The sequence below is a fragment of the Schistocerca americana genome, chromosome 1 (genome assembly GCF_021461395.2).
Source record: "Schistocerca americana isolate TAMUIC-IGC-003095 chromosome 1, iqSchAmer2.1, whole genome shotgun sequence".
In the NCBI taxonomy this organism is placed as follows: Eukaryota; Metazoa; Arthropoda; class Insecta; order Orthoptera; family Acrididae; genus Schistocerca; species Schistocerca americana.
In genome coordinates, this window is record NC_060119.1 from 756,363,095 (window position 1) to 756,885,926 (window position 522,832).

The following is a 522,832-nucleotide window of genomic DNA, read 5'->3' on the forward strand; positions in this document are numbered from 1 at the left end:
CGCGGGATTGAACCGTCGCCCTCCTGAATGCGAGTCCAGTGTGCTAACCACTGCGCCACCTCGCTCGGTGGGATCTGGAGTAGAATTGTCTTCAGTGATGAGTTCCGCTTCGAACAGAGCCCCGATGACCTGCGAAGATGTGTCTGGAGACGCCCCAGACAGCGGTGGTGTACCAATCTGACTACATAGAGATGGAGCCCCTCCACGCCCGCACCAACTTGGTGACCAAACCAAAAGTTCTACTGTCACCTCCGTAAACATGTTAGTTATCTAGTAACTGGATCACAGGATGCTGGGCTGTGATGTCGTCCGTGCGTCTGGGTAAGGCTACGCATTAACACGGTCCATCAGGTGATAGATAGTGGACGAAACGCGAGTGAGGGTAGCGATTTGAAGAGCAGAGGGAGAAAAGTGCCATGGCTCGTGCCGTGGGAAAAAAACCTCTGCGACAGTGGGATGGGTAGTAAGAGCAGTAGTGGCTTACTAGCTGCGATAGCTCATGCAAGGTTGGATTTGTTAGTATAGGTATCATGCATCATTACCGTGACAAGCGATGGCGATGTGTCCCAGTTGCTGCAGCTGCTACATTCCTGGAACAATCAAGATCGTTATACAGTAGTGGGAGATCGGCCATAGATCATCTAACTGTGTGGGGGATGTGTGGAGCTTGTTTGCATGCAGTGTACGGTACGGCTTCCCTGTGTGGTGCCAGTTATTCGACAGTGTATTTCAGCTGGATATCCAGTAATGGCGTCTGATTAACAGGGGCTCGCCTGTGCCGTTATGTTTGCGTATGCTTGGCCATAGATGCTATGTCCTTACAAATATGTCTTTTGGTCTTTTATGTTTCCATCTATGGTTGTGGTCGTAGTTCCCCAGATTCAGAATAAACGGGTTCTGCGAATGTCTGGAGTTTCTGTATAGTCTTGTGGTGAGTTTGTGGATTACCTCCGTGAGAGTCTCAAGTCGGTATTCCCGGTGAAGGTCCGCGATGCGTGTGTATCGTGGAGCATTGCTTATGATTTTGAGTACTTTGTTTTGTATGAGCTGCAGACGGCGCAGGCGTGTAGGCGCAGCGTATCCCCAGACAGGAGCTGCGTACGTCATCAGGGGTCGGATAAGTGTCATGTACATGGACCTCGACACCCTTCTGTTCAGTGTGCTACGCCTGTTGAGCTTAGGATAGAGCTGTTTGAGCCTCGCGCTAGCTCGGTTGGTCATGTGTTGTATGTGGTCCTCCCAGAGTAATATCCGGTCCAGCCAGACACCGAGGTATTTGACTTTCTCGCGGAAACGTATTGGACGTGCATGTAGAGTTATTGGTCTGCGGTAGCGGTGTTTGCGCAGTTGCTTCGGTCTTCTAGTGAACAGAACGGCTTCGCACTTGTCGACGTTTACTCTAACACGCCATTTCTCCAACCAAGGCTCGGCCACTCTGAGTGCAGTCTGTAGGCGTGACGTAATGTTTGATGGTTTCCAATCTTGCGCAAGGATGGCTGTGTCATCCGCGTAGATTGCCATCATTGTGTTGTGTGTGGTTGGCAGATCGTTTATGTAGAGGTTAAACAGTAGGGGCCCTAGGATGCTTCCCTGGGGTACTCCCGCGTGTATACCGTGTCGTGTTGATTGTTTTCCCTGCACGTCAGTGTTGAAACTCCTGTCTGTGAGGTATGAGTGTATTAGACGCAGCAGCCCGTCGGGGAGTTCCGCGTCGCTGAGTTTGCGGATGAGGCCGTTGTGCCACAGACGGTCGAAAGCCTTTTCGATGTCCAGGAACACTGCCCCTGTAGCTTTGTTTATGTTGAAGCCATGTGTTATATGTTCAATGACCCGTAGGAGTTGTTGTGTTGTGGAGTGGTGATTCCTGAAGCCGAATTGCTCCGGTCTCAGGATGTCATTTGTTATGCAGTGCCTAGTGATGCGTTTGAGAATCACCTTCTCAACAATCTTACTGAGCGAGCTCAGAAGGCTTATGGGTCGGTAATTTTGTGGGAGGCTGTGGTCTTTCCCCGGCTTCCTGAACATCAGGACCTTGGCCGTCTTCCAAAAGGCGGGGAAGTGTTGGTGTTTTAGTATGGCATTCGTTATGTGTGTTAGGTACTCAGTTGCTTTATCCGTGAACTCCTGGAGGACACGGTTTTGAATGCCATCATGACTAGGGGCTTTCCTAGCAGCGGAACGCATTATAGCCCAGGAGACTTTGGCTGTGCTAGCATGTCGAATGTCGTCGCGCGATGGTTGGGCTAGAATGCGTGTAACCTCTTGGTCAGTAGCAAGTGTGAACACTGGATCTGATGGTACCAGGTTCGGTGTGAATGACGCTGCGAGTGTTCGGGCCATTAGTTCTGCTTTCTCTTCCGCTGAGTATGCAGGTCCGTCAGGCCCTCGAAGCGTTGGGGTGTATATTTTCTCCCTGGTGAAGTGTCGGGCTAGTTGCCACACGCCAGGTCGTGCGGTGTCCAGCCCTTCGAGTTTTTGGTTCCACTGTTGTGTTCTATGTGTTTGTATTTTATCGTGTATGATGCCCTGTAGTCTGTTAATGTGCCGTTTGAAGTACGGACGCCTGGTGCGCTGCCATTGTCTCCTGAGGCGATTCCTCATTGAGATTAGGCCCAGGATTTCCTGGGGCAGGGCCGCACTGCGTTGTTGTGAGGTGCGATCAGGTATGGTGCCTGCCATTGGGTCCTGGACGGCGTTAGTGAGGGTTTCTACTGCCTCGTCAATTTGTGCTGTTTCGTTAATTTCGTGTATAGGTGGGATGTGGCTATCAAGCGTTTGCTTGAACAATGTCCAATTCGCACGCCCGTAGTCCAACATCTTGCGTTGTTCCGTGTGCTGCAGTGTTTCCTCAATGTATAGTATTACAGGTTGGTGGTTTGACCAATCTGACTGACGCCCGCCATACACCGCGACAGCCAGGGGTGATGATCTATGGCGCCATTTCATTTCACAGCAGAATTTCTTTGGTTGTCATCTGCAGCACGATATTCTACGCCCCGTTTTGCCCCGTTTTGTTGGTCATCATGACACGCCATCCTCCTCGGCTTATACTTCAGCAAGGCAATTCCCGCCTGCACAGTGGGAAAGTTTCTACTGCTTGTCTCCGTGCTTGCCAAACTATACCTTGGTTAGCAAAGTCGCCGGATCTCTCCCCAATTGAGATCGTTTTAATTACGGGCAGGGGTCTCCAACCATTTCGTAACTTTTACGATCTAACGCGCCAGTTGAACAGAATTTGGTACGATATCCCTCTGAAGGACATCCAACAACTGTATCAATCAACACTAAGCCAAATAACTGCTTGCATAAGGGCACACATGGACCAACGCATTATTGACTTGCTCAAATTGTAAAGCTCTCTCCCTTGAATAAATCATCATATTTTTAATAAAATTGTAATTATTTGTTTGTCTGCACATGTACATATATCTACCCACTTCCGCACCATTCCGATAATTCCTTGATGGTGTGTCTTTTTTTTTTTTCTTAGAATGTCTATGTAAAATAGGTATGACATGGATGTATGTGGGCAAAGCCACAGCCAAAAATATCCTCCTAAATCCTTGTATCAATTTCAACAAAGCTTACTATCTGGAAATAAATACAGAGCGCTGGGGGTGGTGGTGGGGGGCAGAAGTTAAGAGCCAGCAACCTCCTACTTGGGGTGGGGATGATAACGTGGAGAGAGGAGGTGGGGCGAGTTGGACAGCGAGCAGGATGGAGGAGATGGACTCATACAGAGGGAAGGAGGAAATGGACAGAGAAATGGGCAGGGAAGCGGACAGAAAGGGGAAAGGGGGAGATGGTGAGAGGGAGAGAGGAGAGAGGAAGAATGGTTCAAATGGCTCTGAGCACTATGGGACTCAACTGCTGAGGTCATTAGTCCCCTAGAACTTAGAACTAGTTAAACCTAACTAACCTAAGGACATCACAAACATCCATGCCCGAGGCAGGATTCGAACCTGCGACCGTAGCGGTCTTGCGGTTCCAGACTGCCGCGCCTTTAACCGCACGGCCACTTCGGCCGGCAGAGAGGAAGAGGTAGACAGAGAAAGTAAAGAGTAGCACATGGACAGGGAGAGAGAGGAGGAAGAGGAGATGGACAGAGAGAAGGAAGAGGAGGAGATGGGCTTAGAGGAGATGATATAGGGAGAGAAAATGGGTGAGAAGGAACAGATAGACAGAGAGAGGTGGGAGGTACAGGCGGACAGAGAGAGGGGAGTGGAGGAGATGGTCAGTTAGTGGGATCGAGAACGTGGACAGTGAGAGGGGAATGAGGAAATGGACAGAGAGAGGGGCAGGAGGAGATAGGGGAGAGGAGGAGACAGAGATGTGAGGCAGAGATGGAATGAGAGGGGGGGAGAAGGAGTGGACAGAGAGAGGAGGGAAGAGGTGATGGACAGAGACAGGAGGAAGGAGGAGTTGAACTTACAGAAGATTGCAGTAAATACATACCCTTGCAGTACCCAGTACTCTACTGATATATTCCTGACTACCCAAACTGACTTCTCGATGGTACATACTATCATATTTTTCGTGATATTGGTATGAAGAGCTGTAGCTTGCAGACGTTAAAGCTATACATTTTATAGCGTGGTGGCGATACAAAAAGAGGAAAACACGATTTATGGGTGGCAAAGGTTACAGCAGGGAGTTTACGCTGTAGGAGGGTGTAATAACGCTAGAAGAGGGTTTGAGCATTACGGATTGGAAATGCAATTTGGGATTTTTGTAGTTTTGGAAGGTACTTTTATATTTCAAAGGATAAAGTTTTGAGATTTAGGATGTTAGCGTCTCGCTGGGGCAGGATAAATGAATGTGATATGTAAGAGGTTCAAATGGTTCAAATGGCTCTGAGCACTATGGGACTTAACATCTGTGGTCATCAGTCCCCTAGAACTTAGAACTACTTAAACCTAACTAACCTAAGGACATCACACACATCCAAGCCCGAGGCGGGATTCGAACCTGCGACCGTAGGGGTCACGCGGTTCCAGACTGAAGCGCCTAGAACCGCACGGCCACACCGGCCGGCTATGTAAGAGGTTCTGTAGGTGATAGTGTGAAAACGGTTAGTTTCTGTTTTTTTTCTTTTTCTTTTTTTCTGGCGTCTGTCGGGTGACCCTTCTTAATATTTTGTAAGGATGAAACTTCCTGGCAGATTAAAACTGTGTGCCCGACCGAGACTCGAACTCGGGACCTTTGCCTTTCGCGGGCAAGTGCTCTACCAACTGAGCTACCGAAGCACGACTCACGCGCGGTACTCCCAGCTTTACTTCTGCCAGTACCTCGCCTCCTACCTTCCAAACTTTACAGAAGCTCGCAGGAGAGCTTCTGTAAAGTTTGGAAGGTAGGAGGCGAGGTACTGGCAGAAGTAAAGCTGGGAGTACCGGGCGTGAGTCGTGCTTCGGTAGCTCAGTTGGTAGAGCACTTGCCCGCGAAAGGCAAAGGTCCCGAGTTCGAGTCTCGGTCGGGCACACAGTTTTAATCTGCCAGGAAGTTTCATATCAGCGCACACTCCGCTGCAGAGTGAAAATCTCATTCTGGAATTTTGTAAGGATATTTTCATGGGTGCTTTTTGAAGAAGATGACTGGTTCGTGAAATGGGATGGTACGGATTAGGTGGGATATTGTACCTGTGGAACGTGGTCAATTGATTTTGATCGATGTAGTAATCGGTGAGTCATTCCCACAACCAACACAACAGACATATGGACTCATAACCACATCACAATTACATCCACGTATTCCTTTACGCTCTATTTATTGTCCCTGCCTTTCCCATCTTCCTGGACGATACAGAATCTGCCGGCCGCGGTGGTCTAGCGGTTCTAGGCACTCAGTCCGGAACCGCGCGACTGCTACGGTCGCAGGTTCGAATCCTGCCTCGGGCATGGATGTGTGTGATGTCCTTAGGTTAGTTAGGTTTAAGTAGTTCTAAGTTCTGGGGGACTGATGACCACAGATGTTAAGTCCCGTAGTGCTCAGAGCCATTTGATACAGAATCTTTTGAAGTTATAAACAGGAATAAAAGCAGGAGTGCTTTTCTTCCTTCTTATAATAAATCAGTTTAACCAGTCTTTTCTCCTGGAGCTCCAGTGCTGGTAACAGTCTACTTGAAGTTGATGCTGATCAAGCTACTGAAGACGATGGTGCTGATGGGTGCGAGAGTGGTGCAATTGAGACTACGGCAGGGAATAAGTAATAGGTGCAGTTGTGACTGGTGGTGTTAATGAAGCTGTTGTTGCTTCCTGCAAATGGTATTCCAGCTCCTTTGATGCTGTAACTGGAAACGTTGCGCTCACTGGAATTACAGTAGGTGTCTGTAAGAGACAAGAACGGTAAATTTCACTTTCGTGAGGAAGTTGGATGAAAATAAAAGGTCAGGAATACAGGAAAAGTGGTTTGACAAGGCAGATACAATGAATAGAGAATGATTACGACCATGACAATGGAGTCAGCTGACAGCGAAAAGCTATGGCGAAGATTGTGGAATTCTAGAAATACAGACGATGAAGGCAGGAGGCACAGAGGACGATGACATTTAGGGTAGCAGAGGCCATCGCGATAACACTGAAGACCATCATGTGAATGCGCCGACGAGCACGGTGAAATACGAAGTAGGCGAGGTTGTGGAGACTTTTCCAAATCATGAACTGTAGCCCTGAGAGCTGACTGCACCAGCTACTACATGACTGGATAAAAGGCATCAACGCTGCGCCCGTGGTCCGTCTATCCGTTGTTACAATTCGCGAAAGTCGGTGGCGCCCATACCATGAGCGCGCTGTTGCCCCCCAGCAGCTGACTCTGGTGGCTGCGGTTTTCCTCAGACGCCTATGTTCGCGGTACATTTTCGAAACGTAGGCGTGTGAAACTTGTTGTGCCTACATAAAATCAGAGATCAAGTGGCTCAAGCGTCGAGAGCGTTGGTGACACTCATGTCCTTGGTTGTGTCTCTGCATCACCTTTAGGCGTTACAAGCGGGCAATACTGTCTGCTGTAAGGTTAACGCTGTAAGTAGAGGACCTGTCTGACTGAAGAAACCTTTGGATCAAGAGAAAACCCAAGAAACCAACACTGAATATCAGCAGTAATGTATTTGTCTTTGAGCATAGGGAAATGTACAATACGTATGCAGGTGATGTAGATCGAGTGCACAAAAATTAGGTTCAACTTGAGGTATAGTGATGCCATTGGTAACTACGGAGAGAACAGACGCGTAAACGCAAAGTTCTACATCATTATGCGGAAACCGACGTCACATTTACGGTGCACCTATGACTGAGAGAACTGTCTGTTCAGAAAAACATGGGGTTTTATAGGCTATGATCCCTCTTCTACACCATGCCCTGAAATGGGGCCAGGGTGCCAATCCCATATGACGGGTTTCCGAGAGCATCACGGATTTATCCCGAGTGTGTTCGTCTCCATTAGTGTGTCGCCGCGAACGGTGGTCAATTGCCCTGTTTCAAAAGTGGTTCAAATAGCTCTGAGCACTATGGGACTTAACATCTGGGGTCATCAGTCCCCTGGACTTAGAACTACTTAAACCTAACTAACCTAAGGACATCACACACATCCATGCCCAAGGCAGGATTCGAACCTGCTACCGTAGCAGCAACGCGGTTCGGGACTGAAGCGCCTAGAACCGCTCGGCCATAGCGGCCGGCTTGCCTTTTTTGGTACATACAAAATTGACAACTGTTCTGTGGGAGCTGGTTTCACTTGTTACTTCGCCCTTGCCACTGTGGAGAAGCCCTGTTTAAGTACCTTTGCTCAGCGTTTCGAAGCCTACACGACTGCCGGATTATGAGTTCGCACGAGTGGAAGCTAGCAACCACGCGTTCGCTGGAAGCCAGAGGGCCATCGTTTAAGGCGGCTTTCACCGAACTACAACCCACAGGCCTAATCGGTCCGACGGCGTCAGCTCATCCGGCCCGCCCACGGTACTTGAATTTGCTTGATAAAACGTATGGAACACGAGACGCTATTATTCAATTTAAACTTGAATATTATGTTTAGAATATTAGGAGATCTTCACACATGTGAGGACCTCCTGGCTGCTAAATGTCTTAAATGTACTATGTTCAATTTTAAATTATTGTATCTAGATACTGTACCGAATGATGGTGCTCCCCGCGCTCATCATTTCGTCAGTTGTCTGGCCCGCTGTGAAAAAAATTTGGTGACGTTTTGTTAAAGGTAATATAGTGTTCAGCAAGTCCGGCCGGTCGACGCATGTCCGAAAGAACAGTCGCCATATACGAGTATTATATACAGGGTGTTTCAAAAATGACCGGTATATTTGAAACGGCAATAAAAACTAAACGAGCAGCGATTGAAATACACCGTTTGTTGCAATATGCTTGGGACAACAGTACATTTTCAGGCGGACAAACTTTCGAAATTACAGTAGTTACAATTTTCAACAACAGATGGCGCTGCAAGTGATGTGAAAGATATAGAAGACAACGCAGTCTGTGGGTGCGCCATTCTGTACGTCGTCTTTCTGCTGTAAGCGTGTGCTGTTCACAACGTGCAAGTGTGCTGTAGACAACATGGTTTATTCCTTAGAACAGAGAATTTTTCTGGTGTTGGAATTCCACCGCCTAGAACACAGTGTTGTTGCAACAAGACGAAGTTTTCAACGGAGGTTTAATGTAACCAAAGGACCGAAAAGCGATACAATAAAGGATCTGTTTGAAAAATTTCAACGGACTGGGAACGTGACGGATGAACGTGCTGGAAAGGTAGGGCGACCGCGTACGGCAACCACAGAGGGCAACGCGCAGCTAGTGCAGCAGGTGATCCAACAGCGGCCTCGGGTTTCCGTTCGCCGTGTTGCAGCTGCGGTCCAAATGACGCCAACGTCCACGTATCGTCTCATGCGTCAGAGTTTACACCTCTATCCATACAAAATTCAAACGCGGCAACCCCTCAGCGCCGCTACCATTGCTGCACGAGAGCCATTCGCTAACGATATAGTGCACAGGATTGGTGACGGTGATATGCATGTGGGCAGCATTTGGTTTACTGACGAAGCTTATTTTTACCTGGACGGCTTCGTCAATAAACAGAACTGGCGCATATGGGGAACCGAAAAGCCCCATGTTGCAGTCCCATCGTCCCTGCATCCTCAAAAAGTACTGGTCTGGGCCGCCATTTCTTCCAAAGGAATCATTGGCCCATTTTTCAGATCCGAAACGATTACTGCATCACGCTATCTGGACATTCTTCGTGAATTTGTGGCGGTACAAACTGCCTTAGACGACACTGCGAACACCTCGTGGTGTATGCAAGATGGTGCCCGGCCACATCGCACGGCCGACGTCTTTTATTTCCTGAATGAATATTTCGATGATCGTGTGATTGCTTTGGGCTATCCGAAACAGGAGGCGGCGTGGATTGGCCTCCCTATTCGCCAGACATGGACCCCTGTGACTTCTTTCTGTGGGGACACTTGAAAGACCAGGTGTACCGCCAGAATCCAGAAACAATTGAACAGCTGAAGCAGTACATCTCATCTGCATGTGAAGCCATTCCGCCAGACACGTTGTCAAAGGTTTCGGGTAATTTCATTCAGAGACTACGCCATATTATTGCTACGCATGGTGGATATGTGGAAAATATCGTACTATAGAGTTTCCCAGACCGCAGCGCCATCTGTTGTTGAAAATTGTAACTACTGTAATTTAGAAAGTTTGTCTGCCTGAAAATGTACTGTTGTCCCAAGCATATTGCAACAAACGGTGTATTTCTATCGCTGCTCGTTTAGTTTTTATTGCCGTTTCAAATATACCGGTCATTTTTGAAACACCCTGTATATATATATATATATATATATATATATATATATATATATATATATATATATATATATATATGCAAACGGCCAGACGCACACTCGACTCTAATTCTTACGGGAATCTGCTAAATGCCACGAGTATCGAGGAATCGAGGATAATGGGCAAGGAGCACTAAATTTACACTGTGTGGATAAGCTGAGTATGTGAGTTTGATGGGAGGCATGTTGGGGTATCCGGGCAAATGCAGGACTGTGTCCAGATGGGTTAGTAGTCTCAGCACCTGCCAAATAAGCGGGAGACCCTGGTTCGAATACCAATCCGACACACATTTTCAACCTTCCCCCTAGGTTTTAAACAACGCCCGCTCGCAGCCATTGTCTCTAATTCCTTTGTGTCTTACTACTGGATTTGCCAACGCGAGAGGGCTTCTGTATTTCTAACAGAGCAGTTGTACCTACAGTGCAGCTGGTGAGTGCATGTGAATAGTCTGATCAAACCAAAACGGACGTCGATTAAATTGCACCTGCAGATATAAACGTATTTCTTAGATCATGTTTCCTTGAAAACCTTTTCAGGGAAGAAACTCTACTGATTTCCTTTTCTCTTTAACACAGAATGTCTTTGAACAGAGCATCTATAAGCAGAAAAACAAATCTTATTATTGATTATTATCGGTGGATGGAGTCTGTAATATAATCCGTGTGCAGAAGGCACAGTTGGAGGCGTGTCGGCACTAGAAACCATAACGCGGTATACGTAAGAATGTAAGAAATGTTTTGTCTTCTGTTGGCGGGGAAGGTGATAAAAAGGTGTAACAGACAGTTTTTTCTATTTTTGGGCGCAAGACCGCTTTATCATTCAGATTCCTGTAACTGTAAGGTCTCTCATGAATTGATTGCTCTTTAGCGTTGTCGCTTTTGCTGCCCACGTGTAATACTTTGTGCCGCGTTACGATAACTGACATCGACCTTAGTTGTTCTGAAACACTGCTTGTATCTGTCGGAACGGAAACAGTAATGTGATCGCAGAGGTCACCGTTGCTTTGCCTTTCTTACGCCTTCTTAACGGTGCACCCCTTGCGTGATCGTGTTGTCCTTCGCGTGCCTCGTTGTCTCTCTCGCTAATATCAGCCGCCGTTATATAATCTGTTGCTCTCATCATACGCCATATTTCCGGCGATTCCTCCTCGGGGTTGCGTGCATCCTTATTTTATGCAACAGTATTGCAAGTTAATTGGGTATGTGTGCCGCCTATGGTAGATGTCGTGCCTCAACGTGAAACTTGAAACCCAAACTGCGGGTGGAATATGCGCTGTCCCCGGAAGATCGTTAGGGCTTTAACTGAATTGCGATGCTGACGTATATTACGCGCCCTTAACGGGCTTCTGGATTACGGCCAAGAGAGAACACGGTCCCTTTACGTCAACCCGCATCGATACCGCCGCGTCGCGAACCGAACGTGTTCTTAGACTTTTCATATTTCAGTAGCCCGTAGAGAACAGCTCAGTGCATGGCGGCGGATACTAAGTACCACCTTTAATATTTCTCCTTCGTCTTTCGTGCTTTCAGCATCTACATATGCACGGCGATTTACGCCCATATTTCCTTACTCGTAAAAACTAGCTGAAGCCACTGGAATCATTGTTTCTCTCGAACACAATCTGTAGATAATTCTGGTGTTGCTTTTTATTTCGAAAATGCCAAAGAGCATGCATCTTTGAACTGGAGTACAATGATTTGATATTTGTACTTGACAACATGAAATTCACAAAAAGGATCTGCAGCTTAGAGGAATAGTCTTCAGTTAAGTAGTTCCTTAATTTTGTGTTGTCGTAATGATTTATCCAATCGAATTCCGAAGGTTCGCTTTAAATTCTCTAGCCTTTAGAGAAGTAGGGCAGGAGCTATACATTGGCGTTGTAGATTTAGAAAAAGCTTCTGACACTGTTGCTTGAACCTATTTTGTTCAATTTATACGCGGAAGTGGTTCTTCGAAGATGGAAGAACAGCTGTGGAGAACTGGGAATCATTGTTAATAATATACCGGTGTTTTCATAACTTTTTCTGGTGGTCAACCCACCTTATCACAAGATGAATGCGATCTTCAGGATATTATATGACGCTTACCTCAGGAATATGAGAAATGAGGACTATAGAAGAATCTAACAAAAATTGAATATCTGGTTGTGAATAGTGACATTGGATTTGAAATGCTTGCCAGTTACAAAACAGGTGGAAACATTTGAATACATATTGACAAAATTAGACTTAGTTTTACGTAAGTAAAATGCAGAATACAACAAAGAAGAAAAGCAGTAGAGTGTATGAATTCTTTTTGGTGGGACAAGAACCTCCGAAGAACAATAAGAAAACAGTACGCAGTTTAATGGCTGCATCCGTGCTTTGCTATTGACCAGAAATATGAATTTTAAGTGCTGACGTCAAAAGAAATTAGTAGCGGTGGAAATGGAATATCTACGAAAGAGCTCCAGAATATCCGAATAACCGAAGAAACAACTAATGATGGACTAGGAACTAGAATGGAGACAAGTGAAACAGTGATAGACAGGATCTAAGGAAACTCATCGAACTGGCATGGACATCGTTTAGATGCCAGATCATCATAGACAAAGAAAATTTTTGAATGGAAACCAGCTGTAAGGAAAACGTGTTCTTGAAAAGACAATATCAACGAAATACTGGAGCATCGCAGTGTATGTAAGGAGGAAGTCCTGTATAGAATTCCTTGGCATAAGATAATAGCAATGTAGCAAAATGTTGATATTAATTGTTCTTCGTATTAATGAATCCTGGACAATAATAATAGTATTAATAATCGCATGTTCCATAAAAGACTTACATGATTTCTAAGCGATATAAGTGAAACAACTCAGTTTACGAGCTATGTATACATTATGCGTTCCTGTCGCAAGCTACATGTCGGTTATATACAAAGAACTACTTTCTACACTAGCTACAGTTAATAACAAAAACAATCATACCATGGCAAGGCGAAAATTTCTCGGTCCCCCATAAGATGACGTTATGTGAATAATGTTTTGTTTCTGTGCGTAATCCTCAACGAGTTGACTTTTTTTGTTTTGTTTTTTTTTTTAAAAAAAGGAAGGACAACTAGGGTTCAACGGTTTGTTGACAATATGTTCATCATAAATGGACAAGATCGGTTGGACAGGGATGAGAAAGGGATTCGGCTCCGTCGTTAAGAGAAGAGTCATCGTAGTATTCACCTTGATCAGTTTAGAGAAGCCACGGGAGTCCTAGTGCAGTCTGGCCAGGGGCGAATCTGAACCCAGCTTCCGGCAGATCCCCAAACGAGGTGGCGGAACAGTGAGGCGGCCATCCAGATTTTTATTTGATTACCTCAAATAGTTTAAAGCGAATTCCAGCGTAGTGTCTGTGAATGAACACGGACGATTTCCTTCCCTATCAATCTCCAATCCGAACTTGTGTTCTGTCTCTAATTACCTCATCGTCAACGGAGCGTTAAATCGTAATCTTCCTTCTTTTCTCCCTGACGAAAGTGAGTCCAGTGCCTTATCATTGCGCCACCTAACTCTGTGGTTTTTTAATAGTAGTCCTATTGAGTGTATCGTTCGGATGGATAGACTGGAATACTGTGCGGTCATGAAATTCTTTATTTTGTACATACCGTACGGTCATGAAAATGTCTTAAGATTTACAAGGAGTGTACTCCTCTATTTACAAAATGAGTGGCTGGATTCAAATGCGGTTGCTCTTCTCTTGGTGATCTACGTAAACGACATCTCCATACCCGTACATGAAACCGTCCAGGATAAACACAGTATTCTACTAGACGGCCGTTGACCTCATACTCATGAAAACAGTAGTGCCATCGACATGCATGCTGTACAGTACGTTTTACATGAAGAATTCACCGTGAGCGAGCTTAGTGAAAAAATGGGAGTCTTGATTGTAGTATGCTAGTCGATAGAAAGGGTAAAAATGAATTTCTTAACAGTGTTCCTACAATTATTAGTTTCTCCCCGTTTAGAGAACGCTGTTGCTCCGCAACTGCACATTGAATTAATTAATATCCAGTTGTCAATACGTTCTTTATTTTAGTCCACAATCGATGAGACGTTGCATCAACACAAAACAGTTTTCAGATCCATTAAAAATGGCTTAATTATAAAAGCCGAAACCTGTCATAGATTAAGATAAAGATCATATTAGCATCTGGAGCGGTTATTCATTAGTGTTTGAAGCGCTTTGAAAAGAATCCCCTAGAAGTTTTTCACCAATATGCCACTGTGGGTAACACTTGGGCTCCGCAATTAACGCCGATACCGAAACAATAGTTGGTGTTGTAGGTGGAAGTGGGTGGTCCTGCGCCGAAGTCTACCTCATCTGAAGGAAAGATTGTGTCCAGTGCTTTTCTAAATGCGAAGGGGATTCTCGTAACTGTTTACATTGCGAAGGATGAAACAATATTTGCGGAGTACCTATCAAGTTTTATATATATAGACTGAAGTGGAGAGCGAAAATTTGTGTCTAGGGCGGGAATCGTAGCCTATTCTCCTCCTTACTAGGCAGGTGCGTTAGCCACTAAGCCACCCTGGCACAGGGGTTCACATAGCTGCACAGAAAATAACCCATCTCGCCTCCCTCCTCGATCCAAATTCTCACTGCCGTACCAATCTACTTTAAATTCCCTCATTCACATGAACGGAATTGCCATGTTCTGGAATAGGACCTCAGCATCGAACTTAAATGGGGGATTCAGCCTGAAACCCACTCTACTGGTCTCATACAGGTATGATTTTACGTATGTAGACTGAAGTGACGGCAGTGAGAATTTGCGTCGGGGAGGGAGACTTGCCCGGGTGATCTGTGCAGTTGTGCGAAATGCTGTGCCATGGTGGTGTAGTGCCCAACGCACCTGCTTTTTAAACAGGGGTCCCAGATTCGATTCTGGTGTTGGTACAAATTTTCACTCGCCACTTCGGTGTATATATACACCGGGTGATCAAAAAGTCAGTAAAAATTTGAAAACTGAATAAATCACGGAATAATGTAGATAGAGTACAAATTGACACACATGCTTGGAATGACATGGGGTTTTATTCGAACCAAAAAATACAAAAGTTCAAAAACGTCCGACAGATGGCACTTCTCTGATCAGAATAGCAATAATTAGCATAACAAAGTAAGATAAAGCAAAGATGATGTTCATTACACAAAATGCTCAATATGTCCACCATCATTCCTCAACAATAGCTGTAGTCGAGGAATAATGTTGTGAACAGCAATGTAAAGCATGTCCGGAGTTATGGTGGGCATTGGCGTCGGATGTTGTCTTTCAGCATCCCTAGAGATGTCGGTCGATCACGATACACTTGCGACTTCAGGTAACCCCAAAGCCAATAATCGCACGGACTGAGGTCTGGGGACCTGGGAGGCCAAGGATGACGAAAGTGGCGGCTGAGCACACTATCATCACCAAACGACGCGCGCAAGAGATCTTTCACGCGTCTGGCAATATGGCGTGGAGCGCCATCCTGCATAAACATCGTACGTTCCAGCAGGTGTTTATCAGCCAGCCTGCGGATGATGCGATTCTGTAACATATCGGCGTACCTCTCACCCGTCACGGTAGCAGTTACAAAACCAGAATCACGCATTTCCTCGAAGCTAAAAGGCCCGATAACGGTAGATGTGGTAAATCCAATCCATACCGTGACCTTCTCGTCGTGCAATGTGGTTTCCACGACAGTTATAGGATTTTGTGTAGCCCAAATTCTGCAGTTGTGGGCTTTGACAGACCCTCGGAGCGTGAAATGAACTTCGTGTCCACAACACGTTACTCAACCAATCGTCATCTTCCGCCATCTTTTGAAACGCCCACACCGCAAATGCCCTCCGCTTCACTAAACCGCCAGGTAACAGTTCATGATGCCGATGGATTTTGTACGGATAGCATCGGAGGGTACGCCTCAGTGCCAACCAAACAGTAGGGTGTGGAATGCCAGTGCGACGTGCGACTGCACGAACGCTGACTTCCCCGTGCATAGACGAACCCGCTACAGTCTCCATTTCTACCTGAACTTTCTCAGCAGCATTACGCCTTGTGCTCGGTCGGCCACTACGGGCTCTATCGTCTAAACAACCCGTGGTTTCGAACCTCGAAATCATTCTCGCCACAGCTGCATTTGTCAACGGACCTTTACCCGTTCGAATTCCCTTCCTACGGCGATAGGATCGTAACGCTGAACTAGCACATTCCCCATTCTGATAATACAGTTTCACTAAAAGGGCCTTTTCAGGTAATGTCAACATGCTGCGACTGCTGGCGCATCTGATTCTCTCTATCATTACACCTCCTTTTATACACGATTGTCATGCGCAGTCACTGACGTTTTGCTGTCCAGCACCATCTGTCGGACATTTTGCGAACTTTTTTTTTTGTTCTAATAAAACCCCACGTCATTCCAAGCATGTGTGTCAATTTTTACCTCTCTATCTAAATTATTCCGTGGTTTATTAAGTTTTCAAATTTATACTGACTTTTTGATCACACGGCATATATATAATGATATCTCTATGAGACCAGTAAAGTCTCTGAAATTGTGTCATTTTACTTAGCAAGTCTTCTCAATCAACTGCATAAGGTACTCGGCGAGAAGACGTCTCAACGAATTGTTGAAGCATCCACAATATTTATCACACGTGATATCCTTCCAGCTGTTCTCACAGCTAAATAAATGTTTCGCTGGAAAGTGTTTCGAGTAAAGGGAAGGAGAGTATAGTGCACTATCAGATTCCTAGATCACAGACTAACGTGAATTAAGATTTAATGTCTGTTTCAGATCGGTAAATACTATACTAAAAAATAATAGAGAAGTTAAAATAATACAAACTGTGCGAACAGCCTGTTTACAAGTTGAATTTCAGAAGAAAAATGTCATCACAAAGTTGTCGACGTGACCTCTCTCTGTCGGTTAATAACAAATTTGCCATAACGGGTGATTTTCTGCCATATATTTGAGTAGGGTAAAAGACGTCTGGCCTGGTGAAAATTAATGCATTGCACTCGATGACGATTTTATATTATTTTTATTGTACTGGATCTATGCATCTGTGACATGTCATCCCATATGCAGAATATTTTCGAGAGAAAATTCGGAAACTTGCGGCTATTAAATGTTCAGGTGAAATTGAAAACAATGATTACAATAATTAGGGAAAACAATAAATATTTAACACAAGAATTTATAAATAAAGAGTTAAATATAACTTGAAACGCGTTTTTCTAGAAGTGTATATTCTATATGCAATGCTCTCTTCTGATGTTCAGGTAGCATGTGCTATGTTATAGGATCACGTATTGCGTTCACATTTCTTCACAGAAATTAAGCAGCACTTCGTTGAGTCGTTCATTCTAGAAAGTTCGAACAAGTGGCGAGCAGTTCCAAATAATCAACAAACATTTCCAATCGATGCTGTGATTGGAAGCTCATCATGAAGGTTAATAAATACTAGATAACGCTCTAATAGGAGCATCATTGCAGTAGTTTGCGATTAAATCTCAGTGCCATGCCTTTAGACATGGTCATATCGTTGAAATGCCTCGGCGTTACTGTTCCAAGCTATGTGGTGCAGAATGACCACACGACATGTAAGGAGAGCGAAACATTGTGATCAAATAAAAAGAATGAAAATAAACGTCTGAAAGTGCTGCGCGCACTAAAATTAGAGCACTCTTACATGCACGTGCGTCCCATTCTCGAATATCGTTTCAGCATTTGGGTCTGTTCGTAATGTATCTGAAGTTTGAGCTCAAAGACGCAATCTTCAGCGTAGATTAGACGGGTTTACACTATTTTTATTGCATTGGACCTTTTCGTCTGTGACACGTCACTCCATATCTAGAACTTTTTTCGAGAAAAAGTTCAGAAACTTGCAGCTATTAAATGCTCAGATGAAGTTGACAATAATAGTAAAATAAAAAAAATTAACAAAAGACTTCATAAATAAAAAGTTAAATATAACTTCAAAAGCGTTTTTTCTGTAAATGTATGTTCTAGATACAATGCTTTTAATTCATTCCAAGCTGACTTCTCGTCATCGACTTTGTATATTTCAGTGGAGCTATATTCCGTACTCGTGCGGTCAATTAACGGGGGCAGCATAGCAGTATTTTGTGTGTTAACTGGTCTGAAATCGATAAGTGATAGAAAATTAAACGGGGCAACGTAGCAGTATTCCTTGTGTTAATCGGTCTTATAATGAAAATTAGTATTTAAGTTTTTGTTTCATAGCCTCCTTGGAGGACAAATATCGATAAGTGACGGAAAATATAGATTTGATTTACATTCGCCCATCTTCCAGACAATTTTTCTAAGATTTACCTTTGCCACTGCATGAAGGTTTTTCTCCTACCGATGCGCCCATTTCTGACAATCTCTGTAGCTCAGTCCTCCAGTTTCATTTTTAAGTTGGTGTGCGACAGTCTCTTACTTAATGATTTTCCAGATGTCTCTGTGTAACATAATGGGTTCATTGCTTCTTCATTCACCGTTCATTATTCACTACACAGTAGTCAATGTATTTGAAGTTATACTGAAATTCCTCCACATCGATGAGTTTGAAGTTTGCGGAATGTATTTTATTTTTCATCAATGTTCTGCACAGATCCTGTTACTTACTAAATTTAAACAGGTTTTTTTCTTAAAAAGCAAAAAACAAGTTTTCTGTCTTTTGTAAGTCACTATTTCTTGTTTCTACCAAAAGCAGCACACAAAAAAATTCTTGAAACAAATATGGACACAAAAATGTGACCTTTCACTGAATAAGTCACTTGAATGTCTTATTTATAATGACGGGAGACTGGGCCTTATAAATCACTGAAATGGGCAGGAAGAGAAGGATTATAAATGGCCAAAATACGCTATAAAAGACTATACTCTTATAGTAAAATCTTACGTTATAGCTATTTGTTTACTAGATTGCACTATTCAGACTATCACACAGATAGTATATTCATGTTAATACGGTGATGCAACTAAGTTTTTAAAGTAATGCTAAATTTTTATACAAGATGTTAAACGTGCTAGACAGAAAAACCGAAAGTGTGTCTTTTCGGTACACCAAACGTTTTTTCTTTTAAATGTTGAGTCTACTGTCACACAACACATTTCTCATCTGAGAAAATGACCCCTCAACATCTAAAGAGGTAGCTGAGGCAAATCTAAACCAACGAACTATTTGTATGGGCCATTTATAACGCTTCTGAAACATTTCTAAGTTTGTCAAGGCCAAGATTTTTCGAAAACATCATTTTACATTTTTCCCTACCAATGGACCACATTTCATTGGCACTGCATCGCCCATAATTTTCACTAATTTCGTCAAAGGCTGCCCTCTTCCTTGAATCTGACAGATCACTAGTGGCAGAAAACCAAATCTGCTGAAAAGAAAGTTAAGTCATTTTTCACTTCCGAAGATTCGGAAAGTTTATTTGCTGGTACATTTGAAGCAAACTACTGCTAAAATCAATGTTCCCCATCTCGGTATGGTAGTTTGAGGGGGCAGAGGTATGTCTGCTGTAATGTCTTTATTCGTCTGAGTCTTTCTCGGGCCTTTCAAAAAGATCTCAGTAACGGAAATAAATTTGTCGACATAGCAAACGATCTTCGTATTCCTGCAGACACCCTACAGAAACCATATATTACGCAGTTCACGTAAAGCATGTATGGAAACTGAAGTTCTAAAGTTGTCCCAACGTTTTCAAAGTGTGGTTCAGCATCTGAAACGAAAAATAGTGAAATTGTCTTACTGATTTCTTTCAGACCACAGTAACTATAATGAATTGGTAATAAAACAGTCTTACTGAATTCCTTAGCCCACAGAAGCTGTAATGAATTGGTAAATAACTCTGGGGAAGTTGGACTGTTAACTATTTCCAAAAGTAGTGAGATAAAGTTCGTTTTGGCCATTTTGTTTGTGTGGTTTGCATACGTTAATCGGTAGCTGTACATTCAGTGACAAATTATCTCCTTCCACCTCCCCTTAACCTATTGTTATGCTAATTGATATATGACCCCTTGAGGGTTGATTTATGGCCACCTGGGAATAATCTGTTCTTCTGAGAAACCCCCCACCTCTCCCTTCCCCCTCCTCCTATCCACCTCTCTGGAAAACTCCCAATCCTCCCCCCTCTCTGATACAAGCAGACTTTTGATATCAAATTAATTGACAAATTAATTAAGTTGATCAATTAATTATCCCTCCCCTCTCGAAAATCCTCTCTCCGTCCCCTTCTTTCCCTCACGTCCCCTCCCCTCACCCACCTGGAAACTGGTGGAGAAAAGAAAAAGTCTGTGCTGGGGAGGAAGGATCTCACACATGGAATTCAAATCAATGCCAATAATAATGTATTGTTCGATTGAGTTCACATGTTTTTTATTTAGTCGGTTTGTGGGAGAAAATGCTCTCCTACTTAGTAGAGTTCGCATCTGCCCCCCCCCCCCCCCCATCCCAGCTCCACTTCTCATGTCATAACTGTAAGCACCGATGAATGGAATGATGTGCAATGTATTAGCCACCGTTTTGGGTCACATGCATGTGTATCTGTCGTCTGGGCACTGGGAACAGCATCTGAATGCCATGGGAATTGGGCGGCATCTTCCACCTCCGTTTGCTATGGAAGTCCACAAGTTAATGGCTTGTATGCATCAGCACACACCTCTAGCATCAGGAACTACCAAGAGACTGTTCATGCACAGGGTGCCCATCCTCTGCAACACACAGAGTATCCACTATCAGGGGCTTAAGGAAAACTCTTGTCAGAGGCCTCATAGGCAGCTGCCACTTGTGTCGATACTGGTCCAAGTGGTACATGTGCCTACTCACCTGGGGGCTGCACATTGTTCTCATGGCCCCGAACGCAGCATCAGGTGGCGGCATTGCTTTGACTAGGAAATTCCTGACTCGCTTCTGGTCTCTCTCAAGTGGCTACTTCTTAAGTTTGTGTGTGAACCAGTGTGTCCCAACCTGTGGACGGAGGTTTCCATCCCTCCTCAGAATACCAGAATCCTATCGGCTAATGCTGAATCAGTGAAGGTATATAAACCCCTACCCACTCCACTCTCATCCTCATTCTGATATCGTCCATGGTTGTGTTACTTTGATCATCAATTTGCTTGTTTCTGTGTTACTTTGCCTGCAAGATGAAGAGTTTTTCAAAGAGCACCAGCAGCAGCACCAGTGGCTGCGCCAAATGCCTGAGACAAGCAGAATTACCAGGTAAGCATGCATAGCATGAGATCGGATTTCACAGTGTATATTTTCTTAATAAAGTTTCGTAGTATCAAATCACACCGTGTTCAGATTTCGGTACCACAACATTTGTTCAGATTTAATTTTCCTAGCATGAGATCGGATTTTTGGTGTATATTTTCGTAAAATGTTTCGTAGTATCAAGTCCCTGTGTGTTCAGATTTTGAAGTTAAAAAAGTGTCATAGTATCAAATCACGGTATCTTTGGATTTCGTAGGTTTCGTAGCATTTGTTCAGATTCATAGCATTTTTATTTACATTTCGGTATTAATTTTTTCCTTATTATTTCGGCATACGTCCACCAAATCGTGGGTCAGATGGAAGCTGAGAGAGAAGAGCAGCAGCATCAACATCGTAAGTATATGTACTTTCTTCTTTGTAGTACTGTGTATTCATAATAAGTTGATGTAAGAAAAAAATGGTTCAAATGGTTCTGAGCATTATGGGACTTAACTTCTAAGGTCATCAGTCCCCTAGAACTTAGAACTACTTAAACCAAACTAACCTAAGGACATCACACACATCCATGCCCGAGGCAGGATTCGAACCTGCGACTGTAGCGGTCGCGCGGTTCCAGACTGTAACGCCTAGAACCGCTCGGCCACCCCGGCCGGCTTGATGTAAGACATATTCTTTTCGTTAAAAAATCATCATATACGTAACGCATCCCCCCCCCCCCCCCCCCCATGAACCATGGACCTTGCCGTTGGTGGGGAGGCTTGCGTGCCTCAGCGATACAGATAGCCGTACCGTAGGTGCAACCACAACGGAGGGGTATCTGTTGAGAGGCCAGACAAACGTGTGATTCCTGAAGAGGGGCAGCAGCCTTTTCAGTAGTTGCAAGGGCAACAGTCTGGATGACTGACTTTTCAGGCCTTGTAACAGTAACCAAAACGGCCTTGCTGTGCTGGTACTGCGAACGGCTGAAAGCAAGGGGAAACTACGGCCGTGATTTTTCCCGAGGGCCTGCAGCTTTACTGTATGGTTAAATGATGATGGCGTCCTCTTGGGTAAAATATTTCGGAGGTAAAACAGTCCCCCATTCGGATCTCCGGGTGGGGACTACTCAAGAAGATGTCGTTATCAGGAAAAAGAAAACTGGCGTTCTACGGATCAGAGCGAGGAATGTCAGATCCCTTAATCGGGCAGGTAGGTTAGAAAATTTAAAAAGGGAAATGGATACTTTAAAGTTAGATATAGTGGGAATTAGTGAAGTTCGGTGGCAGGAGGGACAGGACTTCTGGTCAGGTGACTACAGGGTTATAAACACAAAATCAAATAGGGGTAATGCAGGAGTAGGTTTAATAATGACTAGGAAAATAGGAATGCGGTTAAGCTACTACAAACGGCATAGTGAACGCATTATTGTGGCCAAGATAGATACGAAGCTCACGCCTACTACAGTAGTACAAGTTTATATGCCAACTAGCTCTGCAGATGACGAAGAAATTGAAGAAATGTATGATGAAATAAAAGAAATTATCCAGATAGTGAAGGGTGACGAAAATTTAATAGTCATGAGTGACTGGAATTCGGTAGTAGGGAAAGGGAGAGAGCGAACATAGTAGGTGAATATGGATTGGGGCTAAGAAATGAAAGTGGAAGCCGTCTGGTAGAATTTTGCACAGAGCACAACTTAATCATAGCTAACACTTGGTTCAAGAATCATAAAAGAAGGCAGTATACATGGAAGAGGCCTGGAGATACTGACAGGTTTCAGATAAATTATCTAATGGTAAGACAGAGATTTAGGAACCAGGTTTTAAATTGTAAGGCATTTCCAGGGGCAGATGCGGACTCGACCACGATCTATTGGTTATGACCTGTAGATTAAAACTGAAGAAACTGCAAAAAGGTGGGAATTTAAGGAGATGGGACCTGGAGAAACTGAAAGAACCAGAGTTTGTACAGAGTTTCAGGAAGAGCATAAGGGAACAATTGACAGGAATGGGGAAAAGAAATACAGTAGAAGAAGAATGGGTAGCTTTGAGGGATAAAGTAGTGAAGGCAGCAGAGGATCAAGTAGGTAAAAAGACGAGGGCTACTAGAAATCCTTGGGTAACGGAAGATATATTGAAGTTAATTGATGAAAGGAGAAAATATAAAAATGCAGTAAATGAAGCAGGCAAAAAGGAATACAAACGTCTCAAAAATGAGATGGACAGGAAGTGCAAAATGGCTAAGTAGGGATGGCTAGAGGACATATGTAAGGATGTAGAGGCTTATCTCACTAGGGGTAAGACAGATACTGCCCACAGGAAGATTAAAAAGACCTTTGGAGATAAGAGAACCACTTGCATGAACATCAAGAGCTCAGATGGAAACCCAGATCTAAGCAAAGAAGGGAAAGCAGAAAGGTGGAAGGAGTATATAGAAGGTCTATACAAGGGCGATGTACTTGAGGACAATATTATGGAAATGGAAGAGGATGTAGATGAAGATGAAATGGGAGATACGATACTGCGTGAAGAGTTTGACAGAGCACTGAAAGACCTGAGTCGAAACAAGGCCCCCGGAGTAGACAACATTTCATTGGAACTACTGACGGCCTTGGGAGAGCCAGTCCTGACAAAACTCTACCATCTGGTGAGCAAGATGTATGAAACAGGCGAAATACCCTCAGACTTCAAGAAGAATATAACATTTCCAATCCCAAAGAAAGCAGGTGTTGACAGATGTGAAAATTACCGAACTATCAGTTTAATAAGTCACAGCTGCAAAATACTAACGCGAATTCTTTACAGACGAATGGAAAACTGGTAGAAGCCGACCTCGGAGAAGATCAGTTTGGATTCCGTAGATATGTTGGAACACGTGAGGCAATACTGACCCTACGACTTATCTTAGAAGCTAGATTAAGGAAAGGCAAACCTACGTTTCTAGCATTTGTGGACTTAGAGAAAGCTTTTGACAATGTTGACTGGAATACTCTCTTTCAAATTCTGAAGGTGGCAGGGGTAAAATACAGGGAGTGAAAGGTTATTTACAATTTGTACAGAAACCAGATGGAAGTTATAAGAGTCGAGGGACATGAAAGGGAAGCAGTGGTTGGGAAGGGAGTGAGACAGGTTTGTAGCCTTTCCCCGATGTTATTCAATCTGTATATTGAGCAAGCAGTGAAGGAAGCAAAAGAAAAATTCGGAGTAGGTATTAAAATCCATGGAGAAGAAATAAAAACTTCGAGGTTCGTCGATGACATTGTAATTCTGTCAGAGACGGCAAAGGACTTGGAAGAGCAATTGAACGGAATGGATAGTGTCTTGAAAGGAGGATATAAGATGAACATCAACAAAAGTAAAACGAGGATAATGGAATGTAGTCGAATTAAGTCATGTCATGGTGAGGGAATTAGATTATGAAATGAGACACTTAAAGTAGTAACGGTGTTTTGCAATTTGGGGAGCAAAATAACTGATGATGCTCGAAATAAAGAGGATATAAAATGTAGACTGGGAATGGCAAGGAAAGCGTTTCTGAAGAAGAGAAATTTGTTAACATTGAGTATAGATTTAAGTGTCAGGAAGTCATTTCTGAAAGTATTTGTATGAAGTGTAGCCATGTATGGAAGTGAAACATGGACGATAACCAGTTTGGACAAGAAGAGAATAGAAGCTTTCTAAATGTGGTGGTACAGAAGAATGCTGAAGATTACATGGGTAGATCACATAACTAATGAAGTATTGAATAGGATTGGGGAGAAGAGAAGTTTGTGACACAACTTGACTAGAAGAAGGGATCGGTTGGTAGGACATGTTCTGAGGCATCAAGGGATCACCAATTTAGTATTGAAGGGTAAAAATCGTAGAGGGAGACCAAGAGATGAATACACTAAGCAGATTCAGAAGGATGTAGGCTGCTGTAGGTACTGGGAGATGAAGAGTCTTGCACAGGACAGAGTAGCATGGAGAGCTGCGTCAAACCAGTCTCAGGACTGAAGACCACAACAACAACAACAAATAACGCATATTCTTTACTATTGTTGAAGATGACTTCGAGGAGCAGGAGCAGGGAGGGTTAGAGATCCCATTACAGCTATCGTGTAAATGCGTATTCAAAAAATAAAAAAATTCTTCGTTTTGTGTGTGTACATGTTTTTATTAAATCAACATGTAGCAGTTGTAGGCAATGTGGGGGAACTGAATCGAAGGGTTCATGGTGGTTCGGGTGAGGAGATGCCTGAGTGGTGGAGGAGATGGAGAGGGAGCTGTGTCGCTGTGGGAGGGGGGGGGGGGGTGCCAGATAATCTGAGGGATATAGCATGGAGCCAGAGCGATATATATATATATATATATATGTATATATATATAATGCATACTCACTCTGCTTACATATAATCAGTGTTCTTTGCCTCATTGCTTCAGCAGCCAATGTGTGGAACAATGTACCCATTTCAGTGCAGAAACAACCATGTAGATGAGGTGCTGTGCAGCGCACTGCTCCATGTAAGATGAACCTCGTCACCCTGTGCTGAAAGCTGCCACTGTGCAAGCAGCCACAGCTGCAGCCAGCATTACCCGAGCATCAGCTCCACTGTAGTGTCCATGGGCCAGCCTCCCTCCAGCAACTGGCTCAGGGTTGTGCCAACAACCATCTCTTCAGCCTCAGGTGCAGCCAAGATGCTCATACTTGGGTAATGCACCATCTCTTACTCTTCCATATTCTCGACTGAACCGCAAGGAGGTTCTACAGCTGCAACATATTGATTTAATAAAAACATGTACACACACAAAACGAAGAATTTTTTTTTTAGAATACGCATTTACACGATAGCTGTGTTGGGATCTCTACCCCTCCCTGCTCCTGCTCCTCAAAGTCATCTTCAACAACAGCAAAGAATATGCGTTATGTATATGATGATTTTTTAACGAAATAATATGTCTTACAGCAACTTATTATCACAGTCAGCAGCAGCAGCATTGTCATCAACTAATTGTAATTATAGTAATAGTAGTAATCCTGTGGCTAGTGGCAGTTCCTTCCCCCATCTTTTTCGTGAAGGACACCATACTACAATTAGAATACTCGGTGATTACGGGGGCCTTTGAGGAGCGAATCTCGTTTGCTAGGATCGAGAATCCAACAGGAGGGTGCCGTGACCTTGCAGGGGTTTTTGAAAGCACACCTTCCCGTTCCGCAAACGGGGCTTCTCAAAGTTGTTAATGATCTGTTGTATCCAACCATCAAATGCAGCAGTTTGCTGTGCATCAAACTGTCACACCCCACTCCCAAACAGGCTTCTGGCATTCGAGAGACAAGCCTTCACTATCTTTGGGGGCAGAATGGCGTGATATCGTGGAGCTAATGAATCGCAGAGTGGTTTTTTGAGTCCACCTCGATTGCTATGCTGGACCAGTTTTCCGAGATGGAAGTTAGAGGGCCAGCCAAAGCACACTCAGCTGAATACTACACCTTGACATCCGTACACATGTCTACGATCTAGTAAATGGAGGATACAGATACATCAAGCTTCCTAAGGATATAGCTGATAAGAAGGCATGTATTGATGTCAAAAATAAAAGTGACCTGGCTTGTTTTGCATTGTCAGTCCTGGATTGCAAAAGATCCGCAGTGGACATCTCAATAGGGTAGATACCTTGAAATTCGTAAGTGTTGTAACTTTGATGGTATCGAGATCCACGACAGACCTAAATTCGAGGTGCAGAATACCAGAATAATGATTCACATTCATGGCCTGGAGAAACGCTAGTCAGATGAGCAGCACAAGTAGGATAAAAATATAGCCGCCTGACCCCAAAATTTCTCAAAATGCATAACATGCATTTGGACTTGCTGCTATTCTCAAAGGAGGAAAATAAGAAGAAAGACAACTATCATTACTGCTGCATCAGGGATAGGATCGATTCATTTCCTCCCAATGGTCAAAAAATCTTTGTGTAAAGCATATTTGCTTAAGGTGCCTCAATGTCTTTTCCTCAGACAATTTATTAGTAAAGCATCTAGCAGACTGCACTTTCAAGGACCCAGTATATGTGATCATGCCTACTGAGGAAAACAAATTCTTAAAGTTTAAGATGCCCACAATCAGGAGCGGCGCCCTTTGTAGTTTACACTGATTTTGAATGCATCCTCGCTCCTGTGACGCACTGTGAAGATGAACCCACAACCTCACATACTACCTTCACAGAAAACACATTCCATATCTATCAGCATATCAAGTTGCATCATCCTATGATTCAAGTCTTAACCGACACAAATCATATGTCTGGTGTACCATTCAGTTTGGCTACTCACTGAGATCGAAAAACTTTCGTGGGTGGCTAAAAATCTTTACAGTGACAACGTTTCGATGACCAAATCGAAGAAGAATGAAGTTTTGTACAATAACGCCGTCGACTGCCATATTTCGTGGGCCACCGTTAGACAAAAAAGTGGTCCCTTTTAGGGACTGTCATGCTACAGGTAGTTCCGTGACGTTGCCTATAACACATGCAACTTGAAGAATCAATTACCCCGCCACGTTTTTCTTTCATAATTTAAGTGGGTATGACGCTCACTTTCTTGTAGAGCACTTGGTTGATTCCAGCATTGTGAAGGACCAAGTGTTGGGAAATATATTTCATTTCCCAAACGAATGACGCCGATAATTATATTCCACTTCCTTGACTCGCCACGTTTTATGTAGGTGCGACTCAGAAACTTGTTGAAACTCTGCCTCAGAAGGGTCTTCACATCACATGAGCTGCATTCCCTGACGAGGAACAGTTTCAACTCATGACTAGGAAAGGGGATTTTCCATACGAGTGTGTGGTTAGTATGGCAAAACTCAACGAAACCACGCTACCTTACATAACTGCATTCTCCAGTGGCCTTACAGGCTATCCCATATCAGATGCAGAACAGGAGCCTGCTGTGAATGTATGGAGGGAATTCAGCACCTCCACTGTAGGAGAGTATACACAGCTTTACATGGACGCAGATGTTTTTGAGAAATTCCGGAGTCTATGCATGACCACATATTTTCTGGATCCATCGTTTTATTACACAATGCCTATGTTGTCTTGTGATGCCATGCTCAAGAAAACTACATGTAGCATCGAACTATTGACCTATGCTGATGTGATTCTTTTCTGTGGGCTTGGAGTCAGTGGGGATCTTTGTCAATGTGTCCATTGACACGCCAAGGCAAAGTACCCACATATAGGTGAGAAGTTCAATGGATCCCTTGATTCGAGTTACATTATACATATGTTTGGATGTCAAAAAGATATACAAACTTGCCATGCAACGATCACAGCCGATTGACGAGTTTCAATGAGTGCACTGAAGAAGAATGCAAGGGATTAGGTGGAGAAATCGAGGGTATGGCGGCTGATTGAGATATGGGGTATGTGATGGCTGCAGAACTCATATACCTCATTAGTTTGCATGATACACACTCCGATTTGTCGCTGTGTACGAAGCAACCAGTTCTGTGAGGAGGCTCCACATCAAAACTGATGACAATGCCGGTGGATAAGTGGAGATACATCGTTCACTATCTTAATCTCTAGATGTGTCTCAGATTGGGGATGAGGGTGGTTAGAATTACCCTGGTCATCTGCTTCAAGCAATGCCCAGAAGGAGTATACTGATTTGAATAGAAAACTGAGGGTTTCTGCAACATATGACTTTGAGAAACATTTTTTTAAATCAATGATGATTCAGTTTTCCGTAAAACAATGGAGAATTTGAGGGAATGTCATGAAATTTTGATTAGAACCAAATGGGATGGATGTTGGAGCATAAGAAAATCCATCGCTGGACCAAATTTTAAATGGGTCACAGTATCCAATGGAACTTTGTCGCTGGGGAGATGGCTTGCAGTAGAGCTCACGAAACCTATCTATGCAGGGATGTGCATACTAGACCTACCCAAATTCCGCATGTGCTGGTCCATTATGAGTTTGTGAAAACTCATTTCGCTGATCCTAAGTTACTTTAGATGGACACAGATAGCTTCAGCTATTGAGTGAAGATCTACAATCTCTATGAAGTAATGAGGTGCCACAGTGCAGAATTCGACACTTCTTGAGACATGGCCGATAGACCTAGTGGTATTGTTTAGCAGAACAAGAATATTATTGACCTGATGAAAGACTAGATGAATAGGTCGCTGATTGTGAAGTTTGTTGGTCTGCAAACAAAGATGTATGCAAATCGCACATGGAAGGTGCCACCCACAGGTGGGCTACAGATATGCGTCACGCAAGATCAAGAGCCTTCTCTATCGAAGACTATCTGCAAAGCCTGTACAGCAGTGTATGTGGTGCTCTGATGCAGCACGTGGTGCAGCAAACTAGTATTTGATCAAGAGGACACAAGGTGTACACTATACTGCAATCTGAAGTCAGCCTATCACCTCATGACGATAAAAGTGTCATTTGTGATAACAGGACTGAAACTCTCTTGTACTCACACTACTCATTTGTTCTGAGAGAGAGGTTCGGGAACACTGATTGAATGAGGTGGAGAGAATGAGACTGGCTGTAGATGTTGCAGAATAGTATGACCCTTTTATCGTAGTGCAAGTAATTGTGTGTGTGTGTGTGTGGTGTAAATATTTGTTTATTTATGCACACCTTGTATGCATACTATATGCCCTTGTAAACAAATAAATAAATATTGTACTTGTAAAATATTTGCATATCATATGTGTAGACAAAAAGAATATTGTGTCGCCGGCCGAAGTGGCCGTGTGGTTAAAGGCGCTGCAGTCTGGAACCGCAAGACCGCTACGGTCGCAGGTTCGAATCCTGCCTCGGGCATGGATGTTAGTGATGTCCTTAGGTTAGTTAGGTTTAACTAGTTCTAAGTTCTAGGGGACTAATGACCTCAGCAGTTGAGTCCCATAGTGCTCAGAACCATTTGAACCAATTTTTTTAGAATATTGTTTCGGGATTCTGGAATATGTTTGACTCAAATAAAATATGTCAACACCCATGTGAGGGGCGAAACGGAAACAGGTGTAGCTGCTATAGTGCAATCGTCTTACCAATTGAGCTACGATGGCTACCCCTTACTTTATATAATGAGAGGATAGTTAAATGACAAAAACAACAACGATTTGCGATATTTTTTTACACATCAACATTAGTATACATCAGTAAAAATTCACTGGTTCCGTCTTTACAACAGTACAGTATTTAGCAAATAAAGCTGTCTTGTATGCAGAGAATTCAGTATGTACTTTTCTCAAACTGATATGTGCTCCTTTAGTTTCTCCTTTTGACACTTTATTGATGCAGTGTTCTAAATCATCTATAAGCACACTATATGTACAGAGATAGTTCACAATGTCTTTATACATAGTTTGAACACACAGCAACCCACAGTTCAGTTTTCCCAACACAAGGACTAGTAACACCACCACCCACATGCCAAACAAGTTCGTAACAGTGGAGTGTTGCAGATAAATGGAGCGACCTCCAGATCTCACCATGAGTATCAAGCCATCATACAATGACTTTATAGATAGCGTCAGACCAGCACAGTAAAGGTCCAGAGGCGGACAAAATGGAGAAATCTCGAAGATCATCTGTTGATTGATGCAGGGTTCCGCACAACACAGTTCATCCCATTCCAACTCCATAAACCGTTCTTTAACGCTTCTCAATGCATTTTTCAACCTCTGACACAAGATACCAGTCATTGTCCGCTGATGCTAGTACACCAATATTTAAGTGCTTTGAACCACTAGCTGTTAAATTATAAACTGAAGTGAAAGCAATAGAGCACTGGGACGAATCTGCAGCTTCTCATCCACCACATCAACACTCTTCCCTTGCAGTAACGTCAGAATGTTCTAGGATGGTACATATGTCAGAGACAAGTGCTCACCTGCATTGTATGGTGAAGGACCCTCAGCACAGCTCTTCTGAGAGTCAAGGACTGGCTGGCTGTCTTCATCAATGAGCAGGATGGATAGTAGCAACTCATTGTCCTGCTCCAGCATGCTGGTCAGTTTCGCTATGTGACCCCACAGTGCTTCTGCCACTGCTGGCACCGACAAGCAAAGGTCACTAAAGGACCCAAACATGCCTTAGTTCACTGCAGGTGTGCGGACAAGCTCGAGGATGCTACCAGTCTGGAAATAGCGGAGGTCACTGAACAAAGAAGAAGAAATAGGTGGCATCCACAGACAAAGATATGGAGTTGAACAAAGATATGGACCTAATCCACATATACTTACTTTTACACATCTTGTTGTGTGAGGCAGAGGAAGTAGACAATCTCAGTTGCTATTGATGCTTCATGGTTCTCCCACTAACTGGCTGAGACTGAGACCTCATCTATCTTAAATACCCCACAATTACAATCACATAACTGGATGTAATGTGCCCACATTCCTGTTGGTTCACGCCAATTTTCAGGAAGGGGAGGGGGATGCTGCATTTCTATTGGTAATCGAGGGAGCGGGGGGGGGGGGGGGGGGGACTAAACTTGTTTTGAAAGTCCTCTGGTCGCGATATTGTGTGAACTAGCACAGTCGAGGCCCGTACACCAAGGTGAGCACTTGTGGTTCATTCTGCCTGAGGTAGTGGATTAGGGTAAAATTTTCTCCTGCACTGTGGATTGAGAGGCCATTTCAAAAATCACGACCACAGGCAGTAATCTCAGTGGGCTGCAAAATGTATCTTCAGCACATCCCACTGCACTGCCACTATTTGTTGGAAAGTATTCACCCCACACTGATCCGTTATCACCTCCTTCCATTACTCGTGTGCCGACTGCTGTGGCCGAGCGGTTCAAGATGCTTCTGACCAGAACCACACTGCTGCTGCGGTCGCAGGTTCGAATCCTGCCTCGCGCATGGATGTGTGTGATGTCCTTAGGTTAGTTAGGTTTAAGTAGTTCTAAGTCTAGGGGACTGATGGCCTCAGATGTTAAGTCCCATAGTGCTTAGAGCCATTTGAACCATTACTCGTGTAGGAGACTGTGGACGCAGTCCTCAGCTGTATGCTTACAGGTAATGCACTTATTTAATTCCTCTATTTCTGTCACCAACACCTTATCAATTGAACATATAATGATACTACCGTCTCAGGAGGAGACTACATGGTCAGATACTGCAGTAACATACACTCCTGGAAATGGAAAAAAGAACACATTGACACCGGTGTGTCAGACCCACCATACTTGCTCCGGACACTGCGAGAGGGCTGTACAAGCAATGATCACACGCACGGCACAGCGGACACACCAGGAACCGCGGTGTTGGCCGTCGAATGGCGCTAGCTGCGCAGCATTTGTGCACCGCCGCCGTCAGTGTCAGCCAGTTTGCCGTGGCATACGGAGCTCCATCGCAGTCTTTAACACTGGTAGCATGCCGCGACAGCGTGGACGTGAACCGTATGTGCAATTGACGGACTTTGAGCGAGGGCGTATAGTGGGCATGCGGGAGGCCGGGTGGACGTACTGCCGAATTGCTCAACACGTGGGGCGTGAGGTCTCCACAGTACATCGATGTTGTCGCCAGTGGTCGGCGGAAGGTGCACGTGCCCGTCGACCTGGGACCGGACCGCAGCGACGCACGGATGACCGCCAAGACCGTAGGATACTACGCAGTGCCGTAGGGGACCGCACCGCCACTTCCCAGCAAATTAGGGACACTGTTGCTCCTGGGGTATCGGCGAGGACCATTCGCAACCGTCTCCATGAAGCTGGGCTACGGTCCCGCACACCGTTAGGCCGTCTTCCGCTCACGCCCCAACATCGTGCAGCCCGCCTCCAGTGGTGTCGCGACAGGCGTGAATGGAGGGACGAATGGAGACGTGTCGTCTTCAGCGATGAGAGTCGCTTCTGCCTTGGTGCCAATGATGGTCGTATGCGTGTTTGGCGCCGTGCAGGTGAGCGCCACAATCAGGACTGCATACGACCGAGGCACACAGGGCCAACACCCGGCATCATGGTGTGGGGAGCGATCTCCTACACTGGCCGTACACCACTGGTGATCGTCGAGGGGACACTGAATAGTGCACGGTACATCCAAACAGTCATCGAACCCATCGTTCTACCATTCCTAGACCGACAAAGGAACTTGCTGTTCCAACAGGACAATGCACGTCCGCATGTATCCCGTGCCACCCAACGTGCTCTAGAAGGTGTAAGTCAACTACCCTGGCCAGCAAGATCTCCGGATCTGTCCCCCATTGAGCATGTTTGGGACTGGATGAAGCGTCGTCTCACGCGGTCTGCACGTCCAGCACGAACGCTGGTGCAACTGAGGCGCCAGGTGGCAATGGCATGGCAAGCCGTTCCACAGGACTACATCCAGCATCTCTACGATCGTCTCCATGGGAGAATAGCAGCCTGAATTGCTGCGAAAGGTGGATATACACTGTACTAGTGCCGACATTGTGCATGTTCTGTTGCCTGTGTCTATGTGCCTGTGGTTCCGTCAGTGTAATCATGAGATGTATCTGACCCCAGGAATGTGTCAATAAAGTTTCCCCTTCCTGGGACAATGAATTCACGGTGTTCTTATTTCAATATCCAGGAGTGTAGTTCTGATATCAGCTCAAATATCCAGCAAAATACTTAGTATACCACAACATCTTTCATTATATTTTCATCATCACCACACAAGTGCTCCATAGTGAGATCCTTCCTGTCCGACATCTCAAAGGCTGAGTGATTTAGCGGTGGGAGTCACTTGGAAAGCTATTGCCACCTGGCGGCGGCGCACGAAACTAGAACCTCCATAGGTGCTTGACCTCTGTGGTGTGCAGATGCTGCAATCGGTGACTGTCCAGTGCCCAGACGACAGATATGCATATGGTGATCCAAAACAGTGGCTGATATAAGACCACACTTCATTCCACTCCTCGGTGGTTACAGTTATTACATCATGGGAAGTGGGATCAGGAGGTGCAGATCTGAGCTCTACCAAAGTGGTGGAGCACTGCCTCCTGCAAACTGATTAAATAAAGAATATACAAACTGATATGAACAATATATTATCACTGATGTTGATTTGAATTCCATGTTGTGAGATCTTTCCTCTCCAGCACTGGCTGAGTCTTTTTCCTATCAATATCCAGATGGGGAAAGGGAAGGGAATTGGGAGAGGGGAGGGCTGGGGGATTTCCCATAGATGGAGAGGGAAATTAATTGATCAATTTAATTAATTAGTCAATTAATTTTATATCAGAAGTGTACTTGCATTGGTAAAGGGGGGAGAGTTGGAGATTTTCCAGAGGGTTGGGGCAAGAGGAGGGAGAGGTGTGGTGGTTTCTCAGAAGGATGGATTATCTCAAGGTGATCATAAATCAACCCCCATAGGGTCATAAATCAATTAGCATAACAATAGATTAAAGGGAGGGGAGAGGGATAATTTGCCCCCGAATGTATTTTTGCCCTTGAATGTATGCAACACACCCAAGAAAATGCATCAGAACGAACATTATCCCATTAGCTCCAGACACACTGTTGGAGGAAGAAATGCGTTTATTGGTTCGTTTTCCGAAGGATCTAATGGTTCAACAATGATATGTGCAGTAAAATGACCCAAAGGAATCCAGATCTTTTAGTTTTTTACTTAATCTATAATGATTTTCATTACTTCAACGTAACACTCACGTCAGCAACATTTTCCAAAATTTGACGCACTGGTGAGAGATTCGTCTGTATACTTCTCCAAACACTGACTTCATGTCGGATTCTGTAATTTTCACAAAGATATTCTGGCATCAATAAAAGCAACATTGCGATTTTACATTCGATGTCACAACTGCTGTTGGAAGCAAAGAAGTCTTCTTCCCAGTAGGCTTGGAAAGTGCACTTTTGTGTTTGGTTGTACTGATTTGTTACAAAACGAAATATTTGTTTTCGTAGTTTACTGACTGCTCACATTATTTTGCACAGACGTATTTTATTGTCAGTAGAACATAAGTTAGATCCAATAGCATTAATGTAACTTTGCAATTTACTGCTAAAGGAACACTGAATTTCAGCATGTTACGAACTACCTTACACAACAATGTCGCAATGAAATCTGAAAGAAGGAGAAATTTAGAACAGTAATTAAACCATGTGTTACCTCTGGAACTCACTATTGGTTCTGAAGGAGGGCCGGTCGGGGTGGCCGAGCGGTTCTAGGCGCTACAGTCTGGAACCGCGCGACCGCTACGGTCGCAGGTTCGAATCCTGCCTTGGGCATGGATGTGTGTGATGTCCTTAGGTTAGTTAGCTTTAAGTAGTTCTAAGTTCTCGGGGACTGATGACCTCAGAAGTTAAGTCCCATAGTGCTCAGAGCCATTTGAACCATTTTTTTTCTGAAGGAGGTGTGAGCCGATAAGTAGCCAGATGAAGATAAGCGATGGTTAAAACCCTTTACTTCTTTTAACAGCGACACTCCTTGTTATTTTTAAAAACAGAATAAATAATAATCAAAAATACAAGAAAAGGAATCAGGTATTTATACACAAAAAAGGCAGAAAAAGGTAAGTTAAGCCGTAGCGTTTCAGTCACTAACACGTAAGACCTACAGGTTCACGTTCAAATGAAAGATGTATTTAACACACTTAAAAAGGCATTCTACCAAACTTCCTGTTCTGATAATGATGTCACAGCTTTGATAACCATCTTAGCAGCTACGTCCTCGTGGCCGCTATTTCCTGTTACTTATATCTGAAGAGATCGTGCTTGTATATCTCCAGTTGGTCCGAAACATGCCAGCGCCTATTAGCTGTGTATTGCCCACAGTAGAAGTAGCTCAAGGTAGTTGTAGAACAGTCCGTTTAGCACTAGCCCTCGAGATGTTTTCTCACTGTAAACAAGTGGTGCTCACAAACAGCTGTCGAAAATTCACTACCATCTCTTTCTTCTTCTTCTTCTTCCTCTTCTACATTTCTACAACAAAAGCAACTGCTACTACAACTACTGCTAATATTGTTATTTCGAGGTGTGGTAGACTGAGACTATTTTACATCGCTAGGTTCAGACTGTTCTTAAATGACCAGAACAAAAGCAACTGTCGATTTTTCAGCTCAACTGCAATGCTATTTTGTTTACACATTTTTTTATGTACTAAACTAAACGCCGCCCGAACAGCTCTTGGAAGGCCCAACGGTACCGACCGAACACCGTGTCATCCTCAGTTGTTAGGCTCGCCGCTCGACAGGCTGTTGCCAGCTTATGTGGTCGGCGCTGCTACTTCTCAGTCAAGTACCTCCTCAATTAGTCTCACATGTGCTGAGTGCACACCGCTTGCTAATACTGCTCGACAGACCCGGATGGCCATCCATTTAAGTGCTAGCCAAGCCCGACAGCGCTTAGCTTCGGTGTGTTGCCACTGCTCCAAGATCGTTGAATATTTTTATGTACGTCACGAATTAAAATAAAACACAAACAGTCTCTCTCTCTTTCTCGCTCTCGCTCTCTCTCTCTCTCTCTCTCTCTCTCTCTCTCTCTCTCTCTCTCTCTATCTCTCTCTCTCTCTCTGTCTCATTCATAGAGTTTATTCCATCGTACGAGGTCCTCTTTATTCACAATTTGCCAAATTTTTCTTATTTTTAACTTCGTGACTGGAGGCCCTTCCATTCGCCACAGTCGTCAGTTAACTTAAGGGAGAAGTCGTGCTCGGCACCTGTCTATGAATCTGTAAACAATTTGTCGTGTTAAAGTATGCTGATCATTTTTACTTTTGTACCGTCTAACTAGAAATGAATGAAATTCAATTTTCGTGCCATACACATTTCGCCTTCATCCTCTGCGAAACACATATACATCGTCCCAAAATGTAAACTAAATAGTATAAATAAAAATACATACATATTCCAGTCCACTGAAGATGCCTTGCAAAGAATAAAGAAGAATGATTCGAAAATTGTGTTTCATCCAGTTGAAATTAGACGGTCCAAAAGTAAAAATTATCAACACCCCGTAATACACAGCTGAGAATGACAGGACTACAAAAACTGAAAATGTGTTGTCGTATTTTGACTGTTTGTGTACCCCATTTTCTGAGATAGAGATTGGAACCAGCCCACCACTTACCAATACAAACTGGAAAGGCGCCTAAAACCACACTCAGGATGAAATTACAGTGAAAGCCAGACCTTTGTAGCTGCTTACAAGCGTTGATAAATATCAACGTGGTTAGTTGAAAATGGGCGCTCCGATCGGGACTCGAACCTGGGATCTCCTGCTTACATGGCAGACACTCTACCTGACTGAACCATCGAGGACATTCAGGATGGCTGGTGTACCACACCAACAGTCGTTCATCCACTGACTCACAAGCTATCACGTTACGTGTTAAGCTGTACAAATAGGTGAACGTGAAGAAAAAACCATATGTGGTGTGAAATGCTGATCGCCTTTTCAAATCATTTTGTCAGCATTGTTCAAAAGAGCAAAAGACCTCCTCAGATGACGATACAGATTTACTTTATACGTATGACCCGCATTCTCAGGTTATTTTACTTCTTGCGATTTTTATGAGATGTATAGGATTTGTGACTGAATTTGACAGAGGCACTTGGCATCTCCCCACCGTGTCCGATGCATCCTCTGAGTCGACCAGCGCGGATGTCGTGTTAATTAGAGACTTTATTGGTGCCAGTTTCGTGACATACATTACTGTATAAGGGAACGACCTAATCGTTTGGTACTTAAGTGGGCCGGGCTTTCTCATACCTTGTAGTCAATCACTCGTTGAAAGTCTGGAGAGCATGGCAAGAATGCGAGGCGTTCGACGTTATTTGAGGGGTAACTGGAGTTCAATTACGTTGGAGATAGTTACGTTTGGCAGAACGAGGGTGGTGTGACACGGACAGAAAGACAGTAATCGGGAAACGATGAAATCATCGACTTGAGGCTTGTGCAGTCGCTCTCCAGCGTAGGTGGCTACTCCGTGCTTCAGTTACGCCAACACGAACCCTGTCGCTAGGTGCAGAGCGTGCTGCAGTTTCTGTACCAGTCCATCTGTCACTCACAGAGTACGATGTGTCATTATATCCCACTCTCGTTCGAATAGTTTCCGCATTTTAGTTTCACGGCATGAGGCAGTGGTTGAGATATTGGTTCAAAATGTTCAAATGTGTGTGAAATCTTATGGGTCTTAACTGCTAAGGTCATCAATCCCTAACCTTACACACTACTTAGCCTAAATTATCCTAAGGACAAACACACACACACACACATGCCCGAGGGAGGACGCGATCCTCCGCCGGCACCAGCCGCACAGTCTATGACTGCAACGCCTAAGACCGCTCGGCTAATTCCGCGCGGCGATATTGGTTCATAAATGGTTCAAAATGGCTCTGAGCACTATGGGACTTAACTTCTGAGGTCATCAGTCCCCTAGAACTACTTAAACCTAACTAACCTAAGGACATCACACACATCCATGCCCGAGGCAGGATTCGAACCTGCGACCGTAGAGGTCGCGCGGTTCCAGACTGTAGCGCCTAGAACCGCTCGGCCACTCCGGCCGACGAGATATTGGTACTAGTCTCAAATCCATCCGCGGTCCTTGTAATTTGGGTTTCACGTAGTTTACTTAAGCAACTGCAGGTGAAACGGCCAAGCTAATGAACAAATTTTAATTGCCATTATCTATCTAGCGAGGGAAAGCGAGGTAAAGACGTCACGTTTTTGACCATTAAACTTTATGCCAACTTCCTGGATTACTGTCCAAATCTCTCCACAATGACTCATGGAATGTGACCATAAGAAACTGTCGATGGTGGATCGAGCGTCTGGTGGATGTCTTATTCTCGGCGACTCCTTGATGCTACTCGTCAGGAGTAGTATTTGTGCCGGAGCGATGTTTCAACCATCTTTCTTTCTCTCACGCACAGCCATCGACAACACAGTCGCAACACTAAAACTCCACACGCACTCGCGACGGTCAGTTACTTGTAACAGTTACACTTCGTAGACAAAAGATCCCATTGTGTGCGAAAAGAGGTTGAACAATGCCACACTACGGCGAAAGACGGGGCAGTTTCATAAAAGTCTCGGCCGTTTCTTCTGAAATACCCTTGTCCAGTTGCGTGTCCTTCGGCTCTAATGACAACAAAGTCGACAGGACGTCAAACAGTTGATTTGCTTCCACTCCATTTCGGTTCGCTGACATTCTTGATCCCGACGGCTGTTACTTCCGGGATCTGCAAAGGAACCTGCATCAACAGGACAGTGTCACAGAGTATGACACGAGACATGTGAGCAACACCAACCGACCAACATAGTTTTACGAACTTTCAGCATACTGGAATAATAGTGGAACAGCAACTTCTGCTAGTCAGTACAACGAAAAACCAGCCAAAGTTGCAAACTTCTTTGTCATCTGCATGCGCTGTAACTGTTCATTTGCACATTTTTGGCATAGTTTCAACATTTTCGGAAATACCATTTTTGACTATGTTAAGATGTTTTGAAAATGGGTCCCGGCGCAACACTAGTCATCTAGTGATTAAAGAAAGTGAAATTTGCAACTTTGGCTAGTTGTCGTTGCACCGACACAACTTTTTTCTGTTTAAGAGTTCGCCGGAATTTTCGCCTACTGAGAGGGCTTTCCTATGGCTTGCAACACGCACCTCGGTACATTGTCGACCGGAATGGTCGACGTGTCGAAATTTCGAGGCCTCGCACACACACACACACACACACACACACACACACACACACACACACGCCCAAGGTCTGTTCCCCATTGTCGCGACGTCTAACAGTAATTGTCTCCCACGGCGGTGCCACAAGGCACTGGTTTCTCTGCTTTCTGCGTGTCGAATCAAGGCTATATATCTGCCCGTTTCACATTTGCTCCGTCTAGTCTGTTCTTTCATTACATCGAAACTCAATGGTGAGGACAATACGTGGACTTTTTAATGGAGTGTGACACACACATAAGGTTACCACGCTTTATTAATCATCCCGTTAAAAGAGCACACTAGTCGCTTGGGACTGATACGTTGTGGACCTGATCAAGTGACTCTCTGTCTCTCAAGTAAGCGAAGAGGAGTGTACGTGCCACTTTCGACTTTCATTCAGGCTACCGTGAGCATGAACCTCTCTGTTTATTTCAACATTCTCAATGGCCAAGTGCCGCCTATCTTCATTATGAGTGTTCTGACTGAAAGAGGACAACAGCCAATTTCACACGGAAATGGAAATGAGAGTTTGGCGTCATTGGCCGGGTGGCCCCTTGCGGGGCAGTTCCGGCCGCCTTGGTGCAGGTCTTACTACATTCGACGCCACATTGGGCAACCTGTGCGCCGGCATCGAACCCGGGCCCGTAGGATGGCAATCCGTCACGCTGACCACTCAGCTATCGGGGCGGACGCATGCAAACTTTCTTGGTTTGATAAACGCTAAGGCAAACCATTGCACCTCGTCTGACACGCTAAGTCCACCTATCTTAACCACGGAACTATTTGGAACAGCAGGTGTAACGTTGCTATCAACACCCTCGCAATCTGGTAGCTCTAAGGGATTCGATAAGCAAAAGTGTGCCATCAGCTGGAACTGGCGTACCTGAAGAAACGTGCACTGTCTCCCTAGCCGAACAGTTGTCAAGTCTAGAGGCGATTTCACACGACATTAGCGTGATGTCTCTGAAGTTGACTAATTTGTTGTCCGGTATGCCTAGGAAAGTGTGTATTCCCAAGAATAACTTCCGCACCATCCTATACAAGCCACTGTATATCATACCGCAATATAGTTTAAAAATAAATTAGTGCGTTTGATCTTTCTTTACTTTTCTCCCTCAATAACTTAAAATAATTTTATTTTGTACCTGTCATCATTGTGTGTTAATAAGATGTACTTCCACAACTTTTTTAATCAGCAGATTTCCATTTAGGTATTAAAGGTTATGTAGACCAAACATGAGTGATACTATCAATATCTGACTTTTCTCAGAAAACGGAGTAGCTTTATTTTTTACTAAGCAGCTTACGTTGTCCCGCCAGAGTTTTAAAAATAGGCATACATTTTCATGTCGGTTCTATTGCACAAAGAGATTCGGTGATAACAATTAGTATATTTACCAGCTGAAACACTCGGCACTATACGCATATTCATTTTGTCAATTTTGTATTAGTAACTAACATAAAAATTAACTGTGTTTGCAGTGAAGTATCGAAAAAATTTCGTTTCCATGATTTCGTGAAAACACCTTTGAAATTCTGAAACAGCCTTAGAAATAAATATGCATAATATACAAATGCATCAGTATCAATATTAAGAAACGTAATCTGGACACAGATGCTTCGCGTGTCTAAAACGTGATTTTGTAAACGTCTCTACGACAACGCCTTTTCATAGCTGTATAGACAGGTACTGTTTTCGTCTACAGACGTTTCCTCGTCGCAGCTGAAAGCTGTCAAAAGTGCTGCCAGGTATCAGGGATTTACTTAATTTGACTCGACTCCTACGAGTGCCTTATTAGTCAAGAATAAATATGTTAAAACTTCATACAGATGCGACAATTTTTCACGCATTTCTGTGTTTATGACATCTGCGTATTTTGTGGCGAATACAGTTAGTCGCATAGAAGTAATGCATTTAAACAACATACATGATGCGGCAGTTTTACAAATATCTCGTTGATTATATCATATTTTCAGAACTATGACAGGTGGGTGGTTCTCACTCACAGCGATTGTTGCCTGACTGTAAAGGATGTCTGTAGCAGGTTTGGCTGAAATCGCTCCAGTGGTTCGGAGGAGAAGCGGACCAACCCCCCCCCCCCCCCACACACATATATATATATATATATATATATATATATATATATATATATATATTCATGCATTATTATAACGCATGCATTGCTGCAAACACTGTTTAATACAATCTCTTGTTGTGGTTGGTCGTACACTTTTATGGCAACGGTAATGCCATCTAATGCTGCGCCATTTAAGCAGAGTTACTGAACGTGGTTTTTCAAAATTCCTTCACCAAGGAAGTTGCAGTAAACGTTCCAAAATTCCAACCAAAAACATCTGCCACCATGTATACTTCAGAAGTAGATACCCTCGGTGTAGCGAATCAACCTAAGGCACTTAATAAAGGAAAGTCTTCTGGTCCTGATTGTATAACAGTTAGGTTCGTTTCGGAGCAGGCTTATACAACAGCTCCATACTTAGCAATCACATAAACCGCTCTCTCAATGAAAAATCCGCACCTAAAGATTGGACAGTTGCAAAGGTCACGCCAATACAGAGAAAAGGAAATAGAAACAATCCTCACCCATATAACTGACATCTATTTGAAGGGGGTTTTGGAACATTTACCGTTTTACAAAATCTTAAAATACCTCTAAGAAAACGATCCCTTGACACATAACCAACACGAATTCATAAAAATATCGTTCTTTACACGAACTAATTATGATATCGGCAGCTGATCTCAAGACGAGTCCATATTTCTGCTTTTCCAAAAGATTGTTGATACTGTTCCTAATAACCGGCTTCAAATCAAATTGCGCGCCTATGGAGAATCGTCTCAGTTGTACAACTGGATTCAGGATTTCTTGGCAGAAAAGCTACGGTTCGTAGTAATTTACGCGATGTCAACGAGTGAAACACAAGTGATATTTTGGACTCCCCAAGGAAGTACTATAAGCCCTCCGCTGTTCGTAATCTATATAAAAGATTAAGGAGACAATCGGAGCAACCCTCTTATATTTTCTGCAGATGATGCTGTCATTTACCCTCTAGTAAAGTCATCAGAAGATCAAAATGAATTGCAAAATGATTTAGACACGCTTTCTTCATGGTGCGAAAAGTAAGAAGTGTGAGCTCCTCCATATGAATATAAAAAAAAGTTTAATTTCTCTTAAACGATAGTCACACAAATTTAGGGGATGTCGATTCAGCTAAATACGTAGAGATTACAATTACGTACAACTTAAAGTGAAACAATAACATAGTAATTGTTCTGAGGAAGTCGAACCAAAGACAGTATTTTTTTGTTAGAACCCTTGGAAGATGCAGCATATCTGCTCAAGAGACTGCCTACACTACGCTCGCCCGTCCTCTCTGGAATACTGCTGCGCGGTATGGAATGGTTACAAGATGGATGGAGAATATCGAAAAAGTTCAAAGGAGGACAGCTCTTTTTTACTATCGAGAAATGGGCAAGAGAGTGTTACCAATATGACACACGAGTTGGGGTGGCAATCATTAAATAAAGACATTTTTAGTTGCAGAGATATCTTTTCACGAAATTCCAGTAGCTAACTTTCTCTTCTGAGTGTGAAAATATTTTGTTGATTCCTACCTTCATTGGGAGAAATGAGCATGGTAATAAAATAAGAGAAATCAGAAGTCGCACAGAAAGATTTAGGTGTCCAATTTTCCCATGTCGTTTCCGAGAGTGGATCGGTCGTAAATAGTCTGAAAGTGGTTGGCTCTATGAACCCGTTGCCAATCGCAGTGTAGTCATGTAGATGTAGATGGAGGCGCAGATGTGGATACTCACAACCAAGTAAATCTATTATGCCGTCTATTACTACACTGCGCAACAGAGTTGAAGGATCACTTTTTGAAATCCCGTAATTGTCTCCCATTGCAATGGACACATTCGATATTTGGCTCAAACGTGCCTTCAACCTTGCGTGGCGCCCTACGACGTCTCACCCGGGCTCAGCGAGCCTTCAGACAAGAAGGTGTCGGCACATGCTAAATAAAGGCCAGAGCTCAGTTCATGTGAGGTGTAAGTTGGGTTAATGGTGTCACACTGGCACCAAAATTTCGCCATAGTTCTACCCACGCCAGTGAGGACGCGTTACAGGATAGGAAGGTCGCCGTACACCCCTCTTATCCACATTTCATCCCTTCCTTCGACGCCTCTGCGATGGAGGTCAGATCAGTTTCTCCCAGCGCTGAAATCACGGGGTTCTTTATCGGTGGTCGAGGAAAACATTTCGGACACTCCGCCGCTCAGAATCGCACTTAAAAGTGTGTAATGTGTTTTGTAGTGTTGCAACACTACAAAACACAATAGACACTTAGAAGTTTAAAAATAAACAGTAAATAGTGACGTACGAAAAAGTGTGCTATGTAAAACGTAAGAAATTCATAGTTCTGCAGAGCAGCGAAAAATTAGACTATAAGTGTCAATGTCTAATAAAGAAAAACACCAACGACATGTTAGAAGACGGCATTTCCTGATGTAGGCGAGAAACCAAGCAGAAATAACAGCAAGTAAAAAATCAACACATTGTTAACAAAGCGTTTTTCGACCTCAAAAACAAGTCAAACTGTAAATATCTTTGATTACAGACCACCGATGATGCTTAACCACAACAAAGCAAAACGCATCTGGTGAGAAAAACACGTTTTTTCTTGCAGTTAAATCGACGGAACGAAAATACCCTCAGGAATTGTAAAGTAACAACGACAATATGGCCAAACATATGAAGAAAATAAACACCTTGCTGCTTCGAATCATGTTCAAATTCCATCGAATAATCTTGAACGGTCTCTAGTGGTTCCTCCCTGTACGTCACAACAAAAATTACTACGGTCGCAATACACTCCAAACGGGTTAGAGCAAGTTAAATGCGGTTGCGGCCCCACGATGTCCTTAAAGAAGGGCTGAATTGTCCCGGACGTGGGGGCGGGGGGGGGGGGGCGAATTGGGGGAGGGAAGGGGAAAGAGAATCAACAGCGTCGAACGTCGTCAAGAACATCATCCCGTTGCTCATCGCACTGTGAACTATCTTTTCGACCACAAAATCTCTGGAAATCAACGTCCCAAGGGAATGGTTATTTCACTGATGACCTTTATGCCCCTTCTATCGCATTTTTGTGTCTATTCTGAGAGGCGGTGTGTCTGAAATGTTTTCTTTGGCACCCGTAAGAAAACCGTGTGATTTCAACAATGGGCGTCGCGGTTCTGATGTTCACCACAGAGGCGTCGAAAGAAGGGACAAAACGTGGTAAGAGGGGACGTGGCGACCTTCCCATCGGGTGACACGCCCACACTGGCGTTGGGCAGAATTGTGGTGACATTTGGTACCAGTGTGACGTCATTAACCCACCTTCGCACGCCACATGAACTTCTGATACTGGCCTTTTTTCACACGTGTCGACAACTTCCTTCTTGAAGCATCGCCAAGGCCGAATATGACGAGCCAGGGTGCCACGCTTTTGCACCATTAGAGAGAATGGTTGAAGGGTCTTTGAGTCAAACAGTGGCATACAGTTACGGGCTTCCGAAAAATTAATCGTGTTTTGCAGTGTACTTAAACTAAAACAAAAGAAATGTTACGAGATATTGAACAAGTATTAGGCGTAGTGTATTTGTGACATTGCAGCTTACCGTAAAAATTTCCGATCTAAAGGAATATAAAAATAAGTATAAATAGAAGATAAGAAGCAGGCAGACAGGTTTCACCGAATACTTGAGCTCTATTTGTGTAAGAGGGTAGCTGACATTATGCTTCACGTTTACTTTTCACCTCAGCGTATTGTGAGCTGGCTTGATGACACGAAGATACCTTCCAGTGGGCTGTCGTACCAGTATAAACGCGCACACCGATTACGGACGAGCGAGGTTATTATTATGTTTACAGCAGCTATTTCAAGTCTCGTTTTGTTCAAATCTTTGCAGTTAAGTTTAGTACTTGTAGCGACACTGGTGGATAAGAAGATTAAATTAATTTTTTGTATTTTCTCTAGATGGTATTTTGTTTAGCACCAGGGAGCTTTGGAATCATACTAAGGACGAAGAAAACGTCTAGTTATTTATATTCTAATACGTAAAATGTTTACATTTCAGTATCTAGACGTCTCTTTTAAGAATTAGCTTGTCTGTGGCATCACTCATGCAGTAATGGAAGATGAAATTTGACATTAGGGAGCAAGAGTCGCCGGCTGATGTGGCCGAGCAGTCTAGGTACTTCAGTCCGTAACCGTGGTGTTGCTACGGTTGCAGGTTCGAATCCTGCCTCAGGCATGGATGTGGGTGATGCCCTTAGGTTAGTTAGATTTAATTAGTTCTAAGTTCTAGGGGACTCATGACCTCAGATGTTAAGTCCCATAGTGCTTGGAGCCATTTGATTTTTGAGCAAGACTCCCTGAAATGATTTAGAGCCACAGTGCTGAAAACTTATCGCACTCGCTAGTGTCTGACACATTTTATGATATTTTTATCAATTATGTTTTATCTCGATGAAATTAACTAAGACAAGTACACTATGTGATCAAAAGTATCCGGACACCCTCAAAAACATACTTTTTCATATTAGGTGCATTTTGCTGCCACCTATTGTCAGGTACTGCACATCAGCGACTTCAGTGGTCATTAGACATCGTGAGAGAGCAGAATGGGGAGCTCTGCGGAACTAATGGGCTTCGAACGTGGTCAGGTGATTGGGTGTCACTTGTGTCATACGTCTGTACGCGAGATTTCTACACTCATCTCTGGGTCCGCTGTTTCCGATGTGCAGGGACACGTACAGCACAAAAGCGTACAGGCCGACCTCGTCTGTTGACTGACAGAGACCGTCGTCAGTCGAAGAGCGTCGCAATGTGTAATAGGCAGACATCTACCCAGACCATCATACAGGAATTCCAAAGTGCATCAGGATCCACTGGAAGTACTATGACAGTTAGGCGGAAGGTGAGAAAACTTGGATTTCATGGTCGAGCGGCTGCTCATAAGCCACACATCACGCCGGTAAATGCCAAACGACGCCTCGCATGGTGTAAGGAGCGTAAACATTGGACGACTGAACACTGGAAAAACGTTGTGTGGAGTAACGAATCACGGTACACAATGTGGCGATCCGGTGGCAGGGTGTGGTTATGGTGAATGCTAGCGTGTGTAGTGCCAACAGTAAAATTCGGAGCTGGTGTTGTTGTGGTGTGGTCGTGTTTTTCAATGAGGGGGCTCGCACCCCTCGTTGTTTTGCGTGTCCTATCACAGCACAGGCCTATATTGATGTTTTAAGCACCTTCTTGCTTCCCACTGTTGAAGAGTAATTCGGGGATGAAGATTGCATCTTTCAACACGATCGAGCACCTGTTCATATCTCACGGCCTGTGGTGGAGTGGTTACACGACGATATCATCCCTGTAATGGACTGGCCTGCACTGAGTCTTGACCTGAATCCCATAGAACACCTTCGGGATGTTTTGGAACGCCGACTTCGTTCCAGGCCTCACCGACCGACATCGATACCTCTCCTCAGTGCAGCACTCCGTGAAGAATGGGCTGCCATTACCCAAGAAACCTTCCACCACATGATTGAACGTATGCCTGCGAGAGTGGAAGCTGTCATCAAAGCTAAGGGTGGGCCAACACCATACTGAATTCCGGCGCTACCGATAGAGGGCGCCGCGAACTTGTATGTCATTTCCAGCCAGGTGCCCGGATACTTTTGATCACGTAGTGCATATGCAGTGTGCCTATAGATGTGTTTCGTTGCGAAGGAAAGAGTGTAGTATGCAGTGTATGCATATACCTTGTTGAAAGGAATTCGGAGGGGAGGGGTTAGTCGGCCTTGCCGTTGGACGATTAGTGTTAACAGCGTATTTTGCTTCACAGCATCACGAGTAGGTTAAGAACTAACAGTGATCGTTGTCTATGACCTTGGAGTTATGGACTTACAACTCCACACCCTTTGTCATTGGTGACCAAATTCTAATAACAAATGCTTCTTCCAGAGTCAGCATTTGAAACGGCTAGATGAAGGAAGAGCACAATTGCGCCACTTTAACCATGATGGCAGCTACTGGGATGATTACAAGCAAGAGAGTCTGTGTGTTTTTCCGAAGTCACAAACAAACAAACAAGAGAACGTGATTTTTTCCGAGGCCATAAACTTTGCGCTGTTGGTCACGAATGTTTAAATAACGGGTGGCCATAACTAAACTGCTGCTGTTCCAAGTGCTGCAGTGCGGGCTGTATACATCGCAGGCCTCACAAACATCGTAGGCATGTTCATTAATCGATGCGCTTGAGGAGTATGCTGAAAAAAATAATAGTTCCACTTTCTGCCACCAATGGAACATACAGTGATGTAAGCAGTCAGAATGTGAAATGTTTCCTGTTTTGATGTCAGTATGCTGTTTGTCGCTTGGCGACGACTGTTGATTTATTTTGTGAAATGACTGTTGGCGTAAAGGGTAAGAAGATGGAAATTTTCCGTACGAAACGCAATGGCTATTGAGCAGAAAGATCGCGCTGGTAAATTTGTTTCATGAGAACTTCAGCAATAGCAGTGCGGCATTGCGGCAATATCGCCGATAGAAACAGCTGCGAAGAGGCACTATGTTAATCAATATATTGAAGAATTACGTGAATTAGGTGGTGCAGCAAGGAGAGGGAGGCGGCCCATTCACTTGGCAGTTGATGCAGTTGCTGAAGCTATAGCCGGCCATACAGCAGATGCCTCAAATCCCGCAGCCATTTCTCGAGCTACGAGTATATCACGGAATAGTCTCTCCGCTGGTCATGAGTTCAAAAGATTTTGGGGTGCATTCTACACTGGTATCCCTATAAGATTCAGAATTTGCACAAATTGAAACCATAAGACAGGATACAACGCCGTTATCGTTCCCTTCGTCTCTTGGCATGCGTGGAAATGAAGGCTGGGGAATATTGTGTGGACGGACGAGGCAAATGTTACTCTGCATGGTGCTGTGCATGCGCAGAACTGTCGCGTATGGGATTCTACTTCACCACATCTTGTGCACGAACATTATCTGCGCACAGCTTCTGTGACTGCGTCATGTGGTTTCACAGTCCGCCTGCGTAATTGAGTGGTAACGTGTTTGCCACCAAGCAGCGGGCCCGCGTTCGATTGCGGGCAGGTTGGAGATTTTCTCCACCCATGGACTGGGTGTTGTGTTGCCCTCATCATCATTTAATCATACCGCCTCGCAAGTCGCCCAATGTGGCGTCACCTGAAATAAGACTTTCAACCCGGTGGTCGAACTTCCCTGGTTGTGAACTCTCGGCCAAAAATGCCACACAACCATTTCATTTCATGCGGTTTCACAAGCTCCTTCATTCTCGATCCGTTTGTCTTCGAGGAAAGGGCACCTCGCGGACCTGTTAGATGCGCAGTGACATCTGAACAACATAAGGATCTCCATGTGCAACACGAGACTCCAGCTTTGCAAGGACGCAGCTGTGTCCATATCATCATTTTCTTAAAAGATGGGGCGACATCACCTGTCGCTTGCCAAGTGAAGGATTTGCTTTGAGAAATCTCTAGTAGTGATCGCATCATCTCTAGGCATTTCAAGACGTCTATCCTTCCACATCCCCCGACCTAAATCCAAGTGACTTCTGGTTGTGGAGATATGTGAAAGATCATACCTGTCAGGGATGTATCCGGACTCTTCCTGGTCTGAAGAACATCGTACGACGATATACTGCTCTGATTGCACCAGATATGCTACAAGCAACTGTCGACCATATCGTGTTACGGATGCAACAAGTTGCTGTCGAGAGACCATACTGAACATACTGTATGCTGCAACTTGTGATCATATCCTAATAACCATGCCAGAACTACCTTTATCATGAGTTTGATCGTTCCCCCTCCTCCTTTTTCCTGCTCCCACAGCAAATTCTGACTGCTTACGGAGCCATATTTTCACATGGTGGCATAAAATGTAACTATTATTTTTTCAGCATACTCCACGAGCGCACCGTTTCATGAACATATCTACGAAGTTTCAGCGTCCTTCGACGTATACACTGCAACTTTCGAAATACTGTTGGACCACTGGTATAGTTATATAATCACCCGTGTTGTGTAATGTCACAACGAAGCATAGCTAAGGCGCAGCAGTTGAATACGTGAATGCTCATGCCATCTGTTGGACAGTTGCAAAAACAAAAGCACAGGTGCTTCCGCTTGGTGGCAGTCAAATGAAATAGCGCTATGAGTAAGACAGTATCAGACAACAAAATAAAGAAGCATTAAATTAGGATAATATTATTATGTATAGTAAAAATATTAATTTAATATTAGTTATATATATATATATATATATATATATATATATATATATATATATATATAATGACTGTAATTGAATATGGTAATGTTATGGTATGTCCATTGGTAAATAGAGAACTTGGCATAGAGTAAATTAATGTTTAAATGTGAGGGAAATCCCCAAGAACGCGGACAATGCATGTTGGCGCGTGATTTTGGCAGTAGAGAGAGAGGTGTTCTGGAACTGTTCGGATGCAGAACAGAGATTACGCGGCGCGAAAGTGACGGGTTTAGTACGGTACGGTAACGTTGCTTATAGACAGTTAAAAGTGAGCTTACAACAAACACGAACTGGATTTATGGCGTGTCAGCAAGTCAAATGGACAATAATGCTTGCAGGATGCAACATTTCGACGGAGACGTCTTATGAGCGATATAGTTACTGTTCCCGATCAAAAAGCACATGGCACGCCTTGTGGAAGTCTACGTAATTTACGACGGACTGTAGCGACCAGCAGCAAGGTATAAAGTGACTAGTGTCTGCAGCTAATGTTGCAATGTGATCTTACTACCATATGAGATCCATTGATGAGCTCACGCCAGCACAAGCAACGATCAAGTAGTTATCGTACGACAGTGTTTTTATGAACAGTGCATTTTATACCGCCGCAATAACAAGTACATTTATCCGTAGCGAACCAGTTTATGTATTTATCAAGTCAAGTTCTCTACAGTGTAATGTCTGAGTGAAATAATAAGTTTGTGATTCAAAGTGCAGTCCACGAGTGTCATCAATTATTTACAGAAAATAGCTCAACATTATCCCAAATTCATCACTGTGTATGCAGCAATACAAGTAAAAAGGCTATATTACGTGAGTATCGGCGTATTAATGCAACAAGAGGATATAATCGGAGTTAATGCCGAAAATTTCCAACAAACGCCGGATTATGCAACTGACAGAAGACGCCAGTACTGTGCCACATTAATTACAGTTCAACTCGATGTGGTAGCTTTTCAGTACATAATCAACGTAAAAACTTATTCAATTTCATTAGAACTAAATGATTCTAAAGTAATGTTTTTTAACATCTCTAGTAACCATCAGTCTATAGTGTTCATTGATTGTTCAATTAAAGAATTTATTGCCGCCACAGTAGTCATTTTACCTTCAGTACAATGCAAATTCAGTAACATTAAAATCATTACTGACAGTTGGTGTAGATCAATCTAACTTACAGCAAGTTCAAGTGTTTATCATATGTGTGTGTATATTGTGTTACGGTAAATGTTGTTCGCCTGTTAGGCGTGATTAACGTACACCAGTTAGTGCATTCTGTTCAGTCACTTCAAAGAAGTTATTTTTGTTAATGAAAATCAGAATTCATTTAACATTCGATTTTTTGTACGCCATCGCCAATATTTGTTCAGAAATTCCGTGTAGTAGTCTGAACTACATAGCAAAGCTATTCAGGCTTATTACACACGATAGCCGCTTTCCAGACGTCCGATGCCGCATGGTCTAAAAATATTACAATACATTCGGATAGTGGCATCGCAGTTGCCACAGCAGAGTCTGTGAAGAGGTGGTACAGTAAAGCTTTAGATAATAAATGTCAAATAATGTAAGTACTGGTACTTTGAAAAGCCACTATCAGGCGTCTTGTTTCAAAACAAAGAATAGATAACCAGTAAGTTAATAAATCTGGGACAATAGGTAAGGACATATCTAGTGCTGACACTTCAGGATGACGAAGTATGCGAGATACAAGAGGTGTTACCAACCGGACAATGGCAATAGTAGCTGAGAATATCGCTATTTTGCATGAATCTATGGATCTTTGTAGATCACTAAAATATGTAATTCGAAATTAAGATAGATTTTGTGAATGTTTGACAGTTTCTCAAAAGAAACGCAACGGAAAAAGATAGTGGTATTCGTACAAGTTAAAGCACCTGGTTCCATGATCTTGGGACAACATCGCTGCCGCTTAATAGGGAATTCCAGAATTCAAGTCGAGCTTCGGGCATGACTGTAGGCTTGAGTGTGCTGCCACTATTCGTAAACCTTTGCAAACGCTATAATGTAGCTCCTGGAATACAATGAATACAAACTTTCGCATGTCTTGAAAGTACAGTACATTGTTTCCGGAAAACATGGCTAGTTTAGAGCATTCCAGTTCATCTTGAGGTAATTTACATTCGTTGTGGAGATTTAACTTTGTAAGTTGTTCGTTTACCAATATTTATGGCACATTTGGAGACAAGTATGCTAGCAGCAGTTATGGATAAACAATGCTGTTCGTGTTTCATTGTGTCACCTGTATAAAAACAGAGCATTTAATCAAACGCGTAGTTTGAACAACGTCTGCCCCATCCATGTAAAACATCCACAATAAGTGTAAACCTTCAGCAGATGATCACGGAAATAGGATACTCGAAATCGATCATATCTTGAAGAAATGGTTGGTTGCTGCTATTACAGTGCAACCTATTTTGAGTAAAATCGCGGAATTCCATGTAGCAAATAGACAGATAAAATTATTTTCCACGAGTTATACACAGACAATAACTATGTTTTGTAACAAAGCACTGGAAGCAACGATTTCGGTTTGTATCAGAATTTTTTTCATATTTATGTCTTTTCATGGATAAGTACCGTTCAGATCACCTGTAAACGCAGCGGCTACAAATTTAATGAGAAAAGTCAGATCTGCACAAGTTTCATTCAGACTACCGTGAGATGATCGAAGTATTCAGAGGTTGTTAAGGGCTTTAGAGGGAGCATTAGGCAATTTTTACTAAAACATGGGAAAGGAATACAGTGGGAGACGAATATGAGTCTTTGAAAGAAGAAATAGTGAAGGCAGCAGAAGATAAAATAGGTAAAAACACAAGGCCTAGTTGAAATCCTTAGATAACACCGGACATACTGAATTTAACTGACGAAAGGAGAACATTTTAAAATGTGTCATACGATGCAGTCGAAAGGATATAAAGACATCTTAAAAATGAGATTGACAGAAAATGCGAAATGATTCAACAGGAATGGGTAGAGGACAAATTTATAAGCATATAGAAGCATATTATCTGTGGGAAAGATAGATTGGAAGAAAATACATAATGGCAAAGCAGGAACGACTAAAGGAAAAATGATAAGCTTTAGAAACATGCAGGCCAGGGAAACGGAGGATGCTGCCTGTAGGACAGTGAGAGAGACCTTTCGATAAAAGGGAAGCAGGTGTTTATGGATATCAAGAACCCTAGATGACAAGCCAGTGCTAAGCACAGAAGGGGACTAAGAAAGGTGGAAGAAATAAATAGGAGGGCTACACAACGGAAATGAGCTTCACAAGAATATTATACCCACAGAAGAGAAAATAAATGAAGATGAGACGGAAGATACTATGCTGCAAGAAGAAATTGGCAGAGCATTGAAAGAGGTAAGTAGAAACAAGGCCCGTAGAGTAGACGTCATTTCTTTAGCACTGTTGACAAAACTATTACGTGTGTTGTACAAGGTAAATGAGACAGTTGAAATAACCCCAGACTTCAGCAAGAGTGTAATAATTCCATTTTAAAGAATGCAGGTAATGACAGATGGGAATACTGCCAAATTATCTTGTTTGCAAAATACTGACACAAATTATTAACAGAAGAACGGAAAAACTGCTAGAGGCCGACCTCGATGAAGACCAGGAACGTAGCAACGTGAGGTAATATTGAGTTGACGACACGACACTGTTCGAAATTTTGAGGATAACGGGGATAAAGTATAGGGACGAAAGGTTATAAGCAACTTTTACAGAAACTGCAGTTATAAGAGTCAAAGGACATGAAAGGGAAGTAGTGTTTGAGAAGGTAGTGAGGCATTGTTGTAACATATCATCAGTGTTGTTCAATCCGTGCATAGAGCACGCAGTAACGGAAACCAAAGAGAAATCTTGAAAGGATTCAGTAGAAGAAATAAAAACTTTGAGTTTTACCGATGACATTGTATTTCTCTCAAAGACGGCAAAAGAACTGGAAAAGGACTTGAACGGAATGGATAGTATTTTGAAAGGAGGTTAAAAGATAAACATCAAAAACAGTAAAACAAGGTTGATTGAATGAAGTCAAATTAAATCAGGTGAAGCTGAAGCAATTAGATTAGGAAATGAGACAGTATAGGTAGTAGATTATTTCTGCTATTTGGACTGCAAAAAGAATGATGATGGCTGATGTAGAGACGATATAAAATGCAGACTGGCTGTAGAAAGAAAAGCATTTGTGGAAAAGGGAAATTTGTTAAAATCTAATACAAATGTGTTAGGAGATCATTTCTGAAAGTATTTCACAAGACAAAGTCAGAACAAAAATACGCTCAATAATTTCTGAAAGTATTTGTCTGGAGTGTAGCCTTTTATGGAAGTGAACGTGGACGATAAGCAGTTCAGGACAAGATGAGAATAGAAGCTTTTGAAATGTGATGTAACAGAAGAACGCTGAGGGTCAGATTGGTAGAGCGAGCTAATGAAGAGGTACTGAACCGAACTGGAGAAAAAGAAATTCTTGACGCAACTTGACTAAGATAAGGGGTAGATTGATGGGACATATCCTGAGGCATCAGTGAATAGTTAACTTAGTAATGGAAGAAAGTGGGGGGAATACAAATTGTGAAGGTAGACCAATGCTTGTCTACACAAGCAGCTTCAAACGGATGTCGGTTGCAGTAGGTATTGTGAGGTCAAGAGACTTGCACAGAGCAAACTAGCGTGGAGAGCTGCATAAACCGGTCTTAGGACAGAAGACCGCAACAGATAGTGGTGGCGCTCCGAGCGCCGTAGGATAGCGGCAAAACCCTGATCTATTGAGGCAAAGGGGACCACCCCAGCATTCGGCATCTCTTGCGATGGCATCGGACGTACTCTAGCAAATTGGACACCGTCCACTGGGCACTAACGTGGAAGCCTCGTCAGTTTCACGACAGCCGGATTTGGCCGCTGATAACGAAATTGTGGAGACACTCATCGAAAGTTAACACAAAAATTCATTTGTTCCACAGTCTCCACAAATTATGCAATTCCAACATGCTTTAAAAAATCAAATTCTTCACAATCTGTGTTACAATTACAGAAGTCTTTTTCTTCTTATTCGTCATCTGTAGGCGATGTTTCAACTGTTTATCTGTAGCGATATGTCTTTTTCTTGTTATTTCGATACTCAGGATATTTAATTGTATTTGGTTTCTCACATTAGTTTTCTCACTTTTTTCTTCTTTTTAATCTTTCTCACTTTTACTGCTGAACCCTGCTGGTCCCAAAAATTTGGGTGCTTACTTATTAGCAGATAACACCTGTTCCATTGCCTTCCTTTTCTTGCAGCATCGCAATCTTTAAAAAGCTTCTTTTTACTTTTAGAATTTCTTTCAGAGCGGATGAAAGGAATTATCCGTGGGAAGGGAACCGGTAGATGTGATGTACATTCACAGACAAACAAATGATTACAATTTCTAAAGAACTGGACAATATATTCAAGAGAATGACCTTTACAAATTGAGCAAGTCAACGACGCGTTGGTCCTCTTCCGGCAAGCAATTATTCGGCTTGGCATTGATTGACAGAGTTGTTGGATGTCCTCCTGGGGGGGGGGCTGTGCCCAATTCTGACCAACAGGTGCGTTAGATCGCCAAAATCCCGAGCTGGTTGGAGTGACTTGCCAATAATGCTCCAAGAGTCTTCATTGGGAAGGGATGCGGCTACCTTGCTGGACAAGGTACGATTTGGCATGCAACACAAACTCTCGTCATGTGTCGGCAAACATTATCTTACTGAAATCTAAGTTCTGGATGGCTTGCTGCGAAGGGGCGTAGACTATCGTCGACTTACTGCTGTGCTGTAAGGATACAGCGGATGATAACCAAATGGGTCCTGCTATGAAATGAATTGCACCCCAGACCATCACTTCTGGATGTCGGGCCTTAGGGCAGATGACAGTCAGTTTGATGTCATATCGCTGTTCGGGGTGTCTCCAGACACGTCCTCGCTGGTCGTCGGTGCTTATCACTGAAGATAGTTCTGTGGTGTCACCGCCAGACACCACACTTGCTAGGTGGTAGTTTTAAATCGGCCGCGGTCCATTAGTACATGTCGGACCCGCGTGTCGCCACTGTATGATCGCAGACCGAGCGCCACCACAAGGCAGGTCTCGAGATACGGAATAGGACTCGCCCCAGTTGTACGGACGACGTAGCTAGCGATGCACACTGACGAAGCCTCGCTCATTAGCCGAGCCAATAGTTAGAGTAGCCTTCAGCTAAGTCAATGGCTACGACCTAGCAAGGCGCCATTAGTAACATTGCATGTATCTAAAGAGTCTCACTTGTATCTCCACAATCTCCAGATGTACCAAAAGGATGGATTAAAGTTAAGTATTCCAGAAGCTACGTACTTTTCTTTATAGCATTCATTACGTATCCTGTTTCAGACCTCACGCCTTCCTGCTTTAGCGTAGCGCGTGCCTTTCGGCTTCCTCTCATTGTGTCTAGGCTGTCTTGTCTAGACACAACAAGTTCCACTGCAGTCAATGAGATCCCAGGTCGAATGTGTCCGACTCCCCTGCAAACGGGTTTGTTGGTGTACTGAGGTCAGTTGTAGTCGGCGCAAGTGGCACCGTAAGCTAAGTCTCCCTTCTATGAGCTGCCTGTTAATAGTCTTTGTAGTCACTGAAGCACCAGTAGCACGTCGGATTGTTGATAATGTTAAATCTTGAGCTCTGAGTGCCTCTCTGACGATGTCTCGGTTCTCACGTTCTCTCGTCTCTCGAGGTCGACCGCTTCCCCCTTGGCGCTGGGTTCAGCCATGATTCACTCATTCCTGCCGTCTTCATTGAATAGTGCCATCGCTCTTATTCAAATGTTGATTACTTCGACGGGCTACTTTGAGCCAATCTACGCGTCCTCTCTCAAATGCTGCCATCTGCGTATATTGTTCACGCGTCTGCCGGCCGCGGTGGTCTAGCGGTTCTAGGCGCGCAGTCCGGAACCGCGCGACTGCTACGGTCGCAGGTTCGAATCCTGCATCGGGCATGGATGTGTGTGATGTCCCTAGGTTAGTTAGGTTTAAGTAGTTCTAAGTTCTAGGGGACTGATGACCACAGATGTTAAGTCCCATAGTGCTCAGAGCCATTTGAACCATTTTTTGTTCACGCGTCTGTCTGCAAGTTATCTTTACTGTCCAACTGAGAACACGGAATGATATTCGGAAAGCCTTTATGTCCTGGTATCGACATGTCCCCTGTTTACTATCCTTGCCGGACCCACGGAGAAATTGCGTTGTAGTGTCACACATTTATCGATCGGCCGCCGAAGTTCACACTTTTGCATTTTTTGTCGAAACCTGTGTGAATATCAATTTGTGACCAATTTGTATAACTCCTACGTGGTGCCTCCTTTTTTGTCTTGTGTGTAAATTAGATTTTTTAAACTTGTTCCTTTTTAAATTTAGATAACATGCCTGATATCATTTTGTAAAAGATCTATGAATGAATAAACAACTAAGTAACTAGTTCTTCAGCTATATTGGCTTGGTTTAGTAGTCAGTCATTAGTTACTGAGCTTAGGAATGCATCATTTGCCTTTGATAGCAGACTCTTCTTCTACATACGTAAGAAGAGGTTCCAAGCTTTGTGTGGGTGCACTCCTTATCTTGAAATGTCTCAGGATTTAGAGGGTATATTCCTGTACTTTCAAACCGAGGTGCTCCTACTTCAGTAATTGCTATATTCATGTAAACTTGACTGAAAGTGTAGGTTACTTGGTAGGATGCTATCTTCTTGTTAGTGTTTGGCTTAATGAAACTGTCACATTTTCGGTTGAAGACAGTAATAACTGCATTTTATGTGATGTATATGGTGGTGTGGAAATCATATGAAGGGTGCTGGCGACCAAAATGTTAGGTGGTCGAGGTTACATGACTACCGTCATTGTCTAGTGTGAAGCGGAATGCATCATCTGCTGTAGGCTTTGTGAATTTCTCTAAGTGCTTCAAGCATTTCAGAAAATGTCCACTGTTTGGTAATCCGGTTTGGGAAATCTGTATAATGTTCCGCAGGTCCGCCTTTTTCATGATGGTAAGCCATTCTCTTTCTTGTAAGGATAGCCGCTCCCCCTCCCCCCCCCCCCCCCCCACAAATTTCCACCCGGCCAACTTTATTTTAGCCCTTAGGTCCTAAAACGTGAATTGGTTTCCGAACTGGTGAAATCGACATTAAATATTTGTTTGGATGCAAACCAAATTTGTCCATTAGTTTTTCAGATTGTTGTAAAACAGAATTAGATCTTTGTTAAATCTCAAAATGCTGCTGATGGTCACTGGGATGGCCTTCTGAGAGGCTGAAGAATTGTTTGATGATTACTTTTACGAAATCCTGACGGGCTATCTTCCAATGGCATTTTAGGGTTGGGTTGTTTTGAGGGAGTAGACAAGACAACGAGATCATCGATATCATCGGACTACGGAAGGAAGTCGGCCGTGCCATTTCGAAGGAACCATCCTGGCATTTGCCTGGAGCAATTTAGGGAAATCACGGAAAACCTGAATCAGGATCGCCGGAGACGGGATTGAACCGTCGTCCTCCCGAATGCGAGTCCAGTGAGCTAGGCATTTTAGGTTCAGCATCAAAACTGTGCTTGATTTTCAATTCCTCATCTAGAGTAAACGCTAAATGCTTCAGATATGTTATATCATAAAAAAGGTAGGCCAGCATATTTCCCTACCTATCTGTAAAAACCCTTCCCACTTCAGAATTTGATGCATTGCTTGTTTTAAGCCTGTCTCTCACTTAACGTTGAGATAGGACAATGCTGTTTATCGATTTCCCATCCAACATTAGTTTGTCCTGAGTCCATTTTGTCTTTCAGTTGTCCATTTTGTTACACGAGGCACCTGAAAAGACAATACAATATTCTACATATTATTAGTTTTAAGAACTTTTGTACAGGGCCATGCCGCTATCATAACAGTATTGCTTCAATAATAATGGCGTCAATTCCCAGTGGGATAGTATGGCACATGACACTTAATTCACTACTAGTTGAGCCGGGATGGTTTCTTCGAAAGGGCGCGGCCGCTTTCCTTCCCCATCCTTCCCTAATCCGAGCTTGTGCTCCGTCTCTAATAACCTCGTTGTCAAGGGGACGTTAAACACTAATTTCCTCCTCTTCCCCCTCCTCCTTGTCCAACTAGGTCAGATGGATATACGTAAAAATTATGACACAATAATTAAAAGAATATCAGTTGAATGCACGCACATACTTATTATAGCTAAAAGTTACGAAAGAAATGAATAACTTCTGTTTGTACGTAAAACTTAAGTCTCAAATTAGAATAAAGACGTAAAGAACAATATTTTCCGCAATATCTCACTCACATTCTCTCTCTCTCTCTCTCACACTCTCACTCTCTCTCACTCACACACACACACACACACACACACACACACACACACACACACACACACACACACACACACACTACTTAAGTCACAATCTTTTCTATAGTGCATCACTTATCGCGGTCTTCACAGCACATTGGTTATACTTTTTCTTGGTTTAATTCCCCGTCTCCTCCAGTAATCTTCCATTTGCGTTGTATCTGGACACTAGAAAAGCAACGTATTTCAGATGAAGAGGTTGTTAAGTCAGCTAACTCCATCATTGGCTAAAAGGTCAAACATATTAATAATAAACATCTTAGTTTAGAATATCAGCTCCAGGAATTTTGGTAAAAGAACACCATTGGTTGCGACTGTGTATTATGTTGTAACTTAGGAATTTAATAATATGGGCCATCAGTGCTCAAAACTACCACTATAGCCACTTGTAACTATAAAATATGTGTAAGAAGAAAGATAAGCGTTGAATATAAGAAGTTTAATAGGAAAGGAAACATATGAGCAGGAGAAAGGCCCCTTATTTGACGCTATTATACGACGTATGAAAATTATAGTATTGTAAAGTATGACTGGTAATGATCTGTTTCGAGATAAATATGACTGAAAATCTCATACAGCCTCTCGTCTCTAATATTCACGTACTTCTAGTAGATACTGAGAAGAAATAACCGCACGTAAGCTATTGTCTTAAGGTAAAATTTTAACCTTTCAGTAACAAATGACTGACTTAAGCAAGACAATATTGTTTGCTCTAAATAAGTTTCAGGCAGAGAAGGTTCGGCAGAAATAGTGTCTTTTGTTCTGATCGTAGTATATTATTTTCCTTGTGACAACACGCCTAGAAACAGAACGACACGAGTGGCGCCGTACGAAAGGAACTACGAAAGGAAAAATCCCAATGCCTTGTAATAAGATGGGGAAGCTAATTTCCATCCAAACTGTGCGAGTGAAAAAGTGAAAATGTAAAAGAATGAAATACGTTTCCTGTAACGTTTACAACACTATCCACGGAAATACAACGAAATGAGTACATAATATTTGAGACTGTTATTCGCCAAGAGAAAGAAGTGCATCTCTGGCAACGCATCAAGTACAGTGGGACCACAGTCGAACACTAAGTACTTGAATAATGTTAACTGGAACCAACAGCAATGCTTTTCGGCGTCGAAACTGGTAGAATGTTTTGAATAAACGCCGTTGAATTACAATACCCCGCTATTGGTTTCAATTATCATTATTCACATAAAAATAATTGGTGACGCAGTGAGATTAGTGTATAATGTGCAAGCAATATGCAACTGACCAATAGACCAATAACAGCGAGGTAAAAATAGAAGCAGAGCGTTGTTTCAAAAAGACGTTTAAGGCTGAAACAGCACTTTGAAACACGGTTAAAAAATTAATGGAAGTATGTTCCGTCTTTGCAACTACAGCAGCTAGATAAAATAATGTGAATACCTGTACTTACTTGGGAATCGTTTATTAATAAAGGTTGGATCCCCATTCACCCCGCCGGCCGGAGTGACCGAGCGGTTTTAGCCGCTACAGTCTGGAATCGCGCGACCGCTACGGTCGCAGGTGCGAATCCTGCCTCGGGCATGGATGTGTGTGATGTCCTCAGGTTATTAGGTTGAACCCATTCGCCCGTAATATAACTGCGATTCTTCTTGGAATACTCGGGCTCTCCCGCCGGAGGTTCGAGTTCTCCCTCGGGCATGGGTGTTTGTGTTGTTCTTAGCATAAGTTAGTTCAAGTAGTGTGTAAGTCTAGGAACCGATGACCTCAGCAGTTTGGTCCCTTAGGAATTCATACACATTTGAACATCTTGGAATAAAATGGTTCAAATGGCTCTGAGCACTATGGGACTCAACTGCTGAGGTCATTAGTCCCCTAGAACTTAGAACTACTTAAACCTAACTAACCTAAGGACATCACAAACATCCATGCCCGAGGCAGGATTCGAACCTGCGACCGTAGTGGTCTTGCGGTTCCAGACTGCAGCGCCTTTAACCGCACGGCCACTTCGGCCGGCGAACATCTTGGAATACTGTCATATAATGATTGCATAGTCTCTAGTGGAATGTTATGCCACTCTTCGTCCAGAACCTCCTCTAACTCCTGTAGTGACGGGGGAGGCGGAAATCTGCTCCGGAATCCGCGCTCCAATATCGCCCACAAGGGTTCGATAATGTTCAAGTCCGGGGACTGTGCTGGCCAGGGAAGATGGTGCAGTTCAGTTGCATGCTCCTCATAACACGATTGTACTGTCCTGACTGTGTGAATGGGTGCATTATTGTGCTGAAATATGGCATCATTGTTGGGGAACATCATTTGAATCATGGCGTGCACCTGACACCTAAAATGTTCACATACTCGCTGGCTGTAACACGGCCTTTGAGACTAATGAAAGGACCAGCAGAATATCATGATATGGCTGTCCACACCATCACAGTTCCACCTCCATGCTTAACAAAAATGGCTCTGAGCACTATGGGACTTAACATCTATGGTCATCAGTCCCTTAGAACTTAGAACTACTTAAACCTAACTAACCTAAGGACATCACACAACCCCCAGTCATCACGAGGCAGAGAAAATCCCTGACCCCGCCGGGAATCCATGCTTAACCGTTGGAAACAAGCAATCAGGATTATGGGCTTCTTTTGGATTTCTACAGACGTAAACCCAGCCCGATGTTGGAAATAACAAAACGCTGACTCGTCGGAGGGCATGACGTGTTTCCACTGATCAGCCGTCCACGATTTAAGTTCCTGACACCATGTTTTACGCTCCTTTGGGTTGGTTGTCACCACTAATGACTTCGGTATGGCAGCTCGTCCATGAATATTCGCTTTATGGAGTTCTCGTCGGACAGTGTTGATAGATAAGGGGTCTCGAAGATGGGTATTGAGCTTTGCGGTCTCTTTAGCCGCCGTAGTTTTGTGCTGTTTTGACACAATTCGTGTCAGTGTACGACTATCTCTGTCATTTATTTTTGATTTGCGCCTACTTTACATTTACACAATGATGTCTTTCCACGTACTGTGTTGGCTGTCATGACTGTTGAAACAGTTGCTCTTGAAACACTGAATAAGTTAGCCGCCTTGGTTACTGATGCTCCAGTTAATTGGGCCCCCACGAACTGCCCTTCTTTGGACTCTGGTAGTTCTTTCATTGCACATCGAGCTCAAGCTCGGAATGCAAATACGAAGTGTGCGCTACTCGTAAACAACCTGCACTGATGCCTAGTCCGTACTGGACACGCACAATCCAGCGCTACACGTGCCTTACCTATTTTGTTGACCGTCAAACTCAACCATCTCATTACTACCACCGTTCACATTATTTTGCCTATATCCTGTAAATTAATTCCCGTTTGTTTTTTGCTCTATACGTCTCGCTTCTTTTATCTACGAAGCATCTTCAGTGGCCTGCATTACATGTTTGTTTTCGCATACATAATGAAAGTATTATGTAGTAGTTACCATTATGTACCTGTGTTACGTTTTCTCGTGTTTTTCTCTTGTTTTTTAGGTCAGAAACAATTTTTTCAGCACAAGTTTCGTGTTGTTTCTAACCTAAAAAAACTAGAGACAAACAAGGGAAAACGTAAAATAGTAACATACTTGTAACTACTATATAATGCATTTATTATGTACATAAAAATAAACATATGTTACAAAAATGGTTCAAATGGCTCTGAGCACTATGAGACTTAACATTTGAGGTCATCAGTCCCCTAGAACTTAGAACTACTTAAACCTAACTAACCTAAGGACATCACACACATCCATGCCCGAGACAGGATTCGAACCTGCGACAGTAGCAGTCGCGCGGTTCCGGACTGAAGCGCGTAGAACCGCTCGGCCACAGCGGCCGACAAACATATGCTACAGGCCACTGAAGAAGCTTCATACATAAAAGAAACGAAACGCATAGGCAAAAAAACAAACAGCCTTGATAGAAAGGAAAAAATGACAAGGGTTAAAAAAGTCGAAAATGCAAGGTCGATAAGTATCCCGCAATCCTATTGGTGCCATATGTTCACGCAGAACGTGTGGAGTTTGACGCCCCTGTAAATGATCTGTTTCTCTGTGTCAGTCCCTGCACACTACGAAGACCACATCTGTCGTTTATTTACTCCAACATACTGTATGCTTTCGAAATGTGGTGCTACAGAAGAATGCTGAAGATCAGCTGGGTAGATCACATAACTAATGAGGAGGTATTGTATAGGATTGGGGAGAAGAGGAGTTTGGGGCACAACTTGACTAGAAGAAGGGATCGGTTGGTAGGACATGTTCTGAGGTATCAAGGGATCACCAATTTAGTATTGGAGGGCAGCGTGGAGGGTAAAAATCGTAGAGGTAGACCAAGAGATGAATACACTAAGCAGATTCAGAAGGATGTAGGTTGCAGTGGGTACTGGTAGATGAAGAAGCTTGCACAGGATAGAGCAGCATGGAGAGCTGTATCAAACCAGTCTCAGGACTGAAGACCACAACAACTGTATACTGCGCGGAGGAGCAGTTGGTGGTGCAACATAGTGTCCTGGTAGTAGATCTCTGATCGCCAAGCTATCTAATTTAACGAACACTCACTGCCTCACATCACTGGCCTCTCAGGCCTGAAAACAGCTGAAGTAGGTCAGCGACGAGGTCAGATGGACGGTTGATCAATTTTTATAAGTTCTTCTGTTGAATCACTGTTTTTACTTACCTATAAATGTGCATGTACGAGTTTGAAAAATCTGAAATTTACAGTTCAGTATTGTGTCGACTGCAAAGTCGTTAGAGCCAGAACAGAAACTCGTGTGGGGAAAAAAAAAAACAGCCCATGTCTTGTTTAATGAAGCATAACGACCTTCACTGCAACTGATTCAGGGAAACTATGGAATATAAATACTATATGTATTGCCGGTCGCAAATATGAACAGCTGTTTGTTAGGCGCTAGTGAGTTCTTTTGGGACTTAATGAAATGCCACGTCCATTCACTCAATACGCTACCTCCCCCCACCTGCTTCTCTCTGCCCCCCACAATCCCCGCCCCCTCTTAAACCGCCGTCTTAACACTGAAGGCCGCATTGCCGTGAGCGTGGTGGACATAACACGACTAGTACCGGCGACTCGTTACATCACAGGCACGTTGAACAGGTGCTGTCCGGAGGGCCCATGGAAGGGACGTAGACGACACTAGGTAGGTGGTTACAGCCACTCGGTGTGTGAGAAGGGTGAACTGTAATGGCGTAACAGCTTTATATTCTTCATCATCATTTATATTGTTTGTAATTTTGATAATGTTTCGATGTGAACAAATGAACCTGTTAGTAGTAAAAGTATGCTTCGTTACATTTATACGACTTCAAGGTGCAACCAGATTCAAACACATAGGCTCAATAAAATCAGAAATTAAGTGTTCAATTACGAACAGGTAGCAGGGTGACGACCGTCTTTTGTTTTTCGAGAACCCACTCGTGTAGTTAGTTAGACGTGACGTATTTCACATCGTTACTGAAGGCAAGCCGGATAGAATTATCTACCAGGTAGTGTTGCGCTGAATGTCAAATAAGAACAAAATAACTTTTCACCTACTTGTAATCTATCAAAAGTTAATGCTTTTCACGTCCACGTTTGTTTATCAAAGCGAGTAAGTCTATCAATCAGCTATCACGGTTTATTGTTTCCAATTCATTTTTAGATACTTTTTTATACTCAACACGAAATTTCTTATTAAATAAATTATCATATTTCGTATTGTTAGCAATAGTTTTCAAATTTCTTTGCAATGGACCTACGAAACGTACTTGCTGCAATAACTGTTATGTGAAGACGTCTACTCCAGCATTTATAGATGCTGACAGCGTAAGGTGGTTAAATCGCACACAGTATCACCTGTCGTCGGGGAACGAATACGCTATATCTCAAACTAACTGCTGCGTGCAGAAAAATAATGCGACGATGCAATTCAAAAGTACATAATCTTCCTTTTCGTCACATCGTGCCATCTCAGTTGACTGGCAGTTATGCAGTAAATCAAATATTACTAGCTGGATCTCTGGCCGGTGTCAAAGGTATTCGTGGAATTTCGTTTGATTTGCGTAATTAGCCATTACTTTGGACATAAAATATATGAGCCATTTCCATGGGTATCCTGGGATACATCGAAATATCAAGGTGTGGCTCCTCTTCTTGACCCACTGTGTGACGTGAAGTGCGCATCTGTGTCTTGCGTAGGAGTTTGACGAATGCTTCTGAAATGAACTCAACTAACACACCAAACAGACGGACGAAGCGCCATCGACAGTGATACATGCCATGTGTGTGTTTAGAATATAATCAAGAACATTGCTGGATAGTTCAGTACTCAAGACGATTACGATACCACCTCTTCTCTGCTTACTTACCAAGTACTAGTGATGAACGCTGTAAGAACCACTGACAATGGAAGAGCCGGCCGCGGTTCTAGGCGCTTCAGTTCTAGGGGACTGATGACCTTAGATGTTAAGTCCCATAGTGCTCAGAGCCATTTGACAATGGATGAATACATCCAATGGGTGACTAATTCTGTTCATCTTCCGCACGATTGTGATACACAGAGTACGATACACTTCTCGAGAAACCGTGGTTGAAAGTTTTACGAATCTGCTGAATCCCACTTACGAAATGATGAGGAACAGCTCTAGCGCAACCGGTTTAGGGGACCGGCCAGTGATCTGCCCTACGGCCTTCGATTCTCGACATTTTATTTTTTTTCTGGTCTTCCAGCGAACACTTGTGTCGGTAGAAAGAGTCATAGTTCTTCGAAAACTAAGAATAATAAAATAATGATGATATTAAAAAGCTAAACTCCGTCCGAACAGACCTTGGAATGCCCAACGGTACCGACTGGCCGCCGTGTCATCCTCAGACCATAGGCGTCACTGGGAGCGGATATGGCGGGGCATGTGGTCAGCACATCGCTCTCACAACCGAATGTCAGTTTACGAGACCGGAGTCGCCACTTTTCAATCAAGTAGCTCCTGAGTTTGCCTCTTAAGGGCTGAGTGCACCCCGCTTGCCAACAGCGCTCGCCAGACCGGATGGTCACCTATCCAAGTGCTAGCCCAGCTCAACAGCGCTTAACTTCGGTGATCTGACGGGAACAGGTGTTACCTCCGCGGCAAGGCCTTTGGCGGTAATGATGATATTGGTAGTGTTATATTTGCTGCTATGTGTAATCGACATGTAGTACGAAATCATTACGATTTCAACATTTATGTCTATACATTCAGCGAATTTTGTAGTGAAGTTGTACAAAATTATACCTGCCTAGTGATGTTTACTGTCATCAACAAGTCAAAAATTTATGAAGCGACTGCAGAATGGTTTGATATTGTTGCAGGGCCAGAAGAAAATGTATTCGTACCTGTGTTAAAAAGGACGTGGTTTGCGTCGAAAATTATTTCTGAGGGGTCATCCTTTTAAAATATTATTGAGATGTATTTTTCACCATTAATAATAACAATTAAATTCTGTTTCAAGCGCACGAATTTATCGATACAATGTCTTCTTTCCATCACGATTCCTTAGTATACCTCGATTATATCTCGCCACGCATGTATCACGACGATTATCACTACTATTAGTATTCCTTTCCGAAGAAAAATAATTAGTTGTAGCACTGAAAGTATTGAGTGGAAGATGAGAAAAAAATTAAGAGACCTGAACAGAATACGAACATCTGGTCCAAAGCCTTAGCCGGTTCGCCGGCCGAAGTGGCCGTGCGGTTAAAGGCGCTGCAGTCTGGAACCGCAAGACCGCTACGGTCGCAGGTTCGAATCCTGCCTCGGGCATGGATGTTTGTGATGTCCTTAGGTTAGTTAGGTTTAAGTAGTTCTAAGTTCTAGGGGACTAATGACCTCAGCAGTTGAGTCCAATAGTGCTCAGAGCCATTTTAGAGCCACCCTTAGCCGGTTCGCTAACACCAGAGCTCGGCGTCCTGGTGTGATATTCAACATACTAACAAAACTCTGAGCCTCTATTTCTCGAAACCACATGAGAGACACATCATAGTAGATCAGGATTTGCTACATCCAAAATTGTGCTGTTTTACAAGAGATGATCATAATCGGTGAGCCGCAGGATGAGTGTGATCCTGCAGATCTGCCGCACCTGTGTTAAAATGGAAAAAAAAAATCTTGTGGTTCGCGTGGTCTTGTGTAACGTTAAATTGTTGGGCACGCAAGCGAAGTGGCTTATTAGCTAGTTCTCATTTTGGAGAAAAGAAGGGCTGTACAATCGAATTCTGATCTGTGACTAATAAAGCAGTGTGGCATCAACGACAAGCTTTCTCCAATAAATAGATTTCATGTGACACCATCCATTCGTTTCATAAGAGGATGGAAAAAGACAGCTTCCTTCCTCAAGTTACGATAGTGGAAACTAGAAACTGGGAATCCATATTGGCCATCCAAGTTTTACTTGGATGTCGGTAACGTGATCAATGGACACGCAATGTGTACGCTTGTTAACAGTAGAAAGAAAGTTGCCGTGCGGTGCCTGGCGGCTGGTTGTGGGCCCAGCCGTGTCTTGAGGTGAAAGCAGCGGCTGGCCACGCGCCGACCTTGGAGCTGCCGCAGGGACTCCCGCGACAAACTCCCCTTAGAGCGACCTCCGCGGTCAGGCTAAGCCCGACTTTTATTAACGTCTCCTCTACCGCGGGACAAATCAGTGTTCTTCCTCTTTAATGTCTCTTTCTTCTGACATGTTTGGAGTGGAGGCTCCCCATCATGCCCTATTCTGAGCATCTTCCTTCGTCTGTTTGTATGTTCATCCTCTTCTAATGCCATCCATCATTCCAGTTCTCTTCCTACGTATTGTATGTCCCAGCCTAGTTTTTTTCTTCTTTCTGATCACTTTCAATTACCTTATTTCTTCTACTGTTTTCTTCGTTACATCTTCATTCTTAAGTCTGTCTGTCCACTTCACCTTAAGCATTCTTCCCCTAAGGGATATTTCAGACCTTCTAAATATTTTTCTTTTTAACTATCATGATTTACTTCTGTACAACACTACACTCCAGACATAATACTTATGGATGACAGCACATAGTACAAACCCGAACTAAATTGGAGTTTTGGTTGATATTCTATCGAGATACAACATTTGGTACCAATCTGAGTGTCTGACATCTGGAGGTTTGTGTTTTAGTTTCATGTTCCAGGTATCATTTGCACGCTAAATAGTTATGATATGGAACGAGTCATTATATATCGAAAACAATTGTTTGTTTGTTTGTAAATAGGCCTCCATGCTGATCACTTGTTAGTTTTTCCGTTTTTTAATTAAAAACAGGGAGATGTTAGTGAGTAATTCCTACCCATCGCGATTTATGCATTACGGTAATGGATAATCTTCCACAGAATAGAGAGAGTTATGAAAGAGAAACGCTTTCATTTTAGTTTCAAATTTTACTTTGCTGTCTGTTAGGCATTTTATATCAGTGGGTAAGAAACCAAAACTTTTGGTTGCAGCATTGTGAACCCCTGTTTGTGCTACATACAATCTTGCTGTTCAATAATGAATGTCATTTTTTCTTCTGGTATTGTCATTATGTACATCATTGTATCTGTTGAAGTGCAGTGGATTATTTACAACAAATTTCATGAGGAAATAACTATTCTGTGAAACGGATAAATTGCAACTCACATGCCGCGCACAAGGCAGGTACGACGAAAAATGTGTTAATAAAATTTTCAGCCAAAGCCTTCTTCAGAATGGAAGCACAGCACTCACACAGAGTCATACAAACATACAAAACTCACCCACACCCGCTGCCTGTTCTAGCCAGAATCTTTCTTAACGGGGGAGAGAATGGAACCAGTGAATAATAATCATCGACAAAAGGAATTTAGAGCATCTGATGCTGCCCCAGCAATCAGCGCGGTTATGTAGCCGTGTGTTGTGCGGGGGTCAGACCGTTGAAACAGTGTGGCTGCGATGTCAGAGCTCCTGCGACTTGGAAGACAATGAAAAATGCACGACAGAATAGAAAGAACGGAAATTAAGTAGAGTAAAGGAAATCTAAAGTCAGATGACAGAAACAAAACAATTACAATAAAAGTAAACAGTGCAATATTAATTCATGTGTACAAAAGAAAAACTTGTTTGAATTGCTCCACTTATGAATGAAATGTGATTCCTTTAAAGTTCAGATTATGTTCGGATCGATTAGTACACCCGTAAACAATCCAAGCTGGCAATTTTGGTGAAACAACTACGTCTCCACACAATCAAAGTGGCGGACAAAGTGGCGGACATCGCTTCAAGTTTGTGACGTAATGACACACCCCTTCTTTTTTTACCTCCATTCGTTTGGAAGAGTATCAGAGATAATATTACAAGTCAGGTCAGCTTTTACTAAGCTTTGTATATCTTTGTTCTACGCTGATTGCTTCTAATATTAATGATTTGAATAAAATGTTTAAATCTGTGCTTCTTAATTAATTTCTTTTAATGCTTGTTATCTTTTCCTTCCCAACCATATAGCGGTAATATAATTAAATTCTATGGGTCAATATTATCGCAATTACGACTACCTAGGAAATATTCAGTACCTTTGCTTCCCTTGGCATGACATTTTTCCAGTTATTATTTTCTTGCGACTTTAAACCTTGGTTTCAAAATATAGTCCATTGAAGGGTGATTTGTCTGAAATTATAATTCGGGAACTAATTTTTTTCGATACCTTGCTTTTATTATTTTTTCTTTTATTTCAAAATCAATAAGCCAGTTCGTCGTAGATGTACGAGTGCCAGCAAAAGCTTGAATTCCCTGTATCAGACAGTATTTATGACATAAAGGATAAACAAAAAACTTTGGTGCAACCACCACTTTAATCCATACAATTAAACATTCAGATTAAAATTCACTGACTCTTCAGGTGTAGGCGTCACGCGTGCCACTATGAATGTATTAACTGGAGCTTTCTTCTTGTTTATTCTAATAACTTACGTCTTTCCTGTATTTATCTTGATTCCATACTGATCTCACCTTCTTGCAATATTTGCATCATCTTCGGTACCTCCTTTTCTGATCCCACCAGCTCTGCTCGATTACCCTCGTATTTTTTAGTCTTTAAGCTCTCTCCTCCAATTACAATGCTTCTTGCATCCTCTGTGGCCTTACCTATCAGTTCTTCTCTATACATCTTGAGTGACTTCGGTGACAGCGAGCGTTCTTATCTTGCATCTCTTCCAGTGCTCACCTCTACCGTCTCCTCATTCCGTACCCAGTAACTTTTTGCCTTTCGTATCTTCCCTTTATTAACCTTTTAGCTTTCCAGTCTGTACCAACATCTTTTAAATTTATCAGCAGTAAACGCCAGCTGACTCTATCGACAGCCTTCTCCCAGTCGATAAAACAAATTTACACCTCCTTGTTCATTTCTATCATTCTTTCTCCAATCGTCCGCAGACAACATTAGTTTCTTTACCCTTTATGATCCCGAAATGATTTATATTTTTACATATATCATTCTCCAAATTTCACAGTTAACTTTCGATAAATGAATTAAAAAGAAAACTAAGAGTTCGTTAAACGACAAGGATTTCTAGAAATTACAAGCCATGTTTAATACAGGATGGTATCCAGTTGCTTGCTGAGAGCTTGGATGGTCTTGCGGCCTCACGGGTAACAAACCAGCCAGAAAAAGTCGCATTAGCACAAGCTGACCAAGTGTCACATTTCGTGAATCCATAGGTAGAGCCATAGAGAGCTGAATGAGGGCAAACAGAGAGGAAAAGATCAACCGAAAAAAAGAGAAAAAAATGAGAAACCGACGTCCCGGACATAAGCAGGCAGAAACGTCTAAAACAAAGGGGATTCCCCTCGTTTACACACTCGCACAGCTGTAGCTTGCAGACCAGAACTTACAGTCGTAGTAATTAGTGATTACTGATGATTGTATATGCACACTTCGATTTTATATTATGGAAAATATGAAATTTTGTTTGTTGTTATTATGTCTCGTCAGTCCAACAAATGTCCACACAAGATTAGTAAAAACTTGGGAAATAAAGATGGTGGCTGTAACGCTTCATGTGTCCTATACAGTCCCCCACCCCCACCCTCACCCCACCTCGAACACCACAGAATGTACATACAACCATGTGAAACTGTCAAAATGCCGGCCGGGGTGGCCGAGCGGTTCTAGGCGCTACAGTCTGGAACCGCGCGACCGCTACGGTCGCAGGTTCGAATCCTGCCTCGGGCATGGATGTGTGTGATGTCCTTATGATAGTTAGGTTTAAGTAGTTCTAAGTTCTAAGGGACTGATGACCTCAGAAGTTAAGTCCCATAGTGCTCAGAGCCAAACCGTCACAAAAGTCCTTCTTTGTACATCACATAGGCTTGAATGTCGTTAAAGCATTGATTCTTCATGTGAATTTCTAAACTTTATCGTTTTGTAGTAGTTTTGTATTGATGACATCAAGTCTCGTCACTCGTTACGATTTTGTTTTTCCAGAAAAGGACTGTCCGTGTTTTACATATCAATCAAGTCGCGGCTGGCGTCAACGCGTAGCTGCTTTTGTTTAGGAGTCAAGCTGTGCAGGACCAACTTTGCACACACTTTTCTCTTCTTTAAGGCATTCTGGAGAATGTCTTGATTTTGAGATGTTGCTCCACTGTGATCTCTGACTCACTACGGCCGCACGTTCACATCTTAATACTGCCTGCTCACCACTGAATGGTCGAATGCACATCTGTTGCACATAGTTGTCAGTTCAAACTGCAATCGTAGTTCGTGCGATGAAGTTACTTATACGCCAGAATTAAAATCAGTCTCGGAACTATTTGGGCGGACGGTGTAGTTCTCAAATTAACTGCGTGAGACATGTATTCCTCAAATTTTCGGAAGCTTGCTTTTCAATGATTATATTTTTGAACTGAAATTTCTTGGACGTTATACTAAAACAATGTACTACTCACTGATGCAAAAAAGTATTATTATTGCCTGAAAATATATTATATATTTTACCGTAACCAAAAATTTTTGCATTCTTATTATATTAAAACTTTTTATATTTTATTGTTATAATTAAAATCGTAGTCATGTGTGGCATGTTAAAAATGGGACTCAGACATAGAGTAAATATCTCTGGAGTGAGCACTCACATGCGCAGAACAGATTATGTGTTGTCAACATACATTGCCGGCCTGGTCACGTGATCTCGGGACGTCGTGCGTGTGTATATTTAGAATGTCACTACATCCCTAGTACAGACGGATTCTTTTCGTACGTGTCGTGGATTATTTATATATGTTGCGCAGACATTTTAACAGTATCCATTTGATACCGGGAATAAACCAGCTACGTAACTTTTAAGGGTAAGTGATATTACATTCAGCTTCTTTGCGGTAGGTGTCATAGTTCAGATGCACTCGATTTTTGGTAGTTTTTGGTATAATACCGCACTTTATAGTATTACAGAGCCTCAAGTACATTTTTGCAGTGATAGTCCTGCAAAACGACTTGACAGTACGTTAGTACTTTCGCACGAATTTACTACACATTAGCGATTATATCCCTGCTAATTCGTCCTTTTTTTCTTGTATTTCTGCGTATTTATTTTCTCGTTTTTGCGACCTAAAGCACAATTTTTCTTACTGGTGGCACTTTGAGGTATTTATTTAACGCATTTTAAGTACTTGCTCCCAGTTCATTAAATAAATAGTAGACTGAGTAATCTATATACATAATTGACAAGTCACTGATAAATGCATGGAGGATAGTATTTACTGAAACAACTAACCTTTCCCTTTCCTGTTCCACTAGCAAACTTACGAGAGGAAGCGATTGTTTGTAAGCTTTTGTACGAGCCGTAATATCTATTATATAGTCATAAAATCGTAGAAAAATAGGTCTACAGAATCAAGTCTTAATTATAATGCGTCTCGAAATTTTTAAACATATACAGTGTCTCTTACTAAAATGAAAACTATAATTAGAGCTATATGGAATGTACCCATGAAAAGTTACTACTATCCCTCCTTTCACATATTTTTATTTGCATCTGTAGCAACAACAGTAATTCACCATCGTTATTACACTATCAGCAAACGGTGAAACACAACAAAAACTCTTGGTATTATAAACTTCAAACGCTGCAGAAAGCACACACGCACAGCGAAGTCCCGAGATCACGTGACAATCCTGGTTTAATGTTGACAACATGCGCAGAACGCAATGCTCACTCCAGAGATATTTACTCTATGGAGTCAGAGCAAGTTATATTTGAGGGAAGGGAGACAGACTGTACTTCCCCCCCCCCCCCCCTGCCCACCCGCCCAGAACCGAAGCCCGGATTCGCACTTGACCTTATTGGATATCAACAAACACATTCTCTGATTTGGAAGATGAGTGTTCTCACAAGCGAAATTGCTGATACGATACCCCAGGAATACACGGTAGCGCTATATCCACTCAAGTATGTGGTACATTACTGGTAAAATCAATTAGTCAGTTACATAGTCAAGTATTAAAATCCACATATCGTTTAAAAAGACGTCTTTGTTAGACCCTTTTGAACATATGGAAATACATTCATCTTATTGTTTCCAAGATGAGTGGTTTATTAATCCTTTCGTACCCACTGGCTACAACTGTGTACACTAAATTTTGCTGGCTCTTAGTTGCAACACAAATATTTTCCCCAGTGGAAACCTCATGTATACATTTGTAAATGTTCAATCTTTTTATCATGTGTAAGTGCTACCAACTATTGTACTTCACTATAAAAATATAGCAAGTCAATGTAGCAGTGCACCGCAGTGTTCGGTTAGTTATATTCCGCTGTATTAATGAAGTTTACAATTGTTATTTTGCATGGTAATTATTAAATGATCAGTTTATTTATTACAACAGTGAATATTTCAAAATTAGTTATTTTAGTCCATAAAAATAAGCCAATTGTTCAAAGTATATCTTGAAAACTGGAACATTTTTGTACAAATGTTCCATCTACAATCATTAAAGAAATCACCTAAGATCATTACAGCATAAAGAAACATTTTCCTTCCTCCAGAAGAAATTCAGGTCTGAAAGCGTTAATATCACCAGTCATACTTGTGTCCTTCTAGCTGAAGAAAGCTGTTCCGAGCTTGACTTGCCGACTTGAGAAGCAGCTTAATGAAATGAGAATCAGCTGAGTAAAAACGGAAAAACTGGTTGTCGTATGTGGATGGCTGACCTCTTAATATAAAACAGAATCGAGCCAGCCTTTCGGGGCTCATTCTCCCTAACACTATGGTTAGGAGGCCTGATACCTGATTCTTTTAAACACGTGTTATCACTGTCGCAGTTGTGCCTAGGATGGTAGACAGGTCTCAAGCCAAGCAGACGGTTGCCCTTAAGCAAACGTACCAAACACATGAATTCAAAATATATAGCACGTAAACTGATATTCCACAAGTTTCACATATTATTGGATCACCTCGTCGGAGGAGGGAACTATGTCTCAATGGGCAGTGACCTGTTGTTGTGGATTAACATGAGATTAAAGGAAGGGGTCTCTGAAACAGCGCATAGTTCTCTGTAAAGGCACCAAGGGGCTGACAACCTTATCTTACCCGTCCACACAGATGGTTCACACTTCACAATGCACTTCGCTCATAACACGACGAACTGCGGCGGGATTTGGGACACTGGGGCATGTTCTTATGATCATGGTTCAAATGGCTCTGAGCACTATGGGACTCAACTGCTGAGGTCATTAGTCCCCTAGAACTTAGAACTAGTTAAACCTAACTAACCTAAGGACATCACACACATCCATGCCCGAGGCAGGATTCGAACCTGCGACCGTAGCGGTCTTGCGGTTCCAGGCTGCAGCGCCTTTAACCGCACGGCCACTTCGGCCGGCTTTCTTATGATCATGACACGTGCGACATGTTTTTTTTTTCCGCCAGCGGGTTTAAGACTGGTTACTTTCGCTGGGAGCAGTTGCGCAAGCGTGTGTTAACGACTTCGGTCACAGAATTACAACGATCCAGTCTTCATAAAGTTATTGAAATAATAGAGTAGTACTACCATGGGCACAGTCAGAGAAGACGGGTGGTTAAAAATTTGCTAGGCACTTTCCTGCAACTTAGTGGTATGTATCGTGCTATCCTTTTTCCTCAACCACTACATCCCTCTCGAGATTATCCACCGTTGTAACATTATAATTGCGACTGTGCCGTAGGATCGTCCTTTTTGTTTATGGTATACAAGATCCGGCATCCAGGTCTGGTGGAAATGTTTTTTGTTCAGCCTGGAGCTGATGGTCTTTCTCTAATTGTCAGAAGTCATTTGTTGTCAGAGTCTACTACGTTGGCTTAGAGGTAAGTTACTCTCCCATTACTGCAGGTGGCTCTATCACAGCACAGGCCGGCATTGCTTCCCACTGGGGAAGGCGATTGCATGTTTCAGCACGATCGAGCACCTGTCAATAATGCACGGCCTGTGGCGGAGTGGTTACACGACTATAATATCCCTGTAAATGGACTGGTCTGCACAGAGTCCTGACCTGGATCCTACACAACACCTTTGGAATGTTTTGGAACGCCGACTTCGTGCCGGGCCTCACCGACCGACATCGATACTTCTCCTCAGTGCAGCACTCGGTGAAGAATGGACTGCCATTCCCCAAGAAACCTTCCAGTGCCTGATTGAACGTATGCCTGCGAGAGTGGAAGCTGTCAGCCAGGCTAAGGGTGGGCCAACACCATACTGAATTCCAGCATTATCTATGGAGGGCGCCAAGAACTTGTAAGTCATTTTCAACCAGATGTCCGGATACTTTTGATCACATAGTGTATGTGCTTTTGCGGGGAGTGAGCTACCAACCGTGCTACCCAGTGTCCCCTTGCGGACTTACTCGGCTAGCTCTGTAGGGTATTCAGTGGAAGAGGAATGGACATCTCTAAAAGGGGCGGTCATAGAAGTTGGAAGGGAAACATACGTTCAAAGAAGATAACTAGGAAGAAACAGTGTGTAACAGGAGAAATACTTCAGTTGATCGATGAAAAAAGGAAATGCAAAAATATTCAGGGAAATCCAGCAGTACAGAAATACAATACACTTTGACTGAAATAAATAGGAAGTGCAAGGAGGCTAAGGTGAAATGGCTACATGGAAAATGTGAAGAAATCGAATAAGAAATTGTTGTAGGAAGCATATAGAAAAGACAAAACAACCTTCGGTGAAACTGAGAAACAAGGGTGGTGACATCAAGACCGTAAAGGAAATTTCACTGTCAAATGCAGAGGAGAGAGCCGATAGGTAGGAAATGCACTTTGTGGGTCTCTATGAGGGGAAGACTTGTCTGATGCTCTGATAGAAGAAGAAACAGGAATCTATATAGAAAAGATCGGTGATCCAGTGTTAGAATAAGAATTTAATTAACTTTGGAAAACTTAATATCCAATAAGGTAGAATGGATATATAAAATTCAATCAGAATTTCTAAAATCATTGTGGGAAATGGCAACGACGACTACTCACTTTGGTGAGTCGAGCGGTATACCACCTAACTTTCGGAAAAACAGCATCCACACTATTCCGAAGATTGCAATAGCCGACAAGTGCGAGATTTATCGCACAATCAGCTTAACACCTCATGCAGCCAAGTTACTGACAAGAAGAATGGAAAAGAGAACTGACGATGTGTAAGATGGCGATCAGTTTGGCTTTAGGAAAGGTACAGGCATCAGAGGGGAAATTCTGACGTTGTGGTTGATCATGGAAGCACAGCTAAAGAAAAATCAAGACGCTTTCACAGGATCTGTTTACCTGCAAAATCGCTCGATAATGTCAAATGATCGAAATCTTTAGGAAAATAGGGGTACGCTATAGGGAAAAACGGGTGCTATACTATACGTACAACAAACAAGAGGGAATAATAAGAATGGAAGACTGAGAATGAAGTGCTCGGATTAAAAAGGGCGTAAGGCAGCGATGTACTGAATTGCTTCGATGACTTCCATTAATCCGATCTGATGCGGATCCCAAACACGCGAGCAGTACTCATGAATGGGTCGCACTAGTGTTCTATATACGGTCTCCTTTACAGAATGACTACAATTTGGTAATATTCTCCCAATAAACCTGCGTCGACCATTCGCTTTCCACACTACAATCCTAACCTGCTCGTTCTATTTCATAGCGCTTTGCAACGTTACGCCTAGATATTTCACTGACGTGATTGTGCCAAGCGGAAAACTACTAATGCTGTAATCGAACATTACGAGAAAACGGCTTCAGACTCCTGATCGCTTTACAAATAAATTAATGCTTATAAATTTAAGCATGTAAGTGAGAAAAAGATTGAAATTATGTTAAAAATGTCTTGGAAGTTGCAAAGTGCTCTAATTATCAAACAGTGGGTGAGTACAGTCTGTGTAATTTGCACTGCGTTTTAAGCGTAAGCTAACTTTTCACGGACCTCGAAGTTAATGACGTCATATCTCGTGAACTAATCTTGCTGTGACATTCTGTGGTGTATGTGGATACTGTCTGCAATAAAGTTGGTAGTAAAGAATTAATAAAATAAAAGGTCTTGCCCTGATGCTGAAGTTTTACTGCATGAACAGCGAAAACATAGTAAGCGATAAACTGTTTTCCTTTCACCATTCTGTGGAGGGGGTGCCGGAGAGAAAAAAGAACTTTGGTAAGGGTTTGAAACTATCAATAACGTTCGTTCAAAGTCACTACGTGCTCTCATATTCAAATACTCAAATACTGAATGAAGAAAGACTGGATATTTGCGGGCGGTGAGTTATGTCGCTTCTAGAAATGTACATAGTTTGTTATTGTAGTACTTGTCTTACTGCGTTAAGCCTTTAACATAAGATTATACCACTGCAGAGTACGACAACGTGGAAAGGTCGTCGCGCTCGTGACTCATTTTACCTGACCTTGTACAGTCCAGCACTATACCGGCGAGATGTTCACATTAGCGTTTTTGGTCTCGAGACGCCCGAGACGTGCATCGTCAGAGATCGTAAACACGTAGAGGCCACTGTGTCACAGGTAAACAGCACGTACCGCGATATGAGGAACAAGGACGACCGTGCAGAAAATCTTTTCTCAGTTCAATGCTGGACAATAACAGCCGGTGGGCACACTCACCATCCAGTAACATCTCCTCGGAATGTAGTGCTGACATCATCACACCGCACTTGTACGTCGACTAAAGAAATGGTTCTGAGCACTATGGGACTTAACATCTATGGTCATCAGTCCCTTAGAACTTAGAACTACTTAAACCTAACTAACCTAAGGACATCACACAACACCCAGTCATCACGCGGCAGAGAAAATCCCTGACCCCGCCGGGAATCGAACCCGGGAACCCGGGCGTGGGAACCGAGAACGCTACCGCACGACCACGAGCTGCGGACAAAGAAATGGTTCAAATGGCTCTAAGCACTATGGGACTTAACATCTGAGGTCATCAGTCCCCTAGACTTAGAACTACTTAAACCTAACTAACCTAAGGATATCACACACATCCATGCCCGAGGCAGGATTTGAACCTGCGACCGTAGCAGCTGCGTGGTTCCGGACTGAAGCGCCTAGAACCGCTCGGTCACACTGGCCTTCCCACAGCGGCCGGAGCTAAAGAGAGGTCACAGGATTAATAGGGGCGCAGAACCACTGCCACTGAATACTCGAAGCATGGAAAACGTCTGCTGAACTGACAAACAGTAGTGTACAATGGTAATCTCTGACGGCAGGATAATAGTTCATCAAAATCCACATGAGTACATCAGTGCAACGCAGTGCATCGTTCTCGCAAGTTGTGGAGGTATTCTCGCTTAATGGATGCTGACGTGAGATAAAATGGGGTCTAACAGGTCTTCAATCGTCGCCTACCAACGTACGTATACAGTTCGTGGCCTACTAGTTTCGGTGCCTCTAGATCGCGGGTCCCGTATTCGTTTGCGGGCTGGGTATTGGGTTCTTCTGTTGCTTTAATCATTTCCTCTGATCTTCATCAGAAAGACGCAAGTCGTCGGAGTGGCGTAAACAGGAAGACCTGCACCAGGCAGCCGATTTACAGACCAATAACGCCATGCAATCATTTCATTTCACCAACGAGCGACATCGAAACCTACTGTCGATCATGTGCATCCATTTGTTCACTTGGAGTACCGCGTAGGCGATCTCTGAGTTCAGTAAGATAACGCGGGAACCATCGTTCCCGAACTGTACCAGATTTGTCTGAGGAACACACCACGGTGTGTGCCACCTCCACTCATCAGATCTCTTGGTACCCTTCGCCGTCCCCTGTCGCCATCCCTTCACAGGTCGCCTGACTTTAATCTAAGCATATGGGTGACACCATCGAGCATGACGCGCGTGTCTTGGCCCGAACTCTTCTGGGCGGAGAGTAAACTGTCACGGAAGAGGACGGGTATCTAGTGGAGTCTAGTGGAGTACACAACTGGGAAGGTGGCTCTGAGGCAGTTGCTCATTACGATACAAGTGTCAGAGATTGAAAAGGAAAAATCATTTGATCTACTCCATGTGTAGAGAAAGTGATAATCTCTGCGACCATAACTATTCAATAAATTTAATAAATATGATGCGGTGAAGAGTTTGAACGATTAGCAAATGGTGCTCATCGCTTACTCCAAGGTAACATTTTACGGTCAGGAAACACACCCACAATGAAAGTATACTCACAGCGTTCAAACACTCCTCCGTCTCGTCCTAATTGAGAAAAATTGCGCAGTGCTAACACGCTGGACTCGCATTCGAGAGGATGGTGGCTAAAATCTTAGTTCGACATCCAGATTAGGATTTTCTGCGATATACCTAAACTGGCTGAGACAAATGCCAGGATGGTTCCTTGGAAAGGGCACGGCTGGTTTCCTTCTCGACCTTTTCCCATCCCGAGCTTATGCTCTGTCCCTAATTGCCTCGTCAACAGCGAGACGTTAAACCCCGAGCTTCCTTCTTGTTTCGTCTCCTACTTTTAAAATGGTTCAAATGCCTCTGAGCACTATGGGACTTAACATCTGAGGTCTTCAGTCGCATAGATCTTAGAACTACTTAAACCTAACTAACCTAAGGACATCACACACATCCATACCCGAGCAGGATTCGAACCTGCGACCGTAACGGTCGGGCGGTTCCAGACTGAAGCGCCTAGAACCGTTCGGCCACCCCGGCCGGCCCGTCTTCTACTCACAGATACGGTGGTATCGCGCGTAGTATAGACGCTCTTGGGGAGAAAAGTAAATTACGCGATGAATTGCTGCAAAGATTAACTAGGAAACGTTTGTCGGCGGATTCAGATTAATTCTCAGCACTCTAATACTTGCAAAATCGGTCTAAATAAGACCCATTAGGCTCATTTTGATCCCAGAGAAAGGAATCGACTTGTCAGTTCTCCAAAATCAATAATTCACTGCGCCATAGCTACACAACTGCATTCACCTGCTCGTACAGTTTAGCGTGGAGCGCACTAACTTGCGAGACAGAAAGGGAACCAGACCCGGATCAAAATAAAGATGCCAAATTAAAAACAGCTTCAGCCACCTATATTGCCGTTTTACTTCAATTTTGCCACCAGTTTCGGCTTTACACTACGTCATCTTCAAGCCCCCTGACCGATGTGTAGGAAGAATCCCAATCTTGTACAATCGAAGTAGGGGCCAGCATACAGACACTGGTATCCGTAGACTTCTGTTTAACAACGTGATGAAGTGATAGCGCTGTTTAAAAGAAGTACAAGAGGTGAGATTACTTCCTACACATCTGTCAAAAAATGGTTCAAATGGCTCCAAGCACTATGGGACTTAACATCTGAGGTCATCAATCCCCTAGAACTTAGAGTTACTTAAACCTAACTAACCTAAGGACATCACACACATCCATGCCCGACGCAGGATTCGAACCTGCGACCGTAGCAGCAGGGCGGTTCCGGACCGAAACGCCTAGAACCGCTCGCCAGAGCGGCCGACCACGTCGGTCAAGGGGCCTGAAGATAGCGTAGTGTAACGTCGAAACTGGTAGCAAAAGTGTAGAGGGCTGAATGTGTTTTAGAATTGACATTTTATACTGAATAACCGAGGTTCCGCAACCATCCTGTATAAAAATGGACTTACAGAGACAGGGATCAGATCTGTGCTGTGGATTATGGCCACATTGGTTCGGTACACCGGCCAGCCTGGGAATGGCGCATTTCCATTCTCGTTCAGGCAAATGTTGGGCTGGTCCCCAACACCCACCTCAGAAAATACCGTACACAAACAGTTAAAATATTATCACACACATAACAAAATGTACAAGATTCCCAGACAGACGGCGCACACTACTTCCCTCCCTTATGTTAACAGTTGACTGTTAAGATAGGAAGGGCATACGACCACAAAGTCATAATAAAATGAATTTACAGTTCACAAATATGATGGACGTTCAGTAAGTAATGCAACATATTTTTTCTGAAAGCAGGTTTTTTTTTTTTTCAGGATTAAAATGCACTATATTATTCTCTACTCTTTTGGCTACAAAACCCTATTTTTCAACATTATCTCCTTTCACAGCGATGGCCTTACGCCACCTTACACATGGTACCACTCTACTGGTCCAGGTTGGAGCCAACGTCTTGCTGCATAAATAACATCCTCATCATGCACGTACTGCTTATCGCGAAATACATCCTTCGTTAGGATAAACACGTGAAGTCGGAAGGTGCGACATCCGGGCTGTAGGCTGGATGAGGAGGAACAGTCCATTGAAGTTTCGTGTGCTCGTCTCGAGTGCGCGGACTTGTGTGAGGCCTTGCGTTGTTATGGAGAGGGAGAAGTTCCTTTGCATTTTTATGGTGACGAACACGCTGAAGCTGTTTCCTCAGTTTCCGGAGGGTAGTACAGTACACTTCAGAGTTGATCATTGCACGCTGAGGGAGGACATCAGGCAGAACAACTCCTTCAGAGTCCCAGAAGACCGTCGCCATGACTTTACCGGCTGCGGGTGCGGCTTTGAACTTTATCTTCGAAGGAGAGGTGGTGTGACCCCATTCCATGATTCACAGTTTTGCATCCGGTTGGAAGTGATGAACCCATGTGTCATCGCCTGTAACGGTGTTCGACAAAATATTGCCACGATCAGCCAAGTAACACGCAAGCAACTCTGCAGAGATGGTCCTTCGTTCCTTTTCGTGATCCTTTGTTAAGTGGCAAGGAACCCATCAGAAACTTTGAGTACCCCATCCGGTGCACGAGTGTGTCACTACTACCAACACAGACGTCCAGTTGTACAGTGAGGTGTCTGTTGCGATCTGTGGAATACGTGTCCGCACGTTCCAACATTGCAGGAGTCACAGCTGTGTGCAGCCGGCCAGCACGCGGGAGACCGGACAGGTTTTCGATCATTACAGACGCCTCGCCCAGCGACCCACCGTGTTATTGTTCGCTGCCAGGTCTCTGTAGACATTCTCCAAACTCTTAAGAATATCTGCGATGTTCTGGGTTTTCACCAAAACAAACTCAATGGCAGCTCTCGGCTTGGAACGCACCTGCGTTACAGAAGCAATTTTGAAGGCTACGTAAGCACCGCCGTCTATCGGAACTTCATGAAACTGTAGGGACTGGAGCAGAAGTATTCCACGATGTTCCACAACAAATTCCGCATACAGAAACTAGCCGAGGAAAAAAATGTTACATTGCTTATTGATAGATGTCTGCCTATTACACATTACGACTCTCTTCAACTGTCGGCGGTCTCTGTCAGTCAACAGACGAGGTAGGCCTGTACGCTTTTGTGCTGTACGTGTCCCTTGACGTTTCCACCTCACTATCACATCGGTAACAGTGGACCTAGTTATGTTTAGGAGTGTGGAAATCTCTCGTGCAGACGTATGACAAAAGTGACATCGAAGTCGGTGAGTTCCGCGGAGCACCCCATTCTGCTCTCTCACGATGTCTAATGACTACTGAGGTCGCTGATATGGAGTATCTGGCAGTAGGTGGCAGCACAATGCACCTAATATGAAAAACGTATTTTTTTTTTGGGGGGGGGGGGGGGGGGGGGTGCGCGGATACTTTTGATCACATACTGTATCTGGGCTCGAGCTGCGGTCTCACATTTATATTTGAAATGTCTCCCGTTACCACTGCTGCTTGAATTCTGCATTAGTAAATACTATTCCTATGGTCGTATTACGCAGTTTCTCTGTGTCCTAAAACCATGAGCGAAACGGAAAACATATGTTTCCACTCATTTTTGTTCCATTATACAGGGTGTTACAAAAGGGTACGGCGAAACTTTCAGGAAACATTCCTCACACACAAAGAAAGAAAATGTATTATGTGGACATGTGTCCGGAAACGCTTACTTTCCATGTTAGAGCTCATTTTATTACTTCTCTTCAAATCACATTAATCATGGAATGGAAACACACAGCAACAGAACGTACCAGCGTGACTCAAACACTTTGTTACAGGAAATGTTCAAAATGTCCTCCGTTAGCGAGGATACATGCATCCACCCTCCGTCGCATGGAATCCCTGATGCGCTGATGCAGCCCTGGAGAATGGCGTATTGTATCACAGCCGTCCACAATACGAGCACGAAGAGTCTCTACATTTGGTACCGGGGTTGCGTAGACAAGAGCTTTCAAATGCCCCCATAAATGAAAGTCAAGAGGGCTGAGGTCAGGAGAGCGTGGAGGCCATGGAATAGGTCCGCCTCTACCAATCCATCGGTCACCGAATCTGTTGTTGAGAAGCGTACGAACACTTCGACTGAAATGTGCAGGAGCTCCATCGTGCATGAACCACATGTTGTGTCGTACTTGTAAAGGCACATGTTCTAGCAGCACAGGTAGAGTGTCCCTTACGAAATCATGATAACGTGCTCCATTGAGAAACTAAAATGAGCTCTAACATGGAAATTAAGCGTTTCCGGACACATGTCCACATAACATCTTTTCTTTGTTTGTGTGTGAGGAATGTTTCCTGAAAGTTTGGCCGTACCTTTTTGTAACACCCTGTATAAGCAAGACAGTTCACGACCTTAGAGAAGCCACAGAACGCTAGCAGAAACGAGATCTACAGTTTTTCTCTTGCTGCTAGGTTATACCTCTAAGGCCTTCAACCACAAAACCACATTAACACGAACTGCACTTTGCATTGCACAACTGGCCATTAGCAAAGACGAGTAGGCCCCTAATTGCCGTGTGTATGACCTTCCACTTCTCTCATTTCACGGTATGAAGAAATCTATGCGGTGCTTCGTTTACAGGTTGGCGTCCTCGTTCATGACGCTCTCAGCGTGCAGTGATGTTCCTACTTCATTCGAAGCATGCCCACAGGACACTGTTGTCTTCGGCTTCTTTTATCGGAAGGACTGTCTTCTGTCCTTATTGTAAGCAGTAATGACAGAGATTGAAATAATTTCTGTGTGCACCTTTGGCCAAAAATAAACATTTGTTTCATTACAACGAATGAATACTTAATGTTGTAGCATTTCAGTTTGTTTCATGACACTCATCTGGGTCGTAAGGCAGCATCTAACTACTGACAAAAAAAGAACATCATTAGATAACGTAATAATGACTGCGACCAGTCATTTATGAACTGGTTTTATGTAAATTAAGCATTCCGTTACATTATCTTATGAACTTTACTGGTTAACACTTCATACTGGTGTTATAACGGTATTATGATGAATTGTGTAATAAAATCCCGTTTTCTCAAGAATGTACTTGGAAATATATCACATTGATGATAGTCACGTTACGTTCGTCTATGTTCAACTGAACAAAACCAGTTTTATCACGGTGAATGCTATTCGCATTTATACTTCCAGGTTAGAAACAGCACTTTCGGGCATCCTATAACGTAATAAAAGTTCAAATTTTTACTTACAAGACAGATGAACCCAACAGCACTTGTGTGATGCCCCGTACGATGCCTCTTCGCTATTCGACATAATTTTCTGAACATTATACACAGTGTAATTTAAATATGCCTGACTTACACTGAGGTGACAAAAGTCGTGGGATGGCGACAAGCACGTATGCAGATGGCGGTAGTATCTCGTACTCAAGGCATAAAAGAGCAGTTCATTGGCGGAGCTGTCATTTGTACCCAGGTGATTCATGTGAAAAGGTTTCCGATGTGATTGTGGCAGCCCGACGGGAATTAACAGAGACAGGCGCCTGGGACATTCTATTTCGAGATCCGCAACGTCAAGAATACCAGACTTCAGCATTACCTCTCACCATGGACAACGCACTGGCCTACGGTGTTCACTTAACGACCGAAAGCAGCTGCGTTTGCGTAGAGTTGTCAGCGCTAACAATGAAGCAACACTGCGGGAAATAATCGAAGAAATCAATGTAGAACGTATGCGGAACGTATCCGTTAGGATACTGCGGCGAAATTTGGCGTTAGTGGGCTGTGGCAGCAGACGATCGACGCGGGTGCCTCTGCCAACAGCACGACATCGCCTGCAGCGCCTCTCGTGGGCTCGTGACCATATCGGTTGGACTCCAAGACAACTGGAAAACCGTGGCCTGGACGGATGAGTCCCGATGTCAGTTGGTAAGAGCTGATGTTAAGGTTCGAATGTCGCCCAGGTTTCATGAAACCATGGATCCAAGTTGTCAACAAGGCAATGTGCAAGCTGGTGATGGCTCGATAATGATGTGAGCCGTGTTTCCATGGAATGCACTGGGTCCTAGTTATGTTTGGCTTCTTGGACATCATTTTCAGGCGTTCATGGGCTTCATGTTTCCGAGTGACGATGGAATTTTTATGGATGACAATGCGCCGCGTCACCGAGACACATGAACATTTTTGACAATTAGAGCGAATGATATGGCCACCCAGACAGCCCGACATTGTTCACACCGAACATTTAAGGGACGTAATCGAAAGGTCGGCAAAACTTTCGCAATTATGGAAGGTTATAGACGCAGCATGGCTCAATATTTCTGCAGGGTGCTTCCAGCGACTTGTTGAGTCCATGCCACATCGAGTTGCTTTACTTCGCGGGGCCGGACGGGGTGGCCGAGCGGTTCTAGGCGCTACAGTCTGGAACCGCGCGACCGCTTCGGTCGCAGGTTCGAATCCTGCCTCGGGCATGGATGTGTGTGATGTCCTTAGGTTAGTTAGGTTTACGTAGTTCTAAGTTCTAGGGGACTTGATGACCTTACAAGAAGTTCCATAGTGCTCAGAGCCATTTGAACCATTTTTTTGTACTATGCCGGCAAAAGAATGTCCGACACAAATGTTCAAATGTGTGTGAGATCTTCTGGGACTTAACTGCTAAGGTCATCAGTCCCTAAGCTTACACTACTTAACCTAAATTATCCTAAGGACAAACACACACGCCCATGCCCGAGGGAGGACTCGAACCTCCGCCGGGACCAGCCGCACAGTCCATGACTGCATGTCCAACACAAAGTTGGGAGGTGTACCATGACTTTTGTCACCTCATTGAATTACATGCATGGTCATTTACAGTACTGTCACAAGTAGATTTCTACTAAACCTTATTATACATATGGAAACTAATCATATTGTTTTTAGCTTGAAAGATATATCTTTTTCCATGATATAATGAATTAGATTCAGTTTTGTTATTTGTTCTTTGATACCTAAACCCACCCATGGGCTACACCACCCCACTCTACAGCCCTAATCACTGTTGGTATACTGTTCCATATATCTGCTGAGTTCCTTATTCAGTTGGACAATTCTTTCTGGGAGTTTCAATTTTCACCAACGTTAGTGCATAACAGTAATCTTGTGAATAACATCTCTGAGGCTGTTGCACATGACGCAGTAGAGCACAAGACGGTAGTGTTTCTAAGGAGCTGTTTCTATATGTAATATAATTTGCCCATTCTAGCGCTTGGTGGTAAAACTAACAGATGGACTTAAACGTTATTAAATTAAATGCAATGAGAATAAAGCTACATAAGGCCCCGATGTCTTGTGACCAAACTGTCATCGAGTATTTAATAGCACCGTCAAGAGAAATTTAGGGCGGAACAACCACATCAGCCTAGATGTGTAGAAGGCAGATCCCTCATCGAGACATCGATAATCGAAGGATACGTAGTTCTCCTATGAAAGATGTTACTCACAAAATTCTATTTCGAGCAGTTGATGTATAGTGTTCGTTGATCTGGCAGCCTTAGCAAGGAAGGGACAGAAACTATTCAAGAGAAGCGTGACTCATTAAGAGTTTATTTTGTGATCGCGAGAGAATGACTGAAACGGTCAACAAACGTTAGCGGGAGGCGCTATATGGAAGGCGCCGTGCATCCCGGAGCGCCAAACTCTTTAAATTCCGAGAATCCCGTCTTCCAGTAGAGCCAAGAAACATTACTTCCTGCAACAGTAGGGTTCTTCCTGGTGACTACTTGTGGCACGGGAAGCGGAGGAACCAAACTCTCCGCAGCACACCGAATGCCGGAGGGCAAGGTTTGGTACGGGGCAAATAGTTTCGCCTTCCACACACAGCGCCGATATAATTAAAGTGCTATCGACATCGTCTCGAACTTCTGTGAAAATTTTGGAAGTGATACATGGCAGCAACTAACGCTTAAAGGGTACACCAACGCAAGGAGTAGAGAGTGATCACGACGAGTACGGAAATGCTTCATAACTGGTTTCTAACCAAACATAGGACAACACATGGTGTTCACTAAGTAACGGCTACTAAATGATACTTACAGCACTGCTAGATATGAAACATTGTTAACAGCTGTACACAAAACACTTTCGGCATGACGCTTTCTGAGTTTTGCCGACTGTTCGAAAAAGGGTAGTTAAGAGATATGTCAACAAGAAGGAACAATCCCTTCTAGTTGTTAATGCTCGTGAATAACATTACAGCGCGTCATCTTCGAAAACTCCTCTGTTGTCTGCAATTGAATTCAGAGAATGCACAGTCCTCGAAATAATCTGGACACATCCACTAACACTTGATAGCTCAGCAGTCACTAAGCTCAACGGACGAAACAGTACACATCCTATTGAAAGAGCACTCTGGTCGCTTTGGAGGGCACTGGGTTTTGTAGAGCTGGTGTCGGGCGGCAACATTGTCCTCCACCGCTGGCCTACGGACGGGCGAGGGGGGCGGGGATGGAGGGAGGGCACAACAGAAATATGGAAAATCCTAAAACACAACACGTTACCGTGTCTAACATGGTGTAGGAAAATCGTTGACATTCAAAACAGCTTCCAGTCATCTAGTAATGCACAAATATAGCTCCTGTGTGGTTTTAAAGGGAATCTTATACCATTCTTTCATCAACATAACGGCAAGTTCGAGTAAGATGGAGGTGGATAGCTATCATTCACCCTTCTCTCCTAAGTAGGCAACAAAGGCTCAGTAATATTGTGATCAGCAGGGTGTGGCGGCCAGGGGAGAAGCGACAGTTCATCCTTGTGCTCACAAAGCGAGCTGTGTGAACAGCGCCCTGCCGTCTTGGAACACAGCACTGGACAACAAACGCTGTACGAAGGGATGGGGCTGATCAGCCAAATGGTCACATAACGCTTGTCAGTAACGCTAGCTTGCAGAGCAGCCACGGGGCCCATGAGATACCACGATATGGCTGCCCAAATCATCCCCTCCCCCCCTCCCCCCCCCCTTATTCACTCCTGGAAGGTAAGTTCTGCCAGAACTTGGAATCAGTGTGAAGCAAGACTCATCCGACCAAATGACTTTCTTCCGCTGTTCCATAGTACATGTTTATGTTTATGGCTTTGGCACAACGTTTTTCTGTTACGGGCATTGCTCACTGATGAATGGTTTTGGAATTACAGCTCACGATACAGTTCCTTGTATGGAGGTCCCTTCCTACTTTTTTTTGTTTTTTTGTTTTTACTGATGAGTGTCGCGAGTACGACATTAGTTCTGCAGTGACTTTTGGAGCTGTCATCCTTTTATTTTTCGTCATAATCTTCGTCAAAATCTTCGTCAATAACCATTCGTCCCGATCATTCAACACACACTTTTGCCCGCGTTGTGACTTAGCGGATGATGTTTTGCCGCTTCTCCTGCAGTCGGTATAATTCTTCGATATGTTGCCCCTTGAAATACCAAAAACTCCAGCTACCTCAGTTACTGAGGCAGCCACCTTACGAACACCAACAGTTTGCTCACGTTCAAATTCACTTACCTCCGATACAATGCACGCATAACTGCACAGCACATTGTTGTGACCACGGCTGAAAATTGCAACGTATCGTGGACGTGGCACGGATGTCGTCTGTGGTCAGATACGACAGCACAACCTGCAGGCTTGACTATCACTGCATTTATGTTCAAGCATGCATTACTCCCGGTGTTTCCACTTTTTGTCGATTTCCTGTGAGTCGTGGCTGTATGGTGTCTATCTGCCAGACGGTTGTATGGAATCACATGTGGGTCTCCATTCCTGAAATGTACAGTAGGAGAACTTTGGGGCGGAACGGAATACTTATTGTTTAACAGTTTTTGGTAAAGAAGAGAACAAGAAAACACCTCTTAAAGATATAATAAATCACATTGTAGTATAACCTAACGTACGTTAGTTGAAAATCATTTAAAACTGTATGTTTTGTATTTTTTGCATTTTTAAAAGGAATGCTTCCACATTGCTCGTTCTGTCCCAACCACGGGACAGACAAGGATAACAATTGTTTATGAAATGATAGAATAAACAATGAAATTGTTGGCAATATCATCTTCAAAAAAGGCGTAAAGTTGTTTAATGAACAATTTAGACTAAGGAATACGGAATCTTCAAATAAAAACTGTTAACAGTCACAAAATATTTCAATGTTGTCTCGAAAAAGATACAATTACTTTAATGCTTAATACTAAGTTACTGTTACTTTATTGAATTCCATCGCTCGTGCACCAGAAGTATTTTCTGGCTTGCGAATAGACAAGATTAGGATGCCTAGTAATAAACCCGGTAACCCAATCCCACTCGGATAGACAACTTTCTTTGTCAAATATGTGTATAAGCCATTTATTTGTGCTATCTTATTGGCTAATGATCCGACAATATGTTTCATCGTTGGAATAAAAAGTCTGGACTCCATTGACTTCAGGTACGTTACCAGATCGTCCTTTTCTTCTTCAGTCAACACATTTTTAAATTTCCCATTTGATTCCTGAACTCTGTAAATGACATTATTCTAGGTTGTACGTTATTTCCAACGTTCCATTGTGTACGTTAAACCCCTTAGATGCTTTTAAAACTCCCATTTCAGAAGATAAACAGCTGAAACTGCTATTTTCATTGATTTAATATCCAACTACTTTCTATCGGTCTTTCTAATATAAGTTCACATCGTCTGGAAAAGCAAGGAAAAAGAAAGAAATATGTGGTTTGAAATCTATGTACATGAAAAATAAAGGGGCAGAAGGGCAGAACGGAACACTATTCCGTCCGAAAAGCACATTTCCGGTTACGAACTTTTATGGAGCATAGTACCTGACGAATTTCAACGTATTATTTAACTACCGCATAGGTAATGGCGTGCACTTTAAGATTACATCTATTGAAGGCCGTACAACTAAGAACTGACGGTTTATCTTGCATTTAAATTCGCCAAAATTTATAAAAACACAATTGGAAACGTGAAGGACAACTGTTCACTTACAATTTGCACTACAAACCAAGTCAAAAAGACTGTCGCGCCTTCCCTTCCATTCAGAGATGTAGCTACTTGTGACTACAGTTGGCTGCAGCATTCTCCAGTCTAGAAAACTGCACAGTCCCGTTGTGCCCCGAGTCCCACTACATTGGTACCTGAAGAGCACTCGACGCTATTGATCCAGGTTCCATTCCAGGCGTTCCCTTGCTCCACATTATTCACGCACCATGGTGCTGGGGGGAGAGGGGAGTATTTATTGTGGTGTTATTAATGACTGCCCAGAGGCCAAGTTAAGTCGAGATGGTTGCGTACGGTCTGGGTTGTCGTAGCCCTTCCATTTGCTTCCAAAAACGCAGTGAGCTGTTCTGTTACAGTCCCCTCGTCTTGCCTATAGACCACAAAGAGTAAATGCCGATCGTCAGCTGGTGGTGGTTAACAGGATCGACGACTTCGACACATATCTTCAAGTTCTGAGTTATACCACTGGTTTTGAATGTCCCAGTGACGTCACTGTGTTTTGCGTCAACGCGGCGGGCAGCTACTTGTCCTGACTGCCCCCCTTAGAGTAAAATTTCAAAACGCAGACGTTCTAAGCCTGAATTAGCCTTCGAGCTATCTTGACAGACTGGACACTATGTACGAGCCGTACAGTCCCGGCCACGACGGGAGACACAATGCGATCCATTGAACTGCATTAAGAATGTAGGTTTGCTTAAGAAAGTGAGTTACACATCTCGTCCCATGATAAGACCATTGAGTAGCAAGAGTGGCGCATTGTAAGAAGAGAGTAAATGTTCGGGATTCCCCCTCAGTTCCTCTACTGTACGATTGTCAGATGCATCACAGCGTGGGAATGAAATGTGCGACAATTGGAAATGTATTCCAAAGCTGAAGTACGCGGGGCAGTATACTGGTGTAATTTGTAACATTACTGTTTTTAATTATTCCGTAAAAAGTCAATAACGACGCACGCCAAGGATACCGACTGTAGCAGAAAACCTGTACACTACTTTTAAATCTGAATATTGCTCATTGTATCGAAAATGGTCATAACAGTTAATAACGTTATCTAGACTCTTTTTTTTCATAGAATTATAAAGCAACATCACTGACGGCTCCCGTGGCACAATGCAGGCTCTCTGTAGAACAGTAACATGAGAAAGTAATGCTTATCGGAAAATTTTACTGATGAATTCATCTACAAACAGGTAACTTGTTATTATAAACATAATAAAAGATGCATTACCTAATGTGATTTTCCCTTTCTTATTCGACAGTAGAAAGGAAAGTAACATATAGATAGTAAATATGTAAACAGAAACATGGGCAGTCGGGGTAGCTACGCCTCCCTTCAAGCCCCCTCTCCCCCCCCCCCCCCCCCCCCCCTTGAAAAACTGCTCCACCACACAGACCAAACTATCAGTCCGGCGCCTATTTGTAGATGGGTGGAACGTGTAATGGATGCTGATTACTAGCAAGTATATTCATAACCATTTGTCGTGAAATCTCAAAACTATGTTGCCATTCGGTGGGAAACTATTATCTAATATCTACTGCCACCCCTCTCCACAACCCACTAGTGTAGAACATTTATTTGGTTTATAGTATATTACTTATACCTGCATACCTGCCATCGCAGTTGTGACTTAGAGCCATTTTATAGTGGACTGGTGCGTAAGTTGGTAGCGTTTTTCCGTTAGTGTAATAAACACAAAAGATACGCATGAGAGAGATTTTAGTTCTCCATAATATACTCTCCTTCACTATTTATAACAGTCTGCCAACGCTGGAGTAAGTTTTAGATTCCGCGACTGTAGAAATAATGTGGTTATGAGGATGGGAACTCGTCGAGCCGTGTTCGGAGCGCATTTTCATCCGGAAAGGAAATTCCTTTAAGATTGTTCGATAAAAAGTGTGGAATATGAAAGTATGATGGCGCAAGGTGGGTGCGTAATGACTTCCCAAACCAATTCTTGTATAGTGTTTTTTGTCAGTAGAATGCGGCCCAGCATTTCGTGGAGTAACATCACTTAACGCAATCTTCCTGGTCGTTGTTCCTGGATTGCGTCTGCAAGACGTCTGAATTGTTGACAGAAAATGTCAGCAGTGATGGTTCCACTTCAGGGAAGCAATTCATAGTTCACCACACCGTCGCTGTTCCACCAGATGTATAATGTTATTTTTTGTGAACGTGCGCAGGTCTTTGTACGGGGAGTTGCCGCTTTCTTTGGGCTCAACCATATCTTTCTTTTCCTTAAGTTAGCATAAAGAACCATTTCTCGTCACCAGTAACGATACGCGATAGGAATGATAGGTGTTGTTCACGAGCCAATTGACGGCGAACAAGCAGAGATGCATATATGGTCACCCGCTAATTTTTGTGATTTTGGTTTAAAGCATGTGGTACCCATATACCCTATTTTTGAACGTTCCCCATTTGATGCAAACGTTGCACGAAGGTGAAATGATCACGGTTCACCACATTTTCCAGTTCTCAATTACACTGACGTGGATCGTTATAAATTAATGCGTTTAAACGATCTTCATCAAACACCTATGGTCCTCCAGAACACGGAAAGTCACTGATGTCAAAACGATCCTCCTTAAAACGAGAAAACTATTTTCTTGCCGTGCTCTGTGCAATGGCGTTATCCACATACACGGAGAAAATGGTTTTGGTTGCCTCCGCTGCTGTCATCCTTCTACTGAATTCAAACAAAAGAATACGTCGGGAATGTTCCGGTTTCTCCACTTGGCATTCCATTTTCTAGCGTCCACAGCCCCATTCACTATCTCCAAATGACAAAATGACGATATGTACACACAAATAGAACTTGCCAAAACATAAACGATACGATCTTATGCACCAATCTAATATAAGAGGAGTGAAATGAAGATTAGAGATTACATTAGATTAATTTTTCGGTCCATAGATCCGTGCTGAGGAGATCCTCCTCGTGGATCTGGAACATGTCGATTTTTTTTAAAGCTGAAATAACAATACTAATAGTATGAGTATATACAATACATCATTTGTTTCTATTAAAAAATTCGTCAATGGAGTAAAAGGAGTTGGCCACGAGTAAGTCTTTCAGGCTGCTTTTAAACTGATATTTATTTGTAACAAATTTTTTTTTGTTTGCTGGCAAATTATTGAAGATGAGTGTTCCTGAGTAGTGGACCCCTTTATGAACTAAAGTTAACGAGACAGATGGAAAAAAGTAAACTGTTTGTTATTTCAAAAGTAATTGCTATTACTGTTAATACCGTTATTCCACTGTGACACAAGAATGTCAGTGTTCTCATGGAACAATCTTTGCGGTTGGATTTTTTTGAGTCGTCACTCTTCTGACTGCTTTACTGATTTGATGCGGCCCGCCAAGAATTCCTCTCTAGTGTCAACCTCTTCAACTCAGAGTACCGCTTGCAACCTTCACCCTCAATTATTTGCAGGATGTATTCCAATCTGTGTCTTCCTCTGCAGTTTTTGCTCTCTACAGCTCCCTTTAGTATCATGAGCGTCATTCCCCAGTGTCTTAAAAGATGTCTTATCATCCTGTACATTCTTCTTGCCAGTGTTTTCCACATATCCCTTTCTTCCTCGATTCTGCGAAGAACCTCTTCATTCCATAGCTTATACGAATTTTCAGCATTCGTCTGTAGCACCACATCTCAAAGGCATCGATTCTCTTCTGTTCTGGTTTTCCCACGGACTATGTTTCACTACCATACAATGCTGTGCTCCTTACGTACATCCTCAGAAATTTCTTCCTCAAATTAAGAACTATGTTTGATACTTGTAGGTTTCTCTTGGCCAGGAATGCCCTTTTTGCCAGTGCTAGTCTGCTTTTGATGTCCTCCTTGCTCCGTCCGTCATTGGTTATTTTGCTGCCTAGGAAATAGAATCCCTTAACTTCATCTACTTCGTGACCATCAAACCTGATGTTAAGTTTCTCGCTGTTCTCATTTCTGCTACTTCTCATTAGTTTCGTCTTTCTTCGATTTACTCTCAGTCCATACTCTGTACTATCAGACTGTTCATTCCATTCAAGAGATCCTGTAATTCCTCTTCACTTTCACTCAGGATAGCAATGTCATCAGCGTATCGTACCATTGATATCCGTTCACCTTGAATTTCATTTCCACACTTGAGCCTATCTTTTATTTCAGTCATTGCTTCTTCGATGTACAGATTGAACAGTAGGGACGAAGGACTACATCCCTGTCTTATATTCTGTTAAATCCGAGCACTTCGTTCTTGGTCGTCCACTCTTATTATTCCCTCTTGGTTCTTGTATGTATTGTATATTACCCGTCTCTCCCTATAAGTTGCCCCGACTTTTCCCAGAATTTCGAACATCTTCCACCATTTTACATTGTTGTACGCTTTCTCCTAGTCGGCAAATCCTATGAACATATCTTGAGTTTTCTTTAATCTTGTTTCCATTATCAGCCGCAACGTCAGAATTGCCTCTCTGGTGCCTTTAACTTTCCTGAAGTAAAACTGCTCGTCATCTAACACATCTTCGATTTTCTTTTCCATTCTTCTGTATATTATTCTTGTAAGTAACTATATTGCATGAGCTGTTAAGCTAATTATACCGATAATTCTCGCACTTGTCAGCTCTTGTAGTCTTCCGAATTGTGTGGATGATATTTTTTCGAAAACCAGATGGTATGGCGCCAGACTCATAAATTCTACAAACCAACGTAAATAACCACATCTCCCAATGATTTTACAAATTCTAATGGAATGTTATCTATCCCTTCTCCCTTATTTGGTCTTAAGTCCCCTAAAGCTCTCTTAAATTCTGAGTCGAATACTGGGTCCCTTATCTCTTCTAAATCGACTCCTGTTTCTTCGTCTATCACATCAAATTTTCCCCCTCATAGAGGCCTTTTTGCTTTTAATTTCACCGAAGGTTGTTTTGACTTTCCTATATGCTGAGTCAGTCCTTCCGACAATCATCTCTTTTTCGATTTCTTCACATTTTTCATGCAGCCATTTCCTCTTAGCTCCTCTGTACTTCCTATTTATTACATTCCTCAGCGAATTGTATTTCTGCACTCCTGAATTGCCCTGAACATTTTTGTACTTCCTTCTTTCATCGATGAGCTGAAGTATTTCTTCTGTTATCCATGGCTTCTTCGCAGTTACCTTCTTTGTACCTATGTTTTTCTTTCCAGGTTCTGTGAATGCCTTTTCTAGTGATGTCCATTCCTCTTCAACTGTACGGCGTACTGAGCTATTCCTTATTGCTGTATCTATAGGCTCAGAGAACTTCAAGAGTATTCATCATTCTTTAGTACTTCAGTGTCCCACTTCTTTGAGTATTTAATGTCCCTGACTAATCTCTTAAGTTTCAGCCTACTCTTCATCACTACTATATTGTGATCTGAGTCTATATCTGCTCCTGGGTACGCTTTACAATCCAGTATCTGATTTCGGAATCTCTGTCTGACGGTCTTTTCCAAGTAAACTTCCTCTTCTTGTGTTTCTTTAACAGAGTATTTGCTATTACTAACTGAAATTTATTACAGAACTCAGTCTTTCTCCTCTCTCATTCCTTGTTCCAGGTCCGTATTCTCCTGTAAGCTTTTCTTCTACTCTTTCGCTACAACTGCATACCAGTCCCCCATGACTATTAGATTCTCATGTCCCTTTTCATTCTTTATTACCTGTTCTGTATCCTCATATACTTTCTCTGTCTCTTCATCTTCAGCTTGCGGCGTCGGTATGTAAGCCTGAACTGTCGTTGTCGGTGTTGGTTTGCTGTCGATTCTGATAAGAATAACCCTATCAATGAACTGTTCACAGTAAAACACTCTCTTCCCTAACTTCCTACTCATAACGAATCTTACTCCCGTTATAATATTTTCTGCTGCTGTTGATATTACTCTGTAACCGTCCGGCCAGAATTTTATCTATACGCGATGAAAAGTGAAATCTCTGTGAACTTTGTTGAATACACTATGTGATCAAAAGTATCCGGACACCTCCAAAAACATACGTTTATCGTATTAGGCGCATTGTGCTGCCACCGACTGCCAGGTACTCCATATCAACCACCTCCCGTAGTCATTAGACATCGTGAGAGAGCAGAATGGGGCGCTCCACGGAAGTCACGGACTTCGAACCTGGTCAGGTGATTGGGTGTCACTTGTGTCATACGCCTGTACGCGAGATTTCCACACTCCTAAACATAACTGGGTCCACTGATTCCGATGTGATAGTGACGTGGAAACGTGAAGGGACACGTACAGCACAAAAGCGTACAGGCCGACCTCGTCTGTTGACTGACAGAGACCGCCGACAGTTGAAGAGGGTCGTAATGTGTAATAGGTAGACATCCATCCAGACCATCACACAGGAATTCCAAACTGCATCAGGATCGACTGCAAGTAATATGACGGTTAGGCGGGAGGTGAGAAAACTTGGATTTCATGGTCGAGCGGCTGCTCATAAGCCACACATCACGCCAGTAAATGCCAAACGACGCCTCGCTTGGTGTAAGGAGTGTAAACATTGGACAACTGAACAGTGGAAAAACGTTGTGTGGAATGACGAATCACGGTACACAATGTGGCGACCAGATGGCAGGGGGTGGGTATCGCGAATGCCCGGTGAACGTCATCCGCCAGCGTGTGTAGTGCCAACAGTAAAATCCAGAGGCGATGGTGTTAATGGTGTGGTCGTGTTTTTCATGGAGGGAGCTTGCACCCCTTGTTGTTTTGCGTGGCACTATCACAGCATACACCTTCATTGATGTTTTAAACACCTTCTTGCTTCCCACTGTTGAGGAGCAATTCGGGGACGGCGATTGCATCTTTCAACACGATCGAGCAGCAGTTCATAATACATGGCCTGTGGCGGAGTGGTTACACGGCGATAACATCCCTGTAATGGACTGGCCAGCACAGAGTCCTGACCTGAATCCTATGGAACACTCTTGGGATGTTCTGGCATGCCGACTTCGTGTCAAGCGTCAGCGACTGACATCGATACCTCCACTCAGTGCAGCACATCGTGAAGAATGGGCTGCCATTCCCCAAGAAACGTTCCAGCATCTGAGCCTGATAGAGTGGAAGCTGTCATCAAGGCTAAGGTTGGATCAACGCTATATTGAATTCGAGCATTACCGATGGAGGACACCACAAACTTGTAAGTCATTTTCAGCCAGGTGTCCGGATACTTTTGATCACATAGTGTATCAACGCCTTATGCATAATGTCAAAAGTGTACAACATCATCTATTTCACGAGACTGCATTGGAATCGTTTGTAGAAGGAACGATTAAGGTGATTGAGGGAGTAATTTCTAATTTCCTTTCATTAGGCTACAATCTATTCTGTGCACTATTCGTTTTGTGCCCGAGCTTGTGCTCCATCCCTAATGACCTGGTTGTCAACAGGCTATGGGACAAATTATGGTCGAAGGTTACTACCTGGAAAAGCGACAAGTCCAAAGAATACTAAGGTCTTTAGAATGAATATCTATTTAACGAAAGAAAGGAAAATGATTTTTTAACGTGTAGTCAAAGATGAGATCGTAGAGACGGAACAGAAGTTCGAATAGGGAAGGTTGGGCAATGATATTGGCCATGTGCAGCTCAAAGCACCATCCTGTCATTCGGTTCCGTTTTAAAGAGCAAATTCTACAAAGAGCGAAACGTACATAGGCTCTTGCATGACACAGGCTTAGAAGGACGAACAGATAGTAGTTGACATGAGCTGATAAGAGAAGGATCAGATAGTAAGCCTGAATGCTCTTAAGACGCTTAAGTAATAAACCTTCACAAGCAAGTAGCTGTACTACGTAAAAAGCAGATCAACTTGCACATCGTATTTATTAAACAGCAAACGAGCTTCATTTGCCATAGAAGACAAGCAAACGATGACAAAACAAGATAGAAAAGAAAATACGGCTTCTTCCTAGTCTTCCATTTTAAACTAACTGAACTGGCTGTCGATTCCAAACAAGTAGGAATAGTTGCATACCTCAGATAATCACTTTGGCGCTTGGAAGATGGGTACAAAACAAACCAGACTGCGGAAGATGATTTTATACATGATCTTATGATAATGTGAATTATTTGCTTTTAGTAGAAAGAGTCTGTAACGTCTTAAGACTACTTCCCAACTTGTCCTATCAGAAATAAACTGAATTTTTTAGAATTCTAATGTCATAAAATCGGGTGGACGAAGCAAAAAAAAAAAAAGTGTGTTGACGCTATAATTTGTTTGCTAAGTTCGTATCAGGCCACAAATACACATGCTAAGGGCCAGTCTTCTGTCGGTCTTAGGATTTTTCTGTCACTTATGTTTATTTTATATTTTTTTCGTTCAGCACACTAGTTCCGTAGGACCACATTGAAGAGTAAATCTCCATGATCATCGAACGACTCAGTAACTTAAATTAACACCAGAAAATTTCATAATAAATGAAATAAAATTTACACATATCTTACGCAGACGACAAGCTCTGAGTATATAACAGCATAATCAACGATATAACATGGAAATATGCTTAAAGTATTTCTAAGAACTCCACAATAGAATAGAATCATGAGGAAATTCTTCAGTTGGGCTTGAATATGCAAGGATTCCTACTATCATTTTTTGATTCTTGCGGTACCTTACTGGTAATTGATGCAGCAGAATGCTGAACGCCTTCCTGCACAAGAGAACTGAGCGTTGATCAGCAGCATGCGCGGCTGGAGTTCACTTTCAGTGACGGTACAACAAGCATTTAATGATGGAATACCTGACTCAAGAAAGAGACTTTACATGCGGATAGAATTAAAAAAGAAAACGACGTTTTTAATGAAATTTTCGTATCGATGTATCTTTCAACGAAAGACATTCCAAAAGCCTACCAGGCAGCAGTGAATTAAGAAGCGTTCCAGACAGCATCTGAAATAGAAGATAAAATGATATGTAAGTCAGTGATATTACACCCATCATCAACATCATCATCCTTTTCCGAATCACCTATTCAGAAAACATTCGGTAATGCATATGTGAATAATCCTTGTCCATCGACCACATCTACATGCTATTGTACTGATATGCATTTTGAACAGACTGCATCATATTCAAGATTAAATATATGAGATGTATAGATTTTTTTTTGAATTCTTGAATTTATATAGGAATTATAATTGTAATAAATAGTGAGAGGAAAAGAAACATTTTGTTCTAATCACATGTAGTAAATACAGTACATTGCTAACTTTTCTTTAGTAGGTATTGGCTCCCAATGCCACTTGATTTTCGTCTTAAGTCTTCCTCTATCAGCGACTGAATCTCTTCGAGCTGGCGTCTGTTTAGTCGGAAGCTTTCTGCGAATACTTTTTCTGGACCTTTCATAAACAACACATATTCGCCAAGTGCTCCTCGCTTTGCATGTAGTTGTTAATACACAGAGACATTTCATTGCTCTTATATGCACTGTACAACAAAATAGCATATCTGAGTTCCGAACCAGACTCAGAATCTATACGTAACTGCATCGAGATGTCTGCAGTGGCCATTGAGGGGCGAGGCTGTGCTGCGCGAGCGCTGAGTACCGACCCGCAGAAGGGGCCCTCCTGCTCTGCCGTGCGTCTGCCGCGTCCCGAGTGGGGCGGGCATCACAATTCCCTGACTCCTGAACCCGGTTCGACAGGAGGTTCACAAACTCACGCCACGTTATTTTCGAACTGTCCATTTTTGAGAAAAAAAAATAACCTTTGTGAATGGGTATGTATGAAAAATGCGAAGTTTTACCTTGGTTCGAAAAAAAAAATGGTTCTGAGCACTATGGGACTCAACGGCTGAGGTCATTAGTCCCCTATAACTTAGAACTACTTAAACCTAACTAACCTAATGACATCACAAACATCCATGCCCGAGGCAGGATTCGAACCTGCGACCGTAGCGGTCTTGCGGTTCCAGGCTGCTTACCTTGGTTCGGTGTCCATGTAAAACTGTAGGTTACGTCCCCCTATAAGTAGCTGGGTAGGTCTGTGCAAATGTTAGAGGAAGGCAAACGCATACCACTGCCAGTGAGATCATATTGATCACCGTGCTATCATCCGCCAAGACAAAAATCAAATCAAAACGATGAAATTCTGGGAAATTCCAAAACAGACAAAATGCGGGGGACCCTGATCGAAATGACACAAACTTTTAAACCACACCATCTGACCACCAAGCTGAACTTTGCTGCTGGGAATAATTATTTGTGCGAAATGACGGAAATCATTTGGGAACAGCATCACAAGCTGTGAGAATCTCTGCAGTTGCTTTATGCTTATCTACAGCTGAGAATGCGTGCCATGCGGAGCACAAATTTCACCGTATCAAAGCAGTGGTTTTGATACTTATCAGGTATTACACACCAGTACAGGCTCTCTATGAGCTACTCCTCTGGAAAACTGTATTGTTTTTCTGGAATTTTTGCTGACATTCGATGAGAAGTAGTACCCAGGAAGGAGGAGATCAGAACAATGACATCCAAAAGTTTCCAGTTCTGGATGCTTGCAGAAATCTTTAAGATTGAATTCGGTAATTAGTTTCCTTATAACAACTGAAGCAGTTACAGGACGCCACTGCAAACAAGACTACGTACCCGTCTTCAAAAATGAATGGTAGCTGAAGACAGGCTCCGTCCTGGCTGCTATGAAGAAATGGTTCAAATGGCTCTGAGCACTATGGGACTTAACTGCTGAGGTCATCAGTCCCCTAGAACTTAGAACTACTTAAACCTGACTAACCTAAGGACATCACACACATCCATGCCCGAGGCAGGATTCGAATCTGCGACCGTAGCGGTCGCACGGTTCAAGACTGTAGCGTCTAGAACCGCTCGGCCAATGAAGAAATAACTTGTATAGCAGGATGGCATGTATTAAAGGATGTAGGTGGTGAGATGGTACGTCAAGACCGTCTAGGCAAGCCACGTATGAATGTCGTATGAAGTGGGTTTCATTATTGGTGTGCAGTACCGTGGCCTACCGTGATAGCCCGTGAGGAATTCTGTTACCTTCGAAATCCAGCAGACCGATATCAGCTTCGTATCACGCTATCACTGTAATTGCCAACTCATACCTTCACATCTGTGCTCTGTCGCGCAACGGACACACTCGACACACTGCATACAGTAGGTGCACAATATTAGCAGTGATTATCAAAACGCCAAGGTCGTCAACGAATAATAACCCGGAACTAACAAATAAAAATCGAGATAACTAGATTTTATTGCTGTAAGCCTGCCCCATTTACAATTGCCTGTGGGACTCGCAAGCAGAAATCCTATACTAACAACTCAAGAAGCATAAGTTAACTACTATGCAAACCCTTTAAAACAGCTAAGTCATTGAACGGCGTTCAAAAAGCACAAGGTCATCCTATACTAATTCCTCACTTTAAAATAACTAAGCCACAAATTGATGGTTGAGACGAAGGCATAAAGCCAAATGAGTGAAGTAATGGATACACAATACCCCACCACATCCTCTTATGCACATTGAGGGGCCAGCAACAAGTGTTTCTCGAACTCCACGTCTCCAGAAGGGCTCAAACAACGTGTGGTAACGTTTTCGAATCAGGAGCCGGCACACATCTACTCCTTACTCAAGCCTTCAGTAATACTTATATAACAACTGCAGGATGATAATGCAGCAAAAAATCTTCCCAGATAACTTGCTAGACTACAGGCACTTATCGCCAGTGTATATGTAATGAAATATCACTTTTTAAGGGGCTCCGGAACGCCCTATACTTGCAATGTTAAAATAACGCTTATAAATTACATCTTTCCGCACAAAGTATTTGAGGTAGGAAGTTGAACTTTTTACAGATTATTTATTGGAATATGGGCTACAACTTAACACAGGGATTTTACAAAATTTTAGTTCAGTTATTAAAGATTATTTTTTTCAATTGTAATGAAAATTCACAACATTTTTTTGCAATTTTTTATTTATATGTTCAAAAATATACAGTTTTGTGGAAAAAGGCTGTGTTAAATTATGCAGAAGGTACTGTGTAACATTTACTGAAAGTTTGAAACAAATATGTTTGGAAGATCCTTAGAAAACATGTAATTAGTATGAGAAAATAAAAGTTTTGGGAATCGAGCGACAAAGATTGGATTAACTTTTTAGTGCATTCCAAGTCCATAGGATGGAGTATCTTCATCCTCTGCAAACTCCTCCTCCAGCTTCCTCTTGTTCCTCCTCCTGTTTACTCTTGCTTGTATTTCTAGACTCTTTACAGCCCTGTCTGCGGGCCGAAGGCGTTCCTTGTCTAAAGCAAGCATCGCTCGTACCATGTTAGAACCTATCTTCATTCCCATATTTCTAAATACCTTGCACCTTACAATGTTGCCATCATTGAAAGTCGCAACAGCATCATACACACCAAAGTGAAGTGTTTCTATGCCAACAAATACAGTCTTGGGGATTCTCGACCATATAACACTATTTACACTTTCATTGGGGTTTTGAGTTTTTCCGTGAATACACTTTTTTCAACAGTTCAGGTGCTGCTAAGTCTCTGAAAATAGGTTAGCTACAACACATACTTTATCTCACATCACTAAAATGTACCTGATGAACACGGACGTTAATAATAACACCATTTGACAGCAGTTTAACAGCGCCACAGTGGGTCACGCCCATGTAGAACACATTTCAAAAAAAATTTAAAAATAGTTGTAGTCTTCGGAATTGAATAAATTATATATCTATTAAAAGGTAATAGTCTGCAGATTCAGAAAACGCAAAAAAGTAAAAATTGAACTTTTCATGATTTTGAGCCTTTCCGGAGCCCCTTAATGTAAAGAGAACATACACAATTCAAATATCGGCTTGTGATTCGTCCATTTTGTATTTACGTGTTTACCAGGATTTTCATGCGGCAAGGATAAACTCCGCGTGGCAGCCGACGCTGCGTGCCCAACTGGGAATCTAGCGTCGTCTTGGTGTCGGCATTTTGCCCTGTTCCCTGCTTTTCACACACGCCCCCGCTTGGCCACCCATGCAGATGTGACGATTTCATCTCGTACGGCCTTAACTAACTGTCTCATTTGGTTCGTTACATTGCACATCACAAATGCAGAAATGTTTTTCAGGTCGGCGCCTTCATATGGCATTGGCACTTCTTCCAGTTAATATCTACATCACTGACCTAATAGATAATCCCGGGAAAGAGGAAAGTTTTGCAGTACGCGGAGGATATATGTATTTACGTGGAAAATACAATCCTAGAAGATTAAGTCACAACTGACAATCGCAACGTTCGCGCTACAACACTGGCTCACAAGAAACGGACTGGATATATCCACAGCTAGGATACAACTACAGCTAGGATATATCCACAGCTAGGATATATCCACAGCTAAATCAAATGCAATATTGATTTCGAGGCACAGAGCGAATCTGCCAGCGGTAACAGAACTAGGACCGTAGAACTTCCCTACGAAGATGATACTCAAATACCTGGGACTCGTTCATTGACCATAAGCTAACCTGGAAGGCGTACTCAGGCTAACAAATGCGAGATGGCTGTCAACATAATCAGATCTGCAACAGGACTTGTGTGGTGCTTGAACGTCGGTACGACATTGACACTCTACCGTACGATGGTTCGTCTAACCATTTATTGTGGAAGTCGTTACTATGGATTTGCACATGACAGTTACCTCAACAGAATTAATAAATGCCAATACTAAGCGCTGAGAGCTGATTTGGGAATAATACACGCCATCCCTAGCTATGCACTCTTGGTTGAGGCATATGAACCTCCAGTCCATTTACGCTCGTGGCATCTCTGAACCAAATTTCTCCTTAAAAGAAATCAACATGAATCCAACAATCTTAAGTAGATCGCCTCAAATCTGAGCACTGTGTAACTGGACGCTTCTGGGTTTATAGAATTCTTCATACCTTAGCCCACGCGTATTCAGATACTCAGGAGATTTCAAGGAAGATCATTAGAGCATCTAGACGAAATAGCTTTAGCGTCCTATTCCCACCGAAATTGTCTAAGATGAACATAGTAACTGGGGTTAATTTTGACCTTGAGGCTCACATTAACAATAAAATTATGGCACAGTTTTCAGATAGTATTAGGAGGCAACATGTGTATCTACACTGACGGCTCCAAAACCCGTGACTCTAGTAAGTACGTTCTGCATATCATGTTTGCCGACGTCTGTGCTCTTCATATTACCTACAGACGTAAGTACCATGACTCGTTACGATAGTAAAAGCATTTCGTTTCTGCTCGTAGATGACAGCATCTGTGTATTTTTAATCAGTACTTAAAAATTTTAGCACCTGTGACTGAGAATCTCATTGTATACTGGATTATCAAAATGTTGTAATCGATACGTGAAAAAGGCCATTGCGTTTAATTTCGCTTGGGTGAAATCACACTGTGGAATCACTGGCAACGAAGCTGGCGACCGCTTAGCCAAAGAGGAGACTGCGGTAGTACATACTACCAGGAGTGCAATCCCAAGTATGGATCACCAGTACGTCCCCACAGACGCACGACGGAAGACTGGTAACGGGAATGGAAGGAAACAAGACACAAAGGCATGAAGTACGCAACAGATCCCTCGTCTTTCCCCTATTCCAGGAAGTCTCCTTCAAATTCAGTGCCTAGGAGCCTCACCTCCAAAATAGCCAGATTCAAACTTAACCAGGGATGTTTCTGTAAACATCATCACAGGCTGCACTTCGTACAGACACCTTGCTGCTGTTGGGGAGAAATTGAAGCAGACTTTTTTTTGGGTGCCCAAGGGTGCAGGGAAGTACTACAATAATTTTACAAAAACTTGTGAAGCCTAGGCATTATTGACGGCTTTGTTAGCAGCACAAGATCAAAGACTTTTCCACGCGATGTACAAGGTCACCGTTGCCGCAAGCATCCACGTCTAAGACCAACATGTCACTGAAGTGAACAGCACAGTTTCAATTTGAATTTACAATTATGGTATAGTGTTGGTATGTAACTGTGTATGTTCTGTTTACAACGTGTGTGGGTGCGAGGTCACGCTCTCGGTTCTAACATTAATTTTATATCAATACCTGCAAATGTTATGTAAGTAAGTAAGTGTGCATGGATGTGTGTGATGTCCTTAGGTTAGTTAGGTTTAAGTAGTTCTAAGTCTAGGGGACTGGTGACCTCCGATGTTAAGTCTCATAGTGCTTAGAGCCATTTGAACCATTTTTTAAGTATGTATGTATGTACGCTAAAAGCCAACAAATTCAATTAAAAACTGCTACTGACTTCGCATCTCCCGTCGTGTAGAACAAAAGGATGCTGCTATTTGGATTGTCGATCCTCACATTCCTCGGGTGAAGCCTATTTTATCAGAGCTTGAATACTCAGTAATCGGTTTAGATACGTGAGGCTCCTTGTGAATTATAACTTTGAAGAACCACCAGCACAAATTTTCAGTGAAACTCTGGGCGAGTATACTCAGTTATTGGTTAATAGAACGTATCAGCTTCCTCATTTAACTTCTGAGAGTATATGTCGTGTTTTTGAGAGAGACAATGCCCATGTCGTTGAAAGATATCCCACCAGATCTTCACAAAAGTATGTGGTTCCATCATCATGGCACACCGGGCAACTTTGCATATCTTGCTCATGGACACGTGTATTAGACAATCTCTGTTCCATGACCAGCTTGTTCACATGATCTGATCCCACTTTTCTGCTTGTAGGAAAGGTGTGCGAAAAGGATCTCCTGGGGTGATTTTCGCTTCCTCTTTGTTCGAACAACTTTAGGGCTATGCAACGTTGAATGGGATGCCCAGCCTCTGCCACTTTCGTTGCTTACTCCCAGGGTGCAACGGTCGTCACTATTCCCCCTCCTCGGGACACACAAGTTTATGAATTCCGGAGCTATTCTAATCGGTGTGAGAAAACTTTGTGCGAAAATGCCTACACGGCAGCTAGGAGATGCATCTTTAAACAACTATCGTGAATGTTCATCTTGTGTAAGATAAGCAAATACATAATCTTATTAAGAAGGTCTACTTGGATTTTTAACAGAGGCTTATAATTTTTGGTTTTCGTGTCTGTACGAAAGATCATTGTTTCAAATTGATGCAAATGCTAACATGTTGGAGGCTTTCTGTAGCGAACGTACTTTGTGTCATTACTTTTTACGTTATTTCTGCTGCTTATTCTTAGCTATGGACATTTTCGTTGTCATTTTGATATATTCAAGCAAAAGTAGGAGTACTTAAGTGAGCAAATGTTATATGTGTATGACATCTTTCTTTGAACTTCTTGTAAAAGTTGTGTTAAGTACTAATATATCGTATTTCGTGAACAAATATAATTGGGATGCCATCCAAAGTGCGTTTAAGACGGGATAAAGAATAAATGTGTGCAACCTTAAGTCGTACGTCGTCGTCTTCAACAGAAGGAAACAAACTGGCGTTGAGCATCATTATAAGACGACCTGTTGGCAGCAGATGACCACCGGACGAACTAGTCACGTAAACATTTAACTCTGGTGTTTATAGGCGGCCAGAGAAAGATGATAAATTGCCGCAGCTTCTGCTCTACTAAAATTTAGTACCGGTAGGTAGTGTATCATTTACTATGTCTAAAGTAACAGACTGGGGGCGCTCGAAAGGTGCGTTTGGAATATGATCCCAATCAGCTGTTCCTAGTCTGCATCTTGCTGCACCAAGTGTTGTTGGAGTAAAATATTCAGGAAGATAAACGCGTAACGTAATCCACCCACAGAACACAAACAAGAGGAGGTTAAAGAGAGAAGATAGGCTATTAGTACTGGGATCTGAAGTACATAATATCAATGGACACAAACTGAAGTAACTTAGATGCACAGAAAGAAACAATTCCTTTTAGACTTACAGTCAGAGCATATACATAACAGTATAGATGCAGGAAAAGAACTGTCGAGGGTGGTAAACATTATTGATTGAGAAATCGCAAAAATAGATTAAAAAGAGTAAAAGCTTGTGACGCTACTGTCACATGCTGCTGTGTGCTATTGTTTCATGATTATTATTTTGTGAGGGATGAAAGAATCAATTTTTTGCGCTAGGATGGTACACTGCTGATGTATTCTCAGGGTCCTGCTGTCGGCAGAAGGCAGTCAGTGAATCTCATTAGGAGAAGTGCTCCTCCCCAGGGAGGCAGGCAGTATGTGAAGCTGCTGCCTGTTTCGTGCTGTTATGAGCAGAGCTGTGGGCAGGGGGGGCCTTGCCATCACATTCATTCCTAGAGAATAATTTATTTTGATATAGCTGCCTTTTCTGCATGGACATCAAAGGACGAGACGTTGTAGCACCGCACGGCCGACGAATAACGACAGTTCCCAAAATTTTTGTTATCCTTTTGAACTGAGTCGCCCTGCTGCTACACTTGGTCCAAAGGGTCCGACCAATTGGGGAAACACTCCTCCGTGCTGGTACGAACTCTGTGTTTGTGATTGTGCATTTTGTACTCCAAGTGTGGGAAGATTCTGCTATGTTCCCCCAGCTTTCCTTTTTTTTGTGAAATGAGCGATATTCTTGTGGATGACATTGACAACAGCATGAATTCGCACCCTTCGTGTAGAGGTTTTTGAAAGTAGAGCGGAAGGCTGACAAGTCAGATTCTGGGCAATCGTCTCCAGGCCGTCTTTGAGAGGGAGTCATCTCCAGGTGCCAAATGGCGCTGACTGCCGCATGCTAGCTGATTTGGAGAAATATAAGTGTCGAAAATCGTAATAGCACGATCTACATTCTGAGCATCTCGTTACTTGCTTACTTGTCACACAACTTGTGTTGTTTAATCTGATTATAATTTGTGGCCTCTTGTTGCATCGTTAACTTTGTTTTTGCAAGCGGCCCAAGTGAGCAGACCTTGTAGCATTTTCTCCTTAAAGAGCTTCACACTTTTTAGTACCTCCCTACAGTCTTACAGTCTTTTTTTAATTTTATTTGAGTTTTAGGGAAGATTCTTCTCTGTTAATTTTACTGTAATTATTGTCAATTATTAGAGCAAATAAATAACTATTAATCTAGGCCTTCATTTAGGCATCAAGATCCCTCAGGGTGCTACGGCTTTTCCATTGTTAGGTAACACACAAGTAGAAAATACAAGCTGTTGTACACCCAATTTGTTCCCACTGTGGCGGCATTTTCATTGTGTACAGTGGGCAAACTCAACAATCAGTTGTATTAAGAATACAGAGAAAATAACAAGCATTGCACTCGCTCGTCTTGTGTGGTTAAAGATTTGTTTTATTACAGGCAAAACACAAACGCTCCTCGAGTCAGACCTAAGACACAAAACTCTGTTTAAAAACGATACTAGTTTATGCCCTAGAATCCTACTGTAAATGAAAAACTATTGCGATAAGTTACAAAAATTTATATAACAATGCCGGATGGAGGAAAGCAACCTGATATCAAGGTCTCAGCAAGGTGGAGGGCGTCCAATTGAGCAACATTCTCCACATAATCACAGGTCGAGCATGCACCATTGTAAAACTACGGCCACAAAACGACAGCCAATCAACAACGAGCGCGCGAAAGGTGTGCGTTTGAACTAACTTGTCTCAACTAATACCTATAATGCTAAAGAACGCAGATGACGACGAAATTAGTGTTAAGGTCCCGTCGACCACGAGGTCATTAGAGACAGGGCAGAAGCTCGGATTAGGGAAGGACGGGGAAGGAAATCGGTCGTGCCCTTTCAAAGGAACCATCCTGGCACTTTCCTGAAGCGATTTAGGGAAATCACGGAAACCTAAATCAGGATGGCCGAACGCGGCTTTGAGCCTTCGTCCCCCTCCTCCCCCTCCCTCCCCCCCCCCCCCCCCCGAACGCGAGCCACAGCGCCAGGTGCTAATTAAATTACCTGAAGACAAACCACAGCCACAGAAACTTTAATATCCTGTCCATGGCTGGTTATATTAGACGCGAATTTTCTGTGATGTTAACTGGGTATAGTTCGAATGTTAAATCAGTCGCCCTGCCATTAATCTTTTAGGATGATAAGTTGTACTACAGAAACAGCGCATTGCTAAGTTAGTCTACCTGTGGTCTAGGCGGCATAGTAGCTCAGCGTGTTCGGCCTCTGTAATAAAAAATTGAGTGGAAGGATCAACAAACGAACTTTAGCGGATGTCATGTGACGTCCGCAACGACCAAACCCAACGATTAACAACGATCAAAAATGCAAAAAAATAATAATAATAATAATAAAAAAGATGGTAGAGCACTTGCACGCGAAAGGCAAAGGTCGCGAGTTCGAGTCTCGGTCCGGCACACTGTTTCAATCTGCCAGAAAGTTTCAGCACATGTTTTAGTTTTTCTTAGTGCACAAAGAGCAACAAGCATGGCTAAATATTAAGTGTGAACTAGGACAACGGTGAAAAAGAAGGCAAACGAAATCTGGAATGCCCTTTTCTCATCAGGTCACACTTTTTACAAAAAATGCTCTAAATTAGTGCCTCCAAAAAGGCTACAAAGTTCACATCTTAGTACAGACTGGGACTCGAAGCCGGGATCTCCTGCTCACAAGCCAGTGGCGTTAAACACTGCACTACCCGGACACAGTGTTAAGCGCAAATGCACGGACTATTTCGGCATGCTCCTGGACAGGCCACATTTCCCCCTATCGCCACCACTTGTCCGCAGTCCCCGTTCATGCCCATCGTGCTCGCTAATTTTAGATTCTCGCTGTAGGTCGAACGTAAGTGTTCATCTGCACTGGTGCTTGTGGATTCATAGCCCACCGAGGCGTATCAGTTGTGTGAATGCTTAGTCTGTTCTTTCGGACATGTCGGAAGGAACAAACACCATCTATTCACATAAGAGTTGACACCGACGAAGAAAAGGTTGGCGCATCTTCTCGAAAATTCGTGGCGCGTTGCGAATAACTGTCGCGGGATCACAAATTCTTACGACCAGCTCTTCACGGCTGTTGACTTCCGAGCGCTCATCGCTGATTGGCTGCCGCTTCGTGGCTACAGCTCCACAACGGTGCGTCTCCCACCTACGGCTATATGGAAAAATTTACTCGATTCTAAGTTCCATGCCTTGCTTTCTCCTGATTATCAGGTTCGTTTTCTCCACGCTGTTTAATAATGGCCGGTTATATTTAGAAGAAGATATGAAATGAAGAAATCTCTTCTGAAAGAAATTACAAGTTACTTACTACAAATGTTAACTGTGTACTGGGAGATTGTAACGAAACTATTGTTACGTGGGGAAGACAGTGAAATTTTGCTGGGGCGAAAATTTTCAACATCGAAAAGAGATTATTTGATTTAAACAAAAAACCTCAACAAAATTTGTTGTTATTCTTGTTCCATAGACATCAAGAAACGTGTGATCATAGGGATGTTTCTTACTGATCACATTGGCCTCCACCACTCAAAGAATTAGTTTGAGACAATTCCAAATGTTTACTGCTAGAACAGTTTCCAAAACATTACACTTTAGTAATTAGTTGGGCAGTGACACTTATATAGTTCAGTTGATTTCTTATACGTATCTTAGTTCAGTGTAACTCGGAGTAATCTGCTTCCTGCTGCTGCTGTTGCTGAAGTAGTCGTTGCCTTGGCCCATTTCATCTGCTAACTGGATCAAGTTACGTGAATTCCATGAAATAATCCAGGTACCAAGTCGTTTTATAGGGGTTTATTTATGACACGCTGCACCACTTCTTCTTAATGGGAGCCCGCTCCACATAACGATCTACATAGTCACAATACTGTATTACAACAATTACATTATTGCACAGACGTGCGAAACAGTGGTTGCGTCACAAAACTGTCTCCAACTGTCCATTCTTGAGTCTTGTGCTTCTCCTTTTTATACGTTTTTTTAACAGTCAAGTCAACAAAACTACAGTTCAAATTAATTAAATTAACAATTAAAAGTTTAACATTTTTATGAGCAACTATCTACAAACCCTGCTTATTTTATGCTGAAACTGGCGTATACAATACAAAAGACTTTTACATAGGATGTACATCATATTATATAAAATACTGAAAAATAACAATGCTAACCTAAATTTTCTAAACTATGGCTTCATTTGTAAATGCAAAATATTGCGAACATATATTGGACAAGCATGACCTACTAGTAAACAAATGGAATAATAAATTTTATGAGAATTACTGTATTACGCGAAATCACTTATTGGATACCACTGGAATTAAGGAACTTTAAAAACAGGAATGTAAAACAAAGGGTTGTTTTATTTCAAGATACAGAAAAATTTACATATATTACATAAATCCTCCAGATAAAAGCTAAAAGGAACTGACAAAAATTGATTGTAATGCGATAAAGGGAGCTCGGTATCTTTCTGAAACAACGACAACATTTTATGTTAGTCTTTACGTTTACTAATCATGACAAGTAAGATGTAGATGAGAGTAGGTAACGGACCAGAAATGACGTCATTGTGGACAAATCGGGACGCACTGATCCTGAGATTTTAACGGCTGAACGAGAAAAAGCCATAAAATTAACAAAGAATGTGAATCTTGAAATTTTCTCGGCGTACTTGGCGGCTCACTTGAACGTGTGTGGCCGGTGGCGAGATGAGATACCGCGCACCTCACTGGCTGCACTCGTGAAACATTATCGACTCTACAGACAATGCAGTAATTCTAGACCTGAATACGAAAAATTACAGTCTAAAGGACATTCTGTTCGAAACTACTGAATACGCGCAGGTACCAGGATAAATAAATTACAGTTCCATCGCAAATACGACAGTTTAGAGCATTAACAGTAAATGGAACAGAAGTACCGGAGAAGTCTCTGAACTTTATGTCTAAAGCTTCAGTTAGATTACATTAAATTATAAATTCAGGAATTTTGAAGGAATTAGGCCAGTAATTCAGGCTGCAACCTTGTGAATAGGTGACTGATCTGGGAATAAGAAGAATATACATTACTACGTCTTACCTGAATCACTGAAAGGCATTGTCTTGTTTGGCTCAACAGGAGAAGAAATTTAACGAAATTAGATGTGTCCAGTTACAGTAAGAACGAGAGTAAGTCTGAAAAACTAACTTCGATGCAAACAAAACAACTACGGAAAGCCTAAATAGTTATGGCCGGATGGGGATTTTAATTTCATTCCTGACTTGTGCGACACCAGTGACAGGCCATTGCGCCACTTTTCTCTGTACACGACTAGAGAAAGGACTCGATACATTTTCGCGAAGAGGTAACTACGAAAAATCTTTGTGCAACAACCGTTTTAAAAGGAATCCAACTGCTGATGAGTAGCTCTCGGGTTTCCAGCCGGGTTGCAGCGTTAAAAGATCACAACGTTTCGAAGTGTGTCATACTGCCTGTCTCCAGAACATAATGAGTACGATGCTCTTCGAAACGTCGCGGTGTTTTAGCATTACAACCCGGTTGTAAACCCGAGAGCTATTCATCAATAGTATACTCACGGAAAGTCTGGCTACATTCACATATAAAGAATCTAGTTGGTTTTGTGCACCACCCTGTAATGTCAAATGACATGGTTCCATCACTTCATCCAGGAACGAAATAGTCATCTGAGCAAAGATTGGAAGTTGGTAGTCCTCCACCAAAAGAAGCACAGTCAATTTCTTTTTGCGGAAATCCCCGCAAATGTTTTTTTCGGGCTGCACAAGTGTTCTTCCTCTTTCCCCTTCAGAGAGAAAAGCAATATTCTGTACTTACTGGATTATATGACACTTGAGAAGAGATTTCGGTTTCAATAAAAAAAATTATTTTTCGTTGTCCTAATCATTCTGCCTACATACATAATTTGTCATTGGGAAAATACACTATGTGATCAAAAGTATCCAGACAACTGGCTGAAAATAATTTACAAGTTCATGGCGTCCTCCATCGGTAATGCTGGAATTCAATACATTGTTGGCCCAACCTTAACCTTGATGACAGCTTCCCCTCTCGCAGGCATACGTTCAATCAGGTGCGGTAAGATATCTTAGAGAATGGCAGCCCATTCTTCACGGAGTGTAGCACTGAGGAGAGGTATCGCTGTCGGTCGGTGAGGCCTGGCACGAAGTCGGCGTTCCAAAACATCCCGAAGGTGTTCTATAGCATTCAGGTCAGGACTATGTGCAGGCCGGCCGGTGTGGTCGAGCGGTTCTAGGCGCTACGGTCGCAGGTTCGAATCCTGCCTCGGGCATGGATATGTGTGATGTCCTTAGGTTAGTTAGGTTTAAGTAGTTCTAAGTTCTAGGGGACTGATGACCTCAGATATTAAGTCCCATAGTGCTCAGAGCCATTTGAACCATTTGAACTCTGTGCAGGCCAGTCCATTACAGGGATGTTATCGTCGTGTAACCACTCCGCCACTGGCCGTGCATTATGAACAGGTGCTCGATCGTGTTGAAAGATGCAATCGACGTACCCGAATTGATATTCAACAGTGGGAAGCAAGAAGGTGCTTAAAACATCAATCTAGGCCTGTGCTATGATAGTGCCATGCAGAACAACAATGGGGTAAAAATCCCCTCCATGAAAAAGACGACCACCCCATAACACCATCGCCTCCGAACTTTACTGTTGACACTACACACGCTCACTGATGACGTTCACCGGGCATTCGCCGTACCCACCCCCTGCCATCGGATCGCCACATTGTGTACCGTGATTCGTCACTCCATACAACGTCTTTCCACTGTCCAGTCGTCCAATGTTTACGCTCCTTACACCAAGCGAGGCGTCATTTTAGCATTTACTGGCGTGATGTGTGGCTTATGAGCAGCCGCTCGACCATGAAATCCAAGTTTTCTCACCTCGCGCCTAACTGTCATACTACTTGCAGTGGATCCTGATGCAGTTTGGAATTCCTGTGTGATGGTCTGTCGGCAGTCTCTGTCAGTCAACAGACGAGGTCGGCTTGTAAGCTTTTGTGCTGTTCGTGTCCCTTCACGTTTCCACTTCACTATCATATCGGAAACAGTGGACTTAGTTATGTTTGGGAGTGTGGAAATCTCGCGTACAGACGTATGGCACAAGTGACATCCAATCACCTGACCACGTTCTAAGTCAGTGATTTCTGCGGAGCGTCCCATTCTGCTCTCTCACGATGTCTAATGACTTCTGAGGTCACTGATACGGAGTAGCTGGAAGTAGGTGACAGCACAGTGCACCTAATACGAAAAACGTATGTTTTGGGAGTGTCCGGATACTTTCGATCACATAGTATAGAATGTATTTAAAGAAGATACGGGAGTCAAGACATTTATGTGAAAGGAGCCTAGGTTCAAAAGCAAGCTTTCCAACCTAAAGGCATAGTCTGTGACTGAGACGTGGAAAACCTTTCCGCCTTACCCCACGCAACGATGGGGGTGTGGGTTTTGCAGTGGTGAGAAGGGGAGTGGGGGGGGGGGGGGGGGGAGTGCGGCAAGGGAAAGAAAATAACTAGCAAGTGGAGAACTGAATGCCAACTCAATTGATGGAATAAGCGTTACGAAAAAAGACGCCTCAATCTGTAGGCGACAGCAGCCGTGAGTCACTAGCGCTGTAGCACAATGCAAAATGAAACAGAGGCTCTTGTGTCCCATCTAATCTATGGGAGAATAACTGAATAGGCTCTAGGAAGTTTTGCACTAGTGACGTCTCACTAGCAGACAGAACACGTTCGCATATCTGCAGCGTCGCAAGTTAGCATGTGAAACGCGTAGTTGTTACTTGAGAGTAAGTCGGTATCAGCACCGGCCGGCCTTGCTGCCAGGAAAAACGAGTCTGAAAAAGTCTTACATCACTGTGCGGCCGCGCGCTTCTGCTTTGTGGAAGTGAGATTCTTCTCAGCTGGAGCAGGATTGGCGTTCATTTCACAAAGGTAAGTGAGTGTCGTATAGTAAGAACACCTATGGAGTGAAGAAGGCCTGGCGTACTCCGTGAGTCGCCAACATCAAAACACAATAGTCAGGTGCCATCGGTGCTGTTGGTCATATTTTGTGCCAAGCCCAATACTTCAATGTTCCACGTATTTGGCCTGCTGAAAAATTGTCGAAGGAGGAAAATTACTTTCCGAGGTAAATACAACAAGGAACTAACTACAGTCACCACACTAGTGAGAAATACATTATGTGTTGATTAATATCGAGACATAGTATAATGAAGGTATAGATCATAGTACAAATTTATGTGACTGTAGGCCTATGGCGATATAATTGTGAAACAAGTGTTAGATAAATTCGGTGCTGCAAGTCAATTTATTGCATTTCGAGCAACGTATATCTGCAGACAAGCTTTACATATGATAGTCTCAATCATTTGTTCCGTACTATTGATGTGAACAGAGTCGAGTTGCACCCGGTTCGGAATCCACGTTTACTGTAGGCCCCCCTACAACTGACTGTCTAAGTCAGTTCAAAGGTCGTAGGAAGGGAACACCTTATAACCTCCAACAGGACCGTGCCTAGTAAAGCACTGTGGCGCTCAAAATAATCTTCGGATTAATGACTGCTTGACTTTAAGATGAATGAAGATTAAAAATATGGTACTGTAATGCATAAACAGAAGGAATTTCTTCCCTAAAAATCTTTCAGAGTATAATAAATAACTAAATTGCTGCATGACAGTGCCAAATTCGTAGATTTTTGGGACACATTCATTTATAGGATGGCATTTCTCTGTGCTGAGGTAGCATTTATATTACTAGAACTCTATCCCGGAACCCGTTGCCAGTTGCAACGTAGGAGCAACAAAAATTCGATTTTTAACATATCGCTTAATTATTGAGCAAATACAAAAGTTTAAAATTCTTTCATAAACAGAGTAAGACAATAATTACAATGAGAAAGTATATTTATGTCTTGAGGCGGCGTATTTTATGGCGCACAAATTACCCAGAATATATTCATCCAGTGTATGAGAATGATAGCCCTTAGCGACTCCCAACGAACTTTACCCATAGCTTCGAACATTTACGAAACGATCCCGCCCTGACGCCCCAACAAATGATGAAAAGAATAAAGTTTATCACTTACTACATTATCGCTCTTCAAGAACTCGAACTTCAGCATGCGACATGATTTTTTAATTTATTACTTCTTTACTACCAACTCTATTCTCTACACACTTTGCAGACAGTGTCTACATATATCACTGAATGTACCTGCAAAATTGTACCATTGTATGGCGCATAGCTCAGAGGATAAGACTTCATAAACATGGGGAAACTAGCTCTTGCTTAAAATGGAGCATAAATTGCCCTAAATTTATGCAGTTTTTCGTAATAAGAGAACTTATCAGTTTCCAATAGACTTAAAGCGTAACTTCAAACCTTTCTTAAATTTCTTCTCACTTACATGCTTAAAGGCAAAAATTTAACACATTAAACCGTTTGTAAAGTAATCACATGTTTGAAGCTATTTTATACCGGGGAGTGCGATTCTTTAAAGAATCGGTGGTTTAGTGGCAATTTAGTAACACAGAGATCCGTCAGTACGTCAGATGCACCACAAAACCTAGAAATAGTGGCGGCTATCCCTTCCTTCCCTAGGAAAAAAAAAAAATAGCGACATACAGTTTGTGACACGTCGCAAGCAAGCTAAATTCCCTTTCTCTCTCCAAACTTGAGCCAAATTCATTCCAGATATCGAATGCAAATTATTAAAATGCCTGTGAAGCGTGTGTACAGAATTCACGGTATCTTTGAATGAGCTCTTTCCGCGCTAGCTATATAACAACATTCAAATACTGCACAGCACTTACAGATAAACGTACGCAGCGCATTAGTCACAGGATTTTTTTGGAATCATATACTGGGACGTAATTCCATTCTTGTAGTCCGCTTCAGGAGAGAAATCATTTCAAAGGAACGTGAACGTGTATCTTCGTAAGGTAACGTTTACCTTCGTCATGTCTACTATCTGTCCTATAGCTGACATTCGAACAGAAGCCAATTTAAAGTGAAATACGTTCCATACTGGCGACAATTTTACAGCTACAATAACAATTCTACTTTTTTCTGTATGAATTTCATGGATGTAGATGGAACAAGCGCTCGATTTTTGACACAAGTTTGTTTACTCTTAATAACCCTCTGAAATCTGCAGCGGTAAGTGGTGTTTAACGCGACAGCCATCGAGTCAGAATTTTGTAGTGCAATCCCAAAACTGCCGGCGACCGCATCCCTAACTTGCTGCCGGCTAAAAGTACTCCGAGCCTTGTGTTCCGCAAGAAAGACTCAGTAAGAAATGACTAATTAAGCGGGCAACCTTCCCAACTGGATCCAACGGTTGGTGACGAACACGCAGTTTCGCGTCTATTTTTTGTTAACATTTTCTTTCCTATTATGTTTGAAATCGTTTGTGTTGGACGCTCCTCTCAAGTCTCTCGCATAACATCTCGTACGAAGCGGATGTTTGTCTGAAGTTTCCAGTGTGTTAATACGACTATGAGAGGTATCCTGTTTTATACGGAGGATGCAACGACAGCGGAATTTCCAAAGAACTCTTGTTGGTACTGGAAAACAATAGCAAATTTTACTAAAAAAAAGCAAATATGTTTGACATATAAACTGACGCAGTGCTCGATCAACAAATCCGGGTTATAAGCAACGTTTCACCAAATACCAAATCCCAATACGGAGAACACAAACAGGTATCCATGGTGTTAAGAAGTAACTGAAAAAGTCGAAAAAAGTCGCCAGATCATGTTGGAATCTCAGTTAGGTTTCACAGAGAGTACTCTTCGGCACTGGCCCCTTAGTCTGCATTTATCACGAAACTAATGTTAGCGCAAAGTTCCAAGCGACTGGAAAAAGGTGGATCTTGTACATAAGAATCGTAAAAGAACGGACCCTCAAAACTACATACCGATATCCGTAACACTGGTTTACTGAATAATACCTCAACATATTCTAAGTTCAAATATAACAATTTCCTTCTAATAGAAAAGCTTCTGTTCACATATCAGAATGGATTTGGAAAGCATCGCTCATGCCAAACTCAGCTTTTCCTTTTCTCGCACGATATATTGCAAACCACGAACGAAGACCAACAGGAAGATCCCATATTCGTAGATTTTCGGAAAATGTTCGCCTCACTTACGCACGGCAGACTGTTAACTAATGTCCGAGCACGCGGATTAAGTTTCCAGATATAGGAGTGGCTTGAAGAATACTTAAGTAACAGAATACAGTACGTTGTCCTCGACAGCGAGTGTTCATCAGAGGTAAGGGTATCAGCAGGAGTGTCCCATGGCAGTATGACAGGACCGATCTTTTTCTCTATAGGGTGATTTTTTCCACCGTGTACAAACTCTAGGAATTGATCGCTGGGAGGATGCGGAACAAAAAAGGTCAAACGAACTTACGTTCGGAAACGCATGGTCTCCACGCTAGAGACCATTTATTCAGTCATACTTTGTTACAGAGATTGCGCGCTGTAGCATGCAGCCACAGTTACAGTTTGCATGCTTTCCTCCTTGACCTAGAGGGTGATACTGTTCCTCATACGACATGCCCTAGCGCCCTCTCCTGCCATAGTGCAGGGTGTTTCAAAAATGACCGGTATATTTGAAACGGCAATAAAAACTAAACGAGCAGCGATAGAAATACACCGTTTGTTGCAATATGCTTGGGACAACAGTACATTTTCAGGCAGACAAACTTTCTAAATTACAGTAGTTACAATTTTCAACAACAGATGGCGCTGCGGTCTGGGAAACTCTATAGTACGATATTTTCCACATATCCACCATGCGTAGCAATAATATGGCGTAGTCTCTGAATGAAATTACCCGAAACCTTTGACAACGTGTCTGGCGGAATGGCTTCACATGCAGATGAGATGTACTGCTTCAGCTGTTCAATTGTTTCTGGATTCTGGCGGTACACCTGGTCTTTCAAGTGTCCCCACAGAAAGAAGTCACAGGGGTCCATGTCTGGCGAATAGGGAGGCCAATCCACGCCGCCTCCTGTATGTTTCGGATAGCCCAAAGCAATCACACGATCATCGAAATATTCATTCAGGAAATTAAAGACGTCGGCCGTGCGATGTGGCCGGGCACCATCTTGCATAGGAGGAGGAGGATATTGGTGTTTAACGTCCCGTCGACAACGAGGTCATTAGAGACGGAGCACAAGCTCGGATTAAGGAAGGATGGGGAAGGAAGTCGGCCGTGCCCTTTGAAAGGAACCATCCCGGCATTTGCCTGGAGTGATCTAGGGAAATCACGGAAAACCTAAATCAGGATGGCCGGACGCGGGATTGAACCGTCGTCCTCCCGAATGCGAGTCCAGTGTGCTAACAACTGCGCCACCTCGCTCGGTGTCATCTTGCATAAACCACGAGGTGTTCGCAGTGTCGTCTAAGGCAGTTTGTACCGCCACAAATTCACGAAGAATGTCCAGATAGCGTGATGCAGTAATCGTTCCGGATCTGAAAAATGGGCCAATGATTCCTTTGGAAGAAATGGCGGCCCAGACCAGTACTTTTTGAGGATGCAGGGACGATGGGACTGCAACATGGCGCTTTTTGGTTCCCCATACGCGCCAGTTCTGTTTATTGATGAAGCCGTCCAGGTAAAAATAAGCTTCGTCAGTAAACCAAATGCTGCCCACATGCATATCGCCGTCACCAATCCTGTGCACTATATCGTTAGTGAATGTCTCTCGTGCAGCAATGGTAGCGGCGCTGAGGGGTTGCCGCGTTTGAATTTTGTATGGATAGAGGTGTAAACTCTGGCGCATGAGACGATACGTGGACGTTGGCGTCATTTGGACCGCAGCTGCAACACGGCGAACGGAAACCCGAGGCCGCTGTTGGATCACCTGCTGCACTAGCTGCGCGTTGCCCTCTGTGGTTGCCGTACGCGGTCGCCCTACCTTTCCAGCACGTTCATCCGTCACGTTCCCAGTTCGTTGAAATTTTTCAAACAGATCCTTTATTGTATCGCTTTTCGGTCCTTTGGTTACATTAAACCTCCGTTGAAAACTTCGTCTTGTTGCAACAACACTGTGTTCTAGGCGGTGGAATTCCAACACCAGAAAAATCCTCTGTTCTAAGGAATAAACCATGTTGTCTACAGCACACTTGCACGTTGTGAACAGCACACGCTTACAGCAGAAAGACGACGTACAGAATGGCGCACCCACAGACTGCGTTGTCTTCTATATCTTTCACATCACTTGCAGCGCCATCTGTTGTTGAAAATTGTAACTACTGTAATTTCGAAAGTTTGTCCGCCTGAAAATGTACTGTTGTCCCAAGCATATTGCAACAAACGGTGTATTTCTATCGCTGCTCGTTTAGTTTTTATTGCCGTTTCAAATATACCGGTCATTTTTGAAACACCCTGTAACTGCTAATGTGTCCGATTCACTTTTCTTGCTGACTCACCTTGTAGTAGACATGAGTCAGCGTTGTACACAATGATTCCGTAATCGAATCGAGAGCTTGCTGACATGGCGTTTACTTATGGAAAGGCAAACGGCAATGGGCGGCGGGCAGCAAGGTTGTATCAGCAGATCATCCTCGCCGACGACAACCACAGCATTCAGTGTTTGCAACAGCGTTTCGCCGTTTGTCTGAGACAGAGTCGTTTCAGGAAGCAGGAAATCATGAAGGACGTACCCGAAATGTTCGGACACAGGACCTGGAGGAAGTGTGATTAACACTGCGGAATGTGACCGCCGTGTCAGTACCAGGCAGCTGGCCCGCCAGTACAGGGTAAACGAGATGACCGACAATTGTTACTCCCTTATCACTTACAGCGCCTACACGGCTTATTAGCGACAGACTTTCCACAATGGGAGCAGTTTTGTCAGTTGTTTCTTCACCAGGCAACCACGATTTCGATATTTGTGGCATCCATCCAATTCACAGATAAGCCCACCTTCACACGGAGTGGTTTCTTCAACTTTCATATCAGTCATCTATGGGGTAGTACGCAAAACCCCCATGGTATGGTGACAGCGAATCATCAGCATCGTTGCAGCCGGAAAGTGTGGACCGGGATAAATGGCGACCGTATTTTGGGACTAGTCTTCCTTCCACGTAGCCTAACAGGCCGGAGCTAGCAGCGTTTCTTGCCGGTGACTTTGGCTCTCCTGCTGGAAGAAGTGCCATTGATGATTGGAACCGTTATGTGGTTGCTATATGATGGCGCTCCAGTCGACTTCGCCGTCATTTGTGTCTCCCTGGTCGATGGATCGGACGAGGGTGCCTAATTGCATGGCCTGCTCGTTCACCGGATCTCAACTCGTGCGATTTCTAGTTATGGGGCCATCTCAAAAGTATCGTGAATGCAGAGGCCATTCCAGATGTGGAGACACTGGAGCAGCGTATTCATGCTGCCTTTGACACTGTTCGGATGCAACCTGGCCGATGTGAATGTGTGAGACAGAAGATTAGTACTGCGCGTACGCGCATGCGTTGAGGTACATGAAAATCATTTTCAACACATACTGTGTAGTCCTGAATTGTCTCTGAACCGTAGTAGCGGATTTGAATTCATTAAACCATAAACGACACTGCACACGCTCTGCACCTTTATTCAACTCTATGATCACTGTTGGGATAGCTCATTCACGCATGACACCACGCGGGGGCATTGGAAACTAACAGTGTTAGGAGGGAATAAAACTTGGAGGATATTCTGCATTTAGTACTGTATCAGACATTTTTGTATGCTATTTACTCTTTTCACAATTAAAGGTTACTTTTGAATAACTCATTTCTAAACACCCTGTATACGACCATGAACTTCTATTTCTCTGGGGCGTGTTCCGAGTAAGCGATTCAAGCACCCTCGAAGCCCAGGTACAAATCGCAGTGAAACTAATGGAAATACGTATCTATAGAAAATCCGCTCCTCACACTTAGTGAGAAATGACGTCGCAGATCGTTCTTGAAGTACACTAGGTGAATTACTACGTTTTTATTCATGCAACTGCTGAGTAGTAGGTGCAGCAAAATGAGTTCCCCCTAACTTCATATCGAACGAACATTGGTGGGACGCGAATTTATTTGGATTCGTGACTGATGGCAACGGAGTTTAGGCTTGTTCTGCGCACCTACGTCATTTTCCGAGAGCCGACGAGCGTTCATTGGCGTTCTGAGAGCTCTCCTGTGAATGTCTTATCCAGTGCAAGTACTGAACGTGATCGTAGCGAGTTATTTACTGAATTTTTGTTCCATTTGTTGCAAGTTGTTATAGCTGATTGTGGTGGTAAGCGACAAATCCTACACAAGTAAGTGGGAGACGTAATTTACAAGCTTCCATCAAGCGCAAACCCTACCGCAACTGTCGCTTAGCACCTGCAGCAATACAATTCCCGTTTGTGTTTCGACCTGGGCAAGCCACCATCGATCGTGACAGGACTATAGTTAGAGGAAAGGGAATTGTAGCCGTTATTGTATAGGTTTATCTGAAATGAGGACAAGAGTTTAATATTACTACAACATAAGCTATTGGTTGCAACACATCAAAAGCGAAGTCTAATATTGCACTAAATTTACACTACTGGCCATTAAAATTGCTACACCACGAAGATGACCTGCTACAGACGCGAAGTTTAACCGACAGGAAGAAGATGCTGTGATATGCAAATGATTAGCTTTTCAGGGCATTCTCACAAGGTTGGCGCCGGTGGCGACACCTACAACGTGCTGAAATGAGGAAAGTTACCAACTGATTTCTCATACACAAAAAGCAGTTGACCGGCGTTGCCTGGTGAAACGCTGTTGTGATGCCTCGTGTAAGTAGGAGAAATGCGTACCATCACGTTTCCGACGTTGATAAAGGTCGGTTTGTAGCCTATCGCGATTGCGGTTCATCGTGTCGCGACATTGCTGCTCGCGTTGGTCGAGATCAAATGGTTGTTAGCAGAATATGGAATCGGTGGGTTCAGGAGGGTAATACGGAACGCCGTGCTGGATCCCAACGGCCTCGTATCACTAGCAGTCGAGATGACAGGCATCTTATCCGCATGGCTGTAACGGATCGTGCAGCCACGTCTAGATCCCTGAGTCAACAGATGGGTACGTTTCCAAGACAACAACCATCTGCGCGAACAGTTCGACGACGTTTGGAGCAGCATGGACTATCAGCTCGGAGACCATGGCTGCGGTTACCCTTGACGCTGCATCACAGACAGGAGCGCCTGCGATGGTGTACGAATGGCGAAACGTCATTTTTTCGGATGAATCCAGGTTCTGTTTACAGCATCATGATGGTCGCATCCTTGTTTGGCGGCATCGAGGTGAACCCACATAGGAAGCGTGTATTCGTCATCGCCATAATGGCGTATCACCCGGCGTGATGGTATGGAGTGCCATTGGTTACACGTCTCGGTCACCTCTTGTTCGCACTGACGGCACTTTGAACAGTGGACGTTACATTTCAGATGTGTTACGACCCGTGGCTCTATCCTTTATTCGATCCCTGCGAAAACCCACATTTTAGCAGGATAATGCATGACCGCATGTTGCAGATCCTGTACGGGTCTTTCTGGATACAGAAAATGTTCGACTGCTGCCCTGGTCAGCACATTCTCCAGATCTCTCACCAATTGAAAACGTATGGCCTATGGTGGCCGAGCAACTGGCTCGTCACAATACGCCAGTCACTACTCTTGATGAACTGTGGTATCGTGTTGAAGCTACATGGGCAGCTGTACCTGTACGCGCCATCCAAGCTCTGTTTGACTCAATGCCCAGGCGTACGAAGGCCGTTATTACGGCCAGAGGTGGTTGTTCTAGGTACTGATTTACCAGGATCTATGCACCCAAATCGCGTGAAAATGTAATCACATGTCAGTTCTAGTATAATATATTTGTCCAATGAATACTCGTTTATCATCTGCATTTTTTCTTGGTGTAGCAATTTTAATGGCCAGTAGTGTAGTTGCCAGTGACTGTAAAGGCTGAGTATTGCGACGTCGTGTTAGCAGAAACGTAGAGGAACAAGTTTAGAGCATCGTAAGGGTAAGTACTGATTATCAACGTTTGGATTTGAAGATGCACCAACTCGTTTAGCAGCTTTCATCCAACTTCCTCCCTGACGTTGTCAAGAGCCCGGTTGGCAAATAGGACTTCTTGTTAAGTTTGTTCAAATGCCTGTGGTGACCCTTTTTTCGTTACGCGTAACTGGGTTGTAGAAGGTTCAAATTTTATCTGTCCACTGTTTGGGCAGTCAGAATTATGCTTCACTCTTCACCCTTCTATCTCCCCTACGCCACGAAATATCTGAACATCTGCAATCTGATGGTTATCTCCGAAACATGAAGAATGCATCACCATGGCGCAAATGAAACCGAGATAAGATAATCTGACGTAATTGTGATAGGAAAATATAATGCCCTTCCCCTCGTTTCCAACAACGGATCTAATCTGTGAGTGAAGGTTTTCCAAGGAAGTTTATAAACGAGACCACCAGTTCATTTGAGTTAAACGTGGAGGCGTGGTCGTAATTTTGTAGTGTACAATTGGTCTCTTGCTCTACATTGATAACATATGGCTGAGCGTTATGTGGACAAATTGGATGACAAGTTAGATAGCCTGCTAAAGAGACTGGCTACTCTACGCCTGTTCTTCCTCTTCTGGAACATTGCTGCGCGGTGTGGGATCTTTACCAGACAGGACTGACGGGGAGATAAAGTGGAGGGGCAGCCCATTCTGTATTATTGCGAAATAGGGGAAAGTGTATCACGGATATGATAAGTTAGTTAGGTGGAAACCATTCATTAGAACAAAGGCGTTTTTCGTTATGACGATATCTTTTCACGAAATTTCAATCACCAACTTTCTCCTCCACACGTAGGGATAGATGGCCATCGAAGTAGCCGGCCGAAGTGGCCGCGCGGTTCTGGCGCTGCAGTCTGGAACCGCGAGACCGCTACGGTCGCAGTAGGACTAATGACCTCAGCAGTTGAGTCCCATAGTGCTCAGAGCCATTTGAACCATCGAAGTATAATTATGAAAACAAGAACTGGCACAGGAAGATTTAGGTGTTAATTGTTTCCAAGTACTGTTCGAGATTTGAACGGTCGAGAAATAGTGTGACAGTGGTTCTATGAAACCTTTACCATACACTAAAGTGTGGTTGCACAGTAGTTCAAAAATGGTTCAAATGGCTCTGAGCACTATGGGACTCAACTGCTGAGGTCATTAGTCCCCTAGAACTTAGAACTAGTTAAACCTAACTAACCTAAGGACATCACAAACATCCATGCCCGAGGCGGGATTCGAACCTGCGACCGTGGTGGTTGCACAGTAGTCATAGAGACGTAGATATAGCTGGTGCACCATGAGTGGTTTGCAGAAAACAAATTTAGATGACGTTACCTAACAATGGCCATGTTCTTCAAGACAATACTAAGTGACACTACTATCCTCGTTCATATATTCATAGGTGAATATTGCAGTGAGCATTCCTGGCCATCTTAATAGTCCATCCCCAACATTATTAAGCCGCTGCGGCCACTTTTAGAGTAGGTTACCTCACGTCTGACGGAACTAAGTACTACACTGGATGACGAATGATACAAAAGTCCTGTTTGCATCCATCTCGCTACCAATTGCAGCCATACGACAGATTAAATTCTGTGCAACACAGTTGTATCATGTTCTTTCGTATGTTTTCATGCTATTGATAGCTGTCTTTCTGTTCTCGTGTGTAATTTAGTTTTCCGTTTACGTCGGGAATGAACAATACTTTCTGAAAAATAAACAAGAACCATCTAAACAGTGCACTACAAGCGTTCAAGTAAGAGTTATTTATTTCCCCTGGCGGATATCGTGGCGAGGAATTATGTGACAACGGAAACGGCTTAGGAAGTCGGGATTTTCATTCCAGGTGCCGTTTCCTGAAAGTTGAGAAGAACCGCCAGCTGTAGAGCAGACTTGTGTGTGTTTACACGTGACTGACCTACACGCGTTTCGCGTCTGTCTGGAGCACAGAGGCTTATCTGGGTCATACTGGGCCGGCGCGTGCCCCTGACAACCAGTTCTCCGTGGTCGAGCTGCTACAACGTCCGCAGGGCTTTTTAGCGCCCACACTCTTGTTGACGGATTTTGTTCCCAAGCACCGAAAGATACCACCTCACTAAAGCAGCTTTAAATATCCACCGTTACTTTCAGGTAAGCTGCATGTGTTCTATTGTTGTAAGAGATATTGAAGAAGTTCAATTTTTCTTGAGCGACTAGTAATAAATACTTAGGTGCCCTTTGAAATGTTACTACTATCTAAGTACAAGTGGATTTTTTGGCACGTTTGGTTCTTCTCAACTAATGACTGAAGCCTGTTATCTGAGGCGGGTGCTGACCGGGAAATACAAGCGGCGTTGCTAGACAGACCCACGTCCAGAAGCAGCTTCCCTGTTGATGACGTGGCAAGTGCGAAGCTACTGTCGTACCCATCAGATATTTAGCATCTACACTCGCAAGTCTCTTAACTGTACATACCTGAGGTTACATATTCATATTTTCTCAAAATGGAATGACGTAGACTGCCTAGACGTATTAAGTTCCAAGCTCTTAATATAACATTCCTACTCACTAATCTGGAATTAAACGCTAAAAATATGTAAAATGTGTATGGCTATACGCAACGTTCTTTCTACTGTAACTCCTGGTGAGAAATTTGTTTAGATAGAGGCAATGAAAATTGTAATTGTTTCCACTCTGTTAACGTTCTCATGTTAAGATATCTATCCACAGCTTTTCACTGTCTACTTGATAGATGCTTGTCTTTGTGATCACTGTCGAACAGTACCAGAAAGTGTGAAGTGAACAAACAAAGGATACACGTCCTTGCCACCTCCTTTACATCAACTTTTGATGATATCCCACTAAAGTTAATGACTGACAGCGAAGTGAAGCTGCTGTATTGCCCAAAGCAGTGTATTATGGTTTCAAAAAATTATTTGACATTTTAAATCAGGAATTATGAAATCCTTCTACTCCTCTAACTTTGTTTTTCCTTGTGGGTACCATTTTTAGTTTCCTATTCCTTGGAATTGTTATTTGTGTAAGTGTCTACGGAAGAGTAATGCAGAGATGTCTCAATGTACTCTTTCGTCTAAACTAAAATAATCAGCAAATCAGCAACTGGTTGCTGTTTATTTCCATAGATACAGCTACTGTTGCTGAAGATGGATAAAACACTAATCTTTCGTCTAACATGACTTCCACCGTTGGAAAAATTGTGGATGTGAACATTTCAAGTTGCATGCTAGGTTCATTTTCATTGTTGAACTGTTGGACTCTTTTGAGCGATCACTGTAATGCTGATGCATCTGTCTTCTGAAAGTCAAGTTTCCTTCCTGAAAGGAGGAATAATTTCGGAGATCTTGCAAGACCACCAAAGCCGGAGTATTAGCTCAGTTCGACGCTTTTGTTGATTTTCATCTTATATCCTCCTTTCGAGACACTGTTCATTCCATTCAGCTACTGTACCGAATGACATTGGACATAGGCTACAACCTTGTCTTACTCCATTCTCAACCGCTGCTTCCCTTTCGTGCCCCTCGGCTCTTATACGAGTAACTGCCATTTGGTTTCTGTACAGATCGTAAATAGCCTTTGCTCCCTGTATTTTACCCCTGCTACCTTCAGAATTTCAAACAGAATATTCCACTCAACACAGTCAAAAGCTTTCTCTAAGTCTACAAATGCTATAAACATGGGTTTGACTTTCCGTAATATAGTTCTAAGATAAGTCGTAGGGTCAGTATTGCCTCGCGCTTTCCTACGTTTCTCCGGAATCCAAACTGATCTTCCCCGATGTCGACTTCTACCAGTTCTTTTTCATTCTTCTGTAAGGAATTTCTGTTAGTACTTCGCAACCATGACTTGTAAAACTGATAGTTCAGTAATTTTCACAAATGGCAGCAACTAATTTCATAGGAATTACAATTATTACATTCTTCTTGAAGTCTGAGTGTATTTCGCAGTGTCATAACTTTTGCACACCAGATGGAAGAGTTTTGTCATGGCTGGTTCTCCCAAGGTTATCAGTAGTTCTGACGGAATATCGTCTACTCCAGGAGACTTGTTTCAACTTGGATCTTTCAGAGCTCTGTCAAATTCTTCTCGCAGTATCATATCTCCCATATAATTTTCACGTACGTCCTCTTCACTTTCTATAACATTGCCTTCATTTCTTTGTATAGACTCTCTATGTAATCCTTCTATCTTTCAGTTTCCCTCATTTCTTAGGACTGGTTTTCCATCTGTGCTCCTGATAATCATACAGCTGCTTCACTTTTCTCCAAAGGTCTGTTTAATTTTCCTGTATACGGTATTTTTCGTTCCCAAGTGGAATATGCTTTTAAATCCTTACAGTTATCCTCTACTCATTCCTGCGTAGCCATTTTGCGCTTCCTGTCTGTCTCGATTTTTAAATGTTTTTATTCCCTATCGCCTGCTGCATTTTCGGCATTTTTATATTTTTTTCCTTTCACCAATTAAAATTTAATATCTCTTGTGTTATCCAAGGATTTCTACTAGGCCTTGTTTCTTTACCTATTTGACCCTCTGCTACCTTCATTATTTCATCTCTTAAACCTACCCATTCGTCTTCTACTGCATTCCTTTTCCCTTTTCTAGTCAACCGTTGTATAATGCTCCCTCTGAAGCTCTCAACAGCCTCTGGTTCTTTCAACTTATCCAGATCCCATCTTGTTAATTTCTTAACTTTTTCCAATTTCTTCAGTTTTAATCTATATTTCATAACCAATAAATTGCGGTCAGAGTCCACATCTACCCCTGGAAATGACTTGCAATTTAAGATCTGGTTCCGAAAACTCTGTCTTATCATTATACAATGCATCTGAAACCTTCCTGTGACTCTAGGTCTCTGCCACTTATACGACGTACCAACTTTATTACACGATTCTTAAACCAAGTGTTAGTGATGATTAAATTATGCTTTGTGCAAAATGCTACCAGGCGGCTTCTTATTTCGTTCCTATCTCCCAGTCCATATTCATCGACTACTTTTCCTTCTCTTCCTTTTCCTATTATAGAATTCCAGAGCCCCATTACAATTAAATTTTCTTCTCCTTTTCCCATGTTAATAATTTTTTTTGTCTCCTCATGCATTTCTTCAGTCTCCTCATGCATTTCTTCAGTCTCTTCATCATCTGCGGAGCTAGTTGGCATATAAACTTGTACCAGTGTGAAGGCATGGGATTCATGTCTATCTTGGCTGCGTTGATACGTTCACTACGCTGTTCATAGTAGCTTACCCACATTCCTATTTTCTTTATCATTATTAAACCCACTCCAGCATTATCCCTAATTTGACTTTGTATTTATAGCCCTGTATTCACCTGATCATAAGTCCTGTTCCTCATGCCACCGAACTTCATTATTTCCCACTATATCCAACTCTAACCTATTCATTTACGTTTTTAAATTTTCTTACCTACCTGCCCCATTAGCGTATCTAATATACCTCACTCCGATCCATAGAACGCCAGTTTTGTTCCTCCTGATGACGACATCATCCTGTGTAGTTTCCGCACTAAGATCCGAATAGAGGAACATTTTACCTCCGGAATATTTTATCCAAGAGGGTGCCATCGCCATTTAACCATACAGAGGAGCTGCATGCCCTCGGGAAATATTACAGCTGTAGTTCTATAGACTATTGCCTCGGCATGCACTGAAAAGGCTGCTTTCCCCCTTCAGAAACCGCACGTTTGTTTGGTCTCTAAGCAGACACCTCTCTGTTGTTGCACCTACAGTACGGTTACCTCTATTGCTGAGGCACACAAGACGCCCCACAGAAGGCAAGGTCCATGGTTCACCTGGGAAGGGGGGAGGGTGAAGTAGATGCCAGGTTTGACGAGCGTCTGCGCTTATGTTCAGAATGCATTTCTCGCGGTGTTTCCTTATTTTTATTCAACCCTTGTGTTTCTTTGATCCTCTCTGTGTACCAATAGTACTGTAACTACAGTTTAGTTCGTTTTCTGTACATGCATGTTCTAACAACCCTACCACAACAAAGGTCAAAATTTTAACAACGATTGTGGTGTTGCTCACGCTGCTAAATACTGCATTTTCGGGCAACAACAGTCATATTATGTGGCAGGTGTCATTAGAGCACAGTTAATAAAGTCATTTCATGAACTAATGGATAAACTAGGCACTCATCTTTTTGTGTTTCCCACGCTGGTCTCGTTGTAAAATCATGGCTCTATCGTTGAAAATCTAGGTGGTGATGATTCCAAGCTCGGATGCAAAGAGGCCTAGGTTTTATTCTGCTATATTCAGAAGTTTTGTAGATGCGCTTCACAAACCATTCTTGGAGATTACACTTTTGCTGGACAATGGTGATGTAAAGAAATAATCAGCACTCCGAAATTAAGTTACACTTCATTTTAATTGCTTTTATTGCAATATCACGCGACACGCTAAACATCACTTCACAATACAAAACATACTTGAAAACATCTTCTTAACAGTCACTGTTAAAGTTCACATTTTATAAGCTGACGACAATATTCGTGTTTCCAACATGACGTCCACGACTTGACTTTCTCAAGGTCCGACTCTCTAACAAGTTAACAACCAACTAACTAACTAATCGCTTACGCGCCCAAAAATCAGAGTTACAAGTACGTCAAAGATCATAGTGACAAAAGAAAGAATACACATAAGAATAATATCATTGCAATATAAACATATCGATGTATCAAAAGTGAAATCAAATCTGAATGTTGTCTCAGAAATATGTTAAGTAGTCAACAGAAATACAGTAGAATATTACTGGTATCGAGAGGTTCAGGTGAGGTACCATAATGGTTACGTAATTCAAGTACCATTACAATGTGCAGATCCGAAACTTATGAATTAACCCTGAAATCCAGCCCCAAAATAATAATAATAATCGGATAATAGTAATCTGAATCGTAAATGAGTGTTATTCACAAGTGTGCAACAGAATGGGCCACAGATCTTTTGCAACATGGAATCATGTGGAGAGTCTTCCCTATTGGAATGCGTAGCTATCTAATAGAATATTAAAGTCCCTGATACTGTACTGATTCAAAATCAAGAAAGGTACTCCATAGTGACTCAAATTAATAAATGTATGAGTATGTAAGTGCAGCCGTGTCTCAAAAACGTAGACTGAATGCATCTCGCAGCAAATGACTCCGTCGGCAATTGCAAACTGTCACTGAGAACTTACGTTATCAGCTGAAAAGTAATTATTTGAAAAGAATATGCTTTTCTTTGGTGATACCCTGAATGCAATAGATCTTTCCGTTTTTCAGAACTGAACGTGTATGTGCTGTATGGCAGTGTAGTAAGCGTGTTACACTAGAGAAAAAAGTGATGTTTCAAACAACGACACAGGGTCATACAGAGCGTCTCTTGTGACTTACAGTATAGTTTGTGGGATATGGTCATCCTCCTACAGTACAGGCAATGCAATTTTAAACTAGTCTATGCAATGGATCAATACCTGTATATTTAATAGCATTATCGCATGTGCTCGATGCCAGCATGCAGACGGTATTTGTTTTCAGTATATGGGAGGAGAGAGATGCAGTAAAAATCTTATCAAGTTCTCTATCGGATGAAGTTATTAGAGCTTTCATAGTCCGTAATTTTTCTCTGTTGGATGGTACAGAATAACGACGATAGCATGTTGGAGTGATAGACGTGAATGGGCCCTGAGGGACACGAAACTGCTTCGGACTGCAGTATCTGTATGTATTTTGGGGACACAACACACTGCTGTAGCAAAATCCTCATTCTGCTCCCAGTTCCTGCATTGTCTTTTCTGCTACCTCATGTTGCAGGAGCAGGCTTCATAAGGCGCTGACCTTACACATCGTACACTGTTGGTGAAGCTATGACAACTTGTTCCCATTTCCACTGAATGGTCAAAATATGATCCTGTCGCACTAACTCAGGTCACTCTGTTTCTACACGGGTTGCAGAAGGTGGAGGATATAGCTGTCTCTGACAACTGCTCAGTTCCGACTTAAACTGGAAGGATCACATGTGCATAGTTGCAAGAGGCTAACGGACTACTTAAAACGATATTGGAATTTTACTAAAGCGGGTAGGTTCGAGAAAGGTGACTTGTTACGAGATAAGATGGTGCCAGAAATATTATTCATTAGTGGCTGTAATCATTAAAGGACTTCTCCATAGCATCCAATGCAGGTATGTGGTTGAATGGAAAGGCTTGATTCCAAATCCTAGACAGCATTTCTAGCGGACATCGCAACACTACAGATCTGAAAAGCCTGTGTACATTTCTTACGACCTCAATCAGCACATCATCTACTGTTTGTGATCCTTCTCAATCAACCTTCGCCTATAACCCTGTGGATATATCATAGAACCACTGACATGGCATCGAGACAGAATGCGTTACAAATACTGGAGAAATATCTAGTGGTGGCATGAGGATGTTGCAAATACTGGTGTCATACCACGTTCCTTAGCCGAATCACTTTCTAAATTCAGTAATTTTATTACGAGGTTGTACCACAGGCGACGTGTAACCGCACTGTTGACCTGATAATATGTACTCCAGTGATCACCGTCTGTATTCAGTGTCATGGTATTTGTCTGGAAAAACCACTTCATTCATAAGTAATGCCATACCTCGATTTATAAAGCCGGTGTAGCTTTTAACATGGACACTTGTCTGCACCTGTAGAACCAAGACTGCTTGTGGCAGTAATATGGTCATGTTTTTAATATCTGGCGGTTTGTAAGACGATTACATCTCTCTTTCTAAGACACGGTGGTACCACTCACAAAAAGAAAACTGATGAGACCTTTCCACCCATTGCTGATTTTCTCTCAGTATTATTTCATACAGCCAGCAAACATTTATTGGCGATGTATTAGTAGTAGGGGGTGTGTGATAGGTTCACCATGTGCATCAGGCTTATAAAGTATGTGTGTGTGTTCCGACATGTGCAAAGGAAATGACTATGTCCGGTCATAAGGAAGGTATGGATTTGACGTGGAATACTGTGAAAGCAAAGGGAAAAATTTGTCAAGTCATAAGAATGGTACAGATATTTCTATTTCCAGGGCCACAGCTGTCAGCAGGGTGTATTTCTGATACTTCGCTCATTGTCGAATGTTATCCGATTGAGACCATGATCGTAACATTTAATTGTAAGTATAGCGATCAGATGTGTTTGTGACTCGTTTCCTAGGATAATTGTGTCTAGGGGTGCTTGGTGCGGCAGCAGTGGTCTGTGGCGGGAATGATTCACGTTACCGGCTAACGGTAGGAACTGTCCAAATGGAGAGGCCTGTTGGGATGCAGGAATGTAGCTGAATTAATCATGTCGTCCTCTAGATGGCCAAATAGCGAACTAACACTTAGTATGTGTTGGATAGCTGTCGTGTTCGCATGGAAATTTGAGAAGATCCAATATGGACATGTGTGTTTGCGCTGGACCATTATTCCATCCCATGTAAATTGTCCGATTGACTGCTTCTTCACACTTCCCGTCTTTATTTAGTTGGGAGAACATCGACTGTGGTGTGCTCATCTAGCAGCTGAAAAACAGGTAGAAGACACGTTTGCTGGTTCTCTAGACATGAGAAACACCTTAGCTGGCTTTTTTAAATTATAGGGATGATTTGGAAACTTTTACATCACTGACATCTGTATTCGTAAGTGGAAATATCAGTTTCCTCTACTCTTTTTTTTCGAGTTTTCACGTAAAGGTCTTCACAGGCGGGATAAGTTTCTAATTACTCAGTGGTTTACAGCACACTCCACCTTGCTAAAGTTTCGGGTTTCTAGAGAAATAATTTCCAGTCTATATCTTTGGAATTATGTTGCGCAAGCGATACTGTTATGCAAGCGAGATTGCTATGTGCATTACATCGATAATTATCTCGTAAATGGTAAATATTCTGGCAAACCATGTGAAAATACATGTGTCCTTGTAATCCCAGATTGGTGTAGAAAGCAAGCAAGCAAGCAGGTTGGGACCAGAAACGGTGACGCCTTTGTGCTGAGGGGAACCGACCCAGCCTTTGTACAACAGTCTTCGCGGTATATATATGAGTGTCCCGCAAAGATGGCATGATATTCTGGCAGACCATGTGAAATTACATATGCTCTTGTAATCCTGAAGTCTGGAGATGGGTGTGAAAAGCAAGCAAGGAAGCAGGTCAGGCCAGGGACAGTAATGTCTTTGTGCCGAGGGGAGCCGACCCCAACTTTGTGCTACAGTTCTGAGAGTGACTTTGGTCCACTGGGGGCGCTCTGATCGCATGTCAGGAGTGGATCACCACCCGACCTCATGGCAAATATCTAGTGCAGCGAGGAGTATACCTATGGTGCATGTGCTTATCCAGTCTGTCTTCGCAATATATGTACGAGTGTCTGGCGGTCGATAGCTATATGCATGATGCAAGAGAGGCGATTTTGTATGGCACAGGATATGAATTGTATGTTTACTACATCGACTCAGTACATTGTAATATATTGTCGGGTTGGAGATCTGTTTCATGCTCTAATATTCAACCTTCCATCCTTAGTGGCAGAGCATTGTAATTGAGTAACAGTCTTTCCGTATTTGATGATCTGTAGGCCACTTTGCAGGGTTTAATTGTCATTGCAATATGGCGATCTGTACAAAATAGTTTTTTGCCACTGAAAATCTCGTCTGCAGAAAAAAAAGATGGACAGTGCTTCCACACTTGCAGCTTCATAATTTGGAGGGTAAATTCAGTAAGATCCAATCAGAATGCTCCATTCATTCACAAAACGTCCTTTGTGCTGGGGCATAGGAGCGTGTACAAACGGATTCAAATAAGATGGAGGCAAGGTATCTATGGAAAGTTCTGGGAAAGCAAGTGTTCAAAGATAAGCTGAAGCAGACCATCCATCTCTGGCAGGGATGCTGTCACTCATCTGCTATTGCGACATTAGGACATCTCCAGACCAGTAGCTGTAGACACCAAAAATTCTACTCATTTTTCTCTTCTGTAAGACAGTGCTTCGAATTCCGTTTGTGTAACTGTTCCGATTTTCCTGTCTTTGCTTAGACAGTGCTCTCTTTCCAAGGAACAAGAATACTTTTATGATTAACGGTGTCTTCGCGAACTTGCACAGACATGATGAGGGTTTTTAGCTGTGAGAACGTTTACCGTTTCTGAGACGTAAGTTGAAAGCAGGACGTCACGATTTCTGGGAAGGGAACACGTGATGTCCCGTTAGGACCATCAGGAAGGATGCATTTGGTGTTATTCTGAGCTACTTTCGTAAACAGGTCCTGTTAGGACAAGAATTTCCATGCAGACAAGCTGAAACATTACGAAAGGTCCTACAAAAGCAATCGTTAACTATTTCTGTGACACTTTACAATTTCTGAGAAGTCGACTTGGCTCTTATACAATGCTCTGGTTTTCCGCCAAAATAAAGTCAATGACAGCTCTCTAGCTTGAATACACCTCCATTACTGACGCCATTCTGAAGACAATGTATAGCGCCGTCTGCTATAGAAACTTCATGAAACTATAAGGCTGAAGCGGGAATATTCCACGATGTCCCAACACATATTCTACTTTTTTGCCATGTATGTCTAGATGCAGCTCACATGTCCCGATAGGATCACTAGGAACTATGCACCGTGTGCTATTCTGGGAAGCATTGGAAAAGATTCCTGTGATATCAGTATCCACAGGTAGAGAGGTATCGTGCCAGCAACGGTAAACATATGTGCGCAGCCCAGATGTTGATTTGGCTCTTATTTACATAGACATGTGATGTCAGTATAACACTTGAGGAACTCTAACTGTATACTCGAATACAGATGTTACTTTCACCTGCTGGCTGCTGTCGGCAGTTGCCTGAGAGCAATAGCTCACATCCCCTTATTTCTCTATCTGGTGGTGGCTCATGGCATTGGTATGTGTGCACATTGGAACAGTTTGCTGAGGGTGATATGGTGTGCGAACATCTCACTGGACTGCAGGTACAAAGGACATGTTTCATCACACCAGCAACGGTGTCTAGGTAGACACATACTTCAAAAGGAATTTCTCAGGCATCAAGTATGAAAAGGATGCCGCCGCCTCGTGCTTGCAGGACCCAAACTGACACATGCACGTGGCTGGGCAGCTGATGGATGCATCTTCAATTCACAGGGGCCGCCAGTGCATCCCGACTCCTGGCAGTGCGTGCGGTGGCGTTCTGTGTGATCCAGTGGACAGAGGACAATGGGCGGTGCATGCTTCACTGTGTAATTACATGTGATAGGTGTTTCATGATGGTATTCCTTGTGGGATCGGAATAAAAAAAGAAAAGTGATATATGTAATTACTTCTTACAAGACCTTCATCTCACCAAACAGCAGAGAATGATGAGCGACAGAAATCCAACCCCCGCAAACTGCATTTTTGTAAATAAACAATATGCCCTTGAATTTCCTGTCATGAGATCCTTCCTCTCCACCACAGAGCAGCCAATTTCCAGGTATGGGTAGGGGAGGTGCGGGTGAGGGGCAGGCAGAGTTACTAGAGGGGAGGGGTTACTTAATTGATCAATTTAGTTAAATAGTCATTCCAATAACTCAGACCTGAAAGTGTACCTGTAGCAGCGAGGGGGAAGGGGGTGGGTGGGTTGGAGGTTTCCTGAGGGGATGGGGGAGAGGGAGGAGAATGGGGGAACAATAGGTTAAGGACCTGTCAATGAAAACGAAGGATCCTTTTAGCAGAACAATAGGTTAATGACCTGTCAGTCAAAGGAAAACAATAGGTTTCCCCAGAGTGCCTACCTGCCCCTGATGTAGGCAACCAGCACTAACAAAATACGCTGAAACGAACTTTGCCCTACTACTAACGGGCATGTCAATATATTTGCCGAATATCCTCTCGTTCCAAGAGCTCGTCCATCTGCGCTATTCGACGCGGTCGCGCATTGTCATCTATAAAATGAAATCAGGACTGAATGCACCTCTGGAAAGATGCACAGTGTCACAATGACATTATAGGTTGAGTGTATCACTTTCAAACGTTTGGAAGCCAGTATGCTAATGCAAGATTATACCTTTCCACACTGTAACAGCTGGAAGAGCAAACGATCACATTCGCCAATGTACCCGAGAGCATTGCGTGTTACGACCTCTCGCTGTATGAGGCTACGTCCAGCGTTGTCGAACGTGATCGTTTTGGTGGTCCAGACGTTATGGAGTGGCGAGACATAATGCTGCATGGGCATTCTGAGCTCCAAATCTTCGAACATGATACACTCACCAGTCAACGTATTGTGACACTGTTCCTTCTCACATCTGCGTCGTTTCGGGGCTATATTCGGTTCTGATTTTATTTTTACGGATGACAAAGCGCGGTCGCGTCAAATAGCGTAGGTGCAAAAACTTTTGGAACGAGATGATATGCAGCAAATGGACTAACCAGCCCGTTCCCCTAATTTAAATTCCATCAAGCAGGTGTGAGATGCGCTTGGAAGAAGACGTACTGCACCACGCCCGTGTGCACCAGTGACCATGCAGCAGTCGTCAACCGCGCAGGAGAAAAATGGGACCGTCCTACCACATGAACTTCTTATCAACCTTGAGACCAACGTGGGGACACGTTGCAGAGCATACATTTCCGTCCGTGGTGATCACGTACCCTACTGAGGACGATGTGCTGCCTTTTTTAGTGTTCAGGGCCACCATGAATCGCGGTGACGCGGTGACTTCAGTGGAATTTCTGTCTTTGAATAAAAGTGTCATACCTGTCCGACTCATTGTGCATTTCTTTCAGTTAATTTCTGTACGATACTGCAGCAGTTCTTTCTATGTATGGTCCAAGTTCCATAGGGCTATGTTACTCAGCAATAACATATCGTGCGAAATTTACTTTCGTCCTAAAGTTTTGCACACCAGAGTCGTCGTGGCACAACAGTGTTATCTCTGGTTAGCTAACAACTTAACAAGTATAATTAGCGGTACCGTCAGCCTGTACCTCACCAGATAACAGGCGAGGTCTCATGATAGCGACTTTTGTGTCAGCTTTGGGAAATTAGATTTTGCAACGCCCCGTGTAGTGCTTCACAATCAGAAAAAATGAAGAAAACTAACACGTAACTGGTGCAAGTAAGAATAGCTAGGATAATGTTTGAAGTTTGTCGGACTACTGCCCATAACCGATGGATACATATGTTCTGAAATCCCAGGATTAAAAATAAAACGTTTCGATCAAAGAACACACAGTTCGGTTGTGGTAACCTAAAGTGGTGTCAAAATAGCTCCTTGTGGAAACTGTTTGCTTATCTAATAAACTGACGCTTTCTTAAAATCACTATGATAGATGGCCCTGCCTTTAACTTAGTATAAATTCAATATGCACCTACGAAAAAAGAAAACACGCTTAAACAACGTTTTGGTACAGTAAACCAGATGAATGAAGTACCGTCTGTAGCTTCTCATTTAGGCCTTTAGTGACTGAAATCAGATTTATCTAACGAGGCAGTGCACATGAAAAACAAAACAAACGTCAAAACGGAAAAGATGAAAATGTGCACCAATAAACCTCCAGATACGTGTATGGCGCCTTTAAACCATTTATATATTTGGAAAAAATACTTTAGAACGAAACAACAATATACATATGCACCAAAGTAACTTCCAAGTACTTCTGAAAATGTGTACCACTGTGTTTCTGATACCACTACTTCAGGCATGAAGAGCTCTCAGCAGACACGATGGCAATTTTGAAAGCGCCTCACGATTGTATGCCAGGGCAAATGCTGTTCACACTGTGGGTGAATTGCTTGCCAAGTAATTATAGTAACATTAACGTAAGAATTTCTGTAATTTTGCAGATTTTAAGTTACTCATGACAAAACATGTACCAAAGGAAACAATACCCATAACCAAACTGATCTGGCGCAGCCTCTGACAACCAACCTTAATCATGGAGGAAATTTAGAAATTTGTGGTAAGATCTTATGGGACCAAACTGCTGTGGTCATCGGTCCCTAAGCTTACACACTATTTAGTCTAACTTAAACTAACTTACGCTAAAGACAACACACACACCCATGCCCGACGGAGACTCGAACCTCCGACGGACCGTGACAAGGCGCCTTAAACCTCGCGGCTACCCCGCGCGCCCTTAATCATAGAGAAATGCGAAGTTGTACACTTTAAACATTATAAAAAAGAAAAGTAAGCTACAAACACTGAATTAACTTGTTACAGATGACATCAGCAGCGTCATATAAGACACACCAGAGAGTGTGGAGATACTAAATATAGGGCACATGCAGATTCAGTCGAATTCAACTCAAGCAGTAGGCGTCAGTTCATTGATATCTGACGAGAACATTACTCGTTAGAGAGAGATTGTAAAAAGATTGGACTAACAAGTGGTACTGAATATGTGCAGAGAGGATCAGCATTGGTATTCACAGACGTATTCGTGCAATGGAAGTATCTGACAGAAATGTTGGAAAGTTTGACTCTGCAGGGTTTCTAAGAAAGGCGCGAAATATTCGTAAAACGAAAAATTTTCATCCGACTTTTCGAGGTTGCAATTGACGAATATCATGCAGCACAATAATTGTCGAATCCCTCAGCATGAAGATGTATGAGACTCATTCCAGCTGAGAAAAAGTCATGTTGGCAATCATTAGTCACAAGCTCCGTCTGCGAATAGTACGGGAAGAATACCCAGTCCCCGATACAATGAAGAATGGTCTCCATCATACTTTTCATGGCTGTATCAGAGTGTATGTAAAATCTCAGCACTGAAAAGAAGTACCTGGAGAGAGTAACAGAGCGATAATTTCGATCGCGAATATGTCCAGTAGATCCTCAATGTTGCCGCTTCCGCTACATTTGGACAGATACTCTGCTAACCAGTTTGTAGTATATGTCAGAGAGTATTTGGCTCTAATTTGGTCCTCCCTTTTCTCCTCCACTCGGAAATGAAACGCATAGTAAGTAACTGCCTCCGTCTGCGCGTTTCACCTCTAGTATCTTTTCATCATGGCCCGCCAATGAGTGTTGATATGGAGGGTGAAGAATGGTAGAACAATGTCTCGAAGACTGAATCTTCAAAATACTTCAAAGATCTTCCTTTGTGTTCCGCCAGCATTTTCGTAACACATTCGATCTGACTGAATGAGGTAACTGAAAATCGAGAAACACGTCTTTGAATGCCTTTGTGCTTTTCGTTTGTTCCGTCCCGCCATTATACCCCAAACACCTTATCAATACTGTTGAGCGAAGCGGTATAGTCGTTAACACTTTGTGTGATACGTTCTGTTATTTTTCATTCACTTTTGGACCCGCTATTCTACTAAGCGTTTAAAGTGCATCGACTAGGGCGGCATACACTGCGAACGGAGTAACAGCTGTGCAGACAGCCGTCCGCTAGCTCGGGTTAGAAGTGCTAATAACAGATGCTGTTGCGATGGGACCTGAGCCGAATCCACACAGCCGAGATCCTGTTTCTAGTGGGAAAGTATGAAATTAGCGCCAAATCGATTATATTATTAAATATTGTTTTGTAAACAAATGGAGAACCACCGCCACATGGATATTAATATGTTTTGGGGATTAGTTTGGGATCACAACGGAAAAAAACAATAACTATACACGTTCTTAGAAAAGGCCTTCTATGGCGGAAAATATCCGCATAAAATTTGACGAGATTGAATGCCATAAGAAATATCGTTTCACTACCGACTCATCCTTATTAGGTAATCACGCCATGTGGAGAACTGTTTACCGATGATCGACATTCAGCGAGCAGCAAATCTGAAGTAACGGCTCGTCAAAATTTAGGCCTGAGTAGGGATTATTGAGTGTAGTAGTTTGCCAGGCGTTAGTCGCGTGTGGTAGGCCTTGAGACTGACCAGCCCGCGACGTAAAGTAAGCCTTCATAGAGTCCGAGGCCGCACAGGAAGTTCCTGAAATGTCACCCACTGTCTGGCTGGCGAGATGCTGTTGCAACTTCACTTGGATGCGGGAGAGACAGAATCAAACTTGCGTCCTGTCATCTCGATGTAGACTGCCTGTGGTTTCCCTGAATCGTTTCTACAGGTACACGTATCAGGTCTAACTGCAAACACGTTACTTGCGACTTCAGAGAGCGTTACGTACTAGTACAACAGTGCCACTGTGGACTATAACAGCCTAATGAAACGTCACTCACTACTGGTTTTTTACTTTTTTTTATTTGCAGGAATTCTGTTGAAGTGCACGAAACGCCTGAAACACCGCAGCGCGGAGAGGAAGTAACTGAAATCTATACTGACGTATAGATTGTATATGCATAGGGACCTATCGAGAACGCTGTTCTAGTTACTGGAACTTCAGCACTCGTACGTGGATACACAGACATGAAATGACACGGGACATTATGGAAGATAACAGTTAAAAAATATTTAGTTAACACCATTGTTAAGTGGTGGATTTTTGACATGCATTAGTGAGGAATGTTCCTTTAGTAAATTATTGACAGCCTTAGACAAGATTGGCAACTTACTTCAAATGTACAGAAATATTAAACTGTGCAGATAACAAAACGAAAACACGCAGAACCCTATGATTACAATGTCAAGAGCCATAATTTGAATCGGTTCATTCATATAAATACTTGAGTGTAACAGTGTGTAAGAGCATGAAATGGAACGATCACATAGGCTCAGTCGTAAGTAAAGCAGGTGACAGACTTCGATTTATTAGTAGAATACCAGAGAAATACATTCAGCCAGAAAAAGACATTGCTCACAAAACACTCGTACCACCCATCCTAGAATATTTCTCAAGTGTGTGGGACCTATATCAGTTAGAATTAATAGGAGATATAAATGCATACAACGGATGACAGCACGATTGATCATAAGTTTGTCTGACCCATAGGACAGTGTCACAGAGATTCTGAAGAAAGTCATCAGTCCCCTAGAACTTAGAACTACTTAAACCTAACTAATCTAAGGACATCACACACATCCATGCCCGAGGCAGGATTCGAACCTGCGACCGTAGCGGTCACGCGGTTCCAAACTGACGCGCTTAGAACCGCACGGCCACACCGACCGGCAGAGCGCAAGGAGTCACTTAAAAAATCATTAGTGCGCCACTGCATACATGAATAGAGCGATGGGATAATGGAACTGTCATAATGGGAAGCATCTTCTGCCATACATTTCGTAATGGTTTGTAGAGTATGTATGTAGATGTAAACGTAGAATAATATAGAATATTTAATTATTTTCTTCTTACGATGTACGTTCCATGGTACAAAACCTTCGCATCGTTCTGTTAGTTCGCTGAGCAAATATTGGATTATTTTATTCAGGCGTGGAAAGCGAAACGCTCCTTTTTTCTAATACTTACTTTAGAAATACATCTTAAGTTTCTCAATAGTGGTCGTTAAGCACTATGTGATAGCTGCAACAAGCCATAGCGGCTTCAGAAATAATTGCGGCAAAGATTTCAAACAAAGAAGAAATAGGTGTTATTGTAACATATCTGAACCACACTGGTTTTGTTGCTGACATTATACTGTTTGCTTCTAGAAAAGACAAACTGCAACAGCTAATGTAAGAATTTAATACAGCATATTTGAGAGTAGACTTGCACGAATTGTTGTTATTGTAGTTGTTCGGCAAAAATCAAACAATAGAAACTTTAGGTAGGAATATCAGCAATGTAGGAAAAGATAGATTGCTACATACCGTAAAGAACACACGTCAAGTTGCAAACAGGCACAATTAAAATAAACTTACATAAAGCTTTTGGCCACAGCATTCATCAGTAAAACAGACACACACACAAGCAAGCACACCTCACGCATTCCGGCCCGAGATGCTGGAGTTGGCGGCCGTGTGTGCGTGAAGTGTGCTTGCTTGTGTACGTGAATGGTGTGTGTCTCTCCTTTACCGACAAAGATTGTGGCCGAAAGCTTTATGTAAGTGTCTTTTAATTGTGCCTGTCTGCAACATGACGTGTCGTCTTTACGGTAAGCAGCAATCTATCCTCTCCTACATTGTTGTTTTGTAGTTGTTGTGTCTTCAGTCCGAAGACTGCCTTAATGCAGCTCTTCATTCTACATGTTAAAAAACTGTGCGAGTCTCTTCATCTCCAAATCATAACTGCAAACTACATCCATTTGAACCCTTTTAGTGCGGTCAAGACGTGACCTCCTTCTACAATTTTTTCCTTTAAACATCCCTCCATCACCAAAGTGACAATTCATTGATGCCTCAGAATGATTTTATCAACCTATACCACATTTTAATAAATTTTCTTTTCTCCCCTGTTCCATTCTGTACCTGTTCGTCATTTCTTCGATCCACCGTTCTAATCTTCAGCGGTGTTCTGTACCACTATATTTCAAAATCTTCTATTCTTTTCTTGCCTGAATTGTTTATCATCCACGTTTCAATTCCATGGAAGGCTGCACTCCAGACAAATACTTTCAGAAAAGACTTCCTAACACCTGATTTTTATCTTTGGTATTAATAAATTTCTCTTTTCGGATAATATTTTCTTGTTCTTGGCAATCTACAATTTATAACCGCTTTACTTTGTATATCGCCCGTTATTTTACGCTCTCAAACAGTAAAACTCATCAGTTACTTTTGGCTTCTCATTTCCTAATCTAATTCCCTCAGCATTGCGTAACAACTCGTCTGCATTCCATTAAACTTGTTTTACTTTTGTTGCTATTAATATTACAACCTCTTTCAAGAGACTATCGATTCTGTTCAGCTTATCTTGCAAGTCCTTTCATGTATCCGACAGAATTGCAATGTCATAGCCAAACCTCGAAGTTGTTATTTCTTTTCTTTGAACTGTAATTCCCTTCCTCGATTTCTATTTGGCTTCCTTCACTGCTTGCTCGATATTTGGACTGAATAACATTTGGGATAGGCTACAAACATGTCAGACTCCCTTCTCAACCACTCTACGTTCTTCAACTGTTATAATTATAGTCTGGTTTCTGTACAAGTTGTAGACAACTTACCGTCCCTGTGTTTTCTCCCTTCTACATTCAGAATTTCAATGAGTGTGTTCCAGTCAACACTGTCAAAAGCTATCACTAAGTCTACAAGAAGTGTAAACGTGTATTCGTCGTTACTCAATCAGTTTTGTAAGATAGATCGTAAATTCACGTGTACCAGTCTTTCTGTTCTTCTGTAAGTAATTTGTGTCAGTATTTTGCACTCATCGCTTATTAAACTGACGACTCTGTAAAACTTGTTCCTCTCTTCTTTGGAATTTGTATTAGAATGATGGAAATGGGGTTTTCAGTTATTGGATTCAGAAAAAATCCATTATTGATCAAGATCGCAATTTACTGTTTTCATTGATTGCTAGTTTCGGCTTAAGTTGTTAGCCATCTTTAGATCACAAGACAAGAAAATTTTTTCTGTATACAACCACCAACCTGTGGGACACACCATCCTAAGTTTTGTATAAGCTTCTTGACTGAATCTTATTTTATAGCTCGGCGAAACAATGCAATATCACCCATGACTAAGAGACTGTCGTATCCACTGTCTAAAAGCATTATATCAGGTAATCTTCGCTTGTGAAGAGTGAGCTCACAGTAGACGTACCACGTTGCTCTAGAGATGAGGCAACAGAAAACAATATATTAATTTTCTATTTTCTCTCAGTTGTATGAGGTTGTCGTATTTACTGCATATGTGGAGATTATCTGATACAATGTTTTTACACAGTGGATGTGACGGATCTCATAGTCATGGGTGATTTTATATTAATGTTTCATCGAGCTGTAAAATAAGATTGAGCTAGGCAGCTTGCACCAAACTTACGACGACGTGTTTGCCGGGTGGTAATTGTGATTACACACACACGCACACCACAAAAATGGTATTCTGGGACCTGAAAAGAACAGTAAACAATTGGAGATCGCGTATCTCCAACCAGACCATGTCAAGAAACAACAGAAGTGGAAAGTGTTGCGTGATGAACACCTCGACCGAACACTATCAAACTGATACTTCATTATTTCCATACCTGTAAAATATATTGATTAGAATTTCATCCTTATGCGAGATTAATTTCATTTTTATCAATACAGATAAAATCCATTCCTACAAATGAAGAATTCTATAAGCACATGATGGCTGTTGGATGTGTCTAACGTTACTGGAACTTTTCAGATGAAAATTTCAACATAGCATGCCAGAGAACGAGCCTGCTCTTAACGCCATCTTTCGGACTTTGGAAAAGGTCGAATCATTGTCATGATTGGCGTGGTAGGATCATACAGATAGATCGCACAGACAGTCGGCTGCAGTGCAATGGCTGCAAAATTACTGGTAACGGTATGCTCTCAGGATAACAGTGTGGCCAGAAAAGTAGGTGCGGGTGCTTCTAGATGGACTACTCCGAGAGCAGATAGCAAGACTGTTCGACTAGTTCTGAGGGACTTACGAATGACAACTGCTGAGATGCGGAGAGGTGTTACAGGCAGAGTGTCACGATGAACTGTTGAGGATAGATTACGGGAAGCTGTGTTGAGATCTCGAGTTGCCATGCGTTATTTGCCACTGATCACAGACTTGTGTGGTGTAGCGTAAAAATGAACTGGGACAGTGAGTGGCAGTCTGTGGAGCTCATAGAGGAGTCTCGCTTCTGCTTGTGGTGCTCAGATCAACACTAACGCTTTCGTGGACGGCCTGGTGAAAGGTCACAGGCAGTTCGGTACTCAGACCTCCTCTGGCTCTGGAATCGTGGCGTAAGGAGTTATTCGTTATGACAGCAGGACTGGTTTGGTAATTGTTAAAGGGAAAGTGAATGCTCGCCAGTGAGTGGCAGGAATAGTAAACTCTGTTGTCGTACCCTTTCTGAGATTTATTGTTGGCTTTTGGGCATCACCTATAGAGCCACACAATAAAAAACAACAATTATCTGTTACATCCATTTAAACTGAACGTAAGTAAAAGATCTAAATAAATTAACATTTTTGGTATATTATAATGTAAAAAAATTTCTCTTTCTCATTTGAGCATCTGTTATAAAATCGTACAGGAGCTCATAGACTTTTAGACTGTTTTAGAGTTTGTAAACAAGGCATTTCCAGAGGTCATCAAATGCTGTAATACTGCCATAGCTTCTTAAAACCTTCTGCGACCGCCGAAGAAAAAGTGATTAACATCTTCCTCACTGACGCATTCACATGAAGATGATGTGACCATGCCGAGGCGGTAGAAATGTGTCTGAATCTCCCATGATTGAAGCAAAGTCGTGCCATTGTCACTATGAAGTTTCTTTCTTTCCCGCCATTGCATTGTTGTTTATTTACAGTGTTACATTTACACTTACACAATCATGATTTCGGCTTCAAAGTGCCATTATCAAGTGTTTTCTGAAAGCAGGTTAGACAGTAACAGTAAAATACAAACAAGTGATGATACATCAATACCACGGTGCACTCACGTTTGTAACTGTATCTCATCAACCATTAACATATACTAGGATATCCCTACTCTTTATATTATGTTAAATTTAAATGTGCTGTTTAACATGAACTCTTTTGAGTCTTTTATTTGCTTAAATGCTTTTATGTACATGACATGTTTCATATACCTGTGTTATTTACAGTTATTCCTAAGTAATGTTCCACCACATATAACAAGACTTACACGCCTGATGATTCGTACATCATAAATATCGCTTCAAACCTCACTGGATAATTAATGAGTGAGTAGCATAAGTAACTGCACTGTATTGTATTAATTAGGAACTGAGGCAAAATTACACAACTTAGAGTTGACCATGTGTTAATTTCACGTACAAAGATGTATATTTACCTACTAAAATGTACTTTAAACAACGTCAATGAGTTCCTGGACTGCTATATTTATGGATGCAGCGAATATTATCGAGACGTTTGTTACTGTTTATGTTTATGAGCAGGCCACTTCATTATATACTAAGATAAACAGGTACTGCAAAGATGTAACAACTACCAAAGATAATGAATTGCTCCTAACCTTTCCTATCCTACCGGACACTGTGTCCAAATACTAAAGAAGGTCACCTGCTTGTAACAGGACAATTTGGCACTTAGCCAACTGCCATTCAGTCAAGATGATGTACTCAGCCAACTGCCATTCAGTCAAGATGATGTACTCAGTTATGAAACAAAGCACTACGCTCTGCCAGAAATATCGAGTCTTAGACAATGTGTCTAATAGTGTATTTTAATACAACAGTATGCCATCTTAGGCAGTTTATAGCACTTGTAAGTAAGCATTACAAATATGGATTCTTATACAGTTACGTCACTTGTTAGGTATTTCACTGTTATTGTCCTAACCTGCTTTCTGAAAACACTTGATAATGGCATTTTAAAGCCGAAATCCTGATTGTGTAAGTGTAAACGTAACACTGTAAATAAACAACAGTCTAATGGTGGTACTGACTTTAAAGAAATATATTATGACTGTGGCCCCGAATTATGAAGAAAATTATAAAGTTTCTGTTGTGTCTGCAGTTTTGGTGCTAAGGACATGGCGGGAGATTAGGCATCACTATGGCTTAGTGTCTGCTTTAATTTCGGAAGGCTCTTGAAGATTTTCATTCCATCGGATCGTGATTACAGTCCTTATGTTGTTTAAAATATCGTCGGGTGGCAGTTTGTCATATTTCACTGAATCGGTAAATACAGCTTTCTTGGCCAGAATACGCGAGTAGGGTACGAGATGGCATATTCATACAGGATAAACGAATCCCTCGCACTGCAATTTATAATTCCCGACAGTGAATCGGATTCTGCGCCCAGACCGAGTATTGATATGAAGTAGAGGTCAGAGATACCTTGGTTTCATATCACGGCCGCATCTCGCTCCGCGAAGGTCGCCGCCACCAAAGGCATGTCATGTGAACCCGTTCACTGACGCGAGAGTGCCCCTGAATGAAAAAAGCTGTCTCACATTTGCCCCGCAGTTCTTCTGTGGCTTTCGATGCACGCCATTGATAGCAAAGGGACTGACATTACCTGAGCTTAGGTTTTTCTATTCGGACCGCTCCCTGTACTGTACGTGCACGTCTATGACGACTTTCGCTACGCTCTGGACCTTTCTTCTGGCAAGCCGTTCACTTCGTGAACTTTGCCATCAACCACAGCAACTACCTGTTTATTGCGCAGGTCTCTGCATCACTGCCAATGCAAGCGGCCATAATGTGTGCTCTACATGTGCCGAGTAGGATAGAAAACAGTTCACACCACAGATGCCTTGCTAAGTGTACGAATCCTTGACTGGCCCGTCCACTCCCGTGACTTTTTGTCCGCAGAGCGTGTCTGGGATGTGCTGCGAAGATGTGTGCTATCATACCACCCTCCAGCCAGTAATCGCCGTGTATTTCAGGCAAGAAATAAATTCAGCCAAGTGACATGCGGGAGCTGGTTGCCTCCACGCCACACAAATTAAAGAGTCACTGACGTTGCTGGATACCAGCTCCGAATGGAATGAAAATTTTATCATTTAACAGCCGTTACGTAATGAACCTCTTCACAAAATGTTACAAATATTGGGCTTATCATTTGTGCCACTTGTTGAAGTCAGAGAGTGTTTCGCCTGCCCCGTGTATCTTGTATATCAGGTGTAATATTGGATTGGTCCATAGGTTCACAGCGTTTTTCCATAAATTTAATAAACACAACAGATACACAATACAGAACCTTCACTCATCAGTATTATAATCTCCTTCACTATTTAAAATATTTTGCTGACGCTGGGCTAAGTTTTCACTTCCGCGGTTGCCCTACGTGGTCTTGAAGCGAAGAAATCGTCGAGCCATGTTTGGGGCGCATTTTCATCCGGAAAGGAAGATCCTTGAAGCTTGTTCCATAAACTAGGACTTTTGATATTTTTAAAAATATCGGAAATCTGATATACCGAGATTTGAAAACATCGTTAGCGGGTGTCGATATATCGAACAAAAATGCTGACATATCGATGTATGGATTGAATAAATATCAACGTGCCGTCTGCCTGCTTAACTGGGTGGTAACGTGCTTGCCTCCCATGCACTGGGCCCGGGTTCGATTCCCGGCCGGGTTGCAGATTTTCTCCGCTCGTGGACTGGGTGTTGTGTTGTCCTCATCATCATTTCATCCTCATCGTCGGACGAAAGTCGCCCAGTGTGGCGCCGACTGAAGTAAGACTTGCACTTGGCGGCCGAACCCGAATGGGACATCCCGGCCAACAGTACCATACGATCATTTCATTTCATTATATTTCTACGTACCGACCATGGAAAATAGCAGCTTCGCATTGTAAATATACTGCCGGTTTTAGAGTTGTATATTTAAGTACTGATTTATTATTAGATATTCTGTGCGTTTACAAACTAGTAGCCAGCCTATCTCCCTTACACAATAACTGAAAGAAAAACTATGCAAGTCCACGCTTGGCGATAACCACTTTGCATGTAAGTGGCACAATAGAAGGTGTCCGATAGGTCCATCACTCGGTTTCGTCACATATTGGATTTATGTGGAACACTTCATGTCGACTTCCCTGTTTTTTTTTTCCATCTCTGCCAACGCCAGCGACCTAGCATTTGTGGTGTCGCTAAACGTTGCAGTTTCTGCTGATAACGCCAAGCGCCGATTACGTAAGCACGACTCCGCCCACCGCAAAGACTAATCTTGTCATTTAGATTTTTGTTCATCATTTTCAGTACTTGTTTTTGAAGGATACCAATGTGAAGAAATAGCACAGTAGTTGCATTAAAAATTGTTTTTAAAGCAAATTCTTCACGTCGGAAATCTCCTTACTACATTTACACCGCCATCCCCCTGTACAATTGGACTTCTTCTTTTTTGCCACATATACTTGATTCTCAAAATCAAAGAGAAAGATTTGACGTGATGAAAGTTGAAAAAATATTAAGACTCCTTAATATAGTGAAAGTAAAATTATGTTCTACTACAGTTTCAAAAGATCAACTTCAAAAATAAACCGAAAATTATTTGAAAAAGGTAATCAAAATTAAGTATGTCGGCACTCGATGTTTCTACATTGATAGGCACATCGGTAATAACTTGAAAAGATATCGATATATCGATATTTTATCATTATCCGTAACATACATAGAGGAAAAGGGAAGATCTCAGGGCGCGAGATTAGGTGAATAAGGCGGGTGAGGAATTACTTCCGAACCCAAGTCCTGTATAGCGTTTTTTGTCAGTCTAGATCCTAGGAGAATGCTGTCTCGCGTTATTGTGGAGTCGTATCACTTAACGCAGTCTTCCTGGTTGATGTTCTTGGATTACTTCTGCAAGACCTCTCAATTGTTGACAATAAATGCCAGCAATGGTCGTTACCTCTCGTAAAAGCAATCCGTAGTACACCGAACCGTCGCTGTTCCACCAGATAAATGACATTATCTTTTGTGGATGCGTGCAGGTCTTTGCACGAGTAGTTGCTGCTTTCATTGGGCTTAACCATTTCCTTCTCTTCCTTATGTTAAGATAAAGACACCATTTCTCGTCACCAGCAACGCTACAGGATAGGTATAGTGGGTGTTGTCCACGAGCCGACTGATGACGAGCAAGCAGAAATGCACACATGGGCGCCAGCTGATTTTTGTGGTTTTTGCTTAGAGCATACGGTAACCATACATCCGATTTTCAAACATTCCTCGTTGCATGAAAATATTGCACGATAGTGGATTGATCACAGCTCATCCCAGTTGCTAGTTCTCGAGTGAACTGACGTTGGTCATTGTGGATTACTGCCTTTAGACGATCTTCATCAAACCCCGAAGTTGTTCCTGAATGTGACGAGTCACTAATGTCAAAACGATGATCCTTACAACAAGAAAATCATTTTCTTGCCATGATCTGCCCTATGGCATTGTTCTCATGCACGGCACAAATGTTTTTGGCCGCCTCTGCTGCTGTCAACCCTCTATCGAACTCAAACAAGAATATGTCGGCAATGTTCCGATTTTTTCACTTGGCACTCGAATTTCTAACGTACGCAATTCCACTCACTATCTCCAAATAACAAAATGACAATATGTAAACTTAAGTAGCTACAGTGAACTACAAATAAAAATGACCGTAGATAAATAAACCCATAGCAACCAGAATAACAACATGCAAAACAAAAACGCTACGAACTTATGCACCAACCTAATAGTTTCGTCAATCTATATTCTCCCGAGGATCTCAATAATATTGATTGAATATCGTCTGCTGTAGGTGCTTTGTTTCGATTTAGGTCTTTCAGTTCTATGATAACATTAAATAATGTGCAATGAACACACCAAAAAGAAGATGGTGCGTATTGTCAATGAAAACTCGAAAGTATTTAACGTCGGAAATGATAATTAAGAGAAACAGTCAAAGTTCCGGTTATTGACACAATCACTACATAATCCGAGACCATCATACATAAGGAGACAGATGACTGAATCAGATTGATATCTCAGTGGTTATGTTTTGTTAATCAGTGGTCTACACCTGACTTGCTTACCAAACGGATGACACGATTGTAACAACTGGCTCAAGTTGTCTTTAGAAGTGTAGAATGTCTACTGTATGCTTCTCTTCCTTTTTACCCTCTCTTAACCGCTTGACATCTTTTCGTCGTTGAATTTACGTGGCGCCAAAAACTAGAAGCTTTTCTACATGTTTAGCTGTAACGGTAGGAACAATCTTTCCATTATAGGAACTGGCTACGTTGTGTTATCTTCAGATAGTGATGAATTTGCCTACGCCTCCGTTTTCGAATCAATTTTACCGTTTTCTATCAAATCCGCTGAGCTTTCTATAGTAGTAAAAAGTGAAATTCTGGCGTGTGTCGTCATATGCGCAAAAGCAAAGCTAGAACAGAACACTGACAGTTTTTGTATTGCTTCTATATTATTTTTTTGGCTGTAGATTGGGGTAACATACTGATCTGCAGCTTAGTCCGTGGATGACGATGGTTTGGTTGTGAGTTTTCGAAGCCACTGTAATTCAAGTAATGGCGCACATTTTGTAATGTTGATGCTTTAATTTGTTCTGAAATCGGTGCTGATATTCAAGACAATAAAAGCGGGTTAAAAGCTGTGAGCTATCTGGGGAAGTTAACCTTGCATTACTGAGCAACTGTTTCACCAGGTATCCAGTCTAGCTTACCAAATTCCCAACCAGACTAACATTAATTATAATCTTTTAGTAGTCATCCGATAACCGGTGATATATATATATATAAAGACAATTTAAATAAAAAGAAATAAAAATCAGTTTATATTTGGACATTTATTTTAACATTGATCATTGTTCCGTTAAAATTTCAGCATATTAAACTTGATTCATAGCTAAACTGGTGCCTTATTTAGGATTATGAAAATGTGAGTTCGTAATCTTACGGAACACATCAAATATGGAGCCAAGATTGGGAGACTGCATACAACACTGCATTCGTAAAATAACACGCGAAGACCGTTGAAACATATGCAAGAGGAAATTAACCACAATCAACCGATTCAATTTTCACCCAAAGAAGTTACGTTCGTAGCGCAATCCTGTCCGTCATGTAATTACCACACAATGGTATACTAAATTCATACAAACTCTCTGTGAAATCTTCCCGAAAAGAATAGCTGAGGGCTACTTTGATGATTACACTACATGCTTCACGCTGTCAACTTGGTTTACACAAAGAGTGTAACTCCACAATAATTTTGATAATTAAAATAAATTACATCGAAACACAAATTACAAAAGAAAAACCTCGAACTGGATACTATCGTCTTACTATTAACCTGATGGGTCAAACAATCGTATAAGCACGTGGTACTGGTCTCACAAAGCACACCCCACGTGGGTTGAACATAAAGAAAAGTTGCTATATTGAAAAATATTGTCAAGACGAAACGTTATAATCTCACGCACATTCGCATTTAAGATTGTTGATCTTAGTTAGAGTTACGGATCATCCACACATAGTGACAAAGCAACTACTGGAAGATATTCTGAACTTCACACTCGAATTACACTGCGTTGCAATTTAAGATAACATTAGATATTTTAGATCTAAACTTGAAATAAAGGTGATTAAATTTTCAGTTAGGCTGAACTTAAGAAATCCATTGTCCTACGGACTTAGCAGAGGCGCGCCGTGACCAGAGAGGCAGCTTCCTATACCAACATGACAAGGGACGGACAGGACCATACTAAGAATAGCAACCTTTTAGAAAGCGTAGCTACCTGTTCCGACGTTGGTCCTACTGTTCTCTAGCAGACAGGCTTGTCTGCTACCATCAAGCATGCAACTAGAAATACATTTGCTCATTCATCCTTTCACACAGAAGGGAAGAGGGATGACAGTATCTTATCATATACACTATATTAAAAAAAAGCGCATGTAGGTTCCATATGAGACTGTGTGACATGAATTACATATAAACTGTGTTTTAAAGTGTAGTAGTGTGACAGATCGTTCTTGTTTATGTGTAAAAGTAACACGTTCCACTGCTCAGTCTCCTCCCAAATAGAATCAGAAACACCACAGTAAATTTAGAAGTGGAATGTATGCTGTAAATGACAACAGTTTTAAGAAATTAACATGAAAGGAATCCAACAGAGACCTTTCAATTTGACGAATATTGGATTTCGATGAGTGGTTCATGTCCGCCATTTTGATGACATAATGTGTGAAAGCATGCATGTGGTATCGGCAGGCTCAGTATTTTCCGCCTGTGGCTGGAACTAGGACGTCAAAAATCTGAACTCTACTCTAATCACTGAGACCATCACTGATACAGCATAGAAACCTCTGCTGCAGCGTTTGTGGAATGACATCAAACCACCAGCACGCTCGCAAAATAACCCACTGAAATTCTGTTAATATCCTCTCGTCCGCCGTCCTGGCTTCTTTACAGTATTCATAACTCAGTATGACGCTCAAAACAATGATCCAACCTACAGAAAGTCTGGAGGAACCAGTGATATTTATGCATTTTTTCAAGGAAACACAATCTGCATCATGTATTTTATTACTATGACCAGCTTCGGCCGATTTAGGTCACCTTCAGCTTAAAATATGTAGAGGATATTAACTGTCATTGGCATCAGCTGGCGCGCGTCGCCAAAACTCTTGCGGATGCACCATTGCTGAAGCCACCACTCTCAATCTTCTATTTATGAAGATGGCTCAATCAATCAGAACAAATCATAACATTTAAGTACGTCATCTAGAGTACTTTTTGCGCAAACTTTTCAATCAGTCAGAAACTGAAATGCAGTTCTTACCTACTCGGCGTTTTCATGGTCATTACTTTATTTCTAGTCTGTTCACAAGGCACTTTGAATAACTGCGTTTATTGCTCTCTGTCGTTAAAGCTTGCTAATTCAGAATCTGTACTTCACATTTTAGATGTAACCCGTATTTTCCACTAATGTGAATCCTTTCTGAATACTTTCTTGAAATGTGGACACTTCATGCAACGTTCTGATATTGACTTAACAAATCTGTAGATAGTCGTATTTTTCTCTTTTTAAACTTCCTTCTCCCCTCGGTGAATTTGTTTTAACATATCTACGAAGCAGGTGAACAGTACTCAAGTATTGATAAGATAATGTCGTAAATGACCTCCTTCATACGTAAGCAGTACTGTCTCATATTCCTTCACGTGAAACGTTGAACGGCAAGTTTTTCTTCATTTCACGACTCACGTCATCAATCCGTTGTTCATCCCTTCAAAAGTCACTTGTAGTGATTTGAATGCTCTAGCTGCATCCAGTGCTTTAATGCTGATACAAATATTAAAACAGAAGCTATTTTTATTGTCTATTTATGGCTACTGCATTGTGTTTGCTCTCATTATGCTAACTGGCCTGTGTTTGCAACAACCACTGAATTTTCTATAGATCTTCCGAGATCTAGCAATAATTTCCTCGCGACATTACATCGTGCCAAACGTCTATGTTATTCATAATCAGTCGCGAACCGCTACTGACAATATAATTTCTGGATACTGGAATGGGACAGATCCAGTCACGCCTCCAGTTTCGTTCCTTTCTTCCGACGTTCCCCGTTGGAGAAAAGGCACACAAGTGCACAGATTAGCCAAAACATTATGACCTCATGCTTAATAATCTCCCGGGTTCGATTCCCGGCGGGGTCAGGGATTTTCTCTGCCTCGTGATGGCTGGGTGTTGTGTGCTGTCCTTAGATTAGTTAGGTTTAAGTAGTTCTAAGTTCTAGGGGACTGATGACCACAGATGTTAAGTCCCATAGTGCTCAGAGCCATTTGAACCATTTTTTGCTTAATAATCTGGAACGCAATGCAGCAGACATTCTGCGTGGTATGCATTTGATACGTCCTTGGTAAGACTACGGAGATGTGTGGCATCAGATGTCTATCCAAAGGTCATGCGATTCCCGTAAACCATGGATGGGTGTTTTGTGGGTGCACAGCTGGCGCCCAATAGTGTTCCTGCTGAGTTCCATTGGGTTCACCTTAGGCGAATTTTGTGGCCAAGACATCAGCGTGAGTTCACTATTACCCTCCTCAAACCGCGTGACACGATATTGGCCTTGTGGCACGGACATTTATCCTGTTGGAAGATGACATCGCCGTCGGGGAAGGTATCAAGCATGAGGGGACGCAAGTAGTTCGCAATAATGTTCACGTAACCCATGGCTGTCATGGGGTCATCGATTATCACCACAGGCTCCATGAAAGCCAAAGTGGATGTCCCACATCATTGGCCTGCATCCGACGAACGGATCATGCTTCGAGCAGTCATTCGCCTGGATGATGGCATATCCAGGCTTGACCATCGACTTGGTGTAACCAGTAACGTCCGACTAGCCCACCTGATTCACTGATTCACTAATTCATGTCTCTGTCTCGATGTTCCAGTGCCCACTCTAATCGTAAATAACGATGTCCTTCGGCCAGCATGGGAACGTGTGGGCATCGTCCGTTGATGAAGCCCATATCCAACAACATGCACTGAACGTTGTGCTCCGAGACACTTGTGTCTGCACCTGCACTGTACTGTGTCTTGAGATCTACCATAGATCGCCACCTATCCTGCTTTACAGAGTGGACAAGCCTCCAAACTTCACGTTCTGGGATGAGACGTTAGACACCAGCCTTGTCGTCTACTCGTGACATCACTTTCATTCAACCACTCTCCATAGATGAACAGGATAATACGATGGTGCCGAGCGGAAACACCTCTACGATGTCAGGATGGTGTTGTGGAACCTGTAGACCGTCTGTTGGCGCCAATAAAACATGGTTAGGAAGTTATGATTTATTCATTCAGATTTACAGTTCTGAGTCTCCTCGTCAGACTCAGCTGACGCCTCGTGCCAGTGAGGCGGAAGAATTCTGTTCACTTCTGGTCAGTTAGGCCGCTTCTCCAACAATTAATTCGAAGTCAGGCAGGCGAAGCAGAGCTGTGTCAGGGTGGCCTCACAATGGGTTAGAACGTCCTCGATCCAATTCCATAAAATGCCGATTACCCGCGATGTCCCATCGGGATGTACCACACTCCCTGAAATCGTGTAGTCGGATGATCCTAGCCCCACCGGACAGAGATGCCTTTCACACCCAGAAGTGCCTATAGCGTCAGTCAGGAATAGAGGCATCGGACGGCTCTCTCACCAGGCACTGGTGATGATGTTAGTGCGACAAGCACTGCAAGATGAACTCGTGATAGAAGACCTTCAGTCTCCCCATCATTGTCGTGGTAGGCCACCAATGCAAAGCCCGACAAGTAGTAGGTAGTGATTACTAGGATGTTGTCATCTCGGGAACGGCAAGGAGCGTGTTCATGAGACGTGCTGGAACATCGAATAAATGGATGTGACAACACCGTAATAATCATTGAACCGAGTGCTCCGGTACGAATGTGATAGATCCTAACGACCAACTGAATCCAGAGCTGGAGAACTAAGGTATTTATGGGAAGTGGTGGGAAGTTAAGACGTGAGGCTCTGTCCGTTATGACCGAAAGTCCCCCGCTTCTCTACTAGATGTCAGCGGTCCTCGTTCCGCTTTGTTTACTTAACAATTTGTTACAAGCTCTTAACTGCACTGTCAAGTGTCTGGTAGGTGTTGTTGCGTCCTACGTATTGCCTGTTGCTTAACGTAACAAGAGCTAACAAATACATGTCTGTCACACTCTCACAGTGGACGTAACTTATGCCTGGCGGTTGGTTCCGGTTTAGCAACCTGTGCTCGTTTACGCGACCGACTTACGGTGCTGATTGTTTCTTTCTGCTGCGTAGCTAGGTCACCACGTCTGCCTGGTGTCGTCTGTGGCTGCACCATCATGAACTTCTTTTCTGTTCTGTGGCGTAAAAATAGCAACACATGAACTGCCTACCAGCTTCGCAGTTTTCGAGATGCTTGTTCCCAGAAGCTAGACCATAACAACCCTCTCTTTGTCAAGACCGCGTGTGTCAGTGGATTTCTCCATATGTGGCCCGTGCAAATGCTGGAATGTTTCTTTCCTTACACGTCGCGGCCTGCAATGCCATCAGGCGACATTCAATCTCGGAGTGGGTAGCGGTCGCAATATTTGGCTCGTTAGTGTATATTGACTATATCTTTCCTTCTATGTGTGCTTGTCCAGTAAGGTCTGTCACGAGATTCGAAACAGTACACTTTACGCCGTAAAGCCCCAAACTAATGTCGTATATATGGTAAGATCGCGCCGCATTTTGTTTACTGACTTTATGGCATTGGTGGCAAGATGTCCCAACTTGGGGAAGGTCAGCTGCCAAGTTGCAAGTCTTTTCAGTTGACGACACAGTGTGCGAATTGCGTTTCGATGATGACGAAATGATGATGAGGACAACACAATACTCAGTCCCCTAGTGGAGGAAATCCCCGACCCAACCGGGAATCGAACCCTGGCCCGTTGCACCGCGGTAATGAAATAAAACGTTTTTCGAAACGCAATAAATGCAGCGTCAACCTGGAGACAGCTGTATGCAGTTCTCTGAATGTCGTTATGGATTTGAGGTAGGCACGACGGCATCTACTTTTATTTAATTTTCGCGTAAAATAGTACACGGGATGTTTCACATGTAGACATACCTGTTGGAAGGGCACCTGCATAGTTATGCTGCGGCACTTTTTGTAATACTTTATGTGTTCGTTCTTTATCGATGATGAAGTCCCGTCGTTCCTCATTTTGAAAAACCAGGTATCGAAATGACGGCAGTCCTCTACCAGGTTCGAAGCTGATTCCTCACATTGCTCTGAGAGTCTTCTGGTCTAATCAGTAAGTCAAGTAATTATCGAACACAGTCTGGCGATTTACTGTGATATAGGAAGTATCCAATTTTTCTCGCTTAAGAATCATTAAGATGAGTCTACACCCTTTTGAACAAGATACTAGCGTTAAACAAAAAAAGGAAAGAAAGAAAGCACATCAATATCAAACCATCTGAAAACCTTGCAATTTTTATGAGACGAAAGTGCGGACGAGTCCAATGAACGACGTAAGTTTCAGACCGTACTGTTGAGAAACAAGCTGGTGTATCCTGACGACAGAGCGTCACACAGGACTTTCATCTGTGTTCTTGTGATAGGAGCGAACCAGCATTTTCTGTTGTACTGCATGTACCAGCCTTGCTAACTTCACATTCCTTATGCTTTCGGCTAGAAAAATCCCTGGGCAGCGAACCGAGCGTTGCAGCGTCGTGGTTAAAAGTAGTTTCGTATTTTGAAGTAATGGGGTTAAAACCCCAGTCTAGTCATCCCAATTGCGGTGTGTTGTGATTTTCCTAAGTCCCTGCCGGATAATGCTTGTATGGCCTCCTCGGCCTGGCGCCTTTCGTATTCTTATCCAAACAAAACTTGTACTCCCTACGTAATGATTTCGACCTTCCTTCTTCCATCCTTCCGCGGTACATACAGCTTTAATTAGCTCTAGGCATCAAATAAAAAAGCGAATTATGCGTTTTTGAGAGATTACCTGTCGTGCTATTTTCGTTAGAGACTTCAACACATTCGTACGGATCTCTGGAGACCAGTGACGGGACTGTTGGCGAAAGGCCTTAGTAAGACCAAACTTCTCTAATCGGTGGTATGCCAGGACTGCAAGACAGAAATAACATAAGCTGCTCTACGAACACGTATCGCCGGTAGTAATTGATGCCGCATAGTCATGTTGCAAAATGAAGCCAAGTTTGACCGAATGGTACAGTTTTGACTTCTGTATCACACCAGGCGAAGCAATGGCATTTGAGAGGATGCCTATAACAGAGACACAGACCCTATCAACATCTCTGTCATTTGTCAGTATGATGCTCCTAAATATATGCAGAATCACTGTAATCACGTACTTAACATGAGTGCGTTGTTTTAATTCCAGATAATGGCGACGTATTGTCACTCCAGTGACCCGTGTCCATACTCTCACTGCAGCCTGAAGCGTCAGTTATTGACAACTTCACAAATTTCGGATAGTGGTAACCAGGATCGAGAGGGAGACGCTAATGTCGTACATTCAAGAAAATTTTTATATCATGGTAGCTTCGCAAATTACAGACTTTGCGACAGCAGTCTGGTTTTAATGTCGTGATACTTAACCGTTTGTCCGCCCCCGGTAGCTGAGAGGTGACAATGAAACGAGACCAAGCATATGCTTGGGATATACCATAATAGGCAACCCTCGAGAAGACGAGCGTTGGGTGCCGTCAATAAGCCGAGATATCTCACGCAGAGAATAGTGGAAACAAAAAATTAAGAAAAACACCTTTTTTGTATATTAAAAAAAGTTAAAAAAACAAAAAACAAGATGAAAAAAAAGTTTCGCAGCAAAGAGTCATCGACAGTAATGAAACGTTTCCTTTGCTGCAGAAGCAACGCACCTTGAAATTTCCACTGCAGTGACAACACTGTTTTTCTTTTCTTGATGCAGAAGAAGCATTATTTGTATTAAACGTTCTTTTAACGGCATAGAAGCCAGGCCGAGAAGGCAGAAATTGGCAAGCGTAAGGATCGGTTGAAGGGGAGGAAGGAGACCCAACAAAAAAAAAGAAGTGGTCAGTGCGACAGAATGTCACTCCTAAGGGCCCGGGTTCGATTCCCGGCTGGATCGGAGATTTTTCTCCGCTCAGGGACTGGATGTTGTGTTGTCCTAATCGTCATCATCTCATCCCCATCGACGTGCAAGTCGCCGAAGTCGTGTCAAATCGAAAGACTTGTACCTGGCGAACGGTCTACCCGACGGGAGGCTCTAGTCACACGACACTTATTTTTGCATAAACCGTTCTAGTCCCGCACAAAAGCAAGTATGGCGCCTTAATGTGAGATTTTCATTATCATGCGACTGTGTTCCGTTGCTGTCGGCAGTTCTGGAAAGAGAACCTAATACTTCGCAAAGTGATCCTTGGCCAGGACGTTACACGTCGTACTTTGCCATACGAGAACACTGCTGATACCGAGAATCTAGCCAAGCGTGTACCCTATCGCCCAGGGAAAGAGCGTTGAAACATTCCTGTAGCGACCAGTCAATCAGTTCTGCACGACCAGCTTTAGCTGAGTCTAGCTTCACACGAGCGGCATTTCTGCACCACAGAGGTTCTGCAGAGCTTGAACGTTAATGTAACAGATCAGCCACACGCGGCCGAAATTTATGGCTGCGTTACGTCGTTCAGCTGCGTCACACAGAACCAAAAAAAAAAGGCGCGACGATTGTTCGCAACGATTTGTCATTACATTGTTCCCACGAGCAGGGCTGCGAGTAGCCTATCGGATGCATCGGTGAACTTCCAACCGTTCCTAATGTAGATCAAATATCTGGCAGGCGTTCTCTTGCTGTAGCCACTCGAAGAGTGATATCATCGGGTATGTTGCGCACCATCCTTCACGTGCGCAAGGCGACGAGCCACTCGTGAAAGGAAGAAGATCCCGTGGACGACGATACTGTTAGTGACACAAGCTCTGACTGGCGAAGGAAATTGGCTGTATCACTTTCGATCCACCCAGACATTTTCTTAAAGCGATTTAGGGAATCCTCGGAAAACCTAAATCAGAGACCGGGTGGGGATATGAACCAGCGGCCTCCCGAATGCGAGTCCATTATCTCACCATTGCTGCACGTCGCTCTGTGCCAATCATTCGTGTACCGCTCGTCATTCTTCACTGGAAGACTGGAAAGGCTGTTTGCTTTGAGCATGGGGTATGGTCGTTATCATTACAGATCAGTTTCGCTTTTTGGATTTGGCGATAAACTGAAATCCGTAATAATCTAATCCCTTGTCATAAGTGAACTGGAAATTCACAATACCACTTACGACAAGGGAAATTTTGAACCAATTTCATTTTAGTAAAAAGTAAGGGTTAAAGCCTGTCCTGTAGTACAAATGTTATGTTCGGCCAAACTGCTGATGGTGCACGAAATTCCCGATATCCATCCAGTTAATGACAAATAAATATTACCTCATGCAGCCGTTATTCGATGCTTTCACTGGGAACCTATACACACTGTGTGACGAAAAAAGTTAAGCACGCAGAAGGGAAGCAGGACACAAAATGAATCGTGACGGTTTGAGGGGGTGTGTGATATTATTTCAATGATTACAATAACGAGTCACAGTTACAAAGACCTTGGCAGTATGAGCCCGCTCTGGTCTGGATGCCTACACTGATTCGATGGGGAATGGTGTCATAGAGTCATTATATCCACTCCTGGAGCAAGCTGGTGCACAACGGTTGCAATTGGTGCTTGATATCTTGGATACCGGCACTGGAACGGAACTCATATCCGAGCTGGTCTCTCACATATTCTATCGATGACGGATCTCGGGATCACGCCGGCCACTGGAGTAACTCAGCATAACGGCAAACAATTCATAGACGCACGTGCCGTGTGTGGACGAACATTGTCATGTTGAAAAATGGCACCACGATACTGTACCAAGAGAAGTAACTCATGGAGACGCATATATGTCCGTGCTGTAATGTTGTCGCACTATCAGCCGTGACTTGAAGCCATGTAAGATGACTCCCCCACAATGACACCATGACGGGAGTGCCTCTCTAAAACAGTGGAAGAAGGAAAGCTCTCTCCAGGTCGCCGCCGTATTCGCCATCGATGGTCCTCCGAGGCAGTGAAGAACAGGCAATAATGCCACGCCATTCATCAGCAGTCCGTGCCTATTAATTCTCGAATGGCAGGCGCAAATGTGAAGGGGTTTCGATGTGCCTGGGTGCAGAACACACCTATCCACCCTTGAGGTGGTCAGATGCGGTCGATCGGAACCTTGGCGGCGAGTATGTCTGCCTTCACTCTCCAAGGTTGTTCAGCATCGAATCACTATCACATCCGTACGCTCCACAAATCTGGAAAACGCACAGTTCACCAGCCGCCCAAACGGAGACCTCAATGATGCCCCATTCAGCCTCTGTCAGATATTGCTAATGTTATCTCACACGAGTACGTGGTATCTCTGTGTCCTTCACAATAACCACTGAACTCATGACGCTGTTCAAGCTCCGTGTGTATCCTACCAGGTTTGCTAACAATGCTAAACACGAATAACTCTGGTGGCCGTTCTACCTGTCACAGACAATTATTTACATGCAGCCGATGGTGTGTACGTGTGCGATATTACATCGTCATCAAACCGTCTTTCTCGCGTGTTTCACTGACAGCAGCCTTTGCGTTTACGACATTTGGACCGAAGAGTAGACAGACAGAAACAAAATGAAAGTGTCATTTGGCATATGTACACACGCGCACACACACACACACACACACACACACACACACACGCACGCACACTCACACACACACTACTAAGTCGAAACAATACGACTACTAACTTGATTGAATGTTGGTCACCTTCCCACCTTTCGAACGCAATACAGACGAGGTTCTGCGTAGCATGAATTCGATAAGTCTTTGGTAGGCTTACAAAGGTATGTGACACCGGATGCCTGTCCACAGTTCTCTCAAATCCAGTAAATTACAGACCGGTGGTTTATAGACGAGAACCTGGCGCCTGATAGTAAGCCAGATTTATTTCACCGAGGTTAGAAAGATGAGAAGATATCGACATGAGTTCACACTATAATGTTCCTCAAGCCATTACAGCACGCCTTTGGCCTTCTGACACGGACAGTTATCCTGCTGGAAGATACCATCGCTGTCGGTGAAGACATCAAGCCTGTTGGGACGCAGGTGGTCCGCAATAATGTTCATGGCGCCTTCAATTACCACTACAGATCCGATAAAATTCTAATCGAATGTCACGAATAGCATAACACTGCCTCCACTAGCCTCCGTCCGTGGCGCAGTGCATATTTCGAGCAACTATTCATCTGAATGACGGACCCGACCATCGACATGGTGTAACAGGAAACAGAAATCACATGACCTGCAGACACGTTTCCGCAGATTCACGAACCAATCTCGATGATCAAGTGCCCACTGCAATCGTAAATGACCATGTAGTTTGATCTACATGGTAACATGAAGGGATCATGTGTTGTGGGGCCCCATGTATAACATTTTGGGCTGAACGGTGTGCTCCGAAACACTTGCGGCTGCACCAGCATTATGCTCTGTCGCCACTTGTGACACATATTACCGCCTATCCTGTTTAAGAGCGGGCAAGCCTCCGAACTTCGCAACCTATGATGAGTCGTGGACACTCAGAACCTTGTCGCCTACTTGCGGTTTCAGCGTCATTCAATCACTTTCCACAGATGCTCACAGCCGACCACCTTCACCGCCGGCGGAAGTGGCCGTGCGGTTAAAGGCGCTGCAGTCTGGAACCGCAGGACCGCTACGGTCGCAGGTTCGAAACCTGCCTCGGGAATGGATGTTTGTGATGTCTTTAGGTTAGTTAGGTTTAACTAGTTCTAAGTTCTAGGGGACTAATGACCTCAGCAGTTGAGTCCCATAGTGCTCAGAGCCATTTTGAACCACCTTCACCGTTTCCGAGATGGCAGTTCCCAGGCGCTGTACCATAATGCGATTCATTGGCAGAACACTTAGAAGGTGCAACTGGTCTACCAAAGCGACTGCTTACAGAACGCTTGTCCGCCCTATTCTGGAGTACTGTTGTGCCGTGTGGGATCCGCATCAGATGGGACTGACGGATGACATCGAAGAAGTACAAAGAAGGGCAGCTCGTTTTGCATTATTGCGAAACAGGGGAGATAGTGTCACAGAGATGATACGTGAATTGGAGTGGCAATCATTAAAACAAAGACGTTTCTCTTTGCGACGGGATATTCTCATGAAATTTCAATCACCAGTTTTCTCCTCCGATTGCGAAAACTTTCTGTTGGCACACACCTACATAGGAAGAAATTATCATCACGATAAAATAAGAGAAATCATGGCTCGCACAGAAAAATTTAAGTGCTCGTTTTTCCCGCGTGCCATTCGAGAGTGGAACGGTAGAGAGATAGCATGAATGTGGTTCATTGAACCCTCTGCCAGGTACTTTATTGTGAATAGCAGAGTAATCACGTAGATGTAGATAACGAACTATCCTTCATCGAAGTAGCTTATGTCAGTGAATTTCTGCGTTTGCAGCTCGTATCGTCGCTACAGTGATTCCCCATTTCTTTCTACTCCCTGAGTGTGCTTTCCTTACCGATTCACGAGCGCGCAACGCCACTAGGCGTTTCTCAATATCGCCGTGGGCAGTGGTGATGATCTCTTGGCTCATGAATGTAAGTAACAGTGATTGTGTACTTCCATTATTAATCCAGACTAGTACTTACGCGTTTGCTGACATTCACATCTTTTAACAGCAGCAGGTATTTCTTAATTACTTCATTGTCAACTGAGGGAGTAAGTTATTGCAAACACTGAAGTTCACTCGCTATATAATTTCAACCAGCGTTTCCATTGGAGTTAGGACTAGTCCAAAGTTTGTGTCTTCTTTAGGTAGTGAATTCTTCAGCGTATAATTAAAGTCATCAAAGCCTAAGAATGATATCGTGAAGTAATTTAAAACATTTCAGTCCAATTTTTGAAGACAGACAAGACGTAAAAAGCTCCTTGTAATCCCGAGGCATTAGCGCTATCTGTATCCATCACCTTGGCCTATTTTCGTTGCTCTTGAAGAAACATTAAGAGTGTGCCATGTACGCCAATAAAGCGCAGCGAGGGGCATCCGCGGCTGCCATCTTCGTCATGCCTAGTCTATCTTCTTTCAGTCTCTGATTACTTTTTAGATAACAAGCGAAACCTTAGACAAAGGAAAAGAAGTTAAAACGTTAAAAGGAAGACGTCCGGTTTCGCGTTACACCTTTTATAGCAGGTGCCGTACTTGATCCTCAGGAGGCAACTAGATAACACGCGGCTTACCTAACCGGACCAGGCGGGTGCCGGGCATATCAGTTGAAAGCCGGCGTTCGAGTTGGCTGCAGCCCGCTTTAAGTGCGTGTTTCTAGGACATTCGCCATTCTTTCTAACCTGTTTCAAAGTCTTTTACTCGCAGTCTAATTTTCAGCTACGTCAGAACGCGAAGTCCTCCGGTTACGAGTGCTTCTTGAGGTAAGTAATCGAGAATTGCAGCTGAACGAAAGAGTCCTGCTTCGCCGTCTGCGCTAACTACAAGGCGAATATGTTTTTTTTGTTTTTTTGTTTTTGTTTTTTAGTTCTGATCGTGGCCACTGCACCACTGAGTTGTGAGAAAAGTTCGCCATCATTCAAGTGTTCTCTCATTCCTCAACAAATCATTAAAGCGGAAGGCTGAAGGATAATGGTCGCTGTGGCGGTCGTGATAACCGTTTCATTCATTCATGCGCGTAAAACGAGTGATTGCTATACATTTCTAGAAGTTTATTAATTAATTTCATCGTGACTTCGCGGTTCTTCCTTAAGCGTTCAGTACGAGGACAAGATGAAGACATTTTGGCACAGGGGTAGCGTTCGTATCAACTATGATTTTTCGCTGTGTTGGTACGTGATGCAGACTATGGCATGTCAAGTAATAAAATGATCTGTGGAATAGTTTTCTTTACACGTCCTTTAAAAGTCCTTGAAAAGCAGTAGTATTGCGTGTGTTTCGTTTAGTACCTAACCTGGAACTTTGAGCCACCATAAAAATATTTATTTTGTCCATCGCAAATTTACCGGAAGATGAGAAAAAAATGAAGGTTTAGCGTCCCGTCGACAACTGGGTCTTTAGAGACGGAGAATAAACTCGGACTGTTTCGTTCAGGTTGAAGATCGAAACTGGCAGTACCCTTTCAAAGAAACTATCCCGGCTTTTGTCTGGAGTGATTCAAGGAAATCACGGAAAACCTACATGTCGATGGCCGGACGCGTATTTGAACCGTCGTCCTCCCAAAAGCGAGTCCAGTGTGCTAGCCACTGCGCTACCACGCTCGGTCGAAGCTCGATGAACGGTCATTAGGAGTCTTCTCCTTTAATTGTAAAAAGAGAATGGCTGAGTACAAACATGACCGTACTGCTCTTGAATATGATCCATATGAAGGACTTCTTAAAATTGCTACCTCTGATGAAAACAAAGTGAGTGACGGCGTCTATCGAAACACCATTACTATATAAGTGACGCCACTATTCGTAATAGTCAGATGATCAAACATCCACATAATGTGCGTGTTTGAAGTGCAGCTGCTCATAATATTCGCTACATGTTTATGAAAAGAACTAATACGTGGAAGCACACAAGCAAGGCAAAGACAGGTTAGAAGTTAATGTCCAGTCTACGCCGAAAGCTTTAAAAATGAAACACAAGCTCGACCCAGACAAGAACTGGGTAGAAAATAGGCCATGGTTTGATTCAGAAACTGTTTCGGCATTCTCCTGACGCGATTTAGGGCAACCGAATTAAAAACTAAAACTCCGCCCTAAAGGCCATGAAGGCCCAACGGAACCGACCGACCGCCGTGTCATCCTCAGACCACAGGCGTCACTAGATGGGGCATGTACTCAGCACACCGCTCTCCCAGCCGCATGTCAGTTTACGAGACCGGAGCCGGCCTCCAGGGCAACCAGAGACAACCTAAATGCACGAGGGGTGGCGCCATGTTTCAGACATTAGACACGTATTCGGTAGCACTAGGTTTCAGATCCGCGCCCAGACCTCCAGATTTAGGTATCCCGTACTTTACCGCTACCACTTAAGCAAATAACGGGATGGTTCATTTGTACAGGTCAGGGCCGATTTCTTTGCGATCTTCGTCCAATCCCAATTTGTTCTCCGCCTCTGCTACACTCGTCCTCAACGGAGCGTTATACTCAGATATTCCTTTTCTTCAGAAGGGGAGACCAACACCTCTCCTCTCGAATAGTCTTAACTCCAGAGTCATCAAGCTTACCGTAAAATACTAAGAGGTGGTCGCCGAAGCATGCACAGTAGAAATGAAGTTTCGGTGTGTTACGACGACAAGAAGCCCTCTGTGGCAGGAATGACAATACTAAAGCTTCGAAACTTCCTTGAGAAGACTTTCCTGCGTGCTTTCCCCTCTTTTGACTTGAAGAGGCAATAATGTAATGCTGCTCGACCTAAAGGTGGCTTATTTGAATTCTGGCACTGAAATAAATTTTCTTTGTCAGAATTCCGCTGACGAGGAAGGAATGGGTGGTTTTATGTTTTATGATCACTAGTTTTTATATCAATATCCTGGATTGAATTCCAAAAGTAATTGTCGTCTCTGATGGGTTGGGGTCATCCAGCCGACAGATTGGACATTAGTGCCTCTGGAGAGGAGGAGGGCATTGGGTCGGTGCCGAGATTTACCCTTATTATTCTCACTTCTGCATAGCTACACTTTCATGACAATGTTTACATTTAGATAGTTACAACTGACTGCACAACTAACGTGTTGGATAATTGCCACTGCGTACAAAGAAACAAAAGCATTTCGAAGTGCGCAGTCAACGTTGCCGGCCATTCGAGTTTCTTTTTCCTGAGCTCTCGACCAAGGACCACTAGAGCATTAAATATTTGGCTGTTTTTTTTTTTTTTTTTTTTTTTTTTTTTGGTAAGGGGTAGGCTCCATAATGAAATAATTGTGAGGAGCATTATTTAAGTTTTTCGTGGCGCCATAATTTCGATCTTCTAATAAGTGCTGTTGGTTCACTGTGAAGTTCAACATTGATAAACTGCCACATGGCGAGATTATGGTAAAGTACAGAAGTAAATCGAGACAACGAAATGTTTCTCCTAGCACGAGTATAGCGTATAATCCACCTCAATGTAGCGAGTCATAAATTTCTTGATGCACTAGAGAGATGCCCGAAATGTAGTCCCCTCGAATCTCTCTAGATGTAGAATATTTTCAATAACGGAATCTGACCGAAATGAATCTTTTACGCGAATGAGGACATTAATTTCGATGGATTCCACGGTATGATCCATCTCCATTAACCCTGGAACACTAAAGGCGAGAAAAAGTTGCATTGCTACTAAACTATCGTAAATTTTACTACTCCAAATTTTATTCAAAGGAAGTCATAATTTATAGTTTATGCACTAGTTAATTACAATTATAAGATCTCCAGCGCTTTGTTACATATAAAATCAGTACAAAATGTACTGTTTTACACCATATACTGATAATTCCAGATTTGCGGACATCGCGAATTGTTACCAACTGCATTCGTAAATTTTAACGAGGATTTAGTAATCTAGGGTTAAAAGACATCGTGAGGAACGAAAGTGACATCACTTGCTCTCAGGGATGTCTCATAGCACTGTTACTGTTCAGAATATATTCGAAATGTTAATCAGAGTATAGTACCATTTGGTACGCAGTCTTATATCCAGTCACAGACATGAACACATACGGTCTACTGTTCTTTGACAGCGTCATGAAGGCCATAATTCAACTAAGCTCGAATCCTTCCGCAATCTTTCAATATTCATAATTCTCCTCAATACATGACATAAAGTCTCTTGTCTGAGATACCGGTTTAAATTTCGCTTTTACGGATCGAAGTGTTTCCGCTTGTATAGCAGACCTCCAAGAGGTGAATTCAACCTCATTTCACTTTCCGAAATCCGATAAACGGAAGTCATACATTTTGAACATCAAACTGATTGCTGTCTCACGAGGAAGTTTTTGATCTCGTAACCACATAAGGAAATACGTCACGTCGCATTAGGAGGAAACAGGTAGTACATTGCCGCGACATCCGTATAAAAAGGACACAACGGGAATAAAGCTTTCTTCATCCGCTGCCAGCCCAGGAATTGAAAACAGCAATAACGATAAATGGTAGCTTTTTATTCTGTCTGTATAGTTCGAATCAATCAAATTCTGGTTGTTGTGAATACTCGTAAATTGACATTCACAAATCAAGATAAATATTCTAATTGTTTACGGAGAACGCAGAGGATCATGACGAGAACAGCTGAGCTGCACGTACAAAGGTGAAATTTATTACTCTGGGGTAAGCTGAAAGATGAAGCCTATCAACAAATTCCCATAACCCAAGAAGTTTTAAACCATCGTATTGTTGCAGTGTGTGCGACGATATTGCCTAAATCTCATGTCTGTCCAGAAGTCATCGCACGAGCAAACGGAAACGTGTGTTAACAGTAGTCACTGGCCATTTCGAACACACTAAGCAAGCGAAGTGACACAGTGCTCCATAGTGGACTCGAAACCGGACGGCGGTTCGAACGTCAGTCTAGTCACCCAAGCGTAGTTTTCACTAATGGTAAACGTCTCGATGGTTCCTTCTTAAAAGGACACGGCCGATTTCCTGCCCCGTAACTCCGCAATTCGAACTTGTGCTCAGTTTTTAGCGATCTAGTCATCGACGGGACGCTGAATCCTGATCTTTCTTCGAACACCCGATGACTTGAATGGAATGTCATAGAATTGTCTATGATCACTTTCTTCTGTGATTTCCATTTTGTTACTGTTGCTGAGGTAATATTACATTGTAAATGTATACGAATATATCGTAATTAAACTTCTGTTGTTTTTGAATGAGAGGTTATTATATAGCAAACTCTGTACGTTAATTTCCTTTTTCACTGATTCATTCCATTTATAAAATTCACCTTTCGTTCAAATTCTGACACCAACATACCATAGTTTCACCGCAGTTAACTGATGAATTGTTCTTAGGCACCATGTCTTTTGCCTTCCAGTTGGTGTGTCAGTCTGAAGCAAAGTATGATTAGTAACAGTTTTAAAATAAACTTCTCACATCTTTCCCGAATTTGTAAATAGCTGGAGCGCCTAACCAGTCGGACGCGACATTTCCATTCGAGGATCCATGCCCGACAGAACACTCCTAATTGCTAAATACTGTACGAATTTCTCCGAAATTATAAACAGAATTTCGGAGATTAAGACACGGTTGAATTCGTCTCTTTGAGACTGTAATTCCACTTGAAATACCTAGTTGATACTGGTGTTCTTGAAATTAACATACAGTAGCTATGCTGTGAGACTATGCGTCGCTTTCTTTTGTATAATTAATTGTATGAAAATAAGATTACAAACTCTTAAATAGTACTGGAAATTTTCTAAGTGGACAGCTTAGCTGAATTCCTCTTTATCCAAGTCACATACGTCAGTAGCTGACAGGCTATCCACGGACGACCATGTGGGTGCTTTATCAGAAACTGTGACAAAATGCAGGAACAGCTGCAGTACTGTTGCAAAACTGGCAGTGAAGCTCAGAGTAAACAAATGTTATGTAATCCGCGTGGTTACACAAAAGCCTCGATACTGTTCGATAGCATCATCACCGAGGAATCAATAAGATCAGTCATAAGTGTTAAATTTACGAGAGTGGTTTGATAAATCTGGTAAATTTCCATGAAAGAATGGAACGTTATTGTTGCGCCTCATGGTTGGTAACCTTGATTATTCCAAAGATCCTATAAAGAATTTCAACAACGTACATCGTACAGTTCATTGTCGACAGCCGTCTGAACTGATCAGCGTGTCGACTGCGATTGAAAATGGAGAAAGCCGGGTTTCGTGCTGTTATTAAATACTTTCATTTGACGCATTGAATTGCACCGTGAATCAAAATAGAACTGGACTCTGCACCGTCAATGATGACCACAAGAAGCGCGCTCCGGCCGTCCAATTGAGTCCACCACAAAGGAAACCATTGACAAAATCCATGATATGCTAATGAAAAAGCGCCGAATAAAAATTCATGAAACTGTTGAGATTGTAAGCATCTCAACAAAGTGAGTGCATAATATGCTGCAAGCGAGAATTGGCTACGAGGAAGCTATGTGCGAGGAGTGTACCTTGATTGCTCACAGTCGATCAAAAGCACATCCGTCACAACATTTCAGTACAGTGTCTGGTAATGTTTAATCACAATTTGCAAGATTTTTTTGCGCCGATTTGTAAGTGTTAATGAAACTCGAATCCACATTACACACCAGAGTCAAAACAGCACTCAAAACAAAGGACAGAGACTGGTGAAAGTGCACCAAAGAAGGCAAATACTTTCTTGTCAATTGGTAACATGATGGGCACTGTTTTCTGGGATTCTCAAGGAATAATACTCGTAGATTACTTGTAAAAGGGCAGAAAAGTAACTGGGCCCTATTATGGTTCATTGTTGGCTCGTTTGAAAGTTGCGTTGGCTGAAAAGAGACCAAGGTTGGCACGTGGAAAACGCTATTTCACCAGGGTAACGCACCATCCCACAATGGCGAAAGTGCGTGACTTGAGCTTTGAACTGTTTCCTCATCGATTCTGTTCGTCAGACTTAGCCCCAAGTGACTTCTTCCAGTCCCTAACTTGAATCTTTGGTTTTGCTGGGAAGAAATTTTCATCAAATGAGGAAGTGATAGTTGTAGTCAACGAGTATTTTGTAGAGCTTGACAGAATCTATTTTTCTCATGGGATGAAAAGGTGGGGGACAGCTGGACTAAATGTATATCCCGCAAAGGTGACTTTGCCAAGAAGTATGATGATTTGCTTAAGAAACAAACTTTTTTCTTGTTTTTTTACCATACTTAACAAACTAACGTCGTATAGGATTATCATCGACAGTGATTCAAGGTAGAGCATCCACATAGATCTGTTTGAGTCCATTTGTATACCCAGTACTTGAGTGTCATTCGTGACTGTGGGATCCTTCCCAAGTTGAATTAGCCGATGAGGAAGATAAGACTGTAAGTATGATGCATCACATTGATATCTTCGTACATCCATAGCTGTAATGGAGGACAGTGGGACGTCAGCTGGTATAAATCTATATTAAAAAATGAAAAAATTCCTCCAGCTGTATTTAAGGCGTCGATTTTATTTTGGCAACTAGTTTCAACGTCGTAACAACGTCATCTTCAGGCCCTATAAAATATACCATACATACAACAACCAATGTGATATCAGTAATCTATGAGTTATTATGTAAACAAATAGATCATAAACATATTGCATAATGGGCGAATTCAATAAAATTAATTACGTTTTGGCAGTTTTCATTTAATGCAATCATTCTGGAAATTAACCATTTATGTGGTACCAGTAAGTTCAATTGAAAATATATATTCATGGTCGTTTTCATTACAGGTCAATGTCAAGCATTAAATGAAATGGGAGTATATATAAAAATGTGATAGGCTACAGGAAAGATAATATAGTTAGTTGGTTGGTTTGGGGGAGGGGACCAAACAGCGAGGTCATCGGTCCCGTCGGATTAGGGAAGGATGGGGAAGGAAATCGGCTGTGTCTATTCAAAGAAACCGTCCCGACATTTTCCAGGAGCGATTTAGGGAAATCGTAAATCAGGATGGCCGGACGCAGGTTTGAATCGTCGAAAGGCACTATGCTTCAACTAAGTGCTTATTCTTGAAATATCTACTACTTCTATTCCAGATGAGTCAAGCAGCATTATTTCCAAGGACACTTATCTCCCGTAAAATCATTAACGTAAAGTTATTGAAAATCAGTCCAAACAAGGACACGAACCGAGGGTCGTGATGTCTGCCGAAGTACGTACACCCTATCGCACAACGGTACTGTGCCTGTTAAAGTACTGACGTAGCTATGACTGCTGTTACCATGTTTCATCTTCTCCTTTACTTTCTTTTTCACATTCATCCAAAACAAAACTGACGTTTTCGGCAAGGATCGTATTCTAGCCATTTATAATTATTATTTGTGTGTGTTGAGACGTCTAGACCTCATGAAGACCCTGGCAACCCAACAAATTAGTAATAATAGTCTTGGTAACGTACAGGGTTCGCCAAGAGCTAAGGCACACGCTTTCAGGAATGATAGTACTGGTGATTCTGAACAAAAAAAAAAGTACTTTTTTATTGAATAACCCGAAAACCGTGGGCTGTGACGTAAACGAGTCACAGTGCCAAAATTAAACTGCATTAAATTTCCTACAAATAAGTTCCTACTCATTTTTTCCAAAGAGCTATCAGTTTGCGCTATTAGAGGGAGAAAATACTGAAAATCTCGCGTGACGCGCAAGCGCTGCAGCTTAGATAGATTTTTAGGCCAATTTGAGATGGTTTCTCGATGTGACAGATCACAAGTGTCCTGTATCAAATTGTTCGTCTCGAATTCATCTACATCACTGTGGTACATTGTAAAACAATAACAGTGCACCGTATAATACAGAAAATAAACAACAATGTAGCGCACATTAAAAGTGTTCTATCTCGGAAACCATTCGAAATAGGGCATATCTCCATATGAAGCTTTGTTCAGTCACCAATACTGTTACCCCTCAAAGCATGTACCTTTCCTCCTGACTGACCTTGTATTTAAGTCTTGTGTACTCTTCGGTACCTACGGATGAACGCTAGGGGCCCAAAACGCTTTGCGAATAAATTTTTATAAAATCAAAAACACATAAACAATGAGGCTATTGCTGTATATACACAGACCTTAGTTTGAGGGTCAATACTGTCTTGTACAAGCACGCCGAAAGAAAAAAAGTTAGCAGTCAACGAAGAGCTATTCAGACAAGTAGACTTCGTAAACCAGTGAAATGTGCTGGATGCCATGAGACTGCAGTTAGCTGCTACTCCTTTTTTTTATTTTCCAATTTTGCCGCCATCTTATGTTTTGTTTGCCGTTTGAGTGTGCTCTGATTTCGCAGGAGTGCCGAAACAGCGATAAAGAAATGTAGGCCGCGTCCTACGCGCGGTCACCGTCTAGCGCTCGCCAGATAACGACACTCACCACGGCCAACTGCATCGCGTCACTCGCCTCTGCAACGCTCCCACTGGTCTGTAGTTCGCAACTCGTCGTTCAACAGAGCCATGGTGGTCACGCGACCACCTTTTCTTGGTGTGTACAGGTGTCATAAAAATAAATTACAACGAAACATAATTGTCTTGCCTTATATCATACTTCCGAATCATAGCGTGTGAGTTGCGTAATATAGACAAACTCGTGAGGTCAATAGTACATAACAGAATGTTACAGTGAGGGGAGGTAAATGAAAAATGGAAGGGAATCGTATTGGAAAATTGCATCTTCTACTAGTAATATGCTTCTTCATAGTACTACTGGTGTTCAGTAGCCTTAGTGTGAATATTATGTACGCGCTTGCATTACCAAAGGCGTAAGACGTTTTCCATATGTTAGTAATGTCAGAATACCTCACCAGCTAAATCTACGGGAATCTTTTCAGTGATTGTAATAGTAAATATCTTATCAGATAAATCTATTGAAGTCTTTTCAGTGACTATACTAGTAAATAATACTTACATTTGTCACACAAAAAATGAGTCCACAACAGTTTAAGCGACCTGCATCACAACCTGACCAACATACATACATATCTGTCCTGCGTAGGCCTAGCTATTTTGTGGCGTCATTCCACACTTATTCACTGAAACAACGGTGCCTTTGAAGAATAACATTGCTAAGATATGCGGTCTACACCAATATGTTGTTACTCCTCTGGATAACCCCTCAACCCTGCGGTGCTTAAAGACAAGGGCAGTAAGTGAATTACGTGACTAGTGTTCAAGTGCAACGGGACTGTTCATCGGTGTTTAATAGAAGAAAATTTGCATTGCAAGCACGCGAATTCCGCACTTTGTTTCCACAAACCACTGCGCTCGTCGAGTGCTCGTTAACTGCTGTAGTGAAAGGGCATCGAAACGGGCGGCAACGTGGCGGAATAGCTGGACTTCAGTGCGAGAGATAAGACTCCAAAAAATTGATGATCTGGTGATAAGCGGTCGCGCGGTTCCAGACTGAAGCGCCTAGAACCGCTCGGCCACAGCGGCCGTCTGACTCTCTCAGTATAACAGAATGATAACCTATTTACTAAACACACTCGTGGTCGCACGTAAGATTAACATATAAGATCTTACTTTTTATTTATGGGTGACCGGTTTCGATCAGCTTCAGAGATCATTCCTTGGTGAAAGCGATAGTGCATAAATAAAAGATGATAACTTGTATTCGTCCACGACAGAGTTTACTAAATAAATTATAATATTATTAGATCGCCGTTTTCCTGGGACAATGTTTCAAAAAATTACAACAGAATGAGACAAGCACATTATACCACATGTCCTGTCTCCTAGGCATTTACATCTCTACCCCGCAGGCCATCTTGCAGTGTGTGGCGTAAGGTAATTTGTGTACCACTGTCATTTGTCGTCTTTCTCGTTCCAGTGCCGAACAGTTTGCGGGAAACGCGGGAAGAACCATTGCTGCTAAGCCTCCGCGTGTTCTCGAATCTCTCTAATTTAGACATAGTAGGAAGCAATGTACACTACTGGCCATTAAAATTGCTACACCAAGAAGAAATGCAGATACAAAACGGGTATTCATTAGACAAATATATTATACTAGAACTGACATGTGATTACATTTTCACGCAATTTGGGTGCATAGATCCTGAGAAATCAGTACCCAGAACAACTACCACTGGCCGTAATTACGGCCTTGATACGCCTGGGCATGAGTCAAACAGAGCTTGGATGGCGTGTACAGGTACAGTTGCCCATGCAGCTTCAACACGATACCACAGTTCATCAAGGGTAGTGACTGGCGTATTTTGAGGAGACAGTTGCTCGGCCACCATTGACCAGACATTTTCAATTGGTGAGAGATTTGGAGAATGTGCTCGCCAGGGCAGCAGTCGAACATTTTCTGTATGCAGAAAAGCCCTTACAGGACCTGCAACATGCGGTCGTCCATTGTCCTGCTGAAATGTAGGGTTTCGCAGAGATCGAATGAAGGGTAGAGGCACAGGTCGTAACACATCTGGAATGTAACGTCCACTGTTCAAAGTGCCATCAGTGCGAGCAAGAGGTGACCGAGACGTTTAACCAATGGTACCCCATACCATCACACCGGGTCATACGCCAGTATAGCGATGACGAATACACGCTTCCAATGTGCATTCACCGCGATGTCGCCAAACACGGATGCGACCAACATGATGCTGTAAAGAAAACCTGGATCCATCCAAAAAATGGCATTTTGCCATTCGTGCACCCAGGTTCGTCGTTGAGTACACCATCGCAGGCGCTCCTGTCTGTGATGCAGCGTCAAGGATAACTGCAGCCATGGTCTCCGAGCTGATAGTCCATGATGCTGCAAGCGTCGTCGAACTGTTCGTGCAGATGTTTGTTGTCTTGCAAACGTCCCCATTTGTTGACTCAGGGATCGAGACGTGACTGCACGAACTGTTAAAGCCATGCAGATAAGATGCCTGTCATCTCGACTGCTACTGATACGAGGCCGTTGGAATCCAAGCACGGCGTTCCGTATTACCTTCCTGAACCCACCGATTCCATATTCTTCTAACAGTCATTGGATCTCGGCCAACGCGAGCAGCAATGTCGCGATACGATAAACCGCAATCGCGATAGGCTACAATCCGACCTTTATCAAAGTCGGAAACGTGATGGTATGCATTTCTCCTCCTTACACGAGGCATCACAACAACGTTTCACCAGGCAACGCCGGTTAACTGCTGTTTGTGTATGAGAAATCGGTTGGAAACTTTCCTCATGTCAGCATGTTGTAGGTGTCGCCACTGGCGCCAACCTTGTGTGAATGCTCTGAAAAGCTAATCATTTGCATATCACAGCATCTTCTTCCTGTCGGTTAAATTTCGCGTCTTCGTGGTGTAGCAATTTTAATGGCCAGTAGTGTATTTGTCGAGTCTTCGAGGGATGCACCCTCTTGGAACTTTAACAGTAAACTAAGTCGTCATGCAGAACGCCTCCCTTGCAGAGTCTGCCATTGGTGTTGGTTGATCATCTGCAAGACGGTTTCGTGGTTACTAAATGAACCTGCAATGAAACGTGCTGCTTTTCTTTGGATCTTCTCTATTTCCTCTACCAGTCATATCTGTTACGGATCCCATAATGACGAGCAATATTCAAGTATTCGCCGAATGAGTGTTTTGTCGGCTACTTTGTGGATGCACTACGTTTTGTAAGGATCCTTCCAATGAATCTCAGTCTGGCATCTGGCTTACTCGCGATTACCTTTAGCTGGTCGTTCTGTAATGGGCGTCAAAAAGTACCCGTTCCAAGGCCGTACAGTCCGCAATCGGCACGCCAATCAGTCAAAATCGCCGTGACCACTGAGGCAATCATCCCACCGATGCACCAGGTTGAAGATCTGGTTTGCTAAAAGACCGTGTCCTGCTGCGTGAAGAAGTCGGTAATGCCTGATGCACGTCCTCGACCGACAGGAATCGTCGACCTTTCAGGGTCTTTTTCAAGGGACTGAAAGTGTGACAATAGCATGTGGAGAGGTCAGAACAGTTTAGCGGCCCCTCTAGTGTTTCCACACTTGAGCTGGCGTAACTTCTGAGTTACGAAATTTGCGATGCGGGGACGTGCGTTATCATAAAACAGTAGCACCGCTTCACAACAGTGGTTTTCGACGAATATGCTATCACACACGCATCCCCGATGGTTGTCTATATTGTGTACCGGTGTTTGTCCTTCGGCAACCAAGAGGTCCTGTCTGGACGCATTTAGTTGTAAGTCGCCGTAGTTCACGTCGCCGTAGTTCACGTTTCCACATTTACCACAAGCACGTCGGAAGACACGATGACCACACTGATCCCTTGCCTACATGTCGGTGCTTATACACCAGCATCGGAATCGCGCTACGTTGCATATACGCTGCAGCAACACCCTCAGACGGAAACTTCTGTTCGGCCCCTATGGTTCAAATCGCTCCGTACACATACTCCTAGGACATTGTATGGCAGCAACTGCTTGCAGTGATTGCTCTGCAATTGTGTAATCATACAACAAAATGGTCTTTCTGTCTATGTACTCGCAATACGTTTGTTTCTGTTGGACCTGCACCAAGCGTCGATCCTCAGCACGTCTTCCTGCATTTCGTAACAATTTTCTAGCCTCGCAACTTCTCTGTATACAACAGCAGCACTCGCGAAAAGCCTCATGCAACTTCTGACGTTATCCACTAGGTCATTTATACATATTGTGAAAAGTAATGGCCCTACAACACTCCCCTGGGGCACGGCCGAAGTTACTGTGCGTCCGAAGATTTCTCTCCGATCAGAAGGACATGCTGTATTCTGTTTGCTTGGAATTTCAGTTCAGTCACACAGCTGATCTATATTCCAAGTCAAGATACACGTCATCTACCTCAACGCCTGTATCTACTGCTTTCTGGGTCCCGTGGACGAACAGAGCGAGCCGGCTTTTTCACGATCATTGTTTTCGGAACCCAAGTTGGCTCCGACTGTGGAGACTTCCGGTCTGCAGAAAAGCTGTAACTCACGAGTATAAAACATACTTCAAAATTCTAGAATTGACTGACATCAGGTATATATATATATATATATATATATATATATATATATATATATATATATATATAGGCCTATAGTTTTGTACATCTGTTCGACAACCCTTCTTGAAAACTGGAATGACCCGTGCTTTCTTCCAGTCATCAGGAACACTTCGCTCCTCGACGTACGGTACACTGCTGCTAGATGAGGGCCAAGTTCTTTCGCACCCTCCCGTCAGGTCCAGTGGCCGTCCCTCTGTTGAGCGATTTCAGTTGCTTTTCTATTCTATGGTCACTTATTTCGATATCAGCCATTTTGCCTTTCGAGTGACGATTTAAAGGAGGCTCTACAATGCAGTCTTCTTCTGTGAACAGTTTTGGAAAAAGACGTGTAGTGTCTCGGCTTTTCTGTGTCGCCCTCATTTTCAGAGCCATTATGGTCACAGAATGTCTGGACAGATGGCTTCGATCCTTTTACTGATTTAACGTAAGACCTAACTTCTTAAGATTATCTGTCTAGTCGATAGACAGAGTTTTAGATTCCAGCTCGTTGAACGCTTCACTCATGGCTCTCCTTACGCTAATTTTGGTTTCGTTTAGTTTTTATTTGGCTGCGAGGCCTTGGCTACGTTTAAATTTGCTTGAAGGAATCTTTGCTTTCGTAACAGTTTTCTAATATGGCTGTCGAACCACGGCGGATCTTTTCTCTCACAATTCTGCTCGATACATACCTGTCTAAAACTTATTGCACAATGCTCTTGAGCTTTGCCAATTGATAGATAACGTTGTTATTCTGGAGATGAAATTTTCGTGCTGACCACTCAGATAGTCTAACATCTAAGCAGAAAGTTCATCCTGCCTTTCTTTGTATTCCTATTTACAGCTGTATTCAGTGATGCTGTAATGGCCTTATGATCACTGATTCCCTGTTCTAGGCCGGCCGGGGTGGCCGAGCGGTTCTAGGCGCTACAGTTTGGAACCGCGCGACCGCTCCGGTCGCAGGTTCGAATCCTGCCTCGGGCATGGATGTGTGTAATGTCCTTAGGTTAGTTAGGTTTAAGTAGTTCTAAGTTCTAGGGGACTGATGACCTCAGAAGTTAAGTCCCATAGTGCTCAGAGCCATTTGAACCATTTGAACCCTGTTCTATGCTGAGTAGAAAAGTTCAGGTCTGTTCGTCACCAGCATCTCGTCTCCACCCAAAACTATAATATGACCAGGAAATTTACGCGAAGTACTCTCCAAGTTTCCTCTCCATTGTTGCGCCAAGAGTGCTGCTAAGACAGGGGGTCTATGAAAGCATCCGATGACCATAACTGATCCGCCTTTAACACTTATCTTCTCCAAATTATTTCGCATTAGGAATCTGTCCAAAACTCATTAGACATTCTCGTATTTTTTTATATCTACAAACACGCCTTCGCCACCAGCGTTCAACCTATGTTTGCGATCTACATTCCAATAAGAATTTTGTATTTCGTTGCTACTGACGTCTGGTTTCAGCATCCTGTCCTCTAGTTTATGTCCCAAAACGTTTGATTCACGTCGGACGATCTGGATGCGAATATCATTTGCTGGAATTATCCAAAATGTTCTTCAAACCAATAGCGAACAACTATGGCCCGGCCACAGGGCGCACTGTCATCCATAAAAATGAAGTCCATGAATGGCTGCAAATGGTCTCGAAGCAGCCGAAAATAACCATTTTCTGTCAATGATCATCCATTTGGCCCACAGGACACAGTCCGTTCCAAACAAATACAGCCCACACCATTATGGAGGTGTTAGCAAAGGCCCTCGCGTCGGTCGTTTTCCGCCATAGCTCATTAACTCCAAATTCCACCGCACTGTCCTATCGGACACGTTTGTTATACTTCCCACATTGATTTCTGCGGTCTTTGCACGCGGTTTTGCTTGTCTGTTAACACTGACAACTCTACAAAAATGCCGCTGTTTTCGGTAGTCAAGCAAAGGCCGTCGGCAACTGCGTTGTCCGTGGTGAGAGGTAATGCCTGAAATTTCGTATTCTCAGCACACTCTCGACACTGTAGATCTCGGAATATTGAATTCCCTGACGATTTCCGACATCGAACGCCCCATGCGTCTAGCTCCAACTACCGTTCCACGTTCAAAGTCTGTGAATTCCTATCGTGCGGCAGTCTTTTCACACGAATCACCTGAGTGCAAATGGCAACTTCGCCAATGCACTGCCCTTTTATAGTTTACTGTCGCGACACTACCGCCATTTGTATATGTATATATTGTTATCCCATTACTTTTGTCACGTAACTGTATATCAAAACTTTCTTTCCGCGATCTGCTGTGTCGAATGCTACTCTGTCTGGACTCAGATGATGGGATCGTATTGGACCTGTGGAGATATTTCTCTGTCCTAAATACCGACATGTGCACGCCAAACGTACTCCGCTGTCCTAGTACCTCTTACGGCATGTTGTGCACGCCTGACCTGCTATGGGGCACCCTACAATTCTCCAGTCGATAGCGGAGGTCGTGGAATTTGTATCCGATCCCATGGCAAAATCGTCTGAGCCTGTGGTTTAGACCTTACACTCTGCTACGAGCCAGAGAGTACCATAATAGGTTGTAGGCATTTCCTTATAAACTACATCAACAGACTCTCATGACGTCACCTCAGTCTTAAGTGGGTCGATTAGTGGAAACACCAACCTTGTGTAATGATTATGGCAGTTGGACGGTCGTCGATTTGAATTTTTGTATCACACTCAGTGAGCCGGATATTAAAATTAATATAAAGGAATAAACCAATCTCAAAATGAGACACTCTGAAATAAGCGACAACGCCACACAAAGTAAGTCTGCAAAGGTCCCTGTGGAATCCAGAATGAAAGCCCATGAACACAAAGAATAATTCGGTGAAAGCACAGATCTCTATATCACCTAAAAGTACGGAGAGAAAGCTATTAAACAAAGCCAACACGTAAGAAAGCCACAACCTTCCGAAGTAACATGAACGAGAACAGGCCGAGAGAGAAAATACTGAACGTTTGCCGTGCGCCAAAGTCTGAGTTGTATGCCAGACCGCATTGGCCCTAAAGTTCCAGGAGCGTTGGAAGCCACTGCGCTGTCCTCTTTCAATCTACCTCAGACACACTGGCCCACGCGATCCCGCTGTTTCTAGTCTAGAAGGCTGGCAGTACCTGGGCCCGTTGTAGTCCCAGGATCGCCAGTCTGTCAACGTCTACGCAAGCATCTCCAACTAGCCAAGGAGCACGCTTGGCTGGCCTGCAAACTGTTGCCCCAGCCGCGGTGCCACGACGCGATGAATCCTGCTAGTCTTTAAACTGGCTCATCAACCGATTGACGTCGTTCTAAACCGAGGGGAAGGTATAAAACAGTCGTAAAACGTAACCGATTTTTTAACTGTGGCGATATACATTCAGCGAAATGTTAAATAACTTTACGACGTTCAAAGTGCCTAACTATATTCGTTTATCTCTATGAAGCTTTTTAGTTGATTAAGCACATATGAAATAGCAACTGTTTGCTAAAACCGGTAATGGAAATATTTTTTATAAATCTAAGCGATTATCGCCATAATAAATTTTTATATAACTGCAGTTTTCTATGGATTACTTGCCCTTTTTTAAAAAAAAAAAAAAAATCCTTATGTGAAATAGGTCATCATTCAACGGGAACAGCTTTCAGAAAACACTCACGTAATTACCAGTTCCATTCCCACCAGTTCTCAAGATTAATGTAGCGACATGATTCAGTAATATGTTAACGTAAGTGGTTGTCGTTTCGACATAAATGCTTCTTGATTTCAAGTTGTTAAGTTCTCCTACGAACATGTTAGTCAAATCGAATGAAAAACAGTCATGTTGGTGCCTAGTACACGTGAAAGTCAAGTAGCTGAAAATTCTTCTCCACAACATGTTCTGGGATGTCTAACAGGCTGCGGTTTTGTGCAATGTAACAGCTGTGAAGTTATTAATTCGTTCCAAAGAAGCTCTTTGGACTTCAACGCTGATGAGATACATATACCCTTATTATGACCACCTGCTTAAGAGCTTGTTTGTCCGTCTTTGAAACGAAATACGTCACTGATTTGCGTGTTAGGGATCCGACAATTGGTTAATAGGTTTGTGGAGGTATATGGCAGTAGATATCTACCACAGCTCATGTAATTCGCGTAAATAACGGGCCCTGATTTGCGTACGCGGTGACGGCGCCCATAGCGACCCAGACGGGTTCTACAGCATTTACATCAGACGAATTTGATCGGCGAGACGTCAACGTGAGGTCATTATATTGCTCGTCAAACCACTTTAGCACCGTTCTGGCTCCGAGACACCGGCAATCTTACTGTCAAAGATGACATCGCCGTTGGAGAAGGCATCAAGCGTGAAGGGAGGCAGGTGGTTCGAAGCTGTCAGCGTGGAACTCCTCGACAGAATAGGAGTGACCCACGAGGAAACTCTTCAGTTTCGATTTGAAAGCGCGTGGATTACTGCTAAGGTTTTTGAATTCTTGTGGTAGCTTATTGAAAATGGAAGCAGCAGTACACTGCACACCTTTCTGCATAAGAGTTAAGGAAGTCCCATCAAAATGAACGTTTGATTTCTGCCAAGTATTAATTGAGTGAAAGCTCCTTATTCTTGGCAAAAATCTGATATTGTTAACAAGAAATAACAGTGAAGAACGTGTAAATAGAGAGGTCAATGTTAAAATACCCAGACTAGTGAACAGGGGTCGACAAGAGATTCGTGAACTTACACCACTTATTGCCCGAACCGCCCGTTTCTGAGCCAAAAGTATCCTTTTAGAATGGGAAGAATTACCTCAAAATGTAATACCATACGACATAAGCGAATGAAAATAAGCAAAGTAGACTAATTTTCGAGTCGAACGATCACTTACTTCAGATGCCGTTCGAATAGTAAAAATGGCAACATTAAGTCTTTGAAGAAGATCCTGAAAGTGGGTTTTCCGCGACGGTTTACTATCCATCTGAACACCTAGACATTTGAACTGTGCAGTTTCACTAATCATATGCCCATTCTGTGAAATTAAAACATCGGGTTTTGTTGATTGTGCTAGAAACTGTAAAAACTGAGTCTTACTGCGATTTAGCGTTAGTTTATTTTCTACAAGCAACTTTGAACTGCACTATTTGAAACAGCCAATCTTGCACACAACATCCTTTACTACCAAACAGAAATATTTTGGAGTTACCCCTAATACTAGAGGGAGCATCATTTATATAAATAAGGAAATGAGGAATAGGAGTGGCCCCAACACTGATCCCTTTGACTGTACCCCACTCAGACCCCACATCACAGCCATTGTTGACACTGTGAATAATGACCTTTTGCTGTCTGTTGACAGAGAGATGAACCAATTTGAGCTGCTCCCTGTATTTCCTAATGGTCCAACTTCTGGTGCAATATTTTGTGATCAACACAATGAAACGCCTTAGTTAAATCAAAAAATATGCCTAGCGTTCGAAACCTTTTGTCTAACCCACCCAGTGCCTCACAGATAAAAGAGAATATAGCATTTTCAGTTGTTAAACGACTTCTAATGCCGAGCTGTACATCTGATAGCAAATTGTGATATAAAATGATCAATTATCCTTACATACACAGTCTTTTCAATAACATTAGCTTTTTATAAAGCGGCTCTAGTAACGAGTACTTTAATCGTTCAGGAAACTGACCATTCCTAAAGGACAAATTACAAATATGACTAAATACAGGGCTAACATGTACAGCACAGTACTTTAATATTCTGCTAGGCACTCCGTCATATCCATGACAATCCTTAGCCTTCAGTGATTTAATTATTGACTCAATCTCCCCCTTGTTTGTATCAGAGGACTATTTCAGACATCAATCTCGGACAGGCATTTGTCGAGAGAGTTATATGACACCGTGTAGATACTGAATTTTTATTTAATCCACCAGCAATGCTCAGAAAATGATTGTTACATACTATACATATATCTGATTTATCAGTAACAGAAACATATTTACTGCGAACTGACTTTATATCGTCAACCTTGTGCTGCTGACCAGACACTTCCTTCACAACTGATCACATGGTTTCAATTTTATCCTGTGAATTAGTTATTCTATTTGCTCTTTGCCTTCCTAATAACATTTTTAAGCACGTTACAGTACTGTTTGTAATGGGCTACTGTAGCTTATGACTACTTCTAAAATTTTAACATAATTCCCGCTTTGTTGTGCATGATATCTTTATCTCACTAGTCAGCCGCCAAGGCTGCCTTTTACTGCCAGTACCCCGTTTAGAACGTTCCAGTGGAAAGGAGCTCTCAAAGAGAATGAGTAATGTGTTAAGGAAGCCATTATATTTGTCATCTATGTTAACTGCACTATAAACATCCTTGTTCCTTGATGAGGTTTAAAAAACTCTCTACTGTCGTTGGATTAACTTTCCTACATAGTTTGTAATCATATGTGATGTTTGTTTGAGTACAAAAGCCTTCTAGTGTTAAAATTGTGCATCATAGTCAGAAAGGCCATTCACCCTTTTTACTAACGGAATGCCCATCTAGTAATGAAGAATGAATAACTACCACAGGTCCCATGCAACTGCAGGAGGTCTCCCACAGCATAATACTCCCCCCACCAGCCCGCATCCGTGACGCGCTGCACGTTTCGAGCCGCGATTCACCTCGACTATTGCGTTTGTGGAGACGATCAGCGACCTAGCGTATCAAAAATATGATTTACCTGAAGAGCCGACACGTTTCCATTGATCGATGGTCGAATCCCAATGGTCCTGTGCCCACTTCAGTCGTAATTGACGATGTCTTTTGGTCAACATGTGAACAAGTAGGGGTGGTCTGCTGCGGAGCTCCATGTTCAACAATGTATGATGAACGGTGTGCTCCGAAACACATGTGCATATACTAGCATTGTGCTTTTTCGGCAGAGATGCCACAGCTCACCACCTATCCTACTTTACGGAGCAGACAAGCCTCCGAACCCCACGTTCTGCGAAGAGTCGTCTACGTCCAACCGTTTAGCGCCTAGTGGTAGTTTCACTGTCCTTCTACCTCTTTCCGTAAATTCTCACGACAGTAGCACGTGAACATTCGACCAGCTTACATATTTTTGTTACTGCGTCAAGTACCCACAACACCACAATGGGACATCTAAAGTTGCGGTAGGTGAAGGTCATAATATTTTGGCTTATCGGTGTATTTCATTCCCCTACATGAAAAAAGTGACTGATCATTCCGTTACCGTTTCAACAGTGAAGAAAACAAGGACTTCCATGCCAAATGCTTATTTACTGTGGTGCTTTAGGGGTAGTCCCATTCGACCCTATTAGCAAGACGAGTTTCTGTTACCTAGCCCAACAGCCTACCGATGTAGAGGTCCAGTATTAAATAAATGGTCGTGTCAACGTCAGTGACCTATTGTCCCATCCATCCATCCATCGTGTCTAGAAGTATTTCTGCATTTACTAAACAATTAAGTACAGACTTAAGCAATATCTTGCTTACGGATCGTGTGATTTTGAAGCTGAGACAGGGAAAGAAAAAATTCATAAAAACATTTTTTTTCTTAATCATCAGTCTTCTGACTGGTGTGTTGCCGCCCGCCAAGAATTCTTCTCCTGTACCAACCTCTTCATCTCAGAGTAACACTTGCAAACTACACCCTCAATTATTAGCTGGATGTGTTCGAATCTCTGTCTTCCCCTATAGTTTTTACCCTCTACAGCTCCCCCTAGTACCATGGAAGTTATTCCCTGATGTCTTAACAGATGTCCTATCTTCAAGTCCCTTCTTCTTGTCAGTATTTTCTATACATTCCGTTCCTCGCCGATTCTCTGGACAACCTCTTCATTCTTTACTTATCAGTCCACTTAATTTTCGACATTCGTCTGTAGCACCACATCTCATCTTCTGTTTCGGTTTCTCCACAGTGCTTATTTCTCTACAATAAATTCCTGTGCTTCAAACGTACGTTCTCAGAATTTTCTTCCTCGGATTAAGGCCTATATATGATACTCGTAGACTTCTCTTGGCCAGGCATGCCCTTTTTGCGAGTGCTAGTCTGCTATTTATGTCCTCCTTGCTCCGTCCATCATGGGTTATTTTGTTGCCTAGGTTGCAGATTTGCTTAACTCCGCATACTTCTTGATCCGAATTCTGATGGTAAATTATTCGCTGTTCATATTTCTGCTGCTTCTCATCACTTTCGGCTTTCTTCGAGTCACCCTCGATCCATATTCTACGCAATTTACAGCATTCCAAAGTGATCAGAGTGTTTCAAGAAGGTGACTAATATTTTAACGTCTAGCGCCTAGGCACTCGAAACCATATGATCGTATTTACGCGACACGTACTTACCTAAATTGCTTCTAGAGAACAATTTGACAAGTATATTACCCAGAAAGAGGAGTACAATTACATCAATTATTGATCCTCCGGAAAGAGAGATTTAAACAATTTATGTGTACCAAAAGGTATAAATACTACGTCAAAATTTTGAACAACCAAAATGCTTTTATAATTAAGTGTGCTGTGAACATGGACAAGTTTGATGATGTAGCGGGAGAAAGCGGCGCTGCATACTAGTGATCATACACTGTCGTGTATAAACACGTATTGAGACATGATGACTAAAATTGTGTATACTTTTATAACTTCCTTGCGAGGATGAAAATACAAGATAGGATATAAAAGGAAAATTTTGGAGAAATGGAGAAGTTGAAAACTACTGCTGAAATATTACAGAGTCCTATATATATCTCCCGATCAAACATAAAAGACCTTTATGGTGCGTTGCGTACAATTGTAACAATTACCTCACACGTAACGAAAGCATAAATTTCTGATAGAGTCTACTAAGCACATCCGACAATAAATTAGCCACCCTCAGAGACGATGACACTAGTATCGTTTAGCACCGCCTCAAGTCTTGATAATGGTCTTCATTGACGAGGAATGGAGTCCACAAGACTCTCCAGGTATGCCATATCCAGAATAAGCGATTCATTGATGATCAGACCCCGCAGAAATACCAAATTGAGGGAATGTTGATTGTTACGTTTCATACTCTGTTCCAAATAGCCATTTTCAATGGCATTAAGATTCGATCATTTAGAAGGCCAGTCCGGGGGCAGCAGAGTACCCGAGCAATTGTCGGACCAGGAATCTGTTCTTGCAGATCTATGGACACGGCTGCTGTCGTCTTGAAAGACGAAAGTGTTCACAGCTTACTTATCGTTATGATGTAGAAGGAATATCAACAGCTGGTCCTCGAGAACGCTGAAATAAACTTCCTGATTCATGTTTACGGTAACCTGAATGAATGGACCGAAGCTTTGGTACGGAAAACACCGCCGAAACGTCACAGAGCCATCTCTGGCCTGAACTACAGCTTCCACACACTGCAGGTTAAACGCCTCAACGGGTTGCCGGTGACATTGCGTCATGTGGAAAAAGGCAAAATCGAGACTCGTCCGACCACACTATACGCCTTCATTCAGCTATTGTCTAGATTCTATGTTGCGTGGTTCACTGCAGCTTTATGTTCTATTGCGAGCAGTGTCCTTTTATGAGGTACCCGACTTGAAACGTCCACTCTGTACCGTTCCCTTCGCAGTGCCGGTTGAGATGGGCCTGAGTTCACTGACAGTAGCAGTTCCTCCCGGATTTGAAATCGAATTTCATTGATAAAGCACGACACTCGTCTCCGGTCCCTTTTCCTATCAGTCCTAACGTCCATTTGCGATAGGATTTTGGAAGACATACTGTGTTCGAACATTATGAACTACCTCGGAGAAAATGGTCTATTGACGCACAGTCGGCGCGGATTCAGAAAATATTGTTCTTGTAAAACACAACTAGCTCTTTCTTCGCACAAAGTAATGATATATTTCCAGAAGGTTTTTGACACCGTTCCTCTCAAGAGACTTCTAATGAAACTGCGTGCCTGTGGAGTATTGCTTCAAATGGATTCGTGATTACCTGTCACAAAGGTAGCCGACGGAAAATCATCGAGTAAAACAGAAGTTATATCCGGCGTGTCTGAAAGAAGTGTTATAGGCCCTCTGCTGTTCCTAATCTATATTGTAACGTCCCCTTTGAAAAATTAATGAATTACTGTGCTGATAAGCCCCTACGTTATTTGATTTTCAAACAGCTGAGCAGAACTGAACGTACTCAGACATTTCTCTCTTTACTACTTCTGATCATCACTAAACTGACACACAATATTTTTAGCGCAACGCAATCTGACTTTCAGTAATCCCTACAAAAGAATGGCCCTGACTAACAATAACCTATACCTCTCATGAATTCTTACCCCACAAAAATCTTCGTTACTCGAACTACTGCAATATAGCGAGCGCCAATACTGCCAGCTAAATAAAAGATTCTAACTACTGAAGGCACTAACTGCTGATAGGCATAGTTAGGAAATGAAAGATTTTGATAAAGACCAAACAATGTATTTACCTGAATAGTGCTCAATATATATATATATATATATATATATATATATATATATATATATATATATATATGTATATATATATATATATCAGTTCATGACATCCAGTCTTACAAATTTACTGTCTCTAACGGACACACGTCCAGATCATCCGCTCTCAAAACTCCGCCATCTCTCTCCCCACATCCACCACTGCTGGCAGCTCACCTCCTACTGCGCAACGCTACGCGCTGTTAACAGCCAACTGCCCAACACTACAGTAGCAAATTCCGACAATGCCACCCAGCCACAGACTGCACCCAGCACAGCCAGTGATTTTCATACAGAGCGCTACGTGGCGGTGGTGTTACCAATATAAGAACCTAAACAGCCTACTTACAATATAACCGATTTAGGAGGCAATTTGGCAGCCCTCTTAGATTGTTCACAGATCTACCGTCTAGTAGGGTCATCAGGAGATCAAAACCAATTGCACAATGTTGCAGATGCAATATGTTTATGATGCGAAAAGTGGCAGTTGTCTCTAGATGGCCGGCCGGAGTGGACGAGCGGTTCTAGGCGCTACTGTCTGGAACCGCGCGACCGCTACGGTCGCATGTTCGAATCCTGCCTCGGGCATGGATGTGTGTGATGTCCTTAGGTTAGTTAGGTTTAAGTAGTTCTAAGTTCTAGGGGACTGATGACCTTAGAAGTTAAGTCCCATAGCGCTCAGAGCCATTTGAACCATTTTTTTGTCTCTAGATGAGGGAAGAGTGTAAGGTCATCCACGGGAATACGAAAAGAAATCCGTTAAATTTCGATTAGACAATAATTACACAAATTTAAAAGCTGTCAATTCGACTACATACGTAGGGATTACCATTACGATCAACTTAAATTGGAACGATCACATAGATAACGTTGTGGGGAAAGCAAACAAAGACTGCGTTTTATTGACAACATTTAGAAGATGCAACAGGCCTACTAAAGAGGCTGCCTGTACTGCGCTTGTTCCACCTCAGCTAGAATACTACTTCGCAGTGTGGAATCCGCGTCAGATAGGATTGACGAAGGACATCGGAAAGATCAAAGAAGGGCAGCTCGTTTTGCACTATCGCGAAATAGGAGAGTGTTACGGATCTGGTAAGCGAATTGAGATGGCAATCTTTAAAAGTAAGGCATTTTTCGGTTCGGTGAAATCTTTTCACGAATTTTCAGCCACCAACTTCCTCCTTAGAATATGAAAATATTTTATTGTCACCAACCTACATTGGGAGGAGCCCGCCCGGCTAGCCGCGCGGTCTAACGCGCTGCTTCCAGAGCGGGAAGGCGTGCCGGTCCCCGGCACGAATTCGCCCGGCGGATTAATGTCGAGGTCCGGTGTGCCGGCCAGCCTGTGGACGGCTTTTCAGGCGGTTTTCCATCTGCCTCGGCGAATGCTGTCTGGTTCCCCCTATTTCGCCTGCTGCGCAGACACCATTTCCACGTACGCGTACACCATAATTATTCTGCCACGCAAACATTTGGGGTTACATTCGTCTGGTATGAGACGTTCCCAGGGGGGGCACTGTGGGCGTAACCGCACAATAACCCTGGATTCGGTGTGGGGCGGCGGTGGGGTGGGTGGAGTGCTGTGGTCCGTTGTGGAGTTGTGAATCACTGAGAGCTACGGCGGGACGAAGCCTCTTCGTCGTTTCTAGGTCCCCAGTTTAATACATACATACATATGTACATAGATACATAGGGAGGAATGACAATCGCAATAAAATAAGAGAAACCAGAGCTCGCACAGAAAGAGTTAAGTGTTCATTTCACGCGCTGTTAGAGAGTGGAACTGCAGTCATGGACCGTGCGGCTGATCCCGGCGGAGGTTCGAGTCCTCCCTCGGGCATGGGTGTGTGTGTGTTTGTCCTTAGGATAATTTAGGTTAAATAGTGTGTAAGCTTAGGGACTGATGACCTTAGCAGTTGTCCCATAAGATTTCACACAGAGAGTGGAATGGTAGAGAAATAGTCTGAAGGTGGTTCGAAGAACCCTCTGTGAGGCACTTAAGTGTAAATTGCAGAGTAGGTATGTAGATAAGATATTCTTACAACCACTATTATTACACCGTATTACTTGGCTGCGGGTGGTACCCTATGTTGTGTTAGCTGAAGAGCCAACACCGTGTTACGAGTGGAGGCCGCAATGCACGCGTTTTAGCTTACGCAGGCTGGCGTGAGGAGGGAAGAACTATACTGACGTGAGGTCTGGAACATGACAAGGAATGAGAATTCAGAAAGCAGACGTAATTAGTTTGATACTTAACTTTAATCCATTAATGATGAACGTCGCTCTTGACGGTACATGATTCACAATATTATCTGCTCAGAATACATTCTTGAAGTAATTATAGTAACTGAATATGGCGCCTTGCTAGGTCGTAGCAAATGACGTAGCTGAAGGCTATACTAAACTGTGGTCTCGGCAAATGAGAGCGTATGTAGACAGTGAACCATCGCTAGCAAAGTCGGTTGTACAACTGGGGCGAGTGCTAGGGAGTCTCTCTAGACTAGACCTGCCGTGTGGCGGCGCTCAGTCTGCAATCACTGACAGTGGCGACACGCGGGTCCGACGTATACTAACGGACCGCGGCCGATTTAAAGGCTACCACCTAGCAAGTGTGCTGTCTGGCGGTGACACCGCACCCTAGACTCGTTGGACTGTCCGCACCAACAAATGGAAAGCTTGATTCACTGTGTGATCATGGGCGTGACCAACATGAAGTCACCCTTCTGCCATTCTGTCACGTTTCCAGATCGACTTGGCTTGCTTCGCTAATTCCATACAACCGAGTGGCACATACATATAATTTCACCGCAATGAAACATGTCGGTGGTGGAGGGACACATGACTCTTTGATACCGGTTCTACAGTCTACAGCTTTCCAAAGCGACCAGTATCTTTTAAGGGAGTAAATGATATTTTGACATCTAGCACCCAGACACTCGAAACCATGTGATAGTATTTACAAGGGGCGTCCTTACCTAAATTTCTTCACGGACAGAATTTCTCAAGTGTATTACCCAGAAACAGAAGTACAATTACATCAGTTAATGATTCTCTGAAAGGGAAGATTTAAGCAATGTTTGTGAAACAAAAGATGCTGAATAACCAAAACGGTTTTATGAGTAAGTATGCTCTGAACATGGGCAAGCTTCATGATGTAGAGGGAGAAAGCGACGCTGAGAAGGTCCTTTTACGTTTCTTGTAGACGAAGCTCCATGCTGATCATCATACACTGAGGTGACAAAAGTTTGGGATACCTCCTAATATCGTGTCCGACCTTGTTTTACGTGGCGTAGTGCAGCATCTCGACGTGGCATGGACTCAACAAGTCATTGGAAGTCCCCTCAGAAACATTGAGCCATGCTACCTCTATAGTCGTCCATAATTGCGAAAGTACTGCCGATGAAGGATTTTGTGCACGAACTGACCTCTCGATTGATGTTTTTTTGGTCTTCAGTCCGAAGACGGGTTTGATACAGCTCTCCAAGCTACTCTGTCCTGTGCAAGCCTCTTCCTGTCCGAGCAAAAACTGCAACGTACATATTTCAGAATCTCCTTACTGTGTAGATCTCTTGGTTTCCCTCTGCGATTTTTACCCCCCACACTTGCTTTCAGTACTAAACTGGTGATCCCTTGATGTCTCAAATGTTAAGTGGTACTTATCATAGGTAAATAAATTAGTGAAATCAATGTGAAGTGAAGTAGAAATTAGAAAATAAATGAAAAACTTAGTTTAGTTTAGAAGAATTACACACTGGCAAACAGCGGACAAAGCAGCAGTGGCAACGGTCGGCGCTTGAAATCAGCACGTTCAAGAGAGTAGCGGAAACTGTCGATTCAGCCGTCAGGGCATCGCCCGACCGGCTCACGTGTTTCTCAATTGTCACATGTGATCAAAGGCTCTCGCCTACATTCCAAGAGCCAATGACCGACGTTAAGAAGATTCTTCGAGAAGCTTTTCAACGTGACAGAAGAGGCAATGACCGTGAGGTCGTTCACCTCCAGTGAACTGAAGTGAATAAATACGCGAGACGCAATCGACCCAAGAAGAGTAGTAGTAGTTTTCAGTTCAGTTTCAGTGCTGAAGACCGTCATGCAAGAAGAGACTACATCATACACAGAAGCACCAAGTCCGCCGCTGTAATGGAATAGCAAGCAGCAACCTCGCCGCCAGAAGACAGAAGTTAAAAGGTATTTGAAGACTGATTTTTACGTACCCGGGTGACTCGTGAGGACAGGAAGGAGACGGCCTCACATCAGCAGTCACCTGTGAGCTGGGATGAAGACCTGACAGCCGAATACTGGCAAGCGGGAGTCTGTTGTTCGAGTCCGGGACACTGGCCTTCCCCCGCCCCGCCGCTCCGCTGGCCGGCGCACAACACTGACACACGCGGCCGCTTAGAGAAGAGAAACACTGGGACGCCACATCCAAGGTATCACCATCCGATTCACGACTTCGTTCTCAATAATTAAACGGGCCACAGCACGATTCGCGTCTCCAGTCAACTGGGCGAGAAGGCGACACGAGATACACACCGCCACGCGTAATCAGACGCCGCCGCTGCCGCAGCAGAAGGCTTCGCAAACGACACAGCTGCCGCTCTCCGAGCCAGAACATCCAGTAAGGAAACAGTTGTACAAAACTTTCAATAAAAGTTATCTTATGTAAAAATGCTGTTTCATTCTACCTCATACCCGAGCCAAGGAAGAACCCATCCTGCCCACATGTTGTTAAGAGAGAAAAATTAATTTATTTAGTATTTTCACCCTGACATAATGCGTTAGAATCAAATGCCCTTTGCAGTAATGCTCATCCTGACAATTGACTAGCATCAAAAGAGGAAACCCAGTTACATTTAGTGACAGAAGTGTTACACAAAATACGTCCTACTAAACGATTATAGTCAAGTTGTGTCACAAATTTCTTTCCTCTCCAATTCTACTCAGTACGCCTCATTAGTTACGTGTTCTACGCACTAAATCTTCAGCATTCTTGTGTAGCACCACATTTCAAAAGCTTCTATTCTCTTCTTGTCTAAATTATTTATCATCCATGTTTCACTTCCGTACATGGCTACACCCTATACAAATACTTCCGAAAAAAATTACCTGACACTTAAATCTATACTTAATGTTAACAAATTTCTCTTCTTCAGAAATGCTTTTCTTTCCGTTGTCACTCTACATTTTATATCCTCTCTACTTCGGCCATTATCAGTTATTTTACTGCCCAAATAGCAAAACTCATCTACTACTTTAAGTGTCCCGTTTCCTAATCTAATCCCCTTAGCATAACCTGATTTAATTCGACTACATTTCATTATCCTTGTTTTGCTTTTGATGATTTTCAACTTCTTTCTCTACTGCTTGCCCAGTGTACATATTGAATAACATAGGAATAGTCTCCAACCCTGTCTGACTCCGTTCTCATCCCCTGTTTCCCTTCCTCATAACTGCTGTCTGGTTTCTGTACAAGATATAAATAGCCTTCCGAACCCTGTATTTTATCGCTGCCAACCTCAGAATTTCTAAGAGAATATTCCACTCAACATTGTCAAAAGCTTTCTCTAAATCTTTCCTTAAACTATCTTCTATGATGAGTAGTAGTGTCATTATTGCGTGTTCCCACATTTCTCCGGAATCCAAAGTGATCTTCCCCAAGGTGGGCTTCTACCAGCTTTTGCATTCTCGTGTAAGGAATTCGTGTTAGCATTTTGCAACCACAACTTATCAAACTAATAGTTCCATAGTTTTCGCATCCGTCAGCGACTGCTATTTTGGAACTGGAATGATTATATTCTTTTTGAAGTCTGAGGGTATTTCGCCGGTTTCATACATCTTGCTCACCAAATGGAAGAATTTCATCACGGCTGGCTCTCCCAAGGCTTTCAGTAGTTCTAACGGACTGTCGTCTGCTCCTGGGGCCTTGTTTTGTTGTAGTTCTTTCAATGCTCTGTCAAATTCTCCTCGCAGTATCAAATCTCCCATCTCATCCCCGTTTACTTCCTCTTCCATTTCTATAATACTGCCCTCAAGTACATCTCCCTTGTATAGACTCTCTATGTACTTCTCCCATTTATCATGTTTCCCCATCTTTGCTTCGAACTGGTTTTCCATATGTGCTCTTGATATTCACTCAAATGGTTTTCTTTTCTCCAAAGGCCTTCGTAATTTTCCTGTAGGCTGTATCTATCTTTCCCGTAGCGATATTTGATTCTGAATCCTCACATATGTCCTCTAGCCATTCCTGCTCAGCCGTTTTACACTTCCTGTCGATCTGATTTTTTAGACCTTTGTATTCCCTTTCGCCTGCTTCCATTACTGTATTTTTATGTTTTCTTCTTGCCATAAATGTTCGATGCGATTCTTGTCGGGAAATTTAGGTGGCTAGATCATTCGCTCGAATTGTTCAGAATGTTCTTCAAACCAATCGTGAAGAGTTTTGCCCCACTGACATGGCACACTGCCATCCATTAAAATTACATCGTTATTTAGGAACACTTGAAGAGTGCCTTGTTTACAACTTGGGGTTGCGCCACACTCGGATGCTACCATCAACTCTTACCAATTGAAAAAGGGATCATCTGACCAAGCCACAGTTTACCAGTCGTCCAAATTCCAGCCGATATGGTCACGAGCCCAGGGTAGGTGCTGCAGTCATCGTCGTGCTGTTAGCAAAGGCACTCGCGTCGGGCTTCTGCTGCCACAGCCCATTATCGCCAGATTTCACCGCACTGTTCTAACGGATACGTTCACCGTACGTCACACGTACGTAGGTTTCTGCGGTTATTTCACGTAGCTTGCTTACCTGTTAGCAATGACATCTCTACGCAAACGCCGCTGCTATCGGCCGCCGTCGGCCGCTGTGTTGTCCATGGTGAGAGGTAATGCCTGAAATTTGGTAGTCTCGGCACATTCTTGACACTGTGGGTCTCGGAATATTGAATTCCCTGACGAGTTCCGAAATGGGGGATTAGAACACTTGCACGGAGTGACACTTGCACTGAGCCTGCGGCTCTTGCGGGCCTAACCGGCTTTTCACAGGCACACTAAGGAGTCTAGCAGTTCAGCACGGCTGCTCGTGCCAGGTGGATCGCGCTCACACTGCACCAGTGAGCAACCACTTATGACTTCAGCTTTGCTCATTAAGGTTTTTCGTGGTAAATTTATTTTTAAGAGTGTTGCATTAATGAGAAATGACAAAGAAATTCAATTGAATGAGAACTATCACTGAAATTCAACATCTCTTTTAATATTTTGATGATACAAAGAACTGTGGCCAGCTATTTATTACGGCCGTTGCAGCCTTATGATGGCTGTCGTTTTAGGAGGAAATTTAAACTGACAAATTTAAATGTTAAACATAAAAACATAGAAGGAAGTCTGCCGAGGAGCTTCTGTGGGTGGGTTTCAGTCTCTTCTTTGGTTTAAAAAAACAGCTAGTACGCGTAAGTCTAAACACCAACATAATCGTAGCTGCAGACTTGTGAAGACGTGAAAATTTACATTGAAACAGAAGTCTACGAGGCTAATTTTACTATGAAAGTAATCGTGCAAATGCCTCACTGTGGGTGCAGAAGTTCTAGCTATATCCGAATTTCCACACTGTCAACATAACCCGAAAATCAGTGAAAACAGCAAACTTTGCAAGCTAAAAAGCAGTATGGTAACTTGATCTAGCAGCAGATTCATTCTCTGAGTGTTCCTCCTGAAAACAAAAACGTATTTTCATAGTGAAAACGTTGGGAAAATAATTGAGACGTTTATTTCTCTGTTCCCATACGATGAATACTTTCTTTAGTCATATCGTTGAAAAGGGTTTTCCCAATTTTTTTCATATTGGTTTCTCGCTGTTCACCTTCCAGGTGTCCATAAACTTTTGCACGGACTTTATTGTAATGTTGCTGTAAACTGAAGTTTTTCGTTATGTTCAGAGTTCTGAAGCAGATTAATAGAACACCAAGCGTATTAAAACACCATCACATACAGTGAACGTATAGACTAGGTATCCTGTTCTGACACGTTGATCCTGATGTGCCTGACCACTTTGAAGTTCCTAACCCGGCCACCATACTAATTTTCATCCCTTTAAAAACAGCTACTCACCATTTTAACTTCACTCTTTTTAATTTAATAGCTGTCTCTCATCTTTGGAGCGTTTTCTCTGAAGATTCCAAAACGATTTGGCTGCATTCTAATCACAAGTACGTCTAAGAAATACGGACTGCCTAAGGGGCTGTGACACATCGAAAGATGCCATAGATGATTTTTTATTTCTATCACCACCTAACAGAAGCATCTTTACTCCGAAAATTGGTATGAACTCTAACTAGGAGCTTAAAGCGTTCCAAGATTTCCAGGCAAATTGATGCGGAACAATTGGTAGTCAGTCGTTGGAAATCGATCACTTTGCCTGTTGACTGTTTAGATACAAATTCAGGGAAATGAAATGATCGTATGGCATTGTTGGCCGGGAGGCCCCATGCGGGGGAGTTCGGTCGCCGTATTGCCAGTCCTTTCTAGTTGACGTCACTTCGGCGACTTGCGGGTCAATGATGATAAAGGACACACAACACCCAGTCCTCTGCCGGGAATCGAACCCGGACCCCCTGCGTGATAGGCGGAAACGCTACCGCTACGCTACGGAGGCGGACAATTTGGAGAACACACTGAAGTACTGTTCAGTACAATCAATAAGCTCCAAGGAAATAGGCATTTACAATCAGCTATGCTTACCACTGCACCTCCTCAAGAAGACTGTGGGTAGATTTTTTATTCAGAAAATTCAAGAAAATACAAGAAGCCTCATAGAAGCAGAAAGGAACACGTTAGGGTGCCGACGAGTTTTAATGGGTACGTGTCTTGTAGTAACATTTATTTTTTGATAAAATGTTGAAATTCATTTTACCACAAGTTTGTTTTTATAAGCTCAGTGCCAACTTTTTAATCATAAATATTAACCTATTTACATGAAATTTTAGCAGGAAGTATGCATTAATATTATCGAAAATGTAATTTGTTTATTTTATGGTTCAAAAATGGTTCAAATGGTTCTAAGCACCATGGGACTTAACATCTGAGGTCATCAGTCCCCTAGACTTAAAACTACCTAAGGACATCACACACATCCATGCCCGAGACAGGATTCGAACCTGCGACCGTAGCAGCAGCGCGGTTCTGGACAGAAGCGCCTAGAACCGCTCGGTCACAGCGGCTGGCTGTTTATTTTATCATCACATTTGTGTACCGATAATCAAAAAAAATTTAAGACTGAAATTTGAAATAAACACTGAAAATAATTTTTAACGTTTCTCATAAGATGACTGCACAGAACCGTTGAACTGTCTTGTGAATGTACCTACAAAATGTGGCATGTGAAAACTGTGGTACAAGTACCGAAACTTGGTTTCCAAGAATCCCATTAAATCATATTAAAAATTCAAGACTCGAAGACCAATGAAGTTATGGACTTGGTTATTTCTACATCTTTACATAACAGATACTATTTTAAGAATTGGCTGCCATCGGTAAGGTAATAGAAAAGTTAAATTTTTGGGTGGAGTCTCCCCTTAAGCATTGCGCCGTATATACTGTATGTTCGAATTCAGGCTACGCAGAACCTAATTGTGGTCATTCTTCTGAAGACCATTGTTTGCACATCTGCGCTACCAGTCGGTTATGCTGCGCTAGTAAAGACCACAAAGACTCCTGACGGTCCCGTTTTACAACGAATGCTCGCAGGCGCCGAAATATCGTGAGTGCACTTGCTCACCTAGCCGCATCCTCAACGGGTCTGCTATAGTCTACAACATGTGTCATAGAAATTAATTTTGACTTATGTTGAAAGATTGCAAAACAGCGACCAGTCACTTTTTGTGATAATTTATTTTGTGTTTACCAGTTTCATGCTGGTTTGCTCATCTTCTAACAGCGGGAGGAGTTATGGATTTAACTGCATATCATTTGCCTGGGTTTTCGCAGCAAAGACTTTGTTTTCGTTGTCCGCCCGTACACAATCTGATTATAAGAACCTCTCAAGGCGAATGCTGTGATTATTCTTTAGAAGAGGCTTGGCTTTTGAAATAGTCTCGTCAGTCTTCATTAGGGAATATTTTACAAATTTCAATATATATATATATAGCCGAGTTTGTATCATTTACAGGAAACACCAAGAGGAGGTGGTCTCTTTTCGTCTCCCATTAAATTTATTTGCAGTATTTACAAGACTGTCAATGATTGCGTTAAACTACTTTTCAGTATTTACAAATTTTTCAATGATTCTGACGTTCTCTTCGTCATCGTAACTTCTGTACGTAGGCCACACAAGTCAGAAGTGATTTTGAAATCCCATCAGTTTGGAGTTTCTTTAATGCTTTGCAATCGATTAGTCGGTCTTCGCTGGTAACGTTTTTCTTCTTTTCCCATCAGAGTTTAAAATTAGTCTGTGAAACTGGTGGCCGTGGTACTCCGCATTATCTCAAAGATTTTTGCACTAATGAGTTAACAATCGGACGAACTGTTGATGTGAATGCATTTATTCTTCGGTTCCATCCATCTCATACGTTATTTGTGCAATGGCGCCTTCCATCGCAATTCCACAACTCTCTTGGCATATGTACGTTATCGAGCCACTGGTCCACAAAATAGTCATAAAAGTCCTGAAGCTTTTGGTTTTCAGGGCTGCTGTCCTGAATACGCAGCCAATTACCATCCAACACTTTTAGGGGAAGATATGCTATTGCAGAACACATTCTTCTGTAATGGCGTATATTCTCGTTTTCCTAATAGGCTGGAACGAGGCCGTAACACTCCAAAAAGATTGCATAAAATGAGAATTGCAGCCAGTAATCTCTGTTCCAGGAAACAAACTGTTAGCTGCTTGGACGACGGCAATTTCAAAGTCCATCATCAGAGATACAGGATTCTGTCTAGGCACGTTAGTTTTAATAGCTTTAAAAAAACGTTCATATGTTTCTCGATTTTTATTTGGCAGCAAAGCGTAAACATCTGGGGTGATATCTGCTTCCTCCCAAGAACTACTAAGGTCACCGTAAAGTATAAACACCTGTCTAAACTGCTTGCTCAAATCCTTGAACGATCCATCCACCGAGCGAGGTGGCGCAGTGGTTAGCACACTGGACTCGCATTCGGGAGGGCGACGGTTCAATCCCGTCTCCGGCCATCCTGATTTAGGTTTTCCGTGATTTCCCTAAATCGTTTCAGGCAAATGCCGGGATGGTTCCTTTGAAAGGGCACGGCCGACTTCCTTCCCAATCCTTCCCTAACCCGAGCTTGCGCTCCGTCTCTAATGACCTCGTTGTCGACGAGACGTTAAACACTACCCACCACCACCGATCCATCCATACAGAATGATTCACAGCTTGATAGCAGCGCGGGGTAGCACCGTTGTCTCAGGCGCCTTGCCACGGTTCGCGCGGCTCCCACATCCGCAGGTTCGAGTCCTCCCTCCGGCGTGGGTTTCGTGTTGTAAGTAGCGTAAGTTAGTTTAACTTAGATTAAGTAGTGTGTCAGCCTAGGGACCGATGACCTCAGCAGTTTGGTCGTATAGGAACTTACCACCCGCAGTTTGATAAACACGCTCTTCCGTTTTCGCTGGCAAACACCAGAATTCTCTCACTTTGATTAGATTACATTAGATTAGTACTTGTTCCGTAGATCATGAATACGACACTTCGTAATGATGTGGAACGTGTCGGGTTAATAAAAGGTGTCTATACAAGATATTACATTATACAAAATATTACATGACACTTAATATTTTTAATTTTTTTTGGGTGGTGGGTGGGGAAATTACCCACTTACTATATCCAAAAATTCATCTAATGAGTAGAAGAAATTGCCATTCAGAAATTCTTTTAATTTCCTTTTAAATGCTACATGGCTATCTGTCAGACTTTTGAGCTGTTAGGTAAGTGACCAACGACTTTTGTGCATAAATTACACCCTTCTGAGCCAAAGTTAGATTTAACCTTGAGTAGTGAAGATCATTCTTTCTCCTAGTGTTGTAGCCATGTACACTGCTATTACTTTTGAATTCATTCTGATTGTTAATAACAAATTTCATAAGTGAATATATATATATAGTGAGGCTACAGTGAGGATCTCTAGCTCTTTAAATAAGTGTCTGCAGGATGATCTTGAATGAGCTCCAGCAATTATTCTGATTACACGCTTTTTTGCAATGAACACTGTTTTACTCATTGATGAGTTACCCCTGAATATGATGCCATACGGAAGCAGAGAATGAAGATATGCGTGGTAAGCTAATTTACTGAGATGTATATCGCCAAAATTTGCAATGACCCTAATAGCGTAAGTAGCTGAACTCAAACGTTTCAGCAGATCTTCAGTGTGTTTTTTCCAGTTCAACCCCTCATCAATGCATACACCGAGAAATTTAGAATATTCTACCTTACTACCGATTTCTGATCGAAGTCCATATTTATTGATGGTGTCATTCCATTCGCTGTGTGGAACTGTATATACTGTGTTTTGTCAAAGTTTAATGAGAGCCCATTTGCAGAGAACCACTTAATGATTTTCTGAAAAACATCATTTACAATTTCATCCGTTAATTCTGGTCTGTTGGGTGTGATAGCTATCTTGTATCATCGGTAAAAAGTACCAACTTTGCATCTTCGTGAATATAGAATGGCAAGTCGTTAATATATATTCAAAACAGCAGAGGACCCAAGACCGAACATTGCGGCACCCCATTCTTGATTGTTCCCCAGTTTGAGAAATCACCAGTTTCTAGCATATTATGTGAACTGCTTATTTCAACTTTCTGCACTCTTCCAGTTAGGTATGATTTAAACGCTGTCCCATTCATACCACAGTACTTGAACTTATCTATAAGTATTCCATGATTGGTCCCCTGTTATCATCTGCAAATAAAAAATTGCTATCATTATACATCAGTAAATTATTTTCGTGGGAGAATATACCTCCACAATTGGTGGGATCTTGTGTAGTTCCCACATATTTTCGCCAATGTGATGTAACGATTGTTTCGCTCTTCTGTGTGATGGTAACTATGTTATTAAGTTGTAGCGTCGATTGGAGAGCTGCCGTACTTCTTCAACGTAAACTGATGAAACTATAGCGTCTGTTTCTTTTGCCCGCTTCTTTTCACTGACAAAATTTTTTCGCCTTTCATTCGCTGCTTCACCTGGAATATAGACATGACTACCTTCCCCTAAAACATTATTTTTTGTGGATAGTCTTCCTTTACATTTATTCTTCATAAAGCTTACACAATGTCAGCAAATCACTTCTTGTTTGTTTGTGTAGTCCACTACAAACTGATGCCCGTTATAAACCAGTAGAGGATTCCCTTCAGTAGTCTCAGTGAACTCAGCCTCAGCCTAAAACACGGAAAGCTACTTGCCAGTAAGAGGTTGATAAGGCACTGCCTCGGGATAAAGCCACACACACTATGAACTGGTATGGGCACAGTGAACTTTGTACAGGAAATGGGCTTTGGCCATTCCCAGAATACTTTGCAGGTAGCGGTGGACAGGCTAGCGTATCATACTTCTGGAAGACACTGCCCACTTCCTACAGTGTCCTGGGCTCCATACAGATACCAACACATTCCCTCTCTGTACAAGTGTCATTCCTTTCGAGTATCACAAACTCTGAAGTGGAACATCCCCTGCATCTAGTTCCAACTACTATTCCGTGTTGAAAGTCTCTTAATTCCCATCGTGCTGCCACAATCACGTCGGAAACCGTTTCACTTGAGTCGCCAGAGTACAAATGACAGCTCCGCCAGTTCACTGCCCTTTGATAACTTGTGTACGCGATAATGCCGCTATCTGTATATGTGCATTTCGCTATCCCATGACTTCCGTAACCTCGGAGCATATATAAGAACAACTGATACACTAGCTTCGTGAGGGAAGGAAATTTTATTGCTCTTTATTCGCTCGGGGCGATGATCTGAAAGTGAAAGGATGGGTGTGAGGTTTCCACAGGATTTGCAGACACAATGGAGAAAGTATCTAATGCATGAAAGCATTTTTTTCTCAAGGTACTGACGATAGTCAGGTATAACATGTCCGTATGGGACTGAGATAGTATCAGATGTATTTAAGTAAAAGAAAGATCAAACATTGGCCCAAAAACATTATTTCATGTGAGTGTCTGCATTACTTGTAAAACAAATGCCCAGGTGTAAGGTGGTGCTGTATGAATACAGAATAAAGGTAATACAAAAGCCTCTTCCAGCAATGGAGAATCTAAGAACAGCGAGGAAGAGATCTCATTAAATGTAGTTTAGGCCAATGTGAGAAGCAACTATTGGGAAACAATATCTTCTGTGGGGGACTGAAAAATGTGCAGAACGGATTAAGAGCATATTTTTTACGCTTTCGGCTAGTTGAGGACTGAAGCGAGGCGCGACGGTAGAGGAAACAATTTTTTTAAAAAACTGCAGAGGATATGTAATTTACTTGGAGGGGGGCGGGGGGGGGGGGGGGGCGGAGGAGAGAGCACTTGGAATGGGGTACAATTTCGTTGTTTTTCCATGTAACAGTCGCATAACAAGGCGGATTCGACGCTGCGTCTTCAGTAGTAATTGCCGTGTTAAAAAATGTTTCAAATGGCTCTGAGCACTATGGGACTTAATTTCTGAGGTCATCAGTCCCCTAGAACTTAGAACTACTTAAACCTAACTAACCTAAGGACATCACACACATCCATGCCCGAGGCAGGATTCTAACCTGCGACCGCAGCGGTCGCGCGGCTCCAGACTGTAGCGCCTAGAACCGCTCGGCCACTCCGACCGGCAGCACGAGTATTCCAAAGTTTTTTTTTTTTCTTTTTTCGTGGCAGAGTGTCACGGAAATTATGAGAAACCTGATCGGGTATACAGCGTAGATATAGGCCATCTGCCGTGCAAAAGCGTAGTTGCCAAGTCTCAAAGAACAATTTTAAGTGAAGAACGGAGAGATATTCTTTGTCTCCCTAGATATCGCTTCCGTGGCGACAATGGAAACAAGATAAGGCTAATTATGGCGCCCCCACAGAGACAAATAGTTTCCTGTTGAGGGCTATTGCAGCTGAAGTAATCCATGATTCAGAAATAAACTGCTTTCAGATTTATTTGAACGTTTAGAGCAATACGACCGGTTCCGTGATATGAAATCACATCTTCAGGTGTACGTCTACAAGATAGGAAACGTACAGCCGACATTATGATAAAAAAAACACACCTATCCTAATAATCTATACTCTGTGACAACCAGTATGGAATACTCACACATCAGTAAAACTTTTAAGCCCTGATACTGGAACGAAGGAGAATCAACCTTCTTAAAATTAAATACTGTTCCCCGCAGCACGCAGGGCGTCACAGTTGAAACTGACCAGTTGAAAAACTGACATGTTAAGAGCACCTTTACCTACAATGAAAAGTGCAAAGTAAGAAAACAAGAAAAGGTAAAAGCCCCAGCTAGCAACACTGAAAGCCCATGGTCAAGAAAACTCACTTCATACCAGGAGTGACCAGCAGTGTGGCCCTGCACGGCGAGGCGCTGTAGAGTTGCTGTCCGCCACTTACTGGTATGGAACCGCGGGCATTGTGTTGCTAGCTGGGGCTTTTTACCTTTTCTTGTTTTCTAATTTTACTCTTTTCATTGTAGGTACACGCGCCTTTAACGTGTCAGTTTTTCAGCTCGTCAACTTGAATTATGGCGCCCTGCTTGTTACGGGTAACAGTATTTTATTTTGAGAAGATTGAGTCCCCCTTCTTCTCGTAGCAGGACTCAAATGTTTTACTGACTTGTGAGTATTTCATATTGGTTGTCATAGAGGATACATGATTACCAAAGGTATGTTTTTCATCATAATGTCGATTGCACGTCTTCTATCTTGCAATGTATACTTGAAGACGAGATTTGACACCACGAAACCGGTCGTGTTCATGTAGAAGTTCATATGCAGCGGAAATCGGCTTATTTCTGAAACACGCATAGAGACATTTAGGCAGGAATCCTTCCCTCGCCCCACCAGGTGGCACAAAGATAATTACTCTCTGCAATGCGCTTTAGAGTGGTTTTCAAAGTGTGCACGTATCCTAGATATGATAAAATTTCGTTAACGCGTTTTCATTGTTCTTAAAATTATGCATCCCCTTCTGGTATTCCATCTGCCGCTCGGCATTGTGGCTGAAAATGAAACGAGCTCTATAATCTGCCGGGTCTCAGTGTACCGCATGGCAGAGGTTTTAAAAAAATCCAATTTCTTTGCTCGTGCAGTTGTTCAGCTGCCAAAACATTGCGCTTAGAGTTTTATGTTTCCAGTATTTTATCTTACGTCTCTGGGAGCATGAAATTGGCGTCATCTTTTAGTTTCTTATCAAGAACACTCACAAACATTCAACGGTATTTCGGCAATAGTACTGCATGCTCATATTTACTTGTTCTAATACATACCAATTAAACAGGTCTCATGTATGTTACGGGCTGCCTTCTATGTGTTGCGGTTAGCTTCCGCTTTTTGGGAGCTTCAGATTAAATGTCGAGACTTCCTCTCTTCTGCAAACTACATCAAACATGTATCCCCGTAGTCATTAGTCTGGCAAAATCGAATAAACTCCTCTTGGTCTTTAAGACGCAATAGCTAAGTTACTATTTCAAGAATTCGACGGCTGTCGCCGGATCTTCTTCGGGAATTAGAACTACTGATTTCCGGAGGCATGGCCTCTTCCTTCAATGCACGGAGCTGCAGAGTCCAGAATTTTCCACACGTGGTCCGAATTTTACGCACGCACGGTACAGCTGTCTGCCGTGCCCTGCCTGACTCGCCTTTCCGTGCATACGAGATTTCAGCCCATTATCGGAAAAAGCTTCCGTTTCGTGCATAGAAGAAGGAGGGACTGCCATTCCCAGAAAGCAATAGTCTTAACTCCTAATGATGATGACATTGACACCTGCTGAAAGCTCGAGAATTATAATTTCAATGGTGTTGTTTGAAAAGTGAAAGGATTTTACTTACATCTAACCAGTCCTTAGTTTACATCTCAGCCTCTTTCTGTCAAGCATTTCACCGACTTCACTGGCTTCCAGCCGCTTAAACGAGTTGTATCACTGATAAACGTATGCCTACATCGACTATACCTATTTCTTCTACAAACATCTAATTTATCCCTAGGATTACGTCAACAAATAATACCGAACAGTCCTAAGATTATGTCAGTAACTAATACTGAACTTAATTAACACTGATAGCAATATCCTTTGTAACCTACGACAGCGTGGTTCTGGAGGCGCCTTGTGGTCGTGTAGTAACGGTAATAGTAGTAGTAGTAGTAGTAGTTTTATTTATCCGTAGATCACTTTTACATGGACAGTGGGCATATCTTGGGATTACAGATTACAACAGAAACAACGTAATTCATATATACAGGCATTTACACAGGCCCTACTTAAATTTCAGGTTTGATAAGGACGAAACAGGTAGTTGGCCGTAGCCTTCTAGTAGGAACCAACATGGCGTTTGCCTGAATTTATTTAAGGGAACCACAGAAAGCCTAAATCAGGATGGCCAGATGAAGACTGCTGTTTCTACCCTCCCGAATACAAGGACAGTATGCTTAAAACAGTACTACTTAATTCTGTTTATCCCTAGTGTAGAATAATGTTTTGCAAAGAAATTATGTAATAATGCAAAAGGCTAGTGCTACACTGTTCATTTATTTCTCACTCCCTGACACTGTACACACTATACACACATCGTTTCATAACGTAGAGTTACACACACCATCAGCTGACGTCAGGGAATAGTGACATTGTTTGCTTTCCATTCTGTGTGCCTCAGCTTGCCATTTGCTAACCTGAAAAATTGAGTCAGCAGCCATCTATAACGAGCGACTTATTGAGCTCGGAAAGATAATAAGTTGTTAGCAGCTCAGAGTGTTTTCCAGAAAAAAAGCAATCAAAGAAAATAAGAAAAAAGAGTTAGGGAAAGTGTTACGTTAAATAATAGATGTTTTGTCATCGTTATTAATATTATTTATTTGTCTTACAATTTTCATTAAACTCCTATTCTGTGTTATCTAAGTAACCATTCACTGTATGGAGTGTACGCTTAACAGGCTCTTTTTAATTACCTTCTTAAATAAGGTTGTTTTAGTAATCTCTTTAACCTCCTTGGACAATTTGTTGTACAGTTCTATTTCTTGGTAGAAAATGCTGTTGCGAGTTTTATGTTTATTCTTTCTTGGTAAATGTAAGTTCAGTCTAGATCTTGTTCCATGGTCGTAGACAGAGCTGTTTGTGCTCTAATTATCAATGTCATTTTTTTATATTTACTCATATGGTGTCGTTGAACAACCCAGATCTTTACAATGAGTTCAACTTCTGTTATTTATTATTATTATTATTCCAATGGCCCTTTTCTGTAGTTCGAGAACTGTGTTCATATTTTGTGAATTTGTTCCCCATAAAAGAATTTTGAAGCTAAAAATTGAGGGTACATATGAATAGTATTCTGAGGTGACAAAAGTCACTGGATACCTCCTAAAATCGTGTCGGACCTCATTTTTCCCGGCGTAGTGCACCAATTCGATGTGGCATGGACTCAACAAGTCGTGGTAAGTCTACTGCAGTCTTCCATAATTACGAAAGTGTTGCCGATACAGGTTTCTGTGCACAAACTGACCTCTCGATTATGTCCATAAATGTTCGATCGGATTCCTGTCGGGCGATATGGGTGGCCAAATCGTTCACCCGAACTGTAAAAAAAAAAAAAAAAAAAAAAAAAAAATGGCTCTAAACACTATGGGACTTAACATCTGTGGTCATCAGTCCCCTAGAACTTAGAATTACTTAAACCTAACTAACCTAAGGACATCACACACATCCATGCCCGAGGCAGGATTCGAACCTGCGACCGTAGCAGTCGCGCGATTCCGGACTGAGCGCCTAGAACCGCTATACCACCGCGGCCGGCCCGAACTGTACAGAATGATCTTCAAAGCAATCACAGACAATTGTGACCCTGTGACATGACGACATTGTTTGGGAACATGGGCCGGCCGAAGTGGCCGTGCGGTTAAAGGCGCTGCAGTCTGGAACCGCAAGACCGCTACGGTCGCAGGTTCGAATCCTGCCTCGGGCATGGATGTTTGTGATGTCCTTAGGTTAGTTAGGTTTAACTAGTTCTAAGTTCTAGGGGACTAATGACCTCAGCAGTTGAGTCCCATAGTGCTCAGAGCCATTTGGGAACATGAAGTCAGTGGTCTGCAGACAACCGTTTCCAGTCAATAATCGGTTCAGTTGGACTAGAAGACCCAGTTCATTCCGTGTAAACGCAGTCCACACCATTATGGAACCACCACCAGTTTGCACTGTGCTCTTGTGACAATTTAGGTCTTTGGCTTCGTGGGGTCTGCGCCCATTAACCCAAATTTCACCCCACTGTCCTAACGGATAAATTCGCCGTACGTCCCACATTGATTTCTGCGGTTATTTCACGCAGTGTTGCTTGTCTCTTAACACTGAGAGCTCTATCTTCCCTCTATTTTAATTGATAACGAGACGAGTGTTGTTCGTGTCTTAAAATTTTGTGCGGTGTCCGGAATTCTTCCCAAAATACTTGGTGTGCAATCTTAATGTGTCACAGAGTGGCTGGGTCACGTATTGTTTCTAAGTCGTCATTCAGCCACGCTTATTTGTCCCTTTCTTAACAGCATCTTTACAGGTATTTTCGCCATGATTTCATTTAGTTATCCCGCTGTGTCTCGCTGGGGTCTTATTATGGGCTTTTCTGAACCTCGCCCTCCTGGTGTTGCTTTACGTTCTGCGTGGTGGGATCAAACGTAGTTTACCAGTTTATTGATCCTTCCATAGATTATGAAAATCTTCTTCAGTATAACATTAATGCAAGGGCGTTGATGACCTACCTGTTGAGCGCCCTCCACCATAAATCATCATCACCATCATCTACGCAAACGGTATTTCTCTCGGTCGTTCAGTAAGGCCGCCTGCCACTGCTTGTCTGTTGTGAGAGGTAATGTCTGAAATCTGGTACGCTCAGAACACCCTTGACACTGAATTCACTAACATTTTCAAAATGGAATGTCCCAAGCATCTATCTCCAACTACCACTCCACGTTCAAAGTCTGTTAATCCCTGTCGTGCGACGATAATCACGTCGGAAACCTTTTCACATTAATCACCTGAGTACAAATGACAGCTCCATCACGTGGAACTGGACGGAGAACTCTCGTTCCTCCGATGTATGATGAAGTTCGCAGCAAATTCATGCTTGCTGCCCATGATTGTGGTGTGTCAGGCGTCTTCATTTAGGACTGTCTTCACGCCGTCCCAAATGACAACTCTGCCAATACATCGCCCTTTTGTATCTTGCCTACGCAAAACTACCGCCATCTGTATATGTACATATCGTTATCCCATGACTTTTGTCACCTCAGTGTACGTAAGCAGAAGGCGCTGGGTGTTACACATTGATGACAAGACTGGGCAAAACATGCTGATGACATTTTGTAATTATGTATGTGTGTTTAGACCACTTCAACTGAGAATCAACATTCATTCCTAGAAACATTGCATTTGTTACGCAGGCTGCAAGAAAAAAAGGTGCCATCACTTTTAATTTTACGTTGTCATTTTCCATCCTCAAACTGAAACACATGGCAATTGTTTCTTTTGTTCAATGTCACTTTATTGCATAGTGAACAGCTGTAAACTTTCTCGAGTTTTTCATTTGCTTTCCCTGCAAAGAGTTCTCTTGCTTTTTCAGTGACCATAATATTGCTGTCATGGTTGCTGTCGAAGGCAAAGGCCCTCTGCAACGATAGGCGTTCAGAAAATGGTTCAAATAGCTCTGAGCACTATGGGACTTAACTGCGGTGGCCATCAGTCCCCTAGAACTTAGAACTACTTAAACTTACCTAACCTAAGGACGTCACACACATCCATGCCCGAGGCAAGATTCGAACCTGCGACCGTAGCGGTCACGCGGTTCCAGACTGTAGCGCCTAGAACCGCTCGGCCACTCCGGCCGGCTAGGCATTCACTTGGCCTGCTCGTTACAGGCGGTGGTGGAGACGAGGTGTCCACCCTCGCTGGTAGGGTGGCTCCTTCATCATTGGCTCCTTCATCATTGATAGAATTACCAGCGCATGCCATCATTCACTCACAAACCACCGCAATATACGTTTTGGTGTTCACCACGATTATATAATATTTGTGAATTTTACTGTAAATATTATTTAGTCCCTACTATTATATTAAACTGTTTCCCAATAATCTGGGTCACTTATCACATCGTAAAGTGGCATGTACGGTAGAACTAAAATGTGTCTGTATTCATCATACTGAGGGGACTGAAATATTAATTGCTTTGCGAGGTCACACTGGCCGCTCTGATAGGGATCTCTCTTTCTACCAATGATCTTTCGCACTGCTGCTCCGTGTGTGCTAATTTTGAAACTTCCTCACTGATTAATACCTTACGTCGAATTGGGACTCGCACCGAGTATCTTTGCTTGTCGCAGGCAACTGATCTACTGACTGAGCTATCCAGGCACACGCTCAGTCAGTGCACCAGTTGTCTACAAAAAGCTACTGATTCCATTTTCGACTTCTGATCCAGCACACAGTTTCAATCTACCAGAAAGTTTCACCGCTCTTTCTATGCAGTAATTGTGCAATTGCACTGGATAAGGACCATGCACCAATAGATAGTGAACCATCTCGTGATTGGAATCGACATGTTTCGTTCTCAGATGAGAGCTGGAGAGAATTGCATATAATGTACGGGCCTTAGCACAGTCGCCCTTTCTCACTGACAGAGGTATACCCTGCAGCTGGACCATAACCGTAACTTTGTATCCTGTTTTCTTTTTAACTCTCTCTAAATGACCAACTTATAGCCGGTACGTTGCCTTGTGCTGAGCTGGAATGTCTGTCCTATGTAGAGATAATACTGCTGCGCGGTGCTGAGAGAATACTGCTGCGTGGTGTCGGATCGTTGCCAGTTAGGGCTGACGGAGTACATCGAAAAAGTTCAAAGAAAGGCAGCACGTTTTGTATTATCGCGAAATATGGGAGAGAGGGTCACAGAAATGATACAGAATTGGGCTGGAAATCATTAAAAGAAAGGCGATTTTCGTTGCGACAGAATCTTCTCACGAAATTCCAGTCACCAACTTCCTCCTCGAACGCGAAAATATTTTGTTAACACCGACCTACATAGGGAGGAACGAAGACCACGATAAAATACGGGAAATCAGAGCTCGTACGGAAAGATGTAGGTGTTCATTCTTTTCGCGCGCTATACGAGACTGGAATAATAGAGAATTGTGGAGGTGGTTCGATGAACCCTCTGCCAGGCACTTAAATGTGATTTGCAGAGTATCCATGTAGATGTAGATGTAGAGTGAACGTTGTTCAACATGCGACGCGCCCCAAAGTTTCGAATGACAAATTTTGGAACCACTACAAAACCCATCTACTGCACTTTCGCCATCTCCGCGGTCGGTATGTGAGCAGGATAATTCTCCTGGCGATATAGGATTATTTCTTGCTCGCTAATCTTGGCCGTTCGTTGAACAACTGACAGAAAAACGTCACAATAAAAAGTATCAAAGTGCCAATAATTATTTTCTGTTCAGTTACTACTTTCTTTTAACGGCTAATATTCAGCTTGCATAATGTAACAATAATTTAATAATACTTAGATATGATACTATTCTATAGTGAATAAATCTATTGTGTGTCTCACAGAGCGGTAGCGAGGTGACCCTGTGCTCCTGGCAGAAGGGCCAAAGCTCCGCCTCCCGCCTCCACCCTCCCCCCTCCCCCACTCCCACCCCTTGCAGATGTATCTTTCTGCAATTTTTTTGCCCAGATTTAGCAAATATTATAATTTTCTAGGAAAGTTTACTACAATGAAGTATTCTTTCTTCTTTTGTTAGTGCCTTGTCCCGCAGTTACGCAGGGTCGACATAGTTAGAATGGATTTGGCAAGGTTAATTTTTAAGGGGTGGCCAGATGTCCTTCCTGCCGTCACCCCGTACCCCCGAGATGTAATTAGTGTGCCCCAGCTGTCTGTGTCGAGTGTAATCCGTGGAAGAGTGCGAACGTTTTCAGATGTCTGCGAGTCTTGTAACTGAGGCGGAATGTGGGGCCCAGCCCAGTATTCAGCTAGGGGGATGTGGAAAACCGCCTAAAAACCACATCCAGGCTGGCTGGCATACCAGCCAACATCGGGCGGATTCGATCCGAGAACAGCGCGCCTACCCGAGTCCAGGGAGCAGTGCATTAGTGCTCTCAGCTAACCTGGCAGGTTACTAAAATGAAGCATTATTGAGAAATATTACTTGGATGAACTACATTGATAGAAAATATCGCGCACTACGAATTACGTGTATCATTCTAGTAAACAAATTAAAAATTGTATAAAGTTTCTAAAAAAATTAAAGCAAAACATAATCTGTGCCTTATTATATGTGTTCATTGATTTTAGTCTGATGTATCATAAAGGACAGATTTTATTCCCACCTCATAAATTATTACTAGCGCATAAAGTATTGGTTACAAATGTTATATTACCAACGTCAGGTTTACGAGCTGTGTCGTATTCTAGCAACAAGACAGCTAAATTTTGCAATCTACTTTCGCCCACACTCGATCGCAATCATATCTAATTTCCTGAAACTGCGTTCCCACGTTGCTGCCTGCAGTCGCTGGCATTGTCACCAATATCCCCATAGCTGTTTTGATGTTTGGGTGCGTATCTCTTACCCCCGAGTTAATTCTTAAACCGTCTTCCCTTCTTTTCCTTTTGCGTCCACTCCGATCCTGCGGCCTTCGCAGGAGGCAATCTCGCCATCCCTTCGTTACGGCCCTGCTGTTACATGTAAAGTAGACACATCCAATATTTCTTAAAAAATTCAAGACATCGAAACCAGGTTTTCAACTACTTATAGTTGACTTATCTATCTAATGAGATTTGAAGTAAATTTTTCTTTCTTCAACTGAAATGAGAAATGCGCAATATTTATAGCAGTGGCTTCCACAAAAAAGCCTTAAATTTAACACGGCGCCGGCTCGGGTGGCCGAGCGGTTCTAGCCGCTGCAGTCTGGAACCGCGCGGCCGCTACGGTCGCAGGTTCGAATCCTGCCTCGGGCATGGATGTGTGTGATGTCCTTAGGTTAGTTAGGTTTAAGTAGCTCTAAGTTCTAGGGGACTGATGACCTCAGAAGTTAATTCCCATAGTGCTCAGAGCCATTTGAAACATTTTTTAACACGGCAATTACTACTGAAGACGCAGCGTCGAATCCGCCTTGTTATGCGACTGTTACATGGAAAAACAACGAAATTGTACCCCATCCCAAGCTCTCTCTCCTGCCCCTCCCCCCCCCCCCCCCCCCCGCTCCCTCCAAGTAAATTACATATCCTCTGCTCTTTTTTTAAAAAAATTGTTTCCTCCACCGTCGCGTCTCGCTTCAGTCCTCAGCTAGCCGAAAGCGTAAAAAATCGGAGGTCTTCGATCAGATAATATAATCATTAATTTAGCACTCATTCGCAGGCCTTTGAGATCCTACAGTACCGCAGCGAAGAAACAGCAAGAACATCATTGTTGGACATGATCGGGCTGCGTAGGCGGCAGCTGTGTGAACCGAGCGCGCTGTTTCCATGTAAACCATGTTAGGTCTGTTCTAATAGTCGTTTCTTTGCGATGCCACTTGTACGACATGGCACTGTGACAACAGCGTGTGTTTGCAGTCACGACCCGAGAGAAAGACTTCTCTTAGGCAGAAGATTGGAGCAAGAGAGGTAAGAGAATTCACATGCCTCTCCCAGTTTTTCCGCAGTTTTTGCGCCCGGTCTGCGTCTGCGCCGTTGGTGGGGGCTTACCGCGTCACGCCGTCGGTGAGGTCCTGACGGCAGTTCAGCGTCCGTAATTACCGTACTACAAAAAAGAAACGAATGTTACTGCTTTTTTTAAAACTAACTTTGCTCAGAAATGGTCTAATATTGCTTAACCAACTGCATAAAATGCTTGACAAATAATATTTCAGTTTAATTTGAAAGCGAATTTCAAACGTAACCTCTGCACAACTCTTTCCATTCGTTTGGGAATTTTCATTTAAAAGGTTTTTTTTATGGAGTAGGAGAGACGTAAGAAACAAACAAACTGAGTTCCTCTTAAAATAACACTAGCAGGAATGTCGACGCTTTCAAATTGTGCACCATGAAATTTAATGATCACTGCCTCACAGCGGCAGCGAACGTTGCATTCCCTAATAAAAACCAAATACAGATGCTTAGATATGCTGAGTCACAGATAGGCACAACAAAACGACTGTCACAAAATGAGCTTCCGACCAACGATGCCTTTGTTGAAAACACACACGCAGCCCCTGCCTGTTGAAGCCAGACTTTCAATAGAACACTGACAAATATATCTGAGCAAAATTAGTTCACTGTCCCTCAGTTTGTCTTTCATAAAGGATTTTAGATAAAGAAAGCAATGCAAGACACACACAAACACGACCACAGCCCCTGGCCGTTGAAGCCAGACTTTCAATAGAACACTGACTAATATATCTGAGCAAAATTTGTTCACTATCCTTCAGTTTGTTTTCCATAAAGGATTCTAGATAAAGAAAGCAATGCAAGGGCTCGTAAATGAAGTCCTGATAAAGTTAAACAAGAAAATAATCCTGTTGCTTTATTGTTACATTCCATCCTAGATTTTCCTTTGTTCAAATGCAGGTGTATTAGATTTATTGTGTAGACACTAGATACACCACCAAAAGATATTAGTTTAAAAGATATTAGTTTAAGATTTAAGAAAAAGAAGAATTCAAAACCCATCAGGTCACTAAAAAGAGTAACTATAACAGTGTTTCTAACAGCATATTAAAATCTTGTGATGACAGCATTAAAGTTGAGCTACCTCTGCACTCACTCAAGGAGTCAAAGCTTATGTCCTAGCAGACTTATATGCTGTAGTAAAACCCATTTATAAAACTGGAGATAGGAAACCACCTCTGCTTACAGAACCATTTCATTCTCTCCAGTCTTTTCAGAAATGTTTGAGGATCTGGCCTATAATAGAACACTGACTTGTTTGTTTGAGCAAAATTTGTTCCCTGTTCCTCAGTTTGTCTTTCATAAAGGATTCTAGATAGAGAAAGCAATACAAGGGCTTACGAATTAAGTCCTAACAAAGCTAAACAAGAAAATAATCATGTTGTTATATTTTACAACTTGCTACATCCTTGATTAACTTGATCATCAAAAAATTCTTTGTGGCAAACTAAAGTGTTATGACTTTAATGGCAACACTCTACCATGGATGGAGTTTTACCTTGATAACAGGAAGCAGAGAGGTTTCATTGATGTGCTGTGCTACATGTATGAAACTCGCCTCAGAAAGTGAGAATATGGCCTACAAGGTCCCAAGAGGATCAATACCAGTTCCACTCTTGTTCTTACCTCCATAAACAATCTTCCTCTGAATTTAAAGTGTTATCCATAAGCTGTAATGTTTCCTGATGAGACAAGTGTACTATTCAGATGCCAAAACTCAACTTACCAGACACAACTCAGATGATAGCTTAACAGATGTCCAAGTGGTTCACATCTATTTGAATATTAATCTCATAAAGTCTCATATAATGCAATTTCGAACATTTTTAAATAAGAATGATTTTCATATCCTATAATTTGACTCATTACACTAGGTCCTCTGTCAACATCTGGGTCTACATCTATACTATCCAAACCACTGATAACTGTATGGCAGAGGGTACATCCCATTGTACCCGTTATCTGGGTTTATTCCCATTTCATTCACATATTGAATGTTGGAAGAATGTTTAAATGCCTATCTGTGTGTTGTAACTAATCAAATCTTGTCCTCACGATCCCTATGCGAGCTGTAAGTGGGGAGTTAGATTATAATCCTGGAATCATTTAATGCCATTTCTTGAAACTTTGTAAGTAGAGTTTCTCGAGATAGTTTACATCTGTGTTCAAGAGTCTGCCAGTTTGGCTTCTCTAGCATCTCAGTGACACTCTCCCATGAATCAAATAAACACATTACTGTTAATGCTGATCTTCTCTGTATAAGTTCAATATCCCTGTTAGTGCTATTTGGTGCAGGCCCGACTCTCTTGAGCATTATTACAAAATGGGTTTCATGAGTGATTTGTAAGCAGTATCCTTTGTAGACTGACACCACTTTCCCAGTATTCTACGAGTAAACCAAAACCTACGCTTGCTTTACCCACAACTGAGCCTATGAAACCATTCCGTTTCATAATATCATACAAATGGCTGTCTTGAAATACCATCCAGCTTTTGTGAGTCTGCTATTTGGTAGATGCCCAATGAAGAAGTTGTTGTTTTGGCTGTTAAATTCGCATTTAGGTGTGAAGCGGCATGTATTAATGGTGACAGTATTTTTTTTTTTTTTTAATGAAGTCATAGAAGACAGCAGAGGACATTCATTGTCAAATGGGGATGAGACAATGAGTGAATATTATGAAGACAAAGATAATCAAAACTGTTACTACATGACAGCAGAGGACATTCACTGTCAAATGGAGATAATGAGTGAATATATTGTTCATATGTGAGTGTTCAATTCAGGATCTGAGAATGTTCAAGATTAGAAATGAAATAATTTACCAGCTAATGAGATTAAAAAATTGGTGGAAATGTTTGAATGTTTGATGCAGCATCTAAATGGAATAAATATTTTATGCCAGTGGCACTTGCAATCCATTTTCCAGCAATTTGCTGATGATACTGTTACTAGATGATTATCATGACCAGCAGCAAAGTTCTTTGATGAAGATAAACCAAAACTTGTCCTGTTCTATGATAACAATATAAATCATGAAGGTAATGTTATCATAAATAATTTCATAAAACAAACTTATATGCACAGTAAAAACGACCATTATTGTAACCATAGTCTTACATTTTTATTTTTAGTCATTTGTTTATTTTTTTGCATTGGAACATACTTTTTCTTAACGACATTAAGGTAGTGGTATGCACTTGACATAGTGATAAATAAAACACCTGCGCTTGCAAAACTTTAGGTATACAGTGTCCAGTGCATCTTGTCTTATTGAATTGACAATGATGAAATTCACTAAATCCCTTAACTTGATCATCCTCTGGTGACTGTTCCTCATAAAGTCAGTGCAAGACACTACAATATTTCTTACACACAGAGCAGTAGACTGTTATACTCACCGAGGCACACTGACATAACAGTTATTTCTAATTCACCTGCACTTAAATATATTGAGGTTGTAATAATTTAGGAGTACAGGAGAAAACTCACAAGCACCAGACAGTAGAAATACTGAGTCATCAACATGTACACAAAAAAAGAATGAATGGAAACTTTGCCAGCTTTTGGGTGACTTCTTTAACAAGCTAGAGAAAACACACACCATTCACATGTGCCACTACAGTGCACTGGCTGCACTCACATTAAGGCTGTCATTTTCAAGTGACTTATTATATTGAACCTTTTATTTTAAATTTTCTGTTGCTTGTCATTAGCTGTGCTATTTTAAAAATTTTACTTTTATCATTCAGTGTCAGTGTCATTAGCACTAGTTTACCAGTATTTGTTATTGCTTGGATCTATTAATTTACACTTACTTATACCATATTTCATGACTCTTGTAGTAGCAATAAAATATAGTACACTTATTTTAATGCTTATTGCAATTTGACTCTCAATATTTGTGAAGTTTGGTACAGAAATCTTACTCTAATGAATCAAGTACATTGTTTTCGGTACATTTTTATGTGTTTATTTTGAGCTATACCTGATATGTTATAATACTCTTGACAAGGGCTGCAAACATCTCACCCTTCACTTCACAGAATTTTCCTGATCTGATTCCACACACTTTTTCTGTTTTAGTTTCCACAGAAGAAGCATCTGGTTCCAAACACAAATGATTCAGTCAGTCTACAGATTTGTAACCTCCGTTAACATCTGAAGCTGCAGTCTTCAATATTTCAGTCACCTGAAAGGTAAATCCGTGATATGAAAATCATTAAACAACATAACTGGACAACTTTATATGCTTATGTAAATTCATAGCCGGTGACTTTTGCCTTACGAATAACTAATTAATATGATGAGAAAAATGAAATTATGTAATAAAATTACTCTCTTAATGAACTCACAACTTAAATTTATATTTGTGCTGGAAGCCATAAAAGTGATTTATTTAGATATAAGGGGCTGAAAGAATAAATTAAGTGAACTGATAACTGGATAAAATTACAGCAACAAGGAATGTTTGAGATCTTGTGTTAATTACAGACTTGAAATATTATGCTAAATTCAGAAATATGTACTGATCAAAGGACAGCTTCCTTTAAAAGCATAGATTATTAGTTTGAAAATATCTTTTTGACCACAAAAATGTCATATTTATAACCCTTCATCAAATATCTTTATCAGTTGGTGCAAGTTTAGTACTGTAGATGGGCTGAAACCTAAATAGTGCAGTACATGATAGGATTACTCCTCTTGTAAGCCTTACAACTGCTGTTGCCTTCTGCCTAGCCCTGGCCAAGGACAGATAGTTGTGCAGATTGAGAGAAGGTACCTTCTGCAACAGTGAGCTACCACACGCTGACAGGACAACATCACTACCATGCCAGCCACTGAGACTCTAGGAAGGAGGTCTGCTATTCCTTTTCTTTTTACAAGAGGAACTCACTATGAAGTTGGTTTTGATGTGGTATGTATTCAGTGTTTCAGCATGAAAATAGTAATCTAGCGCTGCAATGTGCTATCAAACAGATGAGTCAATAGTCATTCAAACTGAAAGAACTGTAATATAACTGTAGTTTACATTAAAGGTACATTGCAGTAACTGTAATAAGTCAGACAGTCATTCACATTTTTAAATCTGACGTGTCGGCAAAGAGAGAATGGCATGAACCTGTCAGACCTATGGATGTACTGTAAAAGGATTACATATTTAAAAAATTCTGCTAGGCATTAAAATAAATGTAAAACGCTTTCCTATATAGGACTGATCATTGTGGAACACAACTTCAGATATAAATGCCAGTAATTTAAAAAACTTTGAATAACCATTCATTCATTGCCATATCATATGCTGTACTGTCCATCGTCTTTAACTGCATTTCTCCAGAAGATTATCCTGTAAGATAACAAGGAGCAAATGTATTCAAAATATTCATCATTTTTGTCTGGAGGTGATGACAATAAGAATATGAAAAGCTAAAACTGATTTTTTGATATCTTTAACAATGTGCTGATTGTGGCTTCATTTCTCATGGTCTCTTAATAATTTTACATATGAATTTCCATATAGAATGTGAATAATATTATATCCATTTGTGAGTCTTGGAAATAATTTTTATTTGCTTGGTACAGTATAAGATAGTTTTTTTTCTAAGATTTAAGTTTTTCTTGGTTTGAATAAATTATTGACTTATTTGACTATTTTGTTGGTTGTATCTGGAGAAAAGAGTTTGGATTTTCAATCAGTTTGCTATCATTACCTGCAAATATTAAAGTTTATGAAGTGCTTTACACTCTCTTTAGTAGGTTCTTAATTTGGGTTGGAACGTGTAGGGCACTATCTTCCCAACAATATTACATTATTGAGGTGCTATATCTGATTTGCTACATGTAGTTTTATTCTTGGGGTACATAATGTTAATGTGAATCTTATCTCCTGCTATGAATATCAGAATTTATATATATATATATATATATATATATATATATATATATATATATATATATATGTGTGTGTGTGTGTGTGTATGTTTGTATTTGTTTGTGTGTTTAATAACAGAGCGAAACATTCCACGTGGGGAAAAATAAATCTAAAAACAAAGATGATGTGACTTACCAAACGAAAGCGCTGGCAGGTCGATAGACACACAAACAAATACAAACATACACACAAAATTCAAGCTTTCGCAACAAACTGTTGCCTCATCAGGAAAGAGGGAAGGAGAGGGAAAGACGAAAGGATGTGGGTTTTAAGGGAGAGGGTAAGGAGTCATTCCAATCCCGGGAGCGGAAAGACTTACCTTGGGGGAAAAAAGGACGGGTATACACTCGCACACACACACATATCCATCCACACATATACAGACACAAGCAGACATATTTAAAGACAAAGAGTTTGGGCAGAGATGTCAGTCAAGGCAGAAGTGCAGAGGCAAAGATGTTGTTGAATGACAGGTGAGGTATGAGTGGCGGCAACTTGAAATTAGCGGAGATTGAGGCCTGGTGGGTAAGGGAAGAGAGGATATATGGAAGAGCAAGTTCCCGTCTCCGGAGTTCGGATAGGTTGGTGTTGGTGGGAAGTATCCAGATAACCCGGACGGTGTAACACTGTGCCAAGATGTGCTGGCCGTGCACCAAGGCATGTTTAGCCACAGGGTGATCCTCATTACCAACAAACACTGTCTGCCTGTGTCCATTCATGTGAATGAACAGTTTGTTGCTGGTCATTCCCACATAGAATGCATCACAGTGTAGGCAGGTCAGTTGGTAAATCACGTGGGTGCTTTCACACGTGGCTCTGCCTTTGATCGTGTACACCTTCCGGGTTACAGGACTGGAGTAGGTGGTGGTGGGAGGGTGCATGGGACAGGTTTTACACCAGGGGCGGTTACAAGGATAGGAGCCAAAGGGTAAGGAAGGTGGTTTGGGGATTTCATAGGGATGAACTAACAGGTTATGAAGGTTAGGTGGACAGCGGAAAGACACTCTTGGTGGAGTGGGGAGGATTTCATGAAGGATGGATCTCATTTCAGGGCAGGATTTGAGGAAGTCGTATCCCTGCTGGAGAGCCACATTCAGAGTCTGGTCCAGTCCCGGAAAGTATCCTGTCACAAGTGGGGCACTTTTGTGGTTCTTCTGTGGGAGGTTCTGGGTTTGAGGGGATGAGGAAGTGGCTCTGGTTATTTGCTTCTGTACCAGGTCAGGAGGGTGGTTACGGGATGCGAAAGCTGTTGTCAGGTTGTTGGTGTAATGGTTCAGGGATTCCAGACTGGAGCAGATTCGTTTGCCACGAAGACCTAGGCTGTAGGGAAGGGACCGTTTGATGTGGAATGGGTGGCAGCTGTCATAATGGAGGTACTGTTGCTTGTTGGTGGGTTTGATGTGGACGGACGTGTGAAGCTGGCCATTGGACAGATGGACGTCAACGTCAAGGAAAGTGGCGTGGGATTTGGAGTAGGACCAGGTGAATCTGATGGAACCAAAGGAGTTGAGGATGGAGAGGAAATTCTGGAGTTCTTCTTCACTGTGAGTCCAGATCATGAAGATGTCATCAATAAATCTGTACCAAACTTTCGGTTGGCAGGCCCGGGTAACCAAGAAGGCTTCCTCTAGGCGACCCATGAATAGGTTGGCGTACGAGGGGGCCATCCTGGTACCCATGGCTGTTCCCTTTAATTGTTGGTATGTCTGGCCCTCAAATGTGAAGAAGTTGCGGGTCAGGATGAAGCTGGCTAAGGTAATGAGGAAAGAGGTTTTAGGTAGGGTGGCAGGTGATCGGCGTGAAAGGAAATGCTCCATCACAGCGAGGCCCTGGACGTGCGGAATATTTGTGTATAAGGAAGTGGCATCAATGGTTACAAGGATGGTTTCCGGGGGTAACAAATTGGGTAAGGATTCCAGGCATTCGAGAAAGTGGTTAGTGTCTTTGATGAAGGATGGGAGACTGCATGTAATGGGTTGAAGGTGTTGATCTACGTAGGCAGAGATACGTTCTGTGGGGGCTTGGTAACCAGCTACAATGGGGCGGCCGGGATGATTGGGTTTGTGAATTTTAGGAAGAAGGTAGAAGGTAGGGGTGCGGGGTGTCGGTGGGGTCAGGAGGTTGATGGGGTCATGTGAAAGGTTTTGCAGGGGGCCTAAGGTTCTGAGGATTCCTTGAAGCTCCGCCTGGACATTACCCAGTACCTGCATTATGACAGCTGCCACCCATTCCACAACAAACGGTCCCTTCCCTACAGCCTAGGTCTTCGTGGCAAACGAATCTGCTCCAGTCTGGAATCCCTGAACCATTACACCAACAACCTGACAACAGCTTTCGCATCCCGTAACCACCCTCCCGACCTGGTACAGAAGCAAATAACCAGAGCCACTTCCTCATCCCCTCAAACCCAGAACCTCCCACAGAAGAACCACAAAAGTGCCCCACTTGTGACAGGATACTTTCCGGGACTGGACCAGACTCTGAATGTGGCTCTCCAGCAGGGATACGACTTCCTCAAATCCTGCCCTGAAATGAGATCCATCCTTCATGAAATCCTCCCCACTCCATCAAGAGTGTCTTTCTGCCGTCCACCTAACCTTCGTAACCTGTTAGTTCATCCCTATGAAATCCCCAAACCACCTTCCCTACCCTTTGGCTCCTATCCTTGTAACCGCCCCCGGTGTAAAACCTGTCCCATGCACCCTCCCACCACCACCACCTACTCCAGTCCTGTAACCCGGAAGGTGCACACGATCAAAGGCAGAGCCACGTGTGAAAGCACCCACGTGATTTACCAACTGACCTGCCTACACTGTGATGCATTCTATGTGGGAATGACCAGCAACAAACTGTCCATTCGCATGAATGGACACGGGAAGACAGTGTTTGTTGGTAATAAGGATCACCCTGTGGCTAAACATGCCTTGGTGCACGGCCAGCACATCTTGGCACAGTGTTACACCGTCCGGGTTATCTGGATACTTCCCACCAACACCAACCTATCCGAACTCCGTAGATGGGAACTTGCTCTTCAATATATCCTCTCTTCCCTTACCCACCAGGCCTCAATCTCCGCTAATTTCAAGTTGCCGCCACTCATACCTCACCTGTCATTCAACAACATCTTTGCCTCTGCATTTCCGCCTTGACTGACATCTCTGCCCAAACTCTTTGTCTTTAAATATGTCTGCTTGTGTCTGTATATGTGTGGATGGATATGTGTGTGTGTGCGAGTGTATACCCGTCTTTTTTTCCCCCTAAGGTAAGTCTTTCCGCTCCCGGGATTGGAATGACTCCTTCCCCTCTCCCTTGTAACCCACTTCCTTTCTTCTTTCCCTCTCCTTCCCTCTTTCCTGATGAGGCAACAGTTTGTTGCGAAAGCTTGAATTTTGTGTGTATGTATGTGTCTGTTTGTGTTTCTATCGACCTGCCAGCGCTTTCGTATGGTAAGTCACATCATCTTTGTTTTTTTATATATATATATATATATATATATATATATATATATATATATATATATATATATATATATATATATATATATATAGCTTCAAAAATGTTTTCTTAATTAAGTACTTCCATGAAAACCTTCATCCCCTGTTTTGCATCCTTTGGAATTGAATTTTCCGTTCTCATAGATGTAGTTTTGAAGATACTTTAGCAGTTCTTTAATAATGATTTATTTTTAAAAAATTTTAACTCAATATTATGCCCCCTTAGGTGTTGAATCCCCCCCCCTATGAACCACGGACCTTGCCGTTGGTGGGGAGGTTTGCGCGCCTCAATGATACAGATAGCCGTACCATAGGTGCAACCACAGTGGAGGGGTATCTGTTGAGAGGCCAGATAAATGTGTGATTCCTGAAGAGGGGTAGCAGCCTTTTCAGTAGTTGCAGGGGCAACAGTCTGGATGATTGACTGATCTGGCCTTGTAACGCTAACCAAAATGGCCTTGCTGTTGTGGTACTGCGAGCTGCTGAAAGCAAGGGGAAACTACATCCATAATTTTTCCCGAGGGCATGCAGCTTTACTGTATGATTAAATAATGATGGCATTCTCTTGGGTAAAATATTCCGAAGGTAAAATAGTCCCCCATTCGGATCTCCAGGTGGGGACTACTCAATAGGACGCCATTATCAGGAGAAAGAAAACTGGCGTTCTACGGATCGGAGCGCGGAATGTCAGATCCCTTAATCGGGCAGGTAGATTAGAAAATTTAAAAAGGGAAATGGATAGGTTAAAGTTAGATATAGTGGGAATTAGTGAAGTTCGGTGGCAGGATGAACAAGACTTTTGGTCAGGTGAATACAGGGTTGTAAATGCAAAATGAAATAGGGGTACTGCAGGAGTAGGTTTAATAATGAAGTAAAAAAATGGGAGTGCGGGTAAGCAACTACAAACAGCATAGTGAACACATTATTGTGGCCAAGATAGACACGAAGCCCACGCCTACTACGTATGCCAACTAGCTCTGCAGATGGTGAAGAAATTGATGAAATGTACGATGAGATAAAAGAAATTATTCAGATAGTGAAGGGAGACGAAAATTTAATAGTCGTGGGTGACTGGAATTCAACAGTAGGAAAAGGAGGAGAAGGAAATGTAGTACGTGTATTGGATTAGGGCTAAGAAATGAAAGGGGAAGCCGCCTGGTAGAATTTTGCACAGAGCATAACTTAATCATTGCTAACACTTGGTTGAAGAATCATGAAAGAAGATTGTATACATGAAAGAACCCTGGAGATACTAGAAGGTTTCATATAGATTATATAATGGTAAGACAGAGATTTAGGAACCAGGTTTTAAATTGTAAGACATTTACAGGGGCAGATGTGGACTCTGACCACAATCTGTTGGTTATGAACTGTAGATTAAAACTGAAGAAACTGCAAAAAGGTGGGAATTTAAGGAGATGGGACCTGGATAATCTGACTAAACCAGAGGTTGTACAGAGTTTCAGGGAGAGCATAAGGGAACAATTGACAGGAATGGGGGAAAGAAATACAGTAGAAGAAGAATGGGTAGCTTTGAGGGATGAAATAGTGAAGGCAGCAGACGATCAAGTAGGCAAAAAGACGAAGGCCAGTAGAAATCCTTGGGTAACAGAAGAAATATTGAATTTAATTGATGAAAGGAGAAAATATAGAAATGCAGTAAATGAAGCAGGCAAAAAAAAAAAAATACAAACGTCTCAAAAATGAGATTGACAGGAAGTGCAAAATGGCTAAGCAGGCATGGCTAGAGGACAAATGTAAGGATGTAGAGGCTTATCTCACGAGGGGTAAGATAGATACTGCCTACAGGAAAATTAAAGAGACCTTTGGAGAAAAGAGAACCACTTGCGTGAATATCAAGAGCTCAGATGGAAACCCAGTTCTAAGCAAAGAAGGGAAAGCAGAAAGGTGGAAGGAGAATATAGAGGGTCTATACAGGGGCGATGTTCTTGAGGACAATATTATGGAAATGGAAGAGGATGTAGATGAAGATGAAATGGGAGATATGATACTACGTGAAGAGTTTGACAGAGCACTGAAAGACCTAAGTCGAAACAAGGCCCCGGGAGTAGACAACATTCCATTAGAATGACTGACAGCCTTGGGAGAGCCAGTCCTGACAAAACTCTACCATCTGGTGAGCAAGATGTATGAGACAGGCGAAATACCCTCAGACTTCAAGAAGAATATAATAATTCCAATCCTAAAGAAAGCAGGTGTTGACAGATGTGAAAATTACCGAACTATCCATGTAATAAGTCACAGCTGCAAAATACTAACACGGATTCTTTACAGGTGAATGGAAAAACTGGTAGAAGCTGACCTCGGATAAGATGAGTTTGGATTCCGCAAAAATGTTGAAACACATGAGGCAATACTGAACCTACAACTTATCTTAGAAAATAGATTATAGAAAAACAAACCTACATTTCTAGCATTTGTAGACTTAGAGAAAGTTTTTGACAATGTTGACTGGAATACTCTCTTTCAAATTCTGAAGGTGGCAGGGGTAAAATACAGGGAGTGAAAGGCTATTTACAATTTGTACAGAAACCAGATGGCAGTTATAGGAGTCGAGGTGCATGAAAGGGAAGCAGTGGTTGGGAAGGGAGTGAGACGGGGTTGTAGCCTCTCCCCGGTGCTATTCAATCTGTATATTGAGCTAGCAGTAAAAGAAACAAAAGAAAAGTTAGGAGTAGGCATTAAAATCCATGGAGAAGAAAGAAAAACTTCGATGTTCGCCGATGACATTGTAAATCTGTCAGAGACAGCAAAGGACTTGGAAGAGCAGTTGAACGAAATGGACAGTGTCTTGAAAGGAGTGTATAAGATGAATATCAACAAAAGCAAAATAAGGATAATGGAATGTAGTCAAATTAAGTCGGGTGATGCTGAGGGAATAAGGTTAGGAAATGAGGCACTTAAAGTAGTAAAGGAGTTTTGCTATTTAGGGAGTAAAATAACTGATGATGGTCGAAGTAGAGAGGATATAAAATGTAGACTGGCAATGGCAAGGAAAGCGTTTCTGAAGAAGAGAAATTTGTTAACATTGAGTATAGTGTCTTGAAGTCGTTTCTGAAAGTATTTGTATCGAGTGTAACCATGTATGGAAGTGAAACATGGACAATAAATAGTTTGGACAAGAAGAGAATAGAAGCTTTCGAAATGTGGTGCTACAGAAGAATGCTGAAGATTAGATGGGTAGATCACATAACTAATGAGGAGGTATTGAATAGAATTGGGGAGAAGAGGAGTTTGTGGCACAACTTAACTAGAAGAAGGGATCAGTTGGTAGAACATGTTCTGAGGCATCAAGGGACACTAATTTAGTACTGGAGGGCAGTGTGGAGGGTAAAAATCGTAGAGGGAGACCAAGAGATGAATACACTAAGCAGATTTAGAAGGATGTAGGCTGCAGTAGGTACAGGGAGATGAAGAAGCTTGCACAGGATATAGTAGCATGGAGAGCTGAATCAAACTAGTCTCAGAACTGAAGACCACAAAAACACAAACAACAGGTGTTGAATCTCCAAAGCTTCTGAAACCCATTTTTTTTTTTTTTTTTGACTGAGAAACCAAATACAAATTTCCTAGCTCTAGGTTCAGAATTTACTTAATAGCAACATATTTTCAAAAAGCCTTCTATCCCCTATTTCACCCCCTTACGAGTGGAATTTCAAACAATCCCTTCTTAAGCCTCACAGTATAAGATCTGCATCCTCTACAAATTTCAAGTTTGTATCTGCAGTGATTAGGGCTGGACGATGATGAGTCTGTAAATCAGTCAGGCCCTATTTCACTCCCTTAGAGGTTGAATTTCCAAAAACAGTGAAACATTTTATTCATTTCTAACTGAGAGCCCAAATAGCAATTTCCTTAGATTTAGCTTTAAAAATGGTTTCACAATGAAGTATCTTCATGAAACTCATAGCAATTTCCTTCGATTTAGCTTTAAAAATGGTTTCACAATTAAATATTTTCATAAAACATATCACTGCCCATTTCCAAAAACAGTAAAATGCAAATTTCCTTTATTTCTAACAGTGAAGCCGCATACAAATTGCCATATTGAGCTTTAAAAATGCTTTCAAAATGAAGTGCTTTCATAAAACATATCACCCCCACAGGAGTGGATTTTCAAAAACAGTGAAACGTATTTTTTTTTTTTTTTTTAAATTTCTAACCAAGAACCAAATTCAGATTTCATAGATTTAGCTTTGAAAATGTTTGTATAATGTAATACTTCATAAAACTTTTCATCCCCTATTTTGAAAAATCCTTTCTTAAATGACACCAACAGTGTAAGATCAACACCCTCTCCTTTGCAGTTTGGGCTGAGTGATGATGAGTCAGTCAGTCAGGATACTGACTTTATTTCTAACTCTAGGCGAGAATTAGCTTTTATCAATGTGTGCTCTGGAAAATCAGGTTTGAGGAAAGGGGGAGTGGCTCTATGCACAAAAAGTGGAATAAAATCTCAGGCCTTAGACCTTAGTAAACACTGCATTGAACACCTATTTTAGTGCTGTAGGCCTACTTCAGTAATAAACTTGGAAACACATAAAATAGCAGCTTTGACAATCTATAGGCACCCAACAGGAAATGTTTTAAATTTCAGTAGACAATTAGAGAGGGTACTAATAAGACTTAGTAGAAATAACTGGAAAGCAATTGTATGTGTATATTTCTGATTGAGAGCTCCTATAATCAGGTATGACCTGCTTTGGTTTGACCCCTACAGTAACATCCCCATCAAGAATAGGACATAGTACAATAGCAACTGATAATTTGTTTCTAAATTCATCTGTCTTTAATGAAATATATGTGAACCTCTAAGTAAATGACTTATCTGACTATGATGATCAAATGGCAGCAATAATGCACCCCATCAGTTGATTTAAATAAGAAAAGAAAAGGAAAATTTAATTCTCAAAACTTTTAGAGTAAGTAGCTTACAATTGAATACTTAATCATCTTTCTCAGAATAACCTTCTAAGAACAACTCTGTTTGGCTTCCTTAAATGTTTCTATACTAAGAATGCAATACATGTTCTTACTAAACAGCAAAAGTTATCCTTATTCTTTAGTTTCTCCTGACATATTTGCTGATCGAACTGTCCACCAGTATACTGCCAGTTCATAGCATCCAACAAGCACAATATTTTGGTGATCATTGTCAGGTGTGCTGACAAACTAAGCTCCGGAGGTTGTGTGACTGACTTATATTCCCTCCCCTGGCAGGCCGTTCCCTCCATGGTACGCGGCTGCAGCTGCACTTCAGCAGTCATGGAGACACTAGCATTGGCATCTGTGGTAGGTGCTCTGTCTGCCCTCATCACCAGATTGTTTTGTTTGCTGAGGGTCTTGTTAATTAAACTCAGTACTGGGTCCTAACCCTTGCTAAGATTATAGCTGCAATCTCCCTTGATGTGATCGTCCCTGGTGTGAATTTCTATTGCTGCTCCAATGACGCTGTCCCAGTATTTTGAAGTCTGTGCCAAGATTCTGGTACATTTGTATGTCATTGCACGATCCTCAGACAAACAGTGCTCAGTGACTGCTGACCTATTGTGATATGTCAATCGAGTGTGACTTTGCTGTTCTCGGCAACCATCTTCAAAGGTGCGCACTGTCTGTCCAATATATGTCTTTCCACAGTGACATGGAATCTAATACACTGACCTTCCACAAACTGAGATAATTTTTGAGTCTTCTGAATAATGCTCATGCTTTTTTGGGCAGGCAAAAGACATTTTTACTCATTGCTTCTTCATATGCGTTCAATTTTTCCCAATAGCATACCAGTGAACGGTATAAATGCAGTGGCTGCTTCTTCCTTCTTGACTTCTTTCATCTCCAGAGGTTTTACTGTTGTGGTGTGACAGAGAGCACACCTAATCTGCCATTTGGGTACCCACTTTTTCGGAATACAGTTCCGAGGTGTTCCAGCTCCTAGGACAGACCCTCTGCGTCTGAGATAGTGTGTGTGCTGTGTAATAGTGTTATCAGTACTCCTTTCCTCTGTGAAGGCTGGTGGGAGCTGTCAGCATGCAAATACAGGTCAGTGTGTACTTTATTCTGACACACAATGTGCTCCATGCTCTTCTCTTGCCCATGACATACAGAAGTGGTAATCTTGCTTCTGCTTTGGTCTCCACAGTGAATTTGGTGTTGGGATGTATTTAGTTCAAATGTGTAAGGAAGTCCAGGAGTTTGTCCCTTGCATGGGACCACATGACAAACATGTCAGCCACATAATGGAAAAAACATGTGGGTTTCCATTTGGATGACACTAGGGCTTCCTCCTCAAAGGGCTCTATATACAAATTTGTGACCACAGGTGAGAATGGGCTGTCCATTGTGACTCCTGTCATTTGTTCATAGTATTCTCCATTAAACAGGAAATACATGGAGATCAAGACAGGCCTGTAAACATCAATGGTCTTCTTATAAAATTTCTGACCAATAAGGCCCAGTAACTCTCGTAGGGGTACCCTGGTGAATAATGAAACAACGTCAAAACTCACTAAGATATCTAAGTCTCTCGCCCTGAAATTATCAAGACATTTTACAAAATCCACAGAATTGCAGACATGATGAGTGCATTTACCCACATAAGGGTTTAGTATTTCCATCATGTGTTTTTTCAGAAAATATGTAGGAGCACTAATGTTGCTGTCAATGAGGTGCAATGGCATCCCATCTTTGTGTACTTTAGGGACCCCATAAAGTATTGCCAGTACAGCTCCTTGAGGTAACAGTTTCTTGGTGATCCCTTCTGGTAAATACACATCCATGATAAGACCCCTAATCTTGTTCTCTACCAACTCTGTGGAGTCAGCATTGATCTTCCTGTAGGAGCCGTCATCTTCTAGCTGGCTCAGCATCTTGTCAATGTAATCCTTGTGGCAAAAGACAACAGTGGCATTTCCTTTTGTCAGCAGGTGAGACGACAATCTCAGGGCACTCTCTCAGGTCCTGAATAGCTGCCCACTCTCTGCTGGTAATTTTTGATTTCATAGGCTTAGTTCCTGTCAGAGCACAACAGGTATTATTATGTACTTCTTCAGCAGTCTCAGATGGTAATCTCACCACAATTTGTTCAACTGTGCTGACAATGTCCACAACTGGTGTGAACTTAGGGGGAAGAGCAAAGTTAAGTCCCTTTTCCAGAACTGAAACCACATCGTCACTCAGATCCATGTCATTCAGATTGATGACCATCTTGCACAGGGCTTCAGGTAATGGTGAGAATTTTGATATTTGACATCCTGTGGCCTTCCTATGGGCAGAATCAGCTGCCAACCATGTAACACCAATAATCCAGTCTCAGGTCCAGGAATTAAAAAGATCGGCCAGTTGTAAATGTAGTCTAAATAGTTCCACGGAATTGTACTCAAGGTGCTGGTGGATAAAGTGCACCCTCTCATGTACCAAGCAAGGCTGGCCTGCTTCTTAATTCTCACGGATGCTGCAGAATTGATGTGACGCATGACTTTTGCAAAGTTTGGCACAACATGCTGGGCGTGACATCCCTTCAGAATTGCAAGAGCGCTCAGAATATAGCATCTCCGGTGGCACAGTGTGTCATATTTCTTCATTCTGTGATACGTCTCCTCCCTGTAAAGGTATAAAATATGATTGCTCAGTTTCTCCCAGCATATTTGTTGATTGAACAGTCCACAGGTGTACTGCAAATTTATAGAGTCGAACGGGCACGTTATTTTAGCAATCAGACGTGTCATTGTCATCAGGTCCACTCACAAACTGAGCTTCTGGGGGTGCATGGCTGACTCATATCCTCTCCCCCAATGAGCTGTTCCCTCCACACATGCAGCCATGCATCTGCAGTCACAAAGATGCTAACGTTGGTGTCTGTGGTAGCATTGATGTAAGTGCTCTGCCACCCTGCTCACCAAGTCTGATAGCTGAAATATTATATTCTTGGGCCCTATGAACTGGCAGTACACCCATGGACAGTTTGATCAAAAATTACCCTGTTGTCGTTTTCTGTGATGCTACCAAGGCCTTGTATTGTGTAGATCATAAAATTCTCTTAGAGAAATGAAAAGGAAGTTAATTAGTTACTTTCATGTTCTATGGATCATTTTGCACAGTGAATTGTAATGATGTAGAAAGATTCACTTTACATTCACATCACAAATTAATTTGTAAATATGTCTACTTGCTGAACATTTATAAGGCCCTTAAAAAACAGACGTGAGTTAGTAATTCCTACCCACCATCTTTTACACATTTTGATGATAGAGATTCTTCTACAGAATAGAAGGAGAAACCTTTTCAGTTAGTTTTCAGATTTTACTTTGCTGTCTGTCAGACATCTTATATGCCCAGGTAAGTGGTCAAAAATTTTAGTGGCAGTGCATCCCTTTTTGTCCTAGAGACAACCTTAATGTGGAGTAATGAATGTCATTTTTCCTTCTGGTATTTTAATTATGTACATTATTGTTCCTTTTGAACATTATTCCATATGACATTATTGAATGAAAGTATGCAAATATGTCAAATTAGTGATTTGCCTCTCCCCAAGATTTGCAATGAATCTTAAATCAAATGTGGCTGAACTAAGTTGTTTTAGGAGTTCCAAAACGTGCTTTTCCAGTTTAAATTCTCATCAATACTGATACCGAAAATTTTGAAGTTTTCACCCTACTTACTATTTCCTCTCCATTTATAATTAGTTTAATACCCCCTACAAGTGCAGAACTGACTATGCTGTGTCTTTTTAAAATTGAGAGAAAGGCCATTTGCAGAAAACCAGTCAATGATACTTTCAAGGACATTGCTTGCCATGGTATTGCATTAAAAGTCTTCCCCTCAGATGGAATCATATCTTATCAATAGAAAGCAGTAGCAAATGATAAACAGGAATAAGATTAAATTCAGAGTGGGGTAACATTAAATATGTGCTGCAAAGTTCAGTGCTTATGCCTCCACTGCCCTTGGTGCTGTGAATGATTTGCTGTGGACATTGGAGGACTCTGCAAAAACTATAATGTCTGCTGATGACACAAGTATGTTGATAAAGAGCTCAAACGCATCCATTCCAAACACAGCAAGTATTTGGATGGCAAGGGGAGGAGAGATGATGGCACAAATTTCCTGATCCCAAGTCATTGTGCCAATGTCATGGGTTAAATTCTAAACTCTCCACAATGGTTCATGGAGTGAGGTCATGTAAAACTGTTGATTGTGACCTGTCTTGCAGACTAGGACATTAAGCTTAACGGCTCCCTTGGTGCTATTCGAATGGAGGAGCTTATGTGCCAGCACCGAGATTAACCTTCTCCCTTTTCTCATCATCATACAACACAAACATAACACTGTACCATATACACAACCATTACACTCATCTACACTTGTCAAATACACATATGACATAAATCCCACATATCCACAATGAAGGGGGCCATTGAGCATGGAAGAAGTGCATCCTTTCTGATATGCAATTGGATCCAACTCATAGGGTTTCCCAGCGAACAATGCCGTAGAACATTTACATTTTACAGCCAGAAGAATAATGGAACATGCTTTCAACTGGTTCACAACCAACACTATCATCTATAATTTTGCAGAAACTGATGTTATGCAATTCCAAACAAATAAAAATTACTAAACAGGTATCAGAAGTAGACTTCAATGGGCATACTCTGAATGAGTCTCCATGTATGAAGTTGAGGTAGTACCAGAATTAACCTAAAAGCTCAGTTCTGCCTGCTTTGTATTTAGAACTCTTTCTTACTGTGTTGACATGCAGACAAGTTTGCTAGCGTACTTGGCATACTTTCGCTCAATTCTACCCTATGCCATAGTCCCCTGGGACATTGCAGCTAAGTTGAGAATGTATTTATTCTACAGAAGTGTGCAATAAGAACACCATGTAAAGCTGATAACAGAACATCTTGCAGAAGTCACTATAGGGATCTATGGATTCTTACATGCCAATACACATTTCCCTATTGATATTTGTAGTTAATAACAAGAGTGAGTGTAGGATGAACTTAGCAATTTACAATCACATTACTAGAAGTAGAAATAAATCCATATAGATTCTGTACCCCTCTCTAATATTCAGAATATAGCTTCATGGTGCAAAGATCTATTATATAACAGGTTGTGAGTGGATGCCATGCAGGAAACTGAAAATCCCTACATATTTAAACAAAAAGTACAAGAATACATAACTAGACATTGCTTCTACAATATGTCTAAGTATTTGTACTCTGGAACAAAAATTATGCCTGCCTGTAATATTTGAAATCTGTGCACACTCCATTGCAGTGTGAAAGATTCATTCTGGAGTCCAAAACATATCACACCAGTATATGAAAATGAAGTCCCATGCCTCTTGTCAGAGCGTAGGGGAACGATGCGGGAGACCCCCACTGCCGTCCTAGGCAAGGTCCTGATGGAGGTGGTTTGCCGTTGCCTTCCTTCGACCATAATGGGGATGAATGATGATGATGAAGACAACACAACAACAACCAGTCATCTTGGGGCAGGTGAAAATCCCTGACTCCACTGGGAATCGAACCCGGGACCCCGTGCTCGGGAGCCGAGAACACTACCATGAGACCATGAGCAGCAGACACATCAGTATATAAACAGTAAATAGTGGCCTGTGTATAGTTAAAATGCTTTGTTTGAAGTACAGTATCAGCTGACTAGTATAGAAGGACAGGTAGTGGCTTTTTTCATAGTAGTTCTTTTTCATCTTACATAAATGAATAAAGTACTTTACAAGTGATTGCCATAGTTATCAGTTTGAATAGTTTAGTGCTAGTCATAATCTGTTGTTAGTCTGCTTTACAAAAGTAACCATCAATGGCTTCTTCAGCCTCTCATATATAACTGACTCTTTCCACATCCTTAAAGGCTCTCCTTCATGATGAGATTTACAGAGCACAGAGTGATTTTGACTCTGTTATTAAGCTGTGAGTGTATTCTCTTACATGAAATGCTTTCATATGTCTCATGTGACAAGTTTACTACTGGGGGTGGCTTAAGGTTTCTGAAGAAAGATCAACAGTTATCTTGAGGGCCACCCCTGAATGTTACTCATGCAACTTTTTTTCATATTTTCAAAATATTGCTGATATGATGACAGTGTCACCATATCAGCAGTATATAAGAAACACATGATTGGTATGTCCAAAATTTTAAACTTACTGGTTGTTTAAAACTTGAATTTGAACATGAAACTTTTCCTTTTGTGGCTAATGCTCTTACTGAGTGATCTACCCATGAACAACTCATGACTATCCCTCACACGTCATTTCTGCAAGGATCTCTCTCCTATATACTCAACTCACAGAAGCTCTGTCAGTAGTTTTCAAAACAGTGCATACCCTGTTATAAGCCATTTCCTTGCAGTATCTTTTCTTAGAAATGCTGTTGATCAAAGTATGCAGTAGAGCTTCTGTGAAGTTCAGAAATGGTAGAGATGTCCTGGCAGAAGCGAAGCTATGAGGGTAGTTATGTGTCATGCCTGCATAGTGCAGTCAATAACAGCAATGCCTGTGAAAGGCGAGGTTCTACATTCAAGAGCCTGTGAGGCACAGAGTTTTAATCTGGTAGGAAATTTAAAATCTAATCACACTCCAGTGCAGAGTGAAAGATTCATTCTGGAGCCCAAAACATATCAACTTTAATTTCAGCAGTAATTACATCTCTAACATAAAATCTCAACTTTCTATATCTCTCAATAGTCATAAAAATAGTAAATATTTAGGATGAAAAAAGTTATTGGAAGCATAACTAATTCATTACAGCATACACATAAATTCTTGTAATGTTTTGTGACTAGTAGTAAGTACATCGACTGATTCTGAATCCAAGTTTTCATTTTTCTCCTGTTTTTCAATTATTGCATTGCAGTTCAGGTTTGTAGATGCCTTTGATGGCTTAGCAGACTAATCATGGCATGAAACATGAAAGTACACATTGGCAGGAATGGAAAGTGTTCCACCATGATGAACCAGTTTGATATTTATCAAACTTTTATTCTATTTGCATTGAAGTCCATCACCATCAGTATGGGTTGTAATACTCATGGGCATGAATACAAACTTGTATACATTGTGATATCAAAGCAAACAGCCTCCAAATGTCTCCTTGATGAAGCACTTGACATGCTTGAAACACATGTCATGTTCATGAAGATTGCATACTGGATGCTGGCATGAAAGTATACATTTTCCCACTGTATCCCAGACACACTCTGTCAGTGATAATCAGAGCACCGGGAGGGCCATTTAAGGGTCCACACATTCCTCGAGGCATTTGTGGTGTGAACTGCAGTGTGAGGTCTTTCATTATTGCGCTGGAATATGCCATCTTTATTGTTGTCATGAAGATTGTGACAAAAGTGTTTACCATTCAGCCACATACGAGTGATCACTCAACCTTCCATCAAAAGTTATCAAATCAGTCCTCAACAGCTCCTCGCACCATAATTCCAGGAGTTGGAGAAGTACGGCCCTCGAGAATAATTTTTTCTTGTACCCTTTTACCAGATCACCTACAGACATGTTGAAGTCAATCTGACCACCATAAACAGAAGTGAGACTCATTACTGAACATGCCAGAAAGCCCCTCTACAGGTCAGTTCGCTCTGACTGCACACCATGTAAACCTCATTGTGTGTAGTATGGTATTAGTAGTAAACAAGACATGCAACATGAGACCTCCTCCCTGGTTTCTGTAATAGGTTTCTGACAGTTTGCGATGACAGCCTGTAATCTCTGCCTAGACTTAAGTCATTGTCATCCTGTTATTTGTAAGAGGCACTCAAGCAATCTATGATCTTCTTATGGTGTAGTTCTTGCCACGCTGTTGCCGTGCATAATCCCATCACCACTCAATCTGCAGTCATTGTATTACATCCAACTGTCTGTGTGATCTGTCAACATGATGCACCCACGACCCTCATGCCGATGATTTGTTCTTTCTCATAATCTGAAAGGTGGCCATAAGCTTCACTTGCTCATCCCCTGAGCATGTTGTGTTGCGATCTCCATTGGAAAAATTCCAGTTAGACACACCCAGAAGCCATCATATACTCACACTGTTCTTAGTATGTAGGAACAGAGCTTTTTTCTGTATAGAAAATAAAATTACCCCGAGTATAAAATTTTAATCAATGTATCCCACTGGCCTGTAAACACTTGCATATAAGTTTGACAGTGTTTGCTCCAGGTGTGCACTTCTGATAACAGAATTGTGCCATCTGCACAACGGGTAACAGAATAAGGATTGTTTTATTTTATCTGTTTTTATTTTTATTTCAGTTGATCACAGTAGACTTATTAGGGTATGGAACGAGTCAGTGTGTCTACAATATTTGCAGTCACGAATTGTTTCTACAATTAATGGATATAGTAGGGTACAACATTGAAGATTCAGAATATGATGTGGCAAACATTTTGATATCATTTTTGAAAGAGAATGGTCTAAGAACTGAGCCTTGTGGCACACCAGCCTCAACATTTTTCATTTAAGAATGTTTGTTAGCCATTGAGATAAATTGTTATCATGTAGTGTACAAACCAATTATTGTCTGATAGTCTGTGTGCTTCTTAAAACTGACACTTCTTGAACAGTTTGCATAAGTAAAATAATTGAATTCTTTAAATAGGTTATGGGAAATGAGAAAGACCTTATTATGGTGTGCAAATACTATGATTTATTTACTGTGTCAAAACTAATGAAGTAATTTTTTTCCCTGTCAGTAAAATACTGACTGTCAGAAAGAAAATACGTTTTTCAAAATTATCATTTAGTTTATTCTAGGTGTTACAAATATCTGGGAAAACATGGAGACTGGCTGATAATATTGGGCGGTATTCTTATCAGTTCAGGAAAAGTTGCAAATAGAACATAAATAATCTTGTTGATAAAGTAGTTGGACAACCATGGACTAGTCCACACTTGTTGAGGGAGACTAGTTTTTACAACTTAAGTGCATGTGACTGTAGGCCAACGAATGTCTGACTCGTTGGAAACTGATTACCAGGTATTTCACTTCCAGAGGTATCAATGAGTCAATTTTGTCAACAATATAATTTGCTGAATACACAGATAACTCATTCAATTTGGTTCAAACATCATCTATTGTGTGTTTGTGTATGTTTAATAGAGTAGAGAAGGTTTTGGTAAGTCCGATCCTAGGCTTGATGAAGTGCTTAAAATTGCTAAATTTTTTAAGGTTGCTTCAGCAGCTCAGCAAGCCTTTACAAATGAATCTCAAGTTTCACATGACATCAGACACCATCACAAACTGGTCAACTCATGATTTCCACTAATCATTCTCTAACTCCACGTCCTTGTCTCACCCAAGCTCATAAGTGCACAAATTGCTGGTACCTCATGATAGACTTAAATACAGCAATGCTTTTGCTCCCTCCACAGTGTCGAGTGGTCCCTTTCATAATATTACTTGGGCAAGTCATAAATTACCCCCCCCCCCCCTCCTTGGTGTTGTGATGTTCCTCATGCATGTCAAAGAAGTGACAGTCACTTCCTGCCTGTGGTAGCAGGTGCAACAGAAGCAGACGCTTGCATCATGCACCAGACTGCTGGGCCTGCGGGAAGTGTGATTACTTGGCTATCATATATCAACAAATGGCATGCCGCAGTTGTACTCAGCCACAGGGTGAAAACAACAGAGCCATCCACATTGTCATGGGTGTGGTTCAGGTGTCTCCCAAACTCCACAAAAACTCTTTTTGAACTTAATGCTGCTCAGCCACTCCATGGAATTCCGGCTGGACACTGGCACTCCTGTGTTTTGAATCAGTGACAACATATAATATCAGCTCGATTTACCTGCCATGCAATGGGTCCAGTGCTGGGTCCTGCCTTCCTGCTGCAGGACCATACCTATTCTCAGAGAACTATTGCTAGTCGCTAAGTACAATGGCACTGAACACATATTAATCTCCTTAGTACTGCACTTCCCTACTGCTAATAACATTTTGGCTTCAATGTCTTTTCAAGTTCTGGGTTCACAGTAGAGAACCAACTTAACTTAGTATCAACCATGGTGACATTTTCTGATCTTGACATTCTGTACATGTCATATAAGAAGATTTTTGAACCAACACCTGAGTGTGCATCTAACTTACTGGCTCACATTTCTCTGCAGCCTTCTGCAGTGGCTAAATTTTACTGAGCTTGCTCACTTTCATTTTCAGTTTGGGGGCAGAGCTCACAGGCAGAACTCACAAAGGTTCAGTAGTAAAGCGTTATTTTTCCGGTTTCCACCAGCCATTGGGCAACACCTATGGTGGCAATTAAAAAACCAAATGGGTTGTTACATGTCTGTGGTGATTTTGATTGCACTATTAATTCCCAGTCAAACATTGATCTTTATCTACTGCTTCACCCAAAGGTTTTGTTGTCTAAACTGGCTGGGGGCCACTATTATTCAGTGATAGATTTAAAGGATGCATATCTCCAACTGCTGCTTGTTGATGCTTCATATCATTTCTAGTTTTGAATAAGTCATTTGATATACACAGGTACAACAAGTTACCATTTTGGGTTGAGAGTGTACCCACCATCGTGCAAAAATATTTAGAGCAATTGATTCAAGGTATTTTGCACTATGCTAATTATTTGAACAATAGTACTGTTCTGGGTTTGTTGCATGTTGGACATCACAATAACCTTGAATCCCTTTTTAAAACATCTGCAGGTTATTTTGCCAGTCAGAATACTGCAGTTTCTTTGCATCCAGCATTAAATACCAGGGAACATTCTGTGTCACAAAGGTATCATGCCTGTGAGTGGCCACATCAACATGATCATAAACATGCTGGCCACTACTAACCTTAAACAGTTGTTGTTTTGGGGTAAAATCATGTACCATGCCAAGTTTATCCCCCCAAGTGGTGCAGATTGCACATCCTCTCAATCAACTGTACAAGGAGGACACCAAATTTGTGTGTCAGCCAACAGGCTTTTCAGTGCCTGAAAGACAGTCTCAAGGTGACACTGACACCATATAAACCAGACCTGTGATTGATCCCAGTAGGGCATTGCAACGCCTTTTTCCTCAAAAGATATCAGGTATATCTGAGCACCCAGTTGCCTTTATCTCCAAAATGTTAAATGCTGTACAGCTCAACCATTCCCAAATAGTGAAGGTGGCTTCAGTGATCATTTATGGGGTCAAGAAGTATCATGTGTGTTTGTATGGCAGCAAATTCCAACTTTTGACTGACCACAAACCCTTGATTGTTCGGGAACGACACTAGCTCCCAGACAAGGTGGTGCAGTGTTTGCAGTGCTGTGCATTGTTCTTCAGTGGGTAGCAACATGAATCCATTTTCGTACTTTTGCCCAACAAGCCAATGCAGATGCCCTGTCCTGCCTCTCTCTTGGCCCTGATGAGGAATCAGTTCCCAGAAAACTGTTTGTTTTGCCCTTGATCAGTACCTACAAAGAATGCTGGATGAATTCCTGTTGACGACACGTGAGGTTGCCTCAGCATTGTCCCGTAACCTAGCCCTGAGAAAAGTTTTGCTGGCAGTCCAGAAAGGGTGGTCAAAGAATGTTTCTATTCCAGGCTGGCCTAGCATTTTGAAATTATTTACACTGCAATATCAGCACACACAGCATCTTAGCATTGGCTGTGAAAGATGAAGGACTCCAACATTCGGGGTGTCCCCCCTGCCCTCCTCTGGTCCCACATCTTGCAGCTCCTTCTTCATGTGTCACATTGGTAGGTGGCCTCCAGTTTCCATCTACTTGATTCCTGGCCTTCTGTCTCCGTAATAGCATTGACTATCAGACCACCAACCCCTTTCACTCTCCCCCTCCAATGTTAAGTCTGAGCAGATGGTGTGCACATTCAGAACCCAGGTGCAGAAGGCCTCACAGGTATCATCAACTGAGGATACCATGCACAGCTCCCTAGTTACATATAGGTTCAGCCCCATTAATGGGGTCACTCCAGACAAAATCATACATTCCACTGGAATCAAATCCTGTTGGACCTCCATCATCCTGTAATTGTACCCATCCTGCATACAGGCCTACCTGTGTGTGGGGCACCCGTGTCTGGGCATGCACGTTTTGCAAGCATCCGGGGTGGACAAAAGGGGTTGTTGTACGACACATGGACTGTCAGATGATTGACATCATGGTTGGGCACATCCAACAGACCCATCATTGCATCTAGCTCCAACCACAGCTGCCCTCGCAGTCACCACCCCTGCCCTCCTATTCTGCCTCTGATCCTTAGACCGGACACCAGAGCCGCTACCAGCAGTCTCTCAACATGTCATGCATCTTGGTATGACCTCTGTCCTTGTGCCCCCTCCACCAGTGGATGGGTGAGGAATCACAGTTTGGGAGTCAGGATCACAGTTTGGGCATCTATGGAAATGGATCTGTTCCATCTATACTAATCTTCCCTTACCCTGGTGGCACCAGAGGTCTCTACTGCTGCTTTGAGCACACTGCTGCCCTGACTGTTCCTGGATTCCTTAACCAGGCCTCCTGATAGGGTCAGCCTGAGCCGATGTTCGTAGATGTGACGCCACTCCATCCCTTCATGTCGATTTCGGAAGAGGAGGGGGATTTAATATCCCTGACAGCAGACATGATCAACAGCAGATCAGAAGTTCTGCAGTTAGCATCTGTAATGCACCACCAGAGGAACTAGATTAGATTAGTACTTGTTCCATAGATCATGAATACAACACTTCGTAATGATGTGGAACGTGTCAGGTCAATAAAAGGTGTCTATACAAGATATTACATTACACAAAATTTTACACGACACTTAAGATTTAATATTTTTAGTTTAATTTAATTTTTTTTTTTTTTTAAATTACCCACTTACTATATCCAAAAATTCATCTAATGAGTAGAAGGAGTTGCCATTGAGAAATTCTTTTGATTTCCTTTTAAATGCTATATGGGTATCTGTCAGACTTTTGATGCTATTAGGAAAGTGACCAAAGACTTTTGGGGCAGCATAATTTACCCTCTTCTGAGCCAAAGTTATATTTAACCTTGAGTAGTGAAGATCATCCTTTCTCCTAGTGTTGTAGCCATGTACACTGCAATTACTTTTGAATTCGTTCAGATTGTTAATAACAAATTTCATAAGTGAATATAGATATAGTTAGGCTACAGTGAAGATCTCTAGCTCTTTAAATAAGTGTCTACAGGATAATCTTGAATGAGCTCCAGCAATTATTCTGATTACATACTTTTGTGCAATGAACACTCTTTCACTCAATGATGAGTTACCCCAGAATACGATGCCATACAAAAGCAGAGAATGAAAATAGGTGTGGTAAGCTAATTTACTGAGATGTATATCGCCAAAATTTGCAATGACCCTAATTGCATAAGTAGCTGAACTCAAACATTTCAGCAGGTCTTCAGTGTGTTTTTTGCAGTTCAACCCCTCATCAATGCATACACCTAGAAATTTTGAATATTCTAGCTTAGCTACCGATTTCTGATAGACGTCTATATTTATCAATGGTGTCATTCCATTTACTGTGTGGAATTGTATGTACTGTGTTTTTTCAAAGTTTAATGAGAGCCCATTTGCAGAAAACCACTTAATGATTTTCTGAAAAACATCATTTACAATTTCACCAGTTAATTCTTGTCTGTTGGGCATGATAGCTATACTTGTATCATCAGCAAAAAGCACCAGCTTGGCATCTTCATGAATATAGAATGGCAAGTCATTAATATATATTAAGAACAGCAGAGGACCCAAGACCGAACCTTGCAGCACCCCATTCTTGATTGTTCCCCAGTTTGAGGAATCACCAGTTTTTTGCATATTTTGTGAACTGCTTATTTCAACTTTCTGCACTCTTGCAGTTAGGTATGATTTAAACCATTTGAGTGCTGTCCCATTCATACCACAGCATTTGAGCTTATCTAGAAGTATTCCATGATTTACACAATCAGAAGCCTTTTAGAGATCACAAAAAATCCCAACGGGTGACTTCCGGTTACTCAGAGCATTTAATATTTCATTAGTGAAAGAATATTTAGGATTTTCCATTGAAAAACCTTTCTGGAAACCAAACTGACATTTTGTTAAAACTTTATTTTTACAAAGGTGTGAAGGTACTCTATAATACATTACTTATTCAAGAATTTTGGATAAGGCAGTCAGAAGAGAGATTGGGTGGTAGTTGTTGACATCAGATATATCCCCCTTTTTATGTAGTGGTTTAACAATGGCTTACTTCAGTCTATCTGGGAAAATACCCTGCTTCAGAGAGCTATTACATATGTGGCTAAGAATCCCACTTATCTCTTGGGAACAAGCTTTTATTATCCTGCTGGAAATGCCATCAATTCCATGTGAGCTTTTATTCTTGAGAGAGTTTATTATCTTCTTAATTTCTGAAGAAGAGGTCGGTGGGATTTCAATTGTATCAAATGGTGTGGATAAGGCCTCTTCCATTAACTGCCTTGCTTCTTCTAATGAACATTTAGATCCAATTTTCTCTACAACATTTAAAAAATGATTATTCAAAATGTTTTCGACTTCCAGCTTGTTGTTTGTCAAGTTTCCATTCGCTTTGATGGTAATGCCGTCATCCTGTACTCTTGGTTGCCCTATCTCCCTTGTAATAATATTCCAAATTGTTTTGATTTTGTTATCAGTAGTATTAATCTCAGACATGATGCACATGCTTCTGGACTTTTTAATAACCTTTCTTCATGTAACACAGTAGTTTTTATAATATTTGGCTGTTTCTGGGTCATTACTCTTTCTTGTTGTTAGATACAGTTCCCTTTTGTGGTTACAGGATATTTTTATTCCTTTAGTAAGCCAAGGTTTTTTTGCATGGTTTCTTATGATTAGATTTAACTACTTTCTTGGGGAAACAGTTTTCAAATTCTCTTACAAGTGTATCATGAAATAAGTTATATTTTAAATTAGCATCGGGTTCCTTGTACACCTCATCCCAGTCTAACTGCTGAAGATTTTCTCTGAAATTTCTAATTGTTGAGTCATTACATTAATTGAATGCACAACTTTGGAAGGTAGTTTTGAATTACTGAATGGAGCTATGTCATATCTGTAACTAGCTGAGCACCGTGATCAGAATGGCTATTCTCAACAGGACAAGAATTTATGTCTTTAAACTTATCTTGGTCTATAAAAGTGTTATCTATCAATGTGCTGCTGTCCTTTACTACCCGAGTAGGAAAATTAATGACAGATGTCAAATTCAAAGAACCGAGCAAGACTTCCAGGTCATTCTTCCTATTCCCCTCTTTCAGTGAATCAACATTGAAGTCCCCACAAATAATAATTTGCTTTCCCCTATCTGACAGATAGCACAACAAGGCATCCAAGTTTTCCAGGAATAAGTGAAGGTTTCCTGAAGGGGACCTATATACTGTTACAATTATAAAAGAGCTCTCCTTCAGTTTAAGTTGACAGGCACATGCTTCTGTATGTTGCTCTAGACAAAACTTTTTTGTATGTAAGCTTCTTACACAGTGATAACATTTAACATATATGGCAACTCCTCCTCTCACCTTATTCTCTCTATGCATATGTGCAGCTGGTTTATAACCATTGATATTTATCATTTCCATATCAGACACAATGTGATGCTCAGACAGGCATAGTGCATCTATTACATTATCAGATTCAATGTCATCTAAACAAACCAGGAGCTCATCTATTTTATTCTTCAGTCCTGGAATATTTTGGTGAAAAATGGTAACATTATTTTTTACTTTACTTTTGTGAGAATCTACTTTTTTCTTTAATCCACCAATATTTTGGTTAAATATGGTAACATTATTATTTACTTTCCTGTTATGAGAATCTTGTGAGTTTTGGACCTCTTTAGCACCTGCCTGCCTGAACTTCTCATTGGACACTGATATTAGTCTAAAAAAGAGGTACATCATGAGTACTAGTGTCCTCCCTTATGAATTTCTCTAACAACCCTGCCAGTTTACCCTTCCCTTTCCTATTTAGCTGTAGGCCATGCCTAGTGAAATCCCCCCTATCAATAGACTCGACAGGAACCAATCCAATGTCTGATAGAGTGGCCGCTCTACGCAACTGATCCAACCCCATATTTACCCTCCTGACAGAGCGGTTCAACTGGGGCTGATCATGCCACGTGAAAGCAGGCACCAGCCCAAAATTGGTATGGGTTGTTGCAGAGGCTATTTTCACCAGGCCACACTCAATACTGTAGCCCTGATCCCTATCAAAACTGTTTCCCACTCCACCCACTATCATCACATGATCCTTCTTTGAGAAACCATTGCACAAGGAACCTATATCCTCTACCACCTGGCTAAGACATGCACTTGGCTTGAAAAAGTTTCTGACCTGGTACCTGTCACCTAATTTTTCCTGCAAAATCTGGCCCACACCTCTTCCATGGCTGCTACCTACCAACAGAACTTTCGTCTTACTTTCTACTTTTTTTTGAAACAGTTGGTTTCCTAGTAAGATTCTGTTGCATCTTAACTACATCTACTTCTCCTGGAGCCTCTTCCTCACTTAACTGTGGTAGCAAGGCAAATCTATTTGTTGTGCCAATTGGGGGACTGTTCAGACACTGTTCTCTTTCTGTGGCCCCTGTTCCCTGCTACCACTTCCCACCGCTGTTTACCCTCCTCCCCCCTTAACCTCTTCAGTTCCTCCCTCGCTCTGTCCAAATCAGCCTGAAGGGCTCTAATTTTCTCATTCTGTTCAGCTATAATCCTATCTCTTGAGCAAACCCTGCAAAAGAATGGAAGAGTCTCGTTTGCTTCCCCAATTCGCATGCCGCTACAATGTCCCCAATGAAATCACCCGTCACAACAGCTGCACAAAACCCCTGAACTGCTGCCAAGTCAAAGGGGTGAGGCTGACAGCAGCTTGGATCTAGGTATACTGGATCCCACAGGGTTTGTATCCCTGAGGAATTCTCGGATACAATAACTGCCTAATTCACTCATCCAGCACGTCGTACTCTGGCTCTCTCACAGCCTTATCCTATCTGAACAGAGACAGGGCCATCTGTGAAAGCAGCCATGTCATATAAAGGCTTGTTGCAATTACTGCATAGTATTTTACATCATAACCACCAACTGACTGTATGCCATTGTAAATGGTCACCACCAACAGAATTCACCACCCAGTGGTGGAACATACCACTGAGCACAACATGCTCTGGTACAGTAGTTGCTTCAAAACTTGTGCCAAGTGGATCCTTCCCCCCCCCCCCCCCCCCCCCTCCACCCAGCACCAGATTTTCTCAACTGTACTGATACAACTACACAGGAATACATCCTTCTCTTCTGTAATATTCCTGGCCTCAGTCTCCTCTAACCTACTGCACCCACACCCTCTACCCAACAGACTCTCCCTCCTCTGTCCTGTCACTCCCTCCCAATCCATGCCTTCACATCATTGTCATTGTGCACCACACAACTCACAAACTCTGGAGTCTGTGAGTTGCATTCCTATCATGTACACTTGCTGTCCCCCACCCCTCTTCCGCATTCTTATCCCACACACTGGCTACCGTCCCCTGAGCTACCAGCAACCCGTCGTCCTGTTTCCCACCTCTTTCTCTCTATATCCACCATACCCATAAACCCTCCCCACTAGTCCACCTGATCTTAGCATTGTGTGTTCAGCTGTCACAGTGTAGGTACAAGGGGGTGTGTATGTGTGTGTGTGTGTGTGTGTGTGTGTGTGTGTGTGTGTGTTTCTGAAAACTGCCTATCAACGACTCAATATATCTACTGTTCAATGAGGCATCTCTTCTACTGCTAAATTATATACTAGTAACTAACTTTGATATCCACCTCTCAATTTGCCTTTCTTAAGGGTTCACAAAGAACAGCATACAAGATATCTCTAATGAAATCATGGCAGAGGTAAACAAGAATTATTGTATATTCTGTGTGTTTCCCACAACCTTTGAGCATGGGGATTATAAAACTCTATTCTTATAATAAGATGGTATTGCTGGCATCCCTCTTGCATGCTGTCTCATTTTTATAACAGTAGTCAGAGGGACACAGTGACAGACTGTCTACATCTACATCTACATCTATGTCCACAAACATTTTACCAGTTAATGGGGTTCCTTCCCATTCCATTTATGTATCAAGCACAGGAAGAATGACCATTTGAATACCTCTGTCCATGCTATAATTATTCTGATCTTGTTCTCAAAATCCCTGTGTGAGCAATACACAGAGGATTGTAACGTATTCCTAGGGTCATCATTTAAAGCTGGCCCTTGAAACATTGTTAGCAGACTTTTGCGAGAGCCTGCTAGTTTGGTTTCTTCAGCATCACTGTAATGTTCTCCCATGGGTCAAACAAGCCCGTGAGCATTCGTGCTGCCCTTCTCTGTATATGTTAAATATCCCCTGTTAGTCCTATTTGGTAAAGATCCCACACACTTAAGTAGTATTCTAGAATGGGTCACAAGAGTGATTTGTAAGCCATCTCCTTTGTTGACTGATTGCACTTCCCTAGTATTCTACCAGTAAGCTGATGGCTACCACCTGCTTTACTCACGACTGAGCTCATGTGATCATTCCGATCCACATCCCTACAAAGTGCTACGGGTATTTGTATGAGGTGGCCGATTCCAACTGTCACTCATTGATGTTACAGTCATAGAGCAGAACATTTTTTTTAATGTTGTAAATGCACAGTTTTACATTTTTGGACATTAAAGCAAGTTGCCAATCTTTGCACCACTTTGAAATCTTATTGAGATCTGACTGAATATTTATGCAGCTTGTAGTACTGCAGAAAGTCTGAGATTACTATTAATATTATGTGCAAGGTCATGAATATACAGCACAAACAGCAGTGGTCCCAAGACGCTTCACTGGGGGCACACATCTGATGGTGACTCCCCACCCAAGATGACATGCAGTGTTGTCCCTACCAAAAAGTCCTAAAGACAGTCATAAATTTCACTCGATACCACATATGACTGAACTTTTGACAATAAGCATACGTGTGGTACTGAGTCAAACACCTTCTGAACATCATGAAATACTGCATCTGTCTGACTGCCTTGATCCAAAGCGTTTAGTATGTCATGTGATGTAGTAATTGACGGAAAGTCATCGAGTAAAACAGAAGTGATTCCAGGCATTCCCCAAGGTAGTGTTATAGGCACTTTGCTGTTCCTTATCTATACAAACGATTTGGGAGATAATCTGAGCAGCTGTCTTCAGTTGTTTGCAGATGACGCTGTTGTTTATCGACTAATAAAGTCATCAGAAGATCAAAACAAACTGCAAAATGATTTAGAAAAAATATCTGAATGGTGCAAAAAGTGGCAGTCGACCCTAAATAACGAAAAGTGTGAGGTCATCCACAGGAGAGCTAAAAGGAACTCATTAAACTTCAGTTACATTATAAATCAGTCTAATCTAAAAGCTGTAAATTCAACTAAATACCTAGGTATTACAATTACGAACAACTTAAATGGGAAAGAACACATAGAAAATGTTGTGGGGAAGGCTGACCAGAGGCTGCGTTTTATTGGCAGGACACTTAGAAAATGTAACAGATCTACTAAGGAGACTGCCTACACTACGCTTGTCTGTCCTCTTTTAGAATACTGCTGCACGGTGGGGGATCCTTACCAGACAGGACTGACGGAGTGCATTGAAAAAGTTCAAAGAAAGTCAGCACAGTTTGTATTATCACGAAATATGGGAGAGAGTGTCACAGAAATGATGCAGGATTTGGGCTGGAAATCATTAAAAAAAAGGCTTTTGTGTTGCGATGGAATCTTCTCACAAAATTCACCTACATAGGGGGGAAATGATCACCACGATAAAATAAGGGAAAAAAGAGCTTGTATGAAAAGATATATGTGTTCATTCTTTCCACGCGCTATATAAGATTGGAATAATAGAGACTTGTGAAGGTGGTTCAATGAACCCTCTGCCAGGTGCTTAAATGTGATTTGCAGAGTATCCATGTAGATGTAGATGAGAAAAGTGCAAGCTGGTTTCACATGAGTGATGTTTTGGAATCCATGTTGGTCATTCTGTTCGAAATACCTCATTATGTTTGAGCTGAGAAAATGTTCTGAGATTGTACAACAAATCGATGTCAAAGGCATTGAACGGTAGTTTCGTGGATCACTACTACTACCCTTGTAAACTTATGTTACCTGTGCTTTCTTCCAATTTCTGGGTATGGTTTTTTGTTTGAGGGATGTACAATAGATTATAGTTAGAAGAGGGGGCTAACTCAGCCATAAATTCAATATAGAATCTGATAAGGATTCCATTGGGCCATGGAGCTTTGTTCAATTGTAATGGTTTCAGCTGTTTCTCAGCACCACTGAAACTAACTCTTATTTCACTCATCTTTTAAGTGGTATGGGGATTAAATTGGGTCGATTCTCCTGAGTTTTCCTTTGTAAAGGAACATTTGAAAACAGAGTTAATCATTTCAGCTTTTGCCTTCCTACCCCCCAATTTCAGTTCCTGTCTCATTTGCTAGGGGCTGACTTGAAAGATTGTTTAGCAATATTCTGCTGCAGTAGTCACTGAAGCATTCATGCTTTGCTCTCTTGACAGCTAAATGCATTTCATTCAGCTTCTCCCTACCTATTGTCCTATGCTCTGTTTTACACCTATTATGCAGTAGTCTGTTTATTTGGGAGTTTCTCTATGGTGACTGTATCCCATGGAGAATCCCTCCCATTATGAACTGTTCACTGGATATGTCTCTGTACAGTGCATGGTTAACTATTGTTTTAAACTTGAGCCATAGTTCCTCTACATGCTCCTGCTCTGTGCTAAAAGTTTCAAGTTCCTCTTTGATATGACATTACTGATTTTTTTAACTAGTTTACTATATTTTTCTGCTTGTTTTAGTTGCCTTTTTTACTTAGGTAATCATAGTTGCCACAACTGCATCATGATCACCAATTCCTGTTTCGATGTGGACATCCTCAAAGAGGCCACGTCTGTTTGTTGCCATTAGATCCAATATATTTCTATCATTGGTGGGGTTTTGTACTAAGTGTTCTAGGTATTTTTCAGAGAAAACATTTACCAATGTTTCACAGGATGTCTTATCATGCACACCACTAACAAACCTGTAATTTTCCCAATTGATTGTTCAATGATTAAAGTCTACACCGATGATTACAATATGATTGGGGTACTTACATACAAGTGAACGGAGTATTTCTGTTAAGTTCTCGGTTACATCAGGATATAAGTCATGTGGCTGATAGAGGGATCCAATTACTATTTTTTGCCTATTCCTGATAAGCCACCTCCATTTCCCATTATTGTATCCTTTTGGAATTCTATTAAATTTCCCCAAAAATCTCACTGCTATCAATCTCAGGCTTCAGCCAGCTTGCTGTACCTGGCATGATGTGGGCTTCACTGCTTTTCAGGAGCATTTTGAACTCAGGCACTGTGTTGAAAATACTTCGGCAATTAACCACTACTCTTACCTTTGGGAGCCATTTCTGTTCATCTTACACTGATGCTTCTGGGTTTCCTACAGCCTAGTCTAAAAAGCCCTTGTGTGCACCCCACAAATGGTCAGTTATCTGGGTAACACCTCTGATGTGTGGTGCACACCTGACCCATTCAGGGGCACTCTATACTACAGAAATAAAATTAAACTCTGAATGAGCCCTTGTAACATGTGGAGGTTCAGTTCTGGCTGTGTTTATGTTTGTAACCTATGAACACTGATGTCCAAAACATGATGTGCATATCAGATGATGTGTCACTGCCAAGCAGCATAGCTCAATGAAACTTGGACCATACATAGAAACAACTGCTGCAATATAGTACTGGAGATAATTGAAAGAAATACACAGATCAACAGAAATTACACTTTTATTTAAAGACAAGAACTACCCTTAAATCACTGTGATTTATTATGGTCCCCTGGTCATTACAATAGGCCAAAGGTTGGTGAGGAGTTCTTTTGTTGGGGCGTTCCGTCATTCCTCCACGAGCATGACTGACAATTGCTGGATGGTCGTTGCTGCATGTGGACATGCTGCAGTGCATGTCCCAAACACATCCCACACATGCTTGAATGCATTTAAGTCAGGGGAACAGGCAGGCCAGTCCATTCATCGAATATCCCCTCATTCCAAAAGGCACTCCACGTACGCTGTTTGATGTGCTCATGCATTGTCATCCATGAAAATGAAGCCAGGGCTGAGTTCAACCCTGAAAAAATACTCATGGCTAAGGAGTACAGAGACACAATGTAGTTGACTGGTGGGTGTACCAATATCAAAGATTATGTCTGCTCACGCCATATCATCTGGACCACCAAAATGATCATGTTTGATCATTTTCCTGGGTGCATTACGTACTCTCACATCTCCATATGAGGGTATGACTAGAATCACTACTCAAACTGAATCTGCTCACATCTGAGAAGAGCACGCGACCTTACTCCTTGTTGATCCATTCCCTATGCTCTTGCATACACTTGCTTCAAGTGTACAGACATCTACAGAACACAACATACTCTGATTACTGTGGCGAGAGGCAGTGCTGAAGACAGCTGATCTTTGCAGTTCCATGAATGAGGACACTGCCAACAGGCATTATGGTCCTTATGTCACTGTGACTCTGATGTATGCACAGCAATACTATCAGCATATGATATAAGGTGGGGCAGAGGTCTTCATCAGTCTTCGATGGCTCACCGTCCAGTTGAAATATCGTATCCTGAAATCTCTTTGAACACAACATACTATTTTTCGGACAAAGAGATCATCCCCATGCAGTTGCCATGCCACTGTGGAGAGCAAGACTGTGTGCCTTTCATTCCTGGTAAATGTGATTGCAATTGCGTTTGATATTTGACTTGGGTCCCTTCTTACCTGTTGCACAGTGTAACGGTCATCTGGTGCTGACCTCGTGGCATGTGACATCCAGTTTTCTGTGTGTGACTGGAAGACTTTTAGCAACATGCTCCTGCATTTTCATTCATTTCCACCAAGTAGTTAATGTGTTGTGTTACTTCATCTGCCTCATGCTTAAGTCTTGTAGAGTAGTGTAAATAATCTACCAATGACTTTAAGGGATGGATGCAAAACTGCTGATGATACAAACATAATAATGAAGGATCTAAACTCTGCCTTATTCTGACATACACAAGTTGATAACTCAACAGGCCTACATTTGGTTCCAAAAAAAATCTTAATCTAATAAAAGCTCAATTTATACAATTCTGAACAAGCAAATATGACCTGTTGGCAACATAAGTACGAATAATGGCTGCACACTTAAAAAAGCTTTGTGTTAATCTCATCACTCAGTTGGAGGACAAGTGAAAGCAGAGTCATCAACTGATACAGTCCTTTTTTTAAGGGCATTATTCCAAATTTCAACCAAATAAGTTAAGAACAGTACCAGATTCTATATACCAAGACATTTTGAAAGGACTTCACTCGTGAAATAATGCCCTTTCAATAGTGATCATATTTGCATTTCATCTATCAAATATATGATTCACTATGCACTAAATTTCTGTGGTTCAGCTGTTACTATTTCTGAACAGTATTGTGAGATGTGAAATAGTGACAAATATTGGTCAGAAACAAGTGAAAGTACCAAGAATCCTTCATTTCCACAAGTGCCTTCTGTTTTTATTTTTGAAAAGACTTTCACAGGACCAGTGGCTATTAATGGGAACAAAATGCAAGACATACAACACTTACTTGATTATATTCTGCATGAATATAACACTTTCTATGGTGGTTTGATGAAATGACCTGTGCATAACAGTGCTGTTGATGATGACGATTTTGAAACTGTTTTGTATGCGCTTTGATTAGAGTTGCAATACTGAAAAAAACTATTACTTAAAAAAGGAACATCTTAAAACACTATTAAAGAAGTAACTTGACCTTGAAAATGAATTACTTCCTCAAGAAAAGGACCTTATTCCAATATTTTGGACTTATTTTTTTCAAAGAGATTGAAAAACTTCGCAACTGCAGTAATACCAAAATACCTATTTCATTCTGTTCTTTACACATCAGAAAGCCCATCCTGTTGCACTCCATACACTCACTCACAGAATGTTTTCCTTGGTTCCTGAAACTTAAGATTTTGGAGTAAGGTCCTTTCAAAGATGACTGCATCAATTAGATAAATTGATCAAGAAGGTCAGTTTAGTATATTTTACACTCAAAATACCTCTGATAGTGTTTCCATAATGGCAAGCCTGTAAGCATCTTTTGAAAATTTTCCACCCCTATCATTTGTAATGGCATTATCTTCTGGGACAGCACAGTAAAAGAAAAGAAAGTATTTATCCTTCTAAATCAAGTAACTGAATATTGTATAAATTAGATAACCATGCACCTTGTAGAAATCTCTTTAAGGATTTTGAAATTCTCAGCAGTACAAGATTTAGTGTGATTTACATAATCACAATACAAGATACACACAAAAATTTCATGCAGACTTTGGCTCCATCCCCAGGGTTCAGAGTAGGGAAATGTAATTTGACCAAACATTTTCAACAGGCTCCCGTCTAACACAAAGCAAACAGCAGAGAATTGCCACCAGCTCAAAGAAAATAAAAAATACCTCACCAGTCATTCCTACAATTTATCTAAATTTCAGGGTGGAAAAGTGTACCAGGTACATGACAAGTGGTAGTGTTTTGTGAGCAAGCCTGTGGCTTACAGATATATCTAATTGTTTCATTTAAAAATAACAATATTAAAGACCAATAAGAGATTAATTACCAGAATTTCAGTATAACTGAGGAACCATTTGTTTTAGTAACTTTTCTGTTAATTTACTAGTTTAGCTGAGACAAGCAGGAATTTTTAACAAACAGTTCAATGATTATTTATATATAATATAATGCAGCCTACTATTAAGTTAGTAAAAGTTGTTCCCTTTTCTTAAAGTATAACTTTACTCATTCCTCATCCCTGATTTTACTTCTTGATGGGATCTGTGGTAAAAAGTGAATGAATAAATTAATAGAAGAGTATTGGTCCGTGATTTGTTTTGCATTTGTTGGTGTAACAGAAGAAAATTGTTCAGGAAATCTATTTTTGGTCAACTCAGTGGAAGCCTATTTGTTTGTAACAGTTCTGACAAATTTGTAAACATATTTGGAGAACTCCTGCAACACAGATATAGTGTCCACTGCTCTAAGCCTAGTTCCATGGAAGTAATTCCCTGGTGTCTTAACAGATATCCTATAATCATGTCCCTTCTCCTTGTCTGTGTTTCACTCATATTCCTTTCCTCTCCGATTCTGTGCAGTACCTCCTCTCTCCTTACTTTATCAGTCCACCTAATTTTTGACATTTGCTTTGATTCTCTTCTGTTCTACTTTTCCCACAGTCCATGTTTCACTACCATACAATGCTGCTGTGCTCCAGACGTACATTCTCAGAAATTTCTTCCTCAAATTAAGGTCTATGTTTGATACTAGTAGACTTCTCTCAGCCATGAATACCCTTTTTGCCAGTGCTAGTCTGCTTTTGATGCCCTCCTTGCTCCATATGTCATTGGTTATTTTGCTGCCAAGGTAGCAGAATCCCTTTACTTCATCTACTTCATGACTTTCAATCCTGATGTTAAGTTTCTTGCTGTTCTAATTTCTGCTACTTCTCATTACTTCTGTCTTTCTTCAGTTTACTCTCAATGTGTATTCTGTACTCATTAGATTGTTTATTCATTCAGTATATCATGTAATTCTTCTTCGCTTTCACTCAGGATAGCAATGTCATCAGCGAATCGTACCATTGATATCCTTTCACCTTGAATTTTAATTCCACTGTTCTTCTGTTTCCATCATTGGTTCTTCGATGTACAGATTGAACAGTAGGGGGGAAAGACTACATCCGTGCCATACACCCTTCTTAACCCAAATGCTTTGTTCTTGGTCATCCACTCTTTATTATTCCCTCTTGGCTTTTGTACATATCGTATATTACCCATCTCTCCCTACAGATTTCTCTCAGAATTTCGAACATCTTGCACTATTTTACATTGTTGAATGCTTTTTCCAGATTGACAAATCCCATGGACATGTCTTGATTTTTCTTTATTCTTGCTTCCATTATGAACTGAAACATCAGAATTGCCTGTCTGGTGCTTTTACCTTTTCTAAAACCAAATTGATTGTCAACTAGCACATCCTCAATTTTCTTTTCCATTCTTCTGTATATTATTCTTGTCAGCAACTTCAATGCATGAGCTGTTAAACTGACTGTGCAATAATTCTCACACTTGTCAGCTCTTGCAGTCTTTGGAATTGTATGGATGATATTTTTCCAAAAGTCAGATGGTCGTTGTCAGACTCATACATTCTACACACCAACATGAATAGTCGTTTTGTTGCTTCCCCCCAGTGATTTTAGAAATTCTGATGGAATGTTGTCTATCCCTTCTACCTTATTTGATCTTAAGTCCTCCAAACTCTCTTAAATTCTGATTCTAATACTGAATGCCCTATCTCTTCTATATTGAACCCTGTTTCTCCTTCTATCACATCAGACAAATCTTCTCCCTCATAGAGGCCTTCAATGTACTCTTTCCACCTATCTGCTCTCTCCTCTGCATATAACAGTCAAATTCTCATTGCACTCTTAATGTTACCACCCTTGCTCCGAAGGTTGTTTAAACTTTCCTGTAGGCTGAGTCAGTCCTTCTGATAATCATTTCGTTTTTCAGTTTCTTCGAATTTTTCACACAGCCATTTTGTCTTAACTTCCTTGCCCTTCCTATTTATTTCATTCCTCAGTGACTTGTATTTCTTATTCATAAATTTCCCTGAACATTTTTGTACTTCCTTCTTTCATCTATTAGCTGAAGTATTTCTTCTGTTACCTATGGTCTCTTCACAGTTACCTTCTTTGTACCTATGTTTTTCTTTCCAATCTCTGTGATTGCCCTTTTTAGAGATCTCCATTCCTCTTCAGCTGTACTGTCTACTGAGCTATTCCTTGTTGCTGTATCTGTAGCCTTAGAGAACTTCAAGCATATCTCATCACCCCTTAGCATTTCTGTATCCTACTTTTTGCGTATTGATTCTTCCTGACTATCTCTTGAATTTCAGCCTATTCTTCATTACTAATACCATGTGATATGAGTCTATATCTGCTCCTGGGTATACCTGACAATCCTGTATCTGATTTCGGAATCTCTGTCTGACCACGATGTAATTTAAATGAAATCTTCCCATACCTCTGAGTCTCTTCCAATTATATCTCCTCCTCTTGTTATTCTTGAACAGAGTATTCACTGTTACTAGCCAAAATTTATTACAGAACTCAATTAGTCTTTCACCTCTCTCATTCTTGTCCCAAGCCTATATTCTCCTGTAACCTTCTCTTTCACTCCTTCCCCTACAAATGCATTCAAGTCCCCCATGACTATTAGATTTTCACTTCCCTTTATGTACTGTATTACCCTTTTAGTGTCTTCATGTACTTCATCTATCTCTTCATCTTCAGTTTGCGACGTCAGCATGTATACCTGAACTATCATTGTTGGAGTTTGTTTGCTATCAATTCTGGCAAGAACAACCGTATCAATGAACTGTTCACTGTAACATACTCTTTGCCTTACCATTCTATTCATAACTAATCCTATTTTCTGCTCCTGTTGGTATTACGCTACTCATCTGACCAGAAATCCTTGTTTTCTTGTCATTTCACTTCACTGGCCCCCACAATACCTAGATTGAGCCTTTGCATTTCCCTTTTCAGATTTTCTAGCTTCCCTACCACATTCATGCTTCTGACATTCCACACCCTGTATCATAGAATGTTGTCCTTTTGTTGATTATTCAATCTTTTTCTCATGGTCACCTCCTCCTTGACAATCCCCTCCCACAGACCTGAATGCCAATGGAGAGATCATCATGATACTTTTTCAGTTACAGGCCAAATGTCCTATGGATACACATTATGTGTCTTTAATGCAGTGGTTTCCATTGCCTTCTTCATCCTCTTGCTGTTGAGCATTGCTGATTCTTCCACCTTTAGGGGTAATTTCCCACCCCAAGGACAAGACAGTGCTCTGAACCTCTGTCCGCTCCTCCGCCCTCTTTGACAAGACCGTTGGCAGAATGAGGGTGGCTTCTTATCCTGGAAGTCTTCGCCCATCAAACCTAAGGTAATTTTAGTGTGGAGTGGGTAAAGGCTGTTAAGAAAGGGGTACCGGTATTAGGGTGGGAGAAATGGGGGTCAGTATCTCATGATGATTTCAGTGCACTTGAATGTAATAAGAAGTATAATTTTTTGAGTAAATTGGGAAGGTTTTTTCTAAATTTTTCATACACCAGTTGGTAGGTGGCATTTGAGTACCTACAGCAATTCTACAGATTTTTTTGTAATTTGGCCTTTATGGAAAAATAATTGTATGTTGAGTAAAGAGGACAGGAACAGAATGGACAGGAAGAAAAGAGAGAATAAAATGAAATAGAACTAGCCGCAACCTCCACGATGTCCCTTCTTCCAGTAGAGCTCATTCACCCAAGTGTGCATGAGCGCCCTTGAATTTGAAATAATGGAAAGAAAAAGTGGTGACTGATTGAAGATTTTTGACAGCCTGTAATGTATATTGATGTGGTAACGTGTTGTACACAGATGTCAAACATCTAGTTTAACTTTTCAATCTAGTACACATACTTAATCTTTTAGAAATGTTCATCATTATTATTTGATGTTCCCATAATCATCAAAAACTAAAAAATAATTAACAACAGTAGGTGACAGATTTAATATGATTTTGCACTGAACTTTTAAGATAATTAAAAATAAACATTTATTCATTACTTACTTATCAAAAATTACTAACACTTCTGTTGTTACTGATGTATCTTCTAAGAAGCATATTTTTAGTTGTATTGTATTGTATAGAACTGGAGCCCTAGAAACAATGGAGCGGCTTCGTCCCCGCCATAGCCCTCAATGGTTCACAACCCCACAACAGGCTACAGCAGTCCATTCACCCCACCGCCGCCCCACACGGAATCCAGGGTTATTGTGTTGTTCGGCCCCAATGCCCCCCCCCCCCCCCCCCAACCCCACCGCCCCAGGAACATCTCACACCAGATGAGTGTAACCCCAATGTTTGTGTGGTAGAGTAATTATAGTGTACGTGTACGTGGAGATAGTGTTTACGCAGCAGTCGCCAACATAGTGTAAATGAGGTGGAATAAGGGGAACCAGCCCGCACTTTCCAAGGCAGATGGAAAACCACCTTAAAAACCATCAACAGACTGGGCAGCATACCGGACCTCAACACTAATCCACTGGGTGGATTTGTGCCGGGTACTGGCATGTCTTCCCACCTGGAAAGCAGTGCATTAGACCACATGGCTAATAAGGCAGAATATTTTTAGTTTATTAACATAATGTGCTATTGTAATTTGTGCTTGAATGTGGTACAGGAAGTAAGTTATAGTCACAAATTATTTTTTGATGAAATATGGTATTTTATTAATGAATATCCTCTTTTTTACCAGGGTCGTACATTTAGTGGACTCATACACAGTTACTTGGATACATCAGATGAACTGAATAAAGTGTTTCTTCCAATTTACCAAACTCCTGAAGGCAAGAAAATTTATGATGAAACACTGGCCTCAGTTCGTGAGAACTTTCCTCAGTATGTGAGAGAAATTGAAGGAACAGCTGATGGAGCAAAGGTGCCATTTCATAAAGTAAGTTGTGGCTCATTTCAGAGACATACTCATGTAATCCAGTTTAAAGACATAAAGCAATATCAGACACAGTGAGAAAGAGAGTCTTTTGTTCATTTCTATTTTGGTAAACGTAATGAGTATTAATCACAATTAAGTAAAGAAAAGACGGTATGGGCAAACCAATTCGAACTGCCTTGTGTAATTACTATGACATTTATTATTATTATTATTATTGTTGTTGTTGTTGGTACTGGATAATACACAGGGCTGCCACAAGTTCTGGAAATCAGCGAATTTCAAATGTGCCAGGGAAATATCAGAGGAATTTGGAAAAAAATCTGGAAAAACCTTGTTTTTGTCTCAGTAGATGAAATGTTTTATTTATTGAGATGTCATGCATCGTTGCTGGCTAGGTGCAGCTGAGTACATGCGCTACTTCCCTACTCTCTCATTCCTACTGCTTCTCCCCTTCCTATCACTCCCTTCAGCTTGCAGTCGATGCTGCCACCACTTCTTGCTGCTAGGGTAGCCTGCCAACGAGAGACAGAGAGGTGTGAGGAGTGGTTTGTTTGGATCTGATTCTCAGAGGCTGTATACAAAGCAGTTGGAGATGGCAGTCAAGCGTGCATGAGTTGTGTCTGAGTGATTGTGCGAATGTGTGTGTGCTCTCATTTTCTGAGTAAGGCTATGGTCAAAAATTTAATTTTGAGAATGTGATTGTCTTTTCTATGTGCCTGTCTGCAGCTCAGCAATTATCTTTACAGAGAGTTGCTACCTATTATCATTAGTATTGATTCTCAAGGTATTCACACAAATTTTCTGTCACATGGATTGATCACCATGGCCTCACTTCATTAACATGGTGTCTGTGACACATGAATAGCTGGCCACATGAGTGGATTTCTGCGATGGGCCAAAAACGTAGTCAATTTCTGTGGGTATCTCTAATGGATTGGGCCTCCCGTTCTGAAGCCTGTTGTTTCCCACTAATGCGCAGGCCCTGCCCGTCAGATCTAGTCTTACCGATCTATCTTCAGGCCAGGTCTGTCTGTGTGTGGCTTAATGTGGAGGATATTCATAGTTTATCCATGGACCCAGGACTGCGGTGCTCCTCGGCAAGCCACAGCCATGGCGATGGATTTCAGGAATTGCGACTGTGTCACCACAAGTACATTTTACACTGTGGCATTTTGTAGACATTTTATTTATTGTAGTACATTTTGGCTCTTCAAAAGTAGTTTATATATTAGAAACTATGGCCGATAAGAAGAAGAAAATTGTGGCTCTCGCTGGCTTATAGAGTGCAATAGCTACTCCAACATGTATAACTGCTAACTCCTGTACTCAAATAGATCACATCTTCACAAATTTAAGATACTTTCAGTACAAAAGTGAGGTTATAGAAACGGCCCTGTCAGACCATGATGCAATAAAAATATGTCTAAATCATATCACCACAAATGAAAAGACACAATAAATATGGCAAAAAAGAAGATTAAGTGAACAAAACTTAACAGCCCTTAGGATAAAACTTGAAAAAGGAGGATGGGAAATAATGGAGAAAGACTCTCCATCAGAGGATCATAAAGTGAATTATTTTATTGACATACTTCCCTACCATCTCAGTATTACATGCCCAGTAGTAAAAACTAAAGCTGAAACTACAAATAAAAACAAAAAATGGATAACAAAAGGAATTTTGGTCTCTAGGAACAAGATAAAAATGATGCACAGAATACATAAAACTAGCACTGATGAAAACTTTAAAGACTACTACAGAAAATATAAAAGAATGTATGCTAGAGTACTGGAAGTAGCCAAACAACTAGAAGCAAAGAAGTACATAAATAGTGCTGATAATAAAAGCAAGGCTTGTTAGTTTATTATAAATACAAATTGCAAACTCTCTAACTCACAGGAACACAGCAAAATACAGTCCATGATCAGCAAACAAACTGTAACCGAACAGAATAAAATCATAAATCTCTTCAATGACTATTTTGCCACAGTAGGCCAAAAACCAAAAGAAAAAACAAATAACAAAAAATACAATAACACATGGAAAACATTTATTAATACCCATGGAAAAACAATGGCACTTTCCCCAGCGACAGAAGAAGAAACACTAAAGATAATAAAAAACCTAAAACAAACAAGGTCATGTGGAATTAACACACAACTAATCAATTCATCATTCCTGGAAGGAACTTTTCCAAAGTGCTCAAAGACAGCACTGATAAAACCAGTACATAAAAAGGGGAATGAATACAATCCAGAAAATTATAGGCCTATAGCTCTTTTACCAGTAATATCAAAAATATTTGAATGAGCTTATGCACAGAGACTCATCACTTTTCTCATGAAATATGAAACAATCAACAAGAATTAGTTTGGCTTCCAGAAAGATAAATGCATCATAGATGCAGTAATAGATCTCATCGAAAATGTCATAACAAACTTGGACCCTAAAAATAAATGTGTACGAATATTTCTGGATCTAACAATGGCATTCAACTGTGTAGACCAGAAAACTTTAGTAGAAATATTAGGAGTATATGGCATAAGAGGAAATGCAGGAGACTGGATTCTCTCGTACCTGACAAATAGGAACCAATATACTGAAATTACAAAAACTACTGGTGAAAAAATAAGATCTAAAGCAAGAATTTTACACTTGTCTATGCCACAAGGCTCCATTCTTGGCCCAACACTCTTCATTCTATACACAAATCACATCCCAAATATGATTAGGTATGGTAATATAGTAAACTAGTGCAGATGACACAACTCTTCTGTTTAAGGGTAAAGACACAGAAAAGCTAGAAATAGAAACCAATATAGAAGTGAATAATGCCATCCAAAGATTTATTGATATTACTAAAACACTTTGTTACTAAAACACTTTGTGTAAACTTCAGACTTCAAAACTTTCACAGTGAAGGTATGCATAGATGGTTGCTTAGCAGAGAACACCAAATATACAAAATTCCTTGGCATAAATATCGATGAAAATGTAAACTAGGTTGGTTGGTTTGCGGGATTAAAGGGACCAGTGTAAACTAGGATAAGCATGTATAGTGTATGAAGGGGAAACTCAGCTCAGCACAAACTCAGCTACCTGTAAGATACAGGCATTATGAAAATAATATATTATGCATTAATTCATATGATATTAAGTTATAGCATACTTTTGTGGGGAAATACTTCAAAAACAAACATTAATAAAGTATTTAAATTACAAAAAAAGAGTTATAAGAATGATAGCCAACTGTAAATGGAAAGATTCATGTAAACCAGCATTTAAAGCTCTCAAAATACTAACTTTACCCAGTATATACCTACATGAACTCCTCTGTTGGACCAAACTCAAATACTCTGCTGATACTAGAGATGACAGCACACAACACAACCATGACACAAGAAAACAGAACCTCTTCCCTGAACCTACACAAAAAAAGGTTATACACTGGACCAAAACCCTTGAAAAACTCCCTTTAGTCTCAAGAGAAATAAACAATAAAAATATTTTCAAAAAATGTCTGAAAAATTTTCTAATAGAAAACTGTTATTACAGTGTTAATGAATTTATGTGCATTACATTTCAAAACAATTGCAATACTATTATTGTATCAAAAGAAAAACTACAAAATCTAATCTAATATGAAATAGCCCTAGAATAATTTTGTAATAAATTATATTTTTGTCAAACAGTACCTGTCAGTGCATGAAATGAAAATAATTCTTGATCCAGCAGAGAAAGGGTAAATAAAGGATAATAAAGGATAAATAAATAAATAAAAATTAAATAAATGTTGTCCTATGCTAAAACCATTATGCAACCAGAGTGGCAGATTGTCACAAGAGAGTACATGTTCTAGATTTCTAGCAGACACATTTTTACTACAGTATGGATAACAGATGCAGCAGAGTCTGGGAGTGAAATAGCCCTGGATCTATCTATGATATTTCTGAACCAAGGCAAAAACTTGATATTGGTGTTCACCCCCCCCCCCCCCCCTCCCAAGCATTTGAGACAAAACATCAAAAATTTTAAAAAAGTTGATTTTCAAAAATATGTTTATTTTGTAGCACACATCTTTCTGAAGGGTTTGAATATAAAACATATATGTTCATGGAAATGTAAGACAAGTTATGCGGTCTTAAGTGTGCCAAAGTGCAGTGCCATGCCTCATCATACAGCACTGTATTTCGCTCTGTGGAATTCAAATGTGTATATTTTGTGATGGAAGCCATAAACCCTATATTCAGGACAGTGAAAATTAGAGTGTCCTGTGGTGCCTCTCCTGCTCCAAGTCAACTGGTTTGACATCCAACCCCCCCCCCCCCCCAAAAAAAACTCAATTAATACTTGGTGGGATTATTTGTGACTGGGAGAATAAGAACTTTTGAGAAGCTGTTAGCTTGTAACTTTCTCTTTTGAGTGATAAGAAATTCAATATAGGAAACATGAAAGCAGTAAGGGCAAGAGACAAGCAAGACAGTAAACATTTCTTCAGTCCTTAGGTCCCAGCATTTTTTCTCTCTAATCTTGCTACAGCTTGCAAGGTGTGCTTTTCTTTCTCTAAAAGAATCAGTGACCTCATCATAGTTCACCAAATGTTTTGCTTCATGAAAAATTAAAATGTCATTGCCTAATACTGAAAAAGCTTTTAATACAAATAGAGCCCAATTCTGGTGTAGTTTCTCAATTTGATTACATATATTTTGTCACTGTTAGATAAAATTAAATATGCCTTTCTAATATTGCAGCAATTGTAACACATACAATATAAGTGAGACTGTTTTGGCACAAATGGTCATTTTATCTACCTCATTTACATAAATAACATAACATAATGTAATTCACAAAGTATCAATATCAAATGCCTGTTACATCTCCTAGAAGCACAAAGTTTTTTAATAGGAAATAATTTCACATTCATTTATATGCTCCAGTTTCTCAGGCATAAGATCGAAAAGTAGCAGTAGTAATATGAAATTTTTATATAAATTTGGAATAGTCATATTCTTCCACATAGTTTGTGTGATGTTCCCACTTCTTCTCCTTCCTCATTCTAACAAACAAACTTGTCATCACTAATTCTGTAACTATTCCTGCCACTGTCTGGTTAACTTTACTAAACCTGCCAGAATCAGCAGTTTAGTTATCCCTCATTTATTCTCCGGTTAGGCATTATTACGTGTTTGTACAACTCATTTTCCATATTATTCAGAAATAGAATTAAGCAGCTGCTAACTGGGAACTGTACAACTGACCTTTAGTAGTGTAGTGATCTGGAAAAAATTTTGTGTCAAAATTTCATTTTCTTGGATACACCGAGAAGATTATAGGTAATATTTCTTATCTGTTCTTCCTATTAGTCATTTATTTCCACCCTGGTAATCTGAATCAATGGATTTTGCTGTAATTATAACAGTGCTTATCATTCCCACAAAATAGGACTTGGCATTCATCCGTTTGGGCTATTTGGCTCAGTTCATATAGCCCTGTTCCCTTTTGTCTTTGGAAACGTTTTTTATGTCTAGATGCAAAGATATATCAGGTACACTAAGCACACATTCAAAAATCAACTTTTGATTCATTTAGATATCAACTTAGAATGTGTTCAAAAATGTTCAGAAACCAATGGAGATGCATTTCAAAATCATATGAACAATTGGTAGACCAACATGTGCTCTATTTTAGGCACTCTGTGAAACAAGGTTTTTCTTCAAAGATATGAATTTGGTGCCCCCTGAAATTGCCACCCAGGGCAGATACACTGGTTTCACCTCCCCCTGCATCCACGCATGGAGTGAAATGATGCAGCAACTGGAAATGTACTCCAGAGTTGAACTGTACAGGAAAGTACCACTCTTGTACACAAAATGCTTCAATTACGCCCAGGTTAGTCATGAGATTCTGGTAGTATATAGACAAAATGGAGTGTCATGTTGAATGGTGCCAACAATTCGACCAAGGCTGCACAGATGTGGTTCATGCTGATCCACCATAACAGTCCAGAACTTACATAATGCAATTTCCATTTGTTTGGAAAGCTGAAAGAACATCTGGGGAAAGAAATTTCCAATTATGAGGACATTCAGACAGCAGTTCTTGAATGGCTCTATGACCAAGATTGGATATGTATTGTCAAAGAATGAAACAATTGAGGTGTATCATTTTGGCTGTTCTTTACAGAGATTTCGTAACTATGTTGAAAAATACTGTCATGAATCTGTGTCACTTTGAAGTGCAGTGCAGCGGTCAATGAATTATACATGGCCTGCTATAATAATGTGTAACTTACTTTTTGAAGTCCCCTCAAGTTTGATGAATCATGTATTATTGTAGTTCCTGTCCCATGGCTTGAGTAGTTCCCCGAGGAAACTGAAGGCCCAGTTCTAAATCACATGTTATGAAATATTTCCACAGCAAATCTCTGTCATATAAACAACCCTTTTTTAATCATTGTGTTAGCACATTTGAAAAACAAGGCCAGAATACGAAGTTCCTCTGTTACGCTTAGCATACATTCATCCATATCCAGATGCTACACTTCATTTATACACACTCTGATTTGTATAGGTCAGGGGAGGATGACTCTTTTATGGGTATTGAGCAAAGTGGTACAGTGGTTATCACATTGGACTCATTCAGGAAATCTGCATCCAACCACCCAGACTTAGATTTTCTGTGACTTCCCTAAATCACTTTAAGCAAATATGCATCCAACCATCCAGATCTAGATTTTCTGTGATTTTCCTAAATCACTTTAGACAAATGATGGAATGGTTCCTTTGAAAGAGCACTACTGATTTCCTACTCCACCCTTGAAACAATGCTTGTGCTCCATCTGTAATTATTTCAGTGTCTACAGGATATCAAACCCTAATCTTTCCTCCTTCATTCCTTTCTTCCTTCTACACTGGGTGATGGAGCTGTGCTGCTAATGGTCAGGGAAGCATGTAGTTCACCAACCTAGGCATGGTTGCAGTGGTGTGATGGATAGATTTCAGGTTTCTGTCCAATGTTCCATCACGAAAACAGCATTTTTAAGCATAAGTTTTGTTCCATAGAAAATTAAAACAGCAATGACAGTCCTGGAAGGCAGCCAGTGCTCCCAAGGCTCAACCTGGGCTCAGTCACTGATGAAGTGCTTGGCTAAGCAACTGTCTGTTGTTTCAGACAGTGTGTGGCATATGGCAAAGCAGTACATCAGCACAGCAACGGAAGTGGAGCAAGCAGCAGCCTGTGATGGTGGCTGTGTGTGCTAGGCATGAATATACAGCTTGGCACAACATAGCATGCAGAATCATGTTGTGGACCCAGTGCAAATGGCAATGGCTCACAACATTGACATGAGCCAGCACAGGCAATGGCAAACAGCTACAGTATTTCCTCGCATGTGGCAGTGACCAGCAACAGGGTTTTGCCACACAGACAACAATGGCGGGACAGTTAGTTGTCCCAAGCTCGAACCATGGAACTTGAGAGTTGGTGCACAACAGCAGTTAGAAGTTAGCCAGAGGTGGCCCACAGGTTGGGGTGTGCCAAGTCAGCAGTATCCGTATTTGGTGTAGACAGCAGGCCCACAATTACCTGAGGCAAAGAATGCTGACAGCACCTTGTTAACTCATCTTTAACAATATGTGAGAGTGGATTTCCTCTTGTAACTAGTTCTTGGTGGTTACTGGACAATGCTTGTCTAGAACTGGTAATATATATGCAAGCCTGGTGTGCTTTTGTTTCTGGAACAGTCATAGTTTTGTGCCAGAAGTCATAACAGAATCAAGACATGAGACAGAACCATTAAGAAATCATGACATCATTGTCTCAGCTTTCCTGTAATGTCAGGAACTTCACAGCCCAGTGGTGTGATACTGGAGGGGCAACTTCTCGTAGCAACTTCTCCTTTGAGAAGTCTTGGCAACTTCTGCATTGTCAGCAAATTGAATACATCTCCTTGTGTAAGAACACATAACTACTGAGGTGTCTTGCATCACCTGTCCTATAACATCTCTTTTCTGAGATGGTCACAAGATTCTGCTGCTACACCAGTCTGGGTCATGGTGCAACAGATGCTAACTGAGCAGAACAGCATAGTTGTGAGCACAATGTGCTCAAAATTTGGGGGAAAATTTTTCAAATTCTCATATCCATTGAGCTTTAAGTTTTCATGGTTTCCCTAAATCTTACTTATTTACTTTACCTTTCTCAGTCATGCCCAGAGGATCATGCACATCTACAATGCTCCTCTTTTGCTGAATTCTGTGAGGGGCATTCAGTAAGTACTGAAACACATTTTGTTCCCTTTCAGCCAGTTGTGGTTCAAAAAAATATGAAATTTGTTGTGGGACATCATGGAATATTCCCACTTCAACTCCTATAGTTTCATAAAGTTCCAGTTGGTGGCAACAGTCCATGTAGCCTTCAAAATGGTATCTGTATTTGTAATGGCATCACAAATATTTATAGGCCATTGCAGAATGTCTACAGAGACATGCCAGTGAACAAAACCACGGTGAGTCATGGCCCGCCCAGTTAGCCGTGCAGTCTAGCGCACGGCTTTCCGGAGTGGGAAGGAGTGCCTGGTCCCCGGCACGAATCTGCCCAGCAGACTTGTGTCGAAGTCCTGTGAGCCAGCCAGTCTGTGGATGGTTTTTAGGCAGTTTTCCATCTGCCTCAGCAAATGCGCACCGGTTCCTCTTATTCCGCCTCAGCTACACTATGTCGGCGATTGCTGCGCAAACAAGTTCTCCACGTATGCGTACACCACCATACTCTACCCCGCAAACATATGGGTTACACTCGACTGGTGTGAGATATTCCCTGGGGGGAGGGGGGGAGGTCCACTGGGGCCCGAACCACACAATAGCCCCAAGAAAGTAGTTCGTTGTGGGGTGGCGGAGGGGTGAAGTGAACTGCGGTAGCCCTCGTGGGGTTGTGGACCACTGCGGCTGTGGTGGGGACAGAGCCTCTCTGTCATTTCAGGGCCCTGGTCAACATACAATACAATGGTGAGTCATTGGGCAAGGTGTCTGCCATCATCACAACAAGGTCACACGAACCTGTCCCATCTACCGTGTGCCACCCAGGTGCACACAGCTGTTACTCTTGCAATGTCAGAATGTGTGGGACACCCTCATTCAAGGTGATTGATGGATCATAATCAAATACCTCAACTGCTCAACTGGACATCTGTGTTGGTAGTGCTGACAGACTAGTCCACCAGTTGGTATTCTCAAAGGTGTGTGCCCAGTGGGTTCCTCACCGCCTAACAAAAGCCCAAAAAGAGGAATGAAGGATCATCTGTGCAGAATTTCTTGAGCATTACAAGGCTGATCATGGAAATTTTTTACAAAAATCATCTCACGTGATGAATTGTGGGTTCAATACTTTGAACCGGAAACAAAACAGAAACCTATGGAGTGGCACCACACCACCTCTCCTCTGAAGAAAAAGTTCAAAGCCACACCTTCAGCCAGTAAAGTCACAGCAGCATCTTCTGGGTTCTGAAGGATTTATTCTGTTTCATGTTCTCTCTCCTGGTGCCACTGTCAACTCTGAAGTGTATTGTGCTACCCTCAGGAAACTGAAGAAACCACTTCCGCATGTTTGTCACAACAAAAATGCAGTGAACTTTTCCTTCCCAATGACAATGCAAGGCCTCACACAAGTCTGTGCACCTTAGAGGATTGTATAAAACTTCATTCGACTGTATGCTGAGCGAAAATTTTCTAAGTCCCACTTAGGGACGTTATCCCAGACAAGAGCTGTAGGTGTTCTAGCAATTCTCGTCAGCTTCTGCAGTTGGCATTACATAATCGAATGGCGGAGCCAGAGTTGGAGCAGAGTCAAAATGAGATAACTCATATTATCCAGTGGCCTCACAGCCATTGACCTCAAATGAAAACAAACTTAATCAAGTTTATTACAGTCTTTATTTATGGATCCTGCACCTTCCGACTTCCATCTGTTTGGGCCAATGAAGGCTGCATTCCACAGGAAGCAGTATATGGATAATGAGGAGGTTACTGATGCAGCAAGATGTTGGCTTCAACATCGAGCAGTAGAGTGTACCATGTGGGTATATAGGCCCTCACAGTAAGGTGGCATAAGGCTGTCACATTGAATAGCGATTATGTAAACATATAGGGTTTTGTAGCCAGAAGAGTGGGGGATAATGTGGTGTACTGGAATCTGGAATAAAGTCATCCTGCTTTGAGGGGAAAATGTGCTGCACTACTTATTGAATGGCTCTCATATTTACTGCTTTTTCCCATCAGTCACCTTCTATGCTGATCTGCAGCAAGTTCTCGTGGACTCCATTCCTCTTGTCTTTTGTTTGGTCTACCTAGTGGTCTTCTTCTTCAGGGAGTAAACTTCATGGATTTCGATATTTATCCATCCAAGCAATATGACCTGCACACCTGTACAAGCCATTTGGTTGTCATAGGCCTACAAAATGTGGACTGTTGTAGATCACATTCACTCACAATTTGCCAGATCCTCTATTCCCCAGTGATCTCAGCTTGTATACGACCATGGTTCTTCCTTAAGACTTTATTCTCAAAAATGAGAAGATTATTTAAGTATTTTTCCAGGCAGCCAAAGTTTCACAAGTATACGGTTCTACAAATTGGATCAGTATTTTGTTCAGTGAAGTTTGAAATTCTTTGGGAGACTGCATGATTTGAAAACTGACAGAGGCTGAAGTATGGTCAGTTTGTGGCTTGGATCTTTGATTTGATTTCTTCTTCACACAATATGTACTCTTTAAAGATTACTTTTAGATATTTAAAATTATGAATCCTTTGTAGGATTGGATTCCAACTACCAGAGGTTGAAGTGGATCTATTCAATAGGCATGAGTCCTGCTTGTCATCAGATATTCAATCATCGATTTATTCACAAGGAGACCATTCTTGCTGACTGTTGGCTCCATACTGTCACTCATCTGTATCAGTCTTTCCTTAAATCTGGACAATAGGGCCATGTGGTCAGCAAATGCAAGATGTGTGATTTTCTCATCCTCTATCTTGATCCCTTAGAAACCTTATGGGAAGCTTTCCTCATTATCTTTTCTAGCACCTAGTTTAACAACATTAGTGATGCACCATAGCCTTGTCTCAGTCCTACATTTATGTTAAAGCTCTCTGTGAGTTGACTCCTGCATTTTGTTGTGCCTTTTGAATCAGTGAGGCAAACTCTAAGCAGGCTGATGAGTTTCTTGGGTATTGAAACTCAGTTAGGCAATCCATCAGACTCTCACAGTGAACGCCTTCTTAAAATCTACAAAGAGCACATGATGGTCTTCCCCTTATTCTCACATCTTCTCAGTGAGCTGCCACAGTACTTAGATGTTATCCACAGTTGAACAGCCCTCTCTTAAACCACCTTCATATTCATGAATCACTTCTGCAAATGACTGGCTTTTATCCAGTTTATACTTGGACAAGATCACCAAATTCCCACCATGTTCACTCTTGGGACTTAAATTTGACCAGACATTGGAAATAATATGAAACAACACTCATCTGACCAAATTACTTTCGACCACTGCTCCATAGCACAGGTTTTATGGTTTTGGCACCATGTTTTCCTGTTACAGATATTTGTATCACTAATAAGCAGTTTTGGAATTCCAGCTCACCTTGCAATTCTCTGTCTATGGTGTTCCCTTCATGTTGTTTTGGTTCTGACAGTGCGACTTTCTGTTCTGCCTCTGTCATCCACTTATTTTTTGTCACAATCCTCTTCAATGCATATCTGTCAGGACCACTTGACACACTCTTTCATCCATGTTGTGACCTTGAGAGGCCAACTGAAAAGTTAACTGAAAACCAGCGAATCTGATGTGCAAGTTACAAAAAAAGTAGCATTACAATGAAATGTTCACTCAATGTTTATCTGTTAGCAGCAAAGCATCAACCATTATTTATTCAGGTTAGAGAAAGATATAGTTGAAGTATTACAACTATAGATCTTATTCTTTGCAAGATTTCAGACCAATTACACAGGAATTAGGCCTAGATAATATGGTGGCAGAAGTTGGAAATCTTTGTCTTGTAAAATTTTGTTGATATAATATGAGGAGGTTAGTACTCCTTAATTAATGCCAAAAGTTCAACTTTCCTTGTCTCTGCACATATATCATTGTTTTCTGTTCTTTTGCATGACAATCCAAAGTTTTCATATTATAGTCATAGAGATGAAATGACAACAAAACGAAACTTGGCATGCACAACAATTAAACATTGCGTGACACTGTTATTTCATAATACTTGTTAGACATTATCACTTTACAACATATATTCACAGTGTTGGGTGTATGAAAAATAAATAAAGACTTGTTTGTATAGGCATCTTTTGAAAGCAAATCCCATAGATGGAACAGTTTTTCTGATACATTCATTGCCAGCTTTCAGCCCAGTTTTGTGCAACAGTTGCTTGAAGTGTTAGCAGAGTTGGTTGTCTTTGTTTTGTTCATAATATTGCAGAAATTTCTGTCAAATAATATATTTATCTTTATCATCAATGAAATATTATTGTGTGCATTTTACTTGTTCTGCTTTTCAACAGATACCTGAATTCTCCTCCTCTCAGCATAGAGTCCCTCTTTCCGTAACTTGCACATCATTGACTTGCTTAACTTTTCCTTGCTTGCACCTTCTGTCATCTACTCTGTTGATATGATCATACCTTTATCATTATCAATAAAATTAATGAGGTTAACAGCAAGTTGTCATGTCTTCCTGTGAAGTTATTTTCTGCAATCACATTCCTTGATTACATTTCACACTTACACTGCAAAATAATAACACATGCTACTTTGAATTGGAATGTAACTGCACCTAGTCATGTGACCAAATTAGTTTCTGCTACGGCCTGGTTATTACTTTGTCTTGCTGACAAAATAAATGTAAATATATGCTGTGTCTGTTCTTTTAAACATGTCCAAAAGATCAGACACCACACACACACACACACACACACACACACACACACACACACATTAAGGTGAGATGTCCACTGATCTCATCAGTGCAGATGCACACCAGGCTCAAACTCTTTTAGGAATCTGTGAAATGCCATGAGTAATGAGGGAGGTATGGTACGTTAAGGTAGTCTGCTGTTGCAGTGACTACTCTGTGGTCAGAGCATCTGCCTAGTTAGCAAGAGAACTGAGTTTGAATCCCAGTCCAGCTCAAGTTTTCAACTTTCCCCATTGATTTCAATCAATACCCACTTATAGCCAATGTCTGTAATTCCTCTACATCTTAATTCATAATAGCTGCTCGATCAAAATGGTGTCTGTACTTTCAGGCATATATAATTGAGACAGCCACTGATCTCTTCAGTGCAGATGTACACCAGGCTCAAACTCCTATGGGAATCAGCAAAATGTCATGAGTAATGAAGATAATGGGCAAGGGGCATTACATTAGTACTGTGCAGATAAGTTGATAATTTGGGTCCAATGAGAGATATGGTAGAGTAGTCCATGCTTTTACAATGGCCACTGTGTCCATATGACTTAGAGGTCAGAGCATCTGTGTTGTAAGGAGGAGACCTGGGTTTGAATCCCAGTCTGGCACAAATTTTCAACTTTCCCCATTAACCTGTGAGAACTCGCATCTTTAAAAGTTACGCGATTGCTCATGTGTCGAGCATTTTACCCTCACTCAACAAGCAGACTAAAATTTACCTAAAATGTGTAAATTAGTATGTTTTTGTTATTTTTATAATAAACCACTCATATTTTAGTATTTAATACATTGATTTGCATTACACAATAATGAGTTTATCTATATTGTTGGTAATAATCTTAGGACAATTACAATCACCAGTCTTCTGAGGCACTTTCACAAAAAGTTGAAAAAACAAATAAAACAAGAATTTCTTATTATTTAACTTTTGTGACTTAATCATCGTCATATACCTGAGCTTTGCACATACCACATAAAATTACAGTATGTTCATTACACAAAAATTTTTGACAATGGATACAAGCCTTTTTTGTCTTCTGATTTTTGCATCTTGGACAGACTTCCTGGGGTTTTTCAGCATCTGAAACTTAAGTTTCATTGGTAAATAGTTTTATAACTTGCTGTAGAGGATGAAATAGGTTTTGATTGTACTCCTATGCCCAATTCATGGTTGTGTTAGCTACAGATCCAGCATTTTCAAGTACTGTCTCATAGTAATAATGACATTTATATTCTCTTTATATATTATTTGTTTGTTTATGCCAGTGTTTAAATTTGAAAAAAATAATCTCAGTGCCCACCTACATGCTACTCGAGCCACAGAATATTCTTCTTTCAGTCAATCCACCACATCAATACCTCCTTTTGTCCAATTATAATATGTGTTTATGGTTTTTGTGTGTTCCCCAGTTTTTGGATCAATCTGATCATTGTCATGGAGCATAACTATCATAAGCACAACTTTTTTCTTTTTTTTTTTTTTCTTTGGTATGTAGGAAACCAGACCTTGTTCTCCTGAAAACCAAAGGTACTGCTGAGTGTTGGTCTTATTTTAGTATCTAGGAACAAAGGAGGGATTTCTTTTTTATTCTTCCTGAGAGTCCCAACTAAAGTTGTTCATTTGCTTGTCAGCCAATGGAATCAAGGTGAGATAATTATCGGGTGTTATATTTCTACCAGTGTATAATATATCTGGTGATAAACAATTCACAACAGCAGATGCAGTGTTATCGAATTTGTATAGGCCATTTGTTTGCTTGCCTGGGTAAATTCCTACATTACTTGTGTAAAAAGAATTTGAGTCACATAAAGCAGACACCTTAATTCCATACTTGTCCAGTTTATTTGCTATGTACATATGGAATTTATAGTGGTTTCGAAATGCTTCCAACATTTAATCAATTGTTACATTTTGTCCTACGTGATAATTCAATCGACACTTTGCGACAAACGAATCAAATATTTTGTGAACTAGTTAAGATTGTCATAGTTAGACCTCTCTGAGCAGGTTTGAATATCCTCAAACCTTGCTCAGCATAAATTTAGCAACACTGAAAAAATCCTTATATGTGAAACTAGTGCAGAAATGTTACTATTCAGCAGAAGAATTGCTTAATTAAGTAATTATTCAGTAATGTATATTATATTACTGGTATTATAAGGAAAGTTGTAAACCAGTTTTTGTGTTTTGACGAGTCTCCTGTACTTTAAGTCAATGGCTTGAAATTGTATGTTATAAGACAATAAACTTCTCCTTCTACTACTTGTCACCAGAAAAAGAAATCTAGTAGTGCTCATAACAGCTTGAAAAATATCAGGAATTGTGCCATCTTTATCCCACATTTCCTGCACATTCAACTGACACATTTTTTTATACCAGCGATGTACAAAATGCCAATAAACGCTTTCAGTTCTATAATATCAGTCTCTTTACAATCCCTCTCTCTTAAAAATTCACCCTTGATTTTTCTAATACAAATATTCATATACATTACTATGTCAGTCAGCATTTCTTCATCATCATCATCATCATCATCATCATTTAAGACTGATTATGCCTTTCAGCGTTCAGTCTGGAGCATAGCCCCCCTTATAAAATTCCTCCATGATCCCCTATTCAGTGCTAACATTGGTGCCTCTTCTGATGTTAAGCCTATTACTTCAAAATCATTCTTAACCGAATCCAGGTACCTTCTCCTTGGTCTTCCCCAACTCCTCCTACCCTCTACTGCTGAACCCATGAGTCTCTTGAGTAACCTTGCTTCTCCCATGCGTGTAACATGACCCCACCATCTAAGCCTGTTCGCCCTGACTGCTACATCTATAGAGTTCATTCCCAGTTTTTCTTTGATTTCCTCATTGTGGACACCCTCCTGCCATTGTTCCCATCTACTAGTACCTGCAATCATCCTAGCTACTTTCATATCCGTAACCTCAACCTTGTTGATAAGGTAACCTGAATCCACCCAGCTTTCGCTCCCATACAACAAAGTTGGTCAAAAGATTGAATGGTGCACAGATAACTTAGTCTTGGTACTGACTTCCTTCTTGCAGAAGAGAGTAGATCGTAGCTGAGTGCTCACTGCATTAGCTTTGCTACACCTCGCTTCCAGTTCTTTGACTATGTTGCCATCCTGTGAGAATATGCATCCTAAGTACTTGAAACCGTCTACCTGTTCTAACTATGTTCCTCCTATTTGGCACTCAGCCGGTTTATATCTCTTTCCCACTGACATTACTTTCGTTTTGGAGATGCTGATCTTCATACCATAGTCCTTACATTTCTGATCTAGCTCTGAAATATTACTTTGCAAACTTTCAATCGAATCTGCCATCACAACTAAGTCATCTGCATATGCAAGACTGCTTATTTTGTGTTCACATATCTTAATCTCACCCAGCCAGTCTATTGTTTTCAACATATGATCCATAAATAATATGAACAACAGTGGAGACAGGTTGCAGCCTTGTCTTACCCCTGAAACTACTCTGAACCATGAACTCAATTTACCGTCAACTCTAACTGCTGCCTGACTATCCATGTAAAGACCTTTAATTGCTTGCAAAAGTTTGCCTCCTATTCCATAATCTCGTAGAACAGACAATAACTTCCTCCTAGGAACCCGGTCATATGCCTTTTCTAGATCTATAAAGCATAGATACAATTCCCTGTTCCACTCATAACACTTCTCCATTATTTGCCGTGAGCTAAAGATCTGGTCCTGACAACCTCTAAGAGGCCTAAACCCACACTGATTTTCATCCAGTTGGTCCTCAACTAATACTCGCACTTTCCTTTCAACAATACCTGAGAAGATTTTACCCACAACTCTGATTAAAGAGATACCTCTGTAGTTGTTACAATCTTTTCTGTTTCCATGTTTAAAGGTTGGTGTGATTACTGCTTTTGTCCAGTCTGATGGAACCTGCCCTGATTCCCAGACCATTTCAATTATCCTGTGTAGACATTTATGACCTGACATTCCACTGTATTTGATGAGTTCCGACTTAATTTCATCCACCCCAGCTACTTTATTGCACTGCAATCTATTGACCATTTTCTCCACTTCCTCAAATGTGATCCTATTTCCATCATCATTCCTGTCCCATTCTACCTCGAAATCTGAATCATTACTGATCGCATTTTCACCTACATTGAGCAACTCTTCAAAATATTCCCTCCATATGCCCAAGGCATCCACAGGATTCACCAGCAGTTTTCCTGACCTGTCCAAAATACTTTTCATTTCCTTCTTACCTCCCTTTCGAAGACTGCTAATTACACACCAGAATGGTTTTCCAGCAGCTTGACCCATAGTCTCCAACCTCTTTCCAAAGTCTTCCCAAGATTTCTTCTTGGATGCTGCAATTATCTGTTTGGCTTTGTTTCTTTCTTCAACATAACCTTCTGTGTCTACCTGAGTTCTAGTATGTAGCCACTTTTGCTACGCCTTCTTTTTCCTTTTACAGGCTGACTTGACTGTGTCATTCCACCAAGCTGTTTGCTTCATCCTACTTTTACACACTACTGTTCCAAGACATTCTTTAGCCACTTCTAGTACTCTGTCCCTGTACCTTGTCCAATCCTTTTCCAATGACTGTAATTGACTACATTCAACTAACTGGTACCTTTCTGAGATCGCTGTTATGTACTTGTGCCTGATTCCCTTATCCTGAAGTTTCTCCGCTCTTATCCTCCTACATATGGACCTGACCTCCTGCACTTTCGGCTTCACAATCCCAATTTCACTGCAGATTAAATAATTATCAGTGTCATCAAAGAATCCGCTGAATACACGTGTGTGCCTCACAGCCTTCCTGAATTCCTGATCTGTTATTATATAGTCAATGACAGATCTGGTTCCCCTGCCTTCCCAAGTATACCGGTGAATGTTCTTATGTTTAAAAAAGGAGTTTGTGATTACTAAGCCCATACTGGCACAGAAATCCAAGAGTTGTTTCCCGTTCCTGTTGGCCTCCATATCCTCTCCAAATTTACCCATAACCTTTTCATACCCTTCTGTTCGATTTCCAATCCTGGCGTTAAAATCACCCATGAGCAGAACACTGTCATTGTCCTTTACTCTAACAACTACATCACTGAGTGCCTCATAAAAACTATCCATCTTATCTTGATCTGTCCCTTCACGATGCGAATATACTGACACAACCCTAATTTTCTTGCTAGACACTGTCAAATCTATCCACATCAGTCGTTCGTTTACATACCTTATTGCAACTACGCTGGGTTCCATTTCTTTCCTGATGTAAAGCCCTACACCCCATTGTGCTATTCCTGCTTTGACTCCTGACAGGTAGACCTTGTATTCTCCCACTTCCTCTTCTTTCTCACCCTTTACCCAAATGTCACTAACGGCTGAAGCGTCCAGTCCCATCTTACTTGCAGCCTCTGCCAGCTCTACCTTCTTTCCAGAGTAGCCCCCATTGATATTAATAGCTCCCCATCTCATTACCATTTGTTTGCCAAGTCGTATCTTAGGGGTCCCTGGTTTGTCAGTTAGAGGTGGGACTCCGTCACCTCCAAAGGTCCAAGGCATTTTGCTCTGATTGTTGCCAGCAACATATTTAAAGTACCAGGGGAGCAGGTTGCTAGCCTTACTTGCCCCAAGTCCCATTGGGTTTTACCCCTAACGGCTGAGGGACTAACCGGTGGATTTGGTAGTCTTTGCCGTATGAGCACAAAGGCGACCACGACTCAGAATATGTCCGAGATGCCCAGCCTTATTCCAAAGTAACTGGTATCCCGACTGTCGGGACCACTTACTTGGCCACTCATATGTTGCCCGTGATTCATTAACTAGGACATGACTACAGGAACCCACACCATGAACCAGCTCGAAAAATATCAGGAACTGTGCATCTTTATCCCACATTTCCTGCACATTCAAATGACACATTTTTTTATACCAGCCATGTACAAAATGCCAATAAACACTTTCAGTTCTATAATATCAGTCTCTTTACAATCCCTCTCTCTTAAAAATTCACCCTTGATTTTTCTAATACAAATATTCATATACATTACTATGTCATTCAGCGTTTCTTCATCATCATCATCATTTAAGACTGATTATGTCTTTCAGCGTTCAGTCTGGAGCATAGCCCCCCTTATAAAATTCCTCCATGATCCCTTATTCAGTGCTAACATTGGTGCCTCTTCTGATGTTAAACCTATTACTTCAAAATCATTCTTAACCGAATCCAGGTACCTTCTCCTTGGTCTGCCCCGACTCCTCCTAAATATTCATATACATTACTATGTCAGTCAGCATTTCTTCATTTACAAAAAAAAAGAAAACAGTCTACAATATCTTTGGCATCTTTTGCCACAGCTTTTATCTCTTGTCTACCAATAACAAGATTATGAGATCTTGTCCTCAGACTGGAATGCTCTGGATTGCAACTCCACTTTGTTTGTTTGCTTTTGCCTAAGTAATATAACTGACTTCGTGCTTGGATGAAAGAGATTTCTACCTCTACTTTATCTGACGACTGTTCCATTTCAGTACACTGATCTCTGTGTTCACTGCCTAGGTCACTTTTGGTATTATCGGCTCTAACAGATGCTAGTGCAACATCTTCTAGGTTGTCATCTTCCAGCCACACCTAAACTCTTTCTTCTAGTCTATTCATCTATAGGAATACAAAATAATGTTGGTTTACTCATCGTGTAGATACTTAGCTTTTGTAAATAATTAAAAAAACACAATAGACATACTTAGGTCAACATTCGCATGATGAGCAGAATGCCACGCAACGATGATCGGCCCAACCAAATGATATCTGTGAGCAACGCCCGCGTACTGGTGCAATGACAACAGTTTGTGTGTGTCAGGGGACGTACAAAATCCTGGTACTGAGCGAACGAGAATTCTGAAAGCATTTTTGACAAAATGCTGATTTAAAATTTGTGTGAGCAGAATGCTCATAGTGCGAGTGCTCCCGGGTTAATTTCAGTTGATACCGGCTTGCAGCCAATATCAGTAATTCCTTTGTGTCTTAATTCATAGTGGTTGGTAGATCAAAATGGTGTCTGATCTTTCAGACGTGTCCAAAAGAACAGACACCATACATCTGAACATGAATTGTAAAACTGGAAGAAAGATTTACATGAACTATGAAATATTTGTCAAAATGAAACTCACAGGACTGTGAAATAAAATCTATTCTAAAGATTTAGAACAGCTCGGTAGAATCAACCATTACCAAGAGAGAGCTATGAAACTGGGCCCCGTGAATTGCAACTGAGCTGAAATCACTGATTTCCAGGCTTCTTTCTCCTAGTTCAGGGAATTACATGGAAAAGGAAGACATAACTTCAATTAAACATGTAGAGGAGAAGTCATTAATAGCTAATACTAAAGAGAAATTCATACCTGACATGAAGACAAAACTTCTTGTTACCCAAAAATGCTGTGTATAAACCCAATCAGTCAGATTTCATGCAACTCACACTTTATCATTTCGACTGAAGAAAGACAGAGTCACTTTGCAGTCAATGAATGCTATGTCACATTCATATGCAACAATGCCAGTGATAAGTATCAATATATTACTGTTTCCACAACTTAATCACTATCTTCGGGAAACTCAAGGCAAATAAGGACCAAAAATTTAAAAAAAAAGAAAGATTTAAAAGAAGCAAAAGTTTAGTTGCAAAAATCTTGTAATTGACATAGAAAAATTGAAGCAAATAAGTTTCAGTATTGCATCCAAAACGTCTTCTCTCCAGTTCCAGGAAATAATTCATTGCTTTTGTTGGACTCTTGGCCTAGACCTCTGTCTTTAGTAGGATGACAAAAAGACTGTTAATATAACTTGAATTCCACCTAGAACTAGTATTGTGATTCAGCCTCTTCATAAAAAAAAATTTTCAGCAGTGTGAAGCATTTTTCAATACATTTGTCAGACAGTATAAGTTTTGAAAACTCTTTTGTCATTTCAGGTTTACCTGCAGAATAGTATTGTTAAACTTCAGTCACGTCAGTCTGCATCACCATGTTTTACAAATTTGATCAAGTCTGCAAAATATGCAGAACAATGGCCATGACCATTTCTTACACCATCCCAATTTTGCCTAACTAATACTAGTAATTACTATGAAGTACATGAGTGCATTAATTTTTCTTTTGTCAGATGCGCCTGGTTTATGGAAAATGTTGTTTTCATCATCCAATAAACATTTCACATTTTGGTGATGACTGCAGGGAATAAACAAGGAACTGTTCCATTGTCAGTAAAATATACATTACTGAAAAATTATCATAAGAACTGTGCTACAGGAATTTCATGACAACAAAATAAAGTCCCTATAGATGGAAGTCATCTGCAATGTAACATCATATAGTTCATTGATTTTCTTTCCGCCCAGTCTCTCTTCTGACTGCCTTATCCAAAATTTTTGAAAAAGTAATGTATTGTAGAGTAGCTTCACACTTTTGTAAAAATAAAGTTTTAACAAAATGTCAGTTTGGTTTCCAAAAGGGTTTTTCAACGGAAAATGCTGTATATACTTTCACTAATAAAATATTAAATGCTCTGAGTAACCAGAAGTCACCCGTTGGGAATTTTTGTGATCTATCAAAGGCTTTTGATTGTATAAATCATGGCATACTTCTAGATAAGCTCAAGTACTGTGGTATGAATGGAACAGTGCTCCAATGGTTTAAATCATACCTAACTGGAAGAATGCAGAAAGTTGAAATAAGCAGTTCACATAATATGCAAAAAACTGATGATTTCTCAAACTGGGGAACAATCAAGAATGGGGTACCGCAAGGTTTGGTCTTGGGTCCTCTGCTGTTCTTAATATATATTAATGACTTGCCATTCTATATTCACAAAGATGCAAAGCTGGTACTTTTTGCCAATGATACAAGTATAGCTATCACACCCAACAGACAAGAATTAACTGGTGAAATTGTAAATGTTGTTTTTCAGAAAATCATTAAGTGGTTCTCTGCAAATGGGCTCTCATTAAACTTTGACAAAACACAGTATATATAGTTCCACACAGTAAATGGAATGACACCATTGATAAATATAGACTTCGATCAGAAATCGGTAGCTAAGGTAGAATATTAAAAATTTCTAGGTGTATGCATTGATGAGGGGTTGAACTGGAAAAAACACACTGAGGGTCTGCTGAAACGTTTGAGTTCAGCTACTTATGCTACTAGGGTCATTGCAAATTTTGGCAATATACATCTGAGTAAATTAGCTTACCATGCCTATTTTCATTCTCTGCTTTCCTATGGCATCATATTCTGGGGTAACTCATCATTGAGTAAAAGAGTGTTCATTGCACAAAATGGTGTAATCAGAATAATTGCTGGAGCTCATCAAAGATCATCCTGCAGACACTTATTTAACCCTAGGATGCATGGTGCCAAAAACACACATGAATGCATATGCAGGGCCTCCAAGGCCCTGCCCTAATTTAAAATTTTCCTCTTTTCATATAATCATCCTTTGGAGTTAAATTTATTTCTGTCAAATTTATTGTCATATTGAAAGATTCCTAAGATACAGGAACAGGATCTGGTGGGCCTGATTAACATTTTATTAATTTTTTTTTTTTTTTAAAAAACTCTAAGAGTGAATTTTTATTAGTTACATCCATTTACATACAACATATACAAAAAATTTTATTAATTCACTTATAAGTTGCAGTTTACATTTTATAACATTTAGTACAACCAATTTCTTCAATTAAAACATACTCATTATTCACAATATCATGTATATAGGCAATATTTTGACAAAAAGTTATTATTCGTTGTGCACATAAAATTGCATTTTTCTTAGTTTTCAACATGTGACAAACAAGAAGCACAAAGAAGACCACTATTTTCCTTACAAATGTTGGTTTTACACTTAATGTATGTCATAGCACTTTTCCTGTGTTTATTATATGGACAATAATTGCATCTTCTTCTTTTTCCTGAAACAGGTAGTTAGTTCGGCAATATGACATCTTTTTGAACACCACATCTTTGCATGGCATCAACCATTTTCTTTGGAAGGTTAGGGATCTGAATATGAAGTTCCATTAGTGGTCTTACCATTTCCTCTGCTAAATCTCTTAGGAACAAACCCCTTTTATCACTCCTTCCACTATGGTATGTCAGATGTTGGGCGGCAAATAAAATTTCACTGTTCATTGCTGCGACGTCAATCATATTCATCCATAATGCAAATGGCCATCTTCTTGTTTGTCTCTTGCAAGTGTAATAATGAATTTTCTGGTCCATTTGATCTACTCCACCTTTCGTAGAGTTATAGAACTTTATTATATCTGGTTTCTTTTTTCCATGAGTTTCATCAACGTTTCTGTCGTGATGCATTGTGCTAATGAGAACTGCAGACTTTTTTTTTTTTTTTGGGAACATAACTCACCATTGTAATGTCAGCTCTAAATGCAAACAAAGAGGAATGAATCTCTCTTGAGGCAGATGGTTTCATCTCATTAGGGATTTCTGGTTTATTTTGTTTGATTGTTCCCACCACTGTAATTTGCATCCGAAGCATCTCTTCTGCCAGCTGCACACTAGTAAAGAAGTTGTCAACAGTAATATTTTTTGATGATCCTTCAATGCTTTTAGCAAGATCTTTCACCATGTTCAATCCAAGATTTTTCTGAATAGGTTCATGGGGCTTCCTTCCCATGTAAACAATTCCGTCTAAAGCATATGCAGATAACCAAAATATTTTTATGCCATACTTGGTAGGTTTAGAGGGCATATACTGGGTGAAGCTGCATCTTCCACGGAATGGGACTAGCTGTTTGTCAACTGTGAGCGAATCATTGGGAATCATTCTATTTCTACACTTGTCAAGAAATAGTTCCCATACAGCTGCAAGTTTGTCATCTGCAGATCGAGCTTCACGGGTACGCCTGTCATCAAATCTAATCATTCTCCTTATATCCTCATATCTATTTACTGACATGGTGGCCTTATATGTAGGACTTTCCTTTTTATCCAAGAATAATTCTCTAATAGGGACATCCCAACCCTTCTCAACACCATAAAGCAGTAAAAGGCCAAGAAAACTGTCTATTTCAGCAAGATAAACGTTTCTCCACGTTTTACTACGTAAAGCGGCCACTCTTCTGTCTTCAATATTTGTGCAGTTGATGATTTCCTCTAGTATTTCCTTGGAGATGAAATAGTCCCAGGCATCCTTAGGTTTACTGGTTTTCAAACCACGGTCTGGACCAGGTGCCTTCTTTACAATATTATGGACAGGCATACGAAAAGTTGCAGGAGGATTTAATTTCCAAATCGTTCCATTCTGACTAATGTATGTGTGGCCTTCTATACCTTTTTGTGGTGGTTCTTCATATTCAGACTCTGATGAAGTAATATTATCGGAAGGACTGTCATCTGCCTCAATATTCACATCTGCAGGTTCATTGGCTTATTCTTCACTACTTGCATCTTCAAAAATACTTCCTTCCTCACAAGAATCATCTTCTTCAAACCACTGAGCCTCAACACTTTCAAAATTAGCTGCATTTGCACATACTGACTCTCTTGCTTTGCGTGTCGAAGCCACAGCAAAAGGCGTGTCTCTTGAACAGCAGCTTGTGCAGCACTAAACGAGTCATACTCTTAACATTATGGGCTTTGCAGCAACAAACAAACTACAGTAACAATGAGGCTGACAAGAGCAGCACAGGATAACAATACTATGCAATAATAAAACATTTGATAGCAAAAAGATCAATAATACACCGACATCGCCAACATGTGAAAGTAGTGTGTATTACTTTTTAGTTATACTATTACTACTACAGCTACTGCTGCTGTTGGCACTCCTGTTGCTGGAAATACCACTACAGTTATTGTTGAATTAATAACTGCTCCCACACAAATGTTGAAGACAATATAGGCTAAAGAACATTTATAAATGTGTGAGGGCCTATGAAGCCCTGCTTATGCATTCACGGTGTATGGGTAAACATATTCAATTACACAAAAAACTTAAAAATGTATCTCATTCAGACATGATAGGAGGAATGTCACAGTGTTCGTGAAAGAGTACTGGAAAGTGTTTGAAATCAAACAAAAAATTACAGAATTTTTTTAAAAATGCAGACACACAAGGGCCTCGAAGGCCCTGTACATGCATCCTAGGGTTAAAGAGCTAGAGATCTTCGCTGTAGCCTCACAATATATATATATTCACTTATGAAATTTGTTATTAACAATCCGAATGAATTCAAAAGTAGTAGCAGTGTACATGGCTACAACACTAGGACAAAAGGATGATCTTCACTACTCAAGGTTAAATCTAACTTGGCTCAGAAGGGGGTAAATTGTGCTGCCACGAAAGTCTCTGGTCACTTACCTAATAGCATCAAAAGTCTGACAGATAGTCATGTTGTTGTGGTCTTCAGTCCTGAGAATGGTTTGATGCAGCTCTCCATGCTACTCTATCCTGTGCAAGCCTCTTCATCTCCCAGTACCTACTGCAACCTACATCCTTCTGAATCTGCTTAGTGTATTCATCTCTTGGTCTCCCTCTACGATTTTTACCCTCCACGCTGCCCTCCAATGCTAAATTTGTGATCCCTTGATGCCTCAAAACATGTCCTACCAACCGATCCCTTCTTCTAGTCAAGTTGTGCCACAAACTTCTCTTCTCCCCAATCCTATTCAATACCTCCTCATTACTTACGTGATCTACCCACCTTATCTTCAGCATTCTTCTGTAGCACCACATTTCGAAAGCTTCTATTCTCTTCTTGTCCAAACTAGTTATCGTCCAAGTTTCACTTCCATACATGGCTACACTCCATACAAATACTTTCAGAAACGACTTCCTGACACTTAAATCTATACTCGATGTTAACAAATTTCTCTTCTTCAGAAACGATTTCCTTGCCATTGCCAGTCTACATTTTATATCCTCTCTACTTCGACCATCATCAGTTATTTTACTCCCTAAATAGCAAAACTCCTTTACTACTTTAAGTGTCTCATTTCCTAATCTAATTCCCTCGGCATCACCCGATTTAATTTGACTACATTCCATTATCCTCGTTTTGCTTTTGTCGATGTTCATCTTATATCCTCCTTTCAAGACACTGTCCATTCCGTTCAACTGCTCTTCCAAGTCCTTTTTCTGTCTCTGACAGAATTACAATGTCATCGGCGAACATCAAAGTTTTTACTTCTTCTCCATGAATTTTAATACCTCCTCCGAATTTTTCTTTTGTTTCCTTTACTGCTTGCTCAATATACAGATTGAATAACATCGGGGAGAGGCTACAACCCTGTCTCACTCCTTTCCCAACCACTGCTTCCCTTTCATGCCCCTCGACTCTTATAACTGCCATCTGGTTTCTGTACAAATTGTAAATAGCCTTTCGCTCCCTGTATTTTACCCCTGCCACCTTCAGAATTTGAAAGAGAGTATTCCAGTTAACGCTGTCAAAAGCTTTCTCTAAGTCTACAAATGCTAGAAACGTAGGTTTGCCTTTTCTTAATCTTTCTTCTAAGATAAGTCGTAAGCTTAGTATTGCCTCACGTGTTCCAACATTTCTACGGAATCCAAACTGATCTTCCCTGAGGTCCGCTTCTACCAGTTTTTCCATTCGTCTGTAAAGAATTCGCATTAGTATTTAGCAGCTGTGACTTAGTTCGGTAATTTTCACATCTGTCAACAGCTGCTTTCTTTGGGATTGGAATTATTATATTCTTCTTGAAGTCTGTGGGCATTTCGCCTGTCTCATACATCTTGCTCACCAGATGGTAGAGTTTTGTCAGGACTGGCACTCCCAAGGCCATCAGTAGTTCTAATGGAATGTTGTCTACTCCCGGGGCCTTGTTTCCACTTAGGTCTTTCAGTGCTCTGTCAAACTCTTCGCGCAGTATCTTATCTCCCATTTCATCTTCATCTACATCCTCTTCCATTTCCATAATATTGTCCTCAAGTACATCGCCCTTGTATAAACCCTCTATATACTCCTTCCACCTTTCTGCCTTCCCTTCTTTGCTTAGAACTAGGTTGCCATCTGAGCTCTTGATATTCATACAAGTGGTTCTCTTCTCTCCAAAGGTCTCTTTAATTTTCCTGTAGGCAGTATCTATCTTACCCCTAGTGAGACAAGTCTCTACATCCTTACATTTGTCCTCTAGCCATGCCTGCTTAGCCATTTTGCACTTCCTGTCGATCTCATTTTTGAGACGTTTGTATTCCTTTTTGCCTGCTTCATTTACTGCATTTTTATATTTTCTCCTTTCATCAATTAAATTCAATATTTCTCCTGTTACCCAAGGATTTCTATTAGCCCTCGTCTTTTTACCTACTTGATCCTCTGCTGCCTTCACTACTTCATCCCTCAGAGCTACCCATTCTTCTTCTACTGTATTTCTTTCCCCCATTCCTGTCAATTGTTCCCTTATGCTCTCCCTGAAACTCTCTACAACCTCTGGTTCTTTCAGTTTATCCAGGTCCCATCTCCTTAGATTCCCGCCTTTTTGCAGTTTCTTCAGTTTCAATCTGCAATTCATAACCAATAGATTGTGGTCAGAATCCACATCTGCCCCTGGAAATGTCTTACAATTTAAAACCTGGTTCCTAAATCTCTGTCTTACCATTATGTAATCTATCTGATACCTTTTAGTATCTCAAGGATTCTTCCAGGTATACAACCTTCTTTCATGATTCCTGAACCAAGTGTTAGCTATGATTAAGTTATGCTCTGTGCAAAATTCTACAAGGTGGCTTCCTCTTTCATTTCTTCCCCCCAATCCATATTCACCTACTATGTTTCCTTCTCTCCCTTTTCCTACTGACGAATTCCAGTCACCCATGACTAATAAATTTTTGTCTCCCTTCACTACCTGAATAATTTCTTTTATCTCGTCATACATTTCATCAATTTCTTCATCATCTGCAGAGCTAGTTGGCATATAAACTTGTACTACTGTAGTAGGCATGGGCTTTGTGTCTATCTTGGCCACAATAATGCGTTCACTATGCTGTTTGTAGTAGCTAACCCACACTCCTATTTTTTTATTCATTATTAAACCTACTCCTGCATTACCCCTATTTGATTTTGTATTTATAACCCTGTAATCACCTGACCAAAAGTCTTGTTCCTCCTGCCACCGAACTTCACTAATTCCCACTATATCTAACTTTAACCTATCCATTTCCCTTATTAAATTTTCTAACCTACCTGCCCGATTAAGGGATCTGACATTCCACGCTCCGATCCGTAGAATGCCAGTTTTCTTTCTCTTGATAACGACGTCCTCTTGAGTAGTCCCCCCCTGGAGATCCGAATGGGGGACTATTTTACCTCCGGAATATTTTACCCAAGAGGACGCCATCATCATTTAATCATACAGTAAAGCTGCATGTCCTCGGGAAAAATTACAATTATGGCTGTAGTTTCCCCTTGCTTTCAGCCGTTCGCAGTACCAGCACAGCAAGGCCGTTTTGGTTAATGTTACAAGGCCAGATCAGTCAATCATCCAGACTATTGCCCCTGCAACTACTGAAAAGGCTCCTGCCCCTCTTCAGGAACCACATGTTTGTCTGGCCTCTCAACAGATACCCCTCCGTTGTGGTTGCACCTACGGTACGGCCATCTGTATCGCTGAGGCACGCAAGCCTCCCCACCAACGGCAAGGTCCATGGTTCATGGGGGGAGGATAGTCATATAGCATTTAAAAGGAAATTAAAAGAATTTCTTAATGGCAACTCCTTCTACTCATTAGATGAATTTTTGGATATAATAAGTGGGTAATTTCCTCAAACCCATAAAAAAAATTAAAAATATTAAGTGTCATGTAATATTTTGTGTAATATAATATCTTGTATAGACACCTTTTATCAACCTGACACATTCCACATCATTATGAAGTGTCATATTCATGATCTATGGAACAAGTACTAATCTAATCTAATCTCTAATCTTTCCTGTATTAGTCACTCATGTAACAATTACATTTGCAACAGTTTTGCTGTTGATATGAACTGTGAGTTAATCAAAAAATTAATGATTTCAGATGTTTTTGGTGTGGTTTAAATGGTTTAAATTCACATGTGTGCACTTTTGACTTCACACTACACTGGGCTACATTCTCTTGTCATGGCTGTGTCTGCTTATTCACCAGTTTGCACACTTGCAGGAAGGGCTGTACAAACTGCTGTTATAAATGGCTCTTTGTGTGGCAAAACTGAGTAACTGCAGCATCTTTTAAAACAATATTTGCAGTGTGCCTTAGCAGCTGAAATTTAGACAGTACATTTCTTTTGGTGTGTTATTCCTGTTTGAAAAATTTCAGGGCTGGCTTTGAATTCTTGGATAGGACCATTCCCTTGCAAGTCAAAAATAAATAATTAAATTTCCTTGAGACAGTAAATCTTCTGTCAAGAAATCAGTACAGATTTAGGAAACATTTGCAAAACTCAGCTTCCTGTTCTTGCACGATACCGTGCCAACAATGATTGAAGGGTAACAGGCTGATTCCATACTCCTAGACTTCTGGACACCATTTGACACAGTGCCACACTGCAGACTGTTAATGAAGGTCCATGCATAAGGAATGGGTTCTCAGATGTATTAGTGGCTGGAAGACTTTTTAACCCAGTGTGTTGTCCTGAATGGTGAGTTTTCGTTAGAGACGAGGGCACTAACAAGAGTGCCCCAGAGAAGTATGGCTGGACACCCTTGCTCTCTGTACACTTAAACAATCTGATGTATAGGGCAAGCAGCAATTGGTGGCTGTTTGCTGATGATGCTGTGGTGTATGGAAAAGTGTTATTGTTGAATGACTATAAGATGTTTCAGGATTCTGAGATAGAATTTCTGTTTGGCGTGATGAACAACAGCTTGCTGTAAAAAAAAAAAAAAAAAAAAAAGGAAGTTAATCCAAATGAGTAGGAAAACATGGTTGCATCAATTAAATATCTAGGTGTACCACGTACCACGGCAGAGTGATACGAAATGGAACAATCACATAAGATTGGTAGTATGGCAGGCAAGTGCTCAATTTTGATTTTGTTGGGAGAATTGTAGAAAAGCATAGCTCATCTATAATGGAGAGTACATATAGAACACTAAAGTAAACCATTGTTGAATACTGTTCAAGTGTTTGGGACCCTACAGGATTGGATTAAAGGGATACCTGAAAGCATTTCAGAGGCATACTACTAGATTTGTTACCAGTAGGTTTGATCAACATGTGAGTACTATGTAAATGCTCTGAACTCAAATGGGAATCCCTGGAGGAAAGACAATATTCTCTTCATGAAACACTGTTGAGAAAATTTATAGAACTGAAATTTCTAGCTGACTGCAGAACAATTCTCCTGCCACCAACATACATTTTTCATGGACCACAAAGACAAGATAAGAGAAATTAGGGCTCTTACAGAGGCATACAGACAGGTGTTTTCCTCTCGCGCCATGTGCTAGTGGAATATAGAAGGCAATGACTAGTAATGGCAGAAGGTACCCTCTGTTATGCACTGTATACTGGCTTGTGGGGTTTATAAGTAGATGTAGCTGTAGAAGATAAGATGTTGTCACCTTTAATCTTTGTTCCATCAAACCATTGTTTTGAAAGTTTGCACATTGATAGTTGGACCAGTCACTCTAACTGAAGGATATGTTCTCTTCGACAGCAGCTGACCAATTTTCACATTCAATCTTGACATCTATCTTTATTATGAATGCCATCTGCACATCACAGTCTTCCTTTTATAAGTAACTGAGTGCTCTAATTTCTATACTGTCAGCAAGATTGTTTGCATGATTAACCAAAAATTGCTAGTTATTGTGTAAATATTTGGACAGAAATTGTCTTATACATGTTAAATCCTTTCTATAAGCATTTCCAATAAGCATTTCAGGTAGTGTAGCTGAAGTTCAAAACACATGTATATAGAAATATTACACTAAATCAACTTACTTGATATAAGAATTATTATCTTTGACAAATATTGTTCATTTTTTTAGCTCTTTCTCCTTAATATGGATGACGTACTACCAACAGTTGCTGGATACAAGTCAACAGATAATCCTGGATCGGGATGTTCTACTGTTTGCTGCAATCAACCTGGTCAGGTATATCTTGTATTAAACATTTCTTGGATGAATTTAAATAACATTCAATGAAATCTTTTCTTTGAAATCTTTTAGTTATAAGGTAAAACTTCTAGTTCTTAAAACAGAGTACAAAAACAGAAAACATTTCACCACAATGCTGGCAAACATAGATCAAGCCAGTCCAACAAGGCATATAGTGTGTGTACATGTATTCCAGTGGTCAAATTCTGGGGATGTTGGAGCAGCCTCTTATTCTTGACTCTTAGAGAATGTATAAGGTTTATTCAACATATTTTCCACCTGATTGATCAACACTGCAGTAGCAAATATAGTAATATTAAGAAGTTTATTGTACTCTTGACAGCATTTGACTAATCTAGTAGTAAATGTTGCTGTTATTTAATTTCAAATAATAAAAGGATAACTTTGTAACTATAATCTAAATGATTTCTGCCATGTTATGAATAGTCATTCAAGGTATGCCTGTTTAACATAATGGCTTGCACAGTAAAAGTAGAAATATGGATTCAAGCATCTTTATCATGCTTTGTGATCCCATTCATTTAACTTAAATTTGAATGATGCTGCCAAGGTCACATTTGAAACAGCTCATATTTTTAATGCCAGTAGAGACTAATATAGAATATTTCTGCATCCCCTTACAATTATTAGAAATTCCTTAAAAGCACCAGTTGAAGCTGGCCATTTAATTTGTCAGAGACACAACGTAGGAGGCAAACCCTGTCAGAATGTACAAGGTGTTCAACTTTGCTTCCACCGTTTGCTGATATGTGGCAACAACTTTAAATAGCAGTTGAAAAAAACAGATCACAGACATCAGGCAGTTAGCTTGGACCTCGGTCAACATAACCTCATTCAAACATTAGTCAATTTGTGTCTGCATCATAAAGTTCTTCTCAATTAAAAATGTCAATTTACGAGCCTAATTCTCGTCATTTGTGGAAGGTGTTACTGTTTTGTTTCAATATGAAGAAAACAGCAGCTGAGTCTCATCAAATGCTCTCAAGTACATACGATAAGGACACTATTAGTGAAAGAATGTGTCATGAGTGGTTTCAATGCTTCCAGAATGGTGATTTTAACGTTGTAGACCGACGTAGTGGTGGAAGAGAGAATGTTTTTGAAGATGCAGAATTGGAGACATTACTGAGTGAAGACTCGTGTCAAACTCAAGAAGAATTGGCACAATTAGTGGGAGTGACACAGCAAGCAATTTCAAAACATCTCAAGGCTATGGGCATGTTTCAGAAAGAAGGAACTTGGGTCCCGTGTGACCTGAAACCAAGAGACGTTTAACGGCATGTGTGTGTTTGTGAACTGTTGCTTTAGAGGCAAAAACGGAAGGGATTTCTACATCACATTGTGACAGGAGACAAAAAATGGGTTCATTACAATAACCCTAAACGTGAAAAATCATGGGGATATTCTGGCCATGCTTCCACGTTGATGACCAAACCAAATATTCAAAGCTCCAAGATCATGCTCTGCGTTTGGTGGGACCAGCTCGGCGTCGTGTACTATGAGGTGTTAAAACCAAGTGAAACAATCACAGGTGCTCGTTATCAATGCAGTTAATGTGTTTGAGCACAGCATTAAAAGACAAACGGCCGCAATACAGCGAGAGGCATGATAAAGTGGTTTTGCAGCAAGACAACACTCGACCCCACATTACAGAAGAGGTCAAAACGTACTTTAAAATGTTAAAATGGGAATCCTACCCCACCTGCCATTCTCCAGACATTGCTCCCTGTGACTATCACCTGTTTAGATCAATGGCACATGGCCTGGCTGACCAACACTTCCAATCTCATGAAGAAGTCACAAATTGGATCGATTCATGCATTGCTTCAAAAGGTGAACAATTTTTTCGATGCAGGATTTGTACACTGACCAAAAGATGGGAGAAAGTAGTGGCCAGTGATGGAAAATACTTTGAATGATACATGTGTAACCAATTTATTTCATTAAAGCCTCAAATGTTGGGGAAAAAACAGCGGAAGCAAAGTTGTACACCTTGTAATTATGTGAAATCATTAAAATATTAAATTGCATGATGGATAATAACTCCAGATACATAACTACAAAACTTACAAATTATTGTTTTGTATGTTAAATGACATATTTTATTAGCATCTGCTTCATCATTATAGGAATGTTGCCCTCTCATAAAGTGACGTGTAAGTAAACTACTGTAATGTCACTAGTCTAACATACATGGGGATTCATCTAAGCTGTTCATCTAAACTATTTTCAAAATTGTTTCAGATACTATAATTTGGTTTCATAGCTGTACTAATTACATATGTATAGGTACCAGCTTCACCTTTCCAAATAGATATATGGTAATTTCTAGTTATAATATCACAGATCTTGTTTCACACTCTGGAATTTTACTAGTGGTTTTGGAGAAATTATAGTATTTACAACTAAGAATTTATCTGTTTTAAAGATCAATAGTAGACATTAATAGCCATACACTAAATGAAATAACATGTGTAAAATTCTGTGAGGTCTACTGTGAGACTTCACTCCATTTTTGTGCAGAACATGACTGGAAATACTACCCACATAAATCTAAAATTAGATAAAAGTACAAAAATAACCTCAAAGAAAACAATGCAAAATAATCATCAGATAATAATGCAGATAACCATGGCAGAAAAGTTGATGAAACTTTATGATATAAACAGAATGTTAAGGTGATAAGTTTTGTCAAATCAGAAGCTTCCATGGGCAAAGTAATTAAGAACAGGCCCACCAATGATCGCTTTTACCCAGCACATTTTTCTAATAGCAGGGTCAAATGATATCTACCAAAACTAACTCAATAAAGCCACTCATTGTTTACATGAGAACTCCATGGTCTACACAAACATCAAGTAATTTTTATGGGTATTTCTAAAAGATGTGATCTTGTTAGTTTTTCATGTATAAGTGAAGCAATAAAGAAAGCAAATATTCTATATAGTTTAGAATAATCTGCCAGGCCTTCCCCAACACAAGCTTCCTTGCAACAGATGATATGGCCAGAGAACATTATATAAGAATGTGCATTTAATAAAAACTGCTCATTCTGTCCCTGCATACAGATCCAAACACCTTACCACAGACTATTGAAAAGGCTTCCAAATGGCAAAAAGTTGATTATAACCTGCCAATTATATGTCATCCTAAGCGGAGGAAGCCCTCAGAAAAATATGTAAATGAAATTGTTCATCTCAGTCACCAGTTTAAAAATGTTGTTAGGAATTCAGACATATTGCAAAGCGATGGTTCAGTTTTAGTGGCACAACCTGAGGAAAATAAGTCCAGTGTAAAACAAGCACAAGGAGCTAGTAAAGTGCTTAGCACATCACAGAAATGGAAATCATTAAAGTTAAGGACAACAGTTAGAATACTTCACCAGAACATTTAGTACACAAATAATAATGCAGATGAATTAGAGGTGAAATTACAGGAATATAGGTCAAACATTATAATAGAAACAGAACATAGGCAAAAAAAAAGGTGGAGGTTACCAACTTAAAAAATTTGCAAATGTAAATAACTTTTGCAGAACATTGCATAAAGATGGTGAGGTTTTTATTTTCTCTAGCTGTGAATCAAATTATGCCATTCAAAATAGCATAAAATATATTAGTGAAGTGAGTATTGAAGCTGCTGCAGTGGGAATAAAAACTGCACGGAAGATGTACTATGTATTTGGCCTGTGCCTAGCACACAAAGTTAAATAAAAACATTCTTTGAACTACTAGAAGGCACAATCCAAGAGCTTTCAAAAACATATGTTTATTCTATGATTGTTGTTGTTGTGGTCTTCAGTCCTGAGACTGGTTTGATGCAGCTCTCCATGCTACTCTATCCTGTGCAAGCTTCTTCATCCCCCAGTACCTACTGCAACCTACATCCTTCTGAATCTGCTTAGTGTATTCATCTCTTGGTCTCCCTCTACAATTTTTACCCTCCACGCTGCCCTCCAATACTAAATTGGCGATCCCTTGATGCCTCAGAACATGTCCTACCAACCGATCCCTTCTTCTAGTCAAGTTGTGCCACAAACTTCTCTTCTCCCCAATCCTATTCAATACCTCCTCATTAGTTATATGATCTACCCACCTAATCTTCAGCATTCTTCTGTAGCACCACATTTTGAAAGCTTCTATTCTCTTCTTGTCCAAACTAGTTATTGTCCATGTTTCATTTCCATACATGGCTACACTCCATACAAATACTTTCAGAAACGACTTCATGACACTTAAATCTATATTCGATGTTAACAAATTTCTCTTCTTCAGAAGCGCTTTCCTTGCCATTGCCAGTCTACATTTTATATCCTCTCTACTTCGACCAGTATCAGTTATTTTGCTCCCGAAATAGCTAAACTCTTTTACTACTTTAAGTGTCTCATTTCCTAATCTAATTCCCTAAGCATCACCCGACTTCATTCGACTACATTCCATTATCCTCGTTTTGCTTTTGTTGATGTTCATCTTATATCCTCCTTTCAAGACATTATCCATTCCGTTCAACTGCTCTTCTAAGTTCTTTGTTGTCTCTGACAGAATTACAATGTTATCGGCAAACCTCAAAGTTTTTATTTCTTCTCCATGCATTTTAATACCTACTCCGAATTTTTGTTTTGTTTCCTTCACTGCTTGTTCAATATACAGATTGAATAACATCAGGGATAGGCTACAACCATGTCTCACTCCCTTCCCAACCACTGCTTCCTTTTCATGTCCCTCGACTCTTATAACTGCTATCTGGTTTCTGTACAAATTGTAAATAGCCTTTCGCTCCCTGTATTTTACCCCTGCCACCTTCAGAATTTGAAAGAGAGTATTCCAGTCAACACTGTCAAAAGCTTTCTCTAAGTCTACAAATGCTAGAAACGTAGGTTTGCCTTTCCTTAATCTAGCTTCTACTATAAGTCGTAGGGTCAGTATTGCCTCACGTGTTCCAATATTTCTATGGAATCCAAACTGATCTTCCCTGAGGTCGGCTTCTACCAGTTTTTCCATTCATCTGTAAAGAATTCGCGTTAATATTTTGCATCTGGGACTTATTAAACTGATTGTTCGGTAATTTTCACATCTGTCAGCACCTGCTTTCTTTGGGATTGGAATTATTATATTCTTCTTGAAGTCTGAGGGTATTTCGCCTGTCTCATACATCTTGCTCACCAGATGGTAGAGTTTTGTCAGGACTGGCTCTTCCAAGGCCGTCAGTAGTTCTAATGGAATGTTGTCCACTCCCGGGGCCTTGTTTCGACTCAGGTCTTTCAGTGCTCTGTCAAACTCTTCATGCAGTATCTTATCTCCCATTTCGTCTTCATCTACATCCTCTTCCATTTCCATAATATTGTCCTCAAGCACATCGCCCTTGTATAAACCCTCTATATACTCCTTCCACCTTTCTGCCTTCCCTTCTTTGCTTAGAACTGGGTTGCCATCTGAGCTCTTGATATTCATACAAGTGGTTCTCTTCTCTCCAAAGGTCTCTTTAATTTTCCTGTAGGCAGTATCTATCTTACACCTAGTGAGACAAGCCTCTACATCCTTACATTTGTCCTCTAGCCATGCCTGCTTAGCCATTTTGCACTTCCTGTCGATCTCATTTTTGAGACGTTTGTATTCCTTTTTGCCTGCTTCATTTACTGCATTTTTATATTTTCTCCTTTCATCAATTATATTCAATATTTCTTCTGTTACCCAAGGATTTCTATTAGCCCTCGCCTTTTTACCTACTTGATCGTCTGCTGCCTTCACTACTTCATCTCTCAGAGCTACCCATTCTTCTTCTACTGTATTTCTTTCCCCCATTCCTGTCAATTGTTCCCTTATGCTCTCCATGAAACTCTGTACAACCTCTGATTTAGTCAGTTTATCCAGGTCCCATCTCCTTAAATTCCCACCTATGATTATTGGGGATTAAAAATAAACACAAAAAATACATACAACACTAAGACACATCTGGACTTATTGCAGATTTACAAGCTAAAAACAAAAATAGATAAACTCATGAGAGTAACTAAGCCTTGCCACATTAGTAACAGCGGTTCATATCAGATCACCAAAGTTAAGTGCCATTGGGCTTGGCTATCACTTTGCTGGGTCACTGTCTAGGCCTGCCAAGTGCTGTTGGCAGGTGAGGTAAACTTAGCCCTTGTAAGACCAATCGAGGAGTTACTTGATGAGGACTAGCAACTCTGGTCACAAAACTGACAACAGCCGGGAGAGCTGTGTGATGACCACATGCTCCTCCATATGTGCATCCAGTGACACGTATTGGCAGAGGATGACACTGTTGGGCTTTACAAGATCTGTTCAGATAGAGTTTTTAGTTTTCTACAGTAACACACTAGCAGGTCATTTTGCAATCATGAGAGACATTAACATAAAGACTGGTGGAAGTGAGCAGAACATATTGGAGCAAAAAGGCAGATAATTCACAAAAGATAATTCAGTTAAAAAGTGTGTTAATGGCAGAAAAATGAAAAACATTATATGCAGACAATGATGCAAATACCAAATTGGGACCAGCTTTTTTCTTTATTTAGTTGTTATTATAATGTAACATGTCTTGTCAGCAAAACAAGTACCAAAAAGAAAAACAGTGGGTGACTGGGGAAATACTCTAGGCAAGAAATAAGCTGAAAGTGTATTATGACTTTCATAAGCTAAAAAAGACTGAGGCTTGTAATATTCTGTATGAACTAAAAAAGAAAGAGTACTGCATTTTCATCAGAGAATCATGCATGAAGAGACAAGGAAAGTAACACAACGGGAAGAGGGCCTCTGCCCATTGAAAGGTGGCAAAAGTGATGTAGATCCTCTGGAAGTAGCAAACATCTTTAGCAGATATTATATAACCGTAGCAGATGTAGTGATAAAACAAAATAATACTACTGTTAGATAATAAAAAATTTATTATAATAGATATGCAACAGCAAATTATTGAACAGCTTTAAAACATTGCTGAAAATAATATTATATCCAACCATTACAGACAACAATAATGGTTTACTCAAAGTTGACATATGTCTATCTACAACATCAGGACATGTCCTGATGAAAGCAATAGAGCAGAAGGAAGTTTATATACCAAAATAAAATACCAAGCAGCACACTGTTTTCCAATTCTCTATGTAAATATGCAATGTTGTAGGGCATTCCATTCCTCCACTAATGTGGTTGACAACTGCTGGATGGGCACTGATGCATTTGGATGAACTTCAATGTGTCCCCAATGCATCCCATATGTACTCAATCGGATTTAAGTCAACCAAACAGGCAAACCAGTCCATTCACTGAATATCCTCTCATTTCAAAAACTCCTCTACATGTGCTGTTCAATGCACCACACATCGTTACCCATAAAAATTAAGTCAGAGTCAAATGCACCACTGAAGAGATGCACATGGGGAAGGAGCACAGTGTCACAAAGACATTGACCAGTCAGTGTACAATCTTCAAAGTTTTGTAGACAGTACACCCATGCAACATTATCCATTCCCACACCAGAGCACCTGGCCTATTGAAAAGCTCATTTTGGACAATGCACCTGGGTGCATTACTTGTTGCCACTTTTCCCCATACATATAATGGTATGTCCAGAACCACACCTCAGACTGAATCTGCTCCTATCCGAGAAGAGCATGTGACTCTACTACTTGATGCTCCAGTCTATATGCTCTTGGCATAATCGCAAATGTTGCTATCAATGTGTACATGTCAACAGAACACAAGGTATTGGTCACTGGGCAAATAGGTCACCCTCACAAAGTTGCCATGCCACTGTGGAGAGTGAGACTGCATGCCCAGCAGTCCTATTAAATGTGGCTGCAGTAGCAACCACTGTTTGACATAGGTATATTCTTGGCTGTTGCACAATGTAGCGGTCATTTGCTGCTGTACCTGTCCACGATTGACCACGTTCTCTCCTGTATGCTGCAGTGCCTATGGTTCAGAATGCTTCCCATGCACATGAAACGTTGTGAACAATACTAAACTGCTGGGCTGCACTTGTCGCTCTGCATCCTTCTTCCAGTTTCCCAAAGATTCTTCCCTGTATGAAGTCATTCATATGTTGTTTCTGGTCTATGCACTAATGAAGAAGACTATCACAGTGCACCATAACTGCTCATTGATTTGCAGAAATTGTCTTTTCCTGTTCCTTCATCTGTCTTGTGTTATGGGGCAGGCTCTTTTTAGTGCTATAGTCATGCTCATCTCACACCATGTGACATCCAACTTTCCACGTGTGACTGGGAGACCTCTGGCAACACACTCTCTTATTTTCATACATAGCCACCAAGTAGTTAATGTATTATGTTCCAATCTCAGCCTTAAATTTTCCTGAGAAGTTTACAATGCCAAAATCTCATATAAGTCATATCATTGCATTCATCCTAACATCTAATCCATAAGTTGAAACCTAATAAAACAACTAAAAGTCAGACATCTATCTGGGTTAGATGGTGTTTCATCACACCTCATAAAGTGATGCAGAGAAAGTATACTAAAACCCTTAATACATGTGGTGAATGCTGCAATCGAGGAAAGTGTGTTTGCAGATTCACAATAAGGAAGTAAAGTAAAGCCAGTATTTGAGAAGGGAAGTGGAGGTCAATTAGGAAACTACAGGCCAGTATCTTTGATCTCCACTTTTGCAAAAATCTTTGAGATGATAATAAAGAATAAAATAACTCTTATAACTAAATTTAAAATATTGCACTCATCACAACTTGGTTTCAAATAAAGGAAGGCAATAATAATGGCACCAACAGATTTAGCAGAACATAGTCTCTTTTCACTTGACAGGCAACAGAAGACTTGTGGGATCTTCATGGATTTTTCCAAAGCACTTGGCAGTGTGAATCATTCCAAACTAACGAAGAAACTCTGTACATTTTGAGGGAAATGCTATGGCATAATTAACTTGCACACTATGAACAGGAATCAGTTCACAGAAGTCAGACTTACCAGGTGGGGGAAATATAATCAGTTACAGTGTGGAGTTACAAACTGTCAGACATGGCATGCCCCAAGGTTCCGTCCTCAGACCAGTGCTATTTATTCTCTACATAAATGATTTCTGAGACTACATAAAATAGTAACGTAACTTTATCTGCTGATAGCACAGCACTTTCTATGCATTCAGTAGGCTAAATAAAACACCAGAACACTGTAGGCTGGAAAATATTTACGGACAACAGCTGAGACAAATTAGGAGATCAAAAGGGAAGCACTCTTGAATACTGAAAATGCAAATAAGTATCTAAAACAATACAGTTTTTTTATGAATCAGCTAAAATAATGTATGTTGTGTTTCAGACAAAACAGAGTGACACAGATTTTCCTCAAGAGCAAAACAGCGAGAGATGTGAATGATAAAGTTATCAGGACAATTTGCTATGTGCTCATGTTCTCACATCTGGCCTACACAGTTCACATATGAGGAAGCACACAAGCTGACTAATTAAAAAGAATGTTAAAAAAAAAAGAACCAGTGAGTAAAGGGTAGATTGATACTCACCATATAGAGGAAGCATTGAGTTGCAGGCAGGCATGATGAAAAAGACTGCTAAAATATGTAAGCTTTTGGACAAAGTCCTTCTCCCGAAGTAGAAAACACACACATTGACATAAGCCAACTCATATACACGTGGTCACTATCTCCGGGTGCTGAGGCCCAACTTTGACTGTGTCTGACATGAGCAGCAATCTATTGGGATGGGTGGTGGGGTAATGAGATGATATAAGGCAAGGAAGGGAAGGGATAGCAGGATGGGGGAGGGAGAAGATGCTAGTGGTTTCAGAACAAAGGTGCTCCAGTGCACTTTGATCATCAGGCCAGGGCATATCTTGCAGACTACTTCAGACAGAGGGTAGTTGGAAGGAGATGCCCAGTCATGGGTTTGTTCACTTTCCTGACCTCAGCCCTTTTGACTTTTGCTTTGTAGGTACGTGAACTTCCTTGTGTTCTCAATATCAGCAGAAACAGTACCTGAGCTTATTGAGTACATCTTTACAGCATTTGATACCATCACAGTGGAGTGAAGAATCTGACAGAGAATCAGAGAAAATAAGATTCACTTGTGTAGTGAAGTTGATGGTTGTCATATTGCACATTTACTTCACCATAGTGAAACCACAGATTCAGTTTATATTGTTTCATTGTACATTATTGTCCATAAACATTTTCTAGCCTACAGTGTTCTGGTGTTTTATTTAGCCTACTGAATGCATAGAAAGTGCATAGTATGGTAGAAACTTTTATTTCACATTTCTGGTTATAGGTTTATTATTCCAAAATTTTCTGAATTTCATCCTCTATAATCTCCCAAATTTTTAAAACATTATTCTGTAACACTCTGTTTATCAGGATTTTATGGCAGTGAGGTCAAGTGATAAAACACATCCTAAATGGAGCCATAGATGACTATAACAAAGGGAAGGAAAATTATTACACAATATAGAGAAATCTCAAACTCAATAAATGCTCTAGATGAAGCAGGCAAAAGGTTATTTAACATGGTACCAAACTCAATCAAAGAAAAAAGAGTATAAATTAAAAAAAAAAAAATATCATTTAAAAGTGCCTCTCACAAAGAGATATGTATATAGTATTAGTGAGTATTAAAAATGAAAATAAATACTGATGTTATGCAGATTGTAACAACACACCCTCCCTAATGTAAAGTTCAAATAAAAACTGATGGATCTAAATAAAGAAACAGTATTAACATGAATAATATTTACACAATGGGAATTTTTCATTTTTAAACAATGTGTTACTCGAGTTGGGAATCAGTGCATTGTTGAATTTGATTTCAGAATTCTGCATCATTCTAATGCGCAATTCATGAGGAATAAGATCATTTTCTTTCTGTATTGCATTTTTCATGGCTGGCAAAGTCTGCAACCAAGTTTTGAACACCTGAACCTTAAGATGCTTGCATAGAAAAAAAATCATGGTCTGATGATTATGTAGGTGAGGGGACATCAGCTTGTAAAAAATTAAGTGTCTGGAAATATCTGTCACAGCACCTGGATAGAAACCCACAATGGGCGTCTGCTTTTCAGAACTGTTATTGCTGTTATTGTTGTTGTTGTTGCTGCTGTTGCTGCTGCTGCTGCTATTGTTGAATTCTTCAGTCCAAAGACTGGTTTGATGCAGATCTTCCCACTAGTCTATCCTGTGCAAGCCTCTTATCTCTGCACAAGTACTGCAACTTACATCCAACTGATGCTAATTTGAACCATACTCTTTTAGGATGTTCACATTGAAGCTGTTAATCCGCTATCAGTGACTGTGAGGTAGCACAAACAGCAACTGAAGCAACTTCAGTATACTCCTTTAGCACGACTGTGTGCAGTATCTTGTGAAATTTATGACTGGATTTTTAGGGAGAATGCAGCATTGGATAGCGAATCATCGGCAGTTGTAGAAGTAATTTAAGGTTGCCTCAGAAAAGTGTCTTGGGACACTGGCTATTCATATTGTATTATAATGACCTTGTAGACAATATTTCCTATCAGATCACCAAAGTTCAGCACTGTTATGTGTGGCTAGCACTTGGATGGGCGACTGTCCTGGTCTGCCATATGCTGTTGGCAAGTGGGCTACACTCAGGGCTTGTGAGACCAATTGACGAGCAGCTTGACTGTGAAGTAGCACTCCATGTCACAGAAACTGACAATGGCCATGAGAGAAGTGTGCTGACTGCATCTCCCTTTGTATCCATATCCAATGGCACCTTTAGATTGAGGATAACATGGTAGTCAGTCGGCACTGTTGGCCTTCCTGATGTTTGTTTGGATAGAAAGACAATATTAATAGTAACCCCAGACTTTTCACAGTTCATGCAGTTGTCTATAATGAAATGCTGTCTGAAAACAACTGCACAAATATTAAGTCAGATCTAAATATGATTTCAAAGTGGTGCTAAAGACTGGCAACTTGCTTTAAATGTTCAGGAACACAGAACTGTACACTTAACAAAATGAAAAAAATGTTGTCTCCTGTGGCAGTGATATCAACGGGTCACAATTTGTAATGGTCAACTCATACAAATACCATAGTGTAACAATTTGTAGAGGTATCAGATGGAATAATCACTTACGCTCAGTAATAGGTAAAACGGGTGGCTGACTTCAGTTCACGAGAGAACAGTAGGGAAATTCAGTCTACAAAAGAGATTGGATACAAAACACTTGTGTAACCCAACCTAGAATATTACTCAAGCATGTGGGATGAGTACCAAATAGGACTAACAGAGATAAACATTTACAGAGAAGGGCTGCTCAAATGATCATAGGTTTGTTTGACCCATGGGAGTGTGTTATGGAGATGCTGAAGAAACTGAATTGGCAGACACTTGAATATAGACACAAACTATTCTGAGAAAACCTACTTACAAAGTTTCCGGAACCAGATTCAAGTGATGATTTTAGGGATATACCACAATCACTTACGTATCATTCCCATAGTGATTGCAAGACAAGATTAGATTAATTACAGCATACACAGAGCAGTTTAAACAGTCATTATTCCTATTGCTAAATGGCAAGAAGTCCTAATACTGGTACAATGGCAATTTCCATCTGCCATGTACTTCACACTGGTTTGCAGAGTATGGCTGTAGATATATATAAGGGGCAGTCAAATGAAACCCGGTCACTAGTGTAAAGTAACGGTAATGATTTTATTAACTCAAAAATGTAGTTATACACAGTACACATACTCAAAAATAGTTGCCAAAACTGTTGGTACATTTATTCCATTGCGACGCCAAAGGCACATCAGACTGTAGCAGGCTAACAAGTCAGCAATCACAGAACATTGCTATCAGAACTACATGGTATGGATTACTAAGGTTCTAACACAGATGTCTAATTTCTGGCTCTGTGTCAGTAACAGTTCCACTGAGATGCAAGTAGGGGAACCACTGACCACTTGTGATAGTGGCTACATCCTTAGTAAGGCCTGAGAACCTGCACTTAGTTTGATTAAGAAGAGGCAGGAGATATCCTACAATCAACTGGCTTTGTGGGCATGTGGAGCAACAACAGCAACAGCAAAGATGCTACCAGCATGTGACCCTGGATGTGAACCTCAAAAGGAGCAACTTATCAACTTATCAGCTGGAGGAGGGGCAGGGGGGGGGGGGGGGGGGGGGTTGGAGATGATGTACACATGTATATCCCTGAGCACAGATGGAACAGCAAATCGGAGGGAGAGGGGCAAGAGAGAAAAGCACCATGCTCCCTCCTAAGAAGTTAATTCATCAGTGCACCTAGTGATGGCAAAGTTGCTTGCTGAAATGGTGTGCCTGTTGGACACTGACACCTGGCCATTTCATCATGAATTATGCTGGAAGAAACTGAAGAATCATAGAATTACAATACTTTAAACAGTTCTTGAGTATCTGAGATAAACAGCTTAGCTATATATTACTGTTTAAAATTTCAGTCATTCATTCTGTCATTCACATGTCATATTCCAGAAATCCCATCATGAAAGAGAACCTTCCAAGACATGGAACAAGCCAAGTTACACATCAATAGGCAGAAGCAACCATTGCTGGTTACTTCTGTAAAGTACACTAACAACAAACTATGACTAGTAGTAAACTATCCACAATAATAATTATAGGAATTACTTCCTTATTACCTTACATTTGTATATTAGGGAAAAAACAGCTACTTTGAAAAAGTCACTGATCCTTCTCTTATACTACTAGCCTGCTCTTGTTAAGTAACATTTCAAACAGAGCATTTATGTAACTTTACACAGACCACTATCAGCTGCCTATGAAGCAATTAGCTTGAATGGAGATAGCCCTTAGCACTGAAGTAGATGTGTCTATTTCTCCACAGTAATGGAGAAAGCTCAAAGCTGATCAGGCAACAACACATGCAGAATTGGGAAAATAGAGAGCTTCAGTTGGCAGCAGTGATGTTATGTACAGGATATATGATTAGACTGTGGTCAAATCTGTTAGATCAGGCAAGAGGTCAAGAGATGCTGCATATCTTCTAGTTTTAGTTTAGATGTCTCCAACAGCTTGTATGCTCTGGAGAGTATGGGAAAAGGTGTACAGGCAACCCTATAAGTTTGGGAACACTCTTACAAAATAGGAAAAGAAGTACAAGCTAAGATTAATGGTAAATAAAAAGGCCACATTCTGGTTCTATATGGGCTAGTCAGGCCTGACCGATTGCCATGTCATCCTCTGCCAAGGGCACCATCAGATGCAGTATGGAGGGCCAGGACACCATTCTCCCAGTTTTGATCAGGTTTCTTGGCCTTGCAACCACAACTGCTCGGTCAAGCAGATCCTCAGTTGGTGTTAAGAGGCTGAGTACAGCCTGTTCCAGTCCTCCCACCAAAGAAAAATTCCTGGCACTACTCAGAATCAAACTCAGATCCTCTACATGGCACTAAGCTATGGAGGCAGACTAAGTTAAGAATATCAGGAAGATTAAAAATACAAAGAAGGTCCTCCTGCTAGGAAATAGTTGAGAAGAATGAACTAGTTCAGAACTGCCTGGATGGTGAATACTACATCATTATTACTGTTATTTTTAACCCAGTTTCAGTGCTCAGTGATGTCACCTGTGCTTTATGCTCCCCTAGGAAAAGTCGTAGTAGAGATCATGTAGTTATTACTGTGGGTGCTGAGAATGGTTTAGACTATAATTTCAACCATGCAGTTGAGGCAAATTGCTTGGAATGCTCCGCACACAAATGTGGAGCTCTTGACCATCTGTGAGCTATATAACAAAAACTGGCTCAAGCATTCTGCAGGAAGTGTAAATGCAGAGCTTCAGGAGTCATTCACTCAACACAGTGGCAAGATCACACATGGGTGTGATACACCTTACAAGTTTCACTCTGCATCTGAATGTTTCCTGTATGAGGTTAGTTATGTGACTAATTTCCAGAAGCATTAAGTGTTACTATAGCACTGTCTGTTCAATTCCTATAATTTTCAGTATTTTCAATAGGCTTTTTTAAGATAAATGTTTACAAAAGACAAATTGGCTGAATAACTACAGATACCATTGTACCTGTCACTGTAAAAATAAAAAAAAATATGGTAGTTTAGACAATACAATTGCTAACAGTCATAGTTTGTTTGGACTATGTGTTCAAAAATAAGCAACTTGTTAAATAAGAAAGTTGTGTGTGTGTCTGTGTGTGTGTGTGTGTGTGTGTGTGTGTGTGTGTGTGTGTGGACAGGTGGGGTGAGTATGAGTGTGCAGTTATTTTTTCAAACCACAATTTCTTCTCATTTTCTTGTTCAAACATGCTTCAGCACATATTTGCCAAGGACAATGGCTCATTATTTTTATTACATGTCTTGATTGCTAGCTTATTTGTTTTCCACTACACCCATACAAACAAATTACAATGAAGATATCCAATGAAAATAAAGATCCACAAATCTTCTGAAACATGTTTGGACATGGAAATTAAGTTTGTGTTTTATAAAAGGAATTACACCCAGTCCTGTAATCTATTTACAAACACATCACAAATGAAATTATTTATTATTATTATTGTTATTACTATTTTTATTGTAATTAGCCTTCATGGGTTTGCTGCCAGATGACATTGTCCTAATTCCACAATATTTCCTCAGAGTAACTGTCCAACATCTTCAGGGGGTTCAACCTTGCTGGCAGCTAGGTGCGACTGATGATACCCACATGTTGACTCCTGTATATAGACCACGCACACAAAGAATGTGCAGGTGCAGAAATCACATGTGTGCAATGATTTGCAGATAGATGGTGCCATACTTAGTATCACTGCGCATGCGTGATTTCCACGCTTGCTCATTCTTCACTTGTGTGTTGTATATACAGGTGTCGACGTGTGGATACCATCAGTCACACCTAGCTGCCAGCAAGGTTAAACCACCTGAAGATGTCAGACAGTTGCTCTGAGGAAATACTGTGGAATTTGCACATCATCATCCAGCAGCAAACCCGTGAAGAATATCTACTACATATCCACTGGGAAAGCTTGAAAGTCACACTTTTATTATTGTTTAATTCATGTTGCACATTCACTGTTGAGATCAGTGACTTCTAGCAGCAGTATAATCCAAAAAACTACGTCCTATCACCACTTGAAAAATCGTTTTGTAACTGGCCTCTGTACCCCATCAGCAATGGAAGTTCTCTGCAGTAGCCTACAAGAACATATTGAGAACTGTTATTTACAATAACATTTAGAGTTCAGAGATCCATATTAGTTAATTTCTTCAGTCTACTTCAGTAATTATTGGGTTACTCTGATGTTTCCCTTCACAACAACAACACCACCAACATGCACCCCTGGTAGCTGAGTGGTCAGCACGACAGAATGTCATACCTAATGGCCCGGGTTCCATTCCTAGCTGGGTCGGAGATTTTCTCTACTCAGGGACTGGCTGTTGTGTTGTCCTTATCATCATCATTTCATCCCCATCGACATGCAAGTCGCTGAAGTGGCGTCAGCTCGAAAGACGTGTACCAGGTGAACGGTCTACCCAACAGGAGGCCCTAGCTGCATGGGATTTTCCAACACCACTAACAGTGGATATGGGGTACTATAGCGTCTGTGAAATTTTCCTGAGAGATTGCCCAAACTTGGAGAACTCTACAGTCAGGTTCACTTTGATTTCACTCAACTCTCCCAATTCACTCATACTCACAAAAAATACACATATGATGTACTCTTGTATGTATAGACTGTTATTACCCAATGCATGATCACTGTGTTATTTGGAGACTTTTGGCTGCATAATGTACTTATAGTTCATTAATACTGCAGTAGCAAATGGCTGTCAATAATGAGTTGTGAAAGGGAAGTAACCTTCCCTTTAATTGGAGGTAGTCTTTAACCAAAAGATGTTCAGCAAGTCATTGTCACTCAGTGGCTATGGTGCAGTACACTCTGAAGATATCATTTAATTATTGTGGGATATTGTTTATTGTTTAGTTTGTTAGCATTTGGATTTAAATGCAGGAAACTGTAAATAAAATAGTAACCTGTCCCGGCTTTCCACAGTTATCTAAATCTGGTGCAGCAGCAATAAATTATGTACACAAACCTCCCTTATGAATCTGTTTATCTATTAGTGAAAACTGTATCAAAATCTCTACAGGAGTCCCTAAGATTAGCCTTCACATATGGAATGAAAAAGTTGGCTAAGGACTTTAATTTATAATATGTATAGATATAGATTCTGTCCTAGCTTTGCTGCTCACTAGAGTTGCAGCAACTGTTTACTTTACTACTTTCCGTACCTGATACCGCCTCTTCTGTAGCCAACCAGGTTGTAGTTTCCATTGGTGTCATGAAATGTCACTGCAAATGCAAGTTAAATATCAAACAGCTAACAATATATGTATTACACACTCATCATTACTATAATTATAAGCTATACACACAAACCTTCCTTGTTAAAGAGACCTGAGCTTAGCCATCACATACCGACGGAAAAACATGGTGGAGACCATTAATTTAGTAATATGTATAGATACATTTTACAGAATATTATAATTCATCAATCTTTGTTGAAAGTTTAATCAGGTGTAGTAACTAGTCAAACTGTTAAAATTTACATCATTAAATATTGAGCATGGAGTGGAATGTTTTGTGATGTCCTTGTAAGTATAGCTGCCAAAAGGCAACCTCAGTTATTTCATAAAAACTAGACAAACTGCAATTCATATTATGGGAGTACTACTCAAAATATATTCTGTCAGCTTCTTTTTAATGATTTGTGCTTATGTTAGAGTACCATTAACGAACAGCAAATGTTTGATGAGCATTCTGTGGTTCATCAAAGTGTTCAGTTAACATGAAAGTAATGAATAGTTGTAATTTAAGAAAAAAACTGCTGACAGAATTTCCAAAGCTGGAGTTATGCTAATAAATAAGTGTAAACAATATTTTACAGTTGCCCAGGTGAATCAGTAAATACAAGGTTAAATTACGTACTGCGTGTAATAGAAATTATAAGCACTTAGTTGCCTAGTTAGCATAACAAATAAAATTGAATACTGTCTTTTAATAGTACTGCATTTGATAACCCTGGTGAACAAGCAGATGAAAGATATTTGTGACTCACCCATGTCCAGTGGGGCTATCTTCAGCAGGAACACTACCAATGTCACAGACCAGTCATATGAACTTCTCTCTCAGTTGCTTTGCCTCAAAAAATGAACTACCATTATCACTTCTGTTTACCACGATCAATTTATACTTGCATTGCATAATGCTTCAATTCATGAGAGTGTGGTTTCCAACACTGCTAGGGTTCATGGAACTTGAATCAAGCAATAAGAATGCGTGGATTTAACATTATTTTCAGTTAGGAACTATAGCACATTAATTTGTACCTGGAACTATGTCTTGTGTTAAATTCCATCAAGACTATTATTGTTTGGTTTTCCTGGGCTAATAGACAATTTTAATCTATTGTTACAGAAGACATCTTGAGGTTTGGGTATTCTGCTAGATGCCAGCATCATTTATGTACAGTATTTCAATTATGTGACTTGTTATCTTCCATCAGGTGCTATTCGAGACAGTTTGTCAAATGGAACAGGTCCAATATTTACGAGGGTGGTTTGAAAAGTTCTCGGAATGGAATAGAAAAAAAAGTACTTTCATCATTGAAACTTTTTTTTATTTTCAGTGTAGTCTTTTTGTAGATTAATGCACTTGGTCCAGTGATGTTCCAGTGCATTGATCCCGTCTCGAAAATGAGTTTCCTCCAAGCCTGCAAAATACTTGTCAACTCTAGATATCAATTCTTCGTTTGAAGTGAATCTTTGTCCACCAAGAAAAATTTTCAGTTTTGGGAAGAGATGGAAGACTGACTGAGTGATATCAAGTGAATAAGGCAGGTCTGGCAACAACTCATACCTCAGCTTGAATAAGTTTGCCATGGCCATGGCACATGTGTGTGGGTGCACACTGTCTTGATGGAAGATGACTTTCTTCCTTGTTAAACCTGGCCTTTTTTCCCATATCTTTTGTTGCAATTTATCCAGGAGTTAGCATAGTATTCTCCAGTAATTGTTTGCCCAGTGGGGAGATAATCTACAAACAGAATCCCCTTCACATGCCAAAACACTGATGCCATGACCTTTTCCATTGAAGGAATTGTCTTTGATTTCTTTGGTGGCTGAAAATCAGCATGCTTCCACTGATTTGACTGTTGTTTTCTCTCGGGAGTGTAGTAGTGCACCCAGTTTCATCTGTGGTCACAAACCGGTGCAAAAAATCTTTTTTGTTTCTCCTAAAACAGGCCAAAAATTGTTCTGATATGTCCATTCTCATGCGTTTTTGATCCGGCGTCAAGAGTTGTGGCACCCATCGTGCAGATAATTTTTTCATTTCTAATTCCTCAGTTAAAATGTGATATACACTTTCAGATGTCATCTGACAAGCATGAGCAATTTCATGCATATTCAATCAGCGATCCTCCATGACCATCTTGTGCACTTTTGCAATGATTTCTGGAGTAGTGACACATCTTGGCCGACCACTACATGGATCATCATTTAAGCTCTCCTGACCAAATTTAAATTCATTTGTCCACTTGGCAACAGTTGAATATGAAGGAGCAGAGTCCCCAAGTGTATTCTGGAAATCGGCATGAGTGTCCTTTGTTTTCATACCTTTCTTTATGGAGTACTTAATCACTGCTCCAATCTCGATTTTTTCCATCTTCGCAAATCACTATTCTGGAACAACAGAGCCATGTCACCACCACAGCTCTCTTCCAAGAGCACTAATGTGGCACGTGTTTATAGGCAACAGTCCAATGAATATCACGTGAACAACACATTGCGCTAACGCTGACCTCGTAGTGATTCCGAAATATTTTCAAACCACCCTCGTATACCTACGGCCTTCCCCCCCATGATCAGTTCCAGGCATTCTGTCTGCAGTCTGTTCCAACTAGATGTGCCATTAAGCATCCTCTCTTTAGCCCAGTATACCAGGATGGGTGCTGGCATTATGTCTTTGGACGAGTATGTCTGTCCAAGTGCTGACATTCCAATTTCGATCTGATAAATTTCTAGACATTACCTCTGGAGCTTGCTCACTCTCGAAGCATTCTTAGGTAGTCTCTCAGTTCTTCTCAGAATTGAGAGTGTTAGCACCAGGCACACCAGATCCAAGATGGATTGCTGCAGGACACTTCTAGTGGGAGCGGACTGCAGAGGGAACGCCAACACTCCAAAAATGGAATGCCAGCACATGGACAGGTGCACCAGATCAAAGATGCAACACCAGTGGTCAGCCTGGTGCACTGGTCTGAAGGGAATGCCTAAGAATGCTTCTGGTGGGAGTGGACTGCAGAGGGGACACCTAGAGCTGCACAGGACTGAAAAAGGAATGCCAGCCCACAGATGGGTGTGCTAGACCAAAGCTAGAATGACAGAATTTGGTCTGGTACACCAGACTGAGGAGAGAACACCTAAGAATTCATCTCGTGGGAGTGGGCTGCAGAAGGAAGACCTAGAACTGCACCATAGTGAAATCAGAATACCAGCAAGCTGACTGGTGCACCAGAGTGAAGACAGAATGCCAGCACTCAGCCTGGCACTCTGGACTGATGAGAAAATGACTGCAGATGGAATGCCTGGATCTGACCATGGAGTGGAAAGGCCATAGGTATAAATACTGGACACATTCCACTTGACAGGCTAGATGTATATCAAAAACCTCACATTGCACTTTCAGGTGAGTGATAGCAAATGTCCAGGTTGCCAACAGGCCTCCTTGCTGCTACAAACCCACATTTGTATTACTTGGCTCAAAAGTTAGCTGTGTTGCCAATACATCTTTGTTACCATTGTCTCACTTATTCCTTCCATTTATATGATCATTTTTGCAATCAAATGCCTGTGATAGTAACAAGGCTAGAAATATTACAACACCACAAGTCAAACAAAGCAAGTTATGCATTTTGGATAGTGGGTTTGCAGCATTGAGACAAAAACATCTGCTTGTACTAGATAATGATGGAATTTGTGAGAGCCTTCGAGCAGATCATTGCACTGAGGGTGGAATCCACATGCTGATGATCGATAACAATTCCCAATTCACAGAGAGAGATTTCAAATGGCTTTTCATCTGCAATGGAATTAAACATTTTACCAGATCCCCTTTCCACCCAACCACAAAAGGGTGGCAGAACAGTTTGTGCTTTCAAAGAGCAAATGTGAAAAGCCTTGGGGTCTGCAAAATTGGCTTCAATGTTAAATACCTTCCTAGCTTCTTACAGATCCATACCCACTAATGCTACAAGCTGAGCAGAGCTCCTTCATGGACACTCTTGGATCTTCTGTTTACATTCACCTAACATGAAGCAGATGCAGTTGACAGGAACAACAGGGGCACCAGGTGGTATTAGTGGCTAAAACACATGGGATGCTGTGCCAGTACTGAAACCAGCTCTGATTGTGACTCTATGATCAGCGGCCTCCCTTGTCATGAACTCCACCATCATCACCATCATAGACACATCATAGCTCTTTTTACTCCCAGTTCAAAGAGGTAGGCTGCCCAGCCTTCCTTATGTAGACTGAGAACTACACCTCCATATGGCTTCATTAATCATTGAATCACTGGACCTGCCATGTCTCACAGAGGTACCTCCACTACCTGAAGGTTTTGGGCTTTCGCGAAACTCTCCAGATCCAGAATTATCATTGCCAGTGGCCCAAGGCATCTCTCAGGAGCCTTCCATCATGACATTGAACTGCTCCCAGCTGCTTTCACTGTGTCCTGCCCCATTCCACACAGGCAGGTACTGGCCGAGAGAGAGATTTAGTATCTCTGCGGGATGTGCAAATGGAAGATACAAATGTATTTATATGTGTAACATCATCCATATCCCAGTAGGGTGCATGAAGCGGGAACACATTCAATGTTGCAGGCTGGTCACATGAACTTTTGTAGTGGGTAAATATAAGGCTGCCCAGCAGAGATCCTCCCTCAGCTGCTATTATCTGACTTTGCCTCTACAGGTGAACTATCACCACTGTTGCTGCTTATGCAGACTAATGTAGACTTGTGTCGCATAGTGCTATGAGTGTTACCTCCATCACCACCATCAGACTTAACAGAACTTCGCTTCATACTACACTTGCAACAAGCATGCTTAGCAAAATAACTACATCAGTTTCAGTCAGGAATTACTGCATATTAATTTGTATCTGGAACTATGGTTTATGCTGAATTCCATAAAGAACTATTATTTTTTGGTTTTTTTGGACAAATTGACAATTTTAATTTATTGTTATAGAAGTTTATTTGTGATTAATAAGTGTAGTTAACCCTAAAGTGAGGGTTAAAACATCACAATAACAAAAAGCATCTACTAAAATATTTTGAGGATTTGTGAAGTGTAGAAAGGAATATGATAACATGAGAAATTTCTGCAGATTTTTTTTTTTTAGAAACAATCACATTATTTCTGTGGTAATGAATTCAATTTGTTTTCTCAACAACTAAATGTATTTTTCAGATGAGAAAATTTATTAATGTACACTAAAATGAGAGCACCTTCATACAAAAGAAGCAACATTTTACTTGATGAATACCATTGAAGTATCTCATTATTAAATAACAGTTATATTTTACATCCTTGCAGTGTGCAGTACCATTCTTTGTAATAAGACATTGTTTGAAATGACTCATAATGCTACAAAAACAATTCTAAGGCAAACAGTACTTGCTGTTATATTAGTCATATTGGACAGCCTTCGCTCTACTGACGAATGAAATGTCAAGAGACTTCAAGCCAGATTACTCAATGCAATAACAATTTTTTATTTTTGGTGCAATGAAAGAATGAACATGTTAAAACAATTACTGTTTCTAGCTACATTTTAATCAATACTCATATTTTTATTGTGACTTTAGCATAATTAAATAAATCTTGAAAGTTTATTGTTAATCATAATTGAGTACATTATACCTCCCAAATGAGCATTAGAAAGTTAATGAGTTTCACAAAAACTGTAACCTCAAGTAAGTGAATTCTATTTTCAACTTGTTTTTCAGGAAGTTCTTGGACATACTGAGGATGTTCTGGCAGATGTAATGAATCATATTTACTTTGTATCAGCACACATAATTTCTGATTCACCACAAGGTCGTTGGAAAATTACTGAGGAGCATTTCACATCTCTCTGCTATGCAGGCCATTTGCCTGGTTTCACCATGAGCTACAATCACCATGGCCTTGTCTTTAGTGTAAATGTTATCAGTGCTAAAAACTGTGTGTCTGGAAAAACACGTAAGTATTTGTTTGTGACAATTTAATAGTTAGTTGTTGTTTGTGAAGATTAATCATTAAAATATTGATATACAGCATTTTATATAATACTGTCGTACTTATAAATTCATAGTTCAGTAAATAATTCATTAGTTATAATTACTGCATTACTCACAAACATGGAATGTTGAGCCTTTACAGAACTATATTTTGTGTGAAGTGTTTAATGTGTATGTTGATATGACAGTCATTTCATTCATCCATGATCTCCATTATCTTTCTTGCCACCCACTCCCTCTGTTCCTCCCTCCTCCCCCCTCCTTCTCTTGCACAAACAAGCACATCACAAAAATCTTTTTGCAGTGTCATAAATTATGCAGATCAAAACTAACATTCAATTATGATATGAAAATATGGATATATTCAGAAGTCTGCATTTTCAACTGAGGAACATCACCTTCACTGATATAACCAATAAAGATGTTACAAAAATCACTGTGCCGCTGAAAGTAATGCTGTCTGAAATCTATAGGTTAGTTAGGTCTGACGATGGATAAAATGATGGACTTTCAGATTTGTATTCTGCCATTTATCTGTTGAGGTCCATAACCATGTCACTCAAAATTAGTGTTGTTGTTGTTGTGGTCTTCAGTCCTGAGACTGGTTTGATGCAGCTCTCCATGCTACTCTATCCTGTGCTAGCTTCTTCATCTCCCAGTACCTACTGCAACCTACATCCTTCTGAATCTGTTTAGTGTATTCATCTCTCGGTCTCCCTCTACGATTTTTACCCTCCACGCTGCCCTCCAATACTAAATTAGTGATCCCTTGATGCCTCAAAACATGTCCTACCAACCGATCCCTTCTTCTAGTCAAGTTGTGCCACAAACTTCTCTTCTCCCCAATCCTATTCAATACCTCCTCATTACTTACGTGATCTACCCACCTTATCTTCAGCATTCTTCTGCAGCACCACATTTCGAAAGCTTCTATTCTCTTCTTGTCCAAACTATTTACCGTCCATGTTTCACTTCCATACATGGCTACACTCCATACAAATACTTTCAGAAATAACTTCTTGACACTTAAATCTATACTCGATGTTAACAAATTTCTCTTCTTCAGAAACGATTTCCTTGCCATTGCCAGTCTACATTTTATACCTCTCTACTTCGACCATCATCAGTTATTTTACTCCCTAAATAGCAAAACTCCTTTACTACTTTAAGTGTCTCATTTCCTAATCTAATTCCCTCGGCATCACCCGATTTAATTTGACTACATTCCATTATCCTCGTTTTGCTTTTGTTGATGTTCATCTTATATCCTCCTTTCAAGACACTGTCCATTCCATTCAACTGCTCTTCCAAGTCCTCTTTCTGTCTCTGACAGAATTACAATGTCATCGGCGAACCTCAAAGTTTTTGCTTCTTCTCCATGAATTTTAATACCTACTCCGAATTTTTCTTTTGTTTCCTTTACTGCTTGCTCAATATACAGATTGAATAACATCGGGGAGAGGCTACAACCCTGTCTCACTCCTTTCCCAACCACTGCTTCCCTTTCATGCCCCTTGACTCTTATAACTGCCATCTGATTTCTGTACAAATTGTAAATAGCCTTTCGCTCTCTGTATTTTACCCCTGCCACCTTCAGAATTTGAAAGAGAGTATTCCAGTTAACATTCTCAAAAGCTTTCTCTAAGTCTACAAATGCTAGAAACGAAGGTTTGCCTTTTCTTAATCTTTCTTCTAAGATAAGTCGTAAGCTTAGTATTGCCTCACGTGTTCCAACATTTCTACGGAATCCAAACTGATCTTCCCCGAGGTCCACTTGTACCAGTTTTTCCATTCGTCTGTAAAGAATTCACGTTAGTATTTTGCAGCTGTGACTTATTAAACTGATAGTTCGGTAATTTTCACATCTGTCAACACCTGCTTTCTTTGGGATTGGAATTATTATATTCTTCTTGAAGTCTGAGGGTATTTCGCCTGTCTCATACATCTTGCTCACCAGATGGTAGAGTTCTGTCATGACTGGCTCTCCCAAGGCCATCAGTAGTTCTAATGGAATGTTGTCTACACCCGGGGCCTTGTTTCGACTCAGGTCTTTCAGTGCTCTGTCAAACTCTTCACGCAGTATCTTATCTCCCATTTCGTCTTCATCTACATCCTCTTCCATTTCCATAATATTGTCCTCAAGCACATCGCCCTTGTATAAACCCTCTATATACTCCTTCCACCTTTCTGCCTTCCCTTCTTTGCTTGGAACTGGGTTGCCATCTGAGCTCTTGATATTCATACAAGTGGTTCTCTTCTCTCCAAAGGTCTCTTTAATTTTCCTGTAGGCAGTATCTATCTTACCCCTAGTGAGACAAGCCTCTACATCCTTACATTTGTCCTCTAGCCATCCCTGCTTAGCCATTTTGCACTTCCTGTTGATCTCATTTTTGAGACGTTTGTATTCCTTTTTGCCTGCTTCATTTACTGCATTTTTATATTTTCTCCTTTCATCAATTAAATTCAATATTTCTTCTGTTACCCAAGGATTTCTATTAGCCCTCACCTTTTTACCTACTTGATCGTCTGCTGCCGTCACTACTTCATCTCTCAGAGCTACCCATTCTTCTTCTACTGTATTTCTTTCCCCCATTCCTGTCAATTGTTCCCTTATGCTCTCCCTGAAACTCTCTACAACCTCTGGTTCTTTCAGTTTATCCAGGTCCCATCTCCTTAGATTCCCACCTTTTTGCAGTTTCTTCAGTTTCAATCTGCAGTTCATAACCAATATATTGTGGCCAGAATCCACATCTGCCCCTGGAAATGTCTTACAGTTTAAAACCTGGTTCCTAAATCTCTGTCTTACCATTATATAATCTATCTGATACCTTTTAGTATCTCAAGGATTCTTCCAGGTATACAACCTTTTTTTATGATTCTTGAACCACGTGTTAGCTATGATTAAGTTATGCTCTGTGCAAAATTCTACAAGACGGCTTCCTCTTTCATTTCTTCCCCCCAACCCATATTCACCTACTATGTTTCCTTCTCTCCCTTTTCCTACTGACCAATTCCAGTCACCCATGACAATTAAATTTTCGTCTCCCTTCACTACCTGAATAATTTCTTTTATCTCGTCATACATTTCATCTATTTCTTCATCATCTGCAGAGCTAGTTGGCATTTAAACTTGTACTACTGTAGTAGGCATGGGCTTTGTGTCTATCTTGGCCACAATAATGCGTTCACTATGCTGTTTGTAGTAGCTTACCCGCACTCCTATTTTTTTATTCATTATTAAACCTACTCCTGCATTACCCCTATTTGATTTTGTATTTATAACCCTGTAATCACCTGACCAAAACTCTTGTTCCTCCTGCCAGCGAACTTCACTAATTCCCACTATATCTAACTTTAACCTGTCCATTTCCCTTTCTAAATTTTCTAACCTACCTGCCCAATTAAGGGATCTGACATTCCACGCTCCGATCCGTAGAATGCCAGTTTTCTTTCTCTTGATAACGACGTCCTCTTGAGTAGTCCCTGCCCGGAGATCCGAATGGGGGACTATTTTACCTCCGGAATATTTTACCCAAGAGGACGCCATCATCATTTAATCATACAGTAAAGCTGCATGTCCTCGGGAAAAATTACGGCTGTAGTTTCCCCTTGCTTTCAGAATTAGTAATTCTCATTATTATGTTGCAGGTAATGTATTTAAATCTTCTGTTGACTTAACAGCCTCAAATAAAGCCATCTTCCACTTAGAATTAAATTTGATAAAGAAATAAATCTAATTACAGATACTCCTCACTCGTACAGATTTTCTAAATTCATTTGGAAAAGTATTGTGCAATATATTCATAAATGTATCATAAAACTTAGAGCAATGAATAAATAATTATATGAAGAGTAAAACATATATGGAGACTAATAATTTATATTGTACACAACCAAAAATTAAAAACAATTTATTACATACAGCATTCACATCACAGGTATTGTGCCTCTTTATGTCACAGATGGTCTGCTTTCAGTTCTACTACTACATCATCAAGTAGTGGGCATAGTTACACTATTTGAATTAGTTAGCTGCAAATATAATAATTACCAGAGTCACAATAAACTGTTTTACTCTAAAAGGTTGACTGCATTGTTTAACTGGTATATGGTGCCCTTAAAGTCCCACTATCATTTCAGGAAATCGTTGGATACTAATATATTAACGAAAACAATTTGTTTTTGAAAATACAATGGAACTGGATGGATAAAAAGTCTACTCATCAAGCGGCAGCAGGAGAACACACATACAAAAGGTATTACAGTTTCCAAGATTTAGGAGACAGTGGCTCCTTCTTCTGGCAGAAGGATTGAAGGGGAAGAAAGAGGGGTGAAAGGAAAGGACTGGTGAGGTTTAGGAAAAGGGGTAGAGTTTGGAAAAGTTGTCCAGAACCCCTGGTCAGTGGCGACTTGCCGGATAGGATGAGAAGGAAAGAAGTCCTGTCCAGTTAGTCTCCTCCATGTCGGGGTTCTGGGCGGCTTTTCTGAACTCTGCCTCTCTCCCTAAACCTCACCAGTCCTTGCCCTTCCCCCCTCTGCCTGAAGAAAGAGCCACTGGCTCCGAAAGCTTGCAGACTGTAATAGATTTTGTGTGTGTGTTCTCCTGCAGCCACTTGGTGAGTATTTTTTTATTTGTACAATTACATTATAACTTGGAGACTATCAGTGAAAGAGATCATAGTTGTTTGTTGTAAAAAGTTTAGCAGCTGCAAAGATTCTTTTCTGTTATGCCAGAATTTCAATGTGTACCTCACTTATTACTTGTAGAACATCAAGACAATATTCAAGTTCTGGCCCTGTACTGGTCAGAATTGCAGTATCAACAGTTTTACAACAGACCATGATTCTATGCCTCTCATAGTTTCCACATAATGATTTTTTCGAAATGATAGTGGGACTTTATGGACACTCTGTGTATTCTTACAGCACAGAAACATGATTCTTCCAGGCACATGCTCCTGCTGAAACTTAGCCCCATCTGAACATCTTAGACATTTTTAGATTCAATTGAAAACTCCTTATGCAACAGTAGACACACACATTTTTCTGGTATTAAATTGTTTAAGACTGAACTTGTATGTTAGAATGGATCAAAGTAGTTGACAGGCATCTAGAAAAAATGGTAAATTGCTTAGTTGTTTGACAAAGTCTTCTTCAAAGTTAACAAAAGACACACACACACACACACACACACACACACACATACAGAGAGAGAGAGAGAGAGAGAGAGAGAGAGAGAGAGAGAGAGAGAGAGAGAAAACGACCGCTGTCTTTTCCTACTTTTGGCAGCTGACTGTAACTAATTGTGACTTTGCTGGTTTGGTAAGTGGAGAAATGAAAATGGAATGGAGTTTGAAGGGGGATGAACAAGGAAGGAGAAATTTAGGGAAGACCATGATGAGGTGGAAAATGTACTGCATTCAGAAGCAGATTGAGGGACTACGAGAAGGAGTGCTGAGTAAATAAAACGGAGAAAAATGAAAAAACCACAGTAGGAGAGGAACACAAGAAAAGGTTACACTGAGTGAGCTGAGGTAAAAGGGGGACTGAGGGTCTGATGTGGGAGGAGTAAAATAAGATGGGATGAGGAAAAAAGTAGGTGAAGTATAGGTGCCAGAGAAGACTGAGGCATGAGATTACATGACAGAAGGCTACTTATATGGTGCTGGTAGACAATCCATCAGGTGTTGGAAACGGGGAAAGGGTGAATCCAAATGGCAAAAATTTTGCACCAGGTATTGAATTCAATCACATTATGTTGGGCAGTATGCTCTGAAATTCAGTTTGCCTTTGTGGGGCTATGGAGATGTATAAACTCATTCAGACAACGCAAGAAATTTAGTAACAGTCTGATTCATTCATCATGTTCCATCATTCCCCTGGGAATATCTTTGGAAATCATTGGTGATGGCTGGGTGGTGCTTATGTCAGACTACATGTTGGTGGCAGTTGGCTGTGCTTGGAGCCTATTACCAGGGGCGTTCAGGTGCAGTCTACTGACTGAAGGGTGATGCATCAGTCACACACATATGTGAATGCTGTTCTCTTCTGAGTGACTTACCAAGCTTGTCATTAACATATTTCACTGAATACTTCACAATAATATGGAGAGCATTCATTATGATATGTCTGATGTCATTCTCAATTGTAAAATTAAGGCTACAATCAGAACTCTTGTGTGCAATGCCAAGCATGATTATGAATTTGGCCCTTACAGATTTATTTATTCAAAGAGACTAAATAATCCTAATGGAAGGGAGAAAGATAGAGTAGCTGAACTAATAGGGGAGGGGGATAAAGCACTGACACCGGTGAAAGAATTCCTGTGATTACAGGTGTGAGAGGCTAATTGCCATATTCAGACAGACAACTTTAAAATACATCCAGGTGACTGTGGATTACTCCAACCACAAAAGTCATTTGTAATTATTGCAGTTATAGACCCCCCACTGGGAAATTTCCAAATATGTTATTCTTAGAAAAAAAGAGTAATTATTTTTATGACTCTCTCTTGTATGGCAACAGTTATTTGTTACACTCATTTAAGTAGACTGCAACATGAAACAAAAGTCAGTAATTTCACGATGAAATAAAGTAGTTGACCCGAGCCACAAGAAAATTAAAGAACTTACGCAACTAATTCTCTATGCATGCAGGTTGAATGGAATACAGAAAAGTTTGCCACACAGTAACATGGTATGGCAATATGGATATACAGCGGTGGAAACAACTGTAATAGTTTGTTACTCAGTTCAAGTGGCTGAGTAACTATGCCAAGTCACAGGCTCCAAAGCATAATTTCACTCTAGTAATCTCACACACAAGCATAGCCAATTTTTACAACAGTTAGAGCAGTCCACTTTGTTATCCAACAGAGTCTGTAAATACAGCCTTGTCATGTAAGGGAAATATCATTTAGATCTGACTCACTGAGAATCAGAATGAGATCATGGTTGCTTGGGCTCAAATCAGCGAGTTAGCTAGTCTCATATGATTGGTCAGCCAGAGATGCTGTTTTCCTTGTGGCAATGCCCTGACCAGATAAGAAACAAAGACATTTGTCAATAATTCTGCATATTCCATCTATACATTTGAAGAGAATTACAAGAATTATAATGTCACCTAGCAGGTAAAAGAAAGCACAAGATGGTCTGTCAAGGTTTTAATATTAATTTTATGAAATATTTGGATAAAAGAAATGATTTGGTAATTACTTACAATTTACAGTCTGAGTTGTGTTGTAATTTTCTGCCATAGTTATATAGGAAAGCAGCACACTAACAAACATATTTACAAGTGAACATTTAAGTAGTTATGTAAATGTTATCCAGTAGTGACTGGCCTCTCTGACCATTCTGCACAACTAGCCATACTATTTGATTTACCTGATTCCAATGAAATGGTTCCATGGGTAACAGATTAATTAATGAACAGACAACAGAAAGTTTTGAGGCAGCCTGTCAGGAAGCTGTCGAAGCTGGTGTGTAATGTGACAGATGTCAATTCCAAATTTACTGTGACAGTATTATGAAAAGGATAGTTGATACTCACCATATAGCAGAGATCATGAGTCACAGATAGGCACAACAAAAAGACTGTCAGAAAGTAAGTTTTCGGCCAACAAGGCTTTCATCAGAAACTGACAACATACACACACACGCTTATGCAAATGGAACTCACACACACATGACCACAATCTCTGGCCGCTATGTGTTTTGTCTATTTCTGACAAAGGCCTCGTTGGCCAAAAGCTCACTTCTGGACTGTCTTTTTGTTGTCCCTATCTATGAAATAGCATCTCCACTATAGGGTGAGTAGTGACTATCCTTTTCATAATATTGTTACATTCCATCCTAGATTTGCCAAATTTACTGTGTTTATAGATGGATTTCTATCAGTCTTTAACATCTGCTTTCCCATGAAAACAACAACATATTGTATTAATGCCATACAAAGAAGCCTTGAATTACAAAAACAATCAAGATACATGTGCAATAAAAAGTTATTTACATCAAAGTATAAAACACATTTCTAACAGATAATTTTTTGTTATTCTTGAAGTCATGTATTTTGTTTTTATCTTTAATCACTTGTGGGAGTTGGTTGTATTATTTGATTAAATTATAAAGCACACTATTTTAGGTCCCCCCCCCCCCCCCCCCTACTAAGATGTAAGTAGTTTTTGGATCTGTTCCATGCTCGTGTAGAGATCTGTTCACTGGGTACTGGTCAGTGTCTTTTTTTATGAGATCACTGTTTGCAAAATGTATTCATATGGGACAGGCAAGATTCTTGTAGATTTAGACAACTCTCTGCAGTGAATTTTATAGCTACTTTAGGCTATAATTCGTACAGCCCTTTAGTGTAATTTAAAGACTGTTTCTATATTCTGCTCATTTGTTTCCCAGAAGCTTTTGCCATAACTAATTATAGAATGAACATATGCAAAATATATTGATCTAGTGTCTGAGCTAATGTGGAAACTAATATTGATTGGTGTCTTTTTTTTTTTTTTTTTTTTTTTTTTTTTTTTTTAGTAAAGTTAATTTGTTGTTTTCTATCCATCTACATACATGCATGAGTGTTTTTTCAGTTCTTTGTTTAGAACATTTGGTGACTCATCACTTATTTTATCAGAATGTTACTATCATCAGCAAACAGTACTGTTTCATCATGTTTGACATTCTAAGGAAAATTGTTGATATATAGTGTCATGTTGTAACAAATCTGAAAGTAGGGTAGTCAATGAAGTCCAATACATAGCATTGAAAGCACGCTAATTGTGGACACCAACATTCAAACAGGCCAGAACTGACCTCTTGGATGAGAGCACTGCTATTTGTACAAACATTGAATTTTCAAAAATGAGTGAACATTACAAACATAAGACATTTTGAGAACCTTCTAGAAATGATAAATACCAAATGATAAATATTTGCTGATAATTGGATTTGAACTGGTGACCTTCTGCATGCCAGCCAGAGACACTAGCTGCTACTCCACACTGCATGCAGCACAGCTCATGGCATTTCTCCCTCTCCTGATGAAATAGTGCTCCACTGTTCCAGAAGTTCTAGATCCTGTCAATGCTCACCTGTATGGCAGTGCTGGAGAATTCTTGCATTCAGGTCATGCTGTCACGTTCTCTTCACTCTCGTGAGTGTCAAAGGTAGACCCTTGCATTGCAGTTTCAAGATCCCTAAGTGAGCCTTCTCATCGATCTGCACTCCAGGACTGTAGTAAGGAGGACATGGATGATATCTGTGTGGTTTTGACTTCTTGTTGAAGATTTGCGTCATTTGTCCATGATACCCAGAAAGCAGTAGTACAGGTGCCTAGGTAGATGCCATGTTTCTTGATTTCAAGAAGGCATTTGATACAGTTCTACACTGCCATCTAATGAACAAAATATAAGGGGTAGTCAAATGAAAACCAAACACCTCCCACAATGGGGCCATGAAATGGTTCCAATCAAAAGGAATCACCACACACATTAAGACATTTGTCTCAATGGGAGACGTTTCGTAGAATGCAGTCAGCTCCTGATGGATCCCACAGCCGCACCAACTCTTGCACTTCCTTGTCTGACTGAAACTGACATTCATGTGTATCTTTCTTCAGCTCAGCAAAGATGCAAAAATCACATGGTGAAAGATCTGGGCCATACAGAGGATGATGCAGTATTTTCCAATCAAATCACTGAAGCATAGGCTCTGTCTGATTGGATGATCCTGTCCAACAGCACTTCTGAGTGTTCTGACTTTGTGATGAATTACAGTTTCTGCAAAGTCTCTTTGCAGCACTGTGCATGAATTGTGATTCCAAACTCAATGAACTCGACAAGCAGAGGGCCCTGCATTTGATGAAGTAGGTCATCATGACCTTACCAGAACCTGTGTGAACAGCTTTTGAGGAGAGGGGGGGGGGGGGGGGGTAAAGTCAGGGGAATGTGTGTTGTTTTCACAATTGGCTTTGCCATTTGCCCTCAGGCTGTCGGAATGCTGTCAGACGGAAACTTCCTGTTGCATGATAATGCTGGCCCTTGCACTGCCAATTGGACAAAAGCTATTCTTCAGCAGTTTGTGTAGGAAACACCACAAAATCCTCTGTACAGCCCAAATCTTTCACCAAGTGATTTTCACATCTTTGGTGATCTGAAGAAAGACATGCATGGATGTTGGTTTCATTGGTTTCAGTTGGATGAGGAAGTGCAAGAGTGGGTGCTGTTGTGGATCTGTAAGCAACAAACTGTGTTCTGTGAAATAGTAATTGATTGTCTTTTCTCCCAATGGGATAAATGTCTTAAGAGTGTGGTGACTCCTTTGGAACAGAATGATTCCATGGTCCATTGTGGCAACTTTCCTGTTTTCATTTGACTGTGCCTCATACGAGCATATGGAATATCAGACCAACTGTGTGATTTGTTTGAACAGTTTCTAGCAAACAGGACACAGTGTGTCATCTTGAACAGAGATAGATAGATAGATAGATTTATTCACCTCATAACATACCATTTCAGATCATTGTTGATTTGATGTACGGGAGGCATATCAGGATTTTTACATTATTTTATATATATTTCTCAGATATTGCTACACGATTATGTACTACAGTTTCCAGTGTACAAAGTAAAGGTATAATTTCCTTATTCAAACTCTAAAACTGTCCTCAAAGGATTCTTCAGTAGAATGGTAACACATTTCCACCTGACAAGTGTAGAGTAATATTTTCAGTGAACCTAATTCGATGTTTAAATATATTAGTGCCTTTTGTTTTATTGTGAATATTTAACCCCATATACTCTGGTGTTCAGGCATAGAGTTTTAAATGGTGTGTTGGCAGTTTAAGATCCTCTCTGTAGTGAGTACTGTAATTGTGGTCAAAATGGAAAGAGTTAAGTGTATGTTGACTTTTATGTAAGAACAACAATGCCTCATATATGTAAAGGGAAGCAATAGATAGTATTTTTAGATTTTTTAACAGTGGTCAACATTTTATCTGTCATTCAGCAACACACATGTTTCTAACTTTTTTTTTTAATACTAGGAGTCTCATGACATTTGCCGAATTTCCCCAGGAGATTATGGCATAACGAATAATTGACTCAAAGCAAGAGTGATAGACTTTCTTTCTGATGTTTATGCTCATGGCACCTGACAATATATACATTGCAAAAGATATGTGTTGAGTTTGTTTACCAGGCAGTCTGTTTCTGCCTTCAAATGTAAATTTTTATCAAGATTTAAGCCTAAGAATTTCACATGCTTTGCTTCTGTGATGCCCTGATCATTGCAAGTTACTTTTAGTTCGCTTTGCTTAATTTAGCTTCAGATTGCTTTCTTTTTGTTTTAGATACATTTAGTTTCAGTTTGATGGAACCAAGATTAGAGTTTCTCTAAAGTATTTATGACACTTTCCATAGTTCTTTCGGGCACCTCATTTTCAATTAGAACTGATGTATCATCAGCAAACAAAACTGAACGAGCATCAGTAGCAAGTGGTAAATCATTTATGCAGCAAAGGAATAGATAGGGACCCAATATTGAACCCTGTCAGACTCCTTGACCAATGTTTTCCAAGCTGAGGAGTAATTTCTCAAATTTGAAGTTATAGTTACTTTTTGTTTCCTATCTGTCAAGTAAGAGATGAACCACTGTAAAACAGTGTCTCTCATTCCATATATATGTAATTATTTGTATAGAAGTAAAGAGTGGTTCACTGAATTGAAGCTTTTGTCAGATCACAGAATATTCCTGTGACCTTTCTACCCCTATCTAATGAGGGGCGTATCTTTCGAGTTAACTCATTGATTGCATGTTCAGTGCATTTTCCTTGTTGGAATATGAACTGATTTTTAAAAATTATGCCTTTTGCTGTAAGAAATCTTTGAATTTGTTTTTCTGCAATCTTTTCAAACACTTTTTAGAAAGTACCAGCAGAAGAGAGATATGGTGTAATTCCTCGGATCTTCTGTCGATCCTCTTTTGAATAGTGGATTGATCTGTGCTTATTGCAATACATTTGGAAAGCATCCCTACTGAAAATGTGGGTTAATCTAACTGACAGTGGTTGTGATTGCAGATGTGGGTATTTCATTCCACCCAAATGAGATTTTGGTTTCTAAAGACAAAATTTCATTTTCCACATCCCATTGGGTGATTTTTTCTAACTGTTTGAAAAATGTGCTTGGATTGTTTTCCAAATTTATGAAATTTACATTGTCTTGATTGGCTGCTAAATCTGTGTCTGACATTACTACATTTAAGAAGAATTCATTGAAACAATTTGACATCTGAACAGGGTTAATTACAGTACCATTTTCAAATCTTATTTTTGAAATCTCATAATTCTTACCATTGATTCCTAATTCTTACTGAACAACTGTCTTTGTCTTACTACCACGTTGGAGGATGAAAGTATTATTGGCCAGTTTTTAGCTGCAACGACATCTTTCCTGAGTACAGATGATAGCGATTGACATACATAACACAGTCAGGATTTCTCTTTCATTGTAACTCTTTGCAGAGTTCCCTTTTTCTAGCATTAGAAATTATTGTTCCAAGTGTAATCCACATAAGTTTACTGCTTGCTTTCTTTTGCCAAGATCTGAGAAGGGAAGTTTCACTAAACACCTTTTAAAAAAACTAAGGATTTGTCATAGTTTATGATGCTTGAACTGTAATGGTCTACGGGCCAGTTCGCAATACTTAGTTTATTGTGGCATAAATCCATGTGTCTTTTGCTGTAATTCATTTTTAATATACATTTCTGTAGGCTTTAATTTATCTGTCTTTGGAAGCTCAACAAAAAGAACTGAATGACTGAAAATACCTAGGTCTAAACAGAGATTGTTTTCATTTTCAAATTGATAGTTTGTAATAATATTATCAATGCAGGTTACTGATTTGCTGTTTTTTCTAGTACTTTCAAAAAAGTTTCATTTGAAATCAGGTTTCTGTATTGAGTAATGAATTTTTTTTTGGAATCACAGCTGTCAACTAACACATTTAAGTTAAAATCTATAGAGCAACTCTTAAACATACTCTTTTCATTTAAATAACTTAAATCTTCTCTTACTTTATAGCTTATAGAAGAAGCAACCAGAATGCAGAAATCTCCTTGAGATTTGTTACTCCTACAAAAGATGCTAGCTACCTTAAAATTATTTATTCTATTTAAAACTTGTAAATAATCTTCTGTCAGCCAGTGTTCATTTAAACAGATTATTTTCATAGTTACACAATCTGAAAGTAGAATTTTAAGTTCACCTATTTTATAGCATTTAAGGTTTGGTAGTTCTGCTGTTAAGCTGCTGATATTCCAGAGCATCAGTAGAGCATTTTTGTTTTTGACTTTGATTTCATGTGCATCACCTCTTTCGTGCCTATCCTTTTTATTTTCCATTTCAACCTATGCTTTTTCACTCCTATCATAATGTATCAGTTTCCTGTGCTTTTTAGGATTTTAAACGTCTTTCTCAGACATGTGTGAAATCCTAAAAAGCACAGGAAACTGATACATTATTTTACTGAAATTCATAGAGCCTAACCTACTGAGGTGTAAGGCATCTCTCTCCAGACATTTATCATTTAAAAACTTGTTTGGCTCAATGAACACTGCCCCGAGACTGTCACACTGTTTCCTGGTACCGCTGTTTATTCTAGTGATGTAAGTATCACTTAGCGATTTTCTGTGAATAATTCCATTAATTACCAGCCCACAAGATCGCAACATGTGACTGACTATGCCTCAGCTGAGCAGAGGTGATCCTGCCAGCGTCATGTAACAAAGGTCACCTATGCTCCTCAGCACAGTGATCTTCACTGAGCCAAAACAAATGACCACGTGCCAAACTACTGCTCCCCACATGCCACAGTGTCAATCCAGAAGCAGTTTGATAACACTGTGCATGACTGTCGCCTGTCTTCTGACTACTTGATAGTGCCCACAACAAGTTCATCTATTTGAGAAGAATATTTTAGTTGCCTCAGTGATCCACATGGCAGCATATCTCCTCCTCTCACCCCACCAACAAAGACTGCTACCGGACTTCAAGTCTCCACTTGTGCACATTAACATGATCTTGTTGACTTGGACTCTGACGGATGTTTCGTAAGGCTTCTTCTTCTGCTGGTCCCACTTCTGAGAACTGTATTTTTGACTTTGTCGCCTGCTTCCTTCCCTTTGATGAACCACACTGTGTCAGACCCAAATTCTGACATCAACTTGCTACCACACAATGACTATCAACTAAGGATGAACCTAGAACATTGCAACCTACCCAGTACATCAACCATTCAAGACAAACAACAGGAAAACAATCATATGTCCATCAACACACTCAAGCAATATGCCTCCTCAGCTGATGAGCTCCTGGTGATTCACCAACTCTACGCCAACAGCCGTGCATTATTGGATGCACTTCGTACAAAGAACATGTTGCTCCCACAATGTAATAATGACAAACCTGCTGCCTCACCAAAGTGTGTGAGCGGCTTGTGCCTCTGACACACAACCGTCATGATAACAAGAGTGAGAATGCAAGCTTGGTCACATCCACCTCACCTAAAATCTGACCACACCAACTCCCTGTTCTACACAGCACCAGCATTGTCATTGACCCCAAGCATACAGCGAGCAAAGCACATACACCAGTACACCATTCCAAGCCTTGTCACCCAGCTACCCTATTACTGGCATCATTGTGCACACCTCTCTGACTGTACAGCATATTATCACCACATCTCTTCTGCATAAATCACTGCCAAGCAGCTCAACTGCCACCCACTGCCAATCTTCACATGACAACTATAACCTATTGGCTATGTTAACCTGTTTCTGTGTTCAACTACTACACACTTACCACAGGTTGATGATCAACAATGCTGCACCCAGAACACATTGAAGGAATTGAATGCAAGAGGATGCCTTTTCAACCACTTTCACTCGTGCAATTCGCCTTCAACTGCCACTGTCAACCTCAGCATTTCTTCCCATCAAGAATTCGCCACAACATCGCCAGACTCTGTGATTGCCCTGCATCTACACTGACTTCAACCACAATTGGAAATGCGTTGGTACCCTGTGTTCCTCCCTCGCCACTGCTCACAGTCCTCCATAGATGGTCTCGGGATAGACCATGACCATCAAACTTCCCTCCGGCAAATAAATTACTGGATCACACTTTCCCCTCAACATATGCCTTCCCTTTGATCAAATCAGTCTCTCTGGCATACCAGCATCCTTGCCACAAACACCCCACCCCTGTCTCTTCATTTGTATCACTGGTGTCCCATGTGAACACACTGGACACTTCTCACGTCAGCTGCAGCCATACCAACTGTTCAATACTCATACCTTACCTACCAAAACTTCAAGAAAAAATCCAGTCATACCTCATGGAAGTGCCAGCCATGGCACGATCATTAATTCACATTCTACCCACTGCAAAAGCAGTCACCAATCCCATTATCATCTTCCCTTCAGTGCTCCGCACTACCACTGTGAATTATTATTGAATTCTTCAATGCTGTGGACAAGTTAGGCAATGGATGTTGACATAATGGTGATTTATTGTCAATAATGCTGCTTTACAGTCTTCCAGATAGTTATGACAATATTAGTCTCTCTGCACGGAATTATGCATTAAGTGGATTGAAATATTCACTGCAATATCCATCAATGACGTACAAAAAGTGGAATATCTGTGACTTAACCACTGACCTTTGTGTGTTCTTAGTGTCCAAACAGAAAAGACATGTACCTCTTTCTGCGTAATTATTCATGAAATAAAGCATTATTATTGTTCCATACTGTGCTGTACCTCAGTTATATCTTACCTGCATTGCATCTGTGCTACAAATTGTTCTGTAATAACATGTTATACCTGTATTGTCAAACCACATACCAATAGGCTATGGGCCCAGGTAATGCAACCAGCAGAAACAACATTTGCACAACAGATATGGTGCTTATGACTGCTGCACATGGAGCTCATCTAAAAATGCAGTCATGTGATAATTACAACAATGGAAAATACCAGCTGAAGCACTAGTCATCAAAAATGACACTTGGGGATACATATCTGGAGGCTTATCATAACCTGCAATGGCTGATGAAGGTGAAGTGCTCTCTGCTGCAGAAAATACACACAAAGCTTGGCTAGCAGCAGACAGAAGAGCAAAAGCAGATTTTATTTTATCCCTCGGTTCCCCTGAGTTGAGACAAGAAAAGAACTTCACTGCATAACATTAGGTATGAATTAACCCTTTGAACGGAACATCGGTCTGAGATACCGCCATAGTTGACATTAACAATGCTAACGGCGCTGCATTGTTCGTGAGGGTGGGGAGAAGCCCAGTAATCTTCAGTCGGGTCCCGAACCGCAGCTGGCCAACAACGTATTGTCGGCGCATGCATTGTTTTCAAGTAAGTAGAATTTTTGTTACGTATTGTCGGTCTGTGAGACCGTGTTCCGAAAAAATGCATTCCCCTCCCGGTCTGACAGACCGGGTGTTCCTAAAAGTGTCAAATTTTTGCCGGTCTCCCAGACCGGTGTTCCTAAAAGTATCACGCATTTGTCGGTCTGTATGACCGATGTTCCACTCTTTGAACTCTTCTGTTTTCTGTGTAGCAACATTTCATCTATTTGATTGAAATTTTTGCCACCACACGATGCTTAATACTTTTGTGTTCATAGAAGAACGAGAAAAAAGTGTAACAACTCGTATTTAACGTTTTAATTTTTCCTCTTTCCGTTTTTCACACACATTCTCCAATTTACCGCGCAAACTTATTACAGCGATAGAATTATCCCCATTAAATTTCGTTAAAACTCATTTTTCCCTTTTTCCTTGCAGGTTTACAATGGAAGGTCCGAAATATGTTTCAAATCGGTCGAAAAGAATTGTAGCCCTTGCACGCTCTCAAAATTACCTTGAAGAATCAGACTCGGAAGTGGATTCAGATGAATCATGCATTCCAGATGAGGACCTTACTATCCAAGATCCTCGCAATGAAACAGATAATGACGATGACTCTCCCAATGATGATGATCGCGATGATGAAACTATTCGAGAAATATTTGAAGTCGAAAATACCGCAGTTCGCGAAGAAACTGGAGAGCAACCACAGTCTGACATAACTTCTGGTGGAAGCAGACTAATCACTCCACAGAAGCCTGCTGATGTTGCTAGCTCATCTACGCGTTCTGATGACACTCTAGATGAGAGTCGTCTTCCAGTTTCTTACTACGGAAGAAACAAGTGTTTCACATGGTCATCAACTCCTGTTCGCTCTAAGACGCGAACAGCAGCATCCAATATAATAAAGGTACGGCTATCAAAGATACAAGGGCCTGCTCTTACCGTGGGGAAAAACCCACTCCCAGGTGAAGTGTGGCGCCTTTTGTTTACTGACGACATGATTGAGACGATTGTAAAGCATACTAATGAAAAGTTGGCCAAAATTCGTTCTGTTATTGAACTAAAAGAAAGTGTAGCTTACAGAGACACTACTGTGCAGGAAGTGAACGCTGTGATTGGAGTCACAGTTCTTTGCAGCATATTCAAATCTGCGAGGGAGCCTATGACCTCGCTGTTTTCCACTTCGGTCTTGGGGAGGCCAATTTTTCGATCAATAATAACAGAAAAGCGATTAGGAATATTGCTTAGGGCATTTAGATTCGATGACTCGAGCACGAGGGAACAGAGGGAAAAATATGACCCAGCTGCTGCCATTACAGACATATTTAATAAGTTTATTTGGAACTGCCAACAAATTTATAGCCCTGGAGCGCATTTGACAGTTGATGAAACTTTGGTGCCTTTCAGAGGGAGGGTTAAATTTCGTATATATATGCCGAATAAACCGGCTAAATATGGCATTAAGGTCATGGGTCTGGCAGATGCACACAATGCATATATTTACAATGCCTACATCTACTCCGGCAAAGGCTGTGATGGAGCCACACTTTCTACAGCAGAAAAGAAAAAGAGCATTCCCACGCAGTCTGTAATCCGCCTATCTAAAGGGCTGTATGGCACAAACAGAAATATTAGTTGCGACAATTGGTTTTGTTCTGTGGAACTTGCCCAGGAGCTACTAGCTCACAATTTGACATTAGTTGGGACACTAAAAAGAAACAGACCCCAGATACCAGCAGAATTTCAAGCAAGAAGCGATCGTGAAATTGGGTCCAGCCTTTATGGCTTTACGAAAGAAATGACTCTGCTTTCTTATGTCCCAAAAAGGAATAAGGCAGTCCTACTTCTTTCGTCAATGCATCATTCCAATTACACTGACGTTTCAAATGATAAACCTGAAATCATATCTTTTTATAACGCCACAAAAAGTGGAATAGACACGCTAGATATGAAGTGCAGTGTTTATTCTACTAATCGCAAAACAAGAAGGTGGCCGTTGGCTATTTTTTACCACATGGTGGCCATGGCTGGATCAAACGCAAGTATACTTTATGGACTTTTTGGAGAGAAGAAAACCGTATCACGTTTTGATTTCCTGAAAAGAGTTTCTCTATATTTGGTCTACGATTTCGTAAAATCCCGACTGGCAATCTCCAATCTGCCTCAAGAGCTACAAAGTATTATTTCATCTTTAGAAGAAGAGGCAGCAAAAGAAAAGCAAATCGTTAGCCAACGGAATAAATTTGTTGTTCGAGTTGATGAGTGTCCGACGGACACACTTGGTAAAAGAAAAACCTGTCGATTTTGTCCATATCAAAAAAAGAGGAAAACTGCCTACAAGTGTATTTCTTGCGAAGAACCAACGTGCTTGGAGTGTTCACGAAAAGTGTGCAAGACTTGTGCAATTAAAAATAAAAGTTAAATTTTTTCTTTGCATTACATTTTAGTATTCATTTTCTTTGTGTTGTAACTATAATAATGTAAAAAAAAAGTATTTCTAAAGGAGTAATGTGTAAACAACAAAACACTGCAAATTAAAGTTTTTCCTAGTAATAAACTTGAATTTACTGGTATTTTAACAAATATTATGGTTCAAAAACCTATTATTATGTTTAATTACACCTTAAAGAGAGAGAGAAGCAACGTAGAAGTGCGGAAAAGTCATAAAAATAGAGAAAAATACACTTTAAATGTCCTAGCGGTCTAGCAGACCGATGTTCCATCTTACCGCCGAGTAAAAGATGTTCCGGTTAGAGGGTTAAATGGTGGTTTATTGTCAACAATGCTGCTTTACAGTCTTCCAGATAGTTACAACAATTTTAGATGAAATGTTGAATCTTATGACAATTTACCAGATGTTGAGACTGTAAAAATAAAAATCTTGGAAGAACACAGCACAAGGATTTGGAAAAACAGTGAAAGTGTGAGCACTGTGATGTTTGTTAAATTGGGTAAACATTTCATGAATGAGCCAAAAAGTGCTGTGAGTGACAGTGAGAAATCAGAACAAAACTCAAAACAAAACCAAAAAAGGAAAAATGTAGCTTTTGCATTAAGAAGGTACACATAGGAGATGAATTTTTTTCAAGAATAAACTAAGTATACAAGCTGCAAACAATCAGATGATGAATAATTTTACAGCTCTGAAGAAGACAGATTTCAGGTCATTAAAAGCCAATAATTCAATCCAGACAATAACTTATTATATGATGAAGATAACAATTCTTCAAGTGTCACACCTGCTCAGCAGCCTGTGCCAGGTGTAGATTTATCAGGTGTTTCAGTACATGATGCTAACTTCATTTCAAATACAACAGAGGTGAATGTCGCTGGTGAATTATGTGGTCCAGATCATGAGGAGTGGAGGCTGAGGAGAAAAGCAAGAATAGTTGCATGAGGATTCAGCTAGTGGCCTGGAGTTGACTTTGTGGTAACATTCTCTCCAGTTGCAAGAATTGAATCATTTGACTACTCATTCCTCTGTCGGTCAAATTTGACTTACGTTTTCTCAGCCAGTCAAATTTGATTTGTGTGTTTAGAGATGGATATCACCACTGAATTTCTCAGTGATGAAACTGACACAGAAATATTCATGAACAGCTGGACTCACTGGTCAAATTCTTAAAAAAGATAAAATATATGAAGAAAGATATTCATATAGTCAAGAAGGCATGAGACTCACTCCAAACACTGAAGTGTGCAAAATGAGAAAAGCCATTTATGGACTATGCCAAGCTGGTCCGCAGTGGTATGCCATGTTAAATTCAATCCTAATGTCTGTTGTATTGCATTCCTCAAATTCAGATCCAAACATCTTTGCAGACAGAGTTCAAAAATTTCTAGTCATTGTACTAATTTATCTAGATGATACTATATTCACTTCAGCAAACCACCAAAGAACAAAACAAATCAAGGATGAGTTATCTGCCAAAGTATGTCAAGGATTTTGGTGCCATAAGGTGTTACCTGGGCATCAAAGTAAATCAAACTGTTGACAAAATTACTTATGTCAAAATGACAGTTCTGGATTTTCCATTATGTCAAAGTGGCTATATCATAGAAGTTTTACACTGGTTCAGAATGGATGATTGCAAGCCATTAAGGACTCCATTGGCAAATGGGAAATAGTTGGATGCAACAGCTATGAATACAGAAGATTATACTCATTACCCATTCAGAGAACTGATTGCAGTGTTGATATACATTGCCATCAGTACTCAACCTGACATAAGCTATGCTGTCAATAAGCTACCCCAGTACAATAAAAGCCATACTTTTATTCACTGGCATGCAGCTAAGTGAATCCTTAAATACTTCAAAGGAATCATGGACAAAAAAGTGACCTACATCAAGGATTAGGAAGGAATCTTCAGTTTCACAGCTGCTGTTGGGCAAGTTCTGGAGCTGAGAGGAAGTGGTATACGGGCTGCAGATTCACCTTATGCTGATCAGCAATCTCACTGTGTTCACACAAGTGTAGATCCATTGCTCTTTCATTGACTGAAGCTGAGTACATGAGCCTAGCACCAGTAGCAAAGGGAGCAATTCACCTGTCAACATTCCTGAAAGAGAAGGAAAACTGTCAGACATCACCCTGTTCACTGACAATCAGTCATCTGAGAAGTTAGCACATAATACAGTTTCTCACTCAAAGTTGAAGCACACTCGTATAAAATATCACTTCATACATCAGGCTCTAGAAGAGTATCTGGTGAAACTGGAATATCAGCCAACAGAAGATATGATGGTAGATGTACTCATTAAGGCTCTTCCTGCACCAAAGCACAAGAAATGTGTTGAAGAACTTAGACTTCAATCCTAAAACAACAAACTTAAGACTCAGTTTTTAATTTATAACTGCTACAAAAATTGAGGTTTAAATTTTACACCCACATAAGATCTTTGGTGTCTATAGGTGTCACTGTGCATGTTTTCAAGTCAAAGTACACATTATCCAAAATATTACACGTTCTAACACAATTAGCTGACCCCACTTGGCCAATATACACACGGGTGTGCTTATTGACAATATGAACACCAACTCTCAACTATCCATGGGGTCACCATTATACATTCCATCACACAATGACATTCAGAAGACACTCTGTGCTTGTAGCATTAAAAATAAAATAACAATTCCTGACAGGTGTGCAATCCAGTGATATATTTAATCACAATGTGTATGCAGCCCAGAGTCATGAATTAACTCATCTGCCAATGTAATTTGTACAGATCCTTTGACTTTTTAATATAATCCCAAGGCTACTTTTTCTTTAATCTCATTTGAACATTTATGTTAAAGAGTGAAAGATGAAAAAACCTGGTGTGGCTTGAGGTTTAAAATTACCCATGATTAGAGAGCCTAATAATTTGTCTTCTGCATTGCTAATGATATCCTCTAATGAGCAAGTAATTGTTATAGTTGTTCCTTTTCACTTGCAGATAACTGATGTAGAGATGAAGTTAGTAAACTAGATACTTCAAGTGATGAAATTAATTCAAAAAAATTAATTTCTGTCACAAATTCTACTATCCATTCGTAGCCAAGGTTGGTGCCTGAGTGCTCTTTCATTCTTTACAGTTAAGTTAAATTGTTGTCGAACCAGTAGTGACATTCACTGGAATACATCCAATGCACTGAACATGATGACAAGAGTATCTAGCAAATTTTCACTCAGGAAGTTGTAACAAAAAATTAGATTTCACTTAACATGCCATTTTTTTCAGTAACTATGCAACAGGGAGCACCCATATCTTATTCCATTTGCTAATCGTGTATGTTGACCCTTACTGTAAGTATCTGGTTCAAATGGCTCTGAGCACTATGGGACTTAACTCCTTGAGGTCATCAGTCCCCTAGAACTTAGAACTACTTAAACCTAACTAACCTAAGGACATCACACACATCCATGCCCGAGGCAGGATTCGAACCTGCGACCGCAGCAGTCGCACGGTTCCAGACTGTAGCGCCTAGAACCGCTCGGCCACTCCGGCCGGCACTGTAAGTATCTGTTCTTCAGTGAATTAATTTCATTAATTTCTTCAACTTTTCAGAACTGTTATATAGTAGTGATGTTACTTTGGCAACTTGGTCTGTGCAACAAAATTCTTGAGACGCGTTTTCTGGCCTGTGTATTTTAGCAATACAATCCTTTTGCAGCATTTTTTTTTGTACTGATATATTCATAGATTAAGTATTTGTTACATCTTCAATGTCAAAAATTATTCATAACATAGATGAATGTTATTTATGTTCACTTCCATTTAAGATGTAGTTAATTAAACAGGCTAAATTGGTAACTCTGGCTGCATCGTGATGATTTACAAGTAGTTGGTTTGCTTTATTTAATTTTTGTTGAAGTGTTACGTAACTGATACATATCTTGGTATGTCTTCAATGTCTTGGTTTTGTTTTTTTGTAGTTATATAATGCACTGCTTCAAGCCTGCTCGCAATTTCACATGCTTCTGCTTCTGCAGAATTGTTGATTTCTTTACAGCTTACTCCTCTGCATAAGTCACAAAACTCAAGATAAAGTAGACTTTTTTCAGTTAAATTTCAGTCTGGAAGTTCATCATACTCATAATGGGCAACATCATTGTTCAGGCATGAATCAAAATTAATAATACCTTTTTTGTTCTGCTGAGCATTGAAGCAAAATTTAAGCTTCTCAGCTTAGTTGTACATAGTGTGGCTGCACAAGAGTTTGGAAAGGAAATATAATATAATATTCAGCAAACGGCAAGAGGGAGTCATAAATTAACTATTTAGAAACACCAATGCAAAGAAAGTTCCTTACTACAGAGGTTTGATTTTGCTGTCACATGGCCTAAAACCTGCAACCAAGGATGAACAAGGCAGCTATCAACCTTGTTTTTACCCCAACAGTGCTTAATGAAAGGCATTGAGAAAAAAAAATTTTAATTGTCTACTTTGACATTAAAAGCATGTGGTCATGTGCCACATAAGTGTATATAACAATGTTTGAGGTGCAAAATTGTGACAAAGAACATCACTGCAAAAGTGCAGGATGGTTATAATAAAACTTTCGTGACCTGAGAGTGCTCCCACATAAAACAAGTGATTGTAGTACAGTGAAACTTTGTGATGAATGAATATTTTAAAGAAACACATTTTAATTTACACATGAAAGGGTAGAATTTGTTAATTGCCTACCATGTTTACATTCCAGCCTACAAACATTGCTCAATGTGATGACCATCTGCATCTGTCTAGCATGAAACCGCACTAAAGATTGCTCTACTGTTGCCTAAAATATCTCAGTTGGGGTATTGGCTACCTACCTTACTATGCTCATCTTCAGTCTCCAGCATGTAGTAATGTCACAGCCAAAATCACATGAGTTCAGATCTGGCGATCTTGGTGGCCACTAGTTTGGAACAACTGGCCAATGATTTGGTTTTCTCCAAATGTTCTTCAACCCCAGTTTGGAAAGAGGGCCTCTCCATATTCCTTTAATGTGTCGATACTTGTGAAAAGCAGCAGCACTATTGTGTTTTTTTGATAAAACAGCTTTATGAGTAAAGCCCTGCTCATCTTGTCCAGACCTATGTTGACTGTCTACAACTGTAATTTGCACTGGTGCTTGTTTTTCAACACTAGAACACCACACCAGTACCAGTACCTGATGGCACATCATGTCACTACCAGTACTAACAATGCAAATCCTGCAGTGCACAGTTTGAACATCATTCCTATAAAGTGGGTACCCATTAGGTAAATAGTTTTCCAACTACACTGCCTCAAGTAGCGAAATTTTAACTATAAACACTGCTCAGTTGCTGCTGAAGTATTGGTTATTCATCATTTTTTAATGTTCCCGTTAATAAATGTCAAAGAAACATATATCACACTAGACTAATTTGGTTTCACTTTATCAAATGAGCATGTAAAATTTTACTTTAAAAAAACATTTTATTTGTCACAGGAAACAAACTGACACTTTCCATCGACAGGGTTCACATGAAAGATGTGATGTGTATTATTTGTTTGGGCTACAAAATACACATTGCAAAAATCAAAACTGCAAATATCTGCTGAATTACCAGATAAAATATACCTAACAACTCTTAGGATGGATATTTTGTGTATATGAGGCTCATTTTTAAAGTAAGAACTGATAGCACATCATGTCCGCGCATCCTGTCACATGACATCTGTTCATGGTCGGCCACTCTTGGCAAGTCTCTCACTACACTGCCATTATGTTTCATGTCTCTGCCAGTGTTGCTTGTATGGCTATAGTGCTTCATTTGTCGCAATGTCAGTCAGTAATCCTGCCGATTGTGAAGGTGCTCAGTTGTTCAGTTCTTAAATGCAAAACAAGTTTGTCTTGCTGAAATTCACTGGCAGCTCGTTGACATTAATGGTGCAGATATAATGAATGATGGAAATGTGCATAAATAGTGTAAGCTGTTAAATGAAGGAAGGACAAATGTTCATGATGAAGAATGATCTGATGGCCTACTGTCATGAATGAAGACTTGACACAGAAAGTTGATGAAACAGTTCTCCAAAGTAGGCACTTCACTGTTGATTAGCTGCACCAGAAATTTCTACAAGTTTCAAGATCAGTAGTTATTCACATTCTTACTGCCTAACGTCACTACAAAAGAATGTGTGCAAGATGGGTGCCAAAAATGTTGACAGAATAACACAAAACAATTTGTGACTTCTGAAATTTTCCCAGCGTATTTCTTCTTCTAATGGACAAAACAATTTGTCCATTTTAGAGCGCTATCACAAGGATGATGATAAATTCTTGAGTCACATTGCGACTGGTGATGAAACATGGATTGTGCACTGCACTCCAGAGAATAAACATCAATCCAGTGAATGGCATCATTTAAACTCCCCAATGGAACTACAAAACTTCAAACAAGAACCTTCAACATGGAAAATCATGGCCACTTCTGGGACCAGAAAGTAATTCTTTTGTTACATTTTCTGCCAAGAGGAATGATAATAAATGCTGAGAGGTACTGTGAAACTTTACTAAAGCTTAGATGCGCTATTCAAAATCACCTGTGGGGACTGCTCCCTACAGGCGTCATTCTGCTTCACGACAATGCTTAGCCTCATGCTGCAAAAAGAATAAAGATGCAATTGGACAAGTTTCATTGGGAATTATTGGATCATACACATACAGCCCTGGATTAGCTCCATCAAACTTTCATCTATTTCCAAAACTGAAGAAATTTCGTGGTGGAAAGTATTTGGAAAACGATGACATGTTGGAAGAAACTGTTGCTCACTAATAGCAGAGTTCTTTGATGCTGGGATCCAAAAGCTTGTGCCATGACTTGACAAATGTTTAAATGTTCATGGTGACTATGTTGAAAAGTGGAAAAATATGCATATTATAGTTTTTGATACAATTTAGATTCATAAATACAGTTTCTCTAACTCCCTTGCAAATAGGTTCTTACTTTAAAAATGATTCTCATAAATTTCCACTGCAGTGAATACTCTATACACATTTTTCTCCCTGTCTTCTTCCTTACCTCACTTATTGAAGGAAGCTGTGCAATCCTACTTCAGCATAGGCTGAATCACAAATTGACTCTTATGGTCTCATCCTGCTCATTTCATCTCTTCAACCACCAAAATTTGTAATATTTATTTAGAACACCCAAAGAGTAATCAGTGTTTGTTTTGAAATAATGCCTTTAATGAAATGTCCATTTACTATCTAGTACATATTACTCTCATTCATCTTCACAGTTTCTATGATTTTAATATTAATTTTCTAATTTATAATGTTGCCAACCCTTGCATCCCTTACTTCTGCTAAGTACAGTATTTCTGTTTTAATAGTTTCCTGTTAAAAGAAAACTATAAGAAGTTGTCTGATTTGTATTTTACTAGCTCGCTACTTCATAACACGTGCACTGCTCGCAGCTGAAAATTTTGTACAAGCTCAACAAATCTTACGAGATAGTGGCTGTGGTGCAGCAAATGCTGTGAGCATCAATATGACATTTTTAAACCAAGAAGGGGATCGTCTGTTCCACAATGCTGAAGTAGGACCTGCTGCCAATGGAGCCACGGAGAGTGCCCTGAGCGTTCTCACTGCTAGTCCTGGAGAGCATATATATCACTGTAACAAGTATGTAAACTTGTACATATACTTCAAACAATTCCTTTAGTTGTTTTCTTTCATGTTAGAAGCAACATTCTCCTGTACCCCAGCAACTCCCATAGTAGTATACTGTGCAAAGTGTAATGTAAGGTACTCCTGTATAATCTAGTTTCCAACCAAATTCATTTTGAAATGCCCAGACAAAGACATCTACTGATCTGCTAAGTATTACAGCATGATTCCCAAGTTATGTTTTCAAAGTTCTAAAAGCAATGTAGCTTGAAATCAGTTTGTGTGCACATTCTTAAAAAATAAAAGTCACTGATAATCTTGTCATTGAGTGGCCAATAGCTCCTCTCCAGAACAGTCGAAACTACCTATTATACTTTCCAAGACCACAAGTGATGCTTGGAGACAAGCTTCCCAGGAGACAAGTTATCCACTGCCCCAAATTTCGTTTATGATAACTAGAGATAGGCCAAGCTGCCTTGTGAAATTATTTGAGATGACTCTTATATGCAATATCTACATTGTATTTTGCTGCCCTCCTTGCAAGCCATCCTGGGCTTACATTTCAGCCTCATAATGCTTGCCCACACATGTTGAGAGTTTCTACTGCTTGTCTTCATGTTTGCCATACCCCACCATGGTCAGCAGCGTCACCGGATCTCTCCCCAACTGAGAATGTTTGGAGCATTATGGGCAGGCTCCTCCAAGCATCTCAGGATTTTGATGAACTAATGCACCAATTGGACAGAATTTGGCATGATATCCACCAGCTTTATCAATGAATGCCAAGTCAAATAACAGCTTGCTTAAGGACCAGAGGTGGACCAACGCATTATTGATTTGTTCAATTTGTGAAGCTCTTTTTCTTGAATTAATCATCCAATTTTTCTGAAATTGTAATCATTTGTTTGTAAGGAACATCACATCTGCCCATTCAGACAATTCCCTTGTGGTGCATCTTTGTGTGTGTGTGTGTGTGTGTGTGTGTGTGTGTGTGTGTCTTAGAATATATTTTCTTATGAATTGTATTTTGTAAGAATTGATAATTAGGTGTTGAATACCTTGTTAGGGTTGAAAAGTAGACTTCCTAGATGTACCATCAAGACCCCACTGCCTGCAACACATGTTGCAACAGCTCCTCAAATCAGAAAAATTATAGTAAGCTTGGGGACTGCTTTGTCATACAAATGCACTGAAGAGCCAAAGAAACTGGTACAACAGGCTAATATCATGTATGGCCCCCATGAGCATGCAGAAGTGCCACAACACGGCGTGACATGGACTCAACTAATGTCTGGAGTAGTGCTGGAGGGAATTGACACCATGAATCCTGCAGGGCTGTCCACAAATCCATAAGAGTATGAGGGGCTGGAGATCTCTTCTGAACATCACATTGCAAGGCATCCCAGATATGCTCAATAATGTTCATGTATGGGGAGTTTGGTGGCCAGTGGAAGTATTTAAACTCAGAGGAGTGTTCCTGGAGCCATTCTGTAGCAATTCTGGGTGTGTGGGGTGTCACATTGTCCTGCTGGGATTCCCCAAGTCTGTTGAATGCACAATGGACATGAATGGGTACAGGTGATCAGACAGGATGCTTATGTACAAGTCACTAGTCAGAGTCATATCTAGAAATATCAGGAGTTCCATATCACTCCAGCTGCACACATCCCACACAATTACAGAGCCTCCACCAGCTTGAACAGTCCTCTGCTGACATGCAGGGTTCATGGATTCATACACGTCCATCCACTCGATACAATTTGAAAAGAGACTTGTTCGACCAGGCAACATGTTTCCAGTCATCAACAGTCCAATGTTGGTGTTGATGGGCCCAGATGAGGTGTAAAGCTGTGTGTCATGCACTCATCAAAGGTACATGAGTGGCCCTTCAGCTCCGAAAGCCCATATCAATGTTTTGTTGAATGGTTCGCATGCTGACACTTGTTGATGGCCCAGCATTGAAATCTGCAGCAATTTGCAGAAGGGTTGCACTTCTGTCATGTTGAACACTTCTCATCAGTCATCGTTGGTCCTATTCTTGCAGGATTTTTTTTTTTTTTTTTTTTTTTTTTTTTTCTGCAGCAATATTGGAGATTTTATGTTTTATCAGCTTCCTGATATTCACAGTATGCTCATAAAATTGTCTTACAGGAAAATTCCCACGTCATCACTACCTCAGAGATTCTGTGTCCCATTGCTTGTGTGCCAATTATAACATCATGTTCAAACTCACTTAAATCTTGATAACGTGCCATTGTTGCAGCAGTAACCAATCTAAAAACTGCACCAGACACTTGTCATCTTATATAGGCATTGATGACCACAGTGCCATATTCTGCCTGTTTACATATCTCTATATTTGAATAAGCATGCCTATACCAGTTTCTTTGGTGCTTCAGTTTATTTTTGTGTTGTAGAATAAATAAAGTTCAATCGTGATGGTAGTTAAATAGATATGAAAATAACATCACACAAATAATAGTCCCTCAAAATTTTGGTTAAATCAGTGTATCTTCTTTAACTTCACTTCTCTGCTGCAGATAAGGCTCACGGTTCTTCCACCTCAATAAGTACATGATGACTCCTGTTCATTGTACTCCATAATATGGTTATTTTTGGAGTGCTTCATGTATCAAATATACAGTTTCCCCACACAGGCTGAAACTATGTCATCTTGCCTTAAATGTTGGCACTGTCACTGTATGATACCTGTAGTGCTGTGCACAACTTTGCACTCATAAGCTGAAGAGCAATTAACAATATAGTTATTAGTTAATTTTGTCTAATCTTGAAATCAGTATTTCCATTACACACGTCAGGTTCGATGACACTTGGATAAATGTGAAGCACATTGTTTCATTACATTCATTAGCATATACTCTTGCTAGCAAGCAGTTCCAACAATTAATGCTTACAAAGACACTGATGGCTTCTGAACCAGTATATCTAATCATAGTTAAATTTATGTACAACATTTTAGTACATCCACAGACTCATCACTTTACATACAAATTGGTTTCATCAGTTTAATTTTCAGCAAGAAAATTTAATACAATTAAATTTAAATGCATACTCCTTACACTACACAAAAGCCAAACACAAGAAAGCCAATAAAGTACAGGGTATCCATAAAGGGATTTCCCACTTATAAATATTAATAGTATCAACTGAAAGCATTGTAAAGTTTTGGTTCAAGGTTACAATTAAAGTGTAACTCAAACAGTTTTAAATAATCACATGCCTGAGTACCAATTTGTTGTTCCCCCTCGCAGTGCCATATATGCAGAATGGTGACATCTGAGTGTGAAGCATTTTGTGTGAATCTGTGGTTTGAGCTCAACGTGTGTTTCATTTAAAGTCTGCCCTCATGTGGCAAAAACATCCGACAATGGTACAGTCAATTCAGATGACCAGATGTGTGTGTAAAAGGAAAAGCACGGGGCAACGGAAAGTGTCTGAAGAGGATACTCATCATTTTAGGGCATCTTACCATCGTAGTCCACAGATGTCTGTTCAAAAAGCAAGCCTTGAACTTCAGCTGCAAAAGCTGACAGTATGGAAAGTTTTAACAAAACTTTTACTCATATGTCCATACTGGTTACAGTTGGTCCATGTATTGTGCAGCAGTATAATTTTATTGTGAATGTTTTGTGAAGGCTAGGTCTGGGCCAGTGTGCCAATCAGAACATTAACAAGGCACACTGCTGATGTAATGGATGTCAGAGATGAGCATTGCCACACAACCTTAGACTGAGGAAGGCAGAAATGCAAATGTTGTAGTGCTGCATAACAAGGCACTCTGATGTAACATTACGTAACTTCATTGCCAGGGCACCACTGTAAAGTCAAATGTAATCAGAAAGACCTGAGCTCAATGACCCAGCATAATTACTGAACTACAGGAGACAAGGTGTGCTGACAGGACCAATACGGGAAGGCAAATGCACTGATAAGCTAGAGCCACCGTGTCTTAGATGCAGGCTCAGACCTCAAATTACAAGGCTTTTGGAGCTCAAAGACACATTCAGTCATGCTGCCATGCTATCCATATCAGTAGAACCAGAGAAAATGACAGTCTATTGAGTTTCAGTGAACCATGACAAGCAGAGTGATGATGGCCTGCCTACTACCTGCTTGCTGACTTCAACACCAAGATGCAGCCAACCTGATGCATACCATAGCCGTAGTCTGCCATTGCTGTCCACTAGGTATCACAGATTAGAAGACCAGTGTGTGGCCAATCCTCCACTACAGGTCATTGCAGACGATCTGCGAGCTACCATCTCCACACTGACAGTTGTGGCACATTTGTGCAGCCTCCTGGCAGACTCATGAGCATGTGCTGCAATCTTGGTCAATTCATGGTAGACCACTAGGACCTAGTCTTCATGACAACCAACACACTGGACCACAGTTGATAATCTTGACCTGATTGCGCAACAATCTGTCTTCAAGAGCGCTCAGGTGGGAGCCGCACTGTATCGCTGAATGTTCCGTGGGTGACGGCTCCACATTCCTGTGCTGCCACCAGCACAGCATGTGGCCATGCCACTAACCTGATGAGTGACATCATGGCTTGCCGATGAGGCATCAGCACTTCTTCACAGAATGTGCACTTACATCCGGCCGCCAACTGCTGCCCCGAAACTCACCAAGATAAATAAAAATTATTGCAAATATCACTGTATGACTGTCACCTCTGGGCATAAACTGGGCCACTCACACAACATGACCCCAGCTACCTGGGTCACAACATTGGTATTAGAAATGGATGTCACCTCAGGACTTCAGTGACAGTGGAACCATGTCTGCTCCCATTCCTGGGAATATGGCTCAACTGCTGCAGGGTTGCAGTTTAGTGTGCACGTTTTTGTTTGGCTGCAGGGAACATAAGGAGTCAGTGAGTTTTCTGGCAAGTGTCTAGTTGCATTTATATGTATTGGATAAAAGGAGTGAACATAGGCAGTGATCAAAGATGGTGTATATCAATTTGTACCATTTCAAGACATACTGTATTGTGTTGTAAGCCTAGCTCATTCATTGTCTTGGAGTATGAGATACTGATACTCGTGAGTAACCATTCTAGCTGAACATTTGGTTGTAATAGTGTATGCTAGTCTATTTAAGTGTCTGCATCATCATTTTAGGTTTTCCTCCTTTGCTGGGGTTTGAATAATTGCTAGCAGGTCAACCATGTCATTGTCCATTTCACAAGGTTCTACCCTGGAGCAAACACAGAGAGTGAAGATTGTGGCAGTTCCTGTAAATTTACTTCATACACAAAGCACTAATAGTGTGCAAGTAATGGAGAATAACATAACAGTATCAGCTCCAAAACCTTGTGAAAAAGCAATATCTCAACTGTCTTGAGGTGCCAAATGAAGTAACTGTGTACTATAAGGAAGAAAATTGGCATTTGAGAAGCAACATGGTTGATCTTGATTTAGGTGCAGTGGTATCTACACCAGTGGGTGATATTGATTGTTGTTTTGAGGCCTTGTAGACTGGGCCAGATGTACTGGGAAATACATGTGCCACTAACTTTTGCATTGTGCAGACAGTAATTGCAGATGGTGGCTTTAAGGTAGATACTATTCAGAATACACAGAAAGCTGTTGATGATGTTGGTCATGTTGCAAATGTTGTGGCTAATGTAGTAGTACAGGCACATTTATTTCTGAAGGACTCAGCTTTGTCACCAATTGGTTAGGGGCAAGAGGTGGGGGGAGGAGAGGGAGGTGAGGGGGGGGGGGGGGGGGGGAGGACGAAAATGATAGTAATGCTAAAGATCAAGCCAACGGGAGTGAATCCTTTCAAGAATATGTGCCTGCCAATACTTGCAGTGTGATAGGAAATATGGGTAAGAGAAAACATCATGTAACTGTTCAGAAAAACTCAGTCAAATTTGTAAGACGTTGTTTCAACTGAAGGGGACAGATGTATGTGTTACATTGTCACAGGGTTCTGTTACCGTGAAGGTAGGACCACTTAAACTGCATATGGCATCACTAAGATTCAATACACACAGTAAAGTGCAAGAAACACAAGAGTCGATTTTAATAAAAAGATAGTATAAAGAAGCATGGCACTGCAAGGTGTAGTCAATCTGTAACTAGCTGTAAAATAAGAGAGGTAACTGGCTCTACCGATCAGTGTATTGTACTAGGAAGTACTTTAAGTAGTTGTGTAATCATAGTTTAATCATATGTGTTTTGAGGGAGTGTAAGGGAAACTTTTGTTTCAAAGATAAACTTCCAGATGAAATACCAAAACACCAGGTTAAAAAAATCCACCTGATAAACATGCAAAGACAAAAATAAGGATAATGTAGCATAAATGTGAAAGAGAGTTCAGCAAACTGAAACTTAAGGAAAATGGTATAGAATTAGGAAACAGAGAGACATTCCATGTACGTCAATTCTCAAGAGTAAAACAGTTGGTGCAGTGGACACAGTTTACAGTTATGTAATTAGATCTAAGAGTGTTGCAGAGGTGAGCTCAGAACAGAAAAGGCTGGCTCTTGGCTGATGTGCCAAGTGGAATGTCAACAAGGTGTACTGCTGACATAGCAGAGTCAGGGCGTGAGGTGAGCATTGCCACACAATCTCAGAGTGAGGCAGGCAGAAATGCAAACATTGCAGTGCTGCATAACAGGGAACTGTGAAGCAACAGTTCATAACTTCAGTGGCAGGTTGTCACTGCAAAGTCAAATGTAGCCAGAAAGACTGGAGCTCAGTGATGCAGAATAATTACTGAATTACCACGGTGAGGCTAGGAGCACTGACGGGACCGATAAACGAGGGCAAATGTGCTCATACACCCAGAGCCACTGCATCATTGGTGCAAGATCAGTCCTTTAAATAATGAGGATTTTGGAACTCAAAGACACATTCAGCCATGCTGCCATTCTTTCTGTGTCTCTAGAACCAGAGAGAATGATAGTCAATAGAGTTTCAGTGAAACCATGCCAAGCTGATTGATGATGGCCTGCTTGCTGATTTCAACATCGAGATGCAGCCAACTTCATGCGCACCATAGCTGTGGTCTGCCATTGCCTGCAACTGGGTCATGGTGTGTGGCAAGCCCTCCTCCACTAAAAGCCATTGCAGAATATCTGCAAGCTGCCGTCTCCACAATGACAAGTCTGGTGAGTTTGTGCAGCCTCTGGGCCAACTTGTAAGCAGCTGCTGTAGTCTTGGTCTATCCATGGTGGATGACCTGGGCCTAGCCTTCACAACAACCAACATCCTTGACCACAGTCAGCAATCTCCACATGAACAAGTGACGCGCTGTCTTCAAGAGTGCTGATGAGGTAGAAGCCACACTGTATAGCAGAATATTCAGTGGGCAATGCCTCCTCATCTCTACACTGCCACCAGCGACTGTTGCACCGATCTGCAGAATGACATCACATTTCATTGATGAAGCATTATACACTCCTGGAAATGGAAAAAAGAACACATTGACACCGGTGTGTCAGACCCACCATACTTGCTCCGGACACTGCGAGAGGGCTGTACAAGCAATGATCACACGCACGGCACAGCGGACACACCAGGAACCGCGGTGTTGGCCGTCGAATGGCGCTAGCTGCACAGCATTTGTGCACCACCGCCGTCAGTGTCAGCCAGTTTGCCGTGGCATACGGAGCTCCATCGCAGTCTTTAACACTGGTAGCATGCCGCGACAGCGTGGACGTGAACCGTATGTGCAGTTGACGGACTTTGAGCGAGGGCATATAGTGGGCATGCGGGAGGCCGGGTGGACGTACCGCCGAATTGCTCAACACTTGGGGCGTGAGGTCTCCACAGTACATCGATGTTGTCGCCAGTGGTCGGCGGAAGGTGCACGTGCCCGTCGACCTGGGACCGGACCGCAGCGACGCACGGATGCACGCCAAGACCGTAGGATCCTACGCAGTGCCGTAGGGGACCGCACCGCCACTTCCCAGCAAATTAGGGACACTGTTGCTCCTGGGGTATCGGCGAGGAACATTCGCAACCGTCTCCATGAAGCTGGGCTACGGTCCCGCACACCGTTAGGCCGTCTTCCGCTCACGCCCCAACATCGTGCAGCCCGCCTCCAGTGGTGTCGCGACAGGCGTGAATGGAGGGACGAATGGAGACGTGTCGTCTTCAGCGATGAGAGTCGCTTCTGCCTTGGTGCCAATGATGGTCGTATGCGTGTTTGGCGCCGTGCAGGTGAGCGCCACAATCAGGACTGCATACGACCGAGGCACACAGGGCCAACACCCGGCATCATGGTGTGGGGAGCGATCTCCTACACTGGCCGTACACCACTGGTGATCGTCGAGGGGACACTGAATAGTGCACGGTACATCCAAACCGTCATCGAACCCATCGTTCTACCATTCCTAGACCGGCAAGGGAACTTGCTGTTCCAACAGGACAATGCACGTCCGCATGTATCCCGTGCCACCCAACGTGCTCTAGAAGGTGTAAGTCAACTACCCTGGCCAGCAAGATCTCCGGATCTGTCCCCCATTGAGCATGTTTGGGACTGGATGAAGCGTCGTCTCACGCGGTCTGCACGTCCAGCACGAACGCTGGTCCAACTGAGGCGCCAGGTGGAAATGGCATGGCAAGCCGTTCCACAGGACTACATCCAGCATCTCTACGATCGTCTCCATGGGAGAATAGCAGCCTGCATTGCTGCGAAAGGTGGATATACACTGTACTAGTGCCGACATTGTGCATGCTCTGTTGCCTGTGTCTATGTGCCTGTGGTTCTGTCAGTGTGATCATGTGATGTATCTGACCCCAGGAATGTGTCAATAAAGTTTCCCCTTCCTGGGACAATGAATTCATGGTGTTCTTATTTCAATTTCCAGGAGTGTACAAGCTTATGGCCAGCCACCGACCCCACTCTGAAGACACTTATAACACTGTAAACTCATGACGATAAATAAATGTTATTGGAGTTACCACTATGTCACTGACACCTCCAGGCATAAACTGAGCCACTCACCCACACTCTGTGCTCATTCGCCTGTTCACACTGTGACCACAGCTTCTCGATTCACAACACGTTTTAAAGCCAGGTGAAAATGGTGTATGTTATAACTAGTGAAAGGATTTTAAGGTTCTAATTCTGGCCAGAAAAGGGGGAAGAAAGGTTCTGAAAATACATACAAAAAGGTGCAAAAAAGGTGCTGATGAAATTATTTAGGTTTAAACAAGCTACATTAACTTTCTATGTGCCATTTACAGGTTTCTGCTCTACTGGATTATACACATCATTTCAATGTTTTTGACACTAAGTTGCTGGCACTTTGAGCACAACAGCTCCTTATATTCACAGATACTCCACATGGCATCTATAGAAGCCAATGGAGCATAACTTTCCACCACCCACAAAGGAAGTTCAGTTAAAGTTGCAAAGGTTTCCTCATCTGGATTGTTCTTCAAATGTAATTCAAATTTGTCTTTAACAAATCCGTCAGGGACATCCCTAACATTCATCAACTTCTTCCACCATTCCTGTTACTCCATACCTTCTTCTTCCAAACTCTGAATTACATCAGGCAAATACTTGTAGCCACAGACTGCAAAAAATTCCAACTCTAGGTCTTTGTTGTTGACCAATTGTTTGGTCTGCTTTATGCCTGCTGCTGTACACTGTGTCTAGGGTAAATATGAAGTTTTCAATTTTATCAAAGTTTTCGCGCAAGAAGAGTGCACATCTTATCCAAGCACCACACCTTGTGATGACAGGAAACTGTGGAAGGTGGAGCCTGTCATTTCCTGATAGAAAACTTAACATCTGCGAGCCTTTTACCAGAATCCTCTTCAGGATAGCAATGAAGACATTTACCCTACAGTAATTCTCCCAGATACTTTTGCGAATATATTGTAGACCATGTGCAATATATGTCACATGCTTATGGTTGGAGTATACACCCTTTAATTGTTGGAAAGCCAAAGGCATGTGTGTACTTGATCTGTCAACACAAGCCTGATTTTTTCGTATTCTATGCCCCCTGGCCACAGGTTCATACATGAGTCATTGAATAATTGCATTATTGTGCAGGCATCTGTCTTCTCAAGTTGGTACATCCTGGAAAGCACAGGTTTTACCCATTCACCAGATAATGGAAAAACTAACACATGCAAAATATATCGTTGGAGCTCATCAGTAGTTTCATCTAAAATGAACCCCATTTTTTGTTTACTGATTGCCTCTTTTACTTTCTCTCAAAAATTCTCATAAGTTCACTGTATGTAACTTTTTCTGAGTGCTCTCATCCACTACTGACCCCTGTATATATTTCTCAAGAAATGATTTGAATAAGGATTGTTGGAATTCCTGACTGGATTAGTGCCCTGGCAAGATCCAGACTAAACTCCTTCAGTGACCACTGCTTTTCAGATCCTGAAGCGGAGGTGTGTATCAGAGCAGTCTGCTTAGGTTTCAACTGGCAAAGTTCAATGTTCTTCATATGTTAGTTGTTCTGGATGCATTGGTTTATTCTTTTTCTTTGATGCTTGTCATCAATTGCAATTGTACCAATACTTTGCAGGTGCCGCATCACAGAATGATGCCACCAGTTTCGATAAAAATAATCTTGAATTCTTCTGAAAGTGAACACAACTTCTACTTAACCTTCACCATGATTTTGTAGTGAAAAACCAGTTCTGGTAGAACACCAACACTGCCAACAAGACACTAAACAGTCGATAGATAGGAGCTGTTAAAACTCATGCTGGCACAAACTGTATTTAGGTTTCAACTGTTGCAGCATCAATGTTTAAATTTTATTTGATTTCACAGCTCCGTATTGACCATTTTTACTGAAGTTGACTATTGTTTCTGAGTTGGCCATTGTTGCTAGGGGTATGAATAATTACTGCTGATTTCCATAAATTATATTAATATTTATTGACCATTGTTGACTTCTGATTAAACAAAATCTTAGAATCCTGTTCAAGAAGAGAAAGAGTGCTGTCCAATGTATTGAAAATGCAGATAAAAATGGGAGGAAAGGTGCTTAAGCATGGAATAGAAGGGAAGAGATGCAAACTGTAATAATCTCAGAAAAAGGTGCAAATATAGTTTTATTTTTGGAAAGGGCTGCACCTTAAAATCCTTGCTCCAGTTATAACTTTGTACGGCAGGATAATTACTTTCTTGATTCTGTGGTGTTCAGTGATGAAGCAACTTGTCATCTAAATGGGAAGGTAAATATCCGTAATGTTCATATCTGGGGGTCAGATCATGAACCTATACAATACGAAGAGATTCCCTACAATTAAATGCATTCTGCACTGTGTCCTGACATCAAGTGTAAGGACCATTTGTTTTTGTTGTAGCTACCATAACAGGGGTGGCCTATCTGTATGACAACTGTTTTCCGGTGACCTCCACACCATCCTGACTTCACACCATGCGTGTGTGTGTTCCCCCCCCCTCGAGACTTTATACCACTACCTAATGATTTGACAGAATTGAGACACAGAAATGTAGAGGCTATTGCTTCCATTACCGCAGACTTGTTAACCAAAGAGAGAGAGTGTGTGTGTGTGTGTGTGTGTGTGTGTGTGAATAATTGAAATTTAGGTTGGATGTGTGCCATATAACTATGGCTGCACATCTGTAAGAAAAAATAGGTTGGTTACTTTCAAATTGATGTATGATTTGTTGCAAATAGTATAAATTAAACTTCTCTAATATACCATTAAAGCTGGGACACCCTGTAAACAAAATAAAGTTTTGTATTCCTATGGTACTAGGATGTGTAAACTGTGTTCCTTTACATAATTTTCTATGAAGCAAAACAAAGGTTTTAGATGCAAGAACTAAAAATGCTGTTTATTTTCTATGTCAGGGTTCATACATTCACCCGCCTGTCAAAACGAAAACTACTCTAATTCATTATCAAGAAAGAGAAACTGAGATATGTGTGTGTTTATTGCAGGTTTCTCAGGCTTAAAATACCTGAAACAGGAGGTATGATTATAGCCAGCAGTGAGCAGCGCCTTTCAACTCTCAACAATTATCCTGATCCATTAAATAAGGATGATGTAGCAAGAATGTTGGGTGACATTTCACACCCAGAATACAACGTGTTCCAAGACTTGCCAGGAGCACAAGTCAAAACAGTAGCTGTCGGTACGTAGTGAGATAACAACTAATATGAGATTTATCATTGTATATCATATCTTGTTTCATAACATACAGGTTTAAAAAGGATTCACTAAATGTAAGCAAACGATAACAGTGAACTAAATGTCAGAGCTATCAGGTAAACAACATTTTTCCCCCAAAGTAAAGGATTTTTGTTTCTATCTTGCTTTTGTGTTACTTTTTATCCAATCTTTTATGTGATGTGTAATTTTTGTTTTTAGCACCAGTACAAGTTACATACTGTACACAGATTGTCGTTCCCAGGTTACAATAGATACCAGGCAATCAACTGTACAAGAGCATTTAGACTTCTCAATTCAGCATCTCGTTCGGCTTGTACAGTTTGTGTCTGGCAGCTAATGTGTAACCTCAATTTGTGTTGTGTAGTTTTTCTACTGATTATTTCTTTCATGTCATGTCACTCATTTTTCTGTCATCTGGGTGTGCTACATGCAGGTTCCAGCCCAGTGTTTAGATACTTGCCATATATATGTGCACACAGTAATATATAAGTCATTTTTCTCTCTTAATATTATTTTTATGCACAGTGACATATAATTCTTAACTCCAAGTTAGTTAAGTTGTTTATATGTTGTATTAAACACGGTTCCAAATGTCAGACAATTTTTGAAAATTTTGTAACTGTAATCATCGAGAGACCATTCTCAGACTGTTCAATTGAAACCAGCAATATATCAAAATGTAACAGGCAATCAAAGAGTTTCTATTTGAGGCCGTTGCTGCAGCATGGGTGCAATGTAGTGCAACTCCGATGCTGGCATATAAACACTGACATATAGGCAAGGGATTAATGTGGCATACGTGTCCATCAGACAATGAAGAATGTGTACAGGGCAGTATGTCTGTCAGAAAGCAGCGCTGTGGAATGGTGCAACAAGGAGTGCTACTGCTTCATAATAACACAAGTTCCCATATCGCGAATGTTGTACTGCAGAAGTTATGCCAAGTCAAGTGGGAGACACTCGAGCACCCGCCCTATAGTCTTGATCTCTACCCATCCATTTATCACACCTTGGGCCCCTAAAAAGAAAAGGCCTTGAAGGGTCAACAATTCCTGTCAGACGAGGGTGTGTAGTACGCAGTTACAAAGTTCTTCATGCAGCTGGACATGGTGTATTACCACATGAGTATTTTCAATCTAGTGCTTCAGTGAGATGATTGCCTCAAAGTTCACAGCAGTTTTGCCTGATGGCATACCGATTCTGGACAGTACAGCCTTGGAACAGAAACTTTCTGATCACCCATTATTTATCTGTTTATAAATCACCAGATATCTTCACAGCGCCTTCCAGTTACCCTCTGCACTATTCACCATATATATATAACGACATAATGGTAGTCAGCTGAAAAAAATGCCAAGGACTAATTTCCTTTATCAGAGTGAGAAACTTCTTTTGATGCTGTTTGCAACTCAACTCACTCTTCATAACTCAGCACACAAGGAAGGAAGACTGTGTGTCAAAAACATATACGAGACAGAAATTGAGCATATGCACCCATTAACAGATATGAAAAGCCAATAGTTAATCCTAAGAGGATATGCTTAGTTATTTTGTAACACTGTCCACTTTGAAGGTACTCTCAGGAGCATACCCATGCCCTATCAGTTCACATATTTCATGGTTTGTCACTGAACACTAGTTAAAAGTAAGTTTAGTTAATTTCCACAATTTCAAAAGGTAATGAATTGTTTAGCCTCAAATCATTTAGCAGTCTGATTCTGACTCCACCTCTGATTCACCTATTTCTTCTGCATCAACTTACTCATCTCTTCTTCGTCCTACATGTTAGAGTCATACCTCATCCTTTTCAACATTTGTCAATAGTTAGGTTCATCTGCATCCCATATTTTAACACCTCTTCCTTTATCTCCCCATAATTTGTTTTTCAATATTTGTGTGTGCCAGTCAATGATTCCGAGGAACATAACTTTTTCACTTTCACTAGATATGTACTTCATTCATTCTGATTTTGTTTCTTTGCAATTTGTTGATATCACTTATAATAGAACTATAATAAAAGCACTGTTGTGTTGACTTCAGTCACTGACAGCAGAATTAGCAACGGCTGCTTCACCTTTTCCTTTGCACTGTTTTGCATCTTCCAATTTATGTTACTAGTGAATTATTCAAACCAACTGTAGTTCATACTCAAGTTTCAGGCACACCACCACACAATTGCTGCTTATTCAAACTGATATTTTGGTTGTGACTCACTCTAAAGACCTTTAAAATTATTTCTCAAGAAACCTGGCTCCTCACATGCTCCCTATTCTTTCGAGATTCAGCCTAGGGTTAATCAATATTACATCATAGTCCAAATGTATGTTTGGTGTGGGTGCACTATGCAGCAAAACAGAGCATAAGATAGCTTTAGAAGGTAAAAGGTCCCATACACATCTTTAAATGTAAGACCTGCTTAGCAAGTGTAAGATACAGAGCATGTGCATGCAAAATGCCTGAATGAGTTTACTCATTAAATCCACAGGCTGGGTAAAACTGCTGATCTGCCAAAGTGGCCACCTGGTTCCTCCTCTTCACTATAAACACATGACTCATGTGTACAGGTTCTTTGTTTAATTTGAAAAACTATGTATCTTGAAAAATATACATTGTATGAAAAAAATGTTTGAGGTGAAAAGTTAATATTTCATAGGGGACATGTCTGTGCTAAAATTGGCCCTGCCTCTATGGGGTAGGAGACAACATTTTATTTTCAAATGCAATACCTACCATTTTTATTGCAGATTCAGATTCTACACCAAAAAAATACTTTTTTTCATGCATGGTGGATAGTGCTGTAATTGACAATATTCAATTTTTCTGGTATTTACAATTAAGAATGTACTCACTTGCTTTTATATTACATTTGCAATAAAAACTTTGACTTTTTGATTCTGAATAGTCAATATTTTCGTTAAAAATTGCAAATTTGGTTAAACAGTAAAACTCTTACAGTTCAACATTTAAACGTATTGCAAATAAGCTTCTTTTAATGTAACTTAGTTTTCTGTTCCCTTTGGAGTTGGTGTTGGCAAGTCCCTGCACTGTCAAGATGCTCGATTTCACTGAGTCCCCTCAAATCACACCATCAGGATGACTGATTTCAGTGTGTCCTTCCATCCAGTTGCAGTAACTCTCACACCTACTGCTATGTTGCTCTTTGTGCCCAGCGTTTTGCTGATAGGCTGTGATCTCTTAAGACTATTTACCATGTTGTGAAACAATTTACAACTAAGGAAGTGTACCACTTAGAAAAAGAACTTGCCAAGCCACAGTTACATGGAACAGCACAAGTATCAACTGCTTAGATTAAGAAGCTTACATTTTTAACATAAACAAAATACAGAATGAAACGAGTAAGTTCTTAATTGCAAAACATTGAATCCTGTTGATTACAATGCTATCTACCATGAATGGAAAGAATGTTTTTAGCATAGAATCCAAATGTGCATTAAAATGGGTGTTCCCATTTGAAAATAAAAAGTTGACCCCCCCCCCCCCATTCAAGATGGGTAAGTGCCTACGACACGTGCAACCCAAGAAAGCAGGAACACTGGGGACGAACAAGATATTGTCTCTAAGCATAGAACAATGCAGCAAACTTGCATTGATAAGACGAAGTTGTTTTGCACCCAAAGAGAATTATATGATGGGCTGCTATAAGTACAGTCAAATATGATGCAGCCTTCCATATGCAACAAAGTGAAGCATAATATAGTTTTTAGGGGACCATCCTAGCTTTCAAAGCTTGTTTTGCAATTACATCTGTCACACATACTAGAATCAAACAATTTCCTGTCTTTGCAAGACAGTACACAGCTCTTATACTTTTAAACAGTATGCTTATTTCAAATTTGTGTGTCACTTGCTACTTTCTCCACATTAAACTATGAAAAAAGCTGTTCACCCAAAATGTATGCTAAATTTTTAGGTAGTTTCATTAGTACACTACCATATATTGTACACATGAAGGATTCTGAAATTTTTAACACTGCTCAAACACCAAAAAATCTACAAAAGTGTCCCTGCACTACTTCCAACCAGAGGAAGATTTGTGTGGTGTTGCTTCTGGAAATGATCTTGATTTTTTTTGCTATAAATGCACACACGGAAAACATGCACCAACTTTGGCGGCCAGAATGAATTCCTTGCTTAACCAAACACTAAAATTGTAAAAAAAGATGAATTTGATCTTCACAAATCTCACTGTCTAATAGAGTAACGGGAAGTCTGATCAAAATATTCTCCAAGACAAACATAGCAACAAAGTTGTTGCCTATGTTAAGGCAGGAAAATAAAATCTGTGTTTCTGATGCCAACATTGTCGTACGAAAGTATTAGTGAGAAAAATAATTTTAATGAAAAGAAGTATCACATATGTATCACACAAGATGACATTTTGACAGAGCAGACTTCACTCGATTCCATATAGATTAAGGACTGTTAGGCTTGTCAATTTTTACTGTTTGTCACATAAAAATGAATGAATCAGATAAATCTATTCATCTCAATGATAGAAGTTTAATGGAAAGCATTTTTTCAAAGGAGGATTGTTACATTTGACTTGTCTAGAGACCACATAAACAAATCTGTAAAGGTATAAAGTTGAACAACAAAACTTACCACCACCCTAAATAAACGTGGTCTGCATCTGCTGAAATAAAACACACATGCCAACAGGTAGGAGCAGTGATTTAAAAATGTTAAATGTAGAGTTTTGTATCAACTCAAAATATGCAGTGTGGCCCGTCTCTCTTTCCTCACTTTGCAAACCAAAGCAAGAAGCCCAACTATGTGAATAAACTATTTCAGTATTCTGTTAAATTTAGTCTTTTGAAAGCATGCCAGTCTTTTCTGTGTAGCAGCTCACACCTTTATTTCTTTTATAAAATTAATCTTATAAAACCTGTTCTTGTGGGATACACTGTTGTGTGTTTCTGTAGGCAATGTATTTTTGAAATTTCAGTATAAGTTGTAATGTATTACTCCTTTTCACAGGTATATTTGATTGCGTTGGAAGAACATGGAGCATATATGCTGACAATCCAACAAAAAGTAATCCAGTTGTCGTGCTTCCACTGTTTTTGAAATCTACAACAAAATAGTTCAAGAGAAATGGAGGGAACATCTATCATCATGTAATCACTAGATCACATCGATGAGCATCAGAGTTACCTTCGTTTGAAAATAATATGTTCCTTATGCACAGTGTAAATGTTAACCATTATGTGAATATAATTTTAAAGTAAAAGCATTAATATCTTCAAGCACTTGCATATTAGTAATGAATGAGGAAAATTAGATGATGGATTTCAGCTGCAGAAGATTTTGCATCTCTAATTATTTAAATTTTCTGTAACTGACGACCACATATACCAAACCCCCTGTGTGCATCCACTACTTATATTTTTGTGTCACTAACAGAATAAAATTTTTTACCACTATAAATGATGAAATTTTTTAAGGTTTCATACAACGCAGCTTCAACAGAATTTTGGAACTCCAGTATTCATATAAAGATGTATTTTTATTGTATTCACTGTATGCCAAAAACTAACTTAGAAGATTACCACAGATTAATTACTATCATACAATGCAGAATAAACATCACATCCGTTTTTATTGTTAATATGTGTTTGTCATTTTTATGTAATATGCTTTGTGCTTATTCCAAGTATCATTGAAACGATAGACTTGTTAGCTGCCAGGAAATAATGATTATGTAGCTTTTAATGAAAGTCAAACTTGCACTGGAGTATTTTATTTGTACATTCAAATTACATTAAAATTTATCATTACACTGAAATTTTAACACATCTAACAATAATACTTCAATTTCAAGATCTTCATAAATATATATTTCTAAACTAGGGAGTACGTATACTGTGTAGATCCCACATCAGTCAGCACCACTCCAGGTGTACTGGTTTTACTAGTACGACTTCATAAGCAGTTAGCACAAACAATGGCTTAAACAAGTTTTGATTTATACCAAATTTAGTAAAATAGAACAGAAGAGGAATGGCCATTGCTGTGTTTCTGCTAGAATCCACACAGGATTATCACAGCTTGTGCATCTTATGATAAGATACTATGCTGTGATACTCTTGCCTCCTACGGCTATGCCGTTAGGAGGCTAAGTTTAACCTCATCCTCCTGTACCACAAGGCAGTGACCTAAGATCCGCTGTACCTCCACTGCCAAATCCTCCAAGACGGCGTCTAGGTGCTGGTGGTGGACTGAAAATGTAAGCAATAAAACCAGTTTTAAACTGTATGTAGGGTTCAGCTAGCTGTTGTTGGCAGTTAAACTAGATGAATGTTTTTGCCCAAAATGTAAACATATCTTACACAGAACCAATCTGGTGCTGTAACAAAAAATAGTGATGTAACCACTCACAAATAGGGAAAAGAAAGAATATAATAAAAATCAGTCAACACTTTCATACTAGGAAGAATAAGTACGTTCTCAACATTATAAAACACAAACAGCAAAAAAAGGAAGTTATCACAATTATGTAATAAATGTAAGCATACATACAAGGCCACCTGTGCAGCAGCCAAGTCTTATACCAACTCCACTGTAACTACTCAACTACTGCAGTGATTTTTGTGTGAGCATGTTGACTGACCATCTGTCCACATATATGGCCAATCACTGCCAAAGTAAAGCCAAGGGGAAGACTATCCACTCATAATTCAAGCATCCTGACTGATTGAACATGTGACATCAATGGCTGCTTCTCAACCCTTGCTATTTGGATACAAACTTATCTGAACTGCTCAGGTGGAAAATAAGCTTTCTTCAATACATTCTTTGGTCCCAAAATCCCTCTCGGCTACATCTTCACTGATCAGTCTTCTTCACCTCTGCCCATTTGGAACCCATAAGGGAAAAGTGGTCAATTTTTAACCTACATGTAAAGTGAAAGAAAGATTATCTCGCTACAGTCAGTAGATGTCTATATAAATATATATTCTCTCTCTCTCTCTCTCTCTCTCTCTCTCTCTCTCTCTCTCTCTCTCTCTCTCTCTCTCTCGTGTGTGTGTGTGTGTGTGTGTGTGTGTGTGTGTGTGTGTGTGTGTGTGTGTTTTAACCCACCCCCTTCAAATAGAGATTCAAATCAACCTAACAAAATATTGACAAGCTATTTCCACTGTACCTACCACTTCAAGTGTATGACCGTCATTAAACAGAAAATTTTTGTATGTACTTCCTAGATTTTATAGTCACGCAATACAACATACATCATATGCGGGTTCCACCATACATTTGTCACATTCATTTCTGCAATAGGAAAATGAAATCCTACAATGCAAACTTAACATTGTCATTTTTTGACAGCGAAATTTATTCTTTCATCTTTACATCAGATAGTTATTCTTAAAGTTTTGAAAGTTCAGACTTCTAAGCACGATAAACAATAGCCGCTTCCAAATCACTTTTGCAAGTTAAAGCAATGTGTGATTATTAGAAGCAGAGGCCAGGCCTTCACTCTCTCATGAAATGAACATTTCTGTACACTTTCTTCTTCTGAATAGATTTGGAAGTGAAAGTGATTGGACTGTGATTTGCGGATTCTTTCATTTACACAGACATTGTTTTTAATTAGTTCAAGAAATTCATAGCACAGAAACTGACTTGAACATTGAAGTTTGTCCGAATAACAGCTTACCACATCAAGAAGATTTGCAGTTAGTGTACACCACACTGTCTACTCCAAAAACAGAAGGTTTGATTTTAATTCTGTCAGCAGATGGTAAATAGGTTTAAATCTAAGTTCAAGATCATAATGGCGATGAATCACGGCTTCAACAATTCCACAAAAAACATGTAATGGATGTCATGTGCCTCTATTTCTCCCTACTGTGCTAATAAAACTAAAATGGAGGAAGTAAGGACTATTGGCAAAATCTTTTTAAAAGACAACCACAAGCAGAGATTAATAGGATCTTCTTTAATGATAACAAGCCTGTTTTGGAATTAGCTCCACATCATTTCTTTATATTTCTGTAATTAAGAAATCATCGGCAGGCTTCATTTTAAACCTCAGTCAAAGCTGTGTGTCTTTCCAACACATTTTTGAGCACTAATGACAGGAGAATGTAATGGTGCATTAAAATGTGTGAATACAAAATCCAGTGCCACGATCAAACTCCTTTACTGGTTGATAGTTTCAGCTCACTGTTGAGCCATCTTCACGTCTAAAATACAGAACATTGCATAAAAGAGGTGAATAATAGTATCTTACACATTATATTTAAACTTCCCTTATGTCGTACATACCAACAAAAATTTATTAATTCAGTCTGTATCAGCATATGCATTACAATCTTGAGATTGATACTGGTAATTATCATATGTCCATGTGTGGATGAAAATATGGTGTATTCCTTACAATGCTAGTTACAGGAACAAGGAAGTAGTTTTACTACAACTTGTGGAGAACTGGCCGCATATGTAGTGCTAATGCTACATGTAAAAGCCAACTGCCAGATGATGCTACTAGAGCCAACAAAGTTTTACTAAGTTGTGCCTCTATAATATAAAGAATTCTGTAGCTACCATTATATTAGGTTCATGTTATATAAAATTTAAGGAACTATGTTCAGTTTCTACAATCTGTAGCAACAACCTGTGGTGGGCATAAGACATCCTGTGAAACATTACTAAATGCCTTCTCTGACCACTATCTAGAAAAGACAGTGCAGAACCACACTCATGGTGGAAATGTATTTGATCTAATGGCAACAAATAGACCCAACCTCTTTGTGAATGAATGTCCACATCAAAGCAGGTATCAGTGATCCTGACGCAGTTGTGGCAATAATGATTGTCAAAGGATAAAGGATAACTAAAACCAGCAAATGGATATATATACTTCCATTAAACTAATTTTTTTTTAAAACCAGTAGTGTCATGGCTCAATGAGGAACTTTAAACTTCCAGCATCGGACAGGAGCATCCAGATTAATTATGGCTCAAGTTTAAAAGAATAGTTGATCATGCACTGGATAGAAAGTACATATCTATCCACCAGAGAAGTTTATAATGGGAGGGACCCTCCATGGTATACTGTCACTGTAAAGAAACTTCTATAGAAACAGTGACTACTGCATAATAGGTGTAACATTTGGCTGTCGAGAGAACAATGCACGAAGCCTTAATTGACTACTGTAGCAAACTACTGTCAAATGACACTTCAGAAAATCCAAAGAAATTCTGGTTGTATATTAAGGCTGTTTAGTGGCACCAAAGCTAGTGTCCAGTCCCTAGTGAATGAGACAGGAACTGAAATGGAGTGTAGCAAAGCAAAAGCTGAAATACATAACTCTGTTTCAAACGTTCCATTAGAAAGGAAAAGCCAAGAGAACTGCCTCAATTTAACCTCCTTACAACTGCAAAGGTGACAAATTATTATTAGCATCAGTGATGTTGATAAACAGCTCAAATCATTAAAATTGAATAAAGCTCCACGGCCCAATGGAATTCCTATTGTATCCTACACTGAATTTGCAGTTGAGTTGGTTGGTTGGTTGGTTGGTTTATTTAAAAGAGGGGGATGGACCGAACTGCTAGGTCCTCGGTCCCTCGTTCCAATTAGAGTAATTCCACACGGGTGGGAGTAAAATTATCGCGGCATACAAAACACAGCTGGAAGAAAGGAGAAAACCACAAGAATGACAGAAGGACAACGAACACTACAATGGACAAAATCGGACAAGAAAATCACAGAGAGATGCAAGAAACGTGTAGAAGAAATCAAAATAAGAGAGCAAATTACCATGGTTGGCCAACCATAGGTATAAGAAGGAGAAGCCAGCCACTCTGCGACACATTACAACCTCTACCCTAAAAGCACTAGGGTGGAGGACACAGAGGGACGAAGGACAAGTGCTAACACTTAGATCAAATAATAAAATCCACCCTCACGAATAAAACTTAAAACTCAATTTGCTGTTGAGGCATTGTCGCTTAACACCAAAGGTATGGTGCTGGGAAAGTTAAAAGTCCGCTGCAGAGCGGCTAAAAGTGGGCGGCCCAGCAAGAGGTGGACGACTGTCATTTGTGAGCCACAGCGACACCGAGATGGCTCTTCACAACGGAGGAGGTAACCATGCATTAGCCACGTACGGCCAAGGCCAATGTGGAGCCAGCAGAGGACAACTGATTCCCTGCGAGAGGACTGCATGACAGACTTCCACACATTCTAAGTCTCCTTAATGACACTCAATTTGTTGTGCGTACTGTTATGCCATTCCATCTCCCAAAGCCAAAAAACCCTGCAGCGTAAGACGGAACGCAGGTTAGTTTCAGAGATGCCCATCTCCAGAAGCTGTTTCCGCATAGCCTGTTTGGCTAGCATGTCGGCAAATTAGTTGCTTCGGATTCCAACATGTCCTGGGGTCCACACAAACACCACTGAACGACAGGACTGCTCCAGGGCATGGATGGAGTCCTGAATGGATGCTACCAAAGGATGGCGAGGGTAGCATTGGTCGATAGCTTGTAAGCTGGTCAAGGAGTCAGTACACAGGGCATGAACAAATGTGCTCAAGAGCACGAGATATGGCGGCCAGCTCTGCAGTGAAAACACAGCAGCAATCTGGCAAGGAGTGGAGTGCTGTTCAATATGTCCTCAACGAACATATGCGAAGCCTACATGACCATCAGCCATCAAACTGTCGCTGTAAACCACTTCATGGCCCCAGTACATGTCTAGAATCAAGAGGAAGTAATAGCGGAGAGCTGCAGGGTTAACGGAGTCCTTAGGGCCATGCGAAAGGTCCAGAAGAGTCTGCGGCCTAAGTGTACACCATGGAGGTGTACATGAATGGACCTCGAGGAGAGGTGGTAATGGAAAGGACTCCAGTTTAGACAGAAGGGACCGGATGCAAACCACAATCATAAGCCCTGACCTCGGCAACCGATGCGGGAGATGAACCGCCGTGGTTGGGAAAAGGAGACAGTAATTCAGATGCGCAGGAGAACCACGAACGTGTGCAACGTAACTGGCGAGCAGTTGTGCACACAAAGCCTACGTGACCATCAGTCATCGAGCCGTCAGTGTAAACCTTCTATGGAGGGACTCCGGCCTCCACCAGGACAGTGGTCACTGGACTCATTCTAAAAGCTCCCGTTGCTAGGCGAACACCAGTGATGCACTGGGTCAAGTAAATGCAACACTGAGGGTGCCGCTGAACTGTAAACCAGACTCCCACAGTCAAGGCAAGATTGAACAAGGGCTCTGTAGAGCTGCAGCACTGTTGAGAGATCTGTATCCCAGCTGGTGTTGCTCAGGCAGCGGAGGGCATTGAGATGCTGCCAGCACTTCTGCTTAAGCTGACTAAGGTGAGGTAGTCAAGTCAATCTGGCATCGATAACCAGTCCTAAAACTCGATGTGTCTCCACTATAGTGAGTGGGTCGTCATTAACGTAGATTTCTGGTTCTGGATGAGTGGTGCGACGCTGACAAATGCATGACATACGACTTCATGGCTGAAAACCTGAAGCTGTGGGCTAGAGCCGATGACTGTGCCTTGTGAATGGCTTCCTGTCGGTACTGCTCAGCAACACCAGTACTGGAGGAGCAGTACAAAATGCAGGAGTCATCCACATACAGAGAAGGCGAGACCAACAGCCCTACAGCTACTGCTAGACCTTTAATAGCCACTCAATACGGAGCCCTGCAGAATGCCATTCTCCTGAATACAGGGGGAACAATGGGAGGCGCTGACATGGACACACAAAGTACGAAGCAACAGGAAATTTTGGATAAAAATCGGGAGCGGGCTCCAGAGACCCCATTCATACAACATGGCAAGGATACAATGACACTAGGTCATGTCGTATGCTTTACACAAGTCAAAAAAGATGGCAACCAGATGTTGGCATTTGGAAAAGGCTCTTCAGATGGCAGACTTGAGGGACACAAGATTATCAGTCTGGCTGAAGCCACCCTGACATGGAGGCAGTAGGCCAAGTGACTCCAGGACCCAATCCAACCACCGACACACCATACATTCCAGCAGCTTACAAAGAAAGTTGATGAGGCTGATGGACCAGTAGCTATCCACATCAAGCGGGTTTTGACCGAGTTTGAGCACCATAATGATGGTGCTCTCCCGCCATTGCGATGGAAAGATGCCATCGCCTCACATCCGGTTGAAGATGACAAGGAGATGTTGCTTTTAGTCAGATGAAATATGTTTAATCATCTGGATCCTATCCCGCCCAGGAGCTGTGTCGGGGCAATCTGCAAGGGCACTGAGGAGCTCCCGCTCTTTAAATCGGGTGTTATAGGGTTCACTGTGGTGTGTAGTGAACAAGAGGACTTTACTTTCCATCTGACGTTTGAGGGTGCGAAAGGCCGGGGGGTAGTTCTCAGACGCAGAGGCTTGGGCATAGTGTTCAGCAAGGTGCTCGGCAATCACGTTTGCGTTGGTACATAACACGCCCGCGCCATTGATGTTAATGCCAGGGACACCTGTTGGGGTCTTGTATCCAAAAAGACATCTGATCTTCATCCAGACTTGGGAAGGTGACGTATGGCACCCAATGGTCAACACATACCTCTCCCAACACTCCTGTTTCAGTCATTTTATAAGCTGGCGAATGTGGGCACAGAGCCGCTTAAAGGCTCTAGGGAAGGGTGCCACTTCTGTCACTGTAGAGCTTGCCAACGTCCTTTAATTGCCTCAGCGACTTATGGCGACCACCAAGGGACTATTTTTCACCGGGGGCACCCTAAAGAACTAGGGATCGCACTTTCTGCCGGAGGAATCATCATAATACAAGGCAGGGACATACCAAAATTTGTGAAATCACAGCAAATACGATGGCTAGAACACAGAGAATGGCAGAGGATAGAATTCCAAAGAAAATGATGAAAGGTATGATCCATTCAGTTAGGCGAAAAGGGAGACCTAGAAGAAGATGGATCGATGAGGTAATAATGGATATCAGCAATATGGGAGTCCGGGGGTGGAAAAGAGCAGCAAATAACCGAGAAGTGTGGAGGAAGATAGTTGAAGCCAAGGCTCACCAAGGGCTGTAGAGCTACTGAAGAAGAAGAAGAATCATCATCATCATCATCATCATCATCATCATCATCATCATCATCGTGACTTGCTCAACCTCAACATTGATGGCCCCACGTGGGGGAGATTCAGCAGTGACAGCAGAGGTGAAGGCTTCCCTGTCTGCCTTGTTTAAAGCCCATTTGCATTGGCGTCCATGGGCATGATGCTAGGGGAGTGACAGGAAGACGGGGAAGTGGTCACTATTACAAAGGTGTCATGTACTCTCCAGTGGATAGATGGGAGAAAGCCAGGACTGCAAACCTAGAGATCAATGGCCAAATATGTGCCATGTGCCACACTGAAATGTGTGGGGGCACCTGTATTTAAGAGGCAGAGGTCGAGTTGTGACAAATTTTTGACCTCCCTACCTCGGCCAGTAAGCATGGCGCCACCACATAAGGGGTTATGCGCTTTAAAATCTCCCAAAAGCAGGAAAGGTTTAGGGAGTTGATCAATCGGTGCAGCCAATACTCTCAAGGGTACTGCACCATCTGGAGGAAGATATACATTGCAGACAGTTATTTCCTGCGTCATCCTTATCCTGACAGCCACAGCTCCAAGAGGGATTTGAAGAGGCACAGGTTCACTACATACATAGATGCAAACTCCACCTGACACTATTATAGTCTCTACGGTTCCTGTAATATCCCTCATAGCCCTGGAGGGCAGGGATCCACATTGCCGGGAACCAGGTTTCCTGGAGGGCAATGCAGAAAGCAGGTGTAAAGCTTAACAGTTCCACTGGAGGATTACATGATCGTGAGACTGAGAAGGCACGAAACACTCAATGAGGCAGTCCACACCCCAAGATCACCTGCTGCAACCAGATGAGTACCTGTGCGATTGACATCCATTGTGTCTGAGGGACCAGCAAGATCTAGGTCCTCAGCAGCCACTAGACTCTCCACCTCATCCTCAGACACAGAGCTTTTAGGCAGTGGTGGTGTGGGTGCCACGCAGTGCCTTGGTTCTTGGGGGTATTTTTCTTTTTAGGTTTCTATCGCTGCTCCTTACATTTGTCCAGCTGGAAAGGCTTCACTGATTCAGTCTCAAGCATGAGGAGAACTGTGAAGCCCTTTGATCAGCTACCTGTGGTTATTTCAGCCACTGGCGGGTGTCAGCTTTGGCACTGGTAAGAACCTGGGAAGGGAGTGACCCGAGGGATCCCTTCCTGGCGATAGGAGCCCTCTGGCGGAGAAGTGGGGAATGACATCCCCAATGGTTGGAGGAGGTGTTGCTCCTGAAGTAGGTTGTGCAGGAGGAATAGGGAAGGAAGTGCCTTCCACCATCAAAGGGGCAGGTGGAGTCTGACGGCTCAGAGCCAACTGTACGCAGCAGAATGGAAGATGGTAGAACCGTTGTCATAGTGGTGGCGTAGGTTGACGTCATATGCACAGGATGTAGCCTTTCATATTTTCTCTTAACCACAGTATAGGTCAGTCGGTCCAGAGTCTTTTATTCCATTATTTTTCTTTCTTTCTGGAGAATCCTGCAGTCTGGCGAGTAAGGCAAATGGTGCTCTTCGCAGTCAACACAAATGGGAGGCAGAGCACAGGGAGTATTGGGATGTGAAGCACATCAAAAATCCCAACATGCGATGCTGCAAGTACAGTGGGAAGACATATGGTCGAACTTCCCGTACTTAAAGCACCACATCAGGAGAGGGATATATGGCTTTACTTCATAGTGGTAGACCATCATCTTGACCTTCTTGGGCAATGTGTCACCCTCTAAGGCTATGATGAAGGCACCAGTGACAAACCTGATAATCCCTCAGACCACGATTGACACGCTGGATGAAATGGACACCTCGCCGCTCTAAATTGGTGCACAGTCATCGTCAGACTGCAAAAGAAGGTCCCTGTGAAATACGATACTCTGGACTATATTTAAGCTTTTATGGGATGTGATGGAAACAGAAACATCCCGCAGCTTGTCATAGGTGACTAGTGCCCATGAATGGGCAGAGGATGCTGTTTTGATCAAGACGGACCCTGACTGCAGTTTGGACAAGCCCTACACCTCCCCAAACTTGTCCTCTAAATGCTCCACAAAAAACTGACGTTTCATTGGCAAGAAAGATTCCCACCAACTCTCATACATACGAGGTACCAGTGTGAATAATCTTCACTGCCAGCCTTAGCCTGGCACTCCTCCCATGATGTGGCCAGGGAGAGGAACGATTTGGGGTCATATTTCTTAGCATTGACATTATGCCTTGACTGCTTAGAAACTGCTGGTGTTTGACCACCAGCAAGAGATGACATATTATGCCTCATGCGCGTCATCCACCCTGATGCCACTCACTGACCAGGGGCTCTCCTCACGGCCGCCATCCAGCCACAGCAAAGGTCACCTGGCAGGACGGTCATTGCCGGGAGTTCAAATGCCCCAGGGTGACTGGCATCTATGCCTTGGCAAACGTGGGGAGTTAACGGTGCAGCATCAGCAGAGCGATCCCCAGATTGTCAAGAGGCTACAGCCAACAGGGTACATGGCGGCCCCACTACAATGGGCCGGCTACCGAGCTGGATATCAGGCACAAATAAGCTACGAAGTCCATTATCGTCGACAGTGCAGAAAGCAATACTGCACAGAGGATGGAGGAAAATGCATCCAGGAGGGTGATCTTGCCCAACAGCTGGAGAATGAGTGGGAGTCTAAATCCACACCAACTAATGATTCAAGAGGTCTCAGTGCATGATTGACACTGTGCACCATGTATGGCGCCCTTCCCCAATTGGCTTGCTCCCTTAAAAAAACTGGCCATTGGTTGGAAAAAAAGCACAGGTAAAACCCATCTACAAGAAGGGTAGTAAAAATGATTCACAAAACTGCCATCTGACATCACTTTGTTGTTGAATCTTAGAACATGCGCTGATCTCAAACATTATGAGGTATCTTGAACAGAATGAACTACTACTTGCCAACCATGACAGATTCCGAAAACATGACCATGTGAAACCCAACTCTCACTTTTCTCACATGACACATACTGAAACTTTCCAATCAAAGCAGTCAGGTGGATGCAGTATTTCTTGATTTCTGCAAAGCATCTGACTCAGTACCACATCTACACTTATTGTCAAATGTTCAATCATAGTGATATCAAGTGAAATTTGCGACTGGATTACAAACTTTCTGGTAGGGAGGACACAGCATGGTATCCTAGATGGAGAGTATTTGATGTAGAAGTAACTTCATATTAATGACCCTGCAGACTATATTAAGAGCAACCTCAGACTTTTCGCAGATGATACAGTTATCTAGAATGAAGTGCTGTCTGAAAAAACTGTGAAAATGTTCAGTCAGAGCTTGATAAGATTTCCACATTGTGCGAAGATTGGAAATTTGCATTGAACATTCAGAAATATAAAACTGGGCATTTCACAAAATGAAAAAACTGTAGTACCCTGCAAACTAAAGTCAATGAGTCAGATGGAATCTGCCAACTCACGCAAATACAGTACCTGAGTGTAGGAATATGAAATATTATGATCACATAGGTTCTGTTGTAGGTGGTAGACTTCAGTTTATTGGCAGAATACTGGGGAAGTGCAGTCAGTCTACAAAGGAGATTTGTAAGGAATCATTTGATCCAGTCTATAATCTGATCAAGTGTTTGGGACCCTTACCGAATAGGACTAACATGGTATATTGGCGTGTGGGAGAGTTACAGTGAAGGTGAAAAAACTGAACTGGCAGACAAAGATAAATGAAAGATCCCAAGAAAGTATACTACCAGAGTTTCAAGAACAAACTTTAAATGATGACTCTAGGAATATACATAAATCACAAAGGGAGCATGAGGACAAGATTAGAATAATTGCAGCACACAAACACACACAGGCATTCAAACAATCATTCTTTCCATGCTCCATACTTGAATGGTACGGGAAAGAAACCCTAACAACTGGTAGAACAGGAAGTAACTTGTCATGCACTTCACGGCGATTTTCAGAGTATGGACATAGACATAGATGTAGAACCACATACCGAACCTAAGCAACTCAGCTCATTAAGTAATACAAATCAGGACATAAGAAGAAAATTAAAGGGTCATGACAAACGAGAACAACATTTTTAAAATACAGCAAAGTATGTACAGTGCCAATGGTCACAAAATTATAAATCCATAATATTAAATAATAAAGTGAGCAATACTGCAACCTCAAAGCTTAGTGCAAATTCCAACCAGTATTAGAAGTGGCTTTAATTATAAACCAGTAAATACACCGACGGCAAAAATTGCAACGCAAAGAATGAGTTGTGAGAAGATTGGAAATTTGCATTGAACATTCAGAAATATAAAACTGGGCATTTCACAAAATGAAAAAACTGTAGTACCCTGCAAACTAAAGTCAATGAGTCAGATGGAATCTGCCAACTCATGCAAATACAGTACCTGAGTGTAGGAATATGAAATATTATGATCACATAGGTTCTGTTGTAGGTGGTAGACTTCAGTTTATTGGCAGAATACTGGGGAAGTGCAGTCAGTCTACAAAGGAGATTTGTAAGGAATCATTTGATCCAGTCTATAATCTGATCAAGTGTTTGGGACCCTTACCGAATAGGACTAACATGGTATATTGGCGTGTGGGAGAGTTACAGTGAAGGTGAAGAAACTGAACTGGCAGACAAAGATAAATGAAAGATCCCAAGAAAGTATACTACCAGAGTTTCAAGAACAAACTTTAAATGATGACTCTAGGAATATACATAAATCACAAAGGGAGCATGAGGACAAGATTAGAATAATTGCAGCACACAAACACACACAGGCATTCAAACAATCATTCTTTCCATGCTCCATACTTGAATGGTACGGGAAAGAAACCCTAACAACTGGTAGAACAGGAAGTAACTTGTCATGCACTTCACGGCGATTTTCAGAGTATGGACATAGACATAGATGTAGAACCACATACCGAACCTAAGCAACTCAGCTCATTAAGTAATACAAATCAGGACATAAGAAGAAAATTAAAGGGTCATGACAAACGAGAACAACATTTTTAAAATACAGCAAAGTATGTACAGTGCCAATGGTCACAAAATTATAAATCCATAATATTAAATAATAAAGTGAGCAATACTGCAACCTCAAAGCTTAGTGCAAATTCCAACCAGTATTAGAAGTGGCTTTAATTATAAACCAGTAAATACACCGACGGCAAAAACTGCAACGCAAAGAATGAGTTGTGAGATATAAATGAAAGCTTGTATGGGTGTTTCTACATTTGAAAGATGACGTCTACTCAAATTTCGCACCAGTCACATAAGAGTGGCACTAGTATATGCCAGTCAGGTTTGCTTTAAAAACATGTAACAGTCACGAGTGTTGGTTACCTTTCAAGATTGAACACAGTGAGTTGATGCTAGTCAAGAATGTCTACGGCACCAAAGACACCATCATTTAAATCTCCGAGTTCAAATAAGATCGTGTAATAGTTCAAAGAAGCTGGATGTTCTTTTTGCAATATTGTAGAAACACTTGGGAGGAATGTAGCCACTGTACACGATTGCTGGCAGCAGTGGTCATGGAAACGTACCATCACAAGAGGAAGAGGCTCTAGGTTGTCACTTGGTGCTACTGAGAGGGAAGCATATGGCTTGGCACATCATACTGCATCAGCAGCAGCAACTTGAGCAGCAGTTGGCAACACAATGACACAATGAGCTGCTACATATTCGTTACTTCATGGACAGCTCCAAACTAGATGCCTTATAGCGTGCATTCCACTATACCCAAAACATTGCCATTTGCGACTTCAGAGGTGTCAAGTGAGAACTCATTGGAGGGCAGGGTGGAGGACTATTGTGTTTCCTGATGAAAGTTGGTTCTGCCTCAGTGCCAGTGATGGCCGTGTGTTTGTCAGGAGCACACCAACTGAAGGCCTGCAACCAATCTGTCTACTTGCTAGAAATGCAGGACCTACACCTGGAGTTATGGTGTCAGGGGGGTGTGATTTCGTGGGACAGCAGAAGCATTCTCATAGCTATCCCATGCATCCCGACTGCAAACTTTCATGTCAATCTGGTGATTCGACCTATTGTGCTGCCATTCACAAAAAGCATTCCAGGCGGTGTTTTACGACAGAATAATGCTCACCCACATACCACTGTTTTAACAACATGCTCTACAGAGTGTTGACATGTTGCCTCGGCCTGCTCATCTGGCACCTGTACAACAATGCATGCACATCTGCATGCTTACATTCAACAGATTGGCATTTACACCAGTTATTAATGTACCAGCTTTCAACATTTGCAATGGCTTATCTTGTGTTTACATTAATCTGTAATCTTGCAATGCTAATCACTTAAATAGGTTACCTAGACAAATGTATTCCACAATTTCATTACTCTACATTAATAAATGTTTTGGTGTTTTGATCTTTTTTCCAACCAGTGCAGATGGATAAAACTTAATTGGTACAACTAAGCCATAGCAAGTTACATTAAAGATAGTTACAAGGATCAAACTTCATGAAGATAAAATTAATTCCTTATACCTATGTATTTGCTATAGATTATATCATTAAAGACTATCACACATGATGCATGTGAAGAGACAAGTTAACTGATGAACATTGAGCATTGTTTCTATTTATTTTGTAACACAGCATGTTTGTGAAGTCACATTTGAACCAACATCCAGATGACGTGGGTTTATGTATAATCCAATGAAGCTTAAGGTTCCCGTATTAAACACACAATACATATACACTGAGTGAGAACTCAGTTTTAGTGCTCCATATAAAATAAGCAAACAGCTGAAGTTACACACTTTTAATTTCAGGTTTAGGTGCGAAGTGTAACCAGCATTATATGCGGTCTTTATTATGAAACCTGAACAAACATATCTTACTCTGTGTGTGTGTGTGTGTGTGTGTGTGTGTGTGTGTGTGTGTGTGTGTGTGAGACATTTTAAGCTTCATTGCATTACACACGTCTATGTCATCTAGGTATCGGTTCGAATATGACCGACTTCTTAGACATGTATTACAAAATAAACATAAATATTCTATATATAATAGAGGGAAACATTCCACGTGGGAAAAATATATCTAAAAACAAAGATGATGTGACTTACCAAACGAAAGCACTAGCAGGTCGATAGACACACAAACAAACACAAACATACACACAAAATTCTAGCTTTCGCAACCAATGGTTGCTTCGTCAGGAAAGAGGGAAGGAGAGGGAAAGACGAAAGGATGTGGGTTTTAAGGGAGAGGGTAAGGAGTCATCCCAATCCCGGGAGCGGAAAGACTTACTACTTTGCCACAAAGAAAAATGATCCTAATCCTACTCCTAATGATCCAACTCCCCAAGACACTATCCAAATTGAACCCTGCCTGGAACAGTTCCGTCCTCCGTCACAGTGGGACCCACCTCCTCTTCCTCAAAATCACCCTCTCCAAACCTTCCAGGTATTTCTGACTTGCAGCCTTGCTTCTCAATCCTTCTTAAAAAACCTTAATCCTACTCCCAACATCACCACTGCTGAAGCCCAGACTATCTGTGATCTGAAGGCTGACCGATCCATCGTCATTCTTCCAGCGGACAAGGGTTCCACGACTGTGGTACTTGATCGGCGGAAGTATGTGGCTGAGGGACTGCGTCAACTTTCAGACAACACCACATACAAAGTTTGCCAAGGTAATCCCATTCCTGATGTCCAGGCGGAGCCTCAAGGAATCCTCAGAACCTTAGGCCCCCTACAAAACCTTTCACCTGACTCCATCGACCTCCTGACCCCACCGACACCCCGCACCCCTACCTTCTACCTAAAATTCACAAACCCAATCATCCCAGCCGCCCCATTGTAGCTGGTTACCAAGCCCCCACAGAACGTATCTCTGCCTACGTAGATCAACACCTTCAACCCATTACATGCAGTCCCCCATCCTTCATCAAAAACACCAACCACTTTCTCGAATGCCTGGAATCCTTACCCAATCTGTTACCCCCGGGAACCATCCTTGTAACCATTGATGCCACTTCCTTATACTACCTTAGCCAGCTTCATCCTGACCCACAACTTCTTCACTTTTGAAGGCCATACATACCAACAATTAAAGGGAACAGCCATGAGTACCAGGATGGCCCCCTCGTACGCCAACCTATTCATGGGTCGCTTAGAGGAAGCCTTCTTGGTTACCCAGGCCTGCCAACCCAAAGTTTGGTACAGATTTATTGATGACATCTTCATGATCTGGACTCACAGTGAAGAAGAACTCCAGAATTTCCTCTCCAACCTCAACTCCTTTGGCTCCATCAGATTCACCTGGTCTTACTCCATATCCCATGCCACTTTCCTTGACGTTGACCTCCACCTGTCCAATGGCCAGCTTCACACGTCCGTCCACATCAAACCCACCAACAAGCAACAGTACCTCCATTATGACAGCTGCCACCCATTCCACATCAGACGGTCCCTTCCCTACAGCCTAGGTCTTCGTGGCAAACGAATCTGCTCCAGTCCGGAATCCCTGAACCATTACACCAACAACCTGACAACAGCTTTCGCATCCCGCAACTACCCTCCCGACCTGGTGCAGAAGCAAATAACCAGAGCCACTTCCTCATCCTCTCAAACCCAGAAACTCCCACAGAAGAACCACAAAAGTGCCCCACTTGTGACAGGATACTTTCCAGGACTGGATCAGAATGAATGTGGCTCTCCAGCTGGGATACGACTTCCTCAAATCGTGCCCTGAAATGAGATCCATCCTTCATGAAATCCTCCCCACTCCACCAAGAGAGTGTTTCCGCCGTCCACCTAACCTTCGTAACCTCTTAGTTCATCCCTATGAAATCCCCAAACCTTCTTCCCTACCCTCTGGCTCCTACCCTTGTAACCGCCCGCCGGTGTAAAACCTGTCCCATGCACCCTCCCACCACCACCCACTCCAGTCCTGTAATCCGGAAGGTGTACACGATCAAAGGCAGAGCCACGTGTGAAAGCACCCACGTGATTTGCCAACTGACCTGCCTACACTGTGATGCATTCTATGTGGGAATGACCAGCAACAAACTGTCCATTCGCATGAATGGACACAGGCAGACAGTGTTTGTTGGTAATGAGGATCACCCTGTGGTTAAACATGCCTTGGTGCACAGCCAGCACATCTTGACACAGTGTTACACCGTCCGGGTTATCTGGATACTTCCCACTAACACCAACCTATCCGAACTCCGGAGATGGGAACTTGCTCTTCAATATATCCTCTCTTCCTGTTATCCACCAGGCCTCAATCTCCGCTAATTTCAAGTTGCCGCCACTCATACCTCACCTGTCATTCAACAATATCTTTGCCTCTGCACTTCCGCCTCGACTGACATCTCTGCCCAAACTCTTTGCCTTTTAATATATCTGCTTGTGTGTGTGTGTGTGTGTGTGTGTGTGTGTGTGTGTGTGTGTGAGTGAGTGAGTGAGTGAGTGAGTGAGTGAGTGAGAGAGAGAGAGAGAGAGAGAGAGTGTATACCTGTCCTCTTTTCCCCCTAAGGTAAGTCTTTCCGCTCCCAGGATTGGAATGACTCCTTACCCTCTCCCTCAAAACCCACATCCTTTCGTCTTTCCCTCTTTCCTGATGAGGCAACAGTTTGTTGCGAAAGCTTAAATTTTGTGTGTATGTGTTTGTTTGTGTGTCTATCGACATGCCAGCGCTTCTGTTTGGTAAGTCACATCATCTTGGTTTTTAGATACATCTTTGTTTTTTTTTATTTTTTTATATTAGTTAACTTTCATTTTTATATGATTATGTGTGGTACTGTTTGAAGAAATAATCTACAACAAACACCTAGAAGTAAGGTACAATAAGTTCAAGACTTGGAACAGTCTTCAATGTAACACCTAATGGCTCAATTGTACCACTTAGGCTTTATCCATCTATTTATTGGTTTGTAATTAAAGCCACTTGTAACACTGATTGTATTTGGCACCTACACCTTTGGTTACAGGGCTACTTTGTTTATGATTCAATATTGTTAATTTATAATATTTTTTAGCACTGGCATTTTACATACTTTCCTGTACCTTAAAATATTTGAATGTTTTCAATTGTGACCATATTAATTTCCTTCTTTTTAGTATGTCCCAGTTTTGTATTATTTAACAAACAGCTTATTTCTACAGATTGTAGACAATGAACATAGTTCCTTACATTTTGTATAACAAATCTAACAAAGTTCATTACATTAAAATTCTTTATATTATTATAGAGGCACAACTTCGCAAAACCTCATTGGCTAGCGGCACCATCTGGCAGCGTTTACATGTAGCATTAACACTACATATGTGGCCAGTTCTCCAACAGCCGTAATATAGCTACTTCCTTGTTCCTGCAGCTAGTGTTGTGAAGATATGCCATACTTACATCCACACATGGACTGTACGGTAGTTACCGCTGTCAATCTCCATGCATTTAAACACAAGTGTCGCAATATGAGCACTGGAGACACATACAGCTAACACTGCAAGTTATGTAAACACGACAACAAAGTTTAGGTAAGGATATAGTTTTATAACCCTTACCAAATTGATGTTCTATGTATTTTGTCAAAGTCTATAAACATTTTTCAGCATGTATATGATAAAGAGTGATTCAGCTCAACAGATTATGACAATGTGTAATGCCTGGAGGGTGATAAGCACCGAATGAAGTAATTTTTATTGGTACGTACCACAGAATGGAAGTATAAATATAAAATTTATGATACGATTGTTCACTTCTGCATTTTAGATCTGGAGATAGCTCATCAATGAGCTAAACTACGAGGGCAGTTCAATAAGTAATGCAACACATTTTTTTCTGAAACAGGGGTTGTTTTATTCAGCATTGAAATACACCAGGTTATTCCCTAATCTTTTAGCTACACAACACTATTTTTCAACGTAATCTCCATTCAATGCTATGGCCTTACGCCACCTTGAAATGAGGGCCTGTATGCCTGCACGGTACCATTCCACTGGTCGATGTCGGAGCCAACGTCGTACTGCATCAATAACTTCTTCATCATCCACGTAGTGCCTCCCACGGATTGCGTCCTTCATTGGGCCAAACATATGGAAATCTGATGGTGCGAGATCGGGGCTGTAGGGTGCATGAGGAAGAACAGTCCACTGAAGTTTTGTGAGCTGCTCTTGGGTGCGAAGACTTGTGTGAGGTCTGCGTTGTCATGAAGAAGAAGTTCGTTCAGATTTTTGTGCCTACGAACACGCTGAAGTCATTTCTTCAATTTCTGAAGAGTAGCACAATACACTTCAGAGTTGATCGTTTGACCATGGGGAAGGACATCGAACAGAATAACCCCTTCAGCATCCCAGAAGACTGTAACCATGACTTTACCTGCTGAGGGTATGGCTTTAAACTTTTTCTTGGTAGGGGAGTGGGTGTGGCGCCACTCCATTGATTGCCGTTTTGTTTCAGGTTTGAAGTGATGAACCCATGTTTCATCGCCTGTAACAATCTTTGACAAGAAATTGTCACCCTCAGCCACATGACGAGCAAGCAATTCCGCACAGATGGTTCTCCTTTGCTCTTTATGGTGTTCGGTTAGACAACGAGGGACCCAGCGGGAACAAACCTTTGAATATCCCAACTGGTGAACAATTGTGACAGCACTACCAACAGAGATGTCAAGTTGAGCACTGAGTTGTTTGATGGTGATCCGTCGATCATCTCTAACGAGTGTGTTCGCACGCTCCGCCATTGCGGGAGTCACAGCTGTGCACGGCCGGCCTGCACGCGGGAGATCAGACAGTCTTGCTTGACCTTGCGGCGATGATGACACACGCTTTGCCCAACGTCTCACCGTGCTTTTGTCCACTGCCAGATCACCGTAGACATTCTGCAAGCACCTATGAATACCTGAGATGCCCTGGTTTTCCGCCAAAAGAAACTCGATCACTGCCCGTTGTTTGCAACGCACATCCGTTACAGACACCATTGTAACAGCTCCGTACAGCGCTGCCACCTGTCGGAAGTCAATGAAACTATACGAGACGAAGCGGGAATGTTTGAAAATATTCCACAAGAAATTTCCGGTTTTTTCAACCAAAATTAGCCGAGAAAATAATGTGTTGCATTACTTATTGAACTGCCCTCGTAGTAATCAATAAAAGAGTGTTTGCAATCTTGACACAGGATTTTTTATCCATGCATGTTAACATAACAGATCACCTTTCTTCCAATTTGACAATGTCAGTTAACATAATGGAGCACCCATTAAGTGATTTGAGAGGATGCACTTCCATGAGCAGTGAGATAATCCAGGAATAGAATACCAAAATACATAATTTCAAACAATGGAAAGTCCAAGTTGTGAAAAGGGTAGATCACAACTCACCATAAATATGACACACTGAGTTGCAGACAGGCACAATGAAATGACTGCTACACATTTAGCCTTACACACACACAAGGTAAGAGAAAAGTAAGACTTATCTAGAAAAGTTTTTATTTTTTCAAAGAACAATATTCTCCCCTTAAAAATAGTTTCCTTCAGCAACTATACACCAGTGGATATGTCATTCCCTGTCTTGGTAGCAGTGATAAAAGGCTTCAACTGGCAGGGTCTTTCCTTTGAATGTTCCCGAGTTCCAATATGACATCCCTCTACGACTTTCAATTTCAGGAAAATAAAAGAGGCACAAGGACTAAGATCAGGTGAACAGTGGGGCTGTGGAACAACAAGAATGTCTTCTGAGATCAAAACTTCTGAGATGAAAGTGGCCATGTGATATGGGGTGTTGTCATGATGCAGCATCCACTTATCTGCAATGTCTTGTCTCACTTGACTCAACCTTGTCCTAAAGAGGCTTTCAAAGACATCTTTGTAAAACATCTGGTTGACAGTTTATCCTGGACAAACATTCTTCATGCACAATATCATTTTTGACACTTTCATTGGTTTCTGAAGTTGAAGGTCTCCCTGAGTGAGTTCATCTTCAGTGTATTCACAGCCTTCCAAAAATGATTTGTGCTAGTGAGAAACTTGTGCTCTTGGTAATGTTATATTCCCCACAAACCCGTTTCAACTTTTGATCACACTCAATGATTCCCCAAGTTTAACAAAACTTGGACGTAACTTTGCTCTACATTCCACAGTTCCATTTTCACAACAAAAAAAAAAAAACTTCATTAATGTGACACTCAAAAATCATGTCATGAATGTACAGAGCTGAAACTGGGACCTCTGTCTGGAAGGAATCAACAACAGTCTACACAAGTAGAACAACACAGTGTTGCCAGACATTACTTTTCTCACACATCTAGCACCCCCCCCCCCCCCCCCCCCACACACACACACACACACACACACACACACACACACCCTAAGGCTCCTTCCAAATCACTCAAAGACTGATCCATTTCCTTTCCAATCAGCCTGTCTTGCCATTCACTGGCTTGTGCCTTACATTTATGACCCACATCGCATCTTATCACATTTGATGTTCACTGCCCTGACATATGCAAGTGTTTAATGTCAACTGTTTTTTTTATAAATTTGTCTCCTGAAGTATATTGGTTTTAGCTTTCAAGACCAATATGGACATTACTGTTTAATCTTTATTTTCTCTCTTAGCTCACTCAATTCATCATCCTGCAGGCAGGGGAAGTTGCAAGTGGACTGGAAGGGGAGAGGAGAACAGAATAAGACATAATGGACAGACATATCAAACTACAAGAGTGAAGTGGGGGAGGGGAAACATGGGACAAGGATCACAGTATCAAAGGATCTATAACTACATCCCAGTCCCACTCCTAATGGGTTGCTCCATCTACCTACATTAATTCAGCAAAGTATATACTATCCTCAACAAAAATCCTAGTTCAACATCCTGGTCCCCCGTCAATGAAGTGCTCCCTGCAGATAAAGACTCCACAGTTGGGGTGATAGATCATGGTGATTACATCCAGAACATCTCTGCCAACTGTAACTCTTCCACAACCAAGCTCTGCCATGGTAATCCCATCCCACAAGCCCAGCATAAACTCAAATCCCTAGGCTCACCCCAGAATTTCTCCCTTGGATCCATTTTGTCCCTCATTTCAACCACCCCGTGCACACCCAACTTCTACATGCTTCTTAAAATTCACAAACCTAAATATGCCAGACGCACCATTGTAGCTGGTTACTGTACTCCTATGGAAAGAGTTGCAATTCTAGCTAACACACTGATCCATTGTCTAAAACATAACTTCCAAAATCAAGGCCACAAACCATTTCCTTTATCACCTCTCCATCTCTATCCCATTGGCATTTCACTCCCTGTTAACCACTGCTGATGTCACCTCCCTTTACAGTAACATCCTCCATTGCCATAGCTAGTCCTCCAAACACTACCTTTCCACAGTTGCCAGTTCCAAACCCACCAGCTCATTTCTTATGCACAACTACCTCTCCTTCTAGGACAAAATCTGAGTCACAAATAAGGACAAATGCATGGCATCCTGACCTGTTCATAAGTCACCTAGAACTACCCTACATAACCATTCTAGATCCTAACTCCAATGTGTGGTTCAGGTTCGGTGGTGATATCTATGACCTGGATCCAGAGCCAAGGCATTCCACAGTCTTAATTCCCTCTCTATTATCCATTTTGCCTGGTCTTCGTCTTCTCAGCAAGCCGTCTTTACCTAATTCCTTGATGATTCCTTAATAACCTCTATTTGTGCAAAACTTACTAACCCCCAACATTACCTCCACTTTGATAGCTGCCATCCCTTCAGAAAGATTACCTCTCACACAGTCTAGCCACTCTTAGATGGCACATCATCTAATGAGTGAACCTTGTCCAGTCTGCTTAAGTTTTTACTCTTAAACAGGCCTACTGTGCTATACCCACAAATACTAATTCTCCAATCAATCCTCTTAACCAGCTGCAAAGGAGCGTCCTGCCCTTACAATCCAATACCACCATGAATTAGAACAACTCATCACATCCTCTACAATGGCTTTGACTACATTTAACTGACCCCAGGAAAAAATATCATCAGCATCCCCCTCCAGATTCTCTGAACTGTGGGGAGAGAAACTGTCCCTACAACACACTTTTCGATATCTCAATCCCCTGTACGTAGTCTCCTCTAGTCTCTATACCTTGCCTTGTCTCCCTCCTTCCGTCCCCATCTTATTTATATTCATCTACCCATTAATTTAGACCCCAATGTTTTGTCAATGGTTTGGTTTATTTGTTCCTCTGTTCTAACACTCTGGCCCCCCTTTCCTCAAACCTTCAATATGTAACACCAAATTTCTCCTGACAGCACTAGGGTCTGATTGCCACACCCACACTTCTATCCCACAAATGGTATGCCTCTGACAAGCCACTAAAGTGGTGTCAACCAGAGCAACCGGAGATACTTTCACCAGATTGAGCCTTGCAAGAAAATATATCAATGCCACAACACAATGTGAGCATCCCTGCCGCCCCTCCAAACACATTAGTGGGATACAAACAGACTGAAGGTAGCGACAGATTGTCAGAGAGTACTATGAACATGGCCAATAGTACCACTGCTACTGATATTGACAGAATGATGACATCTGGAATCTTCCATATATATATAAAAAGATAGAGGGAAACATTCCACGTGGGAAAAATATATCTAAAAAGAAAGATGATGAAACTTACCAAACAAAAGCGCTGGCAGGTCGATAGACACACAAACAAACACAAACATACACACAAAATTCTAGCTTTCGCAACCAATGGTTGCCTCGTCAGGAAAGAGGGAAGGAGAAGGAAAGACAAAAGGATATGGGTTTTAAGGGAGAGGGTAAGGAGTCATTCCAATCCCGGGAGCGGAAAGACTTACCTTAGGGGGAAAAAAGGACAGGTATACACTCGCGCGCACACACACACATATCCATCCACACATACACAGACACAAGCAGACATTTGTAAAGGCAAAGAGTTTGGGCAGAGATGTCAGTCGGGGCAGATGTACAGAGGCAAAGATGAAGTTGAAAGACAGGTGAGGTATGAGCGGCGGCAAATTGAAATTAGAAATTAGCGGAGATTGAGGCCTGGCGGATAGCGAGAAGAAAGGATATGCTGAAGGGCAAGTTCCCATCTCCGGAGTTCTGACAGGTTGGTGTTAGTGGGAAGTATCCAGATAACCCGGACGGTGTAACACTGTGCCAAGATGTGCTGGCCGTGCACCAAGGCATGTTTAGCCACAGGGTGATCCTCATTACCAACAAACACTGTCTGCCTGTGTCCATTCATGCGAATGGACAGTTTGTTGCTGGTCATTCCCACATAGAACGCTTCACAGTGTAGGCAGGTCAGTTGGTAAATCACGTGGGTGCTTTCACACGTGGCTCTGCCTTTGATCGTGTACACCTTCCGGGTTACAGGACTGGAATAGGTGGTGGTGGGAGGGTGCATGGGACAGGTTTTACACCGGGGGCGGTTACAGGGGTAGGTACCCGCCCCCGGTGTAAAACCTGTCCCATGCACCCTCCCACCACCACTTATTCCAGTCCTGTAACCCGGAAGGTGTACACGATCAAAGGCAGAGCCACGTGTGAAAGCACCCACGTGATTTACCAACTGACCTGCCTACACTGTGAAGCGTTCTATGTGGGAATGACCAGCAACAAACTGTCCATTCGCATGAATGGACACAGGCAGACAGTGTTTGTTGGTAATGAGGATCACCCTGTGGCTAAACATGCCTTGGTGCACGGCCAGCACATCTTGGCACAGTGTTACACCGTCCGGGTTATCTGGATACTTCCCACTAACACCAACCTGTCAGAACTCCGGAGATGGGAACTTGCCCTTCAGCATATCCTTTCTTCTCGCTATCCGCCAGGCCTCAATCTCCGCTAATTTCTAATTTCAATTTGCCGCCGCTCATACCTCACCTGTCTTTCAACTTCATCTTTGCCTCTGTACATCTGCCCCGACTGACATCTCTGCCCAAACTCTTTGCCTTTACAAATGTCTGCTTGTGTCTGTGTATGTGTGGATGGATATGTGTGTGTGTGCGCGCGAGTGTATACCTGTCCTTTTTTCCCCCTAAGGTAAGTCTTTCCGCTCCCGGGATTGGAATGACTCCTTACCCTCTCCCTTAAAACCCATATCCTTTTGTCTTTCCTTCTCCTTCCCTCTTTCCTGACGAGGCAACCATTGGTTGCGAAAGCTAGAATTTTGTGTGTATGTTTGTGTGTCTATCGACCTGCCAGCGCTTTTGTTTGGTAAGTTTCATCATCTTTCTTTTTATATATATATATATATATATATAAGACAATGCATGCATGTTTACAGTGTACACAACTGAGAACTTCTAAGGAGGGAATAAGAGAAAGAAAATTAAGAACAGTAAAGCAAGTGTGTAACCATAATTACCTTGGACCTCCTGGTCTCCTGTAGTCAGTTGTGTACTGTGGTCCACGTCTGTTTGTGTCCGGTGAGACTAATGTTTTTAAACTGTAATAACAAAAAATAATAATTAACAATTTCTTTCCTACTGCTACATAATTGTAAATTTTAAATAAGATGTAACAGATTAAAAATTCCTACAAAAACAATGCTAATACTTGAAAACCCATTACATACAAAAGTAAAAACATTACATGGCAGGGGATTTGGGGTGTGTATTCATAAAATATTTTGTCCCACACTCATTGTGTGCAACAGAAGTAGTGCACTGTCAGAAAAGAGTACACATTCTGTGTTTCCTGCAGACAGTCTTACTGTAATACGGATAACAGCTGCATGAAAATGCGGGAGTGAAACTGCACTGCAAATGGAAACATATTCCAAAGTTGAAGTATGCAAAACAGTATGATTCTTGTGAGAAAACCATCAAAATTACACACAGTTTCACTGTGAAATTCTGGCAGTATGTGGACCAAATGTAATGTCACATCCAGCTGTAGTGAAATGGTACCAACAATCTGAACTAAGACCATACAGACACGGTTGGTGAGGATCGGGAAAGAAGACAGCCGACATCGACTACAGATGAAAATGTCCGGGCAATCAGGGCACTGGTCTGCAGTGATTGCAGATCTTTCAACAATGAGGATGTTCACATGGTGGTTCTCGAATGGCTCCACAACTAAGGAGTAGATTTACCTCGTTGAGGAATTGAATGATCAATAGAATGTTTTGTCCAATGCTTAGAGAGACTTTGGTGGGTGTTGGAAAATAGTGTCATCAATCTGTGTCCATGCGTGTAATGCTGCAAAAAATTTATGCCACCATCTGTAACTCCAGATAAAAATGTCAATTTTTTTTTCTAGTAAGGAAGTAACCAGCCAATACAGTTCATCATTATGAATCAGGTGGCAGCAACAAATAGTGTTTACTTCATTTGTATTTTTATGCTCTTTTTATCTCCTTTCCATGAAAAGAAACTGTTTTACAATGTTTTCTGTAACATACATTACAGGGGTGCAGTATCTCAAGGTACCTCCATATTTTTAGGAGACTAACAGTAAGAGGACAGCCTTGAAGGACTTACACATATGTAAATCATAGAAAAATTAGTATCTACAGCTTTTACACATTCTGGTTGGCTTACGTATAGGGTGCTTAACTCTGAGGGCATTGTTGCAATATCCACAGAAATTTTGTGTTGGGATGTACGAGCTGAATCAAATGAAATTTTCCTTCTGATTTTACTGAGAGATATCCTGTTATATCTCAACAATTCAATAAAAACACCCTGCCATTAAAGAGAAGCTCACATATGGTGTATTTTTATGGCAAGTGGTTTCTGTCACACACCATCTTCAAACCAGCATGTATCTCCCATTTGCGACACAGAGTCGATACACAGAGCTGTTGTATGTGCTAAAAGGCACCTGTCTTCAACTGCACTTGCAGGTGGTACAGACAGACAACCCTGTGAAGTATTTCTGAACACATTTTCCAGAAACTATCTTCAGCAGCTAGTTCAACAGCCCGTAAACAAAGAAAAAATGTTTGACCTTGTAGCAAGAAGCAGGCCTAATCTTATTCACACTATCAAACAAGAGAGGGAGATTTAGCAATCATATAACACTGATGGTTACTGATGTTAATAAATCCATCAAGAAGTTTAGGAGAGTCTTTATGGTCAAAAGAGTGTGTAAGCAGCTTTTAGCATCCTACTTAGAAAAGGAATGGACATGTTTTAGTTCCAATATGATTGACAGAAGAGTTATGGGCAAAGTTTAAAATGATTTTGTAAATGACATTTTGGACTAGTATGTGCCAAATAAGTGGAGGAACGATGGAAAATACCCACCGTTATTCAATCACAAAATTTAGAAAAATGTTGTGGGAGCAGAGGTTGTTGCACTCTCACATTAAAAAGACATGGAAATTTCAACAGGCAAGAGAGAGTAGAAATTTGTGTATCTATAAAAATCAATGTGTGAAGAATACAACTTCCATCACCATACATTAGCAAAAGCTTTTGCCAAGAACTCTAGAAAATTCTGGTCCTTTGTAAAATGAATAACATGCTGAAGGCTTCTATTCAGTCACTCATCAACCAGTCTGGTGTGAGAATAGAAGGAAAGCTTACGTTATTTGTTTTATGGTCACAAAGAAGCACAATTTGTGCAATGTAAGACAGAAAATAGTTAAAAATGAGAACTAATATCACAGATAAATGAATGAAGCACTGAAACACAGTGAGGCATGCCGTCCCAATGTTGAAATGCAAAACATATGAGCTTGTCTGCAGGAAGCTGCATGCATACTTGAGCAGATTATTTCTGAAAAGCTCAAGAGGAATCTAGTCATTAAATTGGCTGAATGTATTGGGCACTTTTTAGGTGGCAGGTTTTTGATTTTTGCAGTCATTTAATTTCTTTTGTATATATGTTATACATCAGGGACAAAAATTTTATAAAGATAAGAAATTACATTTATGTATACATTGGTTTAATACTTACAACAATACAAAAAAGTCAACACAGCCCCAAAACCAAGAGACAACCCTTGATAGGCTCCAAGGCTGTGCTCTCTGAATACTCCCATCTGAAAGACAACACACACCATATATATCAAACTGTGATAAAATTCATCAAGTCAAAATGCTAAATACCTCTCAACACTAGTGCGATCAGCACTGTTACTGGATAATTTGGGTTACTTTAACTTTACATGGTGTGTTGAGGTAATGATGAGCAGTAATAAAGGGAATCAAAGACAAATTAATGACACAGCTGGGGCCATATAGTAAATACAGTTAAGCACTTGTGCTCTCAGCAGCAAAATAATGCATGACAGTTGAAGCAAGAAGGACATAGGATTGGACTAGCACAGGCAAAGCAGTCTTCATCAAAAGAAGTCAAACCGTATGTGAATGAAGTCAACTAGTATGAATCATAGATGTTAACGTACAGAAGGACAGTTGGCAACTATCTAGACACAGTGGTAATACCTCTTCCAAAAAATGTACAATTGACATAATTTCTCAATTTGCATTATGCTTTAGTCTCACTTTGAATGGGTATTTGAAAGCAAACAGATTTTTCTTGGGGTGAAGGTACTGGTGACTGATCCATAGCATACCCTTGGTTCTATGTTAGTTTGGAAGGTGACAGTTACTGAATAGTTGAAATTAAGTGTACAGGAATCTTAAGTATCGTATTACTTTCAATTAGCTTCAGTTCTGTACTGAGTGGCACAGAATTATATTTATTGTTATCAATATCTTGCTAAGTGTTCTTTGGTACTGCATTACATTAGCAGAATTTTTCTTTCAAAAAAATTGTGACATATGATATAGTACATATTATAAGTTCAAATAATACACGCATTCCTTACCAGCATTTTAGTATCACCTTATGTAATGCATATAAGGTAACAATCTTGAATGATTGCTTTACAGGAAAAAATATAGAAGGGTACGCAGCATTGCAGACAGCAAGGTAAGAGAACATTTCCTGCCCTCTCAACTAAATGTATTGTGCATGGAACAACAGACACTGCCAAATGATAACCTTGACTGGCGACTTGAGGATTTTGAAGGCATGTGGCCAGAATGCAAATTTATTATGTTGATCCCAGTCTCAGATTCATAAGCACTCAGATCTGGGCTCAACTGCTGTGAGCACAGTTATCCCAAAGTTCAGCACTGTTCCTGTGTATCATGAACCTCTCTGCGCCCTATAAGGCAGTGCAGCATGAGTAAAATTGTCAGAGGGCCTGCCAATATGTGAGAGTGAGATGTGTGAATTCTGGTCCTGGCAATGCCAAGCTGGAATAATACTCTCACAGGAACCTAGGCAATGGCTTTAGTCCATAGGGTATAGCTGGTTACTTATGCACCCGCACTGTGCTAGACAAAACTTGGGTAAATATCAAACAACATGGATGTTTGAAACACTCTAGTGTATTTCTTACTTTTAATTTGTGGACAAAAAGTTACCGATCTGAGGATATAAAAATACGTTAATGTAGTCAGAGAGGAGTCATGTAACAGTCATATCAAAGATACAATGAGATTACCAACAACTAGCCAAAACGAAAAGAGGGAAAGAAATGATAAATTGAATTTAAAATGCAAATGTATTTTTCTACAGAAGAACAGGCTTTATTGTGAATAAAAAAAATTAAGCTCCAACCAATGTTACAAATACCAAAGACCATACCAAAATTTGTCTCAAAAGCAGACAAGATATTCTATCATCAACATGCTCACATGTTGAGGTAGTACAAGACCTCTATGAAGAATTACAGAAGCTGATAAATTACAGGAAATAACACTACAATGTTAATAAGAATGTGGGATTTTAGTGTGAAAGTAAGACCAAATCTAAACATTTATCAGAAGAGATATTTAGCTATGATACCAGAAATGATAAGAAGATATTGTTCAGCATACCCTTTCAAAAGAAAAGAGAAAACTGACTTCACAAGTCAGTACAGCAGAGGAACAGTTCAGAGATAACTGATTGTATCATATCAACAAAAATAATAAACTTTTGAAAATTTAATATAACTGGATAGATAACAAAGCTGCTCACCATGTGGCAGCATAAGAAAGCACATTTAAAATTAAGGAAATGAGCAAGCTTCTGGAGCCAGTGGCACCACCTCCTGGCAGAAGTATTGAAGGGGGAGCAAGAGGGATGAAGGAAAAGGACTGGCAAGATTAGGAAATGGGATGAGTACTGGAAAAGTAACCCAGAACACTGCATCAGAGGATACTTACTGTCCAGTGTCTTCTCCTGCCACTGCTTGGTGAATGGATTTTTGATCTATATGATTATATTAGCATGACAATGCAGCCTGTAATAAACTATCACATGTGGGGCTGTGTTTTGTGGACAATAACATTCATGAAAAGGACTGGCCTGCCCAGAGTCCTGACTTGAACTCGACAGCACACACATGGGATGAGTTAGGACATCAATTTCACTCCCCACCAGAGCCCATTATCTGGTTTTGGCTCTTGAGAAAGAATGGGTCATTCCTCCACAGACATTCAGACAAATAATTTAATGCCCCCCACCCCTCCCTCCAGCACAGTTCAGGCTGTTGTAAAGGAGTGGACACATCCCATGTTAGTCCTTTAGCTTGTGTCCAGATACTTTTGGTCAGACAGCGTAGATTGTGATAATTTATTCAAGGACAGGAAGATCTATTAAATTGTCCAGTGTCTTAGAGAATTAAGATTAAACAGATATAAGTAAGTGACAATCAAGGCACTTTTTAATTGGAAACCTTTAGCTCAATACTCTTGCCTGCATTCTAAAGGCAGGCATTCTGTCTGTCTAATAATAAATGGGATAATGTGGCTTGATGCAGTGTTCAGTATAGCAACAGGCCTCAAAGAATCATTTCAGCTCAAACCAGGCATGCTTTCTCATTTTATGGCAAGAAGGGTTATTAGTACAGGAAGTTGTCCACCAGGCTTATATCACAAAATGTCATTCAGTTTCTATTGTGAGGAACAAAATGCTGATATCTGACTCAGTGGTCATCCATGGTTAACAAGATCAGCTGACGACAGCAATGTACAAAAAATCACTTCACAGGTACCAAGAGAAGAATGCAACAAACTGCAATCTGTTTGCTTCCTTTATTGAGACAACTAAGAGGGCTGCATTTACTCAGACAGTATGCAACCATATTTACATGATCACTTTGGCCTCTAAGTATTCATTAGAAACAGTACCACTCCTCACCCTACCACAATGAGTAAACAAGGCAGTCAAACATCTGGAATGAAGCCTGTATCAATGGAGTCGGCACAGAAAAAATCTTAAACTTTAACCAGGAAGAAGATCAAACTGAATTTAGAAGTGGACACAGCTTGATGGATCACATTTAAGTTGTGAACAAAAGAATAAAATGGGGTAATACACACGGATTACCACTTTGTCTGGGACTCTGATATTTAGAAAGATTTTGACTTTTTTGACTCCACAAAGAACAAGATCTTTATTCAACCTACGTAAATACAGAGTGTTAAAAAAAGGTATGGCCAAACTTTCAGGAAACATTCCTCACAGACAAATAAAGAAAAGATGTTATGTGGACATGTGTCCGGTTAATTTCCATGTTAGAGCTCATTTTAGTTTCATCAGTATGTACTGTACTTCCTCGATTCACCGCCAGTTGACCAAACTGAAGGAAGGTAATGTCGACTTCGGTGCTTGTGTTGACATGCGACTCATTGCCCTACAGTACTAGCATCAAGCACATCAGTACGTAGCATCAACAGGTTAGTGTTCATCACGAACGTGGTTTCGCAGTCAGTGCAATGTTTACAAATGTGGAGTTGGCAGATGCCCATTTGATGTATGGATTAGCACGGGGCAATAGCCGTGGCATGGTACGTTTGTATCGAGACAAATTTCCAGAACGAAGGTGTCCCGACAGGAAGACGTTCGAAGCAATTGATCGGCGTCTTAGGGAGCAAAGAACATTCCAGCCTATGACTCGCGACTGGGGAAGACCTAGAACGACGAGGACACCTGCAATGGACGAGGCAATTCTTCGTGCAGTTGACAATAACCCTAATGTCAGCGTCAGAGAAGCTGCTGCTGTACAGGGTAACATTGACCACGTCACTGTATGGAGAGTGCTGCGGGAGAACCAGTTGTTTCTGTACCATGTACAGTGTGTGCAAGCACTATCAGCAGCTGATTGGCCTCCACGGGTACACTTCTGCGAATGGTTCATCCAACAATGTGTCAATCCTCATTTCAGTGCAAATGTTCTCTTTACGGATGAGGCTTCATTCCAACGTGATCAAATTGTAAATTTTCACAATCAACATGTGTGGGCTGACTAGAATCTGCATGCAATTGTGCAATCATGTCATCAACACAGATTTTCTGTTAACGTTTGGGCAGGCATTGTTGGTGATGCCTTGATTGGGCCCCATGTTCTTCCACCTACGCTCAATGGAGCACGTTATCATGATTTCATATGGGATACTCTACCTGTGCTGCTAGAACATGTGCCTTTATAAGTAAGACAACATGTGGTTCATGCACGATGGAGCTCCTGCACATTTCAGTCGAAGTGTTCGTACACTTCTCAACAAGATTCGGTGACCGATGGATTGGTAGAGGCGGACCAATTCCATGGCCTCCACGCTCTCCTGACCTCAACCCTCTTGACTCATTTATGGGGGCATTTGAAAGCTCTTGTCTACGCAACCCCGGTACCAAATGTAGAGACTCTTCGTGCTCGTATTGTGGATGGCTGTGATACAATACGCCATTCTCCAGGGCTGCATCAGCGCATCAGGGATTCGGATTCCATGTGACGGAGGGTGGATGCATGTATCCTCGCTAACGGAGGACATTTTGAACATTTCCTGTAACAAAGTGTTTGAAGTCACGCTGGTACATTCTGTTGCTGTATGTTTCCATTCCATGAGTAATGTGATTTGAAGAGAAGTAATAAAATGAGTTCTAACATGGAAAGTAAGTGCTTCCGGACACATGTCCACATAACATATTTTCTTTCTTTGTGTGTGAGGAATGTTACCTTTTTGTAACACCCTGTACGTGAACAATCTTCCATCTAGTCTACAACTAGTAGAATTTTATCTCTTTACAAATGATGCTAGTATTGTAATAAATCCAAGCACAAACACACAGAAACAATTCTTAAAAGTATCATTGACTGGTTTTATGCTAAAGGTCTCACCCTCAATTTTTAATAGACATTGTATTCAATTGTGGACATCAATGGGCATTACACCAACTATAAGTGTAAGGATGGAAACGTCAAAATTCTTATGGGTTCATACTGATGATAATTTAAATTGGAAAAAAAAACATTTAGGAAACATCTAAAACAACTTAGTTCAGCCACATTTGTGCTTGTAATCCTTGCAAATCTTGAGGATAGAAATCAATAAGTTGACACATTTTGCATATTTTCATTCAGTGACATCATATGGAATAATGTTCTGGGTTAGCTCACCTTTAAAAGGTAAGAACTTCATTGCACAAGAGCGTACTGTGGGAGTGATATGTGATGCTTGCCTGTGATTGTCTTGTGGACATTGTTTGAGGAGCTGGGCATTCTGACTGCTTCTTCGCAGCATAGTTATTCCCTAATGAAGGTTTTTGTAGATAATCCACCACAATTTAAAAGGAACACTGAGGTACATAATTACAATACTATAAGGGAGAATGACATTCACTACTCCACATTGGGCATGTATTTGGCACAGGAAAGGATGTACAATGCTCCAAAAAGGATTTTTTATTACTTACCCAGTGATATGGGGCATCTGACAGACAGCACAGTAAAATTTGATAACAAACTGAGAAAGTTTTTCCTTGAAAACTACCACTATTCCGTAAAAGAATTTCTATTACTGTAATATGTAAAAGGTGGTGGGTAGGAACTACTAACTCACATCTGTATACATTCACCTCTATTTATATTTACCTTGGAAATGTTCAGAATGTAGCCATATGTACAAATTAATTAGCAATGTGAATGCAAAATTAATCTTTCCACATCATTATGATCTATTTTGCAAAAGGATCCTTGGAACAATATCTAACCAAGATAATTTCTAGTCTCAGTAACCTTCACGGGTTGACCGAAGCGTCCGATCCCACCCATTGGCTTTGACCCGTGATGCAAGGCTGTTTTGGTGTGATGTCACGACATCGCGAAATTTTGTTTGTGAGAGTGGCATGTTTTTGGGTCTTGTTTTGATGTGATCAATGATGCTCTCTGGTAGTGTGTTTATGGGTAGCATGTTACATGGCTTATGGGGTTCATTTGCATGATAACATTGCACGTGTGTGGTATCGGAACTGTGCTTTCAGCAGAATATTTTTCAGTGAGTTCACAATTTTAGTTTTGTTATTTCGACGTTATTGTAGTTTTTTTCTGTTCATCATTTGTGAATTTTGGTAAATTGCTTTTTTTATGTATTTATTAGGTATGGATATGACTGACAAGGTCAACAGTTTTTGGTTGTCAGCGATGATGGGGCACAGTGCGTTGTCTCTAGTAAAATTTCTTCAACTATTCGGATTTTTGGACAAAGTCGTGAAGAAATGAGGCTTACTAAAGTTCCAGCATCTCGGACCAGGGACGGCTGTATGTGGAGATGTCGTAAGGTAACAGGTCAAGGGAAGTGTTCGATTCCAATTTTGTTGGTTTGTTGTGTTTATTGAAGTAGTGATGATTGTGGACATGGTTGTAGTTTTGGGTTTTGTGATTTGATATTGGTAGTTTCTGTTCACCTATATAGGTTAAGGGAAATGTTCAGTTCCAATGTGCGGTTGTGGCTGTGGGTGTTCTGGTATCGGGAATTGCTGTTGAGCTATACAGGTCAAGGGAAGTGTTCGATTTCAGTTTGGGAGCTGCTGTTGAGCTATATAGGTCAAGGGAAGTGTGATTCCAGAGGATATGGTGTTTAGTGGAATTTGGGGAGTTTAGTGTGGTCGGTTTTTTAGTGTGTGTCAAAATTTGTTTATATTTACTTTGTCCCCACCCAAAAAACCCCTATTTCCCACACTTGTCCCGTTAGTTTCATTAGGTTTTTTTGTGGAACGTGCGTGTGTTGGTTTTTCAATGTATTTTCGTGTTTGTGGTCATGTACACACAATGATGTCATATGTGCCATATTGGAGTCACAGTGTATGGTCATTTTCATTGTGGGTCAAAGCAGATGGATTTCCACCTTTACCCCCCCCCCCCCACTCAGGGGGGAGGGGGGAGGGGGAGGGAGGGAGGGGGGAGGACATGGTAGACATGAATGATCAGGTTACCGGTGTGTTTGCTTCAGTTTATGAGTATTTTCATGGTAGGTGGGCACTAATTTTAGGTAGCTTTGCATGTTTCAATTTGTGTTCCCATATGGAAATGTAATAGGCATTTCAATATTAGAATGATGCCACCAAAATAATGTTTAATGGACGACTTTATGTTTACCAATGTGATCGTAACATAACTATTCAGCAACACTGCATAACCAGTACAGGGACTATGATGTCATACAAATATTTTAATTATAAGTGTGCTGAGACCTCCACACAAATATGGGAGTTCTTGATGAGAATTTCCTTGTTATTAATCTCATTGGGGAACAGCAAGAAAAATGTGGTTGGCAGTGGAGATGTATATATACTTATGGAATGTGCAACATATATTTTAAAAAAGAAAAAGAAGAAGACTCATTAGGATCATTCCAGGTCAAACGAACCAGAGGTCCCCACCTGATCATCTCCAATTTTGTCAGAACTTTTACCATAGTTGCAGGCATATCTCAAAGGAACTTCTGTGAGGTTCCAACTCAAGTTATGCTGTACTTTTGACAACAAGGCCATCAGGCTGGTGGTCACTTGTCAATGAACATATCATGAATAACTCATGTTTAAGAACTCTTCATAAGTTAGCTGTTACAGTGAGACACCACACAAATTGGTGTTCCTACTCAACTTTTGGTGTGAAGTTCAAATGTAACGTTGACAAGATCAATCAGATAGCACACTTTCCAAAACTGCTGCTCGAAGTGGGCAAAAATACTAGTTTCAACCATTGATATCTCCAGCCTAAACATTTCTGCGTCATAATATTTGGTTTGTTTATCAATAAAATTAATATTACACCACATGATAAACGTAAACTTTCAAATGTCTTTAGTTACTGAGATATTTGGATCTAGACTGAGTGCCTAAATTGTCAAATTTGACCATTGTTTGCTCCAAATATCTCAAAATGGTGGTCAATCAACTTTCTTTCAACTATTCCCATTAGAAGGAGCAGATCTCTGTATCCTGCACTCCTGTTTCTGTCTGTTGTTTAAGGGATAATCTTCAAACATACGCCACTTTGTTGTCATAAACACATATTTGGTGTTAATGGATGCACAGTCTTTTTTTCCCCACTGCCAGAATAGCCAGGCCATGTCACACCCATTCAGAATTTATCACAGAGGTACTGAAGATATCCAAAATTTGAATGTTTTCATAATCATTGAGGCATGGCACTTGGTGTGCATGCTTATTTGACAAGGTTGATGGAACACCTGAAAGACACAATTGGAAAAATCAACTATTTCTACTATTCTAATCATTGTTCTGCTGCCCAATGTAAAAATTTCAGGTTCTTCATCAATTTACTCAGCACCAAAAGTTGGGTAAAACAACCTGTTTGCAGGTTTCCACCGCAATAGTCATCTTATAAAGGGCTGTCAAATATGATTTATTTGCAATAATATCCTCATCAGCTGTGTGACCTCCAAGCTGATGACGCTGGTGTCAAAAGTAAAGCTTAACAGAACTTCCAATGAGGTGTGCCTGCAGCTATGGTAAAAGTTAACAAAACTTGAGATGGTCAGTTTTGGACCATTTCAAAAAATTGATCTGATGCAGATTGTCTTACAACCAATCAATACACCAATCTTCACTGGAGACCAGTCTGTCACCACAACTCCATTCAAAAAAAAAAAACAGTGGTGGTGGTGGTGGTTATGTCACAGTGAAATAAATGTTCAAATAAGTAACTGAGATGCTCAGTTTTGTCACAGTGCCATTGCCACATTTACACAGCCACTGAGTCAGTGCATGGCGATAAGTTTCTCGTATGTCAGTATACTTGATATCTGGTTCTCGATAGGGGCCTGTTCTAAAGTTTTCCATGCACTGCAGTTTTCATTTCATTACCAACCCCTGCTGCTCCCCTGCATATTCACAAATGTCCTCTGCCTGCCTTCCTCCATCATCATCATCATCAACCTTCATTAGAGATAGAGCACAAGCGCAGATTACAAGTATCAGGACGGAAATAATGAAAAACCTAAATCAGGGTGGCTGTATGGGTTTAGAACTAAGCCAGCAGCTTGACCGTGAGGAAATATAGATTGATGAACCTCCGCAAAAGATTAACTCTGTACAGCTCCAACAAATGGGGAACCTTGCATTTCGCAATCAAAGCTCTTACCTGCAACTAATACAGCACAACTCAAAGCACACCCTCTGCTAGTACCTCACACTCACTTTATGAACTTCATTTTTCAACACAAGTGTACTTCTATTCAGTCAACATGTACTATTGCTCTGTTGATCACTATTATGCACACCATATGCACAAAGATCTTTTGTAGCACTTCCTAGCGAGTAATATTTTCCTGGTGTTATACACAGTTTTAGAACTTATCCTGAATTGTCATTTGTCTCTCATTCTTCAAAATAAAATTATGTAGGTGAAACAAACAACTTCATCTTTAAGGGCACTATGGAAAGACGATCTCAAATTGGATGACCCAAGGGACTAAGTGAAACAAATTACTTCAACAAAAAAGTAAATATAAACGTATGTAAGAAAAATCTGAAATGAGGCATTGCGTGATTAAAATAAGGTACACATTAAAGGGTTCTTTAGGTGAATATAAAAGTAACCTCTACAGAAATCATACCAGTACATACATAAGATTGTGATAAAGTATACATTATTAGCTAAAACTGCTTATAGAAAGTTGTATGACGATACGTAACATGCTGTTGGGGCCGGACGGAGTTCAAAGGCATTATAGGACAGAAGTTTTGCTGAAAGGAATGTGTCGACAGCAAATCGGTCGTATTCTTTTCAAAGGAAATTTCCGGACTTTGGATTAGGCCTAAGCGATATGGGGAAACTTTAAAGCTGGATTGCGTCACCTACTTCAAAGGCAAGCGAGAATATTACACAAATTAATATTAAAAAAAGTGATACACATTAAACATTTAAAAAAGTCAATTCTGAACAAGTAATGTAAAACATTAGCAAAATTAAAAGACCTAGGCAACTTATTAATCTCAATCCTTACAACACTACGACTAGTTCGAAAAGTCTTGACTCCTGCTACGATTCAATTAGTTGGCGAAGTTACAGTAGACAAGATGAAAATTCTAGAACACTGCATTGACGAACATCTTCCACGTATAGTACAAATTAAACTCTCCATTCAAATACCATTTCACCTAACAAATTAAGACAACCTCTTACCCGATGCAATGTAAACCATATCCTCGAACAAATGGGATTGCACTAATTTTCTAGTTCTTATACAAACATGTCTGGAACCTTAGCTACAATTTCGATGACGAGTCACTCCCATCTCCCACACAAACAGTTAAATGTCATCACCCCTGACACATTTCTAGCGATCAAAGAGCTTTACCAGTCGAAAGACCTTTTCATCATTGTTGCCATCGTTTTCTAAGATGCTTAGGTGTCGCTAGTCTGGTACACTTATGTAAAATCTCATACTCTTCATTCCTGCTACGCTGCAGTTATCCAAGCTTGGTGCATATTTTTTAGATTAGATTAGATTAACTTTCATTCCAACTGATCCGTAGTCTTAATATTAGTAGTTGTTGATCTCTTCAATTCTAAAATCGTTTAGAAACATTACATCCTGTAATATTTTCTTATTGGTTGACGAAATAAGGTCACTTTCACATTTAGTTCCATCTAGTCGTTGCAAGTTTATTTATTTTTGTTTTCTTCTAGGAGATTATTTAGAGCCGGGTTTTCACACGCTACAAAAGTTAAGCCCGGTCCACACGCAACGATCTGTCTGCGCAGACATCGGCGCAGATGTCTGTACATGCAAAAGATCGCTGCAAATGTGGTGTGTTCACACGACACAAACCCCAATCTACTACTCGCCCGCCATCTGTCGGTGTAGAAAAGAAATATCAGTGGCAAGCGACTACGCTCCCCGAAAACGTCAAAATTTAATTCAGTTATTTTGAAAAATAGAAATGGAGGAAGTTCTGTTGTGGTCTGTGTTCGCAACTTGTGTTGCAAAAAACATTCAGACCAACCGCAAGAAACAGAGAAAGCGGTCAAAATGGTGCAGACAGTGGCTGCTAAAGCGAAAGCAGTTTTGTCACGTAAATTTACTGCGAGAGTTGCAGGGCGAACCTGTTTTGTTTTACATAACCTCGTGTTGCATTTCCTCGCACATTGGCACTCCAATTTCATCTTCAATTGTACTCCTGCTTGGTCTTGGCGTTTCTTGATCACTAAGAAAGCCAAGTAGATCAAAATACCATAACGTTGGCTGGTATACTTGATCTACTCCTACACCAGATCTTCTAGATTTCTGAACTTTGGATAACTCTTTTCGGTAAACAGTTCGCTGACAGACTAATTTACTTGACTTGCCTTCATGAACTCATCTTTCAGGAAAGCGTAAATAGCTTCACATGTGTTGGGTTTTATTTCACTCAATGCTTGTTTCGATATTGCAGATGAAAATTCCAAATCATTGTATCTCCTTCCTGTTGCTAGGAATCTTAATGTTACTGCCAGGCGTTCATGAGGAGAAATTTCCCTTCTCATACAAGTATTTTTCTCATAATATGAGGGGTTACATACTTTAAGAGATAATTATAAGTTTCGACATCCATCCGCAAATAATTTCGCCAGTTCGCAACGAAATTATTTTTTATTACCGTTTCTCTGTTTGCCGAGGCGCCAACTGCCCGCAATTTTTCAATTAGAGCATTGTATGCTGCTGTCTTTTTGTCTCGGTCACTATATTCTTTACTTTTAATCTTCCACAAACATGGGTGGTTTCTGTATATTTCAATGAATTCACTTACAAACTCTCGAGAACACTGACGAGTATCAGCCATTTTAATGCCCTGTGCACACAAATACAAACACTAGACTGAGCAAACAGCTGTTTCGCGCCAGATTTGCGACGATCTCCTGTCCACACGCTCCAACTTGTCTGCGCAGATGTGGTTTGAACCGACAGATTTGAGAGGTTTCGCTCAAACCTCCAACTCCAACTTCCAGGTTTGCACACATCTCAGATTGGTGCAAATCTTCTGTTCACACGCAACGATCTGTCTGCGCAGATGTGATGTGCGCAGACATTTGCGCAGACAGATCGTTGCGTGTGGACGGGCCTTTATGCCACGTGGTCGATACCACAGATTTCTAACATTTAAGCAGCGGAAGACGCATGTTACGGCCCTTGTAAACGACCAAACTTGTCTGTCAAATTCCTTCTTATCTAGCAAGGAACTGACAAACAAAGCAGTACACGTTCCAAGAAAACATTTGCAAGACTGAAATTGGTAATGTAATTACAGAATAAGACGAAGAAAACAAGGCGCTAGTCCATGGAATGGTTTAAAATGAGAGATATTTACATGATAACTTGTTAAACGAATTGTTGCGCTCGTAACCTGATGATTACACCAACTTCCCGCATATAAGCAGTAAAACATACAAACAGAACGAATTACTAAAAACTTATTTAGAGTTACTTTCTCCTTACACTGAAAAAGAAGACAAATAAGCGAAAATCTTCCACTTGATCCTCTAATGACGGTTCAATGTTGTGGAACTTCGCAGTACAGTAGGACAAATTGCAATGAAGCTAACATCTTGGGTTGTCGGGTGTTCTGCCGGATATCAGCGTCGTACTTGCACGATATTTCGGTAGCGTAACTCGTTACCTTCATCAGGTGCGACCTGAGACTACTCCTCGAGTGGACCAGGTCCACTCGAGGAGTAGTCTCAGGTATAAATACTGGACCTGGTCCACTCGAGGAGTAGTCTCAGGTCGCACCTGATGAAGGTAACGAGTTACGCTACCGAAATATCATGCAAGTACGACGCTGATATCCGGCAGAACACCCGACAACCCAAGATGTCATTAGATCGCCGGAAAAGCCTGAAGAATTGCAATGTAGCTATTTTTCACTAAACATTGCAGCGCAACATCGACACAAACAACATCCGTCATCTTCTCAATTTTTCCGTCAACCGTCAAACGTGCTGCATGTTTCTCAAGTACTTCAAATGGTACCATACACTCTGAAATATTTAGCAAATATAGTAAAATTCGACAAATTATTTGATTGTGTACGGGGCTATTGTGATACGGAACAGTGCTCCACATGACCTGGCAATGAACTATCAAAACTAGAAAATAATGGGGTGAGTAATGCGTATTTTTATGTTTCTGTTTTAGCTTTCAGCAAATTTACTATGAAATTGACTTCATCAACTGAAGTTATATATGTACATGGACTTTTTAGTTAACATACATATAGTTTTTAATGCATTTACAAACTGACGATTCTCATAACGTATTAACATTCTGGATTTCTAGTGTGTTACATTCCATATTTATGCAATCATGTATTAATAACTACTTCATCTCTTCCATAATAAATCCGCATGTTAGGAGCAGAATTACACACATCTTCTTCCAGTTTCACATTATATGTATGGAATACCTACAGTTTGCTCAAATCCAGAAGAACATTATTGTTGCAGAAGAAGCTGAGCAGCACAGTTACTGTGGATTAGATTAGATTAGATTAGTACTAGTTCCATGGATCATGAATACAATATTTCGTAATGATGTGGAACGAGTCAAAATTTCCAATACATGACATAATTAAGTTAATTTAACAACATACTTAAGTTAATATAACAACTTTTTTATTTTTTTGTGTTTTTATTTTATTTTTTTATTTTTTTATTTATTTGTTTTTAATATTTTTTTTGTTTTTTTTTCTTAATTTATATCTAAAAATTCCTCTATGGAGTAGAAGGAGTTGTCATTCAGAAATTCTTTTAATTTCTTCTTAAATACTTGTTGGTTATCTGTCAGACTTTTGATACTATTTGGTAAGTGACCAAAGACTTTAGTGCCAGTATAATTCACCCCTTTCTGTGCCAAAGTTAGATTTAATCTTGAATAGTGAAGATCATCCTTTCTCCTAGTATTGTAGTTATGCACACTGCTATTACTTTTGAATTGGGTTTGGTTGTTAATAACAAATTTCATAAGAGAGTATATATACTGAGAAGCTACTGTGAATATCCCTAGATCCTTAAATAAATGTCTGCAGGATGATCTTGGGTGGACTCCAGCTATGATTCTGATTACACGCTTTTGTGCAATAAATACTTTATTCCTCAGTGATGAATTACCCCAAAATATGATGCCATTTGAAAGCAATGAGTAAAAATAGGCGTAGTAAGCTAATTTACTAAGATGTTTATCACCCAAATTTGCAATGACCCTTATTGCATAAGTAGCTGAACTCAAATGTTTCAGCAGATCATCAATGTGTTTCTTCCAATTTAATCGCTCGTCAATGGACACACCTAAAAATTTGGAATATTCTACTTTAGCTATATGCTTCTGATTAACGTCTATATTTAATAATGGCGTCATACCATTCACTGTACGGAACTGTATGTACTGTGTCTTATCAAAATTCAGTGAGAGTCTATTTACAAGGAACCACTTAGTAATTTTCTGAAAGACAGTATTGACAATTTCATCGGTTAATTCTTGTTTGTCAGGTGTGATTACTATACTTGTATCATCAGCAAAGAGAACTAACTTTGCCTCTTCATGAATATAGAATGGCAAGTCATTAATATATATTAAGAACAACAAAGGACCCAAGACTGACCCTTGTGGAACCCCATTCTTGATAGTTCCCCAGTTCGAGGAATGTGCTGATTTTTGCATATTATGAGAACTGCTTATTTCAACTTTCTGCACTCTTCCAGTTAGGTACAAATTAAACCATTTGTGCACTGTCCCACTCATGCCACAATACTTGAGCTTGTCTAGCAGAATTTCATGATTTACACAAGCAAAAGCCTTTGAGAGATCACAAAAAATCGCAATGGGTGGTGTTCGGTTATTCAGGTTATTCAAAATTTGATTGGTGAAAGCATATATGGCATTTTCTGTTGAAAAACCTTTCTAGAAACCAAACTGACATTCTGTTAGTACTTCATTTTTACAGATATGTGAAGCTACTCTTGAATACATTACTTTCTCAAAAATTTTGGATAAAGCTGTTAGAAGGGAGATTGGACGGTAATTGTTGACATCAGATCTATCCCCCTTTTTATGCAAAGGTATAACAATAGCATATTTCAGTCTATCAGGGAAAATGCCCTGTTCCAGAGAGCTATTACACAGGTGGCTGAGAATCTTACTTATCTGTTGAGAACAAGCTTTTAGTATTTTGCTGGAAATACCATCAATTCCATGTGAGTTTTTGCTTTTAAGCAAGTTTATTATTTTCCTAATTTCAGAGGGAGAAGTGGGTGAGATTTCAATTGTATCAAATTGTGTAGGTATGGCCTCTTCCATTAACAGCCTAGCATCTTCTAATGAACACCTGGATCCTACTATATCCACAACATTTAGAAAATGATTATTAAAAATATTTTCAACTTCTGACTTTTTGTTCGTAAAGTTTTCATTCAATTTGATAGTAATACTGTCTTCCTGTGCTCTTGGTTGACCTGTTTCTCTTTTAATAATATTCCAAATTGTTTTAATTTTATTATCAGAGTTGCTGATTTCAGACATGATACATATACTTCTGGATTTTTTAATAACTTTTCTTAATATAACACAGTAGTTTTTATAATGTTTGATAGTTTCTGGATCACTACTCTTTCTTGCTGTCACATACATTTCCCTTTTTCGGTTACAAGACATTTTTATATCCTTAGTAAGCCATGGTTTGATACAAGGTTTCTTACGAGTATATTTAACTATTTTCTTGGGGAAGCAGTTTTCAAATGCATTTACAAAAATGTCATGAAATAAATTATATTTTAAACTGGCATCAGTTTCACGGTACACCTCATCCCAGTCTAACTGCTGTAGGCTTTCCCTGAAATTTGCAATTGTTAAATCGTTGACTGAACGTACTACTTTGGAGGACTGTTTAGTATTGCTGAATGGAGCTATGTCATATATTGTAACTAGCTGTGCACCATGATCAGAAAGACTATTCTCAACAGGCTGAGCATTTATCTGGTTAAACTTATCTTGGTCTATAAAGAAGTTATCTATCAGTGAGCTGCTATCCTTTACCACCCGAGTAGGAAAATCAATAACGGGTGTCAAATTGAAAGAACCGAGTAATACTTCAAGATCATTTTTCCTATTACCCTCTTTCAGAGAATCTACATTGAAGTCCCCACAAATAATAATTTGCTTCCCCCTGTCTGACAGATAGCACAACAAGGAGTCCAAATTTTTCAGAAATAGATGAAAATTTCCTGATGGGGACCTATATACAGTTACAATTATAAATGTGCCTTTATTTAATTTAAGCTCACAGGCACATGCTTCTATATGTTTCTCTACACAAAACTTTTTTGTTTCTATACTTTTTGCACAATGATAACATTTGACATATATGGCAACTCCTCCTTTCTCCATATTTTCCCTCATTACATGTGCAGAGAGCTTATATCCACTTACATTTACCTTATCCATATCAGTAACAATGTGATGCTCAGACAGGCATAGTATACCTATTTCATCCTCAGCTTCTAAATCTTCTAAACAAACCAGAAGCTCATCTATTTTATTCTTTAAACTCCCAATATTTTGATGAAATATACTTACATTATTTTTAATTATACTTTTATGAGAACCTTTCCTTATTCTAACATTTGCAGTACTCTCCTGTCTGAGTTTCTCATTGTGCTTAGGCCTAGTTCCTATACCAGTGGTCACATGGTGTTCAGAGAGGCAGATTATGTCAACTGGGTTGGGTGACTTTAATTCATCAATGCAATTACCTAGGACTGAGATACAACTTGGTGGAGATAAAATTTCTGGTGATTGGTGAAAATTTATAATTGACAGCTGTGATTGGTGATCCAATGTGCTAGAATTGTGCTGTTTAATTTCTTTCCTAAACTGAAGATTTCTTTCAATCCTGACCTCTCGTAGAACTTGACATCTTTCTGTCTTACCTATCCTAAAAAAGGTGCTGCTCCAACACCTGTAACCACTGGCATTTTACCATTCATGGCAGTGCCTCCCCCCCCCCCTTAAATTTCCTGCTATTACCCCAGCCAGTTTCCCCTTCCCTTTCCTGTTGAGATGTAGGCCGTGCCTGGCATAGTCCCACCTACTGAGAGAATCAACAGGAACCACACCAATATGAGCCCCCGCACCTGACCCAAGCAGCCGTTCCAACTCCAAATTAACTCTCCCAACAGAAGAGTTCAAATGAGGCCGGTCATGGCGTCTCAGGACAGATACAAACTCAACATTGGTGTGTCTCGATGCCGACGCAATCTTTACCAGGTCACACTCTATACTGTACCCAGGATCTCTGTCGATGCTGTTCCCTGGCCCTCCCACAATAACCATGGTGTCTTCCCTGGAAAATCCTTTACAGAGTGAGCCTAAATCCTCTGTCACCTGATCCAGACTAGCACTTGGTTTGAAAAAATTTGTAACCTGGTATTCTGGTCCTAATTCCTCCTGCAGAAGTTGGCCTACACCTCTGGCATGAGAACTGCCTAACAACAAAACTTTCTTCCTTTTCGATGACTTTCCTACATTCTTTTTCAATTTATTATTGAAAGTTTGTTGTGTCCTGTCTACACCTACCTCTGCTTGAGGCTCATCAGTTTCTAACTGAAGCAACAGCTCAAACTTATTTTTGACGTTCACCGCAAAACTGTCAGACTTAGTTCTAGGCCCGTTCCTTCTGCTACCTGTTGCCACTTCCCACCTCTCTTTGCCCTTCTCCCTCCTTAACCTGTCCAGATCTTCCCTAGCCTGATCTAGCTCAGCCTGAAGGGCAGCAATTTTCCCCTCCTGTTCCACTATCTTCCTATCTCTGCTGCAAATCCTACATAACCACTGATGAGCCTGATCCACTTTCCTGACACCCACGCCACTGCAGTCCCCCCAGTGAAAAAAACTACTGCATCCATCACACCAAACCCCGGAACTAACAATTCTATGGCAAGTCAGACACTTCTCACTCATGGCAAAAATAATACTTTAGCTAGAATAAATCAATTAAATTACCGGAAATCAAAAAAGACGTTACAAGAATTAAGCCTATTCACAAATGTATATAAGCAAGTTTCTGATTTAAAATTCCGCTGTTTTTCTGAGATCTGTATTAAAACAATGAAGGTATACGCTATTTATTATATATTTTACTCGATGGAATTGAAAAAAAAGGACAATTAAACGAGATACTTTAACTTTGATTCTCCAAAAACGTTACGAGAATTAGGCCTATAAACAAATGTATATAAGCAAGTTTCTGATATAAAGTTACGCTGTTTTTCTGAAATCTGTATTAAAACAATGAAGTTATACGCTATTTACGGTAGTTTACTTATTTGTTACCGAGAAACTAGTTAAATTACCGTGAAACAAGAAACAAACACGTTTACAAAATTTAAGCCTAAGCGCGACTTCGCGAAGTTACGATCTTTTCGTGTTTTCTGAAAAAATACGCAAAGAAAAGTCAAACGGCAAGACTAAACGATACACTAATGGACGTATTTAATTTGTTGTCGGCGCTAAACTAAATTATATTCCTCTCTAAATCACTTAACTTTCTGGAAATGGTTTCTGGCGTCACTTACTCGGCGGCCATTAAAACAACAGAGGAGTGGTGTAGTGGTTATTATACTAGGCTGTTGTATGGAGGGTCATGAATTCGAAACTCACCTCAACTGTAATATTTTAATTTCCATATTCGGTTTGAGTACATTCTAGAAGCATCCACAAACGTCAAGAATCATTGTACTGGAATGTTCTGTAACGGTATATACACCGTATGTGTTCTGGCCATTGGCAGTTCGCTCCATGATCTTGTATTCGCAAATGAAGTTAGTGTTCGTCATTCATCTAATTACACCTTCTTCTACATGACATTATGATCACACATGTGATTTGATGACAATATATTTCATTTGTCGTTTATGGATTGGCCTCATAGTCTACTAGTATAGTGATAGTCTGGAAACACAAAGGTATTTGCAGCCTTGCAAAGTAATGTACATATTCGAGAAATTTCAATCAAAAATTAAGATTAACTTCTTACAGCTGGAGGTCGTAGTCATACAAAATTTTGTAAATGACGTTGTGGTCGCCTTTTGACTGTGAAACTACTAATTTGTAAAACTCAATATTGCAATCTCGACTTTGTAGCCATTACTGCACTTTACCTCATGTCACAACATAAAAAAATCATATGACATGACATGACATAGAACTTGGTTCCATAGCATGGTGTTAGTGATTATGACTTCTTGTGTGTTTTGCTCTCTTTGAGTTGCAACGTAATTATGTTTCTCATATTGTGCTTGATTTTTGCTCATGTTCATAATATTTGATGGAATAATGATTCCATTTTAGTTTCAAGTAAAGCAAAAGTTAATTTCATGGCATGGTGTATATTTACTTCTTCTTATGAATCTGTGTGTTAACTGCCCGACTTAAATGCATTGTAAGTATGTCGACCATATTCTACTTGTTCACATCCATTTTTCATACTTTCTCCCATTTTATTGAAAACTCCATGCTAGCAGCGTGGACCTTGCATCAGTTGGGAGGCTTGCATGCCTCAATGGTACAGATAGCTATACTGTAGGTGCAACCACAACAGATGGGTATCTGCTGACAGGACAGAAAAACATGTGGCTCCTGATGAGCAGCAGCAACCTTTTCAGTTGTTGCAGGGGTGACAGTCTGGATAATTGACTGATCTGGCCTTATAACATCAACCAAAACAGCCTTATTGTACTGGTACTCCAAAAGGCTGAGGACATGCAGCTCTACTGTATGGTTAAATGATGATGGCATCCTCTTGGATAAAATATTTCAGAGGTAAAATAGTACCCCATTTGGGACTCCAGGTAGGGACTACTCAGGAGGACGTTGTTATCAGGAGAAACAAAATTTGGGTTTTACGGATTGGAGCATGGAATGGCAGATCACTTAATCAAATAGGTAGGTTAGAAAATTTAAAAAGAAAAATGGATGGGCTAACGTTAGACACAGTGGGAATTAGTTAAGTTCGGTGGCAGGAGGAACAGGACTTCTGGTCAGGTGAATACAAGCTTATAAATGCAAAATCAAATAGAGGCAATGCAGGAGTAGGTTTAATAATGAATAATGAACTATTAACATGGCTAAGATTCTGTGAACAGCATGGTGAACACATTATAGTAGCCACAATAGACATGAAGCCCACACCCACCACAGCAGTACAAGTTTATATGCCAACTAGCTCCGCTAGAGGAAATGTATGGTGAGATAAAATAAATTATTCAGATAGTTAAGCGACTGGAATTCGATTGTAGGAAAAGGAGGAGAAGGAAATGTAGTGGGTGACTATGGACTGGAGGAAAGGAATGAAAGAGGAAGCAAACTGGTAGAATTTTGCACAGATCGTAATTTAATCATAGCTAACACATGGTTTAAGTATAATGAAATAAAGCTGTATATATGGAAGAGACCTGGAGACATTGGAAGGTTTCAGATTGATTATATAATGGTAAGACAGAGATTTCGGAACCAGGTTTTAAATTGTAAGACATTTCCAGCAGCAGATGTTGATTCTGATTACAATTTATTGGTTATGAATTGCAGTTTAAAAGTAAAGGAACTACAAAAAGGCAGGAATTTAAGGAGATGGGACCTGGATAAACTGAAAGAACCAGAGGTTGTAGAGAGTTTCAGAGGGAACATTAGAGAAGGATTGACAAGGACAGGGGAAAGGAATACAGTAGATGAAGAAGGTGTAGCTCTGAGATATGAAATAGTGAAGGAAGCAGAGGATGAAGTAGATAAAAAGACGAGGGCTGGTAGAAAACCTTGGATAACATAAGAGATATTGAATTTAATTGATGAAAGAAGGAAATATAAAAATTCAGTAAATGAAGCAGGTGAAAGGGAATGCAAATTACTAAAAAATTAGATTGACTTTAAAAGAATATAATACTTCCACTTCCAAAGAAAGCAGGTGCTGTCAGGTGTGAAAATTATTGAACTATCAGCTTAATATGTCACAGTTGAAAAATACTACCACAAATCCCTTCGAAAATAATGGAAAAACTGTTAGTAGCTGACTTTGGGGAAGATCAGTTTGGATTCCAGAGAAATGTTGGGACACATGAGGCAATACTGACCCTACGACTTCTCATAGAAGATAATTTGAGGAAAGATAAACGTACGTTCATAGCATTTGTAGACTTACTGAAAGTTTTTGATCATTTTGACTGTAATACTCTCTTTTAAATTCTCAAGGTGGCAGGGGTAAAATACAGGGGGCGTAAGACTATTTAGAGTTTGTAGAGAAATCAGATGTCAGTTAGAAGAGTCAAAGGGAATGAAAGGGAAGCAGTGGTTGAGAAAGGAGCGAAACAGGGTTGTAGCCTATCCCTGATGTTATCAACCTGTACATTGAGGAAGCAGTAAAGGAAACAAAAGAAAAAAGGGAGAAGAAATAACATCCTTGAGGTTTGCAGATGTCATTGTAATTGTGTCAGAAACAGCAAAGTACTTGGAAGAGCTGTTGAACGGAATGTCTTGATAGGAGGATATAAGATCAACATCAACAAAAGCAAAACGAGGATAATGGAACGTACTCGAATTAACTCAGATGATGAGGAGGGAATTAGATTACGAAATGAGGCACTTACAGTAGTAGACGAATTTTGTTATTTGGGAAGCAAAATAACTGATGATGGTCAAAGTAGGGAGGATATAAAATGTAAACTGCAATGGCAAGAAAAGCGTTGCTGAAGAGAAATTTGTTAAAATTGAGTATAGATTTAAACGTCAGGAAGTCCTTTCTGAAAATATTTCTATGGAGTGTAGCCATGCATGGAAGTGAAACATGGACGATAAACAGTTTAGACAAGAAGAGAATGGAAGCTTTTGAAATGTAGTGGTATAGAAGAATACTGAAGATTAGATAGGCAGACCACATAAATAATGAGGAGGTATTGTGTAAAATTGGTGAGATGAGAAATTTGTGGTACAACCTAGCTGGAAGAAGGGATCAGTTGGTGGAACGCATTCTGAGGCATCAAGGGGTCTCCAGATTAGTATTTGGGGCACGAAGAGATGAATACAGTAAGTGGATTCAGATAGATGTAGGTTGCAGCACTTACTTGGAGATGAAGAAGTTTGCACAGGATAGAGTAGCATGGAAAGCTGCATCAAACCAGTCTTTGGACTGAAGCGACAACAACAACAATGTGAACGATATACTCACAATTTAAATACCGTCCAAAGCAGAACAGTTACATTCTGTGACAAGATGCAATAAAGTTGGATACCTATTCTGTCAAAAACTGCGAACATGGAGTTTTCCACTAAATGTAAGTAAGTATGAAAAATGTATGTGAACAAAAATGAAGTGGAATAAAGAATTATGTTCATTACTTCTACACTGAGCAGTTCACATGCGGATTCATAAGCAGTATCAAACTCATGAGAGTTTGTAGAGTAACATGCTATGGAACCAGCTTGTGTTTATATAAAACGAAAAGAAATATGGTATCATTTACCCACAGCCACATGCGAATATGAGCAACATACTTACATTGCAATTTAAAGAGCACACAAACTCGTAATCAGGAATACAATGATGTGAAACCAACTTTTGTTTCGTATGAAACAGAACTAATATGGAAGTCTTTAAATCACCTAACATGAAAAAAAATGATATAGGTTGAAGCGCTCTGAGTGGTCTGGCAGCCAACTAGGACTGTGTTACCGTAAATCCCTATACAAGTTTACTCCTGTGGTCAGTATTCGAATGGTATCACCGAAACTGAGTGTGGAAACACCGAAATGCCTATGGTGTAGTGCAGATGATGCCATTTTAATGTGTGCCACAAAAGTTACACTCGCTTTAGCTTTGTGATGCTACTATCGTTCCCCATCACTAGTTATCTAGATACTGGCTAGCTAGAGAGCCTATGTAATACCAAAAAAGTCTACAAAGAGGTGTTATCAACAACTGTATAGTTTATTGAACTGTGCAAGAAATAACATTGTTTATTAAAACACGAAAACAGTGCTACAATGTTTGAGATATCAAGCATTACTTGAAATTATGGATGGTATGTGGGAAAACATCCCTGATTGTGAGTTGCATATGGCAAAGGCTAAAACAAGAAACACTCACAGTACCTACATCAACGAACACAACAGAGCATTAAAATCTTACAAAAGTGGTGCATATGCAGGTTCATCTAGCAGACAAAATAATTAATTTCTGAAAATTATGTGGCAACTGTATAGTTGTACATAAAATTAATTAAGCCATACTTGAAAATGTATTCCTTTCTTCTATTCATAGTTAAGACGAACTCTTGCATTTTCTTTGAAATAGAAGTGACACAGTTGCCAAAGTTTAATAAAAATAATGCTTATACAATAAAATTGATCACTTCATTCTATATGGTAAGTGAACACTATCATTACAAAAGAGATTTGAAGTATGGTTTTATTATATACCAAGAAACTCTGACAACATGTGTGTGTTTTTATTCTGTATGATATGTAGCCTGAACCATATCAGCATGGTGTTTTTTTTTATCATAATATTAACTTTCTACATTGGAGGTTGTCGGTAGCTAAAGGTTTTGCCATTGCAGTTATGAACACACAACCATTCATTTGTGTGGTGAAAGTGTATTATGTTCCTAATACATGATGCATAGGTAATATTGGTGTGTGGTCCAGAAAGTACTTAGTGAAAGGTGATTTGTAGTTCCACAAATGATGAAAATTAATGCATTACTCACGCTATAATCGGAGAGTCTAACACAGAACTTCAATCCCCTCACAAACTGGCCCAGTGGATTTGAGAAACGAAGTAACAAGGTTTCTGGTGGCCAAACATTAGCCTGAGTGTAGCTTTTAATTAAGAAAATCTTCAGTTATATCACAGTGTCTTTTAGTGCACAGACAAGAAACATAACGCCAAAAATCAGTGTACAATAACTTTAAATTTCGTCTTACTTAACTCGTGTTAGGTGCTAAAGTGAAAATATTAACTTTTCAATTAGTCTTTAGGACATCGTAAATAACATCGAATACAGCACACAAGAACTATGAAACTGCACTTTTTATAATATTGTATAAATATTGGGAAGTTAACATGTAAGCGCTAGATGTCAAATATCGATCAGTCACTTCTAGTGTCATCCGAAATTGCATCTTTCATGTATCGGATTTTTTGGTAGAACTTGAGTCATAACTCTGAAAGTACTCAAATTGACTTTTGTTATTCGAAAGCAATTCACAAAGGGCGTTTGTTTAAGGGTGCTTCATCCATCATAAATTTTGTGATGTTTCCTGCAGCTATTTGGTAGTTATCTAGTGAGTTGGAGCAGTGTGTCCAATAAAGCAGAATTGTGCCCACCCCAGCTGGTATTTCGTGGCCAGAAGCGTCTCTAGAGCTTCTCTTGTCAGCAGAAAGACGATTGCTGATCTCATTAGCTCGAGTATGTCCGCTTTTGGGAAAACAGGTAGTTTGCAGAACCCTGGGAATAACCCAGTCTGTGGTTATTGAGTACCAGACTGTTACTTGCCGCCCCCCCCCCCCCCCCCCCTTGGAGGCAGGGAATGCCATGGCTGCCCTACATTCCCCAGAGAGTACTGAGAGCAATATTCCTTCTTTCTTGCATGGCTTCAAAAGACAGACGCCATCTCACCAGAGTAGGAGAATCAGTTGCATTCATTCTAAAAATCTGTTTTGGCCCATGCTATTGCACCACTCTGAATAAATGTTTTGGCATGTAAGGTTCACAAATGTAATGACGCTGCCCTGGCCGAAGGATAACTCCGTGTTCAAAAATGTGCATCTTCTACACAAAAGAGGGGAAGTTAAGTGTGCTTTCCCTTCCTTTTACATGGTTAAGAACAATTTTAACCTGTAACCTTGGCAACAACACCCCCCCCCCTCCCATCACCATCACCATAGAGGTTTTGAGAGCAGAGAGTTGAGGGCCTTTAACTTGGTTTCTGGGTACTCTGTTCCAGGCTGTTTAGGGGACAGCATTATCTCTGGCCACGCTTTTGAGCTGGTTGGCGTAAAATAACTGTTGAAGCAGATGTAAGCAGCGCACTTGCAGTCACGATCCATAATCTGTGCACCTCATAACCTGCTTACTTTGCGATGTAACTTATGATGCTCGTTTTCCTTATATTTGTGGTTTCTTGTTATAACGTTGTCCTCGATCATGTGAGCTGCCCAGTTAATGAGATCTAGTGCTTTAGCTTCATGCAGAGTCCCATAGTTTTTTATATCTATTACTGTGTTAGCGTCATTTTGTAATCTAATTTTGACTTTAGAAATCTCATTGTGATTCATGTTAATTCTTAGAACAAATAAATAACTGTAAATCTTACTCTCAATTTAGATTTCAATATCCTTCAACTTGCCACGCAATTCGCCTGGTTAGGCGACCCTTAAAATAGTAAGTAACTACCACCAGGCAGAATGTACATTCATGACCCCATCAGTGACACACTCTTCCTGGTCGACACTGATGCAGATGCTAATATTATACTTTTGGCATTGCCTGTTACGCTACCAACACCTTCCACCATGATGCTGTGAGCAGCTAACATCTCATTGGTCATGGTGTATGGTTCTACTCATCTTCAATTTCGAGCAGAATTTTCTTTGACTGGTCATTCAACGTGGCTGACATGATGAACCTGTGTTAGGCATAGACTTCTTGTGACACTACAAACTCTCTCTACACCTTTTGACAACTACGCTGTTACAACATAACTATGGCCTATGCATTGGGGGCTCCTTTGTCACAACACCTACGCATTCGAGAGCGACTACTGCTGCCTCTCTGCGAGTTAGCTGAAGTTAGTGTCTCACTTCTAACTTGGTAAATTCATTGTGCCAACTGCTCAACTAGTGACATGACGTTGCAACTCTATGCATTGTAAACGTGTTGTTGCAAGCACTCATCAACAACACATCAGCAGATCTGGTACATGCACGGACAAACATCGCTGCACTCACATCAAGGACACCTGTTATTACCGCACATGTTGTGCAGCCAGATCCTGCAAGTACAGCCACAGCTGTCACCAAGAACGTTCATGTCGAACTGGCATCTTGCTCACATGTTGAACAAACTTCTTGCTCCACAACTGACAGTTTCAACTACATGTCCACTGCCACGGCAGGCAATGCCTCCTTTGCAACAGTGGAGCTACGCAGCTACCTCTACCGCTCCCATCAAACCTGTACAAGTCTGCGCCAGTTCACTCACAGCCAATTTCTGACTACGCCCCCCCCCCCCCCCCCCCCCCCCCAGGCGAGTCATCGCTCCATACGACAGCCGATTAAGCCTCCGCACCCGCAGCTGCGCAGCTGACGCCGACCACTCCTCCGTCACATTCTACAGTCTTTATAGCCTTGACTGCCTGCTCTTTAGGTGAGTCCTTCTCTGTTTAATAATGCTGCCTGTGACGTTGTCCCCCACCTCACAGAGCCTACTCCTTGTGTGACTCCAAATCCATTGAGGGCATCCATTAAGGTCATTACAAGCAGTACTTGTCATAGGCTACACACCACCAAAGGACGTCTAGTCCGCACAAAAACAAGCCGGGTGTCAGGTAAGAAACTTCATGCAGCCAAAGAATGTGTTCAGAAATTGATAAGCTTAGGGATCATATATCCTTCCGACAGCAATTGGTCATACCCTACTCATCTCGCCCCCAAGAAGGACTAAACATTCAGACTTTCTGGGGATTATCGTAGGCTCAATGGTCACACCATTTTAGACGATTACCCCATCCCCAACATTCAAGATTTTGCATTGCAATTACATGGTGCTCAGCATTGCAGCATCATTGACTGGCATAAAGCATATCGCCAGATTCCAATGTACAAAGATGACATTCCTAAAACTGCCATTATAACTACCTTTGGCTTGTTCTGATATTGCTTTATGCCGTATGGGCTCAAAAATACAGCTCAGACATGGCAAAGTTTTGTGGATGTTTTATTTCCCCAGTTTCCTCTTGTTGCGCTTATCTCGATGAGATTTTATTTTTTTCTGCCTCTGCTGAAGAACATGAGCAGCACCTTTCCCAGGTACTCCACATACTCTCAGATAACGATATAGAGATAAATTACAAAATCACAGCTGTGTCTGACAGAAGGTCCTTTCCTAGGCCACACCACGAACTCTAAAGGCATATGTCCCATGTCTGAATACGTCGTTCGTATTACGAGCTCACCATCGCCCGTCACTTTTCATGATTTCCAACATTTCTTTTCCATGATCAGTTTTTATAATCACCACATTCCCCATGCCGCCCCTCTACAGGCGCCCCTAACTGACGACTTGCAAGGCAACCATACCCCAGGTGATCGCAAAGTCATGTGGTCCTAAGACGTGACTCGAGTCTTTAATGATCTGAAAACGGCTCTAGCTAATGCAGTCACACTAATTCATCCCAGTGCCGATGCTAGCGATACTACGATGGGTGCTGTGCTGCAAAAACATATATAGGCAAGACTTCTCAGCCACTGCACATCTTGTGCATAAAACTGTCTACTTCTCACAAGGGATCCTCCCCATCGCACCCCCCTCAGATTTAGTTATAAGTTGGCACAGTGGATAGGCCTTGAAAAACTGAACACAGATCAATCGAGAAAACAGGAAGAAGTTGTGTGGAACTATGAAAAAAATAAGAAAACATACAAACTGAGTAGTCCATGCGTAAGATAGGCAACATCAATGAGAATGTGAGCTCAGGAGTGCCGTGGTCTCGTGGTTTGCGTGAGCAACTGTGGAACTAGAGGTCCTTGGTTTATGTCTTCCCTCGAGCGAAAATTTTAATTTTTTATTTTCAGACGATTATTATCTGACAAACTCTTATGTTTTCATCGTTTTTTTTGGAGTGGTTATCACATCCACAAGAAACCCTAAATCGGGCAAGGTAGAAGAATCTTTTTGCCCATTCGCCAAGTGTACAAGTTCGGTGGGTCGACAATATATTCCTGTCATATGACGCACATGCCGTCACCAGTGTCGTATAGAATATATCAGACGTGTTTTCCTGTGAAGGAATCGGTTGACCTATGACCTTGCGATCAAATGTTTTCGGTTCTCATTGGAAGGGCACGTCCTTTCGTCTACTAATCGCACGGTTTTGCGGTGCGGTCGCAAAACAGAGACACTAAACTTATTACAGTGAACAGAGACGCCAATGAACGAACGGACAGATCATAACTTTGCGAAAATAAAAAAAGTAAACTTTTCACACGAAGGAAGACTTGAACCAAAGACCTCTCATTGCGCAGCTGCTCACGCTAACCACGGGACCACGTCGCTCCTCAGCCCACACTCCCCATGTGTTGCTGATCTTGCGTATGGACTACTCAGTCTGTATATTTTCTTATTTTTTTCATAGTTCCACACAACTTCTTCCTGTTTTCTCGATTGATCTGTGTTCAGTTTTTCAAGGCCTATACACTGCGCCAACTTACAACTAAATCTGAGGGGGGTGCGATGGGGAGGTTCCCTTGTCAGTGTAAGTGGTCCACCTTTGATAGAGAACTTCTTGCTATCTATGAAGCCATACGCTATTTTTGAGGGGATATTGATTCACGTGATGTCATTATTTACATGGACCACCATCCTCTCGCGACGCACTATGTAATCCTGCCAGTTATCTTCCTCCATGCAGCTTTTGGTATATGGACCTCATCAGGCAATATGCGACAGGCATCTGTTTTATCAAAAGCATGGATAACATTGTAGCAGGCTACATGTCGCACGTTCTTACTATTACAAGCCTTTTCGGCCCATCAGAACTCGAGTGACTACAAACTACAGATTCTGAGGTGCAGTCCCTAACTACAAACAACTCCATCATACTGCGCATCTGACCATGCTGTTCCCCTGGCGTCGAGCAACTGGTCCTTAGTGATATGTCGACAAACTCGCCACAGCCACTTGTACCTCTCCCCCTTCATCCGACCATCTTTTCTTCACTACATGGACTATCTCACCCGAGCACCAGAGCGATGGTTCAGCTCGTCACTGAACGTTTTGTCTGGCCAAATATAGAAAGACTGCAATGACTGGGCTCGAGCATGCGTATCGTGCCAGCGTGCTGAAGTTGGTCGGCATGCTCAGACGACTCTTGGACACTTTGAGGTTCTTAAGGGACGTTTTAAACACGTACATATTGTCCTCGTTGGTTCCCTACCCCTCTCTAATGACCACCGCTACATTCTATAGGTCATTGACTGTGTAATGAGGTGGGTGAATGATATACTGTGTCTTGAGCATTCATTACCTGCTGGCTCTCTGGTTCCAGCTGCCCTTCATCCATCATCACGGATCAGGGCCGCCAATTCGAATCTTTACTCTTCGACCACTTGTGCATTCTATGCAGTGCCAAGCGATTTTGTATGACGGCTTATCATCCACAAAATAACGGGTTGGTCGAACGCTGGCACCAAGCACTAAAAGCAGCTTTAAACGGTGATTCAGACTCCTGGTCCAACGCACTTCCATGGGTTCTGTTGGGCATACACATAGCCAACAAAAATGATTTGAAAGCCTCATTGACAGAAATCCTTTAGAGCCCCTCATAGTACCTGCTGAATTTGTCAAGGACTGTAGTATTATTGACAACGAGGTAGCTCTCTCTAGTGGTGCAAGTTCGTTCTCCTGTCACGAGCACACACATACCGCAACCCTGGACGCACACATGCCCAGCACTTTTTCTCCACAAAGACGTTGCAGGCTATGACTTTATTATGTTCGAGATGATACTGTTCGTCAGGACCTACCTCTGCCGTATTCAGGGCCTCATCCGGATCTCAGTCGATTGGAAAATACAATGACGATCATGCTATACCGCAAACCACAAACAGTCTCCATACAACAGGGTAAGCTAGCGTGTGTTCTTGCCAGCCAAATCTCAGTCGACGAGGTCTCAGAGCTAACCCCAAGTGTAGCAGCAACGAGCGACTCGATTCCTGGCGAGTGCTCAGCAAGCACTCACACCTCAAACTCCCTCCCTCCTCATCAGGGCAGTGTTGGTGATAGTGTTCCTAGCAGTGTAAGTGTTGCATCTGATAAAGTGGTCGTACCTTTCTTTACACAGCCTACACCTTGCGCGCCACAGCTATGTTCACTGTCGATGTCTCTGCATGCCCCATTGAGGATATTTCCCTGGAAAGTCATAAAGACTATTTGTTTGTTATTCAAGCATCATTTTGCTCCCTCAAACACTCTGATTGTAACCTAACACTCATCCAAGGTTTTCAATTACTTTGTCTACTATTATTTTGTAGACAGCTCTCTTCAAGCTTACATCGGCTAAAATGGTCTGCTTACAGTTCATGTCCAATACGATCAGCAACAGCCCTCACATTCTACGCCTATCCATGTCCCACTCTCTCATGTGGGTTCACCTCTGACATGGTTACAAGATTTTTTATGTTGTTATGTCTTCACTTTCCTCCATCTCGATCCATCTCCCTTTGTCTAACTGCACCTGCCCTGTGCTCCACACTCAGAAGGGGGGGGGGGCTCTGTGGCAGATCAATATATCGAGCAATGAGAAATATATGTAGTAAGATCTTTGGCCGATACCGAAGAGTCAGGCAGTCTCATGTTAACTGTTGAACTGTACAGCGGACTTGCATAAATATGTTGCTCATAATAAATAATTATTCATTTAATGTGGATGTTCAGGACCTTATTTCGCTATGAAAACCACACACACTCGCAAGTGTACCATTTATCCGTTCCTATGTCTGTACAGAGAAAGGAAGTGATTCTTCTTTGTACAAATATTTCTTGATTCATCAGTGAAAGTAACTTTGACCAATAGTTGGCAAGATTTTGTAAATCATCAGTTTTACTGGGTCATTTCTAATCTGCAGCAAAAATGCAGAACTGTACTATTAGTAATAACATATTTGATGACTATTTATCTGTGATTAATAAGGTTACAGAAACAAGATAGTCATTACTTTATGAAATTTTTGGAAAATTTCATTGACCTTAAAAGAGTTTATAAACGTATAATTTATCTTTAACACATCAAAACATAATTAAGATGAAAAGGTTCACCACTTCAGTGTAAAGAATGATAAACTATTTGCTATGAATTATTTTCATATTTTTCAGATGATGAACGGAAAAAAATCCTTTGGTAAGTTTCAGTTGCAACTGTTCACTATTAAACATTCGATGGGTTACACAATAGCACTAAAACTGCAACGCAATTGAAGTTTTATTTTGATCTGAAACGTTAACGTTTTCTTTTTTAAAGAAGCATCACCAGTTATGACAGCAGCTACATTTATTTTATTGACAGGTTTAATTTTGCTTCTTTTGCCAGAAAGGCAGTATAATTTAAAAAAAATCTATAATAAAATTGTCTCAACCACATAAATATGTTTATTTATTTACTAAATAGATTCTGTAAAATCGTTTGGGAAACAATGTGGGGGTGGGCCTCTACTCTGTTGGTGCAGTGCCTCGTCCAGCCTGGCCCGCTGGGGTGATGCCACACCGAGCACGCTACCTGCTTCTGTGTAGGTGGTGGTGATCGAACCCGGATTTCCCGCTTATCACAGTCACTCACCTTCCCATTAGCCTATCTGAGAACGCTCCACAGCCATCCTTATACTTCCATATACTGTCAACCATATGTCTACAGCCTGCACTCGTACATTTATTATGTATATGCCTGTACAAGGCAGACATTTTTGACTGAAAGTCGTTTGCCTGGTGTCGGTGAATAAATACGATATTGCAGTGCCTATCTTGTTCAGAATGACGATGCATTGTTCCTTCGGATATGCATGCATGTGTAGTGAGAATGGTCCGCTGTTAGAACGTGAAATAGCTAGAACAGGCTAGTAATCCATCTAAAATACAAGCAAACAAAGAGTAGTCAACTCCATATTGTATCCGTGTGAAGCAAGTAACAGAAGACAGATTGGACAGGAAACAGGATCACAAGTCCCTGTCGACAATAGCTAGGAATTGGCGTTGTGCCATAGGGAGAAGGGTGCTGTCAGGAGTGCCCTATGGAAGTGTGATAACACCACTGTTATTCTGTTTATATGCAAATGGTTTGATGGACAGGGTAGGTAGCAGTCCAGCGTTATTTGCTGATGACGCTGTGATTTATTGTAAGGTGACGAAGTTGAATGACTGTAGGAGGATACAAGATGACTTAGATAAAATTTCTAATTGGTGTCATGAATAGCAGCTAGCTCTAAACGTAGAAACGCAGGAAATTAATGCGAATGAGTATGAAAAATGAACCAATAATGTTCGGATACAGCATTAGTGGTGTCCTGCTTTCCCTCGTTCTGTTTGCGAGTGAAACAGGAAAGGAGATTATTATTAGTGGTGCAGGGTACTCTCTGCCATGCGCCGTAGGGTGGATTGCAGAGTATTGATGTAGAAGTAACCTGAGACCAGAAACTTGGGATTATACTCCCAGGGGGACACATTATGACGAAATTCCAGCACCAGTCAGTACAGAGTTTATTGAGAAGCATCTCTTGACTTAATGAATTGCATGTGTGATATGATACCACAGAAGATATCAGAGACAACAGTTGTAGAGGAACTTAGAAAACAGTATCTTAAATGGGTAAGAATGCAGACATACATATGTTGCATCGTAAACGAACTTGAGCAATTTCGTGCAAGTGAAGCTGAGCACTCGTAAAGATTAAACATATACAATATAAGTCACAATGACCTGTCCACAGCACAACAAAGCGTTTCGTAATCATGTGCAAAACCACACCATATGAAGTTCATGAACTTTGTTCAAGGAGAGACTATGTGGGAAACACCTGCATCAATCCAAGCTGTGGGAACTGCTTACAGAAGAGATGTTTCTCGTGCAGCAACATTTGCAACGGAAGGCTTCCCGACTTGTCAGCTGCCCAACGCAATACCATATCTACATGAAGCTCCTGATAAAGGATATGATAGAGATGGTGATGGTCATGATGGCATCGACACCGCAACTGCAGTAGCAGCTGACACCTATGCAGCTTCGACATCATGTGGAGATCGCCCCTTATTTCTCTGTGAAGTAGAGTGTTCTGACTGTGGTAATACTCATGAGTATAAGAATCGCAAAACAGTGAAGTGCAACGAAAATCAGGGTTTCTCATCAAATACCAAAAATATTTCTAGCATTTTGGGCTCCACTAAAATGATGCAAATTACACACAGACAAAACTTATAATAACTTAGAAGTTAATGCTATGTTAAGTCATTTGGAGGATCCCAATGTACTGCAGGTTCCTCTTAGATGCATTATCAGAGATGGGCATCCAAAGGGAAATCCATTATGTGTCCTAAACCTGGGACATTAGACAGGATTCTTTTGAGCGTAAATAATTTGCCAACAGAGTTTAAACCACTGCGTGATCTCCTTTGGCAGGCGTTCATGAGAAGAAATTAACCATTCAACATTGAACATTTATACGTGGATTTTGTAAAAGCGTATGGACGCAGTAAACTGGGTATGACTAAAATACGAAAACTAGTTGATGAGCTGAGTGTTGAAATAATCTGTTTGCAAGAACCATACTGTAGAATCAATAGGTCCCTGCATGTATCTGCAGATATGTTAACAGTTACTGACCACGATGAGACAATATCTGCCATTGCGATTACAAGTAGAAATTCGCTGTGACTAAGGCGGCACAGCTGTTTGACAAGTACATAGTCACATTAAAAGAGAATAACATGAAGACAGTGCGGATTAAAGGAAGCATCTACATGCAGTATTCTCATCCCATCGTACCTTATGAAGATGACCTCAGGGCAGTAGCTCTATATCAACAAGGTGCGTGTCTCCTTGTGGCAACATATGTGAACGAAAAATTCTCTCCATAGCATAATATGTGAGATACTAGAGGACACAATACATGATTTGGACCTCATTGTTTTAAATCCAGAAGGCCAGCCGAGTACATTCGAGGGATGAGCAGGTGTAGTCACTAACATAGACGTCACTTTAGCAAACTGATATGATAGTATAATTTTCGGTTTGTACTTCGGCGGTGCATACATGCGATCCTATCGATTTCTGGCGTCAGTGCGCCTTTACGCAAAGATAAATTATTCTGTGGACAGAGGTAACAGGTGTGGATAAGAGTTTCAAGCGCGCGCCGGGCGAGCCTGTGGCGACTGGTGAACTGGAGGCGTCAGAGGGCGGAGTGAGCCGAGTAGTGAGAGCCAGGCGCATGTTAGTTGTGAACCGCAAGCATAGGAAGTGCTACAGCGTCGCCTGAGTGATGGGTCTTAGGCCGGTATTACACTATCAAATTTCTTTGTCAAAGATTTGATCAAAGATGCGATCAAATATTCCGTCAATATATTTGACAAAGATCTTTGACGTACCGCTAGAAGGGGTATTACACTGTCATCATATTTTTCGTCAAAGTTCAAGATGGCTGACACCAACAACTTGTTATTAACCGCAGCAGTTGCATGTACCACAATTGCACTGTGTGCACATGCGGAAGAGAAGCGGGGGAAAAAAGGAAACATACCTGGGTGAAGCCGTGGGTTTTACAGCGACACGATAAAAGCATTCAACAAAACTTGTTACGTGAGCTTATAGTGGAGGACGTAAAGTCGTACATCAATTACTTAAGAATGGATGAGCATACATTTCTGTATGTGCTCAGTGAAGTGTATCCACATATCACAAAGCGCAATATTCACTTAAGAACTGATACATCTGCAGAAGACAGGCTCATTGTAACACTCCGATTCCTTGCTAGAGGAGAGGGTTGGGTTAGATTAGGTTAGGTCAGGTCTCCAATCTACGTAATCTATTTTTGTATTCAATGTGCCTCACGTTGTAAAGCGCCTCATCAGCTTCATACATCTCTATTAATTTTGTAGTCGTCGGCAAATACCAATTGTATTTACCAGTAATGTTTATAAAAACACTACAGACGACAGAATGCAGCGATGCTAGTGCTCCATGTGGTAACATGTCACATTGCGGTGAACAGAAGACAAGCGACTTCTTTGACCAAATCTACAGCGAGGCCCTAGATTTGATCAAATATTGGACGACATTTGACAAAGTTCCCTATTACACCATCAAATATCTTTGACAAAGATATTGGACAGAGATATTTGACAAAGAAATTTGATAGTGTAATACCGGCCTTAGGCCCGGAGGTTGCTGTTTGGCATGGAGCAGATCACACCGTAACTAGTGCTCGCACTCCTACTAATTTTGTTGAGTGTCAGCTCTCAGTTTAGAATATGAAGTGCTCGCACTCCTACTAATTTTGTTGAGTGTCAGCTCTCAGTTTAGAATATGATCTGTGTCATTGGCTGGAACAGTAGTTCATCCTTCTGTGTTCCACTTTGGCTGCGTGCAGGTTCATCCTGTAAATTAAACTGTTTTTGGTTAGCAAGTCTCAGGAGCATTTTTCCTACACTGAAGAGCAAAACAAACCCGGCTAATATCGTTTAGAGCTCCGTGAGCAAGCACAAGTGCTGCAACATGATGTGGCATGGACTCGACTAATGTCTGAAGTAATGCTGGAGGGAGCTGACGCTATGAATCCTTCAGGGCTGTCCATAACTTCGTAAGAGTAGGAGGGGCTGGAAATCTCTTCTGAACAGCACGTTCGTGCCTGGAGGGGAGGGGGGGGGGGGAGGGGTTGGTGGCCAGTGGAAGTGATTAAACTCAGAAGAGTGTTCCTGCAGCAATTCCAGACGTGTGTGGTGTCGCCCAAGGTACAACACTCCATCGGCGGAGTCTGCCAGTTTCAAGTATCACATACTAAATGGAACTACAAGAGGGAGAGAGCACTTTTCGATACTTTTACAGGAGTTTTAAATGTCAGCTTGAAGAGATGAAGAAGAAGACTACGAGTACCGAAAATTTCTGGCAGAATACCTGAAGACAAGAGAGAAAGGCATATTTCCCATGGCCTGCCAACAGCAGTGTATGATTTAGTGCAAAATCATATATCATTGGTTCTGTGGAAAGAATGCCATTATGTAAGAGGATCAACGTGATATTATATAAACGCCGACTTCAACTTGAATGTGTGGATATCATTCCTTCAGAAACATCCTCCAGGAAAAGTAAGTTATTATTTTCACTGGAGAATTTTAATTACTAATATAAATTTGTAAGGTCACAAATAGACACTTGTTTCACATGTGAGGAGCTAACTGTTCAACTGAAGTGTCCTTGACTAAATGATACAGTGAAGAGAAGAGCTGTTATTGAGTTGCTTCTTCATCAGCAGAGGAACAGAAAATTTTGCACTGTTCTTCAACATGAGGAATCTGAAGCAGGGATATTAGAGGACCACATTCTTTCTTTCTCTTTTGATGTCGTGAAGAACATCTTCTAATTAAAACTGCCTGTTCAAGAGGCATTTTGTGAAAAGCAACTAACTGTTAATGTATTGAACGTACACAATATGAAGACTGACAAAAGCGCAGTATACGTCTACCATTAAGGTGAAGCAAGAAAAGTCCACATAAGGTGAGCTCATTTATAAATGATTATATAAATACACCGAACTTCATCTCTTTCCAGACAACTGCTCATCTCAAAAGAAGAATCGCATCCTCAGTAGATTCCTGTTGCACCTAACCGATTCTGGGAGATTCAACGATACTTTCCAGTGAGGGGGCACAGATTTCTGTCATGTGATACTGATTTTGGCATTACAAAAAGCAAAATAAGGAAACAGGACAGATTGTTTACTGTGTCTGATGTTACATAGGTGATTCTTACAAGTTCTAAGGAAGGTAAATCCCATGTTAAAAAAACTGGTGTTTCTGAGATATTAGACTTCAAGTCATGGTGGCGACTGTATTACAGAAAGACCAGGATTTCTGAAGAAACTCAAAAGATTGGAGGACAAGGTAAGGTAACTTACTCTATCAGCGCTTTTTCACATAATATCAGATGGGTTTTGTTAGAGCTTTTACAATGATCAATGGACCTACTTGTCACACTTTTCTTCAGGGACTCCACTGTGGTCCACTGACTGCACAAAACAAACTAGCTTACCCATCAGGAAAGGTTTCAGTTAAGTCCAGTAAAATAAAAGATTTGGAAAAACTGTAAAGTTATCTGCCTGACGAACACATGCCTTTTTATAGAGAAATTCTGAAGTGGTCTGTAACGAACAACGACCAAGACAACGAGTTAATGACCTGAAAAATATCGATTTTTGTTGCAGAATTGTGCATATCTATTGTAAAATGCAGAACTGTACGTTTTATATTATTTGCTTTAAAGGTAACGATAACGTGAATGAAAAAGAGTATTTGGTTTCAGAATATTTTCGTATTTTTTTAAAGGCATCGTTTCCAACTTTTAATAATCAATTACTTTACTTTAATATTGCATTAGAAATCTAGTCTTTCGTCAAAGAATCAAATTCGCATCATATTACATAAAAAAGTGAAGAAATATGCCAATAAGTAGATATTTTAAGATTTAAAAAGTTTTATCGATTTCTCACAAATGTGTGTCAGTTGACTTAAGACCACCTAAAAATATACGATCTAAGATGCGCTGCAAAACATTGCAATGAAGGCAGCTGCAATTTGCATGTAGGGAAGACTGTATAAGCTACTGACCCAAAAGGTTAAGGAATCTACTGCAAAGTCGGCAATTCGTTGAGAGGATGTCTCAATCATGGCTGGATGGAGCATGTCAGGTGAACATGTCAGGTGAATATCTGCTGATCGCCCTGCCTCCTGATGATAACGCTGACACAGATAGTGAAGTAGATTCGCAATTTAGAAGTGTACTAGAGAACGAATATAAAAATCAGGTGTTAGTGATACGTTTCTCTCAAGAAGAAGTTTCTGCCGCAATTTAAAAGCTCGAAACTGGAAAGGCACCTGGTCTGGATGGGGTCTAGTTGAGGTCGTCTGGATGAGGTGTACAGGCAAACTGATGCTAATTTAAAATTTAATGTATTCCATGATACCTTTGTGAGTATATTTGAAAACAGTTTCCACAAGAAAACAATGAAAATAATTTTAAAAACCATCTAAAAGCATAATGTTTACTAAAGGGATAAAAATATCTTATAAACAGAAAAGGAAAACGTAACTTATAGCCAGGAGTAATGATCTAGAAACAGTCAAACATTATAAAAACTACTTCAGTGTATTAAGAAAAGTTGTTCAGAAGTCCAGAAATGTGTGCATTTTGCCTGCAATTAGAACCTCTGATAATAAAATTAAAACAATTTGGAATCTTGTTAAAAGGCAAACAGAGCAACTGAGAGCACAGAAAGACTGTATTTCTATCAGTTTGTTAACAAAAAGTCAGAAGTAGAAAATGTTTTTAATAATCATTTTTTCAGTGTTGTAGAGAAAGTAGGATCCACCTGTTTATTAGAAAATGCAAGGCTGTAGATGGAAGAGGCAATACCTATGCAATTTGATAAAACTGAAATTCACCCTACTTCTCCTACAACAGTTAGGAAAATAATAAATTTATTCTAAACTAAAAGCTCGCATTAAATTGATGGCATTTCTAACAGAATACTAAAAACTTGTTCCCAACAGATAAGTGGGATTCTCAGCCACATGTGTCATAGCTCACTAAAACAGGGCATTATTCTGTATAGAGTGAAATATGTTATTGGTAAACCATTGCATAAAAAAGGGGATAGATCTGATGCTAACAACTACTGCCCAATCTCACTCTGAGTGCCTTAGCCAAAATTCTAGAAAAAACAATGATTCAGCAGTAGCTTAAAATATTTGTAAAATAAAGTACTAATGTCAGTTTGGTTTTCAGAAAGGTTTTCAACAGAAAATGCTTTATGTGCTTTCACTGATCAAATATTAAGTGCACTGTATAACCCATCACCACCCATCAGGATTTTTTGTGCTCTGTCAAAGGCTTTTGACTGAGCAAATCACGAAATTCTTCTAGATAAGCTTAAGTGTTGTGATGGTAGTGGGACAGTTCACAAACGGTTTAACTCATATTTAACTGGAAGAATGCATAAGGTTGAAATCAGCAGTACAGATAGCCTGAAGTAATCAGCAGTCCTTTAACTGGAGAAGTATCAAGAATGGTTTCCGACTGTGTTCAGTCTTGGATCGCCTTAGTGTTCTTAATATATATTAATGACTTTCCACACTATATTCCTGAAGATACAAAGCTAGCACTTTTTGCTGATGATACAAGTATTGTAATCACACCCAACAACCAAGAATTGGCTGAGAAAATTGCAAATAATATTTTTCAGAAAGTTATTAGTGGTTCCCTACAAATGGACTCTCACTAACTTTTGAGTGGACACAGTATACAGGATGGGTCACTAACTACTGCCACCAAGAGTAACTCCGAAAGTATGATAGGAGCTGAAAAGTTTGTGGGACAAAAGTTGCAAGGGACAACAGCGCACATAATGTGACATTGGTTTCTTATTGCTAGGTGGGGTCGCTAGAGGAGATATGAACATCATTCTATTTTTTAAAAGACATGCTATAGTCTGGTACTTATTTTCTGATAGCGGCTATCGAGATGAATCCAATGATGTGTAACAGTAAGGTCTTTGAAGGTCAATGAAGGTCATAAAGGTGGCATGAATGTCAAATTACAGAAGGTGTTCAAAGTGATGACCACTGGTATCAATGCAGTGTTGCAATCTTCTTATCATGAATTGAGTGGTATTCCTTATCACATCGGCACATGCTCATGCTCTGACAAGTCTCTCTCGAATATCTTCATGTGTAGTTGGAACATATTTATAAACAATGTCTTTTATGAATCCCGACAAGAAAAAATCCAGAGGCATCAAGTCTGGCGAACAAGCCAACCACGACACATCTCCTCTGCATCCAAATCAAAGATTTGGGAATTATCTCTGCAATTCATTTCTAGCCATCTGCGAAAAATGTGCCGGACACCCATCTTGTTGATACCACATTCTCTTCCTTGTTCCTAAATGTATTTCTTCCAATAACAGATCTAATGTTTCTAGCAGGAATATGGTGTATTTCCTGCATTAAGATTTCCTTCGATGAAATAGGGGCCTATAATTCTGTCCTCCAAAATCCCACACCACACATTCATAGATCATGGTTTTTGGTGTGCAACTTGCTGCAGCCAATGTGGATTTTCAGTTGCCCAATAATACACTTTATACAAATTAACATTTCAATGGCTCATGAATTTACCCTGTGTCAGTAAACAAAATCAAAATAATAAACGTGTCATCCCTTTGAATCTGAAGTTGAGCCCATCGGCGGAATTCAATGCGACATATACAATCCGTACCAGTTAATTCTTGGTGGAGACTGATATGCTAAGGATGATATTTAAGGTGATGCAGAACACGAACAACATTACTCTGGCTCATTCCAGATTCCCTTGCGATTTGACGTGAACTAACACAAGGATCTTGAACCACAGCAGCAAGAGTAACAATTTCAGTTTCCTTGTTAGTAACTTTCCTTTTCCGGATATGTTTCTGATGTATTAAAGAACCAGTTGTTCTCAATTCATCATACACATATTTACATGTGCGACGTGTAGGGTGAGTACATTGAGGATATCTTTCAGTGTATAAGCCTCTAGCTCTCACTGAATATCGTTGGCATTCTCTGTAAATGAGAAGCATATCACCTTGTTCTTCAAAGGAAAACATCAATCATATTCACTTGATTCGACGATACTAGTCTTATCGTTCATATTAGTGTTGTATTGCAAAGCTGTCGAATGGTCTTTACGTGTCAATGACAAGTTTGATGGATATGCCGTGCTTGGCGAATATTTACTATTTTCACGATATACAAGAGAGAATTGCCAGAGCATGTGCTTTGATAAGTGATAAGGAATACCAATCAATCCACGATAAGAAGATTGCAACACTGCATTGATACCAATGGTCATCACTTTGAACACCTTCTGTAAATGGACGTTCGTGCCACATTTTTGTCTTTCGTTGGCCTTCAAAGACCTTACTGTTACACGTCATTGGATTCGTCTCAATAACCTCTACAAAAATAAGTACAAAACTATAGCATCCCATTTGTAAAAACAAAGTTGACCTTCATATCTCTGATGGGACCCAACCTAGAAATTATGGCCCCTGTTGTCCCACAAAATTTTCAGCTACTACAATACTTTCAGAATTATTTTGGTGGCAATAGTTAGTGACTCACCCTGTATACAGTTCTGCACAGCAAACAGCGTAACACCTTTGATAAACATAGACTCTGAATAGATGTCTGTTACTAAGGCAGAAAATTCAAAATTTCTGGGAATATGCATTGATGAGAAATCGTATTGGAAGAAAAACATTGGTGATCTGCTGAAACGTTTAGGTTCTGCTACTCATGCCATTAGCACTCTGTCTTCAGGCCACAAGTGGCCCATCAGCACCATCCGACAGCTGTGTTATCCTCAGCTGAGGATGGAGATAGGAAGGGCGTGTGGTCAGCACACCGCTCTCCCGGTCGTTGTGATGGTTTTCTGTGACCGGAGCCATTACTGTTCGGTCGAGTAGCTCCTCAATTGGCATCACGAGGCTGAGTGCACTCCGAAAAATGGCAACAGCGCATGGTGGCCCCTAATGGTCACCCATCCAAGTGTCAGTCACGCCAGAAAGCGCTTAACTTCGGTGATCTTATGGGAACTGGCGTATCCACAGCAGCTAGGCTGTTACCCTCATGCCATTAGGGTTATTGCAAATATTGGTGACAATCGTATCAGTAAATTAGCCTGCTATTCCTGTTTTCATTCACTGCTTTCATATGGTGTCGTATATTAGGGTAATTCATCATTAAGAGAAAAAGTATTCATGGCACAGAAGTGTGTAACCAGAATAACACTTGGAGCCCACCCAAAATCATCATGCAGATATTTACTTCAGGAACACAAGAACACAGGATATTCACGGTACCTTCACAATACATGCATTTACTTATGAAATGTTTTATTAATAATCCATCCCAATTCAGAAATAATAGCAAAGAGCATAGCTACAACAAGAAGAAAGGATAATCCTAACTATTCTGGGTTAAATCTGACTGATGCAGAAAGGGGTGAATTATGCTGTCACTAAAGTCTTTGATCATCTACCCAATAGCATTAAAAGTCTGAATGATAACTCCTACTCAATAGACGAATTTTTAGATATGAAGTAGTAATTGTAAAACAAAAGGAAAAGGTGAATTTTTAGATATGAAGTAGAAAAAAAATTACGTTAAGTGGACACATTACACGTCATTATGAAATGTCATATTCACGGTCTATGGAACAAGTGTGTAGAAATCAGTCTAATCTAAAAACCGTAAATTCAACTAAATACTTAGGTATAACAATTACAAACAACTTAAATTGGTCGGAACACACAGATAATGTTGTGGGGAAGGCTAACCAAAGACTGTGTTTTATTGGTAGGGCACTTAGAAAAACTAACAGACCTACTAAGGAGACTGCCTACACTACGCTTGTCCATCCTCTTTTAGAATACTGCTGCATGGTGTGGAATCCTTACCAGATAGGACTGACTGGGTACATCGAAAAAGTTCAAAGAAGGGCAGCACGTTTTGTATTATCGCGAAATATGGACGAGAGTGTCACAGAAATGATATAGGATTTGAGCTGGACATCATTAAAAGAAAGACATTTTTCGTTGCGACAGAATCTTCTCAAGGAATTCCAGTCACCAACTTTCTCCTCCAAATGCGAAAATCTTTTGTTGACACCAACCTACATAGGGAGGAACGATCACCACGATAATATAAGGGAAATCAGAGTTCGTACGGAAAGATATAGGTGTTCATTCTTTATGCGCACAATACGAGATTGGCATAATAGAGAATTGTGAAAGTGGTTCGATGAACCCTCTGGCAGGTACTTAAATGTGATTTCCAGAGTATCCATATAGATGTAGATGAAGATGTAGTGTTATGTAGGTCCACTGATAGTGCCATGTTTGACAGCTTTACTAAACAAGGTGTTGCTAATAGGCAGGATCCTGTTGATATACACTCCTGGAAATGGAAAAAAGAACACATTGACACCGGTGTGTCAGACCCACCATACTTGCTCCGGACACTGCGAGAGGGCTGTACAAGCAATGATCACACGCACGGCACAGCGGACACACCAGGAACCGCGGTGTTGGCCGTCGAATGGCGCTAGCTGCACAGCATTTGTGCACCGCCGCCGTCAGTGTCAGCCAGTTTGCCGTGGCATACGGAGCTCCATCGCAGTCTTTAACACTGGTAGCATGCCGCGACAGCGTGGACGTGAACCGTATGTGCAGTTGACGGGCTTTGAGCGAGGGCGTATAGTGGGCATGCGGGAAGCCGGGTGGACGTACCGCCGAATTGCTCAACACGTGGGGCGTGAGGTCTCCACAGTACATCGATGTTGTCGCCAGTGGTCGGCGGAAGGTGCACGTGCCCGTCGACCTGGGACCGGACCGCAGCGACGCACGGATGCACGCCAAGACCGTAGGATCCTACGCAGTGCCGTAGGGGACCGCACCGCCACTTCCCAGCAAATTAGGGACACTGTTGCTCCTGGGGTATCGGCGAGGACCATTCGCAACCGTCTCCATGAAGCTGGGCTACGGTCCCGCACACCGTTAGGCCGTCTTCCGCTCACGCCCCAACATCGTGCAGCCCGCCTCCAGTGGTGTCGCGACAGGCGTGAATGGAGGGACGAATGGAGACGTGTCGTCTTCAGCGATGAGAGTCGCTTCTGCCTTGGTGCCAATGATGGTCGTATGCGTGTTTGGCGCCGTGCAGGTGAGCGCCACAATCAGGACTGCATACGACCGAGGCACACAGGGCCAACACCCGGCATCATGGTGTGGGGAGCGATCTCCTACACTGGCCGTACACCACTGGTGATCGTCGAGGGGACACTGAATAGTGCACGGTACATCCAAACCGTCATCGAACCCATCGTTCTACCATTCCTAGACCGGCAAGGGAACTTGCTGTTCCAACAGGACAATGCACGTCCGCATGTATCCCGTGCCACCCAACGTGCTCTAGAAGGTGTAAGTCAACTACCCTGGCCAGCAAGATCTCCGGATCTGTCCCCCATTGAGCATGTTTGGGACTGGATGAAGCGTCGTCTCACGCGGTCTGCACGTCCAGCACGAACGCTGGTCCAACTGAGGCGCCAGGTGGAAATGGCATGGCAAGCCGTTCCACAGGACTACATCCAGCATCTCTACGATCGTCTCCATGGGAGAATAGCAGCCTGCATTGCTGCGAAAGGTGGATATACACTGTACTAGTGCCGCCATTGTGCATGCTCTGTTGCCTGTGTCTATGTGCCTGTGGTTCTGTCAGTGTGATCATGTGATGTATCTGACCCCAGGAATGTGTCAATAAAGTTTCCCCTTCCTGGGACAATGAATTCACAGTGTTCTTATTTCAATTTCCAGGAGTGTAGGTAGATCACTAATGATTAAGAAGTGAAAGGATAAAGAGCCATCATAACTAAAAAGCTATAGTGATTTGCTAAGTAAACGTCTTAGCCAAAGTTTAGGTGCACCTTCTCTGTGTCTGGTTGCAGGTGCACAGGAAGTTTTTGAGTCTAAACCAGTGTCTACATGGATTCAAAAAAGGGCAGATGCTATTGAAGGAGTTGTTGTATACGTAGATGACATCCTAGTACTTGTGTCTGCAGACTCCAAGGCTAGACTTGAGGAAAAGACGAATGATTCAGTTAACAGAGCTCCTCAGATTGTAGAAAATTCAGCAAAGTATGCCATCATGCTCATGGTTGACATTGCAGGTGCATTTTAAAATATTTGGTTGTCTACGATGTCTGCACACCTCCAAGACCTTGGTGTCCCCAAATGGCTGTGTAAGAGCTTTGTATATTATTATAGTGAACATAGCGTTCAGTGGCTTGTGGTGCAGAGCAAGTTAAAAAGGCTGCCAAGGGATGTCCTCAGGTTTCCATAAGTGGTCCATTGACCTGGGCTCTTGGTAATGAACCCTATTACATTTGTTAGATGGGGCAGATACTATTGAAGGCGTTGTTGTATACACAGATGACTCCTAGCAGTTGTGTCTGGCAACTCCAAGGCAAGACTTGAGGAAAAGACGAATGATGTGCTTGCTCAGATGGAGCATTGGTGAAAGAGCAACAAATTGACTACAGCAGTTCATAAAGCAACTTATATATTTGGGCATTTTTCTTGGAGAGATTAGAAACTTTCTATAACATGTAAAATCTGCTACTCAGAAAGCAGCAAAATTTAGGTATGACATTGCCTTTCCTGGCACTATTGACTATAAATTACCAATCTATGTGGCGCAGACCTATCACGAAGCTATCTTCAATGACATTGTGGGCATTGCCAGCAGCGTCTTGGTGCATCGCCTTCAACTAGGCAGCTAGAAAACAGTACTGTGACAAATTTAGTGGTACATACTTCTCAGGTTCATGGGTATCTTTTGCGCAGCCCCTGTCGAGGGATTACTGGTGATTCTTGGGATTTGTCTGATAGATATTGTGGTGTGTTACAGGGTAGTGCAGTATTGGTTGGGGCATGGACAACGCGAACATGTGTACAAGACTACGGAAATTCATATTACTGATAAAAGACAATTATGAGCCTGGAAGGTAGGTGAATGGCAGCTTGGCTGGAACACAAGAAGCACTGTAAGCTGGATTTACAATGTATTCCCAAGCATCAGGAACAGGTTTAAACTGCAAAATGTTGTCCCTACTCAGGGTGGTGCACCTATTAAAAGATCACTTGAATCTTGCAGAATGTAGCAACACACCGTTCTATGAATGTGGAATGGATCATTTCATTTTCAGGTAGCCCCCTCTTCAGATACAGAGCGACAACAGTCAATTTAACTGTGATCTGCAAATAATTGTGAGTGAATAAAACTCGTGGACTACAGGTAATACAGAGCACCTAAAAGGTAACTGCTTAACGTTCAGTCTATAAGATCAAATCGGCGCTCTGAATACCAAAATAACATTTTAGATAATGGTGTGCTCATACAAATGTATTAAGAAAAGCTTTATAATACATAGATACATACATACACAGAGAAGAAACTTTTTTGTTTTTAAAAAAAGGAGAGACAGAAAGAAAGAATGCTATGGACAAGTAGAGAGGTATGTGTGGACTCAGGACTGCTGAGGCATGCACATAACGGTCTGAGCAATGAAGAATAGTGTAGCAACAATAGGTTTAGAAGACCTTATAGTTGTGGTTATTCTGCAAACCTCCAGTTATTCCGAGGCTATCAGTAAGATGTCGAGAAATATAACCTGGAAGTTATTGACTTGGAACTTGAGTTATTTTCTTTTATTTTTTAAAATCGATTCTTATTATATATATATATATATATATATATATATATATATATATCATAGTGACTGTGTGTGTGATTAATTAATATGTACAACCTGTTTAGAGTTTCCAGATAAGAGGCCAAAATTCATGGCAATAAACTAAAATTGAAGTGAAAAATTGATCATAGTTTCATTGACTACCAAGGGATAGCAAGAGCTCTTAAAACTGCAGTTTCGAATCCAAACTGAGGGAGACCACATTCTTACAGGAAAAAGGTTATAAAGGAAGCAAGAACACTCAGTGATATTCAATATGACAATGTGGGACACTGACACTGAGCAAAAATTACAGACAGTCAAAGAAGATGAAAAAGAAATGCATTCCCTGAGATCAAAAACAACTGTAATCTTCACTTACATTCGATGAAGCTACTTCACATCCTTCCATAACTGCTAAATGCTGTACATAGACCGTGAACAAAATTAATGTAACGTGAATAATTTTCAAATTTCATCACACTTAGTGAAGACGTTTCAACAAAGAATTTATAACATGGAAACCAACGAATTTAAATCAGTTAGTGGAAAAAATGCTGAAGACAAACGAAAATAATAAACGAATGTGTGCTTATGTACAATTGCTGGTGCTTAATTGTTTTTTAATCTGGTGTAGTATGTCTTGTAATTTGAGAAAGATGTGTGTAAAATATATTTATGTATTTTCTGGCGTAAATGAATTTCAATGAAGAATACAAGTCACCACAAAGTGGAGTTACATTGCTGCACTTTTGAACAGTTTTTGAAATAAAACCACGTAATGCATAGTAGTTTAATTACATGACTTATAAAAATGAGATTGTTGTTTCTGTGGTCTTCAATCCAGAGACTGGTTTGATGCAGCTCTCCATGCTACTCTATCCTGTACAAGCTGCTTCATCTCCCAGTACCTACTGTAGCCTACATCCTTCTGAAGCTGCTTAGTGTATTCATCTCTAGGTCTCCCTCTACGATTTTTACCCTCCATGCTGCCCTCCAACACTAAATTGGTGATCCCTTGATGCCTCAGAACATGTCCTATCAACCGATCCCTTCTTTTAGTCAAGTTGTGCCACAAACTCCTCTTCTCCCCAAATCTATTCAATACTTCCTCATTAATTATGTGATCTACCCATCTAATCTTCAGCATTCATCTGTAGCACCACATTTCGGAAACTTCTATTCTCTTCTTGTCCAAACTGTTTATCGTCCATGTTTCACTTCCATACATGACAACACTCAATATAAATACTTTCAGAAACGACTTCCTGGCACTTAAATCTATACTCGATGTTAACAAAATTCTCTTCTTCAGAAACGCTTTCCTTGCCATAGCCAGTCTACATTTTATATCCTCTCTACTTCGACCATTATCAGCTATTTTGCTCCCCAAATAACAAAACTACTTTACTACTTTAAGTGTCTCATTTTCTAATCTAATTCCTCATCATCACCCGACTTAATTCGACTACATTCCATTATCCTCGTTTTGCTTTTGTTGATGTTCACCTTATATCCTCCTTTCAAGACACTGTCCATTCCGTTTAACTGCTCTTCCAAGTCCTTTACTGTCTCTGACAGAATTATAATGTCATTGGCGAACCTCAAAGTTTTTATTTGTTCTCCACGGATTTTAATATCTACTCCGAATTTTTGTTTTGTTTCCTTTACTGCTTGCTCAATATACTGATTGAATAACATTGGGGAGAGGCTACAACCCTGTCTCACTCCCTTCCCAACCACTGCTTCCCTTTCGTGCCCCTCGAATCTTATAACTGCCATCTGGTTTCTGTACAAATAGTAAATAGCCTTTCGATCCCTGTATTTTACCCCTGCCACTTTCAGAATTTGAAAGAGAATATTCCAGTCAACATTGTCATAAGCTTTCTCTAAGTCTACATATGCTATAAACGCAGGTTTGCCTTTCCTTAATCTAGCTTCTAAAATAAGTCGTAGGGTCAGTACTGCCTCATGAGTTCCAATATTTCTACGGAATCCAAACTGATCTTCCCCAAGGTCGGCTTCTGCCTGTTTTCCATTCGCCTGTAAAGAATTCGCGCTAGTATTTTGCATCAATGACTTATTAAACTGATAGTCCGGTTATTTTCACATATGTCAACACCTGCTTTTTTTGGGATTGGATTAATTATATTCTTCTTGAAGTCTGAGGGTATTTCGCCAGTCTCATACAATTTGCCCACCAGATGGTAGAGTTTTGTCAGGACTGGCTCTCCCAAGGCCGTCAGTAGTTCTAATGGAATGTTGTCTACTCCCAGGGCCTTGTTTCGACTTAGGTCTTTCAGTGCTCTGTCAAACTCATCATGCAGTATCATATCTCACATTTCATCTTCATCTACATCCTCTTCCATTTCCATAATATTGCCCTGAAGTACATCGCCCTTGTATAGACACTCTATACACTCCTTCCACCTTTCTGCTTTCCCTTCTTTGCTTAGAACTGGGTTTCCATCTGAGCTCTTGATATTCATACAAGTCGTTCTCTTATCTCCAAAGGTCTCTTTAATTTTCCTGTAGGCAGTATCTATCTTACTCCTGGTGAGATAGGCCTTTACATCCTTACATTTGCCCTCTAGCCATCCCTGCTTAGCCATTTTGCACTTCCTGTCGATCTCATTTTTGAGTCGTTTCTATTCCTTTTTGCCTGCTTCATTTACTGATTTTTAAATTTTCTTCTTTAATCAATTAAATTCAATATTTCTTCTGTCACCCAAGGATCCCTACTAGCCCTCGTCTTTTTACCTACTTGATCCTCTGCTGCCTTCACTACTTCATCCCTCAAAGCTACCAATTCTTCTTCTTCTGCTGTATATCTTTCCCCCATTCCTGTCAGTTGTTCCCTTATGCTCTCCCTGAAACTCTGTACAACCTCTGGTTTAGTCAGTTTATCCAGGTCCCATCTCCTTAAATTCCTACCTTTTTGCAGCTTCTTCAATTTTAATCTACAGTTCATAATCAATAGACTGTGTTCAGAGTCCACATCTGCCCCTGGAAATGTCTTACAATTAATAACCTGGTCCCTAAATCTCTGTCTTACCATTATATAACCTATCTGAAACCTGTTAGTATGTCCACGCTCCTTCCACGTATACAATCTTCTTTTATGTTTATTGAACCAAGTGTTAACTATGACTAAGTTATGCTCTGTGCAAAATTCTACCAGGCGGCTTCCTTTTGCATTTCGTACCCCCAATCCATATTCACCTACTACATTCCCTTCTCTTCCTTTTCCTACACTCGAATTCCAGTCACCCATGACTATTAAATTTTCGTCTCCCTTCACTATCTGAATAATTTCTTTTATCTCATCATACATTTCTTCAATTTCTTCGTCATCTGCAGAGCTAGTTGGCATATAAACTTGTACTAATGTAGTAGGCGTGGACTTCGTGTCTATCTTGGCCACAATAATGCGTTCAGTATGCTGTTTGTAGTAGCTTACCTGCACTCCTATTTTTTTAATCATTATTAAACCTACTCCTGACCAAAAGTCTTGTTCCTCTTGCCACCGAACTTCGCTAATTCCCAGTATATCTAACTTTAACCTATCCATTTTCCTTTTTAAATTTTCTAACCTACCTGCCCGATTAAGGGACCTGACATTGCATGCTCTGATCCGTAGAATGCCAGTTTTATTTCTCCTGATAACAACGTCGTTTGAGTAGTCCCCGCCCGGAGATTCGAATGGGGGATTATTTTACCTCTGGAATATTTTACCCAAGAGGACGCCATCATCATTTAACCATATAGCAAAGCTGCATGCCCTCGGGAAAAATTACGGCTGTAGTTTCCCCTTGCTTTCAGCCATTCGCAGCACCAGCACAGCAAGGCCGTTTTGGTTAGTGTTACAAGGCCAGATCAGTCAATCATCTAGACTGTTGCCCCTGCAACTACTGAAAATGCTGCTGCCCCTCTTCAGGAACCACACGTTTGTCTGGCCTCTCAACAGACACCTCTCCGTTGTGGTTGCACCTACGGTACGGCTATCTGTAACGCTGAGGCACGCATGCCTCCCCACCAGCGGCAAGGTCTATGGTTCATGAGACTGATCTATTCTAAAAGGATGTAAACGTATCTAGTAACATTCAAGGACACGGAAGATTTATTTTTTTATATTTTATAATCTTTTAAAATTGTAGCAAAGTAGCCCCTAGAAGGATACTGCAATTTTTTATATGTAATATGTCAAAGAAGTACCAACATGAATAACATTTAGTGTTTTTTTTTGTTTTGTGAAAGAGCCAACAGCCTTGCTGCAGCAGTAACATCAGCTCCTGTCAAATCAAGTTAAGTGCTGTAGGGCTTGGCTAGGTCTTGGATGGGTCACTGTCTAGGTCTGCTGAGTGCTGTTGCAAGTGGCTTGCATCCAGCCCTTTGTGAGGCCAATTAAGAAGTTACTTGATTTAGAAGTAGCGGTGCTGGTCACGAAGATGACAGTGGCCAGGAATGTGGTGTGCTGACCACGTACCCCTCCGTACCGAATCCAGTTATGGGTAAGGGCCGAGGATGACACGGGGGCCAGTTAGTCCTGTTGGACCTTCAAGGCCTGTTTGGATGGTGTTTGTTTGTTTGTGATAATAGAAAAGGTCAATGTTACATTAGATATATTGGCATGTCAAAATGTCAGTGACTATTGCAGGAAAATGTTTTGCATAAATTCATCATTATTAACCAAAAATGCCACTTTCACTTAACTATTTTGAAGGGTTTATACCTTTAACTACACCATCTCATTTGTGAAAAAGTACATCTCTATATACAGGCCATTTCCAGTCATCAAGAGTTAGTTTTTATGGTATTTGCAACTGCATCATTTCGATAAAGCTCTCAATAACGCCAATGTAATGTTCATTTTCACACTTTCTAGCCACAAACACGCCTGTCTATTCGCTAATTGGTTTCGGTATCGTATGTGATTTTGATAGACTCTCTTTATCTTCGGTACATGCTGCTAACACTTCCATTTGATTTCTTCTGTACGACTGTCAATCGCCATCTGAACTTTCGTCAAGAATTTGTTGTTCTAATAGATCTTCATCAATACAATAATTAAGCATTGTCTGGATATTTTCTCTTCAATTGTTTACTAGGACCTGGCACCGGTTTTGAAGCATTTTGTGACTTTTAAGCAAGATTTCCGCTTATTAAGGATTTCTGGCATTTTTCAGATTTTTCAGTGCTGTAAACTGCATTTTGGCGAGGTTCTAGATCCCATTTACACTTGTTTCATACTACAACAACATTAATCTCTTACTAGTACTAATTTTTAACTTAATTAGATTCGCACCTCTCTGAATGAAGTCTAAAACAAACTAATGAAAATACACTGGAGCTACTTTGATCCATTTCGTCAGTGGTGCAGATTCTCTCGCTTTCCTCAGTGAATACCGTCCATGGATGCTTTTGGTTGCACAGTGATAAATAACGTGTTGATTACAATTTTGTGGTTGTGATTTAGACAACAACTAATTTCTACAGATAAAAGAATGTCATTTGCCGTAAATTTGAGTAGTTTTCTGGTATAAAAATACCACTTTTTTGACGAAAATTACCTCAAAAATAAATTAGTAAAGATTCAAAATAGCGAGTGACAGAATAACTCAAGCATATGAGGTAGTAGGACAGAATCCAAACTGTTGGACAGAATCCAAACTATTCCAAAATGTTTATTAGAACAGGTGCTGGGCAGGATTGAATAATTTCCCTCCTAGGGGCAAAGTAGCTCAACTATGCCGTATTAATTTTTGTTGGAAAAATGTACAATGAGGGCTGAGTGGGTTGTGCTATAGCAATATATTTTGTGGTGCAATGCTGCAACAACTATTCCTACTGGAAATTTATGTCAGTTATTCCCATATTTTAAATGATATTCGTGATTAAGAAAGTGAGAGTGAAGTCATATGCCCAAACAATGTACTGAAAATGATGAACTTGGCTGAACAAGAAATAAGTAAGGGTTGGAGAAAACAAAACCTGAACACACATTCCGTAGTCGAACGCTTTTACCGCCAGAATAACACTATTCGTGTATTCATAACATCCGTGGTGCAGCCAAAATACATGAACAAATATTTCCCATTAAAGTGTGGTTGGCATTTGCTTGGATGTTATTCGATTTTGTTGCTGTAATACCGATATCACTGGGCAATACCAACGGGCGGACGACAACGAATTTCAATCTGTAGATGTTGGTATACACTTGTGTTTTGTAAACAGAGCGGAGGAAACACTATTTAAACTAACAAACAGTGATTTTAGTTATTAATTGAAGCACGTAGAAAATCTTTAACGATTTAAGTAATCTGGCGAAGCGAGTAAATGTCATAAGATACACTACAATCCGTACTTTTAGGTCGACGACATTAAGGAAAATAATGCGGAATTTATATGGGGCGTGTTTGTATTTTTTACTCCACTGTTCAGCAGTTTGGAAATGCCACTGTATTGAATTCGGTTGATGGTATGTTCAAATTACGCAACTAATAGCAATACCATTTGTTGCCTGGTATCGTATAGATTTGCTCCCTCTTTTGCTATGGTATGGATATATTATTGTTACTACTACTACTATCACTATTTATCCAATAGATGAAAAGAAACCTAAGTATGTACGTGATCCTGGAAATGAGATCATTGTCTTACTATGTACAGTAGGGGAGCAGTATGTGTTATAATTTATAGTCATATTCTCTTGTGTGGGGCTGCTGAAATGATGCTATACTGTTTATAAATTTATAGATTTGTTCCATGCAAGCAGGTTCAGTGCTGTTTGTACTGAGTAGGTCACTTTGAATGGATGACCAAAGGGTCATTCCATATCAAATCACCCAATAAAAAATAAATTTTACACCCACCTCCTTAGATTTTCATGAAATTTGGCTCAAATGGTTCTAAAACCATCCTGACAACACCTGCAAATTTTTTTTGCTGTATCTCTTATAGTTTTTTAAAATAAATTTTTGAAGTTATTATGTTTTGCGTTTTCCAAACCTTCGGAAATGGTAAATTTAATTTGTATTCAAAACTTTAAAATTGCTCATCTTAAAAATTCTTTTAGATAACATTATGAATTTTTGCAGCAAGTTTATTTATTATACATATTTGAAGATAAAAATGATACTATTAAAATATATTAATATTTTCTATGTTAGTTTTTTTTTTTCCGGATGTTTTGTTTTATAAGAATTGCAATATCTAGAGTCTCAGACGTGATAGAATGCTCAAATTTGTTTTAATTTACTCTTAAACATATAGGCTACTTGATAAAACAAAAATAATGATGGCTTTTTAACATGTTTATTAATTATAGTAGATTACATTAGAATTATGTACAAAGATAGTGCACTTACGACACTTATGTATAACCCAACTGATTGCTTGAAACATTGAATTTTTTGAGTAATTTTGTCTTTTTAATTAAACATTAATGCTGATTCAAACTGTTTTTCCACTTCATCCAAGAGCTTTCAGTTCTTTTGATACAGTCTTTTTTGAAGTAATACATTCTTCCAGTGTCGCTTGATTGAGGTGCATCTACTACACAGACTATGTGCTCCAAAGGCACTATACAAGAATCTTCTCTTTTAGGCCAATAAAATGATGCAGCTGGTCCTGAAGGATGTAGAAATAGAATTTCTGCATCTTCTTCATCATTGAATATTGTTTTTACCAGTCCAAAGTACCAGTTACCATCATAATTTGCTGCCACATAGCTATTTATGGATGGTTCAACACGAACCCAATCAGAAGAAGAATGGAAAGAAAAGACTAAGGAGGGTTTTGCACTATCTGTAGTCCTTCTAATTTCAAGGTTGTTTGTTGGAAGTGGTTTGAAGTTATGAAAACTTCTTGTTCCAGGAATGTTTAGGGTTGCTGAAAAACAGTTTTCCAGTTTTAACCGTAGCAAATCAGCTTCTTTTTTGTCAATAAAGTGAAAATGAATGTTTTCAATATTTTTTTCACAAAACTTGTACACATCGATTGCTGTCATTATTTGTTCTTCGTCTGAAAGCTGTAGACTGGCTTTCCCTAAAATTCTTTTAATAGTTCCTCCTAGGCCATCACAAATTGACTTCCCATGACTTGTTGCAAAAAAAGAGTGTTGGGCATTCAAATTAAAGTCTCTCAAGTGTTCAGTCAAATTTTTGAAACTGTTTCTATTTTTGTACTGCCCAGAACAACCATCTGTAAAGTAGTGAACTGAGTCAATGTCAGTATGATGTAATGACAGCCACTTTGTAATTTCTTTTTGTACAAAGTTAACAAAACCAGTGTCATGTTCTTGGTCATCACTAATAAAACAGTGGTTGGAAACAAAAATATTGTTTTCCTCATTTCTTAGAAAAACTCCAACTGGGTGTAGATTACAACCACGTCTATTCCAGTGGTAACTTTGGATCTCATTTTGTATAACAAAGGAATAATTTTCACTAAAATCCATCACAATAATTGCTGTTTTGGGTGGTGGGTCTTCTTTCAATCTTTTAAAGGCTGCTGATTGGGATTTTGCTATAAACGAGTGCGGGGTGAGCTTTTCCAATGACCTAACCAATAAAGAAATGTAGTCTTCAACACTGATAGACTATTTGATCATTTCTGCCCTGTCTGTGTTAACCCACTGACTGATTACAATTTCTTCTTCTAAATCATAAACTTCACTTAGTTTTTCAGTTAAGTACTCAGTTAGTGCAGTATTTGCAGGACGGCTTTCGCAATGATGTAGCCTGCAGTTTTGATTTTCCGTGTTGCACACAAGCATCTTAATTAGATCTTTATAAGATTCTTCAATTTTTACAGCATCCAGTAATAGTTTAACGTTCTGGTTGATACTGCATACATATACAGTGTGTGTGCCTGCAGCACCAGCAAGGATACACCATTTAGGTCTCAAGAAATAAAATTTTGAAAATCCTACTTCTACCTCGGGATTCTCCCATTTGAAAGAATAATAGAGTTCTCTCAAGCTACACAAAATGAGTCTTTTTTGCACGTACACATTTTTTTGAACACTTACTTTATCTTTTCCAGGTAGCACTCTGGAACTTTCATCCTTTTCATAAAAATCTGTTACAAGTCTTACTGTATTTTCAGAGAGAGTTTTACCTTTTTTTGGACCAGGAGTTTCCAAAATACCCTTTTCAGATTTTAGCTTTCTAGCTTGTTGCACCATGTACTCACTTACATTAAATTCTTTCATCACTTTATTTCGACTCCAAGAATCTGGAGCCAAGGTCAGAATCTGGATTTTTCTAGACCTCCCAACAGATGAAATCTTCTCTTTCATAAGAGAAATCATTACATCAAAATCCTTTGCTTTCTCAACCACACTTGTATCTTCTTCGTCATCATCAGAACTTGGTGCATCATATTTTAATGCTTTTTAAACCGCCTTTTTTTGCAGTCTTTTCAATACTGCTAACCTTCCTTTTAAAATAAGACCCTTTACTTTGTTCTGACAAGCCATGAAGCTTTATCGGTGTTAAACCTAAATAATCAAGAGCAATGTTTGTTTGTACGAGGGATTCATTTCTGGATTCCAATGATTCTAATTCAACCATGACTTCATCATCTGTTTCACTTTCATTGACTTCAACTCTTAATTTTTCCTCACAAAAGTTATGGCATGTTGAGCAAAGCTTTTGTCCAGATTTTATGCTACTATTTTTTGTCAGTAATTGTTTAAAAAGATCCAAGCCTACACTTCTCAACGATTTTTTGATGGGCTTTTTGTGTTTTTTAAAAAGTAGTAGCTGTGGTGTGAACATATATTCTTAAATTCACACAGATTAATTCCAGATCGTAAGTGGATCAAATCTTTTTCTTTCTCACTCAATTCAGATACCGGTTGTAACTTTTTTGAAGGTGTGTAGGTTGTTTGGAAACAGTCAGATTTTTTAAATAACTCTACGCTACAGGTTTGAATATCTGACATACTGATTTCACTTTTGGCCTGATTACTGTTCTGGTTACTTTTATAGGATATTGGAAAAGAATGTCTGTAAACTAAGTAACAGTACTTACTGAAAGTTCGAATAAACTTAATAAAATACTATCTAAGCACTATTTAACACTGTAATAATTTTTTTACTTCAAAACACAGGAGTAACAAAACAAAATCCAAGCATACATTGTTACTCCAAGAAGACAAAAACTTATTTTCGGTGTCTAAGTCACTTGGTACTTTTTATTTTTAAAATCTAATTAATATTACTTTAAAAATTAGATAACTATTAAACAGGTTAAAAAGCCAACATAATTTTTCTTTTATCTAATAGCCTATACAATTAAGAGTATTTTAAAACAAATTTGATCTTTCTACCAGGTCTGACTCTAGATATTGCAGTTATACTTTCTCTCCAGTTTGATTCAGTACATCTTGGTTAGTTATCTGCTCATCTAAACATCTGCATTCTCCTATTGCACCATGTTTCAAAATCTCTTCTTTTCTTTTGTGTGCTTCATATTTTCCATGTTTCACTTCCACACATGGCTACATTCCAGGCAAAATACCTTCAAAAATGATTTCACAACATTTAAATTTATATTAGATATTAACATGTTTCTCTTTTCCAGGAAAACTTTTCATGTCATGATGAGTATATCTTCTATACTCTCCCTACTTCTGCCATTGTCAGCTGTTTTGTTACCCAAATAGTAAACTTCAGCTACTGCTTTCAAGAATCTTATTCCATAAGCAGACTCCTTCAGGATTGCCTTTTACCGAGCGAGGTAACACAGTGATTAGCGTACTGAACTTGCATTTGGTAGGACGACAGTTCAAACCCATGTCCGGCCATCCTGATTTAGGTATTCCATAAATTTCGTAAACCATTTAAGGCAAATACTGGGATGATAATTTTGAAAGACCAGGGCTGACTTCCTTCTCCATCCTTCTCTAATCTGAGCTTATGCTCCATCTGTGATGACCTTGACATGATGTTCAACACTAATCTCCTCCCCCTACATCGCTCTTGTTTTACTTTTAATGATAATCATCTTATAATCTCTTTTCAAGACCATATCCTTCCCATTAACTGATCTCCCCGGCCCTCTTCCATGTCTGTGTGAATTACAATGTCATTGGCAAATTTACCTAATTCCTTCCAATGTGGTTAGTACTAAAATATGAGCTGAACATTATTTAATTACTTATTCATTGTATACGTAAGAAAAGGTACTGGAAACAAAAAAGCATAGAAAGAAGGTACAAACAAACAGTATTATGAGTTATTTAGTACATCAGTTCTACTTTTGAATAGTTTTCAGATTCTTTAAGAGTATAAAGAGCTTTCTATTTCAGCAACTTTTAGGTCTTATTTTTCAAAATATTAAGAGAGGCAGCATGTGCCTCCTTAGCTAATTCGTTGAAAAGCTTTATTCCTACATATGCGTGATGTGTTTTTGTAAGTCAGGTTTTAGGTATATCTATCTTTAAGGCTTGACAAATATGATTATGAATGAACTGCCTGAGGTTGTAACTGGTAAGGTTTTTTGTTATGTACAATAGGTAGCTAAATATAAAAAGAGATGCGACTGTCATTATCTTTAATTCTTTGAAATAAGGCCTACATGATCTGTTATTTTTGGTAATCCCAGAGATGCTCCTATTGCTATGCTTCTGCCTAATAAATTTTTTTCTGGGTGCTGGAGAATTACCCCATAGAAGAATGCCGTAGCTTGTATGGCAATGGGAGAAGCTGTTATAGGTGTTAGTCAGCAGTTTCCCAGAAGGAGAGGTGCATAATTTTTTCAGCAGAGAGGCAAATCATGAAAGCTTTTGTGATTTATAGTCTGTGACTGCCTACTGTCCATACTCTTCAGTCTGATTTCTGTACCAATTATAGATAACCATTTGCTCCCTGTATTTTATCCTGAGACCCCAGACTGGCATAGGGTTTATTCTAATCCTGACTGTTGAAATCTTTCTCTAAATTTACTAATGCTTTAAATGTAGATAAGCGTTTCTTCATCATATTTTCTGTGGTATGTCATAGTTTTAGAGTTGCCTTTTGTATTGTTTCATTTCTCCAGAACCCAAATTGTTCATCCTTGAGGCTGGATTCTACTAGTCTCCATTCTTCTGAATGTCTGAGTACTTTGTGTCAGTCTTTTGCAACTATGACTTATTAAACTTACTGTTCAGTAATATTCACACTTATCAGTGACTACTTCTTATTGAATTGAAATTATTACATCCTTCTTGAAGTCTGAAGGTCTTTCGTCAGACTTATATATCTTACACGCTAGGCAGAATAGTTTTGTCATGATATGTTCTCCTAAGGATATGAATAATTCTGAGGATAATACCATCTACTCGGGTATCTTGTATAGAGTTAGATCCTTCAGTGCTCAGTCATTTGTTTCTCATAGGATCCTAACACCCATCGCATTGTCAAGTGCACTTATGGTGTCGGCAGCCTATGCTTTGCATGGTGAGGTTGGCAATTCGTTGACATTTGTCATAGCCAGTGGGGATACAGTATACAGTAGCCAATGAGAATTGTTGAATCTAATGGTTTCCTTTGGTAGAAGATATAAATTGATTACGTTTGTTTTCGAGGTGTAGAGTGTTAGTGTGAATTTTAAGGTCCATTACTGATTTTCATATTTCCTTGGTGATTGACAAAAACTAGTTGTGCTGACAGATTGACCTGTAGCATAGTCCGAGACTTGGGTTAGTTTGAAATGTGACTCTTTGGTTATGAGTTGGCAAAGCCAATGAATGTGAATGGAAAGAAACTAGCTGTGTGCATAGACTTACCTACAGTGTAGCCAGAAGCATAGATTGGTTATAATGTGTTTGTTTGCTTTTAGTTGGTGAAGCCAATGAATCTCAGCACAAGAATGCAGTTGCCATAATGTATTGATGTATAACATAGCCCAAGATATACATTTTGTCATTGTAATACCTCTTTGTGTTTCTTGTTTCCAATTTTGATGAAAATTTTGACAGTGTTCTTAAATTCTAACTGAATAGAACAAAATATCAGCTAACTTTATTTATGAAAATAAGAAATTATGAATGAAAATATTATTGACTAGCTACGTCTACCTCCTCCCCCCCCCCCATGAACCATGGACCTTGCCGTTGGTGGGGAGGCTTGCGTGCCTCAGCGATACAGATAGCCGTACCGTAGGTGCAACCACAATGGAGGGGTATCTGTTGAGAGGCCAGACAAACGTGTGGTTCCTGAATAGGGGCAGCAGCCTTTTCAGTAGTTGCAAGGGCAACAGTCTGGATGATTGACTGATGTGGCCTTGTAACAATAACCAAAACGGCCTTGCTGTGCTGGTACTGCGAACGGCTGAAAGCAAGGGGAAACTACAGCCGTAATTTTTCCCGAGGGCATGCAGCTTTCCTGTATGATTAAATGATGATGGCGTCCTCTTGGGTAAAATATTCCGGAGGTAAAATAGTCTCCCATTCGGATCTCCGGGCGGGGACTACTCAAGAGGATGTCGTTATCAGGAGAAAGAAAACTGGCGTTCTACGGATCGGAGCGTGGAATGTCAGATCCCTTAATCGGGCAGGTAGGTTAGAAAATTTAAAAAGGGAAATGGATAGGTTAAAGTTAGATATAGTGGGAATTAGTGAAGTTCGGTGGCAGGAGGATCAAGACTTCTGGTTAGGTGACTACAGGGTTATAAACACAAAATCAAATAGGGGTAATGCAGGAGTAGGTTTAATAATGAATAGGAAAATAGGAATGCGGGTAAGCTACTACAAACAGCATAGTGAACGCATTATTGTGGCCAAGATAGATACGAAGCCCACACCTACTACAGTAGTACAAGTTTATACGCCAACTAGCTCTGCAGATGACGAAGAAATTGAAGAAATGTATGATGAGATAAAAGAAATTATTCAGATAGTGAAGGGAGACGAAAATTTAATAGTCATGGGTGACTGGATATCGAGTGTAGGAAAAGGGAGAGAAGGAAACATAGTAGGTGAATATGGATTGGGGCTAAGAAATGAAAGAGGAAGCCGCCTGGTAGAATTTTGCACAGAGCACAACATAATCATAGCTAACACTTGGTTTAAGAATCATGAAAGAAGGTTGTATACATGGAAGAACCCTGGAGATACTAAAAAGTATCAGATAGATTATATAATGGTAAGACAGAGATTTAGGAACCAGGTTTTAAATTGTAAGACATTTCCAGGGGCAGATGTGGACTCTGACCACAATCTATTGGTTATGACCTGTAGATTAAAACTGAAGAAACTGCAAAAAGGTGGGAATTTAAGGAGATGGGACCTGGATAAACTGAAAGAACCAGAGGTTGTACAGAGTTTCAGGGAGAGCATAAGAGAACAATTGACAGGGATGGGGGAAAGAAATACAGTAGAAGAAGAATGGGTAGCTTTGAGGGATGAAGTAGCAAAGGCAGCAGAGGATCAAGTAGGTAAAAAGACGAGGGCTAGTAGAAATCCTTGGGTGACAGAAGAGATATTGAATTTAATTGATGAAAGGAGAAAATATAAAAATGCAGTAAATGAAGCAGGCAAAAAGGAATACAAACGTCTCAAAAATGAGATCGACAGGAAGTGCAAAATGGCTAAGCAGGGATGGCTAGAGGACAAATGTAAGGATGTAGAGGCCTATCTCACTAGGAGTAAGATAGATACTGCCTACAGGAAAATTAAAGAGACCTTTGGAGATAAGAGAATGACTTGTATGAATATCAAGAGCTCAGATGGAAACCCAGTTCTAAGCAAAGAAGGGAAAGCAGAAAGGTGGAAGGAGTGTATAGAGGGTCTATACAAGGGCGATGTACTTGAGGACAATATTATGGAAATGGAAGAGGATGTAGATGAAGATGAAATGGGAGATATGATACTGCGTGAAGAGTTTGACGGAGCACTGAAAGACCTGAGTCGAAACAAGGCCCCTGGAGTAGACAACATTCCATTGGAACTACTGACGGCCTTGGGAGAGCCAGTCATGACAAAACTCTACCATCTGGTGAGCAAGATGTATGAAACAGGGGAAATACCCTCAGACTTCAAGAAGAATATTATAATTACAATCCCAAAGAAAGCAGGTGTTGACAGATGTGAAAATTACCGAACTATCAGTTTAATAAGTCACAGCTGCAAAATACTAACACAAATTCTTTACAGACGAATGGAAAAACTAATAGAAGCCAACCTCGGGAAAGATCAGTTTGGATTCCGTAGAAACACTGGAACACGTGAGGCAATACTGACCTTACGACTTATCTTAGAAGAAAGATTAAGGAAAGGCAAACCTACGTTTCTAGCATTTGTAGACTTAGAGAAAGCTTTTGACAATGTTGACTGGAATAATCTCTTTCAAATTCTAAAGGTTGCAGGGGTAAAATACAGGGAGCGAAAGGCTATTTACAATTTGTACAGAAACCAGATGGCAGTTATAAGAGTCGAGGGACATGAAAGGGAAGCAGTGGTTGGGAAGGGAGTAAGGCAGGGTTGTAGCCTCTCTCCAATGTTGTTCAATCTGTATATTGAGCAAGCAGTAAAGGAAACAAAAGAAAAATTCAGAGTAGGTATTAAAATTCATGGAGAAGAAATAAAAACTTTGAGGTTCGCCGATGACATTGTAATTCTGTCAGAGACAGCAAAGGACTTGGAAGAGCAGTTGAATGGAATGGACAGTGTCTTGAAAGGAGGATATAAGATGAACATCAACAAAAGCAAGACAAGGATAATGGAATGTAGTCTAATTAAGTCGGGTGATGCTGAGGGAATTAGATTAGGAAATGAGGCACTTAAAGTAGTGTTTTGGGGAGCAAAATAACTGATGATGGTCGAAGTAGAGAGGATATAAAATGTAGACTGGCAATGGCAAGGAAAGCATTTCTGAAGAAGAGAAATTTGTTAACATCGAGTATAGATTTAAGTGTCAGGAAGTCATTTCTGAAAGTATTTGTATGGAGTGTAGCCATGTATGGAAGTGAAACATGGACGATAAATAGTTTGGACAAGAAGAGAATAGAAGCTTTCGAAATGTGGTGCTACAGAAGAATGCTGAAGATTAGATGGGAGATCACATAACTAATGAGGAAGTATTGAATAGGATTGGGGAGAAGAGAAGTTTGTGGCACAACTTGACCAGAAGAAGGGATCGGTTGGTAGGACATGTTCTGAGGCATCAAGGGATCACCAATTTAGTATTGGAGGGCAGCGTGGAGGGTAAAAATCGTAGAGGGAGACCAAGAGATGAATACATTAAGCAGATTCAGAAGGATGTAGGTTGCAGTAGGTACTGGGAGATGAAAAAGCTTGCACAGGATAGAGTAGCATGGAGAGCTGCATCAAACCAGTCTCAGGACTGAAGACCACAACAACAACGTCTACCTCATGATTCATCATGTCAACTTCCCATGATTCGTTGCGCAAACCATTACCACCAGCAGCGTGCAACAGAAAAGCCGTTGAAATCATAAGCATACTTTTACATCTGCTTCCAATGCCCTGTCAGTAATATTGTCTTAGATTTGTTTCCTTTGCATAGACGTTTTAAATATTCCTGCCACCATTAAGCCTTTCCTTATTGTCTTAGTAATGGCTTTTCATCTGATATCTGTATATTTATACAGCTGTGTGTCTTTTCTCCATAAGCCTGCCTCTCTCTCTCTCTCTCTCTCTCTCTCTCTCTCTCTCTCTCTCTCGCTGTTGAACCTTCTGCTATCAGATGAAGTTGTGGTGTATGATATCATACAAGTGCAAACAGAGAGAGACATAACACTGACATTGACTCTGTATCACACGGTCCTGGGTTCGATTCCCGGCCTGTTCGAGGATTTTTCTCCATCTGGGACTAAGTGTTGTCCTCATCATTTCATCATCATTGGGGATCATGGTGAGACTGGGCAGTGAAAATATTTTGACTTTGTACAGGAGCTGATAACCATGCAGTTGAGCGCCCCACAAACCAAAACGTGATGCTCATCAGAACACTGACAATATTTGTGTGTAATTTGCAAACAATCATAAAAGTCAAAATTTATGAACTACAATTAATCTGATAGCCCATTACATATCAAGAAAGCAACTCCTTGTCATCAGTATTTAAGATAAGTGGATACTCTTAGTACCATATTGGAGAAATGTTAATAGATCTCAAGAGTAAAGTAGAAGAGTAACAAGTGTTAATTCCATAGTAAGAAGTGTTAGGCATGACTAAAGTGTAATGCGAATAATCTATTAAAAATTGCAATGAGCACCCACATAGACTCAGGATTGCTGAGGCATGCACATACGGTGGGGACAATATAGTATAGAATAATAACAATAGGTCTAGATGTAGGTGTAGTTGTAGTTAGTCAGCAAATCTTGATATCTTTTGAGGCAGCTAGTAACCGTTGTAGAAATTTAAGCTGAACATTAGTCACTTAGGACTTTATTTACATTTCTTTTATTTTATGTGATACCTTGTTACGTTACCATATATGGAATATAGTGAGAATATTATGAAAAGTATAGAATGCTATTCACCATGTAGCAGAGATGTTGTTGTAGATAGGCACAACAACAAGACTGTCAAACAAGTTAGCTTTTGACAAGAGGCCTTCTCCCAAATTAGACAAAACACACACACACACACACACACACACACACACACACACACAAACGCAATTCACGCACACATGGCCACTGTTGCAGGCTGCCATGGCATTGGTCAAGCGTGTGTCAGTTACCTTTTGGCTGGAAGCTAACTTGTTTGACATTGACAGTCTTTTTGTTGTGCCTACCTGCAACTCGTTCTCCCTGCTATATGGTGTGTAGCAATCTATTCTTTTCATGATATTGTCATTATTCTACCTTGGATTTCCCATTGTTGTATATGTAATATAAAGCACTGACTTTTACCACACACGAATATATTGAATATGTATGATCGCAGGGCCAAAGTTTATATTAATGGACTTAATTGTGTCTATATTATTGTTTGCAATGAAGTTTGTGGCGACAGACTGATTTGCAATGTAGTGAGAGATCTAGGCTAACAGTTTGGTAGGTTACAGTTTGGTTGTGAGCTGGTGAAGTTAGCAAATGTGGTGTCATGGAAGAGTTTGTAGTTCTTGTGTGGGTCATATGTTATACGCATTGTTTTGTCCACCATTTTGTTGCTGTCATGGTTCAAAGGAGACTGGTGGTATTGGAAGCTTTAATTAACCAATTTTTCTGTACTCAGCATCTATCTTTTCCATACTGACACCCTTCTGCAGCTTTGCATTTGTGTGCTAGTCATTCCTGCTTTGCTGTTTCTTGCAATCTTCATTTTTTTGACATTTGTATTCCCTTTCATGTGATTCACTTGCAAAATTTTATGTATTTTCTGTTTGTCAATGTAATTCAATGTCTCATGTGTCTTACCTTTATCATTTTGCGTGATCCTTTATTGGCTTGACTATTCCTTCTGAAAATTCTGATAAATAAATTATAATCAGAGTCCACATCTGCTTCTGGATGTGTTTCACAGATGTAAATCGAGTTTCGAAATCCCTCTTTTTTTTTTTTTTTTTTTTACCATTACATAATCAGTCCGAAACCTTTTTGTGTTTTCAGGTCTCTTCCACGTACACCATCAGCCCAAACCTGTTTTGAGACTGGGTCAATAAAAAATAGAGAAAAGTTAAGATGGTGGTTTTAATGCTTCAGCTGTTTTACGTAGTCTCCACCTCGCCCCCGCCCATTTGAGTGAAGTGCACAGAACATTCATGCAACACTGTGAAAATTCCAGAAAAGTTCTCCTTTGGGATGATGATCAAGTTGTTCGTCACATTGGTTTGAAAGTCAGTTAAGTCGTCAAAGCATTGATCCTTGATGTGAATTTCTATTGTTTGTCATTCTGTGGTAGGGTCATATTGATAACAAGAAGTCTCATCTATCATGATTTCTTCCAGAAAAGCATTGCCACGTCAATCAAGTCGTGGCAAGTATCCGTGTGTCCTCGTTTTTGTTCGATAGTCAAGTTGTCCAGGAGAAACTTTGCACAGACTCTTCTGTATTTGAAAACATTCTGGAGAATATCTTGAGTACTTGATTTAAAGATGTTGCTGCATTGTGATTTGTGACACAATAACACTGACACACAATGGCTGCACATGTGTTACGTAACATTGCCTGCTCACAACTGAATGATTGAATGCCCATGGATTTTCTACAGTTGTTAATTCTAGCTCTTACCATAGTTACTGTGCTGACATAAAATATACCAAAAACAAAATCAAACTTGGAACTTTTTGGACGGACAGTAAATCATCATCCATGATTCTTGGAGAAAGTATTTATACTTATTGAACTGTGCTCTGTGCAAAATCTTACTTGGTGGCCATCTCTTTCAACCTTTTCTGCAGTGCATGTTCTCCTGTTGTTCCTCCTCTTCCTTTCCCTACTATCTAATCCAGATCCCCATCAAAACTCCTTTTTTTATTTCCCTTAAGGAACAAAATAATTTCATTTAAAACACCACACATCTTTTTGTTGTTCCTGAAAATGTGAAATTTCAGGGCTTTGTTTCTTGTGATGATGACACTGACTGCCACACCCAAGATGAAAGTGAGATGTATGAAATGCTTGTGAAGGAACTCATGAGGTAGGACGTGATATACCGAGCGAGGTGGCGCAGTGGTTAGACACTGGACTCGCATTCGGGAGGACGACGGTTCAATCCCGCGTCCGGCCATCCTGATTTAGGTTTTCCGTGATTTCCCTAAATCACTCCAGGCAAATGCCGGGATGGTTCCTCTGAAAGGGCACGGCCGACTTCCCTCCCCATCCTTCCCTAATCCGACGAGACCGATGACCACGCTGTCTGGTCTCCTTCCCCAAAACAACCAACCAACCAACCACTAGGACGTGATAGTGACAGCAAAGAAGAAGAAAAGGGGGAATGACTGTGCGCCAAGTTTTGCAGCTGCTGTGCAAGGAATTGATACTGTCAGGATCTACTTTGCCTCTTTGAGCATAAATGAATTAATTCTAACAAACGTGTACCAGCTGGGATGACAGTGTCTGTCTAAACATACTTGAATAGCAATTCTGGATCACTAATTCCACAATCATAGACAAAGCCCCAATTTAAGGAAAATCCCTGCTTAAGGAAAGAAGTATTTGGGACCCCAGAGATTCGTTGAAAAGGAGCTATACTGTAACTGTTTTTTAAAACATTAATCTAAAACAAAATATGGTAAATGTAACCAAACCACGTACATACTGTCTGTGCAAAAATTCATTCATGGAATAACAGAAATTGTCATGCAGAAATAATTTCCATTTCTTTATAAAAGGAAATTTCTGGGAGACCTTCATTAATATACAAGGAGAGTGGTTCAATAAACTGCACAATACAGTTCATGATCACTTTTTCTAAATATTGAAATTGTCTCCCATTGTAATGCAGAAGTTTGTAATTTGGTTCAAATGTGGCTATGACAGTCCTTTGTATTGACGCAACTCATGCGAAAGAAAGCCCAGAACTCAGAAGTTCAAGTGAGTTGTAAGGTGGGTTAACGATGACAAATTTGCACCAAACTGTACCACCATTCTGACAAATGCCACAAAGGATGTGTCGCACAATGGGAAGGTCATTGCACGTCTCTTACCCACATTTCACCCCTTCTTTTGACGACACAGTGATGGGTGATAAAACCGTGATGGCCAGTGTTGAAATTGTGCAGTTTTCTTGTGGGTAACCAAGGAGAACAATTCAATGCACTGCTGCTCAGAATTGAGGTGAAAAAAAGGCCTCAGGCCATGGCCTAAAGGGATCAGTGAGACTGCTCCTTTCTTCTGGGCATTGATTCCACCCATTTTGTGGTCATAAACGACAGTTTGTGGCACAATGAGTGACAGGGTGACGTTCTTGACAACCTGTGATGCTGCTGGCACTCCCTGGATGATTCATCCTGTCTCTAAGGACATTGTGGGCCAGCAACCCCATTGAAAATAATGGCACTCTTTTGGAGTGTAATGTAACCACAATATTGTTGCTCTGGTATACAGGGTGGAACCACTAGGGGCAGTTTAAAACCATTCAATGGAATCTGAATGTGATCTGAAGCAGCGAAGGATGCTTATGCTTTTCCCGCCCTCCTGTTCTGCATCCTCCATGCCATGATCATGTGTGTGTGTTTGTGTGTGAGGAGGGGGCACTGACACACATTGAATAAATCAGTAAAGGACCTCTCTAAGATCCTCCCAGTCAGCAACAACCTAGGTGTCCCCTGCACACTTTTGTTGAGCATTTTAAAAATGTACAGAGACACAGAGACAAACCTGTGACAGAATCCTAGGCATCTGCAGGTAGACAACCCCATTACACCCCTCTGATTCTACTTGTCCAGTAGCAAAGGCTAGAGTAGCAGCATAGCCTGCTTGCAGGCACCTAAAATCTGACATGGGATTGTCTCTGTATAGATACATTTTTAATGTACTTAAGAGAGTGCGCAGATGCCTGTGAGGGTGATATCAAACTGGGCAGTCTTAGAGGGATTGTTTGCTGTTTTATCCATGCATGTCTCAATGTCACCCCTTCCCCCCTCATGATCACACCCACAGAACGGCGCAAAACGAAAGGCTTGAAAAGCATAAGCACCCTTTGCTGCTTCAGATCATATCCACATTTCATAGAATTGTTTTGAACTGCCCCCAGTGGTGCTACCCTACATCAGAGCAAAAATTGTGGTCTCACTACATTCCAAAAGAGTAAAGTCCTGTTCAGTGGGGTTTCTGGCCCATGATGACCTTAGAGAAGGGTTGAATCATGTAGGAAGTCACAGGTTTTCAAGGAAGTCATACTACTGCAAACTGTCATTTTGGACCACAAAATAGGTGGCAATCAATGCCCAAAGGGAAGGGACAGTCTCACTGCCGCAATTATGCTACCTCCTGTGGTCTTTTCATATCAGTTCTGAGCAGCGGTGTGTCTGAATTGTTCTCCAGGGTTACACAAACGAAAACCACATGATTTCAACAGTGGGCATCATGTTTCTGATGCCCACTACAGCGACATCAAATGAAGGGTTGAAATAGGAGTAAGGGGGAAGTGATGTGCTTCTCATCATGTGACACATCCTTGATGGCATTTGTCAGAATTGTGGTAAAATTTGGTCCCAACATAAAATAATGAACCAGTTTTACAACTCACCTTGCTGTTTGAAGCATTGTCGAACCCAAGGGTGACATCACAGGATGGCACACGATTCCATCAATACAGTGGATGGTTGTAGCCACCTTTGAACCAAATTACAAACTACTGCATCGCAATGGGAGACAGTTTCAGGGTTTGAAAAAGTGACCCTTTAACTGTTTTGTGGAGTGTTTTTTTACCCTCTCATACTTTGCTCCTCTCTGTGCTAGAGTAAGTTTGCATTGTGGATAGTCAAGCCTATTTTTGTTTCTGTTGTTATGAGTGTTGTAGCATTATTTTTCAAGTTGTGCCTAATTCTTTGCAACAACTTTATGAATGAGTAATTGTATAGTGTGGCTGTTATTAGTATGCCTAATTTTTTGAAAAGTTGCGTACATAATTTTTGAGGATGTGCCCCAGAGGTTAACCTTACAGCACATTTCTGTGCAATGAACACATTGTTTCTTGGTGTGGAAATGCTGTAGAAAAGTATTTCATATGATATCAGTGGATGAAAATATGCAAAGTTAACTAATTTTCTGCTGCTTTCATCACCATAATCAAGAACTGCATGTAGAGCAAATGTTGCTGAACTCAAGTACTTGAGAAAATCTGCAATATGTGATTACCAACTAAATTCTGATCAGTATGCACACCACGAATTTTAAAGAATTGATTTTACATACTTCATTTGCAACGTACTTTGTTGTCCTTGCTGATGATACATCTCACCTGTTACAAAACTGAACAATCTTTGTTTTTTTTTTTTTTTTTTTCTAAGTTAAGTGATAGACTTTTACAAAGAATCAACCAATAATACTTTTGAATATGTTATTTATGGCTCCGTTTGATACTGTAGCTATGTAAACATCAGCAACAAAGAGCGCTATTTCTACTTTATCAGTGTAGGATAGTCATTTACATATAGCAAGAACAGTAATGGTCTCAGAATTGAGACCAATGACCTCGCTGTTTGGTCTCTTCCTCCAAACAATCCAATCCAATCTCAGAATTGAACCCTTTGTAACACTAGTAATAATTTATACCCACTCAGAAGAAAATTCATCATGATCTTGTAACATGACCCTCTGACTCCTCTCATTTAAATACGAATTGAACCTCTTAATCTTGGTATCTTGCAAGCTATAAACTATAAATTTCTAAAAGAAAAAAAAGTTGTAATTTGCACTGTAAATTCCTTAGCTAAACAAAAATCCCTGTAATTCAAATCTTGTCATGCAGGTATTTTAATGCACAGTCGGTGAAATGGTAGGTGACATGATCAGTGGAATAACCTTTCTGGAATCCAGACCTTATATTTGAAGGTATGCTCAGCCATTCTGAAATACATTATCTTTACCAAAACTTTTGAGAACATTATTAGTGAAAGGGCTGGATAGTTATTAATATCTATCCTACTACCATATCTGTTTTAAAGAGGTTATTAATAATTATATATTTTAATTTGGGAAGAGTCTTGGCTGAAACAGTGAATTAAATGTATGGCTAAGTACAGTAACTATATGGGAAGAACATGCTTTCAATATTTTACTTGCAGTTTATCAATCCCACGAGAATTTTTACTTTTAAGAGAGTTAATTATTCACATAATTTTCCTGGAAGAGTTAGGGTTCTCTTGAATTGATCAAATACTTAAGATACTGATTGTCACAAATACTGCAATGCTTTTCATTTTTGAGTGGACTTTGAGTTTCTCAGTTACAGTTAGAGAGTGACAGTTAAAGAAATTTACTCTGTGTTTGATATTATTGGCCCTTTTTTGCCCCAGTATTCAGTGACGTAGTGTCAATGCTTTCTAGTAGTTTGTGGTTGTGATCTTAAGAAATTTGGTTTTGCAAATCAATGTGTGAAAAACAGCAGGGATTTTTTTCTGTTCTTTGTAGCTTGTAGTTTAGCACCAGAGTCACATAGTTTTAATGTAGTGACATAACCAACCAGAATCGTATTTCCTTGTCAGGTTCAAGTCTCTGTTCATTAACTGCCAGAAGAATAGGTCTTTCGCTTATATGCCAGCGTGCAGCAAACTTGTGGTGGCATGCTCATTGCTCTCTAATAGCCTCTGTTTGTATTTTTAATGAGTTGGGCCATGAAAATCTTTTGCCTACAAGATAGAGGGGTTCATTTTCATCTTTTTTTGTACATACTGTCTTCATTCGAATTTCAGCAGTAAGATGAATAGGGAGTGTGCATGCCATGTCCAGACACAGTAGGTTATAGCTGCTGTTTGCAAACAGATGAAGGCACTGTTGGCTGTGGTCAGTCATCTGCAGGCTGCTTTCTTGGGTTGTAGCAGCAGCTGAGAAATTGGTGCATTAAATAGAACTCCTCATGTGTCACTTGTAGCAGCCACAGACTCTGCTGCTTAGGCATCTTTCAACAACCCTTTGTGGGGTAGCTGTACCAATGTACTGTACATTTAGCAGCACTCTCACAGAGTGAATGGCAGATTGCAACATGTTTGCAGGTGCACTTGCTATGTCTGCCAGGAGGCCTCATCCGAGATTTGGGGGAGGACTTGCCTACAGCTGTCGAGTATGCAGGGTGTAGTCATCTACAAGTTGTGGCTTATGTTGGCACCACTGATGTCTGTTGCTTGGGTTCTGAGGCCATCCTCCAGTTCTACAGGTGACTGGCAGAAATGGTGAAGAGCAGTGGCCTTGCTAGCAGGGTGCAAACAGAGCTTACAGTTTGCAGTATTGTACCTGGAAATGACAGGGGGCCTTTGGTTTGGAGTTAAATGAAGGGTTTCAACCAGAGTCTCCATTAGTTGTTTAACAGTCTTGGCTGCTGATTTCTGGACCTGTGTTTTGGGGTGAAGGATTGTAGGACTCCCTCTTATAGGTCAGGGGTGTACTACACGAAGGAAGCTACTACTTGGATAGTGCAGTACTTGTGGAGTGCTCGTGTGGTTTTTTTAGGCTAAGCAAAATTTTGAGATCATCTGATGAATGCTCACCTGTCGATAAGCAGAGTGACATTAGATTTTGTACAAAATAAAGGTGCTTCGAATGCCAAAATTTTAACACCAAATTTCTTAATCCCTCATATCCAAGCTCCTAAATTTACTGTGCTCTTGGGAAGCTGTTGTGTTTGCTTGTATGCAGAATAGAAAGCTGGATGAAACTCAAAGTAAAAAGCTCTAACTATATTTAATGAGGCATAGAATGTATATCAAAAATATGTCAGAAGTCAGAGGAGGGGGAGTGTTCATTGCAGTCGACAAAATGGTGTGTCTATTGAGGTATGTTGTGTCTATTGAGGTTGAAACTGAGACTGGCTGTGAAGGGTGCAAGTAAGCAGCCTAGGTGAATTCAGTGTAATTGTTGGATTTTTTTTACTGTCCACCCACTTGGGTCGTTATAGTTTTAGAATTGTTTAAAGAAAGCCTATGCTCAGTAGTGTTGAAGTACACCAATTGTGCAGTATTAGTTGAGGGCAACTTTAATCTGCTAAGTATAGACTGGGGTGTCTTTGGTTTCTTGAAGGTGGTATGAACAGCAGTCTTGTGCACTGCTTCTAAATACATTTTCCATAAACTGTCTTGTGAGCAGCTAGTTCGACAACCCACACTTGATGGATATGTTTTAGACTTTGTAGCTACAAACAGGCCTGATCTTATCAGCAGTGACAGTATAGAGACAGGGATTAGTGATCATGATGTCACCACAGTGATGATGGTTACTGAAGTTCCTAAATCCCTCAAGAAGGTTAGGAGAGTTTTTATTTTGGAAATAACAGATAAGCCATTGTCAGCATCAGACTTAGACAATGAATGGGCATCATTTACTCCAAATATCATGAAGATACAAGAATCATGGACAAAGTTCAAACTTATTGTTATATCACGTCCTGAAAAATAGTGTGCTAAGTAAGTGAATTAAATATGGAAAAGGCTCATCATCGTGTAATAACAAAATTCGGAAAAAATGCTTAGGAAGCAGAAATTGTTGCAATCTCAGTTCAAAACAGTATGCAGAAATATTTACAGGAAAAAGTTAGTAGAAATTCATGCATCTGTAAAAAGATTGATGCTTGAAGCACACAGTACCTTTCACCGTCATATGTTAGTGAGTGTACTTGGTGAAAACACAAGAAAATTCTATTACTACACAAAATCATTGAGCCTGTTGGTGGCTCCTATCCACTCACTCATCGATCAGTCCAGTGTGGCAGTAGAATATAACAAAAGGAAAGCTGAAGTTTTAAATTTCGCATTTAAAGAGCCATTCATGCAGTAGGATTATACAGGCATACCATCATCTGACCACTACAAAGACAGTATGGAGGACGTAGGAATAGGCATCTCTGGAGTTGAGAAGCAATAGAAAAACTAGAAAACCAATAAGTCACCAAGTCAGGATGGAATCCCACTTTGATTTTACAAGCAGTACTCTTTGGCATTGGCCTCTTACTAAGCTTGCATTTGTCATGAATTTCTTGTGCTGCACAAAGTCTCAAACAGCTAGAAAAATGCAGAGATGATTCCTGTATATAAGAAGGGAAAAGATTGGACCCATGAAATTACAAACCAATATCATTAACATTGGTTTGCTGCAAAATTTCTAAGAATCTTGTAAGTTATATTAGAACTTCTTTACACAAATCAGTATGGCTTTAGAAAGCACTGCTTGTACAAAACTTGGCTTGTCCTCTTTTCTTGCATGGTGTCTTGCAAACTGTGGATGAAGGCTAACGTGCAAATTCCATATTCCTAGATTTCCAGAAAGTGTTTGACACAGAGCTCCACTGCAGACCTTTTAATGAAGGCCCAAGCCTATGGAATAGCTCCTTACATATGCAAAACTTGGTATGTAATAGAACTCAGTATTTTGTCTGGGATGGTGAGTATTCATCAGAGCCCAGGACATCATCAGGACTGTCACAGGGAAATGTGATACACCCACTTGTTCACTATACACATAAATGAGCTGACAGATAGGGTGAATAGCATACTGCAACTGTTCCCTGATGGTGCTGTAGTGTATGGAAAATTGTTGTCACTGTGTGGCTGTTGACGTATGCAGGATAACAGACAGAATTTCTAATTGGCTTGATGAATGGCAGCTTGGTTTAAATTGTACAAAAATGTAAATTAAAGTATATGAGTAGGATTAAAAACCCTATAATGTCCAAATACGTCATTGGTCAATGCTTCACACTGTCACAATGATTAAACATCGAGGTGTTAATGACACAACGAAAATGGAATGGAGTGAGCATATAAGGTTGGTTGCAGGGAAAGTAAAAGGCAGACTTTGGCTTATTGGGAGAATTTTAGTAAAGTGTAGCTTGTCTGTAAAGGAAATTGCCTATAGAACACTAGGGTGATCCATTCTCAAGTACTGCTTCAGTGTTTGGGATCACCACTGGTTAGGATTAAAGGAAGATATTGAAGCTATTTAGAGGCACGTTACTTGATTTGTTGCCTGCAGTTTTGATCAACCTGTAAGCATTATGGAGATTCTTCGTAAACTCAAATGGGAATGCCTGGATGGAAGATGACATTCTTGTTATGAAACATTGTTGGAAAATTCAGAAAATGAGCATTTGCAGTTGACTGTGGTTCTACTGCCACCATTGTACATTTTGTAGGTCCATGTATACAAGGTAAGAGAAATCATGGCTTATATGGAAGCATATAGACTGTCATTTTTCCCTCAATTTGCAAGTGGAACAGGAAAGCCGAGTAGCAGTGGTACAAGATACTCACTGCCAGACGATGTATGGTGGCTTACGGCATATGTGTGTAGATGTAGATCTCTTTATTATCTTTAATTTCTAGATGATCTTGTTCCTTGGTAGACTCTCCTAAGCTCTGATGTGACATGCAAGCTTTCTGATTTTTTAGAACTCTTCTCAATAATACCTCATATAATAAGGAAGCAATTGCACATTTGTGCATTTTATGACTGTGTTAGTCAGTCCTCTCTTTCTGCTAGATGGTACTTTAATGCTGCCTGTTATCCACTATTTCTGTAATACACCACTGATGTCATATTTGATAGTTGTTGTAGGGAAACTGCTGTTAAAGACAGAGATAAATTTTCTTAGAAATGCATTAAATTTACAATTCACATCCTTGGTATCATACGTCTCAATCCATCTCATGATTTGCAGATTTGTTCTAAAGGTGTCTGTTGTGAGCTTTTTGGCTATTCTAGTGGTTTTCCTAGTTAACACCCAATTTGCATGCATCATGTTGTCTGTTATGGCTAGTTGGGCATCATGGCCTGGTAACTCATTTAAAACTTGGTTGACATGTACTTCATTGACTATGGCCTCACATACAAAAGTTTTGTCTTTTCTGATGGGATAGTTTACAACTGAGATTAACTGCAAGTGTTAAGAAAAACTACCTTATCCTGTTTTGCTCATACTGCTTTAAAAAATTAATATTGAAATCATCACAAATTATTATTTCTGAGAAATTCTGAAAATGTCCCTGTGGGAATCTGGAGATTGTAACACTTGTGATATTAGCCAGTATGTTTTCACATGCACAAACTTCCATGTGGTGTTGTGCACAAAAACTACTTGTGTCTATAGTTTTGATGACAACTCCTCCTTTCTCCATATTGCTTCTGCTTTAGAAAGCTACTAATTTATAATCTTCAGAATTTAAATTTCTATTCATTTTTCCAGTTGGTGCTCCGACAGGCAAACTACATCAAATAGATTTTTGCATCCTAGCACAAAAATTTCAAAACTACAAGAGCAAGGCAAAGAAATTTGGTGCATTATTAGGGATGAAAGGAATAAACTCAGTAAAGCAAACTCCTTCATGACAGAGAGACAGATAATATGGAACGCAAATCAGCAGCTAGTAAATTAATTTTCCTACTTCTGGTGGCTCTATTAGATTTGTTTGGACTGTCATTGCCCACTCCACCACCAGACATTAATTTTGTTAAATCACCTCTTAGAAGCATCACAAGAATCATTAGCTCAAAAAAAAAAAAAAAAAAAAGGCAGTAACTCTACTGGCTATGTTGTATCTCAGCCAAAGTACTAAAATCTTGTGCTGACTCAACAGTGCCAACCAGTCACTGAGTTTAGATGTATTTCCTGGTGAACGAAGTTTGCAGAAGCAACACTCTTTATAAAACAGGAGACAAGCATCTGAATTCTAGTTAAAGACTCAACTCCTTACTTCCTGGGTTCTCAGAATTCTTTGAGAAGCTTGACTTAACTGTCTTGATGAAAATAATCTTTTAACTACAGGTTACTTTTGCTTTTGTAAGGGCTTCTCTACTGAGCAAGCAAAATATGGTTTCTAAAACTCAATTCTAGTAGAACTAAACAACAAAAGCTACCCTGTTGGCATTTTTGCAAGCACAAAATTGTACTAGGAACACTGAAATGGTATGTCATTCAAAAATCTTCCCCTTGCACAGAAAGTAAGATTAAATTCAGAGTGGAAAAACATTAAATGTTGTGAGCCACAAAGTTCAGTGGTGACCTGTTCCTGTTATTGGTTTACATAAATTATGTACCACTTACATTGGTGGACTTTTTCTGATGGTGCAAGTACAAGATTGATAAAGAGCCCAAGCATATACATAACAGATACAGGCAGGAGAATAATGGAACAGCCTTACAACTGGGGCACACCGATACCCCCGGGATAACAAGGCCGTCCAGCAGTGTTAGTGACGTCACACTAAGCGGCCCATAGCCGACGCAGCAGTCCACGGACACCTCCGTACAGACGCGCCTGATGCTAACGATCTTCTGTCCGTCATTCAGAAAGGTGCTAACTATGATTCGAACCAAATACCAAATTATATATATTCTTGTAAACAGCATAAAGGTTCATAACGAAATACCGATTACATATACGGGCAGGAATAAGTTTAATCGATTGAGGAACTTTACCACTATTTTATATTTGTCAGAACACTATTTATCTCTAAAACTTGCATACAGGTGGTGACAAATGCCAACTGACAGCAGGACTTAACATTTTCAAGCTATTACACTGAAAGTAAATTATCTTAAACACTGTCATACATAGCGAAACCCTCACAACTCTCATTTACAATAAGGTAACAAGAGTTCGCTTTATCTCATAAAACACATGACTATTGTGAATTTACTCATATGTTCATGGTGACAGCTCTTTTCAAGAATTTTTACAAGTGTATCCCCAGTAATAAAGAATGGAAACGAAAGATAGATATCAAATATTCTCCTTTTAACATAGACATCACTGAACACAAGATTCTGTCTTGCACTGTGATACTAAGGGACTGCTCTTCCCTTTAAGAAAAGCCTGACAATTTGAAGTTCACTCTGCTATTGAAGATACACTTCTTGAAACAATATTAAAAATGTTATGAAAGGTAAGGAAATGAAAAACAACCAAGTGCGTTACATGTAAGAATGTGAGCAAAAGGCTGAGGCTCTCTTTACTTACCATTTTCAATCTCTCTACAGCTTTTCCACGTAGAAATCACCAACTGCAAGTCTCATTATTGCTGTCTGTTACTAACAAAGTGCTTTTCTATTTAGAAAGCCTGACAATTTGATGTTCATTCTGGTACTGAAGATAAACACATTTCAGAGGAGTTCTGGAACCTATTCCTGCCCGTATATGTAATCGGTATTTCGTTATGAACCTTTATGCTGTTTACAAGAATATATATAATTTAGTATTTGGTTCGAATCATAGTTCGCTCCTTTCTGAATGACGGACAGAAGATCGTTAGCATCAGGCGCGTCTGTACGGAGGTGTCCGTGGACTGCTGCGTCGGCTATGGGCCGCTTAGTGTGACGTCACTAACACTGCTGGACGGCCTTGTTATCCCGGGGGTGTCGGTCACACCATACCGCCTAACCTTTGATCTTTTATAAACTCAAGAAGTGATTTCAAGCAAGTAAATTTTGCTTACAGGTACCAGAAGTAGAGGTCAATGGGCAGACAATGAATGAGGCTCCACAAGTGAAGTCCCTAGGTACCCAGCTAGATAATAAACTGATGTGTCACCCTCATGTAGATAAATTAACCAAAAACTTCAGTTCTCTGACTGTGTTGACCTGCAGGCAGTATTGCTAGTGTATTTTCACTCAGTGTTGCCCTGTGCCTTTGTATTCTGAGGCAGTGCAAATAAGGTGAAAAAAAGTTTGTATCCTACAGGAGCATGGAATAAGAATGTTTTGTAAAATTAATAATCGAACATGTTGAAGAAGCCTTTTCAGGACCTTAGTGATTTTTACACTTATGTACCAGTACGTATACTTCGTAATGGCATTTATGGTTAATAAGAAAAGTGAATTTAAGATGAACCCTTCAATTCATGACCACAACATTAGAAGTAAAAATAATTTTCATACAGGCTGTGCATCACTCTCTAGGATTCAGTATAGAGTTTTACACTGTGATGCAAAAGTCTGCAGCATGTTGCCAGTAGGCATCAGGCAGGAAATTGAAAATTTCTGAATATTCAGAAACAAAGTAAAAAATTACCTCATTAACAGCCCCCTACTATTTATGAGAATATTTGGACTCAATGGCGTAAATACCCTGGAACTCTAGTATTTATGTTAACTATATCTTGATCTTGCTGGTGTACAGACAACTGATGTGTTTAAAGTTACATAAATACAGTGCTAGAAGGATTAGATAAAAACATTATTTTAGGAGTATAAGAGAAGGATCAGTGGGTTTTTTCAAAGTACAGATAGCTGTTTTCCTTGTAATACACATACATAAAGTGATGTAGAAGTAATTCTCATAATTATTACCCTGGGTAGATTGGCACTAGTCATAATTTGTTGCTAGTATAGTTTGCAGAAGCAGCCACCAATTGTTAATTCTGACTGATAATTTATAACTCGGCTTGTTCCAAATCCACGCAAACTCTCCTTTACGATGGGATTTGTGGATGCATGGATGGATGAGTGAATGTTTATTAGGTTATCTTAATCTCTTTCAGTATGGCATGACTGGGTGAAGAATTTAACCTTAAAAAGAGCCCCTCACACACCAGGAATTGAAGGAATTCTGTCATTTACATTTGTGGCTCACCATGTTCCTTCAGCTAACATGTTTCTCCCCTTCCTATTAAGTTGTAGGCCCTGCTTTGTGTATTTCCACCTCTCTATACCATCTACTGTGGCAGTGAAATGTGAGCACTCTTCGAAGCCTGGAGCAACCCTCTCAGTTCCGTTATGACTTTGTCTGTACTCTGCAGGCCATTTAACAGTGTATGGCATAGTGTATTCCTGGTACTGCTGTCTTCATCCCCCTTCCCTATTCCATTTGTGAATGGTATGTGGGAAGAATAATTGTTGGCGAACCTCTGCATGATCTCTGATTTCTCTGATTTTCTCATGATCATTTGATGAGACGTGTGAGAGGAAGTAATATGTTGCTCAACTTTTCCCAGAATGTACGCTCTCAGAATTTCCATAGTAAATCTCTTCGTGATACACGACTCGTCACTTATAGTGTTTACCACTGGGGTTTGCTGAACATCTCCATTGTTGAGCATCTCCGTAACACTCTTGCACCAACTAAATTATTCAGTTAAGAGCTACGTGTTGAGCTCTGCTTACAAGAAAGTCCTGAATCCAGTCACAAATCTGATGTGATAGTCAATAAGTTTGTTTTTGTTCGCTAGGCTCATAAGCTTTTTTAAGCCAAGACTAATCGTGCTGCTGAAGAACCTCAACAGTACCAACATTTGTGTGCAGAGTTACTGCTCCTACTGCGTGCAAATTACTCCTGATGCTATACCTCACATTCCTGGCCAGGCTGTTTACTTGCTCCCCCAATACCAGTGCTGCTTGGTCATCCTCATTCAGATCCGTAGTTAATGCCTTAATGTCCTCTATCACCTGACCGAGACTCACACTTAGCTACACAATACTTGTGATCTGGAACTCTGATCCTAATATTTCCTGCTCTTTTTGCCTACACCTCTCTCTTTCCGTATGTTATTTATTTCCAGTCTAGCTGAAATCTTCTTCAGCTGCTTACTATTTTCATCTGCTGTTGAATCAGGCTTTTCGTCTCCTGTCTCAGATAACTGGTCATGTTTATTATTCGATCTGACACTGAACAAACTCTGCAAAGTAAATCCTCTTTGCCTATTACCTGTTACTTTTTCACACATTCCAGTGTCTTTGTCTCCGTTTAACTGCCATAATTCAAATTTCACTGCCTCAGATTCTGCTTCTATTTTTCTCTCTCTGCTGTGAATCCTAGATGTCCATTGTAGATCCTTCTTAGACAGTTTCTTGTCTACTCCACTACATTCACCCTTATGGAACCAGAATTTACAGTTCTCACAGAACATCCCTCACTAACCAATTTGTGGCAGCATCCACATTTATCAACCATGGCAGTATGGATGTTAAGAGGCATTAAGCTGAGGTGACAAAAGTCATCAGATAGCAATACATTTGTACAAATGAGGCTCGTATTGTGTACATAAGATATAAAAGGGCAGTGCTTTGGCAGAGCTGTCATTTATACCAAGGTGATTCATGTCAAAAGGATCCAACGTGATTGTGGTAGCGTGATGGGAGTTAACAGACTTTGAATGTGGATTGATAGTTGGAACTAGGCATACAGGACATTCCATTTTGGAAATCATTAGAGAAATCAGTATTCCGAGATCCACAGTGTCAAGAGTGTGCCGAGAATACCAGATTTCAGGCATTACCTCTCACCATGGATAACACAGTGGCCAATGGCCGTCAGCTAATGACCGAGAGAAGCGGCATTTGCATAGGGTTGTCACTGCTTACAGACAAGCAACACCATGTGAAATAACTGCAGAAATAAATGAGGGACGTACAACGAATGTATCTGTTAGGACAGGGTGGTGAAATTTGGCATTATTGGGCTATGGTAACAGACGACTGGTGCGAGTGCCTTTGCTAACAGCATGACGTCGCCTGCAACACCTCTCCTGGGCTTGTGGCCTTATTGCTTGGACCATAGGCATCAGGAAGACCATGGCCTGGTCAGGTGAGTCCAGATTTCAGTTGGTAGGACCTGGTGGTAGTGTTAAAGTGTGGTGCAGACGCCACAATGCCATGAACCCAGCTTATCAACGAGGCACTGTACAAGCTGGTGGTTGCTCTGTAAAGGTGTGGGCTGTGTTTACCTGAAGTGGACTGGGTCCTCTAGGTCAGCTGAACTGATCATTGAGTGGAAATGGTTATGTTCAGCTACTTGGAGACCATTTTTGCCTATTCATGTTCATGTTCCCAAACAATGATGGAAGTTTTATGGATGACATTGCTCCATGTCACCGGGCTACAATAGTTCATGATTGGTTTGGAAAACGTTCTGGACAATTCGGGTGAATGATTTGGCCACCCAGATTGCCTGACGTGAATCCCACTGAACATTTATGGGACATAATTGAGAGGTCAGTTTGTGCACAAAGTCCTGCAGTGGCAATACTTTTGCAATTATGGACAGCCGTAGAGGCAGCATGGCTCAATATTTCTGCAGCGGACTTCCAACGTTTTGTTGAGTCCATGCCGTATCATGTTGCTGCACTAAGCCGGGCGAAAGGAGGTCCGACATGATATTAGGAGAAATCCCATGACTGTTTTCACAGAATTTACAAAAGTTTAATCTGAAGAATGGACGTAGTGTTAACAAAAGCACTTTTCTCAATATTGCACTGATGAGCGGATGACTTGAGGGAAATTGAGGGAAACATTCCACATGGGAAAAATATATCTAAAAACAAAGATGATGTGACTTACCAAACGAAAGCGCTGGCACCTCGATAGACACACAAACATACACACAAAATTCAAGCTTTCGCAACAAACTGTTGCCTCATCAGGAAAGAGGGAAGGAGAGGGAAAGACGAAAGGAAGTGGGTTTTTTCTCCCTTAAAACCCACTTCCTTTCGTCTTTCCCTCTCCTTCCCTCTTTCCTGATGAGGCAACAGTTTGTTGCGAAAGCTTGACTTTTGTGTGTATGTTTGTTTGTGTTTGTTTGTGTGTCTATCGACATGCCAGCGCTTTCGTTTGGTAAGTCACATCATCTTTGTTTTATATATATATATATATAAAAACAAAGATGATGTTAGTTAAAACACCAGACAGTTTGCACCAAACATTTATCTTCTCATCTGCATTAATCCTCCGACGATTCCTTGTGTAAAGTGAAAATGGCTTGTCTGTTGTAACAACACATGTTCCATAATTACGGTTAGGTATAACTCCAACTGGAAAAGTGCGATAAGAAATAATGTCCCTCTCATAGTAGGCTTCCATTCCTTCAAGAGCTTTGTCAGTACCTCTAACAACAGCAATTGTTAACCATGCATTGCCACTAACTACTTCTGTTGTAGTACAAGAAAATTGAATCTTGCAACCAACAAAAGTAATAGGTCGTTGCAGTAACTCCTGTTGACCAGTCTCATTTGGTGTAATTGAAAATGTATCCACTGTCTTGTACACTGGAAGTGTGCTCCTCCTCCTGTATCTTCTACGACGGTACGGCATGGCTGTGTGCTTCGTGCGGCTGCCTCGAGTCGACAAAGATGATGTGACTTACCAAACGAAAGTGCTGGCAGGTTGATAGACACACAAACAAACACAAAATTCAAGCTTTTGCAACCAACGGTTGCTTCATCAGGAAAGAGGGAAGGAGAGGGAAAGGCGAAAGGATGTGGGTTTTAAGGGAGAGGGTAAGGAGTCATTCCAATCCTGGGAGCGGAAAGACTTACCTTAGGGGGAAAAAAGGACAGGTATACACTCGCACACACACACATATCCATCTGCACATACACAGACACAAGCAGACATTTGTAAAGGCAAAGGATTATCACTCTAATTTCTCCTGGTAGCACACACACACATATCCATCTGCACATACACAGACACAAGCAGACATTTGTAAAGGCAAGATCATTTGCCTTTACAAATGTCTGCTTGTGTGTGTGTGTGTGTGTGTGTGTGTGTGTGTGTGTGTGTGTGTGCGTGTGTGCGTGAGTGCGCGCGCGAGTGTATACCTGTCCTTTTTTCCCCCTAAGGTAAGTCTTTCCGCTCCCGGGATTGGAATGACTCCTTACGCTCTCCCTTAAAACCCACATCCTTTCGCCTTACCCTCTCCTTCCCTCTTTCCTGATGAAGCAACCGTTGGTTGCGAAAGCTTGAATTTTGTGTGTATGTTTGTGTTTGTTTGTGTGTCTATCAACCTGCCAGCACTTTCGTTTGGTAAGTCACATCATCTTTGTTTTTAGATATATTTTTCCCACGTGGAATGTTTCCCTCTATTATATATATAAAACTATCAGGCAATTTCCCAAGAATAAATTGTAACTGGTTACAAATTAATCATAACAGCTATGCAAATTCATATTTCTTGTTTCCAAACATTCATTGTAATGAATTTACCCCAACACATGTGACCAGTCAGGTATAATTTAATACATTGTTTCCTACTATTGACAAAATTAGTACAGCTAAATCTTCAATATGATAACTAGAGCACAGAACTTGTGCTGGTAATTTTTTGGAGGATGGGCTGGAGGTGTAAGTTTTGTTTGGGTACTGATTTTTCTTGCTGCAATATGAGTAATGAAAGCTGATTGTGTTCTTTCCAGTAATATAAAGTACACTTGATGTTCTGTGGGAAATCGGTATGGTTGCAAATGAACACACTTCATACACTGTGATTGCAGTGTAGACAGTTTTATTGTTCCAAGATGACCGGTTTCAACAGTCTTGTACTGCCATCAACTGATATTATAGAACTTGTTATAAAATTGCCATGTTGATTTCATGTAGTGTAACATGACAATTTTATATCAAGTTGCTTAAGATCAGATTATGGCAGACTATGACTGTTAAAACCAGTTAGATCAGAATGATGAAAATGTCTTTACTGTGATCATGGTGTACGAAGTGTGTTCGTTTCTTTCCAGTAATGATAAAATGATGAAAAAGATTGTATTTATTAACTTTATTTCCACAGCTCAGCAATTTTTGTGTGATTGTGCCAATTTCAAGATTTTGTTTTCCTTTTTCAGATGTGTGGATTTATGCTGTAGTTTGAGATAGAGGCAACCGGGAAGTACTGAATCAAATATCTTAATTTTCAACTCTTCGTATATTTTAAAGAAATGCGAAATTCCAGAGAAAATTTGCAACATGTGAGGACGAGTGTTCAGAACTCAAGAACATTGCAACCTCAAGATCAGTTTTCACTGTGTTCTACATATGACAGTTGTGAATCAACAATGACAGTGTCAACCAGTGCTTCACATCCATCAGGTTCTCATATTCCAAATTCTAGTGGCCATTATTATTACCGTGGTGGGACACAGCCTTCTCCAGTTTTTAATTCTGTTATATCAAACCAAAGCCAGAATTTGTATAATGGCATGTTTGCTCCACAAACAAACTTTTCGAATCAAAGTGCTTTTGGATTCAACAGTTATGGAATTGTTGATCCTCCACCGTGGGTATTTGAAAGTAGAGTTTCTTCATCTGGTGGTTCACAGACTGAAGCAACAAATAAAAACATATACAGTGAAAAGAGTATTAGTTGCCACTCACAAGGTGTATCTCATACATGTTGTGCAACTCGTGTCCTTGAAAACACTGGGCTTTGCTCACCTCTTCCTGCTGATCCATTCAAAATGCTGACGAAGGACTTACTAAGCTGCTCTTCAAAAAATATTACAAGTGTTGACACACATTCATGGTTTTGTAGCCCAGGTTTGGGAACTCCTTTAGGCCAGCAAACTCATAATGAACATAACAGCTTAAAATGCACTGAACAGTTTCCTTCGTGCTCATTGCCCCAAGTCAGTGCTACCTCACATGAACATTCAGATTTGAAAGGATCTGTCAGCAGTCATTTAGCTGGCAATTATTTTAATTCTATGAATCAGACCTCATCAAATAAGCACTCTCCATGCACATCAGAAGCTAGTAGACTAAATTCTGAGGTAATTAAAGAGCAGACTGGAAAGTACTACAACTTACAAAAAGTGCACCAACATAGTGTAAATGCTTCAGAGAACCTGCTACAGAAATCAAATTTGGAAGAACAACCATCCATCTTCAGCACTCCTTTGGAAGATGTACTGTGCTCAAATGTGCCATTTTCAATTCATTTTAATAATGAAGTCAGTCAGAACAAAACTAGCTCTTCTTTAATACCAATCAAAGATCATTCTCACGGTAATAACACTTTCGAAGATATTAGCAAGACATTTTCTACATCACATGATCAGATTTCATTGGTACAACAATCATATCAAAATCAGAGATACAGTACAGAACCTTCCATTCAGTGTGACGCAATAAATGCTTGTTTATCATCAGAGACAAAAATTGGAGGAGAATGTCCTGCCAACAGCACTTTGGGCAGTAGCAGTTGCTGTCAACTGCAAGAGGCGTTAAATGCATTTGGTTCTCATCACGTTGCACAGAGGCATAATACAACCTGCTTTCACAGTTGTCCATTGGATGTGTGTCTAAATGCAACTGCAACCCAAAGTGAAGAAGTAGATGATGACGATAAAGAAAACAGCAACCAGGGATCATCTTCAGCTGGTGGAGAAAGTGACATAATTGTTGAAGAGACTGGTGGTGAGGAAGAAGTTCCTGAGGGCGAAGTTACTGTTAATGAAGTGAGTATGATATTCATTGTAGTCAGACAACATACAAAACATAAGACTGTTTTCTTTATTTGATTGTACATGAAGACATCCTGCTTCCTTATAAAGCCATTTTTCGTTTAGTTGTACAGTCTATGGCCAGCAGTAGTATTATCTTCCCATATATTTTTATAATTTTGTCCCTGTCCAACCAAATGTATTGAGGGTCCCACTGTGGCTTTCACTGACCAAACCATGTCCAAAGTCATTTTTCTGTTAGTTGTACAGTATATGGCCGGCAGTAGTATTATGTTTCACATATTTTTATAATTTTGTCCCTGTCCAACCAAATGTATTGAGGGTCCCCTGTGGCTTTCACTGACCAAACCATATCCAGAAACAGATCTCTCATACCTTGTCTACACAGTCACTTAACCTCTGCCCCCAACCCATATACCGACTGACCAGCTGCAATGGAGTGCCCCTTCATGGTTAAGTACCACCAAGGGTTTCAACTACCTTTTGTCATGCTGGGAGATGAGAAATATTCTCCCCTTTCTTCCCACAGTGAAATCCTGCTGTCCATCCAGTCTACACAATATCCTTTTCTGTCTCTATTCCACCCCTGCCCTAGCCGTTTGCCACCATGGTTCATATCTTTGTAAAAGACCTACACACAAAATCTGTCCCATACATCCGGTCACTGCCGCATACTCCAGCCCTGTCCCAGGCATTTCATACCCCATCAAAGGTATTTCTGAAAGCAGCAGTGTGGTACTTATCTGCACTGTGTAGCATCTTATGTGGATGTGATTACTAACAAGCTGTCTGTCTGCATGAATGACCATGGTTAAACTGTGTCCAAGATGCAGCTGTACCACCCATTTGCTGAGTATGCGGCATGACATGATGCACTTTCATTCAGCTTCTGTTTCTCAACCCATATCATCTGGATTTTTCCAACCAATAGCAGCTTTTCCGAATTGCGCAAGTGGGAACTTTCGTTATAATATATTCTTTGTTCCAGTAACCCCACTAGCCTCAACCTTCACTAGTCCTTGTCCTCCATCTGCCCCCACTTCAGCTTCACACGCACTCACTGTAGCCCCCACCCTTTGTGTATAGTCCCTTCATCTTCTCTGCTTCTCTCCTCTCTCCCAACACAAATTCCCAATGCTGGACCGAGCAGTCCGCAATTCTGGCCCTTCCATGTCCCTGCACACTCCCACTGCTACCTCATGATCCCCATTCCCCACCTCATGCCTCTTCTGCAACCCCAATACCCACACTAGCCAAGTTCACTGTTCATGCAGTCCACATCTGATAAGCACTTTGCTGACAGATTAATATTATTCGATAGTCTAATTTTAAATGTGTCTGTCTGCCACCCATTGCTTCATCTATCCTAATTTTCATTTTTTTATTTACAGCAATAGATATTTCTACATTATTTGGGACAGTCAGAAAATAATGACCCCTATTTTTTGTCTTAATTACTTTAATTAAAATTTAGTTGGGATCTTTTTGATTTTTGGGCAAAATTGATTATGTACAAGTTTTTGGGTTTGCAGCTGAGTTTCTAAATGTGCATAGAAAATGACAGCTTGATTGAAAACCAAAAACATGTAAATGAAAACTAGGATAAATTTAAAATATGGTAATGTGCTGATAGGTTCAAGGTTATACCTATCAGTTTGTATTTCCAGTGAAGTATTCCCTACATCCTTCCACAATAAAACTTGTAAAAATTTGTGCAAGTCCTACTGTTGAATTAAGTAGAGTAAAACCGAAGTACGTGTGGTACATACATATTAATAGTGGGCAGCACTTGGTCAACGAAACATTCATTACATATATTATCAAACTAAACTTAAAAATTAGCTGATATATATATATATATATATATATATATATATATATATTAAAAAAAAACAGATGTGCTTTGCTATTCCTACTCTTTGCGCATAATGCATGCATCCCCTACACGGAAAGCATATAAAAGTGAAAACCATAAAATATGTCAAAGTCATAAGAGTTGTAATGGTTGTACATTATAAATGAATATTGAGATGTTAAAGTGGTAAAAGTATATTAAAGCAAAGTAAGATCTTTCTGATGGACCCTGCACTGTGCTATCCGGCCATTGTCTTCTTTCCTGATCATCCACTCCACTATCTATCTCATAGCCAGAAAAGAAGTGGCAACAGTCTAGAATGGAATGGTGTCCTGTGCAGTCAGGGCTGTGTCATCTCCTCTGTGCTTAAAGCCAGTGGTGCAAACACCAAGCAATGCGAAGTACACTACCATCAGCTGTCAGAAATATGTCATAGCCAGATGGTGCCTGGTTTCCTTCTATTGTAACTTTGATAATATTTTATGAATTTTACATTTGAAGGTTTGTCATACAGCAGATGTTCACATCTAATGCAAAAAGCAATGAAAGCAAAGCACACTTGAGTGTACCTATACAATTCCATGGTTTTTTGTTATTGAGTTTGCTCTGATCACATATGTAATGAACATTTTGTTCAACAGTAATAGGCTAGTAATAAGCATGAACCAAATATATTTCAGTGTTACTTTAGTTAACTTACAAGTAAAACTCACATTTTTTGTACAGGTTGTAGGATATGTTAATAAAGGCCTTTCTCTTTTTCTTATTGTAGTATCTGAAGATTGCCAATAAAGGCTAAAATCTGTTATGATTGTGTCAGAAATAAAAGTAAGTTCACAATAAAAAGTCTCCTTATTTCTCATCAGCCACTGGCAAATGACATCTTTCACTATCTTATCATTCTGAAGATGATACAACCTTCAGTGCCCTGAAGAAATGAAAATTTGGTGATTGTTCTACTGCTTGTTGTGTATAATTAATGTGTAGCAGGTCCTTCAGAGCTTCTCAAAACTGGTGATATTGTCCTGCAAGTTTACTGTGCTGTATTGATCTAGAAATGCCCAATAATTATCTCCTGTCCTTCATGAACAATAGAAACAATGCTATTTCTCACTACTGGTTTCGAATTCAGCATATTGCTTCATTATTTCAAGAGAGAGGAAATAAGGGGCACAGCTTTCTGGCTGCCATTGGTATAGTGAATGTAAGTTACGCCATTCAATAGATTGTTTCACGGTATTCTGCTCAAATAAATGAATTTTGTCTCATCACTTGTGACAGTGTTCAGTAGAAATTTTGGTGTGTTTGTGGCTATCTGACCTGCGTTCACAAATAGTGATTGTTTCTCTGTTCAATTTTGTATGATATCATGGTCATCACCAAACGGCACTCGCAACCATTAAAGCATCCTCATTAACATTCTGCTAGTATTTGTGACTTTGAGTTAGCTTAAAATCTTTACCAGCAAGGAAATCTGTTACAAAAATAGTTGTATAAGTTCAAACAAGGGAAAATATGGACTGGAATAACAATGTGAATTAGGATAAATTTCTTCGTACTACATAGAGGAGGTGTTGAGTGGCATACAAGCACTTGGAGATGACAGTGGCCACAAGTGTGTGACTTGGGCATTTATGAATTTTGTGTGCATTTATTTCTTCATCTGCTGAGGGACTTTGTCTGAAAGCGGATGTTATCCAGCAGTCTACTCTTTTAAATGTGACTGTTGTCTGCTCAGTGCCTCCTCTATTGGCAAGCAGCAGTCTGACCTAAATCATATTGTTTTGTTTTATGAGTTCATTATTGTGGACCTTCATCCAATAGTAGCACTTGCAACCTATGTCCTCAATTATCTGCTAGGTATATTCCAATCTCTGTCTTCCTCTACAGTTTTTGCCCTCTAAAGCTCCCTCTAGTACCATGAAAATCATTCCCTGATGTCTTAACAGATATCCTATCATCCTGTCCCTTCACCCTGTCAGTGTTTTCCACATATTCCTTTCCTCTCTGATTCTGTGCAGAACATCCTCATTCCTTACCTTATCAGTCCACCTAATTTTCAACATTTGTCTGTAGCATCACATCTCAAATGCTTCAATTCTCTTCTGTTCCAGTTTTCCCACAGTCCTTGTTTCACTACCACACAGTGCTGTTCTCCAAGCATAAACTTCCACCTTGGTTATTTTGCTGCCTAGGTAGTAGAGTTCCTCAGCTTCATCCGCCTCATGACGATCAATCCTGATGTTATGTTTCTCCACGTTCTCGTTTCTGTTACTTTTCATCACTTCTGCCTTTCTTCGATTTACTCTCAATCCATATTCCGTACTCTTAGACTGTTCATTCCATTCAGCAGATCATGTAATTCTTCTTCACTTTCACTCACGGTAGCAATTTAATCAGCAAAACTTGTCATTGATATCCCTTCACCTTGAATTTTAATTCCACTTCTGAACCTTTCTTTTATTTCCATCATTTCTTCTCCTGTGTACAGATTGAACAGTAGGAGCAAAGTACTGCATTCCTGTCTTACACGCTTTTTAATCTGAGCACTTTGTTCTTGGTCATCCACTCTTATTATTTCCTCTTGGCTCTTGTACATGCTGTATATTACCTGCCTCCCCTTTAGCTTATTCCTATTTTCCTCAGAATTTTGAACATCTTGCGCTGTTTTACATTGTCGAACACTTTTTCCAGATCGACAAATCCTATGAGTGTGTCTTGATTTTTCTTTAGTCTTGCTTCCATTATCAACTGTGGTGGCCACTTGTTGACTGGCGACCCTGCACCGAGCTGTCCTTTCTGTAGCCAACCATTAACAGTCAGACGTTTCCTGATCCTCTGCCCCTATTTTAGCCACTTATGTCTCAGGGTCAGGCTGCCGTCCGCTTTTCCTGTCATGATGTGCGAGCTGTGGCTCGCGTTTTAAGTTTTTTTAAAAGCAGTAATATGACATAAGAGATTTGATTTCTACCTGGTGACTTCGGTGTCTTGTCGCCGTCTTTTAGATATTCTTCCGTAACGTCTTGACGTTTTAGATTTGTTTTTTCTTCCTTTCTGTACTGGACCTCGAAACGGTTTTTTCCCCTTGCAGTCCCAGCATTCTATGAGGCGCTTATGACCTTAGATGATTTGCGCCCTAAAACCCCACAAAAAAAAGGTCCTTAAGTTTCTTTTCCATTCTTCTGTGTATCATTCTTGTCATCAGTGTTGATGCATGAGCTGTTAAGCTGATTGTGTGTTAATTCTCACACCTGTCAGCTCTTGCAGTCTTCGGAATTCTGTGGTTGCTATTTGTGTGAAAGTCAGATGGTATGTCGCCAGACTCGTACGTTCTACACACCAATGTGAATAGTCATTTTGTTGCCACTTCCCCAAATGATTTTAGAAATTCTGATGGAATGTTGTCTATCCCCTCTGCCTTATTTGATCTTAAGTCCTCCAAAGCTCTCTTAGATTCTGATTTTAATACTGGATCCCCTATCTCTTCTAAATTGATTCTTGTTTCTTCTCGTCGCATCAGACAAATCTTCACCCTCATTGAGACCTTCAGTGTACTCGTTCCTCTGTGTTTAACAGTGGCATTCCTGTTGCACTCTTAATGTTACCACCCTTGCTTTTAGTTTCACCAAAGCTTATTTTGACTTTCCTATATGCTGAGTCAGTCCCTCTGACAATCATTTGTTTTTCAATTTCTTCACATTTTACTGCAGCCATTTTATCTTAGCTTCCCCTGCACTTCCTATTTATTTCATTCCTCAGTGACTTGTATTTCTGTATTCCTAAATTTCCCTGAACATTTTTGTACTTCCTTCTTTCCTCGGTCAACTGAAGTATTTCTTCTGTACCCATGGTTTCTTCGCAGTTACCTTCTTTGTACCTATGTTTTTCTTTCCAACTTCTGTGATTGCCATTTTTAGAGATGTCCATTCCTCTTCAACTGTACTGTTTACTGAGTTATTCCTTTTGCTGTATCTATAGGCTTAGAGAACTGCAAGCGTATTTCATTATTTCTTAGTACTTCTGTATCCCACTACTTTGCATATAGATTTATCCTGACTAATCTCTTAAACTTCAGCCTACTCTTCAACATTACTAAGTTGTGATCTAGGTCTATATCTGCTCTTGCGTATGCCTTACAATCCAGCATCTGATTTCAGAATCTCTGTCCGACTATGGTGCAATCTAATTGAAATCTACCCATATCACACGGTCTTTGCCAAGTATACCTCCTTCGCTTGTGATTCTTGAACAGAGTATTTGCTATTACTAGCTCAAATTTATTACAGATCTCAATTAGTATTTCTCCTCTCTCATTCCTTGTCCCAAGCCCATATTCTCCTGTAACCTTTTCTTCTACTCCTCCTCCTACAACTGAATTTTAGTCCCCTGAGTCTATTAGATTTTCATCTCCCTTTACATACAGTATTACCCTTTTAGTGTCTTCATATACTTTCTCTATTTCTTCATCTTCAGCTTGCGACGTCGGCATGTTTACCTGAACTGTCATGTCAGTGTTGATTTGCTGTCGATTCTGATAAGAACAACCCTATCACTGAACTGTTCACAGTAACACACTCTCTGCCCCACTTTTCTATTCAGGACGAATCCTACTCCTGTTATATAATTTTCTGCTGCTGTTGATATTACCCTGTACTCATCTGACCACAAATCCTTGTCTTCTTTCCATTTCACTTCAATGATGCCTACTATATCTAGACTGAGCCTTTCAATTTCCCTTTTCAGACTTTATAGCTTCCCTGCCTTGTTCAAACTTCTGACATCCATGGCCTGACTCATAGAACATTATCCTTTCATTGGTTATTCAGTCTTTTTCTCAAGGTCACCTCCCCCCTTGGCAGTCCCCTCCTGAAGATCTGAATGGGGGACTATTCAGGAATCTTTTGCCAATGGAAAGATCATTATGGCACTTTTTCAATTACAGGCCACATGTTCTGTGGATACACATTATGTGTCTTTAATCCAGTGGTTTCCATTGCTGTTCATCATTGCTGATTCTTCCACCTATAGGGACAGTTTCCTACCTCAAGCACTAGAGAGTGCCCTGAACCTCTGCCCGCTCCTCTGCTCTCTTTGACAAAGCAGTTGACAGAATGAGGGGTCACTTCTTATGTCGGAAGTCTTCGGCCACCAGTGCCCCTCCAAATTTCAGGTTTCTATCCTTGGCAGTTTGGGCTGAGTGACGATGAGTCAATGAATCAGTCTGGCCCTATTTCATCCCATTAGAAGTTGAATTTCCGAAACCACTGAAATACGTATAATTTTTGTTTGTAACTGAGAAGTCAAATACCATTTTTTTTTTATTTCTGACCGAGAAAACAAATACCAATTTTCATAGGTCTAGTTTCAAAATTGTGTTAATAGCAACAAATTTTCAAAAAACCTTTCATCCCTTATTTCACCTTGTTCAGGGTGCAATTTCGAAAAATGCCTTAGCAAGTGATGCCTACAGTGTAACATCAACACCTTTTCAAAATTTTAAGTTTCTGTCCATAGTGGTTTGGGCTGGGCTAGGCTATGATGAGTCAGTCAGTCTGGACATTACCTTTTATTTGTGCAGATTTCATTTTTATCTGTGCAATCAGTTTTATAGATAATATGCACAAATCATTTTAAAAGACATGTATTTATATGTATCAATGTGATTTCTCCTGGTTCGGTGGCAGGAGGAACAAGACTTTTGGTCAGGTGATTACAGGGTTATAAATACAAAATCAAATAGGGGTAATGCAGGAGTAGGTTTAATAATGAATAAAAAAATAGGAGTGCGGGTTAGCTACTACAAACAGCATAGTGAACGCATTATTGTGGCCAAGATAGACACAAAGCCCATGCCTACTACAGTAGTACAAGTTTATATGCCAACTAGCTCTGCAGATGATGAAGAAATAGATGAAATGTATGACGAGATAAAAGAAATTATTCAGGTAGTGAAGGGAGACGAAAATTTAATAGTCATGGGTGACTGGAATTCGTCAGTAGGAAAAGGGAGAGAAGGAAACATAGTAGGTGAATATGGATTGGGGGGAAGAAATGAAAGAGGAAGCCGCCTTGTAGAATTTTGCACAGAGCATAACTTAATCATAGCTAACACTTGGTTCAAGAATCATAAAAGAAGGTTGTATACCTGGAAGAATCCTGGAGATACTAGTAGGTATCAGATAGATTATATAATGTTAAGACAGAGATTTAGGAACCAGGTTTTAAATTGTAAGACATTTCCAGGGGCAGATGTGGACTCTGACCACAATCTATTGGTTATGATCTGTAGATTAAAACTGAAGAAACTGCAAAAAGGTGGGAATTTAAGGAGATGGGACCTGGGTAAACTGAAAGAACCAGAGATTGTACAGAGTTTCAGGGAGAGCATAAGGGAACAATTGACAGGAATGGGGGAAAGAAATACAGTAGAAGAAGAATGGGTAGCTTTGAGGGATGAAGTAGTGAAGGCAGCAGAGGATCAAGTAGGTAAAAAGGCGAGGGCTAATAGAAATCCTTGGATAACAGAAGAAATATTGAATTTAATTGATGAAAGGAGAAAATATAAAAATGCAGTAAATGAAGCAGGCAAAAAGGAATACAAACGTCTCAAAAATGAGATCGACAGGAAGTGCAAAATGGCTAAGCAGGGATGGCTAGAGGACAAATGTAAGGATGTAGAGGCTTGTCTCACTAGGGGTAAGATAGATACTGCCTACAGGAAAATTAAAGAGACCTTTGGAGAAAAGAGAACCACTTGCGTGAATATCAAGAGCTCAGATGGAAACCCAGTTCTAAGCAAAGAAGGGAAAGCAGAAAGGTGGAAGGAGAATATAGAGGGTCTATACAAGGGCGATGTACTTGAGGACAATATTATGGAAATGGAAGAGGATGTAGATGAAAATGAAATGGGAGATAAGATACTGCGTGAAGAGTTTGACAGAGCACTGAAAGACCTGAGTCGAAACAAGGCCCCGGGTGTAGACAACATTCCATTAGAACTACTGACGGCCTTGGGAGAGCCAGTCATGACAAAACTCTACCATCTGGTGAGCAAGATGTATGAGACAGGTGAAATACCCTCAGACTTCAAGAAGAATATTATAATTCCAATCCCAAAGAAAGCAGGTGTTGACAGATGTGAAAATTACCGAACTATCAGTTTAATAAGTCACAGCTGCAAAATAATAACGCGAATTCTTTACAGACGAATGGAAAAACTGGTAGAAACGGACCTCGGGGAAGATCAGTTTGGATTCCGTAGAAATGTTGGAACACGTGAGGCAATACCAACCTTACGACTTATCTTAGAAGAAAGATTAAGAAAAGGCAAACCTACGTTTCTAGCATTTGTAGACTTAGAGAAAGCTTTTGACAATGTAAACTGGAATACTCTCTTTCAAATTCTGAAGGTGGCAGGTATAAAATACAGGGAGCGAAAGGCTATTTACAATTTGTACAGAAATCAGATGGCAGTTATAAGAGTCGAGGGGCATGAAAGGGAAGCAGTGGTTGGGAAAGGAGTGAGACAGGGTTGTAGCCTCTCCCCGATGTTATTCAATCTGTATATTGAGCAAGCAGTAAAGGAAACAAAAGAAAAATTTGGAGTAGGTATTAAAATCCATGGAGAAGAAATAAAAACTTTGAGGTTCGCCGATGACATTGTAATTCTGTCAGAGACAGCAAAGGACTTGGAAGAGCAGTTGAATGGAATGGACAGTGTCTTGAAAGGAGGATATAAGATGAACATCAACATAAGCAAAACGAGGATAATGGAATGTAGTCAAATTAAATCGGGTGATGCTGAGGGAATTAGATTAGGAAATGAGACACTTAAAGTAGTAAAGGAGTTTTGCTATTTAGGGAGTAAAATAACTGATGATGGTCGAAGTAGAGAGGATATAAAATGTAGACTGGCAATGGCAAGGAAATCGTTTCTGAAGAAGAGAAATTTGTTAACATCGAATGTAGATTTAAGTGTCAGGAAGTCGTTTCTGAAAGTATTTGTATGGAGTGTAGCCATATATGGAAGTGAAACTTGGACGATAACTAGTTTGGACAAGAAGAGAATAGAAGCTTTCGAAATGTGGTGCTACAGAAGAATGCTGAAGATAAGGTGGGTAGATCACGTAACTAATGAGGAGGTATTGAATAGGATTGGGGAGAAGAGAAGTTTGTGGCACAGTTTGACTAGAAGAAGGGATCGGTTGGTAGGACATGTTTTGAGGCATCAAGGGCTCACAAATTTAGCATTGGAGGGCAGCATGGAGGGTAAAAATCGTAGAGGGAGACCAAGAGATGAATACACTAAGCAGATTCAGAAGGATGTAGGTTGCAGTAGGTACTGGGAGATGAAGAAGCTTGCACAGGATAGAGTAGCATGGAGAGCTGCATCAAACCAGTCTCAGGACTGAAGACCACAACAACAACAACAATGTGATTTCACACTACATCATAATATATTCACCTAATTCTGCGGACTTTTTTCTAGTCAGTTTCGCTTTTGTTTCTCTTAACTTACTACCGTGTTTTGCCTTGTGTTGTCTCAGGAATGCTTCTAACAACATTTTTGTATAGCTTGGGCATTCTTGATCATCTTTGGTGTGTATCGATTTCTCTGTGTTTATTTTATGTACTGGTGGTTCTGTGATAAGTTTGAAATGATCTTGAGATATAGGCATAGGGTGATCACATGAGTTTTGTCACTATTTTAATGTCACTATGTAAGTTAATGTGCATCTAGCATGGCTTAAAAACCTTCCTTTAAAAGAAACTTGGGCTGTTGAGTGTGGTGTTGTTAGTAGTATCAAGTGTGATTCTAAAATAACTGGTGGTATTCAAGGTCCAATAAATTTTAAGTGTTGCATTAAGTTACCCTTACATGAACAAAATACATGTCAGTTGAAAAGTTTGTTTCATGGGATATTAAAGTCAGGGAGGTGTGATGCAGTTTTTGCTGATCTTTTCTACATATACACAAATTTCTGAGAACATTATTTCAACTTTTATTTCCTTTCTTTGAAGAGCTCATCGGTTCAGAGAGTGACATATGATGGACAGTGTGAGAAATAACAGATACCAAGGGCTTTTTCTGTTACATAAATGGATCAGTGGCAGTTATTGCTCTTAAATAGTTGTCATGCAATAATGGACTTTCTTAGGAATAGTGCGTGTTTAAAATAAAACAAAGCACTGTCGTTGATTAGGAAAAACCATAGAATGAGTTTTGAGGAAATTCATACAACAATTTTTGAGTATGAACAAGCATTATGACCTAAAAAGCTTCTTACGTCACACCCAGTCACTACGTATCAATTAAGTTCTGTTGTAGAACCACATCCTTCAGTAGGGTGCTGTTACATACTTTTGATAGTATGACATTTAGCAGTAGAAGTTTTGGATAACCAACTTAAAAACTTATTTTTTAGAGTGAAAACCCAGGAAATGAATCAGTTTAAAAATTTTCTTTGGCAGTTATTTCCATCTTCTTGCTTCACTCTGGTAATGTAGCTATACACTGCATTTGCCCCTCTGGGAATGCAATAATTTATCTCTATGAGACACTACATGTTGCCTGATATGAGGTGTTAATTTTGGCCTTTCACAAAGCCAAGTCATAATTAATTTTTCTTGCAGTTCATTGTGAACTTCTTGAAACGAGGCAGTTGACTCAAATTAGATCAAAAATTTTTAATATCAAATTGAGAAACTCATGTGGCTGCTGTTCACCTCCTATTCACACTCACTTGTTTACAGGTAAATAAGCCTCAATGAAATTATGCAACAGGTATGAGTTTTTAAGATAAACTCATCACCTGTTATTCCCCACAGCACTACTGGCAGTATATCTATACTTGGTAATCCATTGTGAAGTGCATGGCACAGGGTACTTCTCATGGCAAGGCATGCTAGGGTTCCCTCACTTTCAGATAATTTTAAAACTGGGGCAGCCACAGCTAAAATAGCTATACATGTGTGATTGACGATTCATACAGTATAACAGGTGTTTAAATACAGGTGTTAAAACTAATAAAATATGAAACTAAATCAAAAGGCCAATAGTCCTCTGAAGCTGTATTTATTTAAGTTTATCAGAGACCCACACTAACGGTTTCACAACTTTGAAGTTGCATCTTCTGGTGTATAGCTGTACAAAATTTTTTATAAATTAATGCTTTGATAATGGGGAAATGAAGTTATCTGAGATATCTTAAAGTACTGAGTTAATAGAGTTAAATAAGGAAGAAAATATTACGGATCTAGCTAGATACATGTGAATTACATTTGCCTAACAAAGAATAGGCCAATACATATTCCATAAATAAGATTCGTTATTTTATACCAAAAGAAGATTACTTACAAATGCTGTGTCATATGGTGTAGGGAGTTGTTACAGACTGTCGCCAACTGTTACTCTGCGGCATTCCGTAACAACTCCCTATACCATATGACATAGCATCTGTAAGTAATCTTCTTTTGGTATTAAATACCAAATCTTATTTACTAAATACATATAGACCCATTCTTCGTTGGGTGAATATGATCCACACCTAGTATACCTAACTAGATCCATAATATTTTCTTCCTTATTTAAGTCTATTCACTCAGTACTTTAAGATGTCTCAGATAACTTCATTTACCCATTATCAAAGCATTAAAAAAAAAAAAAAAAAAAAAAATATATATATATATATATATATATATATATATATATATATATATATTTTTAATGCTTTGATAATGGGTAAATGAAGTTATCTGAGACATCTTAAAGTACTGAGTGAATAGACTTAAAAATATATATATATATATATATATATCAAAATTATTATTATTCACGTTTGGGCCCTACTGGACCACGCGAAGTACAATCACGGGGCATTCAGTTATTTTCTTTTAGACTTTCTCTCTGCCCAAATTGTTTTCATTCTCTCGGAATGAGCTCTTTTCCTTTCATCAGACCATGTGGTTCCAGTTTTCTTTGGTTTTTCAGCTTGACCAACTACCCAGTCATGAATTTTTTGCCCAAATAATTTTCTGTCTTGAATTTCATCTTGTTTTATATCTGCCTCTTTCATGTCCTCTTTTATAGCAGAAATCCATTTTATTGTCTCAAATTTAGCTTTACTTCGATTTTCGTAGAATTCCACTACTTGTTTAGTTAGTCTGGTAGCATCCATTCTTTTAATATGCCCATAAAATTTTAATCTGTGTTTTTTCATATCCGAATATATGCTGGTGTATTGTTGAATTTCACTATTTGCTCTTAGCCTGTATGTTCCTTCTTCAGTATATTTTGGACCTAGAATTTTTCTGATTACTTTTATTTCTCTTTTTTGGATTTCTTGAATGTCCTTTTTTCTGTTTAAAATTAGCGTTTCAGCCCCATAAAGGCACTCTGGTTTTATGACCGTGTTGTAATGTCTCAATTTAGAGTACCTCGAGAGACATTTTTTGTTGTAGATGTCTTTTGTAAGTCTAAAAGCTGTCTCCATCTTTTGACAACGAATTTCATTTCCAATTTTTTCTAGACCAGTCTCTGAGATTGTTTCACCTAAATATTTGAATTGCGAAACTCTTTTGATTTTTCCATACTTAGTTTCCAAAAGTTTGGGTGCCAGTTTGTTGCTAGTCATATACTGTGTTTTTTCAAATGAGATTTGGAGACCTACTCTTTCTGCTGTTTCTTTAAGAATTTCTATTTGTTTCTGAGCAATTTGGATGTCCTGCGTTAGAATAACCAAGTCGTCTGCAAAGGCCAAACAGTCTATTCGAATATTTGTTCGTCCTAATTTCACTGGTTGGTCAATTTTGAACTCCAATTTTCGTTCGCGCCACTCTTGTATTACTTTTTCTAGAACGCAGTTAAATAGCAACGGAGAGAGTCCATCACCTTGCCTCATGCCTGTTTTTATTTCAAAGGATTCTGAAATTTCTCCTCTGAACTTTACTTTTGATTTTGTACCAGTTAGCGTGTCTCTGATAATTGCCGTGGTTTTATCCAGGCCTTGTTATTTCACAATTTGGAAAAGAGATTCACGATCCACTGAGTCATAAGCCTTTCTAAAATCTACAAAGGTACAAACTAGTTTTTTATTGTAAATTTTTTGATGTCTGAGAATTAGTTTGAGGACTAAAATCTGTTCTGGGCAAGATCTATTTGGCCTGAAACCTGCTTGATATTCGCCAATTTTCCATTCAAGTTGTTGTTGTGCTCGGTTCAGAAGACATTGAGAGAGGATTTTGTATGTGACTGGAAGAAAAGAAATTCCTCTGTAATTATTAACATCAGTTTTGTCTCCCTTCTTATGAAGTGGGTGAATCAAGGCGGTTTTCCATTCATCAGGAATTTTTTCAGTTTGCCAAATGTTTTGCATGATTGAAGTAATTTCTTTAACGGTTTTTGGACCAGCTGCCTTTAAAAGTTCTGCAACAATTCCATCTTCACCAGATGCTTTGTTGTTTTTCAACCTATGAATTTCTTTAATGATTTCCTCTTCATTTGGTGCAAGTGAAACTGGATTGCATTGTTGGGGAATTTTTGGTGGAAATCTTTCTGTGGGCTCGGGGCAATTTAGAAGATTCTTAAAATATTTAGAAAGTTCTTTGCAATTTTCTTGGTTGTTAAGAGCCAACTGTCCATTTTCCTTCTTGAAGCAAAGATTCTGGGGTTGGTACCCCTTTATTTTGGTTTTAAAAGTTTTATAAAAATTTCTGGTATTGTATTTCTGAAAATCTTCTTATATATATATATATATATATATATATATATATATATATATATATATATATATATATATATATATATATATATTTTTTTTTTTTTTGTAGAAACACAAGAAGGTGTAACTTGAAAGTTGTGAAACTGGTTGTGTGGGTCTAGGAGACTGTATAATGTTTCTACATTTCTTGTGAAATGCTGGTCCTTAAAAATTTTTGTGAGTAGGCATTTGTGGAATGCTTCACGTCTATCTTTGAGTGCCTGCCAGTTCAGCTCTTTTGGCATCTCATTAATGTTCTCTCTTGGATCAGACAAACCTATGACTATTGGTGCTGCCTTTCTTTGTGTATGTTGTCTCTCCTGTTAGTCCTATTTGCTACTGGTCCCACATATTTGAGCAATGGTCTAAGCTGGGTCATACAAGTCTTTTGTAACAAGTTTCTTTATAGATTGAGTGAATTTAAATAATGACCTGATGTCTGCCACCTGCTTTATCTATGACTGAGCCTGTGAGATTATTCTATTTCATAACCCTACCAACTGTTGTACCTAAGTGATTTTATGAATTAAAACATTGACTGCCGGATGCATAGTGATGGATGTTTCACTGCCACACCAGGCTAGGCCACGGTATCACACCTGAGGCTCTGATATGGTCGTCTGTGGCCTTGTGGCAGTCAGTGACTGTTTGTGACTCATTAGTATTGTAGTTGTATGATACTACTTTTCTTCATTTTATGAAGTGCACAATGTTAGATTTCTGAACATTTAAACAAATTACCAGTCTTTGCACGTCTTCGGAATGTTATCAAGAACTAACTGAATATTTGTGCAGCTTTTTTTTTCTTCAGAGAATACAGTATTTGAGATAACTGTGTGTCATCTGTGAAAAGTCTAAGGTTACTATTAATTTCATCCGATAGGTCGTTAATGTACAATATGAACAGCAAGGGTCTCTATCTGTGACAACATGCTGTGTTCTTTCTAGCAAGAAATCCTCCATCCAGTCACAAATTTTGTTTGATACTCTGTATGACTGTACTTTTCAAGGAAAAAAATGTTAGTATGATACTGAATAAAATGCGTTGTGGAAATCAAGAATTACTGCATCTACTTGGCTGCCTTGATCCATATCTTTCAGGATGTCATACTCCCAGCCTCCTTGTATAATGACAGAACCAATCTCTTGTCAAATGTGGTGGTCCATTCTGCATTACATAGGACTGTCTGGACAGATTTGTCCAGATGGGGTAGACCCAAGGCATACAACTGTAACAAATTGAGCTGTAACAAGGGAGAGAAAACTTGTTTTTCTTCATTTGAATCTTAGGCTATACCGAATGTTATTTCAAGTACTAACATTTAAATATAAAAATCCTGTGGAAGCACCAACTTCTTTCTGGGTCATATTGACCTGAAGAAATCAGCAGGATTAACTTACAAAACAACTGTAATACCTTCATGTGATGTAAACCATCAGTTGTTCATTTTGTTGTTTCTCAGCCTGCATAAAATATTAGCTCGATATGTCAGTTGTGTATGAAAGTGGGCTGTTAAGTTTGGTAAATTTCTGCAAGATAACAGAAATTGTAAATATGTCATATTCATGACTAATTATTGGTATTAGTTTATTTTATGGACTAGTTCAGAGCATTGCCTGTCATTGGTGGTATCTACATTACAAAAGACACATATTTATTATAATATGTTACTGAAAAATGCTGAGTTGCAGATAGGCACAAGAAAAAAACTGTTAAACAAGTAAACTTCCGGCCAAAAGGTCTTCTTCCAAATTAGACAATATGCAGACACATACATTCATGCAGACGCATTTATATAAATTTGTGTGTGTGTGTGTGTGTGTGTGTGTGTGTGTGTGTGTGTGTGTGTGTGTGTGCGTGTGTGTGCATATATGTTGCCTAATTCTGAAGAAGGCCTTTTAGCTGAAAGCTTACTTGCTTAGTGGTCTTTTTGTTGTACCTATCTGTGACTCGACACCTCCACTACATGGTGAGTAGCGATCTATCCTTTTCATAATATTTTCATTATTCGATTCTAGATTTTCCATTGTTTAATACATTGCTTAAGGCATATGTAGTTATTTTTTGTATGTTTGTAATTTTTCGTACCATAATAATGTGTCTTTCCTTATACATAATATTTTCTAGCATACGGTAGTAGTGATATTTCATAATAATCATGTAATAATATGATTATATTGTTTTTATATGTGCATATGAGCAATTGGCGTAAGGTATTTAAAAAAAAGGAATGTTTAAGGGCAGACAGTTTTGTTTGAATCTTTTGTAATTAGTTTGCAAGGTTCAACATTTTTGTTATGACATACTGTTATATCTGAATACACTATATGTTTCAAATTTCTACAACGTACAAGAATAACTAAGAGCAGACCTTAAGCAGAAATCTGTAGAAAATATGCCCAACATCATGTGTTCAAAATTATATAAATAATAAACTAGATACAAAACACCTTGAAGACGGAGGTAGGTGACCAAAACTCATAAAATTTAGTACTTTGACTGCTTCGAAGCCTTCAGCAGACACAGCAGAGGTGTCACGCCTGACACCGTTTGCTTGCCAGTGGCCGCGTGCTTCTCTCTGTTTAGTACAGTATATGTCTGGATGGTGTGTAAAGTTCAGAATATTGTGTTCCTGTATACTGGTATCAACTCAGGAAATACAAATTAATGCACAGTACTGCATTATACACTGTACTAAAAATTGTAACAATATAGGCCTTTGTCAAAAATAGACGAATACACACACACACACACACACACACACACACACACACACACACACACACACACACACACGTGGCTGCAGTATCAGGCAACTGAAACCACACTGTGAGCAGCAGCACCAGTGCATGAGGTGGGGCATGTGACTGCTGGCGAGCACACGGTGTCTGTTGTGAACCCCCGCTGTGTCTGCTGCAGGCTTCAGGCAGTCACAATGTTAAAGAAAGAAGAAAACTGCTAATTATTAAGTGGCTAGTTGTTGTTCAGGTTATTTCTCACATAGTGGAGTGGCAATCCAGATTTTCTCTTAATCGCTTAAAGTAAATACCCTGACAGTTTCTTTGAAAATAACAAAACATACTTTCCTCTTTCTCCATCGGAACATGTGCACTGTCTCTAATGGTGTTGTTGACAAGATTTTAATCTCTGTTTTTATTTATTTTGTTTTTCTCGTAGAATTTCACTGTACAACCCAGTCTTACAAAATTTTTGAGGCTTTCGTGGACACTTGTTGCGTATTGACTGCTGGGATCTGTGGCTGATGTTTGTTTAACAATTTTCCAATGTTTTGTCAGCATGAGTGGTTGGCATTGTCGAAGGATCACACTCAAGTACACTAGTGGCAGTAGAGGGTACACCTTTGACAGTGCCAGCCACTCGTGATGGGGAAATGTCAGTTGAATATCCTGGGGAAAAACCAGCTTGTAATACATCAGCTTAAAGTCTTGTTAGCTGTGTTGAGACAACAATGTCAGTTGATAACTGATGATTTCCTTCCTGTCATAGTATCTAATAAGTAGGACATGTGTAAAAATAATCTTTATGGGCAATTTAGGAAACCTGATATTGAAATATTGTCAAAAGGAATTGACCATTTGAATGAGTTGGTCATAATGAATGTATAACTGCCTAAATTAGCTCAGGGATGCATGTGTAAGATAGTTGAACATTATTGTGAATCTCCTGGTGTTATGATACTCCATTTTCTTCTCATTTGTTACAGATTGTAGGCCTGGATAGAAATACATCAGAAAGGTGTTTCGTGTGTAGCGTAACAGCAAGTTCAAGCATGTCCAGTGTGTGCCTTGTGCAAATGAGCAGCAGTTCTCCACTTGTTTCTGTCAGCAACACCCCTGTTGCAAAGAAGCTGGAGCAAATTGTATCATATGGTGTACTGAATCACATATCAACATGCGACGTGTCCATTTGCAGACGATGTTTAAACCTTATTGACACAATAGACTGCCTTGAAGTGAAACTAGATGCTGTTAAACAAGACCTGAAACAGTTGTTTGCAAATAGGCCAGAAATTTTGCCTTTAAATGCAAATGATGAGTGGGTGAACAGTGGGAAAGGTGGTAATATGGAAGTTAAGAGTTCTGAGCTCTCCGAGGATGTAAATAATGAAAGTGATAAATCAGCGGTTGATGTTATTTCTGATATTACTAACAAAGTTCCTGAGACAAAATGCATCGAAGCACCCAGTTTGATAGTAGAGGAGGAAACTGTAATTAAGGTCCATGAGGTTTCAAGTGAAAATAGTCTGTCTTCAAAAGTGAAAGCAATTGAAAGTGAAAGTAATCAATCTTCATGTGCTGCACAGTGTGAGATTTCAAATGAAAATGGCAGTCAACAAAATGAAACTGAAAGCAAAAAGTTTTGGTGTGCTCTATGTGATAAATCATTTTGTAGCAAAGAGTATCTGAGCAGGCATAAACAAATGCATACAAAACAGTACAGTTTTTACTGTGACCGTTGTGGTCGTGGATTTTCAATGCGACGACGTTTAGAAAATCATTTGTTGGTGCATAGAGGTGAATTCCGATTTCAATGTGAAATTTGTGGGCGTGGTTTCATCCAGCGGCACAGTCTTGATGACCATTTGAGGCGACATCAGGGCAGATTCAGACTCAGTTGTTCACAGTGTGGCCGTGGTTTTCTACATAGAAATTCTCTGAGAGTGCATTTGCGCACACACACGGGTGAACGCCCTTTTATTTGTGAACACTGTGGTCATAGTTTTTCGTCTGTGTCCAACCTTCGAGCTCATAGCAGTGTTTGCAATGGGGACTTACAACATTCATGTGAAAAATGTGACAAGAAGTTTGCTACAAAATCTCTCTTACAATCGCATATGCGCATACATGAAGGCCTTTTTCGCTTTAATTGTGATGTGTGTAAACGAGGCTTCATGAAAGAATTTGATTACAAAGTACATCTGCGAACACACTCTGGTGAAAAGCCTCACAAGTGCACAGTCTGTGGAAAATTTTATAGCAGTATTGGAAATCTAAACCAGCATGCAAAAAAACATTCAAAAGATAAACCATACAACTGCTCAATGTGTAGTAAAGGGTTTTTGCGTAAATCCATGTTGACAGCCCATATAAATGAACATATGGGAGATCGCCCATTTAAATGTAGCCATTGTGATAAATGTTTTGCCTCAGCTCGTAACTTACACACTCACGAGAAGTCTCATGCAGAAAATGGCAAGAAGTATGTCACTTGCTCTGTATGTGGAAAATCTATTAGTCATAACATGAAAGTTCACATGCGGACACACACAGGGCAGAAACCGTACAAGTGTCAGCAATGTGATATGGCATTCACTGTGAAAAGTACGTTAGACAAACATAAACGAACAAAGCACAAGACAGTGTGTGAAACACAGGAAAATACTGAAAAGTAGTCGAACTTTATCTTTTATCTCCAGATTTCCAGCTATGGTGCTTTTGTTCATTGTTAAAAATATGTTAAACAAAGAAGAGGTTATAGTGCCTATGGTGGCCTTATATAGTCCATAGATGGCTTTTGATTGGTTGGTGATTACATAATGCTGTTGCAGATGGTGTCAACATCTATGCTGGTGGCACCACCATTCCTGTAGTAGCATAAACATTGTGACAGATATCTCTGCCTGTTCTCTGCACAGAGAGCTCATTTCCACGCACCACTAAGATTATATCTGCTGTCACATATGAAGTTCATGTCAGACATTCTTATTTCTACAGCCTGTTTAACTGCAGAATCCCAGTATGTAGGAGCCTGGAACAAAACTTTTGTTTCATTTAACAGTATTTTTGTTTGCTTGTGAAGCTGTGTTCAGCAACTGCAGAGTTCTCCAGTTCTCGATTAGTAATATGCCACTGATGCTCAGCATGGCGGTTGGAAATGGTGCAGATCCACTGATCGATGTAGTTGCTACTGCACTTGCAAGGAATGTCATAAATCCCATTTTCATTTTTTAGTCAGCCTGGATGTGGTCTCACTATTTACAAAAGTTCCTGTGGAGGACACAGTGAAACTTGTGGCAAAGCGTTTTCCTTGTGAAAGGAAGTTGTTCTGATGTGTTATAACAACCCCTGTGTCTTGTAAGGCAGTACATTTTATGAAATGACAGACAAAATGGCTATGGAGTTTCCATTGTCTCCAGCAGTGGCCAACTTTTTTATGGAACATTTTGAGGAGTGTGCATTAAATTTTGCTCCCTTTCGACCATCTTCATGCTATCATTATGTTGACTACATGTTTGTGGTCTGGCCACAAGGCATAGAAGCTCTGCAGCACTTCCTTGAACCTATGAACAGTATCCACCCAAACATCCTGTTCATTGTTTAGACAGAGATAGAAGGAAGACTGACATTTTTAGATGTGTTGCTACAACGAAAATCAGATGGACGTCATGGCCACTCAGTGTATGCAAGCCAAAGCACACTGATTTATATCTTAGTGCCCAGAGTTTTCATCATCCAGTCCAGAACAGAGCAGATTTGCATACATTGGTACACAGAGCAGAAACTGTTTTTGACAAGGACCACTTGTATTCTGAAATCAATCATCTGAAGAATGTGTTCGAAAAGAACAACTCTGATTTGTATGATATGAAGTCAGCATTCTCCAAGAAAAGGAAATGTGAAAATGTTGAACATTCACATGATGAGGTACTGACTATTCCTTCCATTCTGTATCCAGCAGGAAGGCTGAGTCCTGGGAAGACGAGATATAGGACCTATTTTCTGACCTCCTAAGATGGTAAAGAAGATGCTACACCCTGTTAAGCACAGTCTCGGCCACAGATCCCTGGGATTTATAATATACCTTGTGAGTGCAGTAGCAATTACATCGATCAGTCCATCCGGACCACTTCTGACCGCTATGGAGAACGTCAATGGCATGTTAAAAATCAAGAACTGGAGAAATCTGCATTTGCTGAGCACAGCTTCCCAAAAAAACATAAAATACTGTTTGACAAAAGTTTTGATGTGGGCTCCTACATACTGGGATTCTGTAATTAAAGCGGCTGTAGAAATAAGAATGTGTGATAGGAACTTCAACTGTGATAGTGGATACAATCTTAAGCGGTGCATGGAAGTGAGCTGTCGATGCAGAGAAGAGGCAGAAATAGTCATCGCAATGTTTACACTACTATGAGAGTGTGGGACCACAAGTGCAGACGTTGACACCATCTGCAACAGCATTACGTAATTACCAACCAGTCAGAAGCTTTCTGTGGACTATATAAGGCTGCCACAGCTGCAAATTTGACAGTCAATTGCTCCTGACAAAGGTGATGCAGGTAACTGTCCAAAGCTTAGGATTTTTAAGAAGTCTGAGAATGCTTTATACAACAGTGGCATTGCGAAAGACTTCATTTTCAAGAGCTCATAGTGGTGTGTATGACAATAAATTACTTGCTGTGAATGTAAAGACTACATTTCAATTGTTTCTGCATATCTGGAATGCTAGTCATTAAATATATTTATTTTGAGGACATATTTTTCTATTTTTATATGTATTTGTATGTGAGAAGGAAATTGTTATATACATTAAAGTGAGTTACAAAGAGAGATTTATTTCCTTTTCATTACTTTCATCTTGAACAACACTGCCTGGAAATGCACTGTATGGAAATGCAGAGCTGTATCATGGTTCAAATTCCACAGTAAGCACCAGATTTCCACATCCATGGCTATGAGAGATAGATCATACACATGTGGGAAGATGTTCTTTAAAGTTTGCGAGCTGTTTAGTTTACTTGCTATGTAAATTAAATTTTTTCCTTTTCCTTTTTGCTTCTCACAATGTGTGTTACAAATAAAATAAAAGTTAGTCCCCATGTATTTTATTCACCTCTTTTTTTTCCGTGGACTCTCAGAATGTAGCACTGCAAATTTCTCTGAGACTTTTGTAGACAGGCCCGTACAATAGTTTACTGTTATTTTAGCATGTTTAGTTGACACCTCTGAATTATTTGTTCTGAATTTATTGGCAGTAATTCACTTTGATTTATCTAATAGTGAAAATCATCTTTATATGCAGAAATCTGTGTGCATGAATCACATATCGTGCTAAATGTGTTCAGTACTTTTTAATCTGTCTAAGAAGTTGTTTACATTTTATACTGTAGTGCAGTGTGAGACACTGTGTTGATGATCAACAGCCATATCCAGTTAAGATTTAACTAGAAAATTGTGAGTATGGTGCCACATCACACATAGAATATTTCAGAAAAAATTAGAATTTGTGCCGGACCGGCACTCAAACACGGATTTCCTGCTTGTCGTGAGTGGTCCATGACGAGTGGCGATCTGTGTCATTGCTGGAGGTTTGCCTGGGTAGCCAAACCACTTTGGCTATCTGGGCAAGCCTCCAGCAATGACACAGATTGCCACTTGTCATGGTTTCTTTACTCCCTCGTGCTTAGACTATCTTACTGCGATTCCCGCACAGGATGAGATACTGTTTTTTCTCATAATTTCCTTGCTATGGCATGTAATACTGTAGTGTACTGTGAGACACTGTGTTGACGATCAACAACTGTATTCAATTAAGAATGAACTCACAAATTGCGATTATGGTTCTGCTACACTGTAGAATATTTCGGAACTACTTCAGCTATCTAAGCACACCTTCAGCAGTTGCCAAATCTCCATTTACCCTTTGTTTTTTACTCTGTAATATTGTGGAGATGGTCTCGGTAGATTCAGTAAAACTTTCCAGTTCATCTTTACAATCTGTTCAAATTGTTCACACAATATTTTGACAGATAACATTTGTACAAGTTATACAGACAAGAAATATAAGATGGATTTTACAGCTTATCGAAAGTTATCTTCAGTGTAGACTTGCAACCAAATTTGTAACCACACAGTTACCAAGAAAACATAAATTTTTGGAACAGACAAAATGCATATTACATGTAAACGAACCTCTGAGCACTAACATCATAGGAATAACAATGTTAATTTCGATAATGAACCAAAAGATGAAAATTCCAAATTGTGCAATATTATTAAATTATTAATTAAATCATCTTTTGGAGCTTTATGTCTCATCCGAAAACTTAGAAGACAGAAACACTAAAATGCTTCCCAATTTTTGCCAGTTCTATTCCAAACAGAAAATAGCTAAATTTGAAAAATGAAAATTACATTGTAATTTTGAATAAAAAAACATAATTGATTCACAAAACTGTTCATGCCAAAATTACTTTTAGTATTTGTAAATCCTGATATGGAACAGAAAACAGATGCAACCTATTTGTAGAAAAACACAAAACTGCAAAACACCTGTTTGACAATCAGAGTAGGGAACACGCCAAAGTCAAATTAAGTATACCAGTGCTGGCACAATATAAACATCATATTCTCATTAATAATTACCAATAGTTACTGTAAACATTATTTCTCAAACTGTAAGTTTCACATTTTTCTAGTTTTTGTAATAGTATTAACCTGTGTCAAAAGCCTGCAAACAAAATCTGGAATAACAACTCCAGTCTAAACCTGGAGGTTTTAAGAGGTGTTTGTTGTCTCGAGGCAGATGATGCACTGGGTTGTCAGGGATGGTAGGAAATTGATGTGTCTTGAGGATCACTCTAAAACCTGTTGTCATCACTAATACATGTGAACATTGTGTCCACCAGTGAAAGTGTAATCAGAATTTGGAAGTAAACCATCTGGTGGAAAATGACATCATGGCCAAGACTTTTTATTTAAAGACAAATATCAAACCTCTTACCAGAAAGTATTTTTATAAACATGCACAAGAAGCAACAGCAACAGCAACAGCAGCCTGGAAGACATCAAACAAAACTTCAACAACACCAAAAAACTAAGTACAAATTAATTCAGCTATGCCTTTTCACTTTGTCCAAATTTAAATACCTTAGGATAGAAGACAAGTACTGGAATCTGGTCTTACCCAAAAGGTATTAGGAAAGGTGGATGAAGTGACATTAGATGTGGTGCCATGGTGAGGTTTCTAATGTGCAAATATTAATGGGTTCTATTTCTATGGCAGAAAAAGGTATTTAGAGTTTTCATTTTCATGGCATAGAACCATAGGGTACAACAAAATTTTAAGATGGTTGATGCCACCATACTTGCCATGTGAACCACAAATTAAAGATGGATTGACTGAAAAATGAGTTGGATGCCAGACTCCAAAATCAGCTGTTGTAAAGTGACACTTAAGTTCAGCAGATTTACAACTTTTATTTCTCAAGTTTGTGTTGTGATAGCGGAAACTATTATAATTTAAAATATGCTTTGGTATTGGTATTTTGCAAAGAGTGAGTAACAATTTTTTTAAAATGTCGTGTCTGGATGACGAAAGAAACAAGAACCATATGGAGAGGTGGTATAGTTTTTGTAAGCAAATATAGAAACAGTGTCACTTGGCCAGAATGTAGATGAGGCAGATCATAATCTGGGAGAGCTAGGCCAAATTGAAAACAATGGACAGGGAAATTTGCAAAGGATTTGAATGAAATTGTGTTGCAACATTAATGGCATTGCCCAAACAAATGTTCTCATTATAAGTGAACTTACTAAAATTTCACAAGATAATAATAGAGCCTCAATTGAACATCAGAACCTAAACAAACAATTATTGATAAAAATTATTTAATTGGATATATAAAAAATCTACTCACCAAGTGGTGGCAGAACACACACATAAAAGACGGTTGTGATTGGGAAGCTTTCGGAGCCAGTGTTTCCTTCAGGCAGAAGGTTTGAAGGGGATGGACAAAGTGTGAAGGAAAAGGACTGGAGAGGTCTAGGAAAGGATTTTAGGAAAGTTACCCAGAACCACAGATCAGGGGAGACTTACTGTACAGAATGAGAAGAAAGGCAGTCCCCAACAATCAGTCTTTCCTTCTCATTCTGTTTGGTAAGTCTCCCCTGACCTGCAGTTCTGGATGACTTTCCCAAAATATACCCCTTTTCCTATGTGTGTGTTTTCTGCTGCCACTTGGTGAGTAGGTTTTTCATCTATCCAATTAAAGAATCTAAATAAAGGAATCGTAAATAAAAATGCTGCAATTGAGCCACAAAGTTTGACATAGTTACTGAACTAACAAGTCACATTAATGATGTTAAAAAGGAGTTAAGAGAACATGTGATAGCTGTTTGCATCAGTGTAGAGAAACTAGATGACCAAGTAGGAAATATAGAAAGGAAGGTTGTCAACTCGGATTCCAGAGTGAAAATTTTAGAACAGGGAATGACTGACTTAGAAAGTTGAAATTGGTGTTGTAGAAACCAAATGTAAGGGTTAACTTGTAGTGATTAGACAGAATAACATGGGACACAATGGTACATTTAATAATAAAATTGAAAGGTTTTAAAAGATGTCTCAGAACAAGTGAAAACAATTGGGAAAGAAACCGATGCCAAAGTATCAAATTTGCATGGAAATATTGTAAACAGACAGTAACAAGTGCAGCAATTACAAGGAGGAGCCTGTTCCAAAACATTCTTTAGTGCGGGGTATTCTGCATGGTCAAATACGCCTGTGAAAAGCTGTCCTGTAATAAATATTTTCACCTGGTAGATTTCATGCTGCATTGTAAAGACAGCTTTATACCTAGAATGAGTGATGACTCAAAATTAAATTAGTAAAAAGATTCTTAGGAGGTGAAGCTTTATGTTGGGCAAACCAACTTAATTGCCATAGTTTAACATTTACTAAGATTTAAGTGTTTTTTTAAACAGGTTTGATGTGAAGCAGAGCAGGCCAGAATTAAGAGAGAGTTTCTGAATGGTTCTAGGTACAGAGAATAAAGTAATTTTGTTAGTACCGGTACATTTGTGTCAACCATTCGGTGATTTAATGCAGATCAATGTACTAAAAAGAAGACTGTCCGAAACAATACAGTGGGGGTTTTATGGACCTGGGATCAATTCCTCAAAAGAACAGAGAGGCAAACTAATGATTACAGGAGACCTTATTGGGGAAACAATAACTGTAATAGCAGTAGTAATAACTACAAAACAACTTTCATGGTTGAGGTGGACCTAATAACAACAATGCCATGAATTATTATTCAGAAAGGGGGCATGACTTGGGTAGCCAAAACTTTGATGATGACAGAAACAGGGGGTTTGAAAGTAGAAGTAGACGGTGGCCCAAGTACAATCAAATGCAGCAAACTTTTAGACCACATATGAAAAACACGAACTGTTAAACTGAGGACCTCTTGGTCGTTGGTCTGCAATACGAGACAATAGAAAAAATTATCCAGGGCCAATGTTACTGATGTGCACTTAGCTAAGAGTTGTGATAATGTAAAAAACAGAGTAGTTAATATGTTTCAATTTTTTTTTAAAAGAGGTAGTAGATGAAGAATTTTGGAGTGGTTACTGGAAAGAACATTTACAAAACCTAAGTAATGATGAAACATTAAGTGATGAGTTTTGTTTAGAAGAAGATTTGTGCAAGTTATTCAATCAAGATCTTGAGGGTAACTTGGAACAAAGTGGTGGTAAGGAAATTGAATTTTGTAGGCTTCTATGAGCAGAAGGATGAGGGTGCAATAGAAAATAAGTAACTTATGTTTGTCCACGGGATAATATGTTAAGTGATGATGTTGAGAAGTCAAGAGTTGAAGATGAATATGATGATTTTAAGTATTTAATGAGTTTTAAAAGAGAAGGGATGTTGAGAGAAGAGGAAGATGAGGCCTCGGATCCTGCTGAGTTTTTTGGTGTCCAAGGGGTGATAGGGAAGATATGAGTTACATAAAGTCTATGGTGTTGGAAGTGCCCAGTCATGCTCAAGATTCAAGTAGTAATGGAGGTGAAGTTCATGATTGTGCTAAACAAAACCCACACTGTTTGGAATCAAGTGTTATGAAGGAGAAGATTACAGTAGAACTTCACAAAATCTGGGAACAACTGACAGAAGTATCTAATCTACAGAGTTCTAAATGGTGGAATGACCATAAGAGTGCATGTTATAAATATTTTAAAGAAAATTTAGGTGACCAAGAACAAAACACATTTAACTTGGAATCTCTGTTTGAAAATGATGGGGATAAACTTAGTACTCACAATTCTGAAGTAAGTGTAAAATTAATTGTTAAAGTCACTAACATGTATAATCATGATAATATAGAACATGACTTGTTAGATGAACCTGTTGACCATAGGCCTAAACCCTTCACATATGTATTGGACCGTTTGGAGTTGTAGAAAACTCTCGTCCTAATGCATATAATTTGATCTACCCAAGATCAAGAAAATTGCCTGGTTTGAGGAACATTGTAGCAATGAAGCCCTATATTCAAAAGGCTTGAAATTTAATTGTTGATTAGAAATTAGATTAGATTAATTATTCATTCCATAGACCCATAAAAGAGGGAATCCTCATGGGTGTGGAACATGTCAGATAAACACATTACAAAGATGTAATTAGAAAAACTTGAGTTTCATTAATTTTAATGATCCTCAGTCAATAAACAGTAAAATTATGTACATGAATTAAATTTAAACTTCTAATATTTACAGGTTTAACACTTATATCTGCTTTCATTAAATCCATCATTCAGACATTTGCTAGTTTCTTGGCTATTACAACCAAGTATCATCAAAAATTAAAGTAAATTATTCATTTCAGTGATCCTCAATTAAGAACAGTCAGGTTATGTACAAGATTTAAAATTAAACTTCCACTATTTACATACAGACTTAAGACTTACATCTGCTTTCCATACATCCATCATTCACACAGTAGGTAGTTACTTGGCTGTTACAACCAAGTATTGTCAAAAATTAAAGTATAATAAATTTTCATTAAAGTGGTCTACTGCACTTGTTGAGAAACTCATGGATGGTATAGAAGGACACTTAACAGAAAAAAAGGTTGGCTCTTCAAAACATATTTCCTCTTGAGGTAGTTGATCTGTGATTACCATGTGCTTAGCATACACAAAGACTCCAGTTGTGCAATGTTTACTTCCATTACAAAGGATCCTCAGCATTGTACTGAAATTTTATTTGTAAATTCTTTATGTTTAAAGCATTTGAATGCATGGTCTACTAAAATTGTCTTGAAATCAGTTTGCAAAATTTTGAGTATTGTTAACTAAACACGTTAACATTAATCTTGCTGCAAATCATGCAAGACTCATCTAGCAAATCTAGCTTATTTTATGTTTCTAAACCAATCAAAGTAATTATTTCTTATCCAACAGTAGCCTGAAACTGCAATGGCGTCATGGGTAAGTAGTCATGATGTTGGACTGCCATGTGGATGAACAGTGTTCAAAACTACCTTGTGCCATTTTTTTTTTTTTTTCCCGCACCTTTATGACCTGCCTGTCTGGTCATTGAAATGTTTGTTCTCTTCCTGTAGTCTGGGCAGTTGTTGTACTGTACATTGGTTATAGAATATGTGTCATGTGGCTAGAATACATTACCATCACAAATAAATGTGATGAATTATGAGAGCAGGTAAGATACCACATAAACGTCTCACAGAAATGAAAACAACAAAAGAACAGGTGTGATCTATGTTACAACAAAGGAATTTAAGAGTCAAGACTTTACAAACAGAACAAAACTTCAAAAATGTTAAAAACATATATTTTAACAGAACACAGAGGAACTGTGTGACTCTTGCATTCATTTGTTGCTGCTTATATGACAAACTATTACGTTTTCATCTTTTCCTTGGGAGTGATCACATTCACATTCATGCAAACACCTGTTTCGGGCAAGGAGGCATATCTTACCCACTTACCAGTCGTACAAATTATGCACTTCGGTAAGAGATTCCTATCATATGACACACTCACTGTCACTAATGCGTGTATGACACACCAGATATGTTTTCTGGTGCAGGATTTGGTTGACTTATCACCTTGTCATCAAACGTTTGAGGTTCCCATTTGAAAGCCACTAACTTTCTTCTGCTAATACAGTAGTTTTACAGAATCAACTGTCATTAAAAGTTCCTACCTTACACCTTGCTGCTGCAAATGGACATTACACTATGACAAAAAAAAAAAGTAATGCAAGGGAGGTTTGAACATGGCTTGCCCGCATGGCAGTCCAACACAGTAACTATGCCACCATTTCACTTCTTGGCTGTTCTGTATTCTTGGACCATTTGCTGTTTCAATTTTGCTTTTTTTTTTTTTTACAATCCAGTTCACCTTCTTCTTGTTTTCATGCTTAATCTGTGTTCAGTTTTTGACAGGCTGTCCACTGGGCCATCTTACCACTAAATCTGAGAAAGGGGGGGGGGGGGGTGATGAGGAGTTTGGAGTTTCCATTGTAAGAACCATGTATTGGATAAGAAATAATTACTTTGATTGGCTTATAAACATAAGATAAGCTTGATTTGCTAGATGGGACTTGCATGAACAGTAAACATGTTCACAGTAACTTTAGTGATAAAATTTAATGACATTTTATATTTGCGTGCACATGCCTACTTAATCTGTGATCATTTCAACCCATAGTTTTGGGAAAATCTTTAAATTTTGATATATAAATTTAGATATTTTTTGCATAATTGTTTCTGATAAAACAACACATAATCTAACTTTTGTCCTCAAAAGAACAATATACAAGCACTTACTTAAGATCAAGACATTCCTTTTGTACTATAGCCGTACTTGCACAATGACTGAAATCAGAACTGTAAAATCTAAGTTGAACCATGATTTTTAGATAAGATTCTTCAATCATTGTACCATAAGATAATCTTATGCACCAAAATCTTTCAAACATATTTGATTCTTAAGTTGTTCCAATTTTGACATCTTGGATGAAATTTAATCTACATACGTACCTACTTAGCACACTTTTGCCAAAATACTATTCATTTTTATTTACATATATTCATTTCAATTTTCATAATTTTTTCCTATGAACCAAGAGACACTTTAATCAAAAAATTTGTGGGATGTAAGATAATCTTTTGAAAGAATTACTTTTGAAGTTCAGAATGCATCTTTACATTTCAGCCCACTGTTCTTTTATTTATGTCAATTCCTTTATAGCACTTACATATTGTACTGTTCATTCAGTGTATGATTCTGCTAAATGGGGTTTGTATTAACCCAAATGAATATTCCAAAATGGTAGTATATTTTCTTAACTCGGCACTCAGTTTCGAGTCTAGTTCTGTGAGCTTTCAGTCATTTTGAAAACAGTCAGTAATTTATTTATACTTGTAGGGAGATCTGGATTCTGTACATGACATAGAACCCATGTGTCATAGGAAAGAAAACCCACTAGTCTAGAAGAACCCACCAAAATAATATATCTCTGCTGAGCCAACACTGTCAAGCAAGAAGCTGATGCAAGAGGGTACCCAGCAGCAGTCAAGATCCCATGACCCAGAACCAACTGACCAACACCAACAGAATTATCTGACAGTACCTGCAGGAAGTACTTAATTTTGTTGTAAGATGTCAAGAAAATTTTATAAAATTTATTTAATTTTTGTTAACATGTCATTATTGATGTATTTCATCAAACCAAATTTTAAGACAGTTATCATAGGAAATACAGAACGCAAACTTGGTTCTAATCAAAAAGTAAAATTTTAAAGTCATTACTGGACAAAATTATTAGAATTTCGTCCATAGTGGAATATAAACAGAATTCTAAAGGGGTGTTGTAACATAATGGAGATGGCATCAGTAGATTCAGTAAAACTTTCTAGTTCATCTTTACAATCTGTTCCCACAATATTCCCACAGATAACATTTGTAGACACACTATAAGTTTTATAGATACGACATATAAGATGAATTTTACCACTTTTTGAAAATTATCTTCAATGTAGACTTACAACCAAATTTGCAACCACACAATTATCAAAGAAACATAAATTTTTGGAACAGACAAAATGCATATTACATGTAAACTAATCCCTGAGCACTGACATAATAGAAATAGCCATTTAATTTCAATAATGAACCAAAAGATGAAAATTCAAAATTGTGCAATATTGCTAAATTATTAATTAAATCAGCTTTAGGAACTTAGGAGACTGAGATACTAAAATGCTTCCTAGTTTTTGTCAATTCTATCCCAGATAGAAAATAGCTAAATTTGAAATATGAAAGTTATGTTGTCATTGTTTCACAAAACTGTTCACACCAAAATTATTTTATTATTTCTAAAACCTGATATGCAACATAAGAGATATAACCTAAACATAAGAGATATAACCTATTCATAGAAAAACACAAAACTGCAAAACACATGTTTGACAATCAGAATGGAAAACAAGCCAAAGTCAAATTAAGTATACCATTATCAGCACAATATAAACATCATATTCTTTTAAGTAATTACCAATAGTTACTGCAAGCAGCATTCTCAGCCTGCAAGTTTCACATTTTTCCCAGTTTTTGTAATAGTATTAACCCATGTCAAAACCTTGCAAAACAAAATTCAGAATAACAACTCTAAGCCTGAACCTGAGATTTTATGAGGTCCTTCATGTCTTGTGGCATATGACGTACTCGGTTGTCAGGGATGGTTTTGAGGGTAATTTTAAAAACTGTTGGCTTAACTAATACATGTGAATATTGTAACCAGTAGTGAAAGTGTAATTATAATTTGGAAGTAAGCCATGTGGTGGAAAATGACATCATGGCCAAGACTTATTATATAAAGGCACGTCAAACCTCTTACCAGAATCTATTTTTATAAACTTGCTCACAAAGCAGCAGTAGCACCAGCCTGGGAGACATTGCCCAAAACTTCAGCAACAGCAAAAAGCTAAGTACAAATTAATTCAGCCAGGCCTTCTTCACTTTGTCCAAATTTAAATACTTTAGGGTAGAACACGAGTAGTGTATTCTGGCCATACCCAAAAGGTATTAGGACAGGTGATTCCCACATATTCTAAAGCTGATGCTGAAACTTAATCACAACTTGTGAATTTATTCTTAGTTTAAAATGGCTGTTGATCGTTAATGCAGTGTCTCACACTGCCCTACAGTATTTCATGCTACAGCAAGGCAACAACGAGAGAAAACATTGTCTCATCCTGTGCAGGCATTTCAATAATAGAGTGTGATCACAAGGGGATGTATTCACAAGGACAAATGGAGTTTTGGACTGCTCCTGGATGTGTGTTCAGATAGTTGATGTGGTTGAGGCAATAACTCATGACAAGCAGGAAATCCAGGTTCGAGTCACGGTCTGGCACAAATTTTCGTTTGTTCTGAAATATTCTGCAGTTGATGTGGAACCATAATAGCAGTTTATGAGTTCATTCTTAATAGTTTATTTTTTGTTAATAAAGAGGATACTTATTTTGTGATGTCTCCTGATGTACGATAATATATGAATCTGCCATTTTCCCATATTTGCATGTACCTACTTAATGTTGATTATAGAACTACTTAAAACAGGAAATTAACAGCTACCTCTGAAAGAGGTAGAGTCACTGATACTCCACACCTGTATTATGAAAACACAGTGAAGAATCTTTCCGATTATATAAAAACAATTAAGTATGCTTTCCCTTCCACTTGCAGATGCAGAATGGAAAGCATGATTGCTTGTATGCCTTTGTGTTTTGTGAAGCAATCAATTTTTTTTTCTTCATGAATTCTTAATGAGTGACTAATAGAAATCTACAAAATATTCCTCATTCTGTAACAGTTTACAAGTAATTTGTCTTGTGACATTATACCCAAGCTGCTCTTGGTGCGTAATTAATCCAGTCAGATAAAGAATCCCATAGCCATTGCTGAATATACTGCTCAGTAAAGTGAAGGTTTCACTTTTTAAATCTGGATGAGGCATATGTAATCTTTCCATTTTGTGCCACCGCAGAATATCACTCCCACCTGTCTGAATGCTCTGGATTGTCACAATTGTGAATGTCATTTTTTACTTGAAATCCCAGATGATTTTTACATTTGGCAGGGTTCATGATTATTTTATTTTTCTACATTGATAAGTGCATGTATTTTGTTTTTCTACATTAATATGTGCTTCCAAACACCTAAAACTACATGCATTATTTTTGAGTTTGGAACAAATGTTGATGCAGTCTTTTTTTCCAATAGTGTGACAAATATTTGTTTCATCAAGCAATTTGTGGTCACAGCTGTTGTTATTACAATAAATCAGCACACTACAAATATGATCAGGCATACTGCTGGCCTAGAACACTCCGAAAGATGTTTTGCAACAAGGAAAACAAAATATAATTCCGATGTGTTACAGAAGAATTCAAAACATGCCTTGAAAATAATGAGTCTATAGCGTGGTGTTCACATAATTATGTCCATAGTATCTTACGACCTTAGTTGATGTACATGTATGATTCTTCCAAATTAAAGCTAATAACAATACAGAAATTAATTTTATGTACACAGATAAATATTTTTTAACTTACAGTTTCATAATGTACTGCTGCATATGGATCAGTTGTAGAGGATGGGTTTAGTATGATTGCTGTTGGAAGTAAGGGGAGACATTCTTCTGCTATCAGGATGGCTTAGCTGCTCCCTGTCAGATGTCCCAGGTTCAAATGACAGCTGTGGTGGAGAGAAACCAGTCAGCTGTGTTATTAACAACAGGATTTTAGATAAATTTGCTTGAGACAGGTAGGTGTCCATGTCCTTCAGGTGTGATCACATGTTGACCTCCAGTTTATAGGAAGTGAAACTGTGCAGGGATGGTTGTTCTTGGCAATGACAGTAGGCTAGGCAGTGGCTGAAGTAGTGTTATGCCAGACATTGCCACTGCTGACTCAGAGGCAGCTGGCAGTTTGGACCCCACAGTGCCGCTTATGTTGCATGCTGCAGTTTTAGTATTTGGTGGAGAGGAGCTCTGTAACAAGGACTTTGACATGAAAGTGGCAGTTAGCAATGAACAGCTGTCCAGTGGGTGCTGCATGGATGGAAGATCTGGCCACTGGCTTGATTGGATGTGTGGTGGCCATCCAGTTTCCATGGCTGCTTATTCAGTGCCCTGGTAGCTGGAATGGTGGGTATTAATAGAACTTTGGTGAGCGTTTGTTGGAATGTTGCTGGCAAAAGTGTCACTTAGCGACTGATGAAATACGACAGTGGAGCGGGTTGTTGCATGGTGCATTGTGATACAGATGATTGCTGGTTCTCCAGTTGTGTCTTCACTTATGAAGAAACTCCTGCTGTAGCCACTGAAAGTGTATTGCACCAGGTTGTAACAGTCCTTTTCCTTCAGAAAAGTTGGTCACTAAATTCAGCATCCTAGCTGGTGCAAAGACTATGTACTTGTGCTGGGAACAGAGTCTAGGTTAGCTGCTACATTTATGCACTTGAACTGCTGATGTTACTATTGTCTACAGTCTCCCACCCATTTCAACTATTTACTTGGAGACGAAGTACTAGTTGTGCTCTTCAGTCCAAAGACTGGTCTGAAGCATCTTTCCATGCTAGTCTGTCCTGTTCAAGCCACTTCATCTCTGAAAGACTACTGAGGCCTACATCAATTTGAACCTACTTACTGTATTCATGCTTAGGTCTTCCTGTACAATTTTTACCTCACACACTTCCCTCCATTGTGAAATTGGCTATTCCTTCATGCCTCAGAATGTGTCCTGTCAACCTGTCCCTTCTTTTAGTCAAGTTATGCCTTAAATTTCTTTTCTCCTCAATTCAATTCAGGGCATCCTCATTAGTTATATGATGTACTCATGTAATCTTCAGTATTCTTCTGTTGCACTACATTTCAAAAGATTTTACTCTCTTCTTGTCTAAACTGTGTATCATTCGTACACAAACCTTTCAGATAAATACCTTCAAAAAGACTTACGGTACATTGATATATAGTTTAACCACTGCTCCATTCCCTCTGCTGATTCTTCACTGGTGTTGATGTTTCTCTGGGCCTATAAGCAAAAGGACAATGAGATGGGATTTGAATGCTACTGCACCTACAACTAGTAGTACTAAGAAGGTAGCCAATGAAGAGGTTCCCAACACGGTAGCCTGGTGCGGGCTGTCCTTGCAATATTGGTGCATTGTTGAAATAATTGTCCATGCTGATTCACTTGTTCTGAGGAACAATTAATTGCTCTGAGAAGGGAGAAGAGTAAGATCTTTGATGGAGTTTAGATAGATAAGGTTTTTAGTGCATAAGATTTCAAAGGGAAGATCAGGTAGGTAAGAGTGTGGAGCAGGTGATGTTCAATGTTGTTTACTCCATTATGACTGAAATTTACTGTCAGTTTCTTCCAATGTCTGCAGTGGACTACCGTGCAATTTCGTTGCATGTGGAGGGGCTATGTGTAGCTTCAAGAGGTATTTGCTCACTTTGATGCCTTATTCATCTTCTCTCTGTAACCTTCTCCCGCTCTTTTTGTATGGCTGGGAGAACTTCTGGGGTGCATCTGAAAGATTGAATGCACTGCACATGTGCCATGGTGGTTTGACTTTGAGGCTGCAGTTTCACATTCACTATCTCATTTCTACTACTGGTGGGGACCTGGGTATCACATGAAAAACTTCTTCATTGTCTCTTTAGGAGTATGTGGAGTAATTTTCATTACCCATTGACGAACAGGGAATTCTGGCAATATGGCTTTCCTTTGTAGTGCTCCTTTCTGATGTTCTGAAGCTTTAGTGTTTGCCTTCTGAATGTGGCATCACATAGCTTTTAATGTCTTTTTCAATCCACAGTTGGTTGATGTATTCCCAAGGAGGTCATTGATTAACATAAAATGTGAAGGCATTTCCTGCCTAAAGATGACCCCATATGATGAAAGCACTGTGCTCTCCTGTATCATGGAGTTACATGCTGCTACAATATACGGCAGCAAGGCATCCCAATAAGTGTAATGGCTGTTCACTTAATGACTTAGGATCTTGCTTACGGTCTGTGCCCCCACACTTCTCTTCAGGTGATTGCGGATGAAATGCATTTATTCATAACCTCTGGTTTCACAAGATAAATAATGCAAGAAGTGGTCACTGATGTTCAGATAACTTATGGGAATGCAGCTGGGTGCCATTGTCGACATTGCCAATGTTTCGATAAGTGACCACCCTGTCATTTTCAAGGCAAAACTGCTGCAAGTAAGTGCTGTACAAGTGAATTTAAAACCTCGGTAGAGCAATTCTGGAATGCTTCATCTCGGTTTTTTGACAAGAGAGAGAGCAGGATTCTATGCAAAATTTAATCAAAAACCTCAATTTTTATATACAAGGTTACTTGGTAAATTAAGCCAACTGCTTCCTTACTAACACTGTTCCAACAGCTGGAAGTGTATGCCAGAATCTCTGTGTTGTTATATTCCAAAGAAAGACTGGTGCCAAGATGATCTGCAATAACTGATTTGCTCAGCAGCCGTAATATGTGTGACGCGTATGCTCAGTACACCAGTCCTCCGTGGTTCTGATAATCTGACCAATATGTGACGTGTCGCAACTGCAAGGAATATGATAGACACTCGCTTTGTGCAAACTAAGATCATTCTCAATGTAACTTAAAAGGACCCTAACCTTAGATGGAGGTCAGAAAACACATTTCACATCATATTTCCACAAAATATGACCAGTCTTGTTGGATACGCTCCTTGTGTAAGGTAGGAAGGTCTTAGACCTCGGTCCCAACTCGGTATTATCATTATTCTCCCAGTGCATGGTTGGACGACTATAATGATAACTTAAAAAGTATCAGCTTTTTCTTGGGATTTGTTGGATGGTGCTTCAAGGTTGCAGTTTGACTGGGAATTTCATTCTGTATCTTCCCAGCCTTTGACGAATTTTGTATGTTTCCATGGCTTGGACTCTAGACGATCTGTTTAAATCTCACAGAGAAGGTTTTTGTTGACGTAGCTTTATCCGTGTTGGCGAAGGTTTATATTTTGCACTGATGCCCAAGTATTCACCAGTAATTAATTTTATTAGTTTGTTTTTTAACTTGAGGCTATGAGGGGGGGGCATGTCATGTGTTGACTGGTGCACACCCACCCAACAGAAAAATAACAGCAGCAGAGAGGCCTGCTTTACATTCACTTAGAGTTGTTCCAGATTTTGGTATTATACCCCCAGACAAGGGCAATGCTGTAGTTGTCCTGGACAAGCAGTATTACAGTCAAAAGATACAGTGTTCACTATCTGATTTAGCATATCACAGGAGTGGTGCAGACGTCACAAAAAGTGTTGAAAGACTAACAGCTTCCTTGTTGCAGGAGACTATCAAGTCTTAATACTTGTTGTGCTGTTCCTCCTGGGTTATATGGTCTTCCAAAGATACACAGAGGAGAGGTTCCTCTTTGTCCAATTGCCAGTAACAATGCTCCTATATATTGTGTAGCAAAATAACTTGCTACTCTGTTGAGCCCTATAGTGTGAGCATCACATTAAGAACTTGGTGGGTTTATTATGTTGATTAGATGGATTATCCAGAATGAAATTTTCATTCTGCAGCGGAGTGTGTGCTGATATGAAACATCCTGGCAGATTAAAACTGTGTGCCACACCGAGACTTGAATCCAGGACCGCTGTCTTTTGCGGGCAAGTGCTCTACCGACTGAGTTACCCAAGCATCACTCATGCACTGTCCTCACAGCTTTACTTTCACCAGTACCTCATCTCCTACCTCCCAAACTTCACAGAAGCTCTCCTGCAGTGCTGCAGAACTAGCACTCCTGGAAGAAAGGATATTGCGGTGACATGGCTTGCCACAGCCTGGGAGATGTTTCCAGAATGAAATTTTCACTCGGCAGTGGAGTGTTTGCTGATAAGAAACTTCCTGGCAGATTAAAACTGTGTGCCGGGCTGAGACTTGAATGTGGGACCTTTGCCTTTCACGGGCAGGTGTTCTATCGACTGAGCTGGCCAAGCACGACTCATGTCCCATCCTCATAGCTTTACTTCCGCCAGTACCTCGTCTCCTTGTTACATTATGTTTGAATGACACTGAGAAAGTTTTAATGTGGTCTCTCTTCACTCATGTTCCTGTCTGATTTGTTACGGTCAATTGAGGTTCAGTTTGTTGATGAATTAATGAACTTATTTCAACAAATGTTGACTTCCATTTACTTTTTATTCCATGACAAGAGCAGACAGCCCACTGTCACCTATTATTGTAAATTTGTGTAAGGAAGACTTCAAGGGATGTACGCTGGAGTTGGTGGCTTTGAAATCTGTATGTTTTTTCAGAGATGTAGATTATACTTCTGTTGTTTGGCCTCATGGCAGTGAGTATTTGAACAATCTTTTAAACACCTGAATTCAGTCTGGTAGAAAAGGTCAGCTGCCTTCTTCCCTTCCTTGATGTGTTGGTTTGGAGGAAGGCTGATTGTACAGTGGGACATACTGTTTATAGAAAGGCTACTAACACTCACTTGTATCTGCACGCAGATAGTTGTCACTATCCAGATCAGCATGAAGGATTATTTCGTACCTTGGTTCACACACTGAGAGTTGTTCAACTGAAATAATCCATCTTGAGGTCACCTTCCATTAGAATGGATATAGTGAAAGGTACGATCGACCAACTGTGCACCGGAAGAGTGATGATAATACTGAGTTGGCACCAAGGTCCATGGCCTATGTTGCGAAATGTGTTTTCTGGCTTCCATCTAAAATAATTTTTGTTTTGCATAAGGCAGGTGTTATCATATTCTCTGCAGTTGTGGCATGTCATGTGTTGGTCAGATTATCAGGACCACAGAGGACCAACATACTGAGCGTGTCACACATATTTACAACACCCAAGCAAATCGGCTATTGCAGAACATTGTCTTGGCACCAGTCATCCTATGGAATATAGCAACAAGGACATTCGGCCACATGCTTCCAGATATTGGGCAATGTTATTACGGAAACAGCTGAAATTAAACTACCAAGTAACCTTGTAAATACAGATGGAGGTTTTTGCTTGAATTTGTCCTGTGTTAAAAAACAGAGGGATAGAGTTAATGCTACTTCACCTGTTGTTGAGTAATTTTCACTATTGATAACTTCTGGAGTCAATCCTAGCCTTTTTCAATTGCTTAGAAGCATAGGTTATCAGGTCCTCTGTCCCATCTGCTTCTTGTCTTAGACGAATCCTAAGATATGGTTGCTGCCAACTGCTTCTGATAATCCAGAAAAGCTAGGATGGGACCAGTGATCAACAAGTTCTTCATCTATATGAAGACTTCTTCACTAGCTGGTGTTCAATGAAACTTTGTAGCTTTCTTTACAATCTGTGTGAGGGGTCTAGCAAATTTTGGCACAAATTTTCAGTAATATTTAGCCGAAATAGCTATCTTCCTTAACGACGAAGTTGTATTTCTCCAAACTCTGTGACATCTATGCAGGTCTTAGTTGACTAAATACATCTTGTAACCACACTAAATGGTGCTGGATGCCGTTGGAAAACATCGTAATATCATCCAAGTACGCCATGTACTGCATTGGTTTCTGACCTCGTAGCACTCTGTCTAACATGAGCTGGCAAGTTGCTGGCTTATTCTTCAGTTCAAATGGCTGTCAGTGGTATTGTTAATGACCAGACAAAACTGTGAACATGGTCTTGGGCTCATCCTCTGGTGCTACTTCTAACTGGTGGTACCCACTTCACAAATCCAGAGCTGTAAAATATCAGCGTTGCTTGAGGTTATCCCAAGTTTCCATAACATTCAGCATAGGTATGCACTTGTACCTGCGAACTGATTTAAATAACAATAATCAACCGAGTAAGGTGGCACAGTGGTTAGCACACTGGACTCACATATGGGAGGATGACGGTTCAATCCCTCGTCCAGCCATCCTGATTTAGGTTTTTTGTGATTTCCCTAAATCGCTTCAGGCAAATGCTGGGATGGTTCCTTTGAAAGGGCATAGCTGACTTCCTTCCCCATCCCTCCCTAATCCGATGAGACCAAAGACCTCGTAGTTTGGTCTCCTCCTCCAAGTCAACCCCAATCCAACAATAATCACAACAAAAGTGGTATGCCATACACCCTCTCTTGCTTTTCACGAATACAGTTATCTTCTGTGTTTGTCTGCCTATGAGGAATGCCACACAGGGATTGCAAAACTCCTGTTTCTGTTTAACAGCAGGGCACAAAATCCACTTTGTATCCATCTGCCTTCCCATGCATAAACCACTGATGACATTCCCCTTTTCGAATGCTAAATCTGTCTACACTTAGCCAAATGTGGCACAGCTGACAACACTGATAACATGTTTTCAGTGCTAAATACTACCCTTATTACTTTAAATCTGATCACTGGTTCTATTTCTGTAAGGGTCGCTTAAGCTGCCATAGCTTCGTTCAATGATTTTGGAAACTGGTTGAGCCTTACAAGAAACTTCAGCAGGCAAACCTCTCAGGAAAGCATCTAGTGACCTTTGTTCTGCTTTTTGTAGAAGATCTTTATTAGTGCTGTCATCGCCCGAGAAGTTCATGGGTATTTATATTCAGTTTCCTACTCGTATATACAGAATTTTCTATGAATTCTCCTTGTTCTTGAGATATGTTATGTAGCTGCTCCTGATAGAACCTTGAAACGAATTTTTACTGTTGTCTCACCTAGTCAATAGTAGTCCCTGCTTAATTAACCGCTTGATGCCATTCATATTTTCTTTGAAAATTGCATATCTTATTTTGGTTGTTGGAGTTTTTGGATTATTGTATTATCTGGTGACTAATGTTTGAACTTAATTTATCTTTTCAAGTTTTGAAAATCTCTTTCTTTAATTTTTGTCACTTTTGAAAATTTTAATTACCCTATGAAACTGGATTTGTTTCCTTTATCAGTAACCAGAAGATGATTATATATTTAACATCACAAAATTTCGTTACTAAAAATCATGCTTATGGTCATTTGTTTTTTCCCCATAAAATATGTTTATGTTCTTAATATTATTTTCTTTATAAATGTTTTCTCAGAATTGCTGTAATGTTACCTCACAAACTCTTTATGCTGTAAAAGTGTGCTATCTTTATTTACTGTTTGTAATTTTTTCGAGGAGTCTTTGTGAAGAGTTGAAGGAGGGCAGACAAGAAGTGAAGTCTGTGACTTGCTTCCAGAGTTAGTAATGTGAAATTTTGTATTGTGAAATGTTTATGGTAAAATCTGAGTATTTCAAGAATGTTAATGTTTATATCAGTGACAGCAGAAAATATAAAACCAGTGAATCTTAAAAACAGTGTTTAATTTGAAAGTCAGCATTTTAATCTAGTTTCATTTTTACCTACTTGAGGAGAACCATATTAATGCCCAAGTTGAATTCAAGAATATAACATGATCATCCATTGTTAACAGGTTAATGCTCTTTTTGTATTCATGTCAAGACCAGGGTCTGTGAAGGAATCATACTCCTAATTTTACAGGACAATGAGCTGAGCAAATGAAACCTATGAGAGATCAAAATGATTTTAATTATTGACTGCTGATTACTGAATCAATCACCTTAGGGAGTGCCTGCCATCAGTCCAGTATACATTTCTGTGTTAGTTGATGATGACAGAAATGTTGAAACTTAAATATGTTAATTTTATCATCATCATGGTTATTGAACTGTGGGAACAGGGTTTTTAGCCTAGATCTATTTTTCCTCCTATAGCACTTCAACAATCCTTCCCACAAATTGTGAAGGAACGGGCATCTTGCAGTTTTTTTCATGGCACGCAACAAATGCGCTTGCTACCCCAACCTCAATTAAGCTCACCATTCCATACTCCTAACTTTGCCCTTTCTAGGTTGTCCAGAAACATCAAAACACTTTCTATGACTTACCTGAAAAAAGAGTAACTAATGTTGTGGTGCTAGAACCTAGGATGGATAAGGGAACATTACGAGAAGATTGTTCCCCTCTCTCTTCCCACAATCTTTCTAACTTGTTATGCAACTCAATATTTTCTGCTCACATTTGAGGAACTTGATCAAATAAGTGCTCGATCATACCCTGGGTAATCAGCTTCTCATCCTGAGAGCCTGGTGCCATTTTGCTTACAATCTACGAAATCTGGCAGAGAAAGGAAAAAAAGCATGTGGAAAATAGTAAAATGCTGAAGGACTCCATGAGCCCTTACAAAATTTCAAGCTGACACATCTGAATTGCTCAAGGCAAATGCCAGGATGGTTCCTTTGAAAGAAAAGGTCAGATTTCCTTCCCTAATGTGAACTTTTGCTCTATCTCTAATGACCTTGTTGTCAAATGGACACTAAACCCTGATCTTCCTTCCTTCCAATCGGCACTCATGTGCGCCCTTCTAATGAAGACTGCCTTTACACAGCCACTGCAATCGCTGTTCTTTATTCTTAGTAATGCTGAGATTGGGTATTATTTCCATGGGCAAGCTGCACTATTCTGACACAAAATGTAAAACGTGTCGGAAGACTACAGGCCGTGTCACCACTTGAGCCATTCCACTCCTGTCACCACATGTGCGGGGCAGGATTAGTATGAGTGTTACCGGAAGTGTGGGGAGCATTTCTGCCATCATAATGGCATCACTGCTTCCCACCCAGGTGTTGTGTTTTAAAATGGCAGCCATGGAGAATGTAAACCAATCAGCAAGAGCCAACAGGTGGGCTGAACTCTATATTATCCACAGGATCTCGCGTAGATCTGCTAAAGATGGGTAGGCATCCACACAGCACCGATGTGATCAGGCATCGACCTCTGGCTCACACAAAATGAGTTTGTGCTGCTGCGCTTATTCTGAAAAATGGCACTGGTTGAAGTAATGCTATGCCAGATGCTGCTGATACTGACTTTCAGGCAGCTAGTGGTGAGGGTCCTGTAGCTTGGTTAACACGACAGGCTACTGCCATAGCACTAGCCAGGCAAAGCTCTGAACCTTGCGTCATGTGGCAGTTGGTGATGGACTGCTGCTGCCCAGTTTTTTCTGGACAGATGGAAGATCCGGCCAACTGCTCGAACGCACAATATGTGGCAGTCATCTGGTTATTGTGGACTCTGGCTCATTGTACTGGTAGATACATGGCCATGTATAAACAACATCTTGGTGACCATTTGTTTGGCTGCTACTGACAGTATTTGACAAAAACACACTGCTGCCTTAACACTGTCATTGCTGGTTGCTGCAAGGTGCTTGTGATACAGACAGTGAGCAGTGCTCTGGTGATGATGTCAGCTGTCAAGTAGCTCCCTCAGCAGGCACCAAAATTGTGTCATGCCAGATTGTAAACACAGTAATGCACTGCAGTAATTCTGTGAATCTTTACTGCTACTTTTATCATAGATGGCTGTGTTGCTTATTCTTACAGCCCAAGGAAGCAATTTTCTACCAAGCAGTTATTCTGAACTGTAAATTTTACTAGACTTACTTACTGTGAGTACTTGTGGCCTTGGATGATGTACACTCCTGGAAATTGAAATAAGAACACCGTGAATTCATTGTCCCAGGAAGGGGAAACTTTATTGACACATTCCTGGGGTCAGATACATCACATGATCACACTGACAGAACCACAGGCACATAGACACAGGCAACAGAGCATGCACAATGTCGGCACTAGTACAGTGTATATCCACCTTTCGCAGCAATGCAGGCTGCTATTCTCCCATGGAGACGATCGTAGAGATGCTGGATGTAGTCCTTTGGAACGGCTTGCCATGCCATTTCCACCTGGCGCCTCAGTTGGACCAGCGTTCGTGCTGGACGTGCAGACCGCGTGAGACGACGCTTCATCCAGTCCCAAACATGCTCAATGGGGGACAGATCCGGAGATCTTGCTGGCCAGGGTAGTTGACTTACACCTTCTAGAGCACGTTGGGTGGCACGGGATACATGCGGACGTGCATTGTCCTGTTGGAACAGCTAGTTCCCTTGCCGGTCTAGGAATGGTAGAACGATGGGTTCGATGACGGTTTGGATGTACCGTGCACTATTCAGTGTCTCCTCGACGATCACCAGTGGTGTACGGCCAGTGTAGGAGATCGCTCCCCACACCATGATGCCGGGTGTTGGCCCTGTGTGCCTCGGTCGTATGCAGTCCTGATTGTGGCGCTCACCTGCACGGCGCCAAACACGCATACGACCATCATTGGCACCAAGGCAGAAGCGACTCTCATCGCTGAAGACGACACGTCTCCATTCGTCCCTCCATTCACGCCTGTCGCGACACCACTGGAGGCGGGCTGCACGATGTTGGGGCGTGAGCGGAAGACGGGCTACGGTGTGCGGGACCGTAGCCCAGCTTCATGGAGACGGTTGTGAATGGTCCTCGCCGATACCCCAGGAGCAACAGTGTCCCTAATTTGCTGGGAAGTGGCGGTGCGGTCCCCTACGGCACTGCGTAGGATCCTACGGTCTTGGTGTGCATCCGTGCGTCGCTGCGGTCCGGTCCCAGGTCTACGGGCACGTGCACCTTCCGCCGACCACTGGCGACAACATCGATGTACTGTGGAGACCTCACGCCCCACGTGTTGAGCAATTCGGCGGTACGTCCACCCGGCCTCCCGCATGCCCACTGTACGCCCTCGCTCAAAGTCCGTCAACTGCACTTACGGTTCACGTCCACGCTGTCGCGGCATGCTACCAGTGTTAAAGACTGCGATGGAGCTCCGTATGCCACGGAAAACTGGCTGACACTGACGGCGGCGGTGCACAAATGCTGCGCAGCTAGCGCCATTCGACGGCCAACACCGCGGTTCCTGGTGTGTCCGCTGTGCCGTGCGTGTGATCATTGCTTGTACAGCCCTCTCGCAGTGTCCGGAGCAAGTATGATGGGTCTGACACACCGGTGTCAATGTGTTCTTTTTTCCATTTCCAGGAGTGTATATCCTTGTTATTCTTAATTATCACAGAAACTGTGATGGTGATTTTTTTCTCTTAATCTAAAAAAATCTGTTTGCTGTATTATATAGCCAGCCTTACCTTTCACTTTGGAGTATACAGCTTCTGGGTATGTGTAACAAATGGGAAGACACAAATCTATTCCAGAGATGACAGTGTGACTGCACTGTTCCAAATTTGTGTATTCAAAGACTGAATTTACTTCTTTCGTATGACTATACATATGGTAATGTGCACTCATTTGCTACCATACAGTATGTTCTGGATATTCATATTAACAACCTGGGAAAGGTACTCCAGAGTTGGAAAAGGTTGCTACTAGACAACCATTCAGAATGATACTTCAGCTTATGTAAATTTTTCTACATTAACTGAATAAGGATTTTTTTTCTCTGCTGGCCCCACACATAAGACTGTTAATATTGCTTAATAAGCAGTTAGCTGGAACGTTTGATTTATGGTATGTATCTTGAGTGATATGTCAGTAGGGCCTAATTCTTCTCCTCAGTATGAACACAGTGACAAACAAGCCTCTAATGAAAGAAGTTTGTTTTTTAAAGCAGTCCTGTTGATAGGTACTTAGTATGCATATTTCTATTACTGTGTAGAAGTTATTTGTATTGAGAAGCTTTTAGTCTGGATATGTAACCTCTCTTATAAGTTCTGGGTATGTGAAATTAAGGAAATGAATTTTCTCTACATTCCGCCAAATGTTCCTTTGCAACGCTTAAAATATGATTTCTCGTCTCCATTTTTCAAATGCTGCTTTTAGACAATGTGAAGAGTAAGTTCCTACAGCTTTTCAAGCCACCGTACAATACGTGGCAGACAGTATCATGCATTATTACTAGTCATTTCCTTTCCTGTTCCACTTACAAAAAGAGTGAGGGAAAAATGAGAGTCTATAGGCCTCCATATGAACACTAATTTCTCTCATCTCTATGACCCTTCCACAAAATGTATGTTGGCAGCAATAGAGTCATTCTGAAATGCAGGTTCTCTAAATTTCCTCAATAGTGCCACATGAAGAGAACCTCCCTCCAGGGATTCCCACTTGAGTTAATGAAGATTCATAAGTAACTAGCTGTAAATTGCTGCTCACTCTGACAACCAATTCATTCATGAATACAGAAAATAAGAGCAGCTGTATCACACTTCCCTGGGCACTCTTCTCTCTGATGAACACCTGCCACTGAAGACGACATACTCAGTTCTAATACTCACGTATCACAGAATCTAATCCATATGCTCAGATCTTTGTCAACAGTGTGAGGTCATCCACAGGAGTGCTAAAAGGAATCCGTTAAACTTCCGTTACACCATAAATCAGTCAAATATAAAGGCTGTAAATTCAACTAAATACTTAAGAATTACAATTATGAACAACCTAAATTGGAAGGAACACAGAAAATGTTGTGGGGAAGGCTAACAAAAGACTGCATTTTATCGGCAGGACACTTAGAAAATGTAACAGATCTACTAAGGAGACTGCCTACACTACGCTTGTCTGTCCTCTTTTAGAATCCTGCTGCGTGGTGTGAGATCCTTACCAGATAGGACTGACAGAGTATATCGAAAAAGTTCAAAGAAGGGCAGCATGTTTTTTATTATCGTGAAATATGGAAGAGTGTGTCACTGAAATGATACCGGATTTGGGCTGGACATCATTAAAAGAAAGGCGTTTTTTGTTGCGACGGAATCTTCTCATGAAATTCCAATCACCAACTTTCTCCTCCAAATGCAAAAATATTTTGTTGACACCAACGTACATAAGGAGAAACTATCACCACGATAAAATAAGGGAAATCAGAGCTTGTATGGAAAGATATAGGTGTTCATTCTTTCTGTGCACTATACGAGATTGGAATAATAGACTATTGTGAAGGTGGTTCAATGAATCCTCTGCCAGGCACTTAAATGTGCTTTGCAGAGTATCCATGTAGATGTAGTCTGGAGTGGGACACCATGTCAGACACTTTCTGGAAATCTAGGAATATGGAATTTGTTCCTAAAAGCGATTATGTAATTGTGTTTGAAGTTATTGAAAACTTCTTGGAACACTATCATAATTTATTCTCCCTACTATAGTGATCATTAAGTAGTGTCATCCGATATGGACTACCTATTTCACAAAGATTGGTGGTATGAATATTCACCAGATATTTCCTCCACAGATAGGTTATAATAATGTAGTCCTAAAATTTGGTACTCTTACTGTAGAACAGGCAATATCTGTCATCAATCTGTCTTATACATTTAAGATATTCCATTAGGTGAACTTTTCACTGGTTGTCATTTAACTCTCATGACATCTCAACATATTTGTGGAAATCAAATAAAAACCGAACACTCACCATAATTCACAGACCGACAGTAGGTGGCCACACTGTTGTTGCATTTTGATACTGTCACCACTGTGGTAGGGGAACAGCATAATGCCACATTGTAGATGCACACAGTAGTTGGGTTATGACAGTGGTTTTTGGCGCACTAATCTAGTGTGTTTGTCCAGTTGTTGACATGGAGACAAGCAAAAGAGAAGAGAGGTGTGGTTTGTTTTCTGGTGGCTGAGGGTGCTGGTGTACAGAACATTCACTGTCACATGTCCACTGTGGCAGAGGAGATGCCAGGAAGGGTTCACATAACTGCAAGACAATCTGCACCTGCGCATCAAACTATTACTGCTGATGTGATGACGTGAATTGATGACCTTATCCTGGTAGACCAATGATTTCAGTCAGAGCAGGAGTGAGTGTGGTTGCGGATCTGTCAGCGGCTGACTGTGTTCTACTGAACAGAAATTGATAGTTTTGGCTCCCAGTCATTTGACTGTCCCTCTTACTAATTTTTATCACTACCCATTTTATCTAAACTGTACTTATCTTAGTCTTTCATTGTGCTATTCAAAAATTCACTACATTGGAGGGTAAAATGCATTATCCTCTGGACTGAGTATTTAACTCTATTATATCTCTTTGCAGACATCTTTTCAGGACCTGACAGTCATCTCCAGTAAACATGGAAACTTTCCTGACACGGGGACTGAGATTATGACGTGATAGGGTATTGCTTATTCGGCATCTTTTCAGGACCTGACCATCATCTCCTGTAAACGTGGAAACTTTTCTGACATGGGGACTGAGATTATGACACGATGGGGTATGGCTTATTCGTTATACTATAGGAGTTGATCTTTCTACTGGGTTTAGTAGCAGCAACAAACCAACTCACATTGTTCTTAATGTGTAACAGCTTGCAACATTGCACTGATGGATCATAAACTGAGAATGTTTAAACCACACACTAAATGGCTGCCCATGATAGACGGTGGTTGTCTCAACATTCACATGATGAGATCTAATACACAAAAAAAATTACTGAAATAGTTAGCCAACATTCATAAAAATCCTACAATTCAAAATATTCCAAACAGAAGAAATGGGCTAAAACGAATATATAAAAGATGTGAAAAGATACTGATAAAACTTCGAGCACTTTATCATATTTAGGCACATAGGTGGTGTAACTCAGTAGAAATTACTACTGTGTCTGAAAGTTAATGTTCAAACACATCTCCATCCATTGTTAAGTTACTCAGAATGTAAATTTTTAACTGTAGTTTGTGAAAATCTGGTACAAAACTTGGAAGCTGTTTCAATTTAGTCAGTGGTTAATTGTGAAATGAGCAAGGTCTATGTCTACCAGTATGGGATAATATACTGCAGTCAATTTCATAGAGATTACAAGTTGGAAAATGTACCACATTTTATCTAAATTTCATGTCTGGGCATTTATTCAATAATTTAGTGACTGTTTTAAATGTACTGGACTGTTAATGTATAATTATCCTCACGTGAACTGTGTTAAGCTTCAGTAATGATTATCACCAACAGTGATGCTGGAGCATGAACAGTGTGTTTTCCAAAAGATAATTACTGAGCACTTAGTTTTCATACTGAAATGACTATTAGATCTGAAAGGCAGTGATTTACAAGTTTTATTCAACTACTGTGTCAATTATTTATTTGCCATATGTAAAATTTGTGATTTATTATATTATGGATAGATTACTCCATTTGAGCAATATTATGGGAGATCGACCAAGTAGTTACTCATTTAAATTTAAATAGATGAGACTTAAAGGGGCCACAAACAGTAGTTCATTCAACATCATAGTGCAAGTAAAGTGTTTGTACTTTGGTTTTGGTGTGGACTACATTATTGACAGTATTATTCCTATCACCAACTTTCAGCTGGCTTTGATGGAGGTGAACCTACCAAGGGCAAATCTGTACAGGTAAAAATGGGTAAGCTACAACTGCAAGGAAATAGTTTTTGACATCACTGTAGAACTACAGTTTCTATAAAAACCAGTTGAAATCACAGTACATGATGTGAGGAGACAGTTCAGTTCACAGACTTGCTGAGCACTACCTACTGGTACCTGTAGCAACTGCAGGTATTACTCAACAGCTCTGTTAACTGAATCCTCACATTATCTGGAACTCCTGGTCTGAAGATGATCTTCTAGACTCAAACTGGTTACCAGAATCAAACAAAAATGAATTATTTTGATTCGGATCAATTTTCATTAAAATATGATTGCAAGGAGTTTGGTCTGTGTAACATCTCAGGGCAGCCTAGTGACAGGTGTTCTTGACTCCAACTTTGATGCTCTTTGGCATAATTAGACATTTCTGGACACGGGTTTGCATCCTCAAGTTGTTCCTCAAGGCACCCCAATAACCTCTCAATGACTCCTGATATATTTTTGTTATGCCTTGTAAATGGCTGGTTGATCATGTAGTGTTCATGATGAACCTACCACTTACACATTAAAATCTCCTTCCTGCTATTTTGAGGAGGAGTTGTGCCAACTCACAAAACTTTAAAATGCATGTTACACACGTCCCATAATTACTTAAAATGCCAATCAGTTAATTTTTTTTTACCGAGAGTAGTATATTTTGAAGTCCCGCAAGCAGGTGGAGTGTGATTAACACATTGGCATGAGCCAACTTTGTCCCTTACTTGTAGCACAATGGAAGAAGTGCAAGATCTGGTTTAAGGCTTCACACGTTGCAACTTAGTACCCCTCACAGCTAGTCATTCATCATCAAATTAGAAAATCTCTGTGAGGATACAACACTGAGGGGCAGTTGGCTCCCATGATATAATAAAGTCCAGTATCTTATGTAACTACCGATGCCATTGGGTATCGACAACTTTTTCCAAGTATGAGTGACGTAAATTTGAGCTTTTCCATTCATTTTTTATTGATTAAATAATATCGATACCAAACTATTTCAAAACAAAATGATGTAAAACTTATACTAGAAGCTGTAATAATATTTTCTATTACTTTTATGCAAGGGGCACTCAATAAGTGACGCAACAGACTTCTTTTCTGAAAGCAGGTTGGTTTTATTCAAGATTCCAATACACCATATTATTTCCCACTCTTTTGGCTACATAACCCCATTTTTCAACATAATCACTGTGCAATGCAACAACCTTACATTACCTTACCGGCAATGCCTGTAAGCCCACACACTGCCACTCTACTACTTGACGTCAGAGCCAATGTCTTGCTGCATCAATAACCTTCTTATCATCCACATACTGCTTCCCATGGAGTGCATCATTCACTGGACCAAACAGATGGAATTGGAAGGTGCGTGATCCATGCTGTACAATGGATGAGGGTAAATAGTCGAATGGTGTCTTATGAGCTCTTGGGTGTGCAGACTTGTTTGAGGTGTTGCGTCGTCAGGAAGTAGTTAAAAGTTCGTTTGCATTTTTTTGGTGATGAATATGCTGAAGTCATTTCTTCAGTTTCCTGAGGATAGCACTATACACTCCAGAGTTGATTTTTGCACCATGAGGGAGGACACCAAACAGCGTAACCCCTTCAGAGTCCCAGAAGACTGTCACCATGACTTTACACGAGGGTATGGTTTGAACTTTTTCTTCGGAGGAGATGTGGTGTGGTGCCACTTTATGGGTTGTCATTTTGTTTCTGGGTCGAAGAAATGAACCCACGTTTCATTGCTTGTGATGATGTTTGACAAAAAATTGTCACCATCATCCCTGTAATGTGCAAGCAATTCCACACAGATGGTCCAACATTGCTCTTTATGGTCGAGGAACCCAAATGGTGGATGAGTGTATTAGCACCATCAGCATCTAGTTGTGCAGCGAGTTGTCCGATTGTGATCTGTCGACTACTTCGGAATGAAAATGTTCGCATTTTCCAATATTGCAGGAGTCACAGCTGTGTGCAGCTGGTGGTCAAGTGGGAGATGGGACAGGTTTGTGTGAGCTTACTGTGATGATGACAGATGTCTTGCCCAACAGCTCACCCTGCTTTTGTTCTCTGCCAGTCCTCTGTAGACATTCTGAAAGCACCTATGAATATCTGTGATGTTACTGGTTTCTGCCAAAAGAAACTCAAAGGCAGCTCTCTGCTTGGAACAAATCACCATTACAGATTTCATTTTGAAGCCTACATATAGCGTCACCACCTATTGGAACTTCATGA

At 40.7% G+C, this 522,832-nt stretch overlaps 3 protein-coding genes across 5 annotated transcripts; 2 read left to right on the forward strand and 1 right to left on the reverse strand.

Moving 5' to 3' along the window:
* The first annotated feature begins 64,589 nt into the window (after positions 1-64,589).
* Positions 64,590-358,048, forward strand: LOC124611594. Of its 3 annotated transcripts, none has more exons than XM_047140260.1 (9): positions 64,590-64,665; positions 219,201-219,313; positions 219,855-220,032; positions 259,063-259,260; positions 290,240-290,347; positions 313,442-313,676; positions 340,027-340,267; positions 352,188-352,381; positions 357,418-358,048. In XM_047140260.1, exons 3-9 carry the CDS (start codon positions 219,946-219,948, stop codon positions 357,522-357,524), a joined length of 1,170 nt encoding a protein of 389 aa, XP_046996216.1. In that variant the 5' UTR covers positions 64,590-64,665; positions 219,201-219,313; positions 219,855-219,945; the 3' UTR covers positions 357,525-358,048. The 3 variants fall into 3 exon arrangements, with proteins under 3 accessions (XP_046996216.1, XP_046996214.1, XP_046996215.1); XM_047140258.1 differs by lacking the exon at positions 64,590-64,665 and adding an exon at positions 127,074-127,208; XM_047140259.1 differs by lacking the exon at positions 64,590-64,665 and adding an exon at positions 166,428-166,562.
* A 116-nt stretch (positions 358,049-358,164) lies between these two features.
* Positions 358,165-396,123, reverse strand: LOC124611630 (selenoprotein K-like). The gene is made up of 4 exons (XM_047140262.1): positions 395,953-396,123; positions 385,422-385,506; positions 382,879-382,959; positions 358,165-358,658 (listed from the first exon to the last, which is right to left on the reverse strand). The coding sequence occupies exons 1-4, from the start codon at positions 395,969-395,971 to the stop codon at positions 358,568-358,570; spliced, it is 276 nt and encodes a 91-aa protein (XP_046996218.1). The 5' UTR covers positions 395,972-396,123; the 3' UTR covers positions 358,165-358,567.
* Positions 396,124-438,385: 42,262 nt separating this feature from the next.
* Positions 438,386-493,383, forward strand: LOC124611646 (protein suppressor of hairy wing-like). The gene is made up of 3 exons (XM_047140263.1): positions 438,386-438,626; positions 469,317-470,927; positions 489,272-493,383. Exons 2-3 carry the CDS (start codon positions 469,410-469,412, stop codon positions 490,958-490,960), a joined length of 3,207 nt encoding a protein of 1,068 aa, XP_046996219.1. The 5' UTR covers positions 438,386-438,626; positions 469,317-469,409; the 3' UTR covers positions 490,961-493,383.
* Positions 493,384-522,832: the final 29,449 nt, after the last annotated feature.

Bases quoted from the DNA above. Each gene is read 5' to 3' on its own strand.
- LOC124611594 (XM_047140260.1), top strand. From the start codon at position 219,946: ATGCCAGCCACTGAGACTCTAGGAAGGAGGTCTGCTATTCCTTTTCTT. The intron at 340,268-352,187 runs GTATGTAAACTT...TGTTTATTGCAG, and splicing joins CATATATATCACTGTAACAA to GTTTCTCAGGCTTAAAATAC. The intron at 352,382-357,417 runs GTACGTAGTGAG...TCCTTTTCACAG, and splicing joins AGTCAAAACAGTAGCTGTCG to GTATATTTGATTGCGTTGGA.
- LOC124611630 (XM_047140262.1), bottom strand. The intron at 382,960-385,421 runs GTAAGTATTAAA...TTGTTATTACAG, and splicing joins GTTGACTTTTTTGTATTGTT to TTTAAAAACATTAGTCTCAC. The intron at 358,659-382,878 runs GTAATTATGGTT...TTACATTTTCAG, and splicing joins AGGAGACCAGGAGGTCCAAG to TCCACCACCAGCACCTAGAC.
- LOC124611646 (XM_047140263.1), top strand. From the start codon at position 469,410: ATGCGAAATTCCAGAGAAAATTTGCAACATGTGAGGACGAGTGTTCAG. The intron at 470,928-489,271 runs GTGAGTATGATA...CATTTGTTACAG, and splicing joins GCGAAGTTACTGTTAATGAA to ATTGTAGGCCTGGATAGAAA.